Source organism: Canis lupus, chromosome 8 (assembly GCF_003254725.2).
Source record: "Canis lupus dingo isolate Sandy chromosome 8, ASM325472v2, whole genome shotgun sequence".
Classification (NCBI taxonomy): Eukaryota; Metazoa; Chordata; class Mammalia; order Carnivora; family Canidae; genus Canis; species Canis lupus.
Window position 1 is genome coordinate 1,428,561 of NC_064250.1, and position 506,704 is coordinate 1,935,264.

Sequence of the window (506,704 nt, forward strand, 5' to 3'; positions counted from 1 at the left end):
GCAACCCTACGAAGTAGGTTTTATTACTGGCCCCAATTCCTCAGTTTATAGGTTGTGGGAAAAGTGAGAAACAGAGAAATTAAGTTATCCACCAAGGTCACACGGTAAGCACATTGGCAGAACAGGGATTTGAACCCACATCGTGGCTTCAAAACCCTCATGTTCTTAATCACTGGGCCATCTGGTGCCTGCTAAATGTTGCCCCCCACGCAGTCCTTGGAGGTGGCGGAGATGGGGATGATCTGCCCCTTGTGATATGCCTGGAAGGGCAACACCCAATGGGGAAGGCACAGAGGCAACAAAGCCACAAGCAAAGTACAGGTAAAGCTCTCAGAACTTCAGAGAAGGAGCGATAGCATCTGATTTATTGATTTAATGAATTGAAACACTTTTGTTGATGTTTATATGCCCCCTTGTTTATGGTCTCTCTCCCCATGCTATAAAGAAATTTCTGGAAGAGCAGGAACTTCATCTCGTCACCTCTGTATCCCTCACAATAGCACTCACGATAGCACCTGGAGTGAAGTAGGTTCTCAGCATGTATTTATTGTGTAATAATTGTGGTAAGTTAAAGACGGCCATGAGTTCTGTGCTGATTTCCCCACACTCCGAATCCAGCCTTGCCTTACTGACTCGCTTGACCAACACAACACGGCAGAGTGGCTTCTGGGACTTCTCAATCTCAGGCCTAAGAGGCCTGAGAGACTCACCTGGGTGTTTCAGAACTCCTACGCTTCGACTCTCCTTCTCCAAACCTGGGTGTCTTGCGGTGAGCAGCCCAAGGTGCTCCAACCCACAGCCCCAGCTAAGCTCCTAGCTGATAGCTCATCAACTGCCGGCCATGACAGAGACACAGGCAGGCAGGACTTCCAGCCCGAGCAAGCACTCCGATGACCATGCCTCCTGCCAGCATGTGGCTGCAAGTGCAGGAGAGAGACCCTGCGTGAGAACCATCCGGCTGGGCCCAGTCAATCCCATGACCCGTGAGAGACATAGGGGGTGGTTCTGATGTGAGGGGTGCGGGGAGGCGGTGGCATGCCCATGATGAGATAGTGTGTGTGTTCTGGATGTTCACTTGTGGGAAATTATGTATGTATGAGTGAGCTCACATAAGGAGTGGCTTGAAGGGGAATCATCAAACTGTTGATGGTGGTGATCGCGGGACAGTGACGTCTAGGTGGACTTTTACTCTCTTCTCTCAACTCTAATGAATGCTTCAGGTCTTTACAATAAATATATATAATTTGCGTAATTACATATAATGGGTAAGGTTACTGAGGATAAGGCGGGGGGAAAAATAATAAATTAAACTCAAGGTTCATCTATAGCACAGTGGATGGCCTTGGAGTTTACTGTGGTTGTTCTCTTAAGGTGAGAGGATTAAAAAGACTCAGGTTTTCATCACCAGGCTTTTCTTTAGACCCTGGCTCAGGGGGTGTTAAGGAACTTGCCCTGTGTTGCCACATCATATATCAGTCAGGGCACCTATTTGCAACAGAAATCAGCTCTAGTTGAGTTAGGCAGAAATGTATTAAAAGGTCATTGAACATCTATTCATGATAAAGAGACACTCAGTGAACTAGGTATAAGTGAGAACTTCCTCATCATGTAAAGCAGCAGCTACAAAACCCTACAGCAACCATCGTATTTAATGGCGAAACACTCCACGCTCTTCCCCAAAGACTGGGGTAAAGGCAAGGATATCTGCTCTCCTCACTCCTTCTCAATATCCTAATCAGTGCAATAAGGCCAGAAAAAAGCAATAAAAGGCAAAATGATGATGAAGAAATAAAACTGTAGACAATGGTATTATCTACACAGAGAAGTTCAAAGAAGTTATAAAGATAGCTATTATCCAACAAGTGACTTTAGCAAGAATGGAGGATACAAGATCTATGTACTAAAATTATTTCATTTATTTAATTATATCTTTACATGCTGGCAATATGCAAATGGAAACGGGAGACTTTTATCAAAGTACCATTCACAGTGGCACCAAAAACATGAAATACTTTGGGATAAATAATGTGCAAGATGTGTGAGCTAAAAACTATAAAATATTGATGAGAAAAATCAAAAAGGATTTCAATAAATGAAATGTACTGTGTTCATGGATCAAAAGATGCAATATGGTCAAGATGCCAATTCTCCCTACATTGATCTCCAGATTCAATGCAATGCTAACCAAAATCCCAGAAGGTTTCTTTGGAGGAACTGAAGGGCTGATTTTAACATTTACATAGAAAAGCAAAGGGTCTCAATTAGCCAGAAACGACTTTGATAAAGGATAATATTGTAGGACTTCTACTATCAGATTTCAAGATTTACCTTGTAGCCATAGCAATCAATACAGTATGGTATTGGCGAAAGGATAAGCACACAGAACAAGGAACAGAAAACAGAATGCAGATGCCGACCTATATAGAAATGGATTTTTTTACATGGGTGTTGAGCAATTCAATGGAGGAAGGATAGTCTTGTCAACAAAGGCACTGTTGGATATCTACATGAGAAAACAAAGAACCAAACCAAACTAAACAAAAAAACCCCAAATCCAAAACCCCTCAATCAGACTGTATACAAAAATTAATTTGAGATAGGTTGTAGACCTAAATGTCAATGCTATACTTATAAGACTTCTAGAATTAAACAGAACATCTGATACTTTGGGTCAGCCATAAAACCCATGAATCATAAAAGGAAAAAAAAACTATAAAATGAGCATCAAAATTAAAAACTTTTGGTCTTTGAAAGACATTTATGAAAATAAAAAGACACACAACAGACTGGGAGAAAAGATCTGCAAAGGGCAAACCTAATGAAGGACTGGTAACCAGGACGTATAAAGACTTCTGAAAGCTCAGTAAGAACCTAATAAATAAATTGACAGAAGTGTTGAACAACATTTCACCAACCAAGGTGGACAAGTGGTAAATAAATACACAAAAGTATGCTTATCAGCATTTCTAATTAGGCAAATGGAGGTCAAAACCATGAGCTATTGCACACACCTCTGAAAATGGCTCATCTTTTAGAAACCTGACAATATCAAATGCTGATAAAGATGTGGAACCCCCCTCCTACGCGGCTGGCGGTTGGTGGAAATGCCAAGGGAGCTGGCTAATCACCTCAAACAGAAAACAACCCAAATGTCTATCAACTGGTGAATTAAATTCTTTTTTTTTTTTTTTTTTGGTGAATTAAATTCTGATGTGTTCAATAAGTAGCCTTTGACTCAGTAATAAAAAGGAACAGACCGCATGTAATGCAGCGATGGTGATGACGTTCTAAAGCGTTACGCTGAGTATAAGAAACCAGACTCACAAGGCAGCACATGGCATGATTCCATTTACGTGGCATTCTAGAAAAGGCCAAACCACTGAGATGGAAATCAGCACCAGGGTGTTCAGGCAGGGGAGGGCCTGACCCCGAGGAACACATGGGATCTTTTTGGTATGAAGGAAAAGTTTCAGATCTTGATCGTGGGAATGAATTGTCATTCGACTGTATAATTTCGCCAGATTTTATACTACACACTTAAAAAGGGCGAATATCCCTGCCTATAAAACAGACCCCAATACCAGCCGCCAAGAGGTGCATGAGACTGTGTCCCACATCACTCGTCATGGGGGAAATGCAAATCAAAACCACCGCACGCTATCACCTCACCCCTGTCAGCATGGCTAGTGTCATAAAGACAAAGAACGAGTGTTGGTGAGGATGTGGAGACAAAGGGACCCCGGTGCACCGCTGGGGGGAATGGAAATTGGCGCAGCCACAACACAAAGTAGAGGTCACTAAAAAATTAAAGTAAGACTACCGTATGCTCCAACAATGCCAGTTCTCAGTGTGTATCTGAAGAAGACGGAATTATCAAAAGAGATAACAGCACCCCGGGCTCAGGGCAGCATCAGTCATAGGAGCCTGGACGAGGAACAACCCAGGTGTCCATTAACAGATGGCTGGATGAAGATGTGGGATGCGTGACGTGCACACACACAGACGGCATATTATACAGACAGAAAGAGGAAGTCATGCCACTTGTGACAACGTGGTTAGAGCTTCAAAGCGGTATGCTGAGTGAAATAAGTCAGAGAGAGACCAGTATTTTACACTCTCATCTATACGTGGGATCTCAGAACATCAAACACACAGGAGCAGAGAATGGTGGTTAACCCGGGGTTGGGGGAATGGGTGGAGGTTGGTCAGCGGTACAAACTTTTGAGTTGGCAGATGAGTAACTTCTGGGTGTCTACGTACCGCACACAGACTACAGTTACCCATGTCATGTGGACCGCTTCGCCTGGTGTCTTCACCACACCATCGTTCCTACATCAGCGGACTGATGTCTTCATGAGTATCCTGTGGCGCACGTGTCCCCATATATAGGTGTGGTGAGTGGCAAGTCACCACGTTGCACCCCGTAACTTACATGATGTCATCTCTGTGAAGCTGGAAAAGGAATATCTCAATAAATCTAGGAGGAAAATGTCATTGGGAAGGCCAGGGAACCTGGTGTTGAGACTCTGTGGCTGTGAGAGATGCTCTGAGTCCTGCTGGAGGCTAGACTCAGCCACGGTCAGTGAGTGCTGAGCCAGGAAAGCAGAGGGCACCGGGTTTTCTTTTTTCTTTTTCTCTTTCTTTTTTTTTTTTTAAAGATCTTATTTATTCATGAGAGACACAGAGAGAGAGGCAGGGACACAGGCAGAGGGAGAAGCAGGCTCCTCGCCAGGACCCGGATGCAGGACTCAATCCCGGGCCCCAGGTCATGACCTGAGCCGAAGGCAGATGCTCCACTGCGGAGCCACCAGGTGTCCCGGCACCAGGTTTTCGATGATGGACACTGTGGGGGCCACATACCTGCGCCTCAGCAGCCAGGAGGGTGGGGACTGGGAGTATCCGGTGTTTCCCACTTCTACAGGAGGACAGTGGAGAGTTTTCCACCTTGCCAGGTGGGGGATTCACCGTAAGATAAGGGGATTTGGATTCTAGAGGCCAAGGGTGACGACGAATGTCCACTTGAGCTGGTAAATATGCAAGTGGAGTTTCCAACCCTGGTTAGCCCAGGCCACGGTCTTCATTACTCCCTGGCAGGTCTCCCGGGGGTTGCTGGACGCTGCTCCCAGAATCCGGGGCAGCTCAGGCTGCAGGGGGTTGGAATCACAGGCCTCCCACATTCTCCCATCAGAAGGGCACCCCGCTGCCACCTACGCTGGCCATGCGGTCCTGTCGTGAGGAGCTCCAGCACCCAGTGTGTCTGTGGTTGGCAATGTCCTCTGTTGCTGTTGAGCAGCGGAGCCCCATCAGCATGCCCCGGGGCCAGGAGCCAGGAGCGGCGTCCATGTCCAGTGGAACAGGGCAGAGCGGGCAGAGCGGGCAGAGGACAGTCAGGGAGGCCGGGGAAGCGAGGAGACAGCAGCTGGAGTGTGGCACCCGAAGGCCTGCCTTGCCCTCCGCCCACTTCCCCTGCTCCCGGGAGAGGTCTGGCTCAGGGCTGCTCAGGCTCTGCTGACCCCGCCCCCCAAGTGACACCGGCGTCCCCCTCCCTCTCTACTTGCCCACTGCAGGCCGCCCTGCCTTGAAACACCCAGGCGACAGCAGAGGACGCCGGCACACCTGACCCCCTGACCCCAACAGGCTGAGGCTGTGCGGCAGCGGCAGCAGGAAGGCAGGAGAGCAGTGAGGGGAGAGAAGAAGGACGTGGGACGGACGCCTGGGGCTCAGGGCTCGGTGTCTGCCCTGAGGGCGTGACCCCGGGGTCCTGAGCAGGATGTCACAGGGTCCTGCGGGTGGAGTGGTTGCGCCCCTGAACGGCGGGGCCATGGGACACGGAGAGGGGTGCCAACAGCTTCTGCCATCACCTGCCAGCAAAATGCTCCACATCTACACTCAGAACTAGCAGGTGACACAATTCAGCAGTATTCACACAAGGATGCGATAGTGGGCAAGGGCGGGCGTCGCAGACGGCCAGACACAGGCCCACGACGAGGTCACTTCTCCCAACAGGAGGCTCTTCATCAGAGAGGACGTTGTCACCAGGGACACTGACTAATCCGGACCAATCATGAAGTAGGGGAAACGAATGAAAGCCAGACCAAGAGGAGCACAAACAGCAGCCGTGGCTGATAACCGTCTCCAACCTGACTCCTATCTCTGGGTTCAGCAGACCCAATGGACCCCGGCCTGTCCCAGAATGGAGTCCAGCTGACAGCTCCGTGCCCCGCAGAGGCTTCCAGCACCCATCCCTGAGCAGTGTCCGGCACCTTCCGAGCTGGCATGCCCTGTGTTCGAGGTTACCAGCTCCACTCGCTTCCCAGGACTGCCCCGAGATCCAGACGTCAGCAGAGTCGCACTCCCTCCAACGGCTCTAAAGACACTTGGTGTCCTCGGTGGCCGCTGGCAGGTGCTCCTGGCCCAAGCTCTGCCTCCGCTTCCGCACAGTCTTCTCCTCCGGGTGTCTGCACCGCCTCTCCTGTCTCATGAGGACACTTTGCCATCAGACTTAGACATCACTCGGTTAGTCCGGGGTGATGTCATCTCGAGACCCGTCACTACCTCCACAAAGACTTTGTTCCCAAGTAAGTCCGTGTTCACAGGCTCCCAGGATTTGTATAGGGATGTGTCCTTCTGGAGGCCACCATTCAACCCATGACACCAACTAGTTTAGAAATCCTGGAAATTGGGGCAACTGGGTGGCTCTGTGGTTCAGCATCTGCCTTTGGCTCAGGACATGATCCTGGGGTCCTGGGTTCAAGTCCCACATTGGGTTTCCTGCTGGGAGCCTGCTTCTCCCTCTGCCTGTGTCTCTGCCTCTCTCTCTGTGTCTCTCATGAATAAATAAATAAATAAATTCTTAAAACAAATGGCATCTGCAATGACCTGATTTCCAAATAAGTCAGGTTTTGAGGTGCTAGAGGTGAGGACTTTCCTAACTTTCGAGGAGGCAGGGATGCGGACGCCTACCAAGGGCCTGGAATGCGGGGCCGGCACCAACAGGGAACGGCACACATGCGACCACGGGATCCTGTCTGCAGTTGGCATGACCCCGCTCTCCCTCTCACCCTGGTGTCGGCTGCTGTGCCCAACACTGGAGTTTGCGGACTGCTGAGCTTTCCGTGCCTAACTCGGTGAAACTCGGCCACTAAAACCTCAGTATAAATCCTCAGGTGCAGTCGCTGGACTGTGTTCCCTGGGATGCACCCCGTACCCCACACTTGCACCTGCACCTGGATTCTTTATTAGCACCCCCATGACCCCCCTGCCCTCTCGTGCTCTGGTGGTCTATCACGTTCCCCTTGGTGCCATGGTTCTTTCTGGGGATCAGAGGGCCTCCCTGGCACCCATGACTTACTTCTTCCCCAGCCTAACCATCCTGGCAGGACAGCCAGCCCCTACCTCCTCCTCGTCCATTCAACCAACCAGATGGGACCACGAACATCTCTCGATGCATTTGATTTTATTATTTAAAAAAAAAAAGTTTTTAAAAAAGATTTTATTTATTTGAGAGAGAGAGCATGTGCGGGGGGGTGGGGCAGAGGGAAAGCAGACACCCCACTGAGCAGGGAGCCCGACACGGGGCTCAACCCCTGGACCCCAGAGTCATGACCTGATCCAAAGGCAGACGGCTCCCTGCCTGAGCCCCCCAGATACCCCGAGGTTTGCATTTGAGATCACACTTCAGTGGATCCAGACACACAAGCATCCACCCATTTGTCCCCCCTACTCTTCAGCCTCAGGAGGTATAGCCAAGCTTTAGGTAACACCTGCCTCAGTTTCCCCCTTCTGACAGAGCCCGAGTTGCTAAGTCTAAGAACATTTTCTGTGTTTGCTTGTGGCGCCCGGCTTGAGTGTTGTCCATAGCAGGGTGCAGGATGGGACTGAGGGACACTTTGGGAACAAGAAGCTGCCAGGACCATGTGTGGCTGGGAGGAGCAGCTAGCTGCTAAAGACAGTGTATCCAGGACATGTCAGGGGTAAGACAGAAAGTGATCCAGGGCAAGCCAGGGTCAAGGCCAGGAAGGCCGTGCCAGGAACAGAGGCCAAGAGGCTAGGCATTCAGGGCCCAAACCAGAGGGCCCTAGCCAGGAGGACCAAGGGTGGGGTAGTGGGGGTGCTGTGGCTGGAAGGGCACAGGCCAAGGCGACACATGGCCTGCAGCCCCAAGCCCCCCTTAGCCCCTACAGCCGCGCAGGCCCTGCTAATCCGGTGTCAAAACATCCGCTTAAGAGACCAAGGGACAAACACAAGCTGAAAATCCCGGTGCCCACGGCTCTGATGCAGCCTCTGCTCAGCAAGCGATGAACCAACAGGCAGAAGCAGGAATGACAGATGTGACGTGTTTGGGCTGCAGGAGTTTGGCACCAGCCCTGAGAGCACAGGGACACCAGTCAGGGCCTCTCTTGGCTCCCGCCAGGCCTAGCCTTGCTCGCCTGGGAACTGTCGGCAGAATAGGCAGGGCCCAAGGGAGTGGGCTTCACTTTGGATGCCCGGTGTGGGGCCTGATGACGGGCAGCCCCCAGCCCCCTGTTGGCCCATCCTGGGCCTTTGCCCAGTGCAGGTACCCCGGGGGTGGCTCCCTGCATTTCCTGAGTGGCTATCAAGGAGCACCCCAGCACCCCAGGAAGCACCCCAGCACCCTAGCACACCCAGGGAGCACCATGGGGCATCAGCTGAGCACACCGGAGAGACCGAGGGGCATCAGCTGAGCACACCCAGGGAGCACCGTGGAGCATCACCCCAGTACACCCAGGGAGACTGAGGAGTGTCACCCCTGCACACCCAGGGAGACTGAGGGGCATCCCACAGCATACCCAGGAAGCGGGTACGAGCCAGAGGCAAGGACAGGGGGACGGGTCAGAGGTAGGGAAGGCACAAGGGACAAAGCTCACCGGCCCGGATGGAGCCAGGACCACCGCACATACTGGGTGAACGTCGGATGAATGCACGCATGCGTGCCTAATGTTCGCCAGGAGTCCTTCAGGTACTGGGAACACACTGGGGACACAGCCTTGGAGCCACACGGCCAGGACCCTCCCTGACTGTGTCCTGCTGCACAAGGGCTTGCAGGGGATGAGAGCTGACACAGGAGCCCCTGGGGCCACAGGCAGAGGGGGACGTGCTCTGACTTCCACCACCTACTGGGGGCGGCTGTCATGAATAAACAGCAGCTGCCAACCTGGATGCCACTGGGAGCTATGGGAGAACCGGAGCCCCAGGCACCTGTGGAGAGGAAGATGCAGGACCTCAGTGATGAGGGTGTTCTGAGGGAAGCAGACCAGGCCACCGGAAGGGTTAGCACCCAGCACCTCCAGACCAGGCAGCAGCCTTCACCCTCCCTGCCCTGTGTGAAGCTCCAGGTCAGTCATTCCCTCTAAGATTCCACCCCGTGTCTGGCGGGGATGGCCCTGCCCTGGGGGTGGCTCAGATAGCACAGGACAGACAGCTCTGTGCCCTGCTTCTGACTGCATGTTGCCCTTTACTGACAGTTAGTGACCTGTGTCCCTCTCCAAATATACATCAAAGTCCTCACCTCTAGCACCTCAAAACCTGACTTATTTGGAAATCAGGTCATTGCAGATGCCATTTGTTTTAAGAATTTATTTATTTATTTATTCATGAGAGACACAGGCAGAGGGAGAAGCAGGCTCCCAGCAGGAAACCCAATGTGGGACTTGAACCCAGGACCCCAGGATCATGTCCTGAGCCAAAGGCAGATGCTGAACCACAGAGCCACCCAGTTGCCCCAATTTCCAGGATTTCTAAACTAGTTGGTGTCATGGGTTGAATGGTGGCCTCCAGAAGGACACATCCCTATACAAATCCTGGGAGCCTGTGAACACGGACTTACTTGGGAACAAAGTCTTTGTGGAGGTAGTGACGGGTCTCGAGATGACATCACCCCGGACTAACCGAGTGATGTCTAAGTCTGATGGCAAAGTGTCCTCATGAGACAGGAGAGGCGGTGCAGACACCCGGAGGAGAAGACTGTGCGGAAGCGGAGGCAGAGCTTGGGCCAGGAGCACCTGCCAGCGGCCACCGAGGACACCAAGTGTCTTTAGAGCCGTTGGAGGGAGTGCGACTCTGCTGACGTCTGGATCTCGGGGCAGTCCTGGGAAGCGAGTGGAGCTGGTAACCTCGAACACAGGGCATGCCAGCTCGGAAGGTGCCGGACACTGCTCAGGGATGGGTGCTGGAAGCCTCTGCGGGGCACGGAGCTGTCAGCTGGACTCCATTCTGGGACAGGCCGGGGTCCATTGGGTCTGCTGAACCCAGAGATAGGAGTCAGGTTGGAGACGGTTATCAGCCACGGCTGCTGTTTGTGCTCCTCTTGGTCTGGCTTTCATTCGTTTCCCCTACTTCATGATTGGTCCGGATTAGTCAGTGTCCCTGGTGACAACGTCCTCTCTGATGAAGAGCCTCCTGTTGGGAGAAGTGACCTCGTCGTGGGCCCGTGCCAGGCCGGTGCTCTTCTCCCAGACCCGGAGCCTTTGCCTTCCTGGGTTCCTGCCAGCAGTGGTCTGTCCCCCAGCCACCAGGGCAGCGCTTTCCCTCAGTTTCCTGGGCAGCTGGCCGGGCGCGGGTGGCCGAGCGTGGGTTCCTCACTTCTCCGCCCCGCAGCTCTTCGGGGCACAGCGAGCGCAGCACCGCCCGGCCTCTGAGCCACCGGGAGCCCGCTGGCTCTGGCCGAGGCCTCCTGCCCGCGGTTCCCCTCCAGCTCATGGCCCAAGTCACAGCACGGGGCCTCGAGCTCCCACCTCGGCCTTCCTCACTCACATCCGCTTTTTTGGACTGCTGGTCCTTCTGACCAAAGGAAAATACAAGCCTGATACAAAGAAGAGCTGAAGGAACTGAGCATGTTGATTCAGCTGAGAAAGAAGAGGGCATGGCGCCGGTGAGCACAACTGTGATATGGGGAAGGTGCTTTGTAGACTGGTTGGGCCTGGCCTGGGAGGCTCCTGACCCAGGGGAGAGGCACAGGTGCAAGAGATGGGCTGTACCCTCATCCGTAAGCACCAGTGTGAGGGACTCTCAGCAGGAGGTGGTTGTGCATGCAGGGCATTCCCCACCTTGGGCCCGTGTCTATAATAAAGACCCAACCAGGCCTCTGCTGTCGGAGCAGGTGCAGGTGCGGATGCTTCCCCAGGCTCTGAGCACCTTCTGTGGGGGCGGGGGGGGGGCACCATCTGACCCAAGGCAAGCAGCCCGCTGGCAGCTGGCAGCCAATCAGTTGCTGTCCCTTGAGAGTCTGAACTGAGACAAAGGTATTCCTCAGCTGGGGTGGGTGCCGTGGGAGATGCGGCCTGCGCCCTCCCGTAGCCCCTCCATCCATGTCTCTGCACAGCCCCGGGGGGCCTCTGGGCGCTTGGGTCTGGCAGGGGCGTGCGCTTAGCCTGTGCACAAGGTGAGAGCCAGAAGTGCTGGGGACCTAATGCTCCCAGAAGCAGCCCTCGCCAGGATGAAGGCACCCAGCAGGTAAATGCTCTGCTTTCCCAGCCGTCGGTGGGGTGACTCCACGTCCCAGGTCTTCCCAGAAAGACTGGGGTTCCATTGCCTGTGGTAACTGCATCACTAGTGACTCCGTCCTTGACTTCTCTCTCCTCTCCCCGCTGCCTCACAGGCCCCATGTCTGTGGGAAACGCCCCAAATAACCTACTTTCCTAGAAGGCTTCTGTCAGGGTCTGCTCTTGGAACCACCCATGGGGAGGCAGCCTTGGATCTAGGAGGTGGTGTAGGCCAGAGGCTGTGCCAGCCGGTCATGGGCAGGGAGCCAGCACTAGCAGAAAGATGGGCCTGAGCGGTTGACTTCGAGGGTCCACGTGGCCTGTGAGAGGGGCTGGGCAGGGGTCTAAGCCCCTTACTGTGTAGGGAAGCAGAGGCCAATGAAGCACAGATGGGTGGCTGCCACGTGGGGCCCATGGCCTGTCAGAGCAGGGTGTGTGGGGTTCCCAGGGACCACTTGTGGAGCTGCTGATTAGCCACTACCTGTCCTCCTTTGCTGGGGACAGTTCCACTGTTGGAACTGTTGTCTTGGAGTCTCATCCTGTTCAGCAAGTCATTTAAAAAATTTTTTTGACAATTTGATTCATTCATTTGAGAGTTAGAGACAGAGGGGACAAGTGGGGGTGGATGGGTGGAGAGGAGCCAAGGGAGAGGGAGAAGCAGGCTCCCAGCTGAGCAGGGAGCCTGATGTGGGGCTCGATCCCAGGACCCCAGGGTCTCGACCTGAGCCCATGGTAGATGCTTCGCCAGCAGCCTCCCCTGGGTGCCCCTCAGCGTGTCATTTTTAAGCAAAATATATTATATGGATAGTTCCACTCAAACAGGCTGTGTGAGTTTCGTAGACGTCCCCTTGGCTCTTCCAGCTTCCACCTGAATCTGTCTCACCTGGTAACAAGTGACACCTGTGCTGCGGCCCAAAAGTTTCCTAGTGATATCTCTCTTTTTCAGTTGCACCGCATAACCCACAGCTTTCTTTCAAGGACTGTTTGCAGGGCCCTGGCAAAGAGACCAAGCCGGCTAGGACATGAGTGACAAGGGAAAGCCGATGCTGCCAGGCTTGTCCGGTGGTAGGGAAAGGATTTGGGGCTGCGGATCTGGTGGCCATTCAGTGTGCCGGCCAGTGGTGCCAATGAGCTGTATCGAGGCCTGTGCGGCCTGCCAAGTGCTGGAAGCCAGCAGGCTGCCGACCGGTGGTGTCAGCTGGGAATATGGGATATAGCAGATTAGGGATGGTAGGTGTAGATTTGGTGTCGGAAAATATCTGCAGGAAGGAGAAGCTGAGCAGCCCGACCCTGGAGCATAGAGAGAAGTGAGTCTTTTGCTACAGTGGTCGTCACTTACATGGTGTGACTCTATTTATTCACTGTACTGTTTGGTAATATTTCTGTTTTTCCAATACATCCATCCAGCCATAATGAGCTCAAAAATTTGCATGCATATTTAATGAAAACCGAAGTACCACATTTCTGTTTCTCAAGACCGTAGATGATGAACATACACTGAGTGCAACGTGCTGTTTACCAAGACACCCCTGGGGCTGCGGTCACCACCCACATGAAAACCAGAAGGCACAAATCTGCATGCGGAAGAAGCGTCAACGTTCACTGCAAAAGGTAGTGATTTTTTTTTTTTTTAAGGGATGATGCCCAAAGAGGACGGCTTACCATCCGCAGCTAGAGAAAAGTGCATTTACATACCACTCTGTGGACCACAGCTGTTTGTTCGTATCGAGTGATCGTCCTTTAAAATTAATCTTGCTCATTTTGGGGGTAAAGAAGATATACAAAAGGCCAAGAGGTACATGAAGAGATGCTTAATGTCACTGCTTACTAGAGAAATGCAGGTCAAAGCCACAATGAGCTACTGCTTCCTACTCATTAGGATGGCTATTGCTGAAAATCAGAAAATAGGGCACCTGGGTGGCTCAGCTGGTTAAGCGTCTAACTCTTGGTTTCAGCTCAGTTGTTGATCTCAGGGTTGTGAGCTCAAGTCCCACATCAGGCTCCGTGCTGGACATGAAGCCTACATAAACAACAACAACAAGCCCCCCAGAAAATAACAAGTGTTGGCGAGGCTGTGGAGATACTGGAGCCTTTGTGCATCGTTGACGCGCATGTAAAATCATCAGCCTTTATGGAAAATGGTATGGCAATTCCTCAAAAAAGTCCAACATAGAATTCCCCTATGATCCAGCAATTCCACTTCTGGGTATCAACCCCAACTAACTGAAATCAGAGATTTGAACAGATGTCTGGACCTCCGTGTTCATGGCAGCGTTCTCCACAAGACCCGTAACACAGGTCTACACAGGGCTGAAGCTTGCTGGTCTCACGCTATGGGAAATTAGCCTGACACAGGCAGATATTGTGTGATTGTATTTACATGCAGTGTCTAAACAGTTCAACTCATGGAGAATGAAAGTAGAGGCATGGTTACCAGATGTTGGAGAGAGAGAGATGGGAACCAGTTTGAGATGATGACAAAGTTCTGGGAAAGTACTTAATGCCACTGAACTATACCCTGAAAAAGGATCAAAATGGTCCTTTTTTGTCATGATATTTTACCACAATAAAAAATTAATTTTGTTCGTGTTTGATTCTAGGTGTTCTTGTACATGGGCAAAGAGAAGTAGTAACGGTTAACGTGTGGGCTCCGCTCGCATAGGAACAACTTTGCAAACAGTGAAACAATGCTGGTTTGGTATCAGTGTCATCTGACGTTTTAAGTGGATCTGATGGAGATTTGATTTTTTTTCAACCAATTCATAGAATCCTGCCAAAAGTAAAATATCCAAATTAGTGTAGACACTACTGTAAATTTAGTTAAAATATCTGGCACTGAAAATGAAATGGCTTTTGTGGTCTCAGTAGGAATAGGTATTTTGACGAAACACAGCTTCATGATCAAAATGATATTTTTACTAGACTTTGAAATAGCAGTGACCTTAGAATTGGTTGTGATGCACATAGACCTTCTAATTCATTCAGACCAGCTGTGATATTGTACCAGCTGACATAGGAGCTGTGACCATCAAAAATCACAAATATTGGCATGCAAACTGAGAGGAACTGTGATAAGGCTGATATGGTGTTAAAAAGTACCTCAGCATAGTAGCCCATGCTTGCTTTCTTCGCTGTGAGTCATTTATCAGACATGAAAATGCTTGAGCTTTTGCAGGACTACTTTGTATGTCCGCTGGAGTCTTCCAAAGCTACCAAGTATTTTTGTTTGTTTGTTTTCCCCTTTTTAAGGGAGTCCTCTGAATCCTTGCCAAAAATCAGCTGGAAATATTAATCAAAATACTCAATGAGTAATATGCTAACATGAATTTCAGCTTTTAAAACCTTTTTGAAAATTGGAATGACTGAAAACAAAGCTTGCACATGGGAAGGCATGGAAACTTGCCCCTGAAAAAGGAAAGGAGGAACTGGGAAAAGTCAAGGATGAGCGCGCCCATGGCACATCCTGCACCTGTGCTCAGCTCGAGGCCAGACACTGCAGATGAAGCTTCTCTTTTTAACTCTATACATTACTATTCTATATGCCAGGATGGAACAGGAAAGGCCTGTGACCTAAGTCCGGGGGAACATTCAAAAGAATCGTAAACCAAGATCTATAAAGAACTTCGTAAACTCAACAGCAAAGAAACAAACAATTCATTCATGAAATGGGCAAAAGACATGAAGAGAAATCTCACAGAGGTAGACATAGACGTGGCCAACACGCACATGAGAAAATGCTCCGCATCACTTGCCATCAGGGAAATACAAATCAAAACCACAATGAGATCCCACCTCACACCAGTGAGAATGGGGGAAATTAACAAGGCAGGAAACCACAAATGTTGGAGAGGATGAGGAGAAAGGGGAACCCTCTTGCACTGTTGGTGGGAATGTGAACTGGTGCAGCCACTCTGGAAAACTGCGTGGAGGTTCCTCAAAGAGTTAAAAATAGACCTGCCCTACGACCCAGCAATTGCACTGCTGGGGATTTACCCCAAAGATACAGATGCAATGAAACGCCGGGACACCTGCACCCCGATGTTTCTAGCAGCAATGGCCACGATAGCCAAACTGTGGAAGGAGCCTCGGTGTCCATCGAAAGATGAATGGATCAAGAAGATGTGGTTTATGTATACAATGGAATATTCCTCAGCTATTAGAAACGACAAATACCCACCATTTCCTTCAACGTTGTTGGAACTGGAGGGTATTATGCTGAGTGAAGTAAATCAATCGGAGAAGGACAAACGTTATATGGTCTCATTCATTTGGGGAATATAAATAATAGTGAAAGGGAATAAAGGGGAAAGGAGAGAAAATGAGTGGGAAATATCAGAAAGGGAGACAGAACATGAGAGACTCCTAACTCTGGGAAACGAACTAGGGGTGGTGGAAGGGGAGGAGGGCGGGGGGTGGGGGTGAATGGGTGACGGGCACTGAGGGGGGCACTTGGCAGGACAAGCACTGGGTGTTATGCTATATGTTGGCAAATAGAACTCCAATAAAAAATATATATACAAAAAAAAAAGTCTTAAACAGAGATCTCTTCTCTGATGCTTTTTTAAAAATCTTGTGTCTGTATTCACCAAAGAAGAGTAATCTGAAAGGAGGCAAAGAGACAGCGCCTGGGAAAATATTTGGGCTGAAATATCACACATCAAATTATGATATGAAATATGTTAGAAATGGGACTCTCCTTGGGGCACTTCGGGGGCTCAGTGGGTTGAGCCTCTGACTCTTGGTTTCAGCTCAGGTCATGGTCTCTGGGTCCTGAGATTGAGCCCCATGCTGGGCTCCACACTCAGCATGGAGTCTGGTTAGTTTCTCTCTCCCTCTGCACCCCCACCACCCCCGCTTTCTCTCTCTCAAACAAATAAATGAAACCTTTAAAAAAAGAGAAAAGAAATGAGGCCATCTTTCATTTAGCCAGAATTTCCTTTGAGCTTACGGGTATCTCAGCACCTGCAAAGAATATTTTCTTGATTAAAAATATCATGGTCTATTGAGGGTTCTTTTGGAGGTATCAACAGTTTCAAATTTATTAATGTGTAAATGCAACTTTGAAGACAATTTCAGTCTATGCTATGAAAATCTAAAAATAATGAGCCCAAACTGAAAAAAAACAAAGCATGTTCTTCAGAAGAATATTTGTGATATGCTATTAGATATAGCTACAAAATGGATTCAAGCACTTCACTGTGTACCCACAGTAATCATTCTAATAAGTTTTTTAAATGTTCACATTAGTTTAGATACTTTAAAATTTTTGCTCAGACATATGCAGATACAGATATGTTTTTATTTTGAGATTTTTTTTTTTTAAAGAGAATGTGAGTGGAGGTGGGGAGGGGCAGAGGGAGAGCTCGAGAGAGAATCTCAAGCAAGCTCCATGCCCAGCCCAGAGCCTGGCGAGGGGGTGATCTCACCACCCTAAGGTCTCCACATGGGCTGAAACCAAGAGTCGGACATTCAACCAACTGTGTCCCCACAGGAGCCCTGAGAATTTTAAGTATGATTTTGAGTAGGACTAGTTTACAGTTCTATAGGTTCACAAATGTAATCAGACCTACTTGTAGATCAATAGCTAAATATTTCTATGCAATTATTTTTAGTAGCCCCCAACCCCCTGGGAGAGACCAATCTGAGAGTTTTCAATGTTGCTCAGAGGGCTGTTTGAAAAGGCCATGGGACACCACGAAAAGCACAGAATGTGTTGCCCACACCAAGGTGTTTGCAATGGCAGAGCCGCGGCAGGTGCTTCCGAAGGGCCCAGAGACAGCTCCGTTCAAGAAAAGCCTACGATGGAATCACACTCAGAGCTCTTTTTTTTTTTTTTTAAAGATTTTATTTATTCATAGAGACACAGAGAGAGAGGCAGAGACACAGGCAGAGGGAGAAGCAGGCTCCACGCTGGGAGCCTGACATGGGACTCGATCCCAGGTCTTCGGGATCACACCGTGGACCCAAGGTGGCGCTAGACCGCTGAGCCACCTGGACTGCCCACACTCAGAGCTCTTGAGGCTGTTTTCCTGTAGCGCTAATCAAGTAGCTAATCTTCTGCTCCCCTACCTCCTTTCTGGGCTTTCCCTCCACACTCTGCAACCCACAGGGGCTAGAAAGCTGGAGCTAGAGTTCACAGACTGGGGAGGAGGAGGGAAGGAGAGAGAACTACAGCCTGCCTCCCGCACGGGGAGGTGGTGGCAATGGGGCAGGAGGTACAAGGCCAGAGGTGGCCCAGAATCTTACCTTAGGAAGACCTAATTGTTGACTGGCTCTGAGAGTTGACTTTCTGAACTGAGGACCATGTTTGCAAAGAAAACTGCTGTAGGACTTTTTGAAACCAAAGAAAGGGAAAAAAAATGGGGGGGGGGGGGTTTGCTGATAAAAAGAATGAACTCAACAATATTTATCCTAAGGAAAGAAGTCAGACAAGAAGGTCACGTTTTTGTAATATTCCATTTAAATGAAATACTCAGAATCAGTAAATCATAGAGACAGAGAGGGGACTAGTGGTTGCCAGAGGAGGAGGTGAGTTGGTGAGCAAGGAGTGAGTGCTGGTGGGTAGGGGGTTTCCTTTCAGGGTGCTCAAAATGTCCTGGAACTAGATAGAGGGGCTGGTTTGCACAATTGTGTGAATATACTCGATGCTATCGAATTGTTCACTGCCAATGGTTATTAATTTGATGTTAATGTGAATTTTATCTTAATTTTAAAAAAATCAAGGGACTGCATCAAGTGTCCATCCAGGGACAAGAGGAAGATAACCTCTACTGGGAGGGCTTAAAGGGCAGGGCCAGAGAAAATAGCTCAGCTCAGCAAGGATTGTACCCTATACGTTCTGCATGTAACATGTCTTGGATGGATGCACACAGCCCCATCCATGGCAGCCGCTCTCTCTGGGAGGCTTCCAGGCTTTTCAAGGGCACATTTTGATTCTATGGGAATTTCATTTACTATGCTGACTTCATTAGCTCCACACCCCCTGAGCAGCAGGCAATGAAGGCAAGACAGAAATACCCTGAGCTGTCTCCCTGAGAGCTTAGTCTTGTTAATAGGAAAGTTCTAGACGGGGTGAAGGTGTACAGTCTTCGGCTGCTGCAGACCCTGGGCGGCTTTAGACCCAGTACCACCCGTGGCTCCCTGTGACTCCTGAGATCCAGCTCTTTGGTCTGTCCTGGGTTCCTCTTCCTGTTAATTCAGACCATATTCCTGAAATGGATTCTGGGCTCAGCAACCAAAGAGGAGGGCAGCATGGAGTCTAAGAAGCTTTGCTAACTCAGAAGAAGGCTCTTGTCCTACAAGAGAAAGTGATTGCAGCTGGTGGGCATCCTGAGTGTCTGCACTGGCTACAGTGTGCCCAAGTCACGGTGAGCATATTATTTAAAAAACCAGCAGGGCACTCCTAAGTTTTAAGCTTATAAATGTGCATTAAAATCAGAAATGATTAAGTCAGAGAAGTAGGGAAGGAATTCAGATCCAAACCATGCTCTTAAAGCTTTTTTAAAATTTTATTTTTGTGTGTGTGTGTGAGAGAGAGAGAGAGTTGGGGGAGGGGCAGGGAGAAACAGATGTCCCACTGAGCAGGGAACGCGATGGGGGATTCGATCCCAACTGGGATCATGATCAGAGCCGAAGGCAGATGCTCCATCCACTGAGCCCCCCAGGTGCCCTACAAACCGTGCTCTTAATGCAAGTGAGCAGATCACATGATCTCTCCATGCCTCAGTCTTCTCTGCAAAATGGGGTTGCTTTTGCTTTCCCCAGGTGATTGTGAGAACAAAGTGGTATAGACGCTTATCAAAAGGCTTTGAAAAGTGCGAGGTATAATAGAAAATGCAAGGATTTTACCCAAGTTGATTAACAAAGGAGCTTGGTCAGAAACATACCTAGAGCTGGACCTTGGGATCCAATGTTTAGGGATGAAGTAGGCCAGTGGGTGAACCCACACCTGGCCTCACGTGGGGTTGGCAGGTGTGTCTGGGCTGCATAGAGATCTCTAGCTCTGAATTTGTCGTTTATTAGAAAGAGGCAATTAGCTAAAGGGGGAAACTCAAATGGAGAAAGTTAAGCACCAACAACTCATTATAATCGCCTTTGTTTTTCAGGGTTAATAATCGTAAGTCAAAAATAATATGGTGATTTTAGGGTTTAAAATTCAGGTATTAATTAGTGCAAGGAATAAAGTTTGAGCGCTTCTTCTTTGTTTACTTAGCTAGGAAGACAAAGAGTGGTGTTTAAATTGGTTTATTTGGAATTAACATTTTGACCCGTATGCTCCATCCTCTATCATCCACAGGACATTCAATTAAACTCGGTAGATATTTGCTGAACTTCTGTTTGCTCCCAAGCTGGGGATGCTGTGGTGAACAAGATACTGTATCGTCACCCTTGGGGTGCACATGGGCTTTTGGAGATCAGCCTAGCCCTAGCCCTGGGATTTGAGGGAGACAGGGAGGCAGTGGGGCGGTGCCTGGGCCTGAAACCTGGGGATGCCATGCCCACCCCATTCCAGAGGAACCCGGCAGTGATTTCCACGGAAGCAGTGGCAGTAGAGGTTGGCACCCGGGTTTGAAACCATTCCTTTGGATCGCTGCAAACCCCTCTGGTCCTTTAAAGATATCCTGAATCAAGAATCTGGCATTTAAGCTGACAATGACTCATCACATTTGAAGGGCAGACATCTCAAATTAGAATGCCCAAAGACCATTTGGTGTGTTTTCATAGGGCAGTGTGTTTTAAGATACTATACTCATCCGCATGGCAGCTGAAGGATTTTTTTTTTTCTTTTTTTAAGACAACCGCCAAAACCCCAAACCAATTTTCAGCCTGACTACTTCCCATGATTTTGCTTCAAATATGGAACAGATGGGCTCCAATTTGGGTTTTCCTGAATCTATCCACCAGCAGCCTCACCCAGCTCAGAAATACGATAAGCAGGACTCACCCAAAGGTACAAGAATCCTGATTTTTAAAGAATTTTATCCTTACAGGCATCACAAAATACTTGGCCTAAAAAACAAAAACAAAAACAAACAAACAAACAAAAAACAAAAACAGAAACAAAATACTTGGCCTAAACTCCCTGAAAGTGCAAATTTCTCCAGGGGCTTCCACTCCCCCATCCCCTCCCCCCAGGAAAGACTAAAGCCTGGTTAAACCCACAGATTCTCAACAAGTGTTTGTTTCCCTTTCAGGTATGGGAAGCACAGGCTGGAAAGAGGCTGAAGATTGGGGTGTCTTGGTGGCTCAGCTGCATGACCCATTAGACCAATGACCCCTCTTTATCTGCCATCTCCAGAACTTTCCCAAACTGGAACTCTGTCCCCATTAAACACTAAGTCCCCTTTCCACCCCCCCTCCCAGCCCCTGGCAACCACCATTCTGTCTCTGGGAGTTTGACCACTCTAGTGACCGCACAGAAGTAGAATCCTATGGTATTTATTCTTTTGTGACTGGCTTGTTTTGCTTAGCATCATGTCCTCAAGTGTCATCCATGTGGTATCGTGTGACAAGATTTTCTTCCATCTTACAGCTGTATAATATTCCATTATCTATATACCATGTTCTATTTATCCATCTATCAATGAATATTTGGGTTGTTTCCACTTTTTTGCAAATGCTGCTACCCATGTTTGGGTACAAATATCTGAGTCTGCTTTCACTTCTTTGGGGTAGATACCCAGAAGTGGAATTGCTGGATTCACATGGTAACTCTATATTTAGGTTTTTGGAAGGGTCACCATGCTGTTTTTTACACTGGCTGTGCCATTTTACATTCCCACCAACAGTACACAAGGGCTCCAACTTTTCCACATCCTTGCCAACACTTTTTTTTTTTTTTTTTTAAGATTTGAAAGAGAGACACAGCACAAGTGGGAGGGGCAGAGGGAGAAGGAGACTCTCAAGCAGATTCCATGCTGAACACAGAACCCTACATGGGGCTCGATCCCAGGATTCCAAAATCATGGCTTGAGTTGAAACCAAGAGTTGGACGTTCAACCGACTAAGCCACCCAGGTGCCCCTCTATTCTTTTGATGGTAGCCATCCTAATGGGCATGATGTGGTCTCTCAGTATGGTTTCAATTCACCTTTCCCTAATGATTGGTGATACTGAGCATCTTTTCGCTACTTACTGGCCATCTGTATATCTTCTTTGGAGAAATATGTATTCAAGTTCTTTGCCCATTTTAAAATTGAGTTGTTGGGATTTTTGTTTGTTTGTGAGTTGACACCTCTTCTTACACATGGAAAAAATGGGTCATAGGAAAGCCATGCTTATTCAAAGACAGCAGGACTGTGGCCAAGTCAGGATCAATATCTAGGGGTCCTAGTATACAACAGGGCTTTGTCCCACTTCATTTCTTACAAAGGAGGAAACTGAGGTCCAGAAGTGAGGACACTCATCTGTACTATTTGAAGCTGCAGCTTTTAGGGGCCAACCCACCAGTACCAGCTGGGCCCCACTTGCTGCATTTTGTGGGCTGATTGGAGCCTAGCTTCTCAACCCTAGTGTTATGGACTGAACAGTGTCTGCCTTCCTCAGATCTGTATGATGAAGCCCTAACTTCCAGTGTGATTGTATTTGGTGAGAGGGCCTATATGGAGGAAATTAAGGCAAAAGAAGGTGACACAGATGGGCCCTAATTCAGTAGGACTGGTGTCCTTACAAGAGGAAGAGACAGGGATCCCTGGGTGGTGCAGCGGTTTGGCGCCTGCCTTTGGCCCAGGGCGCGATCCTGGAGACCCGGGATCGAATCCCACATCAGGCTCCTGGTGCATGGAGCCTGCTTCTCTCTCTGCCTCTCTCTCTCGCTCTCTCTCTGTGACTATCATAAATGAATAAAAAATTAAAAAAAAAAAAAAAGAGGAAGAGACACCAGAGCTTGCTCTTTCACTCTCGGTGTACATACACAGGAAAGACCACATAAAGATACAGGAAGAGGATGGCTGATGGGAAGCAAGACCTCACCAGAAACCAACCCTGCCAGTATCTTGGTTTTGCACTTTCTGTCTCCAGAACTATGAGAAAATGAATGTCTGCTATTTAAGTCAGTCTGTGGAATCTGGCACGATGGCAGCCTGAGCCAACAAATACACCTGGATTCGGAAAGGAACCAGATCCAGGAGAACCCAGGGAGAAGTGCCAGGGTGGGTGCCAGTGGGTCCCACATGGGTTGGGCCACATTAGAATTCTTCTGGACTTTTACAGGCTTTAACCTGATGTCCGGGTAATCTCTTCTTGGCAGAACACAGTTTGATGTTGAAAATAAAGGGCTTAACAAAGCCTACTGGAATACAACCTGAGGCTTCCTGGATATCAAGTGGCTGTCACCAAAAAGTATGCTGTTGCTTTGGAAGTCCTAGACACGGGCAGATTAGGTTTCTCCCAAAGTACGGGTGGTTTTACCCCCAGTACTGAACTTCTCTGGTTCCATTCTCTTCTCTGTGACACCTGCTTTGGTAGGTTTTTCTCAGCTATTTCTGAAATCTGTCAGCTTTTCCCTGTCTGCCAGGTTAACCACCAGCTCCCTCTCTAGGCTTCTTATTACTGTGAGATCTCCTTGTACTTTGGATGGTCTTGGCTTAAGGCACATGGATCTAGTGAACATTGGGAAGAGAAGGAAGCTGGGAGCAGCGGTGGATGGCAATGGTGGGGTGGGGAGCAGACTGGTCATCAGCTTATGGAAGGGGTTCAGGCAGGGCGGGGCTGGAAGGCCAAGTGGGAAACTGAGGCAGAACCCAAACCAGTTTTGGGAAAGGACTCAGCATCATGGAAGCTGCTCAGCATGGTGCACTAGCCTGGTGTGTGCAGACTTAATCTAAGCCACTGACTTCCTCCTTTGTGCCCCTGGCCCTTTGATGGGTTTTCTCAGACTCTAGCCACTCCTCCTTGCCCCACCCGGGAGGTCTCTGTTTCTAGCCACGTGATCTTTCTGTGCTTTTTCTGGGCTTTGTCCACTCACAGGAAACCCCCAGGATGATGTCACACCCCAGGACATCTCTCAGGCTGAAGGGCAGGGTCCCACCACAAGTTAGAGGCTGGCTGAGATTCAACTGTGTCAGCTCTCCGGAGGGACCTGGAGGTTCCCTCAAGACCTTGAGGGACCTCAAGGTTTTACCGGTTGAGTTAGGAAGTGAGCAGGCTGGGGAGATCCAAGAAAGTGGTGAAGTTGGAATTTATACTCAGGGATGGAGCCTCTCAATCTAGTGCTCGTTCTACGGTGCTTCTCAGGCTCTAACATACACCTGAACCTCCTCAGGACGCAGGTGCTGCAGTAGTAGGTGCTGATGGATGGCCTTGAATCCTGCAGGTCTACCAAGCTCCCAAGGGCTGGGGGTGCTGCTATAGTCCCTGCCCTTTGAGCATCAAGGTCCTGCAGCATTATGTGAAGGGAGGAAATCTCAGCTACCACGGAAGCTTGGAATGGTTTTGAGTGCCGTGGGCTTCTAGTCAGACCTGGTGGCCCCATCTCCTCCTCCCCTGCATCTGCCAGGCTTGGATCCGTAGCACAGAGGTTCTCAAGCTCGTGCACATGCATTAGAATCACCTGGGAGGCAGAAGCCATGGCTAGCTGGGCTCCATTTTCAAACATTCTGAGTCGTTCAGTCTACCTACCCCTTCTGGGTAGGGCCCCAGAACTTGCATCTCTAATAAGTGTCCGGGTGATGTGGCTGCTGCAGGTCTGGGGGCCAGACTTGGAACCCCTTGTTGCAGAGTAACTGAAACAGGGGTAGCAGAAGGGCCCTACCACAGAGGGTCAGAGTGTGCTGGGTTTGAATCTGATTCCGCCCCTTACGGTGTGCTGTTGGATCAGTCACGCTAGTCTCTGAAATCCGGCTTTCCTACCAACGAAACGCCAATAATGCATCTCACCATACGCAGTGTTGCAGAGCAGATGAGAGACAGTGCTTGCCAGGACTTCCACATAGGCTTGTCCTTCAGAGAGAGTTCCCAGTCTGCTGGCCGTGGTCACACAGTCAACTGGTCAGCTATTCTAGTTTTCAGGGAATTGAGTAAATTAACCAAAAGATTAAAGCATTTCCTCCTGTCCCGGGACACAGGGAAAGTGAGATCTAGAAGATCTGCATCTGAAACAGTGGGCGGGGGGGGGGGGGGGGGGGGGGGGGGGGGAGCCTCTTAAAACTTTAATGTGCACAGAAATCACTTGGGGAACTTGTTCAAATGCAGATTTTTATACCGGAGGACTGGGATGCGACTTGAGAATTTGCATTGCTAACAAGCTCCTGGGTGAGGCTGCTGTTGCTGGACTCAGGATCACATTTTGAGTAGCAAATATTCTAGAACAATTTAACATGCACATTCCTCGACCCTGCACAGATTTCCTACAATTCCCTCAGGTGATCCTGCGGTAAACTGAAGCAGGAGAGCTATTGTCTCCAGGATCACTTTACTCTTTTGCCTTTAAAATGTTAGTTTATAGCCCAAGCGCTGGAAGGCATCCACAGCACACCTCCAACCCTGCAGCTTTTTGTGCGGGATATAAAGAGCAGCAGAGGTGCCTCCAGCTACATGTGGAGCGCATACTAACCAGCCATGCTGGGCAAATCATTTCATGTTCAGCTCATTCTTTTGAAGTAATCTGCTCTGCCTGTAATATGGGAAAAACAATACTGTCCTTACAACAGATCGCCGTGAGTCTAGATGACCCACTGGATCCAAAAGCACTTTGGAAATGGTAGATTTGCAAATGCAAAGGACTATTAAAAAAGTAGAAAAGCTTAGAGCCACACTTTCTGTATCAACTTATGAAAAAACTGATTTTACATGGATCTTGGCCATGCACACTGAGGTGAGTGCACAGAACAATGAAAAAATGGTAAAATATTCTGGTGTTGGTCCTAATTTCATCAAACCATTAATTTATAAAAATTTGCATTTTGGCCACCTCCGAAGGGGACTAGCTGTGTATGAACATCATTCCCTTAAAAGTTGTTGATGTTGTTAAATGTACATTAGCACATGCAGCTGCTGGAGAGAAACACGTGACATCACAGACCTTCGCCAGTTTAGGTCAGCAGGGTTTTAAAGGCGAGTGAGTTGTTTGGAACTTAAACGCTCATTTTCGCAACACAACCAGTGTGAATATTGTCTGAGTTCCTAGGCTGTCTTTAGCTTATAGCTAAAACTCACTAACAACCAACAGCAATCATGTGTAAAGAGCATCGTGGTGGGGCGTGATTATGGTCTTCTAGAACCGGTCTCAGGGAGCAGAGTTCTAGAGAGTCCACTTTGGACCATCACCTACGTCCTTGTCTCTCCATCTACGAGGTCTGGGATGGTTTCCTGCACCTGCTTGGTCTCCCACCTGCCAGGGGAGTGAGTCCACAGGACAGGGACCAAGGACCAAGTACTGATGTGGGGAGCGACCTGAGTAGTTGCTGAGGGTTGCCTTTTGCTCCTTGGGCTCCTTGTTACAATTTCTTTAACCTCAAGGGGTCTGTCTCGTCTCTAATTGGAGGCAGAGATCCTGTCTCTAAACAAGAACATTCCTTCTGGCTGCTAATGACGGAGATCTGCCATAGTACTGGCCTACACATAGATGGAGGACTGCCTTTTTCTGACCTAGAGTCTGAGGGTGGGTAATGTAGGGATGGTGTGGTCGTTTCACAAACTCTTCCGAAATCCAGGCTCCTTCTGCTGTCCTCTCCACTACCCTCCATTTCGCTTTATAGAGGCAACGTGATTGCTGTAGCTCCAGCCATCACAGCAGGACTCCAGGTAGAGCAAAGGAGGAAGGGACACATAGAGCATCTCCCACACAAGCCGATGCCTTTAAAGCTGGTGACATTTGGATACTTAATGGGCTCCACGTGTTTGTTTCCGAGGAAGAAGGGAGGGTAGGTGGTGGCCTCTGCTTTGTTGGGTTGCGGGTGGGTCACAGACTGAACGGGACCAGAGCTGACATGAACCGACCAGGAACCCAGAGATGCCTCTGCAGGGAGGTGTGGTGGGACCATCCCACCCTCCGCCTTGGTCCCCGGGTTGGAGAGCCTCCCCCGGGGGAAGACGTCAAACTCAGAAGCTGTGGGACTCAGGAAATTTGACAAAAATCCCCCACCCCTGGACAAGCAGAGCAGGACTAACTCCATTTTGTGTTGTACCCGCCACCTCCCCTATGACCCCCACATGACCTGCTTATTGCTTAGGGCGCTGCCCCACCCTAGTCAAGAAGCTGGGCACACCCTCATCGGAAATCGACCAGAGTGACCAGCCAGTTCAAATGGATACTTTAGGGTAAGGTGTGATTCAATCGGCCACCTGCGTGTGGACCGACAGGACTGTGCACCTTTCTGCGTATCCCATGGGCCACTGGCCCCTATAAAGCTGCTACGCTTCTTAGTCTCGGGGTCCAAGTCCCTGCTCCGCTGTGTCGGGTGCACTTGGACCCAAGCTCCAGCTTGTAAATCAACCCTCGGGAGTTTGCATCGGTGTCGGCTCCTCGGGGGTTTCTCGGATTCGCGATCTTGGGCACAACAAAGCATTTTCCCGTGGGCAGAGGCTCAGGGCAGCTCCGTGGGCCACCATACCTCGTCCGCTGTCTCAGGGCGTCTGCAGCGAGGGGACCTCCCAGGCCCAAGGATCTCCCGGCGGAAAGGAGGGCCGAGGCCTCTGGGCGGCCCCGCTTGCGGCTCACCTGATGCCTCACCCGCAGGTGCCTCAGGTGTCTTGGCAGCAAGTAAGGCCCAGAGTCGTTAGCCGGCCCGAGAGGAAGAGGGACAGGGCGCAGGGGCAGAGGCGTCTCCCTAGGCCCCCGCCACAAACCTGGGGAAGCCCGTGTCTGGCGTTTCACACAGAAGAGGAAGGAAGCCATCTCCGGCTTGGCCCGTCCATCCCACTTGTCTGGGAATGTTGCTTATTCTCCTTTTCCTCGGCGCAAGTCCTTCCCTACAATTGGCTGACATCTGATTTCCTGCTTAAAAAAAAAAGATCAAAACAACAAAAGTCATTCTGAGTGGCCACGGGCCTAGTAATACTGAGGCGGTGGCGGCGGCCTTGGCGGGACTCAGGTCACACCTGGGAGGCCCGGGTGCTATTCGGGGCGAGCCCAACCTTGGAGCGGCCTGCCGGACCTTTGGAGCACAGGGTGTGAGCTGGCGTGGCGTCCCCGAGATCTCCGGGCTCCACCCGAGTCACTGGGTGTGTGTAGTGCCCACGGGGTGGACACCCCGCTGCATCTTCTTCCTTCGGAGACCTCCCCCCGGGCTGGGCCCAAGTGCCACAGACCAGGCAGCGGCCGCCCTGAGCGCCAGGTCCTGCCCAGTGGGGTCCTGGGGAGGAGCTGGATTCCTGATGGGCCTCCCCTAGTCCTCTCCTGTTACAGCTCCGGAGTCAGTGGTCTTCGAGCTCTCTTTCTGCTGCCCCTTTCCCTCCCAGGCCGCGGGGCTCCAGGGTCTTGGCTCTGCCCCTTGCTGGCTGTGTGCTGTCCAGGAGGCCGCCTGTCCTCCCTGCTGCAGCCTCCTTATCTGTAAAGTTGGGCTTATTATCGTTCCTCCTCCTGGGGCTGTTGTGAGGATTACAGTCAATAGTCCATTTATAGTTCTTAAGAGGGGTCCCCGGGGGGCTCAGTGGTCAAGTGTCAGCCTTCGGCTCAGGGTGTGATCCTGGGGTCCCGGGATCAAGCCCAGCATCTGGCTCCCTGCACGGAGCCTGCTTCTCCCTCTGCCTCTGTCTCTGCCTCTCTCTGTGTCTCTCATGAATAAAAAAAATAACATCTTTTAAAAAATAGAAAGTTCTTAAAGTCTCTGGAACACAGTAGGTGCTCAGTAAATGTCGGGGGTGATGGTCACTGGTGGTGGCAGTTAGAGACAGCAGCAAGGCCGTGTTGGGGGGGCGGGTGCTAGCCGTTGACGGGAGTAGGGACTGTCCAAATTTAGGGTCCAAATTCTTGTCCCAACTAAAGGCTGAGTCACCATGTGTTCAACCTTGTTGAAATGGGTACTGTTGCCCGTGAGTAGCACACCCACTGGGTACCAACCCTACTCACTCCTTTCTGCTGCTGCACAGGGAGAGCCCAAATCGGCCTTTTTTGGGATTCCTGCTCCTCAAGGTCAGCCAGGACTGACATGCGGCTGTGTGTCTGGGGGCCATGAGCCCTTGACCCACACAGCCCGGGGTGTGAACCTGCCTGAACATGTCGGTCTGCATTCTGTTGTTTTCCGCCTCCCCTCGGATGACCAGCTGCAGCTTGCTGTTGGTGCCCGCAGCTCCTCTGCACCTTCTCTTTCCAGCACCCTGCTTCCTCGAGCTGGAAAAACGGAGACCAAAGTTTAATAGAATTTTCCACCAAGGACGAGGCTTTGAGCATGGGCCTGGGCGCTGCCTGGCAAGCAAAGCCCTGAGCTAATCCAGGCTGTGCGCGGTCGTAGAGACAGCCATGGGCGAGGAGCTGGACTGGTCTACAAGCCACTGATTTTTAAAGAAGTTTTATCTAAAAAACGATCATACAGTAAAATTCGACTCCTTTTCCTTTCAGGGCACAGTGCTCTGCATGTTAACATACGTATGCATTTCTCCGATGACCACCGTAATCCTGGGACCCCAGAAGACCCCCCTCTCCTCCACCCACAAGCCCTGGCAGCCACTGACCAGTTTGCCCTGCACTGTGGGTTGGCCTGTTTGAGGACCTCGGGTGCCTGAAATTGTGCCATCCGTGACTCCTTGGGCCTGGCTTCCCTCACTCAGCACAATGTTCTCTAGGTTCATCCAAGTTGTCACCACCAACAGCTCAGTCGTTTTTCGTGGCTGAGTAGTGTTCCATAGCATCGATGATCCTTCACCCCTCCAGGGCCATCTGGGTGTTTCTGGTCTGGGGCTTTCACAGATATTTGCGTCTCTGTGCACGTTTTCGTGTGAGCACGTTTTCACTTCTCGGATATAAGTATCCAAGAGCAAGATTGCTGGGTCCTCTGGAAAATATGTGCCTGACATTATAAGAAACTGTTAAACCATCTTTGTGTCACCCCAGAAGCATCCTAGTTGCACTGCACTCTTGCTAGCACTGGGTACTGGCTGTCTCTTTCGCTGTAGCCATCCTAGGGGGTGCACGTCGAGTTTGTGGTTTTGATTTGCATTTTCCTCATGGCCAATGAGGCTGAACCACCTTCTCATGCACTTATCCACCATTCTCATTGGCCTCTTTGGCGAGGTGTCCACTCAGGTTCTTGGTCATTTTTGAAACTTGGTTGTGGTTCTTCTTCCCCTTGCGTTTTAAGAGTTATTTTGTATTTTGGAGACAAGTCCTCGTGAGATCTGAGGTCCACCAAGGCTTAAGCAAATCACTCAAGCTCCTGAGCCTCATCCCTGATTATACGGGGATAATACAGTTTTCTCCACCTGCTTCCCTACGTTGCTCCAAGGCTCCAGTGAAACAGTGGAACTAGGGCAGGGGCCACCACTGCTCCTCTGATCACCCCGGTTCTTGTATGAAGGGTGGCTTGTGGGCGTTGCTTTATTGGCGCCATATCACACTCCTTCCATGCAGGTACCTCACGGATAAAACGGTTGAAGATAAAGGGAACCCAAGGGAAGAAATGGCCTCTGCTCTGCCCTTGTGGGAGCCTCCCTGTCCACCATCTGCCCAGACTTCAGGAAGCAGCTCCTGCTGACCATGAGCAGAGCCCAGCTCCTTGCTGAGTCACAGGCCACAAGTGAGGATTAGAGAGGGAGAACGTACTTGCTCTCTGGTGAAAGGAGGATTACCGGACCCCATCTTCTGGTTTCCAGGTAGGTTGTGAACAAGGCCAAGCTTGAGGACCGTGAAGGGGACACACTGGTGGCACCATGATGGTGCACACATCCTGGTCATACTTACCACTGTTTGACGGCGGACGTCATGCTGGCCTCCCCACTGTCCATTCCGCTCCTTCCACCACAGCAGAGTAGAACTTCAGTCTGAAAAATTAACTTCAGCTCTCAGGGTGATCCTGAGGCATTTGGGATTAATTCTATTTACTCTGCTACTTACTGGGGCTGAACTGGACATGACCTGATTCTGCCAATGAGACACAAGAAGTGATTTGCTGAAGGTCTCTGGGAAACTGTTCCACCGTTTGTGGAGGGATGAGAAGCCAGATCCATTCTCTGTCTCCCTCTGTGTCTGTCTGTCTCGCTGTATTTATTTGTCTCCGCCTTTGCTAAGCGTTAGTAGCCATGACCACAGGGGCGCAGACTTGGAAGGAGTTCAGGGCTCGGGATGGATGAACAGAGATTCTGGAAAGAACCCGAGTTCTTGATTCTGTCCTTGAGTACAAAATGGAGCAGCCTTGAGCCCACCCCGCCTGGACGCCGTTGCCAATCTTCTCTCCGGTTGAATTCTGTTGGACTCGCCTCCCCTAGGACTTGCAGCCCCAAACACAGGAACTGTCCCCCTCTCCGTGCTTCTGGCAGCCCTCCCTCCTCCGTTGGTTAGTTGGAGGTGCAGGGAAGTTCTGGGGTGAAGGACAAAGAAGATGGGAAAGACAACGATCTCTTTTTTCCTCAGTGTCCTGACATCAAGACCAGTTCACGGACCCAGATTCAGTGCATGTTCTGGTCCAACAGGGAAGCGTTCAGAAGCACCTACACCTTGTTAACATGGGTTAACCCGGGGGTGGAGCAGGAGTGGAGCAGGAGGGTCCGAGGCACGGCGGGCCTGCAGAGGAATGCAGTTTCAATGGATTTTGCCGCACGCCGGAACCGGCCACGGGCCCACGCGGGAGAGTCCTGCTGGCCTGCTTGAGGGAAGGAGCTGTTAGCATATTGTTGCTATGCCAACACTAATCATTTCTCCCGGGGATTTTTCTTGGCGTATATAGGCACTGTGGCCAAGCCAAGGGAGTAAGCAGGTAACAGAGGCCGCGGAGTGGGTTTTAACCTATTTCAGGGACAGACCGGCTTCAAGGACTTGAATGCCAGCCGCTTGGCAGATGCTTACTGGGCCCTCACCGAGGCAGGCTGGGCCACTGTGACCTGGCCTGCCCAGTGCCCACAAGGTTGATGCGCGAGGAATCCCGAGGATGGTGGCCCACGGCCCACATAGCTCCACAGCCCTGCACATGAGGGATTTGGAAGCAATTGGCTTGTGCCAGGTGTATCCTAGAGGATTTCTGTTTGTGGGGAATGTGTCTGCATCTGAGGTTCTTTAGTAACCATTGGTTACCAAGGCTGCGTGTGTGTGTGAGTGTGTGTGCACATGCGATGGAGGCCGGGGAGCGATCCAGTGCCAGCTGGCAAGGGCACTAGGCTTGTGGAGATTTCTCACAAGCCCTCAGACCCCTGAAAACAGCCTGGAAGCCCCCAGTCCTGACCTCGTTCCAGCTTCTCCTCATCCATCTCTCAGATCATTACCTGAAGCCTCGATGACACGAGCAAATTAGGCTGGTTTCCGCAGCAGATAAAGATCCACGTGTCTTAGGAGGAGCATCCTGGTGCAGATTCAAGATGTGGGGTGAGGGGGGAGAAGCCCCACCTAATAGAAAGGGAGTTTGGGGGTGACCCCTCAGCTTGTCCAGGTGTTGGAAGCGCTGCCTTGAGCTACGGGACATCCCGGGTTCCCTCTTTCTTCCCTCATCAGCTATGACTTGAGTAGCTGCTACATGCCAGGCACAGGTGAAATGCAGAACCTACCCTGGAGGGGCTCACGGTGTGAGGACACACACACACACACACACACACATACGTGCGACTCTAAGGGGGTTGAGGGGTACCAGGAGCAAGGACACACAGGAAGAGTGCTCCAATTGGAATTTGAAGGTCAAGAAGTACCCCAAGCCAGGGAGGACCAGCAGGCAGCAGGTGCAGAGACCAGGCTGTGGGAGCCCAAGAGGTTTGTCCAGGGACCAGCCTGGCAGTGCAGAGCAGAGGCAAAGAGCATGGCTCTGTGGGTTCCATCTGGCAGAACCATGGGTACTTAACCATCTCCCAGTCTGTTTTCTTATCTGTAAAAGGGGAACAATGATTCTACTGGCCCAGGGTTGGGACAACTGAACGACAGTCTGCAAATGGAAAGCTTAAAACAGTACCTGGCACACAGCAAGCATGTCTTTGGGTTGTGATGTGTCAGAGGCATGGCTTGTGCTTGAGTCCTTTCTGAAGCCAAGGCTCCTCTGACTCTTCCTCGAGGCATTTTGGTCCGGCTGCCTACGTGAACGCCTCAGTCATGCAAAACTGTATGCTGCTTTTCCGCAAGATGGATGTTGAACTGAAACTATTGAGATAAATGCATCATCTCAGAAAGAAATGTTCCCGGGTTTGTCACGATCAAGGGTCAACCCCTGTAGCCAGATTCTGATCTTTAATGCTTGTTCTTTGCTCACGGAGTCAGGACTGCTTGGAAGGTAGTTGATTCCACGCTGGAGATGGGGTGGGTGCAGGTGGGGAAATCAGGATGGAAAGTTTCAGATCATCTTGTTGCCGGAAAGGAAGAATGCTTTCAAGGATGCCAAGGGCATCCTCGAAGTGCTCACATGGACAGGGTGACAATTTGACCATTTAATAAGGCAATTAATTGGAGCATTCATGAAAGCCTGGGAATTCATAATGATATGCAAATGAGAAAAATCCGTCTAACCAACAAAAGGGTAGTTGAACGGTTTGAGGAGGATGACTAGCAGGATGCAGTTACTTTTTCTGCTAGAACATGAGGGAGGGTTAATGCATACGAACTCTGTAGGGTGGGTGGCTGGTTATAATGACTGTGACCTGCATGGAGCCTCACACTCACCCCAACCCTTCTCTGTTCTGCATGATGCGAGGACCGCTGCTCACAGGCTGCATTTGTGGGCTCTGGCAGGGCCTGGTCATTGGAAGAGGGGTGAGGGGAAGAGGAGCAGAGCCAGGGGACCTCTTCCTCTGCTTCGTGTCCCGCAGTGTCTGTCCCTGGCTGCATGCCCCCCTGCATCCTCTCCGTAGCTACAGCTGCCAGACACACTGTGCCAGCTTCTTCTGGGGCCTTGAGTCCTCTGTCTCCAGTAGCACTTTCTCCTTTTTTGTCCCCAATGGGGCCAGCCATGCTTCCTCCTTTGGCTTCTCAGCTACATCAACAACCCCTCTGATAGACTCCCTCAATGTGAACTATTGAAAGGACCTCTGTTTTCCTGGTTCATGTTTGACAGATCGGGTCATACCAGGGAAGAGCAAAGACCAGGAACTGCGAGTAGACCACAACATCTCAGAACAAACAGACCTAGTAGCGAGTGCAGGAAGGGCCGATGTGCGCCATGGTCACAGCAAACCCAGGTGGAAGGGCCCAGGCGGGTGTGTGCAAGAAGCAGGGAGAGAAAGAGTTCGACAGGACATTGCCCAGGGACAATTCATCAGATGTTCTCAGGAGAGGAGCTCACTCTGCTCATCCAATCCCTCATCAAGCAGGAGATGAAAGTTTTAGATGGCCTTACATTAATTTGAATAAAGATGACTGCCGAAATCACAAATAATATTGTTGCACCAGATTGGCATATCCTAATAGGGTGATGGGTTTAGATGTCTCAGCCCAGAGACATTGAAAGGGAGAATTGGTTCTGGGAGAGAAGCCAACTGTGGCAGGTACCATCTGTGTCCGGTCTGTCTCCCCCGGGGGGACACTTCCCCCCTCATCTGTCTGACCCCAAAGGCCTGCAGCTCTTTGCCTGCGAACCTGTGGCTGCCAGAGCCTGCCTGGCCCACTTGGGGCAGCCGGGAGGCGTCCAGCTCCAGGGCAGCCCTCACCTAATATCTGAAGGGAACGTTGGGTAGATATTCTAGCTCCCTGGCTTTCCACTTGGAGTAGCTCTGAGATTTGATCTATATCATCTCCCAGATTTCTGGGCACAACTGTCCTGGTTGGCCCATGGCAGAAATCCACTTGCCAACACTGCCCCTTTGGATCATTCTCTTCCCAGTCTCACGTCCCCACGTCCTGCCAGGCGATCCCTAGAATCACAGCCCCCCCCCCCCCCCCCCCGAGAAAGTGACTTCCACTCATATCCTTGTCTCTGAGTCTGCGCCTGGGGGGAGCCCTGGCTAAGGCACTATTTTTAAAAATAAACTCATTTGGAATGATTTTAGATTTTGAGAAAGGTCATAAAGATAATCTGTCAGATACTGAGGCTCTGAGATTCAACTAGTCACAGAAACTTCTTTATCCATTTTCTTCTAATCTTGACTTCTTTTTCTTTAAAGCTTTAATGAAGGTATAACTGATACACAAAGAACTGAGCGTATTTCATGTGTACAACTTGATGCATTTAGAAATATGCAAAAGGTTGTGAAACCAATACTACAATCAAGGTAATGGACATATCTAGCACCTCCCAAAGCATCTTCATATCCCTCCTTTTTTGTTGTTTGTTTGTTTGTTTTTGGTAAAAACATTTAATGTGAGATCTACCCTCTTAACACATTTTGAAGAGCATAATCCATATTGTTAGTTATAGGCACGATCTCCAGAACTTAGTCATCTTGTACGACTGCAACTTTATGCCAAACACTACCTGCTCCCTTACCATAGATCAGAACATGGGTCTATTACCAGTACGTAGACACCAAACTTTATTCAGATTTTATCAGTTTTTTACTAACGTCCTTTTCCTGTTCTGAACTGTCCTGGTGACCATGTTCCACGCAGACGTCATATCTCCTTGGCCTCCCCTGGTCTGTGACACTTTCTCCGTCTTTCCCTCTTTCGCAGAAACTGACAGACTTGAGAAGTACTGTCAGGTATTTTGTGGAACATCCCCACGTTTAGATTTGTCAGATGTTCTTCTCATGGTCAGATGACAGTGATGGGTTTGGGGGAGACTATCTCTCAGGTGAAGCATTTTTCTCATTACATCGTCTCAGAGAAGACTCCAAATTTGAAAACTTAAAAAAAAAAACAAAACACAGTAAAAAGACATATACTTAAAATTCCCAAGTTATCACAAGTAAAAAAAAAAATTTATAAAAAAAGACCCAACCTGGAAGCCTGGGACTCATGTTGAATCACTTTAAATTGTGCAGGCAGGCCCGTGTCCTGGCCAAGAATCAATGAGCCAATAGCCCAGTTCTGTGTCCTCAGCTTGCCTGAGAAAGTGTCCTCTTTTTTTTTTTTTTTGGCAAGTCTTTGGTAAGACGAATAAATCCCCTGGAAGGGAAAAATATTACTGTAACCCTAGGATGATATAAAAATGCAATAAGGAATAAATAAATGCAGCAATAATCTTGGCAAGGTGATATATCAAGTGTCAAACAATGAGTGAAGGCCATGGCTTGTCTGATTGAGAATGAGTGTTGAGTATCACAGTAAGTCATACAAACATTGTGCTTCTAAATGTTTTGTCTGCTATTTGAGGGATTCGAAGCATCCAGAAGATTCAGATGTACTGTCTGTAATTGCATTTTAAATTATTTAAGGGCATTTAATTCACCATATTTATAATTGAGAAAAATTGATTTTCTGCATTCTGTTTAGATATAAGTAAACAAATCAAGCATTAAGGAAAGTCCACACAATTGTGGGGGCTCCTTCCCCCCGCCCTCCCATAGAAAACTCCTTGGGTGTTAGATCATTCATTAGTGGGTTACGGTGGGACCGACAATGTTCCCCTTCCCTCCACACTCCCTTAGAGCTGTCAACTTCCAGGCCACGGAAGTGCGCAGGTGCTCCTGGATGTTTTGGACGTTTGTCTTTCATCTCATTTTATCCTCTCAAGAACCTGGTGGTATTATCTTTAACAAAGATAAAGGTATTATCTTTGACAAATGGGGAAACGAAATGTGTAATTTAGACTGGATTTGACTGCAACAAAGAAAGTACTGGGCCAGACATGACTTCCACAGTAAGAGGTTCATTATCTCCTTGACAAGTCCTGCTCTCACTGGGGGCTGCTTGATTCAGGGGCTCCCTGACGCCAGCTCCCTGCTTCCCTGTGCTTCTTCTCACTGCTGCTATAGTCACACAGTGGCCACAGCAAGTCTGGGTTCCATACGGTCCCCGTGGAAGCTGGCTCTCTCTCCTGTGGGACTGTGTATGGGGGAGGAAAACCTTCCTCAGCAACACCTCGGCGACTCACAGGCCAGGATCGAGTCCTGGGCTCAGGTATAGGCAGATCAGTAACAGGGGTGGAGCTCTAGGACTGACTGGACCAGTGGAGTTTCAGCCCTGGGCTGGCAGGAAGGAGGATGGGAAGAGGTGACCCAAGGAAGGCCATGGCTTGCCTCACCTGACCCTGCCAAGTTAGGACTGGAATCCTGGGTCCTGCCTTACTCCCCTGGCATTTCTCAGCAGACCCTGCTGAGTGCTAGCAGCGAGGTCACCCTGAATGGTCTACAACCTGGAAGGATCCTCCAGAGACTTCCCATCCTCCTCTGGCCACCAGGTGAAGACTGGTTGAAACCACCCAGAACGTGAAGTTGTGTCTTCCTGAAGGCTGTCATGGCTCCTGAGGCTCTGTGGTCCAACTAGTCCACACCTTCTATTGCACAGATGGAAGGCAGTGGGGTCAAGGCCACATAGTAGTCCTCGGAACAGGAGCTGGGATACCGGGACCCTCTCACCGCCCCACGCTTCTCCTGCAGGATGGAGGCTGCCGTTTCCATCAGCAGGATTTGGCTCAGCCACCCGGACCAGAGTCTGTCCTGCTTTGATTCACACCCATTTTTTTTGTGTGCCGACTTCCCTTCTTTTTCTACCATGTTAATCATCAGCTTATGAGTCAACAAGCCCCCCCAAGCGCCACCCACCACTGCCCTGTTTGTTCCCATGTGTCCATTCCAGGACCTCTCCCAGGGGTTGTGGCCAAGGCCCGCCTGTGCCACCTCCGTGGACAAGTGGACCAGGGCCTGTAGGGAATGTTGACTCCTGTGCCATCTCAGCCGTGCTTCAGTAGGCTCTGGCTTCTCCTTGGGCCGGCCCCGAAGCATCCCTTTCCTGACCTCTTCTTTCTTTGTACGTCTCAGACAACCCAGCTTCCATCTGGCTTGGGAGGCCCGTAACCATTTCCAACGTGCGCACTGGGGGTGGGCAGAGTGTCCTTGGGACCCGCACTGTCCGTGGGGGCAGCCAGTTGTCTGTGTGGCTATTTAAATGGATGAAAAGTAAACAAAACTCAAAATCCAGGTCCCCCTGCCCGAGTCATGTATCCCGTGCCCAGTGCCCGCAGGCGGCCAGTGGCTTCCATATGGGACGGAGCAGAGGCACATTTCCACTAGGGCAAGTGTCTTTGGACAGCACTGTCTGTGGTTCTCAAGCTCAGAACCATTGGAGGACTTGCTAAAACACCTAAAGCTGCCCCCCTTCCCCAATTTCTGCCTCATAGCTTTGGGGCGGGTTGGAGGATTTTCATTTCTAACAATTTCCTAGGTGAGGGCACAGCAGCATCCACACTCTGGCCCAAGGCATACACTCTGAGAACCGCTGTAGTCACCACCCCTGGGGGAGTCTGCTTCAAAGACTCCATGTATTGATCCTGAGCTGCTGATGGGAAACAGTGACCAGTGGACACAGTTCCCCCAGCTGAGCTTCCAGAAGGAGCCGGAGACCAGTTATTTTATTTTATTTTATTTTATTTTATTTTATTTTATTTTATTTTATTTTATTTTATTTTATTTATTTTATTTCATTTTATTTTTAAAAGATTTTATTTATTTATTCATGAGACACACACACATACACACACACACACATAGAGAGAGAGAGAGAGACAGAGACAGAGACACAAGCAGAGGGAGAAGCAGGCTCCTGCAGGGGTCCCGATGTGGGACTCGATCCCAGGATCCTGGGATCACGCCCTGAGCCGAAGGCAGATGCTCAACTGCTGAGCCACCCAGGTGTCCTAACACCCACTTTTTAACAAGTGAACGTTAGAGGGCTAGCGTGTAGGTTGCTGACTTATCTTAGAGCCCCTGAACCCAGTAGGGTGCTCTCGTGCCCCCAGTGATTGCCTGGGCTTCATTTCCACTTGTCTGTAACATTTGAGAAGAAGTGATCTCAATTCCAAGCCTGATCACTGTCCTTCTCCAATGACAAAGACGAAGTGAGGAGCCAGGCTAACATGACCTAGGAGACTGGTTGTAGCTTTCCCTAGACCCTGAATCTTCCAAGACCTGCTGGCACCCAGAACCTCCTCTCTCTCACAGAGGCCAGGTTGGGTACAGGAAAGAACACTGGATTTGGAATGAAAAGATTTGGATTCGAGGGGTGCTTGGGTGTCTCAGTCAATTAGGTGGCTGATTTTTGATGTTGGTTCAGGTCGTGATCCCAGGGTTGTGAGATAGAGCCTCAGGTCAGGCTCCACATGCAGCACAGTCTGCTTGAGATTCTCTTTCGCCTCCTGCCTCTGCCCCTGCTCACACTCGCTTTCTCTCTCTCTCTGTCTCTCTGTCTCTGTGTGTGTGTGTGTGTGTCTAAAATAAATAAATTAAAAAAAAATTTTTTTTCCTAAAGAAAATATTTGGATTCATGTCCCTGTGTGACCTTGGGCTTTGCCCCTCTGAGCTCAGTCATGGCAATGTAACGGCCGTGGTAGTTCAAAAACTGCTTTATGCTCAAATAATATACTATATGGACTCAGGCCCCAGAGCTTGGTGTGCAGCCATTGGAGCCCAGGCTATAGTCAATCAGAGTTATTTGTTTATATGTACATCTCCCAGCAGCCCGAGAGCTCTGTGAGGCAGGGCTTTTGTTCATCTATTAATTTTTGGGCCCCCTAGGGCTTGACTTGAGGTCTAGCACATAGTTACACTAATAATGATGATTATACTCAAACACACAGCATTTATTACATGTCAAACCGTGTCCTATGTGTCAATTCATTGAATTCTTACGGTGTCCCCTGAGGTATGTATTACAGTTAGGATATATCACACTATAGGTGCCTACTAGACATTTATCGAGGCCTCTAGGGGAAGACATAGGAGTTATCTGGGAATCGTGGCCTGTTAAGATGCACATCCTGATTCAGTACAGCTGGGCTGGGGCCCAGGATGCTGCATTTCCAGCAGGCTTTCAGGACAGGCTGCCCATCAGCTGGCCACCCGGTGCATATCAAAGATCTAGGTCACTTACTATACTGTCGAGCAGCAAATATCCAGTCCCTTGCTGGAGTGGAGGCAGGGGCAGGAAACACTCCAGAAAAACAAACAAACAAACAACCCAACCAACCCATGTCTTACTTGGGTAGCGAGAGGATTACCAATCCTCAGGATAGACCTTCTCTGAAAGGAGGATGAAGTGAGTCATCCACAGCAGCTTTCAAGGTCTCCTTGGAGCAGTCTGTTCTCGCAGTTTCCAGGAAAGGAGTAGGGCAAACACTTTCGGCATTATCAGCAAAATTTTCGGGGCTGGGGCCACACATCTGACTTTTGCAGGGAGCCTGGCAGCCAGGCCAAATCTCCCAGAGTCTGCTGTCTGTGCAGGGAGGGCTGTCCGACCTTCCCAAGACGGCCATAGGGACAGGGGAAACTGGGGCCAGCGTTCCCAGCAGGTGGAGGGATGCTTATGGGCAGTGGGAGGAAGTATGTGAATGAAACAGAGCCTCAGAGTCAAAACTGGGTTCAAATCCAGTGTCTTCACTTACAAGCTGTTCCACTCATGGCAAGTTACCTGTCCCTGTGGTTCTGTTTTCTCATGGTGGCATACAGGTGATACTGGGTATGGCCAGGGGAGAAGAAGTTCCTGGAGGATTTGAAGGCAGAGCAGGGGCGCCTGGGGGGTCAGTTGGTGAAGCATCTGCCTTCAGCTCAGGTCATGATCCCGGGGTCTTGGGATCAAGTCCCACATGGGGCTCCCTGCTCAGGGGGGAGCCTGCTTCTCTCTCCCCCCTGCTGTTCCCCCTGCTTGTGCTCTCTGTCTGTCTGTCTCTCTCTCTGTTAAATAAATAAATAAAATATTTTAGGGGAAAAAAACCAACTCAGGTGTAAAGGGTTTTTACTGAAAGGGGCCAGGGAATCTGATGGAATCGATGTTGGGGAAGTGCAGTGGGACCTCATGGGAACAGTCCCCATCTTTTTCTGCCTCTCCCCTCTGTCCTCCCTGAGCCCCCACAAGCCAGACCCCATACTGCTCCTGTGCTCCCCTAAATTCTACTCTGGGGTGATGTCTGGCTTCCCCAGATATCAGCTGACTCAGGCCTGAGCCCTGGAGATAGGGTTAATCCAGCCCACTCTCACTGACCCACCTGGTTTCCTGGTCTCTGGGTCACATTACTGAGAGACAGGCCCTGCTCCTGGCCCACAGTCGTGAGTCAGACCCCCTCCCCATGCCATCAAGGTGGCTGGAACAGGCTGGGGGGTGGGAGGACGGTGAGGGCCTGCAGGCTGCCCCTGGGAGGGCAGCTTCCCTGCACCAAAGTTGTTCCCGTTCCTGCAGGAAGCAACAACAGATCTGGCCTGAGAAGTAGATCAGATACAGAAAAGCACTTAAAATGACACTACTGACCACTTACCAAGTTGCATAGTACAAGCTCCCTTCGCATGTCGACCTCCCATAGGCCTCATGTGAGCCTTGGAAGCTAGCAGTGTAATCATGTCCATCTTCCCTTTCTACAGATAAGGAAACCGAGATGCAGGAGGTTGAACCCGTTGCCTGAGCTCAGGTCGTTGAGGCAGCATCAACCCTGTCTCTGGAAGGGAGCCCGAGGCCTGCGTCCCACTGCTTTCACCCCGACAAGAAGTCCTGTGGCGAGGCCATTTCCAACCCTCGACCTCCAGGGAAGCTCTCCCCAAACAAAAGCTGCCTTGTGTTAAAGGTTTTCAGTGGAACAGACTTGTCCCCTGTTTCATGGCTCGCCATTCCCACCCACCTGTGCTCAGCGACTCTCCAGGGTGCAGCCCAGCGGCTCCCCAGAGTGAGTAACCCACGCTCTTCCCTTTGGCCCTGTCTATGTTTGATCCATATAAGGTATTCTTGGGAAGTGTATGTGCTTGGACATTTACGTTTCTGGGAGTGTTTTTTTTTCTTATTATTTTTTAGTAGATCGCAAACAATGGGACTTATTAACATTGTTTTACTTTTAAAATAAATTTTATGTTTTAGAATAGATATGGAATTACAGAAATGTTGTAAAGATGGCAGAGTCCCTATATAATATATCCATTATTAATATCTTATGCTAGTAAGGCACATTTGTCACAATTAATGAACTAATATTGGATACATTTTGTTAATGGAAGTCCCATACTTTATTCAGACTTCCTTAATTTTGTTTTTACCTAATGTTTCTTTTCTGTTCCCAGATCCCATGCAGGTTACCACATTACATTCAGTCATCATGTCTCCTGAGGCTCCTCTTGGCTGTGACAGTTTCTCGGACTTACATTATTGTGGACGATCATGACTGTTTTGGGGAATACAGGTCAGGATTTTGTAGAATATCCCTTGGCTGGGATTTGCCTGAGGCTCTTCCTGTGACTGGATTGGTGGTATGGGTTTGAGGGAGAAGTCCACGGAGGTCAAGTGCTGTCTCCATCATATCCTATAGAATGCCCTTGGACTGCGGCCACATGGCTCCAGTCACTGCCTCCGTAGTCACGTTGCCACCTTCTCTTCTGTTTGTCAAATCTACCCCGTGAGTTCTTACAGGGACACTTGTCATTGGATTTAAGGTTCGTCTGTGTAACCCGAAATGATCTCAATTCAAGATCCTTAATATTCTAGAGAGACCTACTTTCCAAATAAAGCAACATTCACAGGTTCCAGAGATTCAGATTATGAACATATTTTTGAGGATTTGTCATTTCATCCTTGACATCAACTTATCAATTTTTTCTTTTGTGGATCATGCTTTTTTGTATCTAAAAACTCATCACCAAACCTAAATTCATGTAGGTTTCCTTACGTTTTCTTCTAAAACATGGACTATGTCTTTGTTTATTTGAATCCTTGATTTCTTTCATCAATGTCTTGTAGTTTCTCACATACAAATTCTGTATGTATTTGTTGGGTTTAACTTAAGTATTTCCTATTTGGGGTGCTATTGCATCTAGGATTTTTTTTTAATTCCAATTGTTCATTTGGTATATAGGAAATCAATTGACATTTGTATATCCTATGACATAACAACATTCACATATGAGTTCCAGGAATATTTTCATATAGATTCTTAGGGGTTTTCCATATAGACAGTATGTTATGTATAGATAAAGCCAGTTTATTTTTTCCTTTCCAACCTGTATAGCTTGTGTTTATTTTTCTTGTGATGGCACTAGCTGAGACTTCGTGTATGATGGTGAATAGGAGTGGTGAGAGGCTGCTCTTTGCCTTGTTTCTGATTTTAGAGAGAAAGGATCCAGTCTCTCACTATTAGTTTTGATGTTAGCTATAGGGCTTTATAGATATTCTTTATAAAATTGAGAAATTTCCTTTATGTTCCTAGTTTATTGAGAATCATTGTCATGAATACATATTAAATTTTGTCAAATGCTTTTTTTGCATTAATTGATATGATCTATCATGTGCTTTTTTTCTTTAGCCTGTTGACGTGGTGGCACATTTAAAGTAAATATTGGTATAGTTGCATTAATACCTACCATGTTTTTAATAGTCTTCTATTGATTGCATTCCTTCATTATTTCTTTATTTCCATCTGTTCTGCCTTCTCTAGGCTTTTTAAAATTGTAGTAAAATATACACATCAAATTTCCCTTTTTAACCACTTCTAAATGTACAGTCCAGTGGTACTAAGTATACTCACTCTGTTGTGCAACCTTCACCATCACTCATCTTTACAAATAGAAATTCTGTACCCATTAAACAATTGCCTTCTCTTTTTAAAAAATAGTAGGTTTCTTTTCTTTTTTAAATAAAGATTATATTTATTTATTCATGAGAGACACAGAGAGAGAGGCAGAGACATAGGCAGAGGGAGAAGCAGGCTCCCTGTCAGGAGCCTGATGCCGGACTTGATCCCATGACCCCAGGATCATGACCTGAGCCAAAGGCAGATGCTCAACCACTGAGCCACCCAGGTGTCCCAATAGGTTTATTTTCTAAGAGCAGTTTTAGGTTCATAGCAAAATTGAACTGAAAGTACAGAGATTTCAACCTCCTGTCCCCACTCATTCATAGTCTCCTTGTTATCAACATTCTCATCAGAGTATTACATTTGTTACAATGAAATGGGCCAAAGATCTTAACAGACAACCTCACCAAAGAAGACATACAGATGGCAAATAAGCACATAAAAAGATGCTCCACATCACAGGTCATCAGGGAAATGCAAATAAAAATGACAATGGAGCCAAAATCTGAGCACTGACAATACCCAATGCTGGTGAGGACATGGAGCAACAGAGACTCTCATCTATAGCTGGTGGGAATGCAAAATGATACAGCCACTTTGAAGGACAAGGTGGCAGTTTCTTATAAAAGTAGACATATTCTTATCTTACAAGCCAGCACTATGCTCCTTGGTATTTACCCAAGTTGAAAAATTGTGTCCACACAAAAACCTGCATACAGATGTTTACAGAAGCTTTATTCATAATTGCCAAAACTTGGAAGTGACCAAGATGTCCTCCAGCAGGTGAACAAATAAATAAACAGTGGTACATCCAGACAACAGAATATTTTTGTCACTAAAAAGAAATGAACTATCAAGCCATGAAAGCACATGGAGGAAACTCAAATATATACGACTAAGTGAACAAAACCAGTCTGAAGAGGCTACCTATGTACTGTCTGACTCCAACTACATGACATTCTGGAAAAGGCAAAATTATGGAGACAGTAATAAGATCAGTGGTTGTGGGTGGAGGACAGGGGAAGTGAATAAGAAAAGCACAGAGGACTTTTAAGGCAGTGAAACTTCTCTGTATGATATTCTAACAACTATGTTGTTGACAGGGATTGACCTATAGTTTTATTGTAATGTCTTTGTCTGATTTGGGGTAATGATGGCCTCATGAATTGGCAAGTATTTCCTCTTCTTCTGTCTCCTGGAAGAGACTGTAGAGAATTGGCATCATTTCTTCCTTAAATATTTGATAGAATTCACCAGTGAACACACCTGGGCCTGGTGCTTTTTGATGTTCAAGGTTATTAATTATTGATTTGATTTTGTTGATAGAGGCCTATTTAAATTGTCTATTTCTTCTTGTGTGAGTTTTAGCAGATTGTGTCTTCCAAGGAATTGGTCTATTTCACTTGAGTTATCAAAGTTGTGGGCATAGAGTTGATTTTTTTTAGTATTTATTTATTATCATTTTAATGCCCATGAGATGCACAGTGATGTCCTTTCATTTCTGATATTAGTAATCTGTGTTCTCTCTATTTCTTAATTAACCGGGATAGACCTTATTGATTTTATTAATCTTTTCAAAGAACCAGCTTTTGATTTCATGGACTTTTCTCTACTGATTTCCCATTTTCAATTTCATTGATTTCTGCTCTAATATTATTTCTTTTCTTCTGCTTACTTTGGTTTTAATTTGCTTTCTTCTTCCTAGTTTCCTAAGGTAGGAGCTCAGCTAATTGATTTTAGATCTTTCTTCTTTTTCTAATATATTCATTCAATGCTATAAATTTCTCTCAAAGCCAAAGCCAAATCTTCCCTCAAAGATTACAAATTTGATAAATTATTTCCATTTTATGCAGTACAAATATTCAATTCAAAATATTTTAAAATTTCTCCTTCAGATTTTTTTCTTTGACCCATGTGTTATCTAGAAGCATGTTGTTTAGTTTCTAAATATTTTGGGATTCTCCAGTTATCTTTCTGTTATTAATTTCTGATAACAAAAATTAATTCAAATTAGCTTAATTCTACTGAGGTCTGAGAATAGACATTGTATGCTCTGTATTTTTTTAAATTTGTTATTGTGTGTTTTAAGGCCCAGAATGTGGTCTACCTTGATCAATGTTCTATGTGTATTCTGCTGTTAGTGGTGAAGTAGCCTGTAGGTGTCCATTATATCCTATTGATTGATGGTGTTGAGTTCAGTGATGTCCTTACTGATTTTCTGCCTGCTGAATCTGTCCATTTTTGGCAGAGCAGTACTGAAGTCTCCAACTAAGAGAGTGGATTCATTGATTTTTTCTTTGCAGTTCTATCAGTTTTTGTCCTATGTATTTTGGTACCCTATTATTCCACACATACACATTAAGGATCAAAATGTCTTTTTCTAGAATTGACTCCTTCATTATTACATAATACCCCTCTTTATCCCTGATAACCTTCCTTGCTCTGAAGTTGTCTCTGTCTGAAATTAACACAGCCATTCCTGCTTTCTTTTGATTAAAAATTAGCAATGTATATCTTTCTCCATCTGTTGACTTTTAATATATATGTGTCTTTATATTTAAAGTGAGTTTCCTGGGATGCCTGGGTGGCTCAGTGGTTGAGCGTCTGCCTTTGGCTCAGGTCATGATCCCTGGGGTCCTGGGATCAAGTCTCACATTGGGCTCCCCGGAGGGAGCCTGCTTCTCCCTCTGCTTGTATCTCTGCCTCTCTCTTTGTGTCTCTCATGAATAAATACATAAAATATTTTAAAAAAATAACATGAGTTTCTTGTAGACAATTCTACTTATGCTTTGCTTTTTGATCCACTCTGATAATCTGTCTTTTAATTGAAGTATTTAGACTATTGACATTCAAAGGAATTGCAGATATAGTTGTGTTAATATCTACCATGGTTGTTACTATTTTCTGTTTGTTGTCCTTGTTCTTTGTTCATATTTTGTCTTCCATTCTTTTTCTGCCATTTGTGGTCTTAATTGAGCATTTCCTATGATTATGTTTCGTCTACCTTCTAACCATATCATTTGTACTTTTCTCCCTTTTTTTATTGGGTTGCCCTATACCATTTACAACTAATCTCTCTGTTCCCTTAGTCTCCACATCTTTCTGTGATTCTTTCCACCATACACTAGTTATAGCAGGAGGCTCCTGAAGCAGATATAAAACAAAAATTCTTAAAATGCATTTAAGAAGACAAACCAAAATAGATCAACCAAAGCTAAATAAACTAAGCAAGAAAACCCCATTAATTTGCCATTTACTGGCTCGACTTTTCTGAAATTGAACAATATCCATATTCCAAATACGTTCAAAGGGATCACAGATAGAGTTGTTTTAATCCAACCTCTCATTCCAATAGCACTGTACTGCTTCACAGGGAGGCAAATACATATAATAAAAAAATAATCCTCATTTCTCCCTCTTGTCTTTTGTATCATTGCTGTCATTTATTTCACTTCTACATAAGCCTGCATAAGTATATATATATATATATATATATATATATATATACACACACACACATGTATGAATACATTTTGGCTTTATAGTAGCAATTGCTAATAATATTTTGAACAAGCTATTATCTTTAGATCAATTATGAATATGAAAAATTCAAGATTTTATTTTACCTTTAATTATTTCTTCTGCAATGGTCTTCCTTTCTTTAGGCAGATCTGAATTTCTGACCTATATCATTTTCCTTCTCTCTGAAGAACTTTTTTTTTTTAAAGATTTTATTTTATTAAAAAAAAAAAAAGATTTTATTTTATTTATTCATGAGAGACACAGAGAGAGAGAGAGAGAGAGAGAGAGAGAGGCAGAGACACAGGCAGAGGGAGAAGCAGGCTCCATGCAGGGAGCCCGATGTGGGACTCGATCCCAGGTCTCCAGGATCACACCCCGGGGAGAAGGTGGTGCTAAACCGCTGAGCCACCGGGGCTGCCCTGAAGAACTTCTTTTAACATTTCTTACAAAAGGTAAGTCTACTGGCAACAAATTCCCTCAATTTTTATTTATCTGAGAAAGTCTTTATTTTGGGGCACCTGGGTGGCTCAGGGGTTGAGTGCCTGACTTTGGCTCAGGGCGTGATCCCAGAGTCCTGAGATCCAGTCCCACTTATCAGGCTCCCTGCAGGGAGCCTGCTTCTCCCTCTGCCTGTGTCTTTGCCTCTCTCTCTCTCTCTTTGTGTGTCTCTCATGAGTAAATAAATAAAATCTTAAAAAAAAAAAGTATTTCTCCTTTACTTTTGGAGGATAATTCTTCAGAGTACAGAATTCTAGGTTGGTGGTTTTTTCTCTTAATACTAAATATTTCACTCCACTCTCTTCTTACTTGCATGGTTTCTGAGGAGAAAGCCAGATGTAACTCTTATCTTTTTTCTTCTGTAGGTAAGGTGCTTCTTTTCCCTCCAATTACTTTCAGGAGTTTTGCTTTTATTTTCTGTAGTTTGACAATGATTTGCCTAGGTGTAGTTTTTGGATGTTTATTCTGCTGAGTGCTCTCTGGGCTGTGGTTTTGTGTGTTTGGGGGGAATTTTTAATTAATTTAGGGAAATTTTCAGTCATTATTGTTTCAAATATTTCTTCTATTCCTTTCTTCTCTTTTTGGTCTTCCCATCACATGTATGTTACACTTTTTGTAACTGTCCCATGGTCTTCTGTTCTGTTTCTTTGGTATTTGTTCTGTTTGCTTTTCAGTTTGGGAGTTTTGTATATTATCTGCAAGCTTAGCCATGTCTAGGCCACTAATGCACCATCCAGAGCATCCTTTGTTTCTCTTAAAGTGTTCTTGATCTCTAGCACTTCTTTTTGGTTCTAAGAATTCCCTTCTCTATGCTTACGTAGCCCATCAGTGCTTGCGTGCTATCTACTTTCTCCACTGGAGCCTTAGCATATTAACAATAGATATTTTATATTCCTGCTCTGATAATTCCCATATCCTTGCCATATCTGAATCTGGTTTTAATGCTTTCTTGCTCTCTTCAAACCCTTGTTTTTTTGCCTTTTGGCATGTCTCATAATTTTTCTTGATAGCCGGACATGATATGTAGGATAAAAGGAACTGGTGTTAAATAGGCTGTGGGTAATGTGGTAATGAGGTGTGCGTGTATGTCCTAGGGTTAGGTCTCAGTCTTAGCAAATCCATACCTCTGAATTGTGAACTTCACACATGATTCTCAGGGTTTTTTTTCCTCCTCCTTAAGTGGGACAAGGTGGTGAGAGGGAGCTGGAATTAAGTATTTCCTTTCTCCCACATGGAAGGCTGGAGCTACACAAAAGCATAAGGGCTTGCCTGTGACTGGGTGGCCCTGGAGTTTTGAGCTCTCAGACTTGTCTGCACGGAACCTCTAGTTAATTACACTCCAGATTTTCCCACCTCAGCATTGGCTCCCTCCCAAATTGCTGCTTGTGGCTTTCTATTTTGATAAGTTCTGGTTCTCTGTATTTATTTATTTGTTGATCTGTCCAATTTTGGGGCCAGTGGTTTGCTCTATGACTTCACTTCTCTTACAGATCTTAAGGAGAGTTGATTTATCATTTTGCTTAGCCTTTTACTTGTTAGGATAGAGTGGTGATGTCCACACATCCTACAGGCCAGGCCAGAAACTGGAAGTCTCTCTCCTCTTGCTTTAATTGAGCATTTTAAAATTAAAGCAATTGAGCAATTTAAAATTGAGCATTTTAAAAAGAAATTTACTTATCTGACAGAGAGAGAGACAGTGAGAGAGAGAGCATGAGCAGGGGGGAGGGGCAGAGGGAGAGGCAAAAGCAGGCTCCCCTCTGAGCAGGAAGCCTGACATGGGGCTCGATCCCAGGACCCCAGGATCATGACCTGAGCTGAAGGCAGATGCTTAACTGGCTGAGCCACCCAGATGCTCCTAATTGAGTTTTTTTTTTAATAGTCTGCTCTTAGCATGTCAGTTATAACTCTTAATTTGTTTTAATGGTTACCCTAGAGGTTACAAAATACATTTTTAAAATGTAAGTCTACTTTCAAATAATACTGTACCACTTCATATGTGGTGCTGGTACTATTCCCACTAACCTTCCCTTCCATCCTTTGTAACTTCATTGTCATTCATTGCACTTACCCATCTGCTGTAATCATGCACTACACTGTTACTGTTGTTGCTTTAAACAGAATTATCTTTGTATGTATAGACCACATCTTCTTATCCATTCATCTGTCAATGGACACTGACAGTTTGGCTATTGTGGACATTGCTGCTATGAACATTGGGGTGCAGGTGTCCTGCCATTTCACTGCATCTGTATCTTTGGGGTAAATCCCCAGTAGTGCAATTGCTAGGTCATAGGGTAGCTCTATTTTTAACTCTTTGAGGACCCTCCACACAGTTTTCCAGAGTGGTTCTACCAGTTCATATTCCCACCAACAGGGCAATAGGGTTCCCCTTCTCCAACATTTGTTGTTTCCTGTCTTGTTAATTTTCACCATTCTCACTGGGGTGAGGTGGTATCTCATTGTGGTTTTGATTTGTATTTCCCTGATGGCATGTGATGTGGAGCATTTTCTCATGTGCTTGTGGGCCATGTTTATGTCTTCTTTAGAGAAATGTCTGTTCATGTCTTCTGCCCATTTCATGATTGAATTCTTTGTTTCTTTGCTGTTGAGTTTAATAAGTTTTTTCAGGACAAGTCTGCTGGTGATGAATTCCCTCCATTTTTATTTGTTTGAGGAAAAACTTTGTCTTTTTCACCTTTGAAGATGTAGAATTCTGGACTGATGAGTTTTTTCTCTTAACATTTTAAATATTTCCCTACATCCTCTTCTTGCTTGCATTCCTTATGTTGAGAATTCTGTGATAGCTCTTATCTTTGTTCTTCTACAGGTGAAGTATGTTCCCTCCTCTGGCTTCTTTCAATATTTTTCTTCTACTTGAGTTTTCTGTAGTCTGAATGTGATGAGTCCAGGTGTGAGGTTATTTGGTTATTTTGTTTGTTTTGGTATTTATTCTGCATGGTGTTCTCTGGGCTTCCTTGATCTGTGCTTTGGAAAATTTTGTCCATTAATACTTCAAACGCTCCTTCTCCATTTGCTCTTTCTTGTCCTTTGCTATTCCAGTTATGCATATGCTATGCCTTTTCATGTGATTCAACAGTGATTAGATGTTTGGTTCTGTTTTTGTTGTGCTTTTGTCTTTGTGCATTCCAGCTGGGATATCTCCATTGACCTACCTCCATAGGTAGATCACTGATTCTATCCTTGGCGATGGTTAGTTTTCTAATAATCTCATCAAAGGCTTTTGTAGTGTTTCTGGTTTCCAGCCTTTCCTTTTTATTCTTTTTTTTAGAGTTTCCATCTCTCTGCTCACATTATCTGTATGTTCCTATATGTTGTCTACCCTTTCCACTAGAGTCCCCAACATATCAATCATATTAATTTTTATTCTCTGCCTGATATCTAACATGGGTGTCATATCTGAGTCTGTTTCTAATGATCGCTTTGTTTCTTCAATTTACTTTTGCCTTTGTCATGCTTTGTAATTTCCTATTGAAAGTCAAATTCAGGGATCCCTGGGTGGCTCAGCGGTTTGGCGCCTGCCTTTGGCCGGGGGCGTGATCCTGGAGTCCCGGGATTGAGTCCTGCGTCGGACTCCCGGCATGGAGCCTGCTTCTCCCTCCTCCTGTATCTCTGCCTCTCTTTCTCTCTATGTCTATCATAAATAAATAAATAAATCTTTAAAAAAAAAATAAAGTCAAATACATATTGAGTGATAGGAACTCCTAAATTAAGATACTGAGCAACATCCCTGATCTAGACTAGATTCTTGGTTGAATCAATGGGCCTATTTGGCTCTAAATCATTAATTACTACTGGTTTAGTTGGGTGGTTACCCAGATGACCTCAACCAGAGTTAGAATCACAATTTAGCTCTCCTCACTCCAGTGGCTCAGCTGCATGAATGTTGCAATAGGTAAATTTCTCAAAAATAAATGATGGGCACCTTCCAGGTACCCGAGATGCTTTAAGCAGAACCTCATGACATGTTTAAGTATAGGGCCTGCCGGAACCGCCACCCTCTCTTGAAAAAATAACCTCCCTAATTGCACACTGACCCAAGATACATTCTCCCAAGTAAATAATACTCTGTTCAGAAGCATCCTAATTAGGTATTTACCTCAGAGATTGCAATGGCTTCGCACTTCTCTCCAGGGAAGTATTAAGCATATCAGGGCCGACAGGACTGGAAAACAAACCAGCATCAAGAAAATAAACCCTATCAATGATTTTCCATGAGACGGCAGAGGGCCAGAGCTCTGGGGAGGAGGAGCTGCTGGCCAACCATGGAGTCAGGCAGCCTCCCTGCCCGAATGGAGGCAGCCCGCCAGAGACAGATGAGATGAGGCTGAGAGGCAGCCAGTCCTTGTGCTGCCTCCCCACAGTCAGGAGTTGGGGCTGTGCAGGAGAAGGCCTGTTGTCCACTCACGGATTGCTGGAACAACAGCTGGCGTGTGAGCTGGGGCTCAGTCGCTAGGAATCATGTGTTTGGTGAGACATGACAGGGTCCTTCTCTGTGCTCTTGTCCTGCTTCTCATGTTTCTGGGTCACCGGCAGTCCCTGAAGAGGCCCGGGGGTGTCCGGGGGCCTCAGAGAGCCTTGTCCGCCCACAGTCTTTCTTTCTTCTCCCTCTTTCTCCCTTCTCTCCATCTTCCTTCTCCTGATCTCATCTCATACTCTCTGCCTCTCCTTCCTTCTTCCCCTTAACTTCTTCCTTTCCATCTCAACACCTGGCTTCTCTGTATCCTTGTCTGTCCTCCATCTGCCACCTTCCTCCTGCTTTTCCTCCACCTCCCTGTGCCTCCTCCAGAACTCCAGAAGTCCAGACTGTCCTCAGCAGCTGCCTCTGCTCCCTCACAAATGTGCCCTGGCAGGGCCGAGGTGCTCTCAGGGCGGGGGCCTCTGGCGCTGGGACATTAGCCTCAGCTTTCCACCAGGACCTGAGAGGAGTCAGCCCTCCAACCTCGTTCTTGTCTTTCAGGGAACCATCCACTGTGCCTCGGGATCCTAAAGCCTCATGGGTTGAAGTGCTGACACACCATGGGGAACACAGGGGCTGCCCTGGTGAGATGCAACCACAGTCAGTGAAGAGGGCTTGAAGCACTTGAGTCCTCTTGTCCTGGCTTCTTCTCAGTGGCCCAAAGATTCTGGATCCTCTGAGTCCTGGTCTTACGGCATAGAAGGGCTTCATGAGCATGGGCATTGACTTGGGGTCTATGACCTGGAGGCTGGTATTAGTCAGCTGGGGCCGCCATAGCAAAGTATGGCAGAGGGAGGAGCTCAGACAACAGACATCTATTTTCTCTCAGTCCTGGAGGCCAGAAATGCAAGTACAAGGTGTCAGCAGGATTGATTTCCTCTGAGACCTCTCTCCTTGGCTTGCAGGTGGCCGCCTTCTCCCTGTGTCTTCACGTGGTCTTCCCTCTGTGTGTCTCTGTGTCCTAATCTCTTCTCATAAGGACACCAGCATGTTGGATTAGGGCCCACCCCAATGACCTCATCTCAATGTCCTCTTTAAAGACCCTTCCTCCAAATGCAATCACATTCTGAGGTACCAGGGTTTAGGACTCAAATATACAAATTTGGGGGGACACAACTCAGCCCTTAATAAGGTTTGTGGATGAGATCAGGAGGAAATAGAAAGGGGAAAATTGCCTTTTTATTTTTACTAACTTTTAACTGGAATGTGGCATTTCCTTCCTACATCACAAAAGTGCACAATAAACCACATGTGCATTAGCAGCACCTGTGTTGTCACTGATAAAAATCACAAATATTTTCACATGAAATTAAGGTTGTCACAGATATCCTGAAATACTATTTATGCTCATAACTACTTTGAAAGTACAGTTATTATACCCACTGCTGGGACTCCTTCTTTACTGCAGCTGTTAAGGGGGACATACATGACCACATAACAAAATTGTTTTTTCAATATGCTGATAAGTTTATGACAACATAATTGGTTTCTCTTGTAAATTTTATTTTATTTTATACACTTCAAACATTATTCTTACAAGGTGTCTATAAGCCTCACCAAACTGCCTTAGGGGCCTATTTCAAACCTTCATTTTTACCGGGGAAGAAAATGGAGCCTTGAAAGGGCAATTCACTTGTTCATGGTCACACAGCTGGTTGGTGGAAGAGCTGGGACTAGAACACAGGTCTCATGATTCCTGGTGCCCTGCTTGGTCCACTCAGTCCCTGATGAAGGCTCATATAAAATCATTAGCCATGATAAGAGTTTTCCAAATACCTTAGATTCCTAGTATGCCCTACATATGGGAGGGCACCCAATTCATCCTTGTTTGTCTGGAACTTTCCCAGTGCTAACACCAAAAGTCTCATGTCCTGGGAAGCTCCTCCTCCCCACTCCCTGGGCCAGCAGGGGTGCTTGACTACTCCCCCCAGCCAGCTGCTCCACCCCTTGGGGCATCTCTCACCACCATCTCATTCTTGGCCTATCCAGGCTGCTCCTCTTTGCTCACCCTGCATGCTTCTCCAAAGTCCCATAAAAACCAGACTGTCTCCTACTCTTCTTTTTCTCTGAAACACTTAAGAAATTATATTATAGGAAAGAGAGCAGCCTGATATCCAAGAGTAGATCTCAGGACCCCAGCCCACAAGCCCATTGTCTCTCCTTGGCCCCCCACCTCCTGCTGCTTGGTGTGGATCAATGAGTGACCTGTGCCGAGGGTCATCTCTCTTGCCCCATCAGGAGTCCCTAACCACGGTCCTCTGCTCTCTGCTCTCTCAGGGTCCAGACTGCCAATGTCCTTCCCTCTTCTCAATCAACATCCTGATCTTTCCCACAGGTGCTTCTCTGCAGAGAAGACCAGCTCCAACGTGATTACATAGCACAACTCAGCCTCTCATTCTCTCTCTCCACCTTGACTTCACCTCTGCACAGTGAGAAGACTCATTGACATGGTTTTTCTCAAAATGATCAGAGCTTCCTTCCTTCAATTCTCGGACCAAGGCAGCATTAAAACAGCAGTTTCTCCTGGTCCCGACCCCTGGGGCAGTAGAAGATAGATTTGCATCATTGCTGCAGGCATTCATTTATTTATTTGAGATGGACTTCTTGAGACCTACAATGTACTGGGCACCGAGCTGTGTAGACACAGAGATGAATGGGATCTCGACACTGGCTTTTTAATGGTTCTCTGCTAGGAAGGGAGGTAGACCGTTACTAGCAACCACCACATGTCATGGGCAGGGTTACATGGTGCAACCTAGTAGGCCTTTGGTGAACTGACAGAGGACAAGGTGTTTCAACCTGGTGATGGGGAGCTGGGTAGAGAAGGTGCAGTGTCTGGACTCTCAAAAGGTGGGTCTACAGCAATTGCACTGCTGGGGATTTACCCCAAAGATACAGATGCAGTGAAATGGCAGGACACCTGCACCCCGATGTTTCTAGCAGCAATGTCCACAATAGCCAAACTGTGGAAGGAGCCTCAGTGTCCATTGAAAGATGAATGGATAAAAAAGATGTGGTCTATGTATACAATGGAATATTCCTCAGCCATTAGAAATGACAAATACCCACCGTTTGCTTCGACGTGGATGGAACTGGAGGGTATTATGTTGAGTGAAGTAAGTCAATCGGAGAAGGACAAACATTATATGATCTCATTCATTTGGGGAATATAAAAAATAGTGAAAGGGAATAATGAGGAAAGGAGAAAAAATGAGTGGGAAATATCAGGGAGGGAGACAGAACTTGAGAAACTCCTAACTCTGGGAAATGAACTAGGGGTGGTGGAAGGGGAGGAGGGCAGGAGATGGGAGTGACTGGGTGACGGGCACTGAGGGAGGCACTTGATGAGATGAGCACTGGGTGTTGTTCTATATGTTGGCAAATTGAACACTAATAAAAAATAAATTTATTTATTTATTTATTTATTTATTTATTTATTTATTTATTTATTTTAAGATTTATTTATTTATGATAGACACACAGAGAGAGAGGCAGAGACACAGGCAGAGGGAGAAGCAGGCTCCATGCCGGGACCCCGATGCGGGACTCGATCCCGGGACTCCAGGATCGCGCCCTGGGCCAAAGGCAGGCGCTGAACCGCTGAGCCACCCAGGGATCCCCCAAAAATAAATTTATTTAAAAAAAAAAGGTGGGTCTACTGCAGCATTACCTAGGAACCTGTGGGGAATGCAAATTGACAGCCCAACCCCCCGGCTCCTGAATTGGAATCTCTGGGGCTGGGGCTCAGCAAACAGCCTGAATGCCAAGTAGCCTTGCAGAGAAATTTTGAACCACTGAAGTTTGCCAGCCAGCAGCATGGTGGATGCTGGTGGAGTCTCTCCAGCACCCTTTACAGGTCAGTGCGAGCATCTCTGAGCTGCCACAAGTGGCGGCTGCCAACCCCTCCCAGCTGCCCCCTTCTCTGGAGAATAGCCTTCTGCCAGGAAGCTGCCTCAGCCAGATTACCGCCACCCCCAGCCCTGCAGATTGCGGCCAGTGGCTGACAGAGCCACAAAGAGCTGCTGTTTTTGCCTCAAGTCTGTGCACGCAGCAGGCTCCAGGGTGCCGGCGTGATCCACCACTTTGCATACTCTCAGACTGGAGCAGCTGCCAGCTAAGTCCACATTCTTGCTCAGTCTAGACCCTCCCCTATCCTGTCAATCACTTGTACAAGAAACTGTCTCAGGCTTCCCTTCTAGGCACCAAAGTCAGAGGATTCACTGAGGAAGGAAGCTTGAAGGAGCTTGGGCCCTGTTGGGCCAAGGGCACAGAATGTGCAAAGGCATGGAAGTCTAAGCCAGCTCCACAGAGTTGTTCACCCACCGGTTACTGCATGTGGGTGGAATGCAGGGTACCTGGGAGGTGGAATCTGGAAACTTCCCAGGTCCTATAAGGGAGTATCTATATCCCAGGGAAGCAAGATGCCACAGAGACGTAGGGCAGGATGGGGTGTAATTTGATTTACATTTTGGACAAGTCACTCTGGTAACAGTGGGGAGATGACTTGAAGACCAGAGAGACCATTTAGGTGGAGCTTCAGAGGTTCTGTCATAAATGGTGAGGGTCCCACCTGAGAAGCTGAGGGAAGAGGGTCTAGAGGAGATCCACTGGTGAGAGGTGCAGAGATGGAGTCACCATCTGCTGGGGGTGGTCATCAGCCACTGTGGTCCTTTCAGCGGCATGGGCTGCAAGGTGCAGGGGACACCAGAGGCTGGGAGGTAGGGGACGAAGTGAGGAGGGGTAGAAGGGAATATAGAAGCGGCTCCATTGAGGCCTGGCTGCGACGGGGCAGACAGCAAGGTAGCCCTTGGTCCTCAGGCGCATGTTGTGGTCACACAGGACAGCTTGCCACAGCTGACTTCAGGCTGTGGAACCAAGCGAAGCAGAACCACCGGACGCAGGAGATTCTACAAGTGACCTCACTTCAGGCATTTGGCCTAACTGCCCGTGTGACCTGCTGGAGGGCGAGATCCGGAGGCTGGCCTCTGGACACGTGTGTTATGTTCTCAGCCTCACCTCAGCCCCCATCAGCAGATGCACTTGTATACACACCTGGACGGAGGGGCGGGCGTTTAGCACAGGTGACATTATCTGAACACGCATCTTTCACTGGTGGAGACGAAAGGACGTTCTCCAGGGCAGTTTAAGGCAATGTTTCAAAGAGCCTATCTAGTCGGTCACTTGTGATTCCCTGGCTGCTTATTGGAGCTGTCAATCATGATGAACTCTCTTGGTGTTAATGGGAGTCATTGCCGATTCTGTAGGACTCCCCCTGCCCCTTAGCCTTAAATAACTAGATTGTGTGTGTGTGTTTTTTTTTTTTAAGATTTTATTTATTTATTCACGAGACACACACACACACAGAGAGGCAGAGACACAGGCAGAAGGAGAAGCAGGCTCCATGTGGGAAACCCGATGTGGGACTTGATCCAGGGTCTCCAGGATTACTCCCCAGGCTGCAGGTGGCGCCAGACTGCTGAGCCACCAGACCGGCCCAAGATTGTTGTTTTTGATATGTTATTCAAGCCTGGATGTCCCCCTCAACTGCCTCCTATCTAAGAGACCCTCACCTTGAAAGCCCTTCTCCCTCCAGGTCTCCCAAGTAAGGTCAATTTGCCTCAGATTTGGGGAATGAAAAGCCAAGACGCCTTTACACAGACTAATTAAGGGGTTGGGCTTAATTGCAGGTGTTCTAAAGTCTTTGCAAAGGTTGCAACACGTCCCTCCTGATGCTAAATATTTATCTCCTTCCCGAGCCCAGAGTGGCTGTGTGCTTGGGCTTCCCCAGGGATCTGGCAAGTTGCTGGGGCTCCCAGCGAGCTTCATGTGGCTGTCGCGCTGGTAATCCTGGTAAACTGTGACGTGTCCCCCTTCAGTCGCTGTAAAACAGTGCCTGGAGAGTATTCTCTTTGACCAAGAAAATCTGTGAGTAAGAAGAACGAATGCTTGTGTCCCAGACTGGTCCCCTAAAACAAGTGTTCCTGAGGACCAGTGGGATTAACAAGCTCAAGAGAGTGGCCAGGAATGAATGAGTGAGTGAATCAGTGGAGGAGCATGCTTGAGTCACAGGCTGGGGTGCAGGACAGATATCCTCAGCCTGGTGGAGTCTAGCTTGGGCCTCTAGTACCACATTTTTTCTAGGCAGCTTGGATTCTGATCTTGGGTTCAAAAGCTCCCTGACAAGCTGCCCTGTCAGCCTCCCGTTCTTGGTAGCCTGGTCTATTTTCTGCTTTTGGCTCATCCTCCTCAGGAATGATGGGGTGCAGTGTGTCTGCTCAGAGGGCAGGAGAATGGGACCAAGGGTCTTTGGATCAAGAGGAGGAAGGTGCCATAACAGGGACAACAGGGCTTTGGGATGGCAGTGTTACTGAGTTCTCTGGTTTGTGCCATTCCCCACTCTCACTGCCACTAAAGGGAAGAGTGTGGGCAGAGTGAGTGAGTGAGGAGAGAACAAATGTATTTTAACTCCACCTTCCTCATTCTCGTCATCACACCGTCCTTCTCCTACCTTGGAATGCGCTCCTCATGCCTTATCCTCCAGCTCCTCCCTCACCATCTTGGAAACTAGCTCAAATGTCACTGGTACTTGTCTTTCTTTTGATCTTTCTGAAAGACAAACATGATCCCATCACCTCTGCCTTTAGAACCTTTAAATGCCTCCTCAAATCCATTCAACAAACACTGAACTTGTGAAAACATTGCAATGTGTCTCCCAGTGCTTGGGACATAGCTGGGTGCTAGGCAAAACTGCAGACAAAGTCGGCCTCCTCATGGAATGTGCCTTCTAGTAGAGAAGGAGAGAGCTCCTGGACAAGGAAAAATAAACCAGAAGATTCTTGATGGTAGGCCTCAGAGCATACAATCTTGGGGTGGCAGATGGAGGGCCCACATTACGTGCTCTTTGTAGGCCACACTCACCCTGTTCACCTTTGCTGCCTGTTTCTCTCTGAATCTTCCTCTCTCCTACATACACAACTCCAGCTTTCTCAGAAGGTCACAGGAAGCTAGAAGAAGCTTCTGGGTCGTTGGTTTATGACATGAAATGAAACTGCCATGGGACATGCCAGTGATGTTGGTTTAGGGGAGAGGAAAGGCTTTGGTCAAGGGACCTCAGGAAGGGAATATCTGTCCAGGGTGTGCTAAAGAAAGGGAACAGGATCCCAGGGTAGGAGCCCCCTACTTTTTAGCCTTTGTCTTCTCTCCACTCCTTTCAGATTAGAGTCTGTGCAGAAATAGCCGTTGATAAGCCATTGGGAAAAATTTTTTTTCCAGTTCTATGAGCCAGGAGAGCTGGGTTCTAGTCCTACCCCTGCCCAGGCAACTGCAGGAAAACTCCTTTGTGGGGCCTGATTTCCTCATCCCTGAGATGACAGGGTGGCCCCTTTCAGCTCTGAGTTCGAGCAGGCATTTCACTTCTCTGAAGTTTGGTGAACCACTGCTCCTCAGCAGCTCCCTCATGGGGATCTACACTGAAAAGAAGCTTGTGATTTAAAAAACATTGGTAGGAGGGAGTCATTCAGTTAATATTTTCAGATGATTCATTGCATCTTAATCGACTTTCTGTTCCTGGCAATCATGAGGAAGGTGGATTTCCAAAATAAGAAAAGCGGGTGCAACACATAGCTGTAGGTCTCTACTGGGGTGGTCACTGGGGCAAATGCTAGGTATTTCCACCAGGATTGCACCTTCTGACCCCGAAGTGGTTGGATGGAGCCATGTGATCAGCAATGGCAGTAGGTGGCAAGTATAAGTGAAGCACCTCACTTCCAGGCCAGAGCATTTAAGTCACAGTGAGAACCCTTTGGGGGCTCCTGAGGGTGTTTGAGAAGGAATCTGCTCTGTCAGTCAGGGTGTCTAACATGTTAAGCAGAGTCTCCAGCTGACCCTAGATAGATGTGCAACACGAGAGAAAAATAGCCATTGTTATCTTAGGTCACTGATTTAGGGGTTGTTTGTTACTGTGGCATAACCCCGGGTCCTGACTATTACACAAATGCTGATTCTGTGAAGATCAGTGGAGAACACGTTGCTTTCCCCTGAGCAACTTTCATTTCCCTTCCCAAGTCAGCCCTTGCTGAGTCAGCTGGACAAATGAAAGCAGTCAAGAAAGGAACAACAAGAGCTTGGTCTCTCAGGGATGAGTGTGAAGGCATTTCCCCACTTATTATTTTAAATGCCAGGGAAAAAAGAAAATATCCATTAGGAAATTATCTTTAAGAGCCCCATGTGAGGGCAGAGAACTTTCCTCATTGTTTGTGGTAATGTTGGTAGATGACATGCTTTAGTATGAGTGCTATCAAGAGGGGTTATTGCTGTAGTCCAGCTCAGTATTTGCCTTGGACTTTTATTACTGGTGAAAGCTAAGTACATGCATAGGAATTTTAGCGTCTAATCAAGACCCCACAATAGATGATTTAAAAAAAGCAATTGTATGGACTTAGGAAGACATTTTAGCAGGAAATTTCCTGATAAGAAAAATTCTACTACTAGAAAATTTTCATGTACTATCATAGTGGCTCATTATCCCTGAAGCAGAATTTGAGGTACATAGGGCCCACTGATACTTCACTTGGCAAGTGATATCAGGACAATCATAATTATCAATGATAGAATTTACATAAATCACACGGATATGCCCCATGGGCATCAGCGTCTTTCGCTGGCTCCCAGGTTTGGTGCTAGAAGGACTTCTTGGATTCCCACCTCGGCTACTTATTAGCTCTGAAACCTTAAGTCAGTTTACTTCTCTGAGACTTGATTTCCTCATCAACAAAATGGGAATACATTTATCTACTTCTTAAGGCCTTTATGGGGCTCTGTGGCTTCTAAGGCACAGTTGTGGTCATGTTGTCCAACTTGAACATTTCCATTGGCTCCTGGTCTCCTTGCGGCATTGTTCAGTATGGCAGCCCCTAGCCACGGGTGGCTATTTCAATTTCAACTTGAATTAAATAAGATTAAATAGAATGAAAAATTTCGTTGCTCAGTTGCCCCAGCCACAGTTCAAATGCATTGTGGTTACAGCTCAGATATAGAACATTTTCCTAGCTGCAGAACGTTCTATTGGACAGACCTGTATGGCACTAGTTTTCAAATTCTTTGTTAAAAGGAAATCTTGTGAAAAGGTCCCCTGTGTGAAACAGGTTCAGAGAGATATGGGGAGCTCAGAGTCCCACTTGTCCTCCGTCTTTCCTGACAATCTCTCAAGAAGCCATAAGGAAACTCGCAGAGCAGTTTGGAAACCACTCAGCCTGTATGTGTTCTCACTCACCCCCAAATGGCCTCCTCCTCCCCAGTATGGTGAGGTTCCTCTCCATAACATGGCCTCCCCTCTACTCTGCCTGTTAATCATGGTAACCATCCTCTAGGACCCAGTTGGTATGCCATGAAGCAGATCCCACTCACTCTCTGCATCATCTTTACTGGTGTGTTAGCTTGCCTTGGAGTGGGCCCGTCTCCCCAGCTAGGAGGGCAGGGACTAGATCTTGACATCTTTGTACATGTGGCACACAGGCAATACTTGGGGAATGTTAGTGGGGTGGAGGAACATATGTGGGGTGGCACCTTGCAATGGGCCTGTCTTCCCAACTGGATTGTGAGGCCAGGGAGCTACCCTGTTTTCTCAAGAGAGCAAACTCACACTGGCTTACTGCATAAGCAGAATTGGGTCTTGTTTCTGGGCAATGCGGCTGCCTGTAATTCTCAGATCCATCTCCAGGACACTGTGGCTGGGCAGGGCCTAGAGTTCAGAGGAGCTCAGCTCATTCTTCCCTCCTACATGTACTTGTTTGGCATCTACTGTATGCACTAGAGAAGTGAGAATTGGGGACAGAGCCCTGGTAAAGCCACAAAATCCCTGCCTTCATAAAGTTCACCTTCTAAGAAAAATGAACAATAAGTAAGTAAACCCAACAATTTGTCAGATGGAGAAAATTGAGCCTGGAAGGAGGAGAGAGGGAGTGAGAGTGGAGTGAGGGGCAGTGCTGAGGGGCTCACAATGCCAGGTAGCATGAACACATGGGTCTCAGGGAAGCTAAGTGACTGAAAGGCAGTGAGGAGGGAATCACGGGGATGTCTGCATGAAGGATAGTCTGGGCAGAGGGGACAACAAGGACAAAGGCCCTGAGGTGGGCGGGTGCCAAGTGTGAGGCCAGATCGGGCAGGGCTTTGTAGGTCTCTTGCTGTGGACCAAATTGTGTCTCCACCAAATTCCTATGTTGAATTCTCAGCAGAAGTATATGTGGAAATGAGGCCTTTAGGGAGTAAAAGTAAAAGACCTCAGTTGGCCTGAGGTCATACACCAAATTTGATGAGACTGGTGGCCTTATAAGAAGAGCGGCGGGGCGGGGGGTGGGGGGGGGGGTGCGGATCACACGGGTGAGCACACAGCAAGAAGACGGTCATCTGCAAGCCAAGAAGGTTCTCATCAGAACCTGATCTCAGATGTCCAGCTTCTGGAACTGTGAAAAATAAACGTCTGTTCTTTGAGCCTCCTTCTATGGTATTTGTTAGGGCAGCTGAACAGACTAAGCCACCTCTGTAGAGACTTTGGCTTTTTACCCTGAGATGGGAGCCATGGAGGTTTTCAATAAGTGGCATGGACTGACCTTTACTTTAGAGGGATTCGTGTGACTTCTGTGCTTGTGAGAGAGGGGATGACGGAATAGGGGGAAACAGGGAGATCTGAGTGAAGGCTATTGTAAACATCAAGCAAAATCCATATGGCAAGATACCATTCAGCAGTAAAAAGGAACAAACTGACACCTGCCAGGACACGGAAGAACCTCAGAAACATTCTTCCCTCCAGCAAATATTCATTATGCACCTACTGCATGCATGGCCATAGTTAGTACTGGGGACAGAGCCCTGGCAAAGGGAAAGAAAACCAGACATGAAGACATATTGTATTATTCCCTTTCTATGAAATGTCCAGAAAAGACATGACAGAAATGTCCTAAAATAAAATCATGGTGATGGTTGCATAGCTATACATTTACTGAAAATCACCGGTTTGGACAAGGATGGTAGCAGTGGGGGTGGTGAGATGCAATCAGATGCTATTTTGTGGGTGCAACAAATGGGAGCTGCTGACATACTGGACATGAGATGGGAAAGAATGAAGACCCCAAGATTGATCTCCATGCTGATACTTCCAGCACTTACCTTGCTGCAGACCCAGGTCTAAGCCTGTTGCAAATATTAACTCCTTTAATCCTCACAAAAATCCTATGAGTTAAAAACGATCATCCTCATCTTACAAATAAAAAACTGAGTCACAGGAAGGGTAAGCACCTTGCCCACCGCCACATATTGAGGGTGACTCCAAGGATCTAGGTGGGTGGAGCCTACCTGTACTGAGGTGAGACAAGGTGGTGAGGACAGTTGATTTGTGGGATGGAAGATCGAAAGGGCAAGGCAGACATGTTGAGGCTGAGAGGCCCCCTGGCTGTGTGCTGTGAGCCATGGCGTGATCAGGTCCAGAGTTCACAAGAGAGGTCTGGTTTTTTTATAAACATAAATCTAGACTCATCATGGTATTCAAAGCCATGGTGTTTAAAGCCAAGAAGTGAGTGTGGACAAAGAGAAGGGGTCCTGGAGCCCTCTGTCATTTAGAGGGTGTTGAGAAATGAACAAGTGGTTGGGAGGCTGAGTGGCTGGTGGGGTGGGAAGAAGACCAGCAGAGGGTGGTGACTGGGCAGCCCAGGGGTGAGTGTCTGGCAGGACTAGGAGGTCAAATAGCGGGAGCACCAGGGGACCGAGGGCCTGGCTGCTGCTGGGACAGTGCCGTGCAGAGCCCGTGCTCCAGTCTGCTAGGCATCACCCGAGCTTACACAGCAAGTTGAGGTGGCCTTGGGGACAAAGGGATATGAGCACTCTGAATCCTATGAGGTTTAGGCCCAGGCAAGCATGAGATATGCCAGGGTGTCCCTTCTCTGAGGCCACATTTAGGGGAGACTCCCTGTCCTAGGAGAACTCTCTTCTCCTCCCAAACCAACTGAGGGAAGCAAGAACCCTGAACTTGCCCATGGCCTTGGCACCGAGGTGACAGGCTTGGAGGGGAGGGTCGGTGAGGCAGCTGGTCAAGGAGCCTGATGGAGGCCATCTTCTGAAACACAGTGAACTTTGGGAGGAAGTGTCTGTGGGGATGGAAAGCGCTGGAACATTGGGGCTCAGCTCACTTCACTGCAGGCCTCCCTTGCCTAGGCATAAAACAGGAGGCATTTTTACTTAGAAAGGCAATTCCGAGTTATCCTAGCATGATGGAATCCCAGGGCTTCGGCCAGAGCCATATGCGGTGAGGAATGGGCTGCCAGGGGTGGGAGTGGGTCATGTCTGGGGAGCCTGCCCGGCACGGGGCACCTGGTTTTCTGCCCCACCCTCAAGACAAACAAGACATGAGGACAGAAACTCCAGCTTCCAGACATGAGTCAGCACACCTGGTGATCCTGAGGACTCCAGGCAATGACTAAGCTTCCCTTCAGCCGGGCAGATGGAGCCTCAAAACAGAGATTTGGGTAATTAATGTAATTTGGGTAATTAATTGGCCTGATCTGGTCTCATCCAGACGACACACTTCTCCCTAACATTTGAGCTACAATTAGAGGTTGTACATGTTTCCCTCTTGACCTGCTGGGGGAGGTTCTTTCTGAGTCTCCCTGGCAGGGTGTGAATGGCCTCCTCGGGCTGAGGGAGGGAGACGCAGCATCTGCCCTTTCCTGCGGTTGGTGTGCGGAGGACAGCCCACGGGAGGTGGACCCCTGTCCAGCCCGAGGTAGTTACACGGGGGCGGGGAGGCTAGCTAGACGGTCCGCAAGAGCCCATCCAGGGCACTGCCGGCAGTGCCATAACAAAGAACCACAGACGGAGGGGCTACGTAATCGAGACGCAATGTGTCAAGGTCCTGGAGACCAGAAACCTGGGATCGGGGGGTTGGCGGGGCTGGTTTCTTCTGGGGCCCCTCTCCTGGGCTTGTCGATGGCCTGTGCAACTGTGTCTTCGCGTGGTCCTCCCCTGTGCCTGCGTCCTAATCTCCTCTTCTAATGCCTGAATGACTCCAGTCACATTAGACTAGGGCCTACCCTAATGATCTCACTTTAACCTGATTCCTGCTCTGAAGACCCTCTCTCCAAACACGGCCACACTTTCTGAGTTCTGGAAGTCAGGCGCTGGACACAGGTCAGCCCACAACCTCATCCAATCCCAAGATGCAGAGATTCTGGGTCCCCTCCGTTTTGCTAACTCCCCACCGACGGGGGTGGGGGCGCCAGGTTCCCTCCGTGAGCTCGTGAGCTCGTGGGCCCGTGCTCCGCTTGGCTCTGCCTTCAGCAGGGAGGCACGCGTCCGTTAAGGTACCAGAAAGTGCTTTGCCGGCTCCACAGCACTGGGCCTGGACAGACGGCACCACCCCTGGGGGCATTTTGGACGCCTGTGCGGTGCCCTCTGGGTTGTCGCAATAGTCAGGGGACTCTGGTGCTTCTAGAAGGCAGGAGCCAGGGGGAGTCCTGCTGCCCGCGGGACGCTCCCACTCCACAAGTGTCCTCTGTGGCTTGTGACTCTCCCATTTCCTCTGTGCCTTCATGTCGGCGAACAGCCGTCCGGGGCCGTGCGGCCTCGTGCTCAAGTCTCTCGCACACGTAAACACGAGGTACTGCTTTCTGCAGAACTGAAATTTGCGCTTTTTACGGGAAGGCGTTGCCAGGCAGGGCGAGTGAGGGCCGAGCCTTCTTTCGTCCAGAGGTTCATCAAAAATTATTCTCCACTTCCGAAAACTCACGTCTTGTACAGCACGCATTTAGCCGACGCATCTCTAAGGCAACTGCGTTCCTTCGAGGTGCTTGAGTCGCCGACGGGGTGTCCTCGGCCAGGTTTTGCATATGCATAGCCATGGCCTCGTGCTCTTTAGAGATGCACGTGTCTACCTCCTTATGGCTCCAAGTACGGCTGTGAAATATCTTACCCTCCTTTACTGCTCTTCCGTCGTCTATCGTAGACAGGACATTATGTATGTATTTTCTGGGAATTATGAGTGTAGTGGCTATCTTATCTCTGAGATTCATTTAAAGATTTTAAAGGGAGGGGCGCCTAGATGACTCAGTGGTTGAGCGTCTGCCTTCGGCTCAGGGCGTGATCCCAGAGTCCCAGGATCGAGCCCACATCGGGCCCCCTGCAGACAGCCTGCTTCTCCCTCTGCCTGTCTCTGCCTCTCTCTCTGTGTATCTCTCATAAATAAATAAATAAATAAATAAATAAATAAAATCTTAAAAAAAAGATTTTAAAGGGAACACTAAATATTTGTATTATTTATTTATTTATTTATTTATTTATATTTTTAAAAGATTTTATTTATTTATTCATGAGAGACACAGAGAGAGGCAGAGACACAGGCAGAGAGAGAAGCAGGCTCCTCACAGGGAGCCCGATGTGGGACTTGATCCCAGGACCCCAGGATCATGCCCTGAGCGGAAGGCAGATGCTCAACAACTGAGCCACCCAGGGGTCCCAGAGTGTTAAATATTTTTCAATGGGGGCTATTACACAGGGACTGAGAAGTTCTGCTTCAAGATGCCCGTGGGTGCCCACTTCAGCCCAGCTAGTCAACAGTGGCAGGCTTGGGGGCTTTGCATTTCTTTTTAAGGATTTGAGAAGGGAGTGAGCAAGAAAGCAGGAGGAGGGCCAGGAGGGGCAGAGGGAGAGGGAGGAGCAGACTCCCCGTTTAGCAGAGAGCCCCATGCGGCTCCATCCCAGACTCGAGGTCATGACCTGAGCCAAAATCAAGAGTCAGACGTGTAAGCAGCAGAGCCACCGAGGCACCCTTGGGGTTTCAGGTGCCCTTGGCAGCCTGGGGTGGCTGAGTCCACGCAACCCAGGGTCAGGTGCAGGACCAGGAGGAAAGGAACCTCTTTGCTTCTATACTCTTTCCTGCCTCCAGCCCCGCAAGGCCCTGGGCCTGCACTGCCCACTGCTCATTACTGTTGATGACAGGGCTGGTCACCGCCAAGGCCTCTGGTCACCTGTCGCCCCACTGCCTGGTGCAGGGAGCCGGAGAGAGAGGGTGTGGCTGAGGGCCAGGCAGCTGGCCAGGTGTGAGGCCCCGGCTGTGGCAGGCAGGACCGTGTTGTTACTGGCTGTCACCGGGCAGAGGCCTTGTGAAGTGCTGGCCCCCCAGGCAGGCCCATCGCTGCCCCCGCCACTTGTTTGTGCTCCAGCTTTGCTCCGAGCGGGGTGCCAGTGCCTCCCCAGGCTTGAGGCCTCAGGCTCAATTAGCACAGCACGTAAGTGAGGCCTGGCTCCCCCGGGACAGCCACCATCCCCAGGCGCTGCCGCTGAGCAGACAGGTTCTGCCCTGACTCCTCCCCCTCCCAGCTTACCCTTCCTGGTCTCCTGGCTCCAGGTGACATGGAAAGTTCCCCAGAGAGGCCTCCCAGGCACCGGGCCAGAGGTGGTGGGCAACACCCCAGCACCCACACTGTCTCCTGAGCCTCTGTGACAATTGGGTCTCCACTCCCTCCTCCTCCAGGGCACCTTCCATAGGCCCCCAGCTGAGCACCACCAAGGGGAGTCATGCCTCTGCCCCCACAGGCACTCCCTCCACTCGGCAGCCCCTCAGCTCTCACTGACATGCTCCTCACCCATGTGGACTACCTGCATCAGTGGTCATAGAAATGCAGGTCCCCAGGCCACCTTGGACCCAGAAAAATCATGATTTTTGCCACCGTGGCCCTCAAATCTATATTCTGAGTTCCCTGGGTGATTCTCTGTCCCTTAGAACTGGGAAGCCCCGGCATACAGAATGAGGCTGAGATGTCCTTATGGCACCAGTGGTCTTCACGACTGGGCTCTGGCCTCCCTGTGTAGCCTCAGTCTCCACAGCTAGACTCACTGGAACTGTGAATATGCAATAAATATTTATTGGACGGATTCAAGGGTAGATGGACAGATGGGTGAGTGGGTGAATAAATAAATAGGTAAGTGGGTGAATGAAGGAAGGAAAAAATGACTCAGCAAGTGGAGGGAGCCAGCTTAGGAACATTTAGATCAATCACCAGCTTAGGAACATTTAGATCAATCAATCAATCCATCAGTATAGATGGAAGCTCTTCTATACCAGTACTGTGCGGGGTAGAGGAGAGGAGCGCTAGTGGGAGCGTGAACTGCTTACAGGGAAGTAGATACAGTCTGTGTCTAAATGTCTGAAACAAGCTGGACCCAAACCCATAAAACAGTCTCCTCTTTCTCTGGGTCTGATACTTACCAACACCTGTCATACCCACATCGCGAGTCCTGTGCCCTCTCAGTGCCTCTACCTGCACACGCCCTTCCTTCCACCTTGATGAACTCACCCTCTTTTGCCCCCTTGCAAACTCCTACACATTTTTAAAGACAAGGTCAAACAGTACCTCTTACGGAAGCCTTCCCTGATTCCCTCTGGGTGAGATATATTTCCACTGCACGGGGTCGTACCACGATGACAGCCTATCTCACCCTGTCCTGTCCTCTTCCCCCTGTGACCCCGCCTGGTGATCCCGCCTGCATCCCACATCATCCAACCCCAGAGGGCAGAGAGAGTGTCTTACTTACCTTTAAAACCCCAGCAACCAAAACTATTCCTGGTACCTTGCTGGTGCTCAGGAAATATTTATGTAACCCTAAGTGGCCTCTTGGATGCTAATTTCCCATCTCTTCTTAATTGGGGTTCTGCCTTAGGCTGCTGGGTTTCATTTACACCTCGGTCATTAAAAAGCAGTTCCTTTGTTCCTCTGCGTAGTTCATATTTAGCCAGGGAGATTTATTTCTCCAATAAGCCCCACTCTCCAGACAGCCACATTCATCTGCTCCTCCCACTGAGAAATGAAATGAAGACACAGATGCACCTAGAACTTCGATACTGGTGAAAGCAGAAAAAAAAAAAAAAAAAAAAAAAGAACCAGAGAAACTTATTTAAACCTTAGCACCAGCTGTTGATCAAGGTCACTTCTCTGGCATTTGTCTCCTGCATTTGCAGGGGTTAAATGAGATTCCTTGTGGGGAGGAGGGTTGGGGCCTCAGAATTCTTTGTCCTATTAACTGCTTTAATTTTTTTTAAGTGAAAAAAAAAAAAAAAAAAAAAAAGGAATGCTTGGGTTCATGCTCCAAGAAGGTGTTTACCTCATCAGGGACCTTACAGATGACAGGTGTGGTTGTTAGCAAACCCAACAGGCTCCAAGCTCCACGCTTCAGAAATACAGGTTAGGGATGTGCCCTAGTTCTCGGTGACCCAAGCCCACTGGAGAATTTCTGCCTGACTCTGTAATTCAAGTACAGAGTCAGTCTTAAGAGGTGAGGTTGAAACCCAACTCGTTTTTCTGTTTTACTGGTTAAGAATTTTATATCTCTAAGGATTCCTGCTATCAAGCTTCTTTTGTGGCTGCAGACCAACTGCTCTGGTGGGGAGCCTACTGTATTCTCTGCCGTCTTAGCTCTTGTGGAATTCAGGGGTTTTGGCAGATGGGAGGATGCCAACTGCTAAGTGGGCTGCCCTGGCATGGAGGTGGGCACAAACAATATTGCTCCTAGAATTCTAAAGTTCAAGGTGAGAAGGAGCTTTGAAGGTCACCTTGTCTGACCCCTTTTTTCCGTGCCTGAATTCCCTTTGTGACATTCGAAGCAAATGATGATTCTCCAGCCCTCATACAATCGCTTCCAGTGCCAGAGAACTCCTTACCTCTCTGGCCGCCCATTCCATTTTCTGATTTCTGCTAGCCAGCTTGTTCATATGTTAAGTGGACATCCAAGTTTCTGTAACTTCTGGGGGATGATGGCCTTGCTTGTGCCTGCTTTTAGAGCAAGTGCTCAGCGTTCCAGTGTTCCCATAGTTCAGGCTAATCATCCCCATATACTACTTCTGTGGGGGCGATGGGGACCTGTGGTATTTTTGCCCGTTTCCCACATAGTGGAGGTGGCCTGACAATGAGCTATTTGAGGAGAGCTTCTCAGTGGGCATGGCTCACTTATTTTTCCCCAGGATGAACAGGTGACATCAAATGGTGGCTGTCACTACCTTGGTGCTTGGCATAGTGTTGGGCACATAGGGGTATGCAACAGGTATTTATTGGATGGATACGAAGATGGATGGATAAATAGTTGGATGGATGGGTGGGTGGTGAATAAATAAATAAGTGAGTGGATGAATGAATGGGGGAATGAATGAATCAGTAAGTGGAGGGAGCCAACGTAGAATATTTAGATCAATCAATTAATCAATCAATCAGTATATGGAACCTCTTCTATACCAGTACTAGGCTGAGTAGAGGAGAGGAGCGCTAGTGGGACAATGAACTGCTTACAGAGAAGTAGATAGAATCTGTGTCTTAATGTTTCAAAGAAACTGGAATCAAACCCATGAAAAGAGCCTCTTCCTTCTCTGGATCTCATACTTGTTGACACCTGTCATACAGCAAGTCACCTGCAGCATAACTTGGTTCCCAGAGATTCCATCCTATGATTTGGGATTGAGAAACTTAGAGCTAGAAGGGATATTCGTGATCAAATGGTCGAGCCCTGTCTTTCACAGGGGACATGGAAATGGAAGTGTTTCACCCGAAGTCACACAGGGTATTAGTGCCAGGGCCAACTCTGGATCTCCCAGACTCTTTCCAGTGTTTATTCTTTGTTCAGAGATTGTCTTATTCCACATTTCATATGTATTTGCTTCAAAATGTCTGCTTTGCATTTGATCTTGCAGACCTGACTGGTTTTGGATTCCATAGTCATCATTTGTTCATTCATTCATCACTCACTCTCCATCCAGCCATAGTTGGGGAATATTCATTATGTAGCAAGCCCTGTGCTAGGCTTTGAGGGTAGAGGAATAAGACAGGATCCCTACCAAGGGAAGATCTAGCAGGGGACAAAGACCCATAAATAAACAAAAGGCAAGGCACTCAAGCTATAAATTGGAGTGAGAGCCAAGAGGAAGAAATAGCTACTTCTGCTTGGGACACCGAGAGAGCCCCCAGGCTTGATAACAACTAATGGGTCTTCAAAGATCAGTAGGAGTTTGCTGATGGATAGGTAGGGGCAGGCATTTGAAGCAGGAAAAGCCATTTGCTAAGGACAAGAGCCTGAAAAGACCCAGCCTCAGCTCTAGCTCAGGGTGGGAGAGGCAGTGTGGGATGCAGGACACATGTAGACCAAAACCACAACTCTAAAGGGTCTCCTAGGCCCCGAGGAGTGGCAGAGAATGGCCTTGGCCATTCCATGATTTGTTTGTTCCTGTGTTCTGATGAAATGCTGGCCAGCAAGAGCTTGACAAATGAGTTCATTAGAAGGAGAATTCTTTCAAAAAGTTCATTATAACTTAACAGTTAGGGAGCGAACTACAAGTCCTCCAACTGGTTGTGGGAAGTGCAATGTTTTTGCAGAAAGTATTTAGATTTGTTTGGCTTTCACTTTGACCATTAGTATTGAGGATAAACAGTACTCCGTGTGTATGTTATAAATAACTTTGAAGTTATTATCCTTGGTTTTTATGTGAGGCTCACAACAATCTCTGTTGGAAACCTGCACAAAGCTGAAGAAAGATACGTGTGATTTAAATTCAAAGATGAGCCAGATCTGACCTGTGATCAACTTTCAGTGGCTGTTGTGCACTTGGGTTGCAGAGACATTAAGGAAAGCTTGTAAACTACCTAACAGAGCACTTAAAAATCTAATAAATAAGAAATACAATGCCACTGTCAGAAGCCTTGATGGAGGTCAGAGGCAGCCCAAGAAGTAATTTGTGCCATAAATCCTATGAATTCCCATTACTTTTTTTTTTCCTTCTGACAGGCTAAAAATAGAAGCCCCAAATAAATATATATCAGAGGTAGAAAAGAGAAAATGGTGATTTGGAATGAGTTGCTGGATAGCCTAAGCTGACAATATGGAAAACAGAATCACAGGTACAAGCATGGAGGATACCATCAAGTTTTTTTGGAGCCATATTTAATGTGACAAAACTTCTAACTGGTCAGTTGGGGCCAAATGTCACTGTGTCCACTAGAAACAAATCAAAGTGAACAAGGTAAAGACCCAGAGAAGTATAAATCTCCTTCCTACTTGGCTGAAGCCTCCCCGACGCTCCATGGTCTGACTTCTTCTTTACGATCATTAATGACCACAACTGAAGGTATCTCGGTTCAGATGTCTCAAACCATCTGGCTTCCCTTCCCATCATGCACTACTCTTCCAATGACCACCGATGAGCTTCCAAAGACCAATGGATTGTATCCCCTGCTGCATGTGGCCCTGTTAGTGACCACTTCTTTCTTGGAGGATACCTCTCTTAGCTTTTAAGACCCTCCATCTTATGCTTTGCTTCCTAATTCGCATCTCTACATTCTCAGTATCCTTTGCTGATTCCTTCCTTCCACTTACACTTGAACATTATTCATATCCCCCAAGTGCTGTCCCTCCCTCTTCTCTTTCTACACATTCTGAGAAATTTTGAGACTCCCAAATTTTTGTCTTTGCCCAACACATGTCTGAACTTCATGTTTTCAAATTCTTTCTTGATCTGTAGCGTTCACTAGAGTCACCACTAGCCACATGTGGTTATTTAAATTCAAAATATTAAAATGAAATCAAATTTATTTTTTTAAATTTTTATTTATTTATGATAGTCACACGGGGGGGGGGGGCAGGGCGGGGCAGAGACATAGGCAGAGGGAGAAGCAGGCTCCATGCACTGGGAGCCCGACATGGGATTCGATCCCGGGTCTCCAGGATCGCTCCCTGGGCCAAAGGCAGGTGCCAAACCACTGCGCCACCCAGGGATCCCCTGAAATCAAATTTAATATTTGATTCTTCATTCACAGAAGCCAGATTTTAAGGGCTTGATCGTGTGTGTGGCTACTCTGTTGGACGGCGTACCTATAGAACATTGCCATCAGCGCAGAAAGTTCTATCGGACAGCCCTGTGCTGGTTACTGCCACCGGAATATTCCATAAGCACCTCAGACTCATTATACTTCAAACATATTATCAGAAGACTGTTGGTGTGTATGGAGAAAGCTGTCAGAGAAATAATGGAGGGGGGGAAGCTTCTTTCACTTGTAAGTAATATAAAATACATCTCAAGAGGCTTAAATAATAAAGGGAGTTTATAGGGCTGTGTAACTAAATGGTACAAAAGAAGGATGAGTTTTGCATGAGGCTTTATTCAGCCTAAGGACCATCTTTCTACTCTACCACCCACAGGTGTGACTTCATCCAAAAGTAGCACCACTTGTGGACACAAGGTGCTGCCAGCAGCTCCCAGAGTCAAAACCTTCCTCACTCCTGTCCAAAGGTGGATAGGTCTGTCTTTGCATTTTCAGTGTAAGTCTTGAGATCCACTCTGGTTGGACCAGCCTGGACCATAGGCCATAGACCATGTCCATGCCTGAACCAATCTCTATGGCCAGAGGCACAGCAAGCATTAACTGGCTCCCTTTCATGGTTCATTCTTGGAGCCAAAATCATTTGGGATAGGATTGTCCCGACTCACCAGGGTCCCTGGACAGAGATTGGAAGCTGCAGGGGAGAGGGGTGGAGAATGGGGACCCTGAGGAGACACCTGCAAATGTCTGACACAGGAGGAAGGCATGATTTTAGAAGGAGATCAAAAAGTGGAGTTTATATCAAATTGCGTTTCTTTAAGTTTTAGAATTGGGACTTAGGTACTTCAGGTTGACTGGAAGGAAATAGCAGAACTGTGCTTCTTTCACATGACCCACTGTTGACCAGGGTTGGACAGCTCTCTTTCCATCCTGTGTGTTTCTTTTATTTTTTAAGATTTTACTTATTTAAAAAAAAAAAGAAGAAGAAGATTTTACTTATTTAGGAGAGAGAGAGAGAGAGAATAAGAGTATACAAGCAGGGAGGGGGGAGGGGCAGAGGAAGAGGGAGAAGCAGATTCTGAGTTGAGCAGGGAGTCCGATGCAGGACTCAATCTCAGGACCCTGAGATAATGGCCTGAGCTGAATCAAACACTAAAACTACTGAGCCACCCAGATGCTCCCATCCTCTGTGTTGATTAAGGAAAGTTTTTGCTTTGCAGCGACAGAAATGATGAAGTTTTCTGGAGGGGTATGGAGGGGGGGCAGTCAGAGGACCAGGAAATGAGGTTATTCTTTCAAAGCCCAAAACAGAGTGGGGAGAATGGGTATTGTCCATTTACTGCGATATTTTTTTTTTCCTCAAGAAGGGAAAAAATAGAAAGAATCAGAGGAGAGGATGAAGGCAGAAAGAGATAACACAGGTGAATATAGGACCATACATCTCCTTTCAGACTGGCAAATGGTAAAACTGTTTCTCTAATGGCACAAGAAATTAATATGTGCCTAAACTAGAATAGACAGATTTTCTATAATTTTTACATTGCTTTATTTATTTGCCAGTGATCCGCATCATCTGTAAAGAAGGTACCATGTTCTTAAAAGTTCCGGCAGAAATGGACTTCATTTCATGGAACAGAAGTTAATAAAGCCATGTCTTTCCAGCAAGTGTGAATTAAGACCCAAACTGCTTTCTTTCATAGCTACATATAATGAGCATCTGAAGTGTGAAGTGACAGCAGTCCCACAAACTCTATTAACACTTTATTCAGGGAGCCTCCTAAATTCCATTTAACTTAAAGCATATTGTTGCACCTGGAGGGTCTCCAGTGGAAGGATTTCACTTTTCTTTAAGTAATGTGGTACTGGAAAAAATGTGACCAGAGGATATTGAAATTCTCTTCTTGTGCAAGTGCAGAAAAATCTTGTATTTCCTGATCCAAGCCTTTTTAAAATTTTTCCCTGCTTAAGGTTATTTTTTGTTCAAAGCCAAAGCACTTGAAATATGTCCACTGTGGGTAGCCCTCCTGATAATTATTTATGCAACTCAGAAGTGGTGGGTTAGGGGGTAGCCACCTGTTAGGGGTTACATTGTGTTCCCCGAAATGGTAGGTTGAGGCCCAAACCCACAGGACTTGTGGGTGAGACCTTATTTGTAAAGAAGGCCTTTGCAGATGGCAGAGCCCACACCAACAGGTGGTGGGCCATCATCCAAAGACTGGCATCTTTGTGAAGAAGAGATTGTTTGGATACAGAGACAGAGACAGAGACAGAAAAACATGTGATGGCAGAAGCAGAGATGGGGGCAGCATAAGGCAAGCCAAGGAAGGCCAAGGATTGTCTGCAACTATTTGGAAGCTAAGAGAAGGCAAGACAGGTTTCCTTCCTAGACCCTTCAGATGGCGCATGGCCCTGCCACCACTTAGATCTTGGACTTGGGCCTCCAAAACCACAAGGGAAAGAAGACATTTTTGTTGTTTTAAGGCACCCGGTTTGCAGTACTTTGTTGTGGCCTCCAAGCAAGCTCAGACGGCAACCATGAGGAAAGGACTCGGAGCAACCCCAGCAAGTCTTCCCTCCCTGGCTGTTTGGAGAAACACACATCCTAAGTTGCCATGCTGGCCCAAAGTGGCTCACAAACATCCCGCACTCCTGCTATGACCCCGGCCAGACTCACTGTGATGCTTCCCTGATCCAAAACCTTGAAAAGCCCTTGATCCCCCGCCCCCACCCACAAGGTGCATCTCACCAACCACACAACCCCACTGAGTTAGAAAAGCGGGGATCTGAACGCACTGCAGCACACCATCTGCTTCCTGGGCTTGGACTGACTGCAGAGCCCAAGTCCCGGCAGAAGGGCCTCGGGGAGACCTGCTTCTGGACTCTAATTACCCGGGTATTGGATGAGGCATGAGGCACTTAAGCCCTATGAACTTGAGGCCCCTTGTCTGTAAAGTGGGTCTGTAATTCCCATGCCACCTGTTTCCTTGGGTTATTTGGGAACCAGATGAGGAAACCAGGAGTGAACTAGACTGAGACAGACACTGCATACACACCCAAGGCACCGACATGCTCAGAGTGGCCGCAAAAACCCAGTGTTTTAGCAAAGGGGGCTTTGGGGGTGGAGAGCTCCTGGGATTGAATACCAGCAGGGTTCTAGAGTGGAGCCCAGAGCCAAGTGTGAGCAGCGAAGCCCGAGAGCTGCGACCGGAATTGGGGTCTCTTGACACCCAGGGCTCTGTCTTCTCACTGGAACACCTCCCCCCATCCCAATGGGGCCGGTGCAAGCTCTTCTCTAACTTATTTTTATAATTTAGGACATTTCTGTCTTACTTCTTCCTCTCTTAATTCTAGTCCCTCTCCCTGTCTTCTTCTTTTTCTCATCCTCTTTCTCTGCCTTCAAACCACATCTTTCTTTTGAAACGTTTCAAGTAGAGTGAGTGCAGTGTTCTCAGCCCTCTGAGCATAAAGAGCTTACTATGCACTTCAACAGAAATTATCTCCTTTGAAGAATCCCTTCTTTAATCTCCTCCAAGGCAGGTTTTTGTGGTGTTAGTACAAAATGGCACAACACTCTTCAAACTAAAAGCCTTATTAAGTAGCATTCAGAAAATCTTGCAACTTCCTCTTCTTATCCTTATAATTGGAGACCTAATTAATTGGGTGAGTTTAAATGAGTTTTTGATAGCATTTGGTTATTAGGACTAATAAAATATTCCAGAATAACTGTCTCAACTTTGGGGAGGGGTAATTATCATCTTTCACATCATCATGATGAAAAAAAATACATCTTGGTTGAGTTAAAACATTTGCCCATGCAATTTAATGCATGTCCCTGTGGGGTTGGAACCGACGTACACCCGAGCCAACAGCCTTTCATGGCAGACGCCATCAGGCAGGTGACCCCCACCCGGGAGTGCCTCTCTTTCCTCTGAGGTCCCTTGTGATGCAATGAAAAGCTTGATTGTTTCGGGAGGACCCATTTCAAGACCTGACTATAGACAGCTGGATTAGATCACGTTGTGTCATCTCACCATGGAGATAATAACCCCCATCCTGGACCGGAAACCCTTCCATCCCTCACTAATCATGGGACTTCAGCAAGGTATGTGTGTGTGTCAGGGGGGCGGTCATGGGGTTCTCAGCTGAGGAAGTAGGCACGGTGATTCCAGCCTTCACCTGCTTCCTCCACGTGAGAGAACGAGTGTGAAACTTGGAATCCTATTTTGAAAATCTATACAAGTGGGAAGTGCCACTCTCAGTGCAGGAAGTGGTCTTAGAGAGACCAGGGGGATGGGGGTGGCCATGTACGATGGCTTTCTTTCTTTTAAAGATTTTATTTATTCCTGAGAGACCCAGAGAGAGAGGCAGAGACGCAGCCAAAGGGAGAGCAGGGGGAGAAGTCCTGGTGTGGGACTCGATCCCAGGACCCTGGAGTAACGCCCTGAGCCAAAGGCATGAGCTGAAGGTAGATGCTCAACCACCGAGCCCCCGGGGTGCCCCAGCTTTCTTTGGCATCAACTTCAAACGAGGCTCCAGCCCAGGCCCTTTTCAGGAGCATGGCCCTGACGGCCCCTTGGGTCCTCACGATATGCCCTCCACCCACTGATTGGCACCTCTCTTGAAGGCAGGGTACCCAAGGGTCTCTCCCTCAGCATGAGCCGGTCTTTGACCTCCTGTAGTTCTGCTCTCCTGTGGCATCTGACCCTGCTCACTGAAGGTAGGGTCCCAGAGGCCCGGGGAACAGGGAGGCGGTCTTTGCCTCGACACTTCAAGCACCTACAGCACCTGTTGAACGTCTGCTCCCCCCACCCCCCAGCCATGAATGAAAACTCACTTGCCATCCAAGCCGCATTGGAGCCACGACTGCCTGCTGTGCTGTGATTCCTAAGGCCAGAAAGGTGAGAACAAAACAAAGCTGCCCCCACCCCGTCCAGCAGACGCCTACTCCTGTCAAACTGCTCTTCTTTTCTATGGGCAGAGGAAACAAAGGGCCCTGTGCCTGGCTCTGGAAGGTTCCAGGGCATTCGTCCCCAGCAACCAAGAGATTCCTGCTCTGGGGCTTTGAGCAGGAGTGGGAGGAGCATTCATCCAAGGCCTCTGGCCATCACTGGAGTCCTCATTGCCCTTCCCTGGCACCCTGTCCGTGGACCCCGTGGGGGCAGGAGCAGCAGGGACACAGCGGCCCTGGGAAGATTCAGGGTGAACATTCTGTAGCCTTCGGAGGAGAGCGAGGTCCTCGCTTCTGCCAACCCCCCTCCATCCCGGAGGCCAGCCTGCCTTCTCTCCCTGGGCAGCTCTGGTCCCGCCTCCTGTGCCCGCCCCCTTCCCCACAAGGTCCACACTGTGGATTCCTTTATGAAATTCATAAAATCAAGACAAGGCATATCTCTGGGTCATAGTGGAACCTGTTTGAGGGACAGGAACCGAGTCTGGGCTCCGGTGTCCAGGAACTGAAGGTTCCTTGAGCTCCTCGGCCAGAGCGTGCTATCGGTTCTTCCAGATGCCCAAGTCAGGAGCCTGGGGCTCATCCCTATGCTGCTCCCTTTGCCCCGGGCCTCTGAGCCCATCAGCAACCCCGCTCACCTCATTTTGGAAATTCCTCCCGAGTTCCCCACTTGGGATCAGTCCCACTGGCAGGCTTCGGTCCATCCCAGCCTCTTTTGTCTGATTTTCCTCCCTGAAATCTGCCCCTCTCCACCTGGGCCACCCAGTGGCCCCTTGAAAAGCCAAATCTGACCATGTCACGGGCCACCTCACACAGTCACCCCAGAGCCTCTTATTGTCTTCAAGACAACAGTCAAATGCCGTGGCCTGACCCCCAAAGCCTAGAGGCCCTGGCGTCCTGGCTGCCGCTGGCTTGTCCAGGAGCACGGTGGCTGCTACCCCCACCTTCCCTTCTGCCCCAACCCTGTCGGCCCTCAGTTCAGGCTGTGCCTTGTCTTTAACATGCGTCTTATTTCTGAAATTCTGATGTGTTTGAAATCAGCATATGTACTTAGCGTTTCGATCCCCTTTCCAGAGACACTGCTAACACGTCAATGGTGCTTGAAATAACCAACAGCGTGTTGGCTCAAAGGAGCCACCATGGCACGTGGCAGGATCGAAAATCAGTTTGGTGAGTGAGGCAAGAAAGCTGTCCCCTGGAATTCAGACTTTGTCCCGTGAAGCCCCCTGAAAAGGATAGGAAGGTTCACACTGGTGTTTTTATGTTTGGTAGGCCCCAAGAGAGAACCAGGCCTTAGATGTCTCCAGGGGTGCCCGGGTGGCTTGGTCAGTTAAGTGTCCAACTGTTGACTTCGGCTCAGGTCGTGATCCCAGGGTCGTGAGATACAGCCCCGTGTGAGGCCCTGCCTCTGGTTCTGCACTGTGCATGGAGCCTGCTTAAAATTCTCTTTCTCCCTCTTTCTCTGCCCCTTCCTCCCTCTGCATGCACCACACACTCACGCTCTCTCTCTATAAAAAAAAAAAAAAAAAAAGTAGAACTTTCTAAAAACATGTTGCAGATGGACGTAAACTAATGGCTCACAAATATATCTTTAGAGCAAAGCGAGGGGACGGGCAAGCGTTTTGTGTAAAGGGCCCAGTGTACGTGTTCCAGGCTATGCAGGCCACTCTGTCACAACTACCCGGTGCTGCCAAGGAGGTGGTGTGCACATAGCAATGGACAGTTTGCACACGGATGGGCATGGCTGTATCCCAGCAAAACTTCACTTAAACAAGTGGTATTCCAAGAAATTAAAAAGGGTTCTGATAAAACCTTATTTACAAAAGCTATGCCCTGTGGGTTACGTGTGGCAGCCCCGGGTATGACACACCCAGCGTGTTCGTAAGCAGAATTCTGGAGAAGCTAAGGTCTTGGAGCTATACGGTGGGTATCAGGCGAGGTTTTCAACTCAAGTTTTGAAGCCAAGGGACCTAGTCATAGAGAGCATTCACAGGGGAAGCTGAGGCCCCCCAGGGCACTCAACAGCTGGAAGCCATCACCATCCCAGGGCCTGAAGGGATGAGGGGCGAGAATAGGATTCCTGGAGCCCAGTTAACAACTGTGGTCTTGAAGCAGAAGCCGCCTGGCAAGGTGGTGGCCATGGGAGGACGCCGCTGCCATGGGGACTGCACCCAAAAGTAGGAGAGAGGGACCCTGGCCTTTCTCTGCAAGGTTTGTTTCTTCCAGAGTTGGTATTTCCTTAATGGCCCATCCTCACTACCACTTTGCTTTTGGTGTACTTCTGCCACCAATCAGTCACGTAGTCTCAAATTAATGAATGTCTATAAGAGACTCCAGAAAGGCTGTTTCCTAATCCTGCCTTAATAATCGAAGGCCATGTCCAGTCTTTTCTACCCAGCTAACCATTCCCCCAACCTAAGCCTCACATTTAACTGGTATTTATATCCTCTTGCTTTAATATGCAGGGATGTCAGACAGAGTTTTGGGTACACAGTGGATCACCTGAAGGTAATTAAGACTCAAGGAACTCAAAATCTAGAAGAGATGGACCATTAAGTGGCCAGAAGATGCATGCGAGGTTGGGGCCGAGGGCCATGAGAATATGAAGGAAGGCTTAGTCACGTCTGGTCCAAGGGAAGTCTTGGCCACAGGGGTCACATTGGACTTAGATCTTGAAGGATGAAGTAGGGGTTTTTCCAGGAAGGGGAAACAGCTTGAGCACAGAGCAGAAATTGGAATGTTTTGGAAAACAAGGGCCTAGAGGTGGGTGGAGGGGGGACAGAGCCGAGCTGACGGAGTGAGCTCAGTGCCTGGTGAGATTGGCAAGATGGGTGGCACTGGGTCGTGAGGGGTTCTACATGCCCTGCTGAGACAGCTGAATCTGGGTCCGAAGGTACAGCAGACTGAACACAGACAAATGACGATGGGTCCCCAGATCTTGAAGACTCAACTTTCACGTTAAAATTTAAAAACAACTTTTTTTTTCCCTCTAGAACACAGTTCCCTTGCCTTCTCTGCTCTGACAACAACCTCAGTATCAGCTTCAGCTATGGTGCAGACACAGACCTTGCCCTCACCAGCCTCCCATCCTGTTCAGCCTTTTTTTGTTTTTTGTTTTTTTTTCCCAACTGAACCTGTTCTTCCAAACAGTTAAATGTGAATTTTGGATCTCATTTCTCAATTTCCATTTATTACCAACTGTGGTTGTAAGATTTGCATGATGAGAAGTTGGAAGATGAAATTGTCTTCTCCTCGGAGAAATAATTTGCGCACCTGCCATTTAGAAATCATTCCAAGTTCATGCTTCACGAGGAATGTTACAAATTGCTCCCTGGAATGGAGCTAATGTACCCATGCACAAGTGACCACGCTGGCGTCCGGGGGTGTTGTTAGCTGGAACACCTTCTCGGTGTGGCCTGGGGGAAGCAAGTAAGAGTCATGGATCAAGGCCACCGTTGGGGCATTTATTCATTCACTTATTAAATATTTATTCACCACTGTTTAGGTGCGCAGCAGCGGGCAGGGCATGTGAGGAGGTACACCTACCTGTATGGCAAAGCTCAAGTCTTCCCCTGGAGCAGGGGCTTTGCTCACCTGGCTCACTTGCCAGCACAAAGTGGTGGCCAATCGATATTCACTGAATAAATGAATAAAGGAACAAAAGCATTTATGTTGTAATGGAAAGAAGACAAGACGCCTGGGTTTGAATCCTAGGATCCGATTATGAGCAAGCCAGTAAACTACAAAAATGACCTGCTTGACTTATGAAAAGTGACAGCTTTGATCCTAACGCTCCTGAACACGTATCAAGTCCCCATATATCTTTATCCTTCTGAATGGGAGAAACCAATCTAACAAAACATTACAAATGTCTTGGTTTCTAAAAAAAAAAAAATCATCATCCACTCTCTGGACCCCAGATAATACTAATGGATGCTGGAAATAGGGAAAATTGAGAATCCAGTGGAACAGAGACAGTAAAATATAGAATGAGTAACTGCTTTTTTTCTCCCTTTGTTGGCATGATTTTCAAGAGGCAGGGGAAGAACAGAAGCCCTACCGGTTCCTGCTCTGCCACAGACATACGATGCCAGCTGATGGAACTTTCTCGAGCCCCGCACCCCCCGCCCCGTTATACAATCAGCAAAGTGAGGTGATCAGCAGAGAGCTGGGCTCACCACCCCCACGCCCCTTTGCTTTTGGTCAAGTGAGTCCTGACGGTCAGCAAGCCTGCTCTTCCCGGGCAGCTATGGGCGCCCAGATAATAGGCCCACGGACGTCAGCCCTGCCTTTATCCGCTTACAATGGCTCAGTTCTGCACCACAGCAGTATTCGCAGCCACTTTGACACAGACGCGCCTTGAAACCCAGGCCGCTGGGCCCCTCCACCCCCACCTCTGCTGGGAGCTTGAACAGATACCTTGGGGTCTGTTGGAACCAAGGGGGGCTGCCGTGGGGAGGGGGTGTTCCTGGGGGGGGGGGCTGCCGTGGGAAGGGGTGTTCCTGAGCATGAGCCGGCTGCAGAATCTTCATCAGGAAGCCCAGGTGCCAGAGGAGCTTCAGCTTCCCAGCAGCCCCCCCGGTCTCACCTGCTTGCGGAGGTCCCACTGCTCTGGCTTCCCCCAGAACTGCTGGCACCCTGAGGGGACAGGTGGTGGACCCCACATGGTGCTGGGCTCCAGGTCACATGAAATGGGCTCCGGGTCACATGAAAATGCTGTCTTCTTCCTGGCGATCTCCCTCCAGGCCCCTCTTTAGATGATGGAAGGCACAGGGCTCCTCCACCTTCTGTCAGAAGAAGCCTCCCGCTCCCTAGCCCCACCGCCCCCACCGCCCCCACTGCCCTTACAGCCCCTGCGCCCCCCTGGCCCCCCTGCCCCAGAGGTTTTGACTGTGTTGTCATCTGACCCTGGGGACACCCAAGAACCATATTTCTAAGGAGTGATTTCTAACAGGTCATGTTGCTTGGAACCACACCTGAAGAGTGGCGAGGCAGGAATACAAACCCGGGTTCTGATGTCTTTGTGGCACAGGGCTGCCCCAACCCCACCCCCCAGACAGGCCCCAAGACAACAGGAGGGAGAAATACATCTCTGTCTTAGGGTTTGCCAGATTTAACAAATTAAAATCTAGAATGCTCCGTTGAATTTCAGAGAATCAACAAATACTATCAAATATTGCATGAAATATATTTACACTAAAAAAATTCTTGTTTATCTGAAATCCAAATGTAACAGGGTGTTCTGTATGTTATCTGGTAACCCGGCTGTTTGTTCTGCATTCAGGCCAGTGTAGCTCGGAGGCTTCTCTGGCCCCGCAGAGCAGCTGTCTTGTCCACTCACACAGCACCATCAGTAGGGGCCTAGTGCTGGCTCTCACGTGGGGTCCCCAGCATCTCCCCCGCTTTAGTGTCCCCCTGGGTGGGTCACGCTTCTTGTTCTTAATTGTCCTGGGTCCCACATCTGACTCTGACCCTTGGGCTTGTGCTTTAGTCTGTGCCCACATCTTGCTGCAATAACTGCCTGGAAGCCCCAGTGCCTGGTGGGGCTGGAAGCATGATCGCCCCTTAGCACCATTCCTGGGGTGTTGAGGACCTGGCCCAGGCTCTGATTCGTTTTCTTTGGTTATTGTTTCTACCTTGTTTTCCTTCTGAGGCTCTCAACATCCCGAGGGTGGAAGCTGTGTCTTTCTAGCCTCTAGCTCTGCAGAGCCAGTCAAGACCTAGGATAGAATGAGTAGATGGCATTTGTTTAAGTTCAAAAGACTGGATTTTTGTGCCTCCGATACCTGCAAATTCGTATGTTGAAACCTAATCTCTGATGTCAGGATATTGGGGGTGATTTGGTTATAAGGGAGGAGGCTTCAGGAATGGGATCTCAGAGAGCTCCCTTGTCCCTTCCACAGAGCGAAGACACAACAATTAGATGTGTCTCAGCAGATGCCAAGTCTGCTGGCACCTTGATCTTGCATTTCCCAGCCTCCAAATAGGAGAAATAAACTTCTCTTGTTCAGAAGCCACTCAGCGCATGGTAATTATTTATTTATTTATTTATTTAGCAATCTCCACACCCAACACAGGGCTCAAATTCTCAACCCCGAGATCAAGAATCCCAGGCTCTCCCGACTAAGCCTGCTAGGTGCCCCAGTGTATGGTGTTTGTGTTAGAGCAGCTCAAACAAAGACGTGATGTAGGCAAATGCTACTTGGTGCCAAACAGGTCTCCCGCTGACAGCCCCTACTGGAGCTCTGGGTTTACCAAGACCGGTGACCTAACCCAGGCTTACATTCAGGCCCCAGGAGCAGGTGGTATTACACCGGCGAGGCCCTTATGTGGTCATCTTATGCCGAGCTTGGAAGTCCAGACAAACTGGGCAAGAAGCAGAGGCACCTCCGTAGAAGAAAGAGCCCTCACCCCTAACCCTCGCCTTTGGGGTGACTCTGATCAGGTGGCAGGCATGGCACAGTAGCCTCTGCCATTGAATTCTCCAAGAGGGTGGGTGGACACAGTGATAACAGGTTGACCCTTGACAAGGGTCGGAGGCCACACAGGAAGAGAAGTTCAAGGTCTGCAAGACAACTGTCCCAGTCAAACCACAAAGGATCTGTGCCCAAGGTTGTAGAAGTGGCTTTGCAGGAGCAGAAGGCCAGAGGCCTAGGCCAGCTCTGCAGTAACTCTGCAGGCCGAGCATCCCGCCTGAGTGCCCGGGGAGCTATGGTGGGCTGGGTGGTACCTGCCGCAGCCTGGCTGCAAGAAGCCCCGTGTGTCCCCAGCAGCCACATGGCTTCCTGGGGAGCCTGTGGGACCTCCAGGAGCCAGACCTCCCAGCTCTCCCGTCCTTTCCATCCTCAGTGTACAGATGGAGAAACTGAGGTGCTGCGGCTTTTCCAACCAGGCCCAGGCCCCTGCCAGGACAGAGCCCAGGGCTCCCATGTCTGGCCGCTTGTCACACCCTCTGGGGACATTTTTGAAAACGTCGATCTCTGAGCTTTATCCCTGACCTCGTAAATTGGAATTTCCAGAGCTGTGGCCCAGGAAGTTATTTTTTCCCAAGTCTCCAGGCTACGGTGCTGCAGCTGGCCCACGGCCCGGGTGGGGGACTGAAGACCTCCAGCACAGTGCCATGCCAAGTGGGCGGGGGCGGTGGCGGGAGACGGAGCCGTGGAGCTGCAGACACGCCGGCCTGGCTTCGCCAGCTCGTGAGTCCCAGTGACCTGCCGTCAAGAGAGGACCTCGGGGACGGACCCTCCCGAGACAAACACACCAACCCTTTCCCAGGCAAAGCCTTTCCGTGTCGCAGATCAAGGTTACCTGATAAAAGAGTCCAGAAGTTTCCTAATCTTCAGTGTTTATAAGGTGAAATGAGCCGTCCTAGCCCCAGCTGAGGACTCTAACTCATGTTCTACCAGGGGGTCTGGCAGCCGCCCAGCTCTTGGCAACAGAGAAGGCTGGGAGTCCTGTGAGCCTGGGGAGGGATGCCTGCTCCGGGCCCGGCGGCGCTGCCCTGCTGGCCGTGTCTCAGGTGTCGCCAGTGTCCATGGAGTTGGGGGCAGGCCGTGTGCTTAACCCCGCCGCGTGTGGCAGTGCCCGTCTGTGTCACCCATGTGAGGCGTCTCTAGTTTTCCAATAATGAGGGGCTAACACTTCAGGTACTATCATTCCTTTGCGAATCATCCGTGTTCCCTGTCTCGAGGGTGGGTGTGTCCGCGGACCCGTGTTTCCCTCCGATTTGCTTGGACCGCGCTATAGCAGGTTAGCACACGATTCCTTCCCTTGGAAATTAGGACAGGCTGTGCGGCAAGGGGACCACAGGATCTTTTATCCAAGCGGGTCCCTGGGCAACGAGGTTTGAGAGCCACTGGCCTAGAGGCACCAGCTCTTGGAGCTGGAAGGGATCCTGGCCCCAAATCAGGGAGCCTCAGAGTTTGCTACGGTTTCTTGAACACACTAGACCCAGGAGGTGGTTTCTCACGATTTCTAAGACAAAGGCTGGGCACATGGACAGCGGCTGCCTGCCCAGGAACATGATATTTAATTTACAGGAGCCCGAGAGCGTACCTTGTGCGTGTTAATATTGGATTATTTCTCTTCATAGTTAGCTGCCTTCTCGCTTCACCGTTTCCATGGCAACCCTTTGCAAACGCCGCTTCATACTCTGAATACACAATGTAAACAATCCACGGTTGAACATTTCCCAATTTAGGGGTTTGGAGTCAGAGCCAGCAGGCCCGCCATCAAGGATAAGGTTAGACAGCCATCCCAGGAAGCCACGAGGAGCTGCAGGGACAGCTCTGTCACTTGGCGGGGAGGGACCCGAGGCCTGCAGGAGGGAAGTGACTTTCTCATGGCCATGCGCCGTGCAACTGAGCCACGGTCAGAATGACGGCGTGTCTAGGACCTGCAGGCGCTCCCCCGCACGCACGCCGTGGGGGCACGGGGGTCCTCCCTGGTGCTCTGCCCCTCAAACCTACCCTTGCTTTTCCACATTTGGGCCCGGCGCCCTGGGAGGTCACTGCTGGGTGATCCAAAACAGCACGGAAGACCAAGTTTGGTTGCCATTCCAGCAGAACCAGCGCTAGATCCTGCACTACAAAGGGAATGGCGTGAGCGTGGGTCTCTCGTGGGCTCCAGAAGCCAGGAGATCCAGGAGATAAGAAGATAAAGTGGGAGGAAAGTGGCCCCGTGAGCCTCTTCTGTGTTCCAGGAGCAATGGAGGTTGGTGCTTCCATCTGCATGACCATGTCTCACGTTCGAAACTCAGCAAGTCCCCATTTGGGGGAGTCCGGGGCAGGCTCACGCCCAGGCAAGAACCAGCCAGAGGGGCAGAGCCAGGTGGAGGGCGTGAGGGAGAAGCTAGGTGTGGACAGAGCCAGAGGCCTGAGTCCAGGCAGCAGATGGGGAGCCAGACCCTCCAGTGAGCCTGCAGGACAGCAGTGGGGGCCCCAGCCCTGTGCTGGGGGCTGAGTGGGGCGGGGGGAGGACAGCAGGGTTGGGGGCTCAGTGGAGCCCCCCCGGGCTGCATCCCCAGTGCAGGTAGTAGTGTCCAGAGCTCGCCCTCTGGAGACAGAGGCTCCTACGAGATGCTCAGAGCTCAGTGGACAGCGACGGAGCTTTAAGGCAAGACCAACCCCATTGTTCACAGCCAGGAACTGAGGCACAGACAGATGAAGCGATGCTTTCAGCACCATCCAAACTGTGAGCCCTGTGTGAGGCTGGGCCTGGGCCTGCAGACCCTGAACCCTGCTCATTGAATCACTGCCTTGTCACAAGTGCTCCTCCTCTGGTTCAGAGTCATAAAAATAATAGGTGGGAGGGGTCAGCACGGAGGTAAATGGGGCATACGTAGGGTGCGGGCAGGGGAACAGCTGGTAGGCAGGAGTAGAGAGGCCAGCGTGCGGGGTACAGTAGCCTGGCAAGGGAGCCCCCATTTCTCCAGGGATGTGTGCCAGGGCCACAGTGATTGTCCAGAGTGGCCTGATATGGGACCTGGACCACAGGTGCTGGTGACAGTCTCTGAGTCTCTAGTTTTGAGAATCGCCCCCTCCTGACTTTGGGGCTGGGGGGGGTTTCCCGAGGCAGCCCAAAGCCATACCCCTCCTCTGCCTCCAGGGAAGGCACCAGTTCCTCCTGCCAGCCCAGAGGGTCAGCACTGACAGGTGCCATTGGGGCCTGGGAGGGCAGGGTCCCTGCCTGGGTAGCTCCCTCGGGGGCCTTGTCTCTACTCAAGGTAATAGGACACAGCCTGCTGTCCCACCAGCCGCCTAGGACCCTAGGGAAGCCACTGATAATTTTCTTTTTATCAAAGGAACTATTTTTACTTCCAGGCTCTGCCCACACATAATAATGCACATATTTTCCACAGAGTCATAAGCATGACAAGGAGGATTATTGGTTTGTTGTTTCTTTTTTAATAGAAAAACCTCAGACCCTTTCAACTTTGTAGCAATGCTTAGCATCTTCCGACTTCTGGTGAATGACCACATGGCTGCTGGGTCTCCAGCAATGAAGCAGAGGACGCTCCTGGCCTTGGGATGATGAGGAGAGGCTCAGCCAGCACATCTGGGGGGCCCTATGGATTCAGGCTGCTGTCCTTGAGGGTCGAGACATGGGGAAGTTACAGGAGGGGACCCCCCATTTAGCTGCCAAGCAGGCTTTGGAGCTGGCGGGGGGTACGGGCCATCATTTGTGTTTTTTAAACAAGCAAACAGAGAGGGAGGCTGGTTCCTAGTGCAGCCAGAGTAGTTTCTGCCCTTCTGCCTGCATCCCAGGCCTGGAGCAGCTCCACTGGCCCATTGGATCCCTGGCTGTTCTCTTGTGACCAAGGCATACTCTGCAGGTGGGGTTTGCCCATGGCCTGTACCCCTCGAGATGGCCCATCAGGTCCCCCTGATGAATCTGTAGGGTCACAGAACGTGCAAGTGTGTCCCCGAGAGTCAGGCTCGGCCTGCAGGCCCCAGTGTGCAGACTGTGATGAGCTGGTCCTGCCTGGGGCCCTGTCATGGGCAGTCCAGGCCCTTGGAATAGGACCGTAGAGAAAATCTACACATGCATCAGGGCTCTGGGCTGTAAACTGGGGGCCCTGACATTGCCTGTCTCTGCAAACCCTGCCCCTGCCCCCTTGGGGGCTTGGACATAGCTGTCTGCGCTCCTGCGGGGAATTGCCCGGTGCTTTCTGTCCTGAGGGAGGTCCTCTTTACTTATGGCAGCTTGCCACATGGAGATGGCCACAAGCCAGGACCCCAGTGTCTGGCTGCACCACAGACTCACGCTGCACCTCCATCTCCCCATCCGTAAGATGCAGGGATCAGGCTACATGTATTCCTCAAAACCTCAGTTCTACAGGAACATGAGTGGTCTTCGGAGCAAAACGTGTTCCAGGGACAAGGAAGTTGGGGAAATGTTGGATCTGGCAAAGTGAAGGATGCTCCATCGCTGCAGATCTTCTCAGAGCCTTTAATGCACCTTGTAGATCCCAAACGGAGATTTCAGCATAAGGAATTTTTGGAATTTATTTAAACATAGAGCATCTCCATCTTTTCAGCATGAGCATGAGAATTCTCTTTCTCTCCTTGGAGAGGCCAGGAGAAACTAATCTTCCCTTCTCTGAGCATCTACAGCTGTTTGGTCTTTAAGTTGAAAAGATTCTATTTATTTATTCATGAGAGACACAGAGAGAGAGGCAGAGACATAGGCAGAGGGAGAAGCAAGCTCCTCACAGGGAGCCCGATGTGGGATTTGATCCTGGGACCACAGGGTCACAACCTGAGCCGAAGGCAGACACTCAACCCCTGAGCCTCCCAGGGATCCCTCAGTTTATTTCTAAAATACAAACAGTCCTGGTAAGGTCTTGGGAGTAGGATGGGGGCTCTAGAGAGTCCTTAGAAGAAAAGTTTGGGGGAGGGTCCCAGTCCTCCAGAATTTGTGTTCAAATTGCCACGTGTGTTTGTACACCTTCCAGGGGCCCAGTGGGGGGAGGTGGGTAGAGTCTACCGCATTCAGCCAATTTCTGGAGGTTTCTGTACCCCAAAGATGGTGACCCCCTGCATTTAGACTCTTGGTGGAAGGAAGGCCCGACTGTGTAGGCGCTTGGATGTGGAACACACCAGGTGGGACTTGGTGTCTTACTGGGAGCAGGAAACAGAAATGACAGAGAAGTGGGCAGAAGACAAGGACAGGGGAAAGATAAGCAGACCTCCACCCTGTGCAGGCGCCGGCATCCCTAACTTCCCCCCTGGTTCCTGGGGTGCTCCTGAAACCCATCGCCTGGCTCCTATGTGTGCAGCCTGGCCGCTGAGTATTAATGTTTACGGCAAGGAGAGAATTATTGGTGCCTCAGAAAGGCTCCATCTTTACAGGTCACCGGAGCTCCCTTTATGAAATTGTTGCTCGAGGGCCCAAATGTCCTGAAAGTACGTGTCTCCGAAGGCCAGACACTTTCTCTCACTTCCTCAGAGACCCCAGGGCCTTTACCTTGGACTCTTTCTGGGCAAACCCGAGAGTGATGCCGGGAAGCTGAGAACTGGCGGCAGGACACCACCTCCCCGTTACGGAGCACAGTCTGCACACAGGGCCGTGTCCCCAGGCAGCGGGCATTCCTGAGGCGACCGAAGGAAGGTTCTGCTGGAACCAAGACCCAGAGGCGTGAGGTGGGGATCCGCAGAGGGAAGACCGTGAAGAGCTTATTCACAAGCTGAGTTCTAAAGTTCACCATTCTGGCCCGCTGCTGTCTTTTGATCACTGGCCTTCGTAACAGGATCCTAATCATAAGTTTATACATTATTATTTACCAGCAGCCTGAGGGATTAGTGTTCTCTGGGCTCCAAGGGCCTCATGACCGCTCACACGCATGACCCGGTGGAGGCTGGTTTCAGCAGCTGTCGGAGGGGAGAGCAAGACTGTGTGTTGGTCACAAAAGCTCTTTTCTTTCTTTTTCTTGGATATTTTCTGAGGTATCTGCACGTCCCTACCGGAAATATCTCCACCCTGCAGGTGAGAATTTGCTAGAGACTTTGCTTTCAGAACCCAGTGAAAAATGGGGAGAGAGAGAAAGGAGAGGCCCCAGAGCTAGCTAACAACATTCATTGGAAATCCTTTAAATTAATTTAAAACGCTGAGTCATACAGACCCATCCACATTGCATAACAGCCATTAAAGTATTAGTATTACTTTGGGGGGCACTTTATTATGCAATGCGGTGGTAAATCTCCTCTGGGAGTTTTTTGTTGTTTTGTTTTTTAATTCCCCCAAAGACTTGCAGTGTGCGTATTTTCAAATCGCTAAGTCTGTCGCCCTGGCCGTCTATTCAGCGTTCTGCCTCAAAGCAAAAGTGGTGGCCCCTGTGAAAGTTGGTATCTAATGTGAAAACCCTGCTTGATATTATAAAAACACGTTGAGCCACGTATGGAAGGAGAACCAGCAATCCATTCGTTTAACAAGTGTTTACCGATGGCTTATGCATGCGGGAGAGTGAGCACGGCACCCGAAACCCTGAGCCTCCATCTCTCTTTGTCCGTCTGGGTCTCAGTTTCCCCCTGTGTAAAAGGGAGGCTCAGATAGGAAGGCCTGTTCTTGAGGCAGGACCCAGAACGCCTGGCTCTGCATCCCACCCCTGTCACTTGGTAGCTGTGTGCCTTCTGGCAAGTTACTTAACCACTCAGAACCCTCAGGCTCCTTCGCCTGAAAACTAAAAAGCATAAAGGCAGCTACGTCCAAGAGTTGTTGGCAGGATGAAATGAGTCAGTAGACGGAAGGCTCTTTGACCACTGCGTGGCACCGACCCAAGGTAAGTGACTAGGAAATGTCGTCGTGATTGCGCTTGTCGAGGCCCTGCCAGGACATCTGCCCGTGCATGGCCTACACTATTTACCACACCCCTGCCCCTTCTCCCTGGGCACACAGCTGGGCCTCCTGTCCAGCTTCCCTCACCGCCGTGGCCGTGGGGCTGAATTCTAAGCCACAGGACATGGTGGGGGGTTGGAGTGGCCCCCTATGAAAACCAGGTCTGACTCATTAAAACCCCGTATTTGGGCTTCTCCATGTCTCCCTCCCCCTCCCCCCGCTGTCTCAGTGCCGACCCACTGGTCACCTCTGGGAGCCACATGCTGAAGACGCCACAGTCATGAGACAGAAGGGACCGCGACTCCTGGCCAAGCCCATGGAGAAGAGCTGCCTGCCCCTACATCCAATTGGACATCATTGGAGTGAAAAATAAATTTTAGGAATGCTAAGCCAGGGTGACATGGGGCAGTGGAGTTACTCCAGCAGGGCACTGGGCTAGGCTGGGAATTTGATGAAGTCGTAGGTGTTTTTCTGCGGGACCGAACCTAGTTGTGACTATTCAGTTGCTTGACTCTGAGTTTCTGATGCTATCCGGGTGACCAAACCAAAGGACATCCAGTTCTCTGGCTGGGGACGAGAGCTTGCATGCCCAGCAAGTGCTGGCCCTGCTATCTGGCAAGTTCCTTACAGACAGCTGCCCTGGCTGGCTGCCTGGGCTCACTCCTTGTGCTTTGTGGACCGTGCAGACGCCCCAGGGAGCTCCTCAGATTCGCCAGGCACACCACTGTGGTCCCTAGATCTTGGTCTTCTCCAATCTTTCCGGCCCTGCCTCTCCCTTGAGTGGGAATTAGCGGAAATGTTTGTGCAGGAGCCTCCAGAGTGGGCAAAGTGAGGCTTTCCCTCATTAAAACCCCAAAGCAGAGGCTAGAAGGATGCTTGCCGTGCGGAATTGGCTTAGGGTGGAGGGCGACTTGCTGAGACGCACCTGGATGGGAGACGCATCTGCACCAGCAATCAGGGAAGCCTTTAGTGACTCCCCTTGTGGCAGATCCACACTCCCTTTGACGAGACTCTCTGACACGCTGTCTGTCCTTCTCTCCCATTGCTTGTCGTTTTACTTCTGGCACAACCGTCATTTCTTCCTGGGGAATTCAGGCCCTCCCAGAGATACAGAGAGGCTGGGGCTTCTGAGGCCCAAGCCATTAGAGAGAAATGAATATATGTGAAAATAGGGCACATTCTCAGGAAAACAAAAACCCACACTGCTCTCGCCTTTGGCTGTGCAGGACGCGGATTGTAAAGGAAAATCTGTCTTTTGTGCAACATCATGGTTCACACTGAGCATGGAGAAGCCAGTCCAACAGCAGAAAATTAGCAAGGGTCTACACCAGAGGCACCTTATGAGCCATGTCCCTTGCCAAATAGCCCTTCCTAAAGTCTCTGTCTCCGACTGCCAGGAGCTGAGTGACCAGAGGGGCCATGAGTAGAGGGCACTCAGTCATCGGTGCCTTGGGGAGGAGGCTTGGACCTGGGGCACCTTGGACAAACTCCTTATTCTCCTTGAGTCCCCATTCCCCATCGGTGGTGGGGGCCCATAGCTGTCCACTGAAACCCCCTCCTCTGCTCTCACAGTCACAGAATTGTCCCGGGCACATGCTGCCCAGCTAAGCATTTTCTAGCCTTCCTCGGTTAGGTGTGGTCATGTGACTAAACTGTCACCAGCAGAATATGAGAAGGGAGATGGCCTGGGGCCTACGATCCTGGGCCTTCTCCCTCCGTCCCGTTGGCTGTGACCAGGTGCGGTGGTGAACCAGGTTCAACCATACAGCTGATGCTACTGCCCCAGGGGACGGCAGAGCCACAAGATGGCAAGAGCTTGGGTCCTCGCGTGGTGATGAATGTAGAGCCACCTTACAAACCTGGGCTGGTCTGTGGGAACTCCTGTACATGAGAAACTGCTTGTTCTGTAGGTCACCCTGGTGCTGGATTTCCTTGACATAGTAGCTTACTCTGCACTCTGACGTATTCTTTGTAGGCTTGCAGTGTACGGTTAGGTGCTCGGTAAATGTTCTCTTAACAGTGAACAAGGAAACTGGTTGTTTTCATATTCAAATCCAAGCAATCGGAGCAGCAGGCTTGCAAAGCATGTAGCAGCTACATAGCTTGATTTCAGGAAGCCCCGGGTCTAGCCTTGTTAGGTGTCTCTGCTCCTCTAATCAGCCTGGGCTGGCAGTGCCCACCGTGACCCTGGCCGTATACAGTGCCAGGACACCTAGCCTTCTGTCTCCACTTAGACCTGGCTTATCTGACTAGCTAGTTAGCATGCGTGTTGGGACGAGGGGCTGTGGCATGGTGTAGTGGGTGAAGAGCATGGCTCACGGGCAGGTCAGATCCCAGTCACACCCCTAACTCCTTGCTCCAGCTTGAGCAGGCCGCTTCAGTGCAAGGAAACTTATCCAACAGGGATGCTAATTCTGGCTGCGCCTGTTCCTCAGGATGGGGATCAAAAGAGGCAATGAGGGTGAAAGCACCGCGTAGGACAGATGCCATTGTGAGCACTGTGACAGACCCAGCCACACATGCTGAGTGTGGGCTGGGTGTGCTTTCCCTTCCTTCCTCAAGGATTTATTGAGCACCTACTAAATCCTGGTAGTGAGCGTGGTAGATGTGGTTCTTGTTGCCACGGGGCTCAGAGTCTGGTGGAAACTCTACACAAGCAAATGGGTAATTATACTACAGCCGGATGAAATCTTCAGTAGAAGTACAAAGCACCATAAAAGCTCAGAACTCTGTGGCCCTGTAAGGCTTCTCAGAGGTCATGACAGCTTCCTCAGGACTGGAAGTGAAAGAAGTGGTCGGGCGTCTCAGTTTGGGCGGCCCTTACAATACCATAGGCCAAGCAGCTTATCAATAACGGACATCTATTTCTCATAGGTCTGGAGGCTGCAGTGTCTGAGATCCGGGTGCTGGCAGGTCTTGCGTCTGGTGAGGCCCGCTTCCTGGTTCATGGACAGCCATCCTCCATTGTGACCCCATGTGGCACACGGGGGCAGAGGCCTCTGAGCCCCTGGCAGAAGGGCACGAGCCTACTAATAAGGCTCCACCCACCACCAGATCACCTCTCAAAGGCCCCGCCTCCAGATGCCGTCACAGGGGGCAACAGAGTCCGACCTGCACATTTTGGCAGGGAACACAAACACTCAGCCCATAGTGCCAGGTGAAGGAGGTGAAGGGGGTTTTGGGGGTATGAAGGCATGTTCCAGAAAGATGGGACAAGGGTCACCTCTGAAGAACAAGAAAGGGATTCTGAACGGCTGGAGCCAGTAGTGAGAGGAAGGAATGACAAAGGATGGGGTTCGAGGGCCCGTGAGTGTCTGGAGCAGGGTTCACCACCCTGGCTGCAGCTTGGATAAAATATCGGCATCCAGTGCCTACCTCCCAGAGGCTGAAAAGCTCCCAGGTGAATGTGCAGCCAACTTGGAAAGCCCTGCGTAGCGCAGGATCCTGGGTCAGGCTCAAGAGCTGGAAGTCTCCACTGAGAGCAATAGGGAGTCTCTGAGGGTTTCATGGAAGAACAGGACATAATCGGATTTTTCTTTTTTGGTAAGATATTCCAGCTGCCAAGTGGAGACAGGAATGTGACGGACAGGCTGGTCTTCAAGATGCTGGTTAAGAAGGCCACTGCAGGGGTGGAGCCCATGGTGTCAATGGTAAGGGCAGATATGGACCCATCTGAGGTCCTGGTGGTGACTGATGGGAGCAAGAGTGGAAGAAGTGGGAGGACCAGGATGAGGCCCAGATTCTCAATTAGGGTGATTCCCTGAACACACAGGCTCAAATTCCTCAGAAGGCCCTGGGCTTCTGAGTCGGCCGCAGAGGGCAGGCAATGCCATCCAGAGAACCCATGAGCTCCCCAGGGGAGGAGAGCAAAGAGTGAGAGGATGAGCCCAGGACTGGAGCCCAGGGGGCTGAGGGAAGAGCTGGCTGCAGAAGGATGAGAAAACCCAGAAGCACGCAGCGTCCAGAAAGCTACAGATGGACTACTTCTAGGAAGACGCGCTCAAGCATGCCAATGTCTCCTGAGATATGGCCTCAGGTCGCCTTGACAGTGTGGATGAGTGGAAACTTAGGGTGCACAGAAGAGCTCAACAGAGCAGGTCCCAACGGGGGCAACTATTCTTTATCTTCTTCACATTACAGCTGAAAATGTGGCTATTTTCTCATTCCCTAAGTATGTATTAAGCACCCAGAGTGCTGGGCACTGTGTTCAGGGCTGCGGATAAGACAGCAAGTCCTTGAGGCACTCGTTCGCCAGCAGGAGACGGACACTCGCTCATATCACAGACCGTGTGGTGGGGATGTGCAGCCCAGGGAGCGGGGAGGACGGGCAGGAGAGGTCCCATGCAGCAGGGGGAGAGGGACATGACGTTCCCGCTGTGCTTGTCCCTGGGGCCGCTGCCTGCCTATGACAGAGTTCAGGTCTCAGCCAGTGGGGAAACAGGGCACAACAGGACCTCAGGGGGGTGGGGTGGGACCCTGGCCCTGGCTTTGGCCAGTGAGTGCTGGGTGGTGGTGAGCAGGTCCCTTCCGGGCCGGCGATGTCCTGGCCCATGCAGGGTCCTCCGGAGGTCTCCCTCTGGCCTTGCCAGCAGCCACACTCCCAGGTACCCAAGGAACTGCCCCTCAGATGCGTACCTCTCTCTGGATACACAGCCTGGGGAAGAAACACTGTTTTCCCTTCACCCATTCTAGGTTCATTGGCTGGAGGCCTAAAAATTAGACCGCGAAAGACAGATTAACAAGAGAAAGACAAACAGAAGATTATTAACACGTGCGTATCATGTGCACATGCAAGAGTACTCGGTAATGAGTCACTCAAAGGGGTGATTATTACTTGGGCTTCTATAGCATCTGAATCAAAGACCAATATGTTTTTTAGCCAAGTGGTAAGACAAAGGAAAAAATGACTCTGAGCTTCTAGGGGTGGCAAATTGTGGGAAGGCAAATATATAGGGGACTAGTAATGGTAAGATAAGGCCTAGTTTTAGCACAATTTGTTAGCTAGGTCCCTCTGGCACAGTCTCTGAGCTGATAAGGATCTAGAGTTGTCATCCATGATTAGCTTCTGTTTTCCCTGGTGGTGGGGGTGGGGGGCTTGGGGGGTGGGAGCACCTTTACAAATTTATGTCTTGCTTTTCCTTAAATAGGGAAAAACACGTATCTTCTCACGTATCTTGCCTTCAACTCAAAATAATCCAAAGTGGCATATTATTTAGGGTTGCATATTTTGCCACCCTGAAGCAAACTTCTGTTGTTTGTCATAGTCACCATGTCCTAAGCTAGCGCAGTGGTCCTCAAAGTGGGGACCTTGGACCAGCAGCCTGAGTGCCACGTGGGAACTGATTAGAAATATAGATCATGGTGCACCCACCGCCTCACACTTACTGAACCTGACGCCCTGGGGTGGGGCTCAGCAATGGGAGTCTTAATATTCCTTCCAGGAGATTCTCAGGCACATCCAGAGTTGAGAACCACTGCCCTAGCTGGTGCTGACTGCGGCCTCCCATCACCTGAAAGGCAGAGCAAGAGGAATTAGAATTTATAGAGAAGGTCATTCTAGTAAGCTTGAAAAAAACAAGTAAGAAGAATTAAGTGTGAGCTTCTTCACATCACAGGAAAGAATTTTGAAGCAAAAAATATTGTATCTATCCCTACAGACTGAGCCTTCCTGTCAAAATGGCCCAAACCACTTGGCTTTGTGGCTGGTCTCCAATCAACGACGTCACATCAGAAGAAAAGCACTGTCACAGAGGGGATACTCCGAGTCAGTCCAGTGGCATTGAAGCCAGACCCGGGGCCTAAGATAAAGCCAGAAATGCGTATTCCGTTCATCCCCATGGCCTTGCTGTTTTAGAAAATGCTCCTGAATGCTTTGAATCTGAAAGGTACATAAAATCCTATTTTCTCTTCCGCAGGGGTGAGTCATTAGAGCTGGAGCGGAGGCTATTTGGTAATGGGTACTATTTAAATGAAGCAAAAAAGTACAATCCAAGTGAACTGCTTTATGAATTGTCAAATAGGAGGAATCCATTTGTGCCTGTGAAATTATTCCAAGGGTTCTAACTATTAACTGAAGGCAGGTGAAAGATGTCAAAGAAAACAAATGTTCTATGAAAGAGCTAGCTAAATGTTTAAAGGCAGACACCAGAGGACTCTTTGGCCTGTTTTGGATTCAAAAATTTGTTTTAAACAGCCTAAGTGAGTACCACGGACAGAAGTTTTAAGAAAACACCATATCCTAGTAAGCAGATGCCATTTTGTTTATTGGAGTTGTTTTAACCGATGTGACCCTGAGGCGGCCTGATGGACAGTACGACAGCTTCTTCACACTTGAACTTTTTCCTTTGGCTTCAGTTTGATGCCAAGGGCCTCTGGCTAGCTTTTCAAATGATATATTTAACACGTTCTATGGTTTTCTATTTGTTATTGATAAATGCATCCTTGTACAGCCTAGTTCAACGAGGAGAAAATGCTGCAATAGTATGAAAAAGTGCCTTTTTTTTTTTTGGTCACTGGCAGGGATGCTGGGTTACGGTCAAGCCTTAATGGTAGTTAAGGATCTCTATAGGCAAAACACAGCCCTGCGTGGTTCTATAGGAGACCGACACTGGTCTTTTCCATTCCTTTCTTCTAGGGGTTCCACTGCAATTAGTCTTGTGTTCATGCCTTCAGTTATCTTTGTGGGCACTGAAACGGGGCTGCTGAAAAATAATTAGTGAACCTCCTCCCTCCCTTGGCCCTCTAGGTACCTCTTACTTGTGCTACGATGCCAGACTAAGACAAACACAATTATCCTTGCTTAGACCAAGAGGAACCATGCACATGGCGACCAGCTAGAGGCACTGGGCCAGGCTCAAAAGGGCTAGGCTTCTTACACTTGGATGTGCACACACATCTCCAGGTCTCGTTAAAACAATGCACAGTCTGACTCAGTAGGTCTGGGCTGGAGCCTTCGTACAGCCTGCATTTCTTGCAAGTTCCCAGGCAGTGTTCATGCTCATGCTCATGCTGGTGTGGACAGCATTTTGAGTAGTGAGGGAATCATGCAAGTTCTGCATAAGTGACTTGTAGAAGGACCTATTAAATAGAGGATTAGCTGAGGGTCTGGTTCCCCTTTGATTTAGGGTTCCTGGAAAGCAGGGACTAAATCTTACATATTTTTTTTTTTAGTTGTTTTGTTTTGTTCTCTGGCTGGCACTTGGCACAGGTCCCTGCACACGGTGGGTGTGTATTTATTTAATTAAACAGATCTGGCCTCCTTCCAAAAAGGATTTTAAGTGGACTTAACCCCTAGCAGGCCCTAACTCGGGGCATGCTGAACTGGCCAGGGAGGGTGCAGTTGCCAGGCCGCCCTGTGGGCTGAGGCCCTTCCCCGGCGCCCCCGCCCCGGCCCCTGCGTGCACCGAGATCCCGCTCCAGCTGCTGCTCCTCAGAGTGGCTCCCTCCTGCCCCCTGCCCCCTGCCCCCTGCCCAAGGCGGTTTACGCCAGAGAGCCGCTCGGAGACAAGGAGGACAAACAAAACCAAACCGACCAGGGAGCCCTGCGGAGCGGTACGGCTGCCGCCGAACATCAAAGGCTCCGCTTGGGGCCTCGGAACTCGGTTCCTCCCGCTGCCTGGTCTGGAGCCTTCTGCAGGTCGCGTGGCGCCCCCGCGGCTCCCCGCCCGCCCCAGGGCCCTGCAGGAGCGTCCCCGCGGGCCGGGCGTGGAGCCTGCCGTTAGCTCTGCCCCAGCAATTCGCCGTGTGGCGCTCTGCTGCCCCGGCTGGGGGGCGGGGGCGGCCGCGCGGCCCGAGCTTGTCCCCAGAGCCCCTTCGTGGCCAGAACCTGCGCGCCTCCGCAGCGGCCTCGGAGGGTGGGCAGGGCTGCTCCGGCCTCCCGTGGGAGGGGTGGTGTGGGTCAGCAGCTGAGCCTCGCGGGGGGAGGAGCGCGGGAGAGCGCCCCGGGGAGGCGCACACGTGCCGAGGGGGGGAGGCGAGGCGAGGCGAGGCGAGGCGAGGGCTGCGGGCGGGCGGCGCCACGGCCTCGCAGACGCAGGCGCCGGCAGCGCGAGAGAAAGTTCCCGCGGAGAGCTCGGCCCCGGGAGGGCTGACGTCGAGGCCGCCCGCCCGCCCATCGCGAGGGTCGCGGGCCCGTGGGGCAGCCTGCCCGTCCCGGCGCGCGGGGAAGCGGGAGCGTTGCCGGTGGGCGGCCGCCGCCAAACTTGGAGGGGGGATGCCGCGGGCGGGCGCGGCGGCGCGGGGCCTGGGGGCGCTCTGAGGGCTCCCCGCGGGCGTCCCCGGGCGCGCCGACGCCGAGCCGGCAGGTAGCAGGTAGCGCCGGGCGCCGGGGCCGCGCCACCCTACGAGCCGGGGCCGCCCGCGCCACGGTGCCGGCGTCGCCTCCCCGCCCCGGAGCCATGGTGCGCGGATCGTGCACGCCGCGCGCGGGACCCTGAGCTCCCGCCGCGCCGCGCGCCCCCCCCGCCCGGCCTCGCCGCCGCCCCTGCCCGCGGGCCATGCAGCTCGGGCCGGGAGCCCCTCGCCTCTGAGCTCCGCGCCGCCCGCTCCAGCCCGGCGCCGCGCCGCCCCGGGGAGCACCCGGCCGCCGCAGCTCCGCGTCCTCTCCCAGGCACGGCCCCGGGCGCTCCAGGATGGCCCCGCGCAAAGTTCGCAGGAAGCGAGAGATGCTGCCGCAGCAAGTTGGCTTCGTGTGCGCGGTGCTGGCCCTGGTGTGCTGCGCGACCGGCGTCCTTGGCAGCTTGGGTAGGTGCCGCCGCGGGCCGCCCCGGGAGTCGAGGGGCTCGGGCTGGGAAGCGGCCCCGCAGCTCCGAGAGGTCCCCCGTCCCGGCGGCCTGGCCCCGGGGTTCATCCAGTCCCGCCCCCCCCCCCCCACCCGCGGCAGAGCGCGCCCGGGAGGGCCGGTAGCGAGCTGGGCGCCGTGGCGCCGGCTGCCCGGAGCTTCGCGCGGCCCCTGGGGCTCGGCTGCTGGAGAGCCGGGAGGCCGGGCCCTCGGTGCCAGAGGCGTCCCCAGGGGGCGCGGGGGCGCAGGGGCGCGGGGGCGCGAGTTCTGGCGGCCGGGCGCACCCCCCCCTCCCCGGGCCGCTGTCCAGTTCTGCGGAGCCGAGACGCCGGTGCTCCGCGTTTCGTGTCTCGAAAACCCAGATGCCGAGGCTGGGAACCCAGGCGCAGCCCTCCCCTCGCCCCTGCCGGAGCAGCGCCCTGGGTGTCCTGGCATCCGCCCCAAACCCTGAAGGCATCGCAGCGGCCCCCGGAGGTCGCGGCCTTGTTTCAGGAGCGCGTAACCCGTCCCAGTCCCCGCGCGGCAGAACTCGGGTGTCTGGAGCCGCAGTTCGCACCCTTCACCCAGCACCCTGGGGTTGGGAGCCACCTAGGGTGTGCACGGTCGAGGTGGACAGAGAGAGAAACTTAGGGGGAAAATCTGTTTGGGGGTGAAGTGGGGGATGTGAGCCCATGTGGGATCTTCAGAAGACGTTCACTTGGTTAACACTCTCATTTTTACTTGGATGGGGACCTTTTACTTCTTCTTTTTTTTTTTTTTTAATGAAAAATGCAATGGTTTAGCAACCTGGACATGGAGAAAAAGCAGGGGATGCCTTTCTGAACAGTTAGAGACAATCTAGAGAGGTTTACAGCAATAGGTAAAAATCAGGTGGAACTTGATGAAACTCAGGAAACTGCTTTTCAAAACCCCAACTTGTGATTTGAGGCTATAAGGTAAAAAAAAAAAAAAAAAAAAGAATTGCACTTTGCAATAGAAACCCAGAAAGGTTATTTGGACATCTCAACCCAGTGCTTTGCAATTGGGCAAGTCAGTGTATTTTTTTTCCCCTCAGTTACATACCAGAAATAACAAAATGCTTAGAGACCCTTAGGTGTCAGCATTATACAAGAGGCATTATTACCCAGCAGAGGTAGACGGATACTTTGAAGGTCTTAAAGGGAGAATCCTTTGTATTTGCTCCATCTGGAATTACCTTTAGGAGTATAACTGTGTTTGGTCATGAGCCTCCACACCACTGATCTCCCTTGTTGCCCTGCAGCCCTTGGACTAGCAGAATTAGCATCACCTGGGAGCCTGGTAGTACAGACTCATGAGGCCCAGCCCAGACCAACCGAAACAGAATCTGCATTTTGGCAAAGTCCCCAGGTGATTTCTGTGCGTAGTCACGGAGGCTCTGGACCAGGCCCCATTGACCTTCTGCATCTTTCTGCTGACCTAATAGCCATTTGTAGCTCCCCTGGGGGCAGGAACACCTGAGCACGTGTTTACTGGACAAGAACTTCACGGTTACCTGTCTAAACACTCTTTGCACCTGTAAGGGGCAGAGCCCTGTCAGCCAAGGTCAGATCACAGGCTGATGCATCTGGGACTAGAAACAATGGAGCAGATCTAGAAAACAGATTACTGTGTGTTAAGCAGGTGTTATTGTGCCTCTAGTCATTGTATCACTCCCTACAGGTGGCTCTAAATAGTCCAACAGGGCTGTTGCTGGTGTTGCCAGATACAGACACGTAAGGTCATTGGAAGAACGCAATGAACGTAGGCACCAGCCTGACCTGATGGTGTTTGTGACTTATGTTCCAATACAGGACATAAAGCAGCGTCCGTCAGCAAACATGCTCTTCCAGACACATGGAAAAATAGAAAGCTGATGGCACCAGTGAATGGGACTCAGACAGCTAAGAACTGCACAGACCCTGGTAAGAGATCGATCTCCCCTTTGCCTCAAGGCATGTGGCCTGGAGGTACCTATGTGAACATTCTGGTAGGAGCTGAGGAAGGTGGTTTGATGAAGTGGGGAAGGGTGGCTGTAAGGCACGGAAGGTAACGTAAAGACATTCATCAGTAGTGCTGCTAAGCAACTCAGGCACTTTCTTTACTCTGCAATGGAAAAGGTCACATTGGAGAGTTTTAAAATTTCTTTTTTTGTTGTTCTCACGGTGCTCCTAAAGCCTCAGTGTTCCCCCGGCTGTCTTGATGTTGCTTGCCTGGGTGTCTTTGCCTGCTTTCCCTTTTGCTCATGGTATCCATCTGATGGTATGCTAGGGGCAGCCAGACCAGCTGCTCTGGTAGATGGCACTTCGGGATGACCCACCCACTGGGGTCACAACATGCCAGGCTGCTCTGCAGCACTGGGGTCCTTTGTCTGCGATGGGAGTTCCCAGGGTATACGGTGCCAGAGCCGGGGATGGATTCTGCTTGCTCCAGGGGGCAGTCTTGATGTTCCCCTTCAGGATTCTTTAGGGGGTCAGGGGCTGTAGGGACCCAGAGATGACCTCTTACCTATCCTGCCGTAGGCAGGTTCTGCCAAAATGGGTGAAGAAGGTTCTCGGAAGTGTGCCAGCAAGCGATGAGGCAAATGGAAGCTGCCCAGGCCTCAGGGAAGTCCTGGGCTTGAGCTGTGGCTTCAACACCAGGGGGTCTTTGTGGGAAGGATCCAGTGGGAGGAAGCATTCAAATGCCCATTGAGAACTTTGAGGTCTTACTGTAGATGGGCACCACTAGGCTCTTCCACCAAGGTTCTGGGCAAGTCACATCCTCTCTTTGCGTCTGCTTTCTAACCTGTGAAATGGACAGTATAGGACTCCCTGTTCTGGGGTGGTGGTTGGGGGAATCCGGTAAGAGCCTGTGTGGGCCGTGTGTACACGGGAATGGAAACTCAGGTTCGATGGCATTCTTCACCTGCTTTCATAGGCAGGTCTTATCTGCATCCTCCAGGTCAGGAGACCTAGGGAAAGGCAGGAGTTGCTCAAAGTCCTAATTCGGTGCATGGTGAAGCTGGAATGGGGACCTCGGCCCGTATGATTAAGATGTTTGGTTGGTTCTACGGGCACAGGGTCAAGGATGAGAAGCTCTGGACCTTATCTCAAAGCCTGTCTACTACACCATGACCCTCAACGGGCTCCGCCGCAAAGCCATGACCTTCAAAGGGCTCTCCCTCAAAGCCTGTCTACTAAACCATCACCCCCCTTCCCTCAGGATGCCCTTCTGAGAAGGCCAAGTGGGACATGGTGGGTAGGTGAGTACAGGCTTGCATAGGAAGCTCTGGGATTCCTTCTGAACTTGGACCATTCGTTCCTGAGAGATCCCTGGTGACCTGTAGGTGGTGGTGCCCACCCCATCATTGATCTCCCTCTGATAGCTCTCTTCATCACAAAAGGGGGAGGCATGGGCTGGACTCACGGGCCAACACGTATAAGGCCAGAGGCTAATGTTGGGGCCTGTGTCTTCCAAGGACCTGAGACACTAGGAGCAGCACCATCCTCGGGAGCTGGGGATGCTTTGTTGCTCTGGGTAAAGAACTGGGGTAGCACCTCCTTGGTTTCTGGCTTGCTGGTGCCCTCCTCTTGGGCAGGCTATGCCCTCTTCCTACAACTTCCATCACGTGTAGTCTGGCTACAGTGTCATAGGGTCTTGTTGAGTCTCGTGTGCCCCCGTGTTGTCCATGCATCTTCAGTGTACTGTCTTACCAAAAATTATCCTACTAACTGTGGAGTGGTCAGTCCTGTTTGGCAGGAAGGCCTGACCTAGGTCCCCCTTTCAGAGCCGGAGATGGAGGGACATTGGCAGTACCTTTAGCAAGAGTGAACACTGGGCTGTGCTTTTTTTTTTTTTTTTTTTTTTTTTTTAAAAAGATTATTCACTAGAGAGCATGAGAGAACACAAGCGGAGAGGGGCAGGGGGAGAGGGAGCAACAGATGCCCTGCTGAGCAGGGAGCCAGACTTGGGACTTGATCCCAGGACCCTGGGATCACACCCTGGGCTGGAGGCAGATGCTCCACCGCTGAGCCCCCAGGCACCTCGAATCCACACTTTTTAAGAGCTCCCAGATGAGTCCAAGATGAAGCTGGGGTTGATGCTCCCTGGGCTAGAGTTGTGCTGTCCAGTGTGGTTGGCATCACCAGGCAGCTTGTTGGGAATGCACAGTGTTGGGCACACCCCAGGCCTTCTGGGTCAGAATTTGGGTCCTAATGAGGTCCTGGGGCAATGCATGTGTGTACCACGGGCTGCTGAGCCCTAGGCTTGGACCCTGCCTGGTACTTTTCAGTAAGTACTTGAATGGTGAATGAAGGTGAAGACTTGGTGTAACATAGAGATTTTCCCGAGAACCAAAACAAAAAACAACAACAACAACAAAAAAACCTTCATTTTTGACCTCTGAGGCCTTGGGGCAGTCATTAATTTATCTTCCCCCCGAGATCTGTGCCTCTAGGACTTGGATCTTTATTTCATGGTTTGTGAAGAGCAAGCGCTATGAAAGAGAAGTGGGTCCCTCCAAGTGAAATGCATGAAATAAGGACGAGAGGCCATAACTTTGAGTCTTTGGGGGTTTGTCTGCCCCAACATGATCCCAAAGATGGAACGGCTTCGATGACAGCCTCCCCGCATGCTCACAGGCAGAGAGAGAATTGGAGCTCTCGTCTCCCTTCCCCTTGTTACAAGGGCGCGAATCCAATCACGGGGACCCCACCTTCATGCACCACCAAAACTAATTCCCTCCTGAAGGCTGTGCCTCCTGGTCCCACTGCCCCAGCAGCATGGGACTTCAACACAGGGGTTTGGGGGAGATGTGGACTTTGAGGAACCAAAGCATTTCCGCATGTCAGTAGCGGCGGACACCTGGAATGTGGGAAGACAGGTGAGGGAGGAGCTGGGCTTCTGCCACTGAGAAAGCCCCGGGGGCTTTGAGGACCATAAATAGCTGGTGTGGGAGGTCAGAGCTGGTGGCCAGCAGGTGCCGCGGCGGACGCATGGAGCATCTGGGGGGACCATGCTGCTTCCACCATCTTCCAACATGGGCTTGTCACGGACCCTTCCCACGGGCCTCCCCTGACCCTCCTGCCTACAGGAGCCTTCCTGTCACGCCATCACCGTTCTCTTGTTGTAGGTCTTTGCAGGCATGACTATGTGTCATTGTGCGGACTGTGATCTGCCTCCCAACAAGGGTATGAAAGGTGAGCGTCGTGTATGCTTCAGGTTCTCCTTCTGGGAGAGTGAAGGGGGTGATGCTTGCATCCACCTTTGATGGCTGTTAGAAATAAATGAGTTAATACCCATGAAGCACTTACACACATGCTCAGACGGGAGCTTCTGTTTTCATTAACTTTTTTCTTATCTGTTTGCCCCAGACGTGATACAATGTGAGTCATACATACTGGAAAACTCTTTGCTACTTGCATTTTAGGAGGACGGGTTAAGAAGTAAGCATCTTGCCAAACATTAGGGTGTTTTTTTCTTTTCCGGAAACACGTTTTGTTTTGTTTAGTATTTTGAGGATTTGGGATGTTGGAAGATGGCCTACCTTGCAGAATGTGCCTCTGAATCAAAAAACTGTTGGGTTTTTTTTTTTTTTTTTTTTTTTTCCTCTTGACAATGAAGTGCTACTTTACAGGTTGGCTGTCAAGCTGAGGTGGGTCTGCCTCGCCCCTTCTCGTGCTGCCTTTCCCCCCACATTGGAGGCCAAACCAGTGGTCCTTCCTCCACGATGCCACATGTCTTCATTTGGGCTCCCAACATCCTGTGCCCATATTCAAAGAAATAGAAGGGAGCATTGTCCCCCTTCCCCCTACCCCATCGGTATTGGTGGGATTGAATTGTCATGTTTGGTTTTCTGCTTTTCACATGACTTTTGCAATGCCCATGGGCTGCGTGTCTGCCTTTGTTAAGGTTGGGGTGCCCGCCTGGCCAGATTCTGACGGGATCCCTCACTGGCTTGCGGACTGCCCTCATTTTGCTGCCTCCTCAACGTGGCCGGGAGGGAGAGTGAGTGAGAGCCAGCTCTCCGGGGTCCCTTCCTACAAGGCTCTGACTCTGTGGGACCCGAGCCCTGCCCTCGTGACCTGACCTAACCCACATCACCTCCCAAAGGCTCCTGAGGGGAGCAGGGCAGGCATTCCAGCCTGGGAGCAGGGATGGGGCAGAGAGAGAGCCAGCTGGCTTCTTGGGGCAGGTGTCACTGACCACTTTTTCTGTGAGTTGGGTTGTGTCCTCCTGCACATGTAAGTGAGGTCATACAGTATTCGACTGTTTGACTTATTTAGTACAATGCCTGCAAGGTCCAGCCACATTGTCCCAAAGTAGGATTCCCTCCTTTTTTTTGTGGCTGAATGGCATTCTGGTTTATATACCCCTTGTGTACCTGTCTACACAACTTTATCCATCCAGCCATGGATGGACACTTGGGTTGTTTCCATGTCTAGGCTCTTGTGAGTAGCACTGCTATGAACATGGGGGTGCAGATATCTCTTTGAGTCAGTGTTTTCATTTCCTTTGGATACATTCCCAGAAGTCGGCAGCCAGATTGTATGGTGGCTCTATTTTTAATTTTTTGAGGATCCTCCATAGTGGCCACACCAGTGTACATTCCCACCGACAGAGCACAGGCCCCCTTTCTCCACATCCTCGCAGATACTTGTTACCTCTTGTCTTCGGGATATGAGCCATTCTGACAGGTGTGAGGTGGTATCTCACTGTGGTTTTAATTTGCATTCCCCTGAGACTATGATGTTGAGTATCTGGTCATGGACTTGTTGGCCTTCTGTTTATCTTCTTTGCAGAAATGCCTATTCAGGTCCTTCACCATTTTTTTTTAATTGGATTAATTTTTGCTGTTGAGTTGTCCCGAGTTCTTTATGTACTTTGAATATTAACCCCTTATCAGCTCTATAGTTTGCAATTTTTTTTTTCTCCATCCTAGAGTTGTCTTTTCACTTTGTTGATGGTTTCTTTGGCTGTGTGGAAGCTGTTGAGTTTGATGTGGTCTCTTGTTTATGTTTGCTTTTGCTGCTTGTGTGGTTTAGATATTCTATCCAAAAAAATTGTTGCCAAGACCCATGTCTACGAGCTTTCCTTCTGTGTTTTCTTCTGGGAATTTCTCATGGTTTCAGGTCTTATCTTTTAAGTTTTTAATCCATTTTGAGTTGATTTTTGTGAGTGGTGTAAGATCCGGGTCCGGTTTTATCTGTTTACCTGTGAATATCCAATTACTGCAGCACTTACTAAAGTGCTCTTTTTATTGAAGACACTCTCTTCCTCACCAACTATTCTTGGCTCCTTTGGCAATGACTAGCTGACTGTATATATGCAGTTTACTTCTGAGTGCTTAATTCTGTTCCAAGGGTCAATTTGTTTCTGTGCAGTACCATACTGTTTTGGTGACTGTCACTTTATAGTTTAGCCTGAAATCAGGAAGCATGATGCCTTCTGCTTTATTCTTCTTCCTCAGGTTTTCTTTGGCTATTAAAAGTTTTTTTTTTCCCTTTATCCAAACTATTGGGGCCATCTGCTAGCACTCTCTCCTCCCTACTGGGCCATCTGCTACCCCCTGACTTCCAGATTCTCGGCTCTTGACGCCATGCGGCCCTCCAGCAATCCAGACAGCACCCACTCGGCTTCCTCTTGAACTCTGAGAAACGTTCCTCCCCGAGTTAAAAATGGAAATCATTAAGCATTGCCATGTGTTGCCTTGGGTAGGAGAGAGATAGTCCTTCAACTCAACAGAAAAGGTTTAAAAAAAATTTTTTTTTAATTAAACATTGCCCATTATTGAAGAGGACATTGCACATAGCATTTTACTAAAAAAGAAGAGAATGTGCTAGGACAGTTTTCAAAAGTTTCTCCTGAGAGGACAGTGGACGCCCCCTCGGGAAAGGAACAGAAGTCATCATGTGACTGAGAAGTGAGAATGCCCTCTGCCCCACAGATGTCCCCACCTGGACAGGACAGCACAGCCACTCCATTTCTGGGCCTGCAGCACCCTTTACTAATTCAGCATGGTGGCAGTGGCGGCACGGGGCTCCAGCCCTGGGTCTTTCTGTAATCACCTGAGGGAGGAATCAGATGCAGCGTGCATTCTGAGTGTCTACACGCTCTGTACCCTGCGGGGCTCTGAGGCTGGGAGGGACCCAGGGGCCTGTTGTCAGGGAGTGTGCAGCAGCAGAGGGAGTTGGGTTAGGGGGCACACATCACACAGAGCCACCCGTGGCTGTTCCCTGGGAGGGAAGGGCGCCCTCCCTGGAGATGACCTCTGACCCCAACCTCAAAGGATAAGGATGGCAGCAGCAGGATGTTCCAAGCAGGAGGCACAGTGTGTATGAAAATGCTGCCTGGGCGATCACAGCATTGCATCTGTACCTGGAGCTATGCTTGCTAGCAACCGCTGCTCCCTGGCTATCCGAGGGGATAGAGAGAACACCTCCTAAGATTACCACGCAGAACAATAAGTAATGAGGCTTTGGGGATTTAGCAGGAGTTGGTGCTCAGCTAGGGCTGAATCAGATTACTTTTTTTTTTAAACAGAAGGAGGGGGGCTGGGAAATGCACGGGGGCTGGTGGGGCGGGGAGAGCTTGGCAAACCGGTTCACAGTGGCCCTGTTGAGCTGCAGGTAGGACAGTACCTCAGTTCATGTCTGTGCTGGGCTCCATGACAGCTCAAGACAGATGGCGGAGATTCTTGCTAATGGAGATAGTTGCTAGTCTTTCCCCAGTGGCCTGTGAGCTCCTAGAGGGCAGGATTCTGTCCCTGCATCCCTGGCTCTCGGGCTGAGGCTGGAGTTGGCATCAATCGAGCCTGCAGCAAATAATGTCGGCCTGGACAGACCCCCTCAGTCTACCTGTCAGGAAGCTGTGCCCCACAAAAGTGGTTGCTGTCTCCTTGGCTGTCCCTTCCAGCCTGAGGCCCGGGGACAGATCAGGACAGGTAGCTAGGAGGGATTAAGGGGTAAGAATGTGGACTCTGGAGCCAAACTACCCATTTTCCAGGCCTGTATTTGTCTTTCCTAGTTTGGTGACCTTGAACTAGTTACTTTGCCCTTGCGTTCTAACCTCGGGGAAGCCACAGGCTTTGTTTTGTTCACTGATGTAGCCCAAGCTCTAAAACAGTGTGCGGTGGGTGTGTGGGCGTGTGTGTGTGTGTATGCGTGCATGTGCAGGAGGCCACCCAATACCATTAAACATGGTGTTAATCAGTGTAAACTGCTCACTGGAGTGCCTGGTGCAGAGCAAGTGCTATATGGATTTTTGCTGCTGAAATTATTTCTGAGACATAACTTGCATTGAGCTATAGCTGTACAGGATAAATTTTTAGAGCTAACCTCTGATGAAGGATTGAGGGTGAATTTTATAAACATAGCACTTGCTTTATTTCAACTTAAAAATGAACATCTGGGCTTAGGTTTGCTTGTTGTTAATTCTCTGAGGGCCGGAAGCTGTTGACTTTTGCGTGGCTGATGCCAAGAGGCTGCCCAACCCATGCAGGCTGCAGTGACTCTCCCGGAGTGAGTTCTAAATGTAGTCCCTCCTGTTGGTGATGCGGGATGTGCCCAACGAGGAATTTGGAGAACAGTCTGTGGTCTGGCTCCGATGCAACCTGTGAGGTTTCACGTAAGCCACTTTGCTGTGGGAGCCTGCGTGTCCTGCTTGTGAGATGGGCAGAAGGGTGATGCTCTTTATCCTACAAGCTTGTGAGGATTAGGGGCAAAGTGCTGTGCGAGTACTATTACCACTGTTCGCACAACAGTGGTGGATGCTTGGCCCTTTGAAGAATAGCCCTTCCTTGTGGAATGCAGAAAATCAGTCATGCAGGGCTTTTCAGGAAACCATAAAATCACAACCAGGGTTTGTTGAAAGCGTGGTGTTTGTCTCCGGTGAGGCAGTGGGCCTGTTGGGTAGGGTCTGGCTTGCACAGGTAGATGGGAGATCATTTTGATCATCCCCCACATACCAGCTCATGGGATGCTCTCATTGCTTTTTCCCATTTCATGCTGTAAGTGGTCTCACGTGGTCCAATTGTACACGCCAGCTTGAAGGACAAGCCTTTCCGCTGAGCTGATCTCACGCCACCTGGACCCTTACCTAAGCCGTGTTAAAATAATCACGTGTGTGCAAAATTAAGTAGGCCTCCTGAGGGCAGTGGCTCGGTGCTCGTGCAGGAAACCATCCTGTGCTCTAAGCTCTGCTTGCGGAGTGAGTGCTGACTGAGCAAGTCTGACTGCTAGGCCCGTGGGGAAATTAAAACCACCTAGGTGTGGACCCTGCCTCCAGGGAGCTTGCATTTCTAGTTTCGAGGATCTAAATCTGCAAAGCTAAGGCGCCATACGAGGGCGAGAGTGCTCCAATCCCAGTGTTGAGGACAGTGGGGGGACGGTCAGTCGGAGCATCTGGATCAGGAAGCCCCACGTCAAAGGGATCACAGAAGGTGGGTACGTTGGCCTTTGAAGGAGAACCATGGAGCTGACACATGGATCACACGTTCCCAGCGTTGTCTGCACCCCTGCCAGGAGGGTAGGTGCAATTCCCGTCATTGCTGCGATACCCGTTTTGCAAAAAATGTGAGTGGTGGGGACTTGGACTTGGCAGCCCGGCCCCAGAACCTGTGCTCTTTGGGGAAGGAAAGCGGAGGGTCCCTTGGCTGCGGGAGAGGAGGTGCCTGGTAAGTGTGGGGCACAAGGCACAGGGGCAGGTGTGGTTGGTGAGCCGTCCTGCTGGGAGCGTGTGTTGGACCAAGAGCCTTACGTACCCGAGGGCCTTTATAATCCTGTAAGCAAAGGGGGGGGGGGGGCACTGTTTCTGAGCAGCTCTGTGATTTAGGAAGATGACCCTGCTGGCAATACGGCAAGTTCGCTTCAACTGAGCTATGTGAAAAAGTTCTTAGCATTATGCTCGGTAAGCTTCTGGGGACCCTGAACAACAAAAAAAAGCACAGACCGAGAAGATAACTGGAAGTGTTGCTCCAGTGTGTAGGCAAGATGTAGGCAAAAGTTATAGTCCCAGGGTGGAGTCGAGGGATAGATTGGGAGGCAGGGTCTCCCGATCTCAGTGCGCCTGGATTCGCAAGCTGCAAGGTGGGAGTTAGCTCTGCTCTCGGGTGCAGATGGATGCTCCCTGGTCCCACCATTGTCCAGGACGGCGGCACAGGCAGTGTGCCCTTCCTTCTTAGATGTAGACGCCTCTCTGGGATCACTTGTCCAGCACAGCGATGGTTTCTGGCCTGGTTCTCATTATCCCTAAATACACACCTGAGCCTCCTGGGACATCGCATGTGGGCAGTGGTTGGGTGTTGGGACTGCAGAGAGAGCTGCTGTCCTCAGCGAACTCCCAGGTCACAAGGAGAAGGGTAGACTCATAATTGGCCCGGGTGACCTGGAATGACCGCCCATGATGCCCAGAGTGGCTGGAAGATCGCATGAAGCATTGGAGCCGCACTCTGACGCAAGTGGGTATTTGCTGGACAGATGGGAGTGTGCGACGTTCCTGGCGGTGGATGTGGTGATTGTAGGAACAAGGTGGGAGGAGGGAGCTGGGCCGGATCAGGGATGGGGGTGGCATTCTCTGTGGGCCTTAGGTTTGGGGCCTCGGGGACGTGGCAGGCCCTGCCAGCTGCATCATGCCAAGCCTGGGCTGCACCACTTTGGGGCCTGGACCCCCTCTGGCTCACATAGGGTTTTAGGAGTGGGGAAAGATCACTCTTACGTCCCTGGTAAGAGCTTACCTTTTTCACCCACATGCAAGGGCTCCGCGTACCCACTGGGCAGGATGCTAAAGGATGCCTGGGTGTGGCTAATGCCTTCCAGGAGCAGGGCTAAGGGCGGCATGGGTCACTGCTCTCCTCATACTCCTGCACGTTGTCCCAAATGCTGAGTGTTGGAACACCCAGTTTATTACACTTTTTGTATCAGCGTGGCTGCATCCCAATAGGACTTTGCAGGGGCTGTTACCACACGCAACACACTGGCATCGACACAAAACCCAAGGGAAGAGTTTATAAGACCTAGAACATGGTTCATACATATGAAAGTGAGGCTGTGAGGTCCTTTCTCTTGGGGAAACAGCCTCCACTCATTGCCTTATCCTGGTTCCCTTTCCTGTCTCTTTCCACCGTCTGATGTACGGGAAGGGGGCTGCTGAGCGCTGGACCTGCAAGAGAACACCCCCCCCCCCCCCCCCCCCCCCCCCGACCACTGACAGGCCTGTGCTGTGCTCCGGGTGCTGAGGGAGCCTCCTGGTGGAGGCCCCTGAGAGTGTGGCTGCAGTGCTGGGGCCTGTGGGCCGGCAGGGCAGACAGAGCCAGGGGCAGTCCCTGCACTGAGGGTTGGTCTGCAGCTTGGAGAAATCCCGTACCCAAAACAGGTGCAAGTGTCCCAGAGGCCACTTGCACCTGTGGGAGTGTTGATAAAGGCGATTCATGGAGTAGATGGAAATGACTTACAGACAAGATGAGGGGGGCTAAGTGGCTCTGGCCAAGTAGCTGAGCCTGCGCCAAGGAGGGCTGCAGGAAGGGCTGGGGATGGCCTGCCCCTCCCCTACTTGCCCCCCAGGTATCTGCAGATGGGGGTTGATGGGGGGCGCTCGCCTCCCCTTGGTGCCTCTTAAAGGAAATCTTGGCTCTCTTGCCAACCTCCTCAGGAAAGTGGGGGGAAATCCCATGCCCTGGGGTATTTGGATTTGAGGCAGCAGGCTGGAGAGGGAGAGACCCCATGCTGGTGGTGAGGGGACCGGCACTGGTTCTCACGTCTCTTCCCTCTCATTTCTGGGTGACTCTGCTGTGGGCTGCAGGGAAGCCAGGCCCTCACAGGAATTGCTTTGAAATCATTTAAACCAAGCTCGTTTTTCCTGACTTGGCAAAAATCCTGCTGTCGTGTGGTGTGGCTGTGGCTTGTGGGCTTTGGGTGACCCGAATGCATTAGCAGAAAGGAAGGAAAGGGGGCAGGGGTGTGCAGCCCACGTGTCCTGGGGGGTGTGGCTGCGTATTCTACAGCTCCCCACCCCCAGGCTCTCAGTGGATGCTCAGAATTGCACTATCCCTTCAGAAGGGGCCCGAGGGGGAGCCAGCGTGTCCTGAGCTCCAGCTCCTGCCTCCTTGAGCGCCCATGATCACCTTGGGGTCTCACTAGCCTGCGGGTGCAGGCGGAGGTCTGTCAGGCGGGCTGGGCTCTGGGGTTACCAGTGCTGCTTCCCTGCTTCCCTGGAAGCCCCACTTTGGGCAGTGAGAATGTGGAGAGGGCCCCACCCGGCTGTGGGTCCTAGCCCTGATGGGGAGCCATGTGGCCTCGGGCAGGTTTCTGGCCTCGCTGAGCCTCCACTTTCCCCGTCAGCACAATGGGCATCCAGGCCCTTCCCTGGCAGGAGTCTTGGCGGAAATAAGAGGCCACGGGCCTGTGGGCTGCTTTGCTAGGTGCTGGGAGTGCTGCGCAGCCCAGGGTTGGTGATGCAGAGCGCGCGCTCTCAGAGCTTGATCCTGCGGTACCCAAGCTGCTTCCAGGGGCCCCAGTCGCCAGGAGGCCTGCCCCCTTGCCATCGTCTGCTCAAGAAGGCTTCCGTGATGAGATGGGTCTGGGGGAGACCGCAAGGGGTGCCTCTGGGGAGCACAGACTGGGCTGCCCTTGCACGTTCAAGGTCCTGAAATGCTCCTTGGCAGAGAAGCCTTTGCTCCTGCGAGCATTCGTTCCGTTGTGGTAAAATGCACAGAACATAAAATCTACGACCTTAAGCATTTAAAAAGTTAACAGACCCAGTAGGTGGTGTTGCTAAGTGCGATGTCATGCAGCCATCATCACCATCCATCTCTAGAACTTTGTCTTCCCTGACTGAAACTCTGTACCTGTTAAACAATGACTCCTTGTTTCCTCTCTACCCCTCCCCTCTACGCTCTGACTCTGATTTGACTGCCCTGAGTGCTGTGTTGTAAACGCAATCAGGTGGCATCTTTTCTGTCATGACTGGCTTATTTCCCATAGCGTGACGTCCCGAGGGTTCACCTCTATTGTAGCATGCTCCAGAATTTCTCTTTAAGACAAATATTTCATTTGACGTGTGTGACCTATTTTGTTTATCCATTCATCTCATCGGTGGACGCTTGATTGTTTCCACCTTTTTTTTTAAGATTTTATTTATTTATTCATGAGACTCACAGAGAGAGAGGCAGAGACACAGGCAGAGGGAGAAGCAGGCTCCTGGAGGGGAGGCCCATGTGGGACTTGATCCTGGGGCTCCAGGATCACGCCCTGAGCCGAAGGCAGATGCTCCACTACTGGGCCCCCCAGGTGTCCCTGTTCCACCTTTTAACTATGGTCAGTAATTTTGCTGTGAATGTGGGTGTGCAAGTGTCTGAGCTTTACAGTCTTTAAACCTAGCATTTTCCAAATATCTGGGTTGGGTGGGTGTGGATGGAGAAGTGCCTAATGGTTCAGCCCAGTCCCCCAAACCTTGTATGTTTTACAGTTTAAGTGGAACTCTCAGGTCTGTAGCAGGATGTTCAATCCTGGCTGTGCTTTAGATCTACCTAAGGAGCTTAAAAAATAAATGTACCCATGCCTGGTCTCCACCCTGAGCCGCTCAGGCTCCTGCCCTGGAGTTCCTGCCACGGGTCTGCAGGGCACAGGGTGGTGAGAATGGTGTGCCTAGGAGCAAGGGGTGATCTTGGGGTTAGCAGCTTCTCGGCCTGAGGCTCCCAGACATTGACCCGTGTCTGTCGTCTACCTCTGCTGGGCAGGCCAGAGAAGGTCCCATTCACAAGGAGCAAATCCAGTCACCCACACTTGCATGAAGTCACCCACGATGCTGCCGGGTGTGCTCCAGTGTGCGCTTGGCCTGGCCACGGAATGCAGAGCTAAATGCACATTGGGTGGGGCACGTCTGGTGTTAAGGTTTTGTTTACAAAGGGCACCAGAGCATCACACTCAGATACTCCTCATCCAGGAAGATCACCATCAATTCTCCTTGTTGCTTGGAGATGGAAAGATGGCCTTGGTGTGATTAGCCAGACGGCCCAGGCTGCTGAACGCTGCCCCTCCCTGAGACTGTGATTTGTCTCTGAGTTACGTGACCTCAGGAGCTACTCCTGTTCAGTGGCCTGCTGTCCCTCTGTAATTTCCAGGGTCTGCCAGTCTTACTTTGGTCTGATATGCAGTAATGCGGAGGAAAGACTTAAAGACATTTACATTATTATTTTTTAAACATATTACGGGTGTGGGAACACAAGCCACAAGTCCATTTTTTATTCCAGGTTCGATCTTTGGGGCTGCTCTCTTTTGGGGCTGGCTCTGGTTTCCAGGAATGTAGGATGCTGGGGTTTGCCTGAGAGGGTTTGTGGAGGCTCAGCTGTTCACTCACCTCTCTTTCTGGTCTAGAACTGTCTAGGAGCAGTACCTTTGGATGCAATCCTGTGTCTTAATTTGGAGTATCCGGCCGTGTTTTTCTGGTGATAGTTGGCAGACAAGATAAAAAGCAGTTCATAGACTTACCAGAAATTCCTTGTCACTCCATTTCAAGTGATCGTCCTTTGGAGTTGAGCTAATCCTTGAGGCCAGATGTCTCTCCCCCCCCCCCCCCCCCAGCTCCCTCTTGGCCTCTCACACTGATTGGGCTTCTCCACTCCTACATTCCTTGGCTCTGGGCTGGGGGTCTGCTGGGCTCTCTGCTCACTCCTGTATTGACCCATTTGTTCGTTTATCCAAGACACTCAAGAACCTCTGATGTGGGAATCACTTTGGCAAGTGTAGACAAATAAAACAGAGCTCACCCTAATACAGTGCAGGAGGGAGGAGGAAACATGAATCCAAATATCAGCAGGTTGTCATGAGGAAAGGAACTCTTTTTCTGCCAAGGAGAAAAAACAAAAACAACACAAAACCGAAAAAAAATCATAAAACCTCTGAAGCCAAATGTGAACCTAGCTCTCCATAAACCCATTCAGTGATGGAGTTCACTGCTTAAATACGTACTCAGTGCAGAACAGCCTGGGTCCGAAGGCTGATGCTACTTCCCAGGATCCTAAGTTTTTATCCAACAGGGAAGGTCCACTGTGAACTGCCAATAGTGGAAGTGTTCTCTGGGGCTTGAGGGGTGCTCACCTTTACACATGTTTAGCGGCTTGGGATCAGAGAAGCGACAGGTGTTTCCTTGTGGGTCTTCAAGGAGGAACTGGCCCTGAGAGCATTGGCAGCCTTTGACCCCATGGATGGAGGGACCATAGGGATGGACGCAGGGTTCGAGGTAGGGCTTTCTGTAACAGCTTGTGTGTCTGCACTTATCTGCCGCTCAGCCTTCCTGAATTGGTGGGGATGTGCCTTGCATTCTGGGGTGTTCAGTCCATTGACCTCAGATGTGGACGTGTGACCTGATTTTGCCACAGACATGTGAGCACACGTGGCTTAGACCATGTCTGAGTGGAAGTGTTAAAGCCGTGTGTGTTTCTTCTACCTCTTGTTCTTTACCCCCTCTTTCCCATGAGGATGGAGTGTCCTGGATGGGACTCATCCTTCTGCTTGGATTCTAGAATATGAACACACGAGAAGCCAACCCCCTGCCACTAATATGCAATTCGAGTAAGAACAATGTGCGTGTTGTATGCTGCTGGGATCCTGGGGGTTGTTAGCGACGGCACCATGACCAACATGAAGGCTGATGATATGGGGTCAGCAGAAGAATAGTGTGGTTTGCTGAGGAGCAGTTTAACTGGAGGGGGTGCTGGGGGAAGAGAGATCGTCTCCGGTCAGAGGACAGCTAGGAGGCTGGGGCTTCTTATAAGGTAGTGGGACAAGGACCAATCCGGTGAGGTCCATGCTTTGGGGAGATGATGCAGCCTCAGGGCAGAGGAGGGGACTGGTTCTGGGGGATGATTAATGCTGTTTTGAGTGCCCTTATGAGGAGAGGAGGGCCGTGGAGAGACGGCCCAGTTTCAGAGCCTAGATGGTGGTTGCGGGGAGGTGGCAGCTGCCTGAAGGTGAGTGAGGGCGGGGCAGGAGTGGGCTCTTGCCAGGCAAGAAAACTGGGCTGACATGGTATGTGCCCTCTGGCCGGCTTGCCCAGGACCCCCTGCAGTCTGTTTCCAGAGCGTCACAGTGAGGTATCTAGTGGGACAGGCCAGGCGTTGGGTGCACTTGAGGTTCTCTCCTGGCTTTGAGATGTCTTCGTATCTTGCTGCTGCCCCAACGTTGTGCAGACAGTAGGTGAAGTTTCGATATGCAGAAAGAGTGCTGGGGGACGGGGTCTCATCAGGGTGCACGGTGCCCCAGGGCAAGCCAATAAGTGCCCTGCTCCCCTCGTTGGCTCATGAATCCTCCATTCAGCAAAGCGAAGAGTGCAGATTCCAGAAGCTGGACTGCCTGGGTGTGAAACCCGGCTCTGCAGCTCCCTGGCAGTGACCTTAGGCAAGTTACTCATTAATGCTCGGTGCCTCGGTTTCCCCATCCATAGAATGGTGCTGATGACCCCAAGGGGAGTAGTCTTGGTGAGCAGTGCATTACCAGAAGAAAAGCCCTAGGAGCAGGATTTGATTCACAGCCAGGGCCATTGCAGCGGTTGGCACCAAGCACCTGCTATGCAGGGTGCTGGGTATAGAGCAGTGAACAGGGAAGTCCCTGCCCTCATGGAGTTTGCTCTCTTGCAGAGGGCAGAAAATAAATTTGTGAGTAAGTAGATGTATAATGCGAGGTGACAAATATCACGAGGAAAAAAGAAATTAGGATAAGTAGGTCGTGACCAGGATGGGTTTGAGGACCTAAGACCCCAGGGAAGGCCTCTTGAAGGCGAATCCTGCGTGTGGTGAGGGGACAGCCCATGGGGCCCTCTGCCAGAGGAGACCAAGTACTAGGAGCTGTGCTTCTGGCCAAGGGAACAGGAAGTGCAAAGGGCCTACAGAGGCTGTTTCCTGGGCAGCAAGGCTATTGTGGCTGGAGCAGAGGGTGCTCGCTAACGATTTCTTTTAGAGAAATCGAAGCTTTCTGCCTTCTGTTCCTACTTGAGATTTTAGAGCAAACGGGATAGAAAGTCACGCAGGAGTATGAAGGCCTGTTGTTCTCAAACCTTACACTGTTTTTGGAGCTTCTCTTTTTCCGTCTATGAAACGGTTGGCAGGTCCTCCCTGCCTCTCTGGATGGTTGTGAGGAACACACGGGGCCCCGTGTCCTCTGTCCCTGCAGACAGGAGGTGCTCAGTAAACACTCCTTATGGGAGAGTGAGATCTGAGGGCAAGGGTGGACATCCGTCTCGGATATCACACATTGGGCTGAAATCTGAGGTCACGGGGGATCATCGTTGTAACCATCTACTTAGAAAAATTAAAAGGGTTTTATGTTTAAGCTCTTGCACTCTTGCTCATATTGTGGTAATGGCTGCATGCAGAGGTTATTCCACTGGGGAAAGAGGAAAATGAGTGTGACATCGTAAAGTGGCGTTGAGCTAGGGCTGTGGTTTTCAGCTTTAGTTGCTCCTTACAGTCACCTGGGGAGATTTAAAGAGCTGACGCTGAGGCCAGACCCCAGACAGCTGAAGTCCGAATCTCTGGGTATGGACCTAGCCTGCAGTGGTTTTTTAAGGCTCCCCCAGGGATTCGAATGTGCGGCCACTATTAAAAACTACTGAGGTAGGGGCCCCTGGGTGGCTCAGCGGTTGAGCATCTGCCTTTGGCTCAGGACATGACCCCGAGGTCCTGGGATCAAGTCCCTAATCGGGCTCCCTGTAGGGAGCCTTCTTCTCCCTCTGCCTCTGTCTCTGCCTCTCTCTGTGTCTCTCAGGAATAAATAAATAAAATCTTAAAAAAAAAAAAAAAAAAACAAAACGAAACTATTAAGCTGAGTTGGGTGGGGATGTGGCCTCCCAGGCTCTGGAAGATTCCACAGGGAGACTCTAGGAGTGGGGGCTGTGGTTTGGGACTGGAGTCGGGGGTGGTGTTAGAATAAGAGTGAGTTCAAGAGTCAGGGTCCCACCAATGTGCTTCCTGTGCAATCCCCGACTGCCGGTGTGGCCCATTTATGTGGCTGATCATCACTTTGTGTTTAACCTTCTAAAAATTTGATAAAAGATGAGAATGCTTTACAGTGGGCTCTATGCTTCCTAAAAAATGTACAGGCTCCTCAGTAGGTTCCAATATCAATCTCCCAATTTCTTCCTCCTTGGGAGCCAGCATGGGGACGGGAACTATGGTCCATTCGGTGTCCCACACAGGCTCCTTCTGCCTCTCTTGTGCTGCAATGCCTCAGGTCTTCTGAGGAGACACAGGCACCGGGTCTCAGTGTATCACTGTGGCATGAGACCTCACTGATGGCAGAAGGCAGACTTGGGACACCAAAGCTTCAAGGTAAACTAGCAGCCAAGAAGGGTGATTTGTCTCACTGGGTAATGAGATCCTCATTGCTTACCTTGTTTCCTTTATTGCTTTGGCTGCCAGGAAATTTAAAAGTGTTTTATACTCACATATCTTGGATTCCCTTAGCATTTGTTTTTGTTTTTTTGTTTTTATAAAGAAAGACATGATCTATTTGGTCTTCACTGTTACTTCTGCATCCTGTTACTTGGCTTCCAGCCTTTCACTCTGATCTCCAGCCTTTCTTGGAAATTGTTGGGTCATAAAAATATTTTTGTCTTTGTTTTTTTTTCTAAGAAATTGATAACACAAGACAAATTTTATTTTGTGATGTAGACTATATATACCAGACAGGATGCAAAGAACTAGACTAACCTATTAAAAGTATCACAACTGTGAAAATTATTATAAAGAGGAGGAAATAGATTTCATCCAACCTAATTTTCTCCGAAAGTAACATGGTTTTCTAGTGAAAACAGCATTTGGTTCTTGCACGTAGCTTTTCTTTCATTACACTCATTCTCTTTTTGTTTGTTTAGTTGAAATAGAGTTGACATCCAATGTTAATTGATGTTTAGGTGTACAGAAAGTACTTTTAAAGAAAATGCTGCCAGTGTTGACCTTTTAGGGCATCACCCTGGTTCCTGATACCTGACAGGAGAAGAGTTACTCTCATTAAGCTTAAAGGAGTTGTGGGTGTTAGAGCTTTTTTTGTGACCTAGCATGGGGCACCAAATGGAGTCAGGAAGGCACCTCAGCAGCTGTTTTTGGGCAGGGTTTAACCTCCTTTGAACCGCTGTTTCCTTACTTAGGACGTGCAGATCCTCCTAGCTTTGCAGGCTCACCGTGTGGATCAGATGAGCCAAGGTGCACACAGTGGCTGGCAAGGTCCTCGGCACTTCAGAGCTCTAATAGGATAGCATTTTTAGGACGGTTCTTGCTCTGAGTCAGGGGCAGCAGACTGTTACTGTAAAGGGGCCAGACTATAAATATTTTTGGATTTGCTGTCACAGTGTCTGTGGCAGCTGCTCAGCTCCGCCTTTCTAGGGGGAATTGCCAAGGATGGTGTGTAGCTGTGTTGCAATAAAACTTTATTAACTCTGCTTGGCCCCCTCCCCCCACCCTTGCCGGCTCTCTGACCCCCAGCCTGGGTCACAGCATTAGTAGGTGCTTTCCTGATTCCCAGGCTCAGGGACCCAGCACAGGACACAAGAGAACTGGAGACTGTTCAGGCACTAGTTTTCTGTGGTCCATCACTTAGTTTTCTGGGTTCACGTTTTCTCCAAGATTGATGCTGAGGCAAAGTTTCATCCAGGGAGCTTGAAAGCGGGCTCAGCATGCCCGTGTATTTTGTCTGGGCCTCATCTGCTCCATGTGAGGAGAATCCTTCAGAAGCCTGGCATTCGAAGGCCTCCTCCTGGTAGTTTGGAATCCGGGGCCACCGAAGTGTGAAGCCAGGCCCTGTGAATGTAGGGTGGCGATTACTGAGAATGTCAGAAGTCACAGCCTAGGCTCAGGAAGGAGCCCAAACTCTGCACAGAGTTAGACCATTCACTGTGGCTTCTGACTGGAGTTCCCAGCCCTCAGAGGGGGCAGCAAGTTGCGCTGCAGGCCCTGGAAGGCTCATAAAATGAACCATTACAAAATCAGAGGTAAAGAGGAAGGATATCCCCAGTGCCGAGTATGAAGGCTGATGGAGTGACTGCTGTGACTCTCCTGCTTGCCAGTTCTCAATGCACTAAATAATAAAAGTGACAGAGTTGAGCCCCGAGCGGGTATAAGAAACAGTGCAGACAGATTCCTTGTACCATTTGCCTTGTTTTCCCCACTGGAGATATTTTGAGAAACTCTAGTGGGCATTATGGCCAGGATACTCACATGGACACAGGACGCGGGGTGTTTCCCTCCCTGCCAGGATCCCTCATGTGGCTGCAGGGCACTTAAAATACAAGCTTTTGTTGAATGTGGAGGTGGTCCAGTAGGGAGCTTCCCGCAGAGTGGTTCCCTTGTGTTAATGACCATGCAGCTGAGCAGATGTCTGAGCAGACAGGATCATTTAGGGCCCATCATGGAGGGAAGGTGCCTCTCGGGGTGATGCATGTATGAAGTTGGCTGCCAGCTCCCGGAGGCGCTGGACCCCGTTGAAGTCTGTGCGTCTGGAAGACGACAGGGAGTAGTGGCTGGTGCGTGGATCCCACCCGTTCCATCACCTGCAGCTCAGCTGGTTGCGGGAGCTCAAGGAGGCGGATGGGAGCACTCCTGAGCTCTGCCGAGAGCCTCATACAACCAGGTTATAAGGACAGCAAGTGGCGCATACCGTTCTGCCCCATGTCTCACCTTCAGAAAGCAGAATGAAGTCCTGGGCCTCTTTTTGGGTGTTCTGAGCACAACTTGCAGGAAGGGTTGGCTCAAGGGAGAATAGGTAACACGGAACAGTCAGCATTCAGTTACCCGGTAGTCAGGGCCAGACGGCCACCGTCCACCCAGGCCAGGAGCCAACGTGAGACCATCCAGGGATGATGAGGCCTGGGCAGCATCCCTAGGGACACAGGATACTGGCTTCTCTCCCTGGTCACTGGGGATGACCTCCAGGATCTCTTTAACTTTTCCACTCATCCCAAAGGCCATGGAGATTATCGGTGAGCATCCACTTCCAACACCCAGTGCACCAGTTACAGGGTCACTAAATTACCAGAGGGCCCGACTCATGATGCAGATTAGCAGAGCCCCTGGTGTCCATGGGAAACAGGCAGCTGAAGGGTTTGGGAACTTTGCCAATGACCCTGTTCCCTTAGGGCCCCTCTGGTAGGAACTCGGGTTCCAGCAGCTGACCTCCCCCAGGACTTAGCTGCAGTGACACATGCCCACATACCCCTCGTGCCACCCATGGAAAGCTCAGGACGTATTGCAGGTGTCCTGCAAGTGGTTAGAGCTGCCAGCTGGGCTCTGGAATCCGGTCTCCAACACGTATGCACTATGGGTTTGTTGTTGTTGTTGTTGTTTTAACTGTTCTATTGCCCTGTCCATGAAATGGGGTAACAGGACCTGTCTCAGAGGGTTGCTGTTGGGATTCAGTAAATGTTAGTTGCTCATATTAAGTGGGGGAAAAAGAAACATGTCTCAGCTTTCTTCTGCCCCCATGGGTATGAGCAAGACAGGAGTCCTTTGGAGTTCTTGCTGGATGCTCCTTCTCCTCCTGGAAAGTTCCAGGCTTGCATTTAGTTGGAGGTTGGGGTAAGAAGGGCAGGGGTGAGAGAAGTGGGGAAGGCAACTCAGGGGAGCCCCTGCTGTTTGGTCAGCTGTGTTGCAGGTGGCTGTGGGTAATAGCCCTGACCCCGTATGGAAGTGGAGGCTCTAGAGGGAGGAGGGACCTTGAACCCTGAGCCAAGAGTGAGATGAGCTGTGAACAAGTGCAGGAGGCAATCTGAGCCTGAATGGATGTTCGACCTAATAAGAGGAGATATTTAGGGTATAGATAAGCTATACCCCAAAGAGGAGATATTTAGCTCGAGACACACTAGACAAGTAGGAGTTACCCTCTTTGAGAGTGATAGAGGAAGAGGGGTGGCAGGTTTCAAGGCCCAGGGCAGGGAAGAGTGTGGTTACAGCAACACAGCTGAGTTTGCCAAGTTTGGAGTCCAGTGGTGGGGGCGGAGGTGCAGTGAGCAGGACCTTACAGGGCTAGGGGGGGTGAATTTGGACCCAGATGGAGGGCCCTCCCCTTCTAGGACTTTCCATTGTGACTTGCACACATCCTGATTTCAGAAATGGTGTCAGATGTGCGGTAGCTTCATTTTGCTGATGAGACGAAGCCAGGATGTGACATAGTTGGGAAGCCGGGGAGCTGCCCTAAGACTCATTCATTTCCTGGGCCTCCTTTCTCTGTCTGCCGAGGAAGAGGTGTAGCTGGGGTCTGAGGTGCATTCCAGCACAGCGAGAGTGTGTTGGACTTGCAAGGGGACTTACATGGTGGTCAGACCAAGGTCCCTGCTGGACTGGAGGCTGCCTGTTAGACAACAGTGAGGTCTACCCTTAGGGACGCCATCGGCTGTCTGTGAAAGTCAGTCCTACTGTAGTCTCTTCACGCTCTGCTGAAACCAGACCATAGACTGGGAAATTCGTTTCTCAGAGCTGCAGAGGCTGGAAGTCCAGGACCAGGGGCCAGCACAGTTGGGTTCTGGTGGAGGTCGTCTCCTGGGAAGACTGAGGACCTTTCATTGTGTCCTCACATGGCAGAAAGAGGACGAGACAGTGTTCTGGAGACCTTTCTTTTATTTTTTTTTTTTAAGATTTATTTATCTATTTATTTTTATGATAGACACAGAGAGAGAGAGAGAGAGAGAGGCAGAGAGAGAGAGAGACACAGGAGGAGGGAGAAGCAGGCTCCATGCTGGGAGCCCGACGTGGGACTCGATCCCGGGACTCCAGGATCACACCCTGGGCCAAAGGCAGGTGCCAAACCGCTGAGCCACCCAGGGATCCCCTGGAGACCCTTCTGTAGGGGTGAGGGTCTCCCTTGTGCAGGCTCCCCCCTCGTGACCTAATCTTCTGGAGGTCCTACCTGCTGATAACATCGCATTGGGGGGTAATATTTCCACCCCCCAGCACAATGTGCTGGGCGCGGGGGCTGAACGTTTAGTCCATGGTGGTCCTGTTGGTTGAGACTGTGATGTTGCAGAGCTTGGGAAATTCCAAATCAGAATCCTCAAAATTCTTATTAGGATTTCCTGCTGGTGCTTTTGAGACAACTTGGGAGAGTGACTTCAGTTTAGCAGAGGGAATTTTTAAAAACTTGGTCTTTGAGTAAATAATATATGATTCAAATTCAAAGAGGACAAAAGAGGATATAATAAAAATTCTCCCTCTCAGCTCCATCCCGAGGTGACCCAAATCTCTCCCCAAAAGGGACCCCATTCCCAGGCCTCGCCGTGTGTATCCCAGAACCTGGGACTGAGTCAGCTCCTCAGGTCTCACACGGCGAGAGGTGGAGGAGATACGCTGCTCTGTGCACATCCTTGCTGGCAGGCCAACCCCGGTCATCAGGAAATCAGCCTTTCTTCCTATGACATTCTGTTGTATGATGGGTGGTGACCTGTGTGATTGGCTCCCCACAACATGTCCCCCACGCAGGTTGTTGAAGCAGAAGGAGGAAGCAGTGTTGTGATGAGCATCTGCTGGGTGGAGCCCCTGGGCCGGAGGGTACGTGGATGTGTGATCTTGGTAAATGATGCTACGTGGACCCCGTGGAGCTCCACGCCAGCCCACAACCTCTGCCCCACAAGCCAAAGTGGAACATGCCTCCATGTCATCAGACCGCGGTTGCCAGTCTACAGAGAGTCCTGGTCTCTCCATGGAGTTTTTATTTCTGTTTCACTCCTGTGTGAGGTTGAGCACCGGTTCCCGTTTGCTCTGCCTGTGTCTCCCTCTTGCTTGCCATGGCCGGGGTCTTTCCTGTGCAGACTCCGTGTCCGGAGCACCCTCCCAAATGAGGTTCCTGCCCTTATCAGGGGTTCTCCGGGAGCCCTCCTGCACACTCCTTGGGCTGTGTTGTCAGAAAGGAAATTGTCACCATTGGGTTCCCTAAAAATAAGCCTTGAGAACCTCAAGATGAAGGGCCTGGCCCAGCACAGAGGGGAGAGGGGTCTTGAGCACTGGGTTTCTGAGGGCACCGCAACCCTATAGCAGGACATAGCCCCAATTCCACCTGTCCTGCCTGCGTCTCCCACAGGACAACTGGCCCGGGAGGGAGCTCACTCTGATGCGATGGCATAGCGTGGGCATTGCCCAGTCACTGGTTATGAGAAAACAAGCTAAATCACCTGCTTGTTTTGCATGTGCCTGCCAGCGGGCTTGGTTCTAGGGATCTGGCTGTCGGGGATGCAAGGCCAGGTCTCACGCCTTAGCGAGTCCGCTGCCCCTGGCGGACCCGCCAGGGATCACATTCTGCATTATCCCGACCTTCACCACCTTCAGATTATTCATTTATCCGTCATCTCTTAGCACATCTGCAGTGAGGCAGCTGCCTTTGCAGTTTGGGGTCCCGACGGCCACGTGCCTGCCCTGGCCCACACCCTGGCGGGGAGCAACAGGCATAAGAAAGAAGCGAAGCCTACAAAGCAAAGCTGGGATAGAATGTCTCACACTTGGTGTGCACACACGTCCCCTGGGGCGCCTTATGGAAATGCATGTCCTGATTTAGCGGGGCTGCGGTGGGGCCTGGGGTTCTACATTTCTCACAAGCTCCCTGGGGCTGCCACGGCTTCTGGTCGCCAGGCCACACTTGGAGTAGCAGGGCCGTGGGAGGCAGTAGCGGCAATTGGTGGGGGGAGAGCACAGTAAGGGGACACCGCCCTCAAATGGTGTTGGGGATGGGCAGCTGGAACATCCTACAGACTGGTGAGTCGTGGCCTCCCTGAGAACATGGTATGTGAGCATCTGTGAGGAGGAGGTGAGGAACAGGCTTGCAGACCCTGAGGGGGCAGCCAGCACGTGGGCTGCAGTGGGGCGTGCAGGGTCTGCAGAGCAGCATGGAGGTGGTCGGCATGGCTGGGGCTCGGTCGTGGGCAATAGGGGAGGGAGTCATGGGTGTGGGGGGGGCAGGCAGATGGGACCTGGTCCTTCTGCGCCATGGAGGCGTGTGTGGGCACTTGGTTGGGCAGTTGACAGCAGCCCACTGGGGATCCTCACGTGGCTCAGGTGGGAGCTGAGGCTGCGGAGATTGGACGGCTTGTTGGCTGCCAGTCCTGGGTCCTGGGCCTTGGACTGCGGGCTCCACACCGGGAAATCTGACCTCCAGTTCCCGAGGGAATCGCTCTGCCGTATAAAACACCCTGGAGCCAGGCCCAGGCCGGGAAGGGGTGCGGGGCCGAGCAGGGGGGGAAATTCAGGTTTGCTGGGCCCCGGAGCACTGCCTGCCTCAGGTTCAGGGGCATCTGGCCAGGCTCCAGCCCCACGCCCATGCCTTGAGGACCTGCTTCCATTCTCCAGCGGAGGCCTCCCGGAGAGGTGGGGAATGACCCTGGCCACGCATGCCATTGCCAAGGGCAATGTTCTGAGTGTGGCTTGCAGGAAGGCTTTGTACTTGGGGTTCGTGTCAGTGCCCCAGCTCTCCCGTCCCTGACTGGAGTCATGGGTACACTCACAGGTGGGAGACAGGACGGCTGCCCCACACTGTCTACCTGCGTCCCCTGCAGGGAGTGCAGATGGAAGCACAGGGCTCGGAGGGCCTCAGTGGGTCCCTCCCCTGCCTGCCCTTTTCAGCATCAGGCTGAGCCAGCCTCTGTGCCCCTAACAGGCTCCGTAGAGCATCACAAGGTAGTGAAGTTTTATGGTCACAACACAGGCCCTGAAGCCAGAACAGCCGGACGTGTACTCCAGACCATTGCTTACTAGCCATGTGACGTTGGCGGAGCTGTTTGACCTCTGTGTGTCTTCATTCCTCCAACGGAGATGTGGAGATGGCAATGCTGGGTCATGAGGATTATAGAAACTAATAGAATCGAACGAACAGAACGCACATCACGGGGCACAGTGCTGGGCATGTAGGGCGTGCCCAGGAGACTGTCATGGCACGGGCTGCATCCCCCTCTCGACGAGGCCTTGGTGGTCCCATGATATGGGGTGATGTCCAGACTCTGCAGCAGGACACGTTTCAGTTCTCTCTGGGATCGGACTCCTCTCCCCTCATGTCCATTGCCTCCCTGATGACCCAGGTGAGCTGGTCACTCACATGTGTTGGAGCTACTTGTTCTTGAGGACTGGACACTCAGTAGTGCAGAGAAAGCACTCTTGGTGCCGAATGGACCTTCCCCAGGCCATCTGCGGCTGCCTGCAACCAGTGTGGACGCTGACTCTAGGGGGAATCTCTACATGTTGGGCCCAGTGACATTGCTTCTTTTGGGTTTTACCCCCTCTTATTTCTCGCTTTGGTGAGTATCCATCGGATAACGACATTCTCCCTTCCAGATTGTTAGTACCTTTCTGTGTTTGAGACTTAGGGCCATCTCATCGACACAGCTGAACCAAATGTTACAGCCCAACTTGGGAGGTTAAGATCGTCTCCCACCCGATTGTCTCCCTGGACTGGGATCTCCAAGGAGCAGTTCTTCTAAGCTCAGTAAAGATCCACATAGAAAAGTTGGTTGTAAGAAGGAATCGAAAATCCTGGTGTAAAGCCGGAAATTGGTCAGCATGATTACATTTCACTTAGGAGGCACGCCCAGGTGGCTCAGTGGTTAAGCGTTTACCTCCGGCTCAGGGCGTGATCCCAGGGTCCTGGGATCAAGTCCCACATTGGGCCCCCTGCAGGAAGCCTGCTTCTTCCTCTGCCTGTGTCTCTGCCTCTCTCTCTCTTTCTCTTATGGATAAATAAATAAAATTAAAAAATAATAAATTTCATTTAGGAAATGATTCAGAATACTGTGTATTTCAGGCATCTAAGAGACCTCCCTATGCAGAGAAATGTGTATCTTATTGGGTTTTTAAAAAAGATGTATTTATTTTAGAGTGGGGAGAGGCGGGAGGGGTGGAGAGAATCTTTAGCAGATTCCTTGCTGAGCTCAGAGCCTGCACGAAGCTTGATGTCAAGACCCCGAGATCATGACTGGAGCTGGAACCAAAAGTTGGACGCTTTACCAACTGTGCCACTGAGGTGCCCCAGGAAACGTGTGCCTTTTGTCCTTGGGAGAAGCACAGCCCACCTTCAAATGGTAGAGAAATTCTGAGGCAGGAACTCTGTGCTGTTGACCACACCATTTCTATAAGCACCGCGCCCTGCCTGACCCATTGGTATAACTATGAACTGGTCGACCCATGACTAGTCTGCGGAGTGCATTTTAGGAAATAACACTTTGATAAGACAGTTCATATGTATTTTAAAAGTAAGAGGGAAAGCCATGTAAGCATAACTGATTCTTCCTAAAATTTTGGCATATCTCCTGTAATTTTATTATACATGAGGGTTTTTTTAGACAGCTGATTGAAGTTTTATAACTTGTTTTTTTTCCACTTAGCATTTAATTTGTGAATAAACTTTGACTTATGTTTTAAAAGAATATTAAAATTAAAAAAAAATTTTGACCATATTCACCTGTTTCCCTCATCCCTCATCCCCTGCCTCTGGCAGCCACCACCAGTCTGTTCTTTGTATCTGTGACCTTGTTTTTAAAATTCCACATGTAAATTAGACTATGAGGTATTTATCTTTCTCTATTTGATTTATTTCACTTGGCATAATGACCTAAAGGTCCATCTGGGTTGTCACAAATGGCAAGGTTTCATTCTTCCTTATGGCTGAGTAATACTCCATTGTATCTGTTATACTGCATTTTCCTATCCATTTATCCATTGATTGAGACTGGTGGTTTCCATGTCATGGCTATTGTAAACAATGCTGCTGTGAGAATGGGGTGCTGTGTCATGTAACATTCATGTTTTTGGGGCACCCGACTGAGGTCTGCCTTCGGTTCAGGTCATGATTTCAGAGTCCTGGGATCGAGCCCCACCCTGGGCTCCCTGCTCAGCTGGGCATCTGCTTCTCCCTCTCCCTCTGCCCTGCCCCCTGCTCGTTTTCTCTCTCCTTCTCTCTGTCTCTCTCGAATAAATAAATAATCTTCAAAAACAATGAACTTTGTGTTTTTACATTCTCTACATAAATACCCAGAAGTGAAATTGCTGGAGTATATGGTAGTTATTTTTTATTTAAGAACCTCTACACTGTTATCTAGAATGGTTGCACCACTTTACAGTGCCCCAGAGTTCTCTCTCCTCTGCATCTTTGCCAGCACTTATTTCTTGTCTACTAGCCATTCTCATGGATGGGAGGTGGTATCGCAGTGTGGTTTTGATTTGCATTTCCCTGATGATGAGTGATGTGGAGCATCTTTTCATGTGTCTGTTGGACATCTGTTGTCTTCTTCGGAGAATTGTCTATTCAGGTCCTTGCCCATTTTTTTTTATTTTATAAATTTATTTTTTATTGGTGTTCAATTTGCCAACATAGAGAATAACACCCGGTGCTCATCCCATCAAGTGCCTCCCTCAGTGCCCATCACCCAGTCACCCCCACGCCCCGCCCACCTCCCCTTCCACCACCCCTTGTTCGTTTCCCAGAGTTAGGAGTTTCTCATGTTCTGTCTCCCTTTCTGATATTTCCCAATCATTTTTTTCTCCTTTCCCCTTTATTGCCTTTCACTATTTTTTATATTCACCAAATGAATGAGAACATATAATGTTTGTCCTTCTCTGAGTAACTTATTTCACTCAGCATAATACCCTCCAGTTCCATCCACATTGAAGCAAATGGTGGGTATTTGTCATTTCTAATGGCTGAGGAATATTCCATTGTATACATAAACCACATCTTCTTGATCCATTCATCTTTCGATGGACACCGAGGCACCTTCCACAGTTTGGCTATTGTGGCCATTGCTGCTATAAACTTCGGGGTGCAGGTCTCCCCACGTTTCACTGCATCTGTATCTTTGGGGTAAATCCCCAACAGTGCAATTGCTGGGTCGTAGGGCAGGTCTATTTTTAACTCTTTGAGGAACCTCCACACAGTTTTCCAGAGTGGCTGCACCAGTTCACATTCCCACCAACAGTGTAAGAGGGTTCCCTTTTCTCCGCATCCTCTCCAACATTTGTGGTTTCCTGCCTTGTTAATGTTCCCCATTCTCACTGGTGTGAGGTGGGATTTCATTGTGGTTTTGATTTGTGTTTCCCTGATGGCAAGTGATGCGGAGCATTTTCTCATGTGCGTGTTGGCCATGTCTATGTCTTCCTCTGTGAGATTTCTGTTCATGTCTTTTTCCCATTTCATGATTGGATTGTTTGTTTCTTTGCTGTTGAGTTGAATAAGTTCTTTATAGATCTTGGAAACTAGCCCTTTATCTGATATGTCATTTGCAAATATCTTCTCCCATTCTGTAGGTTGTCTTTGAGTTTTGTTGACTGTTTCCTTTGCTGTGCAAAAGCTTCTTATCTTGATGAAGTCCCAATAGTTTGTATCTTGCAAGAAGTTACTGTGGCCAAGTTCAGAAAGGGTGTTGCCTGTGTTCTCCTCTAGGATTTTGATGGAATCTTGACTCACATTTAGATCTTTCATCCATTTTGAGTTTATCTTTGTGAATGGTCCTTGCCCATTTTTTAATCAGATTTTTTTTTTGCTACTGAGTTATGTGAATTATCTTATATATTTTGGATATTAACCCCTAATCAGATATATGATTTGCAGACACTTTCTCCTATTTGCTAGGCTGCCCTTTCATTTTGTTGATGGTTCCCTTTGCTGTGTAAAAGCTTTTTAGTTTGATATTGTCCCACTTATTTTGGCTTTTGCTGCCTTTGCTTTTGGTGTCAGATTCAAAAATTCATCCCCAAGACCAATGCCAAGGAGCTTACCACCTGTTTTCTTGTAGGAGTTTCATAGTTTCGAGTCTTAAATTAGGTCTTTTTTCTTTTAAGATTTTATTTATTTATTTGAGAGAGAGAGAGAGAGAGAGAACACAAGAAGGGGGAGGGGCAGAGGGAGAAGCTGACTCCCTGCCGAGCAGACTCCCTGCCGAGCTCCCTGGGAGCTGAACTGGAGATTCCATCCCAGGACCCTTGGGATCATGACCTGAGCCGAAAGATGATACTTAACCGACTGAGCCACCCAAGAGCCCCTTAAATTCAGATCTTTTATCTTGAATTAATTTCTTGTTCATGATATGAGATAGTGGTCTAGCGTCATTCTTTTGCATGTGAGGCCGTCCAGTTTTCCCGACACCATTCACTGAATTTTCCCGACACCATTGAAGAGAATGTCCTTTCCCCACTGGCTCCTTTGTCATAAATTAATTGGCCATATGTGTGGGTTTATTTCTGGGATCTCTGTTCTATTCAGTTGATCTCTGTCTGTTTTTCTGCCAAAGGTTGCTTTGTATAATTGCATTATATCCTGAAAAGTAGCTACAGCATCAAGTAAACTATTGACTTAAGTCGTTAGATTTTAGGTGGTTTCTAACAGTTGCTGTCGTAAATAAAATGTGGAGATAAATGTCTTCTGTGAAAATGCTTTAAAAAATATTTACAATTGTTCCTTAAGATACTTTCCTGAAAACAGAATTACTTGGGCAGACTACACACATTTTTAAGACTTTGATCTATTAAGCTGCTTTCCACAAGATGCCAGTTTGCCATCTGTAGGATATAAAATTCTTTGTTTTTAAACAAACTTTGGTGACCCACTGTTAATTAGAAAATTCTATTACAAGGTGACTAATTGGTGCTATGAATGTTTTATATCCTTAGCATTAAACTTGTCAAAGTAAGACTATTGTTCAAGAACCATCTCAAGGTGCCTGAGTGGCTCAGTTGGTTAGGCAATCGATTCTTGATTTTGACTCAGGTCATGGTCTCAGGGTATGAGATCCAGCCCCACGGCAGCTCTGGGCTCTGTGGGGTGTCTGCTTGAGATTCTTTCCCTCTCTCTCTCTGTCTGGCCCTCCCCCCGACTCATGTGCACATGTGCTTTCTGTCTCAAGTAAATAAATCTTAACAAACAACCATTCTTTCTCATTTCAAGGTTTGCAACTTTTCTGTGAAGTAAATAACTGATATTTGTTCCTTACCTGTCTGGAGATTTTGTGCCTGTACAACAAATGTGTATCATGTACTTAAACAGATTATGGAAAGGCCTGTCCAGATACTGAGATTCGGCACGGCTGCTGGGTGGTGGGGGGTTGGCTCAGGGTGAGAACCCATAAGGGCTGGACCCCGGTGTGGGGGTGTACTCAGTGTTGGGGTGCCAAGTCCAGTCTAGTGTCTGAGGCCCCCCCTCAAAGAGTCTGTACATAGCTCCTTTTCCTGATCATAGTTGAGCTGATGAGAATAAGAGTTTATTTTTTCCAAGGCATCTACTTTGTAATAACTTCTTGAGGACCCCCTACCCCTAAACCAGGACTCCAGTACATTTATTCTATTTTATCCTTGCCAATATCCTGTGAGGGAGAAAATAATTATCCCTGTCTCAGTTCACGGATAAACTGATGCCCCGCTGGATGGGTGAGAAGGTGGCTCGTGGAAAAGGTGAGTGCTCACTTTCCGGACCGTCCATCATCTCCACTAGATCTGTGACCTTTGGAGGCTGCCCATCCTTGTATGTGTTATCCCAGCACACTGCCCATCCATCCAGTTCATGTCGTTTGCCATGGTGACCATCTAATGAGTGGAGTGGTAAGCTTGGCCCCGGGATCCGCTGTCCCTCCCTCCAACCTGCCCTGCTCCCGGATCAACGCGGACCCTCTTCATTTCTGTGGTACAAAGATCACCAGTGCCTGACGTGGCTGCGCAGTGTTCTCTTGCATGTCAGATGATAGGCCATTCTGTGTGTGAACGTAATTAGAATAAAGCAGTCGGGCCTTTTTAAGTACACATTTGAAGTGAAAGGGAACATTTTAATCTTCTAAAAAGACATGGTGTTGCCATGCTTCAGGCAAGCAGGCAAGCGCTGGCCTCAGCTTTCAGGTAGGAGGCGTCGAGATGGAAACAGCCACAAGTTCATGGCCAAAATCTGCCTGTGGCTGCTGAGTGGCCCAGGTTTTTCTACATTTGGCATCCTTCCCCACACACTTTCTCATCTTGGGGATGTTGACTGATTATGTAATAGAACATTTTTTGCTGAAGATAGCATTTGAAACTGCAAAAATGCTCCCTGTGCTATCTTAAAAATATTAAAAAAAAAAACAAAAAAAACCACCAACCCACCCAACGCAATGTTTGGCTTCTGACATTCTCCTTGGAAAATGTCAGGGGTAGAGGAGCAGGTGTGGGGCGGGAGGGGACTTGAGAAAGTAGAAGGAGAGGGCACAGCTTAATTTTTGTAAAACCTTGAGAATCTGAGCTGCGTGAATTTCTGGTTGTTAGGTCACTTTGTAAAAATAAAGCAAATGGAGGCTGAATCAAAAAGAAAAGAATGAAGGGCAAGATCTTTCAGAGGCAAGGGGAACTTGGATGTGTTCTCTCAACAAGTTTGGTCTTTGCCAGGTACTGGGGACAGCGATGAGCTCAGAGCCCTCGCCCTTGTGATGCTATGGTCTAGAGTGCAGAGGGAGAAAAACCATAGGCGGTGTGGTATTCAGTGGGAAAAATGAATCAGGGTGATAATTATTGGGGGGGTGGGCGGGGACTCAGAATGACACTTGAGTCAGGGGTGTCTGTAGTGGGGGTGGGCTTAGCTCAGTATTGACATGTGGTGTCCAAGTAGGAACAGGTGCCCAGCTGGTGGTTTGGTTGGAGATAGACCTGGAGAAATTGGGGCTGGGAGGTGGGGAGGGTTGTGGAGCAGGCAAAGACTAAGCCTTTGGGAAGTATCTTATTCTGAGGCCAGGAGGAGAACTGTGTGTAATTGCGGGCTCAAAGGTGCTCGGGAAGAATTTGTTGAAGTAATGAATGCTGGTAATGGCCTGAAGCGTGGGGCAGTTAGAGCAGGTGTGCTTCCCTGACTGCGATTTGGGTGCAAGGCCTGGCACTTTCCTGTCCTTGCCTGGCTGGGCTGAACTGGAAGCCTCGGGGCCTCCACTTCCCCATCCAACACCAGCCTGATTCGGGTGGCCCTGGAGTCTGACCTCAGGAGCCCCAGCAGGTGGAATTGACTCCCCTGAAACAGGATCTGGTCAGTGAGCTGATATGTGCATGCAGCCACTACACAGGTAGTGGCTTGGGTGGCTCCTGGTAGAGATAGCTTCTAGCTTCCAGGTCGATGGCAGTTTCACCTTCAAAATAAGGATGCTGTTTGCTACCATTGTGGCGGCTGCCCCAGGGGTGAGCCCCATGCTGTACCGGCCTCTGCTCTGGGGTCGACATGTTCTGCACAAAACCTTGTGTGGAATCAGTGTGCAGAGAGAGGCAGCAGCTCTAAGCTGAATCCATGACACCACTGATAGTCAGCAACCACTGGATACCTACTGTATTCCAGATGCCGGCCCAGGGGCTCCTTTCTCTGCAAGGAGCTCACAGGAAGGGGCTGCCGGCCTCACTGAATTTTTCTTGGCCAAGTTAATGATACTTGGAGGGGACTGGTTTTTAAGAACCAATAACAAAGAGGAGGAGCGAAGGAAACATTTGGAAGGGGAAACTTTCGTCGTGTTAGTCACTTGCCATTGGCCCCCTGGGCGGGTGCTGCAGGCATGTGGGAGCGTGAAGTCAGATGGCGCAGCCCCTCTGGCCTGGAGGATGAGCCCATCCCTGTCCGAATCTCCCAGGTGACGGTTACGGCCCTGAGGACAGAGGACAGGGCCGGCGCGGGGCTGAGCGCAGGTGGGCTGATGGAGCTTACCGCTGGCCGTGCATCAGATCCTGGGGCTGGCTGCGCATCTGGGCCTGCGTGCTGCCATCCTGCGTGCCCCAGTCACTGGGCCGCCGGCTCCTGGCCTGTGGCTGCTGTTTGCCTGGGGCCTCAGCGCATGGGGCACGTGACGATTCCACCCGTGTCGATGGCACAGATGGCAGGCCGCATTGCCCTCTGGCCCGGCATCCCCGAGTCCGTGACCACTCTTCTGAGAGTGCCCATTGTCCACGCCCCTTCTTTGATTGAAGTTTCCAGAAATCCTCATGGCCAGTCAAGGAAAAGACTTCTCAGCCTGGCATGTGGAGGCCCTGGCCATCCGGCCCCTGCTGCCCGGGTTTCCTGGCTTCACCTGCATGGGAGGATGCCCCCTGAACCCTGATGGTGTCACTCCTGTGTCCCTGCTTTCTCCTCCCCAACACAGCGTCCTTCCCAGCATCCTGTCAGCTGGCTCTGACCTCGTTCTTCAACATCCAATTTATTATTTTTTTTAAAGATTTTATTTATTTATTTGCGAGCAAGACAGGGAGAAGAGAGATTGAGATCAAGAGAAGATGGGGCAGGGGGCGAGGCAGGGGGAGAGGGAGACGCAGATGCCTCACTGAGCAGGGAGCCTGATGCGGGACTCGATCCCAGGACCCCAGGATTACATATGACCTGAGTCCCAAGGCAGACTCTGAGCTGCCCCCGACCCATCCATCCACATCCAACTTAAACAGCACTTCCCTGAATCTCTCCTGATGCCCTTGGGCAGAGTGAGTTACTCTGGTTTTTCACTACTGTGTTCATGACATAATTATTAACGGGTCACCTGTGTGTTACTATAAAGCTGCCTTTCTGGACACGTTGTGAGCTCCTTGGCTCCCCGCCCAGCACTGGCCAATGGTTGGTGGTTGGCAGGTGGTGGCCCCGCACTTCCACAGAATAGACTAGATCTGTGGCTGTCGGAGGGTACATCCTTAGGTGCCCCCGCTGCTGCCTCCGGGCACAGCTCTCTGAGAGGCCCCTGGGGCCCGAGAGCAGTGGGGAGGATGAGGGGGACAGGCAGGGCAGACTCACAAAGTAAAGAGTGGGAATCACTGCCCTCTGGGAGGAAGGGGGGAGAGGCAGGGAAAGCACAAACACTTATCCATAAACATATGGCAGGAAACAGGTGTATATACAGGACACCTGCAGGGCTTAGCGAGGAGCTTGGGGGACAATGGCGGGGGGCATGAGGAGGTAACCCTGGAGCTCACAGCCCAGGGAAATATAGCGGACTCCTGGCTTCCAGAGGCCTCCCCGTCATGGAGGCTGGAATTGCAGAAGCTGGGAAGGTCCCCGTGTGCACTTGCTGTTCCCTCCCCGGGTACACTTTCCCCTGGTCTTCGTACAGCTGCTGCCTCCTCAGATCTCTTGTCCCTGATCGCCCAGAGCTCAGAGCCACTCCATCTGCCTCTCCAACCCCCGAATGACAAATTGGTGACCAAGATAGTCACGGTTCCTGCTTGAGTGTATCCAGCAGCACCTCGAACGTTACGGGGCACGTGCTTGTTAAACGTATGTTGGCTGTAGCTGTTTCCCACCTCCTCCCCTGTGGGGCAGGCAGCCCACATACATGCCCTGTGGAGCCCTTTGTTCCTGCCTGGCACTTGCCTTATGCACGTGGGATGCACTGTTGTGCACTGTTTTCTTTTAAACTTGTCTGATTTCAGGGGTGCCCCGTGTGGCTCAGTCAGGTAAGCACTTGACTCGGTTTCAGAGCTGGTCATGATCTCAGGGTTGGGAGATCAAGCCCCACGTTGGCCCCACGTTGGCCTGGCCCCACGTTGGCCCTGTGTTGGGCGTGGAGTCTGCTTCAAGTTCTTTCTCCTCCTGCCCCTCCTCCCTGCCCCCTACTCTCTCTAAAAAAAAAACGAAAAACACAAAAAACTGGTCTGATTTAAGACTTGAGTGTAGGTAATAGGGGGTGAGTCCAGGGTGAATCTCCCCAAAGTCAAAGTTGCTATTTATATTCCTTTTATTTCTTAGTATCTGTCTAAATATGTTTAGCTGTTGTGTTGTTGTTTTTTTTTTTTTACAGTTTTTAATAACTGGTATAACTGCTCTTGTTGGCAGGATTATGAGCTTGTAGTGATAATAAATCTCACTTTATACTTTCCTGTGAGCTTGCAGAAGCATCATCTTTTTAGGGTTTTAGAACAACCCTGCAGCAGGTAGGAAAGGGGTGATTAATTCCCCTTCTTTTTCAACCCAAGGCTCAGAGAGCCTGAGTCACTTGCCCAGGGTTGCACAGCTGGTGAGCACCACCCTGGGACTAGACCCAGACCATCTTGTGCTGGGTTCAGGGTTTTCTCGGCCACTCTGCAAAAACCTCTTGCCTAGCTGTGGTTGAAGAATGCACTTTCCATTTGGCTTTGAGGTGTGACACATTACCAGGAGTGGAGCAAGACAGCAGCTAGATGTCCAGGGTGCCATCCCAAAATTGTGGGAGCAGTCTCTGTGTGTCCCCTCAGTGCCTTCTGATGCGGCCAAAAGAAGGACAAGGCACACCCAGACACCCAGGCCTTGCTCAGATGGAGGCTGGGATGTCTGTCCTCCGACCCTGATCATGATGAAGCAAGAGTACAACCAGGTGACTGTGCTCCGTGCTGTTGGTGGCTCGAGAGGGGGGGATTTTCCCATCCAGGGGCTACTGAGTGCTTGCCGGGCTCCGGGTGCTGCTCTAACGGATGTTGTGTTAACTCACAGACTCCTCCCAACATGCTGGAAGATGAAGGCAGAGCAAGGTCAAGTTTGCCCTGTGCCTTGATCAGAACCTACCCTGCAGGGAATGTTCGAGGGCTCAGAGTGGCACCACGATGCTATGCTCCATTTCCTGGTGTTTGTAATACCAAGCCTGGAGTCACCGGCTGCCTTGAGGGCAGGCCTTGAGGGTTGGGGCGCTTTGGGGGATGAGAAAACAGAAGAGGTGATATCACAGCGCAGGGAAAGTGGAGAAGGGCTGGCGAGTGCTGCCTATGGGTTGCAGGGTAGAGATGGAGCATTTGAGAGAAACAGAAGCCCTTGGGGAACTGTTGGTATATTTTTGAAAAAAGTTAAACACCTAATTCTCATGCAAATAGACTGCGAGCATGTGTCAGAGACTTACTGAACTCATTAATGAGGGAACTGGCAGCATGGTCAGGCTCACCCCGGGAAAGATCCAGGAGACACACCTTATTAGTGAAAGGATGCTAGAATCCAATTCCGAAGTGAGATAGGAAACCTGCCAACATCCCACAGGGCGATGAAAACCACCAATAGACAGAAACAGGTGGCAGTCAACTCATTCCCAACAAGTTAACCGCAAACTTGACAAAGTCTGAGCCACGAGGAGGAGGGAATTGTCAACATGATCTTCCTGGAGACATCATGTGACCTTTTTCCTCGGCAGGTTGGCTGATGCTTGTGTGTGACATGGACAGGACAGCTGACAGTCCACCTGCCTTTCTTTGGAGTTCTGGATGGTTATTTGCCTGGGTCTTTGGAGATGTCTGGGGAGAGGTTCCTTTGAATTTCCTGTGGTCGGTGGTTTTGGGACTTTATCTGTTGCTTCGATATTAAAGGGTGCAGACCCACCATTAAGGGTGGTGGGTTGAAAATGCACACCATCTTGGCTCCTTCCTGTTATGAGCTCACCCAGAAGGGTTTTTTAAAAGCTAAAATTCAGAGAGACAAGAAAGAGAAATGGAGTGTCTTGGAAGCTGGAAAACAGACATGTGAACAGGAAGTAAGTTGTCTTGGTGGGATGTGCCACCGATACAGGAGGGTCTAGAGGAGGTCGGGGAAGCAGTGCAGTATCCTCTCCACCCCTCTCCCGGATTTAGAACAGCCAGACTACCCTATCCTGTGGCAGAAAATCACTGTTTACTTCTTTAAAAGCATGACACTGTGTCCTTGGAGGAGAGGGATTAGGAGGAGGTTTGTATGCTGGATGGAGACCCACAGCTGGCCTCCCCTTCTGATTCAGATCCCCTTGGGGATTCAGATCAGTCCGAGAGGAAGCTTCTAAGGACCCTGACCTCTGTTTTTTTCCACATTTTTGCCAGCACTTGTTATTTCTTGTGTTTTTTATTTTAGCCACTCTGAAAGGTGTGGGGTGATATCTCATTGTGATTTTAATTTGCAATTCCCTAATGATGCGCGATGTAGAGCACCTTTTCATGTGTCTGTCGGCCATCTGGATGCCTGCTTTGGAACATGTCTATTCAGGTCCTTTGCCTATTTTTTTAATGGAATTATTTATTTATTTTGCTCTTGGGTTGTGTAAGTTGTCTATGTATTTTGGATATTACCAAAATACCCTTACCAGATGTATCATTTGCAAATATCTTCTCCAGTTGGTAGGTTGCCTTTTTGTTTTGTTGATGGATTCCTTTGCTGTGCAAAAGATTTTCACTTTGGTGTGGTCCCAAAGAAAACGGAAACATGAGCTTGAAAAGATGTATTCCCTGTTTGTGTTTACCGCAGCATCATTTACAATAGCTAAGATATGGAAGCAACCTGAGTGTCCGCTGATAGATGAGTGGATAAGGAAGGTGTGTATATACAATGGAATATTACTCAGAGCAGCCATAAAGAAGAATGAAATCTTGCCATGTGCAGCAACATGGATTGGGCTCGAGGGTATGATGCTAAGTGAAACAAGTGAGTCAAAGAAAGACAGATACCATATGATTTCACTCATATGTGGAATTTAAGAAACATAACAAATGAACAAACAAAAAAGCCAAAAAATAAACAAAAAACAGGCTCTGGAATACAGAGAGCAAAGTGGTGGCTGCCAGAGGGGAGACAGGTGGGGGGATGGGGAGATAAAGAGGATTAAGAGCACTCTTACCTTGATGAGCACTGAGAAAAATAAAGAATTGTTGAATCATAACACCTGACACTAATACAGCATTGTGTGTTAATTATACTTGAATGTTTAAAAATCACCCCAAAAAATAAAGACCGTGACCTCCAGAGGGTTGTGAGCCCAGGCAGCTGAGAATCACCCACCTCTCGGGGGAGCCTTGACTTTGCAAACTGAACAGAAGAAAAGCAATTTGGAGGCAACTGACCCTGTAAGGAGGGAGCCAGTGCATGTTCCTGGGATAAATGTAGACCTCACATTATCCATGTAGTATTCTTAGCAAGGTGTTGAGTGTCAGCATAAACACAAGGAAACCAACAGATCTCTTTGTGGAGTTAGTATATGAGAAACCAATGGGAGACTTCAAAGAGGTGAAGGAGGAAAAGGAAAATGTTGGTCCTCCCCCTCGGAGCAAAGGGGATGCGACCACTAAATGCAATGGTCGGGTCCAGGACTGGGAAAAAATATATTTGCAGAACACATTTTGGGGACAGCTTTGGAAATCCGAGTATGAGCCCTATGTGAGACAATGTTCTATCAAAAGATCAAATTCCTTAAGAGTCATAATGGAGTTGTGGGTATAGGAGCAGGGTCTCTCAACTTCGGTGTGGTTGAGGTTTTAGATAGATAATTATTTCCGGTGGAGGCTGAGCTGTTGTAGGTGTTTAGCAGCATCCCCGGTCTCTACCCACTGGATGCTGGCAGCACACCCTACGTCTTGTCTTGAGACATGCCTCAGGAATGTCTCCAGATGTTGTCAAATATCTCTTTGGTCAGGGAGGGGCTGAAATCACTCTTGGTAAGACCCCATGGAATGGAGGAGAATATTTTTGTTCTAAGGAAAAAGGTACTGGAGCATTTAGGGCAGAATTTTAGGGCATCTGTAATTTACTTGTAAATGGTTTAGCAAAACAAATGTATAGTATGGAGAAAGTGAACATGGCAAATATGAATCGGTCAATAGGTGTAAAGGGAACATGGACATTCATTGTATGTGTTATTGAGGTATAGCTGGCACACAGGGTTATTAGTTTCAGGTGGACAGCGTAGTGGTTCCATAATTCTGTACATGGCTCAGTGTTCACCATGGGAAGTGGAGTTACCATCTGTCACCTCACAAGGCTGTTACATGATTATGGGCTATATTCCCTTTACATCCCCGTGACTTATTTATTTTATAACTGGAAGTGTGTACCTTTTAACCTCTGTCACCTGTTTTATTCATTCTCCCTGTACCACCACCCACCCACACACACCCTGCAACCGCATGTTCTTTGAATTTATGAGACTGTTTCTATTGGTTGTTTTGTTCATTTGTTTTTGAGATTCCACATAGAGGTGAAACCATATAAGTCTTTCTCTGACGTATTTTGTTTAGCATTTACCCTCTATGTCCATTTGTCCTGAATGGCAAGATTTCATTGTTTGTGGCTGAGTAATATTCCACTGTCTGTATGTACCACATCTTCTTTATCCATTCATCTTTTGGCGGGTTCTTAGGTTGCTTTCCTATCTTGGCTATTGTGAATAATGCTGCAGTAAACATAGGGGTGCATTTTTCTTTCCAAATTAGTATTTTGTATGTTTTTTGAGGAAATACTCAACATTAAAATTACTAAATCATATGGTATTTCTATTTTTAATTTTTTAAGGAACCTCCATAGTGGCTGCAGCAACTTACATTCCCACCAACAGTGCACGAACATTCTTTTTTCTCTACCCCCTTGCTCATGCTTATTATTTCTTATCTTTTTGGTATTAGTTAACCATCCTGACTGGTGTGAGGTAGTATCTCATTGTTGTTTTGATTTGCATTTCCTTATGATGAGTGATGTTGAGCATCTTTCCATGTATCTGTTAGCCATCCATGAATCTCCTTTGGAAAAATGTCTATTCAGATTTTCTGCCTCTTTTTTTTCATTGAAATATTTGGGGTTATTTGGTGTTGAGTTGTATGAGTTCTTTATATAAAGGGCTATTAGCCCTTTATCAGTTACATTATTTGCAAATATCGTCTCCCATTTGGTAGGTTGCCTTTACATTTCATTGATTGTTTCTTTCACTGTGCAAAAGCATTTTAGTTTGATGTTGTTTCTCAGTAGTTTGTTTTTGCTTTTGTCTCCCTTGTGTGAGGAGACAGATCCAGAAAAAAAGTTGCTAAGGTTTATGTCTAAGAGATTACTACCTATATTTGCTTCTAGGAGTTTTATAGTTTCAGATCTTACATCTAAGTATTGAATTGATTTTGAGTTCATATTTTTTAAGGTGTAGGAAAGTGACCCAGTTTCATTCTTTAGTGTATTGCTGTCCAGTTTTCCCAACATCATTTATTGAAGGGATGGTCTTTTCCCCATTGCATGTCCTTGCCTCCTTTGCCATAGATTAATTGACCTTATGTGTGTGTGGATTTATTTCTGGGCTATTTATTCTGTTCTGTTGATCTCTGTATCTATTTTTGTGCTATCCCATATTGTTTTGATTACTATAGCTTTGTAGTGTTGCTTGAAATCTTGGATTGTGATACCTGTAGCTTTGTTCTTCTTAAGATTGCTTCAGCTATTCAGGGTCTTTTGTGGTTCTATACAAATTTTAAAATTGTTCTATTTCTGTGAAAAATGCTATTGTGATTTTAAAAGGAATTGCATCGAATATTTGGATTGCTTTGAGGAGTATAGACATTTTGACAATATTCTTCCAGTCTGTGAGCACGGCATATCTTTTCATTTATTTATATAGTCTTCAGGTTTTCTTCATCAGTGTCATAGTTTAATTGAGTCCTTCATTGGATTTTATTATTAGGTATTTTATTCTTTCTATTCTTGATGGGATTTTTAAATTTTTTCTTATTAACATTCTAAAATACAATACTTTTCTGTATATTATATATCTTGCAACTTTACTGGATTAATATACTCTAATAGTTTTTTGGTGGGGTCCTTAGAGTTTTCTATATATAATATCATGTCATCTGCAAACGGTGACAGGTTTACTTTTTCCTTACCAGTTTAGATGTCTTTTCTTTCCTGTGTGATTGCTGTGGCTGGGATTTCCAGTACTATGTGGAATAAAAGTGGCAAGAAGTGGACATTATTGTCTTGTTCCCAATCTTAGAGGAAAGCTTTTAGTTTAACAATGAGTATGATGTTAGCTGTGGGTTTGTCGTATATAGCCTCTCTTATGTCGTATATAGCCCTCTCTTATGTTGAAGTATGTTCCCTCTAAACCCATATTTAGTTTTTATCATGAATGGATGTTAAATTTTGTCAAGTGCCCTTTCTGTATCAATTGAGATGAATCATATAATTTTTGTTCTCCATTTTGTTAATGTGGTATATCACATTAATTTGTGGATATTATGCATCCCTGGAATAAATCATACTTGATTGTGGTAAAAGATCCTTTTAATGTGTTAAAAGGATCATTGAAAATGATTGGCCAAAATTTTGTTGAGGATTTTTGTAACTGTGTTCATCGGAGATATTGGTCTGTACTGTTTTTGTTTTTTGTAGTGTCTTTGTCTGGTTTTGCTATTGGGATAATGCTGGCCTCATAGGATGACTTTGGAAGTTTTCCTTTTTCTTGTATTAATAGTTTGGCAAGGATAGGTATTAAACATTTGGTAAAATTAAGCCGTGAATCCATCTGGTCCTGCACATCTGTTTCCTGGGAGTTTTTCCCATTACCAATTTCACTTAATTACTAGTAATCGGTCTGTTCAGAGTTTCTATTTTTTCCTGATTTAGTCTTAGAAGATTGTATGCTTCTAGAAATTTACCTGTTTCTTTTAGCTTGTTCACTTTGTTGGCATATAAGTTTTTCGTGGTAGTCTCTTGTAATCCTTCATAGTTCTGTGGTGTTGATTGTTACATCTCTTTCATTTCTCATTTTGAGACCTTTTTTGTTAATGAGTCTGGCTAAAAGTTCATTAATATTTGTCTTTTTAGAGAACCAATTCTTATTTTCATTTAACTTCTCTATTGTATTTTTAGTGTATTTTATTTCTACTCAAATATTTTCTATTTTTTTTCCTTCTGACTGGACTTTTTTTTTTTTTTTTTGCTTGTTCCTTTAGGTGTACATTTAGACTGTGGGTTTGAGATTTTTCTTGTTTCTAGAAGTAGGCCAGCATTGCTATAAACTTCCCTCTTGGAACTGCTTTTGCTGCATCCCAAAGATTTTGAGCTATTGTTTCCATTTTTATTTGTTTCCAGCTGTTTTTCAATGTCCTTCTGGAGTTTTTTTGATGCCTCATTGATTTCTCAGTAGCATGTTGTTTAGCCTCCACATGTTTGTGCTTTTCCCAGTTTTTTGCTTGTAATTGATTTCTAGTTTCATACCGTTGTGGTCAGAAAAGATGCTTAACACATTTAAATCTCCTTAAGTTTATTGCAACTTGTTTTGTGGCCTAACATGGGATCTCTTTTGGGGATTGTTCCATCATTGCTTTCTTTTAGCTTCTCTTTAGCTTTGAAAAGTCTCAAAGTAAGTTAATATTAAAAAGCTTACAAAAGAGAACCCATAGATTCACGTGCAGGTGAGGTGAAGAACTCAAAACATGGTTAAAAGAGAAAATTGAGAAAGTCTCCCAGATACAGAGCAAAGAGAAATTTAAGACAGAAGATGCCTGAATCTGCCACATATTAGCTGTGTGACTTTGGGAAAGTCTCTTCACCTCTGTGGATTCCATTTCTTTGCCTAGAAATACTTCTAGGATAAAACATGATTTTATTATAAACCAAAAAAAAAAAAAGTAATAAAACTAGAGAATAAGATCAGAATGTTAAAAAAAAAAAAAGATCAGAATGTTAAACATCAGAATAATATTCTAGAAAGATGGGACAAGAAGGAGGCTGAAATCATTAAAAAATTACTTCAAGAGCTTCTTGGAACTGAATTTCCAAATGAAAAGTATATTTAGGTCTTCAAAATGGATGAAAAGGGCCTCACTAAGGCTTATCATTGTGAACTTGTCCCTGGTGTTTAGAAAAATGTCTAAAAGTTTCCTAATGAAGAAGAAAGAGGTCACGTACAAAGGACCGAGACCAGAGCAGCTTCAGACTTGTTGCCAGCAGCACTGACTGCTAGAAGGCTGCAGAGGAATGCCTTGGAAATCCTGAAAGAGAGTTAATCTGGCCTGGAAATCTCTATCCTACGGAGCTCCTAATCAATTTTGAAGGCAGAATAAAGACATTTTCAGACATGCAGGGTCTCTTCCGTATCTCTGTTTCAGTGGATTTGCACACACACACTCTGAACTCAGGCCGTGTCTTATGAAGTGTACGTTTCAGGGGTCATGGCTATATCCTTAGACTGTTGCAGTCTGTGGCTGTGTGGATCCGGAACAGGCAGTGCTGTTGCAGAATCTGAGGATCCAGGGTGTAAGGATGACACGGAGGAAAACACAGGCCATGGTGTGTTTGTATAAATACATCATAGTAAAATAAAAATTTGAGGCTGTGGCAGCCAGGGCAGGCTCTCCAGGTTCTGAGCAGTATCTTGACATGAATTAGGAGCAGTAATTAGGCTGGCACAAGTCAGTATGGGAGAGAGGGTCATCACAGGGAGAAGGGTGATGGTTTCCCGTGAGCCCCTGTGACTGTCTCCGAGTGTGCACAGCTCACTAGACAGACCCCACTTCTCACGGCCAAATAAATGAAAATAGCAGTGTTCAGGGGGCCCGTGACCTGCCTGGCTCTGACCTTGAGCAGCCGACTGCTTGCAGGTGTCTGTGACCCACAGCCTGAGGCTGACACGAGAGCGAGGAGGGCATGGGGCCCCTGGCGCTTCCGAGAGAGGGGCGGCTGATGGGTGGAGCTGCTTTAGGACTGGACTGCCTGTGCTTGCACACCTGGCCCTGAGACTCCCCGTTGCTGAGCTGGGATGTGACAGTGTCATATAAGCAGGAGTCTTGGAGTCCCTGTTTTGCAGCAAAGTGCACCCAGGCTTCCAGCGTCTGAGGATCTGGCCCACTCCCTTGGACCTTCCTCAGGCTCTCGGCCTTTCTGAACTTGCATTTCTCATCTGTAGAGTGGGAATGATATTGATTTAGATATCTCCAGATTTCAGAGACATGCTGAAACGTTGCCCCGCACATCACATTTGCCAAGCCCTAGTGAAGAGAGGGGATCATGGGATCATTTATAAGAACAATAGACACTTGACAGGGAACAGAAGCTTTGGGAGACATGCCTTGCCTGGTTCCATAGCATGCTAGAGTGAGTAGAGAGGGTACCCGGGGGATCTCTGGCTTCCATCTAGGGGTCAGTGCCCCCGCTGTGGGGGCTGCAGGCCTGCCTTGCCACATTCGCCCCTCAGGTACCCTCTGTAGTCACTTATCAAATACCCTGAGTGCAGGTGTTCGGAGGCTCTGTGATAGTTATTCTTTCTCTCGTCCTTTTGTATATCCGAAAAATTCACCACTAAGAACAAGGAGGGGGAAGATCTGTCTCCATACCCAGTGGACTTTTAGGATGGGGACAGGGAACTCTGGAAAGAACACCCTTCACTTAGCACTATGTTTGTACCTGTTTAACCATGTTTATTTAGCATTTTCTTATTTGTAAAAAATATTTCCTTATGGGAGTGTCTGGGTGGCTCAGTTGGCTAAATGTCTGCCTTCAATTCAAGTCATGATCTCGGGTGCTGGTATCAAGCCCCGCATTGGGCTCCCTGCTCAGCGGGGAGCCTGCTTTTACCCTCTGTTTGTTCCTCCCCCTGCTCATGCCCTCTCTCAAAAAAAAAAATAAAATCTTTAAAAAAAATTTCATCATGGAAAATTTCAAAAATATAGAGATAATAGTATAACCCCTAATGTATCCCATCACTCAGATTCATGGCCAGTCCAGGAGGTTTTATCAGTACCCCTACCTTTCCTCTTCCTTTTTTTTTTTTTTTTTAAGATTTTTTTTTAATTTTTTTTTTAATTTTTATTTATTTATGACAGTCACACACAGAGAGAGAGAGAGGCAGAGACACAGGCAGAGGGAGAAGCAGGCTCCATGCACCGGGAGCCCGATGTGGGATTCGATCCCGGGTCTCCAGAATCGCGCCCTAGGCCAAAGGCAGGCGCCAAACTGCTGCGCCACCCAGGGATCCCTTTTTTTAAGATTTTATTTATTTATTCATGAGAGACACAGAGGGAGAGAGGCAGAGACACAGGCAGAGGGAGAAGCAGGCTCCATGCAGGGAGCCTGACATGGGACTCGATCCCCGGTCTCCAGGATCACTCCCTGGGCTGAAGGCAGCACTAAACTGCTGAGTTACCTGGGCTACCCTCACCTCTTCCTATAGGATTATTTTGAAGCAAATTCCTTACATCATGTGAGATATCGTTCATAAATAATTCAGCACACATCTCTGAAAGATTTTTTAAAATGACATCACTGCTACTATTGCACCTGGGAAATGATCTGTTTTTATTCTTCGTTCAAACCAGACCTGGGAAAAAGAGGCCCCAGCCAAAAGGCAGAGAGAAGACCAGAAAGTTCATTGCTTCTGTTCTTTCCTGGGTGCGGGTCCTGGAGAGGGAGGAGTGGTTGCAGGGACAGTCAGAAGGGTCTTTGACCGTGTTTGACTTTGACCCCACCTTTCCTGACCCAGGGAGGGCCACTGTGCCACGGTGAGCTCAGGGCTTAACACCCAGAAGGCCAGAAGGAGTGCTGGTGTCAGCTGAGTCCCTCCTAGGGGAGGAGCGCCACACGCCATTCTCTTCCAGGGGGGCAGGTGGTGTGTGGTTCCTGTGGAACAGAGACGACGGAGGCTTGGAGGCTCCTCAGGCAGTGAGTAACCATCCAGGATCAAACCCACGACCATTTTGAAGGGCCTGAGTCTGTCACAGGTTTCTTGGACAGCAGCGTGAAATCACAAGCTAATCTCCGTAGACAGAGGTGGTTTTGTGCAGGTGGGCCTCCCATGCCCAGGGCTTCTCTCAAGGTTCATGCCAAGTCCCTTGTTCCCAGTTTGCAGAGAGCTCAGGCATTCCGGTGACAGATGTCTCCTGCAACAGTCCCCCAGTCCTGCCGTTTCTTCCTTGACTCTCTCCATTGCCAGCTCTGGCCATGTTTTCTCATTATGCTCAGCATCTGGGAGTTGAGTCAGAATTTTAAATTTGTGCTCTCAATATATAGAGCCTTAAAAAATAGGACATGCCAACATCCTATAAACCAGAGTTAGGGGACCTTTAAACATTGGATGCAGTGTTTCGCAATTTGCTGGCTTGCCCTATTTTTGTTAATAGATCTTTAATTCTCTTTAAACATTTGCTCCTGTCTTTTGGTTTTATTAAATTTTGAAATGCACATGTATTTTTTGAGTCCTGTGGGTAACAAAATGTCAACAGATTATAGAGTACATTTTTGTTGTTGTTGTTGTTGTTGTTGCCGGTCAGCCCGTAGAGTCCTAACAACCCAGATCTGATTAGAAATGAGGTTACAATCCCCCGGACCCTACCCTAGACCTTCTGAGAATAAGGCACGGTAATGAGGGAAATTAAACCAATGATGATGTTCTCCTCAAATAGTTACATTTTACCAAAGCCTGTTCTGGGAACTGGATTTGATAGGATGAAATGTACTCCAGCCTCCATCCTGCCATCAGTGTGCTGAGCACTAGAGTAAGGTACATTCATGTTTGATCAAGAGAGGGTTTGGGTGATGCTACTTTGAATCCCCGCGGGTGGCTGGCATTTTTTTTTTCTTCTTCTTCTTCTTTTTTTTTTTTTTTTATGTATTTATGATAGTCACAGAGAGAGAGAGAGAGGGGCAGAGACACAGGCAGAGGGAGAAGCAGGCTCCATGCACCTGGAGCCCGACGTGGGACTCGATCCCGGGTCTCCAGGATCGCACCCTGGGCCAAAGGCAGGCACCAAACAGCTGTGCCACCCAGGGATCCCCATTTTTTTTAAGTATTGAAGATGTGGCAAAATTGAAACCCCCATCCACTGCCAGTGGGAATCCCAAAGGAGGCAGCTGCTATGGAAAACAACTTGGGGGATTCTGAATAAGGTAAACTTCGAATTACCGTGTCACCCAGTACCTGCCCAATGGCATCGAAAACAAAGGCTCAGAGACCTGTACGAGGATGTTCCCAGGATGTATTTTCTCTGTCAAAGCCAGAGGTGGAAATGCTCACAGGCTGATGAACGGATGAAGAAACAGTGGTTTGTCCACACAGCAAAGCGTTCCTCAGCCGTAAGGAGGCACAGAGGAGATGCTGTCCCACGGAGAAGACTGGAAAATGTGGTGCCAAGTGAGAGAGGCCCCGTAGGGTAGGACTCCGTCATGTGGAGTTGTCCCTGATGGGCAACCCGTAGACCTCTAGACACTGTCAGCTGGTGGTTGTCGGAGGTTGTGAGGAGTAGCTGGTGAATAGGTAGGTGAGGAGTTTTATTTGGGAATGAGGAAACTGTTTTTGCAACTAGATGGGTAGGGGTGGCTGACAACCTTGTGAATGTGCTAAGTGCCAGCAAATCGTATGCTTTATTTTTATTATTTTTTTATTTTTAAAGTTTTGTTTATTCGTGAGACACACAGAGAGGCAGGAACACAGGCAGAGGGAGAAGCAGGCTCCCTGTGGGGACCTGATGGGGACTCGACCCCAGGACCCAAAGCCCAAGGCAGACACTCCACCACAGAGTCCCCAGGTGCCCCCGAATTGTGTGCTTTAGAACGGTGAACTTTCTGTTCTGTGTTTCACGTTATTTGAAGAGAGTGAGACGGTTTGTGTCCTTATAATGTACTTACTATTGTTTACTTGGCATGAGGCCAAGTAAGAAGGTCAGAGGGGATTTTTTTTAAATTTATTAATGAGAGACAGAGAGAGAGAGAGAGAGGCAGAGAAGCAGGCTCCATGCAGGGAGCCCGACGTGGGACTCATCCGGGGTGTCCAGGATCGCGCCCTGGGCTGCAGGCGGCGCTAACCCGCTGAGCCCCCCGCTGAGCCACCCGGGCTGCCCAGAGGGGATGTTTAAGGGCAGTGGTTCCAGCTGCTGTTTGGAGCCCTGCGGGAGACAATGGGCTCTGCGGGGCGGGGGGCTCAGGTCCTGCCCTCTGCAAGCTGCGTGGTCAGGTAGGTTCGCGCCCTCCCTCGGGCCCTCCGCAGTTACCCTCCTGTGCAGCCTGGAGCTCGGTAGTGCCCGCCCGCAGGGGCCCAGAGGACACGGAGCCTGGGTCGGCCCGGAGCCGGCTCGAGCGCAGGCTCGGGTTTTCTCTTGTGCAGAACGGGATGGCCGGGCCGGGACTTCTGCCGCAGGCGACAGCTCGACAGCTCGCTGGCGGCAGGTCCTCGGGCTGGGACCTGGGGTCCGGGGTGGCGAAGCCGCGACCGCCGGCCGCTCCCACCCGCCCCGGGACTCCCCCAGCCCCGGGGCCTCCCCCGCCTCTGCGCGGCCGCGCAGGAACCCCCGGCTGAGTCTGCCGCGCGCATCGCGCATCCGCATCCGCATCCGCATCCGCATCCGCATCCGCATGGGGCCGCGCGGGGCTGCGGGGCTGCGGGGCTGCGGGGCTGCGGGGCTGCGGGGCGTGTCCTGAGCGGCCAGAGCCCCCTCCCCGGCCGGCCCGGGGGCGCGCTCCTGGCCGGGTGGGTGCTGGGTCGGCGCCCGGGGGACCCAGTTGGAGGGGGAGGCCGCACCCCCGCGCTGCTGCCGGCTGAGCTCCGCCGTGGGCTCGTGGGCGCAGCCCCACCGCTCGGAGCACGGGGCGGCTGCGGCGGGAGGCCTGCCCCGGGCGGACCCGCGGACCCCCGGACCCCCGGACCCCCCGGCGGACCCTGCTCCGCGGCCTCCCGGAGACGTGGGCGGGGCGGCAGGGCGGGCCGTTGGGCGACAGGCAGCAGGTGCCGCCGCAGCCGGTTTGCCCCGGGAAGGGCAGAGGGAGGGCATGTGCGGTCAACCCCGGGTGTCCAGCTCCAGGCAGGGGGGGTCCTACAAGTAGGACACCGAGGGAGGAGGTTCCAGTGTGACCTGCTGCAGGCCGGCTAGGGGGATCCACCTCAAGGGTTGGGTGGACCTGCCGCCTGGTGTCCCTCTAGCCCCCCACCCCTCCCCTGGCATGGCCCTGGGCCCCCCCCCCCCGTCCCCATCCCCCCTCCCCCCATTCCCCCCTGCCACCCTGCCACCCAGTCCCCCACCCCTGTCACCACCACCACCACCATGCCCCCTCCCTGTCCCCGGCATCCCCCCACCCCGCCGGCCCCTGTCCCTGTCCCCACCCTCCCACTGCCCCATCCCCCATCCCTGTCACCCCTCTCTTCATCCCTGTCCCCCCATCCCCCCACCCCTTCCCCGTCCCCATCCCTGGCACTCCCTGCCCCGATGCCCTGTCCCTGTTATATGAGACTCTTCCACGTTGTTGTGGGGCGTTGATTTTTTCCCTTTGCTCTGTCACATTCCGTGGACCAGTAGATACAGGACTGGCTGGTCGTCCGTTCCCGGTCTGCGGGCACTTAGGGGGTGTGGAGCCAACTGGACGGTGCTGCGGAGAGTCTGAGCGCCGCCTTGGGGGACCCAGGCCTTCACCTTGGTGCCTGCAGCGGGGTAGGACGCTGTGCCCACCACGCCCCCAGCATCGTTCAGCCGGTGGTTGCCAGTCCAGCCGCGTGGCCTCCGGGAGCAGCGGGGGGTCCTTGTTCCTTCGCATCCTCACCTCCTGAGGTCCCTCCGGGCCCCCGAAGACGGCCGGCCCTGAGCGGGACCTGAGCTGACCTCAGAGTTGTTCGCTGCTCTGCCAAGTGAGGCGTCTTTGTCTGGTTTTCTATTAGTTTCTTTTCCTGATTTGTATCTGGGCAAGTCCTTTTGTCAGATATGGACTGTATCCCATTTTCACCCTTTCTGCTGTGTTTTGGGTGGAAGTTTTTAATTTTAGCAAGTTGCAGTGATGATGGCAGTGAAGTCAGGTCTTTACTGAAAGCGAAGTGGAGTGGCCTCTTGGAGGGACGACGCCTGGTCCCGTGGCTACTGTGGTGTTTAAGGGACTGGAATGTTCTCTGGTTTCATGAGTGCAGAAGGGAAACCGTGGATGTTGAGTCTGAGAACTGCTGTTTGGCAGGCCCCCGGTTCAGGGTCTGTACAGGGGGGCTGCCAGCCCGGCCTCTTGGGGTGTCCATGTTGTGCTCAAGATTGCGAATCTGAGAAACCACCAGGGAGCTGACACCGATGCAAGCACATGAGGGTTTATTTACAAGCTCGAGCTTGGGTCCAAATATACTCCACACAGCGGAGCAGGGGCTTGGACCCCGAAGTGGGTTACGGCTGGGTTTTTTATGGGCTGTCTAGGGGATTTTCAGAAGGGGTGGAGGAATTTTTTTTTTCCCAATATGGGGGCAAGGGTGGGGGAGTTTATTAAGATCTGATATGGGATTCCCTGCCGAGGACATTCTGCAGCAGTTTTTCCTATAAAGTTCAGCTCTTATTCACAGGGGCCTAAGATGGCTGTACTTGTGCTAATGCTAAACTTGAGGTGGGATGGCCTTAATTTTCTCGGCCTTCACAGTCCACAGGGCCCAGGTTGCTCACGTGGGCGAGAGAGCTCCAAAGAGGGATGTGAGTGCTGTTCTGGGAGGTTCTGCTCAGAGCCTGAAGGCAGAGGGGAGGCCCCAGAGCGGCCAGGGCACAGGGGGTCTGGGGGGCTGCTGGAATCCTCGAGGAGGGGCATCTGGCCTGAGCCTGGGTCAGGCTGGGAACACCTCACGTCTCCCCACCTCTTCCCATCCATGCCTGTCAGCCCTTGGCTGGTGGCAGAGAACCGCAGAGGGAGGACAGGGCTGGCTAGCATGCCACATGGGCCATCTTGGTGCTGCTCAGTGATGGGTGGTTTCATCCCCCCCCCAACCAGCGGTCAGGCTGGAAGCCCATGTTCCCCACTTCCCACCACCTCCCCCACACATGCTCTGTGCCAACCACACTGACCTTCCCGTTCCAGGAGCACTTTGCCCATGCCAGCAGCTGAATGTCACTTGCCCGGCCCGCACGTGCTCTGGCCCCTCAGCTCTCCACTCACCCCCACACACACCATATGGTGGCCTCCTTCCCACCCTACCTTTGCCCACCTGTGTATTCCCTGAAGATCCCCCTGAAGCTGGGTTCCGTGGCTACTGGGGTCGGGCTCCCCCTTGGTCCTGCCAGCAAATGCTGGAGGCCACGAACCTTACCCTGTGTGCCAGAGATTGTCCCTGGCCCGTGATGGGGGCTCACAGACCCTGAAGGCAGGGGACACAAGAAGGTGGGGCCTCTGCAGCTGAAGGCGGAACACGTTGGCAGTGATGGAGCTCAGAGTGGGTTCCAGGGTCCGAGGAAGGAGCACCGTACCTCCCACCGCTGCCCTCTGTCCTCATTCACCACAGGTCTGGGAGGGGAATTTTCAGCTCCAGGGGCCAGGCATTTTCCTGGGAAGTGGCCGACTGTGCCTACTTATCCTTCCTCAGTTCTGGGCCTTGGCCAGGGACGGAGGACAGGGACCAGCATTGGTCACATCTCCAGGCCCCAGGCAGAAATTGGCCCAAGAAGGCTGCTTTCTGTACCCCATCCCCCTGCTTCCCCAAGCCTCATGCTGCCATAAAGGCCTCAGTCCTCTGAGGGGCCAGGGCAGGACAGGTGTCCTTGGCGAAGTGACATTGAAGGGTCTGGGCAGACGCTGCCCGCACCCCAGTTCCAGTATCTGCAGTTTTGTTTTTGGCTCCCACCTGGCACCAGTGGTGCTTCTCTGGACTAGTCAGAGCAGGAGATGCTGCTTTTCTAGAAGTGTGGGTTGCTGTGGTGCACATGGGTCCCAAAAGGAGCTTATGGCTTCTGCCCAGGGTCGCGCAGCACCTGGAAAGTGGCCTGCAGGCCGGGCTGGGTGTGGAGGCCTGATGGGCAGAACAGAGGAATTTCTGGGGGCATCAGGGGCTCCGGGTGCTGCCTCTGGTGAGCTGGGCACTGGGATGCGAGAGAGGTGGCTCTGCTGAGCGTCGTGTCTTTTGTGGAGAATGGGGCTGTTTCTTTCTCTGGGGCCTGTTGTGAGAGTTCTGTCAAAACCAGCAGCACTACCTGGGGGACTCAGGGGTCCGGCATCTGCCTTCAGTTCAGGTTGTGATCCTGGGGTCCTGGGATCAAGTCTGGCATCAGGCTCCCTCAGGGAACCTGCTTCTCCCTCTGCCTGTGTCTCTCTGCCTCTCTCTGTGTCTCTTGAACAAATAGATAAAATCTTTAAAACAAAAACAACAGCGCTGTGATGGATGAAGCCAGGGGTGGGTGGCCTCACAAGGAAGATGGCAGAGACGCCCACTGAGCCCCAGAACATGCTTTGATGGGCACATGAAGAATTTTCAGTTGGCTCATCCAGTGCACTTAAGTTCTTCGATTATTTTGTGATGTAATTTTGCTTTGTTTTTACCCTTTTAGGCTAGTGACCCTCAGCCAGGCCTGCATATTAGAATCATCTGGGGAGCTTTTATTTTATTTTTAAAAGGTTTTATTTATTTATTAGGGAGAGAGACTGAGATAGTAACAGAGAGGATGAATAGGGAGGGGAGGGAGAAGCAGACCCTTCACTGACCCGGGAGCCCAACACAGGGCTCCATCCCAGGACCCAGCATCGTGACCTGAGCCAAAGGCAGATGCTTAACCCACTGAGCCACTCAGGTGCTCTACCTTGGGAGCTTTTAAAAACATAAACTAAAAAAAGAATGCCCAGGTGACTTCCCCCAATATTATAATGTACTCATTTGGGGTGTGGCCCAGGCACCCAGATTTTTAAATGTCCCCAACTGATTCTGAGGCCAATAGCCCCTGTGTCAGGCAGCCACCTACTGTATCGTTCACCACCTCTCAGGAATCCATACGAAACCCAGGACAGGTTATTTGAAAATGCACATAAGTTCTTAAGAAAAAAATTTTTTTGGTCTTCTTGCATCACTTTAGACCTACCATCTGGTCTATTATTTGAAGTGTATCGATCAGCTCCCTAGTAAAAATCTCCACCGATTTTGAGTGCTCAAAACCCCTTCCTGCTTCAGGGCCTTCACACTCACTGTTGTCTCACACGCCTCCTGGGTCTGGGTATGGCAGGACCCTCAGACTCTATTTAGGGCCTGGCTTAAATGTCACCTCCAAGAAGTCTTCTCAGACTTTGTGGACTCGAGTTGCCCTCTCTCCAGTTGCACCCCATCCTATCACCCTTCACAGCCAGGGCTGCTGTGATTACCCTGGCTGCTTTGTGTGTACACATGAGCCCTTGAGGGTCTCATGCTGCCTTCCTGCTGGGTCCCCAGGCCTGGCACGCAGGAAGCACCCACTGAATGCTTCCTGAACATAAATGGGATTGAATGTGCATCTTCAGCATTTGCAAGCCCCTCGAGGAGAGGCCTGAGGACTATGCCCCTTTCAGGCCTCTTCCAGTGCCTAGTCCCGGGTAGAGGCCCGGGGGTGTGGGGGGCTGGTGTATAAAGTCTGCCCATCAACCTATTAAATAGGTAAGCGTCTCAGTAGACCAAGCTATCTTAGGAGTTGCTCTAGGTTGTGTTCAGGAAAGGAGACAGGAGTTAGATTACCCAAACTGCCATGCATGATTTTACCTTGGGGTTGTGTAAATACTCTATAATGGTATGTGAGGAGGTCGGCCAAAAGTTGAGTGGCAAGCTCTGGGTTGAAGGATGGCCAGCGGTTTCATTTTCTTCTTTATGGTGACTTGATGGTTTGAAAAATTTTTACAGTGAACACATTTTTCTGTAACTGGAAATGATAACTTTTAAAGGGGATATTTAGATTTTTCAATGCTTCTGGCACAGTGGTTTAAATACTCTGGCTTGCTATAGACAGAGAGAGAGGGAGGTGGATGGATGGATGGATGGATGGATGGAAGGATAGAAGGACGGATGGATGGGTGGATGGACAGATGGACGGATGGATGGAGAAATGGAGGGAGGCAGGGATGGATGGACATGTGGGTGGATGGATGGATGGATAGATGGATGGATGGATAGATGGATAGGTGGATGGATGGGTGGGTAGATGGATAGATGGGTGGATGGATGGATGGGTAGATGGATGGATAGACAGGTAGATGGCTGGCTGGCTGGCTGGCTGGCTGGCTGGCTGGCTGGATAGATGGATAGGTGGATGGATGGACAGATGGATGGATGGATGGATAGATGTATGGATAGACGGGTGGATGGCTGGCTGGCTGGCTGGATAGATGGATAGGTGGGTGGATGGATGGATGGATGGATGGATGGATGGATGGATGGATGGATAGATGGATGGATAGACGGGTGGATGGCTGGCTGGCTGGCTGGATAGATGGATGGATGGATGGGTGGATAGATGGATGGATGGATGGGTGGATAGATGGATGGATGGATAGATGGATGGATGGAAAGATGAATGGACGGATGGATGGACAAAGGGATGGATGGATGGAGGGATGGATGGATAATGTACATAAAGAAGACCATCTTCTGGCTCTGCAGCCTGCCAGCCAGCACTGTACAAGCTGCTAGCTCCAACTTAGGCACATGGAGTCCTCTGAACCATCTGTTACCACCATCGAGGTGCCGGGCGAGGCTCTCCTAGGGTCACTATCTCAGTTACCCTTTCATCCCCCAAACCACCTTTGAGGTAGTGGGAGGGAGCAGAGGGAAGGGAAGCAGAGCATAACTTGCCTCTGTTGTTGTCATAGGTATGGGACGCAGGTCAGGCTCCCTCCTCAGGAGCTTGGGCACCGACCCTACACCCTACAGGGAAACAAAGGAATAAGTCCTGCAAAGTCAGTTCTAGAGTGGTTCTTAGAGAACCCTGTGCCCTGCAAGGGCCCCCCGGGGGAGGTTCTCCTGGCTGTGACTGCGAGGGCCCTGCCTTGGGCGCTCTGCTCTCTAGTGGCAGACTTGGGAAGTGCGTTTCTTCCAGGCACCGAGCCTCCTGGGGAGGGGCAGGGAGGATGGGGGAGGAGCCCGGGGTTCCCTCAGAAAGTCACTCAGTGGCACTGAGAGGCCAGGGGTTGAGGTTGCTCAGCCTGGTTTTGTGACACTCTGAGCAGACCCGGGCCCTCCCCACCGTGGCCCCCCTCCGCTGCGGTCGCCTCTTCTCCTTCCCTCCCTCCCACGTCCTAACCCCAGCAGGTAGGTCCTGTTGCTCTCGCCTGTAAAGACCCTGCGGGGCCTCGTGGCAGGGACAGACCTCACCTGGACGCTGGACGGATGACACACCCTGTCCCCCCACCCCCATCCCGCTTGCTGGCCTCATTTTGTGACTTTGTGCCCCTCTCCTGTTCACCTCTTGCATCCATGGGGGTGGGGGTAGGCACGAAGGGAAGTGGGACCTGGTTAGGGAAGGGGCAGCTGCCCAGGGGCCGGCATGTGGCCCAGAGGTGGGGGTGTGGGAGACTGCGAGCGCTGGGCCTTCCCAGAGTGCCCTCCTCCTGCAGACACCCACCCACCTGCACAGCCTTTGGGCACCGCCGGGTCACCCCTCCTCGGCAGCACTGCCCGGCGGCGCTCCAGGCAGCGGGCCCTGCCTTCTCCCCTCTGGTGACCACTCTGCTGACATCGCTGCCACCGGCCGCAGGGGTCATGACTGTGACCGTGCTCTTGCGTTTCCGCCTGGTCTCCCTTCTCCTGCCTCCCCTGAGCACCCCCAGGGCACCTGCCACATGGGCTGTGGGAAGCGCTCCCATTCCCCTACCCGGCACCGTAAGGGGAGTGCGAGGAGGAGGCCCACCCGGATGACCTGTGACCCCAGGCTCCGGGTGCTCGCACCCGCACCCGCTGCCTCTGGGCCCCAGTGGAGCCGCCCCTGCACCAACTGCGGACAGCAGGACAGCAGGACAGCAGGCCGAGCGGCTGTGAGGTGTGAGCACGCTCGGGAACCAAGCACTTGTGACTGGGGCTGGACTCCAGCGAGGTGGGAACCCGGAACGCGGAGCCGCTTGGGCATGGTGAGCATTTCTGTCAGGCTCGCCCAGGGGGTGGTTTTTTCTGCCCCCCGAATGAGCATGACCTATGCCCTGCGCTTCCTCGGAAGAGCCTTTGGGGGAAAGTAATGCTGGAAATTCTTCGGGCAGAGGTTTTAGCATCTCTTCTGCGATCGCAATTCGCTCCGTATTTCAGGGCTGCATTTCTCAAGACCGAAGGGAGGCTTGTACACTACAGCATGATCGTGTGACTTCATTATTTTTTTCAGGGAAATTTAATGGAGGAGGCCGTTTTCAGCTCGATTCTGATTTTTAAAAACATTGTCAGCATGTGTGGACGGCAGTAGACGTGAACCTGCCGGCTGGCCGGGGTGGCAGGTGTCTGTTCCTCCCCCTGGGCTCATGAGCCGTTCGTGGGCTTGGTTACCGAGCGTCCCATCAGCAGGATGCAACAGCAACAGGACATCAGGCATCTGCTCGGCACGGCTGCGTCCCCCAGCCCCTGCATGATGCCTGAGCCCAGCTCCACCTGAGCCATGTCACAGGAACTCTGAGAGATCGCCGGTGGTGGGGCTCGCTGATGGCAGCCGAATTCCAGCTCTTGCTGGCGACAGCTGTGTGATTTCATGACTTAGCCCATCTGAGCTCCGACCCCCACCCGCGGGACAGCATAGCTGGCACAGCTCCTAAGCACCCAGATGTTGTGAGCAGTGCCTGACAAACTGTAAGTGCTTAATAAGTACAGGCGCCGCTGCTCTGCTCAGGTTACTCCTTGACTGCTCCTGCCTGGTGATGACTGTGCCTCAGCTCCTAGCCTCTCAGCCAGGACCCTTCCAGCTCCCAGGTGCTGTGTCTCATACCCAAATTGTTCCTGTCCCCAGACTAGGGCGCCGAGCCCAACAGGAGGGACGTGGTCAGTCACGCAGCCCCATTTAGATGTCCGTCCAGGCCCCTAAGGATGGTCGGCTCCCAAGGCTCCTCAGTGCAGACATGGGCCCTGGTCGCAGGTTCCAGGTGAGCGGACACCAGATGCTCTGGGTGTGGGTCTGTCTCCTGATGAGGCCAAGCTGGGGGGTCTCAAGGGCGGTGCCTGCCCATCCCTTGTGTCCTCTGCCCAGCCCTCTGTGATCTCCTTGAACTCGATGTACGGGAGATGGGAGGGGGCTGGGCATCCGCCTCTGCTGTAGGACAGGTGATCAGTTGTGGAGGTGGAGTTTCCAGGAGTGTGGGCTCTGGGTGCTCAGATCCCATCCCCCCATGGCTTCAGGGCAGCCACTCATGTGCCGAGGGTGCTGGGCCCTGCACAGATTTGGGGGCCCTGGCATTTAACAGACCTATGGGATCCTTCAGAAGGAGAAATTTCAGACTAACTTCTCAGAAGCTTGAGAGTAGGTGTGTTTCTCAAACTAGTTCCCACTTTCCCCTCCGTAGGTGTTTCTAGCCCAGTGGAAGGCATGTTTCGGGAGGCAGGGTGGCCACCTAGGGGATGCTGTGCATAGACTAGTTGTGGAAACAGCAGGAACTGGTGTTGGGAGGGGACAGGCCTGGCCTCAACTCACTGTGCAGCTTAACTGAATGGGCGTAAAACCCTTAATGTGTCTGCCCTATGCAATTCCCTGAGTGCCTAAACCCAGCAGGGCACATGGGGTGAACCACAAGCAAGAAAGGCCATGCCCCCAGCGTCTACTTGCTTGGGGGGCAAGGAAGCATTTAGCACAAAGCCCTCAAATGACACAGGATACCTGCTGCTAACCAGAATTCATATTACTGCAAGCCAGCCTCATTCCCCCTGTCACCCTGCCTCAAGAAAGAGAGTTAAATCAACAAAAGTCCAGAAGGATGCCCCCAATGGGCCCCAACGTGGCCCATTGTACTAAGGGGTTTGTTTGACACTTTCCTAAATTCAGAGAGACAGGGAGCGGAATGGTGGTGGCTCGGGGCCAGGGTCATGGGGCCGGGGTCGGGGTGCTGGGGTTGGGGGGCCGGGGTCGGGGGGCCAGGATCAGGGCGCTGGGGTGAGGGAGTCAGGGTGAAGGAGCCCGGGTCAGGACACCACGGTCAGGAGGCTGAGGTCAGGGAGCCAGGGTCGGGGGACCAGGGTCAGGGCGCCAGGGTGAGGGAGCTGGGGTTGGGGCAGCGTGGTCAGGGGTCTGGGGTGAGGGAGCTGGGGTCAGGGTGCCAGGGTCAGGCAGCTGGGGTCAGGGCGCTGTGGTCGGGGGTCCGAGGTCAGGGGGCTGGAGTCAGGGGGCCAGGGTCAGGGCGCTGGGGTGAGGGGGCTGGGGTGAGGGTGCTGGGATCAGGGGGGCCGGGGTTTATCATACACAGGTTACATGAGCAGAACTAGGATTCAGATGCGAATGCTTTGCCAGTCCCTGGCCTGGGCTGCCAGCCAGTGAGACAGCCTTGAGCCCCCGTCTAGTCCTTGTGTTGGGGAATATATCTAAGATAACACTCGCCACTTGGACCATTTTTAAGCATACAGTTTGGTGGTTGAGAAATTCACCAGCACCACTGTCCATCCCAGAACTGGCATCCCAGACGGAAACTACTCACTCCCCAGCCCCCTGACCCCAGCCCCTGACCTCAGCCCCCAGCCACCGCCGTTCTGCTTCCTGTCTCTCTGAATTTGGCTCTCTAGGGTACCTCGTGGAAGTGGAATGAAAGTATCTGTGTCTTTCAGATGTGCTGATGTCAGTGTGGTGCCCCAAGGTTCGCCTTGGGTGTCAGTATGTCATCCCTTCTCCAAGCTGAATGACCTGCCTCTAGTGTGTGCCATGTTGGGTTCTCCCCTTCGTTCGTAGGTGGATCCCTGGGGGGGGGGGCGGGCTTCCACCTCTCAGCTCCTGGGAACCCTGCAGCCTTGGACACGGTGGACATGGGCACTCTCTGTTTCCTTGGGTGTCCGCCCAGATGTGGAATTCCTGGGTCAGGTGGGAAGCACATGGTTAACTTTGGGAGGAGCTGCCATATTGGTCGACCGTGTGGACAGTGCACCCCTTTATTGCCCACCCCTGAGGGGGGCACACTCAGCCCGTCATCCTGCACCATTGTCCTCTTGGTTGCCTGATGAAGCTGTCAGAGAGCTCAGGAGGACTTGTGTGTGTGACACTTAGGTCTAGAGATGTCCCCGTCATAAGAGATGGGCTTCCCCTGGACTCACTAGTGTGGCCTGTGGTCCTGCAGCTGCCAGCGCCCAGGCAGAGTACCCAGCTCTGTCCTCTTGGGTTCTTCGAAGCTTCTGATGGCCAACTTTCTTTGCATTGGGAGGAGGCCAACTGGCATGGATAGGGTACACCTGTCCTTAGGGTGGGCTTTGGCTGGCGGTCCAGGTTACCTCTCCCTCGGACAATTGTAGGCAGGGGTGTGCTGTCTCCCATCCCTTCCCACTGCCGAGGAAGAGGGTATACCAGAGGTGTCCTCTTCTGTCTGCTCGTGGGAGGGCAGGGACCAATTCCAAGTGATGCTTCCAGAGCTCTCATTGTTCACCTTGCGGGATGTCAAGGCTGCCAATGTGCTTCAGACCCAAACTGGGGCCCAGGAGACCTCCCTGCCTGCCCCTGGTCAGTCTCCATGTGAGTGGGCGGTGTCTCTGGGCGCCGGAAGACTCTATCCAGATTTTGTATTGAGTTTGCTTTGAAAAGGCAACTTAGCTCTGCACACTAGAGCATTTAAGGTAGAAATCCCGTGCCAACTGGGAGCTTCTTCACAGTAAACTGGCTGGGGAGATGGGGAGGCGGTGGGCTGGCGGGGGTAGGAGGTGGGACCCCAGGGCCCTGAGGAGGAGCCAGTGGCTGCTGAGGCGGATGCTGGCTACATGAGCACTCCTGTGCCGTTCTCCCCATTCCTATGTTTGCGTGACGTTTCCCAGAGTAAAAGTTAAGAAACATCCAGCCTTCCTCTCCACCCTGCTCCTGGAGGAAAACCTTCCTTGGGCACTCTTCATGGTTGAACGTGTCCCCTGCGTTCTCTAAATGTCCAACAGGCATGCAGTGGGTACTGGGACTCCCATTTTATGGGCACATGGAGGTGCTTTGACATTTCACCAGGTAAGGGGCTTAGCTGGGACCTGAACCAGGTCTGGGTCCCAGAGTGTTGCACTTACTCGAAGGGAGATCCCAGCCCTGCCTCGCCAGCTGGGAGTCTGCACAGCTTGGGCCAGGGCTCAGCCACTGGAAACTCAGCGCCCCAGGGGACCCCTGGCCCTCGCCCTCTGCTCAGCCTTCCCCCACTCCTATCCCCACAAAGTGGGGCCTGGGAGGACCTGGAGCTTGGCCTGCAGAAGGGCAGAAGGGGTGAAGACTTAGCCCAGCCCCTCAGCTACTGACCTCCCACAAGCCTTCATGTCCTACTCATTAGCACACCTTGCTGCTTGCTCCTCCCCTCACCCTGGGGCTCCTGCTTCCCTGCCATCGTGCAGTCCTAAGCACCCTCTGCGACTTGTCTGTGGGGTTTCTTTTACACCCTCTTGAGCTCTGCTGGTCCATGGCCAGCTGGTCCCTCTGCAGGGGTATTTTGGTGTTTGATTCCCTCCTGTCTCCTTTGCAGTCTCATGTCACCTGTGCCACCCTGGGGCCCGCGTCTCCCCAGCCAGGTGTCTCCGCTGCTGTCCCCACTGGTCTCCAGGTCCCCACTGGTCTCCAGGCCTTGATTGGCAGTGCGGAGGGAGGGGACGGGGGGGGGGCTCCCCGCCCCTGCAAAGGGAGCGCATGTCCCTTGGCCCTGCTGATGTGTGCCCGCACCACTTTGCCCCCTCCTGGAGAGGAGAGGACATGGTGCAGTCAAACAGAGCCTGATTCCTGGCCTCCCGCTTGGAATCATCAGCTTGTCAGCCCTCCTTACGTTGAGGGTATTTTTATTTTATTTTATTATTTTTTTTAATAAATTTATTTTTTATTGGTGTTCAACTTACCAACATACAGAATAACACCTAGTGCTCATCCCGTCAAGTGCCCCCCTCAGTGACCATCACCCATTCACCCCCAGCCCCGCCCTCCTCCCCTCCCACCACCCCTAGTTCGTTTCCCAGAGTTAGGAGTCTTTATGTTCTGTCTCCCTTTCTGATATTTCCCACACATTTCTTCTCCCTTCCCTTCTATTCCCTTTCACTATTATTTATATTCCCCAAATGAATGAGAACATATAAGTTTGTCCTTCTCTGATTGACTTACTTCACTCAGCATAATACCCTCCAGTTCCATCCACATTGAAGCAAATGGTGGGTATTTGTCGTTTCTAATGGCTGAGTAATATTCCATTGTATACATAAACCACATCTTCTTTTTTTTTTTTTTTTTTAATTTATTTTTTTATTGGTGTTCAATTTACTAACATACAGAATAACACCCAGTGCCCGTCACCCATTCACTCCCACCCCCCGCCCTCCTCCCCTTCTACCACCCCTAGTTCGTTTCCCAGAGTTAGCAGTCTTTATGTTCTGTCTCCCTTTCTGATATTTCCCACACATTTCTTCTCCCTTCCCTTATTTTCCCTTTCACTATTATTTATATTCCCCAAATGAATGAGAACATATAATGTTTGTCCTTCTCTGACTGACTTACTTCACTCAGCATAATACCCTCCAGTTCCATCCACGTTGAAGCAAATGGTGGGTATTTGTCATTTCTAATAGCTGAGTAATATTCCATTGTATACATAAACCACATCTTCTTTATCCATTCATCTTTCGTTGGACACCGAGGCTCCTTCCACAGTTTGGCTATCGTGGCCATTGCTGCTAGAAACATCGGGGTGCAGGTGTCCCGGCGTTTCATTGCATTTGTATCTTTGGGGTAAATCCCCAACAGTGCAATTGCTGGGTCGTAGGGCAGGTCTATTTTTAACTGTTTGAGGAACCTCCACACAGTTTTCCAGAGTGGCTGCACCAGTTCACATTCCCACCAACAGTGTAAGAGGGTTCCCTTTTCTCCGCATCCTCTCCAACATTTGTTGTTTCCTGCCTTGTTCATTTTCCCCATTCTCACTGGTGTGAGGTGGTATCTCATTGTAGTTTTCATTTGTATTTCCCTGATGGCAAGTGATGCAGAGCATTTTCTCATGTGCAGTGTTGGCCATGTCTATGTCTTCCTCTGTGAGATTTCTCTTCATGTCTTTTGCCCATTTCATGATTGGATTGTTTGTTTCTTTGGTGTTGAGTTTAATAAGTTCTTTATAGATCTTGGAAACTAGCCCTTTATCCGATATGTCATTTGCAAATATCTTCTCCCATTCTGTAGGTTGTCTTTGAGTTTTGTTGACTGTATCCTTTGCTGTGCAAAAGCTTCTTATCTTGATGAAGTCCCAATAGTTCATTTTTGCTTTTGTTTCTTTTGCCTTCGTGGATGTATCTTGCAAGAAGTTACTATGGCCGAGTTCAAAAAGGGTGTTGCCTGTGTTCTTCTCTAGGATTTTGATGGAATCTTGTCTCACATTTAGATCTTTCATCCATTTTGAGTTTATCTTTGTGTATGGTGAAAGAGAGTGGTCTAGTTTCATTCTTCTGCATGTGGATGTCCAATTTTCCCAGCACCATTTATTGAAGAGACTGTCTTTCTTCCAATGGATAGTCTTTCCTCCTTTATCGAATATTAGTTGCCCATAAAGTTCAGGGTCCACTTCTGGATTCTCTATTCTGTTCCACTGATCTATGTGTCTGTTTTTGTGCCAGTACCACACTGTCTTGATGACCACAGCTTTGTAGTACAACCTGAAATCTGGCATTGTGATGCCCCCAGATATGGTTTTCTTTTTTAAAATTCCCCTGGCTATTCGGGGTCTTTTCTGATTCCACACAAATCTTAAAATAATTTGTTCTAACTCTCTGAAGAAAGTCCATGGTATTTTGATAGGGATTGCATTAAACGTGTATATTGCCCTGGGTAACATTGACATTTTCACAATATTAATTCTGCCAATCCATGAGCATGGAATATTTTTCCATCTCTTTGTGTCTTCCTCAATTTCTTTCAGAAGTGTTCTATAGTTTTGAGGGTATAGATCCTTTACATCTTTGGTGAGGTTTATTCCTAGGTATCTTATGCTTTTGGGTGCAATTGTAAATGGGATTGACTCCTTAATTTCTCTTTCTTCAGTCTCATTGTTAGTGTATAGAAATGCCACTGACTTCTGGGCATTGATTTTGTATCCTGCCACGCTACCGAATTGCTGTATGAGTTCTAGCAATCTTGGGGTGGAGACTTTTGGGTTTTCTATGTACAGTATCATGTCATCGGCGAAGAGGGAGAGTTTGACTTCTTCTTTGCCAATTTGAATGCCTTTAATGTCTTTTTGTTGTCTGATTGCTGAGGCTAGGACTTCCAGTACTATGTTGAATAGCAGTGGTGAGAGTGGACATCCCTGTCTTGTTCCTGATCTTAGGGGAAAGGCTCCCAGTGCTTCCCCATTGAGAATGATATTTGCTGTGGGCTTTTCGTAGATGGCTTTTAAGATGTCGAGGAATGTTCCCTCTATCCCTACACTCTGAAGAGTTTTGATCAGGAATGGATGCTGTATTTTGTCAAATGCTTTCTCTGCATCCAATGAGAGGATCATATGGTTCTTGGTTTTTCTCTTGCTGATATGATGAATCACATTGATTGTTTTATGGGTGTTGAACCAGCCTTGTGTCCCAGGGATAAATCCTACTTGGTCATGGTGAATAATTTTCTTAATGTACTGTTGGATCCTATTGGCCAGTATCTTGTTGAGAATTTTTGCATCCATGTTCATCAGGGATATTGGTCTGTAATTCTCCTTTTTGGCGGGGTCTTTGTCTGGCTTTGGAATTAAGGTGATGCTGGCTTCATAGAACGAATTTGGAAGTACTCCATCTCTTTCTATCTTTCCAAACAGCTTTAGGAGAATAGGTATGATTTCTTCTTTAAACGTTTGATAAAATTCTCCTGGGAAGCCATCTGGCCCTGGACTCTTGTGTCTTGGGAGGTTTTTGATGACTGCTTCAATTTCCTCCCTGGTTATTGGCCTGTTCAGGTTTTCTATTTCTTCCTGTTCCAGTTTTGGTAGTTTGTGGCTTTCCAGGAATGCGTCCATTTCTTCTAGATTGCTTAATTTATTGGCGTATAGCTGTTCATAATATGTTTTTAAAATCGTTTGTATTTCCTTGGTGTTGGTAGTGATCTCTCCTTTCTCATTCATGATTTTATTAATTTGAGTCTTCTCTCTCTTCTTTTTAATAAGGCTGGCTAATGGTTTATCTATCTTATTAATTCTTTCAAAGAACCAACTCCTGGTTCTGTTGATCTGTTCCACAGTTCTTCTGGTCTCGATTTCGTTGAGTTCTGCTCGAATCTTTATTAACTCCCTTCTTCTCTTGGGTGTAGGATCTATTTGCTGTTTTTTCTCTAGCTCCTTTATGTGTAAGGTTAGCTTTTGTATTTGAGTTCTTTCCAGTTTTTGAATGGATGCTTGTATTGCGATGTATTTCCCCCTTAGGACTGCTTTTGCTGCATCCCAAAGATTTTGAACGGTTGTATCTTCATTCTCATTAGTTTCCATGAATCTTTTTAATTCTTCCTTAATTTCCTGGTTGACCCTTTTATCTTTTAGCAGGATGGTCCTTAACCTCCATGTGTTTGAGGTCCTTCCAAACTTCTTGTTGTGATTTAGTTCTAATTTCAAGGCATTATGGTCCGAGAATATGCAGGGGACAATCCCAATCTTTTGGTATCGGTTCAGACCCGATTTGTGACCCAATATGTGGTCTATTCTGGAGAAAGTTCCATGTGCGCTTGAGAAGAATGTGTATTCGGTTGAGTTTGGATGTAAAGTTCTGTAGATATCTGTGAAATCCATCTGGTCCACTGTATCATTTAAAGCTCTCGTTTCTTTGGAGATGTTTTGCTTAGAAGACCTATCGAGTATAGAAAGAGCTAGATTGAAGTCACCAAGTATAAGTGTATTATTATCTAAGTATTTCTTCACTTTGGTTAATAATTGATTTATATATTTGGCAGCTCCCACATTCGGAGCATATATATTGAGGATTGTTAAGTCCTCTTGTTGAATAGATCCTTTAAGTATGATATAGTGTCCCTCTTCATCTCTCACTACAGTCTTTGGGGTAAATTTTAGTTTATCTGATATAAGGATGGCTACCCCTGCTTTCTTTTGAGGACCATTCGAATGGTAAATGGTTCTCCAACCTTTTATTTTCAGGCTGTAGGTGTCCTTCTGTCTAAAATGAGTCTCTTGTAGACAGCAAATAGATGGGTCCTGCTTTTTTATCCAGTCTGAAACCCTGCGCCTTTTGATGGGGTCATTAAGCCCGTTCACATTCAGAGTTACTATTGACAGATATGAGTTTAGTGTCATCATGATATCTATTCAGTCTTTGTTTTTGTGGACTGTTCCACTGAACTTCTTCTTAAAGGGGAATTTTAAGAGTCCCCCTTAAAATTTCTTGCAGAGCTGGTTTGGAGGTCACATATTCTTTTAGTTGCTGCCTGTCTTGGAAGCTCTTTATCTCTCCTTCCATTTTGAATGAGAGCCTTGCTGGATAAAGTATTCTTGGTTGCATGTTCTTCTCCTTTAGGACCCTGAATATATCCTGCCAGCCCTTTCTGGCCTGCCAGGTCTCTGTGGAGAGGTCTGCTGTTACCCTAATACTCCTCCCCATAAAAGTCAGGGATTTCTTGTCTCTTGCTGCTTTAAGGATCTTCTCCTTATCTTTGGAATTTGCAAGCTTCACAATTAAATGTCGAGGTGTTGAACGGTTTTTATTGATTTTAGGGGGGGATCTCTCTATTTCCTGGATCTGAATGCCTGTTTCCCTTCCCAGATTAGGAAAGTTTTCAGCTAGAATTTGTTCAAATACATATTCTGGCCCTCTGTCCCTTTCGGCGCCCTCGGGAACCCCAATTAAACGTAGGTTTTTCTTCCTCAGGCTGTCGTTTATTTCCCTTAATCTATCTTCATGGTCTTTTAATTGTTTGTCTCTTTTTTCCTCAGTTTCCCTCTTTGCTATCAACTTGTCTTCTATGTCACTCACTCGTTCTTCCACCTCGTTAACCCTCGTCGTTAGGACTTCTAGTTTGGATTGCATCTCATTCAATTGATTTTTAATTTCTGCCTGATTAGCTCTAAATTCTGCAGTCATGAAGTCTCTTGAGTCCTTTATACTTTTTTCTAGAGCCACCAGTAGCTGTATAATAGTGCTTCTGAATTGGCTTTCTGACATTGAATTGTAATCCAGATTTTGTAACTCTGTGGGAGAGAGGGCTGTTTCTGATTCTTTCTTTTGAGGTGAGGTTTTCCTTCTAGTCATTTTGCTCAGTGCAGAGTGGCCAAAAGCAAATTGTATTGGGAAAAAGAGAAAAAGAGAGGAGAGAAAGAAGGAAAGAAAAGAGAAAGAGAAAAAAAAAGGGAAGAAAAGATAAAAAAACGAGAAAAAAAAAAGAAGAAAAAGAAAGAAAAAGAAAGGAGAAAAAAAGGGGGTGGGGGAAGGAAACAAATCAAAAAGCAAAACAAAACAAAAACAAAAACAAAAACAAAACAAAACAAAAAAAAAAAAAAAAAAAAAAGAACCACCGGGGAGTATCTTCTGATTCTGTGTACTTTAAGTCCCTTGGCTTCTCCTGGAAGTTGTCCGTCTAGCTGGTGTTCTGGGGGAGGGGCCTGTTGTGCTGATTTTCAGGTGTTAGCAGTTGGGGGAGCTGCTGTGCCCCTGCCTGGTGCAGGGCTCGGTGGGGGTTGTTTGCCCCGTGAGGCCGCAGGAGGAACAGCCCCAGTGGCGGGGCAGCTCTGGAAACCTGGATTCAGCTCCGGCAGGAACTCCGTCTGCAGGGCCTGGAGGCTCCGGGCGGGGCCGCTGATCTGCTCAGCTGGGGCAGGAGCGTCCTTGCTGTCCTGGGCCCTCCCGGCCTCTGCCTGTCCCGGGGGAGGCCGGATCCTGGGCTGTGTCCCGGCGCCCTGTGCTCCGGAGCCTGCGCTGGTGGATTCGCGCTCCCGCCCCGCAGCCCCCTCCGCGGAGCCGCCGCCCGAGCCCCTCCGAGCTGCTCCTGGAACCGCGCAGCCCCCTCCGCACGGAGCCTCTTCCTCTGCCCGAGCCCCTCCGAGCTGCTCCCGGGGCCGCGCAGCCCCCTCCGCGGAGCCGCCGCCCGAGCCCCCCGAGCTGCTCCGGGTCCCGCCGTGCGCGCTGCAGCCCTTAGGGAGCTCGGCGCACTCCCCCGGGGCGCAGGTGTCTGTTACTGTCCCCGGGAGCCCGAGGGCATCCCCGCCCTCCTGGGTCCTGCTCCAACTCCCCGCGAGCCCCTTTCCCCGGGAAGGTCGGTGCAGCTCCTGCGTCTCCGGGACGGGGCTCTCCTGCCCTGGGGACACTCGCCCCGGCCTCAGCCCGGCTCCTCGCGGGGCCCCTCCCCCTTGGAGGCCTTTTGTTTCTTTATTTTTTCCCCGTCTTCCTACCTTGATAGAAGCGCGAACTCTTCTCACTGTAGCATTCCAGCTGCTCTGTCTTTAAATCTTAGGCCGAATTCGTAGATTTTCAGGATAATTTGAAGGTTTTCTAGGTAGTTTGGTGGAGACTGGTGATTTGGGGACCCTACTCTTCCGCCATCTTGCTCCTCTAAACCACATCTTCTTTATCCATTCGTGTCTCGATGGACACCGAGGCTCCTTCCACAGTTTGGCTATTGTGGCCATTGCTGCTAGAAGCATCGGGTGCAGGTGTCCCAGCGTTTCATTGCACCTGAATCTTTGGAGGGTATTATTTTTAAACACTCTTCACACTTTTTGCCTTAATGTGAACCACTCCCCTGGTTAAAATGTGGGTCTTCTTCCTGTTAATTTTCCCGCTTCATATCTGACAGTCTATTTTCTAGAAATGTTTTCAGAACCTTTATCTCTTCACTACCATAAGTTGGACATAAGAAGAGTGACAAACATAATGAAATGTCCTCCGTGGCTGTCTTCTGTCCCCTGCCCTGGATAGGTCTGGGGGCTCCTCTGTGAGCCCCAGGAGCCTCCCTGGATCTCTGTACCCACGTGTGTCATCATGCTCATTTACCAGATGGGCCTGCCCGCACCTTGTTGCCAAAGTGTTTTGGGCACCGGGTCTGCAGAGAGACCTGCAGTTCCTCTTCCAGGAACCTCAAGTTGGCTGTGCGAGTGTGTGTGTGGGGGGGTGGGGGTGGGGGGGAGGGGGAGGATGTGTTGTATTAGGTAGGACACCAGCTAGTGTAGCAGACACTCTGAGCTCAGCTTCTTAGCATGACAAAGGCTCACTTCTCACTAATGTGCTGGCTTGTGGCACATCCTCTGTGTGGTCGCTCAGAGACCCAGACTCCTTTCCTCTGTGGCTCTGTCTCACTCAGGGTCTTGCACGTTCGCCCAGCGGAAGGGGAAAGAAAAGGGTGTCATAGACATGCCTGATGCTTGGCCTGGGAGGGCACGCGTCACTTCCACCAGCCAGGGCTGCTCACCATGCAGGGGAGTTGGGGAGGAGGGATCCTGGGCTGGATCGTTACTTCAGCAACTCCCCTGCTCTGGGACAGAGAGACACAGCCTTTGCAGGACAGCTAGGTGTGTCTGCCCACGTGAGAGTGGGGTGGGAAGTGAGTGGGAATGGGGGGATTTGGAAGAAACCCTTGCCATCCTCACTTTTAGTTTCACTAAAAAAAAAAAAAAAATGCTGAGTCTTTCACTCAGTTTGATCTTCTGGTTTTGCTTACATCCCAGCCCAGCCCTTCTTGTACGCTGTGATCATGAGCCAAGGTCTTGATGGAGATCATTCCCATCTGTAATGCTGGTTTCCCCAGTCTGGCTGGGGACGCCTCACCACAGTGTTCCTGGGAGCAAGTGCTGTGTAGACAGTCATCTGAACCCTCCCAAGTGTCGGGAATGGTATGTGCTGCTTGGTAGGTGTGGTTGATTGCTGTGGCCATCAGGAGAATGGTGTCTCCTGGCCTGTGTGCTCCTCTGCCATGCGACCAATCAAGTCCTCTGCTCCTAAATCTGGGCTGAGCTTGGTGACTTTCTTGACCAGCAGAATGTGGCAGGAGAGACGTTCTGGACTTTTGAGAACAGAGCAGGGCAGCTAGGCCCTGCAGCTCTCGTTGGCATCTCCTGGGGCTCTCTGGTTTGGGACCCACCTGCCACGTTCTGAGGAACCCAAGTGACCTCGAGTGTTCCACTTCACACCCCCATGCTCCCAGCAAACGGCCCGTGTCACCTGCTGGCCATGTATGTGAGTGGGCATCCAGCCCGGCTGAGCCTTCAGAGGATGGCAGCTTCAGCCAGCATCGGCCTGCAACTGTGTGAGAGACCTCACGTGAGAGCAGCTTTCCCCTAACCCCAGCTCTCAAGCAGCTCTTTCCTCCTCCCCAGAGCCCTTCAGTCTTATTGACCCCCCTCCCACCCCCAACATCATCAGAAACTGGAATTTCCTAGAGGTGAGGCAGGATTTCTGGATGGAGGGATTAGCATATAGAAAATGAGCACATCCTGATCTGGAATATCCATTGGGTGGTCATCTTGTAGTTTTAGGACTGGAAGTAGAGACGTTAGCAAAAGGTGGTTTTCCTTTTCTTCCGGGTCTCCGGATTTTGTCAGTCTTGCTGGATTTCATCCTGATGTTCCCTCTGCCTGCTGCTTCCCTTCCGGGCTTCCAGTTACATTTGTATCCTGGGCCGCTTTCCTTCCTCATAAACAGCACCTTGGTTTGTGTATCATGGCAGCAGCTTTCCTCTTTGGGTCGTCGGGGGAAGTGGCCTGGTTTCCAACGAATGCTCCGAAGTGAGATACTCGGTGTTCAGTAGTTGCTTTGTGTGCCCTACTGGCTAGTTGAGGTTTGCTTTGAGGACCACCCACCAAATGGCACCTTGAAACAGCAGGTGGGCACCCAGATGCCTCAGCGATGGACTTGCAGAGCTCTGAGTTGGGGTCCAAGAAGAAGAGGGAGAAACAATCAGTGAGGATCGATTTTCCTTTTCCATCAGCCATGGAATCCACACTGTCAGCAAGCAGTTCCTCTGTTGGAGATTTCGAAGGAACAGGTGATGCTTGGAGGTTCAGACATCTCCTGCAGCACTGAGGGTATGGGGAGAGTGCGCCCCCTGCTCCCCGTGGATGTCCACACCTCCCGTCTGCTCCGTGGACACCTGTCCCCCGCTCCTATGGATGCCCGCTGTCTGCAGTAGAAGTTGGGTCAGGCACCAGTGGGAATGGTCATTGCTTCCAGTTCCATTCAAGACAGGCTCTTAAGAGAATAATGCTGTAATCTCTAATTTTCTCTCATCATCCTCATGTTTTGATGTTTGTCATTTCTAGATGTTTATTTCTCGGTTTGGGAGAATCCATTTGCAATAATTTTTATTTTTTTTAAAGATTTTATTTATTTATTCATGAGAGACATGGAAAGAGGGGCCAAGGCACAGGCGGACAGAGAAGCAGGATCCATGCGGGGGGCCGATGTGGGACTCAATCCCAGGACTCCGGGATCATGACCTGAGCCAAAGGCAGACGCTCAAACACTGAGCCACGCAGGCACCCCTGAAATGATTTTTAAATGTAGAAATGCAGACTTATGCCAGCAATTAAAAATGGCCATCCAGATGAAAAATTACTACCATTGTAATATCACTGTTTTTGCCATAATATAGATTTTGTTCAAAACAGTCATAAAGGAGACTGGAAGCAGGTGATGTTATTTCAGCGGGAATTCAGATTGTCTTCCTATAACTTTTAAAACTCCTCTAAGCCATAAGTAGCTACTCAATACACACATCATGCAGAATAACAACAATGCCACTTACATGGTCTCTGTGAATTGTGTTCTATTTTAAATGATGGGTAGAGTGGGAAAGAAAGGAAATCCTACTCTATCAGTCCAGGTCCTTTTGCTTCAGGGCTTCCTGACTCCTCTCCCACACCTAAGAAAGTAAGGTGCTAGTTTAGAGATGCCGTGGGACATGAACTTGTAGTCACCTTCCCACTCAAAAGCCAGACAGCAGGAATGAAGAGGGATGCAGGTAAATGGGGAAGGGTCTGAGTGGCCTTCAGGATGGATGAGGCAGGATGGTAGTTATGAAATTGACCCCACATAGACATATAGATTGTTATCCTGTTCTATTTTTATTGATTGTTTTGTTTATAGAGAGAGTGAGAGACTGTGAGCAGGGTGGGAGGGGCAGAGGGAGACAGGGAGAGAGAATCTCAAGCAGACCTCATATGTCATGCCTGATGCAGGTCTCGATTTCACAACCCTGAGATCATGAACTGAGCCAAAATCAAGAGTCAGATGCTTCACTGACTGAGCCACCCAGGTGCCCCAGTGTCCTGTTCTCTTTAGAAGTGGTAAGAAAATGGGAGCCATCATTTTTGCCCGACTTTTACAGCCAGCTGTTTTTGCTAGGCAGGGGGCTCTGGTGTCTTGGATGAAGGATTAATCATGGCTGCATTCCATTTGCGTGAGTGGAAGCCAAGCCCTGCTGCCCATGACAATTCAGTGATGCAAAAGGTCTCTAGATCAGCAGTTCTCAGAGCAGGATCTGCCACTTGAGTGGAAGAGTTAGGGGCCCTCTTGAAAGGCCAGGATTTAAAAAAAAGAATCCTGTCTAGTTCTTGTAGGCAATGGTATATCTACAGCGACTCCCAAAACTTGCAGGTACAGAAATTACAAAAGGTTGCTGACCACTTGAGCTCGCTGTTAAGGATTTCTATTAAAAGACTGTATTTGTAAACTAAAATTTGTGGGGTTCTAGAGTCGGAGGGCCCTACAAGATTTTGTAAGAAGTTTGGATTCTACTCAGCAATGATCAAGAGAGCCCAGTTCCTACAGATGTGTATATGCTTAGAGAGCTGGAATTTCTTTGACTTAAAGGAAGTGTGTCTTACGAGTTTACTTTCTGTTCACCGTCTTGAGATGGTCACACTTTTTAATTGTTGCAATTCTTTTCATCTATAAGTAAATCACTATTGGTTTGGCTTCATCCCAGCTTAGTTTGTTGTGGGTTGCTTGCATCACAGGGTAAGGTCAACCACATCTGTGTAATCTGGCTTGTCATTTGTCAGTATTTAGACCGAGGTGTGTTTAAGTTTTAAACATTTAAAAAAATTTTAATTGAAGTATAGTTGGCCCGGAACATCATTGTCAGGTGTACCACGTTGTGATTCAACAGTTATATACATTACAGTATCCTCACCTCCATAAGTATAGTCGCCATCTGTCACCACACAGTTATTACGATATCTTTGACTTTATTCCTTATGCCAGACATTTCATCCCTGTGACTTATTTAAGAGACACGTGGTATATTTTCATCTGAATCCATCACACTCCCACCTCCCCTGCTGTCCATTTGCTGTTGAGTGATGCTTCTTTCTCATTGCGGAGGGAATTAGGACAGATGAGGTTGGGGGAGCCTCAGGCATTCCTTGCCTTCTCTGGGGGCCATGGTACAGAAGGATACAGAGTGAACAATGTGGGAACCTGTTCTCCTAACCAGACTAGAGAGCAGCAATTAGCACACAAAATAATGGGAACCATATGAGACACATGACTTTCTGCATCATTCAGCAGCCCTGGGTTGTATTTGAAGCTGGCCCTCAGTTTCCTTGCTGTGCTTCCTTCCGAGGCCTCTGTGGCTCTTTGTCTGTGATGGGGTGGTTTTATACACAGCAAGCATGCTTTTGCATTCCAATATTTTATTACCTCATCTGTCATTTTGTGTCTTTTTGGTAGTCAGATTTCTTCCTTTGTGGGACAGCGATCTGTTGAGTCACGATGCCATACTGACTGATGTCCTAGGGCATTTGAATGGCTTCTTGAATCTGTCCTCACCTCCCTCTGCTTGTGGCACCTCCTCCCACACACATACCCTCTTGCTACCAGTGTGGTGATAAAACTTGGGGACATGCTGTAAGAATGGGCTTATAGGGCACATTCAAAGTGCCAATACTGTGCTGCCCCCACATTCTGACAAGGATGAACCTCTGGAGGTCTAGACACCAATAGCGTTTTCTCTTCATCTGGTAAGAAACTGGAGGTAGAATCCATAAATGTTCTTAATGATCTCCAAGTTTTGATTGCATACAGAGTCTCATATGTAGAAGTGTCATGGGGACAGGGATGTGCTACTGCCCTTTTTCTGCTGGTGTTTCATACCAGCGGTTGCTCTGAGGCTGGAGGATGGTGTGAAATATATCACAGTGGATAATCCCAAATTTGCAGTTCAAATGCAGTGGTATCTTTTCTCAGAATCCCATGGAAAACTAGCCTCCCTGTGTGCCCAGCTCCTTCTGCTCCTGCCTGGTTCTCCTGGCTGGGCGGCATTGGGATGAGTCCCTGAGTCACCATGTGGAGCGGCCATCTGTGACTGAGTGATCACAGTCTGGAGCTATTTGGGTGTCTGTCTTTGGCTTAGAAAGGAGTCTGAGATGAGCCCAGTACCACTTCCTCAACTCAGCGCAGTGCTCCTTCCCCCTGCTCTAGAAGGAGGAAAGAGCTTTTTGCATGAGAATAGTTGCACCCACCTGATGGAGGAAGGGGGTGCTCTGTCTGCAGGCTTAGTGTTCAGGGAGGGGTGGATGAGCAGAAGGGCAGAGGAGAGATCCAAATGGCCAGAAATTGTGCATAGGGCATGATCAGGCTAGAGTCAGGGTTGGGCGGGTGGCATCCTCCTGAGGAGAATGGCTGACAAGGTTCAAATTGTTGTCCAGAGCCAAGTTCTGGAAGGAATGAAGGATGTTTCTGGAAGTTCTGTTTGTAATTATCCAATGTGGCAAGCTGGAGCTTAATAGAAATAAATAAGAGCCAAGTTGGTGGGGGGGCTTTTCCTACCTATATATCCTTTTCGTCATCCTAAAAATAGAAACAAGTGATATATTTAGGATCCATAGAATAGGTTGGATTTGACCTCAAAGTGGTCCTAAATCAAAAAACTTGACTCAGGTCAACAGGAACCAAGCCTGACCCCTGACTCAGATGGTCCTTTTTGAGAACAAGTTTTACAATCCAAATAGGGGCCCACAGGACCAAACCCTGAACAAGGGGCTGCATTTGTGCCTCCTCTGTCCCAGGCCCTGGCTCGGGGGGCTAGACCCTGAGAAGGATGGGCCATTTTGGTTCCACACACACCCAATGTGGTGTTTTTTGTTTGTGTTTTTGTGTGTATGGTTTTGTGTGTGTGTGTTATGTCCCTGGAGTGTGTTTGCTTAAGTCAAAACCTACAGATGGGCCATTGTGGTTGGTAAATTGGCAGTTGGCAACCATGTGACAGCAGATGGGCAGTTTGGTGCGCACTGAGGATGGCCTCATCCCTGGGCAGTAGGGACCACTGAGAGTCTCTGAAAGATGGTCTGGCGCAGCCTCAGCAGGGCAAAGAAGGGGTGAGGATGGCAGCAGCATCACACAGAGCATCGCAGGAGTGGGCTCTGCGTGTTTTGGAGGAAGAGCTGATAAGGCTGTCCAGGCTGGGTAGGAGGCAGGGGAAAGAAGGCAAAGGGAGCTGGCCTCCAGGGCCCAATTTTACACACCCCTCCTCCTCCTTCCTGAAGCTCTTCAGTCCTCAGAAAAAAGCTGGTTAGCCTCAGCCCCTGGCTTCTCAGGACTGCCAACCAGCCCAGGCTGCTAGAATAGTTCCCCTCACATCATCTGTCTGTGCGTTCATACATACCCCTCCCAACATGAGCCAAAATGGGAGGAGGAAGTAGCGCCCTGGGTCACACACAGTGCCCAGAATCACCATGGAGAGGGGGCTGCCTTAGGTGGAGGAGCCTCATAAGGGATACTTGCCTCCTTCCCCACCACCCTACCTCCGTAGGGTGCCTCTTTCCGGTGGTCAAGGTCCTCTCAGTCAGGGCTGTGTCCATGTGAATCTGACAACACGACTCAGCACCTGTGCGGTGTTTGAGGATCATCAAGTGGCCTACTTCAGGGGGATTCCAGCAAGATTTAGGACCTTAATTAATAACCTTAACAACCTAATCTTGTTCAGCCTTGTTAGATGACATTTAAATACTCACACTCTCGCAAAATACCTGGAGAGAGCCCTGCTGAATTATTCAGACCTTAATTGATCTTAAAATGCATTTTCAGTAGGATACAGAGTTACCTAGACTCTGGTTCTCAGAAAACAGCGTGCTGTTGATTTCATGCGCACCAAGTTAAGAATGTCCCTCTGTGGGATCCAGATTGCCATAAACCTGCTCATGCAGCTGAGGCTCACCTTAATTTTGACACCTGCTACATAGGGGTTAAGATTTTGCATTTGGCATGATGAATACACACAGTTTAGATTAGCAGCAGCTTCTGGGGCCGATGTTTCTTTTCTCCAAGAAAGGGTAAAACACCTACATCTCAAATTAGGAGAAGGCCCTTGGATTTTCACAAAATTTGGATGGAAAATAACTTGATGTCACTGTTATTTGTACATGCAAGGTATTACCTAAGAAGGAAACCAATATTTATTTTGTGGCGTAATCTTTTATATGTTACCCTGTATTCCCACTGAAACCATTTTATTGCCTTCTGGGAGCGGCTGTGAAATCTGGAAGCATCTTCAGTTACTTCCTTCTGTCCCCCTTTCCCTTTCCCTTTCCTTTCCCAGCTATTGGGCTGGAACTCAGCTGGCTACTGGGGCTTTGCAATGTGATGAGAGTTAATCATTTCCTCCTCTGGTACCCTCCAGCATATTCTCCCAGTGAGAGTTTTTATCACATTGGTTAATTAAGACAATTACAGTAAAATTTGTGAACTGCAAAGGTAGTTAGAGAAGAGATGTAGCCTACAGAAAGCTTTGTAGAGAAGAACTTGCTTTGTCTGAGCTTTGGAGGGTGGGGGTGGGGGAGCAGTGGAAGATGGGCAAGTTGCAATTTTTTTTTAAAGATTTATTTATTCAGAGAGAGAGAGAGAGAGAGAGAGAGGCAGAGACACAGGCAGAGGGAGAAGCAGGCTCCATGCAGGGAGCCTGACGTGGGACTCGATCCCGGGTCTCCAGGATCACACCCTGGGCTGTAGGCGGCGCTAGACCTCTGCGCCACTGGGGCTGCCCAAGTTGCAATTTTAAATAAAGTGCTAGTATTTGGAAACTGGTGTTCTGTGAATGATCTATAATTATGATACGTTGATGGACTGGAAAAACCTGAAGATGTTGGCTCATGGTTGGGGGAAGCACACCCTAGGCATCTAGCACCACAGGGCAGGCAAATCAGGAGGGACGATTGCACTGAGCTTGACAAGGAGGCTCTGGCCATCGTCACCTCCTCTGGGTCATGCGGGACTGCAGTTCTTCTACTCTGGGCTTTGAATCCTGGTTCATTAGGGGTATCCCATCCCTCTCCCTACCTGGGCGAGGAGTGACCAGTATATAACTGAGCACGTAATCCGCTGTCATGATAACTTGTGATGATATGAAGCTAAGTCAGTGTGTTGCCTCTGACAGGCCTAAAGGCAGCCTGAGAACCTAGGATCCCTGGTGTCTGTCTTTTCCCATTTATTTCTCGGGGCTTTGGTGTTTAGCAGGAGATGCATACTTTGCAAATACCTTTTCTTTTGTCAGTACTCTTGATACCTGACATAAGAGTTTGAAGAGTTATTAAAGAAGGCAACGGATCTCAAATCTCCTTGGTACTTTGGCCAGTCTCCACTTGGGAAGTGAAACAGAAATGGGAAGGAAAGCCTTACATGGAAATGACTGCTTCAAAAGTAGTTCCCTTTCATAGAGAGAGGGGAACTCCTCCAAGGCACCCAGTGACTAGCAGTCCTTGTTTCTCCGCTGGCAGTGTAGGGGGAAACAATGAAAAGGGAACTCTGTGGCCTCAATCCTTGGCCTCATAAGGAAGAATCAGAAATTACCTGCCTCTCAGAGTTGGCTTAGCCAACAACCCTTGCAAATTAAGTCAACAAAAATCTATTTGACCTGATTGGGTGCCTGGTGCTGTGCTGGGAGGTTGCTACACCAAATGGAAGAGCACACAGTGTCTTCACAGAGTTGGTGCCCAAGGTGTGGTAATAGGTCACTGTTTATAGCTGTGCAGGTTGTCTCTTTATTATGACAGCATTCCAGTACACGGAAGCACAGTGTCTTGAGGAAGGAGCACCTTAACCTATGGGCTAATAGGGTCTGAATGTGGACACAGAGAAACCACTACAGTACAGTGCAATAGTGGACAGAGTGGACATGTGTGCAAAAGATGGAGGGACCCAGCAGATGAGCCCTCTGTGTGTCAGGGTTTGCAGAGGGCAAAGTCCTTTGGAAGATTATCCCCCTGCATAGAGAGGCAGTGGAGATCATGTTCAACATCCAGACTGCCTGGCTTCACATCCCAAATGCCCCCCTTACAGTATGACCTTGGGCAACATACCTAACCTCTCTGTGCCCTTCCTGGGTTGCTGCTAATTCTGCAGTAGCCCAGGATTTGCATCTGATCAGCCAGGCAGGTGGCTCGGGAGGCCTCTCAGCCCTGGCCAAGCAGAATGATCCACTCATGCAGCCACCCCTCAAAATACTCCAGTCTTTTCCTGAGGTGTGGACCACACAAAGGCCACATATGCATGCTAGTAACAAAACATTGTGTTTTCTTCTCAACAGCAATGCCTATAAAGGAGGGAAGTATGGACAAATATATTCAAATTCACCTAGGCTCATTGTCTGATTTCCTTGTGATGGGCTATATGGTCCCATAACATGTACACACTTTATAGTTGGCTGATTGTGGTCCTCAGATAACATTCATCAACTTATACCCTTGTTTCAAGGGACAAGGGCAAAGTTGAAGGAGATTAATGTGCACTGGGATAAGTAAACCATATGTCAAACACGAGACATAAAATTGGTTACCGTGGCTTCTAAAAATACCTCCACGAGGCAGGCAGAATTATTGAGTGCTCGGTGTAATCATGATTTAGGGTGCGCCCTCGCTTCCTAATTACAATGGTCCTGGAATATACTGAGTTTTATAGTCACAGCCTGAACTTTCTCCTCATTTGGGGGTGTCTCCCTGGTGACAACCACACAGAGTGTCCCCAATCCTTCACGTCTCTTTGCAGGGTCCACAGATGGCAGACCATGCCCCCAACCAGACAGTGTAGGCGGTGCTTGAAAAATCAGAAAATGGGATCCTTTTGGAGGTTCATTGAGAAATGATCACAAAGGTAACAGAGAAAATCTCAGTAGCTTCACCCAGTACAAGTCCACTCTTCTTCCCACAACAAACCAGTGTGCATGTTTAGCAGGGAAACTTCCCGAGTGGTAGTGACCCAGGGACTCAGGCTCCCTCTTGCTTTACCACCATCAACAGGTGGCCTCCACGGCCCAATGAAAGGTGAAGGAAGGTCAGGAAGACATGTTTGTTTCTGAAGCTCTCTTTGTGTCTCTCATGAACAAATAAATCTAAAAAAAAAAAAAAATGAATGAATGAAAGAAAAAGAAAGGGAAAAAAAGAAAAGAAAGAAAAGAAAAGAAAGCTCAAAGAGTGCTGGCTAGGTAGGATTTGAGGTTCTGGAAATGGGACCTTCTGACTCAAGGGGAATTGCCCCAAATGTTCTGGATGCAGTTAGGGCCAGCCTGTAACCAAGTTTCGAAGCAGCCACCTTCTCTTGTTTATTCCTTTTTTTTTTTTTTCAATGTTCTTCTAATGCTCTTCTCTGCAGACTCTGCTAAAAATTTCCACTTGGGCGCTGCACCCCCAGACCGTCCACATATGCTCTGTTCCTACATTACGCACCTAGCTTTCCTTTCAGCCAAAGTACTCATTCCTTCAGGGCTGCTGGTCCTCAGTATTAAGAGGTAAAGCTGATGGGGCTAATTTATACTAGTGTGGAGTTGACTGATAGCTCTTTTTCTCTGGGAAATAATGGCATTTTTTAAAAAAGATTTTATTTATTTATTCATGAGAGACACAGAGAGAGAGGCAGAGACACAGGCAGAGGGAAAAGCAGGCTCCCTGCAGGGAGCTTGATGCAGAACTCGATCCTAGGACCCTGGGGTCACAGCCTGAGCCAAAGGTAGATGCTCAACCACTGAACCACCCAGTCGTCCCAATAATGGCATTTTTTAAAAAAAGATGTTTGAATACACTTTGATCTACGTTGGCTGGAGCCTCAGTTCAATGACTATTAGGAAGGAGCAGGCTGTGTGAACTTGAACAGATGTAAACAAAAGGCTCCTTTTGTCTACTGTCTGTGCTGTGTGTCTGGTGCAGAGAGGAGTATAGTGTAGCGGTGAGCCGTTTGCGTGCAAACCGCTACTTTGTCACTTGCTGTGTGACTGTGGGCAAGTGAACAAGGCCTCTGTGCCCTGAGATCAGCTGTTGCAGAAGTGTGTGCCGTGTCCTCGGGAGTGGTATGTGTCCAGGTGGGCAGACCTGAGATATCTCAGTTAGCCCTGTGCTGGAGGGCAGGTCCTGTCCAGAGAAAGGACAGCACTTGGGGGCAGGGCTCAGGGGCTGTGTGTACGGCAGACGGAGGCAGACCGTTTACAAGGCGATAAGCCAAGAGGTCCTCAGCTCGTGCCCCGGGGGGGTCTTGCATGAGGGGCCACCTGCAGCGGTGGCAGCAGGTCTCAGGGGTCAGGTACAGGTCCTGCACGGGGACGCACATAGTGTGTCAGGCGCAGGCTCATTCCCAGCGTGGAGTCAGCTGGGAGGGTTTCACATGAACCCGAGTGCAGAATTGTCTCGAGTACTCCTGTGCTTTCTGTGCACTTGTTGCAGGAGCTCATGGGTGCTCCTGTGCTTTCCATGCACTTGTTGCAAGAGCTCATTCCGCATCCATTGGGGGGATGAGTCAGGATAGAAGGAGAAGAGGGCATGGGTGGGGGTGACTGAACCGACCCAGAATTCAAGCCTGTTACTGTGTGTGGTGGTTCCATGGGCTTCTAGGTTGGTTTGTTTAAGCGGGGAGCTTGCTCCATGATCTACTTGAGGAGCCCAGAACAGCAGGTGCCTGTGTGTGGGGAACCGGGTGTAGGTGTGCGGAGTCCAGGACTGTGATCTCCGCAAGGGAGTGACCTTGTGTTACTTTGGGAAGCCTTCCACGTGGCCAGCCCTTTTATGGTGGCTGTCAGACAGAAGCCCAGGTGGAAAAACCCCAGACCTTGGAGCCAGGCCCACTCTGCTCGGGAGCAACTCCGGGTCCCCTGCTGCCTGGCTGGGTGGCTTCAGGCAGGTCCCTGAGCCGTTCTGGCCCTGGTCTTCTCATCTACCACATGCAGACAATGGGCCCTCCCTGTCAGCTGGTAGTTGGAAGCTAAGTAAGATCACGACTAAGAAAGGTGGTTCCTTTATTTCTCTGCTTGAGTTTTGTTTTTTTAAAGATTTTATTTATTTATTCACGAGAGACAACATAGAGAGAGGCAGAAACACAGGCAGAAGGAGAAGCAGGCTCCCTGCGGGGAGCCTGATAGGGGACTCGATCCTAGGACCCTGGGGTCATAGCCTGAGCCGAAGGCAGACGCCCGATCCCTGAGCCCCCTGGGTGCCTCTGTGCTGGTTTAACCACGATGTGTTTTACTCTTCCCTTGTCCTGGACCAAGTTAAGCTATGCCTCTTCTCCCAACAGGGAGCTACCCCACAGGAAAATTTAGTTCATGCAGATGTCTGCATGGCTTTTCCTCAGGGTGAAAAGGGGGCTCGAGTTCCCGGGTCTGTGAATCACAGGTCACTGCTGTCAGGACTACACACACAGGGGCTGTGTTTCCTGAGAGATGGGAGGCTGCAGGTAAAGGCAGTGGCTCTAGGACCATCTGGCTGAGGCCTGGGGTAAAGGGGGGTGTGGAGGGGCTTTGGCTGGGGTTACTGCAGACACAGGTGGGGCTGGGCAGGACAGCTGGCGGGAAAGAGCTCCATGCTGTGTGGAGGTCCGGTCCCAGGGCTCCAGCTACCTCAGTGGTTCCACTGCCCCAGGTCACTCAGATGCGGAGAGGTCCAGCAAGCTGACATCAGCAGCCCTTGGAGGGGGCGATGCTGGATGTGGGATGTGAAGGGATAGGGCTGGGGGCGGGGGGTGGTGGCTGGGGTTGGGGCCAGGGCTGTGGCTGCTGCTCTCTGTCCTGGTCTCTGCAGAGCAGACCACGCTGTGAGGCAAATGCGGTGCGGTAGTGAAGGATGGAAGGGAGCAAGGGATGGGAAATGCAAATGCATGAAATACTATAACAGGGAGCACTTGGCTGCCATGGACATTCATCTTTTTTTGTTTGAGAGTGCCTGGGCTTTAGGAGTTTTTATTGAAGGGTGACATACATCCAGGAAGGTGAACTTTGTAAATCTTCACAAACTGAACACGTCACCAGCAGCCTCGATCAAGACACAATTCTTACCTCCTGGTCCCTTGCCAGTCATCCTGCCCTCCGCCCCCCAAAGGGGACCCCTTTCCTGACTTGTGACAGCAAGGTCCATTTTATAAGGGCAGTTTTTTTTTTAGAGAAAGTTCCATGGATGCCCACAAGGGAGTGTCCCTGCTTTGGTATTACCGATGGCACAGAACGGCGACTGTGTACCAAGCCCTCGCTGTCCGTTGGGCCTCATCCACACCTCATGTACATCGTGTCACTCCGTCCTCCACCCGAGTCTAACAGGTAGGGGCTACTGTGATGCCTGTTCTACAGACAGGAAACCGAGACCCAGGATGGCCGAGATCCTTGTTTGTCAAGGCCACGCCACCAGTAGGAGGTAGAGCAAGAACTTAAAAGCAGTGAGGACCTACCTTGCCGTGCACCTCTGGGTGGACACGGAGGCTGCGTGTCGTCAATACATGGGGGATTGCATGCTAAGAAAACAGAATGGCCCAAAGTGATGGTGGTTTTAGTAATTCACTTTAGAAAACCTAAGGCCTCCAACAGCGAGCATCCATGCATGGCCAGTGCCGGTGCACATGGGAGGCTCTTCCATTCTGTGCTCACTCGTGGGTTAAACACCCTTGGATGAGCTCCTCCGAGTTTTCCCCCTGCTGAAGACCCTCTTCTCTGGTCCAGCTCCCTTATTTACAGATGGGAGAATCGAGTCTCAGAGGGCGGAACTGCCTTGCCAAGGGTCAGGCATTCCAATTCCATAAGCATCTGGGCCGGGACTCGACGTAGACTCTGCCTTCCACCATGCAGTCCCCTCTTTATCAGCTTCTGCACACACATGTTTTGTGGACAGTCACAGCTGAGTTGAACATTCTAGAGCCTCTGTAGGGGCACAGGCCTGACATCCCCGGAGGTCTGCCCACGTCCCCAAGTCTAGCCTTGGAGTCAGGCTTCACCAGACTCCACTACCCATGTGCCCTGCTTGCCTGGTGAGCTGCTACTCAGAGTCAGCATTTCCCTCCAGCTGGAGGCCCGCCCCCTTCCTGAGGCCAGGTGATTCCTCCTTTCATTTAGGCTCTTACCCAGCATGCATTCAGAGCTGGTACCCCTTGAGCCTCTTCTCTCCCAGAGGTGACCTGTCTGCATTGTTTGTATGAGGCAAGACCATGTCCCTGAAGGTCATGGGTTCTCTGAACTCTTGGCTGGTGGAGAAGGAAGAGAAATCCTGCACTACCTGCTTCATTCTTACACTAGCAACTCTCGAGCACCTACTGTGCATACAAGGCACTGTCTAGAGGTAAAGATGACAGAGGCAAATGCTTTGGATGAGGTCATTTGTCAGTCCTGTCCGGCACTTTATCTCATGTGATTCCAAGATCAGGGCCTCTGTCCTCTGCAGTCTCTTTCTAACAGGAGCTCCATGTTTTAGGACTTCGGTTACAAGTGAGCCAAACCCAGCCTGCACTAGCGTGATTGGCTCCTGAACTGGAAAGTCTGGGCTAGCTTTAGGCATGGCTGGATCTAGGGCTCAGCAAGAGGCAACAGAATTGATTCCTTCCATAGTGGCTTTCTTTATAGCAGGTCTCCTCACACAGAGGCCCTGGGAAGTCCTGGCCTGCATTTTTACCATTTTACCAGGCTTAAATAGAAAACCTTTTCTTTTCCCAAATTCCTGAAATTGACTCTTGTGGGACCATTCACTTATCTACTGAACCAATCCTGTGGCCCTGGGGCAGAAGCCCCCCTTAAATCTTTTTTTTTTAATTTAAATTTAATTAGCCAGCATATAGTAATCATTAGTTTGAGATGTAGTGTTCAGTAATTTATTAGTTGCATGTAACACCCGGTGCTCATCCCATCACACACTTACCCCATCCCCCCACCCCCTCCCCTCCAGCAACCCTCAGTGTGTTTCCTAGAGCTTAGAATCTCATGGTTTATCTCCCTCCTTGATGACTCCCCTTCATCTTTCCCTCCATTCCCCTATGAGTCTCTGTACTATTTCTTATACTCCCCGTATGAGTGAAACCATATAATAATTGTCCTTCTCTGATTGACTTACTTCACTCAGCATAATTACCCTCCAGTTCTATCCACATTGAAGCAAATGGTGGGTATTTGTCATTTCTAATGGCTGAGGAATATCCCATTGTATATACAGACCACATCTTCTTTATCCATTCATCTGTCGATGGACACCGAGGCTCCTTCCACAGTTTGGCTGTTGTGGACATTGCTGCTAGAAACATCGGGGTGCAGGTGTCCTGCCATTTCACTGCATCTCTACCTTCGGGGTAAATCCCCAGCAGTGCAATTGCTGGGTCGTAGGGTAGCTCTATTTTTAACTCTTTGAGGAACCTCCACACAGTTTCCTAGAGTGGCTGCACCAGATCACATTCCCACCAACAGTGCAGGAGGGTTCCCCTTTCTCCACATCCTCTCCAGCATTTGTTGTTTCCTGTCTTGTTAATTTTCACCATTTGTGGTATCTCACTGTGGTTTTGATTTGTATTTCCCTGATGGCCAGTGATGCAGAGCATTTTCTCATGTGCTTGTTGGCCATGTCTATGTCTTCTCTGTGAGATTTCTGTTCATGTCTTCTGCCCATTTCATGACTGGATTATTTGTTTTTTGGGTGTGGAGTTTAATAAGTTCTTTATAGATCTTAATAAGTTCTTTATAGATACTAGCCCTTAATCTGATACGCCGTTTGCAAATATCTTCTCTCATTCTGTAGGTTGTCTTTTAGCTTTGTTGACTGTATCCTTTGCTGTGCAAAAGCTTCTTATCTGGATGAAGTCCCAATAGTTCATTTTTGCTTTTGTTTTTTTTTTTTGCCTTCATGGATGTATCTTGCAAGAAGTTACTGTGGCTGAGTTCAAAAAGGGTGTTGCCTGTGTTCTCCTCTAGGATTTTGATGGATTCTTGCCTCACGTTAGTTATTTCATCCATTTTGAGTGTATCTTTGTGTATGGTGTAAGAGAATGGTCCAATTTCATTGTTCTGCATGTGGCTGTCCAATTTTCCCAGCACCATTTATTGTCCTTTTCCCAGTGGATATTCTTTCCTGCTTTGTTGAAGATGAGTTGACCATAGAGTTGAGGGTCCACTTCTGGGTTCTCTATTCTGTTCCATTGATCTATGTGTCTGTTTTTGTGCCAGGACCACACTGTCTTGATGACCACAGCTTTGTAGTACAACCTGAAATCTGGCATTATGATGCCCCCAGCTTCGGATTTCTTTTTCAACATTCCTCTGGCTATTCGGGGTCTCTTCTGGTTCCATTCAAATCTTAGGATAATTTGTTCCGGCTCTGTGAAAAATGTCAATGGTATTTTGATAAGGATTGCTTTGAATGTATAGATTGCCCTAGGTAGCAGAGACATTTTCACAGTATTTGTTCTTCCAATCCATGAGCAGGGAATGTTTTTCCAACTCTTTGTGTTTTCCTCAATTTTTTTCATATATGTTCTGTAGTTTTTAGGGTATAGATCCTTTACCTCTTTGGTTAGGTTTATTCCTAGGTATCTCATGCTTTTGGGTGCAGTTGTAAATGGGATTGACTCCTTATTTGTCTCATTGTCAGGTAGAGAAATGCCACTGATTTCTGTACAGTGACTTTATATCCTGACTCGTTGCTGAATTCCCATATGAATTCTAGCAATCTTGGAGTGGAGTCCTTTGAGTTTTCCACATAAAGTATCACATCTTCTGCAAAGAGGGAGAGTTTGACTTCTTTGCCGATTTGGATGCCTTTTATTTCTTTCTGTTGTCTGATTCCTGAGGCTAGGACTTCCAGTACTGTGGTGAACAGCAGTGGTGAGAGTCAGCCCCACTCAAATCTTGGGGACAAGAACAAGGGAAGGAACAGTCCCCCAGGGAGAACCAGGGTTACAGGATGCTGGGCAGGCAAACAACAGAGGTCAACTCGGTCCACTGCTGCAGTGCTCTGAGTAGCTGAGTGTGGTAAAACTGGGGTGTATATCTGAGACACGCTGATCCACATTTGGGTCAGGCACTTCTGTCCTTTTGGGTCAGCCTTTCTGACCCATGCCACCCCCATGTTATCGTCCATCGAGCTTGATGGCATCACTATGCCTCTCATCCCTCTAGCTGAACACCATAGGTATGTCCCTTTGGCCTCTCTTCACCCTCCACCCTGCGTGGTTGTCTGGTTGTCCCTTTCTCACCATCCCCCGGTTACCCTTGTAGTTTCTGTTGAGGTCTCTATCTCTCCCTATCCCCCAAATGATGTTTCTAAAACAGGCATCAGCAAACCACAGCCCCGGGCCAAGTCCAGCTCATTGCCTGTTTGTAGGTAGCCCAGAGGCTTAAAATGGTTTCTACTTTTTTAAGGGTTCAGGAAAAAAAGAGAAATAACAATAGTTTGTAGTATATGAAAATTACGTGATACTCAAATTTCAGTGAACCATAAATAAAGTTTTATTGGAACACAGCCATGCTCATTTGTTTATGTATCATATACAGTTGCTGCTGCTCCATAGCAGCAGATTGAGTAGTTGCGACACAGACCATATGGCCCGCAAAGCCTAAAATACTTACTATGTGGCCCTTTACAGAAATCAGTCTGCCAGTTTTCAGCTTAAAATACCCCTTGTCACTCCTGAGCTCAGAAATCTTCTAGTGCTCCCTGGTATCATTGAGACAGTTAGGTTCCCATCCAGGCACTCGAGGTCCTATGATCTGGTTCAACCCCATGTTCCAGGATCTCTTCCCATTGTCAGGTCCTCTTCCTCCCAGAGGCCTTGGGTCCTGATGGCACAGAATTCCCAGCTCCTGGGCCCCTGCCCCCTTCCTGCCTCAGCACCCAGTTCATTCCTCTGCCCAGAAATTCTCTCCCCGCTTTCCTGGGATGCCCCGGAAATCCTCCAGAGCTCAGCTCTCCCGTCTCCTGCCCTTCCGTGGGTCACCTTCTCTGAGTTGGAGTTAATTGTTTTTTCTTCCATGTCCCACTGAAGCTCCATGTACACTTGTCCCGGTGACATTTGCCTTGTTAGGGCCCCATGGGCTCCGGCCACCCCCTCTGCAGTAGACCGCAGGCCCTGCCTGCCTTACCCTTGCTCCCTCGCAGCGCAGGGCACAGACCTCCTGGTATATCTGTTCCGTGCTGGTTGAAAGGAGCGTGAGCCAAAATCTGGGCTGGGGCAGTTTCTGCTCCAGGGCAAGACCTGCTGGTGGCCTGCATGTAGGAGAGCTGCTGCTGGTGGAATGAAGGTCCTCAACTGTGGCCAGAGGAGCAGGGAAGTCCATTCCTACCGTCTGTGGGTGGAAAGAGACGGGAGAAGTGCCACCGCTAAAAAATGTGGATTTGGGACTTAATGGGACCATAAGGAGAGGGTGGGGCGAGCGGAAAGGGGTGAGAATAGGAATTTTCTGGCAGGTTCTTGTTTACTCAAGTTGGGTGGAGAATATTGTGCACGGGGAGGATGGTGCGTGGGCAGCACGTGGGCTGGTGTAGACACACCATGTGTGAGAGGCAGGGGGTGGGCAGGTCTTACTGACACAGAGGCAGAGAGAAGCAGGCTTGGGTGGTCAGTGGTTAACAGCAGCTATGGCTTCATCTGAGGTGAGTAGAGTCGACACGCGGTGCTGTTACTTTCTTTCTTTTTTTTTAAAATTTTTTAAAATATTTATTTATTCATTCATTCAGAGAGAGCGAAGAGAGAGGCAGAGACACAGGCAGAGGGAGAAGCAGGCTCCATGCAGGAAGCCCGATGTGGGGCTCGATCCCGGGGCTCCAGGATCACACCCCAGGCTGCAGGCGGCGCTAAACTGCTGTGCCACCAGGGCTGCCCGTGCTGTTACTTTCAAGGGCATAATTTAGTGATCCCACGACTCTGCACCCCCCGCAGGTACAGCTGCCATCGGCCCCCCGGGCAGTGCTGTTGGCACCTCCCGCCGCATTCCCTACGCTGTGCCTGTCATCTCCGTGGCTTCCTCATCCCCCTACCGGGACCCCGGAGCCCGGCATCTCCCAATCCCCTCACCCATCCCCTTCCTCCCCTCTCCTCTGGCAACCGTCACTTCTCAGTATTTATCTTTTTGTTTGTTTATTCATTTGTTTGGTTTTTAGATTCCACATATAAGTAAAATCATATAGTATTTGTCTTTCTCTGTTTGACTGTTTTCACTTAGCCTAATGCCTTCTGGAACGTGGTCTGGGAACTTCTATTACCCACCTGTGACAGGAACAGAACAGACTGAGAAGAAGCATTTACACACTTTTAAGCAATTTGACGTGGTGACAACCATGTACATGATCATTTCCTAGTGACTCCTTTTTCTAGCATTTACAAGGGGGTCAGTCAAATATAGAAACATGTTCTTTTTGTTTTGTTTTGTTTTGTTTTGTTTTTACTGCAGAAAGTATGAGAGTCATCTGGGGAAGTGATTATCAACAGGGGGGTGACTGTGTCTCCCCACGCACCCCACCTAGGTGACCTCTAGAGACACAGTTGGCAAAACTGGGGGCAGATGGTGGTACTGGTGTCTAATGGGTAGAAACCAGGGATGCTGAATAGCCTACAATGCGCAATACATCCCCCGGACAAAGAATCATATAGCCCCAAACATCAGTAGTGTCCAGGTTGAGAAACACTAACCTACAGAACAAAATCCATTAAAAATGGTGGCTGCTGACATTTTCATAGATCTGTCCTCTGAGGCAAGAGAAACAAAAGAAAAACTAAATTGTCAGAACTGTATCAAAATAAGAAGCTTTTGCACAGTGAGGGAAACCACCGATAAAATGAAAACACGACCTACTGAATGGGAAAGGATACTTGCAAATGATCTAATAAGGGCTTAATATCCACAATATGTCAAGAACTTATATCATTCAACACAAAAAATCCCAAATAATCCAATTAAAAACAGGAAGCAGCAAGCTTAATTTAGAGACATTTTCCTGAAGGCACTCAGATGGCCGACAGACACACAAAAATATGCTCAGCATCACTCATCCTCAGGGAAACGCACATCAAACACACACTGAGATATCCCCTCGCACCTGTCAGAATGATAACAATCAAAACAGCAGAAACAAGTGTTGGCGAGGACATGGACAAAAAGGGAGCCCATGCACCATTGGTGGGAATGCAAACTGGCGCAGCCACCGTGGAAGATAGAGTGGAGGTCCCCCCCAAAAAATTCAAAACAGAGTTACTACTGTATGATCCAGTAATTCCGCTCCTGGGTGTCTACTCCAGAAGACAATGAAAGCACCAGTGTGTCAGAGAACATTCTCTGCTCGTGTAGAATTCACTGTGTGCCAGGATGTTGTCACTCGCGGGCCCTTGATGGGCTGTTTGTCCTTCCTCTCGTACGATGACCTACCCCTGAAGAGCACATGGGAGGGCACTGACCACACTCACCCTTGAAAGTGATGTTCATCTGGCATCGGGACAGATTCCCTGGCCACTTGCTGCAGTACACCCCTCTGCGGAGACGGCGGTGCTTGGAACCCTCCTGGGGAGGGTATTTATCCAAAGGATACAAAATAGTGATCTGAAGGGGCACCTGCACCCCAGTGTTCACAGCAGCCATGTCCAAAATAGCCAAACTGTGGAAGGAGCCATGATGTCCATTGATTGATGAATGGAAAAAGAAGATACAGTATATACACACTAGAGTATTACTCAGCCATCAAAAAGAATGAAAATCTTGCCATTTGCAGTGACATGGATGGAACTAGCGTGTATTATGCTCAGTGAAATAAATTAGTCTGAGAAAGACCAATACCATATGGTCTCATTCATAGGTGGGATTTAATAAAGAAAACAGATGAACGTGGGGGAAGGGAATGAGAAATAAAATAAGACAAAAACAGAGGGAGGCAAGTCATTAAGAGACTCCTAACTACAGAGAGTACCCTGAGAGTTGATGGAGGGAGGTGGGTGAGGGGTGGGATCACTGGGTGACAGGCGTAAAGGAGGGCACATGATGGGATGAGCACTGGGTGTTGTATGTAAGTGATGAATCACCAAAGCCTACTTCTGGAACCAATACTACACTATACGTTAACTAACCTGAATTAAAAAGGAAAAAAGAAGCGTAAACATTTACAAAGACCACATAGTTGCTCAGCCAGTGCTCATTGAAGAACTGCCTTCAGTGTACAAGCGACCTTGAGAGAGAAAATGCCATTCTGTTCTTTCTGGGAGGGTCTCACTGTGCCTCTTCCAAGATGGGACTGAGAACTCAGCCCATGTGCTGAATCCTGGCCTGACACTTCCTGCCTTGAGGCCACTTGGGAGAGAGACAGGATTGTGCCAAGGAGAAAGATGGCCCAATGAGGAATCACAGGGGGTGGGGTCAGGAGACAGGGTGGGACCTGAGGGTACCAAGGGGGTGACCTGGACCTACAGCCGTGGGGTCTCACCTGGTGAGAATAGCTGGCAGGTCCCTTGTGGGTTCTGTGTGCCTGTCTCATCACCCGGCACTCACTTCTGCCTCATGTAGGGCACAGGGATGGCTCCTTCTCTGCTCCCCGAACCTAATTGGACAAGGTCTAGTCTGTCAGTCAGAATTCTCCAGAGAAAAAGGACCAATAAGAGGCACATGTACACACAGACACCTGTGAAGGGATGTTGGTCACAGAATTATGTGATGACAGGGACTGGTCAATCGGAAATCTGTGATGGACACGCAGGCTGGAAACTCAAGGCCAGTGCCAATGCTTTGGTCTTGAGGCAGCAGTTCTCTCTAAAGGCCTTCAGTGGATTAGGTGAGGCCCACCATGTTCTCAAGGTAAATCTCCTTTACTTAAAGTCAGTCAAAAGTAGATGGTGAGAATGTGACCGTGGCAACACCTGGATTTGTGTCTGATTAAATGACTGGCTACTATAGCCTAGACACGTGGCCACATGGGACGAACCGTTTTGTGCATGGGGTCAGCTCAGGACCAGGTAGAGGTAATTGGGGTGGGGGGCATTCCAGCCTCCCTCCGGGTCCACCATGGTTAGTGAGGACCCGGGACCACTCGCTCTTGGCAAGTCATCCCTCTTCGCCTAGATCAGAGTGTCCCTGGCAGGAGGTGCTCCAGCATCTGCCTCCCCTAGGAGGTGTCCACTCACCTCATTGAATGTGAGACTGACAAGGACAAGGCCACACCGACTGTCCGTGTTGGGGATGATGGAAGACTCTCCTGGCGTGTCAGCACAGACCAGCTCACAGTCTCTTGGCTAAGTGTTAGCGGTTCTTACTTGAGGTCACTGCCCTCCTCATGTGCAGAGTGGCCATGAAATTCATCCCCCAAACTGGGGCCCTGCGGATCGTTCTGGACGGCAGATGCAAATCTGCATCGTCATGGGAGAACCAGAGCATATAAAAGACTTCATCACGGCTGTTGCTGGGTTTTCTTTTTCTTTCTTTCTTTCTTTCTTTTTTTTTTTTAAGATTTTATTTATTTATTTATCCATGAGAAAAAGAGAGACAGAGAGGTAGAGACACAGGCAGATGGACAAACAGGCTCCATGCAGGTTCCATTGCCCAATGTAGGACTCAATCTCAGGTCTCCAGGATAATGTCCTAGGCCAAAGGTGGTGCTAAACCACTGAGCCACCCGGGCTGCCCTGTTGCTGGGTTTTCTTAAGAGCTAGCCTCATGGGGAGCTATTTTCTGTGCCCATGTTCAGTGGATCAGGAGCTAAACCAGTAAAAAATATGAGCGTTATTTTGGGTTGAATTGTGTCCCCCTGGAAGACAGGTTGAGGTCCTAATCCCTTCTATCTCTGAATATGACCCTGTTTGGAAATAAAGTCTTTGCATAATTAGGATGAGGTCGGCTGGGGAGGCAGCTGTGCAAGAAGAGGCTGTTTAGGATTCTTCCACCTGCTTCCATCCCTGGATTAGTCTTGGGGTTCTTTCTTTCCACAGTTCTGTTGATTCGCTTATTTGTTCAAACAAATAAGCTGCAAAAAAACCACAGAATTTTGTGTTGTTTTCATTAATGCTTAGATTTATTTCCACATCCAATGTCTTTTTTTTTTTTTTAAATGACGCTTGATCTAAGATGTGCTGCAAGGGCAGGGGCTTTACCTGCCTCATTCATGGATGTATTTATTCCCAGGATACAGAATAGTGCTGGGACACCGCAGGTGCCAGTGAACATTTCCCGAAGACTGGAGGAATGTGTCCCAACCACAAAGCTGTCTCCCTTTTCCTGGATAATGGGTGACTTGCAGTGTTTTTACCATTTGAGTTAACGGACATCTTTGCTTCTACTGTTTCCCCTTATGTTTTGAAAGACACACAGAACACAAACTGAATGCTGAGTTGTGTCAAAGGGAAGAAACATTTTCTGGCTCTTGAAACACAGTCAAATGCTACTTAGAGTTGAATTACCAAGGCATCAGTCTTGGCTCTGATGCTTGCTGTGAGTCCTTGGGCAACTTCCTTAACCTTTCTGTGCCCTAGTTTGCCCATCTGTAAAATGAGACTAATGATAATATTTCACAGGCTCATTGTAAGGGTTAAATGGAATGAATATGTAAAGTATTTAGAGTGCCCAGTATACAGTAGGTCCTTTATATGTCTTTACTATTTATGGTTTATATGTAAAACTTACTGCTCTGGGACACCTGGGCAGCTCAGGGGTTGAGAGTCTGCCTTCGGCTCAGGTTGTGACCCCGGGGTCCTGGGATCGAATCCCACATCAGGCTCCCTGCAGGGAACCTGCTTCTCCCTCTGCCTGGGTCTCTGCCCCTCTCTGTGTGTCTCTCATGAATAAATAAAATCTTAGAAAGAAAAACAGCTTACCATGCTAATATAAAGTTATATCCGTGTTCCCAAACAGAAATCATTTACCTTAATAATCACTGTCCTTTTGGTAAATTCATCATTTCTGTGGTTCCCAATGGTGAGCAGCTCAGAGGTTATTGTCATACCATGTATGAGGACCTTAGTTACGGATTCACCGGAGGTATTTGGTAGCCATTCTCTGTCCGGTCTTGTAGCTGGACGTGGTCTGGTAGAGGGTGGGTCAGGACAGGAATGGACAAATTGTCCCCCGGCACTACAAGACCATGCAACCTGGTGTGGGAGAAATACACGTAGACACGGCCAGTGGCTGTTGGAATTGTGGTAATGAACTAAGGCCGCCCACGGGAGAACACATCCCCAATGCTGGCTCAGTTTCCCACAACGGGGGAGTCCGGACCATTGCTTGTCTTTGGTAGAGATGCAAAGGCTGGTAGGGGAGCAGAGAAGCTTTAGCGTGAGAACCGGAAGCTTGGGTATGCCTGGTGGGAGATGGCTGAGGTGGGGCGTCTAGAAGCAGGACATGTTAGACCATCAGTTTGGGGTGTATATTTGTGTCCTGGGGCTGTTGTAATGAATGACCACAAGCTGGGTGACTTAAAACGACAAATTTCTTTCTTCTGATTCTGGAGGCTGGAAGTCTGAGATCAAGGTATCGGCAGGGCTGGTTCCCCCTGGAGGCTCTGGGAAGAATCTGTTCATTCCCCTGGCATCTGGTGGCTGCCAGCAATCCTGCCATTCCCTTGGCTCGTAGGCACATCACTGTGGTCTCCGAGGTCATCATCACAAACCTTTGTTGTGTCTCTGTGTGTCCTGGCCTCCTATAAGGACATCAGTCTATGAGCTGGGGGGCCTTCCTAATCCTGATCTCATGTTAATTTAAATAATTTCATCCACAAAGACCCTATAGACAAGATTATGCCTCCGCCCCCCTCGCCGTGCCACATGCCACCCTCCAGTCCATATGTTGAAGCCCTAACCCAATATGACAATATTTGGAGACAGCACCTTAGTAGGTAGTTAAGCTTAAATGAGGTGATAAGGTGGACCCTTAGAAGTGGGAATAATGCCAGAGCTCACAGTCCGCACATACACAAAGGAGGCCAAATGAGGATACAGCGAGAAGACAATGGTCTCCAAGCTGGGAAGAGGGGCCTGACCACAAACCAACCCTGTGGGCAATTTGATCTTGGACACCCAGCCTCCAGAACTATGAGAAAACAAATTTCTCATCTATGGTGTTTTGTTGTGGCATCCCTAGTAGGGTAATATACCTAATTTATTTTTTCTTTTTTTCTAATTTAAAATCAATTTAAGTAACATAGAGTGTATCGTTAGTTTCAGAGGTAGAACTCAGTGATTCAGCAGTTGCATACAATACGGAGGTCTCATCACATCATTTGCCCTCCTTAACGTCCATCCCCTGGTTACCCCATCACCCACCTCCTTCCTTTCAGAAACCCTCAGTGTTTCCTAGAGTTAGTGTCTCTTATGGTTTGTCTCCCTCTCTGATTTTGTCTTATTTTAAATTTTTTTTCTTTTTTTTTTTTAATTTATTTTTGATAGTCACACAGAGAGAGAGAGAGAGGCAGAGACACAGGCAGAGGGAGAAGCAGGCTCCATGCACCGGGAGCCCGACGTGGGATTCGATCCCGGGTCTCCAGGATCGCGCCCTGGGCCAAAGGCAGGCGCTAAACCGCTGCGCCACCCAGGGATCCCCTTATTTTATTTTTCTTTCCCTTCTCCCATGATCCCATTTTGTTTCTTAAATTCCACATATGAGTGAAATCATATGGTATTGGTCTTTCTCTGACTGACTTATTTTGCTGAGCATAATATCCTCTAGTTCCATCCCACATCATTGCAAGTGGCAAGATTTTGTTCTTTTTGACAGCTGAGTAATATTGCAGTGTGTGTGTGTGTGTGTGTGTGTGTGTGTCACATCTTCTTTACCCATTTATCTAACTTCTAAATAAGCTTCCTGGTAGACATGAGTTTTATTTAACCCATTATAGGGAACATATTTAGCTTTCTCTGGCTGGCCTGGAGTTGAAAGTGGGGACAAGCAGTAGGGAAGCTGGCCCTCGCTGACCAAGCCATGACCCTCTGGACCGGTCGTGGTTGGGCTTCTTGGATTGGCTTAATGGAGACACATGGATCAGGGTTCTGTTGTCCTGTATGGTATGGCCATTGTTCATTTGTATATTTGGGCTCTTAATTCTGTTGCTAAGTAACTGTGACGCTGAGTAAAACACTTGATCTCTCTGGACTTTACCTTTTCTCCCCTTTAAAATGGGGAGTGATGTGGCTCTGGTGGACAGGACAAGGATGTTTAGCATCAGGCCAGGGAAGGAGGTATGAATGGCAGCTTAGATTGATTGGTTGGCTTAGATTTTGCCCCTGTGATTTTGATAATCCCATGCCCTGTCCCAGGTAAAAGACAACTGGGCCAGGTAGCATCTAGAGCCTCTTCCAGCCCTAAAATTCCATGGTGGTTGCTCCTGGAGAGAGTAATCCTGCAGCTAGATCTTCTGATCATATTTTATTTTTCCTGGTGCATAATTTCTTTTGGAATATGCTGGGGGGTGGGGGAAGATAGGATTTTAAACTCCTTTTCATGTTGTTTAGGCCAATGATTTAATTATTTTTGCTTCTGTTTGAGACATGAGAGTGATGGTATAAAACCTAGACATTTCAACTATTGCCCATGAAAGGTATAAAATTCTTAGTAAAGTTATTTTAAACCAGAAAATTGAGGGAAAATCACGATTTTTTTGCTTTTGGTTTCTGGCACTTGGTGGTTTCTAAAACACAGAAGTTGAAATGATGGAAGTTTGAAGCTATTTAAATTGCTTCTCAGCCTTACAGTCTAGCTTACATAGTTTCAGAATAAACGTCAGGGCTTAGAACATGGGGCTATTTTTAACCAAGGTTAAAAGCAGAGAGAGAATGGCGTGTTTTGAGGCAATTTTTTTCTGTTTTGAAAAATTCACTTCGCAGTTTATATTCCCTAAAGAGAATCGACTAATTGAAAGGTTGAAGAAAGATCAGCATCTAATGGAGGCACATCTCTGTCAAACACTTTCCTTATGGGAAAGGTCATGGCTCAGCATCCAAGCAGTGCTTTGGAAGCTCAGAGCTGAGAAAGCAGGGCTGGCCAGCCCATCTCTTGGACATCTTTTGGGCAGAGCTCATTCTAGCAACTCTTGAGTTCGTGTCAGAAGGACGGTTGATGACCAAATACTCATTCACTCCCTGGATGGTTCCTGAACACCCCCGTTGTTCCGGAACCCAGCAGCTCACAAGCTTGTCCAGAGCAGAGCCAGCGTGGGAGGGCAGGTGGCAGGAGCTGATGAGAGATTGTCAGGGCCACACTATGTGGGTTTGAGCATTGATCCTAAGAGCAAGTGGGAACCATCGAAGGGTTTCAGGCCATCCACGCATGTGGAGGAGCTGGACTGGCTGCGTGTGGAACCCAGAAAGGGGCAGATCAAGAGAAGACACGAGGAGGCTGGTGGAGATGGTGGGGGGGTGGACTCTAGCCGTGTAGGAAGTGAAATTACCAGGATGCTGTGGAGCATTGGCTAAAAGGGGGTGGAGGTATCAGCATTCAGCATGGGAAACAGAAGCCATTCTCCATGTTTTAAACAGAAAGGAATTTGATTCAGGGAACTATGTGTTTACAAAATTACAAGAAGGACTAAAGGAACTGGAGCTGGAAATAGGATGATCGAATTCAAAGATGATTTGTGGGGGATTAAGGGAGTGGTGGCTGTTGCCAGGAAGCCTCTCGGCACTTCCATCTTTGTAACCTGGGCTGGCAGAGGCAAACCTCTCTGCCTCTTTTCTTCCCTCCCAATCCCTTAGGTTGGCAGAGTCCCCCCGTCATTCAGAACCCTAGCTTCAAGGTCATCCAGACTACACAAAACAGGGAATAGGGCTGGTGCCTGTGCAGTGCACAGCCTCATGCACTGTATGTAGTGTCCCCGATGGGAAGGCTCACGGAAGGAGGTTGAATTGGAAGCTGGTTGTTAGTTGGCCCTGTCCACCTGTTACAGAGCATGGAAGGAGGATGGACCAGCACCAGGATTTCTTTCATGTAGATCAACATGGATGGTGAACTGCTCACCAGGGACAGGTGTAAGGTACTTATAGGATGGTGATGCTTAAGGTGTGATGTTCAGTTGGTAGCTGGGCGTGTCAGGTCTTGAGGCCTGGGATTGGCATCTGGGAGAAGCCTGCAGGGATGAGGAAGTCAGAGCCATGATCACCTGGGGAAGGTGTGTACATGGGGAGAGAAGAGGGCTCAAGGAAGAGCTCCAAGAACCACAGTATTTGGGGCACCATGGAGCGGGGTCCTCTAGAGGACGCTGGGCAAGTGAGGAGGTGGGGGAGTCAAAGGAGCTAATAAGCAGAAACATTGAGTGGAGGTGGGACCATCCTCCAGTGTGGGTGGATCCTGGTGCATTTTGTCAAGTGAAAGAAGCCAGACCACGGGGTTAGAGGAACCAGGAGGGAGGGCTGCGCGCTGTATGACCCCACTGAGGCGACATTCTGAGAAAGGCTATCTGTAGGGAGGGAAACACCCCAGCGGTTGCCAGGAGCTGGGCTGTGGCGGGGGGGGGGTGGGGTGTGTGTCAACGACAGAAAGTCAACGCAAGGGAATTTGGGCTGATGGAAGTCTGCCCCTCAGGGTGTGGTGGTAGAGCTCAAGACCCATGGAGTGCATGCCCCAGAGTGAATTCTGTGTGCAACATGGGCCAGTGGGTGCATAGATCATTCATTCATTCATTCATATGTTCATACGTCCATAAATAGTGATCGGTTGTACAAAAGGTTTCAAGTAGATCGAAATAGGTCAAGTGGGTCCACTTCCCTGGACCCATGGAGTGACAGACAAGACCTCTGCAGGGGCAGGTCATGCACTACCAGGGCTGGCCTGCAGCATGCCGTGTGCAGGCTTCTTTTTAAGAGCATGACTCCTTGCCTGGCCCTTAGAGCCTGTCCGTGGGTGAAGGACATCTCAGTCCCCTTGTGCACCTGTCGCAGGTAGAATGCTCTGGTGATGAGCCTGGTGTGGACTAGGGTCCTGCCTGGCCTTCCTCTCCTCACCTGGGCCAAACCCTGGTTGTGTGACTGACGGGAAATCTAGCTTCTCAGATCCCCCACTTTCTCATCAAGAAAATGAAGATATGCCTTCTCAGGACTGGTGTGGCAGATGGGAGGGCCTTGGAAGGCTTGTAACGCAGCCTTGGGAACTCGACGTCGGTGCCCAGCTCTCCATGGACTTGCTGCCTGTGCTCCCCGCCCACCGCCCGTCAGTAACCCGCCAGGCTTGGCTCACTTCCCACCATCCCTGCAAGCTGCCCACTGTCTCCCAGTCGTTTGTTTACCCCTGCCCCTGCCCCTTTATGGGTACACTTGCAAGGCTCAGTACATGCGCTTGCCTGGCGCATGGTGATGCTCAAGGGCTTTGTTGACCTGTACGCACTCAGGATCAGGGGATGGGCCGTCTCGACCACCTGCCTCTTTCTGGATATCTCTGGCCCTCTCTGAAAGTCAAGTCACCCTCCAGGATGAGGAGCAGCCGGGCCCACAGGTGCATCGGGATCCCATCTGCCCTTTCCCAGAAGGTCCCACACCAATGAGCACGTACTTGCTGAACAAATTAATACATTCTGAAAACAAGCAGCAGTGTTGGCAAAAGTACAGAGCCTTGGGAGGGAATACTCTAGCCCGGGGTTTCTGAAATATAATGGCATCATCCAGGTACATTCATCAACAAAGAAGGGCAGGTATGCCTGGGGGGCCTCGTTTATAGGGTTAGCTGGGTAGCTGGTGGTGGCGAGGGGGGTCACACACATCTTTGTCCCCAGGGGCCTTACAGTTTCCCCCTGATGTTCAGAAAGGCACTTGGTGGGAAAGGACACCCTCCCCCAGCTCCTACCGGCCTTGTACACCATGGGGGTGGGCGGGGATGTGGGGAACAGATGCCAACACCTGAGGCATAAGGGTGTCCAGAACCAAAGGTAATGGAGAAGCCAGTTCTGGGCACCAGAGTCCAAAGGAGATAATCCTAACAGGGTGGTGGGCAGAAGCTGCTGGGTTTTTGGCAGCTTCCCCTTCCTGCCTGTTCCTCGGGCCCCCGCTCCCACCACCCAGAGTCAGGGTGCTGGCATCATCCCTGGTTTCCAGAGCAGGGCTCTACCTGCACACACATCGCTTCCCTTTCCCCACACCCACCCCTGCCAGATTCCTGTAGCTTAAAGGCTTAGGCATCACCTCCAAAGCCATGTGTGCCTGCCCTCTTGATTCCCTCCTGCTCCCTGGTGGAGATTTGAGCAGGTGGGGCTGCTCGGTGCCCACCCCCCCACCCCCCACAGATATGCAAGCATCCTGTGCTTGAACATGACTGGGGTGGGGTTGCTGATCCCAGCAAGTCCAGGAGGAGGGTTTTCTCAGGAAGTGGGATTCAGCAGCACCGGCACCCTGATCCTGGTGTGGGGGCCCTGATCCCCTGCTCTTCCCCACTCAGCTGGTTCGGTCTTTCCTCTTGCTTTTTCACAAACCCGGGCCTCATCCTGTGGAACCATGGAGACAGACTTGGGTCAGGGCAGAGCCTGTAAGTTACCCGCCATGGGTGACAGGTGCCTACTGGGTGGAGCTGCTCATGGTGTGACCCTCCCGGCAGCCTGGTGGGCAGGTGCGGTGGTGAGACCCCCACTGCGCAGTGAGGGAGTGGCCCTGAATAGTCAGCAACTTGCTGAGGCCGAACAAGCAATAACTGAAGGGCAGAAACCCTTCCTGAGACCTGCTGTCCACTTCCAGAGCCCGTGACCCCAGCGGCTGCTGGAGACAGAGCTGGGATAGACAGAGTTCCTGCCTCGCAGGCTCCATGGCCCATCTGCACCCCAGAGGCCTATTTCTGGAAGATATGAGTCCTAAACCGGGGAGCAGACTGGTCCCAGCCACCAGTTGTGACCGGGGAGGGCAGGCTGACCGTCCACCTGCTTGCAGCCTCATGCAGGTTCTCCCACCACGTGTGTCCTGGGTGATCCCCAAGAACAGGGAAGGACAGACTCAGTCAGGGCCCCACAAGTATGGGTAGCTGCATCAGGACTGCAATTCAGGTGTCCCCTCCCACTTCACTTGAGATTTCCCTCCGTGCTAGATGCAGCCCCCAACCCCAGGTAAGGAACTCGGGGTCCCCCCAGGAGTCCTGGCTCATATGGCTGGGACCCCCACACCGGTCACTCTCCCCTCCGAGCATCAGCTGGGACCAGGGAGGGACACTGACGGCTGTGGGGCCTTTATCATGGGGTCAGAACATGTCCAGAGGACCTGGAGGGTCCGGACAGCTGTGTATCACGAGTGGCTGGAGGCTCTGCTGGTCATTGTGTCTGCACACCACAGTTCTGGCAGGGACGGCACGGCCTTCCCTCAGCCACCGGCCAGCTTGCATGTGGGCGGCGGAGCAAGCCAGGCCCTGTTCCTACCATGGACACAGCCACTTGTAACCCGTGTGTCCCCTGCTGGAGCCCAGACACGGCGTCCGCGCAGCAGAAAGACACATTGCTTTATTCTAGTTTTTGAAGAATTCCTGGGATTGAATAAATCAGCAGCTCTCAGCACATTAACTCAGAGAATCAGGAACTGTCTCGAATTTTCACAGCAGAAACGTCTACTGATCCGCGCTGACACAGCCCAGGCCATGACGTTTCTCCTGGAAAGAGATGCTCCCGGCCACAGGAATGCCAAGCCCCTTCCTCTGATAACCATCCCCGAGCTGACAGGCTGGGGAAGCAGACCTCCCCCTTGACATGACAGCAGCAGTTCTGTTCAAGAATTTTGATTATGAGGGGAAAAATGAGTGAAAGAATCTGTATTTCATTAAAGGCTGCAGGTTTTAGAGTGGGACCATTTTCTGGGTGTCCGGGGAGCCGGTGTTTTCCATGTCTTGTGGGAGACTCTGAGAAAAGATTTTCACAGAAGAGAGAAATCAAGACTTTCAGAGCCTAAGGCCAAATTGCATTTACAGAGAAGGGATTTTTGTCGTGAAAGTTCTGTGCAGCTTTACGGAGCACGTGGCACGAAGCTGGCATCCTTCGGGGTTTAAGTGGGTACTGAGGGGACTGAGAGCATTCCGATGGGACGGGAAGGTGTGGGTGGGCATTTGTATCAGTACTTACCATCTTTTGATTCAGTCAACTGCTAAAGTGTTCTGGGAACCCGCTTTGTGCCAGGCCTGGCTCAGGTGCAGAGAAGGGGATTCAGGACAAGGGGCATCCCCGCCTTCTGGAAGCTTCCAGCCCTGCTGGGGAAGATGTGGGGCTGCGGGAGTGTCCAGCCCAGGACCTGCACACATGATATTCACCAGCTGCTCACCCACTGGCCATCGGTCCCCTTGGATGGGGCAGTAGGGCGGAGGAGTTACTCCTTCGTCACCTGAAACCCTTCTGAGCCCCAAGAGGCACATTAGTTGCTCAGATCCCTTGGGAGGGTCAAGGCAGTGCCCCGAAGGCTGGATATCTGATTCCCTGAAGCAGCAAGTTCTTGGATCACGGGCTGCCCACCACCCAGGATGATGAGAGCCCATGACAAGAAGAGGGGCCCACTGCAGTGGGGGTTGTGGCACGGTGACTCGGTGACCCCAGATGGCAGTGTGTGGTAGACGCATACCTGAATCTGATGGGGTGTGAGGGCCAGGGGCCAAGGGCACAGGGACCGCTGCTCTCAGCCCTCGTTCCCTCCGCTGCTGTGCCTCAGCTGAGGGTCCCGCTGCAGGACTCCCAGAGCCTCAGCCGCGGCAATCGTGGCCCGTGGTAGGGGGATGTGGGGGTACATAGCTGATAACCACAGCAGTCTCCTCCTCGTGCCTGCACTGCCATCCCCAGCCCGGTGTCGCTGGACCTCCCTGGGGTCTTGGCTTCCCCATGTGGAGGGACAGATCTACCGTGGGGGAGGTGGGGAGGAGGGGCCGGGGGCCTTGCACCGCTGGGGGGTGGGCCAGGCTCAGACAGGACCCCCGTGGGAGAGGACGCTTCTGGGCTCTGGCCTGGATGCAGCAAGGCAGCCCTGTGCCAGGATCCTGAGGGGCACCTCTGACATTCCCGTGGGCCCCATGTGTGTAGAACGTATTGTTAGAAGCAGCTTCCCTGCTTTACCAGAGGTGCGACCAAGGGCTCAAGGGCTGTCCCTGCAGACATCCGAGGCAGGATCTGAACCTGGCCGGGACCACAGCGAGCTCCCAGCCTCAGCCCGTGGGAGGGACGGCATTTCCCCACGGCACCGTGGTGGGGGAAGCCACTTGGGACCCGTGTGGGAATGCTATCAGTGTCCTCCGAGACCATGAGGAGCATCCCCTGACTTCTCTCCTTGGCCTCTCTAAACTTCTCTCTACTTTCTTTTCCCAGTAGCCTCTTTTTTGAGCTGTGACTCGCAGACTGTGCACGGTCTGCACGGTCAACGAACTGCACGGTTTACCTGTGCAGTTTAAGATACCCAGCTGATGGGATCCCTGGGTGGCTCAGCGGTTTAGCGCCTGCCTTTGGCCCAGGGCACGATCCTGGGGTCCTGGGATTGAGTCCCACGTTGGGCTCCCGGCATGGAGCCTGCTTCTCCCTCTGCCTGTGTCTCTGCCTCTCTCTCTCTTTCTATGTCTATCATAAATAAATGAATACATCTTAAAAAAAAAAAAAAGGATACCTAGCTGATGGCCTACAGCATGTCCACCCTGTGCAGACATCACCACGGTTGTAGAACCATTTCATTTACCCCCAAAGAAACCGTGCTGCGCCCTCCCACATCACCCCCAGGCCTCCGGGCCACCAGGCCTCCAGCCCTGGGCAGCCGCTTGCCTGCCTCTGTCTTGTGTGATTCGCCCGTTAGGGACTTTTATATTAATGGGGCCTTACAATGTGCAGCCCTGCGGAACTGGTCCTCTCAGCGCCGTGTTTTCAGGGTTGGTCCACGCCGTAGCACATGTCAGTGCTTTGCTTGCTTTTTATTGCCAAACGTTCCTGTATATGGAAAGACCATGTTTTACTGATCCATTCACTAGCTTTAGGTGTGTGGGTTGTTTCTATGTTTAGCCTCTGTGTGTCGTCCCGCTATGAACATTCTCACATGCGAGGTCTGAGTGGTCGTGTTCTCGTTTCTCTTGGGATCTCTGTGTCATGTTAGTGACCGCATGTTTAACCTTTTGGGGAACTGCCGGACTGTGTCCCCTGGGGTGGGGGGGTACCCAGCCAGGGAGGAGGGCTCCCACTTGTCCGTGTCCTTGCTGGTAACGCTGGTGAGCATCTGTCACTGCTGTCCTAATGGGTAGGAAGTGTTTCGTGCTTAAAAAACACTGCAAGGGACGCGTGAAACTGGGCCATCCTAGTTTCTGAGGATGTCGGTGGCTAATCCAGCGTTCGGCAGCGTTTTCTGAAGAGTGCAGGTGAGCTGAGCACAAAGGCACTGCAGCTGGCCAGCCCCCTGCCAGGGTTGCCCACAGCCGGCAGGCTCCCTGGTCCCATGGGGAACTGTCACGCTGCATGCAAGGCCCGCAGGAGGCCTGCTGACCACTGACACCTTGCCGTGTCTTCTTGTCTTCCAGCGATTCATGAGTTCCCCACGGACCTGTTCTCCAACAAGGAGCGACAGCATGGAGCTGTCCTGCTGCATATCCTCGGTGTAAGTGGGCCTGGTGGGTGGGGTGACCCCAAGCTGCCGGCGGGGGCCACAGCGTGACAAAGCTGTGCCATCTTTGTAGGGGAGGACCTAGGAGGGCCAGTACAGGGCCCATTTTAACCACAAAAAAGCCCCCAAAAAAACAGAATCCTAGGTGTTGGAGGACGTGCTCAGTGTTGCATGGCTAATCACCCCAGAGCCGAGACAAGATCTCAGATCTCCTTGTGCCTCATTTTCTGCTTTTGTGAAGCAGACGGCATCTTCCCCGAGTGTGAACACGCGAGAGCATGAACAAAGCACACCAGGTGTTGCACAGCCCGAGAGAAGGGCTCTGTGCACGCTCACTGTCGTGATTCCCATGATGCCGCCACTGCCACGTCTCAGCACCATGACATGCTTCTACCTTAACCGTGGTGCGCTGCCTCTTGGGCTTCCCCGTGTCCCTGGGTGAGCCTTGATGGTGGAAGTGGGGTCCAGATAACGATTCAAAAAGGAGTCGCAGGTCCAGACCTGAATTACGGGTAGAAGTCCTCGCCAGCAAACTGAGCCTGAAGCCACTGCCTGGTCTTTACCAATCAAGCCTTATGGGAACGCAGCCATTCCCAGCGTCTCTGCGTCATCATGCTTCCATCAGAGTAGGCGTAACACAGGTCATGTGATCCACAAACCCAATACCATGTCCCATCTGTCCCTGGGCGGAAGACTTTCGCCAGCCCTGTGGTGTCGTGTGCAGAGGCAAAAGTGCTCACGATTTGCTTGTCTACTGGGGACACAGTGAATCGCCCTCTAATCAGGGTCTCCAACCGCCTGGCCCCTCCGGCCCCTCGAGAGCCCTGCTGGGGTTAGTCTCCGCAAGAGAGAATCAGAAAGCCAAAGCTGGGCCCGTGGCAGAGGTGGTGGCTTCCTGAGGATGAGCAATGAGTGAGGCTGCCACAAACATGATAAACCACTGACGAAGTGAAGATGGGGGGCCAACCCCGGGTGACAGGCCCCTGCATCCCAGCGGAGGGGCTGGTCTTCCTGGCATTGCTGGCTTTCCCTTGCACTCCTCTTTCAGTAAGAGGCCATGGGTGTGGCGGGTTGGGACCCCCCCCTTCTGCTGCTCCCACTTCAGAGTTGTGGCGTCACTAAGATGAGACCTCATGTCGGGAACCTGAGAGTCCCTCGGGAGTTGTGCAGGGACTGTAGCCGACCTATGGCCACAGGGGCCCAACTAGCCCACCTCCCAGGCTTATAAGTAAAGTCTTATTGGCACTCAGCCACGCGCTACAATCCCTCGTCCAGCAGCAGAGCCCTCGCAACAGGGCCTGTGTGACCGACTGGTCGACACTGAAATATGTACTTTCCGATCATTCAGAACAGCTTTACTGACCCTTCCCCCTTTTTTTAAATTTTTTTTATCCATGAGAGACACACAGAGAGAGGCAGAGACACAGGTAGAGGGAGAAGCAGGCTCCCTGCAGGGACCCCGATGTGGGACTCGATCCTAGGACCCCAGGGTCACACCTTGAGCACCCCTGACCCTGTTCTTTAAGAGCAAGCCAAGGCCTGGGCCTGGCAGCAGGTTCCTATGTGCAGCCCTGGGAGGCCCATGGAGCTGCCCGGCTCTGAGCGCGGGGCCATCCTGGCCCGTTTTCTGAGGTGTGTCCGGGGTATCAGGGAGCCGCGGCCTCGCAGATGTCCCTCCACCTGGGAGATGGCATCGGGGGCGTTTCTGGGTGAGAACCCAAGTCTGCATCCTTGAGATGCCCATCGCGGGCTCTGTCTCCTGTGCTGTCTCCTTGGCCCGTGATCCCTGGTGTTGGTCCCGCCCCCAAGACAGCGAGTTGGACCCAGGGCCCGCGGGGACTGCAGTGCCCCCCACTGCCTCAGAGGCCGTGGCCACAGCTGGTGCAGCTCCCAGGTGATGTGGTCACCACTAATTCATGTGCCCTTCCCACCACCTCACAGTTGTTTTTCCTGAAGCAGCCCAGCCTTGCCCATTCTTGTGAACAGTGTCCATGTCACCTTGTCTTTAAAGATAGGAATGCTTCCCTTGGCGTTTAGCACAAAGTTCCTCACCTCCTGTCCACGGGGCCTGGTCCCTGCAACCTCACCTCCTCTGTTTTCCACTTCCATCCCACTCTGCTCCAACCTGCCTTGTCGACCATGTTCTTCTCACGTACATCAAGCATATGCCTACCTCAGGACCTTTGCACTTGCCTTTTCCCAACAGTTATACTTTATTTTTGCCTATTTGTCCCACTAAGGTCAGTTACGGGAGGCAGAGGCATTTCCTGGCAAGGTAGCCATGTATCCATGATGCCTAGGATGGCTCCTGGCCCGTCAGATGAGCTCAGGGAAGCCATGTTGGATGCACAGGACACAATGGGGTCTGTCTGTAAAACCGTTTGAAAACTAGCAATCTGCTCTTACTGGGTCACCAAGCAGATGAAGAGCCTGAGACCTGGATGCGTAACGTATCCCAAGTCCTGTGGCAAACAAATCCCCGAGTCACACTGGAGTCTGGGTTTGTTTCCGGAGCCCCCGCGAGGGCGGCTGCTATACCCTGACCTCTGCCAACATGGTGGCAGCCTGGGACCTGTGGGCCCTCCTAGCGGCCATTGGCTCCAGGCAGGGTGGCCGTCGGTAGGAAGGACATGCGCCCCCAGTGAAGGTGAGGGGGTAAGGTCGGGCTCGTTACTTCAGGCCTGTGGTGCTGATTCCACGTGCTCCCCTCGGCCCTGAGGGCCACCGTTGCCTCTGGAGAGCTCTGGGGCCGGAAGACCGCTGCTGCTTAGAGATGCAAGGAAGGAACCCGAGACCCTGCGGCCTGAGTTCTCTTCCCCCTGTGCTGCCGGCATGTCCTGTCCCCTCCCTGGGACTCAGTTTCTCCATCTGCTAGTAAGGGCGCTGAGGGAGCATGTCTCTGTGGCGCTAGAACCTTCCTCAGCGTGTCTCTGTCCGTGAGGCCCCAGGTGTGGGGCATGACGGCCGCCTAGCAGCAGGTGCCTTTGCTCACAATCTTCCCCGTTTCCTCTGCAGGCTCTGTACATGTTCTACGCCTTGGCCATAGTGTGCGATGACTTTTTTGTGCCGTCTCTAGAGAAGATCTGTGAGGTACGCAGAGCAGGCTGGGCAGGGCGGGCGCCAGGGCGATCAGGCGATCAGGACAAGGGCACGGTGGTGCCGGCCGGGCGGCGAGACCGCAGGGAAGCCTGGAAACCACCCCCCAGCTCTGTCCCTGTGACGTCTCCATGCTGCCCCAGGCCGTGTTGCAGTGACACCTGCAGCAGCTTCTGAGGACAGGTGCTTCCCTGCTGCTGAGCCCAGAACCGGGACTTTCTGACCTGGGCTTCTGAAGAGCAAGTACATGACACGGAGGGTGTGCGGAGGCCTCCCCCGGCTGCCCCTTGCTCACCCGTGCACCCCCCCACCCTGACCAGGCTGTGGGTCAGGGAACATGTTAAGCCAGAGAAGGAGCGTGAGGAGAGGATCAGGAAATGGCCTGGGATGTTGGGGCAGGAGGCGCCCCCTCAGTGCCCTGGAGCAGCATTCTGAGGGTGAGCAGAGGCGGCCCCCGGGAAAATCACAGTCAGCTGGACCTTAGGGGTCGTGCCCTGGGGTCATGCGCTGACATGAGAACCTAGGGGGACCGCAGCCAAGGGGTTGGGCATCCTGCCTTTCTGGGGGTGACTCAGGCCTGTGGAAGATGGGTGACCAGTGGCACAGGACAACCCCCAGTGAATGTGCCCTATAGGTCACCTGTGTCCGTGAGGACACAGAGGTGGGCGAGGGGGATGGTCCTGTAGCACTAAGGGCAAATCCAGTATGAGGGAATCCATAAAAGCCATTAAAGGACTGAAGGGCCAAGAAGAGGGACAGAATGTCTGCTGGGGAGAAGCCTGGGAGGGCTTCATGGAGAAGGTGGTATTCGGTCCAAACTTCTGAAGTGGAAAGGATTTCTCCACACAAGGAGGGAAAGGAAGGGCATTCCAGGAGGAAGGAATGGCCCCGGCAAGGGCAGGACAGGACACAGCTGGATGTGTTCTGCTGGAAGGTGATGCAGATGCTTCGATGGTGCAGCATCTCCTGTAAGGTGAGGTGGGGGTCAGTGCTTGACAGAAGCCTGGAGCTCCAACCCCTTGGATGGACCCCTCAAAGCAGAATCAGCAGGGAGGCTGTGCTCACCCCGGGCTGCCTGAGGCCCAGGGAGGCCGAGCCCTGTCCGGAGGCCTTTGCGTTTCACGGGGTGGGCATGTGCAGGCTGCCACTCGGGGAGACCCAGAATGTCCGTGGTTCCTTCAGCATCCAAGGCCCCCAGCGCTACATTCCTGATGCAAGGACAGGCCTCTGCGGCCAGAGCATGGCCTTGCCGAGCATCCCTCATGCTGCCTCATGCCCAGGGACTGGGCATCTGGGTCCTTGTCTCCGTGAGCCTCCAGCCCTCAGGCCTCCATGCACAAGGCCTTCCAGAACACAAGAGCCACCCTGTGTGGGGGGACGTCCTGCTGCCCGTTTGTGTGGGAGTGTACATGGCACCCACGGTCCACGTGGACAGTGGTGGCGGCCCCCACCCAGCACTGCTGCGGACCAGACTCCGAGGCCGACTGTCCAGGGTGAAAAGGACCAGCCGTGTACACATCATCCCATGGGGAGGCAATAGGATGGTCCTCAGACTTGTGTTGGGGTCACTGGGAGCCAAGCTTTCACACTTGTCCCAGGGGGAACAGCTGGCTCCCCTCCTAGAAAGGTGACCTCAGGGGCGTGGAGGCTGAGCAGAGGGGACTGGGGTGGGGGAGGCGGACAGGGGACTCGGGCTGAGCGGCCCATGGAGTGGCCAGAGGCCTGTGCTTGGCACAGGGAGGGGACACTGGCTACCGGGTGTCCCCCCATCACAGCCTGAGTGCCTGAGGTCCCTTCTGTTCCAGAGACTCCATCTGAGTGAAGATGTGGCCGGAGCCACCTTCATGGCTGCAGGAAGTTCGACACCCGAGCTCTTCGCCTCTGTTATTGGTAAGAAATCCCACCGGCTGGGGCCGCAGAGGTCCAGGGAGAGCCCAGGTTTGCCACCCCGACCACAAGGGCATGGGTCAGTCCCCACGTTCTCACAGGTAAAGGGAGGGCTGGGGACAGAAAGTGAATCCATGGTTTCCTGCCGCATGTGATGCACCCAAGAGCGGGTGGCACACGGTGATAAGTGATAAAAACGTTCTCAAGTGGGATTGCGGCGACCACACACAAAGCTGTGGCTGTGCTGAAACCCTGGATTATGTCGTTGATGAGGGCGAGTTTCATGGCAGGGGGAGCACCACTCAATGAAGCGTTAGGAAACGGGAGGCGTGGAGCAGCTGGTCCCCGCAGCATGGAAATGTAGGCCTCACAGCAGCCCAGGTCTGAGGCAGAGCAGGCACAGGACGATTCCTGCCTTTCCTGTTGCAGGTGTGTTCATCACCCATGGAGACGTCGGCGTCGGGACCATTGTGGGCTCTGCTGTGTTCAACATCCTGTGTATAATCGGCGTGTGTGGATTATTCGCGGGGCAGGTCAGTGGCTTTCCTCCCCTCATGGGGGGATGTAGGGGTCAGCAGTGGGGGGACCGTGGGCCTCCCTTACCTGCACCCCTAACTGACCGAGGCTCCGTCTGTGAGCCTGGGTCCACGTGGCTACGAGCGTCTGGGGCTGCTCCTGTGTCCAGCGTTGGGGGTCCGAGGGCAGGGCTGGTGTCTGCTCTCTGTCTGAGGGTGGGCTTCTGCTCAGCAGTAGTAGGTAGTGGGGAGGTACCTCCTTGAACCCTGACCCCGAGCTAGATCCTGGACACGTGTGAGGCCTGCATTTGATCTGCTTAGCAAGGAGCATGGAGCTGCCTGTGGCTGACACCCCAGCATCTTCCAGGTCCTCAGGGCCACGGGGGCATTAGTCTCCATCCCTGAGAAGTCAGGCATATGGGCAGCCCCTACATGGCCAAGGGGGGTAGAGGTGGGCCGCTTGCCTGCCACCAGAAGGTTCCCGCATCAGAGGGGGAAGCAGGTGCCTATGGCCTTGACCCTGGGTTCTGCTAGAAACGTGAGATGCTGTGACCACGGAGGAGCAGGGGCAGCTCTGTGTCACCTGCAGATGTCCCTGCTTCCCCAAATACAGCGAAAATCACAGGGTGGCCTTGAGCAGCCCCGGGGGGTTTGTTCCTGGTGCAGTTAGGAGGAGCTCCATGGACACGTCCCTGCTCCCGTAGGGGCCGGGGGCAGTGAGAAGGCCACCCCATACCGGCACCTCTGTGTCCCCAGCCAGCAGCAGCTGACAGCCCTTCATTCGGCAGGTGGTCCGTCTGACATGGTGGGCCGTGTGCCGGGACTCCGTGTACTACACTCTCTCTGTCATCGTGCTCATTGCTGTGAGTTACCCCCCGACCTGGGTGTGGGCACAGACCCCCGCCCATCGCCATCCCCAGCACTGTGACCAGAGAACCCACAGCACCCCGACCACGGGGTGTGCTGACTGCACCATGCAGTCACATTGACCAGTCCCCTCACCACTGCGTCTCCTTGTGCTAACACCCCGGTTATGGAGCAAATCCAGGGACCCCCGCAAATGGAGAAGGCAAAGCATGTGTCATGTGGTCCACACGGTCATGTGCAAGCACTTTGCTTGTCGGGCACCCTCAGGGTTTCACTTAAAGCCCTTTTCCCGAGGATCACAGTTTCTGGATTTACAGCCAAGTGCAGAGCAGGAAAGAGAAGCTGACATGGTGTCCAAGTGGGCAGCCGGGGGACAGGGTGAGAGTCAGAAGGGCTGGGTCTGTTAGTGGGGGAGGTGAGGGGACTTATCCCCATCCCCCCAGGGCCAGGGTGACCTCATGGCCATGACATGGAAGCACCTGACCAGGCTACTGCTGAGCTGAGCGCCGTGCCATCCCTGGGGGGCATTCAGTCCAAGAGGTGGCATGAGGAAGGCCTCACCGGGCAGGTACACAAGGTGTGCCCAGATTTCTGGGATGTGCTCCAGAGGGCCCGTTCTCAGACTGGCAAGACCTAGAGCCAGCCATATAGGACAGTCCCATCCCTTGTATCCCATCTATTGCTGTATAACAAGTATCCCCCAGCGGCTTAGAATAGCGAGCCTTTGTCACTCTTGTTTGCGGATCAGAACCTTGGGGGTGGCTTACTTGGGCCTCTGCTTCAGGGTCTCTCATGCACGTTGGCCGGGCTCCTAGGCCCCCTTGGGTGAGGAGCCCCTTTTGGGGTCCCTCGTGTGGCTGCCGATGGGCCTCTGACCCTTCCTGGCTGGCTGCCCAGCCATGCCGCACACACCACACCAACCGGCTTCCGTGAGAGCGAGGGTAAGGAGGTACCAGCATGGAAGCCACAGTCTGTAGTCTGTGACCTCATCTCAGAGGCGATGACCCATCACTTTTGCCATCTTCTGTGTGTTAGGAGCCAGTCCCTAGGTCTGGGGGCAGTGGCGTGATGTCAGACCGGGACTATGGGAGACCACTGGGGCCCCAGCCTACCTCAACCCCAAAAATGAAAGTTACATATGAGATAAGTTACCTGTACAGTTTCCAAAATTAAAAAATCAACATGGTGCCCAAACTACCAAAGACCAAGATAATTTATGTAAGAGGACACAACTTTCAGCATGTAAGCGTTTTGCACAAAGATGCTACAACACCTGCTGGTGTCATGTGTTGCCCCCTGTATAGAAGATCTCTGAGCCCTAAAACCACTCACACACACTGAGGCCAGATGCTGCGGGCACCTTGGGCCCCATGAATGGGGCCGACGTTGATGACGTGATTTTCCAGAGTTAGGAAACCCTCCTGATAAAATCCCAGGCAGAGCCACGTACAGTTGTCCTTCGATTCCCACGAGAGCCGCCACTCCAGGAAATTAAATATGTACTAAAACCACATAAAAGTACTTTGATTTATAAAATGGGGTTAAGTTCTGGGCCCAGGCCTTCCCTCCCCTCCCTGCCCCACTTGCCTGAATGTTTAACAAGACATTTAAATAAGACGTGTGTCCAGTGTGAACAAACTCTCCTGATACAAGGAGCTCACGTGCCCAGGTGGTCAGTGCCTGGCCTTGGCTGCCTCTCAATGCTGGCAGCCCTCCACTGGGTCATAAAAACTAAAATATCCCCTGTAGATGTCCTCAAGTTCCCTGGGGCCGGGGATGGGGGGCAGGCACTAGGTGCCGCTCTATTGTGGGCACCTTCCTCAGAGCCTGGAGTCTGGGGAGCCTCACAGCCGTGCCTGGCCAGGATGGCCCCCCGCAGCAGCTCCTGTGCGCTGCTCACTGTGGTGGCCAGCAGACAGGCACAGCAGGGCCCCTTAGTCTCCAGCATAGTGGGGAGATACAGCCCTTCCATCTTTCTGCATGCACAGGGCCTGGCTGGGGTGGCCCCAGGATTCCCCCCTGGGTCCACAGGGGCATCAGTTGAGGATGGCATCTGTGCCAGGGATGTGAGGTGTGGTTGTGGGACCAAGTTGGGGCCCCCTGCAGAAACCCTGGTGTCCCCACATCAGCCCTGGCCTCCCTTCAGATGCTGCAAGTGGGTCCTTTGCCCTTGAGAATCTCCTAAGGGGTTACCTTCTATTTTATCATTCTTCTCCCTCCCTTATGCACAGGGACCACAGGTGGGTAGGTAGGCAGGTGCGTAGGGACACAGGCAGATGGGCAGCTTTTCAGTTGCTGAGAGTGTTGATTTCAGCAAGTCTGTTCCCTGACTCACGGCGGGGGAGCCCTGCCCGGCTGGCCCCACACACTACACGGGCCCCAGTGAGGGCTGGGTCCTTGGGAGGCGCGCACGGAGCTGGAGCCACGGCTGTAGCACCTGCAGCCAAGGAACCCGGACCTGGACAGAGGAGCCTGGCCTTGTGTGGAAACCTCAGGGCAAGGAGTGTGAGCTCTGGGGGCTTCAAGGGTCTGTGTGTTTCTCTTGGGTTCAATCGGTCCCCCACCCTTTGTTCCTTTTTCTTTCCAGTTCATATACGATGAAGAAATTGTGTGGTAAGTCTCACACATTTGTTTTTTGTTCCTTTTCAGTTCCTGTCCTTCCTCACTGGGTGGTATTTAGTCTTTTTTGAGATCATTTTTTACAAACGTGAACTTATGAACGCGTGAGCGTACAGAGGCATCATTCTAAGCAGTCATGCCTTTATTGTTTCTGAGTGACACAGATGGTTTCCTCAGTGCTCCTGCTCTCTAAACAACAAAACGTATTGTGAAGCTAAGATAATGAAAACAGTACATTTTCCATCGGGTTAGATAGAGGCCAGAGTGCACCATGGGACCGAGAACCCGACCATGGGCCCATTTCTTGACCGGGAGATGTGACCGGTGTCATGCCAGGCAGTGAGTTGGGGAGAGGGTCTCAGACAGGGGTCCCTAGGGACCTCTACAGACCAGATTAGTGTCTGATCCCTTCCTCACACTGTATACCAGAACGGATTTCAGATGAATCAAAGATCTCACTGTAGATGCCTGTGGCCTCAGTCAGTGGAGCATCTGCCTTCAGCTCAAGTCCTGATCCTGGGGTCCTGGGGTTGAGCCCCAGGTCAGGCTCCCTGCTCAGCGGGGACTCTGCATGCCCCTCTCCATCTGCTCCACTCTCATGCTCGCTCTCTCAAATCAATGAAATATTTTCTTTAAAAAAGCACTAAAGATTTCAGTGTCCCATAGCAAAGTTAAGCAGAATGAAATGTAGGGACTGCCCTTCATGACATTGAGGTGGGAAGTGATTCCTTCACTCAGATGCATAGCACAGACATGTTAAAGGAGAGATTGGTGCAGGTGCCATCTAGGGTGTGGATGGACCATCCATCAGCCACAGAAATGTTCCCCTCGTGACAGGGACTCGGGGCCAGCATCCCATAGGCGTCTGTTCCTGGGAACATGCTGAGGAGGCCTCGCCGAGGCCTTGAGCAGCCCAGGTGCTGTGGGCCCCTGCCTGGCCCCTGACCCTCCACGTGGGCCAGGCAGCTGCGCACCACCCAGGGGGAGGGCTCCTTCTCTCCGATGGAGTTGGGGGTGGCGGCAGCAAGGTCGTCAGCACAGAGGGAGGTCCTGAGACCCAGCACATAGTGGGCCTCAGGTCCATGTTTGTCAGAGCACCAAACACATGGAGCGTGTGCTCCCAGACCCCCGTGGGTGGGGCACAGTGAGGCGCATCCCAGGGAGGCCCGGCCCGGAGGCTGCTCTCTAGGCAGCTCAGGGCCCATCCCACCTGTCCCCACAGCCTTTCCAGTCCCTGGCCAGAGGGTTTCTTAGGATCAAGTTGCATGACTACAGGCCCCTCCCCTCTGCAGGTCCTGGGACGAGGTGGCCCGGTCCCTCTGTCGTCTAGGTAGCTGGGGGACGCTGCCTGAGCCCTGCAGACGTCCTGGAGCTGAGAGGAACCCCCCCCCCAGCCCTCTCTGTCCCCACGAGGGCTTCAGATGGCAGGATGGCCTCAGGCTGGGGGACCCCCGCATGCCCGGGTCTTGGGTGGGGAGGGAAGCAGGATCTCCTGTGTCGCTCCACCTTGCCCCTACCCCCCATCACCCTGGGGCCGCACCTACACCCTAACTACCATCTCCTTTCTCTCCGAGGTGGGAAGGACTGGTGCTCATCGTCTTATACGTGTTTTACATTCTGATCATGAAGTGAGTATCTCTTCTCACCTCCCACTGGGCACACTGCCACCTTGTTCCACTTCCTCTCCAGCCTCCATTGGTGCCCCAGCCCTGGGGGGCTCCCTCCAGGGCCTTCCCACACTGCAAGGGGGTGCCGTCCCCACCTGGGCTGGGGGCATCAGGGCCGGAGGCTGCAGGATGCAGCTGCTCCAAGACCGGGAACAAGCATGGCATCTGTCCTTCTGTGGTCCGGGCCGTGCCTCCCCACCCCAGGTGACCGCTCCATGTCACTGTCGCCATACATCCTCTGATAAGGTGATACTGCTCTTCTCAAAGAGCCAGGCTGCCTTGCGTCTGCTCCAAGCTTCCATACAGTGTCACCGGCTGGGGCTGCCACCACGCATACCTGTGGGGTGCTCCACCTGGTGGAACGACGGTGAAGGCCTGGGTCGGGGATGCTGCACCCTCGCAGCTCCTCGGAGGCTGCCGGGGCCACACTGAGAAATATTATTCAGCCATAAAAAGAGAAAGGGATTCTGTCCCTTGCTGCAACATGGACGGACCTCGAAAACACACTGAGCGAAGGGAGTCAGACACCAAAGAACAAAGCTTTTATGATTCCACGTGGGCAAGGGACCCAGGAGGTCCACAGAGACAGAGATGAGCCAGGGCGTGGGGAGGGCGGACTATGGCTTAGTCAACCTCCGGGCACAGAGCTTCTTGGGTCGCTGAACTGCTTCTGGAAGTCCTCACCCGATGGCCCCCAGCACTCTGTGCCTGCAGTCACTGCCAGGAATTATTCCCTTGAGAATGGAAAGCAGCTAAAATAGTAAATTTTATACCAAAAAAGTGTTTCCACGTTTAAAAACTGAGGGAGAGGGGACTCCCATGAGCTGGTCCTCTTCAGGTTTTGCCATCCTGTTCACACCGCCAGCAAGAATTAAAAACAACCCCGAGTTTTAGGAGAGATTGTGTTGTAGGAGACTCTGAATCCCCGCATCAACGTCCGACATGTACAGTGTCATGTGCAAATGAGTGACCGGCTGTCCCAGTGCAGGAGCTTGTCCTCACAGGACCCCTCGCTCCCTGAGCGCCTGTCGGGGCAAGCACCTGGCTGCGAGCAGAGCAGTGCTTGCCTGGCCCACCTGGGCAGCCCTCAGGGCAGGAACTCCCTTCCTGCTGGAGGGAAGGGAGCAGCCTGTGATGCCTCCCTGAGCCTGTCCTTGCCACTGGCCTGAACTTGTATTAGGGCAGGCTTGGGACACGGGTAAGGAGGCACCAGTCAGGCTCCTAGACCAGAGGATCCTTCTGCCCCAGGGAAGCCATGAACAACTCAGGGCGCAGGGCTTGGGACCCCACCTCTTCCTGGGGTCCTGTTGGAGCCGGCAGCTCAGCTAAGAGCTCTCCCCTACACCTGCTGCCACGGACCACCCTGGGGCCTCTGACCGTGTGCTCCGGGGGGGGGCAGCCCCACTTGACCCGCCGGCTGTCTCCCGCCATGCTGACCCCCTGCCTTGACTTCCAGGTACAACGTGAAGATGCAGGCCTTTTTCACCATCAAACAAAAGACTGTTGCAAACGGCAACACGGTCAACAGTGAGCTGGAGGATGGTAATGATTACTGTGATAGTAGCTCTGATGACCCCTCCGTGCCATTGCTGGGGCCAGGTAAGGCTGAGCAGACAGGAGGGCCCACAGCATCCCACGTCCTCACTCTCACCTGCCATCCCTGGGCCCTATACGAGAGGAGGCTCAGATTTGCATTTGCGTAGGAGGGACAAGGACGAGGAGGGCCAACAGTGTTGCCCAGGGACTTGCCCCAGCATCCAGAGGGAGGCCCCCGGCCCATGGGCTTTCCTGAAATGCAGTGAATGAGCTCTCTGAGCTGTCTGACCCATGTACCTGGCAGGGGGCAGGAGGCTTGGAGGACTGGGGAGGCAGAGAGGGAGCAGGCCTCCCTGTGACGTCTCATGCGCCAGTCCCATCCTGGTGGAGGCCCCCATTCTCGGGAAGACCCCTGGCCCATCAGCCGGAGGGGCAGCAAGGTCTGGGAGGGCGGCCACAGGGCTGAGCAGGCGGGCCCAGCCCCAGAGGGCCCTGCTCAGGAACCTCGTGTCTGCGACATCCCTTTGGCCCCTTCCTGAGGCTCTGGGCCTCCTGCCATGTCCCCCACAGCCTCCTTGAGCTGGCCGGCTGCTGCTTTAGAAACCATGCCCCAGTCTTCGGTTTACTAAGTGGTTCCCCCTGTGGGGCAGCCACCAGCAGGACAAGGGCCTTCCTGTGCTTCCCGCCAGGTCCCAGTGAATGTCACGGCTTGAAGAGTTTCCTATAATGACGGTCATGGGAAAAAGGATGAGGCTGGCTTCACCAGTGTGACTGGGGCCATGCCACCCAAGGGTCCTGGGCGAGCCGCATCTCTCCCAAGGCGACTTTGACTCCTTCATTGTGTCTGACAGGCCCCTTTGCCTGTGTCTGGGACACGCGGGAGCCAAGTCCACCCTCCCGGCCCCTCACTAGTCTTCCCCCTACAGTGATGGAGGCTGGGGCTCCTTCCCCAGGACGTCAGGCAACTTTGTTCTGTCCAATCTCAGGAACCCCTGAGGGAGGAATCTGTGGCAGGTGCTAGAGGGAGGAAGTATTCCCCCGTAGGGAGGAGGAGGAGGAAACCCTTGGCATGCGGTGCTGACCTGTTGCGGCCCGGCTGCCAGGGGCCCGTGCGGATGCTCAGAGAAGGGAGGCCCGGAGAGCCCGGGCTGCATCCAGGACAGCGGCCCAGGGGAGGGGCCTAGGGGCTGCTGGTCTGCACAATGGCTCCACAGATACGGGGCTGAGGTCCCCACACATGGTTTCTCAGGACAGAGGCCAATTCCTGCTGGGCTTGTAGGTGGAGACTGGTGCTCCCGAGCCCAGGGGCCTTCCTGGAGAAGGTCCAGGTGGGGGTCATTCAGCCGGCAGGAAAACCCCAGTTCCTCAGGTGCCCCGAGAGAGATCCCCGCCTGTGTGGCCGCGGGGGAAGCCCCTTCTCACCAGTGCAGCCTTGAGTCCTGGCCCGTCGCCAGCCAAGGCAGGGGGATCACAGTGTAGGCCTGCAGGGGAGAGGTAGGAGGCCCCAGGGTATGTCATTGTGGGGTGCTGTCCCCCAGGGAGACTTAGGCAGGAGCCCTGCAGGGATGGACAAGGGGGGGCTCAGCAGTTTGCCCTTTCCAGTGGGCTCCTTGTGAATCCTTGTGGCCCAGAGCTCCCCTCCCCGTACTCAGCCTGCAGTGGGCCCCGCCTGCCCCCACCCAGGGAGCCCAAGTTTGCAGCCCTGGACTGTCACAGGCCCATGGACCCCACACAGCTCTGGCTTTCCTGTTACTGCCTTTGGGATGTTTCCCGTATCAAATCTAAATACCCTGACCCCGTCACAGGTTCTTGGCCGCATGATGACCACTCTGTAAAATGCCCTCTTGCACCTCTGTGCTCTTCAAAGGTCATGTGGTCCTTTTTACCAAATTCTCGGGCCAGTTGTCTCTCCTCTTTTTTTTTTTTTTTTTTTTTTTTTTTTAGAAGAGGGGAGGGAAATAACATCCCGAAGCTTTGTCCTTCATTTAGATGTTTGGGTTTTTCTAAAACCTTACACATTTTTCGCATCATGCCTCAATTCTGCTCGAGACAGCAGAGGAGCTGATGCACCAAGGGAAGGTCTGTGGGACAGAAGAAGGCACCCCCTCCTCTGGGGCTCCCACAGCTGCTGGGAATCCAGCATCATTGTCAGGTGGCCTGCACATGGTCCGACAGCCAGGGCCGCTGTAGCACGCGGCCAGGCTTCCCCAGCCTGGGCACATCTTAGGCTTGGAGCCGGGAGGAAGGAGGCGGCCCCCCCGGGGCTGGGGCTGAGTGAAGCGCCAGAGAAACAGTCCAAAGGGGGTTTCTCTCTGGGCAGCCGCCCATGGCTTGGCCGAGGCACTTTATGCTGCCACATGGTGACAGCACCAGGACGAGAGGCCCCCGGGCAGCAGTTATCGAGGCTTTTGCTTCAGCGACCAGGGCCCCCAGGCTTCCCATGTTCCCCCCGGGCCCCGTGTCGGGGCTGGCCCTGTGGCCTGGATGGAGCCTGGAGCCTGCAGCTGGGTCTCTGCTGTCCACCCCCCTTGGAGACAGAGGCACCCGGGAGGAAGGGGTTCTGGCCCGCAGTGGCGAGGGGGGCCCAGGGGTCCTGTGGAAACTGGCCAGGAGAGGGGCCGTCCCCAAGGCCGGGGCCCTGAGTGTTGGAGCCCCTGTGGCAGGAGCCCGTCTACTAACTCCTTCTTCCAATAACCCCCGGCACCTTGGCCACCCCGAGAAGGTGGCCCTGGCCCTCAGCGTCCACCGCAAGCTAATCCCCTCTGGCAAACCTCTGTTGGCCTTTGTCTCCTTAACTCTTCTCTTCTAAATTGTAAGTAATCTGCTTTCCTTGGAGCGGTAACACCTGCATCACAAAGCCAACCCAGGACCTCCACGCCACATCTTCTCGGGGCGGTGGGCGTCTGCCTCTGACACCTGCACCTGCAAGTCCTCCCGGCTTCTCTAACCCCACACCTCCTGTCTGCTGAGCCTTGCTGCCTGTCTGGTGAGGGTGTGGTTTCTGGTGTGCGTTTGTTCATGTGGGTGCCGTTAACTCGTGTAAGGGTTTGCTCTTGACCACTCCTGCCCGGGAAGACCCCTGACCAGGACCCATGTGAAGGGGTTGGGGGCGGGACTGTCTGCTGTGACGGCCCCTGGACAGGAAGGCTCCACCTGCCTCGGTGGGCTGTGCTCCGCAGTGGTTTCCCTCACTGCCCCCTGGGGCTCCTGACGTAGATGCCCCTGGATGCTGGCCCTGAGCGAGTCTGTGAAGGCTGTGAAGGGGACTGAGATCTGGAGACATTGACTCCTCAGCCTTGTGAGAGGAAAGTGAAGGGCCGGAGAGAGCAGCCTCCCTGCCTAGGGTGTGTGTCTTACCGGAGATGCCAGATTCGGCCAGCAGCTGGCTGCACGCCGTCAGCAAGCAGGCTATCCTCTGGGGTCCCTGGTCTTGTCCAGGGCCTGTGAGCCGCAGGTCTGCCCTCACTGCCACCTCAGGGAGGGCTGACGCATCCTCCCCTGCCGGGTGGAGATGGTAGTTCAAACAGAGCGGATGGCCTTCTGGGAAGTTGGGAGCCAGCGCCGGCTGGTGCTTTCTAGCGTTTTCCATCCCTGAGGGCCCTTGCTGAGCCTCCGCCAGCAGACGGAAAGAAGGGGCCCCTCACAGCCATGGGCAGGGAGGCGGCAGGGGCCCTATGTGAATTTTAGCCAGGCTTTCCTGGGAGGTGAGGACGAGGAGCTGAGTCAGGATGGGCTCAGCAAGAGGGGCACCCGCCCACTGGAGGGCTACATGCAGAGTGTGTGCTGGTGGGTGGTCCCAGCCCGGGACCCCGGGCCTCGGCTCTCACCCCAGCATCAGTAGGGGTCTGCTGGGACTGATTTGGGCTCCCTAGCAGCTGCCCAGACCCCAGCCGAGGAGGCCTGCGGTATGCGGGGAGGTGCGTTGGCCCAGTGCTGGGGTGTTGTCCAGGAGGGATGGCCGCACTAACCGTGGCCTTGTGTTCGATACAGTGAAGGAGGAGCCGCAGTACAGCAAGAACCCAGTGGTGATGGTGGACGAGGTCATGAGCTCCAGCCCTCCCAAGTTCAGCTTCCCGGAGGCAGGCTTACGCGTGATGATCACCAATAAGTTTGGTCCCAGGACCCGACTGCGGATGGCCAGCAGGATCATCATTAACGAGGTGAGTGTGTGCAAAGGGCGTGGAGAGCCAGTAGCCTTGCACATGTGGTGGGGCTTGTAGGACACTCCCCGGTGCTGCCACCACGGTGTCCTGGGCCAGGCTGACCTTTCTTGCCACAGCTGTTCAAGGAAGAAGGCCCAGCATCACTGCGGGCAAAAGTGGTCCTATCTGCAGGTGCGTTATGGGGCAGGCCTCAATCCAGTCCTGCCCCCGATGGGCCACCTGGCATTCCCTTGGGAGCTAAAAGAGAGCTAGTTGGAGAAAGGCCACTTGGAAATACGGATTATTTCCTAAAGGTGTTGTTTAGGGGGCACCTGGGGCGCTTAGCAGGTTGAGCGTCTGCCTTGGGCTTAGGTCATGACCCCGGGGTCCTGGGATCAAGCCCTGTGTTGGGCTCCCTGCTCAGGGGGAAGCCTGCTTCTGCCTCCCTCTGTTGCTCCCCTTCTTGCACATACACACGTGGGCACGGGCGCCCTCTTTCTCTCTCAAATAAAATCTTTACAGAATAATAAAGTGTTATTTAGAACAAAAAATGAGCACACATCTATTTCCTATGGATAGAACAATTCTAGAAGAAAACCATGAACATGTGGGGATTCCTTTTTGCTCTGTGCCCTCACATTCTGCTTGACATCTGTGCCCTTCTTTCTCACTTGGAAAACAAATAAGTTTTAATGTCACTTAACGTGCAGACAGTGTAGGCAGAGCTCTAAGGGCTTTTACCAACTTCTCTCCCATCTTTGGCACCTGTGTGCACCCAGGGGTCTGAAGTCCTCATCCTCACACCCAGGTCGTTTGCAGAGAGCTCGAAACTTTGATGACTAATCATCAGTCATTAGCACATCAGATGTATATGGAAAAGATGATGCAGGCCCTAAAAGGCCTGTATTTTGGACATTTGAGGGTGTTGGTGTTGGGCAGGATGCTCACAGCACTGAAACCTTGAGGGACACAAAACCCCCAAGATGCATGCCTGTGGGCTGGCAGTGTCTGGGGCAAGTTCATCAGGGAATGCGAGGTGTGTGTGGGGGGATAAATAAAACAAAACCCCCAAATGCCCAGTTTCACAGTTGTTTCTTAAGACCCTGAGTCTCGTTAAAACATTCAGTCACTTCAACCCCTGAATGTTGGAGATATTTCCAAAGCCACAGTGGGCTCGCACTCGAGGGACGGCTGCTGTCATTTGTTCATCAGAGAGGATGTGGCAGCTGTGAGGGGCTTACAGGGGGTGTGAGGAGGGAGGCGTCCCTCTGCTGTAGGGCTGTGCCCACTGCCCTCACCCGCGGCGAGGACACAGGGCGAGCTGCCGCAGGGCACAGGGTATCAGCCCCTCATCCCCAGTCTCACACCTGACCCGGTTGTTGAGCTGGTCAGCCCGGCTGCTGAGTGTAGGCAGGAGTGGGGTGTCCTGCCTGTCACATAGTGGGAGCTCCCTGATGACCTTGTGAAGCCCAGTGTGTCATAGACGCACAGGGATCTGCCCAAAGTCACATGGCTCCCAGACGGCAGGACAGGGATTCCCACCCAACCTGAGTCTGACTACAGCAGTGGGATCAGGCTCATTGTTAGGGCTCGCCGAGGCCGCCCCCTTCTTTCTGTATTTCTGTGCCCTCTGTGACAGCCAGCCCCTGCTTGCATCACTTTGAGTGGCCTCATCCAAGTGGCGATCCTCTGAGCGGCAGGTGGCAGCCGCCAACCCCCCTCCCCCCCCCCCCCCCCCCCCCCGGCCAGTCTTTCTCCTTGAACCTAAACCTGCATAGAACCTCTCACCCTCCCTGATGTAACCAGGGTTCCAGTCCTCACCGTCTTCCAGTTTGTCTTGCTCAGCGTATGAACCACACCTCCTTTGTGTTATAATCTGTGCCCTTTTAATAGAACCCCAGGTAGCTGTGGCTGGTTTCCCAGGTACAATTCTCAGTTGATTCCTATTAAGCCAGAATCACAACCTCTTCCCGTGGCTGTCATTCGTGTTGCCATCAAGTCATGCCTCCCTCCTTAAGGTCTGTCCTCACATAGCTAGATCTTCCTGCTTGACTGCAGGGGTGACCTGTCCTTTCGTAATCCTTGGGTTTGCATTCAGTTCACAAAATACTGTGCCTCCACATCCGAGTTTGAATCTCAGGCATAGACCTCCTTGCCTTTTTTGGTGGGTTAAGTGTGGGGGCCATGCTTGTAGGAAAAGAATGTTTAGATTTTCAGCACATCCGGGACCTCATGATGTAGGAGCCCCTGCCTGACACCAGCACCAAGGCAGTTAAATGGTCAGTTCTTTTTTTTCTTTTTAAGAGAAAGAAGATGTATCCATTTTAATCATGATTGATTTTATTTCCAGTCCTGCGTGGGCAGGCGTGGGGGATACCTTCACGCACACTTGGTCCCCCGGTGAGGAGCCAGGCGGGCACGTGGGACAGCCATCACCCCCAAGGCCACATGCAGGCAGACCTACAGGTGTCCGCAGTCAGAGCTGGGAAGGGGAGCTGCGCACACATAAGGAAAGGGGAAGCCTGCCGGTTTCCTGTCGCGTGGCCTCTGCCTGGCCCTGGAGAGTAGGAGCCCACAGATCTGGCGAGGAAAGTCGGCTTCCATGTGCATGGGAAGGAAGTGGCCTGGTTGGTTTTGCTTCAGGGTGGGATGGGGAAGAGGACAGGAGGGTTCGGGGCACAGCCATTCCTGAGACGGCAGAGGCCATGCTGCCCATGTCAGAGGAAGATGCACACACAGGGTGGTCAGCAGGACGATTCAGGTGGGAGGACCACCCCAGCCACGTGTCCGCAGGGACGAGAGCCCATCGAGCTTCTGATCCGGATCCGCCTCTGATGCCAGTAGGAAGTGGCTCGCATGCACCTTCTCTGTGACCCAGAAACTTCCCTCCTAAATACCCAAGACCCATGGGCGTGTTTGTCCAGAAAAAGACCCGGGCGCCAGTGTTCATCGCCACGCTCGTCATAGCAACCGGAGGAGAGCAGCTTGGCAGCGCGTGTGGGTCATTCATACAAGGGACGTGCTACCGCCGCGAAGAGTGGCCGTGACCAGGTGGTGCAGCACCACGTACGGACCCACGGACCTGGAGAGGGAGGGCCCACAGGCACAATAATACACTTTGTTTGCATTCGTTTATGTGCAGTTCAGGTTCAGGAGCAGCTAACGGAATGTTTATGAATGTCAGAGTGGTGGTCACCTGGATCACCTAGGGGAGAAGGGGCGGGTGAACCTGGGAGGGGCATTAGGGGGGCCTCCCGAGGGGCCATGGCTGTGGAACATCACTGAACTGACGCTTCTTCTAAGTGTCCTTTTTTGCACAATAGCCTGTTTAAAAAATTAAATATCTAAAAAAGTGTTCAGGACCTTTCCCGTGACTACGTTCAGGCAGCTTGTAAATGTCCACCAAAGGGGTCAGAGTGACCTCTGTCACCCGGGGTCGTAGGCTGTATGGCCTGGTCAGCCCCAGAAGGGGGGCCTGGGCCTCTGACCCACCCCAGAGGCTCCCCAGCATCAGTCCCCCTGCAAACAAGCAAACTTAGAGGGATGGTGAGGTTCTTGGGCTGTTCCTTGGGTGGGCTGATTGCCAGGGAGGCTTCTAGAAGTCCTAAGGGCTGCATTCCTCCGCACAACACTTTGTCCCCTGTTCCAGCGTCTGACTTGCCTTCTGTCCATACAGCGGCAGAGGCTGATCAACTCGGCAAATGGTGTGAGCAGCAAGCCGCTTCAAAATGGGAGACACGACAACATTGAGAACGGAAACGTCCCTGTGGAAAACCCTGAAGACCCTCCGCGGGAGCAGGAGCAACAGCCCCCGCCACTGCCACCACCCCCGGAGCCAGAGCCGGTCGAGGTTGCCTTCCTGTCCCCCTTCTCTGTGCCCGGTGAGTTCTGGGAGGGGGAACAGGTCTTTAGGATGCAGATCTGGGCCGGCAGGGCAAGGGTGGTCATTGGGTCGCTGGCATTCTTTGCAGCCGGTGGACAAATAGGTGGTAAGTGCTGAACTGTGGGCTTGCACGGCCGTCAGGGTGTCAGGGAGCCAGACAGTGGGCCAGCTGGAGACTCAGGGAGGCCCCGCACTCCTGAGGACCCAGCACCCTGATGTTGGCCGACAGGCTGTTCTAAGGCCACACATCACCCGTAGTTTGATGTTTTCTCCCCCTAACCGTCAGCTTTCTGCATCTCACTGGAGCGTGCCCTCTGAAGCCCAGTGCCCTCCGACTGCTGGCGCCTTGGTGACCTCAGCTTCTGCTCTTCCCTTTCCCTCCTCACCGTCCCTCTTAGAACACACCCGGTATGCCTTGCCTCAGGACCTTTGCACTTGCCAACTGCCCAACTGCTGTTCCCAGTGGTCCTTAGGGCTCACTCCTTCACCTTCTGCAGATCTCTGCTTGAATGTCACCTTCTCAGTGTGGCCTTTCCTGACTACCCTGTTTGAAGTATTATGTATATATATATATATCTTTTTAATTTTCTCTCGTGTGCCTCCCTCAACCAAAATACCCCCTCCACCAAGACAGAGATCTTCGTCCACTGTGCTCCTGCCTGCCACATGGTAGGTGGTTAGCAGGCATCTGTCCAGTGAGTTCCCGCTACAGGAACCCAAGCACACCTGCTGTACCTCCCTCTTTAGCCCACTTTCCAGGAGGCACTTTGAGTCCTTGGTGGGGGATGAAGACCCGGTTTCTGCCGGGGTTTCTGCCTTTGGTGTCCTGCCACCCAGAGGGCAGCAAAAATTTCGGATGTTCAAGTCCAAGCCTTGATGTTTTTCTGGAAAGACTTCTCTGTTCAACATCAGGCTCCTCACGTAAGGGACAGCTCTGCGGAAGAGGGGCCTCTCTGACCCTTGGGCCCAGGGTACAGGGACTCCTGCCCCGGGTACCCGGCGGGGCTGCCCCAGCCGGGGTCTCTGCTGCCAGGCTTCCTGGGATCACAGGGTAGCCTAGGGGTCCCAGATGAGGGTCTCCAGGACCCAGCTCCCTGGCTCTTCCGGGAACGCAGGGTCTGGTTGTAGGACACGACATTTCGAGGGCTGGCGCGGGATGGTGGGGGTGGTGGGGGTACGCAGGGGAGGACCGGCACGGGGCGCAGTGTGAGGGTGGACGCAGGGTGCGGGCATCGACATTTCCAGACCTTCTCTGGACAATTCCTGGGAACTGGGCCAGGGCTGGCGCAGTGCCCCCAGTGAGTACCTCCCACCCCAGCCTCCTTTTGAACTGAAATTCCCTCCCCCCCCGGGGTCACAGGGGCCCAGCCCTGGGATTCAGCTCCCCTCCGGCCCCCGGGTCCCCTCTGTGACCAGAAGACTGAGGAGAGCTGTGTCTACGAGTCCCCACCAACCCAACAGCCTGGCTGCTGGAAGACTGGCTCAAGTAGCTCGGTGTGGGCTGCAGGGTCCAGGGCATGCAGGCGGGGGCGTGGCCCCAGGGGCAGGGTCTGGGCCATGAGAGGAGAGGGTCTTCCAGACTCTGGGAGTCTGGGTCAGGTCTGATTCGGATATGCAGGGAGGGAAGGTGTCGGTGCAGCAACGTCCCGGGGGGCAGCGTGTCCAAGGAGCCAGGATGGGGCCTACCTAGTGCTTTTCCCTCTGCGTTCTTGAGAGTCCAGACCCGGGTCCAGAACTGGAACCCCAGGTACCCCCACACAGCCATGCGTCATCACACACTGGCTCGCTTCCCCTCCCACGTCCACACAGGGCGACAGGGGCGTGGGGCTGCGGGCACCCAGAAGCTTCAGTTCCTCGGGGGCAGGGTGTGGAGAGACAGGCAGCCGGGCCCCCCCCCGCCCAGGCTTTCCGGGGATGAGCGGCCATGCCATGAGCTGTCCCCTCCAGTCCCCGGGGCAGCGGTTGGCAGAGTCCCCATTTTGCGGACATGGGACCCTATGAGGCCATGGCCCTGCCCTTCACCAGCCACTTCACAGGAGCCCTCCAGCCCAGCATTGATCGCCATCTGGGGCCCTACAGCAAACCCGGTGGGGTGGGGGTCCTGCCCTGCTGGCCCCTGCTGCACACACAGCCGCGGGTGAGGACCACACAGCCTTCTGTGTCCTGGGAACCTTGAGTTTGGCAGCATGGGGGTGGTGGACCCCAGGGCTTGCCCTGCCTCCCTCATCCTTGTTCCTGGGACCTGGCCTCCTGGTAGAGGTGGCTATGGGGGATGGGGTGTTGCTCCCTGCAGGCCTGGGGGCGGTCCTCCAGAACGTTCCTCAGGGCTCAGCTCAGAGCAGTGCCAAGTGCTGGGAGTTGCTGTCCAGGGCTGCCTCCTCGTGGCCTTGGGAAGAGGCCGGGTTTCCTGTGTGCCTCGGTAAAGCTCTGTCCCCCTAGGTGTTCCTATGGCTCTGTCCATGTATTGCCACAGCTCAGTCCTTCCCCCTTCCCTGTCCTGGCCTCCTTGGAGGACCCAGCCATGCATGGGACACCATGGGGTTGCTGCCCTGGCAGTGTGGACAGTGGCCACAGTGTGGACGGTGGCCCTGGCAGTGTGGATGGTGTGGGCAGAGCTGTACGGGAACATAGACAGGGGACGCAGTGCCCGTGACAGAGTGCGCAGCTCTGGCTCCAAGCCCTGGACGGCCTATTCGTGCTTACCTGGTCCTTCTGGTTCCTCTCTGGTGCTGGCGTCACAGTGATCTGGGGCTGGCGGGTGGCCCCTGGGCACATGGGGGGCAGAGGGAGCTGGGTCCCAAGCTAGGCCCAGGGAGGAGTCCCGGGCTAAGGTACTGGTAGTAGGGGTGGAGATGGGTGGAGGGAGGGAGCCATCCCCCGGTGGACCTGGAACCAGCCGCGGTGGGGGGACTGACTGGGGGCGGGTGGGTCTGGGTGCAGATCTGTGACCTGGGGGAGGCAGGCAGCCTGGGAGGCAGGCCTGGAGTCTGAAAGTCCTGGGTTTAGGTTGGGGGTCTGCCTGTAAGCAGCAGGTGGCCCCGGGGACGCGAATTCTCCCTAAACCTCTGCTCTTCATCCACATGATGGGAGCCACGAAGCCCATGTCCCGGGGCTGTTGTAGGCAGTAAGTGAGATCTTTAGTCGCAGTCTCTGGGCACCGACTGGGTGGTGGGTGGGCAGGAAATGTTAATTTGGACTACTTTAATCACGTTGTTTTCTGCTACATCCGGCTTCTCATGTCTCTCCTTGTGTGGACATCAGGCTATGTTCTAGAAGGGTCACAGGTGCCAGGTCCCCGGAGGCCTGGAGTGGTGGTCGCCCTGAGGGCAGGGAGAACCTGCTGTGTGCCATGGACCCAGCTCTGGGCACTTTGCAGACAGGATGGTTCTTTTCAGGAAATATGTGGGTATGAGACCATGGTGGGCTTCAGGGACACAGGCGGGAACACCTCAGCCACAGTCCCTGTCCTTTGAGAGCTTGCAGGTGGGCTGGGGAAGCCACGCAGCCAACCACAGGATGCGTCACCTTCCTTTATAGCACTGCTGACAGGTGGAGGAAGTGGGCCCATCCCATGCCCCCTGAGCTGTGAGCACCATCGCAGGCTGATCTCCTGGGGAGCCCCAGGCTGTCCTCCGGGGGCAGGTGGCCCCAGGTGTTTCTGTATTGGGATCTACAAAGCAGTGCAGCTCCCATCAGGGGACAGACTGGGGTGAACGTTCGTTTTTCCTGAGTCCAGATCCCTGGAGGTGTTTGGACAGTAACAGGAGGTAACCCTGACCAAGCACTTGCTGTGGGCCAGGAGGGGGCTTACATGGAGCGCCTTGTTGAGTCTACATGACAGCCCTGGGAGGTGAGTGTTCTCCCGTTTCGTCTGTGAAGACACCGAGGCACAGATAGGTCCTGCAGGGGGAAGGGGCAGAGCCAGGGTGTGCACACTGGCCCCAGACGTGCGTGGGCCCAGCACTGTGGTCCACCCAGGGGATGGCAGACACTGTACGCGGTGAGCAGACTAATGAAGTCTGGGCCTTTGGGGTCTGATGTGCTCCCAGTGGGCCTTGGGTGGCGCAGCTGGACCTTCTCTTCCTCTATTCTAATAAAGCTCGGCACAGGCAGTCTGGAGACCTGGGGATGCTCTGAGGCCTTGCTCTCCCTACCCCACCCCATCTTCCCACATCTATGTGGCTCGGCTCTCAGAAGAGCCTTTTTAAAACCCTGTGCAGGGGCGAGGGGTGGTGCTGCAGAAATGGAGCTCTAGAAACCCGTGGGCATATTCTTGCCCCCGAGCCCCTCGGAGCATCTGTGGCAGTGGTGGAGATGCCAGGTGCCAGGGCCCCGGGGACTCATAGGCCTGGGTGCAGGAAACAGGCTCAGATGCCAGTCAGGACTTCCCAGGAGTGTCCTGGTCTTCACTGTGGAGCATGGGAGTCAGTGCACAGCCCAGTCAGAACACGTGCAGGTGGAGTGGTTTGTGTGTGATTTATTTTTTTTAATGTAATGGCTTTATTTATTTATTTTTTCATTTTAATTCCAGTATCATTAACATGTGGTATTCCAGGAGTTTCAGGCGCCCCACATAGGGATTCAGCAATTCTCTGCATTGCCCAGGCCTACTCATGCTAAGTGTGCCCTGCATCCCCTGTAACAGCTTTGATATGGAATTCACTTTCTGGAATATTCGTACCTGTAAAGTATATAGCTGCCGGGTTTAGTATATTCACAAAGCTGTGCAGCCGTCACCGCAATCAATCTTAGAATATCTTTACCAACCACCTCCAAAAATAAAAAAAAACCTTCCCCGTTAGCAATTTATGCCCATCCTTCCTCCCTACCCCCATCTCCTGGCAACCACTACCCTGTCTCTTCAGATTTATCCATTCTGGATGTTTCATAAGAATGGGATCACATCCCATGTGGCCTTCTGTGACTGGCTGCTCTTACTCAGTGTGGTGTCAAGGTTTAGCCATGTGGTGGCCTGTCAACACTTCATTCTTTTATATGGCTGGGTAATCCCTTGTGTGGACACGCCACATTTACCCACTGTTGCGACACATTTGTATTATTTTCACTTCCTGGCTGTGGTTGGTTTACAAGAACATAATAGAGAATAGTGAAGATAGGAGCTCAATTTTTTTTTTTTTTAATCTAAATGGAAGCAATTTCCCTCCAGGTCTCTGTGGTTAGTGACAAATTATGGGAAGGGATGGTAGGAATTTAAGACCTGCTGCCTCCTTCTGTAACGTGGGAAACCGAGTCCCAGAGAGGGGCCCAGGCTTCCCCCACGGGGCAGAAAGGCCAAGCCAGCTGCCCTGGACGCTGCTCCATGGTGTCCCTGCAGCCAAGCCAGCAAAGTGCAGGGGGAGTGGGAGGGGGGTAAGGCTCCTCACGTGCCAGCAGCACGAAGCCCACAGAAGTTCCCCTGAACTGAAAGGGGGACCTTATTTAAAACTGAGGCTATAGGGATGTGTTGCAGATCCCAAGAGCACAGAAACAGCTGGAGTCATCGGGGCGGGCCTTGGGGCCTCGTGGGTGCCCCTTGATGATCCTTGTCTTGGTTTTCCACGTATGCCTGTCACACTGGCTTTCACAGATTCAGTCCACACAGCAGGCCGTGTCCTTGCATGGACCCCACGCTGGCCGTGACTATTCCGGCCTCCCTCATGTAGCTCACTGGTGCGGCACCTGAATTCTAGAGTCTCTGGAGAAAGAGAGAATGCTGTTGGCCCAGAGGCTGGGAGTCCACCCCCGGTCAGCCCGTGGTGCCAGCCAACATGGCTTTGGTGGCCCCTAAGAGGGTGGCTCTGGGAGACAAGGGCCTGAGCACCTGCACACCTGCATCTCTGGTAGGATCCCTGACCACCGCCTCTGCATCATCAGGAGATGGTATGGGTAGCCCATTGCTGGCACAGGAAAAACAAAATTAACGCAGAGGTGTAAGTGTCTGATGTGATCACGGGAAGGACACTAGTCTGGGCACTGGCGGTGACTGCAGAGCCTACCCCCTGACCTGCTTGCTCTGCTGTCACACCAGGATCAGGGCAGTGGGAGCCAGGAGGCCACAGAACTGTTGAGGTCAGGGTCTCCCTGTCAGAGCTGTGAGCCAGGATCCAGGAGGCTGCTGCCGCAGCGACACAGACTAGGCACTGGGATGGTGACTGGGCCTCCAGACGGTCTCTGACGCCCACTTGCCAGCACCTGGGCGTAGACAGCCTACAGCAAATCCCAGGGTCCCCAGGGCCCTGCTTGACAGGAATGCATCCAGATCAGTAGACAGGCATTCCAGCCCACCTCAGTTCTTCTCAAAATTGAGAAGTTCTTTTGAGTGCAGACCTGGAGCTGGAACTCCAAGGGAGTCTGGGAGATGCCTCTGCAGATGCCTGACCGAGGGTGGACTGGGAACTGAGGGCCAGCTCAGCACATCCCCTTCCACGGGAGCCATAGCTCAGCAGGGAGAAATCCTCTTTACTAACAATCCACCCTGGACCTGCTAAGGGACCTGCGTGGCACTGCCTCAGGGAGATGGAGGAGAGACGGAGCCCCAGCATCCGGCCTCATCAGGACTTGCCCTGGCCCTGGCACTGTGCCCAGCACCTTATACTGGGAACTTGGGGTCCTGCCCAGCAGCCCTACTGAGTGGTTGGTAATGCTGTTGCCCCTTCTCAGAGGGGCAAACTGAGCCTTAGGAGGCTGCACACAGGTGAGTAGGTGCCATGGCTGGGGCTGGCCCCCAGGTCTCCCAACTCCAACGTGCTCTTCTTTGGCACCATGGTTGATTTGGGCCGGAAGAGCCCTCTGCTCGGCTGGCACGTTGGCTCTAGGACACAGGGGGCAACAGGAAGGAAAGGGAGGGAAGAGGCCCCATGCTGAGACTGTGTGGTGTTTAAGCACTGGGAACCCAGCAACCCCACCTGTGTGGAATGTGTGAGGCCAGAGGGGATGCCAGAGGGGATGCCGGCAGGCTGGGGGCCGGTGGGCCTTCTTGACTTTCTGGGTGTTCCGCGGATTTGCAGTCTCTCATTTTGTGCTCCCCAGGGCCTCCAAATTCAGACAAGACCCTCAGAGGCTGGGCAGTGAGCTCAGTACTTTCTGCTGTACTGTGGTCTCCCCTCAGTTCCTTGAGGTGGGTGAGGAGGGACGGTTACCCACCACCTCACAGAGGAGGACGTGAAGGCTCAGGGAGGAATACCCACTGCCACACAGCAGAGACCGCAGACAGAACTGCCCTTTATGCTGAAGCCTTGAGATCCCTGACCTGGGGTCCAGAGCTAGCTGTAACTTGGGGTATTCAGAATGAAGGCATTGATGCACCAACCCCAGATGACCTCCCAGCTCTGGGACCCATGTATATCAGACAGAGTCTGTGGGGGCCATGGGCACGTCTACAGGGTTGAGGTGGGGCCCCAACCCTGGGAGCTCAGCCCCCTTCGGTATTACCTGGTAGGTCTTGGTCTGTGGGTTAGATCTGTGTCCTCTTCCCTGTGATGACAGCCTCTGCTGTGGGGAAGCGTGACCAAGGTCCCAGGGGCCAAATAATGTTCCCTGACTGTTCTAGTGCATGGGGGAGACCAGGCCAAGGGCTCCCCCTTGGAGAAGGCCTGCAGACCACAGACCCCAGAAGGCCTGCAGGCCTCTACCCTGGATGGCCAGCAACATCTCCCAGACCTTGAGTCCTCACACCCAGCCCTGCCTTCCTCATGTCAACCTCCAGCAGGGCCTGCCCCTGACTTTGCTGAAGCCTGGTGTTTACTTTTTCATCCTCCTTTCCGTTCTTATCCTCCCTCCCAAGCCTCAGCCTGGCAGCTCAGCATGTCCTGGCCTCCTCTGCTTCCTGTGGGGCCTCTGCTCACCCTTCTGGTGCCCTCAGGATCAAAACCCACCCTCCAGAATTCAGGATGGGATCATTAAAAGGCTTTGGTATCGGACTTCTGGGTCTGCCGGTTCCTACCTTCCTGATCTGAGACTGTTCTTTGTAAAACCACCCAACCAAGTGCTTGATAATAGTGCCTGTTAAGTGGAGTTAATGTGGTCGTTAACATCAACAATAGCTAGAATTGAGTGTTCACTCTGCACCAAGTGTTACTCTAAACATAGCACATGTGTGGGCTCATTTGCAGTGTTCTAGTAGCACTGTGAGGCAGGAGTCATAGTTCTCCCATTTTACAGATGAGAACACAGAGATAGAAAGTTTCTATACTTTCCCAAGTCCATACAGGTAGCATATGTCAGTTAACCATGGAGCTTCTGGCCACTTGGAAGGCGATCCATTTAATGGCAAGTCTACATTTAAGGATAAAACAAAAATGTATTGAGAACTAAACATTATTCCAAAGTTCATTTGCCCCATAGAATAAGAACACTTTAATGGTTTCCTTTCTCAAGAGGATTTTTCTGTTTAGCTCACAGCCATGAACTAATAGTATGAGGCTCTAGTTGGACCGTTGTCGCCTCTGCCAGCTGGTAGATAGCAAAAGGACTTCCATGGGCCTTAAAATCATGGGACTCAGAGGGCAGGCAAGCAATACAGCACAAAGGACTCAGGATTTTTAAACTTTGAAGACCTGCATTCAGGTCCTGGCACTACCTTTCAATTTCTGAGATATTTAAGTCCCTGAATTTCACCAAACCTCGGTTTACTTACCTATGAAACAGGGGAAATGTCCCCTAAAAGTTGACATGAGGTACAGAGCTTTTGTGAAAACCACTCCCAAGATGTGAAGCATGACACAAGCGTTGGGTAATCATCAATCTTGCCCTGACAGCGCTCTACCTCATAGGCATTCCCCTGCCTCCCCCCAAAGGCCAGCCTGGAGGCCGCTGACTAGCAAAGCAAGGTCTGTTTGTGGCTCTACGTCTAATTTTCTGTGGGACTTGGCACAGTTCATTAACCATGAATCGTGTTTTTCTCTTTATGAAATGGAGTTAACCAAATGAAACCTATTCCAGGAATGCAGGGTTGGTTCAACATGCAAAGAACAATACACCCCATTGCTAATGAAACCACATGATCATCTCAATAGAGAAAAAGCACCTGACAAAATCCAACAATGTTTCTTGATGAAAACCCCCCTACAACAAACTTGGGAATAGAAGCAAACTTCCTTAATCTGATAAAGGGCATCTACAGCAAACATCATACTTCATGGTAAGAGACTGAAAGCTTTTCCCTCCAGACCAGGAACAAGAAAAAGATACCAGTCCCACTACTTCTGGTCAACATTGTGCCAGAGGCTCTAGCCAGGGCAAATAGGCAAGAAAAAAAAATAAAAGGAATAAAAAGCATCCAGATTGGAAAGGAAATATAAAACTATTCATAGATAACATGATCTTGCATCTAGAAAATCCTAAGGAATCCACAAAAGACTGTAAGACTAAACTTGCAGGATACAAGAGTGTACGAATTTAAGTTGTATTTCTGTACATTAGTAATTAATCTGAAAATGAAATTAAAACAATTTATTATAGCATCAAACAGAACAAAATACTTACGAATGACTTAACAAAGGTGATACAAGACATGCACACTGAAAACTACAAAATACTGTTGAAAGATAATAAAGATCTAAATGGAAAGACATCCCATGTTTATGGATGGGAAGACTTGAAAATCTTTTAAATGATACAAGTACCCAAATTGATCTTCATATTCTGAGCAATCAAAATCACTGCTAGCTTTTTTTTTTTTTCCGCAAGAGATTGTTGGGCTAATCCTAAAATTCATATGGGAATGGGGAAAACCCCCAATAGCCAAAGCAATCTTGAGAAAGAACAAAGATGGACTCATCCTGATTTTGATGTGGTAATAAAGATTGGTTCTGGATTAAGAACAGAAGTGTGGATCAATGGAATGGAATTGAGAGTCTTGAAACACACCTGTGCATTTAAGGTAAAGTAATTTTTGGCAAGAGTGCCAAGACCATTTGGTGGGGAAAGAATAGTCCCCCAATGATTATGATTGCCACATTAAAAAAAAAAAGTTGGATCCTAAACTCACACCATACACAAAAGTGAATTCAATATGAAACAGAGACCTCAGTGTAATAGCTAAAAATATGAAACTCTTAGAGGAAAACAAGTGTCTGTATTCATGACTTTGGATTTGACCATGGATTCTTAAATATAACAAAATCATCAGTGGCCGAAGGAAAGCTTAAATTGCACTTCATCAAAATTTAAAATGGAATGTGAGAGGACAGCTGATAGAGTGGAATAAAACATTTGTAAATCATATTTCTGATAAGGGTCTAGTATCCCGATTACACACAGAACTCGTAGAACTCAACACTGAAAAGACAACCTAATTTTAAAAATCGGTAGATGATTTGAATCAATGGTTCTCTAAAGAAAATATACAAATAGTCCATGAGCAAGTGCTTAACATTATTGGTCATCAGGGAAATGCAGATCAAAACTGCAATGAGATATCACTTCAGGAGAATGAGTAGATTCAAAAGAGACAGCCCAGTGTTGGCAAGGATTTTGACATATTGGGACCCTCAAACACTGCTGTTGGAAATGTAACATGATACGCCTTTTGGGAAACGGTCTTCCAGTTCCTCAGAGTTAAGCATGGAGTTACCATATAATGTAGCAATCCCACCCTCGCTCTGTGCCCAGGAGAAATGAGAGCATATGTCTACACAAAAACTTGCACATGAACATTCATAGCATCAACCATGGTTGCCAAGAAGTAGAAAAAATCCAAACATCCCATCAGGGGATGAACGGGATGGGCAGACCAGTGTATCCATAAAATGCAAGGTTACTCATCCACACCGAGGAATGAAGGACTGCTGTGTGCAGCAACGTGGATGAACTTTGAAGACACATGTAAGTGCAAGACCCATATGGGAGGCTGCCGACTATGGTTCCACTTAGAATGTCCGAGATAGGTGAATCTTCTAGAGACAGGTTAGTGGTTGCCAGAGCTTGAGAGAGGAAGGGAATGGGGCATGGTTTCTAGTGGGTACAGGTTTGTCCCTTCGATAGCTCAGCTGGTAGAGCGGAGGACTGTAGTGGGTACAGGTTTTCTTTAGGAGGTGATGAACACCGTGTGGAATTATGTGGTGGTGACTGACTACACAGCTTTGTAATATGTGAAAACCCACTGATTGTGTATTTAAATGGGTGACTTTATGTTAATTTTATCTCCATTCCTTTAAATATAGAGTCCATCAGAAGTGGTGTTGCCCAACGTGTGACCCCATTCCAGACCTGCCAAACCATTAGCTCTAGGGAGGGATCTAACAGGCTCTCCAGGCAATCCAGGTTTACACTCACGTTTGAGGACCACTGGTCTAGAGCTATAATCCCTAGATTGTGCAGATGCCATGGGGTCTATGAATATCTGGATTGTGCAGTGACACAGCCCCACGTGCCACAAGTTAACCATTCCCTTAGCCGAGTGTCTAGGTGACTGTCCAAATTAACCTGAAATTTGTTTTTTATCAACAACTGCATCCGATCTTAATTTTTGTCTCCAGCACAATTAGCCATCTGTTCTGTTACAGTTCGTTTTAAAGATTTTTTTCATGTAATTATATTGTAATTTTCTACTTCAAAAGGAAAACCTCACAGCTTAGTGACACAAACAACTACAGCCCTTCTTTCTCTTGCTTGTGTTTGCACATCAGTGGGCCTCTGTGAGGAGCATCTCCTCTGAGCTGGAAGGAAAAGCAGTGGGTGCCAGCAGGGGCTCCTGGTGGTTGGGAGGGGGGAGATGTCCCTAGGTATAGACATCTGTAGCTATGCCCTCCCAAAATTGTTTTACCCATGAATGAGTCCAGACTTTTTTTTAAAAGGGGGTGCACACACAGTGGGGGAAGGGGCATAGGGAGAAGAAGAGGGGATCTTAAGCAGGCTCCATGCCCAGCGCAGAGCCTGATGTGGAGGTCAGTCCCATAACCCCAAGATCATGGCCTGAGCTGAAATCGAGAGTTGGACACCCAACTGACTGAGCCACCCAGGCACCCCAGTCTGGACTCTTTTAATTTCAGAGGAACCCATTTTGGGCTGATTTAAGCCAAAAAGGCCATAGTGGCAAGTTCACTGGGAGAATCTGCCTTCTGGCAATGTTGGCTCAGAGGTTACAGGACACTGTCCATGTCTCAGCTCTGCTTTCCCTGGGTTGGCGTTGTCCTTGGGCAGCTCGTCCCACTGGGTTGTTCAGTGTGCACATGCCTCTGAGGGTTGCATTCAGCTGCAAGTAACAGGGAGTTTGAGTGATAGAACCTTTGCCTCAAGGAATTTTTGTCACCTAACAAGGAGTCCCAAAATTAGGGAGTCTTGCAGCTCTATTATATCACCAGTGTCCATTTCTGTCCTCAGTGGGTGGCACTTGTCTTCAGGGTGGCCAGTTGGTCCTACAGCTCCAGTGTACCCATGTCCCAGCCAGGAACAAAGAAGAGGGAGGACAAAGGGCAGGAGACACATGTCACCAAAGTTTGTCTCTTAAGAGTTTATTTGAGAGCAAGAGAGGGAGCATGAGTGGAGGGTGAGGGGAAGAGGGAGAAGCAGCTCCTCAGTGAGCAGGGAAGCCCGATGTGAGGTCTGATCCTGGGACCCAAGCATCACGATCTGAACCAAAGACAGCCACTTAACCAACTGAGCCATCCCCAAGGCACCCCTGAGTCTTGTCTCTTACCAGGAAAATATTCCCCTTCCTGGAAAGCCCACGTGTAGACTTGCACTTACATCTGTTAGAGTGGTAACCACCCCTGCCTGCAAGGAAGCCTAGGAATTAGGATTTTTGGCTGGAAAACGTTGTAAGCAAAATAGGGTTCCTCTAGTAAGAAAGGGACGAGGGGTCTTAGAGGCCGTAATTCCCAGCAAAATCCCCAGAGTTGACTCTCGTCATGCACCCAACCCCACACCTGCGTAAACTCCTCAGCGGCAAGGGTAGTTGTCTCGTCCCGTGGAGGCTCCCGGTGCCTGTCCTGGTGCCAAGCCCGGAGAATTCGCACAGGTATTTATGGGGCACGTGATGAGCCAAGCTTGCATCGCGTGCCTGCCCGTAGAGCTAGGACATGGAGTCAGCCCTGCAAAGCGCACAGGCCCATGTGGAATGAGGGTGGGCTCCCCGAAGGCACATTTGCTTGCTGTCACCAGGAAAGGACCAGATGCTGACAAAAGCAGCGCGTGTCCGGGACGACCCCGAAGCGTTCAGAGATCTCAAACTACTCACTCCTCCAGGAGCTCAGTCAACCAGTCCGATCGCCATACTTTCCACCCACCTCCTCTGTCTGCTTCTCCCAGTCCAGGAGGTGGTTTCCTCTGCCCCCATCACCCTGGGTCAAGTACCAGATAACTAGAGGTGGCCTCTCCACCCCAGAGCCTGCTGAAAGTATTCAAAAACCCGGAAGCCTTCCAACTGGGCCTTGTCTCCTCCCATGGGAATCACACCAATGGCTCTTGCCCGCCACCCCCACCCCCCAATGCCTCAGCAGGCCACACCTTGCCTCCTGTTCCTAGGGATCTGAGACCGAAAGAAGTTTTTCCATGACAATCGTGTTTGTCTGTGTGTCTTACCACAGCCCGATCAAAACCAGTGCTAGTTCCATTTTAAACTCACTACATGTTTGGGAGGATAACATTTTTCAGGCACAGCCTCAGGACCGGAGTGGGGGGAGAGGGGGAGAGGCATCAAAACCGAGCCTTCAGAACCTTGGCAGGGCTCAGGAATCTGGATGGTAACAGTCCCCTCATCCAGGGAGGTGGGTGCGCAGCAAGACGTGAGAACAGATGATGTAGTCTCACCCTCACACTTTACACATGGGAGGTCTGTGGCCCAGCCTGGTGGGCTTGTCAGGGGCAGGATGTTGTGTGGTGAGCACAGAATTAAAACTAGGAGCTTGAAGCGCCTGGGGGGCTCAGTTGGTTGACGGACTGCCTTCATCTCAGGTCATGATCCCTGGGTCCTGGGATGGAGTCCTGTGTCAGGGGCCCCCCGCTTGGCGGAGGGGTCTATTCCCACTCCCTCTGCCCTTCCCTGCTGCTTGTGCTCGATCTCAAATCAATACAATTTAAAAAAAAAATGAGATGCTTCTGGCTAGGATGGCAGGATGGAAAGCCCCTCCTCTACCAGTCAGCCATGCAAGCTGTCCTTGGTCCCCAGCCCAGCGTCCTGGGAAATAGACTGTGCGAATCTGGTCTGCCTGGAACCACCCCTGGGCCAGTCACAGGCAGGAGGGCTGGTGACTCCAAGACATCTTCACCTCCTTTCCCTGGCCAGGGGTGACTGGATTCTCGATTTCTGCTCAGGTAACACATCCTCGTGATGTGCTCTGTTCTCTCGGAGAAGTCCAGGAAATTTCTCATTTCGTTGGCAAGATACAGAACAGTCCCCTCCCAGGAATAGGCTTTCCAATGGCAATTCTCACATTTGCTGTGTGAGATTTTTTTTTTTTTTAGATCCGTTTTTGTTTCTGAGGGTCCTTTCCTGTTGTCACCCCTATGTCCTGGGTGGTCCTTGGCCTCCCGTTCATGTCACACGTGTGGGGGCTCTGCCAACAGCACCAGCCTATAAGGATCCAGCCAGTCCCTGCCTGTGAGCAGCTTGCACTCTGGCTTCACACCTCGTCCCAGTGATGGTGTGACCCTACCCGGCATCAAGAGCCATGCTCCAATAGCTCCCTACGTTGTCTGCGACTGGCTCACTCCTAACAGCCCTGTGGCGGCAGTGGGCTGCACACTGGCAAACACTGGCTTGGTCCCACACCACCAATTTGCTATTATCACTCCCGATCTCAGGTGAGGGAAAGAGGTTTGGGGTCTGCTTGCCCTATGACCCGTGGCTGCTGAGTTACCAGCGGGATTGGAACCCATGTCAGAGGCCAGAGCCCTGAGTGCTACCTGTCTTGTCCCTGGCCTTTCATCACTTCAGCATACACAGCCATCAGGGAGCCAGACAGTAAGTGATATGCTGAGTCACACAGGGCAGGCCATTAGCGAATAGGACCTCGTGTCCCCTCCTGCTGAGTGCGCCTCAGACCAGTGCAAAAGGCACCTGTGCTTACCAGCTGTGTCTGTACCCCATCCTGGGAGGAGTTCACCCCGTCCCAGGAAAGTGTGGGTTGGGGGATTCAGGCAGGGAGGCCATCAGTCAGCTTGGATCATTCCAGTAGTTCATAAATACTCTTAAAATTCGAAGCAGTTTCAGAAGAAAGAGATTACCATGGATGGAGTTAATGACGAGAAGATTCCCAGAGGAGTCAGAACAATGGGGAGGCTGCAGCCGAGTAGGGGAGTTGGGAGGGGGAGGCTGGAGCATAACATGAGCACTGTGTGCTTTCCACATTTAAAAAAAGTTTTTATTCATTTATTCATGAGAGAGACACAGAGAGAGAGAGAGAGGCAGAGACACAAGCGGAGAGAAGCAGGCTCCCTGTGGAGAGCCCTATGTGAGACTTGATCCCAGGACTCCAGGATCGCGCCCTGAGCCAAAGGCAAACACTCAATCCCTGACCCACCCAGGCACCCTGGTTTTCCACATTTTGACCATGATCCACAGCAATAAGTATTTTACTGATATCTATAAAGGGGAAATAGACGTCTCAGGATAGTATTTAACTCTTACTATTCACCAAAATGCTAATATTTACCTCTTTTAAAGAAAATACTAATCACCATCCACTGAATTGTACTCCCAATCCGTTCATGGATCGCATCCAGCAGTTGAAGGACACAGCAGTGTGACAGGTCTGATGGAGTGTTGTTTCATGGAAAACATTGGCAGGCCGAGAGGCCAGCCAGCTAGGCAGGGCCCCGTTGGGTAGATGTCCTAACCAGGTGTGAAAACAGGCAAAAACAATGCAATTTTGTGATGTGAAAATAAGAAAATGATCTTTCCGTGGTGGCGTTTGTGTGTCTCCAGACATGCCCCTAGGCATGTAACTGTTCAGGGTCATGATTCCCCATAGCAAATTCTTCCCATGTATATGGAGCTTTAGTCAACTCTGGGGAGGCGTGGCAGCCCTGATGGGTTGGGGTCTGGGCCGACAAGGGAAAAGCCCGGAATCTGGGACAAACCAATCAGGCAGGAAATTGTTCTGCCCCTTGTGCAAGGATTTCAGGCACAGAACAATATATGTAGAAAAAGATCTGGGAAGACAGATGTTTTCCTGATGACGTCTCTGGGATGAATCCACGAATGGATTTGCTGATGTTGAGCCGACCATATTCTGTGGGTTTATTATCGTAAGCAGGCTGGGGTTTTTTGTTGCTTTTGCTTTTTAGTAAATATGGTTTTAATGGTGTAGGAAGATTCAAGCATAGAAGTACAGAGCTAAAACAGCTACTGCCAGGCTACTTTGTGGTTTCTTTTTCTATTGAACTATAATTCATATATCATGGAATTCACCCTTATGAAGCACACGGTGGTTTTTAGTGTATTCACAAGGTTGTTCAACCATTACCACTATATAGTTCCGGAAAGTTTTATTTTTTAAAGATGTATTTATTTTTGGAGAGTTTGCACAAATGCACGTGAGCTGGAGGGGTGGGGGAGAGAGAATCCCGAGCCGACTCTGTGCTGAGCATGGAGCCCGATGTGGGCCTCCCTCTCATAACCCTGAGATCACGACCTGAGCTGAAATCAAGAGTCAGACACTTAACTAACCGTGCCACCCAGGTGCCCCAGTTCCAGAAAATTTTCATTTCTCAGCCCCCAGAACCCCACACCCATAAACAATCACTCCCATCCTCCCCTCCCCACAACCATTAATCTCTCTGCCTCTGTTGGATTCACCTCTTCTAGACATTTCATACACAGGGAATCATAAATGTGGCCTTTGGTGTCTGGCCTCGTTCATTTTGCAGGTTTCTGGGTTCATCCATGTTGTAACATGAGTCAGTACATCATTCCTTTTTATGGATAAACAACATTCCATTGTGTTTATGTGCTGCATTTTGTTCATTTGGTACTTGATGGACATTTGGATTGTTCCTACTTTCTGGCTGTTGTAAGTATTGCTGCTATCAGCATTTGCATCAGGTTTTTCTGTGGGCAGAGTGCGGAACTGCCCAGCTATTTCCCAAGAGGCTGTGTGCACCATTCTGCATTCTCACCAGCAGTGTATGAGGGGCCGCACTTTCCCACATCTTTGCCCATATTATTATCTGCCTTTTTTGGTATAGTCGTACTTGTAGGTACAAAGTAGTATTATTTGCCATTTCCTAATGACTAAAGACATTGAGCTTCTTCTCACATACTTATTGGCTACTTTTGTACTTTCTTTGGTGAACTGTTTATTCAAATCCTATGCCTGTTTTTCAGATGGGGATTTTACTTTTTATTATCAAGTGATAAGTTCTTTATATATTCTGCAAACTAGACCTTTATGTGATTTCCAAATACCTTCTTCTATTGTGTGGATTGTCTTTCACTTCCTTGAGAGTGTCCTTTGAAGCTCAAAAGTTGTAAATTTTGGTAAAATTCAGTGTATCCATTTTGTTTGTTTGTTTGTTTGTGTTTTTGTTGTCTTTTAAGAAACCATTGCCTGATCCGGTGTCATGAAGAGTTACGTCTTGTTTCCACTAAATGTTTTATAGTTTCACCTCATATTTAGATCTTCAGTCCTTTTTGAGTTAGTTTTTGTGTGTGATATGAGGGAGGGGCCTAATTCATCCTTTTGCATGTGGACAGTTGTCCCAGCACCATTTGTTTAAAAAGACTGTTCTTGGGACGCCTGGGTGGCTCAGCGGTTGAGCGCCTGCCTTTGGCCCAGGGCGTGATCCTGGAGGCCTGGGATAGAGTCCTGCATCGGGCTCCCGGCATGGAGTCTGCTTCTCCCTCTGCCTGTGTCTCTGCCTCTGTCTCTGTGTGTCTCTCATGAATAAATAAATAAAATCTTAAAAAAATAAAAAGACTGTTCTTTCCCCATTGGATAGTCTTGACACTTTTTTCAAATATCAATTCACCTTAAATTGATCCGTTTATTTCTGGACTCAAAATTCTGTTCTATTGATTTATAAACCCTTAGGCCAGTAGTAACACACTCTTGATTGCTTGTAGCTTTGTAGTAAATTTTCAAGTGAGGGCATGTAAGTCCTCCAACTTTGTTCTTCTTCTAAGATTGGTTTGGCTATTCTGGGTCCATATGAGTATTGGAAACAGCTTGCCAATTTCTATAAAAAGGTCAGCTAGGATTTAACAGAGATTGCTTTGAATCTATAAATCAGTTTGGGGGGAGCATTTCCATTTTAAATATTAAATCTTCTGATCCACATGCAGAGTATCTTTCCATTTATTTAAGGCTTTCTAAATTAACTTCAATGCTGTTTGGTAGTTTTCAGCATATAAATCTTGTACTTCTTTTGTTACATTTATTCCTAATTTTTTTTTTTTTTTTTTGGCTGCTATCGTAAATGGAACTGGTTTTCTCAACTTCATTTTTGGATTGTTCATTGTTAGCATGTAGAAATGCAACCTTATGTTGTATATTAGTCTTATATCTTGCAACTTTGCTAAATTATTTACTGTAACAGTTTTGTGTATGTGTGTGAACCTCCAAGATCATGCCATGTACAAGTAAGGCGAGTTTTACTTTCTCTTTCTAAGCTGAATGACTTCTTTTTCTTGCCTGGTATTCCTGGCTAACACCAGCAGTGCAGGGTAGAAATGATCAGAGCACACATCCTCATTAGGTTGAAAGCTTTCGGTCTTCCAATGTTAACTATGATGTTAGCTGTGGTGTTTTTGTACATGCCTTTTATCAGGATGAGGAAATTCTCTTCTCTTCCTAGTTTGCTAAATGTTTTATCCTGAAAAAGTGTTGAATTTTGTCAAATGCTTACTTTTTTTTCCCCTCCCTCAGTGAACATGATTCTGCAGGGTTTTGTTTTTTTTTTTTCCTTTATTCTATTGACATGTTGTATGCTGGATTGATTGAATTTCATATTTGAACCAAGCCTACATTCCTGGAATAAATCCCACTCGGTCATCCTTTTTATGTTTGCTGGATTCAGTGTCCCAGAATTTTGTTAAAGATTTTTGCATCTATATTCATAAGGAATGTTGTTCTGTGTTTCTTTTCTCTTGATATCTGGCTTTGCTACCAGGGTACTACTGGCTTCATGGAGTGAACTGGAAACTATTCCTTTCTCTTCTACCTTTTGGAAGAGTTTTGAAGGATTCAGGATAATTTTTTTTTTTTAATATCTGGTAGGAGTTACAATGAAGACATCTGGTCCTGGCCTGATTCTGTTTGTTTGCTTGTTTATTATGTCAAGCTCTGGTTATAAATCTTCTTGGACTTCCTGGACAGCTTCTTCTTTGGCCAGCTTTGGTGTTTCTATCTTTGTAGGATTTTGTCTGTTTCACCTCAGTTTTGTTGTTGTTGTTGTTGTTGTTGTTGTTATTGTTGTTGTTTTGGCACACTGTTTTTCATAATATTCCTTTAATACCTCATTTCTGTGAAGAACATCACCATCACCCTCTTTCATTCCTGATTATAGTAATTTGAGTCTTCTCTCTTTTTTTTCACAGTCAGTTTAGGTAACAGTTTGTCGATTTCATTGATTTTTTTTAATTTTTTTTTATTGGTGTTCAATTTACTAACATACAGAATAACCCCCAGTGCCCGTCACCCATTCACTCCCACCCCCCGCCCTCCTCCCCTTCTACCACCCCTAGTTCATTTCCCAGAGTTAGCAGTCTTTACGTTCTGTCTCCCTTTCTGATATTTCCCACACATTTCTTCCCCCTTCCCTTATATTCCCTTTCACTATTATTTATATTCCCCAAATGAATGAGAACATATAATGTTTGTCCTTCTCCGACTGGCTTACTTCACTCAGCATAATACCCTCCAGTTCCATCCACGTTGAAGCAAATGGTGGGTATTTGTCATTTCTAATAGCTGAGTAATATTCCATTGTATACATAAACCACATCTTCTTTATCCATTCATCTTTCGTTGGACACCGAGGCTCCTTCCACAGTTTGGCTATCGTGGCCATTGCTGCTATAAACATCGGGGTGCAGGTGTCCCGGAGTTTCATTGCATTTGTGTCTTTGGGGTAAATCCCCAACAGTGCAATTGCTGGGTCTAGGGCAGGTATATTTTTAACTGTTTGAGGAACCTCCACACAGTTTTCCAGAGTGGCTGCACCAGTTCACATTCCCATCAACAGTGTATGAGGGTTCCCTTTTCTCCGCATCCTCTCCAACATTTGTGGTTTCCTGCCTTGTTAATTTGCCCCATTCTCACTGGTGTGAGGTGGTATCTCATTGTGGTTTTGATTTGTATTTCCCTGATGGCAAGTGATGCAGAGCATTTTCTCATGTGCATGTTGGCGATGTCTATGTCTTCCTCTGCTAGATTTCTGTTCATGTCTTTTGCCCATTTCATGATTGGATTGTTTGTTTCTTTGGTGTTGAGTTTAATAAGTTCTTTATAGATCTTGGAAACTAGCCCTTTATCTGATACGTCATTTGCAAATATCTTCTCCCATTCTGTAGGTTGTCTTTGAGTTTTGTTGACTGTATCCTTTGCTGTGCAAAAGCTTCTTATCTTGATGAAGTCCCAATAGTTCATTTTTGCTTTTGTTTCTTTTGCCTTCGTGGATGTATCTTGCAAGAAGTTACTATGGCCGAGTTCAAAAAGGGTGTTGCCTGTGTTCTTCTCTAGGATTTTGATGGAATCTTGTCTCACATTTAGATCTTTCATCCATTTTGAGTTTATCTTTGTGTATGGTGAAAGAGAGTGGTCTAGTTTCATTCTTCTGCATGTGGATGTCCAATTTTCCCAGCACCATTTATTGAAGAGACTGTCTTTCTTCCAATGGGTAGTCTTTCCTCCTTTATCGAATATTAGTTGCCCATAAAGTTCAGGGTCCACTTCTGGATTCTCTATTCTGTTCCACTGATCTATGTGTCTGTTTTTGTGCCAGTACCACACTGTCTTGATGACCACAGCTTTGTAGTACAACCTGAAATCTGGCATTGTGATGCCCCCAGATATGGTTTTCTTTTTTAAAATTCCCCTGGCTATTCGGGGTCTTTTCTGATTCCACACAAATCTTCAAATAATTTGTTCTAACTCTCTGAAGAAAGTCCATGGTATTTTGATAGGGATTGCATTAAACGTGTATATTGCCCTGGGTAACATTGACATTTTCACGATATTAATTCTGCCAATCCATGAGCATGGAATATTTTTCCATCTCTTTGTGTCTTCCTCAATTTCTTTCAGAAGTGTTCTATAGTTTTGAGGGTATAGATCCTTTACATCTTTGGTTAGGTTTATTCCTAGGTATCTTATGCTTTTGGGTGAAATTGTAAATGGGATTGACTCCTTAATTTCTCTTTCTTCAGTCTCATTGTTAGTGTATAGAAATGCCACTGACTTCTGGGCATTGATTTTGTATCCTGCCACGCTACCAAATTGCTGTATGAGTTCTAGCAATCTTGGGGTGGAGACTTTTGGGTTTTCTATGTAGAGTATCATGTCATCGGCGAAGAGGGAGAGTTTGACTTCTTCTTTGCCAATTGGAATGCCTTTAATGTCTTTTTGTTGTCTGATTGCTGAGGCTAGGACTTCCAGTACTATGTTGAACAGCAGTGGTGAGAGTGGACATCCCTGTCTTGTTCCTGATCTTAGGGGAAAGGCTCCCAGTGCTTCCCCATTGAGAATGATATTTGCTGTGGGCTTTTCATAGATGGCTTTTAAGATGTCGAGGAATGTTCCCTCTATCCCTACACTCTGAAGAGTTTTGATCAGGAATGGATGCTGTATTTTGTCAAATGCTTTCTCTGCATCCAATGAGAGGATCATATGGTTCTTGGTTTTTCTCTTGCTGATATGATGAATCACATTGATTGTTTTACGGGTGTTGAACCAGCCTTGTGTCCCAGGGATAAATCCTACTTGGTCATGGTGAATAATTTTTTTAATGTACTGTTGGATCCTATTGGCCAGTATCTTGTTGAGAATTTTTGCATCCATGTTCATCAGGGATATTGGTCTGTAATTCTCCTTTTTGGTGGGGTCTTTGGTTTTGGAATTAAGGTGATGCTGGCCTCATAGAACGAATTTGGAAGTACTCCATCTCTTTCTATCTTTCCAAACAGCTTTAGGAGAATAGGTATGGTTTCTTCTTTAAACGTTTGATAAAATTCCCCTGGGAAGCCATCTGGCCCTGGACTCTTGTGTCTTGGGAGGTTTTTGATGACTGCTTCAATTTCCTCCCTGGTTATTGGCCTGTTCAGGTTTTCTATTTCTTCCTGTTCCAGTTTTGGTAGTTTGTGGCTTTCCAGGAATGCGTCCATTTCTTCTAGATTGCCTAATTTATTGGCGTATAGCTGTTCATAATATGTTTTTAAAATCGTTTGTATTTCCTTGGTGTTGGTAGTGATCTCTCCTTTCTCATTCATGATTTTATTAATTTGAGTCTTCTCTCTCTTCTTTTTAATAAGGCTGGCTAATGGTTTATCTATCTTATTAATTCTTTCAAAGAACCAACTCCTGGTTCTGTTGATCTGTTCCACAGTTCTTCTGGTCTCGATTTCGTTGAGTTCTGCTCGAATCTTTATTAACTCCCTTCTTCTCTTGGGTGTAGGATCTATTTGCTGTTTTTTCTCTAGCTCCTTTATGTGTAAGGTTAGCTTTTGTATTTGAGTTCTTTCCAGTTTTTGAATGGATGCTTGTATTGCGATGTATTTCCCCCTTAGGACTGCTTTTGCTGCATCCCAAAGATTTTGAACGGTTGTATCTTCATTCTCATTAGTTTCCATGAATCTTTTTAATTCTTCCTTAATTTCCTGGTTGACCCTTTTATCTTTTAGCAGGATGGTCCTTAACCTCCACGTGTTTGAAGTCCTTCCAAACTTCTTGTTGTGATTTAGTTCTAATTTCAAGGCATTATGGTCTGAGAATATGCAGGGGACAATCCCAATCTTTTGGTATAGGTTCAGACCCGATTTGTGACCCAATATGTGGTCTATTCTGGAGAAGGTTCCATGTGCGCTTGAGAAGAATGTGTATTCAGTTGAGTTTGGATGTAAAGTTCTGTAGATATCTGTGAAATCCATCTGGTCCAGTGTATCATTTAAAGCTCTCGTTTCTTTGGAGATGTTGTGCTTAGAAGACCTATCGAGTATAGAAAGAGCTAGATTGAAGTCACCAAGTATAAGTGTATTATTATCTAAGTATTTCTTCACTTTGGTTAATAATTGATTGATGTATTTGGCAGCTCCCACATTCGGGGCATATATATTGAGGATTGTTAAGTCCTCTTGTTGAATAGATCCTTTAAGTATGATATAGTGTCCCTCTTCATCTCTCACTACAGTCTTTGGGGTAAATTTTAGTTTATCTGATATAAGGATGGCTACCCCTGCTTTCTTTTGAGGACCATTCGAATGGTAAATGGTTCTCCAACCTTTTATTTTCAGGCTGTAGGTGTCCTTCTGTCTAAAATGAGTCTCTTGTAGACAGCAAATAGATGGGTCCTGCTTTTTTATCCAGTCTGAAACCCTGCGCCTTTTGATGGGGTCATTAAGCCCGTTCACATTCAGAGTTACTATTGACAGATATGAGTTTAGTGTCATCATGATATCTATTCAGTCTTTGTTTTTGTGGACTGTTCCACTGAACTTCTTCTTAAAGGGGAATTTTAAGAGTCCCCCTTAAAATTTCTTGCAGAGCTGGTTTGGAGGTCACATATTCTTTTAGTTGCTGCCTGTCTTGGAAGCTCTTTATCTCTCCTTCCATTTTGAATGAGAGCCTTGCTGGATAAAGTATTCTTGGTTGCATGTTCTTCTCATTTAGGACCCTGAATATATCCTGCCAGCCCTTTCTGGCCTGCCAGGTCTCTGTGGAGAGGTCTGCTGTTACCCTAATACTCCTCCCCATAAAAGTCAGGGATTTCTTGTCTCTTGCTGCTTTAAGGATCTTCTCTTTATCTTTGGAATTTGCAAGCTTCACTATTAAATGTCGAGGTGTTGAACGGTTTTTATTGATTTTAGGGGGGGATCTCTCTATTTCCTGGATCTGAATGCCTGTTTCCCTTCCCAGATTAGGAAAGTTTTCAGCTAGAATTTGTTCAAATACATATTCTGGCCCTCTGTCCCTTTCGGCGCCCTCTGGATCCCCAATTAAACGTAGGTTTTTCTTTCTCAGGCTGTCGTTTATTTCCCTTAATCTATCTTCATGGTCTTTTAATTGTCTGTCTCTTTTTTCCTCAGTTTCCCTCTTTGCTATCAACTTGTCTTCTATGTCACTCACTCGTTCTTCCACCTCGTTAACCCTCGTCGTTAGGACTTCTAGTTTGGATTGCATCTCATTCAATTGATTTTTAATTTCTGCCTGATTGGATCTAAATTCTGCAGTCATGAAGTCTCTTGAGTCCTTTATGGTTTTTCTAGAGCCACCAGTAGCTGTATAATAGTGCTTCTGAATTGGCTTTCTGACATTGAATTGTAATCCAGATTTTGTAACTCTGTGGGAGAGAGGACTGTTTCTGATTCTTTCTTTTGAGGTGAGGTTTTCCTTCTAGTCATTTTGCTCAGTGCAGAGTGGCCAAAAGCAAGTTGTATTGGGAAAAAGAGAAAAAGAGAGGAGAGAAAGAAGGAAAGAAAAGAGAAAGAAAAAAAAAGGGAAGAAAAAAAAGAAGAAAAAGAGAAAAAGAAAGGAGAAAAAAAAGGGGGTAGGGGAAGGAAACAAATCAAAAAGCAAAACAAAACAAAACAAAACAAAACAAAACAAAACAAAAAAAAGAACCACGGGGAGTATCTTCTGATTCTGTGTTCTTTAAGTCCCTTGGCTTCTCCTGGAAGTTGTCCGTCTAGCTGGTCTTCTGGGGGAGGGGCCTGTTGTGCTGATTTTCAGGTGTTAGCACTTGGGGGAGCTGCTGTGCCCCTGCCTGGTGCAGGGCTCAGTGGGGGCTGTTTACCCCGTGAGGCCGCAGGAGGAACAGCCCCAGTGGCGGGGCAGCTCTGGAAACCTGGATTCAGCTCCGGCAGGAACTCCGTCTGCAGGGCCTGGAGGCTCCGGGGCGGGGCCGCTGCTCTGCTCAGCTGGGGCAGGAGCGTCCTCGCTGTCCTGGGCCCTCCCGGCCTCTGCCTGTCCCGGGGGAGGCGGGATCCTGGGCTGTGTCCCGGCGCCCTGTGCTCCGGGGCCTGCGCTGTTGGATTCGCGCTCCCGCCCCGCAGCCCCCTCCGCGGAGCCGCCGCCCGAGCCCCTCCGAGCTGCTCCTGGAACCGCGCAGCCCCCTCCGCACGGAGCCTCTTCCTCTGCCCGAGCCCCTCCGAGCTGCTCCGGGCCCCGCCGGGTCCCGCCGCCCGCGCTGCAGCCCTTAGGGAGCTCGGCGCACTCTCCTGGGCGCGCAGTTGCTCTGTTACTGTCCCCGGGAGCCCGAGGGCATCCCCGCCCTCCTGGGTCCTGCTCCAAGTCCCCGCGAGCCCCTTTCCGCCCGGGAAGGTCGGTGCAGCTCCTGCGTCTCCGGGTCGGGGCTCTCCTGTCCTGGGGACACTCGCCCCGGCCTCAGCCCGGCTCCTCGCGGGGCCCCTCCCCCTTGGAGGCCTTTTGTTTCTTTATTTCTTTTTCCCCGTCCTCCTACCCTGATAGAAGCGCGAACTCTTCTCACTGTAGCATTCCAGGTGTTCTCTCTTTAATTCTCAGGCCGAATTCATAGATTTTCAGGATGATTGGAAGGTTTTCTAGGTAATTTGGTGGGGACAGGTGATTTGGAGACCCTACTCCTCCGCCATCTTGCTCCTCCCTGATTTTTTTTTTAAGATTTTATTTATTGAGAGAGAAAGAGAATGAGCAGAAGGGCAGGGGCAGAGAGAGAAGGAGAAACAGACTGCCCACAGAGCAGGAACCCGACCACAGGGCTCCATCCCAGGACCCTGGGATAACGACCTGAACCAAAGGCAGACTCTTTTTTTTTTTTAATATATTTTTTAAAGATTTTATTTATTTAGTCATGAGAAACAGAGAGAAGAGAGAGAGACACAGGCAGAGGGAGAAGCAGGCTCCATGCAGGGAGCCTGACGTGGGACTCGATCCCCGGTCTCCAGGATCACGCCCTGGGCTGAAGGAGGCGCTAAACCGCTGAGCCACCCGGGCTGCCCCAAAGGCAGACTCTTAACTGGCTGAGCCACCCAGACACCCCATTGATCTTTCTAAAGAACCAACTTTTAGTTTCATTGATTCTCTTTTTTAAAAATTTTCTATTTTATTCCACTTTAATCTTGGTTATTTCTTTCTTCTGCTTTCTTTAGGCTCAACTTGCTCTTTTTGTTTGTTTCTTAAGGAGGAAGGTTAGGTCATTGATTTAAGATCTTTCCTCTTTTTTTAATATGGTCATTTATAGCTATAAATTTCTAAGCACTGTTTAGTGTTTTTCCTGTATCCCATAAGTTTTGATATGTTGTATTTTCATTTTCATTCATTTCAAAGGATTTTCTAATTTCACTAATGATTTCTTTTTTGCCCTGTTGGCTATTTAGGAGCATGTTGTTTAATTTCCACATATTTGTGAACTTCCAGTTTTCCTTCTGTTACTAAGTTGCAAGTTCTTTCTGTTGCAGAGTGGTTGTAGGACATGCTTCACATGATTTAAATCCTTCTAAATGGGGGATCCCTGAGTGGCTCAGTGGTTTAATGCCTGCTTTCAGCCCAAAGCAAGATCTTGGAGTCTCAGGATCGAGTCCCATGTCAGGCTCCCTACATGGAGCCTGTATCTCCCTCTCTCTATGTCTCTGCCTCTCTCTGTGTGTCTCTCATGAATAAATAAATAAAATCTTTTTAAAAAAACCTTCTAAATGTATCGATGCTTGTTTTATGACCTACTATGTTGTTTGTCGGGAAGAATGCTTTATGTGAACTTGAGAAGAATATGTATCCTTCTTGAATGTATATGTTAATGTTTTTCATCAGGTTTGGGAACTCTTTGAATATGAGTTCTACGAAATACTCTTCCTGCCTTTTTCCCCTTTTTCTTTCTGCTTCTGAGATGAGATCATCTCAGCTGGCCTCTCTTCAAGGTCATTGATTTCTTCTTCCTGCTCAAATCTGCTTTTGAGCCTCAAGAGTGAATTTCTCATTTTAGATATTTTACTTTTCAACTCCAGAATTTCTCTTGGTTCTTTTTTAATGGTTTTTACTTTTTTATTGATACTCCCTGATGAGAAACCATCCTCTTACTTCTCTTTAATTTTTTAGACATTTTGAAAACTCCTTTGTGAATATTGTAAAACAGCTGATTTAAAGTCTTTGTCCAGAGGCCTCTGGCTGGCTCAGTCAGAAGAGCATGCTACTCTTGATCTCAAGATTATGAATTTGAGCCCCATGTTGGGTGTAGAGATTATTAAAATGAATAAACAAACAAACAAACTCTAAAAGAATAATAAAAAATAAAGTTGTTTTTACATCTAGTAAGTCCAATGTTTGGAATTCCTCAGAGATAGTTTCTATAGACTGATTTTTTTCCCCCTCTGTATGGGCCATACTTTGTTTCTTTGTGTGTCTTATAATTTATTATTGGAAACTGGGCATTTAAAATAATCTGACAATGCTAGAAATCAAGTCTTTGTCCCTTCCCAGGGTTGCTTCTTGCTGCTATTTATTGTTTTTGTTTAGTGAGTTTTCTCAGATGATTCTGTAAAACCTGTATCTTCATTGTGTGTGGCTGCTGAAATATTTGCTAGGTTCTTTTAAGGCCATCTAATAATTGCACAGAGATTTCCTTAGATGCCTGGATCAAATTAAGTTTTCCAGTTTTTGCCAGTAAGTTCTGCATGTGTTTGGGGGCATGTCTTTAACACTGAGGCAGACAGTTTACAAATGTACTTTAGTCTTTATTTGGGTGTTCAGTCCCCCAACATTAGGCAGAGATGAAAGCTTAGGGCATTCTCAAATCTTTACTGAGCATGCAAATATCGGTGGGCACAGCCCTATGCATACTTATGGTCTTTTAGATTCCCAAATATGTGAGAGCTTCTCAAAACCCTCTATAAATAACCCATTTCCCCAATTTTTCCTTTTAAACTGGTCAGTTTATTGTTTGTCTCAACTGTTATCCACCACCTTGGACAGTGTGATGCTCAACAGTTGCCTCTGATTGTTTTCAACAAATGCCCCTAAGGAAAAGGCTATTTACACTGGTTGAGCTCTGATTTGTGAAAAATAAAGACAGCCTTGAAAGTGGACTCGTCCAGGAAATCTCTGAGAATGGACTTGGAAGGAGCTCCAGTCCTGCCCCCGATGGACACCAGGATGTTGGTTTTCAAGGCTACTCCAGAGCTGGTCTAAAGGAATAGGAAATAGAGCAAGTTAAAACTCCACAAAGCTCACTCTTCTCACTGAGATCAAGCCAATATTTTTAAAGTTTTTTTTAAGAATTTATTTATTCATGAGAGACACAGAGAGAGAGAGAGAGAATGAGAGAGAGAGAGAGAGAGAGGCAGAGACATAGGCAGAAGTAGAAGCAGGCTCCATGCAGGGAGCCCGATGTGGGACTTGATCCTGGGACTCCAGGATCATACCCGGGGCTGAAGGTGGCGCTAAACTGCAGAGCCACCCAGGCTGCCCTCAAGCCAATATTCTTAAGTAAACTCAGCCAGTTTTACTACACACCTTTGGTTAATTTCCAGAGTTCTGAAAAAGGCTGATTCTGACCATTTTTTGCCAGTGTTCTCATTGCTTTTGTGGAGGAGAGAATCCTCAGAAGTCTGTCTTCCACTACTTGGTTGACATGTCAAAAGCTAATTTTGAGTCTGAGTGTATACACTGTACTCAGTGGCTAGTTAAGGACACTACACTTGCACTCGGTGGCTTAGTGAAGCCACTTTTCCTTGGTTAATTTATTTGTGGATTCTGTTGGTAGGGGCCAGTGAGGTAACACCTGCCAGCCAGGGACACCTGCATTTTAGTCTTATATCTGCAACAAGCTGAGTATATGACCTGGGAACAAAAGAGCTGAGATTTCCAGAGTACCAACTATGTGCTGCAGTGTGTGCCGAGCTTTTTATGTACATGTATCCTGTCATTCTTGCAACAACCAAGAGAGAGAAAATGTTTGTGTTTAACAGATGAAGAAATCACTAAAATGCAAAGTGCTTATAGCACTGTGCCTGCTCGCACAGCAAATATTCCATACAGTGATTATGGCATTGCTGTTAGACAACAGTTACTGTCAGAGGAGGAAGTGGAGTTGATGGGATTGCTCAAGATCATTTGAACACCAACCCAGGTCTGTCTGATTACAGAGCCCACCCATGTTTCACATCCTCACCCCAGCTCTCCTGGGCAAATCCATTCCTGCTCTGGGTGTTGCTTTCCTTATTCTGACAAATGAAGGATCTGGACTGATTAAAGTTATTCAGTCAGCAGACCCTGGATTGTCTTGTTTAAATCATTTCCAGGGTGACATTATGGAGGTGTGTGATTCCAAGTTCAAGTGCTCAGAGCCACATTAGTAGCATTGTCTTGTTTGGCTTGAAAAAATGAACAGGTAGACTGGCCAGTGTATAACCCAGTATGTGTTTCTCTTCTTCCCCTCGGGCTCCACCCCATCCCACTGCAGAGGCAAGAGGGGACAAAGCCAAGTGGGTGTTCACCTGGCCACTCATCTTCCTCCTGTGCATCACCATCCCCAACTGCAGCAAGCCCCGCTGGGAGAAGTACTTCATGGTCACGTTCATCACGGCCACACTGTGGATCGCTGTCTTCTCCTACCTAATGGTGTGGCTGGTGAGTGGTGGAAGCAGGGTGGTCTGTGCAGCCAGCCCCCACCCAGCACGCGCTGGAGGTGGGAGAGCTGGATTCAAGAGCGACCTCAGACACTGCTGTGCCACCTGTAGCAAGTCGCCTACCTTCACAGATGTTGGCTTATTTCTCAGGGAAAGGGGTTTCAGCAGAGGTGTGTGGGGCTGTGTAGGCACAGGGGATATGCGGGTAGACACAGCATGGCACTTGCCTTCCGGGCAAGAGTGGGGCAGGAGACGAGGTTCTGAGACATGCAGCTCAGGTGTGATGGGAAGAGGACCATGGCAGGGTGATGGGGATGCTTTGTGAAGGTCTCTACGGGGCTAGTCGCTCATTCCCCTTCCTTTCCAGGGTCCTTGGGGAATGCAGGGGGAGACTGGAGTCAATGGGAGAGGAACACAGGCAGCCCTCATGTAACCCCTGCCAGTAAAGTCTTCTAGCCCTCATAACACCCATTCTACAGATTCCTCAAACTGAGGCATCCATTCAGATTGAGCAATTGGCCCAATTGCACAGTCATCAGCTATTATACCATTAGTTACATAATCAGTAGGTTCTAGAGCTGGGCTCCTGAGTCCATGATCTCAACCACTCTCCTGAACTGCCCTTCAGTTTCTTACTGGAGTTTTCAGACACCATTTGGACCAAAGTTTTACAGATGGAGAGGCACTGGCTTGGCTCTGTGGAAGCTCCTCTGGCCACGTGTGACAGCCCCCGTACAGAGCCTGAGCTGGCTGGAGAGGTGCCAAGCAGGACCCCGAGGCCTCACTCCATGTCCCACCCTGTGGGCCCCTCCCTCGCCCTCCCACGTGGGGCGCCCAGGGACGGGGAGAAACCGTGACAGGCACCTGTGCTTCTGTCATAAGGCTTGCCCGTCAGCAGCCTCCAGCTTCATTGTGAGCGAGTGGACGTCTCAGTCCTCCTGACGCCTGGTGCCAGCTGCAGCGGGCAGTGAGTCTTCGTGTGAGAAGCATGGGCCCACCTGTCCCTTAGCCCCAGGGGAGCAGTTTGGTGGGAGAGAGTGATGTGGGGTCATGTGGGGATGCACTTGGAGCCTAGATCTCCCACTTACAGTCTGAGACCTTGGCAGCTTCCATGAGCCATGTCACCACCTCCCCACGAAAGGGGGATGATCACCCCATCTCAGAAGGTCAATGGGAGGACGGAAGTCTCTGTCCAGGCACCGTGGTCTGGGCTGGCAGCACGAGGACAGCCCCCTAACTGGAGAGAACAACTATTTCCCCTGTGACATGTAGCCAGTGCTACTTCCATGCTTTGTTCAGATCAGGGTTAAAATCCTCCTAGATGCCTGGGGGTGTATGTGCGTGAGCATCAGGATGCAGGAGGAGGTGAAAATAGCTACTATCCAAACCCCCAAGAAAAGGAGGACAATCAAGGATCATGGAAACAATGCCTTATGTGAATCATTCTTATAAATTCACATTTTTCTGAGTAATGTTAACCCCAGCCTGTCTCTATATGTGATAAAACGATCCAGTGATTTCTCTTACTAAAGTGCTTTCCCACATAAGATGAGTGCTGGGTGTTATACTCTATGTTGGCAAATTGAATTCAATAAAATGAAAAAGTGCATTCCCCAAAACACTGCAAGGGGGGAAAAAGTATTATTTCATGACGTTTGAGGAGGGATGAGGATTAGGGAAGATCAAATTAATGAAGTGGTGAGACTTCTTCTCTGATTACGGAAAACAACAATATTAGGACATCCACTTCATGGTGAACACCCGCAGCCCCGCCACTCTGGCTGTGCTCCCCAGAGCAGTCATGGCACAGCACAGCGGGGCCCAGGGACCACTCTGCTGGGGCACCCTTCCTGGACTTCGAACCTCACCCGCCTCAGTGTTAGGGGAACAGAACGAGCCTCACAGGAGAAGTTGGTCCAGACAGCAGCACCCCGTGGCAGCTGTCCCTTCTACCGAAGCAAGATGTGCTGGCCAGAGGGCGCTGCGCTCACTCCCTCATGCCCCGACGGGGGCTGCCAAGGGGGGGCAGCGAGGTCCCTCCTGTTTCTCCTGCCAGCTTTTATGGCTCTCCCCCCTCAGGTTCCAGGGAAAACGATCCTTGTATGTCAGGGTGAAGAGAGAGGAACCTTTGACAACGGCGTTCTATCTAGCACCTTTGCACCACTGGGAAAACTGAAGACCAGAGGGGAGCCGTGGCCTCCAGAAGGTGCACAGTCAGCCCGGGGCTGGGCTCTGCCTCCCTCTCTGAGGCCTAAGTATCAGCTGGACTTACGGGGCCCAGAGCTGGAGACCAGGCGGTGCAACACTCGGGCAGCCTCCCAAGTCCAAAGCACCCTGGGGGGGCACATAGTCACACGCACATGCATGCAAACACATGCATACACACACGCATATACACACACATGCATACACATGCACACATACACGTGCACGCATATGCACACATACACATGTACCCACATGCACAAACGCATACACGTGCACACACACACATACACACATATGAATACACATGCACATATGCAGGCATAACATAATGCACACATGCACACACATACATGCACACACATATGCGCATACACACGCGTGCACACATGCAAGACCTTCCTTTGATTCTTCCATCCTCCAGCTTCTTAGCCTTGTAGTTCGGTGACTTAGGAGGAAAATGGCAGCAACCCCAATAATGCCAAAACAACCCAGGACATGCGGCATCCCCCACTGGAAGCATGGCGGCCACAGGTCAGTTGTGCTTGTGGAGATGTCGTTCAGGGCCTGGGCGATCTGAACGTTGAGGGCTCAGTGGTTCGTGTCCCCTCCCATGCCTGTGCTGCCCCCACCAGGGTCGCTTCTTGCAGAGACTATGGCGGGCCTGTGTGCACCTGGCACCTGCAGCCGCTGCACTGAGCACTGCCTGCCAGGGGGCCCTGGGACCGGGAGTGTTTCTGTCCACAGGCTCCGGCTATGGGCCAGGCCGAACTCTGCTCAGAGCATGCTCCACCGGGGCCTCCCTGAGCTCTGTGAATCTGAACACCCCCACACTTTCTGCCCCCATGGATCGTAAGACCAGGGCCCCAAGAGAAGGAAGGCCTGCATCTGCTAACGTCTCGCATACGTCAGGCACTGTCCCCTCACATTTTCTCATTTAGTCTTTATTAACAAACCCATTTCACATATGAGGAAACTGAGGCTTACAGAAGCAAACCAGCTTGTTCTAAATCACACGACCATTCGCTGGGATTGGAGCTTTCAGTAAAAATGTGAACAACCCTAAGAGGTGCCACTGTTCCCATTGTATAGACGAGGAGGCAAGCCAGAGCTAGTGAGTATTTTTTTTTATTTTTATTTATTTATCCATGAGAGACATGGAGAGCAGCAGAGACACAGCAGAGAGAGAAGCAGGCTCCCCATAGGGAGCCCAATGCGGGACTGGATCCCACGACTCCGGGGTCACGCCCTGAGCCAAAGGCAGATGCTCAACCACGCAGCCACCCAGGCATCCCACTAATGAGTATTTTGAATAGAGTTAACCACATGCTTCTAGGGCTTTCCATCTGGCTGCTACCCAGGGCCCAGCTATGTCTCAAGTGTTGGGCGTTTATCAGCAGAGGGTATGACTGTCATCAGTATCCTTAAATCCTTCCATCCGGCCGTTCTGTTTCTCAGAGCTCATCCTAAGGAAGCTGTAAGATATAAGAACCCAAAGAGCTACATGAGGTTGAGGTAGGAGCATGACCTTTAGAGTCAGAAAGACCTGGCCCACAATCTCCGATCATCTGCTCACCAGCTTCATGCTCACAGGCAGAGTTGCTTAAGCTCTCTGAGCCTCAGTTTCCCTGGGTGTAAAATGAGTGTAACTGCAGTGCCCCCTCACCGGTGGGTGGTGATAATAGAGCACCTGAGGTTGCATGTGCGGCTCACCTGTAGAACCCTTGGTATACAGTCAGTGCTCGGGAAATACTGCCCATGCAGTGAGGTCATAAGAGCACAGAGAGATCTCCTCAGTGTCCAGTGGTGAGGGATTGGCCTAGACTCTACCACTCAGTGAAAGGTGTGCATCCATTTAAAGTAGTGTCATAGATGACGACATAGGTGGACAGGTATCCACAGTATGTCGTTGTATGAAACACATAGCTGCAAAATATATGTTGCTAGTATAATCTGGTTCTGTTTTCTTCTAACACACCAAAAAATGGCCAAGGCTACACCCTAAAGTGATAGTTTTCAAGTGTGGTTTCCCAGACCCGTTGACGGACAGTCCCAGCCACCTGGTGACAGGATAGGAGCATAAACTCTGGGGCATCACCACAGCTGTCCTGAATCAGAACCTGGTGGGAGGGACTGGGGCCCACAGCCCACACTGTCACCAGGCCACCAGAGGATTCTCCACGTGCACAAGTTTGAGAACCCTTGGCCAACAAAAAGTGGTGACAGTGGTCGTCTGTCGGTCTTGTTTTCAGTTTATGTCACTTTCTAATTGTTACTAAACAGCAACACCACGTTCAAGTTAGAAACACTCGGAGTACACAGGGGTCCTAGGTGTTTCTCCACAAGCTCATGTCCCTCCTAACTCTTCGGCAGGTGACTATCATTGGGTACACACTGGGAATCCCCGATGTCATCATGGGCATTACGTTCCTGGCAGCAGGCACGAGCGTCCCGGACTGCATGGCCAGCTTAATCGTGGCGAGACAAGGTAAGAACGGCATCTTGGCCCCTCCAGCCATGAGCCTCACCATGCGGGCCCCTCGGCCCCTGCCCAGCCCATAGTTTGTGGCTCTCCTGACCAGTAGCTGTGAGCTCACCAATGACGGGAGAGCATCAGGGTCAAATTCCACCGTGGAGAGGGCTCTACCAAGATGAACACCTGCAGACTCTGGAAGCCCTCAGTCTGGGCTCACGCAGGCTCGGATCAAATGAACTTATTCTGAAATCACCAGTGTGACATTGAACAAAGCTGAGCCGCGACCTCTTACAACAAATACAGTGGTAATGAGGCATGTTCAGCACCCAGGAGGGCAAAAAGGGAAGGGTATCTTGTCCTCCCAACTGTTTTCCTAAAGTTCTAGAACATGTAAATGGGTTTGGTGGCTTGGTTGGTTGGTTGTTTGGTTGTTTGGTTATGGGTTTTGTTTTGGGCTCACTCCATGACACGGGCTAAGCAAGGTCAGGAGAACCCATGTGCTCTTCAATGGCAGAACCAAAGACCATCAAGGGCTGTCCTTCACTTACTGTGGTATTTCTGCTGGTGAGGTAACCCCGTGTAGACCTCCGCAGATGAATACACAAAAGTATGGGGGTGGGGGCTGCGGTCCCATCATAAAATGACGCTCAAGGAAGGTGGGAGAGGAAAGAACTGCCCAAGGGAAAGTTGGCTCTGGAAAGCGAGGAATGACATTTTATTCCTCCAAGTTTGGAGAAAGGGTTGATTTGGAAGGGGCGGGGCGACAGCTGGTCCCGAGAAGGCACGAGGGGAGAGACATGTAGGCATGTGGTTGGCCTAGGCTGGAAGCTTGCAGGGAGTAGGGGCAGGGAGGGGAACAGGGTTTAATCGACTGACCTCTAAGGTGAGTGTATCTGTCTCCCGGGGCCGTCGTAACAGAACTACCATGACTGGGTGGTTTAGGACAAGAGCTGGTCGTCGCAGGGTTCTGGAGACAAGTCCAAACTCGAGGTGGCGACCGGGCCATGCTCCATCCAGAGGCTGTAGGGTGTGCTCTGGGTCTGCATCACGGTCGTGTCTGCCTCTGTCCACACGGGGTGTTCTTCCCTCTGCAAGGACACTGGCTGCTGCGCTAGGGCCCACCCTAACTCCATGTGACCCCGTGTTCACTGGACTGCATCTGCAGAGACCCTATTTGTGAGTAGGGTCCCGCGCACAGGTGCCAGGTAGCACAAGCTGTGGGGAGGAGCTTGCTCAGCGGGGACTGGGAAAGCAGCTGGGCACCAAGGGCCTGGCCAATGTGCGGTGGCGTGACCTTGGCCACGGGGATTCAGTCGTGCCAGCTTCAATGAGACATGCAGGAGAGAGGACAGGTTTGCCCAGAGCTAGGGCTGCTGGGTAGGTCCGGGGAAGTCCAAGGGAGCGGGAGAATGTGCGTTTGAAACAGCCGAGCCCGGAGTCCACAGGGTCGGGGCTGAGGGGACGATACCAGCAGGCTGGGGGTCTGGCGGGGGGTGAGATCAAGAAGGGGCTCCATCTGACACAGGGCTACATGGGGTTCTGAGGGGGACGTCCTGTCAGAGCGACTCCTGGGGAAAGTGAGGGGCGAGACACAGGGGGCAACCATCAGGGAAGTGACCGTGATGTCCCCGGCTGGACCCACACACACATGATCAAGGCCGGAACAGTTCCCTCGTGGCCAAGAGGACAGAACCCCTGCCCAAACCTGCTCAGTCGGAGTCTGCATTTAGCCAGGACCCCAAGGGAGTCCTATGCTCCTGAAGTTTGAGAAGCGGTGCCCTGTGCGGAGAGTGGGTGGCGGCAGGGGGGGTGGTGCGTCCGCCAAACCCAGGAACCCTCATGTCTCCTGTGAGTTTCGGGTGTAGGTGTATGTCCTGACTCACCACGCGAGCACTGCATCCTCCCCAGAGGCGGCCCACATCCCTGTGACGGCCCAGCGGCCCCGACACGGAGAGCCCGGCCCCTCAGAGTGAGCACCCCAACAGCAGCAAGCAGCCAGAGTCGCAGGTCACTCAGGAAGGAGGAACCTGAGGCCGTGGGGGAGGCCCGCAGGCAGGCAACAGCCACGGGGCAGCAGGAGGGGCTGACCCAGCGGACCCCAGCAGGCCAGGGAGTCAGCGTCCAGCCTGGTGGCTGCAAGCACCTCAGGGACCAGAGTACCCCATGGCTGCAGACGTTTGTGTTGCACACACACTCATCCCACACAGGTTTGTGAGCGCCAGGTGCTGACAGCGTGTCACAGGACAGCCAAGGGGCCAGGCAGGAGCACAGGTCCGCCAGCATGAGTCGTCTTTGTGAATATTTATTGTCTGACTTTGTAACGCCCCTCGAGGTGTCAAGTACTTCAGTGGCATGGCTGCCCTTATCCTGGCCAGTCAGGCAGGAAGCCAGGGCTGCTCAGCCACTGCGTGACCTTGGGCTTGTCCCATGCCTCGGATCCATCGTGTGCTGCACGAGGACAACGCCCCTCCTCTGGGGTAACCGGGAAGCACCCAGTGGGTCCTCGCAGAACATCAGCCCCAGACCCGGCAGGAGGAAAAGTGAGGGCCTGTGTCCGTCTCCAGGGCCACCATGCTCTGGGACGCGGAACCTATGGGCCCGGGCGGTCTCATGGGCAGGGAAGCTGGAAGCCCAAGGCGAAGTGTTGGCCGAGTTGGCTCCTCCTGAGGCCTGTGGGGAGAGTCTTCTCCAGGCCTGTCTCCTTAGCTTGCCAGTGGCCATCTTCTTGTTCCCTTGGGGCTTTGTCCATGTGTCCCCCTTGTAAGAACGCCAGTCATCCTGGGTTAGGGTTGACCCTAATGACTCATTCTAACCTGATTTTCCCTGTAAAGACATTAGTACCAAACAATGCCACACTCTGAGCTATTGGGGGTCAGGGCTCCAACATAGGAATCTTGAGGGTTAGGGCACTGGGGGGTCTGTGGGTGAAGCACCTGCTCACATCATGATCCTGGGTCCTGGGATCGAGCCCCATATGGGGCTCCCTGCTCAGCAGGGTGTCTGTCTCTCCCTCTCCCTCCACCCCTCCCCACCATTCATACTCTCCTTCTTTCTCTTGCTCTCTCTTTCCATCCAGTAAAATCTTAAAAAAAAAAAATCTTAAAGGTCATGACTGAGCCTCTGGGAGGCCCTGAGACTTCATGAGAGGTTTCTGAAGTATGGGGTACATGAAGAAGGAAGTCCTCTGTGGAGAGCAGCGCCAGTGGGACACTAGTAGGGTCTCTGAAACCTAGTCTGGTGATTGACATTTGTCAACTGTCTGCCCTAGGCCTTGGTGACATGGCGGTGTCCAACACCATAGGAAGCAACGTGTTCGACATCCTGGTGGGACTCGGCATACCATGGGGCCTGCAGACCATGGTCATTAACTATGGGTCCACGGTGAGTTCCTCAAGCCTCCTGAGCCACATGCATGCCAGACATGCGCTCTGTGGGTTTGGCTGCTGGGCCTGTGCCAGCAGTGAGCTCCAGGGGGACACATGGTCCCCAGCTCCCCAGCTCCCTGGCTTCTGCCTCCCACGAAGGCCTTGGAACAGTCTGGGGCGCCTGCAGGGGGAGCCCCTGTGTGCAGTCCCCGCACCTCAGCCCACAGGCATGCGTCTTTCTCATCCTCTTTGCTCACTGCAGGGTCAGGACTGACCTCCCTGCTCTGCCCAGCCCCCCACCCAGGGGAGCACCCACCCGTGCTTTCCAGGCCTGGAAGGGCCACACTGGGGGCACTAGGCTCTGAGAACACTGCCCCCTCCCCTGCAACGCCCCGACCCCCTCCCATGGATCCTCTCCCCATCCCTAGGCCCTGCATCTCCCCACCCCCACCTCCTGCATCCCCTCTCCCACCCTCACCCCTGCATTGCCCCCACCCCCACCCCAAGCAGCACAGAGATTCAGAGCTCCTGTGTTTATTTCTCCAGGTAAAGATCAACAGCCGGGGCCTGGTCTACTCGGTGGTGTTGCTGCTGGGCTCTGTCGCCCTCACTGTGAGTCTTGATGGTTCCAGAATTGGAATCTTTTCTTCTGATCCCATATAGTCACTTGCAGGGCCTCTCTCTCTCTCTCTCTCTCTCTCTCTCTCTCTCTCACACACACACACACACACACACACACACACACACACACACAACACAGCAACGAGGGTTAAAACAGAGAAACACAAGTTCTCGGATCCCTCCAGACACAATTCGTGCCAAGAGTGTTGGCACCGACCCGTCCATTGTTCCCTGAGTGGCTAAAAACCCACCGGAGCAACTGGACTACGTGCCTGTGTCCCCGTTGCCCCGTCTGCCTCCCCTCACCAGCTCTGGGTAGGGGAGAGATTCCTCCCCTGACTGGCAGGCCTCAAGCCAGGCCAGCACCGCAGAGCTGGATCCTTAGGCTGCCCTACTCCACACGCCCGGGGCCTCTGCGTGTTTCCTGCAACCCTTATGGCCCCGGTGAGGCCATTCCCATTGTGCACAGGAGATCAAGACTCGGGGGGGCAGTAGCTTGCCCAGGATCACAGGGCAGGAAATGGCAGTGCTGTGATTGGAGCTCAGAACCACTGTCTGCACAGAACCGGTGGTGCTTCCTGGTGGTCCAACCCCAGGAAGTCTCCATTCGGGGGTGAGAAAGGTAGGCATGAAGTACAGGAGAGTCTAGAAGGAATGTAGAGTGAGGGTGTGCTCCAAGCCCGTCTACACACACACACACAGAAGAAGGGGGTCCAGGGATGCCTGGGGGCTCAGCGGTCGAGCGCCTGCCTTCGGCTCAGGATGTGACCCTGGGGTCCCAGAATCGAGTCCCCCATCAGGCTCCCCCAGGGAGCCTGCTTCTCCCTCTGCCTGTGTCTCATAAATAAAAAATAAAAGAAGAAGGAGGAGGAGGAGGAGGTCCAAGCTGAAGTGTGCCGGGCTGTGAGCCAGAGAATACCGTGGGAGTTTTGCCTGAGAGGTTGGAGGACACCAGGCTCTGCAGCCGGGGGAGGGCTGGGGCAGGTTCCTGTTGTCGCGAGAGGAAGTCCTGGCCTTGAGGACTGGGGCGCCAGAAGTGCTCCCATGGGGGCAGCAGCCATGTGTCCTGGGGCCAGGGCTCACCTGCCATCAGCAGGCGTGGAAGCCCGAAGGGTCCCAGGGAGCAGGCTCACCGCCGGCGGCAAGCACCACCCCACCCGGGAGAGCCTCCGCGTTCCTGCGTCCCCGCGCCCCGAGGCCACGCCCCGTGCTCTGTCCCCGCAGGTCCTCGGCATCCACGTGAACAAGTGGAGGCTCGACCGGAAGCTGGGCATGTGCGTGCTGGCCCTGTACGCCGTCTTCCTCTGCTTCTCCATCATGATCGAGTTTAACGTCTTCACCTTCGTCAACTTGCCCATGTGCCGAGAGGACGACTAGAGCCGAGCCACCCTGAGCTGCCCTGGGCCCCGCTGACCTCCCTTCCACCCGCCCCAGCGTGAGTGTCTCCTGCCTCCGTGGTCCCGGCCGCTCTTCACGCGCGGACGGAAGAGCCATGGTGGTCGCCGACTGGGCGCGAGCCGGGGCCTCCTCCCCCTCCTCGTCCTCGTCGTCGTCGTCCTCCTCCTCCTCCTCCTCCTCCTCCTCCGTGTCCTCGGAGCCCTGCCCTCCCCACACAAGCAAGTTCCGGGGCTGCCGTCTGAGCATCCTGGCAGGTCCCTGAGCTGGCGGCCCGGGGAGGCCCCTCGTGACACGTCAGTGAGGACTTCCTGTCACTGGGTGGCCATCGGAGCTTGTGAGGTCCCGGGGCAGGTGCAAAGTGGGAATGTGGTTCCGCAGCGTCGCCCCCAGGCTGGCGGGTACGGGTCCCTTAGACCGCGTGTCCTTCGTGGACCCTCCTGCCTCTGACCTCGGCAGGCAGCGCTGGGCCTCAACCTGCAGGCGAGAGGGCCCAAGGGCACAACACTCCACCCCTTTCTCTGGAGAAACTAAAATGCAAATAGCGTCTCAGCAGGAAAGAGAGAGCTTTCTCACCACTTTTATCAATGCGTTCAGAGAATGAACAGTGAAATGTTAAAAATAAGATGTCCTGGAGATCATCATACTTGAAAAAGAATCATCCCAAATGGAAAGGCTACGCTGGGCACCGAAGGAGAGCCCTCTTGGACACAAAATCCCACATGTATCGTCGCGTTGCTCTGACGCTGAGCTCCTGGTTTGGGATCCAGGAGAGCGTGCGCAACTCTCCCTGGATGCTGATTCAGGGACACGGTGGGGGTGGCAGGTGACAGCCGTCCCAGCCCTTCCCTGGGAGGCGGTGCAGTGTCCTGTGGGGCCTGTCTTTCCTCTATTAAACGCTGTCCTCTCTAAACCGCTGTTGTGAGGCCCAGTTGTCCCAGTACCCAGCAGTGTTGTGGCCTGCCGGACTGACTGCAGGCCACAGGGTCGTGGTGGACGATGAGAGATGTTTCCTGAAAGGCAAACAGCTGCTCTCTGTTACCTGGAGGCGGGTCTGAGAACTGGAACTTGGCACTTTTAGAGCTAAACTTCTCGAGCCTTAGAGTTGGCTCCGTGTGAAGAGCCCAGCATGGGAGGCAGAATCAAAAAAGAGAGAGAAAAATATCCAACAATTTTTCACCTGCTTCGTAGCTCTCAAATCAATATTAAAAAGATTTATGAACACAAACCATCCGTGGTTTCTAAAAAAGGAAGCACAATTAGTTTTATATAGAGGTGGGGTTTTTTAATTTTTTAAATATTTCTATTGCAAAAGTCTATTGGATTTGATGCACTTTTAATAACTGGGATATTTTGCACAGAAGAATGTACGGGAGAAGCCCCAGGTAGCGTGAGGGAAGAGAGCGTTGGCCGATTGGCTGGTCATGAATGGTATGTGAGGAGCAGGAATGCAATCGCTTTTTCCTTCCTGAAACAAAGGTCGTGACCCGAGGTGGGATGCAGGCTGCGCTTGCCGAGGGCCTCCTGAATTCAGAAGGAGGAAGTGATCGCATCCGAGGCAGGCGGCCTGGTCACCAGGCTTCCGCTCGGGATCCACGTCAGTGTTAGTGGCTCCACCACACGGAGGCCCCTCTTGTTTCTCTATCTGGACCAAGCTCAGTGGTCCCCCAGGTGGAGGCAGAGGTGATGTTCCTGAGAAATCAGCGAGGTGAGCGGGAGGCCAGGCCACCAGTGGGGCCATCAGTGCAGAGTGGACACACGGGGACATCAGAGCCCGGGCCTCGGCCTGGTCTCCCAGGCCCACCGGGGTTCCAAGCTGTGTCTGCTCCTCCTCAATTCTCAGAATGGCCCTGTGGTGTGAGGAGGGGTGATCCTCCCTGTTTAACAGAAAGCACAGTCTTGACTAAGAGGAGGTGACCCCGGGTTAATTGTCCGTGAGGTGCGGCACAAAAGCCAAGCCGCCAGCCGTCCCCCTCCCGGTCACCCAGGGCTGGGCCGTCCTCGGTGGGGGGGCGGGCGGGGACAGAGCTCTGCCCCGTGGGTGGTTCTCATGGTTCAGGTCAAAACTGTGGTAGATCTTACCTGACCCCTCGTGCCCTGGTGTGTGTCCTAATGGCTGTCCCTCCCCAGCGCCCCTGGGGTTTTCCTGGTAAAGACCAAAAGATGTTTTTGTCCTCTGAGCATGGGCCGTGTGGTCCCCTGACGTCATCCTTGCCGGGCGGGGTTCACTTCTCTGAGTCCTTGCAGAGCTTTTAGAGAACACCGAATCCTGGCTCTTCCTCGGGAGAGTCTGTCCGAGGTGACACAGCGTCCTGCACCTGCAGTTTGAGGCTACAAAGTCGTGTTTCTAGTCCACGGAGCTCTCCTGCTGGCTGCTTCTCTTTTGACTGTGATGTGCCAATGCGACTTCCTTAAAGGGTCTATGTATTCATTGTATCCAGGAAACTCCATAAACGCTGTAGGTGGATGATCCTCTTTTTAAACTAAACATTTTTCCATCACAAGTTGCAAGAATTGCTTGATTAATTAGACCTTCATTTTAAAATAATGGTTTTATCACTACATAGAATTACTCCCTTTATTTTATTCCCAAGGCTGATTAACATGGGGCAATCACTCTGCTTCAAAAATAGGCAATAAAAAAACATAAGTAAGTCTAGCTCTTGCAATTGGGAGCAAGAAAGAAACACGAAGAGCTGCATGATCAACAGTGTCTACAGAGTCGGGAGCAGGTGCTTCCTGTCCGTCCCTAGGTTGGAGTCGCCCTCAGCAGCTCGGGCACAGACTGGGCCATTAGGTGCGTGGTGTCTGGAAACATGGCCCTGGAGGCAGGTTCTGGGTCGATGAGGGGAAGAACAGATGGCCAGGGCACGGTGGGCAGGGCAGGGGACCGATCCTGCCAATGTCCGCGCATCCCCCTGGTGCGCAACTCCCAGCTCATTGATGTTCTGCCCGGGTCTCGCTGCCACTGTTCCTCCACTGCTGTTACAGACCCAAAGAGGCCATAGGGCATAGCCCTCCCTGGTGCAGCGGGCACCTGGGGCGGTCCTGCAGATCCCCACCCGGGGGCCTCCGGGCTGCCCAGGAGCCTGGGTCCCCAAGGAGAGGCTGCTGCTCTTGCCTTTTGATGAGCTGCAGCTGGACCCCACTCAGGAGCACGGCCCCCGGGATGCCCTCGGGATGCCAGGTCCGCCCCGAACCATGGTCTTGGAGGTGAGGGCAGCCCCTCACTACGCCCTTGCACCCTCCGGGCACTTCTCTCTCTCCTTGGGGCGGACAAGGAGTGGGTCTGCTCTGTGCCCCCCTGGGAAGGTAGGGGACCCTAGCACCCGCCGCAGATGCTGCGCCCAAGCTCCCCTCCTTCCCCAGTGGTGTTCAGGCCGGAGGGGCACTGCCTGTGCTTGGGGACAGCCCCCTGCGGGTGGCAGGAGGGACACGGGGGCCCCCGCGGCTTGGGCTGCTGCTGGTCAGCAGCCGTGGGGTTCATACGGGCTGAGGCCCCGACCCTGAGGGGGCACGGAGCCCGGGATCCCTTCCATCCCACCCCACACCCCCTCCTCCCCTCTGGCTGGACAGACGGCTGTGCTGCATCCGTGACAGGCTCTCGAACAGTGCGGGAACTTGCCTGTCAGGGTGAGAATCGTCAGGATATTGTCGTGATTAAACACTCCCGGGTCTAAGGCCCCCTGAGCACGACTTCTGTGTGTCCCTCTCCGCTTGGGTCAGCAGCACATGAGTCCAGGGCACCTGACAGGGTTGTGCCCCTAGAAACTTCCAGAAATTTCTGAAAATGCTCTGTGGGCAGTTCTCAGGTGGCAGGAAGTCCATCAGCTCCCCCAGCACACCCCCGAAGGGCTGCCCCCCCGACCCCACTCTCCCCATGTGGATTCGGAGTGTCTGGACCCCCAGCAACTGTGGACATGTGCTCCTGGGCCCTGTGGCTGGCCTTGGTGGGTCAGCGCCCAGAGAGGGGCTCCTGCGCGCCACACAGCTGCCCCCGGCATGGGTCTTGCAAGGAGTGGGGCTGGAGGGCCTGCGGGGAATCCACCCCTCCAACGCAGAGAGCAGCTGAACCAGGAGTCAGTGAGGGGGCTGGTGCAGGGTCCCCTCGTCCTGCTGTAGGAGACGTTCCCTGGGGGCACAGACCAGGGGCGTGGGTGTGGCTGCACTTGCTTCTGACCAGGGATGCCTGACTGGGGTGCCTGATGGCGACGGGCGGGGGGGGGGAGACCCCAGCCTGTCCCAATACCGCCTAGCTGCCAAGAAACAGGTGTCCACAGAAAACGGGGAGGATGGGACCTTTCCTCCCGTCCTGCCCCGTGGGTGGAGCTGCTTGGGCCATGACCGCCAGGGAGCCAGCCAGCTGGCTGGTGTTAAAGCTTTTTTAAACAATTCTTGTGTTTGAATGACAAATTCCCTCTGTCTCTGTGGAACCCCCACATGCGGCCAGGGGCTGGTGGCCCTGCTTTGGGTCACCTTTTATCTTCTCGTTCCCAGGGTCTCCCCTCACCTCGTGCAGGTATCCGTGTCCAGGGTCAGGGTCAGGTGTCCCACACAGGCTCCGCAACAGAGCCGAGGACAACGTCCCTTCCAGTCTGTGGAAATGTCTGTGGTCTGAATACCCTGACACAGACCCGGGGGCGATGGGGGGCAGCTCCAAGAGCTGAAAATACCCCCGTGCCTCCGTGAGAGTCTGCCCCTGGGTGTGGAGCTTCTCCGCCATTAGATTTGTGGGGCTGGGATCGGTTGCTCCTTGGTTAAAGGCCTGATGACAGACGTGGGCATGACCCGCACCTGCTCCCACTGTTGCCAGAATTTAAACAGTTGCTTTTTATGTAACATGTTGGTTGGGACTTTTCCATGGTCAAGGCCAACAAAACCCTTCATCCTGGAGAAGGTACGAGCCCTCCCTACCACACCCCTGGAAAACAAGCTTTGTAAGCTGTCAAGAGACAGTAAGGGCAGTCTGAGGTCTCTGGCTGCGCAGTTAGCTTTGTGCACAGAGGGAACGTCCCGGGCAAGGGCCCTCCCTGCTCCCACTCCAGAGTTCCCAGGATGGGAATTCCTAGCGATCCACACGGACAGTCTTCCTTAGGAGCAGGAGCAAGGCCTTCCCTTGCTGCACCGTCAGCCAGGCAGCTCTGCTTTTCCAACTCAAATGTTCTAGTGGGGTTTTTTCCTGGCCCTGGGGGCATCCCTGTCACCCCCAGAGGCCCCTTCTGAGCTGTTAAACACGTCCCAGGGCTTCTTCCACGTGCTTGGAGCAAAGATATGGGGGGTACCCAGCAGGACGAGCTGAGGCTGAGCCTCTGCCAGCAGCTTCTTGGGAGCTTCTGCTGGTTCCGAGCAAGGTGCCCCCTGGTCCGCTGCTGCCCGCCTGGAGTACTTGCTGGGTGAACACAAAAAGAGCCTGATGGCCAGAGAGGAAAGGGCTGCCGGCCAGGTGGGGCCAGGCCTGTGGGCAGAGGGAGGAGCGGCCAAGAGAAGGGCCCAGCGAGGCGAGGCCGGGAACATCCCGGATGCCGGGGGGCCGACTGGGCAGAGGTCCCGCAGGGCCGCAGGGTATTCCTGGGGTCCGGCCACGACCTCCCAAACAGCAGATAGAATCGGACTCTCACGTCCAGGAAGCACCCCCTTGAAAACGACCAAAACCAAGGACTTCCGGGGCTTTTAGAGTCCCTGGAGTCCCCCACCCCACCCCACCCTGAGACGTTTCTGGCATGTGGAGCCAAATGCTGCGTCCTTGTTCATTCCAACAGGCAAAGCAGGAGCGATGAGCTGAAAGTTGTAAAGAATAAATATATTTATCTCTATTTATTTTTTCAATAACTGTGACCTCCCGCACTGTGAATGCTCTGTGATATGACGCTCTTAGTTTAATAAAACTGTCATTAAATTTGAATGAGTTGATATTCATGGTTACTAAACCCTGGCATGAGTTCATTTTTATTGTGAAGAAAAATCTAGAGTCAATATGAACTAAATCTTTATAAGAAATCTAGCAGTCAGTATTGTGATGCAATATATCAGAATCTGTACACCGTCAATAAAATACCTGGGCACAAGCTGTCGTTCCCTATATAGAGCTTCCATTCATGGTCTAGCAGACACACACACACACACACACACACACACACACACTTGTATTTTGGGGAAGGACCCTTTACATTGGAATAACAACCACTTAAGACCATTTCTGTTGGCATATGGAGAAAAAACAAACTTCAGAAAGGATGAAGGATGGAGCTTTTTCATGATAATGATGGGTAATGGATAAAACAAAGCAAAATTTTGTGACTGATCTTGTTGTGTCCAGAATGGCCCAAGCAGAATGGCCCAAGTGTCCAGAATGGCCCAAGCATTTCCTACCTTGTCAGCAGGGCCCCTCGATGGTCAGGGGACCCCACAAAGTCACAAAGGGCCTCACACTCAGGAGGGCCCCAGGCTCTGCGGTCACCATTTTGGATTCCTTAATAGCTTTTTGAAAAAGGAGCTCCATATTCTCATTTCTTGCACAAGGCCCTGCAAATTATGTAGCTGGTCCTGCTCACCTGGAATAAGTTGGGCCAGCAGCTCCTGTGTTAATGAAAAATTGAGATGAGGAGGAGAGGTCCTGCTTAATTCCTCCGTTTAGTAAGTGTCCTGAGACCCGGCTCCCTCGGGGCACTCCCACGTGCCCATGAGTCACCTGCGCATCTGGTTAAAAAGCAGATTCTGGCTCAGCAGGCATGGGATGGGGCCAAAGATGCATTTCCAGCAAGTTCCCAGGTGATGCCAGTGCTGCTGGGCTCCTGGGAGAAGTGAGGATACACAGCAGTCCCCCTCAGCATATGACGGGGGCACCTGTGCAGGCTCCCAGACGGTCACCGACCTGCAACAGGGTGAGCGCAGGAGCAGAATATAAGTATTTTATACTTATAGCAATATGATGGATGATTTTATGTCTTAATCTGCTTTTTCATTACATTTTTCTATTGACTATAAAATATCCACCCACTGTGGATCACAATTTAAAAACCCTTGCGGGGGCCTGGCCCCAGCCAACAGCCACCCCTGGGTCTCCACTCCCCCTCCCCGACTCAGCAGCCAGGGGACCTTCGCCAGCAAGAATTCAGATCTGCCCATCTCCTGCTGGCAAACAGTTAGTGACTCCCAGTTGCCCTAAAGGGCCGCTTCAGTCCCCCACCATCATCACCTCTCTGTCTGCCTGTCCTCAGGCTGTTTCCTCTGCTCCCAGGGGGTCCTGCAGCAGCCAGGAACCTCCACCTCTGCCTCCAAGGCCTCCCTAGACCTCCAGGCCAAAAGGAACCACCTGCCTTTGTTTGTTTTTGTTTTTGTTTTTTTGTTTTTTTCATCATCTTTTATTGGTGAGACTGCTTTGTTATTATTTGGCAACTATGCAGTTTTCTAAAATAGTCTCCATTTGATACGCATTCACCCACGGCCCCCACCAACCATAGAAGGGCACCAAGTCGGGGCTGTCTAAACTTCATCTCCCAGAGGAGCCCTTAAAGCTGAGGGCACATTTTGTCACTCGTTGGTTTACTCATCAGATGCATGTTGAAGGCCTGCCCTGTGCCAAGCATCAAGCCAACTGCTGGTTGCAGAGATGCAGAGCCCACCTCCAGCTGCTCCAAGGAGCCCCCAGGTTCCAGGAGGGAGGGAGCTCAGTAGGCAGGAGCCCAGAGAAGGGCACCCAATCATACTGGGCAGCAGGGAAGACATAATTCATGCTGGGGCTCAGGCGACCAGGGGAGCCGGGGGTGGTGGTGACATACACTTACGTACAAGACAAGAGTCACGTTAAGTCACGCCCAGTAGTTCTGATTTAAAAAGAGATGGTGAACAAGGGAAAAATAGGAATTGGAGATGCTCAAATATCCCCAAATAACTCAAGCTGGAAAACTCACAGGGCCCCCAAAGACGTCCATGTCCTAGTGCCCGGAACCCGTGCGTGTGGCACCTTGTGTGGCACAGTGGACATTGCCGACAGGATCAAGTGAAGGGCCCTGGGCCCCAAAGCCCTCCGGGATTGCACAGGTGACTGATGCAGCCACAGGGTCCTCATCAGAGGGAGGCAGGGGGGTCCGAGGGGAGCAGGGATATGATGACAGAACAGAGGTCAGAGGGACGTGGGGCCATGAGCCAGGGAATTCCAGCAGCCTCCAGAAGCTGGAAGAGAGATGACACAGTGTCCCTGGGGCCTCCAGAAGGAACTGGGCAGCTGGCGCCTTGGTTATCGCCCGTAGAGACCCAGTTTGGCTTCCCAACCGCCAGGACTGCTGGCTGACACGCCCGGGGTGCTCGGGGCCACGGACCTTGCAGTTGTTGCTCCAGCAGCTGTAGGAAACTCGAGCAAAGCCTGGGTCTGCCAGGGCCCTGGGGGTCACAGGGGTCATGGGGTCATGCTATGTGGAGCCACCAGGCTGCCAATCAGAACAGAGGCTGCTTTGCTTTCCCTGCAGATGGAAGGGTGCTGGGACGGGGCCTGGGGCAAAGGGCATCGGAAACCCAGGAAAGAAGTGACTAATGCTGACTGGGGGCGGGGCTATGTGCAGGTGCTGGGGCTCGCTGGGTGACCTAACCCCCAGGCCCCGGAGCCCATGGGCAAGAGAAAGGAGACATCGGGAGGGGAAGACGGGAAGCCCAGGGGAGGAGCAGGTGTGGAGTCCCACATCGGCCTCCCGGAGACCCACCCCCTCCTCCCCCTGCACATCACATGGGGCTGCTGAGCCCCCGGGTGATGCAGTGGGTCCTGGCCCATGTCCAGTGACTGCCAGGAAGGCAGCTGGTGGTACGGGTGGAACAGACATCTCGCTGTCCTGGGGACCTGCATCTGGAGTCCTTCCCCATAGCTCGTTCTCTAGGACACACGCTTGACCTGGCAGAGACACAGGCAGAGGGAGAAGGAGGCTCCCTGCAGGGAGCCCGATGTGGGACTCGATCCCAGGACGACATACACCCTGAGCCGAAGGGAGAAGCTCAACCACTGAGCCACCCAGGTGCCCCCACGCTTGACCTGTGAAGGTGAAATGCAGGCTCGAGAGTGCTGAAGAGTGGCAGAGTCCAGTTAGGACAAGGAGAATTGAGGCAGGGATGAGGTTTCTCCCACAGCAGGGAGATGACGGGCTCCTCTGGAGTCTTGGCCCTGGGGCGGGGAGGGACTCCAGCTGCTTTCTTGGGGATCCCTGCCCAGGAGGGAAAGCACCCCAGGGGAATGCTCTTGGGTACAAAGAGGGCTGAGGACTTTGGGGACAGCCTCTCTCTGGCCAAGCCCTGGTCAGGCTCCTCTGAATCCTCTTCTCCACGAGGCCCCGGCCTTTGGGCCTCCATGGGGACCTCTACCTTGTCCTATTGTAGGAGGAACCAGCTACATCAGACAGCAGCGTCCCACACCCCCACACGTCACCCTCCACTTGTGATCGGGCTCCTTGGACCCCTGACCCTGGGTGACGCTGACACCCCTACCTGCCTCCAGCAAGAACCCCGATGGGTCAGTTTAGTTGGAATCCCCCATCCCCCTGACGTTTCCACCTGCCTGTTTCCCTGCTGCAGTGGTTGTCGCACTCAATCTCCCCCTTCCATGGTGATGAAGAATATAAGCACCCACGGGATTGGCTATGACCCTCCTTGAATAACGTCTACCTTGTTCCTTAGCAAATGTCATGAGTAATTTTGTCTTTAAAGCTTGCCATACTCCACCCTGGGGGCCTCTGGGAGGAGAAGCATGTGCTCAGTGGTCAGGGCCAGCCGGGCCGGCCAGCGAGAGTCCAAGGGCAGGCAGCCCAGCCAGGCCTGGAGAGATGCCGCTGGCAGGTGCAGGCCCCACACCGCCTCCTGCAGGGCTGCTGACCTGGCCATTGGGCCAGGGAGCCAGGAGGTACTGGAGCCTCTGAGGCCACTGTAGGGCTGGGGCAGCTGGGGGGCCGGGACCCTCCGGGTGGCACTGAAAGCCCTGGTAAACCCAGTGGGCTGTGGCAAAGTGCAACCCTGTCACTCCGGGTCACTGTGCAGCCATGGAGGTCATGCCTTGAGCGTCCTGTTCTGCTGCTGCCGCCTTGAAACCTGCAGGACTCTTTGAGCAAAGGGATCACATGTCATTTTGCAGCGGGCCTCACATGTCACGTACCTTCCCTGCCCTGAGCCGAGAGCTCCGTGAGGCCATGGCCTGCAGGGCCCACATCTGTGGCAAGAGCACCTAGGCGCATAGATGCTGCTCTTCCCTCTGGGTCCTTGGAGGGAGGACCATCCATCTCAGGCGGCTTTCATTACTGGCGGTCGGATGGAACCCAGACTTCCCAGATGCACCTGCCTCTCGGCACCCCTGTTGTGTGCAGGGCACAAGGTGGAAGGCCCTGCACAGCCCGGAGCAGGGTGTCTGTTCTGCTTTTATATAAAACCAATAAAGGAAAACTTTTTTTCTTTTTTTTTTTTTAAGGAAAACATTTTTAAAAATACAGCAATGGAGGGAAACCGGATTCAACACAAGCCTACTAAACAGATGCATTGGGCACGTTCCATGTCAAGTACACCAGTGGAGTGACATGGGTTGGCCTCCAGCCACCTTGCAGAAGAGGAAGTGGGGCCCAGGGGTAAGAGTCTGGTCCTAGGTCCCAGGGAGGTGAGTGAGCCAACCCGATGACACTGCAGGGTCCGTGGTAGCTGGAGCGTCATCGTTGTCTGACCCCCTGCCCCAAGACCCCTGCCAGGCCGCCCGGTGCAGCATCCACCTGCTGTGGCGGCAGGAGCCAGGCCCGGAGGACCCAGGAATACCGGCGCCTGCTCACACAAGGGTCCCTGTGGCTGACCCTCCCACTGCTACCCCGGGGTCTTAAAGGAGTCCCCCCGCCCCAGGGTCTTCACGCAGGAAGGAGGCCTGGGACACCACACTCAGTGTTCACAGGAAGTGAGGAGCCCCCAAAGGGAGAAGTGAGACAGAAACAAATCACAGCCTCGCCCTGAAGGGGAAGGAACGTAGTGTCTTCGGGCGACCACACTGCAAAACGAGCAAAGGTTCAGCCCTTGTCGCCAACACAGACAATATACGAGGAGGGTCAGTGCTATTGGCAAGGCGGCAGCCCTCGAAGATGGACACTCAACTTTGCTGGGCTGCAGCTGGTCTTCCCTCCGTCATCCTCCAGAGCCAACCAGCGTCTCCCCAGGCCTCTGCCCACACACTCCCCTCCCCTTACGTCTGCCTGTTGGGGTCCAACTCCAAGAGAAGGCCCAAGAACGGTGGCTTAAACAGGATAGGATCTTACTCTCTGTCACACAGAAGACAAAGGCACTTAGTCCACGCTGCTGCGGTGGCGGTGACCCAGCTGCCTCTGGTTTTGCCCTGTCTTCTGTAGCATGTAGCCTCACGGCACAACACGGCTGCCTACATTCATCTTGACTGTAACCTCATGAGAGATCCGACTCAGACCCAACCAGGTAAACTGCTCCAGAGTTCCTGAGCCACGGAAACTGTGAGATTATTAAAAGAGAGAGAGAGAGAGAGAGAGAGAGAGAAGAAAGAAAGAAAGAAAGAAAGAAAGAAAGAAAGAAAGAAAGAAGAAAGAAAGAAAGAAAGAAAGAAAGAAAGAAAGAGAAAGAAAGAAAGAAAGAAAGAAGAAAGAAGAAAGAAGAAAGAAAGAAAGAAAGAAAGAAAAGAAAGAAGAAAGAAAGAAAGAAAGAAAGAAGAAAGAAAGAAAGAAAAGAAGAAAGAAGAGAAAGAAGAAGAAAGAAAGAAGAAAGAAAGAAAGAAAGAAAGAAGAAAGAAAGAAAGAAAGAAAGAGGGATCCCTGGGTGGCGCAGCAGTTTGGCGCCTGCCTTTGGCCCAGGGCACGATCCTGGAGACCCTGGATCGAATCCCACGTCGGGCTCCCAGTGCATGGAGCCTGCTTCTCCCTCTGCCTGTGTCTCTGCCTCTCCCTCTCTCTGTGTGACTATCATAAATAAATAAAAATTAAAAAAAAAAAAAAGAAAGAAAGAAAGAAAGAAAGAAAGAAAGGAAGAAAGAAAGAAGAAAGGAAGGAAGGAAGGAAGGAAGGAAGGAAGGAAGGAAGGAAGGAAGGAGAAAGCAAGCACTTCTTGTGTTTAAAGCTGTTAAATCTGGGGTAATTTCTTAGGCATCAATGGATGGGTAGTAAAGCCTGAACATGGGTTTCGCCTATTTATCCAAGTGACCTGATTCCCTGGTCTGGGTACATGCGCGTGAGCGGACGCAGTGAGGGGTCTCCTGCCACAGCACCAGTGCACGGGGAGGGGCAGCAGTCAGGGCTCCCTCCCCCGCGACACCCAGGGTGGCCCCAGACCCTCGCCAACCTCTGGTAGATGAGTCAGCTTAGCTCTGACAAGCAGTGACTGGCCGTCCTCTGGCCTCTGGTCAAAAACGTGGATCCATTTCCCTGACGTTGCTGGGTCAAAGGCTCTCCGATCCCGCCGGCCCGGTGCTGTCAAGGCAGACATGGTCACAAGGCCAAGGAGTCTCTCCAGGGCCAGCTGCCCTTCCCATCTCCGCAGCCATGTGAGGGGCCGAGTCTTTGCAGGCCCAGTGGGGCCACCTCCTCCCCGAGGCCTCCTGGTCATCACCCAGGGGGATGGAGCCAAGAACGACATCTGATCACGACCCCCTGCTGCAGAATTTAGGGACCATGTCATAGGAGTAAGTTGAGTGACACGATTCATGGCCTTGTTTGCTCATGTGATAAAAGGTATGATGCTCAACTGTGGATTCCATAGTCTGTCAATGCTCACAGAACATCCTCACTCATCTCTGCCAAACTCTGGCGTCTCTAACCAATCTCCAGTTGCCACCAATGAATGCAGTAAACTTCTGCGTTTTTGTTGACAGCAGTGGGTACAAGCAGAACAACACAATGAAGACCTAAGTGGGAAATTTGCTCGTTTATCGCCGACGCAAAGAGCTCCTCTGCAGAATCAGATAGTAGTTTCTGGAAACTGGAAGGACTGTTGCTTAATTTTTTTGTGCTCTTCACAACATGATGACTAAAGGTATGACATGCTTTTCAAAGCAGCTTTTTCGAAGTAAAGCGGACTACAATCATCGTGCACATTTAAAGTGTATGATTTGATGTTTTTTATGTCTGTAAATATCCATGAAACATCCACTGCCTTCAGAATCATGAATAGAGCAAGCAACCCCAAATATTTCCTCATGTACGCCTTGTCTTTCTGGTCATTTCTGTACAGATGTTGTGGACACTGTTGGCTGTCTACCCCACATCCATTCTCTCCTTTCCTCCTCAATTTTAATCAGGTTTCAGCCCCTTCCCACCATGGTGTGAGGGAAGTCACCTCCACTTGGCCCAGGACCGAGTATGGACCCCGGTTAAGCCCGTGAGGGCATGACGTTCTCTATGACTGGCCTCAGATGGCCAATCACACCACGTGGGCTTCTGTCCTAGGCTAGGAGAGAGGCTTCTCCCCTTCTCTGTAGGATGAATCTGGGGGCCTGAACCCGAAGGCCATTGAAAGCTGCCTTGTAGCCACAGGAGAGCCAGTATAAGGATGAAGTCAGTGCCAAGGAGGTCAAAGCAGAGAATGGGACCAAAGTTGACTAATGACGGAAGCACTGAGTCTCTGACCATTTGGCACACAGAACTGCACGTACTACATCGCTTCTAAAATGGCCCTGACAACCTCTGCCTCTGCTCTTCACACCTCCATGGAGTCCCCTCCCCTCAAATGTAGAGTTTCTTTCTAACATAATGGGTCCAAAATGACGGGATGCCACTTCCATGGTTAAGTTATAAGACAGCGGTGTTTCCATCTTGCCCACATATTCACTCTATTGTCTTCTCGGCCTCACACTTTGATGAGGTGAAGAGCATGTTCAGTGGCGTAGGGCACAGAGGAGGGCTTCCAGCCAGCAGCCTGCAAGAAACTGAGGCCCCTTGAGGAGCTGAACCCCACCAAGCCATCTTAGTTTGGAAGCAGAGCCTCCCCTAGTCGAGCCTTCGGATGAGACCCCAGCCCAGGCCAATAGCTTGGGTGCAGCCTTGTGAGATCCAGAAGCAGGACCAACCATCAAAATCGTGCCAGGACACCCAACCCTCACATTATCTGTGACATAATAAATGTGTGTTGTTTTAAGCTGCTATACCTGGGGGTCATTCGCTATGCAGCAAGATACCTGGTACACGCCCTTATATCTACACTTCCAGGCATACGAGACAACCCACTTCCTTGTACTGGGTCCACCTAGATTCAGAATTTTCTATCTATGGCTTGCCTCGTCCTACCAGAGTGAAAAGTCCTCAAGTGTAGGACGTCCACACCCTCCTGGGACCTCACTGGTGTCGTAGCTGTGTAGACTGCATGAATCAAGGGCATTCTGGCCCTGGTTTTAGCTCACCTTCTGACAGCACGAAGCAGGGATAGCTAATCCTCACAATAGCACAGAACTCAGAAACAGAGGAGCCTTTCTCCTTGGTAACAAATCATTTTTATTCAGTCAATTTGGGCTTTTTTTTTAAGATTTGATTTATTTATTCATGAGAAACACAGAGAGGAGAGAGAGGCAGAGACACAGGCAGAGGGAGAAGCAGGCTCCTGCAGGGAGCCTGACGGAGGACTTGATCCCAGGTCTCCAGGATCATGCCCTGGGCTGAAGGCGGCACTAAACCACTGAGTCACCTGGGCTGCCCCAATTCGGGCTTCTTAAGCACTTAATGCTTTCAGGGTCCTCCACCAGATATCGGTAGGGTGGAGTGTAGAAAAAAATTTTAAAGAAGGTGTACTCCTGGCTCCCAAGGAGTCTATCCTCATACTAAGGATAATCGAAGCATGAGAACATTCTAGTGTGTGGAGTCCGTAACACGTGCAGGTGAAGAGGGCATTCAGCTGGGGGCAGACCGGCTTTGGGGCAGATCCTGAGTCAGATGAACAAATACAGCCGGTTGTCTGGATGGGAAACGGGGTCCCTGAGGGAGGCCTTAGCAGCCTCTCCTCTCTGCCTCCAGGATGAATGGGAGCGGGTGGGTGGGTGGGGGACACCAGGCTAGAAGCTGTCTCAATACTCCACGCTGAGGGCTGCTTTAAAAGCCTTCTGGGGGGACACCCAGGGGGCTCTGCAGTGGAGCATCTGCCTTGGGCTCAGGTGTGATCCTAGGGTCCCGGGATCGAGTCCCACATTGGGCTCTCTGCATGGAGCCTGCTTCTCCCTCTCTCTGTGTCTCTGCCTCTGTGTGTGTGTGTGTCTCTCATGAATAAATAAAATCCTTATAAAAATAAAAAATAAAGGATTTCCCCAAAGTAGCAGGGAATGAGGTGAGGAGGCTTATTGGGGTCAGATGGCAGAAAAAGCCACAGAAAGAGCTGCTTTTTGTATCTGTTTTTGTACAAGCTATCCCAAACAGCCACCATTTCATCATATGTCACCACTTTAGCGGGCCGGAGTCGAGGCAGGCTTGCCCGGTGAATCTCCTGTCCCGCAGGACACCGACCGGGGCACCGCAGGGTCTTCAGCTGGCAGAAGGCTGGTGTGGAGAACCCAAAACAGCTTCACACACACGTCTGGGGCCTTGGCTGGTTTGCCCGTGTTCCCAGCCGGAGATGGAGTAGGACTCGGAGCACTCAGTCGGGGTGCCCAGCTGTGCCCTCGTAGTCCTGCCCCATCCCCAGCACATCCTCATGCTCCAGGGCTGATCCTCAGGGACGCTGCACCCACAGGGCCTGCCCAATGGGCCCCCAAGGCCTCTCTGGAGCCCCCGCCCTGCACCTGTCACAGGAGGTGGAGGGACAGAGAAGAGTCAGTGTGTTTGCTTTCCCAGGGCCCTCCTGAGGCCAGCGGGCAGCATCTGTCTGTGAGGTCCCTGCTCCTACCCCCTGCGGGCTTTCTACAGGACAGGACGTCTTACTTCTGGGTCTGCTGACCACCCCTTCAGGCTCAGGAAGTTACCGGGTCTGAGGCTGATGGCATCCTCCCTGGGACCTCCTCACCTACAAATTTACGTAAACCTCCTCAAATTATCCGGATCAGATACCCCATTTGTTTCTGGCGAGATCCGACTGGCACAGTAAAGGCCGTCATCATTGTACATACAGTATAGCTAACGTGCACTGAGCATGTACTATCCGCAGGCCCTGTTCGCAGCCCCTGACCTGTGGAAGCTCAGGCGACACTCACGGCAGCCCTAGGAGGTAGGCGCTAGTGCACCCGTGTCACAGGTGAGGATGCTGAAAGAGGCACAGGGAGGCTGAGCAGCTTGCCTGAGGTCACACAGCCACTAAGTGACAGCGCTGGGATTTGAACCCTGGCAGCCTGCTCTCATTGACCCTTCTAGGTAGAAGGAGGATTTCTGTGGCAACAACACACTGTTTCCTCGAAGTCTCTTATCCAACTCAGAAGCAAGGTTTGGGGACATTTTAAAAGGCAAGACTCCACTGTGAGACTTTTTTCTTTCCTATGAGTCCCCGGAAACTCCAGCAAGGCTCGAAGGCGACCTCCTGAGGGTGACCATCCCCTGAAAATTCCCACAGTGTTCCTTGGGACCCAGTCTGTTTTCCCTCACCTGGAGGGGGAGGGGGCTGGAGCAGGTGCACATGAGAGCTCCCCCCACCCCCACCCCCACACACAAGCAAACCAGCCTCTTACATTCGGGGGTTTGTGTGTCATTCCTATGGTTCTGCTGCCACGACTGGATGTCCCCCAGGCCCAGCAGGAGCTCCAACTGGGTTTGGGAATTTTCAAAAAGGAAAGGAAGATAAAAGGGACCGTATTCGTTCTTGCAATGGGGATGTTGAACGGAGCAGCGGCGTTAGCATGTTGGAATCTTGACCTCGAAGGGTGTTGCTAGGGCAGGCATGGTCTCCACCCTGGCTCCTTCCTGGGAACCACTTTGCCACACGGTGGCCCCGATGGCAAGTGCACTACCCTCAGCTTCCACTGTCCTAGCTCAGCCAGCCCGGGAGGGGAGGGGCGGCTGGCTTGCCCTGCGGTGCCAACGACAAGTCCCAGGGCAGGATTTTTTTTTTTTTTAAGATTTTATTTATTTATTCATGAGACACACAGAGAGAGAGAGAGAGAGAGAGAGACGGCAGAGACACAGGCAGAGGGAGAAGCAGGCTCCATGCACCCAGAGCCCGACATGGGACTCGATCCCGGGTCTCCAGGATCGCGCCCTGGGCCAAAGGCAGGCACTAAACCGCTGAGCCACCCAGGGATCCCCCAGGGCAGGATCTTACTGGCCCAACTTGGGTCGTGAGTTTGTCCACGAACTACTCACTGTGCCCGGCGAACAGAGGGCTGGGCTAGGCCAGACTAGAGCACGTGTTCCCTCGCAACTAGGACAGAAAGTTGTCAGCCTCTCCTGGAGCCACTGGGAGGAGTAGCTCCCTGGAGGGAGATCGGGCCCGGGGTGCTATGGACATGTGCGGACATGGGCACGGCTCTGGGGAAGGTGCCTGCAAGCTCCACAGCAGCACGACTCCTGAGATGTGTGTCCTGGGACAGAGGAGGGATGTGTGAGGACCAGATGGGTCAAAGGGGGCCCAGGAAGGACCCAGGGGGCAAACTTGGCCCAGGCCAGGTTTGGACCGGTAGAAGCTGCTCGGGTTTCTGGTATCTTGGCCACTTCCTTTTCCATCGGCGAGCAGCGCGGAAGCAGAGTGGGAGTCCATCTGGTGTCTTCCTGAGGAATTGTCTTCACAGAGCGGGGAAGCGGCAGGCCTTGCGGGGGTGAGGACCTTGGGGCTGTGCACATGGAACCCAGGCTTTGAGGGGCTTGTCCTGCCTCAGCAGAGGCCTGGGAAGCTGACGGAAGCCTTCACTGGGGGGTGGGGGGAGGCATGGAAGAGGGGGTGACTCGTAGGTCAGGCTGGCATCGCCTGCCCCTGAAAAGCTGCTGCAGGTGGGACAGCTGGATTGGCCTGTCCCCTGGTGCAGGGAGGCCAGTGAGTAGCCCGTGGCTTGTTGGAGCAGCAGCAAAAGGCCAGGAGTAGTGGCCCCTGGGCCATGCATGTCTACAGCGTCACTCCATGGCTCCTAAGGACCGTGCGGTGAGGCACTTGAGAGTGGCTTGCCTGGGCCTTCCCAGCCAGGGGCCCTGGGGCGGGACTGGAACACAAGTCCGTCCCCAAAGCTCAGGTCTTCAAATGGGGGCTACAGTTCCTGTCCAGGGAGACGCGGGAGAGTGTCCTCCATGGAGGAGGCAGTCAGCCTCCGGAGGAGAGGCTCTCACGACTGGGCCATAGAGACCTGGTTGGAGGCCACAGAGACGTGGCCCGAGCGGTCAGCATAGCCTCCTGGAGGCCGTATGTTTAAAAAAGAAAAACAGCTTAACTGAGATGGACGTCATGGACCGTACAACTAACCCATTTCAAGTGTACAAATCACTGGGTTAGTGTGACCACAGGGTTGTGCAACCATCACCACAGTCTAGGTCAGGGCATTTTCTTCACTGCCCCCTCTCCCCTAAAAATCCCCTGTAGCCACTAGCGCGCTCGTTCCCTGTGCCCCGCCCCCAGCCTCTAGCAACCACCGGTTGACTTTCTGTCTCCGTGGATTTGCCTGTCCTGGACACTCTGTGCGAATAGAATCTGACAGGAGGCGGCCCCCTGAAGGGTCGCAGGGCTCTTCTCATGTCCCAGCGCCTAAGAGTGAATCTCGTGGACACAAAAGAATGAAATGAAGTGAAAGTTTATTAGGCGAGGGTGAGAGCCAAAAGGAGAGGAGAGAGCTCTCTAGAGGGAGGGGGGTCCCCGGGGATTGCCCAGGTGGGGTGGGGGTGAGGGGGCTTGCTGGCCACCTCCCACTGCGAGCTGACCAGGAGGCCTGTGGCCCTGAGACGCCTGCGCCACGTCGGGTTGAGCGAGGACTGCTGATAACACCCTTGCTGGCTCACTCCTCTGCGGTCTCGTCGCTTTGTGACTACAGTGTCGCTTTGTGACTACAGTGTAGCGGCCCCCGAGATATGCTCCCCGACACCCAGGGCCAGGCTGTCCACTTTGCTCTCTTGTCTGCGGTTTTCTTGGTTTTGTCCGCCTCAGCACTTGCCCCCAGTTGGGGTCCTGTGGGCAGGGTCCTCAGGGGGTCTGGGGCTTCCCTCTCTCCCCGCCTCCACCTTCATTAACCCTTTCCTTACTCAGTCCTCCTGCTTCTTCCTTGGAGTGTCTTTGCCAGGTGCCTCCAGGCTGAAGCCTGTGTCAGCGCCACATTCCTGTTCATGGCCCAGTCACCTACTGTTGCACGGAGTGCCCGTGTTGTGTTGATCCGCTCATGGGCTGGTGGACACTGGGACTGTTCCCACCTTTTCATCAACGTAAGCAGTACTGCTACGGACACTCAGGCATGAGCATGTGTGAACATGTGTGTGTGTTTCCAGGCAGTGCATCCCTGAGAGGGGGCCTACTGTGTCACGCACTAACTCCATGCTTCACCTTCTGAGGAGTGGCCAGGTGGTCTCCTGAAGCGGCTGCACGGTCTTCTAGTCCCTCCTCCAGGCTGTGCTGCCTTGATGCACAGGGATCCTCTCCTCTCTCACCTCCACCAGGTGGACTGGGCCAAGGCAGGCGTGTGGGGAGCAGGGCCGAGGCATGGAGGGCAGGGTCTGGATGCGTGGACTCGGGCCTGGTTCTGTCTGTGCTCAGCCCGTGTGTGGCCTCGGGCGAGGCTCCTTCTCTCCTTTATGGTTCTGTTTTCTCCTCTGTGAAACGAAGGCCTCAGGCCAGTGGGTCTTGGGGGGGACACGGGGCAGAGGCTGGAGACACTTTGGGTGGGGATGCTCCAGGTATCTGGTGTGAGGAGGTCAGGGTGCTGCCAGACCCCCGATGGGACCGGGGCAGCCCCCACAGCAGTTACCTGGCCCCAAATGTCGGCATGCCGGGGCTGAGGAGCCCAGTGTGATACTTGGGGGGACCTGTGGAGATGGAGACTGGTCCTGTCCAGTCGCTGTGAAAGGCTGTGAGGGCAGCAGGCTCAGGAGGCATTTTGAGGGCCAGGCACTTAGAAGACAGGCCTCCTGGTCCCACAGGAGTGGCCTGGCTGCTGTATTTGCATGATCTCGAGGGCTCCCTGGCCCTGACCCCACCTGGGTGCATTGCACGCCTCCCTCGGACTACCTTGTAAAGTAGTGAGTTCCTTGTTAGCGGAGGCATGCAAGGCCACCTGTCAGGGATGTGGAGGCGGCCGCCTGCCTCTGGTCTGGGGCTGCCCCTGGCTGAGTGCTGGGCTCCTTGAGGCAGGAGGCGAGGCTGAGGCTCGTGGCTCTCGCTTCCCCACCCGCCAGTGGGTGCAGCCCTCGGCGCCTTCCCGCCCTCGGGCTCTTCCCCCTAGGAGGGTGGGAGACTTTCCCTGAGTTTCCCTCTGGGCACCTGGCTGCGGGAGCCTCCGGCGCCCCCCCCTCCCCGCCCCGCCTGCAGGCTGGCGGGCTTCCGTGTGCCCGGCTCGGGCTGGGCTGGGGCTCGGCCGCCGCGTCCGCAGACAGCCCTTGACCACCAAGGCCAGCCTCTTCCTGAAAGCCCCGCTCGCCCCGATACAGGAAGTGGAAGCGAGCGAGGCCCGGGGCGCGGCGGCGGCTCCCACTCGGCGGCGGGGCGGCCCTTGCGAGGGCCCGGCGGGGCCATGCGGGCGCCCGGGACACGGCGGCCCGCGCCGCCCGCCGCCTGAGCCCCCGAGCAGCGGCCGGAGCCCCCGAGCAGCGGTGCGAGCCCCCGAGCAGCGGTGCGAGCCCCGGAGCAGCGGCCCGAGCCCCCCGAGCAGCCGCCTGAGCCCCCGAGCAGCGGCGCGAGCCCCCGAGCAGCGGCCGGAGCCCCCCGAGCAGCGGCCCGAGCCCCCGAGCAGCGGCCCGAGCCCCCAGCAGCGGCCGGAGCCCCCGAGCAGCGGTGCGAGCCCCCGAGCAGCGGTGCGAGCCCCGGAGCAGCGGCCCGAGCCCCCCGAGCAGCCGCCTGAGCCCCCGAGCAGCGGTGCGAGCCCCCCAGCAGCGGCCCGAGCCCCCCAGCAGCGGCCGGAGCCCCCGAGCAGCGGCGCGAGCCCCCGAGCAGCGGCCGGAGCCCCCGAGCAGCGGCGCGAGCCCCCGAGCAGCGGCCCGAGCCCCCCGAGCAGCCGCCTGAGCCCCCGAGCAGCGGTGCGAGCCCCCCAGCAGCGGCCCGAGCCCCCCAGCAGCGGCCTGAGCCCCCGAGCAGCGGTGCGAGCCCCCGAGCAGCGGCCGGAGCCCCCCGAGCAGCGGCCCGAGCCCCCGAGCAGCGGCCCGAGCCCCCGAGCAGCGGCCGGAGCCCCCCGAGCAGCGGCCCGAGCCCCCGAGCAGCGGCCCGAGCCCCCGAGCAGCGGCCGGAGCCCCCGAGCAGCGGCGCGAGCCCCCGAGCAGCGGCGCGAGCCCCCGAGCAGCGGCCCGAGCCCCCGAGCAGCGGCCCGAGCCCCCGAGCAGCGGTGCGAGCCCCCGAGCAGCGGCCCGAGCCCCCCGAGCAGCCGCCTGAGCCCCCGAGCAGCGGTGCGAGCCCCCGAGCAGCGGCCGGAGCCCCCCGAGCAGCGGCCCGAGCCCCCGAGCAGCGGCCGGAGCCCCCCGAGCAGCGGCCGGAGCCGGCGGCATGATCCGACGGGCCGGGGCGGCCGCGCGCGGGGGCCCCGCGGGGTAAGTCCGGGGAGCGCCCGTCTGCCTGCGGCCCGGGGCGGGGGGCGGGGGGCGGGGGGCGGGGGGCGGCGTCGGGGCGGGACCCGGGCGGCGGCGGGACCCGGACGCGTGGCCGGCGGGGAAGCCTGGACGGCCCGGCTCGCGCACGGGGGCGGCTGGGAGGGCGCCCCGACCCCGGCCCCGACCCCGGCCCCGACCCCGGCCCCGACCCCGCCCCGAGCCGCCGAGCCGCAGAAGCCGCCCCCCGGGGCCGCGTCCCGCCAGCCCCCGGCACCGCCGCGCCCGCGCCCCGCGGGATCCCCGCCCTCGGGCCGCCCGGGGACGCCCACCCGCGGGGACGCCGGGGTCGGGGCGCGGGGGCCCTCGGGAGCGCGAGGCCGCGGCCCTGCGCCTGAAGCCCCACTCGCTCGGGAACCGGCTTTCGGGAGGGGCTCGGGGCCGCGGCTTGGGGCGAGCCCCCGGCCCGGAACCCGAACTCGCTTCTGGGCGAGGCTCAGGGCTGCGCCCCCCGCCCCGCGCCCCGCGCCCCGCGCCCCGCCCCGCGCCGGGAGAGCTTCCCCAGGTGCCGGCCGCCCCGGTTCTGCAGGCGGACTCTCGGGAAAGCCTCGGAGAGCCCTTCTGGGTGCCAAGGCCTAGGGGCGCCCCCCCCCCCGCCCGGCTGCCGTCCCCGGCTTTCTGGCTTAAAAACCCCGGGGGCCTCCTCCCGCCGCCGCCCGGCCTAGCCGGCCCCTCCCCGCCCCGGCCGAGCTCTCCTCTCCTAAAACAAGGGGAATGGGCAGATCTGCGCTGCGCGACGGGAGGGGGTGACCGGTTCCCACCCCGGTGGGAGGATGGGTCCGAGGGGCCCTTAACCCTTCTGCATCTGAATGCCCCCCTGAATGCCCCCCTCCTCCCATCGAGGCCCCTCCTGGGAAATTCTGCCTGGATGCTTTCCCTTGGAAGTGACCGCTGCAAAGACAAACGTCATCCGGTGGGAAGAATTGGACATTATGTAGGGGAAGGGGCCCCTTCCGCTGGTTTCTACCACACCCAGTATTTCAAGGTGGAGCAGGGAGGAGTTTCCCACGGAGAAAGGAGAGGGTGGGGGGGCCAGGGTCCTGACCTCTCCGCGCCCCTCCACCTTAGGAATGACACCAGAATGACATCACCTTCCCCATTTCCTTTTGTCTTTGTTCCCTACTGGGTCAGTTACTTAACCTCTCTGTGCCTCAGTTTACTTACATCTGCCCTCACACAGTTGTTTTGAGGGTTAAATGAGATGATGCATAAGGAGTTTTGCACAACGGGGCCCCTGGGTGGCTCAATCAGCAGAGCATCTGATTCTTGATTTGGGTTCAGGTCATGATCTCAGGGTCCCAGGATCCAGCCCTGGGTCAGCCAGGGGTGGGGCTCCCTGCTGAGCAGGGAGTCTGCTTGAGATTCTTTCCACCCCCTGGGAAAGGGAGATGCTCCTCCCCCTGCTCATACATTCCCTTACTCTCTTTCTCTAAAAATAAACAAATCTTTAAAAAAAAAAAAAAAGCTTTGCACATTCACCCATAAACTCTTAATACTTATCGTTGATAACAGTAGTTATCTCTGTTTACCATCTATTTAACCTTGGACGGGAGACCTGGCCTTTGCCTCATGTGTAAACTGGGAGGTCACAGTAACACTCACTTCATCGGATTGTTATGAGGTTTGGATGAATTGATATTTAAGCAGCTGCCTACAGGCAGTTAAGGGTTAACACACCAGTCCAGGCCTGCTCAGAACAGTCCTGGCACATTGAATATTGGCTTGTTGCTAAAAACATCACTTTATTTAAGAGGACCTTTTGTGTGGGAGGGTTCCTAAAGAGTACCTCACCAAACCTTGGGCCTGGTACAGGCGGGGATCCCTTTGAGAACATTCCTGGAAGGTACTTGCATACCTCCAGGGACCCAGAGCTTGTTCCTGTGGCAGCTCTTTGACGGGTGCACACCTAAGGAATTCCTGAATGTGAGCTGCCCCCTGCCCTCCCCTAGCTTCTGCTGCAGGAGACCCAGTCCTTCTCGACCTTCAGGCACTATAAGGCAGTTCTCGGGTGCACTCCCATGCATCACCTGTTCCTGGGCTGCACCTCCACCTGTGTTGCAGCCCAAAGATGATGATGAGGGGTGATCATCTACAACTCCAACCCCCAGGCCACCCCCAGGCCACCCCCAGGCCCTGCTGACCCTCAGGAGGACTCTTCTTTCCACTTGGCTCCCCAAAACCCCCTCCTCGCAGCCAGGAGATGATGTTCGGACAGCCAGTGAGCATGCCTGTCTCCCTCACCCCGCGGGAGCTAGGATAGTGTCAGGTGGGTGTCAGCCCGCTGGAAGAGGAGTGGGAGGATTTGGCAAAAGCAAGCTCCATCTACTTCTTGTTGAGAGTGTCAGCTAGAGAGAAAGAAAAAGCAGACAGGCTGTCCAGGGAGGTGGTGTTTGGGAGAGGCCTGAAGGAAGTGGGAGAGCAAACAAGTCCCTGGAGGATGCTGCTGGCATGTCAGGAGCCTGGAGGCCAGGGGCCCTGGAGTAGAGAGTGTGGGAGATGAGGACAGAAGGTGGTCTCGTCGGGTAACGGCTTTGGAGAGTGCTGGGTGCCACTGATAGGGTTTGCACAGAGAGGTGGTCTCATTGGCACTGGGCCATGGTGCACATAAACTGTTGGGGGAACAGAAGCTGGGACAGGGAAATCTGCAGGGAAAGAGGCTTTTGGGGAGGCAGGAGGGAGGGCTGCGGGCTAGGGTGCTGGGCTGGTGACTTGGAGGTGAGGTAGGAGAGGACGGGGCATTGAGGATGAGCCTGGTGACTCTGTGACCTGCCAAGAGGCCAGCGGCCAAGCTGTGCAGGGGTCACTGAGGACATGGACACGCAGAGCTCCTACCTTTATATGTCTGATCAATTGAGAGTCTGCTTGAGATTTTATTTGAAAAAGGATTTCACTCTTGGATCTAATTCAGTGAGGGAAAGGCAACCCAGAAAGAGGAAGTGACTTAGCCAAGGTCTTAGGAGCCGGAGGAGGGACTGGGCTCAGAAATCGGGTCTCCTGGGCCCTGGGCCTGCAAGGAGCTGCCTGGGCCAATCCCCAGGGTTTGGGAGAGGCTGACATGGTGCAGGGGTCCTGCTGAACCCCTTGAGATGGGTCCCCCAAGCACTACAGGAGCTATGACTGGGAGCTCTTCTGGGCTGGGGCCCACCCAGACCTGGGATGAATTCAGGGTCCCAGGTCCCAAGTCCCAGCTCCAGCTCTGTCTGTGGACCTGGCCTTCCTGGCTTTCAGGGGCTCAGGTTCCCAGGTGGTCCTGGTGGGTGCTCAGCTGGGAGACCCAGCCCCTTCCAGGCCCTAAAAGAGGCTCTGGCCCATGGGCTGTGAAGGGTTACCTGAGCAGCTAGGGCCTGTACTTCCGGGCCACACACCACCTAGGAAGCGCGTTGGGGAGGAGGGGGTTGGCCCAGGGTCTGCTTGGGATGGGGGAGTCTCAGCACATTTGTCCCCAGGGCCCTCCCCCTCATCTCCCCTACCACTTGCAAGGACCTATCCTAGGTCTGGGCCCCTGTGTGGGGATCTTTACTGAGGTTGAAAGTATTAAAAGCTTCAAATCCTATAAAGACACCTGCATTTTAATCCAGGAGATCAAAAAATAAAAGACAGAAAGGAACCCAGGATAGTTATGCTCTGTGAAGGGGGCCCCAGGGGTGCCTCGCAGCCAGGGGTCGGAGCGGGGGTGGGGTGTGGACAGGCAGGCACCAGCTCCGTCCTCTCTATCCCATCACAGAGGCCATCGGTCCCTTCAGTGGAGGTCACCCCAGTGGCACCCAGGCAGGGATGAATGAGCAGAGCTGTGTAGGCAGCAGCATTGAGGAGTGAGGACAGGACTGGAGGGGAGAAGCTTCTGAGCGAAGCCCGGGGATGGGGAAGCATAGAGTGGGGTTTCGGCAGGGAGAGTCTGCCCTTGGGTCATCAGAGCAGGGGAGGTGAGTCTTGGCTGGACGTGCTGAGGGAAACAGCCTATGTGGGAAGGAAGCCCATCCTCAGCGTCCGGGTTGCTGTAGGGTTTTGAAGAGCCTGTGTCCCCAGAAAGAGCCCCCACCAGGGGAGGGTGACTCAGGAAAGTCTCGGGCTTCCTGTGCACCCCTAGCTGTCTGCCCCCAGAAGGGACTGAGTGCCCGGCGTCCACTTGTTCTTGGCAAGTTGGCTTGGGGACCGTGAGCACTACTCTGGCGGCCACAGCTTAGAGCTTCTGGCCACGTAATGACTGTCACCCTGGACCTGCCATTTATCCCACCCCACGGGTGTCCAAAACACATGTTTTCAGAAGCTAAAGATGAGAACTGGGATCTTAATGACTCTTATTTATTCTTCTGCTTTTTTAAGATATTTATTTATTTATTTAAGAGAGAGAGAGCGCGTGCAAGCGTGCACATGAGGGCAGGGAAGGGGAGGGACAGAGAGTCTGAGGCTGACTCTGTGCTGAGCACAGAGCCCAACGTGGGGCTTGATCACAACCAGGAGATTGTGACCTGAGTGGAGACCAAGAGCCGGATGCTTACCCCCCTGAGCCCTCGGGCGCCCTGACACCATCCTGCCACCACCCCTCACGCCCCCTGCTCAGATGAGCCTTTCTGGTGATGGCTCCTGCTCCTGGAGACAGAAGATAGCCGTCCAGCCCCCGCCGAGGTCCCACAGGCTGGGTGGAAAGGACAGCGTGACCCCCTAGAGCCCCTAATCATCTTAGGTGCCACGATGTGCTCCTGGAAAGGCCCTCAGGGACCCCCTGTCCTCTGTAACCCTTTCCAGTCCTGCACGAAGCTGGTGCACAGCTTTACTTTCTCTGCCCTCCCTGGCATGTACAGCTGCCGTAGCCTCCCGCCTCTGCCCACAGAGGTCCTTCCAGCTGGGAGGCTGCCACCTCCTCCATGAAGCCTTCCGTCCACACAGCTCTTGGACCTTTCTCCTCTGTGGATACTCAAAAAAGCTTTTTGCATGAACCACTTATCTACGTAGCAAGACACTAAAACCCCTTTGATATCACGTCTTCCTGTTTACACTCTAAACTTTCAAATGAAAGGGATCAGATCTTTCACCTGCACATCTTTCTGCCCTGCACACAGCTGGCACTCAATAAATGCTGGAGGACAACGATTTCCTAAACGGGATTCTAAAGCTTGCCTCGCAGCCTTCTCTTTTGCGTCCTAAAGCACCTGAACTGCTGGAACTATTTGTAGGACACCCCAGGCCTCAGGGTGGGGCCCAGGACGGGGTTGGGGTAGTGGTGGTGGTGGATGGGGGTCAGGAACCCAACTCCCCTTGTGCAGCAGGTGGTGACCTCCCGGGGCCACCATACCCTCCCCCAGCCTGGAGCAGGAGGGTAGGGTCCCTGTGTCGCCCCCAATCCCTTCATTTTACTGTCCTCAGTTGCATTTCCTCGCTTCTCTGGGAGGAGACCAGGGGAGGGGGAGGCCAGCCCTGGAGCCGCGATACGAGAGGCTCCATGGCCCCAGCAAAGAATGGGGGTAGCTGAGTGTGCAGGTTCTGGGGGAGCCCAGGCTGGGCCCCAAGGGCAGGTGTGTGGTCCACTGAGAAATGAGGAAGATAGTGTGGTGATTCTGGTGGTGGCGCTCAGTGTACGTCAGCCAGAGTCGTGGAACCATCCCTTCCCGGGCAGAGCTGCCTTTTGTTCTGAGGTTGGGGTCGGTCCCTGTGTTTTTGCTACGTGAGGCCTCCTTTCTTCCATGGAGTGACTGGGTGAATTGTGGTGGTCACTAGTTCTCCATGTCTTCTTGGCAAAATAATGTGAATAAAATGCTGCCCCGGCCGCTCCAGCGCCCCTGGTGATCACCGGGGACCTACCTGTGCCTTCCTTGGCTGACCGGGAGGGGCTTGCAGGCTCCCAGGCTGGGGCGTCGGTGGGGCTGGCGGATGTGAAGGCTCCCGTCACATGGGGATGCGGGAGTGTCTGTAGGAGGCAAGTCTCTGATGGTCTCTGGGCCTCAGTCTCCCATCTGAGAAATGAGCCCGGGCCCCCACCTGGTCTGACATTCGGTGACCCCCTGAATCCTGGGCCAAGAGGCAGCAGAAGCCGGTTTGCGGAGTGATGCTGGCGCCCAGGGGACTGCGTGCCAGCTGCGGATCACCTCGCCCTTCTTCCTCCTGACAGCCTATGGAACAGTCTGGACCATATGCGAATGCTTGCATAAGAGCCAGGGATCCCGAGGGACGGCTTCCGGTCATCACCCTGACCTGGTGCCTGGAAGGAAATGCTTTTTCACTGCTCTGGGTTTATTTTTGAAAGAAGTGCATTGGTTTTAGAAGGCTGCTGTGGGGCCGGCCCCGAGCACCCGGGTAGAGCTTGCTGCCCGGACGGTGGGCCAGGAAGGCCACGTTGCTGTGGCGCCACTGAATGAGACCGTAGTTGCAAGGGGACACTGCTCAGGCCATGGTGTGTGGGAGCCGGGGAGTCGCTGGGGAGTCGCAGAGCCATGTGTTCCGGAGCTCCTGGTGGGAGGCATGAGGCCTGAGACAGGGGGCTCCCGCACAGGCCCGGTGCTGCCCTGAGGTAGCCAGCCTATCCCCATGCAGGCCATGGATGACACAGGGTGCCCCCCGCCCCCCAGGGTTATATGGTGAGCCCAGGCCCTTTCCTCCTGTCAGCATGGCCTGGGAGGACAAAACAGCGATGGGTGGGTGCAGGGGAGCCCTCCTTGTCCCTAGGTGTCCATGGGGCGGGGGGCCTACGAAGTCCCTAACTGGGCAGCTGTCAGCCCCTGTCTCCCATAGAAGAGTCTGGAAGGCACCGTCATGGCCACCACCGTGGCTCTCCCTCCTGCCAGCCCCCCTGCTGCCCAAGGCTGACCCAGTGGTCCAGGAGTAGCTCTGGTGACCCATGGAGCCCCTGCCCGCGTCTGCCTATAACTCCTGGGAGTGCTTCTGCCCAGGCCGTACTTGTCGGAAAGAATGAGCCAGCCGCCATGAAGTGTCAGTTCCCTTTTAGAAGAAACGGCCCAGCAAGCGGTTGTGGTCAAGGCCCGTTGCTGCCGTGTGCACCACGGTGCACGCTCAGGCCACATCCTGTGGTCTGATGGCCCCGGCCCGGCCCCGCCCCCTCCGTCCTGGCACTGGGCGGACACACAGTGCCCCCAGAAAGGTTCAGGAGGGCCGCGGGGGCGGGGACCTTGGAGCCCATCAGTGACAGGCTGCCCCAGAGGAGCCCATCCTAGGGCACACTGCCCCCCCACGAGGGGGCCCCCACCTTCATCACTGACACTGAGACCTCTGTCGAAGCCAAGAACCCATTCCCCCCAAGGTAAGAGATGGGATGTCAGCTGTCCACACCGGCCCAACTCTGTGGCTGACATTCGGTAGGTGAAAATAGGCCTGATGAAAAAGCCTGCTTTCTGAAGGTGGATAGAGGACGGGGGTTGTAGGGGCAGCCCAGGAGAAGGAGGGACCACGCAGTGCACATGGGCCTTCTTCTTCTGCACAGGCCGTTCCAGAGCTAAACTGTTCCCTCTAAGTGCACATCCCCCCCTCCCCCCCCCCGCCCCCCGCCCCCCGCCTCCGGGACCAGAGGAGTGAAGGACTCTGTGTCGGACGTTCACAATCTCATGATCTCTGGCTAAGGAGCAAGCTGTCATGATGGAATTCACCAGGGACCCTTCTCCCTGGCCTCCTTGTCTCCAGCTCCTTTAATCCCAATCACTGTCACAGACACATACTGGAAATTTCTCTAGGGATGTTGCAATTCAAAGCAAGGACTCAGCTTCCTACAGATGGCACCTGATGATGGCATTTATTATGCTCGCTGCTTTCTGTTCTTGACATTTTCAACACAGCATCCATCTAAAATATATTCATAGATTCTTTTCTCTACTAATTAAGTTCTTTATCCATCCTCACCCATCTATCCATCCATCCATCTATCCTCCTATCCAGACTCCAGTCTGTCTATCCATCCATCCTCTCTCTATCCTCTCATCCTTATGCTCATCCACCATCCATCCTCCCATCCAGATACCAGTCCATCCCTGCATCCATGCATGCATGCACGCATGCATCATCCATCCATCCTCTCTCCATCCTCCCATCCAGCCACCAGTCCATCCATTCATCCATCCATCCATTTACTGAACATTTATTAAACATTGAGAAGCTTCCAGTTTCTCTATCAGAGAAAGTAAGAGAAATATGCACATAGTGAAAGGACAGGGCACAATGTAAGATCCTGCCCATGTCCTACTACCCCTGCCTGTGCTGAGCGGGCAGGACCTAGCAGAGATGGCACCTGGATGCGTCTTGAAGAATGAGGTTCTAACAGCCGAAATCAGGCAAATGCAGCTGAGGGCGTCCTGCGTAGATGGGAAGCACAGGGCAGGAGGTGGGAAGGGCCAGTGTATAGAGCAACAGTCCATGTGCTGAATCCCGGAAGTGGGTGGGCCTCAGCCACAGGTTGGGGAATTTGGAGTTAATTCCGTGGCAGAGACCACAGGTCTGTCCCCACTTAGCGCGGGCCAGCCAGGGCAAGTCACTACACCTGTCCCGTCCAGAACGCCCTTCTCTGCAGCACAGAGCGAGGAGGATCGCTGCTGGCAGGGGTGTTGTCCCTGTCACACAGGAAGATGTTGGTTCCTGGGTCTCTAGGCTGAGATCACATGGTTGCTGTTCCCTGTGTGTGAGGGCGTGTGGGCCTGCATGTGCATCCGTGTGCTGTTGATTCCCCTCCAGAGTGCACCGCATGCCTGAAGGGCACACAGGGACACGCAAAGATGGTGACAACATTCACGGCATCAAACCATTCACGTCTTTGGGGCCACCCCTGGTCTGAGTGCGTGTCTACCCGGCCACCGTGTTCGGTCTGTGTGGGCATGTTGATCCCGTCCTCTGTCCGCTGTGTGAGGCTGTGCTGGGGGCATATGTTACCCACCTCTCATCTTTGATGACACTTGGTCTTCGTCAAATTATGATCATTTTTGTGGTTGGGGTGAACATGTGTCGATCTCTTTGTAATCCCAAAATCCGCACCCCCCCCCCCTCTGTTTTCAATGCGGCTCCTGAAAACTTAGGAGTGTGTAGGGTTTGAGGACCATTTCCTTAAGATGTATCACCATCTGGGAGTATTTGAATTCAAGGATAGAGCAGAGCCTGTTGATCGACCCCTGAATTTTAATGGGGTGAAGATGTTTACTGAGTGCTTCCCAGTTTCCTTGAAGCTAAGTGTGGCCGTGTGATTCAGTCCAGGATGGTGACATATAAGGGGAGTGCCGTTGGCTTGGAGGTGTCCTTAAGAGAAGGGGAATACCTTTCTCTCCTTTCCTCTTTCCTGTTGGCTGGAACACAGACGTGATGGTTGGAGTTGAAGCTGCCATCTTGGAGTCCGAGGTGAATTTGGAGGCGCTGCCGGGTGGAGCAGCACTATTATAAGCATCCTACACGTGTTGGAGCATCATCCCACCCCTGGGCTACTTGGACTTTTATACGATAGAAGAATACACATCAATCTTACTCAAATCACTGTTATTTTAGGTTTTCTGACACAAACTTGATCCTAACTGATGTAAGACATTTCCTGTCTTGTCACATGGCACCAGATTATGTCAACAATGACAAAGTTGCTTGTAGGGCTGCCTGCAAGTCTTCACCCCCAAGGGGCAGTGGAAGGAGGAAGGGGAGGAAAGAGAAAAGGCTGTTTTGTGTCGACCAAGGCTCTTATTTCAAAGATTAGACTGCACACGCTTTCTCCACCTTGGGTGCTTGTGAGTTTTAGATTTCTCCAGAAGCTGCAGACTTGTTATTCTGGTTTGAGTTCTGCCTCCCAGTTCTGGGCCTTGACGGGACTAAGGATCACTGAGCAGCCACGTCTCTTCTTTTAGCGTCCGTCTCCCCATCTCTGCTGTGGACAGAGAATGCCCATTAGGCGAGCCCTTCCTGTGCTGCACCTCTGCATCTCCTCGTGGCCTCCTGTTGCCCAAGCTCCAGAAAGGCCAGGCCCAGTCTGAGCAGTGTCCATGTCCTTGCTGGCTGCCATGGTCCATCCATCCGTCTGTCCATCCATTCATTAATTCACTGCCTCTTTTTTTTTAAGATGTATTTATTCACTTTAGAGAGAGAGAGAGAGCGAGCTAGCAGGGGGAGGGGCAAAGGGGGAGGGAGACAAGCAGATGCCCTGCTGAGAAGGGAGCCTGACACAGGCACGGTCCCAGGACCCTGACCTCATGACTTGAGCTGAGATCAAGAGTCAGATGCAGAACCGTCTGGGCCACCCGGCACCCCATTCTCTGCTTCCTTGCTGGGCACAGGCCGGGTGCCAGGCTGCGCTTGTGCTGAACCCTGGCTGCTGGGGGTCTTCAGTGATCTCCTTACCTGTGTACTTGGCCTTGGGAGAGGTTCGTCCTCAAACGGCTGGGCCTGACTTCCTCTCTCGAGGACACAGCACAGGTGTATTTGGGGTCGGGAAGTGCCTGCTCTGACCTGCCCTGCATGGCCCCAGCTTGCTTCCTGGGCATGAGGAGGCCCTTGGGGCTGCATCTGGGAGGCCCTTGTGCGTGGCCTGGGATTGAGTGGGGTGGGCTGCCTTGACAGGCTGAGCAAGTGTCCCTGGAAGGGGTTTGAAACAGCCCACAGCAGCCTGCATCCCTGGCGTGAGCATCATCAGAGGTCAGAGCTCAGTATGGCACAGAGAGGGGAAGTGACTGACCCCGCGTCTCACAGCGCTTTCCAAGACTCCATGAAGTGCACAGGCCATTCCTATTCACGAGGCCTTGGAGATGGGGGCAGGGTGTGTTGTCTTCACTGGCCGTGTCTCCTCCAGCCTCTGGAAAATGTGAGCTCTTTCCTGCCTCAGAGACTAAGCACACGTGCCCCACCTCCTCCTGCAAAAAAGCCTTCTCGGCTCTCCAGCTCCGTGCACAACTTGCACACAGCTGTGCAGGCTGCTCACGGCACAGAGGCACCTGCTAAGATCGAAGCCAGTGGGGGCTGAAACTTCATTCTCCTGCCAAGCTATGTGTGACGTCAAGCGGTGGAGGTGGGGGCCGGGGGTCACCTGCATTCATGGGGAGGAAGGGCACCTCGTTCTGATGCACACAGAGGGACCACATGGCTAGCAGGGCCCCGGGCAGCAGAAGGCCTGTCAGCAGCCTCAAAGTCACGCTCCCTGCACCTGTCACAGTGTCCTCTCTGTCCATGGACGCTCTCGGTTGTGAGCTCCGAGGGCAGACAGGACGGGCCGTGCGTCGGGGCCTGTGGGCTGCAGCCTGAAGGCCGTGCACATGGAGACGGGTCTGTTGCCTTGTAAAGACCGCGGTGCCTTGTCTCCTGGCACTGCTGCAACACAGTAGCGCAGACTCCAGGGTTTAAAGCAAGAGAAGTGAATTGTGTCAGGTTCCGGTTCCGGAGGCCAGGAGTGGGACAGGGAGGTATCCCGGGGCTGCATGCCCTCGGAGATGGGGTGGACTCCTCCTTGCTCTCCCCAGCTTCTGGGGCCTGGGCCGTCTGCTGGGTTCCCAGCCTATATCTGTGCCCCCACCTTGGCCTCCTGGTGTCACGGCCGTCTGCCCCATGTGTGTGCGTCTGTCTGTTCTCTTGAGGAGGCCGGTCACACTAGATTCAGGCCCATCCTGCTCCAGAATGACCTCATCTCAATTCATCACATCCACAACAGCCCCCTTTCCAAATAACATTGCATTCTGAGGTGCTGAAGTTAGGGCTTCACCATGTCTTCTTGGGGGACTCAGTGTGACCCTTAACAGGTTAGAATTTCCATAGAGAAAAAAAATCCTCCCTCTGCCCTTGCCCCTCCTCCCTCTTCTCTCTTAAAACACACACACACACACACATGAAGGTGACCTGTGGGGAGGCCCAGTGAGTGGCCTTTGGGGCACCTCTGGGTTTGGGGCTTCAGAGGCTCCCCTGTAGTTGCCATGAACATCATCCTCCCCTTTGCCTCCCAAATGCACCCCTCCTCTGACAAGAGCTGGCAGAGGGGCAGCCCCGCAGCCACAGCCATCCCTCTGGAGGTGTGCTGGTTCTGGTTTGGGCTCCCCAGGGGCAGGTGCTGCGGTGGCTCCCGAGGTGCACTGGAGGGCTGTGCTCGGTGCCCGCCACACGTTGGCAGCCATCTCCTCACCCAGTGAGTCCCCATCTGCACATAGTCCTACTAGTGCAGTGATCCGGAGGCCCAGGTCGGAGCACCCGGGGTGGGGGGGCTCACAGCCATGTGCGCGGCGGTGAAAAGCGGGGGGCCCTGCGACGCACACCTGCACCCCGAGGCCAGTGGATGCCAGGCCCTGCCTCCTGGTCTCAGTTCTTGCCCTTCACACAGGGGACTCATCGTGGCCTGGTGGGTGCCACGTGTTTTGCAGTGCGTGGCCTTGGTGATTTCACTGTTTAAAATGTCCCCAGCCACCAAGCCCTCGTGCTTTCTTGAGCCCCCAAAGGCAAGAACACTGCGGCGAAGGCCTTGCAAGGAAGCACGAGCATTTGGGAAGCTCCTTCGGGCCAGCTACATGTGCCACACGGGCCGGGCCGTGAGCTCAGAATTCGTGCATCAGGAACATGTATTAAGAGAAATGCAGGGGATCCCTGGGTGGCTCAGCAGTTTAACGCCTGCCTTCGGCCCAGGGTGTGATCCTGGAGTCCTGGGATTGAGTCCCACGTCGGGCTCCCTGCATGGAGCCTGCTTCTCTCTCTGCTCTGTGCCTCTGCCTTTCTCTCTCTCTCTCTCTGTCTCTCATGAATAAGTAAATAAAAATCTTAAAAAAAAAAAAAAAAAAAGAGAGAAATGCACCTGAAGAGGGTTATGGACTGACGAGCTGCCGAGAATGTGTGAGCAGCGGCTCCCGGGAACCTGAGCCCCATGCTTCCCCTGCACGTCGCGGTTCAGCCTTGGCTCAGCCTGTGTTCACGGTGACTTCACAGAGCGTGACAACCACAGAAATGAGACTCGGCTGTAGGTGCGTCGTGTAGACGTGTTGGCCCCCCTGCACTGTCCGTGCTTCTGCTGCTTGCACTTCATGCCTCTGACCAAGAAGTGCTATTCCACGCGTGCTCTGTCTTCGTGGCACTCAAGGCCCTGGGACATGCACTGTCCCTCTGGCTCCAGGCCATGGCCCTCCCCCCTCTGGTGACATTCAGGCCTGGGGCAGTCTCCACAAAGGGGAGGGGTCCGTGCTATTTCATGTTCTGTGATTCGAGGAGAAGAGTCTGTGCAGGGGTGCCTGGTGGCTCCGTCTGTTGAGCGTTGACTCTGGGTTTCCGCTCAGGCTGCGATCTTAGGGTCGTGAGACAGACCCGGGTCAGGATCCACGCTGGGCACTGAGTCCACTTGAGGTCCTCTCTCCATCGGCTTCTGCCCCTCACGTGTGCGCATGCACACCCACCCTCCCACTCGCTCTCTTGCACGCTCTCTATAAAATCAATAGGTGAATCATTTTAAAGGAGAATCTTTGTGGGGAGCAGCATGGTAATCAAGGCAAGTGAGAAGCAAGGCTCCTTGGTGGTCGCGGTATAAGTAGTAATCACGGCGCTTACGCCCGCAGGCTCTACATCAGGCCCTTCGCTGAGAGCTTTTTTGAGTTAATTGTCCCAATCCCAGGGGGCTGGGGTCACAATGCCCAGTTCACAGCTCACAGATAAGGAAACGCAGGCCCAGCGAGTGACTGAATCTGAGCTCTCGGCAGAGGAGCCAGCACCTGGGTCCAGCTTTGTCTGAGCCCTCAGCCCCGAGCCCCGGTCCCTGCATCCCAAGGACCTAGAGCCTGCTGGGCCTGGATCCTTGAGGGAACGCTGCCCCCCCCAGCCTTCTAGACCCCCTCGCCTCCCACACCCCCTACCCCGCGGTTTGGCCCAGTGGAGTGGGCCAGGTGGACAACCCATCTGTGCCTTGTCACCCGCTAGCAGGGCCCGCCCCGTAACCCAGGCCTGGGGTTGCAGGGACATAGCTTAGCCAGGCTGGGCTGCCGTGTGCCTGTCCTGTCTTGGGGCTTCGCTCTGCCCGCCACAGCGCCCCCGACGGCCCCAAAGGGAAGGAGCCAGCATCCATGGCTTCCTGCAGCTCCAGGTCTTGACCACTCGGCACTGGGGACCTTGTCCACATCAGGTCGGGCACAGTGTGCACCGTGGGTGTGACAGGGACCAGTGGGCAGCGGGGGACGCGGACCCACAGGAGACGCAGCCCTAAGGGTGGGATTTCCCGCAGTGACTGGGACATCCCTTTTGTTCCTTGGGGGAGGGGGTACCAGTTGGGAGCTGGTGGCTGCCCAGAAGTACCGGCGGGCTGGGCTGCAGCGTCCACGTGACTGCTGATCCCCCAGGAGAGGAAATGTGGTCACAACTGTTGGGTGGGTTGCCGCGTGACTCAGTGTCACCAGGGGTGGGAGGAACGGGATGCGGCGATCATTTCCTGCAAGGTGCTCGGGGCACGGCCCCACACAGCCCCCGGCAGAGCCTGAGGGGAGGTGGCCACGGTAGTCAGCGCAGCATTTGGCCCCGAGCCCTGGGCCCAGCTGTGCCCGCCCCCCTGCAGCTTAGAAACGGGGTTTGCCTTGTCAGAGCACACCCCATACTATGGTCATGTTTCACCTTGCAGCCACCCTCCAACATCGTTGGGTCGGAGAACGAGGCCCAGAGAAGGAGGGAGACCTGTCCAAGGACACACAGCAAGCCTATGGCACAGGGTGGAACAGGCCCTGGCTCCCACTTCCCATACCCCTGAGGAGCCCTCGTTGAGCTCCATGCCAAGTCGAGTCCGTCTTGTCCCCACTATGCGCCATGGGGTCAGTGTTCCCCTCACTCGCATCTTCCAGGTGGTGAGAAGCCAGGTTCCATGTGAGATTGGGTCGGAGGCTCAGGGCGAGGATAGAGCACTCCCAGCAGAGGCCCTCAGGGGCCCAAGGGCACAGAGGGCCCCGTCTGTCTGCCAGGGGCCTCATGACCCCCAGGGCTGGGCTCCTCCCGCCCTGCCCCACTGCCTCTCCCTCCCCAGCCTCGGGGCAGGTGGGGAAGGGAGCACCGTGCCCTCCCTTCTTCCCCAGATGATGGAGACTCAGTGAGCAAGTGGGAAGCAGGGGCAGAGGCTGGGGTCACGAGGCTGGCGCTCCCGGAGGTAAGGAGCTGCCAAGAGCAAGGGACGCTTCCTCCCAGGACCCAGCGAGCTCTTCCCAGGGCCACCCTGGGAAGGACCAGGCATCAGCAAGGTGAGCAGGGACCACAGGGGCTTCGCGGAAGCCGAGGAAGGGGTGGGCTGGGATCCGTGAGCACATCCGGACCCAGGGCAGCCTCCTGGGAAGGGGCCCTCAGTGCTGCCACCTGTGATCTGGAGCACAGTTTTGCCCTCCAAGAGCTTTCCCAACACAGTAACGACAAATGACAGTGACGCTGAACATGCATATAATTTCCTTTTCATCTTCTTTCTCTCCTCTTTCTGAGGAAAAACAAATCCCCCACATAGTGCTCGAATTCACACACAATGGTGTAAAGCTGTAGACCTGTGGTGTCCAGGGCCTTGGCCACCATGTAGCTGCTTTACAAGTTACATTAATTAAAATGAAGTAACAGGGGCACCTGGGTGGCTCGTGCCTTAAGTGCTCGACTCTTGGTTTCAGCTCAGGTCATGACCTCAGTGTTGTGGGATCAAGCCCTGCATGGGGCTCCATGCTCAGCATGGAGTCTTCTTGACTCTCTCTCTCTCTCTGCCCCTCCCCCTGGCACTTTCTCTCTCTCCAAATTAATCTTTAAAAAATAAATACATAAATAAATAAATAAATAAATAAATAAATAAATAAATAAATAAATAAATAAATAAAATTCAGAAACAGTCGCACCAGCCGTAATTCAAATGCCTGGAGCCACCGGCAGCAAATGGCGAGTGCACTGCATAGGGCAGACAGAGAACATTCCATCATCGCCCACCATCCTCTGGGGCAGCATTGTTTTCCCTGTAAGCTGGGAAAACTCGACTGGCTGAGAGATAATTTTTGGGATTGGGTTGGTCCCTTTGGACCTGTTTTGTGCTAAGTGTGTCTGTCTGGCCTGCCTGGCGAGTCGGCCCTGTGGGTATGAGGATGGTAGTTCCCGTTCTTTACAGATGAGAAGGTGAGAGAGCCTCAGGTGAGGGTGGGGCTGAGTTGGGTCCATCCCCAGGGCAGAGGCCCTGCCCTTTGGCTCGTACCTGGTGGCTGAGGGATGGCCAGGCAGGGGCCGCAGCGACCCAGCCACGTTCCTGCTTGTGTGCCGTAGTGTCTGTGACAGGGCGATGCGGATGAGCGTCACACTGGTGCCCCCTCTGCAGACTCACAGTTAGAGGGTCAGTGGCCACTCACGGTGGCCTCCAGGAGGGCTTGCTCACAGGCATCCACGCCTCCGTTTTCATTATTCCCCTGAGGTCCTCGCTAACTGTTTTCTGCCTTCCATAAAAGTGTAGGGCAAAGGGTAAAGCAGGAGAAAGAAGTCACTTAATCCCAGGATCAACCACCACGGCGGGAGCAGTCGATGCTTGTGCTGCAAGGAGCAGGAAGGGCCTGGCTCTCCACATCCCCCCGTGGCCTGGTAAAGCAGCCTCCCCCCTGCAGCCCCTTGTGGGCTCTGGGGGCCTGCATTTCGGACTCCGGGTCACCCTCCGTGTGAATTCCGGCGTCTGGCTCCTTTTCCCATTTGCCTCTGTCTGCCTTGTCTTGTCCTTACTGACATGCACGAGCCCTGTGTTAGCCCAGGCAGCGGCCTCTCGCAGGTTCTGGGGTGAACTAGGGCCTTCTCGCCCTGAGGGCATGACTTTACTCTCTGAGTGGTGTCCGGATGAACCGCAAAGTCTCCATTTTAATGCGGTCACAAGTATCAATTTATTTAAGGTTGGCATGTGTGTGCTGCTTTACACGTCTATTCATCAGCTTGTGAAGATACAGTTTTCTTCTGGGAGCTTTTTGTTTTGCTTTCCACATTTAGGTCAGGACAGAGTCTCCCTGGAGCTGATTTTTGTGTGTGGTGAACAAGAATCGAGTTTCTTTTCTGCCCACATGGATACCCCATTGTCTCAGCACGTTTTGTTGCAGAGATGGCCCTTTCCTCAGTGCCCTACTGTGGCTGTGGAGGAATCGGGACTGTGCCACGTGTCTGTGTGTTTTTGGACTATTGTGGTCTGCTGACCTACACGTTCGTCCTGCACCGAGACTGCACCTTCTCAGTAACTGTAGTTCTAGAATAAGCCTTGGTACCCGGCAAACAAAATGCTACCCCGTTCTTCAGGTGTGTTGGGGGGACCCTTGGCCCTCGGCCTCTCTGCATCCCTTCTCACAGAACACCTTTGGGAGTCCATCTGGAATTGCAGTGATTGTTTTGATCAGTCTGTGTAGAATTCATACCTAGACGCCCCATGGACAGGATCTGTCCTTCCCTCACTTCTCATCTTGTATATTTATAATGTTCACTGTTTCATCTTATACCATAAGCAGGAATCTGGAGGGATTTGGCAGGGTGGGTCAAGAACGTGGACCGTAGACTCGGAGACCACCAGGGTTCAAGTCCCAGCTCGGCTGCTTACTAATTCCATGGCCTTAGTGCATTGCTTGACTTCTCGGTCTCAGTTTCCTCCTCTGTAAAGTGGGAATGATAATCAGAGTTATTTTATGGGGTTATTTTAAAGGTTAACTCTAGCTAACCTAGAGCAATGCCTGGTGGACAGAAATGTCCAGGAACATTATTAGTTCACATGTGAGTACGTAGTATATTCACAGGATTCAAAATATATATTTTTGAGAGGACCCTGGGTGGCCCAGCAGTTTAGCGCCTGCTTTCGACCCAGGGTGTGATCCTGGAGTCCCGGGATCGAGTCCCACATCGGGCTCCCTGCATGGAGCCTGCTTCTCCCTCTGCCTGTGTCTCTGCCTCTGTGTGTGTGTGTCTCTCTCATGAATAAATAAATAAAATCTTTTAAAAAATATGTATATATAAATTTTTTTGAAAAGAGTTATGGTGAAAAATCCTTCCCACTTTTGTTCCCTATGTGCCCATGCCCATCCTTGCCCAACTAGTTATTAGTTCCTCATATCTTCTTCCAGAGTTTCTTTATTCAAATACAAATAATCTTTTTTTTTTTTTTCTCCAACCAAGGAACACAGTATACATACTATGCTGCAATTTGCTTTTGTCGTTCGACCACACGTCCTGGAGACCTTTCCAGATCAGGATATAGAGGGCATCTTCATTCTTTTTTTAACCATTGCCTCGTGTCCATCTCCTTCCCTTGCCCCTTCATCATGGGCATTTAGCTTGTTTTCAGTCTTTTCCCCATTGCAGACAATGCCACACTGGACCAGGGAGCATCTTGTCTGTGTGTCGTTTTGCACACATGCAGCTCTATCTTTGTAGACAGATGTCCGTCTGCATCAACTCCTCAGTCCTGTTGGTGGCGTTCTGAGAGAACGTGGTGCCGTGCCGCCATCCTTGCTAATACAGCTTTGTGAGGATTTACTAAGGAAGTGCTGATGTGAAAAAAGAAAATTTCATCTAGCACCTATTCTGTGCTGAGCATGGGCACACAGCAGATACGACCAATGCTGGAACGCGGGGTGGGGGTGGGTGGGCGGGGAGCCGGGTAGCGGCGGGCAGTGTCGTTCACCATTTGATTCCACGTCTGTATGTCACAATGTAGTAAACATCTTTGTCCATGGAGCTTCTTCATGACTTTTTTTAAAAAGACTTTTAAAAATGTATTATTTATTTGAGAGAGAGGGAGAGAAAGGGAGAGAGGGAGCAGGAAGCCTGCTGCTCTGCAGGCTCCATTCCAGGACCCCGGGATCACGACCTGAGCTGAAAGCAGACACTTAACAGCCTGAGCCACCCAGGTGCCCTTATTGTACTTTTAAAATATCTCTGAGCTCTAGAAGGGAAAGGGCCTACAATGCACCATCTTAGCCAAAACAAGGAAGCAGGTCCCTAGCTCTGCTTGTGCAGAACCCAACTCAGCTCAACATCTGAAATACCCTTAATGAGAACTTTTCCTGTTTTCAAAGTTACAAAATATTTAAATTATTTTTTGAATAGGTGATATTATCACATGGTTCGGTTTGAAAAGGTACACAAGGTGTGCAGTGATCACCCCCCACCGCAGCCTCCCAGCCTCCACCCAGGGCACCACTGGATCTCCCCCACGTGTCTTTACAAAGAGAGGCCGGCCTCAGCCCATCTCAGCATACATGTCACAGATGCACACGGGCCTGCCCACAGCCCTTGGGGACCTGGGTTCTGTGTCCCCACTGCCTCCAGCTTCAGTTCCAGGCGGGAACTTTGTCCCCCAAATCCTATCTTCTCCAGCAGCCATCTCCATGTTCAGTGACGTTTCTAAGAAGGGGGGGGGGCGGGAAGGGAGGGAAGTATCAGCTGCTCTTTCACTGTGTGTGATTATTCTTGTGATTGTTATTATGGTAAGGCTGGAATTGTGTCTGGTCTGTGGCAGATGCTCAGTAAATACTCATTGGATAAATGAAGGGATGCTAATAACATCATTGAACGTTTGCCGCACGCTCGGTACCATCCTGAATTCTTTATGGCAATCTCACAAGGTAATAATGCTTATATTTCCCATCTTAAATGTAGGAAAATTGAGGCAGAGAGAGCCTTAGTCACTTGTCAAGGTCTCCAAGCTGGAACTCGAATCCAGGCTGTCTGGTTCCCTGAGCCTAGGCTTAACCACTTGTCAACATAGCCCTTGTCATCATGCAAAACCTAACTGTACACAGCGCTGTGAAAGAATTGGTGTTATCACCTACGGGCTGCGTCCTGATGGGAGTGAACAGTCCTAGCCCAGGGCTGGCGTGGGGGAGGCAGTCCACAAGGCCAGCAGGCTGAGTCAGGTTTGGCTGCATTCAGTGGGCCGGCTGGCATGGGGACAGGGGCTGGACCCGTGAGCCAGAGCAAGTTACAGAAGGAGGCTGGACGGTCTTGGCCCCAGTGCCCAGGAGGCTGTGGGTGTCCAGGGCCCTCAAGAGCCCGGATGCCGGGTGACTGTGAGCCAGCAGGCAGAGCTTCTGAGAAACAGGGTCTAGGGGCAGGCCTGGTACAAGGGGAGCTGCCCCCAGGGGCTGCAGCGCTGGGCCGGGTGCCCCCACGGCTTGTCCAGGGCCCAGTAGCAGCTAGTCCGAGCAGGTGGAAGCCCGAGGGGTCAGCCCAGAAGGCAGGGCTGGGAGCTGCTGGGGCCTGATGCACCCCAGGCGACAGAGGTCTCCAATACACACAGGTGTGGAAAGTTCGAAGGCCTTTGACCTGCTAGACCCCTTGATGTGGGCTGTGACGTGCGAACTCAGACAGCCTGACCCGTTCTCAGCACTTCCGGGGTCCGGAAGACCTGCTCAGGCTGACTTCCCCTCTGAGAGGCTGTGGGCAGGGGCCCGCAGAGCTCCGACCCCCAGGACCCAGCTCTGAAGCTGCGCTCCATGCCCCCCTCACCCTGGAAGGCCTTTGGGTATCCCGGTAGACAGAAACCCGGGAACTTTCTCACGACACAGTTTTCCAAACACTGTCCTTGGGGCCCCAGGCGGCAGCGGGAACACGCAAGAGCCTCATGTAGTTATTTAGCTTGTGAAACCGGGCTAGTGGCACTGCCGTGTGTTTGCACGTTACGTGTGTGAGACATCACGATTCTGAAACTGGCTACTTCTCCTCCACCCCCACGGGGTGGCCGTGGCCGGCCTGGAGCTGCGTTTCTGTCCCGTGTGCACCCAAGGCTGTGCCAGAGGTGGAAATCCGGCAGCAGCTGTGGCTCAACTTCCACACGTCGAGGGAAAGGCATCTGGCAGAAAGAAAGCCACAGAGAAGCCAGGCCGGCCACCTGCTTTCTCTCAGGCTGTCTACTGGGGCAGAGCCAGCCCGGCAGGAGCAGAAGCCTTCAAATGGCACCTAGCCAAGAGTCAGCTGCGTCCAACCGTGGGATTCATAGTGCTGGAAGGAGCTTTGGTCCCGGGTCTGATCCATGTCAGTAACCACACAGCCCAGCTGCTGCCTGTCTCCAGTAGAGTCCGTGGCAGACATCACAGTGGGTCCCAGCATTCTTTCTCTGCTGAGCCTTCAGCCCAGCAGTCTAGGCAGTTGTTGCCAATCGACTGGGGTCGTGTGGACATCCAACCCGCGTTGCCATCCCAGACCTTGTTCATCCTTCTCATTTGCCTGAAGCGGCTGCTGAGCTTAAAAAAGGGAAGTGAGTGACCCAAGATCACATAGTGAACAACAGAACGAGAATGAGGTCTCCTTGAGTGTGAGCTCAGTGCCGCTTCCTTTGGATCATACCTGATGAACACAGCATTTGTCATGTCGCTGCTCATCTCATAAACTAGTTCCCTCCCTTCATTTCCACAATGTGATCCCAACCTCACAACACACACACAAAAGTTCCCACCATTTCCCCAGATGGCTGCATATGTCGCTGGAGAAAAGCTGGTACCATCTCCAGTCATGTTAATACAGTAGAATGTCGGGGATCCCTGGGTGGCGCAGCGGTTTCCCGCCTGCCTTTGGCTCAGGGCGCAATCCTGGAGTCCCGGGATCGAGTCCCACATCAGGCTCCCTGCATGGAGCCTGCTTCTCCCTCTGCCTGCGTCTCTGCCTCTCTCTCTCCCTATGTCTCAAATAAATAAATAAATAAATAAATAAATAAATAAATAAATAAAAATAAATCTTTTAAAAAAATAGAGTAGAATGTCTATATTGAGGGAAACGGTGGTGATGCTTCTTTCTTTGCTGCTCAGGGCACACCTGGGGAATCACTTCCCTGTTTAGGACGCCACATTTCAAAAATACAAAGACAGAGGAGACTCCGAATGCTGAGAAGGATAAAAACAGTGCGATGAGGGGGCTCAAAACCTCTCTGTAATTTACAGTCATTGATTTGTTGAAAGTTCAATGGGGAAAGAATAATCTTTTGGCAAATGGTGCTGGGACAACAGGATATCCAAATCTGAAGAAAGGAGGTTAGGCCTCTACCCTCACTCCAGAGACAAAAATTAATTCAAAATGGGACAAAGACCTGAGTATAAGAGGTGAAACTATAAAACTCTTAGAAGACAAACTCATGGTCTTGCATTAGGTCATGGGTTTCTTAGATACAAAACGAAAAGTATAAGTAACAAAAGAAAACACAGATAAATTGGACTTCGCCAAAATTTAAAAACTTTCATGTTCCAAAGGACACCTTTAGCTTTTCGCTAAAAGGAAAGACGGTCACAGAATGGAAGAAAACATTTGCAGACATCTTATAAGGGAGTTGTATCGAGCATATATAAAGAACTTATAGCTCAATAATAAAAAGACAGCCTATTTCTGAAACAGGCAAAGGATCTGAAGACATTTTTCTGGAGAATATATATATATATGTATACATATATATAGTCAGTAACTAAAAAGGATGCTCAACATAATTATACAGCAAGGAATGCAAATGCAAAGCACACTGAGATACCACTGCATACCCATTAGGGCGGCTATAAAATAAAGACGGGCAATGACAAGTGTTGATGAGCATGTGGGGAAATGGGGACCCTCCCAGGCTGCCGCTGGGAATGTGAACTAGTGTAGCCGTTTGGAAAAACAGCCTGGCTGTTCAAGATGCTGCATGTAGAGTGGCCCTTTGTCCTGGCAATGTCTTTCCTAGACATACAAGAGGATTGAAAACAATGTCCAGACAGAAACTTGCACGTGAGAATTAGCAGCATTACTCATGATGGCCCCAAACTGGAAGCAACCCAAATGTCCGTCGACTGGTGGATAAGTACAATGTGGTGTGTTCATGCAGTGGAATGTTACATGCCAAGAAAAAAGAAGTGAAGTGCATATATACCCTGTGAGCTGTAGTAAAATGGTTGGATGCTAAACACTATCCCAGGTGGGAAAAAAACCTTAAAACTGAAGACAAATGGGGAAACAGACTTAACTGTAGAGAAGACACAGAAGATCAGCAGTGGGGAGCTGGTTGGCCAATGGGTGAGACAGGTGACAGGGACTGGGAGTGTGCTTATCTCGATGAGCACTGAGTGTAGGCAGGGGTGTAGAACCGCTCTCTTGTGTGCCTGGAACTACAACAACACTGTGTGTGAACCAGATAGGATTATCCGGAAGGCAAATCTCTAAAGATGGTAAGTAGACTAGTGGCTGCCAGCGGCCAGGGTATTGGGAGGAAATAATGACTGCGTCATGGGTACAGCATTCCTTTGGGGTGATGAAAATGTCCTAAAATTGTACTGATGATCATTCCAAAAACCGTTGAATTGTATACGTTAAGATGTTGTTAAAAAAAACCAGATTGCTCCGTATGCAACACACGGAGACTGTGTGCGTGAAACGCACAGCTCAGTGCCCGCCAAGGAGCACAGCTGATCCAAGTTCTGGAGTGGCCTCGTGCTGGAGTGGGGCTTTACCCCAGTGTGGGAGGCCTGGGGGGGCCGTGGGCAGCCTTGTCCCTGTGGCTGAGGGTTTCCATGGGGGCAGGTGACAGGTCCCCAAGGCCCGGCACAGGGTGGGGAGCAACAGGAGACGAGACTTCAGGGGAGCACGTCTCATCTCTGTAGAGATTGAGAACTGCTTCCCTGCGTGGCTTGTCCGGTGAGGTCCTGATGGCCCTGCCAGGAGGCGGCTTCACACCCATGGTACCCATCTAGTGGGACGCGACAGAGGGAGCTCCGTGTTAGGGACCGGTCGAGGCAGAGGGCAGTGGCTCGGGAGCTCGCAGGGCCTGCGGGGGGATCACTCGTCATCACCTCAGGTCTGCCTCACTGTCCCGGAACGCCCCTGGGCCTGACCTGGGTGACCTGGTGCTCAGGGGCGGGGTGTCTCCGCATTGCCTCAGCCCCGCCCTCAGCTTCCAGAGCCGACTTTAGCACACACACGCACATGCACGCACGTGCACACGACTGGAGTTTCCCGTATTCGAGGCTCTGGCAGAAGGACCAGGCTCGGGGCCTGGAGACCTTGCAGCCCGCGTGGCTTCGGCTCGGGACAGGTGCTGGCATCCTGGGGGAAGGGGCGTCGCCGTGCTGTGTGTGTTTTGGACACGTGGGAACCTGGGGACATAACAATGCCCTGAGTCCCCATAATTGAGCTGGGTCAGATCCTGTCATTTCCCCATGTTGCTTCAGACCTCCTAGAACAAATCTCCGCATACTACAGAGGGCTGAGCCCCTCCACAGCCCTCCCTGGTCCCGTTGTCTTCCCTCCCTTGGGTGGTGACCACCTTCTGAGGTTGGCGTGTGTGCATCCAGCGACCGCACACGTCACTGTCACATCTGTTCTTACATCCGAGTCCTTCTGTTCCTTCTGTAATGTGCTTACTTTACTCAACATCGGGTTTGTAGGATTTTAAAGCCTCTTCTTTTAATGTGATTTCAGACCCCCAGAAACGTTGCGGGGTCAGTGCAGCACATTCCTCTATGTGCACTCCTCACCCAGAGCCACCAGTTCTTGACCTTTTGTCACATCTGCTTGTTCCCGCTCATTGCTTCCCCCAAACCTTCTGAGATCAGGCTGCAGACACTGTGACTCTTGAACCCCCTGTATTTTAGTGGGTGTTTCACAAACACGAAGATGTTGTCTTACCTAACCTCAGCACAGGGCCCCAAATCAGGGAACAGACAGGATTCTAATTTAACCCCGTAGCCCTGGTTCCTGCCATTTAGCAGCTGCATGACAGTTGCGGGGGGATGGACTCACAACCTCTGGACCCATTCTCTTATGGATGATGTGGGTCGGTCCCGTCCTCTGGTCGTTGCAGACGCCACAGCACACTGTCCTCATTGTCCCCGTGTGCCTCCTGGGGGGTTGCCGGGCCTAGGCCATGGCATCCCCAACTCTCTGGGCTTTTGCCAGTCACTTTCAGAGCAGGGCCCCATCTGCCTTCCTGCCTCCCTTCACCCTCTTAGTGCTCTGGCAGCTTTCAGGGGGCTGAGCCATGGATTCCTACCTATCTCAGGCCATCTTGCACCTTGCTGCTGTAGCAACAGGTGTCCCAGAGACAAGCAGGGCATGACTGCATACTGGTTACCGCAACTAGAATAAAAACCCATTTGAAGTGTCACCACGCAGCCAGGTGCCGCACACTTGCACACAGCAGGTGTCACCAGCTCCGAGGCACAGAGAAGGAAACCAAGGCCCGCAGGGGTCCAGTGCCTGCTCTTGGTCCCTTGGCCAGGCAATGGCAGGGGGTGGGACAGACACTGCAGGAGTCCGGTTGCCTATGCTGTGCGGGGCATGTGAGTGGCCACTGACCCTCTAACCGTGAGTCTGCAGAGGGGGCACCAGTGTGAGGTTGATGTTCCTTCCTGCAACATCTCACCTCCTCCCACACACCTGCCCTTGGGTTTCTGGTCCCTTCCCGTCTGTGCAGGATTCATTTCCCCGAGGGACAGTCGGCACAGAGGACAAAGAAAAAGATGGGGTGTTGGGGGCAGCAAGGAGCGGCCGTCTTGTCTCACCCTGGGGTGTGAGGTGCAGCTGGCACTCAAGCCCACCAGAGTCCCAGGCAGGGCACCTGCCCTCCATGACCTCTGGACAATCCTGTCCCAGCTGCAGAGACAGGTACCAGCTTGAAAGGGAGGAAAGGGGGATCCCTGGGTGGCTTAGTGGTTTGGCGCCTGCCTTTGGCCCAGGGCGCGATCCTGGAGTCCCGGGATTGAGTCCCACGTTGGGCTCCCGGCATGGAGCCTGCTTCTCCCGCTCCTGTTTCTCTGCCTCTCTCTCTCTCTCTATGTCTATCATAAATAAATAAATCTTTAAAAAAAAAAAAAAAGAAAAAGAAAGGGAGGAAAGGAGCTTCAGACTTCAGAAATTGAGGCTGGGTCCTGGAATTCACCCCACAATTCAGCTACGGCTTTGAGAGGTCATGTTTTGTTTTGTTTTGTTTTTAAGATTTTATTTGCTTATTAATGAGAGACACAGAGAGAGGCAGAGACCCAGGCGGAGGGAGAAGCAGGCTCCATGCAGGGAGCCCAGTGCAGGACTCGATCCCAGAACCCCAAGTTCATGCCCTGAGCTGAAGGCAAACGCTCAACTCCTGAGCCCCCTAGGGGCCCCTTGAGAGGTTGACTCATAAGGACCCCATCATAATCGTCATGCAGGGAGCCCTCTTCATACCACCTGTCTGCCCACCTCACCCTTGCTCCCCAGAGGGATCCTCCCATGAGCTGCTAATACTTACTCCTGACTTTCCAGAAGAAGACACTGGAGGTCACAGTGGTCGGCTAGGTAGGGCATCCCAGCCCCACCACCGAGTGGGTGGCACAACCGGGATCTGAGCCAGGCTTGGGAGACCCCAAAGCCAACAGCTCTCCGGCTGTCTGCATTCATCTGTGTGACACGCAGGGTTATTGTCACACATTTGTTTAAGATGGATTTTAATCATGTAAGTATGGCTCAGTTAGTGTGAAAAATGGAAACAAACTCCCTGCATGATGCAGAGGACTGTCTCTAACAATTCCTTACATGCCTTCTGGAGGTTATCTCTCTGTGTATTTGGATGTGTGTGTATGTTTGTTCATACTCCGAAGGGTACAGCAGACATCATCACACACTTTCTTTGCTATGTGCTACAAGGTGTTAAGTACACAGGGAAATTCTAAAATTTCTTCAAGAGCTAGCCGACTGTCATGGTCTGAAGCCACATTACCTGGGGTTGGGGTTCGAATCCCAGCTCAGCCTCTTGCTGGCTGTGTGACCCTGCGTGGGGCCGTCCTTGGGGCTGTGCCTCACTGTCCTCATCTCTGCCTGGGGTGGTTGGGTGACTGGGGTTAATTTCTCAGGACTGGGGCAGTTTTCTAAAACGTCACAGCTTAAAACAGCAGAAGTGTATTGTCTCACCATCCTAGAGGCCAGAGGTCCAGCATCAAGGGGTCGGCAGAGCTGGTCCACCTGCAGGCTCTGAGACTTGTCCGCTCCCTCTCTTGTCGCTCCTGGCAAGCGGGGGCATGAGCCCCGACGCTCCCCGGCTGGGGCGTCCTCACCCAGTGTCTTCCCCTGCCGTCACGCGACCCCTCTAGCACCTCTCCACGACATTCCCTCTGCTTGTGAGGACACCTTCACTGGTTTTAGGGCCCATCCAACATGCTGGGGCGATCTCATCCTTCCATCAAATAAAGTCACATTTTTAGGTACCAGGGGTTAGAATTTGGACAAAGCATTTTGGGGGACACAGTGCCACCTGGGCAGGTAGAGGTAAGGTCAACTAAGTGAAGGGCATGCATGGACAGACCCCCACAGAGCTGTGCCCTGGGCATCACATGGGCAGGCTGCTGCCCTGACGGGCTTTACCAGGGCCCCCTCCCACCCAGCCTGTGTCACCTGTGTGCCCACGCACCTTGGACACAGTGACTGCACTATCCCGTGATGTCTTCCACTGAAGCCACACCTGGCCCCTGCAGACCTGAGAGCCGGCGAGGGCGTCTCCATCTTGATGGACCCCCCTTGGTCTTGACGCTGCTTGGGGTTGGGATCATGGGTGGGACTGAGATGCCCTTTGCCGGTCCTGTCCTTCCATCCCACAGTCCACTCGAGCCCTGGCTGAGTCCCCTTCAGGGAGGCTCACGCTGAGGCATCGCCAAGCTGCCTCCCTGGGGCTGGGGCCCTCATGGCCTGGGAAACGTCTTCACGCCTTCCAAAACGGGCAGCGTCAAGCCAGGCCCTCCACCTGAGCGGTCACGCAGCTCGCTGAGCCCACACGCCCTTGGCCAGCCTCTCCGCCCAGACCAGAGCTCTCCTCCTGGCCCCTGTGACGGGGACCCAGGCCAGGCCAGGGCTGTTGGATGTGCCAATTCACCCGTTCTCCGGGGGGCTGGTGAGAAAGTACTCCAGAAACCCTGGCCGCTGCCTCTGGGCAGGTCCCTGCAGCGCGGGGTGAGGGTCTCCCAAGTGTGACCGCTCTGCCTCTGGGCGGGCAGCCCGGGGTCCAGGGCCAGCCAGCCTGGTTGGAGCTCGTGAACAGCCCCTCTGTCCCCTAGAGCTGCTCTAAAGCCTCCGAAGCGCACTGCTTTTCGCCGACCGTGCTGTTTGTTACCCCGGCTCCTGTGGCTGCCCTTGCAGGGCCTTCAGCTGGAGTTTGGCCGCCGACGGGGAGGGCATGAGTGCCCAGGTCAGCTGCTCTGCCAGCAGGTACCAGTCAGACAAGGAGCAGCTGAGGCTGGGCGAGCTTTGGGCCTTGCTCCGAGTCACAAGAGCACTAGACCCTGAAGGAACAAGGTGATGGAGGAGCACACCTGCTCTGACCGGGCCCAAGAAGGGCGGCAGGGCCAGCCCCTCTGACCCCTGAATCCTTGCCAACTCCAGGCCCTGGGTCACGTGAGCTCCCTGGGAGCCCACCTGCAAAGTGCCCAGGCTGGTGACAGAGCTCAAGCAGAGGTACAAGTGCCCAGAACCGACACTGTGTCCGACTTTGTCCCGGGGCTGCCGTGACTGGCCTGCCTGGACATGTCAGCTCTAACTGCCAGGAACTGTCGCCGGACCCACATGGCATGTGAGCTTGCAGGTTACCTCTGGGGCCAGGGGCTGACTCGGCCATAATCCAAGTGCAACGTACAGACGCCTGCCTGGTCACCCTAGTCTAATGTGCTAAGTCCCAAAATCAGCACTACAAAGTGGAGGAGTTGTGGTGAGAAGAATCCCAACAGGAGGATTGGAAGGATAGAAAAACAAGAGTTAACACGTGTGGAGCTATGCCGAGCACTCAACCCTCCTCTGTCTCGCTGAATTTTATAACAACCCTATCAGGTGAGGGTTCTTATTACCCTTTTACAGACGCTTAAACTGAAGCCCAGAGAAGTACCGTAAGTGGCCAGAGATCACATGGTCTGGGCTCAGACTCCAGGCTTCTGAACAGGTCTTGAAGGATGGGGGTGACTTCCTGTAAAAGATTTTAACCATGCAGAAGATTGAAAGAATTTTGCAGTGAACACCCACCTACCCACTACTTACCCTGAATGCTTTTGCATATTCAATATATTACATATCTACCTGCCCCTCTATCTTTCTGTGAATCCATCCTTCTTTTCTTTTCTTTTTTTTTTTAAAGATTTTATCTATTTTTTCCTGAGAGACACAGAGAGAGGCAGAGACACAGGCAGAGGGAAAAGCAGGCTCCATGCAGGGACCCCAATGTAGGACTCGATCCCCGGACCCTGGGATCAAGCCCTGAGCCAAAGGCAGACACTCAACCATGGAGCCACCCAGGCGTCCCCATCTTTCTTTTTTATTTTTTTATTTTTTTTCTTTAAAGATTTTATTTATTTATTCATGAGAGACACAGAGAGAGAGACAGAGAGGCAGAGACACAGGCAGAGGGAGAAGCAGGCTCCACGCAGGGAGCCCGACATGGGACTCGATCCTGGGACTCCAGAATCATGCCCTGGGCTGAAGGCAGGCGCCCAACCGCTGAGCCACCCAGGGATCCCCCCATTTTTCTTTTTGAATGCATTTCAAAGACTGGGCACCCACGACTATTTTATTATAGATATCATTGACTATGTCCAGTATTTATTTAAACAGTTAAAACAGTTCGGTATTTACTTACTATTCTTTTTATGGTTTCAGTGTAAATTTACATGCGATAAAATGTACACTCACACGTCTCACGGTACCACTTGAGCATCACCCGCATGGACTCACACAGTATGTATTTCCGTGCACCTGGCTGCTTTCACTTGGCTTCTGAGGTCCACCCATACAGTTGTGCGGATCCGCGCTTCCTCTTCTACTGGGGACGCACCGCTGTCTGTGGTCCATTCTCCCCGATGGACTCCTGGACCAGGTTCAGGCTGTGATGAGTAAAGCTGCTGGAATATTCACGCACAGGTCTTTGCGTGGACATACACCCTCATTTCTCTAGGGTAGGTTCCCAGGAGCAGGATTGGCTGGGCCTACGGCAGGTGTATGCTTACATTCCTAAAAAATGCCCCTTTCCCCAAGTGGTCGTGCCAGTTTACATTCTCTCTGGTAATGCGCCAGTTCTACTTACTGCCCATCCTTTACCAACACGTGATTTTGTCAGTCTTTTTTAATTTCAGCCATTCTGGAGTTTGCATCGAGGTATCTCATTGTGGTTTTAATTTGCATGTCCTTAGTGACTAATGATGTCGTTCACCTGCTTACTGGTCACTGATACGTCTTCGTGGAGGTGTTCTCAAACCTTTTGCCCATTTTTAAACATGAACTTATTTGTTCTCCGTTAGATGTACGCTTCGCATGTATTTTCTCCCAGTCTGGTTCGAGTGTTCCTTTTCTTCATGAGGAGTTTTGATGGGTACAGATTTAATTAGTTTAAATCACCCATCTTTCCTTTTATGGTACTTGCTTTCTTGGTCCAATCCACTAAACGTGTGCCTGCCCATTGGACAAAATGTCAGGAGGAGGGAACAGGGAACCTGAAGGTATCAGAGGTGGACAGGGCCGCTGGCCGGAGCGCCAGGTGGGCACGTGCAGGTTCTACTGAGGTGGTGGAGGGCAGCCTCTTGTCGGGGAGCTTACGATGTGGGGGGAGGGCTCAGAAAGTGAATGTTTTTCCATCTTAGGAGACCAGATGGGATACTTTAGGCAGTGGGAGACATGGAAAGTTTTAGAGCAGGAGGGGACGTGATCCCAAGGGAGGTGGTACAGTCCACGTGACACCAGAGCCTGGACAGGGTTTCTCCTTGGTTGTCCTGTCCCCAGGATGCAGGGGGGACTTCCAGGGAGCTGGGGGCAGGGAGCAGCTTCATATCTGTGGATCTTTGCAGACTTTCCGTGGCTCAGGAGCCACCCAGGCCCCACAAGGTCTTGGTGGGCCCATTTCCTGCTGAGGAAGCTTGCGTGTTCTTGTGGTCCGGTCCCTCCCTGGAAGCCCAGGGAAGCTCTTCATACATGGATTTAGGATCGACGCTGTCAGGGGCTCCAGAATCCCTAGAGGGATCCCCACCCTGCCCCTTCCAGCCTCCCCTCGCCCCCACCCCCACCCCCACCCTCAGCCCCAGCCCCATCCCCAACACCTGCCAGCCCCCAGGCTTCCTCGAGGTTGCCCCAGGTGGGGTAGTTCAAAGTCCTCTGCTCTTTCCCAGATGGCTGCATCCTTGCTACGGCTCAGCACAACCCAACCTGCTCTAGTTCACTCGTTCCGTCTGTTATCTGACCCCTCTCCTAGAGATGAGGTTTGTTGTCTTGGTTTGGTTCAGTTTGGTTCTTACTCTTGTTCTCTGCTCTAAGCCTGTTCCTAGAACAATATCTGCAGGAAATGTTCATATTGTGAGTGAATAAGAGACAGACCCCCACCTTCCCCCAAGAGCCTGTTGGTCTGTTTGATCATGGCCTTAATCCTAAGGAGAAAATGAGGACCTTTGTCCCCAGGACCCAGGCTGTGCCTAGGGCTACCCAGTGAACGGAGGGATCTTCCAGGCCACCCCCTGGCCGTTGTACAGATGAGAAAGGACTCACCGAGGGCTGAACCTGGTTGGGCAGAGAGGAAATGGGAGCTGTCACTCCCAGCTGCCCCAAGAATCCAGGCTGCTCCTGGGAGAGACCCCCCACCAGGTGGGAGGTTTAAAGATTCTCAGGAAGCCTTCTGGTGCCGCATGGCTAGTGGCTACATCCTTGGACAGCACATGTCCACCTGGTTGGCAGTTATGCGGGTATAGACATATCTAAGAGTCTGTCTAGATGTGTGTACTAACAGCTCGTACATCTCACTGTAAATTGCACTTCAATTTAAAAGTTTTTTTAAAAAATCCTCCCCAGAGCTCTGCCCAAATGCCCCCTGTGTTTCCCTGAAGACACCTTGGGGTAGAATTGACCACTTCTGGTTAATTCTTATTATCTTAACAATCCTTATTATGTTTTATTTCAGCCTGTGCCTCAGCTGGTTGTTTCTGTGTGTATCCAACCCATTCCATCATAAGCACCCTATGGTTGCATATGTTTTAATTCCAGAGGGCCTCTGGCTTCACAGATGCTAAATGAACAAACACGGTTGAATTGACTCTCCGCTGCATGTGCACGGCAGTCAGGCTGCCTGCAGGACAGGCTGATCATTTGATTTTGTTGTCAGTCCTGTTCCAGGTGTTGGCAAAGAAGAGGGAGAGGAAGAGGAGGAGGAGGATGTCATGGGGCCTTGTCTGCCAGTCAGCCCGAAGAACTGCCTTCCCCTGCGAGGTATTAGTGTCCTGGAGAAGCTCATCAAAACATGCCCGGTGTGGCTGCAACTGGGTCTGGGCCGGATGGAGGCAGCCAGGATCCTGCAGCAAGAGGCGGCTGGGGTGAGTTGGGGTCTTTTTATTTCATAGCCGATATAGGGCAGGCACAGCTGCAAGGGGCTGCCAGGCTTCCACCCCACCAGTGCCCATTGGCTTTCCTTTCTTGGGTTTGTCAGCTTTTTGACTGGGGTGTATTTTCCAGAACTCGGGAGTGAGAGACAGGTGAGATGTCTGGTTCCTGCTCTGGAGAGAACAGCGGACCGCGCAGCCGGCGTGGCCAGTCTGGGCACTGGGGCACCTGAGAGGCAGGATTGACACTTGGAGACGTCAGCCAGGCGTCAGGGAGCAGAGGGCATCAGAGCCAGAGGGGCCTGAGAAATTATTTGACACCCTTCCATTTGACATATGAGAACAAGGGGCTCTTGCATTGAGCCAAGGGGGTTTAGAGTTTCTGAGGCTCACTTTTCTCACTTTGAAATGGGGCTGTTAAGGAAAGTGGTTTGGTCCAGGCTGTCTGAGCAGTACGGGGGAAGAAGGGTAGGTAGATAGTGAAATGTGAGTCAGAGCGCATCAGATGCCACCCACCCCCACCCCACCCTGCGCATCTTCTCTTACATGCCACTTCCTTTTTTAAAAATGTTTAATTGGTCTAATTATAAAAGCGATAAACATATATAGTGACTGTAAAAAAAAAAAATCAAGCTGGACAAAAGAGTCTTCTCAGAGTGTTTGCCACCTAACCTACTTCCCAGAAGCCTTTTTCTGGTTTGGTTTTGCGTTGAGGTGAACTTCACATCACAGAGAATGAGCCGTGTTGGAGCCCAGCGTTCAGGCTGTCTCATTGCTGTGCACACAGCACCTCTGCTTTCAGGAACATCTGCCACCCCAACATGAGCCTGGCGCCCGTTGAAGCAGCAAGTGTCCATCTCCCCACCCCCCACCCTACCCCCGGCCACACCGCCTGCCACAGGAGCCAGGTCAGATGCACAGCATGTCCCCAGGCCCGACCTGCTGAATGCCAGGCTGGCGGCAGCCGTGTCCCCAGGCCCACGGCGGGCTCTCCCCGAGGGCTCGCGCAGGGGTTGGCACCACTGCCCCCAGCACCCGCCGAGGTGGGCCTTCCAACCAGGCCCAGCGTACAGAAGATATAACTGAGGCACAGAGAGGTCGAGTGGCTGCCCCCAGGTGACTCAGTGAGCAGGTGCCCGGGTTGGATTTAGAGCCCAGGCCACCCACTGCTGCTGCGCTGGGTCATACCTGTTCGAGCACCCAGGTCCTACCTGTCTGCCCTCTGCCAGGGCCCCTGCTGTACAGCGTGTCAGGCTGTGTGCACTGTGCTGGGGAACAGTCCAGGCTCCCAAACACATGGGGCTCAGCTGGCCAGGGGCTTCGCTGACCTTGGACAGGATAAAATCCATCACGTGCTGATCACGTGCTGCAGAACCTGCGAATCACCTCCAGCAGAGTTCTGGCCTCGCTGTCCCACGGGGGCCCCACCACAGGGCGTGGGGACCACAGAGGCTGGGCCAAGACCCAAGGGGGGATCTCCTGTGCATAGGGTGCCAGGGGCCGCCCCCCAGTCTGTGGGTCCCTCTGCAGGGATAAGCAGGGAGGGGGCTTCAGGGGAGGCCAGCTGGCCACAGTCCTCAAGGAAATAAGGTCTGTTGTTTCGTCCCCCGCCCCACCCCCGAAAAGCTCTTCTGTTTTGAGTGGACAGGGCTTCAGAGCAGATGATGAAACATGTGGAAAATAAAATCGGGACTCAGGCCATCAGGCCAGCGGGTGTCCTGGCAGGTGATCCAGGCTTGCAGCACCAGCGTGCCACCCACCTCCCTGCTAGGTTCTCAGGGCATCTGCTTCCCCCCACGTCGGGGGTACAGCTCAGAAACAGACCCGCGTGCAAGCTTGTGATGCGAGGGTGGCCATTCTCTGGGCCTTTCCTGGCCACCTGGAGGGTGTGGCCTGGACATGGGCGTGAATGTGGGTGGGCCTCTCGGGGGAGGCAAGTGCATCTCCAGGGCAGGCTGGGCCGGCTGAGTCCTCAACCGCTCTGCCCTCTTCAGAGAGTTGAATGTAAGCCCCCCCTAAACTGTGCCTCTCTGTGAGAATGCCGGGTGATGCCTGGGGTCACCCCCCGAGTCCTTGTGAGAATCCTGAGGCTGACGGCGCTCTTGCCCCCAGCTCACAGGTAATGAGGCTGAGGCCAGGAGGTGTGCCCTCAAAGCGGACCCCAGATGAGGATTTGAGTTCACGTGGTTTATTTGGGAGGTGAGCCCAGGAAGCTGGCAGGGGAAGTAAGACAGGGAGTGGAGGCAGCTAGTAAACGCTTGTGACCATGCAGGCTGCCCCAGGTGTGAGTGGAGCCGGGTGCTCTGGGAGCCAGCGAGGAGCATGCATCTCCAGGCCATCCCACCCCCAAGGCTAGAAAGACGGTTCAAGGCTGTGGATTGTGAGGACTCTCGTTGTCATCCCTTGTCTCTACCCTGAGTGTGAGAAGATCTGACTCTGGCCCGAGAGATGCCGAGTTCTGGGGTGATGTGGGCAGACTTCCTGGAGGAGGCAGATGATGAGCTGGGTCCTGTAGCTTGGGGCAGGGGTGGGGGCAGGACTGGGATGAGGGAGCTGAGAGGATCTATTGGGGGGTGGATGGGGGCGGGCCAAGCCCCAGAGGTGGGCCGAGCTGGGCTGGGCACATGGGGCTGGAAGGCAGCGTGACGGGGATACTGGAGTTGCTGGAGGGCAGAGCCACTGCATGTGTGTGTCTGGGGATGCAACGGGTCTGAGGATGTGGAGGGTCTGGGGACACAGCAGGTCTGGGGACGCGGCAGGTCAGGGACCCAGCAGGTCAGGGACGTCACAGGCGCGGGGATGCAGCGGGCCTGGCTCCGATGGCCCCTTAGAACAAATGAAGGGTGGCAGGGAGCATAGGGCTGCTTCTGGGGAGCACAGGAAGCGGGTCCCCACCACCTGGGAGCTGAGCATGGCCAATAGGAAGCTTCCTTAAAGTGACACCTGTGTTCTGGGAGCGAGAGCAGCTCTGCGGCTCTGAGGGGCCGGGCCACCCTTAGGAGCAGGGGACCCAGCACCACGGCAGACAAACCCTGTGTGGCCTTCCCTGCCCTCTGCCCTCACCCCGACTCCTCACGCCTGTTTTCAGGCAGAAACAGAGCCTTCCGTGCCCGCTCTGCTGAGAACAGTTGGCCAGCGTCCACCCAGAGCTGTACTTGTGGTCTTCTCCACCCGCAGCGATTTCTGTCAGGTGGTGGGTGTTGCTCGGGTCCTCACAGACGGCCGAGGACGCAGAGGTACAGAGAGGCTCACTCCCTTGCCAGCGAGAGCAGTGCCCGCAGGCTGTGCCCCTGGGGGGGCCCTTAGCCGGCAGCCTCGTCCCGCACAGCCAGCGGCCTGAAGCTCAGCCAGTGCCCTGCTGGTCTCGCTTCTCAAGTTGCACACGCTGCGGCGGCCCCCGGGCTGGAAGAGCTGCGAGGCCTTCACCTTGGACGCCCTTGGCCTGGACAGCCCCCGCCCCGCCGGATGGGGAGGCAAATGGTCAGGGGACCAGGCGTCCAGCTCCTTTGTCCCCCTAGTATCTCTGTGACCAACCCCATCCCACCTCCCTCCCTGCAGCCTGCTTCTCTGATAAGGTTTGGGAACATACTGGCCCACGTTTGATCTTTGTGTGTCCAGAAGCAAGGCAGTCAAACAGCCACCTTTATTCATTCCGCACCGAAACGGTGGGGTTTTGTTTTGTTTTTGTTTTTAAAGTTTGATTGTAGAAACGTTAGATTTACAGCAAAGTTGCAAAGATAATTGAGGGAGTTCCCAGACACCCCTCACCTGATTCTGGCTGCGGGCACCTCACGCTGGTAGGATACGTTTGTCACAGTCACTGAGGCCACGGTGACGCACCTGTGTCAAGGAGAACCCGTAGCTCCTCCCTCATGGCCTCTCCCTGTGGCTGCCTCTCATGCAGGGCACATCTTGCATGTCGTCATCGCGGCCCCTCGGGCCCCTCCTGACTGTGACAGTTTCTCAGACTTGTTTTGTGTTTCGATGGCCTTGACGGTTTGGAGGAATAGAGGTATTGTGAGGTACTTTTGTCGGGGGGAGGGGTCCTTCAGTGGGATTTATTGATGGTTAGACCAGAGTTCGCAGTTTGGGGGAGGAAGACCCCAGCAGTAAAGTGCTGTGCTCATCACCTGGCATCAGAGGTGCCGACTACCTGTGTGACTTACTGCTCCACGCTCATGTTGACTTGGGGCCCCTGGCCGACCCCCTGCCTGCCAGGTTCCCCCTGTGCCCCCATCTTATACGGCACAGCCCACCCTCAGGGAGTGGAGCATCCTCGATGATCTGCGTCCATTATTTGGAGTTCTTCTGCACAAGAGATTTGTCTGTCCATTTATTTATTCGTGCCACTCTTTACTTGTAGCAGCAGGGTAGGGCCGCATGGATACTGCTTTTCTGCTTTGGGTTGTGATCCAGCAGTACCTTAATTATCGGGTTACTCACGTTGTTCCAGCTTTGGCCATCGGGTGCTCGTTGGGACCCTCTGACACCTGCCCATCGTTGCATGGGTGTGAGTGTGGTTTTTGGAGCGCTTCCTTACTTACTGACACTGCATGCTCCAGGATTGTCTTGTTTCTGGCCCTGGTCCTGGGTCAGCCATTTCTCCAAGGAGCCCTGGTTCCTCTTATTAGAGAATAACATGAGAAAGCAAGAGAAATGGTGTCAAATGTGTTCATCACTGCTGTAAAGCCACAGCGTGGAGGACAAAAGATAGCTGAGAATGGAAGAAGTCTCCTGTAAGATCCCTTTTTGTAGCAGGGGCTAGCTCAGGAGCTGGGGTAGCCTGTGTGGTGATACAGACCCACTGGGTAAGTGGTTCCAGACACTTTCCCCAGGTGTGAGCCCAGGGAATGCCAATCCCGTTTGAGATGAGTTGGGCAAAAGCATCAGCGCAGCCCCTCTCTTGCCCCTTCAAGGACTGGGGTCAGGGAGAAGGGCGCAGCCTACAGCTCCCTGGTCCACTGCATTGGGCACCATCTCTCATCTTGCCAATAGCCCTGCAGAACAGGGGGCCGGCTTCCTATTTTATCGGCGAGGAAACTCAGCTACGATGGTAAGGAGCCTGCCCCACGTGGAACGGCTGCTAAACACTAGAGTGTGACTTGAACTCACCAACTGACTGTCTTCAAAGGCTTGAAAAAATATGTACATACCATGTCTCGGCCTCATTCCCAGAAATGCTATTTGTGGGTTTTTTTGGCTTGGAGAAGGCATAGGCAGCAGTGGCATGTTTTAAAGACTCCCTTGGTGGTGGCGACACTTCACCCTGTGCCATGCTACAGTCATGGGAAAGGTGGGCCACACGGGTCCGGAGGGGGCTCTCCACGGGGCCGCCAGACCCCTGCCTCCAGCAGCATGGCAGCCTCTGAGCTTGTGGCTTCTGAGAAGCAGCAGCCACTTCTGTTCCAGCTCCGATGGGCATGATTGGAAAGTTTCCCTCCTCGAGGAGCTGGAAAATAGTCCTAACATAACCAAAATAGACAAGCAGACAGCTCTAGATCATCCCACCCAAAAATGGGTAGTAAAAGTAAAATCATTTCTCGTGCGCTGAGCTCTGGGTTTCTATATATTTACTTGGAGAGGAGGAGGGGCATGCAGAGGCTGCATAACTCTCTCCCTAAGCATATTCTGGCCCAACTGTTGTGGGACTCAGTTGGTCTCCCCCACCACCACCCTCGACCACAGCCAGAGGTAGACAGGGCGAGGCTCCTACAGCCGGCTGCTCCAGCCTCGGGGACTGCACGCATTTCCCCGGGAAACTCAATGCCAGCCTCTCGGGGGCTGCGAAAGACCCTGGGGCACTGATCTGGGAGAGAATCTTCTAGAAAAAAGGAGTCCTGGGACCCTGCCCCCCGCCGCCCTCACTAGACTGGAAAAGCCAGCTCAGAGAGGGGAAGTGACCTGCCAAGGACACAGTGAGTCAGGGTGGGAACCAGGAGGGACGCCGCGTGTCCTGCTGTGCCACCCAGCGCTCTGACCTCCACCCCACGGTCGTTGTGGGGGGCGCAGGCAGGACAATCCTAGCTCCAAGGAAACCTGGACCCCCCAGAGTGGGCATCTCCGGTTGGTTTGTCCAGTGGGGCAGGCATTCTTCTGCTTTCTGGGAGTTCCTGAAGCAGGCTACTGGGGAGGCGCACGGGGCGGGGGTGGGGGGAAGGGGGAATAGCAGCGGGCTGACTCAGGGGTCGGCTCCCCAGGGCGCCAGGCGGTGCTGGTCCCACGGAGGAGGGAGGCTGAGTGAGGGCCCTGGGGCATGGCGAGGCATGTCGATGGCCTGGTTCACCAGGGAACACTTAGGAGCTGTGGTGGAGGGAGGGTGGCACAGGGGGCATGGCTGTGGGCTCTTCTGCTGTCAGCCTGGCCGGGCCACAGGCAGGTACCAGAAAGGCCCCCGGGGGCTGCCTGTCACCTCACGTTCCCTCACTGCCCACCTCGGGCCTCTCCCTTCCCTCTGGCTGAGGCCTGGAGTCTGGAGCTGCTGACGCGGGTGCCTGGTGTGTCGTCACACTCCCCCGACTCAGGGAGCCATCCGTGAACCCCGTGGTGGGGGCTTCTGTCCTCAGGACTCAAGGCAGGTAGAGGGGCCCTGGGGAAGGGAGACCCCATGTCCCAAGGGCTTACTATGTAGCAGGCATTCTACTCAAGGCACCTGTGCGGTTCTTCTAATAATCCTTTGAGGTCCTGGGTCAGCTGGGAATCCTTTCGGCGTTAAGCCACAGCAAACCTAGCCTATGGCAGCTTCAGCCAGAGAGCTCCTTTTGCTCCCCTAATGAGAAATCTGGACGGTGGGGCCCAGGGTTAGGTTCGCAGCTGAGTGATGTCTGTGGAACCCAGGGTCTTTTCACTGTTCTGTCCTCCATCTTCAAAGTGTTGGCTTTCTGTCCTCCTGATTTGTCACTTTGTGGTGACAAAACGGCAGCTGCAGTTCCAGCCATCTTGCCCATTCAAAGGCAGGAGGTCACAGGCAAAAGGCTTTCTTCTCCTAGGTTCAGTCTTTTCATCAGGGAACAGCTATTTTTTCAGATCCTTTTTGGTCACCCCTAGCTGCAAGGGAGGCTGGGAAAGGGGGTGAATGGCAAGAAGGAGAACAGCCTGATTGGCTTTGATGAAATCCTCCTGAGGCTGATACATCAGCACCCAGACTAGAACTGGGGTCAGTTGGCAAGAAATGGAAAAGACTAGTCCTTGGGGAGCTGACTGACAGCGACCGTCTGTGGCAGGAGCTACAAGGATCCCCTTTCCCAGAGGAAGAAGCAGCCCCAGGGTGACCGCACAGCTCAGCGTCGCCAAGCTGAGGCCTGAACTCAGAGTGTCCGGCTCCAGAGACTTGGGCTGAAGTTGTCTGAGGAGGGGCCCCAAGGCCCACCACTCTGAATGTTCCCCTCTCCCTCTCCCCCTGCTTTTCTTATCTGTACATTGGGTAAAACCCTTTAAGTCTCCGGGAGGTGGCTGCTGTAAGGTACCTACATCCTCTTGCCTGACGCCTGGCAGACACACGCTTGGGTGGCACTCGACGGGCCGGGTGGGTTGGAAGCCGTGTATGGTGGCGCTCATAACCCTGGCCTGAAGGTCACGGCCTTACGTTCTTGTCCTAGCTCTGCAGCTCACAATTGATGTGACCTGGGAGGTCTTTCATCTCTGGGTCTTGGTTCCTCTGGCTGGAGAGCGGGACACTGGGTGCATCGCCAGCCTTCCAAGTCCCCGCCCCTGAGCTCTGGGGATCCCTACTCAGCACCTCATAGAAGGAGGGGGGTCCCCAATGGATCAGGCCCACGTCCATCCTGATGGCTGTATCATCAGCTACGGTGCATAACAAATCACTTCAAAATTCAGTGGCTTCAGATGGTCACCATTGGATGTGCTTGCGATTCCGTGGGTTAGCAGCTGGGGCTGAGTTCTGCTGAGCAGTTCCACTGCTGGTCTCACTGGGGTCAGCTGCACAGCCACAGTCCACTGGCAGCTCACGGGGCTGCCTGCCCTTGGGGCTGTGCCACGTGACCCCAGCAGACTCACTCTGGTGGCCTCACGTGACACCCATGGTCCCAAAACTGGCCTGGAGCACTCAGGGGAGCTGACCCGCCTCAAAGCCTAGGCTTGCAACCCCACAGGGCTATGTCTGTCACTTTCTTTTGGTGGAAACAAGACTGAAGGCCACCCCATCCAGGGCTGGGGAAGTTGGATGAGAGGTGCTGCAAAGGATTTGTGGCTATTTTTAATCTAGCACCTAGCGGAACGGCCTGTGAGTCCCTCTTTCCCATCTCTGACTTGGGGGAAAGATACATAATAATCACCTCACTAATAATTATCTAGCAAATGAGATAACGCCTATAAACATGTTAGCCTGTGGCTTTGTGCTCAGTAGATGGTAGCAGTCTACTGGAACAATGAAGATTATCAGTGTTTGTTATTCAAGGCACACTTGGCATCAGGTGCTTTCCGTACACAGTCAGCAGTTCTCACAGGCAGCTCTGGGAGGTGGATATTATCACACTCATGCTCACACGAGGAAACTGAGACTTGGAGAACGAAAGGCTGCTTGTCCATGATCCACGGCTGGCGTGTAGCGGAGCTGGGATTTGGCTCCCACTGCAGCTCCCAAAAGCTACAGCTGCACAAGGGAGAAAGAGAAGTCAAGGTGGCTTGAGGAACTGGTACACGGAATCCCCCAAGGGTGTAGGAGCCAAGCTCCCCTGCAGCCCCTGCCACCCCCATCAGGCCCCACCTCTCCTTAGGTGATGAGCCGTGGCCCCTGGGAGTGGGGGCAAGGGGCCCATGGGCAGGTCACACAGGGGGCGAGGGGCTCACAGGCAGGTCACATGGGGAGCGAGGGGCTCACGGGCAGGTCACATGGGTGGGGGGGTGAGGGTCTCACCGGCAGGTCATACAGGTGGTCTTGTTCTGGCTGGACTCGGGCTGGACTGTCAAGTGAAGCAGAGGTGATTCGCCACAACGAGGAGGCCCGCGGGTCACTGCATTAGTCCTCTTTGCTGCACAGTGACACCGCGTCTGGGGTGCTGAGGGCAGATGTTTCCCAAATGTGACTGTGTGACCGGCTGGGCAGCTAACCCTCCCCCAGGGGAACACAGAACTGACCCACTTGTTCCATAGGACTGTGGCCGGGCAGACCGTTGGGGGTCAGCACCCCCTTCCCCCCACTACGTGGGCAGGTGGGATCAGGGGTCTCCTCCAGCTTCCACCTGCCCCCACTAGCTCGCAGCCTCCCCTCACTGCACCCCCTCATCCCCCCAGTGCCTTATCTTGCTTTGGAGGTAAGAGCCCCAGGCCTTAGCCATAGCACAAGGAAGTGCTCCGGGTGGCTCTGTGGCCACAGGACAGGGGTTAGGCGGGGCCAGGCACCTGTCAGCACCCTGCCTGGTGGGCTTCCCTCCCCCCGTGTACACCCCTGCCCCCCAGTGAGTAGATGACACAGACATGACAGCGGTACAGGAGCGAGTTGCTCGCAGTGGCACCCGGGCCCGTGTCCCATGTGCACGGCCCTGGGTGATCTAGCTTCCCCATGCCCCGCGTCTTCACCTGTCAAGGATGGAGAGTGAGGAGGGAGGTGGTGGGAGGGCGGGAGGCCACAGAGAGCACAGGTGTGAGGCACTGTTCTGTCCCAGCTCCTCCCATCGTTGAACCACTGCCCAGGAGATCCCCGGTAACCCCATGCATGTGGCACACTGACCCCCAGTTCCCCGTGGAACCTGAGACCCGGAGACTGACAGACAGCCCGGCTGTGGGGGGTGGGGGGCACACGGAGAATGATTCTTGAGGGGGCATCTGTTTGGACCTGATTATCCCACCGGGGGCTTCCTGTGTGGTGTTGCAATTACTTCCTTTCTTGTGTCTGCTGGGTGGTCTGGTGACAAATGAGAGCAGAAGGCTCAGGGAGGCCCCACAGTGACCCAGGGCCGAGGAGCTCCCAGCTGGCTGCCCAGGGCCCTCTGGGAGCCCGAGAGAAATACAGGTTGTGACAGGCCACAGGTCCTGCCAGCTGGAGAGGGCCCTGCCCGCAGGCTCCCGCCTCCTCTCCTTTCTCTCAGTGGCACGCGAGGGCCGACATGTCAGCAGAGTGAGGAAACCCAGAAATCAGCGCGTGGGGCTGTGAGAGGGCCCATCAGTTTGCAGGACGGCGTCCAGGAGGCCCCTGCCCGGGCCAGTGAGTGCTCATCGCTGCCCGTCGGGGAGAGCAGTGCGGCTCCGACGGTGGAGGGAGGAGGCCCCGCCAGTGGAGTAAGAAATAAGACACTTACTCATTAGACTGGGGCCCAGGCCCTTCGTAGGTCTCTGTCTCCCTCTCCTTTCCTCTCTGACAGAGTCCGTCCGTCCCGCAGGCATCCTTCTTCTCTTCTGTTCTCTTACATTTTAGTCTGAAAGAATAAACCTAGTCGGAGGCATTCGCATTCATGGGTCATGACCTGTAGTTTGAAAACTGTGCCATTCCTGACACCAGAGAATGGAGAAAGGCAGCTCTGGGCCACTTGAGGACCTCTGCACTGGGACCCGCCCGGGCACGTGGCCCCCCACACGCACCACAACGTGTAAAGGGGGTGCTTTCCCTACAAAGGCAGAAACCGCCCAATTTTGGTTGCAGTTTGGAGCACTGGCCTCAGCGCCCATCCTGGCTCAGGATCAGGGGTCTGGGTCTGCTCTGTTGGCCTTCCTGGGACGCCACTGGCTCCCGTTCAGGCCTCCCCCAGGCCCTGCTCCCAGAGTTCCAGGTGGGACCGCAGATCTCCCGACCCCATTATTCTGAAGGACCGAGCCACAGAGCTGACAAATAGGGGGGATGAGGGGGGTCCGGTGGCGAGGGGAGCAGGCCCCCACATCCTGCACTGCGGAGTGCAGGCACCTCCAGGGGCTCACCACCCAGGCATCTCCAAGCACACTGAGCCCCAGCTTCCACTGAGGCCCCCTCCTGACGCAGCAGACCTACATGGTGGCATCCCACGTGCATGGCTCTCCCGGCCCCAAGGCCGAGGTAGAGCTGGCAGTCCAACCCTCTTGTGTGTTCCCGGTCCCCCCTTTGCTGTGGCCACCCCCCATGAGTCATAGCAGGCCCCCCATGAGTCATAGCAGTGTGAACCCAGGTATGGTCTAAAGCAACTCATTATAAATAATAAAAAACACTTATCGCTCAGGAAATTCCAAGGATTTCTGAAGCTCTGTGCCAGGAACCGGGGACAAAAACCACATCTTTTCATGACACCGCACTCACCCCCCCCCCCATGCCCAGATGCGCCCTCTCCTGGCCTCACACGCTGCTAGTTCCCAGCGGCCTGGTGGGCAGCAGGCAGCCTGACCTTGCACCTCCGAGGAAGAGGCCAGGTGACCTCTTTTCCTTTGGAGGACAGCATGTTCCTGGGGTCAGACCGGGTTTGGGTGAACGTGTCAGTTCAGTGATGGCCACAGCTTGGGGTAGGGCCAGCTGGGCCGAGGCCTCAGGCATCCTCTCTGTGGGCAGGGGCCAAGGAGGCTTCTAGAGGTGAGCTGGCCTCCTGTCGGGTCCCCTAGGGAGGGCCACCTTCCAGGTGGGGATGTATCTGTAGGCAGCATCGCACCTGCATTTCCACCCCCAGAAACCTACCCCTCCCCTTTGCCCCGTGCTCCCTCGTCCTCCTATCTGCTCTAGGTTCTCACACCCTCTCCACCCTGCCCTGCTCCAGGAGGGGGGGGGCTGTAAACTTTCAACCACAGCTCAGTGACCAATGGGCTCAAGATGTCACTGCGCTCCAAGGAGATGTGGTCTTTCAGGGCTGAGCAGAGCACCGGGGGTCTGGGGGTGATGGAGGGCCCGGATCCGGGTCACAGGGCCTGAGCTCAAATCCCAGCTCCAGCACTTACTAACTAGCCTAGTGACCTTGGGTGTTACTGCCTCTCTCTACATATAAAATGGGGATAATAATATCCCCCCATAGCTTTAATAAAAGAACTACGTGAGATCACGGGATCTATCATCACCCAGGGTTAAGGCAGGAGGCAGACAAGGGAGGCAATAATGTTATTATGTTGTATTAACAACTCTAATAATGTAGCCACGTGATAATAACAGTCCTCAGGAACAATGGCAGAGAACAGGAAGCATCACTGGGAGGGCAGTGTGCTATGGGGGGGGGGGGGAACCAAGGGCCACCGCGGTGCTTCTCCAGAGCCTCTCATGCCCGGGCCACATCAGTGGGGCTGCCCTAGTGGCTCCCCAGCCTCACCTCAGAAGTTTGGGCAGAGTCCCGGTTTTCCAAGCTCTGGCCAGGCACTAGGGGCCTGAGTGGGAGAGGCTTAGATCCCAGGTTGGGACGAGGGTGGAGGTAAGCATACGTGCTGGGGTGCAAGTGGAAAATCAATATGACTCCCTGTGCCTTAGAGCTTTTCTAAGAGCAGAGGCAGGACCACCGCCCGTATCAGAATCCCCTGATCCTGGGGCCCCACCAACCCACCCAGCATCCCAGGGGTGGGGCCCAGGAACCCGCGTTTTAAACACTCCTCCAAACTCTGTGTCTGCAACACAGAATTCTTTGGGAAGCATTGATTTAAGTGGACCCCTCTGTAGCCAGATGAGAAACTGGGACTCAGGAGCCAGGGGGGACATGGGCCAGGTGACACAGGACTCTTAGGCAGAATGCCGTTCCCCACCCTGCCTCCTTGTTTCTGGAACGTTCTGGATGACTTCCAACCCACTGCTGTCTTTCTAACCTCCACCCAAATCTTTGGTTCATGGAGCTCCCCCGCCCTTCTTCCGTTGCAGACATTCCTGGTCTGTCAGGATAGCAGCTTGAAGCATCTGGTGCTCTGTGTCCACTTCCCTTCCCCGAATGAGAGCTCGTCCAAAGTGCTTGAATACACGGTTAAAGAAGAAAAATCAAGTAAGTACCTGTCTTCCTGTGGTGGCCCTGACCACACAGTAGCAGCAGCAGCAGCTGCTACACCCTGTAACCACAGACACTCCCATCAGGCCAGAGGGGTTTAAAATTAGAAGAGGGACAAATGTTCAGTCCCCTGAAGTTATCTGGCCAGGTCTGTTGTAAACTCAGTTTACCAGTCAAGTCGGTGCGAGCTTCCATCACCTGCCATGTCCCGGCGTGTTGGCCTGGCTTCCTGTTGGTCTCTGTGAGGTGTCTTTTTGTTAGCTCAGGCTGGAGAAAGGGGGGAGAACGAGAGGAATTGTCTGGGTCCTTGGTCCTAGAGACAGCCCAGCACACACGCAAGCACAAGTTGGTCACCTTCCCTGAGCCTCTTTTCTTGTGGGTTACGTGCACATAGTGACTATCACTGTCCTGCCTGAGTCACGGGGCCTTTGCAAAGGTCAAACGGGCAAGCGCTTTGGAAGACAGAAACCCTGGGTGTGCACAGGGCTGCCAGGAGCAGGCCTGGGCACTGGTGGGAAAATGTTGTGAGGCCTCCGGTCAAGGGCAGATTTGTACTGATGCACAATGAAAGGGTCCAGGCCCCTTACGGGTATTAAGGTGTTAAGATCCAAGAAGCCTAGAAGTTAGGAGAACCTACAGATCAATCCAGGCATCAGCTTAGGCCCTCTGATAAACCCATGGGGTTGTGGGAAGCTTTTTATCCTTAGTTAGAAGTAGAGCGGGGTCGCCTGGGTGGCTCAGAGGTTGAGCGCCGCCTTCAGCCCAGGGCGCGGTCCTGGAGTCCCGGGATCAGGTCCCACATGGGGCTCCCCACAGGGAGCTTCTCCCTCGGCCCGTGTCTCTGCCTCTCGCTGTGTCTCTCATGAATAAATAGATAAAATCTTTAAAAAGAATGGAGCGAAAAGAGTTAAAGAAGACAACAAAACACGTATTCAGCATTTCATAAATATTATGTATTTGTAGAACATGATATAATGTCATAGATGCTTTAGAGACATTTATGAAGTATCTTGGAGCAGCTGTTTCTAGGAAGCACCTGTGCCCGACGCCGCCGGGAGGACGCGCAGAGGAAGCAGCCCCGGCCCGAGGCTGCCCGTGGAGCCGGGCAGGGGTCAGGGGTCACGGGTCAGGGGTCACGGTGGAGGTGGAGGTGGAGGTGGAGGCGGAGGCGGAGGTGGGAGGGACCCGGGCCACGCCGACCGGCGGGCAGGACCACGGGGGGCGTCAGGAGAGGGAGACGGAGAGGGCTCGGGCTGGTCCCGTGGGCGAGCAGTGGGCATCAGAGCCCCGAGTGGAGGGTCCCTGCGGCACAAACGGGGGACGGGGGCTTGGCTTCCCTGCCGTCAGGGCCCCGCGGCCCCGCCCCGCCCCGCCCCGCGGCCCCGCCCCCACCCCCGCCCCGCGGCCCCGCCCCGCGCCCCGAGCTCACCTCCCGGGGCGGGGCGGACAACGAGCAGTCGCGGTGCCGGGCGACCCGGCGTGGAGAGCCGCGCGGTGCGAGCTGGAGCGGGACCACGAGCCGGCGGCCACAGCAGCGAGAGTGCCAGGGCTCAAGCCCAGGGGAGGCTCGCGCCCCGCTCCTGTGCGGGCCCCTCGGCCCTCGGCCCTCGGCCCTCGGCAGCACGGAGCCCCCCGGCCCGGCCGGCGCAGGCGCCCAGCGGCGAGCAGGCGACGCCCGCTTCCGAGGGGAGGCCGGCCGACGGCAGGCCGGAAGTCTGAGGGCGGGTCTCACCGCGGCCTGCCCGGAAGTGAGCGTGTCGCCCGTGCTTGCATGCCATTGGCTCGAGCCCTGTCGCGTGGCCACGCCCAGCTGCAGGGGAGACTGGGAAATGTAGTCCAGGCGTGTGCGCGGGCAGAAGCGGAGGACTCGGATGCTGGTGACCCACTGGGAGGCCAGAGGGGAAGCGTGTGTGGGGTTAGATGGCAAACGCCATCAACCTCTGTCCTGCAGCGTCCAGCGGGGAAGAGCATGTAGGGATCTCAACGAAGGAGGAGGGTTATAGGTTTCCGAAACCAATAGACAGCGCCCTCCAATGACTGCAGGGGGGATTCTGTAGGGCGCCTCCTGCTCTCCAAGAACCTGGACGCTTTCTCAGGCATGCTTACCAGGTGCATGGTTGGCCATCAGCCGGATTCACAGGTCTGCCTGCCCAGGGCCTAGCTACCTACAGTCCATTCAGAAACCCGAGGGCCAACTGTGCTCTTAAATTTCAACACCAGGGATCCCTGGGTGGCGCAGCGGTTTGGCGCCTGCCTTTAGCCCAGGGCACGATCCTGGAGACCCGGGATCGAATCCCACGTCGGGCTCCCGGTGCATGGAGCCTGCTTCTCCCTCTGCCTATGTCTCTGCCTCTCTCTCTGTGACTATCATAAATAAATAAAAATTTTAAAAAAATAATTTCTTCACAAACAAAAAAAATTTCAACACCAGCTTCAGGCAAATAGCTAAAGGTGAGCGGTGGTGACGTGCTGAGCACATTGCACATCAACAGGTGCTCTAGAAGTGCAAAGAGAGAGCTTTGTTCAAGGGCAGGCTGATATGGGAGGCTTCTTGGAAGAAACCGGAACCAGGCTGGACAGGGAGGATGTCTACAAGATCTGCTTTCTTTTGCCCCCATGCTTCTTTCCCACTTCCCCATCTTAGATGTCAGGGTAATCACTTCTACGTCTTTCCAACCCAGTTACACCCCCTGGCCTTTTGGGATTGGTCAGAAAGCATGCACAACTCCTACCCGGTGAAACCAGGATATTTTTTTTTATTTTTATTTATTTGTGATAGTCACACACACAGAGAGAGAGAGGCAGAGACATAGGCAGAGGGAGAAGCAAGCTCCATGCACCAGGAGCCCGACGTGAGATTCGATCCCGGGTCTCCAGGATCGCACCCTGGGCCAAGGGCAGGCACTAAACCACTGCGCCGCCCAGGGATCCCTGAAGCCAGGATATTGTGTTTGGTTGCCGTGTCTCATTTCCAATCAGGAGCCCAAGTGACAGACCAGGACACTCGGGAATGGAGGTAGCTCGCTTCCTCCGGTTCATGTCTACCTCCCAGGACCACATGGTCAAATCTCATTTTCCACTTTTAAACTTTTAAACACGCAGTGCTCAGCTTGCTGAGAAGACCATGAAAACTCAAACCAAAATTCTTCGCCTGCTGTAACTCTTCCAGTCATGATTCCTGTCCCGTTGGCTGTGACTACAGAGATGTCACTTATAAGTTTGCATGTTTTTTACTTTGCTCTTTCTTTATATTACTCCACTGCTCCCCAGACCTCAGACCCCTGAACCTAGAACACCAAGAAAGTACCAGCTAAGGTGTTTCTTTGCCATGTCGATTTGCTGCTCTGATCTTTTTGCTCACTCTTCCTCATTCTGTACCTGCCTCCTTGACGTGGTGGTTGAACACAGGCTATGGAGGTCAAACCACCTGTGTCTGAATCTTGCTCTGCCTTCTACTACCTGTGTGACCTCTCTAGGCCTCGCTTAGCCTCTCCAGGCCTCTACGGTGGGGAGGATCATGGTGTCTCTCATGGGCCTAAAGTATTTAGGGCAGTACCTGGAACACAAGAGAGGGTTATAATCACGTTTATAATAATAATAATATAATAATAATAATAATTATTATTATTATTATTATTATTAATCCTCCTGCAAGATTAAGCCAAACAGAAGAGTGAAATGGGCCTACCCAGAGGGTTCCAGGCTCTGGGTAAATCCCATCTGACATAGATGCCCTCCTTGCAGTCCCTGAAGGGAGGAAGGAACCACCGATCTTCTGAGGCCCCCTGTGGCTGTGGTGGCTGCAGCAGGGGTCAGCTTGCAAGGAAGTGGGCAAGGGGAAGGCCCAGACCTGGAACTGTGGCCTTTTGATGGGATTCCCCACATGCTCAGACAAAGGAGGGAGATGAGGGGATCCCCTGAACCCGGGTGGTCAGCCCCATCTGTGGCCTGGCTCCATTTGCTTCGAGTGAGAAAGGCTCACGTCAGCCACATCTGTGTTTCTGTGTGCTTGGGTTGCCCTCTGGTTCCTCGTTAAGGGTTTCTTTGCAAAGCACGGAACCGATAGCTCAGACTGGTCATGCCATGAGGACAGACAGCCCTGAACTGCAAGCCTGCCCTCTGTTGAGTATGGGAACTGCATGGAGGGGCAGCCACCACTCTGAACGAGCATGACCACCTGCCACATCCTCCCCTTGCTGCCGGGAGTGCAAAGAAGGCTTTGCAGTGTCTGGTTGCCATGTAGCTTCCCAGGGACCCTCAGAGGCCAGATGTGTGTGGCAGGGGGTGCAGAGAACCAGCAGAAGAGACACTGGGTGCCTTTATGGTGCCAGTTAGACACCTGGGAACTCTGGCTACTGTTTCACTCATTTGCACCTTTTGAAGGTGGTGACGCTGACACATGTATGTGATGGCGTTTTTTTTCTGCTGGCTGCCAAAGAAAGAGAGAGAGAGAGAAAGAAAAGGGAAAGGGAAAGGGAAAGGGAGGAAAGAAAAGGAAAGGAAAGGAAAGGAAAGGAAAGGAAAGGAAAGGAAAGGAAAGGAAAGGAAAGGAAAGGAGGAAAGGAAAGAAGGAAAGGAAAGGGAAAAAGAAAAGGAAAAGGAGCCATCAGACAGTGGTGAATGATATGGCCTGGCCCCCACAGAGAGTGACCTTCTGGCACATTTCAGGGGCAGCTCCACCCCACTTCCTGCCTGTCCCCGACCACCTGGGCCAACCCCCTGGCTTTCTAGAGGCTGGCCTGTTGAGCTCGGTTAGGGTTTCTTCTTGCCCAAGCAGATCTCCCACTCTGAGGTCTGTGGTTTTAGGCCCCGTAGTGGAAGCTGATAGATCCACTTGTGATTAAGAAACAGAGCCCCACCTCATGGGTTAGCACGGTGAGTCTGGTTGGCGCAGAGGGTCATTGCCACTGGACTGGGGGAACTTTAACACCAAAGAGGAAAGATGAGTTGACCTGGGCAGTACATGTCTGTATATAGGAGCAGGTTGCAGTCATCCAGGTTGCTTCTGAGGGCCACACGGGACATTTGCAGTGCTACTCTTGGGTATGACCTGCTCACCAACTGACTAGAATGAGACTTAACCTGTCTTTGGACCACAGTGTGTTAAGTCCACAAAAAGGTGAGGAACGGTTGTTATTATTAATGTCAAGGTTGGGATGGGCAAAGCGAACTGTTGCTGTCATACCAGGGAGACAGTACTGGGTTGTGGTGAGCCTTCTGTGCTGGTCACAGCAAACCTGTCCTGAGAGCATGTGCTTCGGAAGGCGGGTTGTCCTACAGCGCTCTTCTGTGTCCATCACTTTGCACGTCACACAAGCTACTGAACTTCTCTGTGCTTCGGTTTCTTTGTGTGCAAAATGGGAACAGCTGTTGCACAATTGCTGGAGGATTGAGGAGTGAATATGTGCAGGGCAGGGGACAGTGTGGCCTGTGCATGGAAAGCACTCAACAGCATCGTAACTGTGTTAATCATGATTTCTAGTAAGAAATACACGTTTGGTCTCCATCCCAGTTCCAGGCACAGAGCTCCCCAAACTCATGGGATGTCCTGATACTCACAATGAGCCCCTTTCAACCACACCAGAGTTTATACAGGACTTGGGGGGGGGGCTGGTTGCCAGGGGAACCAACCACGTCAGGCCGAGGGGTGGTGGGGAGGGGGGCTGGAGGGTGAATCAGTCACCATGAAGATTTAATCAATCATACCCACTGGTGATGCCTCCATAAAGACCCAAAGGACAGGGTTCAGAGAGCTCTTGGGTTGGTAAGCACGTGGAGTTTGAGGGAGAGTGAGGTACGCAAACAGGGTGGGCAGGCTCTCCCCTCCCTGCCTCTCCCCATACCTTGTGCTGTGCGCCTCTTCCATCTGGCTGTCCCCGACTTCTATCATTTTCTATGAAATTGGTGACCTTCTATGTAAGATGTTTGCCTCTTACTCTGCGAGCCACTCCAGCAAGTTAACAGAGCCCAAGAAGCGTTCTGGGAGCAGCCCACCTCCATCCCCACTGGGTCACCAGCCTCGGGGACCACCTGGACATGCAGGTGGCATCTAAAGGGTGGGGTGGGGGCGACCTGGGGAACCGAGGCTTTAGCCCATGGGGTCCAACGCTACGTCCAGGGGGCCGCTGTCAGAATAGGCTTGACCGGAGGGCGCCCGGCTGCTGGAGGAGGACTGCTCAGGGTTGTTGGGGAGAAGCCAGGTGGGAGCCGCTATCAGAGTGGGAGTCGTAGTGTTGCCTGCTGACAGAAGGGGGTATTTCTGGGGCAGAGCCATCACTGCGTCCAGATAGAAAAAGCACTGGGTAAAGACCGACAGTTATAATTTGCTACAGGGATTGAGTGACATCAACTCACAAGTCAGAACCATTGTTTTCTGCAACCCCTCGCTCCCAGAGAACTCTGCTAAGAAGCTGATTCATTCTTCTTATCAGTAGTGGCTGTTGCCCTGGGGAAGGACGAACAGACCTGGAGCAGGAAGTGCCCTGACAACACTGGTGCTTCTGAAGGGACCGCGCTGGTGGGTGAGGGATGCGGCTATCCAGCCTGCCAGGAGGACGGAGGCCTTGAGACACCTGCCCAAGGTCAGGGCCTTGATAATGCGGCGACCTGGGACAGGCCAGCGAGGCCAAGGAAAGGGAAAGAGGGGGACTCCTTTTCCTGAGGAGGTGGAGGTACTGTGCTGCCTCTCCGGCACACAGGAGCACACAGGGCGGGCCTGCCTGTGGGAAGGGGACACAGGAGCACACAGGGGAAGTGGGACTAGGGGAGAAGTGTTGACAGAGATGGGGGAAAGATTTAAAACACAGGGTGTTGGAGGCAGGAGAAGGGGAAGATGAAGGAAATGGGTGTGTAGGGGTGAGGGCATCACGCCAGCATCAGGCCCGAGCGAGTGGCCTCTGTGTGTACAGTGACCACCACCTGCAGGGCTTTTACAGCTTCCGCAAGTACGTCTAAGGGAAGCCAGGCAACTCAAGTGTTTCAGAGAACCAGGGGCCTCTTTGCAGCCACCCATCTTTTAGGAGTGACTTCAGAAGTGTCAGGGGTCAGGGTCCAGGCCCCAGCGCTTCCTGGGCTTTCTGTCACTCCAGAGCAGTGGGTGTGGATTAGCTTCACTCGACATTTGCATCCGGGGCATCTACCTTACGTTCTAGCTGTTTCTGCCTCCCCCGCCACCTTCCATGAAAACTTGCTGTCTGGAAGTTCTCTAGCCGGTAAAGAGATTTCTACTAACAGGTGAAACACTAACGCCATCGTAGCACTACTTTACATGTGCATCTCAGTTCTTAGTAGGAGTAAAAGTGCGAGGACGGACGCGACAGTGGTGGAATGTCAGGCATTGGCCAGGAAGGACTGAGTTAGTTTGTCCTGAAATAGCAGAGGAGGGGGCGCCCACCTGCCCGTCAACATCCTCCCCCGTCCCACCACTCACTGGGCCTCTACTTGGGTGGACAGTGAAGTTTCCCTGTGTGCCCTTGCCTGATCATTGTCTGTTCCGTGTTTTCCTATCTCCTTTCCCACCTGCTGACTGGAAGCTTCCAGGGTAGAGCTTGTGTGATACGGGATCTGTGGTCCCCATAGCCTGGCACAGGGCAGGGCTGAAACAAGTGTTCAGCAAACACCTGGCCATTCATCGCTACTTTGTAACACCTCATACTTGAGCAGACAGATGGCTTGGTCCCAAAGGGCCAAGGGGGTGGACTTTGGAACCCAGTGGACCCAGACTCAAGTCCCACCCCTTTGCTTCCATCAGCTGTGAGGTCTTTTCAATGCTGCTCAATACCCAGCCTCACTAAGCCTTGGTTCTCTCAACTGTGAAATGGACTCGCAGTGATGGTGAACTGGAACCATGCACAGGACATGTCCACAAGAAGTTAATAGCCCTCCCCCTGCCCACCTGCCCACCTGCCCGCCTTTCCTGTTGGCCTGGGTCTGAGGGTGAGAATATCTGGGTTTGCATTCACTTCTCCCACCTAACCAGCTCTGTGAACTAAAGATGTTTGACTCCTGGGCCTCACTTTAACCACAAATGGAGTGAATTAGGCTTCTAAAGGAAATTAAGATGAGGAACAGACAAGAAAATACATGTGAACATACTGAACACCGGGCAGGAAAGCAAGAGTGACTCTCTGCCCACCCGTCCACCCACCCACCCACTCTTCCATCCCATCCCTCCATTCATCCACCCCTCCATCCACCCCTCCATCCCTTCATCCATCCTTCCACCCATCCATCCATCCCTCCATTCATCTATCCCTCCATCCATCCCTCCCTCCACCCACCCATCCACTCACCCATCCATCCCTCCATCCATCCATCCCTCCCTCCATCTATCCCTTCATCCATCCCTCCCTCCACCCACCCATCCACTCACCTATCCATCCATCCATCCATATATACATGGAGCTGGCACCTACTGAGGGGCATGATAAGACCAGATTCTGCTCTTAAAATGAGGGTCATTGGGGAAGCTGAGTAAGTTAGGACAAGAGTGGAAGAAACAAAGCAAAGTACTTTTACAAGCCCTTCCTGCTCTCCTGGTGGCTCTGTGTGGAGGTTCGGCTTGCTTTGGAGGTTTACCCCACGTTTAGGACTCACCAGGAAATGTTCTTACAAGCTTCAGGGTTTTCTCCTGGAAGAGAAAGCCAATTGTCCCCTCTGAACACCTCTGAAGCACCCCCCAGATTTGCTTTGCTCTGGAGGTTCCCAGGCGGCCTCACCTCTAGGAAAAGGGACAGCGTTAGGGCCGGTGTGAGCTTGTGCAAAGTCATGGGCGGGTGTCAGGGAACCAGATTCTAATCTGGCTCCCTCAGTAACCTGCTGTGTGACCTTAAGCAAGTCACTCAGTGTCTCTGGGCCCCCTCACCTTGCATGGCAAGAGATAGATGCACAAAATGCCTTGGGAGGGCAAAGCCACACACAGAGAGGAGGTGCTACTGTTTGTCTTCCTGACCCCAGACACCCTGAGCACCTGGGCCTCACCATGGCCGAGGCAGATAAGTGCTGCTCCGTGTCTAGGCAGCCGGGCTGGCCTTTGGGAAGCCACGTTATTATGCCTGTCCCACCAACTTCTTCTTTCTGCCCGAACTATTTAAGGAAGAAACCAGGGGTGGGACCTTTTGGAAAGTTCGGTACAAATGGACTGGTGTCCGCCATGGCTCTTTGTGTCCGTCTCTCTTTATCTGTCGAGAATCATTCAACAGCTTGCCCTACTTTATCAGCAGTCTTGCTGCGATCACATATGTTTTGTGGTGCTTATTGTTTGTCTTGGTCTCAGTTTTCACAGTGGAAACTTCTAAGGAACTTGGCCCAACAGAACTTCCCCTGCTGGAATATTCTTTAGTGTAGTCATTGTTCCCAGTCCAGGACTGCTCTGAGCAGCCCCCAGTGAGACCCAGTTCCCCAGTAACTAGGCCCTACCCAGGACATTTTATATGGTCTTGAGCACCCAGTTATTAGGGACTCGCCATGTGCCAGCCCACCCAAGAATGCTCTCCATGTGCCTCTTCCTCCACGTGATCTCATGTCCCTTTTAAACAGAAGCCCCTTGGGGCACGTGGCTGTCTCAGGAGGTGGAGCATACAACTCTTGATCTTGCGGTGATGGATTCGAGCCCCATGTTGGGTGTAGAGAGTACTTAAAAGTAGAATCTTTAGATGGACGGATTGACAGACAGATGGCCGTCACTGCAGGGGGGCAGTGTGGAGGCTGGAGTGCAGGGGAGACCCCTCAGAGTAAAGACCAGAGGGGACTTGGCAGTGGCCCAGCGGCAGCACGGTGCACATGCATCCGGCTCCTACAGCAGGTATGGGAGGAGGAGACACACCCCAGGGACATGTAGGAGGAGAACGGACAGCACAGATCTGCAGCACGGCTGAAGGAGGAGAAGGGAACCAGTGGGCTTCAGGGGTTGGGGACCTGTGGCAGCGTCACCCTAGGTCCGGGGAGAGAGTGGTTGGCGGGGCGACAGCAAGGAACACGGGGAGCCGCCATCTCCCTGGTGCTCGGAGCAGGGCCTGGCACCAAGTAGGTGCTCAGCAAATATGTGCTGAATGAAAATTGAACCAAGCCTTGGGTCCAGGGCTCAGGGGGCAGGGCAGAGCCCCAGGCAGAGGTGAGGTGCTGAGTCTCACCTCAGCACCTCTGGGGTGCCTCTGGGGTGGTCACATCCTTTGGGGTCCAGACATCCATTTCCATCTCTGTTCTAAATGGTAGAAGTACCACCTGGTTGAATCAGGTGTCAGACTAGAGGAACTGCGTGAGAGTTTGGCACCTTGACCCCTGGGCGGTTGTGGGACCTTCCCCATGTCAGCAGAGGCGCTTTCTCTGTACAGTAGGAGTGTGTCCCTTTTCCCGCCCAAGGGCATTCATGGTGATTCAGGAGGGCTCCCGGCCCTGTGGGGGCGGGGGGGCGGGGACAAGGGATGCAGAGGTCTATACGTAACACACCTTTCTTCCGCTGCCACATTCAGACCCAGTGAGGAGCTAGAGAACAGGTCAGAGCACCCCTTGCCCACTGATGGGCTGATCTAGGAGTGCCGTTTGCCCCACAGCCACCTGGTTCCTTATCCCCGCCCTGAATTTGCTCCCCAGAGCTGTAGTCCCTCCCAAGGGCTGAGTCTGCCCTGGATGCTTCCAGCAAGGGCAGCAGAGGAGAGGGCTGCATCCTGAGGCTTGGGATTGGTGTTTACCAGCAGGTGTGACCTCTGGAATCCAGGGACACGTCCCCAGTTCTTGACCCCGGGGCTCAGCTCGTGGTGCTGCTGAGGGACAGGGGCAGGAAGATCCCAGGACCCGCCATCCTGGGGGGCCCTCCGACATCCATTCAGCTCTAGCCCGAGCTGTGGTGTCGAGCGAGGGACATGCTGGGCACCACGGCACCCCTGGGCCCCCCACCAGCCCCGGGAGCACATGCTGCCTCTCCTCCTGCCACAGGGTCTCTGACATGCGGCCCACTTGATGTGAGTTTGCCGTGTGGCGTGGGGGTCCGCAGCCTGCCGGGGCCTCCCCCACTAGCTGTCAGGGTGCCCCCAGCACGCAACCACGCAGACCAGCCCCTGGGTGACAACACTGCTCTGGGCTCTGCTGCCCATGGGGCAGTGGGCAGGACTCGGAGATGAGGCGAGTTGGACTGGAGACAGCTATCAGTTAACATCCACACGGGATTTTGAATATTTAGTATGAAAAAACAGGTAAAATAGTGACTTGTTATGGTTTGTCGGACTGATCATATTTTGGCTATTTGGATTGAATAGGATATTTTATCAGGATCAATTTGGCCTGGTTCTGTTTACCACTCCTAATGTGACTGTGGGAAACCTTAAAACTGCAAATGTAGTTTGCCTCGTGTTTCTCCTGGGCGGCGAGGCCTGGAACCAGCTGCGCTCCGTGAAAGCGTGCTCCGCGGGGTCAGTCCTGGTAGCACTTCCTAGCTCTGTGACCTTGGCGAGCCACTGAACCTCTCTGGGCCTCCCTGCTTCCGTGAGCAAGAGTCACCTTTCCTCTAGACCTGAGATGAAATTTTGCACACTCCAGGGTAAGGTCCTGAAGCCAAAGCCAGGTTGTTTTCTGAGCCAAGCTGTTTCTTGATGGGTCCTCCTCTGGAACTCGGGGCTGTTCCTGCCAACTGCAGCCCACGAAGGTGGCCATGGCTCATAACCCGCGCTGCCGTGGACAGTTGGACAGCTTGTGCACTGCCCAGAAGTGCTTCATTGGTGACCTGAATGGGGGTTGAAATCCAGCTGGTGTTCTGCTCATCAAGCCATGTGGTTTGCAGGGCTGCAGCCAGGGAGAAGAGGGAGCACTTCTCTGTGGCCCAAGAAGTGCTATAGCCAAGCATCAGGAGCAGTCCCCTGCTTGGACCTCTGATCGTGGCCAGCAGGTCATCCCTGCTTCTCTCCCTTTCAGCCTCCCTGTAGCTCGTGCCACCCCCCTCCCCGGGCCTGGGATTGGTGGAAGAGGTGGGGGTGCAGCTAAGAGAGGACACGGAGGAGCCTCAGGGCCGGGGTGGGGGCTTCACAGAGGGCGCTCGGGTGGGCTGGCAAGGAGGCAGGGAAGGGGCTCAGGCCAGCCAGCGAGCAGAGGCCGAGGTGTTTACCCTGGACATCACTGCCAGGCAGGGAGAGAGAAGGGGTCTGTCTGCAGCATGTCCTCAAGTGGCCGTCCTCCCCCAGGTCCACCTACCCGCAGACCTTCAGGCTTCAGTCATCTGTGCTGCAGGGGCTGCCCCTGGGCGGTACCACTTGAACCTGTGCCTGAGGAGCCGGGGGTGCTCTTGTCCTCACTTGGCAGTTGGAGGAAGCAGGTGTCCAAGGGTGAGGCTTCAGGACTAGGGCATGTGGCCAGGGGAGCTGGCTGCCCACACCTGGCCACTCTGTCCATGCTTGGGCTTTGTGTATGGCAGGACGAGAGCCCGCCCCTCTGTGAGTGCCAGTCCTTGTAGGGGCGGCCAGCAGCTGCCCAGTGGGCACAGCTCTGCCGCCCGGCGCAGGACGGTCTGCTCTCTCATCAGGAGCCTTGCCTCTGCTGGAACCAGCGGCTCCAGGGGCCCCTTTCACTGGAGAGGCAGCTGTCCTGCAGCATCGTATTGAAGCAGGTGGAGGCCAGTGCTGGGCCTAGAAGCACAGGGTCCCCTGGACTCCAGAGAAGTTGCTGGTTCCCCCGCTTTCACCTCCCGGGAATAGGGGAAATAATTTTCATTGCAGAAAATTGAGCCTTTGGACAGAAGAAAGTCCTCTTCCCACCTCAGCCACAAATGGCCAGCTGGGGGTTCCCAGGGCAGCCAGAGGGGAAGGGGCCCGGCTGCACCTGCTAGGCCTGCAGCTGACTGCCCGCTGCTCCCCAGACTCTTGGCACAGTGGCTCCAGATTCCAGGTTCAGCACCTCTGGCCTCCCCTGTCAGGGACCCCATTGGGCAATCTTTTGTGCCTTTTAGGAAACAGGATGAGAATCCATTAGGATCGGCCTTCTCACCCTTTCCAGGTGATAGGTTTCAGGGAAGGTTGGCTCAGCAGTGTCACCACGACCCTGGAGGACAGCCACTTCTGTGACGACCTCTTAAGAAGGCAGTTAAGGAAAAAAAAAAAAAAGAAGTCAGTTAAGGGCAGCCCTGGTGGCACAGTGGTTTAGTGCCGCCTGCAGCCTGGGGTGTGATCCTGGAGACCCAGGATCCAGTCCCACGTTGGGCTTCCTGCATGGAGCCTGCTTCTCCCTCTGCCTGTGTCTCTGCCTCTCTTTCGCTCTAAATAAATAAATAAATAAATAAATAAATAAATAAATAAATAAATATTTTAAAAAAAAAAGAAGGCAGTTAAAAACAAACCCTCCACGTTTAAAAAAGAAAACAAACAAACAAACAAAACCCCCCGTCAAATTAGAAAATGGGCAAAACACATGAATAGACATTTCACCAAAGGGTATACAGGCCAGCAAGTAATCACACGTAAGGGTGTTTCATGTGTTTTTGAAACTCAAATTGAAATGGTGGTAAGGTCTCATTCTACACCCCTTGGAACTGCTAAAATAAAAAAGTGAAAACACCAAACCAACCAGCATGGGGAAAAATCGGGTGGGTCCGGCACTGCTGGTGGGTGCCGGTGGGATTGTGAAGTGGTTCAAACACTCAGGGAAACAGTTTGGCGCCACCTCCAAAACCTGGTGAGGGACGTGCCGCAGTCCCAGCAACCGTGGTGTTGCAGAGCCCAAGAGAAAGGAGGGTGCACGCCTGTGTAGACTCGTTCGTCACAGAGGTCTACAGCATCCCCTATGCATCCTGACTAAAAACGGGGGCGGGGGGCTCCCGGGAGGCTCAGTGGTGATGCCTCTACCTTCGGCTGTGGACGTGATCCCGGGGTCCTGGGGTGGAGCCCATATCAGGGGTGGGGCAGGTCCCTGCTCAGCAGGGGGTCTGCCTCTCCCTCTCCCTCCACCCCTGCCCCCCTCCGCTCGTGCCCCCTCTCTCCCTCTCCCTTTCTGTTTCTCAAATAAATAAAATGTTTTTTAAAAAATGAAAACTGGAAACTGCCCTGATGCCTTTTCGTGGGTGAACAGCAAAGCAAACTGGTCCTCCGGGCCTAAAACATGGTCCTCAGTGGTGAAAGGGAGCAGCTGTGGACCCACTTAGCAACCTGAGGCCCCCGGAGGAAGGGACACTAGGTGGAAAAAGGCAATCTCAAATGGACGGAATCCCTTGTAAAAACCAATCCACTCCTGTTTTCTGGTCTCCATGACTGTCTCACTGCAACGTGGAAGTTGTAAACGCCAGAAGCCGTGAGCAAGGGCCTGGCACCTCTGTCCTGTCCCCTCGCAGCCCTGGTGACAACTCGTAGATAACGGGTTTCCTTCTGTAAGCAGACACGGAGCGTGGCCTCTGTCATTGGTTGTCGCTTCTGGATGTGCCAGTGTGACTGCCTGGACGCCTTCCCCGCTTCCCCTTCACTGGAGAACTGCCTCAGTCGGGGCCTGGAGTGTGCCCTAGGGACCCCGGGGACCGTGCACGGAGGCCGGCCCCACTCCGGCTGGGCTCCTGGCTTCCACTGCTGTGGAGGCCAGAGGCTTGCCAGGTCCCCCTGGGGCTGCTTCTGACGCCCGTGGGGTAGGGGCACGGGGGCACTCCAGCAGTGGGGACACCTGCCTTGTTGGCTGTGCCCAGAGGGCTGCGAGTACCACGGATGCACCATCCGCTGAGAGGACACTGGAAACCAGTCTGCTTTGGAGAAGAGCTTACAGAGAATTGTATTTTCTTTTTTTTTTTTAAAGATTTTATTTATTTATTCATGAGACACACACAGAGAGAGAGAGAGAGAGAGAGGCAGACAGGCAGAGGGAGAAGCAGGCTCCATGCAGGGAGCCTGACATGGGACTCGATCCCAGGTCTCCAGGATCATGACCTGGGCTGAAGGTGGCAGTAAACCACCGGGCCACTGGGGCTGCCCTGTATTTTCTTTTTTTTTTAAAGATTTTACTTGTTTATTTGAGAGAGGGAGAGAGAGAGAGAGATCACACAAGCAGATGGAGGGGGAGGCAGAGGGGAGGGAGACGCAGGCTCCCTGCCAAGGACCCTAGGACCCCGGGATCATGACCTGAGCCACCCAGATGCCCCCCAATTTACAGAGAATTTTGGAAGAATAGAGAAAAATGTAGACACTTCACAGTTTCTCTGCTTACTGAAGTCATACATGCGTGTCATAAAAATCCCAGAAAACATAAGTGAAATTCAGTCCAATCTTTGTGTATGGGTTTCTTTTTGTTAAAATAATGGCTTTATTGGGATGCCTGGGGGCTCAGAGGTTGAGCATCTGCCTTTGACTCAGGGCGTGATCTTGGAGTCCGGGATTGAGTCCCACATCAGGCTCCCTGCATAGAGCCTGCTTCTCCCTCTGCCTGTGTCTGCCCCTCTCTTATTCTCATGAATAAATAAAAAATCTTAAAGAAAATAGTGGCTTTATTTAGAGAGGTACTTATATATCCAATATCGTCCAGTTCAGCCTCTGAGTGTGCTCCACGCAGTGGCTTTTGGCACGTTCATGCTGGTGTGGCACTCACCTCACTGCTATAAGTTCAAGAACGCTTCATCACTTGGAACAAGAGGCCTCGTGCTATACAAGGTAAATGTACTCAGTGCAACTGAATTGTACCCTCACGATGCTTAAATAGCTAAATTGTGAGTTTTTATAGTTTAACACAGTAAAGAAGCAGAAAGCCACACCACTGATGTCACGTCCCTGCCCCCTGCCCGCCCCACGCTGAGCCGCCACTGACCCACCCTTGCCTCTGTGAATTTGGTCCACCCTTGGTGCGGGCGCCTGAGGGCCTGGCCAGCCCCACCGCCCCTTTTGGAGTTGTCAGGTGTGCCCGGCACAGGGCAGGGTACAGGGCGGGCCACCATGCATGGCGGCCCGTGGGCCACAGCCTCCCAGCTCCAGGTCACAGGGTTAGCCCCTCGCTGGGAAGACAAGTGTTTGCAGAGCACCTGTTGTGTGTGGCTTTCCCCTGGGGGAGGTCGGAACACTCCAGAAGGCTCTGGGGCTGAATCCTGAGGGCAGTGAAGGGCAAAGTTGGATCCTTGCCCACGAGGAAAGAGCCAGGAGCAAACGCCCTGGCTGGCGTTCCACCCGGATGGACCTGGCACCGTCCCTTCCTCAGCTGTGCCGCCGAATCCTCCGTGTGCCTGCGGCCCGCGTCCTTACGTGTTGTTATAAGGACACCACCCCTGCGGTTCTGGCTTCACCCCAATCAGTCTGCGCGTTAACTCGATGGCCTCCGCAGAGACCCTGTTTCCAAGAAGGTCACATCTGCGCATACCGGGACTTAGGGCTTCATCATATATGTACAGGGGACGCGATTCGACCGTAACAGGTGGATGCTTTATTATCCCTGATTTGAGCTGAGGAAACTGAGGCACGTTTAGGGTAAGCGACAGGATGACGGATGCATGTTCACATTCAGGCATCGGGCCCCCCCCAGGCCAGCGGGCGGGCACGGCACAGACTTGGGGCAGTCCTGGGAGCGAAGCCCGGCCACTGCTCGTGGGGCACGGGCTGGTCTCGCTTGCCTGACGCGCGTGAGCCGTGCTCTAGGACGTGGACGCTGTCTGGGAGGCTTCCCTTCAGGCTCCCGCAGGGCAGGGCGGGGGATCCGTGCAGCAGGAGGCCTAAGGTCCCCGCCACGTGCCCCCAGGCCTCGGGCCCCTGGGCTCTCCCTCCCAGATGGTATTTCATAAACATTTATTGATCTCCCAAGTTGTGCGCCCTACTGTGCTGGGTCCTGGGGAGACTGAGGATTGGGCCATGCCCTGGGCCTGGCATGCGCGGGCTCCCGAGCTGCGTCCGTGCCGTGAGCAGATGCCATCCGTGGATGTGTCAGATGGAGGGATGTGGCAGGGTCCCAGGGCTGCGGCAGAACAGGTCAGATTACAAACCAACAAGAGCTTTTACAGATTGACGATTTTAACAGTAAAAGGGTGTCTGGGCCACTATGCCTGGACCCGTGCTGGGCCCTGGTGCCTGAGGGCACAGAGGAGGGACTGGCTGACTCCGTCCTAAAGGTTGCTTCTTTAAAAAAAAAAAAAAAAAAAAAAAATTATACCTGAGAGACCCAGAGGGAGGCAGAGACACAGGCTGAGGGGGAAGCAGGCTCCCTGCAGGGACCCTGATGGGGAACTTGATCCTGGGACCCAGGATCACACCCTGAGCCACCCGGGCATCCCATCTTAAAGGTTTCATGTGTGTTCTGCAAAAGACATGTGGCCCATGTGCCCGTGGGAAGGCAGAGCCACTGTGGAGCCACCCCCCTCCCAGGGTGCCAGGCTGGGAATGCCTGCATCACTACGATCCCCCCTTGAGGGATTTGCAAGCTTGATCTTGTCCTGAGGTTAAGGGAGGTCGTTGGGGCCCTGGCACCCTCCTCTGGTCTGACCTCTGAGGACAGTCAGTGCTGCCCCCACTGCCAGCAGCAGGTGGCGCTGTGGCCACCCCCGGCTCCGTTCCCTGGCCCTGACGTCTCTGATTTTCCCAAGGGCTGCTGGGCCTGGAACCAACGCAGTATTTTTCTTTAAACTCCCGTTTGAAGCATTTATAGCTATCCTAATGGGGAACCGTTATCTCTTCGCCATAAACCAATGATGAATGTAAACTTCTGTTAAAAAGTCACGTTAGCCATTGGGAACAGCATCCAGGATGTTGAAGGAAGGCGAATGTAAAAGTAGAGCCGTTGGAACAAAGCACGGTGGTCCGCGTGTGGCCATCCCGCTGCTGCCGGGTACTGTCCTGGGCTTGGAGGGCAGGACCGCCTGCTGCCCCCCCGCCCAACACCATGCATGCGGGCTTGGGCCCAGAACGGCTCCTTCCTCTTGCAGGTGGAGGGGCTGAGCCCACGGCGGGAGCCAGGCCTAGGAGCCCAACCCTACCCCCCACCACCACTCGGACACAAGGACAACCTTAGGAAGCTGGACTCGAGTACAGCCACTTGGTGTCCTGGTGCTTCTGACACTTGAGGAAGCTCCCTGTGGTGGCTTGAAGCCGACAGAGCACCCCCTGGGGCAGACACAGCCTGGGATGGCAGCCAGGAGTTGAGAGGGTGGACGGCAGCCACCACGGGCAGTGGGCCTCGGCCAAAGCACTTAGCTTCTCTGGGCGCCGTGCCTGGAGGGTCCGAAGCAGGATGAGGGACGGTGCTGTGTTCCCCTTTGGTCAGCCCTCCCACTTAACTGAAGGCACAACCCTGCAACCTTGCACCTCCCAGGGGGCCCATCCACCATGGGACAAGGTCTTGGGCAAATGCTTTGGTACCTCTTTGTCATCAGCACTGGACAACACTGGGTCACCCTCAGTCTTGGGTTGCCTGTGTGCCATACCAAGCAAGGTTCTCATAGGCCCCAGGTTCTTGGGTGAAGGGCCCGTGGCCCTGGTCCCGCCTCCCTAAGGCTGAGACAGATCTGGGGAGCTTGCCTCAGCTCCCTGTCATGCTGGGATAACCCTGGTCAATTAAATGTCTGATTCGGCATCTACAGCCCAGAGTCTCCCATGTCATTTTGCCTCAGATGCTGACTGTACATTAGAGATAACACCAGCTGCCGTAATAACCCCTGCAGTCCCCACGGATTGACAGCAGAGTAGCTCAGTTCCCCTGAAGGCCTCAGCAGGTGCTGGGCACTGCCGTGGGGCCAGGCCCCCGTGGGGATGGCAGGCGCGGCCCCCACCCTCAGAGAGCCTCGTCCTGCCTGACAGGGATGCTCATCCAAGGCCTTTGTCTCTCTCCTCAGTACTGTACCTGGAAGGCTCTGTTCTTGTGTTTGAGGACATCTTCAGACTGATTGCATTCTACTGTGTCAGTAGGTGAGTAGAACTGCCCCACGGAGGGGCACCTGCATGCGGTCAACACTCATGTACCCTGGGTGGGGCGAGGGCCCTGGGGAGGCCCCCAGAGGGGAAGGTCCAGCCTGGAGCCCACACAGAGAGGCGACAGCCCCTGGCTTGGCCCTGGTGACCTTGAGGGTGGTGTTGGCTGTGCTGCTGTGTTGGTCTGGCTTGTCAGGACCCCTCCCTCGTCACCTCCTGCCCCCAGTCCACTGCCCCCACCCCTGCTTCCTGCGCTACAGCTCCAGGACACCGGGAGTCCCTTGTGGGCCTGACCTGCCCTGTCCCAGGGATTACAGAGGACACTCCCTGTGGGGATGGCAGGAAAGGCTGATGCCCCACAGTGACACAGAGCCTGAGATGATGAAGATGATCAGTGGCTGCCAGGTAGGGTGGGGACTGGCCACCGCCCTCAGAGCCTGAACTGGTTTTAGATCCATGGGGATGTACAGATACCTCTGGACCGTAGTGACACCAGCTGCAGGAGCTTGACAAGGGCAGGCCAGGGTGGCCTGGGGGTCGGGCCCATGACCCATCTTTGCTGCCTCCAGTGAAAACCGCGCCTGGCCTTTCGGCCAGAACCACCATCTTCCAGTAATTCGTCAAAATGACCAACACAAAGGGAAAGAGGAGAGGTACCCGCTATATGTTCTCTAGGCCTTTTAGAAAACATGGAGTTGTTCCTTTGGCCACATACATGCGAATCTATAAGAAAGGTGATATCGTGGACATCAAGGGAATGGGCACTGTTCAAAAAGGAATGCCCCACGAATGTTACCATGGCAAAACTGGAAGAGTCTACAGTGTTACTCAGCATGCTGTTGGCATTGTTGTAAACAAACAAGTTAAGGGCAAGATTCCTGCCAAGAGATTAATGTCCACATTGAGCATATTAAACACTCAAAGAGCCGAGATAGCTTCCTGAAGCGTGTGAAGGAAAATGATCAAAAAAAGAAGGAAGCCAAAGAGAAAGGTACTTGGGTCCAACTGAAGCACCTGCCTGCCCCACCCAGAGAAGCACACTTTGTGAGAACCAATGGAAAGGAGCCTGAACTGCTGGAACCCATTCCCTATGAATTCCTGGCGTGATAACTGTAAAGAAAATAAAAGACCTCAGGAAAGAAAGAAAGAAAGAAAGAAAGAAAGAAAAGAAAGAAAGGAAAGAAAGAAAGAAAAGAAAGAAAGAAAGAAAGAAAGAAAGAAAGAAAGAAAGAAAGAAAGAAAGAAAACAAAACAAAACGCGGAGCAGCCCCCAACCTGGCCAGCCCCTGCTGGGCCCCGACGGGCAGCACAGGTGACGCGGTGACCGCGGCGCCTGCCAAGGGCTCTCAGGCGCCCTGTTCCCTTGTAAACTGCCCCCAGCTCCCGAGAGACATTCCCGTTGCGCAGGTGAGGCAGTGGAGACGAGGAGGAGGAGGTGGCTCAGTCACAGCGGGGTAATGGCAGGTGGACAGTCGAAGTAGGTGGAAGCCCCAGGCCCGCGCCCTTTGTGCAGCCGCCCTGCCAGGTACCGCCCGCGCCGCTCAGGCGACCTGCGCGGCACAGCGCCGAGGCCCCAGGCCCTCCCTGCCCCGCGAAGCTGTCGTCTCCAGAGGGGGGCCGCCTGGGGAGACCCCACGCTCCGCGGGAGAAGGGCCGCAGCGCCCAGATCCTGGCCGCTTTCCTATCTCTCTGAGGCTCCACGAGCACCTCTGTGAGAAGGGGAATGACGGTGCTGGTCGCGGCCGCGGAGAAGGGGGGGACGCAGCGCGCTGGCTGTGCGCCCGGGGGTGTCTGCGCCCGTTTCTGCAGGGCGCTCCAGGGCCTGGTCCCCAAGCTCACGCCGTCATCTCCCACCTTCCCGACTCGGCTGCTGCTTCTCTATGTGGCAGCAAGGCGGGTGACTGTTTACCCACCCTCCACGGCTCTGGGAAGCGATGGGCGATCACAGGGCCCAGCGTCAGGTCAGCAGACCGTGTCAGCGCCAAGGCCCCCTGTAAGGGGTGGGCTGTGGGGGGAGATCCCTGGGAGCCGGAGGCCATTATCCAGCTGCCACTCCACCTCCCCTGGCTCTGCTTACCTCATCCAAGGAGGTAGCCAGGGTGGAGCGATGCAGCGCCAGGGGGCTCCTTTGGAAGCATGCGGTCCCCCCCTCCCACCCCCAGGCCCCCCATCCTCCCACCAGGCCCACCATCCCCCCAGGCTTCCCACGGCCCCCCCCAGGCCTTCCCATCCCCCCAGGCCTCCCAGGCCTCCCATCCACCCCACCCCCAGGTCCCCCCAGGCCTCCCACGCCCCCCCCAGGCCTCCCCATTCCACTGCCCCCAGGCCTCCCCAGGACCCCCATCCCCACCCTGGTGTGAGAAGGCAGGGCTCTGCTTCAGCACGCTCACTCCAATGCTCCAGGCAGAACGGTGGCCTGGGGTGAGGACTGCAGAGGCTTCCCACACCCAGCTGGACCCCCAGTTGCCCAGGGAGCTGGTGAAGACTATGGATCCTGGGGTCCACCCCCCAGACGGGCTCCCAGCTCTGGGTGGGTGGGCTCCATCAGAGCTGAGCCCGGCACTCCCAGAGGCAGGAGTTAAGGGGACTTGCCCCCAAGGAGAGAGCAGGGGCAGGGAAGGGGAGCAGAGAAAGAGCCTGGCAGGAATGCCATTGATCGCAGATGCAGATGCCATCCCAGCCTTAGCAGGATCCCTGGGAGCTTTCAGGAACACAGGAGTGACCTTGGGGTCACCCACCTTAAAGCCAAGGTTGCTGGGCCTTTGCACCCCCAAGCCCACCCCTCCCTAGGGGGCAGAGGCATTTGTGGCTCTCCGTAGGGGGGCCATGGGGCAGGCATGAGGCTCCAGCAGCCAGGACAAGCCTCTGGGGGTTACTGGTGGGAGGATCCGGGCATTCTCATAGGAGAGGGAACACTGGAGACCAGGCTACAAAGGGCAGGAGGAGAATTCTAGGCAGAGCAAACACCACAGGCAGAAACCTGGTGGTGGGAGGTTCCGCAAACTGCTGCCCTGGGAGAAGCAGACACCGGGGTGGAGATGAGAAGGGATGCCTCATATGCGGTGCCCAGGAGCCACGGGGACATCCTTCCTTGGCTGCCGGGAGCCACACAGCTGCTCCCTGTCAGCATGCAGTCCAGCGGAGCCACACAGCTGCAGCAGGTGGTGGGCTCACAGCAAGGGGAGACCAGCCCGAGGCCACAGCAGCCGGCCTCATCACAGCGAGGCCTGAACAATCAGTTGTTGAGGGGTGGGGAACAGAGGAGTCAGGCAGGTGCCGGGCCCCTTTCCTGAGCACCAGCAGCCATGAGGACAAACCCTCAGCCCACCCAGGCCCTGGGCCCTTGCCCTGTGAGGTGGGTGTGCTCAGCATCTGGGCAGGCTTGCTGAGCCCACGTGGGGAGACAGGTGATGGGATGGTGCACTGGGTTTGCCCATGGGGGCAGCATCCCCTTGGGAGGCTGTGCCATCCAACACCAGAATGTTGGGTTTGTTCTTCACCCCCGTTCCTGATGTGAGGCCCCTACAGCCCTTGGGATTTCCTGAGTGATAGGGTATGTTTTGTTTAGTGCCAAGAGCTGACACAGGCAATGCCCCTCGGTGGCCTCAGGATGGACTGGTCCCAACAGACCAGTCGTTTAGAGGCTGGAACATTCAGCCTCACCCACTACCGTCACCATGGTGAACACACGTCGAAGTGCCAGGAGGCCTGCGGGTCCATGGGTGCACTTCCCCTAGACCTGCCCCATGTGCCTCTTCGGGCTGTTCCTAACTTGTATCCTTCACAGTAAACCTGGGGAGGAGGCTGTGGGGACTGCCAAGCTCTGGCAGGTTTGTAGGGGCTGTCCAGGTGGCCTGGGACTTGCATCCGGCATCCGACAGTGGGATGGAGTCCTAGCCTGCGGGGTGTGAGTGCAGAACTGAAGTAACTGGTGAGACCCCTGTTGGTGTGTGGACAGTTGGGGAGTTGGTGGCCAGTGTTGGAAAACACCCTGGAGGGGTTATGACATGGGTCTAGGGTATCATGACTGCCTTCCTTTCAGATAAAAAATTAAACCACACTGGTAAATATCAGCAGGGGTCTTGTGTAACTTGGAATAAGTCTCGTTTTGCTCAAGTCTTGCCATCAATTGTATGGTTGTTAGAGTGTGAGTGTGCACCCTGCATCATGGTGCCAGACACACTCTCTTGGGCCGTCCCTCATGCTCAGGGAAAGAAAGTTACAAGAACACTGGCTGGAAACTGAGGCCTCTTAGGGAGGGAGCATGTCCCACCCTGGGGTGCTCGAGCTGACTCGCTGGGGGAGGCGGGTGTAGAATTGGAACATTATTGGAGCATTATTAGGGCATTATTCCATTTTTCAGATTTCTATTTTTGTGAGTGCTTTTCAATGGACTTAATAGTCTATTATGAAAGGAAAAAATATATATGTTCTCCTATACACATGCACACACCTGCAGAGATGCTTGATTTTTATTTTTCTTGTGAGCCCTGCTTAGGGGGCTGTGGCTCCCACTCCAGGCTGTCCATCAGGATCTCCCTGAGAGCTGGTTAAAAATATGGATTCCTGGCCCAGCCCCCGGACCAACTCTGGAAACCCTCATGCATATTCTGGGGATCTGCATCTTTAGCTGCTCCCCCATGGGATTCTGATCCAGAATTAAGTCATACAAAGATATTAGTGCCTGCCTGTTGGGTTGTGACCATCATCACAAAAATTGTAATAATATCGGGGTGCCGGGGTAGCTCAGGCGGTTGAGTGTCCCGACTCTTGCCTTCGGCTCAGGTCATGGTGTCAGAGTCCTGGAATTGAGCCTGTGTCGGAGCCCCCGCTCTGTGGGGAATCTGCTCCTCCCTCTCCCCCTGCCCTCCGCCCACTCACACTTCCTGTCTCTAAACAAATAAATAAATCTTTTTAAAAAGTAGTGATAATATCATAGCCATAAAGCCTGCAGACACCCAGCCCCAGTACCTGGCACATAATAGTTGTTCAGCAAACGGTCCTCCTGTGGCGACTTTTCTTCGGATAAGAAGCAGCGGCCCCTGGATGAAGGTGTCAGGGAGCAGAGCCAGGAGATGCTCACCATCCCCAGGCCATGGGGGCGGAGGAGGTCCCTGGCGCAGCCTCTGGGATGGAGATGCAGCCAGAGTGGATGGAGGCCCTTCCGTCCACAAAGAGCTCAGAGGCGGGAATGAGCAGGGCACATGCACTCGGGAAATGAGTGTGTGGCTCAAGGAGGCGCCAGAAGGCCTGCGGGGACAGAAGTGAGGAGCTGGCGGGAGACGCAGGGCAGGGGCCAGGCCAGGAGGGCCCGGGGGCAGCGGTCTCAGGCTGGATGGATGGGCCGTCCAATGAACCGAGTGACCATGCAACATACAGGGTGGCCGAGGAGCCATCGGGAACCCGGCTGGCAGGCCAGACACCTCCCAGGTAAACTGAGGAACACAGGCATGGATGAGCACTGAGGGCGCCATCTGGGTCAGGCCTGACCTGTCTGGCAGGGCTGACCAAAGCCTACACCGGGATGTCTGGCTATGTCCCTGCCCGTGTCGCCATCCCGTTAGCCACAGGAAGGGGATGGCTATATCCGGGTGGCACAGGAAGCTGCCCACAGGCCCGTCGACCAGGGAGAGGCAGTGATGCCCCCACCCCCTGGAACAGGTGCCCACTTCTCCGGGCCCCTCAGGGCTGGCACAGGGCTAGATGGGACTACTTGCTGCCTGGGCCCCAGGGACGTTTCTGGGCTGCTTGGAGACGGTGGCAGCCATCAGGGCTGGGGTCCTCCTCCGTGGGCTGTGGGGCCAGACATGGACACAGGGTGCCCTCCGCTGCTGACCTCTGGCCTTTCCTATTTCCACAGAGATTTGCTGCCCTTCACGCTGAGGCTGCCCCAGGCCATCCTTGAAGCCAGCAGCTTCACAGACCTCGAGACCATCTCCAACCTGGGCCTGGGTAAGTCCCCTCCAAGACTCAGGAGAGGCGGCAGGGCTGGAGGACGTGGGGCTTCAGGGCTGCTGGCCGCCAGCACTGGGGTCCTCTCCCTCCCCAGGCTTCCGAGCCCCGGGAGCCCTGAAGAATCTCTCAGCTCTCTAAGTGACAGGTACCCAGAGGGTCTGACACAGCCCTGTGGGGCCTGGGGCAGCCGAGGCCGGTCAGAATGCAGGCTGACCTACCGCCAGGACGTGGCCTGGGAAGGGCTGAGCCACACGCCCGGACCTCCATCTGCTGTCCGCACCACCCCTGCCCTGGTGCCTGTGCCAGCCTCGTCAGAAGAAAGAGCAGCATGAACATGATGGCAAACAGATGAGGGATGGGTGACAGCCTTGTAACTTGCACAACCCGAGGGACTTGTCCTCTGAGGTCTCACGTGGCCCTGAGGACTCCCAGGGCTTCGTACCTGCTTCGCATTGTCTCGTGTGATCCCCGTATCCCCACGTTAAAGGTACAAAATCCAGCCTGAGCAAGGCTAAGGAGTGTGTGTCCCAGGTGGGCCAGGCAGGGAAGGATGGAGCTGGGACATGCACTTGGGGCTTTCTGATGCCTGGACCCCTCGGCTACACTCTGTGACCTTCTTGCCTGTTTTGCCATGGTCAGGGGCAAATGTGAGGCCAAGTCAGCAGGGAAAGTGAGACGCATGGGCTGGGTCCAGGGGTGGGGGGATTCACTTCTAGCAGGAGAGGTCTGTGGGCATCAGTCCACGGCCCTGCTGTGTGGTTGGGGTCGTCTGCTGTGCTGATCTCAGCCTAGCAAGTCCCAGCGCCGTGGTGGGACCAGCCCTCATGGCTCTTGTGCCGTCTGCAAGATGCCCTGTGTTTGCAACAGCCGTCAGGAGACTGAAAATATAATGGTTCGTTGCTTACCCGACCTGGAGAAGACACAGCCTGCCTGGAGTCCGCTGGTGAGGTCATGGGGGAGGAAGCACACGTGTAGCATTGGAGTGCTGCTGAGGCCTGAGCCCACAGCCAAGAAGGAATTCTTGGAAGGTCTTTAGTGCAACAGGCTTGTTTTCTGAAGCCTGGGGACAGGACCCATGGGCAGAAAGGTCTGTGAGGGGTGTGACTGTACACCCGGGAGCTGGGGGAGCTCAGGACCAAGGGAGGCACCACCAAGGATGTTCCTAAGTGAAAGAAGAGTCTCAGGGTCATGGAGGCCTGGCCCTTGTCAAGCAGCCATTGCTTTTCCTTCTAGGACGGCATCATGTTGAGACAGTCAGGAGCTTCCCATGTCACACTCTGCCCATATCAGGTCCTTGCCAGTGTGCGGCAGATCACAAAGAAACTCAGTTTCGCTTACTTTCCCTTCTGCCTGTTTCCCACATGGTTCATGGAAGGGAGGGACTGTTAGGGCTCCAGGAAATCATGTGTGTGGGGCTCTGGAAGTTCGACTGTTGATAAGAATGCTCGTTCCTTGTCCATCACAAAGACACTGGTCAACCGATGGAGGCTCCTTTCTGCAGGGCTGCAAGCTCTGTCGAGTTAACCGTTTGTTTCTCCCATCCCCTGTTTTGGGGCAGCCAGGGGTGCCTGGGGAATATCACCCACATCCCACCTGGGGTTGCAGAGTGGGGCTGGGATTCGTGGGTGTCAGCTTGCCTCTCTGCTCCCTTGTCACTGGGACAGGGGGTTCTGCTTTAGTTGCGCTGACTGATGGCAGGGACCAAGGGTTTCACAGGCTCACTCTTAAGTGGTGAATTGAAAACACGAGAGGGGAACTGAATGGGCTGGAAGAGGGAAAAACGAACAAACAAACAAGTGGCCCAAATAGTCCGTTAGCTGAATCGACCAAGACCTGTAAAAGCAGAGGAGCCTTAGTGGAGGATGGCGGCCTGGCTGGCGAGCTGGCCTTGTGACCAGCAACACGTTTATTCAAGATTTTGAAGGTTGAGAATGCCTCAGCAATCGGAGCTTGAGTCAGCACTTGCTTCACAAAAAGGAAAAAAAAAAAAAAATCACACACCAGGCAGGTGTCCTGGACTGTACTTCACCCACAGCAATCATATGAAACATGCAGGATGAAGGAATTGTGTCAAGGACCCCAGACACACTAGGCATTGTGCCCTGAGCATCTCCAGCTGTCTAGACAGGCATTCTCCTGACGAGGAGCTGAAACCCACTCACACTGGGGTAGATGAGGGGGACTTGGTGAAAGGACACTGGGGACTCTCCAAGAAACACAGCAAAAGGTCAGCCAGGCTTTGCAGCCTTGCTGAGAACTGCTGGTCCCTGCACCCACCGCCTCCTACCATGGGGCCCATGCCAGCCCCACCCCACCCACTGACCTTGCCCTTGGATACATCGTGAAGCTCTGAGTTCCTATCTGAAGTGTCTGCAGTTCAACTTTTCTGGAATTCTCACTTTTTACAAAATAAGCAGAATGTGATAAATGTCCGAGTCACTGCAAAGCCCCAGTGCTCAGGCAGGAATGATGTTGCTGAAACAGAGATATTTATTTGCAGGGTCAGCAGCATGTGATAGATAACTTGGAGGGGTTGCTCATTGCTCATGAGCTGACCTCAGAAGGTCCAGGATGGGCCGTGGAAAGGCCAAGGATACCAAAGAAGTAGCATCTTGGGACCCAAAAACTAATACAGCAAGAAATCCAGGATTAAACCACATGCATTCGATTCCAAGTGCAAGAGGAATGTGGAGAAAGCAATAGGAGGTAACAGTTAGAGGTGTAGAGGGTCTCACACATGTTTGGGGCATATTTCTTTATGTGCTTAGTATGTTTAAAATGTGTCTGGAGAAAGCACATGCTCTACAGCTCTTGCAAGTTGGCATATAATTTGCTTTTTCCTTTACATTTCACAATGAGAAAAACTCCATCAGCAGCCCCAGTGTGAATGACAGCTTAGTATCCAACAGCCTTTCATACCATGAAAATACTTACTCACTGAACTCACTGGACTTTCAAGCTGTTTCTGTGGCAGCCGGAACATCTTGCTACATTACTCATCTCCTGTCTGTCCCGCCACTCCCCCGGGCTCCCTAGGCATGAAGCCTTTGCCTTTGGAGCCTTTGGCCTGGTGTTGGCCTGGCCCAGGCAGGAATGATGTTGCTTGTGAATGATGTTGCTCCCTCTTGTGGGAGCAGATGCCTGGCAGGAGGCATCCCCGGCCGAGTGACAGGATGCTGCAGGGCCTGCAGAATGTCCACCTCAGTCTGGGACAGCGACAGCCCAGAGGTGTGAGGACACAGGTGCCTGGGGATGTCCACCTCGGTCCAGGTGCGGCCCAGAGGCATGGGGACACGGGTGCCTGGGGATGTCTGGCCACTGAGCCGAGGGCACCCCAGCTCTGCCAACTGTAGCGTTGGGTGGCTGTTCCGCTCCCCCCCGCACCCCAGCCTTGGCATCCTACAGAGAAAGTCACCTGCTTCTCTTATATTTTTGCACAAAGGCCTCCTCTGCCCCTATGGCTCCCCACAGCCCCCAGGTCCTGGGATGCAGCTCCTTGATCCCCAACCCCATGCCTGCCCCCACATACCCGCAGTGGCCTCAGCATTGAAGCTGCCCAAGCAGAAAACTTATGCCAGAGCATAAGCCCAGGCCTGTGTCAGGGCCTGGAGCAGTTCCGAGCCACCTGGGCTGCAGGCCTCTTGCTTGAAGCCCCAGGTCCGTGCTGGTCCTACCAGGACCCACAGGCGAGCCCTGGAAGGTGGGTTCTTTTATTCTGCAAGATGGACCCGCTCTACTGAGGCTGGCTGGCACTCCTCAGCCTCCTCTGTGCCCTCCTCCTCTTTTCCTCTCCTCCCTTGGCTTGGGTCATCCCCGAGTTACCATCATAAGGGAACATTGCCTGCGCTCCATGCCTGGGAGCCCTGCCTATCACTCTGGGGAAGCCACTGCACACGTGCAAGCCGCGGGGCTGAGCCAAGGGTACCTTGGGTGCTGCAGATCCCCAGGGATGGAGCGTTGTTGCCACCCTAGGGAGGCTCACAGTATGGAGGGGGTGGAGACAACTGGACAGGATCTAGGCTGTCCTGTCCCTGTGCTGGTCACTCGGGTCGGGGTGCACAGCAGCGCCGGGGGACCAGGGAAGCATATGTGAGGTCCAAATGTGCCAGAAGTCTCCACCCAACAGGTGACATTTGACTGAAGTCACGAAAGCAAGAATGAGCCATGTAGGGAGGGTCAGAGGAGTCCCAGCACAGGACCCAGGACTGGCCAAGCCTGTAAGTGGGACAGACCCCTGAGTGCTCAGGAAGGAGTGAGGGGGTGAGGCTGGGCGGGACGTCGGGGCAGATTCCACAGGTGTTGGCAGCAGGGGCCTGCCAAAGTGCCCAGCCTTGTGTCCCAGGGAAGAGAAGGAGGAGGGTAGCCATGGTCACCGTCTCGGTGAGCAGTGAGGATGTGCAGGCGTCGGTGGGCAAGGCTGTCCATCATCTGCCTCGTGGCTTCTATCTTGGCCCACAGGACGGTCCTAGGACTTAGGGGTGAGCCTCAGGGGGCTCAGCTCACACGCGGGGCTCTGGCCAGCTCCACATGGAGTCGGACTGGCCCTCCTTGCTGGGAGCACGTCCCAGGACACAGCTGGTCCCACATGGACAGGGCTGGTGCTTCAGACACAGACCCTCGAGGCCAGATGGCTACATGCCTGGTGCAACCACCTGGGAGAGTGTGGCCGTGAATGGCTGTCATCCCTGCTCTCGTCCCTGCTACCGTGGAGACCGCGGCCATGACCCCGGCCACCCCACACAGCACCTCTGCCCAGGGCAGGGCTGAGGGGAGCTGGGCCCATGCTCCCTCCTGGTGAGGTTCACGCACACTCTGGGTCCATGTCCCAGCAGCACCGTGGTCCTCTGACCTTGGGTAGCACCCCCACACCCTGGCTGGTGAGGGGCAGCAGCCCCCATCCCCGGGGCACCCCATCTCAGGGCAGGCACACAGGGCTGAGGTTCCCCTTCTGTCATTGTCTAGAGCCCACGGTACTCTTACCACATCCCCGCTGTGGGGCACACAGCACGCTGTCCCTCTGACCCTGGACGGTAACTCCGATGGGAAGTGTTGCAAGTTCCTGGGGGAGGAAGACACTAACCCCAGAGGCTGAGCAACGGGCATTACAACAAGCCTGACCCAGTTCAAATCCTGGTTCTTCCACGCCACCCACCTGTGACCTTGGCACCTTGTTTCATCTACCTGGGTTTCTATCTCCATGTCTTATGGGGACATCATGGGGACTGACACTGAAGGCCTGCGGTCAGGAGGCGATAACCTGACTCGGGTCAGCCAAGTGACCCACAGAGCTGGACCCACCACATGGAGGCTCCTATGTCGGTCCTTGTGGATACTTCCAGCAGAAGCATGGAGCTCTGGATGGGGGGGATGGCCCTCAGCCCATAGAGACCCTGCACTATTGGGGCCTGTGATGGGGGCCCCACCACCCACGAGGACCCTGCACTATCAGGGTCTGTAAGGTTGACAGGCTGAACAGGCTGGAGTCTCAGCTGCTCCCTGGGAGGGAGGAGGTGCTCATGAGCCTCATGTGGCCTGTGCGGTGTCTGAAGTTGTGCCCAACACTTTGTACCCTTTTTGGAGGATCCTGAGCTATTCTCCACGGGGCTCAGTACCCAGAGGCCAGGAACCCCTGAGCCACCTGGGCCCTTCCCACTGGGGTATCCCGGGCCAGCCTGGTGCTGACCAGCCTCATCTGGATGGGGTCAGGCCTGGTCGGCGGCCACAGCCCCAGGTGTCTGTGAGTTAGGCAGGACGGGAGACCCAGCAAGGCAGGGCCACTGCTGTGGACCCAGCGCCCTTAGCCACACGGACACACAGACACACACAGACACACAGAAGGTGGAGCCTTCTCTGTTAACATGGAGGTTCTGCAGCAGGACCAGTGTTCCCTGTGTGCTCATGGCCGCTGCACACCTCATTCTCCCTGCACACAACTGCTCTGGTGGCCAGGGCAGGCCCCAAGCACCTTCCAGGGGAACCCCATTCCTGAGATGACTGGACAGAGGCCTAAAAAGGTCAAGGCACCTGCCAGGGGCATCCAGCCGGCAGCAGCCGAACCCCTTGCCCTCTGCACCCTGAGCCACAGGTGCCCCATGGTGGCTCTCCAGCCCAGGGGCGGAGCTGGGAGCTGGAGGGCAGCCCTGCCCCCCACCGCCCCAACGGGGCCCCACCCCCAGCGCCCGGGAGGATCCTACGGGGCTTCCCCCTCTAGAGGCAGGAAGTGGTGGGCGAGGTTTAAACCGCCCGAGAAGGAAAGAGCCCCAGGGTGAAGCCTGCGCCCAGCAGCCCTGCCCCCTCCCGTCACGGATGCCACCCACAGGCAGGGGCCTGGCCTCCACACTGAGCAGCTTCTCCCTGTCTCTACAGGCTTCTGGGACTCATCGCTGAACCCCCGGCGAGGCAGTGGGAGCTCCGCGGAGCCCCCGAGGGACCCGGCACCCAGAGCACCCCCGGCCTGCGGCCTCAGGCCCACCGCCCGGCCCGGGAACTGCTCGTGTGAAATCGAGCTGTCCGTAGGAAACGACCGCCTGTGGTTTGTGAATCCCATCTTCATCGAGGACTGTGGTGGCGGCGGTGCCCTGCCTGTCGCCCCGCCGAGCCCCGGAAGCTGCCCCACACGCCCGCTGCCCCCCGCCTCCTGCGCTACCTCACCCACCTCTAGGTGGGCCCCGCGCCGCCCGGCACCCCCTCCCCCGGCGGCCCCCTCCCCCAGCACCCCCTCTGCAGCCCAGCGGCCCCCAGCGGCCCCCTCCACCCCCAGCTCTGGTTCCCGCTTGTCCTTTGCCCAGTTCCCCCCCAGCAGCTGCTCCCCCGCCTCCAGAGGCCCTTCCTCCCACACCCCCGGCATCTGCCCCCCACCTTGCCCCCCATGCCCCAGGCCCCCCAGACCTTCCAAGCCAAGCACCCATGGCAGCCTGCGAGAGGCTCTCACGGCCCCCGACAGGCCTGGGCCCCCTCAGGGAGGAAGAGATGAAGCCTGGGCCGGCCCCCGGCCCCTTGCCGCAGCCCCCTGCCCCTCTTATCCCCGTGAAGAGCCTCCCGGCTGCACCGCCCAGACGCCGCATCTCTGAGAAGGTCTCCCTGGAGGACCAGGCTGCTGGGAGGGTGGACAGGACGCTGCCTGCCGTGGGGGAGCAGCCGGGGCTTCCCAGGGCGCCCGTGCTCAGCCCACCTCCCCCGGGGACATCGGAGCAAGGTCAGGAAGTGGTGGCCCGAGCTGGTGACCCGGGGAGTGTGCCAGAGCCACCGAGGAAGGTCCGGCAGCCCCCAGTCCCGCCCCCCAGGAGGAAACGGATCTCCCGGCAGCTGGCCTCGGGCCTTCCCGGTCCTGTGGAGAGCACCGAGTCCTCCTCCATGAAGGACGAGGCCCCCCAGAAACCCACACCGGGTGCGCCCGGGGAAGGCCGTGGCCCTGCGTCCTGTGCCAGGACTCAGAGCCCACAGGCCCAGGCCGGCAGCCGGCCCCAGAGCTCTGCAGAGTTCAAGGGCTCCCTGGCCTCCCTGTCCGACAGCCTGGGAGCGTCGGCCTTGGCCGCGGACCAGGATTCCTACTCCACCAGCAGCACGGAGGAGGAGCCCGAGCACCTGGGCGGTGCTGGCAAGAAGAAGCCCTCCGTGATCCTGGGCAAGGCACGGCACCGCCTGAGCTTCGTCAGCTTCACCAACGTGTTCCACGCGTTCCTGTCCAATGACCGTAAGCTGTACAAGAAGGTGGTGGAGCTGGCGCAGGACAAGGCCTCCTACTTCGGCAACCTGGTGCAGGACTACAAGGTGTACAGCCTGGAGATGATGGCACGCCAGACCTCCAGCACGGAGATGCTGCAGGAGATCCGCACCATGATGACACAACTCAAGAGCTACCTGCTGCAGAGCACCGAGCTCAAGGCCCTGGTGGACCCCGCGCTACACCCTGAAGAGGAGCTAGGTCAGTCCTGGGTGCACTGGGTGGGGGCAGGAGCGGGGCATCCTTCTGGGCACTCAGCCTTGCCGGGAGCCACTCCCTCTGTGGTCCGGCCTCTTTCTCCAAGTCCTGCCCTGGTACCACTTAGATGGTAGAAGGATGCGAGCCGAGCGAGGCTGTGGGCCCCACCCCCATCCCCACCTGCCCAGGGTGCTGCGGTTTCATTAGGGACCCGCATGCAAGGAGCAGTGAGAGGCAGAGGAAGGACTAACATGTGTGGCCGCTGAGGGCCAGGCCCGGCCTGGCCTGTGGGTCTGGGAGGCACCGGCACCCAGAAGCCCCCTTGCCCTGTGCATGAGGACTCAGCCAAGGTCACAGCAGAGCCAGAGGCTCAGGGACGGCGAACACAGGGCCCTGCCAGGGGTCACCACAGCTCTGGCCACAGAGGCTCCTAGGGCAGCAGGGTCAGGACGCCGGCCTGGATGGATGGGCAGGAGCAGGCTCAGGGCTTGAGGCAGCCGCTTGTGCCCTGCCGTTGAGGCTGGAGACGCACACGGGGAGGATAAGGACTTGGGGCAGTGGCAAGGCCGGCCCCAGGCCCGCACAGAGGGGAGACCCAGCCCCCCGGGGGAGGGGGCGGAGCCACAGAGGCTTCCCAGGACTTTCCGTGCTGTCCGCCTAGGCCCCGAGGATCACCGTGCGTCAGTAGGTGGGTGCAGACCCTGGCTCAGCCCCTCTACCTGTGACCCCACCATCAGAGCCATAGTCGGTCTGTCTGTACACGGGCATCCGGGGCGTGTATGTGGCACGGTTGCTGTGAGATCAAAGCCGAGTCAGTCGCATTCCACTCGTGGATCAGGATGCCTCTCAGAAAAGATGACATTTGAATAGTGAAGGAAAAAGTCATGTCTGTAGTTGTGCAGTGGCTTCCCCGGGCTAAGGGAATAGCAGATGCAAAGGCCCTGAGGCAGGAGCAGGCGTGGCCAGGCAGCAGAGGCCAGGGTGGCTGGAGCAGCATGAATGCAGGGAGCAGGCCAGTGATAAGTGAACACAGCTTCTGGGGTGGGGGCTGACAAGCTGCGGGCAGACTCTGGCTTCTGCTGTGCACAACATGGGGGTCCTGGAAAGCCGCACCAGGCCCTGTGAAGCATTGGGATACCAAGTACCGGGCCCCGAAGGCTCGTGAGCCATGTCTGTGCCGTGTGCTTTGTGCGGCAGTACCTCCCTGCCACAGGTGCTGGGCACACCACGCTGGGTGTGCAGCGTGGCCTCGGGCGGTGGGGTGGCACGCCCTGTAGGGCACGGAAGCCTGGGGCGGCATCCCGGCTGCGGGGTCCTTCACGCTCCCCTCTTGCCCCACAGAGGCCATCGTGGAGTCGGCCTTGTATAAGTGTGTGCTGAAGCCCCTGAAGGAGGCCATCAACGCATGCCTGCGGGAGATCCACAGCAAGGACGGCTCGCTGCAGCAGCTCAAGGAGAACCAGCTGGTGGTCCTGGCCACCACCACCACGGACCTGGGCGTGACCACCAGCGTGCCTGAGGCGCCCGTCATGGAGAAGATCCTGCAGAAGTTCACCAGCATGCACAAGGCCTACTCGCCCGAGAAGAAGATCGCCATCCTGCTCAAGACCTGTAAGCTCATCTATGACTCCATGGCCCTCGGCAACCCAGGTAGGCAGCAGCTGGGGAGCTGCGGTGACCCTCACACACTACAGGGCTTCGGGAGTGCACAGGGAAGCCCTTGGGTGTCCAGGGCCTGTTGGGGTGGGAGTCCTGCGCACCGGCGAGGGCTACCTGGGGGTCAGGAGGGTGGCAATTGGCCGCCGCGCTGCAGGAGGCAGGGAGGCCCCATGTACCGCACACGTGTGCTGATCTGATGAGGACAAGATGCTCTGTGGGTGTCCTGGGGCCGCAACCAAGAGCCCCTTGCCGGGCGCCCGGCACATGCGCGTTGCTCGTCTCACAGTCTGGAGGCTGGAAGTCTGAGGCCAAGGAGTTGCGGTGTCACACTCCCCCTGGAACTTGGGGCAGGGATGCATTCCAGGCGTCTCCCAGCTTCTGGTAGCTCCTCAGCTGGCCGCCGTTCTCCCTGCGCACACACACCCGTGTCCAAACTTCCGCATTTTATGAGGACATTAGGGTCATCCCTCCTTCGCTGTGACCTCATCCAAGCTGATGTCATTCACATTCCCAGAAACTGAGGGTTAGGACTTGTGAATTCCGGGGGGGACACCATGCAGCACATGACAGCTGCGTACATCTGTCACGTGTAGGCTTGGCAACAGCCGGTTGGGGTAGGCACATGGGTCGTCGGCCCGGGGTGCAGGTCTGGAGGCTGGCTGGCCAGGGATGGCCTCGCTCAGATGTGGGGCAGTTGCTGGGCAGTTGACCGGCCAGGAATGCGGGCTCCTGGGCCGCACATTTCTGTCTCTGTGGCAGGTGGGCCTGGGCTGGACCGTGGCTGCAGTTGGGTCACCTGGGAGCAAGGCCTGGCAGGGGTCTCAGGCCCGGGGCATGACAGGCATGATGCCACCCCGACCTTGGCACTGACATGCTGGCTCATGGGGCAGCGCAGAGCCAAGGGCCTTGGTGGGAGGAGCTGCAGACGTCGTGTGGGCCCAGATGGAGGGAGCAAAGTCACGGGGGCTGTGTCGTACCGGTTTAACCAGGGCATCCCTCTAGACAGGCAAGAACAGGCTGCACCATGGTTACCCCTTAGTGAGCAGAGGATCAGAGGTTCTGACCCATGATCACCCTGGCGGCTGGATGCCCTTGTTTAGTGAGCAACCTGCGTGAGTTTACCTGGTCACGAGGAGAAGGATGGCAACCTCTGTCACCACACAGACCTGGATTTAAATTCTTGCTCTGTCGCTTACTCTGTGTGACCCTGAATGATCTGCTTAACCCCTTTACATGTCCTTTCCACACGAAGGAAGACATGTCACACAGGGGACACTGGGGAGTGTCATGAGAAGCCGTGCTCAGTCACTTGTGAATATCAGAAGGGATGTATGTAAAATGTCAACCTTGGTGCCCAGGATGCCACAGGCTCCAGCCATGGCTGCTGTCTTAGGACAGGGCTCTCTCCATCTGGCCGTGGGCCAGCAAGGGTGGTGCAGGGTCCCCTCGCCCAGGAGAGCGCCCACACAGCCAGGTCCCAGCCCTGTCCGAGGTTGGAGTCACTCATCTGAGGTAAACTAACCTGGGTCCAACTGCGGTCCGAGGATGCACATTGTTCCCTGAAATCAGGTGCTGCGCTCAGAACTTCCAGCTGCTGCATAGCCTGACGTGGATCAGACAGTGAGGTGCACGTCCTGGTGTCATGGGGTGGGCGTCAGGCCGTGGACCCGCCGTCTTATGCACGTGGGACCCCAGAGGGCAGTGAAGCTTGTGAACTAGCAACCAAGGTGTTTCAATGTGTAGATTTTCCCCTAAAAGTCCCCAGGGCGGTAAGAGGAGGGGCTCAAGCAGCCTGTAGAAGGCCAGCATGCCCAGTCCCAGAGGTGGCACGTCTCATCACAGCAGCGTGACGCTCAGGGCTGAGACCCCATTGTGGCAGGTGGCAAAGGGCTGGCCAGGACCTCTTGGAAGTCCTCAGAGCAAGGCAGCCCAGATGGACAGAACGGAAGAGGGGGCCGGGGGCATCTGCAGGGTGCAGAGAGGGAGCGGCAGTGCAGCTGGATGGCCCCAGAGTGGACACAGAGCCTCCCAGGGAGAATGGACAGGCTGGCCTGGGACCTCAGAGGGACATGGAAGAGACAGGTGCAGGCCTCCTTCCCAGCCTGACTGTATTCCGGGTTCTGAGGTGCTTGGAGCCTCAGTTTCCCCCTGGGGTAAGCAGGCACAGCCATACCCCTCACGGGGCTGCGGTGACAGTGGATGCAGTCTGCAAATCTGCATCTAGCCCAGAGGCTGGTGCTTAATCAGCACAGTCACCGTCCCTATCAGAACCTCCAATTCGGAGAATCTTTTCCTCTTAGGCAGTGCCAAGTCTTGGGGTAAAATCAGGTCAAAGGGCTCTGTGGGCCCTGAGACATTATCAGAGACATGGTTTGGGGCCTGAAGAGGGCATTCTCGGTGAGCCCTAGTTGGCTCAGGAAGCCTTGGGCTTCCTGCAATTACATTTTTTTTTTTTAAGATTTATTTATCTCCTTGAGAGAAAGTGCATGCCTGTGAGTCCGGCAGGGGCGGGGACGGGGAGACAGCCATCAGGGTGACTCTGCACTGAGTGTGGAGCCCACGCGGGCTCGGCCGCACCCTGAGGCCATGCCCGGAGCCGGACCCACGAGGCGGACGGTTAACCCACTGAGCCCCCCGGGCGCCCCCACGGTGCTTTTAAACATCATGTCTGAGAGGTGGCTTCAGCTGCCAGGATGCTTGGGACGGGAGCTGACTTACTGGAAACCTCCACCTCCGGGAGAGCAGGGAGCGGGGAGGGAGTGGCTGGTCTTGAGGGAGCGGATGAGCCCACACAAAGCCCAGGAAGGGACCGAGGCTCACGGGGCAGCAGAGGCCCAGGGCCTCACGGAGGACGGCAGGACTCTGCTGGTTCACACGCAGCAGCGGCCACGGGCAAGGAAACGGCCAGGCATTCGGGCCAGGCCAGGGCTCGGTGCAAGGGCCCCCCACCACGCCCCCCGCCGGAGCGAATGCGTGTTCCCCTCCCATGGCGAAGGACCCCAGCGCTTCCAAGCCACCCCCCTTCCTGCCCAGCCTCCGCTCCTTCTTCTGGGGGTCAGAGGCTCCCGCCAAGGGGAGCAGGGCTGTGGGCCGTGGGAACCTGAGCTTCGGAGGTGCGCGCCACTGTCGTGACTCACGGGTCCTCCGCAGAAGCGTAGGGTGCGGGTGGTCGGGCTGCCGTGCAGGACGCGGGAGGGCTCAGGCTGGAGGCAGACATGCCGCCTGGCCTGGGCCCTGAGGGGTCTCACCTCCCAAATCTGGTCCTCTCGCTTCCAACGTGGGCCTGCGAGCGCATCGGGATCCAGACCGCGTAGGGCATCAGGTGCAGCCAAGAGTACGTGTGTGTCCGACACGTGTGAGGTGCAGGAAGGGCTGCCTTGCCGCCACTCAGCAGCTTCCATGCCGGGTCCCCGGAGGTACCCCGAGGCCGCCCAAGGGGCATGGTGCCGGTGGGGCCACAGCCCGGCTCGTCCCCATCCTCCTCGTGGAGTTCCACGTGGGATCTTATTTGAAATGACCAGTTCTGCTGCTAGATATTCTAGCTTTTAATTGATTGATAATTAATTAATAGAAAGGGGTGGGGGAAGAGCCAAGACAGGGAAAGAGAGAGAATCTAAAACAGGCTCCACACCCAGCTCAGGGCTCGATCTCACAACCCCAAAATCACAGCCTGAGCCAGAACCAAGAGTCGGATGCTCAACCGACTGAGCCTCCCGGGTGCCCCATAAATATTTTAGCTTTTAAACCTTCCAGGGCACCTGGGTGGCTCAGCAGGTGAGCGTCTGCCTTCAGCTCAGGTCGTGACCCCAGGGTCCTGGGATCGAGTCCCACATCAGGCTCCCTGCATGGAGCCTGCTTCTCCCTCTGCCAATGCCTCTGCCTCTCTCTGTGTGTCTCTCATGAATAAATAAATAAAATCTTTTATTTTTTAAGATTATTTATTTATTTATGTATTTATTCATGATAGACATAGAGAGAGAGAGAGGCAGAGACACAGGCAGAGGGAGAAGCAGGCTCCATGCCAGGAGCCCGAAGCGGGACTCAATCCTGGGACTCCAGGATCGCGCCCTGGGCAGGTGCCAAACCGCTGAGCCACCCAGGGATCCCCTAAATAAATAAAATATTTTTAAAAATAAAAATAAACCTTCCATTTGTAAATGACTTCAACTTCACAGACATTAGGAATGGAAACACCACCTTAGAATGGGGACGTCACCTGCCCTCTGTGGGTTGTCAGTACCTTATTTCATTGGCTTTATCACCGACACACTCTTTGGTGCACACATGATGTCTTTCCTGGGCCGTCTGAGCATGAGTGGCCTATGTCTAGGCCCTTTACCCCTAAATGCTGTTCTCAGAGTCGAGCTATTCTCTCTCATGCCCATGGTGACGTCATCGGCTCTGTAAATTCACGTCCATGCGACAATTTACCAGAGGCACCGTGTACCTGGGGGTCGCTGAAGTGCACCAGGCCCTTCCCGGCCTTTCCTCCTCCCGTTGGGGAAACAGGTGAGGGGCAGGTGTGGCCACTAGCTGTGGGGTGTCCTTTAGCTGGGGACACTGAGGTCTTGTAGGAATACAGATTTCCCACCCCACCCCCCACCTTTGGTTCTTTCTATTGAAAGTTCCTCATTTTGTGTTTGTCAGATGTTTCCTGGTGATTAGATTGAGGTTATGAGTTTTCAGCTCCATCCTGACTGACTGTCCAACTCCCTCTGGCTTCGGTCTGGGGGATCTCAGGACCAGGCCCTGTACCCCAGGCATTCCACTCACCCCTCCCTTTGGCCAGAGGCTTCCCAAAACTTGCTGCGCAGAATGTGGTCTGCGGACCAGCCACCCTGCATGGAAGCCCAGAGCTGCCAGCCACCCAGGGAGGGCCCTGCCTGCCGCAGCACTGACCACCCCCCAAAACAGCCGGCGGGCCTCCCTTTGCACTGCAGCCCCACCCTCAGGAGCCCTGTGACCTGTGTGTCTCCAGGCACCACATGATGCCACAGAAGTAGCCTGCGGGGTCCCCAAGGCCTGGCTGCTGGCCAAGCCTGCAAGGGCCATAAGAAGATGCCTCAGCACAAGGCGCGGGCCCAAGTCAACTGGCTGGACCATCCTTCCGAGAGGGGTGGTTGCTCCTTGTGCCCAGGATACAGAAGGGCCAGGATTCGGAGCCAGAATCTTACTGCAAAGCCTGTGCGTTTACAACCGTGCCCAGCAGCCAGCCCAAGACAGACCTCAGGGCGCTCGAGTGCTGCCCCCCCACAGCAGCAAGGCTAGGGCCGGGTTGGGCAGAGCGGGGGTTTGCCGAGGCCGATGGCTTTTGGTAAGCATGGCCCCCCGTCCCACAAGTGGCCGCCGTCGTGGGTTGCCCATGGGCTTCCCGAGGCCTAGTGAGGGCAGCGAGAACTTCTAGAACTGTTTCTCCTGTCGCTTTCACAAGCCAGTTACTTTCACCTTCCCCAAGTCTAAGAACAGACCTTCAGGGCTGGCCCTGCTGTGGGGGACAAACAGAGGCAAGGCCAGGCCCCGCCCTACACTGCAGGAGGAAGGAAGGACAAGTGTGGTACCTGTACACACGAGGTCCTTTCTCAAGAACCTTCTTTCAATACAGAGCAGGCAATGGGAGGGAGCAGTGAGGGCCCGGAGGCCCCACAGACAGCGATCAGACAGGAGGCCCTGGAGCCCCTTGGGGAGCCCTCACCATTGTCTCCTGGCAGCCAGCACAGAGCCAGTGGGGAGTCTGCAGCTGCTGCAGGTGGGGCCTGAGGGTGGAAGCCAGAGCCTGAGGAGCCTGAGACAGGGACCAGGGCATGAGAACTGACAGGAAAGTCAGCCTGTTGGTTTTTTTTTTAATCTCTGTTAAAAAAAATATCTGATTTCTGATGACAGAAGTCAGTATTGTGTGTGGTTTATTTTTTAAAGATTTTATTTATTTATTCATGAGAGACAGAGAGAGTCAGAGACACAGGCAAAGGGAGAAGCAGGCTCCATGCAGGGAGCTCCATATGGGGCTCGATCCCGGGACTCCAGGATCACACCCTGAGCCGAAGACAGATGCTCAACCGCTGAGCCACCTTGGGATAACTGGAAGTCAATAATGTTTATTGTTGAAAAAGGCAATTAGTGTTTTGGTGGGTTTGTTTCTGGCCTTTTTAGAAGAGCCATAGATGGGTAGGTAAGTCGACAATTAGTTGAGGAAAAAGGCTTGCTGGTCTGACAGGTAAACCCTGCAGTGTCATCCAGAGAGAGCTGATTTCTCACTCTAGCCCAGGTGAATGGAGGAGGGCAAGGCTGGGCGTCGGCTGTGCTCCATGTGGTCATCCAGGGATCTAGGTGGAGGGAGGTTTCATGAACTCTCCTGGGCAGAGAGAGGGAGACACAGACAGAGAGAACGTAAGGGTCAGGCTGGAAGCAAAACATAACCTTGATTTTTTTTTTAAGATTTATTTATTTATTTGAGAGAGAGAGCACGCACAGGTGGGGGGGACAGACAGAGGGGGAGGGAATCCCAAGCAGACTCCCTGCTGAGCATGGAGCCCAACATGAGGCTGGATCTCACAACCTTGAGACCATGACCAGAGCCAACAGCAAGAGTCAGACGTTTAACTGACAGAGCCCCCCAGGCGCCCTGATATCCTTGCTTCCAAACCCCCCACCAGGAGGGGGGTTCAGGCCCCCTGGGATGGTGTGCTCTGAGCAGGAGGAGCCACACGGCCATCCTGGGCTGTGTCACAGCATGTCTGATGTCACTCACATGTGAGAGCCCAGCAGACTCCATGTTCATCTCTTTCTGTCCAGTCACTGAACCCTCCCCACGCCTCCCTGGGGGGCGCTACTGTTGCCCCCATTTTATAGTTGAGCATGCTGGGGCACTGTGAGCCGGGGCGGCCACGTCAGGGTCACACCCGAGCCAGCAAGTGCTTAGAGCTGGGACTGGAATCTGGGGCCCCGTGCTGATCCACGGCCTCCCTGGGGTGTCCGGGGGCAGAGGCCACCTCAGGGAAGGCAGGCCTGAGTCACAGGCGGCCTCGCCCTCCTCCAGCCGGGCTGGACTCTGGGCTGCAGGCTCCGAACCCGCAGCCGTGTGGCTGTGCCGGCTGGTGGGCTGGGCTCCCCAAAGAGGAACCTGCTGTGCCGGAGTGATTACAGGGATGGGTGTTGCTCAAAGCAGAAGTGACGTGCAGGCAGCATCTGCAGAGAAGCCCGCAGGGTGGTGAGGGGGCCCGTGGGCGGAGCGCTGGCTGCTCACCTCAAGCCAGGAGGCCTCCAGCCGCCCACCGTCCCTGCTGCTGCCCTGCTGCTGCCCCGACTCCGGCTCTGACCCCGGACTTTCACAGCCGCTGCAGAGCGCTCTCGGGGCGCCTGGGGCATGGCGGAGGGGGGGTGCCATGGGGGGCAGCGGGGAAGCCAGGCCACCGGGCCACCCCCGCCCCCGCCGTCAGAGGCATCCACTAGAAAATGACGTTGAAAACCCCCTCAGACACTCCCTACTTCCTGCTGGCCTGTGCTTTTATCAAATGCGTCCGTTCAACAGTCCCCACTGACCTCTCTTGATGACATGCCTGTTACCAGGAAAACCCCGTCCTTTCTTATGAGGGTCACAAATTCAAGCGGGAAACGGAGCAGGAGACAAGGGACGGTCATGCTGTGTGGCAAACCACATGCACGCATTCCCTTGGCAGATACATTTATTGAACACAGACTGTGTCCCGGGCACTAGGCCAGCACCGCCCACGAACGGTGCCCCCAATGGGCCTCTGCCCTCACCAAGCTTTCATTCCAGGGAGGAGAGGCGGGTAATAAATCAGGAGGCAGAAGGACGAACCGTGTCCTCAGGTGCCCAAACCCGCCAGCAGACTGGCTGAGGCCGACGGGGTGAAGGGCTGGGAGGCCTTGGGAGCTTGCTGTCTGCGTTAGGAGGCCGGGGAGGCGTCCCTGGGTCAGTGGAAAGCATCTGTGTTTCCACTCCACAGAGACAGGGTGGGGGAAACCCATCATCAGGGCATCCGCCCGGCTGGCAGAGGTGGGTCCTCGAGTCACACTTCCTGGAGAAAGGGAGTGGCTTTTGGTGGGCAGCATGGTGGAGGGCAAGAGCCAAAGCCTGTCAGGTCGGGAGCCTTGTCTGCCCCAGGACTGTTGCATCAGCCGCTGCATTCAGCAAGAACCCCGTGAATGGATTGGGAGGGGCGGTTATAGCTAGAGCCTTCACCTGGATTGGGGTCTGCAGACGAAGGCCTGGGGTCAGCTCTGGCCTCCAACTTGAGTTTGTAAATAAACCCATGGGAACAGTCCCACCCACTCTTGGAGGCATCTGCTTTCACGGCAACCCCCCAGCAGAGTACTTGGGCCTCAGGGAACAATTACCACCTCGCCCTTTATAGGAACCTTGGCCAGCTCCCCTCTTCCTAATGACAAAGCCTAATGTTTCAGCCAGCCGCTGGCGATGCCCACTGCACCCCACAGTGACCGCCTGAGGCAGGCTCACCACTCTTCCCAGTTTTCAGGCAAGCACACTGGGGCTGGGAGCGCATGGCCCCAGGCCACGGAGCTGGAAGAGTAGGGAGCTTCCTAGTGCTGGCTCCTTGCTGCAGCGTGACCCCAGTGAACAGGCTCAGCCCCTTTTACCAGAACTCTCCTCCCAGACCTGCTGGCTGGTGAAACAGGCATGGGGCACCAGCTCTTGGGAGTGAGTTTGCCCCAGACCCCCCGACCTCCAGGTGGAAAACAGACGGGACTTAGGCCAACAGGAAGCCAGGATGCTCAGGATCCAGGGGGCTTTCCCCTACAGCCTGGGGGCCGCGGTCCCCACTGCCCACAAGCCATGTCCTGAGCCAGGAGGGCCTTCCTGGACCGTCCGCAGCATCCCCAACACGCCGCACACAAGGCTCAGCTCCTGCCGTGGCTCCCGGGCCCTGGGAGGGAGAATGCCGCCCCAGCTCCCCCTGCCGTGTTGGGGAGGACGCAGTGCAGCTCCCCCTGCCATGTCAGGGAGGACCCAGTGCCCCCAAGTAATGCTTGAAGCTTCTGTTTGCCCCCACCTCTTGGGTCAGAGCGCCTATGCGGGCATCTCCCACCTCATCAGGGACAGGAGCCTGGGTGCCCATCACAGCTCCACTGCTGTGCCTCGAGCTGCGGGGCTTTGAGTGAACTTCTCTGGACCTTGGTTTGCTTGCAGCGAGCTGGGCTTTGGTGGTTCCGGGGCCACTGGTGTGCTGAGTCAGGAGGACCAATCATGCTGCTCCTCTTTGCCCTGTGTTCACATGGGAGCTTGACATGAGCCCCCGTGGAAACACTGACACACAGACATGGGCCAACCTGCAAATCAGGGCTTGTGTTCTTTTCGGGAGAGCCAATTGTTGGGCATTCCCAGCACACTGCTGTCTTAAGACCCGCAGCGGATCCTAATCTCCTTGACCGCGGCCCCAGCCTTGACGGGACAGCATGGGAGCCAGTGGGGACAGTGTGTGGCTCCGTTTAGCCCACGGTCTGCGTATGACACCCCAGGCCCTGTGCTGGGGCCTAGAGAGGCTCGGAGAGGCTAAGAGGCTTGGCCTAGCTCACCTGTCAGCTCACAGCCCAAGGGAAAGGCCGGCTCTGCAATAGTCCCGGTGTCTGGAAGCTGGAGCAGGTAAGGGAAAGCAGAGGGGTGGTGGTGGAGATGTGCAGAGGGAACTGGGTGAGCAGGCACAAGGAATGAAAGTACCCTTGGGGTGCCAGGGATGGCTTGCGATTCAGCACCGACCAATGTATGTGGGAAGGTGACAAAGGCTGAGTGTCATCCTGAGCAGAAGTTGGCAAGTAGAGTGTAGAGTAAGCACCAGGAGCTGGACAGCCCAGAGGGCTTCCTTAAGGAGGTGGGACTGGAAGAAATGTGTGGGAAATATCAGAAAGGGAGACAGAACATAAAGACTCCTGACTCTGGGAAACGAACTAGGGATGATGGAAGGGGAGGAGGGCGGGGGGGTGGGGGTGAGTGGGTGACGGGCACTGAGGGGGACACTTGACGGGATGAGCACTGGGTGTTATTCTGTATGTTGGTAAATTGAACACCAATAAAAAATTATTTTATTAAAAAAAAAAGGAGGTGGGACTGGGGAGGGAATGTTGAAGCAGCAGGGGCAGGGGATTGCAGGTAAGGAACGGTTCGACCCCATTCGTGGCCAACCACATCGTAGCCATGTGACCTGAGCCAAAGGGCTACCCGCTCCTCGTCTCGTGAGGGGAGTCTAACCTGCCTCACAGAGCTGCCTGAGGAATTAATGAATGGAGAGCACCCCACGAGCACTGGTGCCAGGTGGGATGCCAGGTGGGATGCCGGGTGGGACGCAGAAGGAAGGCTCAGGCCTGCGGTGTGTGAGGAGAAGCGCACCAGCTGGGTGACTGTGGTAGGAGCCTGGGGCTGGGATGCAGGTGACCCGTGCTCAGTCCATCAGCTGGACAGCGTGGCCGGAAGGCAGTCGAGTCCATCGTGTTGGACACATGTTTATGGGCCTGACATGGAAGGCCTTGAACTCAGGCCAACAGGTCTGCACTTGATTCTCCCAGCTGTAGGGACCCTGATGGTTCTTGAGAAGAAAAGTGACCATAGGCTCAGGGGACAAGTCAGGGGACGGTGGGTCCAAGGACAGAGATCCTGCTGGGAGGGCAGGCTTGGGGGAGCAGGGCTGGAAAAAGCAAAGGGTGAGTGAGTGCAGGAAGCAGCCAGAGGAGGATTCACTGGGGCTCTGGCCACAGGCAGCCGAGGGCCCGAGGGGAAGGGGATCCTCCCAGGCCGGGAGCAGGGGGCTCCTTGACAGAAATGGGAAGGTCCCCAGCAAGGGCTGGTGTCCAGGAAATGCTGAAACACTGGGCTGGGGGCTGGTGCAGGGGGACTCATGGGGTCTGTGTAGGGGTCGCCTGGGGCTGGGAACCTGGCTGGGAGCTTGGTGTCCTGCTCAGCTTTGCTATGCCCCACGCTGTGACCTGGGGACGCAAGGAAGGGGTGCTCATGGGTGGTCCGAGGTGCAACCCAAGGAGAGGGGCCCCAGAGCCCATCCTGAGCGTTGGCCGTGGCTCCCAGGAAGTACACAAGGGGAAGAGCAAGCAATAACTTTGCTTCCCCACAGGGCTCAGGGCCACAGTCCAGGGGCCTCCGAGCCCCAACCAGAACCGGGGCCAGACCATCCTTCTTGCTGAAAGTTGCTGTCCCCTCAAGCCGGGCTTCTTGTGCTTAGAACTGCAGACATGGGGGCTGCAGAAACTGGTACGATGAGAGGCTGTCCTGGCATTGTGGGACCCTCAGCAGCAGCCCTGGCCTTGGTGCCAGTTGCACCTCATGGGCTGTAGTGTGGCAAGCGAAAAGCGACTCCAGATGACCCCTGAAGGGCAGCGTCACCCTGGCAGGGAGACACTGCCCAACAGCACGTCAGCCTTTGTCCCATTGTGTTCCTTGGTGAATCATGAACAGAATACCAGGGACAGATTGGTGATCCAAGGGGCCCAGGGACCATCATGAGCTCCGGGCCAGCGTGAGATTGAGGTTCCCGCAGGCACAGGATGTGTCACCTCAGTTCCTGGCTCATAGCACAGAGGCACAGGACTTTCCTGGGCGCCAGGATTCTCATAACTAAATGGTCCACATGAGAAACATCTTGCAGCACAACCCCCTCTACCCCCCTGCCCTGGGAACCCTGTAGTCGTGGCTCAGGTTTAATAATGGTTCAGGGGAAAGCTTGCTCTCTCCAAAACAAACTCGTCTTGTGCAGGGAGGGGACCGGGACCCGAAACAAATAACCAGAGAGCCTCAGAACGCAGAGTGGGAATGGGAGGAATGGAGGTTTCTGAGCAGGCATTTTCCATGGGATCATGGGGGGCAGCCTGCGTAAATCTGTGTGTAGGGTTCTCACCAAAATCCCATAGCATGTCCTGTGACCAGTGTCGCATCATGCATGACCAGAAATACAGGCTCAGAGAGGTGAAGCGACAAGTCCGAGGTCACACAGCGGGCACGAAGTATGCGGAGGCTGGCTCTCTGGGTCCAACCTGCTTCCTGGTGCTGTGCGTTACCGGCTCCTGCAACCTGCGTATCTCACAGGCAGGAAAACTGAGGCAACTTGAGAAAACAGAACAGAGACGTTAGTCATAGCTTATGTTTCCGTAGCAGTTTTTGCAAGTCCTGAACTCTTGTATTTTCTCATCTTGTTGTCTTGAAAACCCCAAGAGGCCATGAGGGTTGGTGTTCGCTGGCCCCCATTTGCAGATGTAGGGGCTGAGCGCTGGCCAGGAAGCAGGCCACTGGGCACACTGTTCCCTGCAAAACCGAGCTAGGAGGAATTGTGGGCAAGAGGGCACCCCCCCCCCCAACCCCGGGTGGACATTATCGGAGCGGCGCCAGCGCTGGACGGGGTGGGCCGTGCAGATGCAGGAGCCAGTACGGGCCTGGCTGGGTTGGGGAGGCATGGATGTGCTGCTCGGTTGTGCCCTCAGGGTGGGGCCCAGGGACCCCGAGGGCCCCGGCCTGGCCAGGCTGGGCAAGGGGGCAGAACGCCTCCGGAGGGGCTGCTGATCAATACCGAGCTCTCCCACTCCTTTCAAAACCTCCTTCCCACTGTTTCCTTCACTGGCCTCCTTCTGGTCCCCACCGGAACCCAGAAAATCAGATCTTACTACCTGGGTGGGTAACACTCAAGGAACAGAGTGGTTAATAAGAGGGTTTGGATGGGTGGATGGATGGGTGGACGGATGGGTGGACGGGTGGATGGGTGGACAGAGGGAGGGATGGGTGGACGGATGGGTGGATGGAGGGATGGGTAGACGGATGGGTGGATGGAGGGATGGAAGGGTGGATGGAGGGATGGAGGGATGGATGGGTGGATGGAGGGATGGATGGATGGAAGGATGGATGGATGGATGGATGGATGGATGGATGGATGGATGGATAGAGGGATGGGTGGGTGGAGGGGTGGGTGAGTGAATGACCAGGTGGGCCGTGGCCGAGCCATGCTGACCACTTACTGGGATCTGCAGCCCACGTTCTGCAGAAGTTAGGACGCAGCCCAGCCTGGTGGGCTTCTGTGCCTCTCTCATCCCTTCCTCCCCCTCAGGGCTCTTTCCCCTGAAGGGGCCAATTTCTCGTCATTGTTACAAGGACTGCAGGGGAACATGCATGATGACCTATGAAATTCGCCTCCCTGTCTCCCCCCTGGAGACACTCACCCTGATCTGTGTCCTGAGGCAAGGAAGTGAAAATCACTAAGTGAACTTTGCCCCCATGTGTGCGAAGGAACTTGTCGATTGTATGCCTCACGTAGGAAGTGAAGCCACGTGGTTAATGTTGGTGTCAGCCCCTAAGCCTTGAACAAACGACTTGGTGCCTCTGAGAAACTGGTGTTTTCTTCTTATGGACAATGAGAAGTTAATGACTGTTTTCCTCTTCACTTTGGCCACCAGGAGACTCAAAGTCAAACGCTCCCTCCTGAGGGAGCCATCATTCGGGTCCTGCCTTATCTGTTTTATTTTTCCGGCGGCATAGGGGCCTTCTTATAACTTTGTGATCATCTCTCTTTCCCACTGTTTCCTTCACTCATATCTTTCTGGTCCCCACCAGAATCCACAAAAATCACATCACATCTTACGTTTTTATTCAGATTTTACTGTTTTATTACGCGCTTCCTGAGGCTCACCTAAGTCCTTTGTAAAAATGTGTCAAGTACAAACCTGAAAAAGCTGTAATTGCTCGGCATGTATTTGGACCCATTATTCATCTCCCCCAAGACGCAAGGGGCAGCAGTCATGGATCCTTCTGCGCTATTCCTTCTGTTACCTCCAGCGGAGTCTGGGGAGCTTTGTCTGAGCCCTGAACCCCCTTAGGTAGGAGGAAGTGAGAAGATGGGCTGGGGACCCCACAGGACCTTCCCCACCACCACCCTGTGCACAGCTAGCTGCTCAGCCGACTGTCCTGCTCCCCAGAGTCTCGGGCATGCAGGTGTCCCCTGGGGGACTGCAGGGCATCCCGTCCTTGGAGGACTTCTTCCTTCTGCAGGGAGACTGATTTGATGATGCCAAACCATCCGTCCATAGAGCCAGTGGGACCCGTGCTGGGAGAGACTCCCCAGAGTCTCGGGCCTGCTGTTCACCCCATGTCTTCCCCAGGTGCTCTGAGCCTGGGAGCATCTCCCACAGAGCAGAGGCAATGGGTTATTCCTTTCAGAGCTATTTGTAAAGAACCCCTCAGGAGGGCCCCCCTGCTGAGCCCATAGAGTGAGGCTAGAATGCAGGGCTCTCCCGCCAGGGAGCACTGAGAGGGAGAGTTAAGGCTATCTATGCTGCAGGTGGACGGGGAGGCCTGAGGTAGAAAGGGATGGAGAAACTTCTCAGGACATGTCACTGTTAGAGAGAGCTGCCAGCCGCCACAGGGGGCTCAGGGGATGGGCATGGGCCTGCGGCTCAGGGCGTGACCCCAGGGTCCTGGGATCAAGTTCCACATCTGGCCCCGCTGGGAGCCTGCCTCTCCCTCCGTGTCTCTCATGAACAAATAAATAAAATTAATAAAAAATAAAAGTGCAGTTAAAAAACGAAAGACACACAGCTGCTTCCAGGTGGCTCCATGAACTTGGCTGTCAAATAAGCAGCAAGGAGGGACCTGGGCGCCCGACAGCTTAGTCAGCAAAGCATGTGATTCTCCATCCCAGGGTGTGAGTTCAAGCTCCATGTGGGGTGTAGAGATGACTTAAAAATAAAATCCCTAAAAATAAAAGAGACCAGCAGCAAAGGTATGTTGAGGGGGAAAGAGCTGGGGAGAGGGCAGGTGGGTCATGCCCTCTGCAGTGGACGGTGCCTCTCGTGGTTCCTTCTTCCACTTCAGACCTGGAGGATGTCTGCAGCTCCCCTGAGAAGGCTGACCCCAGGTCACCCCCATCCTGCTCAGGGGGTCCTTGTGCAGGGGTCACCGTGCCCCATGCTGCAGGGCCTGGGCACAGCTCTCGAGAAGCTTGCACTCACTGCCTCTGCCCTTGTCCCCGCAGGGAAGCCCTATGGGGCAGACGACTTCCTGCCAGTGCTTATGTACGTGCTGGCCCGCAGCAACCTCGCGGAGATGCTCCTCAACGTGGAGTACATGATGGAGCTCATGGACCCCGCCCTACAGCTGGGGGAGGGTGAGTCTGCACGCCAGGCCCACGTCTAGGCCCCCAGGTTGCCCTGTACAGCCCCATACACCTTCCTGGGTGCCAGACACCCAGGACCCTGGAGACAGGACACAAGGCCCCCCAGAGGCCCGTCCTAGGGGAGCTTGTGGGCCGACGGGAGCCGGTGAACAAACAAACCTGGTCACCACTGCTTGACAAACACAGCCGCGTGTATGGGAGCACATTGCCCAGGCTGTGCAGTCAGGGAGAGCTTCCAGGAGGAGGTGATAGCTGAGCTGAGCACTGAGGGTTGGACAGAAGCCAGACAGCTGAAGGAGGGGGAAAGGCTTTCTCCACAGAGGGAACTACGGTTGCTGGTAGCACAGAAGATAAGGCTGAAGCAATGGACGGATGCGTGAGAGGGAACCTGAGTGGGAATATATAGTTAGTTCTTAGATGGGGGCAGCCCTGGGACCAGTTGGCCCCTGCTCACCCAGCCTGGCTGGGTCCTGTGGGCAGGGAGCCCCGCACCCCAGGGGGGTGATGGGAGAGGTGTGGTCTGTTCCGCCCCACGCTTGGTTTCCCTTCCCCTTTCGTCTTTCTCCACCACTTCCCCCACCCACTTGGCTGGGGCCACTCATCCACCCAGACTCCCTGAGGGACAGCCCGCCCCGCTGTCTGGGCGTGCCCCGCAGGCTCCTCGCAGCCATCAGCCCCAGAGGCTGGGGTGCGACTCCCAGGGCCCTGCGGTTCCTGAGATCAGCTGGTCTTCCTTGCATCTGTTTGCAAGGGGGACACATCAGTCTCTGGGGCAACAGTGTGACAGGCCGGTTCCGTGAGATCTTGAAAACTCAGGGGAGCATGCAGAGCCCTGAAGTTTGCTGTCACAAAGATGCTTCGCTAGGGCTCCCAACCCTGAGACTATTTCCGTCACTAGTTAAATGTTTTCTGCAGTTGGGACAACTTGTCTTCCAGGGACTGTAAGAATTCAGTGGAAGCCGGGCTTCCTCCAGCAGTGATTGTCCACTGGCTGGTGCATCCACCCATCTGTCCATCCCTCCATCTGTCTGCCCATCCATCCATCATCCATCCGTCCATCTCTCCACCCACCCGTCTGTCTGTCCGTCCATCCATCCATCTATCCATCCATCTGCACACACAGCCACCTACCCTATGTCCACCCACCCATTCATGTCTCCACCCACGAGTCCCAGGCACATGGGCTACAGTGCAGGGCAAGGCAGGCGAGGCTGATAGTCCCGTGAGAATGAATGATTGCTTTGTTCTGAGCCCCACACTTGCAGGCCTCTACCTCAGGCCTCAATGGGCCTGCCTCCTTGATTTGTCCAGCCCTGAGAATGCACGCGGAAGCACCGTGAGGCTGAGGGGTGGGCCGGGGCCTCCCAACAACACTATGTGTCTCCCACAATCTAAGGGAAAAGTTAGCAAGGAAGGGGAGGCAAGGAGGGTTAGGTTACTGTGGCAGAACTGGCTTCCTACCCCAATCCTGAATATCCCATTTCCTAGGGCTAGCCCCTGAGTAGTATAGCAGCCCACCCAGAGCTCTCAGCAGGAATATTAGCTGTTGTCCCCTGGCTACCATACATGTGACCTCTGAGGGCAAAACTTTCACATGTCAAAAATCACCATAATAGAATAAGATACACCAGAGAAAAGTGTTCTCAAATTAGCATACCAAGAGTTAGTAGCCTCAATATGTAAAAAAAAGTCTTATAAAACAATAAAACAAGTATTTAGACTCAGTAGTCACCTGGGGAAAGGCCTTATACTCATTCATTCAACAGATATTGACTGAGCCAGGTGACAACAGGTCCCCTTTCCTGTAAAATTTTATTCCAGTTGGGAGAGAGAGGATGCTTATTTGCTTAATTTATTTAAGGTCTGACAGATGAAAAAAATCTCACATCTGATCACATCCCGTGGATGTTGAGAAGAAATGAAGTAGGCTAGTGGGATAGCGCAGCAGGGCAGGGCATTGCTCAGACGATCGTGGAGGGCCGAGCACAGAGCAGAGTGCCTTCTCTACTTTTTTTCGGATTTTCATGTTTTCCAGTGGGCACTGCTGCTGAGCTCCCAGGGAAGAAATCACTTACAGAGCCTGTTCAGGACTGGCCCCAACCGCGCAGGGTGTCATAGACAGTGCTCGAGACAGTGTCCACAAAGCCTTGTGCAAGGTGGAGCAGGATCGGGCAGCTCTGCCATGGTCTGGGCGCTGGCCGGCCCTCCCGTGGTGGGCAGCTATGCCCTGGCCACCATGACTCCCTCTGCATCCTCACCCTGCATCCTTGTGGCCAAGTGGGGCTGCAGGCCAGGCGCAGGGACATCCTTGACCCAACCCCCCTCTCCTGTGGGTTTGCGCTGCCCCACCCCAGTCCTGCCATGGCCCCCTAGGTCTTCCTCCTGTTCCTAAAGCCTCTACAGGGTTTGGGGGGGAAAAGCCCGGGTCCTCCAGGCAGGGACACTGGGCTCTGCTGGGCTTGTGGAGCGTTTCTGACACCGGCCACATACGAGTGAATATGCAGGGCTCAGGGTTCTGACCCAAGGCTGCTCGAACACCCTGCAGCCACCCCCTTTCAAGCCCCACATGGAAAGGTTCCTGGGGATTGTGAGAGGCGAGTGCTGGGAATGAAGCTGAGGGCGGGGCGGTACTTGCAAGGCCTGCACATGGCCCCTCCCTCCCCGCCCTTGAGACCCTGACCCTGCGGTGACAGACCCGGCCCCTGGCAGCTCTGAGGGCCACAGGACAAACTTGGTGATGTGTTACACAAACCAAAAGGCCTCCCCACACCTCTCTCTGTTCCTGCTCTGAGAGCCCAAGTGGGAAGTCAGCACCCAAGCCATGCTGCTGTTGGCCTTCCTTCCTGAGATGACTTGGGGCTCGCTATCTGTCTTGGGTACGGGCTTACGCAGGTCCAGGTCTGACTGACAGCCAGCAGCCTTCCATCTATCTAGAAGGCTCTGGGGGCAGAGAGATGAGCACAAGGGGCAGCAGCGTCCCCAGCTTTGCCTCCTGTCCTACATGGCTGCTGGCTTGCACGGCGCTCCACCCCCAACGCCCCGTAGTGTCAGGTAGAAAGAAGAGCCTGCCTGGGGGGAAGGGGAGGGCAGAGCCCTGGCCTTGGTACTCTTGGGAGCACGGACACACCTGGGGCAGGGGCAGACCCTCAGGGAACCCTCCCTCCTAGAAACTGGCGTTGCTCCACTGAGAGAGGGGAATTAATGCAGGTCTAATGAAAAGAGTGGTTTTCAGACTGGATTTCTGTCCTGGACCTGCTTCCGATTGTGCGGGCCCTGGACAAGTCACTTGACTCCCCTGGCTTAGGAAGGTACGTGCGCTGGGCTATATCTGGGGTTTCCAACCCGACGGGGCGCTCCAGCATTGTGCATGTGACCAACAGCCTGTGAGTTTGGCTTTGTGCCCTCTGAGACCCTTGTGCTCTGTCAGCTGGTTCTGAGAGGTGCTAAACAGGTCAGAGACCAGTGAGTGGGTCCTGCTTTCTTTTTTTAAGTCTGTCAATTTACTTATTTATTAGAGAGAGAGAGAGAGAGAGAGTACACAAGCAGGGGAAGCAGCACAGGGAGAGGGAGAAGCAGATGCAGGACTCGGGGATAGTGACCTGAGCTGAAGGAGACGCCTAGCCGATGGAACCCCCAGATACCCCTCAGTCCTGCTTTCCTTGCAGGAGGCTTATGAGGCGTGAGAGGTCAGGGACTCCTACAAAAAGCAGAGAGGGCCTGAGCACTGGGCAGAGGGAACCCGGGCCCCCTAGTCTGTCTCTGCAGCTCCCACCACTCTGAGCAAGGAAGGGCAAATGGAGACCCAGGCAGTTGCTCAAGATCCAAACCTCTCCCAGAAGCGCCCTCCTGGACGTCCATGTGCACGTCCCCTCTGCACCCTGGCTGACAGCTGGCCACTCTGTGCAAGTATCTTCACGGGAGTAGGGAGTCCTCTCCTTCAGAGGACAACACGCTTCCCCAAAGGGAGCAGCCGGCTCCCAAACTCAGGGTACGAGGGGTCACCTGCCCCCGAGTTGTCCTGGAGGGCGCCGCATGGCATCGCCCCAGGAGGGTGAGAAGCCCCCCGGGCTTGGGTCACCTCACCCCACATAGCCCACACGTTTTGAAGCCCTGCACTTGCAGGCATTCATCTCATTTACTTTCCACCACATCCTGGGAAAAGTGAAGGAGGAAACAGGCACAGAGAGGACAGTCACCCCCCCGAGATGAAAGGGCTGCTGCTACACGACCCAGACCTAGCCTGTGCTCTCTGCCTCTGATACTGGACATGCCGAGTCACCGTGCTGCACTCCGCGCCTCTGTCCGCAGCCAGAAACACGGAAGGCAGGGCCCGGTGGGGCGGGGGGGTGGGGGGGTGGGCACGGGGAACAGCCAGCGGGCGGGAGCAGAGGGACTTGCAGGACAGCCAAAGCTGGCGGCCCTGGGGCAGGGCGCCTGGCACAGCTGGCTCTCGGCCTTCCCCAAAAGGAAGACACAGGTGTAGCTTGGTGGGGCCTCTTCTCTGGTGAGAGGCAGCAGCTCCCCCTCCAATTTGCCCTGACCTTAGTCACACCCTCCCCAGCTATGTGGGGTGCAATGTCGGGGAGCCTTCTCCAGCGTAATGGGGATGCCTGGGGCTGTAGCTAACTCACAACGGAGGCGCAGCAATCAAGAAGTCCTTGGATAAGCAATTGCTGATAATGGCCCTTCCTGGCCCTGCCATCAGGACGTCAAGGCCAGCCCTCTGTGCTGTGGGACAGGAGCCTTTGTCCTCAAGCCTGTCCCCTCCCGTCAGTAGGCAGCTAGGCTCCCTGTGTGTCCCGGGCAGGACGGAGGAGCACAGGCAAAAACACCAGGCCTATGTCAGCCCAGTCAAAAGGCTTCCCGCTGAAAGTCAAAAGGTCCTCCCGCCACCTCTTACATCTCAGCCAGATGGGGTCTCCTGCCCTCAACTCCCAGCTGCGTGGGAAGTGAGCATCGTTAGTTCATTATTCCTTCCCCCTGAAAGGAGAGTTCTGTTACTCAGAAAAAATAAAAAGAGAAGATGGGATTTGGGTGGGTCACGAGGAGGAGAATTGGCCTCACCTCAGAGATCTTTGTCACCAGGGCACCTGGGTGGCTCAGCGGGTTATATAGCCTCTGACGCAATTTCCACTCAGGTCATGGGTCTCAGGGTCCTGTGATCAAGCTCCTCACTGAGCCCTGCACTCAACGCAGAGTCTGCTTGTCCCCCTCCCTCTCTACCCCCAATAAATAAGAAGTGAGAAAATAAATAAAATCTTAAAAAAAAAAAGAAGCATCAGGAGAGAAATCCTTTTCCTGGTCCCTAAAGGGCCTGGGAGGAGGCCTGGGAAGGGGCTGCACAACCTTGACCAAGCCACCCTCCATCTCTCCAGAATGACAGGGCTCCATGGGGTCAGTGCTTTGCCAACATCTTTTTTTAAAGATTTTATTTATTTGAGAGAGAGAGAGAGAAAGAGAGGGAGCAGGGAGCCTGCAGAGCAGGGAGCCTGCTATGGGGCTCCATCCCAGGACCCTGAGGTCATGACCGACCTGAAGGCAGATGCTTCACTGCCTGAGCCCCCCAGGCGCCCCACTCTGCTAACATCTTAGCCCAAACCCCTAGCAACCTAAAAACAGTGAACTTGGAAGCATCTGTGCAAATTACTATCTTTCATCTGAAAACTTCCTGTAAATTTTGCGGAAATCCGAAGTCTCTCAAAGCTTAAACTACCTTAGATGTGAATGTAACAGATGTAAGAAGTAAAAGGAATGGGGAAATGAAGAATTTGAATTTTTTACTTCCCTTAAATCTTTAAACACTGTGTGTAAAAGTATAACTATAACTAAAACTTTAATATGTCTTTTGAAAATTATTTATTTAGACTAGGAGACGTGTGTGTGTCTGTCTACACACACGTGCACACGCACATACATGTATCACCATGTAGTGAGAAGTCTCCCAGCCACCCCTGTCCCCACCCTACAGACAATGGTCACTTTTTCGTGTGTCCTTTAAATTTTAAAAGATTCCAAAGCCTATTTGAAAAATAAAAACTCACTTGAGGGGGCACCAGGGAGCCTGCTTCTCCCTCTGCTTCTGCCCCCACCCCCACCGTTTATTCTCTCTTGCTCACTCGCTCAAATAAATAAAATCTTTTAAAATTTTTTTTTGAAAATTGAAAAAAAATAAAACTTACTTGAAAAATAAATTCCATCCTGAAGGGGGAGCCAAAGACAGTCTTTTGAACCAAGCAGGGCCTGACAGCTCCAGGGGCGGGACTTGAGGAAGCTGGCGAGTTGGTAGGGGTGCCATGCAGGGGCTGTAGCTCCACAGGTGACCAGGTGACACCGAGGTGCCCCAGGCAGCGGTGGGGGGGGGGTGCCTGGAGCAGCTGGAGGTCTCCCCTCAGCTCGTACACCCTCTTCTCCACAGGGTCCTACTACCTGACCACCACCTACGGGGCCCTAGAGCACATCAAGAACTATGACAAGATCACAGTGACCCGGCAGCTGAGCGTGGAGGTGCAAGACTCCATTCACCGCTGGGAGCGCCGGCGCACGCTCAACAAGGCCCGGGCCTCCCGCTCCTCGGTGCAGGTGATGGGGACGTAGGGACGCAGGGGGCAGGGGCAGCGACCCACACACCAGCCTGTGACCCTCCAGCATGGGACATGGGGACACAAGGGGTTGGGGGGGGCAGGGACCCACACACCACCCATGAGCCTCCAGCAGAGGATGCAGGGGGGCAGGGACCCACACACCAGCCCATGACCCTCCAGCTTAGTGAAGTGAGCCGTATTAGTCGCCTGACACTGGCCCCATGTCTTCAGGGAGCAGTGTGGCAGGGACGGGATGGGGGCGGGGCTTACCCCATTGCATAGCGCCCACTGTACGATGTGTCCCTTGCCCAGAGGTGTGGACCCGGGCCTGCCATCCCGCCTGGGGAGCCGGGCGCTGATCCACAGGTTTGCCACTGCCCAGCCTCAGTTTCTCTGACAGACCCTCCTCTGAGAAGCCTTGTAGAAACCAGCTCTTTGCCCGTCCCCACTCTACAGCACAGGTTAGATGCCGCCCTCTGTGCCTCTTGCTGCCGCCCCCGTTATAGCACATGATCACACCTGGTGTGACTGTCCCAGTAGGAAGCTGTGGCCCTGGGAGCAGGGCATGGCTCACACATCTCAGGGGCCCCAAGCCCAGGGCCCAGGACAGAGAGGGACTGGGGTGTGTGCAGGATAGAGGCAGGCGGCAGTCCAGAACTTGGCACCTGGAGCCCCCTGGACCGGAACCTGCCCCGGCTGTCAGGAGGGTCCCTGGGTAATGGGCGGAACTCACGTGTGAGGGCAGAAGGCCTGGTCTGGACCCCCATCCAAGCGAGCCTTGTTGCATCACCCTGAGCGGCCCCTGCCTGGACTCAGTTTTGCCATCAGCAGAGGTGGACTGGGGACCAGACGAGCTCTGCCCTCCAGGACGTGCTCTAGGCTCCTAGGATGGTGTTGCCCCCATCCTGGTCCATGGGGTCTTCATCCTGTTTAGTAACTCACTCTCTGGGGAGAAAAAAAAAGCAGCTGTGATTTGAGCTTCTGCCCGTTTCCACGGTGTGGATACTCCCTGGGGCCAGTTCAGGGAACAAGTGGGGCCGCTGAGCTGGAAGTTGGGATGAGATGTGGGCACTTGGCTTCCCGAGGTCGCTGGACCGGGTTGTAGGAGGGGCTGCAGCACACGACCTCTCCTCTCCTCTCCTCTCCCTCCTGGCAGGGCTCTGCACCAACTCTGGCTGGGGGGACCTCGATCCAGGCCTGACCCTGGGGGGGCCCCTTGCTTCTCTATGGCAGGTCCCGGGTTCAGCCCAGCAGACAACAGTGCCTCTCACTGGGGAGGGTCAGCTTATGACGGGCCTGGGTGGGGGCCAGGGACCCCTCAGCACCCGCCCTGGGCCTGGGGCCAGCAGTGCCCTCTGCTCCCCCGACTCAGCACTGCAGGCACAACTGTAATCAGCCCTCGGTGGTGGTCGGGCCAGCTGCAGCGTCGTGGTCCCCGCCGTGAGAGCTGTGCTGCGGCTGCCCCTCCACAAGAAGGCACCCTGCGCTGCGCACCCAGCTTCCCACCTGCCCTCGGGGTGCTGGCGGCGGAGGGCCGACCCTCGCAGCCCAGGTGTCGGGACAGGGGTTAGTGGAGGCACAGAGAGGTCAAGGTCACGGCGTGCCGGCGGGTTCAGAGCCAGGCGGGGACTCGAGGGTCCTGCCCCCGGGGCTGGAGGAGGAAGGTGGAGACACGGTTCCCAGGCCCGGCCCCGTAGGCCCGGCCCCCCCCCGCACACCCACCACCCTTTCCTTGAGACACCCTCCCCGGAGCCCCCCAGCTGTCGCCAGGCGCCCCCCGCCCCGGCTGGCTGAGGCTGAAGCGGGGCCGCCCCTCCCGCACCGCGGGCTGCTGGGCCGGGGCCTGCGCGCTCCACGGTGTTTGCGGCAGCCTCGGGCGGGGCGGGGCCCGGAGAGAGCGGGGGGAGCGGGCGGGGCGGGGCGGGGCGGGGCGGGGCGGGGCCCGGGGAGAGCGGGGGGAGCGGGCGGGGCGGGGCGGGGCGGGGGGGGGGGCCGCGGCGGCCACCAGGGGGCGCGCGGTCGCCCCCGAGGCCCAGGCCCTCCCGAGGCGCAGGCGCCCTAGGGCGGGGCGGGGCCCGGGGGACGGCGGCTGACCCCGCGGCCGCCCGGCCCCTGCCCCCAGGACTTCATCTGCGTGTCGTACCTGGAGCCCGAGCGGCAGGCGCGGACGCTGGCGTCGCGGGCAGACACGCCGGCCGAGGCGCTGTGCGCGCAGTGCGCCGAGAAGTTCGAGGTGCCGCGGCCCCAGGACCACCGGCTCTTCGTGCTCGTGGACGGCCGCTGCTTCCTGCTGGCGGACGAGGCGCTGCCGCACCGCATCAAGGGCTACCTGCTGCGCAGCGAGCCCAAGCGCGACTTCCACTTCGTGTACCGGCCCCTGGACGGCGGCGGGGCCGCGGGGGGGCCGCCGTGCCTCGTGGTGCGCGAGCCCAACTTCCTGTGACCCACGGCCCCGTGCCTCGCCAGGCGGAGAGGGAAACTGAGGCTCGGAGAGAGCCGGGACCGCCCCGCCAGCCGCCGCCCGACGGCCCTCCTCCCCGGGGCCCCCAGGACCTCCTCCCGAGCAGCCTCTGCCGGCTCAGCTGCGCGGGCCCGCGGGATGGAGCGGGGGGGGGGGGGGTGCACACCCCGGGGCCTCGGGAGCAGCTCTGCGGTGTGTGCGGGACACAAGCCCCCACCCTGAGCCGGGCGGCCTGGCCCCGCAGGTCCCGAGCATCGCAGGCACCGGGAGGGCCGAGCACAGCCAGCCCGGCGTCTCCTGGGCAAGCCCAGCTTCAGCCTGCGGGGAACGGGCTTGGAGCCCTAAGCCCGGCGGGCACGCCCCAGGGTGGGCTGGGGGAGAACCTAATAAACGCCCTCGTAAAAATGGCATCTTTCACTCCCTTTCCTGCCCAGCTCCCTCCCAGGTGGGGTCCGAGGCCTGTCCCTGCACAGTTGGCGCCGGTGCGGCCTGTCCAGTCTGCACCTCGGCCGGCTGTTGGCAGCCTCCCCACCATTTGCGGCTCCCACAGCACCCCCACCTCATGATCCCACCCCACCACCACCTCAGGATCCCAACCTCCCGCCTCAGGATCCCACACCCCCTGCACCACCTCATGATCCTAACACCCCCCCCCCCCCACAACCACCTCAGGATCCCACACATCTATGCTTCCACTACTTATCCCGGGAATACCATTCCCTGTAGCCACTGTTTGGTCAAACTCCTATTTGTCCTTCAAAGTTCATCTCTGACTTCCTCGGCTGGCCAGGTAGTGCTTGCACACTTTCCCACAGCCCCTGGGCTCATCCCCTCACAAGAGACATCGAACTGCAGTTGTCTCTCGATACTTCGGCTCCATCCTCCAGACTATTCATGACTGCATCCTCTGCGTTGACTTAAAATACGTGTTTGTTGAGTGCCTGTTACAGGTCAGCACTGCTCTAGGGAAGCGGAGAGAACAGAACAGGGTTCAAATGGAGCCTCGATGTGAAGGCGAAGCACCACGCTGCATGCCCTGAAGTAAACCCCTGGGCATCAAGCAGCTTATTCAGCCAGCAGCTGCCAGGGCTGCGACCTGTTAGCGGGTCCCCTGCATCATTTCCTTTAGTGGGCAAGGAAGGCACGGCGGCTTGGAGCGGGCGAGGACCCACCACAGCCCCGCACTTAAAGAGAACGTTGGTTTCCGCACATTCTGGAGGCTGGATGTCTGCGGGGTCGCTCTCCTCCCACCCAGCCTGTGGGGCTGCCTCCCCTGGCCTTGCTCCTCTGCCCGAGCACCCCAAGTCTCCGCCTACCCAGATGCCCGGCCCACTAGAGCAGAGCCCACCGGTCTGCCCTCGGGTCACCCTAACCCCCTCTTTAATGCCCGTCTCCATGTGCCATCACGTTCTGAAATGCTAGGGATCAGGGCTTCATTTGGGGGACGCGTTCAGCACATCACAGGGGGTGACTCACCCAAGGGCACATGCCCCTTAGAGGCCAAAGTGGGGTTTGAATTCAGGGCTGACCTACCCTAAATCCAAGGCTGTTTTTCCTGCTGCACACGACCTCTCACGTGACCTGTGACCTGACAGAGATGCCAGGCTTGCTAAGCTGGCCCATGAGGCTCTGCCCTGGGCGAGGTTGCCTGAGGCGGCTGGTCACGGCAAGCACCGGTCATGGCAACACCATGGGGCTGACCTGGCAGATGGGGGTGGGGGTGGGGGGGTGAGAGGGGGTCAGACTTGGCTGAACCAGCCCCACGTCTCCGCAGACCTGAGCAAGGGGTCGGGAGTCCAGTGCTGAGTGTGTGTGCGCACGTGTCTAGGAGTGATAGGACAGAGGCTGTCATGTGTGACGGAGGCCTCGGTGTCCCCTCCCCAGTGTGCGTCCCCTCCCCTTGGCAGGTTGCCCCCTGAGGCTGCGGCTGGGCCAGCCAGGCTGACACTGGGTCCCACCCGGGGCTTGCTCCTGCAGCCCCAGGGCCGACCAGCGACAGCTGCGTGTGAAGTCCTGCCCATCAAGGGAAAAGTCTCAAACTGGCCCAACGATGCCCAGCCCGTGACGCCTTCACGTGGCCTCAGTCCACTTTGCCGCAGCTATGAGCAGGTTCCTGCTGGGGGACCAGGGACAGGCCTGGGGGGCAGCAAGCAGAGAGCAGAGGCCTGAGGAGGAAGGATAGGTGGGGGGGACATTGGGGGCAGCAGAGACGCCCCCCAGGCCCCACTCACCGGCCCAGCAGCCATCTGGGGGGTAGGCAGAGGCCGTGTCTGGACGGCCACACACGCAGGGAGACAGGGTCTCCGGCAGGCCCCACGCCCCCTCCCCTTGCCCCTCCCTGTCCCAGCTCCTAAAGGTGGTTTCCGGCCCCAGTGCAGGAACCAGGCCGGCAGGCCCTGGTAGGGGAGCCTCAGGCCGTGAGAAGGTAAACCGTTAGGGAAGTGCACACAGGCGGGGAGGTCGCCCACCGCACCACCTCGGGACCAGGGGGCAGAAATCCCATTGAGGCCCCGCTCCAGGCAGCTGCTCCTGGTGGGGGCCAGGTTACCCCCAGTTGAAGGGGCACCTGGTCCAATGGTGTGGAGGCAGCACAGGGTCCCCAGGGTGTGCAGGGGAAGTCAGACCTGGGGGGCCCTGGGCCACCCGCCTGTTTTCAGCCTTGGTGACTGGCGCAGTGGCGGCAGTAGGCGCGGGCTGCTCCGGGGCTCTAGCCGGTGGATGGCGCCCCGGAGGTGGGCGTGTGCGAGCCGGGGCTTGAAGGGGAAGGAGCAGGCGAGAGCCGAGGGGCAGGCCCACGAGAGCGACAGGGTGGGCCTGGCCCGCATCCGCGCACAGGGCCCCTGAAGGGCCCGGAGGCTCCTCCTCAACAGATCAGGGGGGCCTCGCCAGGTGTTCTTCCCGCCCTCCCGGGGAGAGGGCACCTCCCTCCAGGGCAGGGGGCGGGTTCCTGGCAGCCTTTCTGAAAAAATCCAGATCTGCCTGAGCTGGAGGCCTCTCAGTGACACCGCAGCCCATGTCATGCGCCCAGGGATCCCAGGTCTTCACCAGCACCTGAGCAGCCCTGTTAGCTTGGGGGGTGGGGGGGGAGGTAAGGCTGCAGGCCACCCTTGATGAGGGGGCTGCAGGTGGTGAGAACAGCCACGAGGAAGGGGCCACACGCAGGGCCACCGGTCGGTCGGTCGTCTCAAGGTGGCCCAAGCAGCAGGGGGTAATGGGCCAGGCCCTGAAGAGCCCACATGGCAGCTCAAGGAGGCTGGAAGGTCTGCACCCACACGTGGAACAGAACTGGAGGGGCCTAGGGAGGGGGCAGGGGTTGACCGAAGCCTTCCCCGGTGACCAGGGGAGAGTTCCCCCCGTTGGCAATCCCTCGAATTAATGATACAGGCCTTGAGCACCAAGCGCGATCAGAGGGCACTGTGACCCTCAGAGGTAGAGCTCGGGGATTCATTAGCGGTTAACCCCCCCATGCTCAACCCACACGTGCCCTCCTCAGTGCCTGCCATCTGTGACCTGGCCCCAACCCAGCCCCTCCGGCGACCCCCAGTGTTTCCTAGAGTTCAGCGTCTCTTATGGTTTGCCTCCCTCCCTGATTTCATCTTACTTCCCCCTCCCTGCCCCTTGGTTCCTGTTTTCTTAAATTCCACATGAGTGAAATCATGTAATCATCTTTCTCTGACATCGCCCTCTTGTTTCACCCACATCATTCCAAACTTCATCCTTTCTGATGGCTAATATTCCACTGTATATATAGACCACATCGTATCCATTCAACTGTCGATGGACAGACACAGTGCTCCTTCCACAAGGCTCCTTCCACAGTGTGGCTATTGTGGACATTGCTGCTAGAAACATCGGGGTGCAGGTGTCCCGGCGTTTCATTGCATCTCTATCTTTGGGGTAAATCCCCAGCAGTGCAATTGCTGGGTCGTAGGGCAGGTCTATTTTTCACTCTTTGAGGAACCTCCACACAGTTTTCCAGAGTGGCTGCACCAGCTCACATTCCCACCCCCAGTGCAGGAGGGTTCCCCTTTCTCCACATCCTCTCCAACATTTGTGGTTTCCTGTCTTGTGGGTTGTAGCCATTGTAGGAATGAGGTGGGGTCTCACTGTGGCTCTGAATTTCCCTGCTGCTGAGGGATGTGGGGCATGTTCTCATGTGAAAGGCATTACCGTTTCTGTTAAGTGGGCAAGAGTGACCGGGTGTCTAGGGAAGCACATGCGACAAAGCCAGAGACACCGGGGAAGTGGGTGTGGGGGCAGGGGCAGGCTGTGACGGGCTGGAGCGGGAGAGGTTTCTGGGGGCTGCTATGGTTCGCTGTAGGTGTCAGCGAGCCCTGAGCCATGGCGCCGGGGTCTGGCCGCATGTTGCTCTGGGTGTTGTTGGGGTGTTCTTCGGCTGGAATTCACGTGGAAACTGGTGGGACGTTGAGTAAAGCAGATCGCCCCCTGCAGTGTGTGGGGGGTCCATGCAGTCTGTTGAAGGCCCCATAGAGCAGTGTGACCTCCCCGAGCAAGGATTCCACTGGCAGACAGCTCTTGGACGTGAACTGTAACCACCCCCTTGGTCTCCAGTCTACAGACTTTGGACTTAACTGAGCCTCCAGTCACGTGAGTTGACTCTAAGACGAATCTGTCCTCACACACATGTACACATGACGGGCTCTGTTTCTGTGAGAACCTTGACCTGACTTCTCTTTCTTGATAATGGTGAGAGTTACAAGGATGTTCACCTTAAACTTCACTAAGCAATGTATTAGTTTTGCCTGGTATTCTGGTTTTCTGATGAGAAGGTATGTTGCACACAGGTGTTGATACACAGATGGGGGTTTTGATGAATAAATGATATTTGGGATTTATGGGGAGTTGAAGGGACGGCTACGTTTTGCTCTGAGTATTTTTGTGCCGTGTGACTTGGTGCCAAGACGTGTCTGTACACTTTGGATAGAATCACCAAAGAGGAAAAGCTGTTCCTAGTCATGATACACATGGGAAGATCAACCCAATTAGAAATCAAACAGAAGGGGCATCTGGGTGGCTCAGCGGTCAAGCCGCTGCCTCCGGCTCAGGTTGTGAGCCCAGGGTCCTGGGATCCAGTCCCGCATCGGGTTCCCTGTGAGGAGCCTGCTTCTCCCTCTGCCTGTGTCTCTGCCTCTGTCTCTCATGAATAAATAAATCTTTAAAACAGAGAAATCAAACAGGAAGGATTTAGTACGAGGGACAAGAGCCTGTGGAGCCCCAGAAGGACAAAGCGGGCCGAGGTGCTGTGACTAGGAAATTGTTGTTTATTGAGGAATAAAACATGGCTGCTCTTCACCTTTGGAACCACGAATATTCAAGCTTCTGTATTTATTAGATAAGTACCTTGCTCTACAGAGAGGACAAACAAGAGACGCAAGACCCCATTCCTAAGAGGATGAATAGAGCTTTTCACCGCCTGCATCGTGAGTCCTTCTAAAACACTCCCTTTAAAAATTCTTCCTTTTGGTGTTGTCCTTTGGGCCTCAGGCAGTCCTTGGGGGCCTGTCACTGAGTGTTCGTGATGACACCGTGTGCTCCCTCTTGTTAGCTGAAGCCCTAGCACACCCCCAGATCTCTGGACCTCTGAGGTCATCTGATCACAGGGAAAGGACAACCGTGGACCCATCAGAAAAAAAAGAAGCACCTGGAATCTGCCACAGACATGACCCCGGTGGCCGGTGTCCTGGCTTCTGGTCCGTAACCCCAAGCCCCTAAGGCTTCGATGGCTGCTATATAACAGGTGGTTGTTGGCACCCAGGTGTTGGCGTCCAGGTGGTGCCACTTGCTCTCTCTCCAGCTCCTACCTCAACAGCACCTGGCTCTGTGTCTTATTCTGAGAAATAGCATCACTGAAATGTCACGAGCGAACCACACAATCCCATGTACACATACAATCCGGAGGCATTCTGTATAATCAGAGTCGTGTGTGCATTGCCACAACCCGTTCTAGGACATTCTCAATCTTCCCAAAAGACCCACGTCCCCAACAGCAACAGCCCCTTCCCCCCCTTCCCACTCTGCCCACTGCCTGGCACCTCTTGTCCACTTTCTGTGTCCGTGGACCTGCCCATCCTGGACATCAGCTGGAGGTGGAACCGAGGGTGCGTGGTCCTTGGCGACAGGTGACTTGGCTGGGTGGCAATCCGTTCCTGTTTGCTGCTCTAGGCCGCCCCCTACAGGGGTGCGCTCAGGTCACAGACACGTCCTCAGGGAAGTCCCTGCTGAGTTCATCCATGTGGAGGGGGGGCGCTGGGCCCAGGGAACAGCCAGGCAGCCTCTGCCTCCAGAAGCGCATGCACCCCCCACCCCCCCATCCAGTGAGCTCAGACCCTGACGCAGCTGAGCTGTGAGACGCCCTAGCGCAGCCCTGCCAGCCAGGGAGGAACTTTCTGCAGACACTCGGGATGGGGCTGAAGGGGCTCAAGGGGAAGTGGCACCCAGATTCCCCTGGGATCTCTCACTGGAGGGAAAGGCGCTGGGGGCACAAGGGCAGCTGGTCACAGGGCACAGGAGGCTGACGCGTCTAGGGCGCAGGACTGGGGGGGAGAGGGCAGCACCAGCTGCAAAGTCAGGGGCCTGGAATTACTACTCAGGCTCAGTCATGAATCTTTATTTTCGTAAGCCTTACCCGTTATTGATAAATAAAGATATAAAAACAATCAAAGATCCTAGCATTTTCTAAAGATCATTTTTCATCGGGGGCTGTGCATCCATCTTGGGTAAAATCATTCCGAGGATGCGCAGGCCCGGCCTCCAACCCCTTGGGACAGAGACCGTGGTGGCAGCGAGAGCCTGATGCCCCCCTACACCTCAAGACTGGAAGCACACTCAGAGGCAGGCAGGCCCCAAGGCACATGGGACCTGAGGGAGGTGGGGGAGGGAGCCTGCACCCAGGAGCCCCAAGGCCCCTCCCGGGTGTGGGTCCGCGCAGAGGCGATCCAGAGGCCAACGTGTCAGTAGTAGCGGAGGCACACCTTGTCCATGGACAGCTTGATTCTGCAGGAGTCAGGAAGGCAGAGCGGGTGAGCCGTGTCAGGGGTGGCAACCCCACGCCAACCTCACACAGCCTGGAGCAGGCCATCCTCGGGACGCAGCCGTCAATGGTGAGCACCCGGGGTGGGGATCTGACACCCTCCCATGTGGTAGGCAGAGAAGACAGCTCCCCGCCTCGCAGGGCCGACCCTCCCACTGCTGGGGGGGCGGGGGGAGGCCCGTGACCTACCTGTCGATCGGGAAAGGCCTCTCACAGAGGTTGGCGAGCACGTGTAGCTGCCTGAGCGCATACTCGTACTGCAGGGAAACAAGCCCCCAGGGACGTGGTCAGACGCCCGTCGTCGTGTCGCTGCACCCAGCTCCTCATGGGGAACCCCACCACCACCACACTCCCAGACCTAACGCCTCCTGACCCATAGTCCTGGACCCCCTCCCCCAACTCGGTCATGCACTGAGATTTGTGGGCTGGGGCCCATGGCGGGGTTGGAGTTGGGCCCCCGCCCGCCTGGCCTCCAGTTCCAGGAACCTCCTTCTGGGGGGGCCTGCACTGAGGACGGGACCGGCGGATGCGGCTCCAGCTCGCAGCAGGTGAAGACTGCAAGGACCAGGAAGGATGGTTTATCTGGATAAACCTCCCAGGGAGTCTGGAAACACTCAGGAGGAAGGAACAGATCCACTCCAAGTGGTTCCAGACGCAAAACATCAACCCCCGAAAACAAAGCATTTATTAAACGAGGGGGAGAGTTTCAATTAAACAAGTGAGAAAAATACCTGCCTGACAAAGTTAAAAAGAAAAAAATAAAACTGAGAGCCTCTGGGTAACAGAGTGCATCATCCCGAGCTCCCAGCTCCCTGTCTTTGGGGACATCACAACCGAGTACACACATCACGGCCCGACCGTGCCTCTGCCACAATGGAAACATTCTAGACAATTCTTCCCACGCAGAGGCTGTAGCCGCAAGGGAGTAGCGCACACTGGAGATGTGGCTACTGCAGCCAAGACACAAAGCTTTCATCTTATTTCATTTGAATTAGTCTAACGGATTTGAATCTAGATCCAAGCGGCCGTCCGAGGCCAGTGACCCTGCATGGGGAGCACAGTTGAGAAGGAGAAGTCGGCACACCTTCTGGGAAACGCTGGAGAGGAAGCATTTCTGGCTTTGCAGGAGGCAGGAGCCCCACAGACTGCAAGGGGAGCATGGCCACGCCCCTGGGAGACAGTTTATGAGGACAGGCTGGGGCAGGACAGGCTCGCGGCTGCCCTACCAACCGTGTCCCCACAAGGGTCCAGCCGCACAGCCTGACCAAGGCGCCTACTGCCCGACCTTGTGGGGTCTGCGGGGACGGAACCACGTTCCCATCCTCTGACAGTAAGTGTGGGGATAGGTTGGGGGCCCAAGAGACAGAGTCTCGATGGCCGCTGGGGCGTGGGGCATGCAGGGACCCGGCAGGCGCTTGTGGGGAAGCAGCACCCCCAGTCACTTGAGTCATGACAGACACATGCTCACCCACCTGGCAGCGTGCATGCCTGGGGCCGGCTCCTGCAGTCAGCAACCAGGCCGTCCTACCCCCACCCCTCCCCACCCCCATGCCCGTCGGAGGCCCCAGGCGGCGCCTCTGGTTCCTGAGCCTGGATGGGACCCTCTATGAGGCAGCAGGCCTCCTGTGACCTCAGGGGACAGGCACCTCGCAGTGGGGATCTCACCATGACGGAGTGCCAGTTGAAGCAGTGTGTGCGGAAGTGGGTCACGGCCGCCTGGAAACAGTCATAGGCCCTAAGCTCGGCCCTGTCGGACAGCAGCCACTTGGCCTCCGCGTCGGAGCTCGCCATCAAGGAGACCATCTTGCGCACAGCTGTGTCAATGACGTGCCTTGCCTGTGAGGACAACACAGCCTGACTCAGGGTGGCCCCTTGGAGCTGTGATCGCCCAGGGGCCTGTGTACAGATCGCTCTCCTCACATGGCTCCTGGCCCAGCAACGCCCACAAGGCGCTGGGGGGCTTCACCGGCCTCCAGCTCAGGACGTGATCTGGGTCCTGGGGTCAAGTCCTGCGTTGGCGCCCTGCCCGGCAGGTGCCTGCCCTCCCTCTCCCTCAGCCCCTCCTGCTGTTCACGCTCTCTCCCTCTCTTACTCTCTCACTTGCTCTCTCTCAACTAAATAAATGAATCTTTAAAACAATCAGACGCCAACAACGGCATCCTGTGGGGGGAGCCATGTGCAGGGGAGACGTGACAGCCAGAAAGCCTCGCACGACCCTGTGCTCTTGGGGTCTCTGACAGATGGACACTTTTGCCTCCAAACACCTGAGGTGCAGGCAAGGCCCACCCTGAGGAGCGCAGCAGGTGTACAAACTGTGGCCAAGCAACTGTCCCGTGAATGGGGCCGCCTGTTCCAGAAACCACCTGACAGACATGGGGCACAGAGGGTGGTGGCACGTCCTTCCCACATGCTGAATAAAAAACATACTTTACCACAAAATAGGTCGAATACTTTTCTAACAGGTCAATATATTTTTAAAACTTCAGCGTTCATTTCTAACGCAGCAGATACCACAATCACCGCATGTCAACACAGCACTTTGGAGTCCAGGCTCCAGTAGGAATGGAGGGAGGTCCCAGACCAACCCAGACCAGGACCTCCTTGTCACCCTGTGCTGCACTCTGGTTACTACGCCCCTGCGGGGCCCTGTTGGGATTATCAGACACAGGAATGGGAGCCAGACCACAGCCGTGGTCTCTGTCTTGGAAACGCGGGCTGCACGGCACATGGCGGACACTGCCAGGATGACACAGCCTCTACCCGGCCTCCCGGGGCCCGCGTGCCAGCTGGTGCTTCTAGACACATGGCTGCAGCTTCAATCGCCAATTCTGCAGGTTTCAAAGAATCAGATGAGCTGCTGCAAACAATCAGCAGTGGTAAAAGGGTAAAAGATCGCTCACACGAATTTTAGGCTCAGGAAGAATTTTAGGCTCTATGATTTCCTAAGGGGTTAGAAACGTAGGCTGCATTGCATTTTTTTAAAACCATGATTGGCTAATAACTCACCAAGTGGCAACACACATGCAGAATGTTTCCTGAGCAACTAGGAATAAAAACAAGGAAACGCCCACATCCCATCTGTGCTGCTGCTGCCCAGGGACCAAGGTCAGGATAAGGACAGCTCGGCCCTGCTCACTCACCTCCCTGTTAACACACACAAGGGCCACACGCCTTCCCACTGCCTCCTATGTGGCCGGAGGGGGTGGGCCCTACTGTGGCCCAGCTTCACGTCCCACTGGCCAAACATCAGGATGCAGACACCCAGGTCCCTTGTGCTGCCTGCTGAGGCTAGGAGCAGCGACTGGAAATGGTTCCTTCAAGCACGACTTACATCCAGGTGCCTGTGGATCTGCTCCACGAGAGTCCTGGACTCCTGCAGATCATTGGTGCTCATCAGCTTCCTTTTCATGATGGTGAGGGGCACCTCAGGGCTCGGGGTGAGGTCAAGGTGCTGGACAGGAGGCAGGGAGATAGGGGCGCTGGCCTTGTGCTTCATCCCCTGGAACTGCATCACTTTCATGGCAGAGATAGACTGAGGAGAGAGGGGACAGCCAGGTGAGTGGGAGAAGCAGACAACCCATTTGGTCCTGGCTCTGGCCGCTCGGGGAGGCTCCCCGCTCAAGCCCATGGCCTCAGGACCACAGAAGGGCCCCAGTCACAGCCTGTGAACACACACTTGGCCCTCAACACGGGGACAGAAGACACATGTGAGCACCTGAGGTCCCCTAACAATGAACTTCGAGATGCCTGAAATCCTCTATGGGAGAACCACTCACTGTGTCACAAAGGAAAGGCCATCACAGCTCCACGGGGACCTGAGCCAGGACTCAGGTTTTCAGCCAGGAAAGACTCTGGGTTCTGCTGCCCTATCCAAGCACCACCCCCTCCCCAGCCAACCCCACAGCCGCGCGCCACCCCCCCGCCCAACCCCACAGCCCATGCACCACCACCCCCAGCCAACCCCACAGCCCACGCCACCCCTCCACCCAACCCCACAGCCTGTGCCAGCCCCCCCTCCTGCTCAACCCCACAGTCCGTAATCCCCTGGCCAACCCTGGATTCAGGATCAGGAAGGCACAAAGCCCAGCTTAGAACTGGATGACATGTGGGTCCACTGAGAGGGACGGCGGACCGTCAGGGCCAAACAGGCATGTCAGCCAGGCTCCAGACTAGACCCCCCATCAGAGGGAAGAAGTGTGACAAGGAATCCTTTTCCTAAACCAAGCAATAATAATCTAAAAAGTTCTAAGACAAACAATAAAATACACACAAACATCTATCAACACATCGTGTTTGGAAAGGTCCATCCTATGTCTTCAACCAAGACCAGGCACAGCCTGTGCAGAAGAAGTCAAATGCCAGCAGGAAGCCTCTCATGCTTCAATCCCACAGCCAGGGCAGTGCCACCTCTGATCCTGCCTCCAGCAGGTCACCTTCCCTTGCCATCTCCCCTCCCTGCTCCACCACCACTACTCATGAGGCCCGAGAAGGCCTGGGGCACCCTGAGGGCATATCTCCTACCCAGGCTCAGGTCTACATGGTGCCAGCGAGGAGCTGAAGGCAGCGGCACTGACCAGCTCACAGCGTCTCCTACAAGGACAGTGCTGGCATTGAAGGAACACATGACTGCTGGGGCAAGATAAGCTAGTGCAGGCCGCCTGGGGAACACTGTTCGGTCACAAACACCCCCCTGCACATGGCAGGGGTCAGCTCCAGCTGGCAGCACAGCAGCCACCTGCTGTGACCTCTGTCCACACAGCCCTGATAAACTCATCCATTTAACCACTGTAGGTCCCTTCTCAACACAGCTGGGGCTGGGGCTGTGGAAGTCCCTACATTCTGGTCTGACAGTAAAGGTAACAAGCTGCCACATGCAGGGCTGGGGTCCTCTGAGGCACTGCCCCGAAACTCACAGAAGCTTTCAAGGCTGTGACCTCTTCCCACGTGCCAAGCCTGCTTAGTGTTTCTGGTGTGTGGTCTTCTTTGATTGAACTCTACATCTCTGACCGAGGAGGACATGGAGATTCGGGGAAGCAGTCCACCCCAAATCTCACAGCTTTTCAAGAGTGAACCTGACAGAGTCTGATCCCAGAGTCCAGGCCCGGTGCCCCGGATGCAGCTGGCAGCAAGGGGCAAAGCCATCCACACCTCAGCCATCTCTCTCCTGGGTCCTCACCCTTCTCCCCCAAGAGAGGCATGTTCCGGGGGAGCCAGGCCGAGGCTCTACATCAGTGGCAGCAGTGTGAGGCTGCCCTTCTCACCTTGTTTCCGTACTGCATGACGTGGCTGGTGTTGGTGTGGGACTTCACCAGCTGGTACTGCCTGTGGAGGGTCTCCTTCGTCAAATCCTCCTGCAAAGATGGAAACATGAAAGTTCTCTGATGATCAGAGCCAATGACCACGCCTCAGTGGAACAGCCAGATTCCCAGGGGCTCACCACGTCCGAGTCCTCCATCCAGTTGACGCTATACCAGTCCCCCAGGAATGTGGACCTCTTCTCGTCATAGTAACAGGCGTAGGATGACTCACTGGGGTTGGCTGCTGTGGTCGCATAAACTAGGAGGGATTCAAGACGTCGTGCTGTAACCCTCTGCCCCCTCCTGTGGGTCCTTCCCTCCTTCCCAGTGCGCTCAAAGCTGGCAGCTGTACCCAGCCCTGTTCATTCGGTGACAGTCACTGTCTACAATTAAATGTAGGAGAAAGAGAAGCTGGTTGACAGACACTTTCTGTGAAAATAAATAAGCAAGCTCGCATGCTTACTAGGACGCCGAGGTATTTTAGAACAATGCTGAAAGATTATAATAGCTCTGGAAACTCAAAGGACATGAAATGAAACCTAATCTCACTTCCAGAGAAATCCACTGTTTACTGGAAAACGCTTTGCCTAAACATACACGATAGCCAGCATTTACTATCTTGCTACTATGGGCTCAGGATCGTGCTGGGCAAATGTCAACACCTCAAATGCACCTCCCCCAGCAGACAGGCACCATCTTTATCCCCATTTTACAGGGGGGAATAACCGAGGGTCAGTGAGGGTCAGTCAGTCAACTGCTCAAGATCACAGCCAGCTGGCAATGCCTTGCAAGGGACCAGAGCTGGTCTCAGGACTATGTGACCCTGGACTTCAGGAGCTTTACTAGTCCCTGGAAGAAGACCAGAAAGCTCCCATTGGTCTTTTCTCCCAGACCACTAATATGTGAAGGCGGAGCCCAGAGCTGCCCTTACCCCTACTTCTGTGCACCAGGCTGCCCTAGTTCCCTACTCATAGAGACCCCTTGGTTCTTCACGTCACAGAATCGGAGTGGAATAACCAACTGTGCCACTGAGCAACCTGCTCACCCGCTGGGCTCAGAGGCCAGACCCACCGCCTACCATTGATGTTGCTGGGCAGGTGCCTCATCATGGACCCAGATTCACAGGCTTCGATGTAGAACACCATCTGTGAGGCAGACGAGACAGGTGACCTCACACACATGTGGCTCTGGCTCTGCCCCTCTCTTCACCCACTTTTGAGAGTCTTTTACTCTTGCTTCTGGGAGCTACCTCTGCTGTCAGGGGCTGCTGCTGGAGGCTACAGAAGCTGCCGTCATGCAAGCCAGAAAGACTCAGAGCTATTCATTACTAACAGACTAAATGATCTATTAGTTCAAATGATGCAGGCAAATAGTCCCACAGGTCATTCTAAGGAAAACTGTTTCGCTATTCGATACAGGGAGACAGTGCAGCAGGCCATCTTTCCAACATTTCTGTCATGTACGTGCCTGGGCTATTCAGTTTCTGTAAAGGCTGTTCCTGGGATGAGCAAAGGCCAAAGTGTAGGTAAGATGGTGGTATCTTCACCAACAGCTAACTGGTGTCAGCGCTAAAAACAGGGGTCTTCAAAGCAGCCCCTAGACCACTAGTATAAGCATCAACTCAAAGCCAAGTTTTCAGGCCTCTCCCCAGGCTCTGAGTCAAACTCTAGACCTGGGGTTCACACCGTGTCTTAATAAGAACTCTAACAATTCTGATCTAACAGCTAAAGCCCTAGAATCACTAAAGGTAAGTCCTGGAGAACTGCCGATCAAGACTGACCACATGGACTTTCTCCAGAAAACAGCTGTGTGGAGTGGGGGCAGTCGTGGGATGGCAGGCTCCGCATCACCCCCAGGCCATCAAGTGTTGACATTACCTTTTGGTACATCTTGTGTTTGTACATGTAATGGATGGTGTCATTCAGGTCCTTCACATGAAGCTGAAAAGTAGGAAGACTGACATTCAGACCAAAAGATCAAAAGAAACCATTTGCTGGATAACTTGCTGATAAAGCCCTAACGATGCTCTGTAAATTCTGGCCCTTAGAAACATCGTGACCCGCATTATCCCCACGTGGCATCTCACGTGTTTTATTTAAATATTGAAAAAGGGAGGGACACCTGAGTGGCTCAGTGGTTGAGCATCTGCCTTTGGCCCAGGGCGGCGTGATCCCCGAGTCCTGGGATCAAGTCCCACATGGGGCTCCCTGCATGGAGCCTGCTTTTCTCCCTCTGCCTGTGTCTCTACCTCTCTCTGTGTCTCTCATGAATAAATAAAATCTTAAATTAATTAATTAATTAAATGTATGTATGTATGTATGTATGTATGTATATACATATTTATAAAGTGGAAGAGAATGTGCTTTCTCATTCATTATTTTGTCTGAAGCATTCAGAGACCGTGTTCTACTATTGCATCTAGTGCCATGTACCCAAGTCTGGAGACGGTTTACTGAGGCTGGGATATGAAGAGAAATGCAGGGAACTCCTGCTGGAAGAGATGCTTCTGCAGATTCCAGGCTGCTAAGTGTGTCCCCTGCACTCACTGGCCACACACAGAAACCAGACCAGGCAGGGCGTTAGAAACACACATTACAGTCTTAACGTTGACACCAAGGTTGTGTTTGCCAGCCTCCTACTCTGTCCTCACAATGTTAAGAAAAACTCACTTCATCATTAGGAAACACCAGGATGCCAGTAGCTCCATGATCAGTGAAGTAAATGAACACATGATCCCGGGGGCCACTGTCGAGAGAGTGTGACAGACAAGGAGAGTCAGATTTGACCAGTTCCTATTCCCACTTCTCTGAAAAGTTGCTCTTACCGAAAAGTAAGAAGAGGCTTGAGAACTACGGTCCCCCAACCAGACACGACGAGGAACCCAGGGCCTGCTACCCTCCTCTGCCCTCAGCCCCCTCTGAGGGTGACCATGAACCCCAAGGCACATTCTAGAGCTTCAGTTATAAATTATAGTCAGGAAGGCAGAGACGTCTGCTGGGTAGTTTATCTTATGGACCAGGTGTGATTCAAAGAGTGGCATCCCTTGGTAACCAGGATGCACGCCAGCAGCCACTCTCTTACCAGGTCTCCCCAAAATGAGGAATGAAGCCAGAACACACACAGAAAAAAAGTCCTTCAGCTCAGACATCCTCTCTTCCAGGCCCTTCCGCCTGCACATCGTCTGCCCACGGTGTGCCCTGCCCACCTGCCCATATACTCACTTGTGCTTACCCCTCCCCTCCAGCATGAGAGGAATAGTACCACCTGTTAAGGACCTGAGGCGGTCTGAAGGCATGTGACCACAGTCCCGATATCACTTAAAAGTGCTATATAAAGAGATGCTAAACATCTCCCACCCAGCCAGTGGCAGGCAGCAGGGCTGGTTTTGCCAGTACAAAGGCTAGTGCTGTGCATGTGGACATGCTCCTCTCCCCAACGGGCCGACCTCGAACACAGCACAGAACAGCAGCCCAGACCAATGTGACCAGCTGCGGGGCTTCAGGCCCGTCTCGGGTGCATTCCGCTGGCTGTGGAACATACCAGCACTAAGACCCATGGACAACAAAAAGCAATGGGTATAAGTAATAGGGAACATTTCATTAATAATAATAATGAACCACCCCGGCTCCTAGAGTTTATTCAGTACAGAGATGGGCTCCCCCGAAGAAGCCACAGCTCTGCACAGCCTGTCTAAAGTCAGGACAAGGTAAAGAACGTCACCTATGCTGGGTGCCGAACCACTCAGGAAAGTGTGCTAGCTATAAAACAGACGTTACCTCTTCAAGACCTTTCCAGAGCCTTTGCCCTTCACTGCTTCCTCGTCACCTCTCAACACGGCGAGGAAATTTTGTGGGGTGACATCCTACAAAGAATTGGAAGTCAAAATCAGATGTCGCTGTCATTCCAAATCAGAGCGATTACTGATGTAGCAGACCACACATCTTTAAGGCTCGAGGTTTAAGAGCAAAGACTGGAATGAAGTAAGACCTGACACAAGGCCAGTGTTTCTGGAGCCTGTGCATGACCTCCTGTCAAATATCATCTTGCTGCTGGCTGATGGCAACTCCTACCATCCCTTCCTGACCATTACGAAGTCCACGTGTAGAAACTCAAGACGCTGGTAGGTAGGGACTAACAGCAGAGAAGGAGTGAAGCATCTCAGAGGAAGAGCAGGGGGAGGAGAACCATTAGTACTGGGCCTCCCTTATGCATCCAGTTTGCTGTCTACAAAGTCAAATCCCAAGGATACTTGAGGTCCTTCAAGGTTAAAGATAACACCGATGCCTGAGCATTAAAAAAAAAAAAAATATATATATATATATATGTGTGTATATATATATACACACACACACACATATATATATAGAAAAGTATAAGGAGGGAGGAATCACCAATTTTTTTAATAAATTTATTTTTTATTGGTGTTCAACTTGCCAACATACAGAATAACACCCAGTGCTCATCCCGTCAAGTGCCCCCCTCAGTGCCCGTCACCCAGTCACCCCCACCCCCCGCCCTCCTCCCCTTCCACCACCCCTAGTTCGTTTCCCAGAATTAGGAGTCTTCATGTTCTGTCTCCCTTTCTGATATTTCCCACACATTTCTTCTCCCTTCCCTTCTATTCCCTTTCACTATTATTTATATTCCCCAAATGAATGAGACAATATAATGTTTGTCCTTCTCCCATTGACTTATTTCATTCAGCATAATACCCTCCAGTTCCATCCACATTGAAGCAAATGAATCACCAAATTTTCTATACCTACCATCTAAGAGTCCAGATGTTTCCTTATTTCACTATATTAAAGAATTTTCATGAAAATGGGATCATCTACATCACATGTATGATGTGTTCAGTTTAAGTGTACTTGAATTTAAAAGAAACTGAAAGAACTGCTGAATTTCAGATAAATGCTTCTTTAACTATCAGGAATATTAGTTCGTAAACGATGCTTCTGAAATCAGGAGAAAGAGACCATGGCAAACCACAAGACAGCATCACTATGGTGCTTTTTACAAATGTGTCAATTGCTTCAGCCTGTATCAACAGGGGATACAATTCAGAAGTGATTTGCATTAACAATTAATGAAAAACATTCTCAGCAAAATCAATCCAGGGCTGCTCTGTGCCAGGATTGGTGCTGAGAAAATTGATTTTCAGAAAAGAGCATAGGTCTCTAATTAGGTTAGCGGCAAGACCTCAAGAAAATCAGGTATTACTGAAGGAAATCTACGATCAGGCTTAAAGTGTGGGACGACCAGAATCTAAAGATCAGTAGACTACCACTTATTTCTAACTTGCTTTTCCAGTTTTTTTTCCCTTGGCTTTCTTACAAAACTCTCAGAAATTACTCCTCAAGCACAAATCTTAACAGGAACACAAAGCACTGACCAGAAATCAATTAGTCCAGTGAGGTTCAGAACCTGGAAATGCAAGAATGAGGGGAGAATCATCGCTGGAATGAAAGCAAAGCCTTTGGCTCCATGCCCACGCCCCTCACCTCGCCGGTATAATCCTTGAGGACACCCTGGTAGACGTCCGAGCCATTGGGTCTGTTAATCACAATGCCTGGTGTGGGATTGCTGAAAACCAAAGGACACATTAGAAGCACATGATGGGTCACATCTCTGAAATCTCTCTTGAAAAACAGGCCCCCATTACATATAAAAATAGTCGACAACCACGTTTGCTAAAGACATTTCTTATCACCCACCCAGTCGCCAAGGTACTAAGGGTTTTAGAGCTTGGGAGGGGGGGGGATCTCAGGCAGCCCCCAGGTGTCGAGTTCTTGGCAGGAGCAACCAAGAGCTATCCTGGAAACTGAGGACAGGTGTGCCTGGCCTCCTGTGAGAGCCATTGAGCATCCCGAGGGCAAGATCTGAGCAAAAGGTTTCTCAGAGCAAAACTACTTACAGAAAAAGACAGGAGGAAAGACAAGACCTTAATACAAGAGCTTAGGTGTGAAAGCCCAGGATGGAGTATGTGCCATCACAGGATCCCCATTGTTGGCTCCAGCCGGTAAGTCAGGGAGAAACCACGTCTGTAGACATAGTACCCACACTGCTGCCCCGGTCTCCTCAAGACATCAGAGAGGCAGGCATAAGAGAACTATTCATAAAACTGAAGTCAACAAATAATAAAAGCAAACAGGCCCAGAAAGAAGGGTAGTTGGATCTAACCTACAAACGAGAGCCTTCTATGCACGGGGCTGCAGAGGCGACTCCTCCGTGCTGTGCGCCCTGCTCTAAGGTCACAAACAGGCCATGCAGAACCCAATGTGAGGTCTCCATGCTGAGGAGGAACTCACACTTTAAGCTCTTCCAGAGCACTGGCCCCCAAACACCCCTCAGCACTCAACCGCTGCCGCTGCCCCTGAGCAATGTTCCAAGTTCTATGGAAGCAGCCTTTGGGGTTTCATCTGCATGTCTGTTTTACGTTCTAATGTCTGTATTCTAATGCTGATTCTACAGATTCCTATGAGTCTGCATGCATTTATTAAAAAAATATCCTGGGGGGGCACCTAGGTGGCTCAGTCTGACTGGTGGTTTTGGCTCAGGTCACGACCTCAGGGTCCTGGGATTGAGCACCTCATCGGGCTCCCTGCTCAGTGATGAGTCTGCTTGTCACCCTCTCCCTTTACCCCTCCCCACACACACATGCACATGCTCTCTGAAATAAATCCATCTTTAAAAACATCCTGAATTCACCACCAAATTCAAAACGCTGCCTACTTACTCTTCAGAGTTGGCAATGTCATCGTACATCATCACAATGATCTGTTCATCAGGAATCCCATTTCGGTGAACAATCTGGTAGGCGTGGCATGCATCTGCCTGGAAGGAATGATTTTGTCAAGTCTTAGATTTTGCCCAGAAGGAGGCCAATTTTGGAGTTCTATGGAGCAATACATTCCTTCTCATGGAAGACATGCTCTGACTTATGCTTTACTGGTGAGGTATTTAAATTATCTTAAAACACAAACACCAATATTTTTTCAACTCAGTTTTTTTTTTTAACTTTTTTTTTTTTTTTTTTTTTTATGATAGTCACACAGAGATAGAGAGAGAGAGGCAGAGACACAGGCAGAGGGAGAAGCAGGCTCCATGCACCGGGAGCCCGATGTGGGATTCGATCCCGGGTCTCCAGGATCGCGCCCTGGGCCAAAGGCAGGCGCCAAACCGCTGCGCCACCCAGGGATCCCGTCAACTCAGTTTTTTAAACTTCCTCATTTCACTCAATATCCAAACTGTTATTCATCAGGCAGTTGGTGAAGATGTGGACAATACATGGACATGCACACAAAGCACCACCACTGGGTAACCAGGGCCTTCAAAAGCCCTGAATAATTTTCCCTCTTCCACGCTATGTAAGTCTCCTGAAAGCCCTGAGATGGGTCTGAAGAACAGAATAACAAACGAAAGACCCAAAGCCTACTTCTCTATCAAATGGAATTCTTCTGATCTGAGTCACTGTGGCTGCCCATAGCAGCTATTCAGAGACCTGAGTGAAAACTCTTCAGCTCAGGAATGGAAAGGATGAATGTACTCTCTAGTTTAAAAAAAAAAAAAAATTGCAACCACCGCAAGGCTGACAATATTAGGGATGAAAGAAAAGCTTTTGTTAATGTGAGTCTCCGTCTGTAAGAGGCTGAAGACATTCTTTGCTTCCTTTTTCAGAAGACATGCAGTAGACTCCAGGACAAAGGAGTCATTTGAGGACCATGAAGAAAAATGTCCCCTAACGTTCTGCTTCTGCTTAATGATGTCTTTCCAGAAAAAAGACACAGGGGCACCTGGGTGGCTCAGTCAGTTAAGCATCTGACTCTGGATTTTGGCTCAGGTCATGGTCTCAGGGTCATGAGATGGAACCCCATGTCAGGCTCCAAGCTCGGCACGGAGTCTGCTTGAGATTCTCTTTCCCTCTCCCCCTGCTAGTGTGCTCTAAGATAAATTTTAAAAAAGAATACAGACATAAATAAACATGAAGAGAGTAGGGAGCCCAACTATCTCGCTCTCTAAGGAAGACGGCTTTAGGAACTGGACCTTTTATACATAATGTCTTAAACACTCATCAGGGCAATAAAGCTCATCAAGCATTAATCCCAGCGTTTTGCCTGTAGATGACTCACACATACAGACTTCACAGCCACAATGGGTGTTAAATACACCACTGCTGAATGTTGGGTGGGTAAATCCCGGGTTTGGCACTCGGGAGCTGTGGGATGAATGGATGGCTGAATAAATAATAAAAACTCACACATTTATGGTCTTGTCAGGCATATACGGACTAGTGTTTGTCGGGTACTGCGCTGAGATTTTTCTATGCATTTTCTCATTTGATTCTCATAGCAACCCTACATGATCAAGGTAACGATTCCCACCTTATAGATAAGGAACCTGGAGCTTAGGGAGGTGAGGTGACTGGCCCAAGTCACCCAGCTCAGAGTGAGATATCCCTGGCACTGACTCCAGAACCTGATGCTGCTTCACGCAGGAACAACAGGGGAATCGTGAAAGTTAAGCCCATGGAAAGGGAGGAGCTGAAAATCATTAAAAAATAATTACTACTGGGGATCCCTGGGTGGCTCAGCGGTTTAGCGCCTGCCTTTGGCCCAGGGTGCAATCCTGGAGTCCCGGGATCGAGTCCCACGTCGGTCTCCTGGCATGGAGCCTGCTTCTCCCTCTGCCTGTGTCTCTGCCTCTCTCTCTATGTCTATCATAAAAAAAAAAAAAAAAAAATTTACTACTTTACATCCATACAAATTGTTGAAATGTTTAAGTCCCCATAACTGTAACACCATCTGTAGTAGGAAAGATGTTCTACTACGGTGGTAGCCCCCAAAGATGTCCACATCCCGAAGCCCAGAGCCCGTGACTAAGTTACATCATATGACAAAGGGGAATAAGACAGTGGATGGATTTATGGTGGCTCACTGGCTGACCCTAAAATAAATAGGAAGGTTATCCCGGATTAATCCAGTGGGCCCAATGTGATCACAGGCGTCCCTGTATGTGGAAGTAGGAGGCAGGAGAGTCATGTCACAGGGATACAATGTAAGAATCCTCAACTGTCACTGCTGGCTGTGAACACAAAAGAGGGGGCCGTGGGCCAAAGAATGAGGACAGCCCCTAAAAGTTGGAAAAAGTAGGAACATGGCACCTCCCCCAGAGTGCCCAGAAAGGAACACAGACCCATTTAAGATTTTCTCACCTCCAGGGCCCTAACATAATAAACGTGCACTGTTTTAAGCCACTAAGCTTGTAGTGATTTGTTACAGTCACAACAGGAAACTAACCCACTGATGGTGGAAGTTTACTGGGATTGGCACTTCCCTCAGGAAGACACCTCGTCATCATCCAATCAAGTTGAAGCTCATCCCCACCAACCCGGTGATTCTGCTCCTAGCAAAACCCTAGGGGAACTCTACCCATGTGCCATAGAGGATTCCTCAGAGCAAAACAAAACAAAACCAAGAACTAACCCAAAGGACCATCAATAGCTGGAAAAACAAACTGCTATGTGTTCCTATAACGGGATGCCATGAAGCTCACGTAGGCAGATGGGTGAATGAATGAAATACAACCCATGTTTCAAAACAGATGAATCTCAGGAACATAATGAGAAAAAGAGCAAGTCGTAGAAAAATACACTCACTATGATTATAGTTACATAAAGGCCAAAACAGGCTAAAGTAAACACTATATGGTTTACAGTTAAATACTCACATGGTGAAACCATAAAGCAAAGTGAAGGAATGACTGACAGAAAATTCAGGCACTCACCCTCTGACGAGGAGAGCAGGGGGAATCAGTCAGAGGATAGGATCTTAGTAATGTTCTTTTTTTTTTCTTCAGTCTGATACAGATATTCATTTTCTTATTACTCTTTAACTTGCACACACATGTGATATAGACAATTGTTTGCTTTCTTTTTCATTGAAAAAAAAAACAAAACAAAACATCAAACCAATATGATGTCAGATTTCACCCACCTTTATGATACAAGTGGGCAGGCATACCACCTGCTCTCCTTGGTGACAAGGCATCCTAATTACTGATTTATTTTGTCGGAAGCCAGGTTCATTTAAAAAACTAGAATAAAAACAGGAATAAATCTAACAAAAGTATTAGACTTGTACACTGAAAACTTGAAAATATTGTTGAGGTAAATTAAAGATCCAAATAGAGAGATTATCTCATATTCATGGATTGGAAAACTTACTGCTATTAACATTTAAAAAAAAATGGTCAGCAGGCTTTTTTTGCAGAAGTCAACAAGATGATCCTAAAACTTACAGGAAATTGCAAAAAACCTAGAATAGCCAAAACAATTTTGAAAAAGTTAGAGGACTTTCACTTCCTTTCATATGTTGTATGTATCGTATACTCTATTCCTACAATAAAGTAAGCTAGAAAAAAGAAAACATTAAGAAAATCATAAAGAAAATACATTTAGAGTATTACTGTATTTATTGGAAAAGATCTGCACATAAATGGACTCATGCAGCTCAAACCCATATTGTTCAAGGGTCAGCTGTACACTGGGGAAAGAAGAGTCTTTTCAACAAATGGTGCTGGAACCATTTGGAAATCCACATAAAAAGATGAACTTGGGCCTTCATTTCACACCATTCACAAATATTAACTCAAGATGGATCGTAGACTTCAATGTTAGGGCTAAAACAAACACTTCTGGAAGATATATTAGGAGAAAGTCTTCAGAGTTATAACTGCCAAAGATGTAGATACACCACCAAAAGCATGGCCTATAAAAGAAAAAAACTGATACACTGGACATCATTAAAATTTTTTTTAATTTTTTTTTTATTTATTTATGATAGTCACAGAGAGAGAGAGAGAGAGAGGCAGAGACATAGGCAGAGGGAGAAGCAGGCTCCATGCACCGGAAGCCGGATGTGGGATTCGATCCCGGGTCTCCAGGATCGCGCCCTGGGCCAAAGGCAGGCGCCAAACAGCTGCGCCACCCAGGGATCCCTCATTAAATTTTTTAATTTTCAAAAGACACTGTTAAGAATTTGCAAAACTTGTATGAATAGAGAGCTTGTATCTAGAACATCCAAAGAACTATAGTAACCCAATTAGACAATCCAAAGAAAAACAGAAGATGTAGGGGGGTTTTGTTTGTTTTAGAAATTTTCATTTATTTATTTCAGAGGGAGAGAGAATGAGCAGGGGAGGGAGAAGCAGATTTCCCGCTGAGCAGTGAGCCTGAGCAGGACTTGATCCCAGGACCCCAGGATCATAACTTGAGCCCAAGGCAGATGCTTAACCAACCGAGCCACCTGAGTGGCCCCCAAATGGAAGATTTGGAATAAGCATTTCACCTAAGATACACAAATGGCTAAAAAGCACATTAAAGATGCTCAATATCACTAAGTTATTCGGATATGTGAATTAAAGCGACAAGATATCAATTCACAGCGAGACAAACAGTAACAAGGGTTGGTGAGGATGTGAAAACCAGGACCCTCCTCCATCCACTGCTTGTGGGAACATAAAACGGTGTCGTCCTTTTGGAAAGCAATTAAACGGTCTCTTAAAAGGCTATGCATAAAGTTACCATATGACCCAGCAGTTCGATTCTTTCTGCACAAGAGAAACAAAAACATTTATCTGAGGGAAGATGTACAGGAAAATATTCTTAGCGACATTATCCCTGATAAGCAAAAAAAACGTACACAACCCACATGCCTGTCAACCGTAAAGGGGCAGATACAATGTGGTTGATACATACTATTAATATTCTTGCAATAAAAAGGAACAAAGTGCTGACATGCTACAAGGCAGATAAACTTCTGAAACGCTATGCCAACAGAAACCAAACGCTACAGGTCGAATGACTGCATTTACATGAAATGTTCAGAAATGGCAAATTTATAGAGACAGAAGGTGTGTTTTTGGTGGTTACCCAGGGCTGGGGGCGTCTGAGGAAATGGGAACGTTCTAGCGCCGGTTGGCGGCGGCAGCTGCACACCCCGGTGAGCTGACCGAGCCGCCGGAGTTGCACACGTGTCCCATCACATGCCAGCGGCGCCTCCTACGGCCTGGACTCCTCGCCACCCGAGACGCACACGCTTTAAGCCCCATTTTGAAAAGGGGACGAAGGCCCAAAGGGCTCAGACACTCAGCCGGGGCCCTCCCTCTCAGTCAGGTCGCGGTTCCCTCCCGCGCCGCGCCGTGCGGGGCTGCCTCTAACCCCGCTAGCTAAGTCGGTGGCACCGCGGTGGGCAGGGGTCAGAGGCCGCCCACACACATTCCCGGTGCCTCCGAGGCGGCACGCGAGGGGGCACCGGGCAGAGGCGAGGCCCGCCGGCCCACCCGGCAGGCTTTGGCACACCGGCCCCCGGAGGCGACCCCCGGGGGCTGGCCGCGGTCCCTCACAGCCTGCTGGCGCCACCTCCACCTCAGGCCCACCGTCGGCCAAACAGGGGCAACCGCCTGGGAGCAAAGGTTAGATTCAACTGGCACGCTCCAGTCTCGGTCACCGCAATGGGTCCGCTTCCGAGCCGGGCAAGCGCCGGAGAAGGGGCCTCGCAGTCCACTGCCTGACTGCCTGACGGGGGCACAGTGACCGCTTCCTGCATGTGCTGAGCACGGCGAGGCAGGGGCTTTGTGGAGTCGCCCCCCGCCCGAGCCAACCACCAAGTCAACTGTTCCAGAGGAGAACTGAAGATTTAACATGAGATGGGATCAGGGGCAAGGGGAACTAGGGAACTTTCTAGAATGATGAAAGGGTCCTAATACTAGACTGTGACAACGCTTGCAAACTGCATGAATTTCCTACAACTCATGGAACTACACAATTATAACAGGTGAATTGTACGACACGTGAATGTCTGCCTCAATAAAGCTGTTATTAAAAAGGAAGATCGGGGGCAGCCCGGGTGGCTCAGCGGTTTAGCGCCGCCTTCAGCCCAGGGCCTGATCCTGGAGACCCGGGATCGAGTCCCATGTTGGACTCCCTGCATGGAGCCTGCTTCTCCCTCTGCCTGTGTCTCTGCCTCTCTCTCTCTCTTTCTCTCTCTCTGTTTCTCATGAATAAATAAAATCTTCAAAAAAAAAAGTGGTGATCGAACACATTTTTTAAAAATCTATAAAACAAAAGGTGGTCTTTTAGAAATGGAATGACTCTGCTGTTCGGTTCTCCATCACATCAGTCTCCCAATTCCAACAAGTGCGACTCTCCTAGCTTCTCCCTCTCCTCCCTGCCTCCACTGATCTGCCTCCCAGCCCCCAGGACAGATGTTCTCAAAGCTTCTGGAAGCAGGCAGTAGCCCCTTTCTCTTCACTGCAACCCAACTCCAGACCAGCAGTGAGGCGGGGCAGGTGCCAGCATCCCGCAGCTCCCACCCCTGCCAATACCCGGCAAACCACCTTCCCCCTGGGAGCCCCAAGGGCCAGCCACAGTCTCAAACTCTCCCAACCCCCATCGTCCCAGTGCACGTGGCTCACATGTGCCCTGCCTCCCCACTCCTGTCACCCTGAAAGGCCCTGTGTGACAATGAACTTCACCTGCAATCTACTTCGACAGCCACCTCTGCTGCTCCAGCCCATGTCTTCCTCCTCCCCACACTCAGACCTTTGCCCCTGAGAGGAACTCTCCTCAACCCAGGTCCTCCGCTGGTACCTATTTCCATCCCCTTCACAAGCCTGTCCCCAGGTGCTGCCTGCACTTCAGGACATACCTCTCTCCCCTTGGTCACAGCCACGGCAGAAGCCTGTCCTCACGAGGCCTTGCCCGCACCCCAACTCAGGACCCAGTGCAAACTGGCTACCAGCCACACCTCAGACCAATCCCCTCATCCGTTAATCCCAGCCAAAGATGGAAAACGGAGAAACCCAATTTGGCCAAGACAACACATGATTTAAATAACCATCATTGGGGGCGCCTGGGCAGCTCAGTTAAGCAACTGACTCTTGAGCTCAGCTCAGGTCATGAGCTCAGGTCATGAGCTCAGTGTCATGAGATCGAGCCCCAGGTCCTCCGGCACTGCACTCAGCGGGGCATCTGCTTGACATTCTCTCTCCCTCTGCCCCTCCCCCCACCATGTGAGCACGCTCACTCGCGCTCTCTCTCTAAAATAAATCTTCAAAAAAAAAAAATAACCATCATCAAGCATATAGCAAAGTGCTCAGCAGCGATTCAGGGACTTGTCCTCCCTAAACAAAAGAAATTTGTGTTAATATGAATGTGTGTTAATCCAAGCAAAAGGTATACTTCCATAAAAAATGTAAGTTTATAAGTCTGTATAGGTTCTACGAGGAAAGTTCATTCAAGTGCTCTTTTAATGATTAGGCTCCAAAGTCAAGAAATTAAATGCTGGCTACAGCTGAGAACAGAGCAGGCCAGCAGGGCTACAGGCTGAGGTCAGGCTGACTCAGCATGGCAGTTCCTCCACAGGGAGGCCAGGATGAGTATTTCACTCTGTGGCCACCTCTTCTCCTTGCTTCCCTTCATTCTATTTCAATATTATTTCACCCATGGAAACTAACGATGCTTTAAAAAAAAAGAAAGAAAGAAAAAAGACTTCTCTAGGAGCAAAGGGTAAATGGGGTCCTATACTTAATAATGTTTAACCAATCATATATATATTTTTTAAGTTGATTGTGTACAAACCAGTGTGGCGGATGAATGAGCCTATTGACTATCTGGTGACCTGTATTTAATACTTTATCTTTTGAACTTGTGGTTAGAGAGGAAGGAAAAAAATCGAGAGATGATTAGTTTCGTACTCAGGTTGCACCTCTGTAACTGGGTCAGGTCTGTGGTTAAGCATTAAAAGGTAAAGGGATCACTTTGCCATTACAACAACTTTTCAATCAAGCCAAATTTCTTGTTCAACTAACATAAAGGCTGAGATCCCTGGGTGGCGCAGCGGTTTGGCGCCTGCCTTTGGCCCAGGGCGCGATCCTGGAGATCCGGGATCGAATCCCACGTCGGGCTCCCGGTGCATGGAGCCTGCTTCTCCCTCTGCCTGTGTCTCTGCCCCTCTCTCTCTCTCTCTCTCTCTCTCTGAGTGACTATCATAAATAAATTTTTAAAAAAATTAAAAAAAAAACTAACATAAAGGCTACTCACAAAGTGGGTCATTCAACAATCGTTATGTCTTAGAGCCGGTAGGGAGTTCTAAACCAAGCCCCTACTTAACAGATATGAGAACCAAGGGCTGGGAGGAACACACACAAGGTGGCACCACAAAGCCACCAGGTGTGTGAAGACACTAGGCCTGTGCCGTCCCGTACAGCAGCCTCCGGCCACACAGAACAACTGAAACTTCAGCTGTGGCCAGTCCAAACTGAGTACACTGTGAATGTACATGCATACCCACTTCTGGTGATTTGGTGAAAACAAACATGTAAAGTATCTCAGATTAACTTTCTTTAGTGATTACAGTGAAATGATGATAGTTTGCATATGTTGGGATAAATAACAGGAAAGTTAATTTCACCTGTTACTTTTTACTTAAAAAAAAATGTGGCTGGGGTGCCTGGGCAGCTTGGTCACTGTGGAGTCCGACTTGATTTCAGCTCAAGCTGGGATCTCAGGTTCCTGGAACTGAGCCCTGCCCTGGGCTCTGCACTTAGCAGGGAGTCTGCGTGGGATTCTCTCTCTCCCTGGCTCTGCCCCTCTATGCTCACTCTCTCTCTAAAATAACAAAGCTTTAAAAACAAAACATAAACAAAGGAGGTCTTGTGATACATGGACTCAGGCCTGGTTCTGTCTGCGCTCAGCCTGCGTGTGGCCTCGGGCGAGGCTCCTCCTCTCCTTTACCGCTCCGTTTCTTCATCTGTAAAACGAAGGCCTCAGGCCAGTGGGTCTCGGGGAGGACATGGGGCAGAGGCTGGAGACACTTCGGGTGGGGATGCTCCAGGTATCTGGTGTGTGGAGGTCAGGGTGCTGCCAGACACCCCACGGGACTGGGGCAGCCCCCACAGCAGTTACCTGGCCCCAAACGTTGGCATGCCAGGGCTGAGGAACCTGGCGTGAGACTCGGGTGACCCCACAGGGGCTATTTTGACGAAGTGCCAAACTGTTTTCCCAAATGACTGTACTATCTACGATCCCCCATTTCTCCACATCCCCACCGACACACATACTTCTGCCAGCCCTGAGGAACGTGAAGGACTTTTTTAAAAGTCTGTTCTACTGACAATGTCCAAGGCTGTTTACAGAATACCAGCGTCATAAAGAAAAACATGAGCCACTGTCTTACCTGGTGCCTGTAGTTATACCAGCCGTTGGAACCTGCAACAATCACCACCCAGTGCTTGCCCCCGTCCTCGGGATCATCTATGGGAACAGCACCAATTCCCAAGACCATGCTGAGCAACACGGCCACTTCCCAAATCATCCTGTGCCTCAGAGTTCAATGGCAGAAATCTGGAAAGAGAAAAGCAGAATCAAGCAAAAAGGAATGACAAAAACAGACGACTACTGTTGTCCCCTAAGAAAACATCACAGCAAATGAGTCAGAGATGAAACCATTTGGTCATCAGACAGAACAGACTAAGGATAAAAACGATGACAGTGTGGAATTTTATCTTTACCTCTGTAGCCCCTTTCCCCACGGGAAGAAAGATCTACCCACTACAGGTTGAAGTTATGGGTATAAACCAAAAGAATACCAGGATAATCCTTTTGGCCATGTTAAAAGGTTTTAACAAGTTTTTGTTACAACTTGGAATACGTAGATAAAACCAACAAAATTCACCAACTGGAAAAATGTCCACCACGTTGTATGAAATGTCTGCAAGACAAGATGACATACGTAAGTAATGTGTGCCTACAATGTGTAGAAGGCAGGCATAGAAATTTGGTAGTTATTGATTGGTGGTAGGTGGAATTCAGGATGATTTTTTTCCCTCCTCTCTTTCTTTTTACCATAATTAACTGACATTACTTATGCAATACAGTTCATAAAAATTCAACGCATGTTCAATATAAGCACCGAGGGACAATTTAGAAGTTCACAAGTGAGATACCTGGATGAGCTATAGTCAAACAGTGGCAGCCCAAATTAACGTCTTTATACAACACTCCTAACCCATCTACGTGTATGCAGAACAGCAGGCATGGCAAAGGGTTCATTCCTTATTTTACAGAAAGGAGAAGTTAAAGCACACAAACTTGTCCGATATTCAGTTAGCCAGCTCTGGCCAGAGACCAGAACCTATGCCTTCCGAGTCCCTTGCTCAGCCTCTCAGTGACACGGCCCCACACTGAGACTTCATTTTTAATGAACTACGTGCCCGATTTTATGCTTTACTGCCAAAACTTTCAAGTTTTAAGGCACAAAAGGCAGCACTCTGGCCGAGTCCTGGCCACAGCACATCACCCAGATCAGACATGTGCTCCGCATCCTGAATGTGTTATTCTAAAGAAACAGCCTTCCTGTGACAGACGCTAGGCCTGTGACACTGAGATAAGAGGGAAAACAGTCTCTGAGATGTACGGACACAGCAACAAAGTCTGCCAGGCTGACCTCTGACTCCTATGCCGTTCGTCAAACAGAGCTCATTCACTTACCTGCTCGTTTGTTCACCCGGGTGGCCCTAAACATGAGGGAATAGGAAACCCCGAATCCGATAAAAGTTTAAAAACCTAAGAGCACCTTAGGCCAGTGCTTCTCCAACCTGACTGTGACCCACATCCTCTGGGGATGCAATGCTGATTCAGTAGGGCCTGCGCTGGGCCTGAGACTCTGCATTTCTAACAAGCTACAGGCAATGCCCAGAACTCCACTCATTAACCTTGGCTCTAGTTCATGTCTGGCCCAAAGCCCTGTGAGCTGACACTGTTCCTTACCTGCCACCCCCTCCCTCTCCAGTATCCCCTTCAGGAACTCAGTTCTTTTTTTTTTTTTTTTTTTAATTTTTATTTTACATAAAGCTCCACGCCCATCGTGGGACTTGAACTCACCACTCTGAGATCAAGAGGCACAGGCTCCATGGACTGATCCAGCCAGGTGCCGCATCCAGGAACTCCATTCTTAATGCCTAAACCAAGTTGGTGCTAGATTCATATTTCTCTAGCGTGACTTCAAGGTCACCCACCAATGAACGGGTAACCACAACAAAGTACCCTAGATCTGTTTTTAAGCTTATTCTGAAATGGCCATGCTTTTTGTTTGTTTTGTTTTCATTTTTAGAACAGTACATGGCAGATGAGGCCAGGGAACAGACGAGGGCAGTGGACTGCCCAGGCCACCTGGTGCCAGAACCAGCCAGCCACCTGAGGATGCTGTCCCCATATCCTCCTGGCCCGAATGGGAGGTAACAGCAGAGATGACAGTGACTACAGAAGTGATCCCACCAGCAGCTCTTTGATGCTGAGATCGCCTAGCGGCCTTCTGACTGCTGTAGAGCCTCCTGGGAAGCCTTTCCCTAGGGTAGCAGCTGGCACATGTTGTCTCTAAAGGGCTGGACAGTAAATATTTCACCCTGCAGCTCTCAGCTTCTCCTCACAACTGTTCAGTTCTGCCCTGGTACCATGGAAGCAGCCAGACACCATAATAATAAACCAGTGGCCGTCGAAATGTTGTGATAAAACTAGGACAGGTGGTCTCTGGGACCCACCCTGGGGAGCGAGAATATGCCCTCAGCCCACATGACCAGAACAGCCTAGCTTGTTCTTATCGTCTTCCATCAGCAATCATTAGATGGGCTCCTGGTTTGCATACCAGTCTCTTCTGAGTCTGGCTCATGTGACCTTTTTTTTTTTTTAAGATTTTATTTATTTATTCATGAGAGACAGCGGGGGCGCAGAGACACAGGCAGAGGGAGAAGCAGGCTCCATGCAGGGAGCCTGACATGGGACTCGATCCTGGGTCTCCAGGATCATTCCCTGGGCTGAAGGCAGCGCTAAACCACTGAGCCACCTGGGCTGCCTGTTCATGTGACTTAATCATGAAGAGGCTCATTCCTGGGGAGGCCCTGGCATGTGACTTTCCCCCTTCATATTTAGGAAGAAAAAAGGGTATGTAAACTACCAGAATCAAAAAACTGGCCTGAGGGCCGCCTGAGTGGCTCAGTGGTTGAGCACTTGCCTTTGGTTCAGGGCATGATCCCTGGGTCCCGGGATCAAATCCCACATCAGGCTTCAGGGAGCCTGCTTCTCCCTCTGCCTGTGCCTCTCTCATGAAAAAATAAATAAAATCTTTAAAAAAAAACAGAAAACAAAACCTGGCCTGACTGTGAACCATAGAAGTTTTTAGACAGCACCAGCTTAAGTGCCAAAATTGGCAACCACCGCAGCATGTACTGAAAAAGCACCGCCAGGTTATTTTTACAAATTCAAAATTATCTGTCATTCTTCTACTAACATACTAGCATGCTACCCCTCAGTGAGGAAAAGTGCCTTATTAATACACACGCGATACTTTCACAGTTAACATTTGGCAATGGTTTGTCTGCCACTTTTGTTTCTTATAAACAGAGTATGGTGCCTTGAACAGAATAGCAAGCTAAGTGTCTCACAACATGACACTGATCAGAAAATGTCACTTAAAAAGCACATATGTTAAGTGGCACCTGGGTGGCCCAGTCAGTTCAGCATCCAACTCTCGATCTCAGTTCAGCTCTTGATCTCAGGATTATGAGTTTGAGCCCCGTGTTGGGCTCCATTCTGGGTGTGTAGCCTACTCAAATTAAATTTTAAAAACACATTATGTTAATACCATTTGGGGAAACATCCTGGGGCCTGAGGTGAAGATCAGACGTGAGCTGATTTCCATTAGCTGATTTTCCATTAGCCTCAGCAAGAACACATCTCAAAGCAGCCAGCCTCATCCAGCCATTTCCTGATTAGCAATATTCTTGATGATGTCAAAGCCTCAAAACAAAGTCCCAAATGATCCTGCAACATGTCTATGAGTCTATCAAAGAGAAAAGTTCACAAAGACGGAGTAAGCAATCTCTGCCGAAGTAGCTCTTTGCGATGGGTATTTTCTGCAGTCTCCCCCCTTCCCACCCATACAACACACATAGCCTGAGCACCCAGGGTGCTCACAAGCACAAAGAGGGAACCAAAGGACAGAATGCTTCACTGAGCTGACATGTAAATCCACACATTGTCAGAGGGATGATCTTTAGGGAAAAACTAAGGCAGGAGGAGTTCAGTAGCTGTGGGAGGCATTATTTTTCAAAAGGGAAAGACTTTAAGGAGGCGAGGAGATGGGGCCCCTGGGTAGCTCAGTGCTTGAGCATCTGCCTTCGGCTCAGGTTGTGATCCCAGGGTCCTGGGATCTAGTCCTGCATCTGGGCTCCCGCAGGGAGCCTGCTTCTCCCTCTGCCTGTATCTCTGCCTCTCTCTCTCTGTGTCTCATAAATAAATATATAAAATCCTTTAAAAAAAAAAAAAAAGGGCGGGAGGAGGTGAACCCATTTCTAACAGCAAAATGCTGGAGCAAGAAACACCGTTATCTACAGCGCGCTGCCTCGTTAAATCAGTTACGGTACCCCCTTAGGATGGGACACTGTGGAGCCTTTTAAAAGGTAGGGCAGCCTGGGTGGCTCAGTGGTTTAGCACCGCCTTTGGCCTGGGGTGTGGTCCTGGAGACCTGGGATAGAGTCCCATGTCAGGCTCCCTGCATGGAGCCTGCTTCTCCCTCCGCCTGTGTCTGTGTGCCTCTCTCTCTCTCTCTCTCTCTCTGTGTCTCTGATGAATAGATAAATAAAATCTTTTTTAAAAAATGAAAAATAAAAAGACAAGGCAGATTTCCATGGGCCAAGAGCAAGAAGATCTGGGGGCTGTAAAGGGTATGTTCTGAGTGTGCAAACCACCTGTGAGGAGAAAAGGTGTCCCCCAGGGTGACCTGTGTTGAGATGCTGCACAGGACGGCAGAGTGTGTCTGCGATAAACCACGCAGTGTACACTTCACACGATCCTCACGAAGCTTCGTGAACCAGCCTCGTGGCTCTGCTCACAGAGCTGAGATAAGGGAGGCTGGATGGAGAGAGGAATACGCTGGCAAGCAGCCCTACTGGGGGTGACACACAGATCTGGTCCAGAGACTGCTTTTTCTACCATACCTCGTCGCTTGTCACAAAAAGAGTTGTTCATGTGAATGTTTGCGAGACTGGGTAACCACAAGCAGGCGCCCAGGACGCTCCACCCAGGGCTCAAGGCCTTCCTCCAGCAGGTCACCCCACCACCACCCCACCATGCTCTTTGCCACCCTACTATTTTAAGGCAGTTGTGGGCAATCTGCGTAAAGAGCTCTCCTCTTAGAAGAGCCCTTCAAAGGAGAACCTGAACCACACAAAGTCAAGACCAGCAGCCAAGCCTTTACAGATGAATTTTACCAGCCTCCAATGATAAGTCCTCTGCTGTTCCCACTTTGCCCTGTGTCCCTCTCAGGCTACAGGGCTACCCAAGGTCATAATTCCATTAAAGGACTCCACTTGACTTAAAGAAGTATATTAGCAAGTGAAGTTAAACTCTTGAGAGGTCTGGGACAGAATGCCCATTCTAGAGAAACCGTCAACAGCAATCCAGGTAATGAGACCCCAATCACAGGACTATCTAAGCAGCACAGTCAAGTTCAAACCAAAGTCTGACACCAGAGCCCACACTGTAACTACCACCAGGTATGACCTCTCACCACCAGTCCTGATTGGCTACTGGCCCTGGGTTAGAAACAGGGAACCATCAAAGCCAAGCAAAGCAGCCAGCTCGACAATGACACCTGAAAAGAGCCTTCCAAACGTGAACGTCTTGGTTCCTGCTCGCTACTCTCCAGAGGCTTACAGTAAGATCAACAAAGGCGGACCCTGATTGACCCATGCCGGAGAGACCAGGGTTAAGGATAAGGACCCCTCCTTGACCAAAGTGAGCCATCTCAAGCAGATCTTGGCCTGCTAAGTTCAGTTTACCAAGAATCCTATGAGAACGGCCCACTTTGACATCTAATCAAGTTCCTGTCAGTAACTTTCCATCCACTGACTCTCTCAGCCCATAAATCCCAGCTATCCTTGATGTATTTGGACCTGAGCTCATATCTACACTGAAGTTTCTGGCCCTAATCTAACTGCTGGAAGAAACTCTGTCTTGCTGTTTTTAACAAGGATTTAGAGCAATTTCTATCACAAGACATATAGCTGCTAAGTCTGACAAAAGCCCTCCCTCTGGGCCTTTGTCTCCCTATGCAATAACATGGTAGAACTAAATTATTAAGGTCAGATTCAGTTCTCAAATCTTTAATTTCCTGTTTGAAGAGTGACACTAAAACAAAACCCAACTAGCTCTTATCTCAAATCTCCAATGAAAACTGTAGTCTATTCAGGTTAATCAATATTATTCCTATGGAGAAAATTCTGATTCAGTGGCAAACTGGATTCTAAATGAAAGCATGTCTTTTGGTTCCCTAATTCTGATTCTATGCAATATTTTCCTTTATATCTCTGTAAACTGGATAATGGCAATGCAAACAATTCCTATTTAAAGACACACAAATGAATTATATCAAATGGAGGTTGGGTTGGTTTCCAGTAGAAATAAGCCAGCTTTGCCTGCCATTTGCCCATTCATTTCATGATTTCTGACCCTGGAGTCTCCTTTGATCCGGCTGCAACCATCACATTACGTCTCCTCATTGTAAGTTAAATGTAATCTTTAATACGTGTTCACTTTTATACATATCTGTATTGAGTGATGACTTGACCTCTTAAAAATTATCTTTTGGGGTGCCTGAGTGGCTCAGTCGGTTAAGCGTCCGACTCTTGGTTTCAGCACAGGTCATGATCTCATGAGTCATGGGACCGAGTCCAGAGACAAACTCTGTGCTCAGCAGAAAGTCTGCTTGAAGAATCGCTCCCTCTGCCCCTCCTCTCACTCTTTCTCTCTAACAAATATATATATATATATATATATATATATATATATATATATATATATATATTTATTAATATATATATTAAAATCTTCTTAACATTACAAAAAGTGTGAGCAACTAAATTGTATTTCCAAATAGACACAGTCAATAAACACTTTTAAAATCTCTTAATGGTCATTTAGAAGAATTTTGGAATCTAGCAAAGTAAAATTTGCCCAATCATTAACAGTTTTTCCATTTTTATTTTCACAGCTACCTGACACCTGAATTCCTTTTACCAAAATTACTATTTTTGAAACCTGGTATCAAGGTAGTTTGTAGTATTTTCCCACAATGATTGAATGACTTTTCTAGCCAGATGTGGAATTCTTAAAGTTAAAATTTTGTTATAATTTTTATTTCAAGAAATCGAAGGGTAAACAACAGAAATATACCAAGTATAATGAAAAACATCTGGCAACTATCATAAAGCCCATAAGCTGTTAATACTTTGCAAATCTGTGAACTCTCTTTTCCCATAAAATAAAATATTACAGATGAAATTTCTTCCCATGTCCCATCCCATTCTCCCCACAGAGAAGATAACGCACGGTCACAAGTTAATATTTCTTTTCATTCACTTTATTATACTTTTAAAACATATATGTCCACTTTATAAACATTCCCTTCTAAAGGACATTTAGGCAGTTTCAATTTATAATAATTGTTTGTCATCATAAACAATGTTGCAATAAACATCCTAATACTCCTGGCTTATAAATGTCTGTTTCTTAGGCTACTTTCTGGAAGCAGAACCACTTGGTCTTAAGGTACACATACTCATTTTGATAATAGCTATTCAGTTCTAAGACACACTTCTGCCTGTAGTGAATCTTTTCCTCAAATGTCTATCATCTCTTAATAGTATCAGACTTTATAATTTGTAATCTGCTGAATATGAAGTGATCAAATCATGGGTGCAATTTCCACTTCCTGGAATGCAAGACAATTTGGGTCTTAGCCTTAACCGCATCCTCGATACTTGTGACAATTTCCCATCATAATCTGGGATTTGAATTATGGTCTACAAAGCAACCTCTGCAGTTAAAAAAAAAAAAAAAAAAAGTGCTGGGTAGTTCCTCAGAGGATAGGTTGGAAAACTCAAGAGACAGCATTCACTTCAATATACTTTTACTGAACAGTACTGGATATGGTGTATTTCACCTCCTTAACAATTCAAAACTTTCTCCTCTCTTCTCCTTTCCCACTGCAATGTGGGAAATTAAATCCTCAGCAATTCTCCTGGGAATTACTGCTTAGCTCCCTATTGTGACCCTCTCCAATACTTCTTCACACCACAGACTACCTAAGATACACATCTATTAAACTCAACTTCCCAGGCTTTCAGGACAAAATCTAAATCTCTTAGAGCAGCACAGAAGGCCCTGCAAGTTGTACCACTCTACTCTTAGGAATTGGAGCTCATGAAATCTATAATCCACATGAAACCCTTTGTTCAAACCAGGCTCCAGGACTCCAGGTCCAAAATCCTGGCTCTTTCCATGCCTTCACCATGCTGTTTTCCTGGTGAAACCTTCTCCTTCATCATAGTAGCTTCTGCCTATCTCTCAAACCCCACTCAGGAATCCCCTTCCCAGAAACCAGGATTAGATGCTTTGAACAGGATTAGATGTGGCTCCTGTGTAAACCTGTAACACTGGAATGATTCTCTATAGACTGCCTCTCCCCTTTACAAATAACCCCTGCTCAATAAATAAGGCTCAACGAACGTTTGCTAACTAATGGAACCCTACAGAAAAAAAAAAGAAAAAAGAAAAAAAAAAAAAAGCTGAGCTACTGCACTATGTACCACAGGGCAAGTCTCAAACTCTTGGTGTTTATTTTTATCTATAAAATGAAGCGCATGATACAAAGTTCCCTCTCCCAGGCCCCAGATTCTACAATGCTCGGCACGGAATAACCCCTGTGCCCACAGTCTCATTTCCAGTAGTTAAGGGGCAGGGGACCTAACCAAGCTTTCAGTTTCACGCCGAAGCTAATCATCCTGAGTTCCACCCGCTCAAGCCCCTGAGAACAGGGCATCCCTCACGTCCCAGGAGGGATGTTTTTACACGGTTGGGTATTTCTGTCGTCGTAGGCAACAGTTTTTCCGCTTAGGCTAAAGAACCGGGTGGAAATAGGTGCAATCACCGCCTCCCCAGCCCCGAGCGCCTGACCTGCGGCCGAGCGCGGAGGCCGGAACCGAGCGCCAGACCCGCCCCGCGCGCCTCGGCGGGCCCCAGCCAGGACCGTCCGCGCGCCCCGCGGGCCCCAGCCAGGACCGTCCGCGCGCCCCGCGGGCCCCAGCCAGGACCGTCCCCGCGCCCCGCGGGCCCCAGCCAGGACCGTCCGCGCGCCCCGCGGGCCCCAGCCAGGACCGTCCGCGCGCCCCGCGGGCCCCAGCCAGGACCGTCCGCGCGCCCCGCGGGCCCCAGCCAGACCCGCCCCGCGCCCCGCGCTTCCAGCCGAAGCTCGCACGGCGAAGGAGCTCCAGGCAGCCGACGACCACCCTCGGGCGCGGGCTGAGAGGTCGCAGCCTCTCCCGCGGGATGCACCGGTTCCCGAAATCTCTTTCGCAAGGTGAGGAACAGATTACTCAGGGCGGCGGGAACTGAAAATCCCTCCCGTGCGGCCCGGAGCCGCGGCAGGCGGACGTCCCCGGCCCGGAGGTGGGCGCCTGGCCCGGATCCCCGGCCGGGGCGCGCGGTTACCTGCAGCGGGACGGCGGCGGCGGCCAGACCGTGGGAACTCCGCGCCACGCGCAGCCTCAGACGCGCACCTCGTGACGTCGCCCTGCAGTGATTGCGGGGCAGCCGCGGGCCCCGGGCTTTAGTGGCCTAGGGCGCCGCGGTGATTGGCGAGCCTTCGGGGGCGGGTGTCTGCGGAAGCCAATGGAGGCTGAGGGGGCGGGGCCCGAGAGCCAGACGGACTACAAATCCCAGCATGCACGGGTCGGGGCTTCTGACCCACCCCTCGCGAGCCCCGGGAGAAGCTTGGGCGGTGAAATGGGGGTGGGGGGCGGAGGGGCGTGGGGCCTGCCTGGAGCCACGGTAATTCCAGAAACGTCCAGCGAGGAGGGGTCGAAAGCAGGGCGCCGAGCGCTGCAACCTGGTGGTTTTCAAACTTGTCGCACTTTGGAATCATCTAGGGAAACTTGAAAAATACTGATGCCCCTGCCCCTCCAGACTTTCTTTGTCTTGAGTTCCTTGGTCTGCACGTGTCCTGGGTTTGGGAATCTTTAAGGATCCCCGGGTGATTTCGGAGGCGCGGATTCCCTTAACCCTGGAGCTAGCCCCCTGAGACATAGGCACGATTATTGTAGCTCCTGCTTTACAGTTAGGACGATTGAGGGAGGTTGAGCCACGGAAAGTAAATTAATCTTCTGAAGATCACATAGCCCTAAAGTGGCAGGGCCAGAACTCACCGCAGGGCAATCTGTCTAGCTCCAGGATCCTGACCTCTTAATCCCTATGCAATGCTATTTTTCAGATGTTTGGTATTATTATTTCATAGGGAAATGGGGAAACAGTATAGGTACCTGTGCCTGTGGTAGAGCACAGTAAATTGAGTTGAGTGGAATTGATGTGAGCGAATAAGTGCAATCCTACCCAAGCTCATCAAGTGTAAGATCTAGGGCAACATTCACGGGTTGTGTCATTTGATCTTCTTTTATAATATTTTTTTTTACAGTAAGTCATGCATCAGCATATTGCCCTGAGCCTGCTCCCTATTTTTATAATAAAGTCTATGAGAACACAGCCATGCCACTGGTTTAGGAATCATCTCTGGCTGTTTTTGCAAAAAAAGGCAGAGTTGAGTAGTTATACAAGAGACTGTATGGCCCACAAAACCGAAAATATTTACTGTCTGATCATTTACAGAAAAAGGTTGCCAACCCGGAGTCAAGTACTTCACACCCCTAGCTTGGAAGTGACCATGGCCTTCAAGCCCAGGTCTATCCAAGTCCAATGCCAATTCTCATGACCAGGATGCTTTCACAGTCTTCCTCAGTGGGGAGTCTTAGGAGTTCATTCAACCATTTATGCAAGAACACGTTTAGTGAATGTCCCTTATGTGCCAAGTGTAACTGATTATTGAGAGAAATTGGATTTCTTTTCTTTTCTTTTTTTTTTTTTTTTTTTGGGGAGAGATTGAGAGAGCACATGCAGGGTGGAGGGTGTTGGAGGGGCAGAGGGAGAGGGGGAGAGAGTATCTTAAGCAGGCTCTATGCTCAGTGCAGAGCCCTACTCGGGGCTTGATCTTACAACCCTGAGATCGTGATCTGAGTCAAAATCAAGAGTCAGACACTTAACCAACTAAGCCACCCAGCCACCCTGAGAGAAATGGGATTCTGTTCCTTCCCCTTGGTAATTCACCATCTAGTAAGAAAGGAACAGCATGTCTTTAACCACTCCCTCAACTCACCTAGAATAAATGGTGACCGTTGGCTGGTTAGGTTTTCACAGGTGAAATGGAACCAGGAAGTGGTGGCCTGATGCCAGGTATATTTAGGCAAACAAGGATCCAGGAGTAGCCCCCTCAGTCTTCCTCAGGAATACCATAAACTAAGGGCTCAGAGGGTGGGACAAGAGAAGGAGGTTGAAAGTTGAGGACCAATAGGTGGCTGGGGGTGACGAAGAAGAGTTGGAAGGCAGGCAGGCAGGGACAAGGGGCATCCAACCTAAGAAGAAATTACCCTTTAAAGGATTTTACACCACCCTGGAAGGAGCCCTCTGCCCTTTCCTAGGTGATAGGTAGATGACAAAAACCTGATTGGATGATAGGTGAATTGGAAGTTTCATCAGATTAAAAGAGCCCACCAACAAGCCCATAAAAACCCCTAGACTTAGAAACTCTGGGGCCAAACTTCTTGGGCCCCCTCTCTCTTTGGGAGCATTGTGCTATTGCTTTACTATGGCTCAATAAACTGTGCTTTGCTGCCCACCATTCTTCATCTGGTCTACCTCTTCATGGTCACCAAGAACCATGGGCACCAAAAGAGGAAATCCTGCAACAGGGGTTGGCAGAGGCTCCCATGGTAATGGTCGGGGGAGATGCAGAAGAGACTGCAAGGTGGCTAGCCTAGGCCACAAGGAGGAGGCTGGGATGACAGAGGCCTGGAGGGAGAAGTAGGCGCACATAGTGGGCTCCAAATTCCAGTCCCAGCTCCAGCACATACAAGCTATGTGACCTGAGCAAGTCAGTGCCTGTTTCCTCAACTGCAAAATGGAAGAACCACACCTATTCTCTATAACTTAAAGGAAACACAGTGCTGAGCACCCAGTGAGTGCTAAGTAGTACCAGTAGCCACCTGCTGGGTTAAGAGCAGAACGAGAAAAGGAAAATAGGAATCTCTGACTTTGTGGCTGCCTGTGCTCGGATACCTCCACCTCCGCATGAAGTGGCAGCATGGTGTGGGAAGGGCCGCACCAGTAGGAGACATCAGGAACCAAGAGGTAGGCACTGAAGCAACCCCAGGGGGGCACAGGTGGCAGGGGGGTGGCAGGCTCCCTGTAAACATATAGGCATGGAACCCTCTCAAATGTCCCCAGTGGAATTCTCACCGGGAAATTCACAGTGTGGGGGGCTCGGATGTTAGGGTGGCTCAAACCAGATTTAAATCTGTGATAACACGGACTTAAATCTGTGACGTCACAAGAATGTGGCTGATCACCCAGCCCACCAGAGATAAGGGCACTGAGGAGACCTTTCAGATTCTTTTTCTATCTAATAGTGGGAGACTAAGTGAAAGGTTAAGATTGGGATCCCTGGGTGGCGCAGCGGTTTGGCGCCTGCCTTTGGCCCAGGGCGCGATCCTGGAGACCCGGGATCGAGTCCCACGTCGGGCTCCCGGTGCATGGAGCCTGCTTCTCTCTCTGCCTGTGTCTCTGCCTCTCTCTCTCTCTGTGACTATCATAAATAAATAAAAATTAAAAAAAAATAAATAAAGGTTAAGATTATAAAGCAGTAAGAGAGAAAGTAAGAAAGAAATTGGTTTAGAGTAGGGTTTCTGAAAAAAAAAAAAAGGAAAAAAGAAAGAAAGAAATAGGGTCTCTGCACCTCAACACAACTGACATTTGGGGCCTGCGTAATTCATTGTTGCATGTGGGAGGTTGGGGGATGTCTGGCAGCATCAGCGTCTCTGGCAGGTATGCGCCTGAGGCCAGGACCAGCCTTCCCTCAACTTGTGATGACCAGAAATGTCTCCAGACATTGCCAAAAGCTTCCTGGGGGAAGGAGGGGCAAAACCTTCATGTACAGCCCCTCTGCCCCACCCCTGCGTGTTGAGAACTGCTGGTTCAGACAGAGATAGGGCTCATCGTATCCTTCTGGTTGGCCCTCCTTCCCAGCTCCAGATGTCCTATGTCCTGGGTTTTGATTTTCCATCTCTGCCACTTCCTGGCTGTGAGATCCTGGACAATCGTTTCACTTCGTCTGCTTTTCCTAGGGTTGTAAATCAAACAAATTGACACGCATAATGAAAAAACTCAGAACAGACCTAGTCCGGTGTCAGCTGTTACGGATTGCGTGATGCATGGCGGCCACTAGCCAGCACCCTGAGGAGCCTACATTCACTTGTCACAGATGCACTGACCTTTTTCATGTAAATATTTTGATTGAAATATACAATAGTGTTGATCTAAAAAAAAGGGTAAACTGAGGCAAGCTCAAAAAGGAGGAATTTATTTGGGAAGAGCAGGGGAATTGCAATTTGAGACAAGCAAACTGTTGAAAGCTACATGAGATGAGCCCAGTGAGGGTTTGAGGTGGATTGTACTTGTGGGCAGGAAATGTAAAGAAGGGAAGGTTCAGCCAGAACGTAAGAAGCAAATGTGAATGAAGACCAGCTTAGAAAATGAAGGAGTCCAGGACAGGCCCCAAAAGGTGTCCCTTTGGCGTTTGGACTTTCTTGAGCTGAAAGCACTGTGGGCTCAAGAGAAACTTTGATCCCTCCCTTAACCACATAGAAGAATCTATAGGGTCTTTCCCCAAAATAAGAGTTATTAATGAAGATAAATCTCATCTGAGTGACCAATCTGTGTGGTAGGGCAAACTTCTAATTACCAAACATCCACTCCTCTTCTTCTCACCCTGTGAGTGCTTTCCTTTCCTCTGAAGGCCCAGACCCCTACCCCTTCTCCTTAGCTCAGGATGACCTATATAACTCATTTCCACTTCCTTGGAATGTCCCTGTCTGTGTGGATTCCCCACACGTACATTATTAAATTTTATTTTCTTCCGTTAACCTGTCTCATGTCAATTCAATTCTCAGTCCTGTGAGAAGGATCTCTGTGGGGACCAGGATTCTTGCTTCTTGACACAGTACAATATATAGGAGAGAAAATTTGCTACTTACTCCATTTTTACATGTCCAGTTCAGTGGCATTAATCATGTTCATGTTATCACAACCAATCTACTTCCAAAACTTTTCATCAACTTGAAAATTATGCCCTCCTTCCTCAAATAAACTCCTACCTGGCTAACATCATTTGACTGCCGCTTATTCCCATGACCTCATTTCCTGTCACAGGACACACTCCACTCCAGCCCTTGTGGCAATTCCCTCCAATTCTAATGCAACTCCCTCTTCCTGGCATGCCCTTCCCCCTGAGTCACCCGGCTGGCTCCTGCTCCCTATCCTGTGCCAGCTGTCCTAAAACAGCACACAAAACCCCATTACTCTATAGAGTTTTTCATCTTGCTTTACTGGTTCTCTATACATTTCTTAATTTCCTAGCTCTTCACTAAAATTTAAGAGCAGGGGCCTTGTTTCTCTTACTTATTTCTATAGCTCCAGTGCCCAAAGCAGTAGCTACCATATAGTAGGTACTTGGTAAATAACTATCAGTCAAAATTTTTAAAAGATTTTATTTGACACATACACACACACACACACACACACACACACACACACCACAGCGCAAGCAGGGGGAGTGGCAGGCAGAGGGAGAGGGAGCCCGATGCAGGACTCGAACCCAGAATCCCAGGATCATGACCTGAGCCAAAGGCAGATGCTGAACCATCTTAGCAACCAAAATCACCCAGGTGCACTTGTCAATTGAGTTAAATGGCACAATAAAGGTATATGCACAGATTGCTGTGGTCCTGAACACGGGGGGTGGGGGGGGGCACCATCTCTTCCTGGTGGTTTTTGAAGGACTTCCAAGCAATTGATAAGCATTAATTTAACTCTGGTAGGCAGTATTCTTAGAATGGCCCTCCAGGACCCCTCACTCCTGTATAATCTCCTCCTGCAGGATGGGTGAAACCTCTAAATAGGATATGTTAGAAAAGAAAGAGCAGGCCCAGAATGGAGTCATTTATGATAAAACCCCCATAGCAAACCAACTGAGACTTCATACCTAACCTGATTGCAGTTTCAGCCTCTCCCAGGAGTGGAATTATTAAAAGCTTGGAATTTCCAGATCAACACAAATGAGGTAATCTGCATGATAGACCACTGCCCTTCCTCCCGGCAACACTCCTGCCCTCCAAGAAAAGTGACCTGGCCAGGAAAAAGTCTTTTCTTTTCTTTTCTTTTGCTACTAACTTCCTTGTCCCACCATTTCTGTATGTTAGTCTTCCATTTCTTAAAAAAGATTTTATTTATTAGAGAGAGAAAGACAGTGAGCACCAGCAAGGGAGGGGGAGGGGCGGAGGGAGAGGGAAAGGCAGATGCCTGGCTGAACAGGGAGCCCGATGCAGGACTCGATCCCAGGACCCCGAGCAGAGGGCAGATGCTTACCTGACTGAGCCCCCCGGGCACCCCTGTCTTCCATCTTATACAGCTCTTCTGACCCCCTTTCTACTTGCTAGCAGGATACTGCCTTCAATACTTCATGAAGTATTGAAGCCAATTCGATCTCCAAATTTACTCAGTTGAATTTTTGCTTTTTAAACAGATTACATATCACTTCTATGATTATGTTATTGATGAAGGATAGTTGGAAGAAAGGCAGGCAGGGACAAGGGGCCCCCACCCTAAGAGGAAACCACCCCTAAAAGGATTTTACACCACCCTGGAAGGAGCCCTCTACTCTTTCCCATGTGACAGATAGATGACAAAAACCTGATTGGATGACAGGTGCTTAGAGGGTCAATCAGATTAAAACAACCCTGCCAACAAATCATAAAAGCCCCTGGACTCAGAATCTCTGGAGTCAACCCTCTCAGGTCCCCTCTCTCTTTGGGAGTGTTGTATTGTCACTTTACTGTCACTCAATAACTAGGCTTTGCTGCCCTCGGCTCTTCATCGGCTCTTCATCTGGTCGACCTCTTCATTCTTTGAAGTGTGTGACCAAGAACCATGGGAAACAAAGGAAAAGGACATCCCATAACATTATATGGCAAAAGGAGATCTTCTGAGCTGTTGAGCCTACTTTGATTGTACGAGCTCTTCAAAAGGACTTTTCTCTGGCTGGCAGTTGAGATCCATTGCTGATGAAGACACATTATAGTAGCTGCTCAATAATTGTCTCTTTATTCATAATAATAATTTTCATCTTTATTCATCCCCATTGCATCCCCATTTCTTTATAGGTTAGTCTTACAACCTGTCCTCCACACAGCAGCCAGACCGCTGAGGCTTCTAAATCTTACACTTTTAGATTACCTTTCTGTCCCAAACAAACCTTACCATGGCCTTTGAAGCCTTCCATGAGCTGGCTCCCCAGCTCCCTCTGCCTCAAAGCCTGTGCCCACTGAATTCCCAAGATTTATTTGTTGTTTTCTTTGTATTGTGAAATATAACAAGTGCACAGAAAAGCACATAAAAACATGTACCTAAATGAATTGAATAAATAATTGAATTTATTTGAATAGTTGAATGAATAATGAATAACTATTCACTGAATAGTTGAATGAATAATTATAAAACAAATCACCCAGGTCAAGAAATAAAATCTCATCAGCACCTCAGTAGTCCTCCCCTGCCAAATGCTCCAACCTGGCCACAATTCCTCCCCACTCCCCAGAGATGGACCTTGTCATCTGTCCGCTATAATTTTTTTTTGCATTTCTTTATATGGTTAGCATCTAAGTCTGTGTCTTTAAACAATATAGTTTGATTTCATCTGTTTTTGAATTTACATGAGTTGGACCATACTGTCTTTTTATGCCTTGCTTCTTTACTTAAAAATTTTTATTGTTGAAGTATAGTTGAAATACAATGTTATAGGGATGCCTGGGTGGCTCAGTGGTTGAGCGCCTGCCTTCAGCTCAGGGCGCGATCCTGGAATTGAGTCCCTGCATCCGGCTCCCTGCAGGGAGTCTGCTTCTCCTCTGTCTTTGTCTCTGCCTCCATGTGTCTCTCATGAATAAATAAATTTTTAAAAATACAATGTTATATTAGCTTCAAGTGTATATAGCATATTGATTCAAGGATTCTGTGCATTCCATAATGCTCTAGCTTTTTTTATTGAAGTATAATTAACATATGATGTTATATTAGTTTTAGGTATCAGCGTATTGATTCCATAATTCCGTACATTACTCAATGCTCACCACAATAAATGTAGTCACCGTTCATTATTACAATATTATTGACTATATTCCCCGTGCTGTACTTTTAATCTCTGTGACTTATTTCTTTTATAACTGGAAGTTTGTACATTTTAATGTCCTTTAACTATCTTGCCCTTCCCCATACTTCCCTCCCTCCTGGGAACCATCAGTTTGTTTTGTTGTTTTTGTTTCTTTGCTCATTTATTGAGTTTTTTAGATGTTACACAGAAGTGAAATTGTAGGGTACTTGTCTTTCTTTGATTTATTTCACTTATATGCCCCGCTTCTTTTATTTTTTTTTAAAGATTTTATTTATTAATTAATGAGAGACACAGAGAGAGAGGCAGAGACACAGGCAGAGGGAGAAGCAGGCTCCATGCAGGGAAACCGATGCTATCCTGGTGCACGTATGCATGAGTTTCTCTTAGGTAAATACCTAGGAAAACACAGGGTAAGTACCATTCCAACTTTTCTTTAAAAACCCAAACCAGTTTCTGTTAAGTTTTTTAGTAACTAGATGGAAATGAGACCGCCAAGGCAAGCGAGGGTCCAAGAACAGATTTTATTGCAGGCACCCTTGGGCGAGGTTCCACGACTCACGGGGGGGGGGGGGGGGGGGGGGGAGAAGGGTGAGTCGAGGAAGTCGCCCCAAGACAAGGTGGTAGGGGGTTTACATAACGTTGTAAGGCAGAACGGTTTCCTATTGGTTGGCTCATATGCAAAGGAAGGATTGCAATCCAACCAGTCAGAGTGACCCTCACTATGCAAAGGAAGGATTGCAATTCGACCAGTCAAAGGTGACTTCCTCCTCTGGGGTTTGAAGGGCATTGGGTTCGGTTGGGGAAGTTCAAAGGAGAGGTGTAAGGGTCTGCTCAAGCTGTCGTCCCAAGTGGAGGTGGTGACAGGAACCTCAGCCATTTTGGCGTTTCCGCCATCTTGAGGAGTTTCCCTTCCCGCCTGGCCCCAACAGTTTCTAAATGAGTTGTCCCACATTACATTCTACCAGCCAGGGATGCAAGTCTCATTTGCCGCATGACCCCACCAATACTTAGTATTGTAGACTTTTTACCAACCTGATATGTAATGACACTTCATTGGGGTCTTTAATCCGCTTGAAACTGGTATTTGTGTATTAATTGAGGTATTTCCTCACTTGAGTCAAATGTCATTCTCTCAGAAAGGCTTTCTTGAATATTTATTAAATATTACATGGAATAGACAGCCCTACCCACCCCAGGCTCTCTCTCCAGGGTTCCATCTACCACTCCCTATCCTCTTACCCGGTTTTCTTTCTCTTGTGATCTAAAAGCTTTACACATATTCTTTACCAACCGAGCCAGCCAGGCGCCCTTTACACATATTCTTTTAATCCTCATGACAACCCCATGAGAAACAGCCCTATATGGCAGATACTATTATTAGCCCATTCTATGGATGAAGAAACTGAGGCTGGAGACATTAATTGACATGCTCAAGGTCACAACCAGGCAATAGTGCAGGAGTGCACTGTTTAGTTATTATGTGGGTCTCCACTAGAATGTGAGCTCCAAGAGGACAAAAACTGTGCATGTTTTGCTTACCTTAGTGCCTCTGGTGCTCAGACAGTACCTGGTAAACAAGAAGTGCTCAGTATGTGCTTGCTGATTGGCCTTGGAAAAGCCTGGCTCCAAGTTCTTTGGAAGAGCTGAATGTGGTATATGAGGCTGATCTTCAGAACTGTAGTGCAGAGATTGTGAAACCTGGTTCTTTTTCTTTTTTTTAAAGATTTTATTTATTTATTCATGAAAGAGAGAGGCAGAGACACAGTCAGAGGAAGAAGCAGGCTCCATGAAGGGAGCCTCATGTGGGACTCGATCCCGGGACTCCAGGATCATACCCTGGGCTGAACGCAGGCTCTCAACCGCTGAGCCACCCAAGGGATCCCTGGTTCTTTATCATTTTGTGCAAATCCTATCACCTTAGAGTTCTTTTCAATGGCTAAGCCAGGCTGCTTAACCATGGCACAATTGACATTTCAAGGTGGATAATTCTTTGTGTAGGAGACTGTTAACGTTTGTGTGTTATAGGATGCTTACCAGCATCCCTGACCTCCACGATTAGACAGTTGCAGCCTGCCCTCCCCCAACTGTGACACTTAAAACGTCTCCAGACATTGTTAAATGTCCTCTAGGAGACAAAATTGCCCCCGGTTGACTGTACTGAGGGAAGCCTTGAACTTTTTCATGGAGGAAGAGTACCGGAACCTAACCCAATGTCACAGAGTAGGGAAAGAGAAAGAGATGATCTGGATATACTGTCATCCATCGAGAAGAGAAAATCTGTCCAAAATTTTCTTGGGGGAGTGCTAGTCAATAAGGATTTTCAAGGCCAATAAAAGCCAGGAATTTTCATGTCCCTCTAGCAAAGGCTCACATTTTCAGAAGATAGTTCAGAAATGGCTGAGAAAGGTGTATGTGTGGCTGTGCGGGTGTTCTGAAGGGCAGCCCAGAATGATTGACCTACCCCAGCAGAGTTTGGAGAAGGCAGCTGAGAGCTCCTGGTGGCTCATCAAGCACAAAGTATAGAAGCAAACTGTAGAGCAGCACCATAGAGCCAGGAGCAAGTCCCAGTTTAGCATCTGAGAACCTAAGTGGGACCAGCCAGGTAGGCACCCCTGCCGTATGCCAGAGAACTAACCCAAGTAAGTGTCCAGGCAGCAGAGACCAGTAAATCTTGGAGGATAACATTGAAAAAGGGCCCTTCTCCCTGGCCACAGGTTACCTCAGTCTACCCTGTCTCCAGACACCATCTGGGAAAGAGAAGAGGGGACAGGAACTATGACAAAGTCTCAAAGTGAACAGTGACATAAACAAGATAGAGAAGATTTGTCTGTCATGAAGTACTCCAAGTGTTAGCAGTCCAGAGCCCTTGGTATTAGGGACCCAGGCTCCTCTGTCTTGAGTTCTTCCGTTCCTAGACTGTTGGCTTCATCTGGTCCAAGATTGCTCTACATCGTGTTCCATTCCCCAATATGTATATGTATCATGTCCTATTGGCCAGAACCGAATCACAGGGCCATACCTGGCTTCAAGGGAGGCTGGGAAATGTAGTTGGGCATTGCCATGGTCCTGGCTAAAACTCAAGGGTTCTATTATTAAAGGGAGAAAGAGAAAATAGATATTTGAGAACAACCAGACATTTCTGCCACCCAGAAGGTAGACTGATCACTTTTCCAAAAAACAGTGCTAGAAAGTGATTTAAACCAGAAGAATCTGAGATGCTTCTTCTTCTTCTTTTTTTTTTTTTCTTTTGGATTTTATTTATTTCTTTATTTGAGAGAGAGAGCAGAACAAGAGAGAGAGCACAAACAGGGGTGAGGGCCAGAGGGAAAGGGAGAAGCAAGCTCCCTTCTGACCAGGAAGTCCAACTCAGAGCTCGATCTGAGGAGCCTGAGATCATGACATGAGCCAAAGGCAGACTCAACTGATTGAGCCACCCAGGCATCCCTGAGGTGCTTCTAATTGGCAACCTTAAACTGCCTCCCTTTCCTTGCCCTTTACCCTACAAGACCCATCAATACCATCTGGAAAGGAAATAGAAGAACACAATATGGAAGGGAATGGAGGAACACAATATTTCCTGCCCATCTGAGGGTAACTGTGTGATTGTTGAACCTTACCAAGAGAGAAAACAGAACTATGTAAGGTTTTTATTTCAAATTCTGTTCCAGAACACCCAGGCAGGCCTGCATAGGCTCACCCTTGGGAGAGGAGGAGCAGGGGGCTGTATTGCAACATGCACTGTCACCCCTAAAGCAGATCTAGCAAGAGCCACATGAGTCTTCTGCAGAGGTCTGGTGAGGACTCAGTAAATTTAGTAGGCAATGATAGAAGAGGAGGAGGTTCTAGGGTAATCGGAAACACGTCTGTACTGTTCTATTCATTTATTTGTTTTTAATAGACTGCTTTTCTAGAGCAGTTTTAGGTTCACAGCAAAATTGAGCTGAAATAGGGCACCTGGGGGTCTTGGTCGGTTAAGTATCTGCGTTTGGCTCAGGTCATGATCCCAGAGTCTCAGGATCGAGACCTGCATCAGGCTCCCTGCTCAGTGGGACGTCTGCTTCTCCCTCTGCCCCTCATCCCCCACTTGTGCTCTTTCTCTCTCGCTCTCTGTCTCTCAAATAAATAAATAAATAAATAAATAAATAAATAAAATCTTTTTTAAAAATTGAGCTGAAAGTACAGAGAGTTTCTATAGAGGTCCCCATCTCCCATATGCACATGGCCTCCCCAGCTATCAACATCTTGGTCCATTTATTACAGTCAATGAACCTACACTGACACGTGACCATCACTCAAAGAGCACAGCTTATATCAGGGTTCACTTTTGGTGTTGTACGCCCTATGGATCTTGACAAAGGTAAAATGACAGGTAGCCACCATTTCAGTATCAAACAGAATAGTTTCACTGCCCTAAAAATCCCCTGTACGTGGCCTATTCATCCCTTCCCTCCCTTGGCAACTACTGATCTCTTTCTACTGTCTCTATAGTTTTGCCTTTTTCAGAAAGTCAGAGTTAGAATCCTATGGTGTGTAGCCCTCTCACACTCTTGGCTTTTTTTTTTTTTTTTAACTCATCTCTATACCCAACATGGAGCTTGAACTCACAACCCTCAGATCAAGAGTTGCATGATCTTCTGACTGCGCCAGGTGCCCCAGACTGGCTTCTTTCCCTTAGTTACATGCATTTAAGTTTCTTCCATGTCTGTTCACAGTTTGATAGCTCATTTCTCTTCAGTGCCAAATAATATTCCATGGGCTGGATATACCACAGTTTATTTATGTGTTCATCTATGCAAGGATGTCTTGGTTGTCCCCAAGTTTTGGCAATTATGCATAATGTTGCTGTAAACATCTATGTGGTGATTTTCTGTGGCTCTAAGTTTTCAGCTTCTTGGTGTAAATACATCGTATGGCCAGAGTATGTTTAGTTTTGAAAGAAATTGCCAAAGTGTCTTCCAAAGTGGCTGTCACTGTTCCATCTTGCATCCTCCCCAGCAATGAACAGGAATTCTTGTTCTACGTTGTCTCACAAGCATGTGGTGTCATTGGTGTTTGCGATATAAGCCAATCTATGCGTAGTTAGTGGTATCTCACTGTCGTTTTAATTTACAATTCCCTAATGACACATGATATTGAGCATCTTCTTATATGTTTATATACCATCCCTGTATCTCCTTGGGTGAGGTGTCTGTCCAGGTCTTTTGACCATTTTTTTAAAGATTTTATTTTTAAATAATCTACACACCCAACATGGGCCCAAACCCACAACCCTGAGATGAAGAGTCGCATGCCCCATCCACAGAGCCAACCAGGATCATTTTTTTAATTGTGCTGTTCATTTTCTCATTGTTGAGAAAACAATGTTACGAGTTAAGAGTTCTTTGTGTATTTTGGATAAGCCCTTTAAAAAATTTTTGTATTTATTTATTCATGAGAGACACAGAGAGAAAGGCAGAGACACAGACAGAGGGAGAAGCAGGCTCCCTGCAGGGAGCCCGATGTGGAACTTGATCCCAGGACCCCAGGATCATGAATTGAACCAAAGGCAGACGTTCAACTGCTGAGCCACCCAGGCATCCCTATTTTGGGTAAGTCCTTTATCAAATATGTCTTTTGCAAATATTTTTCTCTGAGTCTGTGGCTTGTCTTCTCATTCTCTTGACTTATTTATATTTTTAAAAAGTTTTACTGAAAAAGGATGACCCTTGAAAACACTCTGAAAAGTGAAGGGAGCCAATTACAAAAGGCCACATTGCCTCATTCCATTTATATGAAATGTCCCTTAGGCAAATCCATGGAGTCAGAAAATACTGGTTGTGAGGGGCTGGGAGAAAATGGGGAATGACTGCTAACACATACAGTTTCCTTTCTGGGGTGATGAAAAGCTTCTAAAATTAAATATTGGTGATGGAGGCACAACTGTGAATACTCTAAAAGCCACTTTACACCTTTAAAAGAGTGATTTTTGTGGTATAGAAATTACAATAAGATCATTACGTTTTAAAGTTTGTACTATAGAGCTAAAAGGTATACAAATTTTAGCTGAATACTTTCAATAGACATTTTTAATTAAAAAATTGGGGGATCCCTGGGTGGCGCAGCGGTTTGGCGCCTGCCTTTGGCCCAGGGCGCGATCCTGGAGACCCGGGATCGAATCCCACATCGGGCTCCCGGTGCATGGAGCCTGCTTCTCCCTCTGCCTGTGTCTCTGCCTCTCTCTCTCTCTCTGTGACTATCATAAATAAATAAAAATTAAAAACAAAAATTGGGCTTCAAGGCTCCCTAGGTGGCTCAGTCAGTTAAGTGTCTGCCTTTGTCTCAGGTCATGATCCCAGGGTTCTAGGATTGAGTCTTGCATTGAGCTCCCTGCTCAGTGGGAGTCTGCTTCTCCCTCCCTCTGCCTACTGCTCCCCCTGCTTGTTCTCTCTCTCTCTCTCTCTCAGACAAATATATAAAGTCTTAAAAAAAAAGTTAGGTTTCAGGTCAGAACACGATTCCATATTTATATAACTTCAGTAGCACTCCCCATCTAATTAAGGCTCCCTGTATTTTCTGTATCCTCTGAAACTGCCTTCTTTCTGGAACAAGACTTGGTGTAAATAAAAAGAGAAAAACAGAAATACCGGATTCATCTTTGCATTCCCCAAGTGCCTTTAGCCTTGGGGGTCCAGACATTTCCATAGGTGCCTTTGCAGTGTATTTTCAGAAGCAAGGGTGAAATCGAGAATTCAGGTCGGGGTCCAACCCCAGGGGTTACAATTCACATGTCCCACTCGGCTGAGTCTTGGGGAAGTGCCCTTAGTTACCAACACAAATAGTCAACATCTTCTCTTTTAGTCCAGTAAGCACTTCTTAGTCATTTGGCAGATGCACCTCAGAACCTTTGATTGTCATGTGATGATGTGGACTGGTCTGGATCAGGTGACTTACCCAGATTAATCCACTCAGTGGAGCCAAGCATTTCCTTTGAACTGTGTCCTTGGCAAAGCCTCTCAACATGTTAACCTAGCCAGAATATCATACCTCAGTGTGTACTGATAAGCAGATTGACAAAAGAGTTCTTAGATTCATGAAATCAAAGGCACCTCTGCGGGGAGGGGAGAGGTTTGCAGTGAGAGTGGACACAAATGAACGACCAGACACTGGCTGGGCAACCTTGGACGAGGGGTTCCACTGCCATAGCCTTCAACTCTTTCTCATCTTGAAAATGAGAGAGTTGAATTCAATGATCCCTCAGACCTCTTCCCACTTTAACAGATCAGCTGGTCTAGAGCTTCCTTGGACTCCTGGACTTCACATATCAGTACAGTTTTTACAAACATTCAAGAATTGACATGGTGTTAGGGGAACCTGGGTAGCTCCTTTAGTTAAATGGCCGACTCTTCACTTCAGCTCAGGTCATGATCTCTGGGTCCTGGGATCAAGCCCTGTGTGCTCGGCAGGGCATCTGCCTGAGGATTCTCTCTCTCTCTCCCTCTGCCCTTTCCGTTGCTCACACTCTCTGTGTGAGACCCTCTAAAAAGTAGATAAATCTTAAAAAAAAAAAAAAAAGAAAACCAACACAAAATGTTTACTTTTTACTTTACAAGGAAAGACAATGAAAAGAACCACTATTATTACTGCCATTTTCTATCATATCACTTTCAGAAAAGAAAGATAAATTAACTTTAAAAAGTAGGAAGGAAATAATCTCAGAATGAAAGACAGTCCTTGTTAAGAAAAGGGCTGGTGGGATGCCTGGGTGGCTCAGTGGTTGAGCGTCTGCCTTTGGCTCAGGGCGTGATCCTGGGGTCCTGGGATCGAGTCTCACATCAGACTTCTCTGAGGGAGCCTGTTTCTCCCTCTCTGCCTCTCTCTCTCTCTCTCTCTCTCTCTCTCCCTCTCTCATGAATAAATAAATAAGATCTTTTTAAAAAAAAAAAAAAGAAAAGGTTGACAACTTGGCTTCAGCATAAGCACTGTGTCCTGTCTTTCTCGTTTAAAAAAAAAAAAAGCTTTATTGGGATATAATCTAAATATCATACAATACATTCATTTAAAAAAAAAAAAGTAGGTTCCACAATGGGCATGGAGCCCAATGCTGGGCTTGAACTCATGACCCGGAGATCAAGACCTGAGCTGAGGTCAAGAGTCAGATGCTTAACTGACTGAGCCACCCAGGTGCCCCTCCATTCATTTTAAGTGCACGATTCAATAATTTATAGTATGTAAAGTTATGCAACCATCCCCACAATCTAATTTTAGAATATTTCCCATCACCTCCAAAAGATCCTTTATGCCCATTTCCAGTCATTCCTCATTCCCACCCTGAACATGAATCCACTTCCCATCTCTATAAATTTGCCTTTCCTGGACATTTAATCTAAGGGAATCATGTAGTATGAGGTCTTCTGTGTCTGGCTTCTTGAACTTAGCATAATATTTTCAGTGTCCATCTATGCATGTACCAATATTTCATTCTATTTTATGGCTCAATAATACCGTATTGTAAGGATATACCACACCTTGTCTATCCCTGGACATTCAGGTTGTTTCTGTTTATTGACTATTATAAACAATGCTACTGTGAACATTTGTATACAAGTTTTTTTTTCCCTTAATGTTTTCAATTCTCTTGGGTGTATGCTACAAGTAGAATTGCTGGGTGTGGTGGGCAGAATAATGGCCCCCAGACAACGTCTACATCCTAAACCTGAGAAACCTGTACATACGTGTCTGTATATGGCAAGAAAGTCTATAGAGATGGTTAAGGATCTTGAGATGAGGAAATTATTTTGGATTATCAAAGTGGGCCCAATGAAATCAAAAGGGTTATTATAATGAAAAAGGGGAGATAAAAGTCACCAGTGTCAGGTGATGCAGCGTGAGAAAGACTCATCTGGGTATTGGGGACTATTGTAGATGGAGGAAAGCCAGGAGTCGAGGAGCATAGGCAGCCTCCGAGAAAGGCAAATAATTCCCTCGTAGGGCCTCCAGAAGGAATGTAATCCTGTCAACACGTTGATTTTAAACCAGTGAGACCCATTTTGGGCTCCTGAGCTTCAGAACTATCAGAGAATAAATTTTTGTTATCTTAAGCTGTCAAATTAGCGGGAATTTATTACAGGTGCCACAGGAAACCAATTCACTGGGTCGTAAGGTAATCCTAGGTTCACTTTTATGTTACTAACAGACTTGTTTAGGGAAGCATTGGCGAATGAACTTAAGAATACAATTTGTCAGGGATATGGGTTCAAATCCAGCTCTACGACTTATTGTATGCCATCTTGATTAAGTTTTTTTTTATTAAGTTTTTAAAAGCTGTGCATTCCTCAGCTCCCCCATCTATAAGATCAGATTAATAAAAATACCACCCTTGCATTCTATTTTGAGAAATTTGAAGGGGACTTAGTATAGCATCTGGCATATGGGAAGCACTACATGGAATCATTTACTCTTATCATTACTCACATAGTCTTCCCCCAACAAAGCAATAATAGGACCTGCCCCCAGTAGAAACAAAAAATCTATTTAAACCTTTCAAAACATGTTTTCTTCCTCCCAGCAATAATCTTGCTCAGAAATCACAGGTTAGTCCAGGGACAGCAGTCAGTTACGTGTTTTTATCCAGTCCCTCAAGACATTGTTAGGCACCTAGCAAATGTTAGCTGAATACCAAAGAAATAAATGAATGGGAGCTGGCCAGAAGAGCCCTTTGATTCAAACTTCTGATGATCTTTCTAGAATAGATGAAGACCCTTTTATGACTTTTGGATATAAAATTTTGGAACTTGAATAACTTTGGAGATGACAGGACCGAGGACGCTGGTTTTGCAAATAAAGAAATTGAGATATTGAAGGAAACACGACACCTAAGAGTATGCAGCAAGTTGGCCACAAACCAAGACTCGAAGATAGCTCTTCTGGTTTTCAGCCTAGATGCCTCTCTAGATGTTGCTACAAGTGATAGAGTCTAAGACTTTGGACTAAATGGGTTGATCTCAAGTCATGCCCTCAAAATCACTTGCAGAATCAAGTTCCTGGTATCACCCTGTTTTATTTTCTTATACTTCCTCTCCTAAATAAAGCTTCTTTCTTAATTTTAGGGTTCAGTAAATCAAAGAAATGTTATCGGTATTATTTCTTTCCACATCTTCAATCTTCAGCCCCCAACGAGCATGAAACAACATTGGCAAAAGCCACCATTGTCTTTGGCTGGTATCCTGGAACCCGTGACTTCCCCCAGCAAGGGCTGAATTGCATAAATAGTAAGGCTGGCTTGTGAGGCTCAGCAAAATACAGAAACAATAATTAACATGAACTCAAAAATAAAACTAGTTAACAGGAGGCCAGAGTTCCTCTTTTTCCTTCTTTTTCTATAGCAAAGCACTTGATTGAATAAAAGACTGCTGACTGAGAAACTAAAAAAAAAAAAAAAAAAAAAAAATCAAAACAGGAAGCAGTAAATGGCTAACAAAGCACTATATTTAAGAATATGCTAGACACCATCATGCTTTCGTAGATGAGCAGACAGCCCCTGACTCAATGAAGAATGATGCAGAATATATGTATACACTCCACAAGCGTGGAGACGCTTAGGGAGACTTAGGGAGACTTTATACAAATAGGGAGACTTCTCTTAGGGAGAATTTATACAAATAGACGTCCAGGGCCCCTTACTTTCTTTTATATCATTCAGGAAAGGAGTAACTTTATCACTTATATAGATTCATGCAACCACCACCACAATCAAGCTGTCAAGATACAGAACTATCTCATGAACACAAAAGAGTTCTTTTAAAAACACAATCTTGGAGTGCCAAGGTGGCTCCATTGGTCAAGCACTCAACTCTTGTTTTCAGCTCAAGTCATGATCTCAGGATTGTGCCATCAAGCCCCATGTCAGGCTCTGTGCTCAGTGGGGAGTCTGCTTGGGATTCTCTCTCTCTTCCCCTCCTTCTGCCCCTCCCTTCCTCTCTCTCTCTCTAAAGAAAAAAAAACCATAATCTTAGCACTATTAACACCCTAAATAATTTCTCAATACCACTATAATCCAGCCATTGTTCAAATTTCCCATTCTTTCTTTCTTTTTCTGTTTTTGTTTGAAAGAATATCCAAGTAAGATCCATCCATACATACAAATCTATAGGTCTCTTGTCTCTGCTTCTCTCTCTCGTTTTTGTTATAGTTTCTGTTTTTTTTTTTTATTTTTTTATTTATTTATGATAGTCACAGAGAGAGAGAGAGGCAGAGACATAGGCAGAGGGAGAAGCAGGCTCCATGCACCGGGAGCCTGATGTGGGATTCGATCCCGGGTCTCCAGGATCGCGCCCTGGGCCAAAGGCAGGCGCCAAACCGCTGCGCCACCCAGGGATCCCTTCTGTTTTTTATTTTCAAATGTGTTTGTTGAGAAAATCAATTTGTCCTATAGAGTTTCTCTCATTTTGAATGTTGCTTATTGTATCTCCATGGTGTTAACATGTTCCTCCCTGAAGGCTTAATTAAGATTCAGATGCTAATTTTTTATGAGAATGCTTCTTCAGGAAGCACCTCATGCCTGGTTACCTCTCTATCTCTTTTTTAAGTAACAGCTTCATTGATATACAATTCACATAAAATTCACTCTTTTAAAGTATATAATTCTATGGTTTTTACCATATTCACAACATTGTGCAGCCAACACCTCACAATGTAATTCCAGAATCAGATAGAATTCCATCCCCCATAGAAATCCTATACCCATTGGCAGTCACTCCCCATTCTCTTCCACCTCCAACCCCTGCAAACACTAATCTACTTCCTGTCACTGTGTTTGACTATTCTGTGCATTTCATATACAGCTGACTCTTGAACAATGCAGGGGTTGGGGTGCTGACCCCCCATGCAGCTAAAACTCCATGTATAAGTTTTGATTCTCCAAAAGCTTAATTAACTACTAATAACCTACTGTTCACCAGAAGCCTTACTGATAACATAAGGAATCATTTAACACAGATTTTATATATGTATTACATACTATATTCTTATAATAATACAAGCTAGAACAAATAAAATGGAGACACCTGGGTGGCTCAGTGGTTGAGCATCTGCCTTTGGCTCATGTCGTGATCCTGGGGTCCTGGGATGAAGTCCCTCATCAGGCTCCTCACAGGGAGCCTGCTTCTCACTCTGCCTGTGTCTCTGCCTCTCTGTGTCTCTCTCATGAATAAATAGATAAAATCTTTTAAAAAAAGAAAACTACTAAGAAAGTCATAGGGGAGAGAATATACATTTATAGCATCATACTGTATTTATATTTTAAAAATCTGTGAAAATCTGTGTATAAGTGGACCTGTACAGTTCAAATCTGTGTTGATCAAGGGTCAGCTCTAATGGAATCATGCAATTGTGTTCTTTTGTATCTGGAGTTTTTTTTCAAAGATCATATCTATTTATTTGAGAGAGAGAAAAAGAAAGAGAATGAGAGCAGGAGGAGGAGCAGAGTAAGAGGGATAAGCAGATACCGTGCTAAGTGCAGAGCCCAATGTGGGTCTCAGTCCCATGACTCCATGACCTCATGGCTCCAAGATCATGACCTGAGCCATCAAGAGTCAGACGCCCAACTGACTGAGCCATCCAGGTGCCCCTTGTGTCTGGATTTTTTAAGCACTTAGTGGAATATTTTCAATGTTCATCTGCATTGCGGTTTATATCAATACTTCGTTATATCAATGGCTGAACAATATTCCATTGTATGAATGTGCCACATTTTTAATCCATTCAACAGTTGATGGATATTTTGGTTGTTTCCACTTGTTTATTAAGAACTGCACTGCTATAAACAGTTGCATATAAATTTTTGTACATATATTTGGACATAAAATTTGAACATATATTTTATGACTTTTGGGTATACACTAAGGAATAGAACTTCTGGGTCATTACTAAAATTTGTTTAAGTTTTCTTACAGCTCTTTTTTGTACTTAGGGTATATCTACGAGAATGTGCAGTCAAATAATTTCATTTTAAAGTCACTTGAAATAGTTTCTACTTGTGTGGTGATACCACAACTCAATACACAGATTTTATTTCATTTTTGCTTTGGATTTGAAGGATTTCTTTTTAATTTTAATTTTGTTTTATATTTATGTGAGATATTCTTTTTTAATATTTAATTTATTTATTAGAGAGAGAGAGAAAGAGAGAGCATGAACAGGGGGAGGGGCACAGGCAGAGGGAGAAGCAGACTCCCCGCTGAGCAGGGAGCCCGACGTGAGGCTTGATCCCAGGACCCTGAGATCATGACCTGAGCTGAAGGTACACATTTAACTGACTGAGCCACCCAAGCACCCCCCATGTGAGATATTCATATGGGTCCCCATGTCCCTTCTTTGCTCCATTCCCTAATAATCCAGCTGAAAAGATTGGGCAGGTGCAGGTGAGGAAGACAGCCAAGTTTGGAGGTGCCTCAACAGCTGTCAGAGTCCAGACAAGGTGAGAGACCCCACAGATCAGCAACCTGGCAGTTGGGGCCTCAGGAAGGAAGGTGGCCACATTGGCCAATGACAGAGCAGAGCTGAGAGTTTAGTTACATGAAGTGGGATTGAGCAAATACATAAATATATTGAGGATAATTGATAATGGGAGGCAAGTTTCTCATTGTCGGGGGAGAGAGTTCCAAATCTTAAAGGAAAAATCTAGAATGAACCTCTGTGGTGTTGGATTGGAAGTGGAGGTACTGCTGAACTCCTGTTCCCCAAAATAAAAGATAGATATAAAAATAGACAGCAAATAACAATGAACAAACCCAACACTCAGATCTTGGGTTCTAAGTGCCAATCTTTTTTCTAGCCAAGTGAACAAGGGACCCTTGGAGAAGTGACTGATTTTTGGAGTGAGGCACAGTAAGTCTATAATAAGCCGAAAACATGCTGTGGTATTGGAAAATGCTCTCGTGAGAGTGACATGTCAATGGGACAAAGCAGCTAGGTTCTAGGGCAACTTTTTTAAAAAGATTTTATTTATTCATTAGAGACACAGAGAGAGACAGAGACACAAGCAGAGGGAGAAGCAGGCTCCCTTTGGGGACTCGATCCCAGGACCCCACGATCACGTCCTGAGCTCAGGTCATGATCCAAAGGTGGGCGGGCACTCAACCACTGAGCCACCCAGATGCCCCTCTAGTAGTTAGCGAAAGAAACAGATTGTACTCTGTTGAATGAAGCAGGAATCCATACATCTACATTGACATCAATAAATGAAAGGATGAGTGAGAAAGAAAAGCACTTCCTGCAGTGGAATGTTACCTGATCAATGTGAGAAGAGAGATGGAATCATAAAATCATCATTTGGCTGTCATTAATCCAGTCAAAAAACATCTACGGATGCTAAATCCAGCAGGTGAATCTCGAATGAGAGGCAGGGATGGCAGGATTCTCACTGTGTTCTCACTTGGTAGGGAAGGAGGAACTCTGGTATCTCCTCCTAAAAGGGGACTAATCCGATTTAACAGGGCCCCACTCTTATGACTTCATTTAACCTTAACTACCCTCGAACATGCTCTGTCTCCAAGTCCAGTCATATTGGGGGTCAGGGCTTCAACATTTGAACTCAGGGTGCACACAATTCAGTCCTGTTGGGGAGTGAGAATTCCTGTCCCCTACAAGGTCCTTCTAGGGAGGCCAAGAATCCACTTGACATGTGACGTGAACAGGAGAAAATCAAACTTAATTTCATATGTATGGGGAATCCACACAGACATGGGAATTCCAAAGCCGATCAGAGAAAATGTGGTATGGATGTCCATCCTGAAGGAAGGAGAAGAGGGCAGGGAGCTGGGGTTTTGAGGGAAGGAATGCACTTCATGGGGCAGTAAAAAAAAAAAAAAAAAAAAAAAAAAAAAAAGGCAGACGTTAGTTACCTAGATGTTGCCCTACCAGACACGTATGTCTCTCTGATAACATTTATCTCTGGTAATAACTTTTATTCTGGGGAAGACTGTCAGTTTAGATTCTTCTATTTAGCTGAGGGAGGGAGAAAAATTCTCCTGAGTCCACAGAATCCCAGCATCTCAGAGTTGGAGGAGACTTAAAGATTACTTGATGCTGCAAACACAACATTCAACTCCTTTGGAGTTCTTCTGAGCTATCTCCTGACGGGGTGCAGGGAATGACTGGGTGGGGCTCTGCATACCCTCCTCCCCGCTCCCACCCGCCTTCATCTGCGCTCCTCAGTCAGGACTGCTCCACTTTGACATATTTTACATACTGGGCATAGACACAGGATTTCCTTTAAAGAAAGAACTCTATGCTTGATGATCACTCACATATACTTTAAAAAACACTAATCACCCATTTTACAGATGAAGAAACTGAGGAGGCCCTGAGAGTACAAGGGAGTTGTGCATGACGCCAAAGCAAGGCACAAAATGCTGTGTGTTGATGCCCAGGCAGGTTCTGTTTCCAGGACAACACATAGCCTCTTCTCCACCCAGCCCCACTGCCAATACAGGGTCACCTGGGGGTTGGGGACCTCTCAGCAGGAATAAAGACAGGCTAAGGAGGGGCATGGATGGGGATCTAGGAGGTTTCATCAGGGGCTTGGAGCAGCTTAGCATTCCAGATGATATGGGAAATGTGCATCATTCAGGCTCAATTCATGAGAAGATTACATTCTGTGCTCTATAAACAAAAGGACACAGCAATATCCCCTTTACCTGTCAATCCAGATAGAATATATATACGCACAAACACACATATGTGTATTGTAAGTACTCAGTGCCTCCTGCTGCTGGAAGATAAAAATGCACAAATTTCATTCTTCAGTTCTGTGCAACAGGAAATAGAACCACAGAACCCAGGAGCTGAAGGAACACAGAATCTTCAAATGAAGGCCACAGAATTCCTAAGGGATGCCTGTACCAGCTGGGCAAGTGACAGAAATGAAGACTATCATGTGATTCCAAGAGGCAGGACTACAAGGACGTGGAGGAATACATTCAGCCTCCTAGGATATTCAAAGTTCAGAAAAAAATTAATATTATTTATTTTCAAAAAATAATAGATTCACATGGTACAGAGTGCAGAGGGTACATACAGAAGAGGATTCATTAAAGAATAAACATCCCTCTCACCCCTGATACCAAATCAAGTTTCCTCCAGGAGGCAAAGAAAATACCCCTCAAAGAAAGTACCTTTCAAGAGATACACTCTACACAAATGGTAGCATGTATGGACACCAGTTTGTGTGTGTGTGTGTTTACCTTTTGGGCTTTTGTTTTAGTTTAACATAGATTGTTCAGATATCAGAGCTCTTTTCCTATCCCTACATAAGAGCTTCTGTGGTTTTTTTAAACAGCTGCACAACATCCCATTGGTTAAATGTACCAAGATTTTTCAATCAATGAATATTTAGCTCATTTCCAGCTTTGCTATTATGTAAGCAACACTGTAATTAATAACTTTGTGTATGTCAGTTCACATATGTGTAAGCATATCAGTAGTATAATTTCCTAAAAGTGGAAAATTTCCTAATTTTCCTAAAAGCCTAAAGAGTGTGCATTTTTTAATTGAGATACAACATAGATGCAAAAAAGAAAAAGAACAAATGTTAAGTATTGTGCATAATGAACTTTTAGGTATGTACCCACACCTACCATCAACACCAAACTCAAGATGTAGAGCATTATCAGCAGCCTAGAAACCTCTCATCTTGACCATTCCTACAAAATATCTATCCCCCTCCCTCAAGGTAACTACTACTATAACTTCCATAATCACAGGTTAGTTTTGCCTGTCCTTCATCTTCATGTAAATGGAATTATAAGTATGTGGTCTTTGAACTGGCTTCTTTTAACTCAACACTGTTTTTAACTCAACTATGTCTGATTCACCCATGCTGTTGCTTGGAGTTATAGCCTCTTCGTTTTCATTGCACATGCTTTTAGCCCAGTATAGACTAGCCCTGTAACCTCATCCAAGTGAGTTTGTTCCTTGGTGAGTCACAGATACACCAAGTGGAGTTGTCGCACAGAGTAAAATTTATTTGCAGCAAATAAGGAGATCATAGGGAATAGCCTCCAAAGCCATGACTCCCCGAGAGAAGGTGAATGGGTACCTTTTGTTTAGGGTTAAGATGGACATTTATTATTTTTATATAAATTTATTTTTTATTGGTGTTGAATTTGCCAACATATAGAATAACACCCAGTGCTCATCCCATCAAGTGCCCGCCTCAGTGCCCATCACCCAGTCACCCCAACCCCTCGCCCACCTACCCTTCCACCACCCCTAGTTCGTTTCCCAGAGTTAGGAGTCTCTCATGTTCTGTCTCCCTTTCTGGTATTTCCCACTCATTTTTTCTCCTTCCCCCTTTATTCCCTTTCACTATTTTTTATATTCCCCAAATGAATGAAACCATAAAATGTTTGTCCTTCTCCGATCGACTTACTTCACTCAGCATAATACCCTCCAGTTCCATCCACATCGAAGCAAATGGTGGGTATTTGTCATTTCTAATGGCTGAGTAATATTCCATTGTATACATAAACCACATCTTCTTTATCCATTCATCTTTCGATGGACACCGACCCAAAAGCATAAGATACCTAGGAATAAACCTAACCAAAGAGGTAAAGGATCTATACCCTAAAAGTTACAGAACACCTCTGAAAGAAATTGAGGAAGACACAAAGAGATGGAAAAATATTCCATGCTCATGGATTGGAAGAATTAATATTGTGAAAATGTCAACGTTACCCAGGGCAATGTACACGTTTAATGCAATCCCTATCAAAATACCATGGACTTCCTTCAGAGAGTTGGAACAAATTATTTTAAGATTTGTGTGGAATCAGAAAAGACCCCAAATAGCCAGGGGAATTTAAAATAAAAAAACCATAGCTGGGGGCATCACAATGCCAGATTTCAGGTTGTACTACAAAGCTGTGGTCATCAAGACAGTGTGGTACTGGCACGAAAACAGACACATAGATCAATGGAACAGAATAGAGAATACAGAAGTGAACCCTCAATTTTATGGTCAACTAATATTCGACAAAGGAGGAAAGACTATTCACTGGAAAAAGACAGTCTCTTCAATAAATGGTGCTGGGAAAATTGGACATCCACATGCAGAAGAATGAAACTAGACCACTCTCTTGCACCTTACACAAGGATAAGATGGACATTTAGACAGTGAAGCCTTGTCATCATAAGTAAAGGCCACCATAAAGTCACGCATGTGCCTCAAGAAAACATGCCTATGCGTAAAATGTGTGTTACATAAATGAGTCTAAGGCTCCTCCTCGGGTGTAGATTTTAGTATTATAATAAGATAAAGGTAATTGTAGGTCATATGGGGGTCATTCCATGGCCCATCTGCATAGGCATGAGTGAGTCAGTAGTTTGGCTCAAAAGGTCTGGGTGGCCTGGGCCAGCCGGATGTCTTGTCATGGTGGTCCCTGTCACTTGAGAGGTCTTTCAGTTTAGAGGGAATCTGAAAGAAGAGCTTAAGGAAAAATGGAAGACAAAAGTAAGTAAATACAAACAGAGAGGCAGTGAAGGTCAGGTCTTGGTCTAGCAGGTGACAGGTCTATGTTTAACTTTAATAGACAGAGCCCAATTTTCCAAAGTAGTTCTACCACTTACACTCCTGTCAGCAATGCCTGCGCATTCTAGCAGCTCCATGAATTCACTAATCTTGGTATTTTCCATCCTTTTACACTTTCACCATTCTGGTGTATGCATAAAGATATTTCCTTGTGATTTTACTTTGCATTTCTCTGATGATGAATAGCTTTCTCGTGTGCTTTTGGCCAATTAAAACACTTTTAATGTGCTTTTGGCTAAGCATGTATTTTTCTCTTTGATTATTTAAGATATTAGTCTATTTTTGTTAGGTTGATTGCCCTTTTTTATTGATTTATAAAAGAGCCTTACCTATTGTGGATACAAATCCCTTTCAAATATATGTATTGTAAATATCTTCTCCCAATTTTTGGCTATCTTTTCACTCTCTTAATTTTTTTTTATGGAAAGCAATCCTTAATTTTAACAAAGCCAAACTATCAATCTTTTATTTCATAGTCAATATTTAATATTTTGTGTTGTGTCCCATAAAAGGTTTTTCGTTTGGTTTGGTTTTGGTCTATCTCAAGGCGATAAAGATGTTCTCCTGTTTTCTTGTAGAAGTTTTATTATTTTCCATTTCACACTTTGGAACTGATTTTATGTACACTGTAAAGTAGGAGTATCTTTGTCCATATGGGCTGCTTTCACAAAAATACCATAGATTGGGTGGTTTACAAATAACAGGAATTTATTACTGACAGTACTGGAGGCTGGAAAGTCTAAGATCAAGGCACTAACAGATGTAGTGTCTGGTGAGAACCTGCTCCTGGTTCATAGACAGTTGTCTTCTCACTAGAGTGCTCTGCTCTCAAGGCCATAATCATCTGTCAAAGGCTTCACCTTCAAGTACCATCACATCAGGGATTAGAATTTCAACATATGAATTTTAGGGCTACACAAACATTTGGTCTATAGCAAGGGAATGAGATTCATTTTTTTCCTCATGTGAATATCAAACTCAGCAAGGAGCTTGTACATTTTAAATACTGATGTACATTACTACATTGCCCTCATAGAGGTTGTATCAATTTACATTTCTATCAATAAATGTAACTCCTGCCAGCACAATATGAGTGTATGTTTGCGTGTTTTTAAATTAAACACTTGGCTGTGGCCAAAACAAAACAAACAATACAAAAGCAATTAATTGAGGTTGCAAACTTATGACCATAAATTTTGGTTCAATTATTCATTTCATAAATGAAACCTGGGAAATGGGGCAGTTTGCTCAAGCTCACATAGCTAGGAACTAGAACTATGATCAGAACCAAGGTCTCTTACTCTCAGCCTAAATATATTCTAGTTTTAAAATTGAGGGTCAGCAAGATTAAGGCACTTGAAGCTAATTGACATCCCAAATAAGAATCCGGATCATCCAATTTCTGCCCTTTTCCCATGCTGTCTCAATTCATTGTACACTATTATTCATTATTCAACACATCAGAGCATCTGTCCATGCCTTGTACTTTCCTAAGCTCTGCTAATATAGCCACAGACCAGAAAGATACTCCACGCCCTCCTTCACGTAATCACACTTGTGTAAATGCTATGAAGGAGAAGCATGGTGTGGAAGGAAGAGTGCCGCAGCTGTAAAATGCTAGTGGGAGACACAGAAGGAGACACTCCCCTCACAGAGCTTATATTTTTACTGAGGGGGGAGGCAAACACCCTGAAATGTCAGTGTAACCAGGTTATTAGGAAATCCCAACTCAGTGGAGGCACCGACAGGAAATAATTTCTTCCACTAATTCTCTTTGACAATGCTTTTGATTTGTAGGAGATCCCATTTTTCCCTCCGAATGATAGTTTCTTTGAGATGATCTTGCCGGATTCTATAACTTTCAGTCACTTTCAGTTATTAGAACAGACTTGTCCTAATACTTAACATTCAGCTCTTTTAATTTCTTCACTTAGATTCGAGTTACTGTAGCATTCCCTTCATTTGAAAGATTTCCCTTAGTGTTTATTATATATTACATATATTATTATATATTATTTATTTCTCATAAGGAAGATCTACTCGCCACAAATTCTCTCAGTGTTTATCTGGGAATGTCTTTATCTTGACTTCACCTTTGAAAGATAATTTTTTTAGAGAATTCTTGTTTGACAGTTTTTTTTTCCTCCTTCAGCACTTTATATATGCCATTCCACTGCCTTCTCCATTGTTCCTGATGCGACATCAGCTTTTATTCTTGTCCCCCCTGTATGTGATGAGTTGACTATTCAAAAGCCAGGTAGTTTACAAGTCTGTCCTGTCTTTTATCCTACTGGGTTTTCCAGTGTCTCCTCTGTGACAGCGTAAGGCTTCATGTTGAGTCAGGATGAGCAGATGACTAGGGCTCTCTCAAGAGTCTCCTGAGCTTACACAGCCTCCCAGACCACCAGTATATGTGGGAGCTTATCAAAGCCCATGATGGTCTCCCTGCTAAACCTCTAGGAAGCCTTCTCATCAGTTGTTGGCCCAACCAATACGGCAACCTCAGCGGGCAGCTGCGAAGTTGGCGTTCCAAATGGAGGCTTCCCCTTGGTCATGTGGTTTTTCTGGCTTGGCTCCAAATCAAGCTGCCCTCTCTGGCAGCAAAGCTGCTCGTTTCCCAGCTTTCCCAGCCCTGGAAGAACAACTTCCATGGAAATGGAGGGGGGAGACTGGGACATTCTCTGGGCTAAAATGTCATGCACGCTCACTGTTCCTACACAAAGTTTAGTAGCTTTTCTTGATTAAATGTTTCTTAATTTGTGTCATGCCTATGATCGATTTCCAGGGAGCTGAAGTGGTTTTTTAGCACAATTTTCTCCAGTCTCATCATTTGCCATTTGGGGAGAGGATTTGCGGAGTTCCTCGCTCTGCCATTCCAAAAGTCACAACACAGCCCTGTTTGTTCAAAACCTTATTTTTCAGCTCTGTTCAGTGTTCTCCTCCCTGGTCCATGGAGCAGACTAGCTTGGTTGCACTAGAGACTTGGAGTGGAGGCTGGGGTCTCCCTCTGGTCCTCACATACCTTCTCTCCTTTCTTTTTCAAGGAGTTAGTTCCTCTGGTGGCATGAGGACAGGAAGGAAGGGAAAAGAAAAGAGCAAATTTTCTTCCTTATTGGACAAGGTTGTAACCTCTCTCTCTTGGTTATGCTGTTTCTCTGGCTGGTCTAGCCTGGCTCCAACGACCTCAGGGTGGCAGATCTCTATATGCTGAGTCTCTTAGGGAGCACCTAGAACATTCTGTAAACATCCTTTGGGGGTCCTGCTCACTGCTAATACATTTGACGTGGAGATTGGGCTCTGCTTCAACTTCTTTCATCCTTTCCCTTTCAATGGTTAAGAGCATTGTTTCTGTAGCCACACTAACCTGGTTTGAATCCCAGATGTACTACCTATACCCTGTGTGACTGTGCAGCTGCACCTTAGCAGACTCTAAGCTTAGGGTGGGTCATGGTCTGGTGAGGTCAAGAAAAGACCCAGAGACAGCGATTGAGATGTAGGGTTTCCTGTAAGTTATGTATAGGGACTGTAGGAGCAGCCGACTGGACAAAGCATCTGCTGCTGGGATCTACATGCAGCAAGTTCTACATCACAGCAACTTAGCAATTCTCAGTGGTCCTTCCCCTCTTTTTATGACCAGCGCTTCCCAGAATATCAAGGCCTGACACATGTGAACTTTGTTACAAGGGAGACACTCTGGGTTGGCCACCCCCGGGGCCCTGACCTTGAACACTGAACAACACATTCTGCTGCACATTCCGCTTGATAGGAATAGAGACAGAGGACAAGATCTCTACATTTTCAACATGGGCATTCAGGGTATGCTTGCACAAACTAGCTATGCAGCATGTGCCACACAGTGATCATGGGAAAGTAACAGCCTCTCTGAATCTGTGTCTTCATCTATAAAATGGAGGTATTAATCATATTTCATTAGGTAAGGATGTATGAGATACAGTCCCCAAATCTCAGTGGCGTCGAAAAGCAAAGGTTTATTTTTCACTCCTGTGACATGTTAGATGTGGGTGGCTTTGCATCTTTTTCCTTCCTGGACGCAGGGGTGGAGCAGCCCTATCTCGACTAGCTATTCTTAGGAGAGGGGAAGATCAAGATTGCTGATAGAACAGCTCTTAGGAACCAGACCACCTATCACAAGGTAATAACCGCATCTTCCTTACCATTGTAGTAAGAATTAAACGAGATGAAGCATGACCAATGTGTAACAGTATTCTGCACTTAATAAGGGCTCAAGAAATGTCACACAGAGAGAGAGAGAGAGAGAGAGGCAGAGACACAGGCAGAGGGAGAAGCAGGCTCCACGCAGGGAGCCCAACGTGGGACTCGATCCCGGGTCTCCAGGATCGCGCCCTGGGCCAAAGGCAGGCGCCAAACCGCTGCGCCACCCAGGGATCCCGAACTGTTAGATACTATTATTATTATTATTTATTGTTACTACTTCCAGCTGTTGATGAAAGTTTTTCCATTCACTAGACTGGACTACATCTGACTTGCGAAGAGAAAAAATTGTAATCCTTCCCAATATTCGATTGGAGAAAATAAAACACTGAGTCTAAGGGCACAGGCTTTCGAGGACTGTGGACTCTTCATGAGGATGGTCCTCGACAAGTTACTTAATCTCCCTGCGTCTTAGTTTCCACCGTCTGAAAATGGGGATCCCTGGGACTACGTTGTAGGCTTGTTATTAGAGCCCAGTCAGCCCGATCCCGTGCACCAGAGCAGGAGCCGAGTATTTGTTCGATCACTGAATGTGGATTTTAGACTAATTTCAAATATTCCATGAGCTGTATGCATAACCTAACTACCATTCTGCTGTATGGTAAGACCTCTTACAGGTCTTTTCCATCTTTTGGGTCTCAGCTCAAACTGGCACCTCCCCAGAGACACCTTCCGTGATCACACCATTTAAAGCGGTTCCCCCACTTCTTAAAATTGTCTCGCTCCGTCATTGGCTTACTTAATATCTGTCTCCGCCACCTGAAGGCAAACTCCAAGAAATCAGGGATCCTGCCCTGGGTCCTCTGCATCCTCATCCGTAAAGCTGGCAAGTGAAGGAGGAAGAGCCAGGTGCAGGCTGGCGGGCCCACCGGCAGCTCCCCCGCCCGACTCCAGCCTCGAGCTCCTTCTGGGCGGGGCCCCGCCTCCGGTGGGCGAGGCCTGCAGTGCTCGGCCGGCCGCGTGCGGGCCGACGTCCGCGGGGAGAGCGCTACGTCACACGCACCGGGCGGAAGGGGGCGTGGCCTCGCCGGCCGCGTGCGGGCCGTCGTCCGCGGGGAGAGCGCTACGTCACACGCCCCGGGCGGAAGGGGGCGTGGCCGAGGGCGAGGTCCCCGCAGCCGCCCGCGCGGTGCCGCCGCCGGAGTCGCCTGCGGGTGGCTGTTCTCGGCCCGGCCGCTCAGGCAGCTCGGAGGCCACTCTGTTGTGGGGTCCTCGCCGCCCTTCCACGTCTCCCGGAAGAGTAGCCGGGCCGCGGCGGGGCCCGGAGCAGCTTCCCTCTGGCCGCCGGCTGCTGCGGGGGGCGGCCCAGGAGGGCGCCGAGGCCGCAGTGCAGCCGCTCCCGAGTCCTCAGGTGAGGCGGCGGCGTGAGCGCAGTGGGCCGGGCGGGTCCTCCGCGGGCGCTAACGGCCTTGGGCGCGGGACCGGCCCGCGACCCCTCGGCGTGCGGGGGCTGAGGGGCGGGCAGGCGAGCTCCCGGGGCCGCAGCAGGTGCTCAGTGCCTTCGTCTCCCCTCCGTGTCCCCGCCGCCTCCGCCGGGCTTGGCCGCGCCGCCCGCCCCAGTGGCTCGCGAGGGCGGTGAGCGGCGAAGCGGGGCTGCGACTCGCCTACCTGGGCTCCACCCGCTGGCCCCAGCCTCCCGCGCCGTGTTGACGCCCGGCTCGGGGCGGGCGCTGCCGCTGCTGGGTGCGGACCCCCCGCCAGGCCCCGTCGCCCTCTTCGCCGCCGGGCGGGCCGTTCCCTGGGCGCCGCGCCTGAGAGATCGCCCGAGGGCACCGGACCTCTTAAGCCCGCTGGAGCTGCGACCCGGGCAAGTGCCCAGGACCCGTGTTTGTCCCGAAAGTGGGTGATCAATATTAAGGCGCGGGGTTCTGCTTTAAAGCCCTATGGACTTTGAAACGGGAGGCGAGTTAAGGGCATCGGCGAGTGTGTTTTGACTGCGTTCCTGGCGAGACTCGTCCTCCGCCCACTCCCCGCCAACGTCCCCTTGAGAACACTTTAGGTCGCGGTGGGAGCCCCCGGCCTCACCGCCGGACTCCTCCGCTTTCGTGTCCCGGCACGCCCGCTGTGCAGTACCCGGGCCGGTTATAGTCCCTTTTTGTAGGGAGCAGGTGTAGAGGCTGAGTTTCTTCTTGAGGTTATTCAGATACTGAGAGGCCAGATGGAAAGGCAGGGGGTAAAAAGAGTGGGTTTGGCCAACTTGGATTTGAGTTGCGAAGCTGCCATCTAGACTCTGGGATCTTTCCAAATCTTTTCCCCGTTTGTGGAAAAAGGAATACTGCTGCTGACCACATAATGTGGTCGTGAAAAATTATGTGTGATACATACAATGAGGCAGGAAAAAGCCACGTAAAACGTGGAGGGTGGTGAGGGAGAAGCGTAGCATGTGAACAGAGAATGACGGGACCTCCCCTAGGTGGGTCTGAAGCAGATGACACTGGAGACTAAGAACAAGAAAGAGTTAACAGTGAAAGAGCATTCCGAGCCAGAGGAGCAGTGCGCACATTCAAGACACGGTTGTTGACTGATTTGTAAGGTATTCTTCTATAAGGACTAATTCATCATTCTGATTCATTGTGGCACACTGTGAGTGCTCAGGTCTGCTCATCAGATACATGGCTATGCAGTCTTTTTTTTTTTTTTTTTTTTATTCTGAACTTAGCCAGTGTGCACATAGTAGGTACTGAGTATGTAAATTATTGTAGGTGTACTTTACACAGATTACGTGCACACCTAAATTATCCATGATAATACCGCATGCTGTATGTTAACACAAGGATGGATTTAGTATCAGAAGTTTATTCAGGTTTTAGCACCTTAAGGCAAACTTTAGGGAATTGTTTTTATTTGGTTGTACTGCAATTTTGCCATATCAACTATTTGCTTTTTGAATGCATTTGGTACATTAATATTTGCCTTTTGTTGAAATAGTTATAACCGTAGTGATAGGTGTAATTATTATGGTAATGGCAGTTACTAAAATGAGTGTCTGCTGTGTGTCAGGCATTTTGCAAAGAGTTTTTTAAATCTATTATGTCATCTTTAAGCTGTCCTATAATGTAAGTACACTTATTTTCCTCATTTTCTAGATAAAGCTTCTCGGTTCAAAGTAGATTGCTCAAGGTTACATAGTTAGTAAGAGGCATGGTTAGGCTTTCAGTCCACGATTGTGTGACTCTGGAGCCTGGTCCTAACTGCTATGCTCTGCTGTTATGCCATCCTAATCACTTTATGTCGTTTTTACAGGTTCACCGATAGCATTCTTCTGCTTCCAACATGTCCTGGTTTGCCGATCTTGCGGGAAAGGCAGAAGATCTTTTAAATCGAGTTGATCAAGGGGCTGCAACAGCTCTCAGTAGAAAAGAGAACCCCAGCAACATCATATATAACAAAAATGCTGACTATCCTGAACTCCAGCAAAATACAGATTTGACTTATCAGACTGAATCTAAAGCCACATATATTTCCTCAGCAGCTGATAACATTAGAAATCAGAAAGCCACTATCTTAGCTGGCACCGCAAATGTAAAAGTAGGCTCTAGGACGCCAGTGGAGGCTTCCCATCCTATTGAAAATGCATCTGTTCCTAGGCCATCATCCCAGTTCGTTCGAAGAAAAAAGTCAGAACCTGATGATGAGCTGCTGTTTGACTTTCTTAATAGTTCCCAGAAGGAGCCTTCCGGGAGGGTGGAAATCAAAAAAGAAAAGAGCAAGACACCTGTCTTTCAGAGTTCTCGGACAGCAACTGTCAGTTCTATGAACACCAGCAAAACCACCGTGAAAACCATTGAGGAAAATCCTCCTGGGAGCCAAACTGATGGTAGTTAATCAGCCCTCTGTTTCTTTTAGAGTAAAGAAAATTGGATGTGTTATCATAGCCTGAAATGTTCTGGTAGTGTTTCTCATCTTCTGTTTTGTTACCTTTTCCCACTGGTACAGAGGCAGTCTCTGAAATGTGTGGTATAAACAAGGGTGACAACATGGCATGCTATTAGTCAATATACTATTATAATAGGGACCTTTAAATGCTGTCTGTTTGGTAACTTTGCCCAGCCTAGCATCTAAGAAATTCTGTCCAGAATGATTTTCTAAGATATTTTAAAATACAAAAAGGGCAGTTTTGAAATCTGAAAGAAAATGTAGTTTTGGATTTGGGACTGTCTCATTTCATTTCTTTCCGGGATTATAAAATAAGAGGCTGTACATCATATATATCCTGGATTGTGAGGATGTGTGTGTGTGTGTGTGTGTGTGTTTTCCCCGTGCATCCCTCAGAAGTAAAGCTGAGAGAGTGAACTTCAATCCAAGCTGGAGGGTTGAAGGCATTGACATGGTAGTGAAGTAACAGTTTAGAATTCGTGTTTTCAGTTGTTTAGTTTGATGTGAAATTGCCTCTACCTGTATATCTTCTCACCCCCAAAAAATGAAGTTAACATGGTAACGTGGGTAATTCAAGTACTTACGAACCATTTTTAAAATAGTAATACACATGATAGCTTCTTCCAGAGATTCTTTATAGAGATGATGATTAACGGAAGCTGGTTATTTTCTTAAAGGTTACAGCTTCTCCCACAGTCTTGGCTGTTGGTGAATAAAATCTGTCTTGTATCTTCAAGATAAAGTGGTAAAGAGGCAAGTTTGGGGGGCTTTCAAGTCCAGGTCGTGCAGTAGCAGTTGACTAATTATGTACACACACCTACATTTCTCTCAGCAGGGTCTGGTGGGTGAGACATGTGTGAACAGATAATTTACATAAAGTATATTAGTATATAGTATAGTAAATACAGTAATTGAGATACGGTTGGAGTATTGTGGAGACACTAAGGAGAAAGGAACTAATTGCCTAAGGTATCAAGTGATGATTCACGGGGGGGGGGTCTGTAATATGAGCTGGGACTTAAAGAAGGAGTAGAAGTTTTCCAGAAAAGGAGGATTGGAGACAGCGTTCAGTGCAGAGAATCTTTAAAAAGTTTGATTAGAATAGTTGCTCTGGGACAGTAGTGAAGAAAATGAAGTTGGAGCAAAGGTTGGGAGCTGCTTCTAAAGGCCCTTGTATGCCTCTGTTTACATGTTTAAACCCATTATTCGTACACATCATTCTTAAAGAGTGGTCCCTAAACGACCTGCATTTGAAACATTTGTGTGATTAATAAAAAATGGGTTCCTCCCCAGACTTCTTGAATCAGACTTTCTGGGGACAGAGCCATGGCATGTGGTATTTTTGTTTTGTTCTCCAGGTGGTTACTAGGCCAGTGTAAGGTGGAAGTGACATAGCAATGTGGTGTTAACAGAGGTCATTCAAAGAAAGTTACAATATTTTTTACTTTTAAGGAAAACCTCTTAGATTTGTCAAAGGATGGATCAAGGGAAAGCTGGTTAGAACCAGTTAATACATGGGAATTTAAAAAAAAAAAAAGATTTTATTTATTTATTTGACATGGAGGAGGAGAGAGCATAAGTGGGGGGGGTGGGTAGCAGGGACAGGGAGAAGCAGACTCCCCACTGAACAGAGAGCCCACCATGCCATGGGGGCGCTTTGGAGCTCCATTCCAGGAGCCTGTGATCATGACCGGAGCAGAAGGCTGACCCTTAACTGACCATTCCACCCAGGTACCCCAATACATGGAAGTTATAAAGATTAAATTTTATTTCTTTAGGGCAGGGTCTCTCAATCTTGGGACTACTGACATTTTGGGTAGAATAAATCTTTGTTGTTGGAAGTTGTCCTGTCCTTTGTAGGATGTTCAGCAGCATCCCTGGCCTCCTACCCCATTAGATGCCAATGGCATACCCAGTTGTGACAACCAAAAATGTTTCTCTATATTCCCAGACGTCCCTTGGAGAGCAAGGTCACCCTAGGTTGAAAACCAGTGCCCTAGGATGCCTAGAAATATCTATAAATGGAATTGCTGAGTTGTGAGGTGTGCTGGTGTTCAAGTATACTGGTACACCAGAGTTGTTTCCTGAAGAAGTTGTACCAATTTATACTTGACCGACTGTGGTTAATATTCCTTTTGCTCTGCATTCTCACCAATATTGGATATTTTCAATGACTTTGTGCTTTGTTACTCAGATGTGAAAAGTTTTGTTGTTTTTTACTTTTCTCAGTACTAATGAGGTTGAGCATCTTTTCAGATATTTATTCAGATTTCATCTTCTGGGAAGTGCCTATTCAAGTCCTTTGATCAGTTTTTTTCCAGTGGATCATTTGTCTTTTTCCTTATTGATTCATAGATACTCTTCATATATTTCAGATGAAAAAGAAGAGAGGAGTTGAAAATCTGTTATCTCAGCAACCAGTATCATTCATTGAAAATACTTCCTTTCTCTATCAATCTGCAATGTCACCCCTGGCATATTATCAAGTATCCGTCTCTACATCACTGTGTTTTTAAGTGCACTGTGGCACTTAATTCTGTTTCATTGGGCTATTTGTTTTTGTGCCAGTGCCACACTGTCTTAATTAATGTAGTTTTATAGTATTTTGATATCTCCTAGAGCAATTTCTCCCACCTGGTCCTTCAAGAGTGTATTGGCTATTCTTGGACTTTTTCTTACATCCATATTCATTTTAGAATTTGCTTTCCAATTCTACAAAAAATCTGTTAGCCTTTTTATTGGGAGTCCATTGCTTCTATGTGGACAGTTAGTTGAGTAAGAATCAGCATCTTTACATTACTGAGGTTTTTACCTATTATAACATGATATAATCTCAATTCAAGTTTTAAATGTCTTTCATTAAGATTTTATAGTTTTCTCCATGAAGGTCTTACGTATTTTTTGAAACTTGTAGATGGTATCCTTTTTAATTTTTGCTTTCTGTTGCTGATGTATTGGCTTTTAACACAACGATCTCTACATAGCTCTTAATCTTCATATTTTTCTGTGCATTCATTTAGATTTTAAACAACACGGTATCTGTGGATAATGACAGTTTGGTTTCTTCTTTATCCTTTTTTATCTTTTAAAAAAAATATTTTCGTTGCCCCACTGCATTGGCTTGAACTGAAAACCAATTTTGTATCTTTTGTCTTAAACAGAATGCTTTGTTTCACCAAATACAATGTATGTGTTAGGCTTCTCATAGGTACTTTTTTAAATCAAGTGTAGAATGTTTCTATATATATCTAGTTTGAATTTTACTGTTGAATTTTAGCAGTGTTTTCTGTATGCGTAAGATAGCATATGATTTTTTTATGATTTTTGTTCATTAATATTAATGTGGTATACTTTTAGCTTGCTAATATTCTGGTTAGGATTTTTGCATTTATTTCATAAGCCAAATTGACCTGTAATATTGTTAGATTTTAATATTAGTTATGTTAGCCTTATAAAATGAATTGCAAAATGTTCCCTCCTTTTCTGTTGTCTTAATTATTTGATGTAAGATTATTTATTCCCTGATTGTTTACTGGAACTCACTGGTAAAACCATTAGGGTCTGGAGTGGTATTTTTTTATTTTATTTTATTTATTTATTTGAGTGAGAGCACAAGCCTAGGGGAAGGGCAGAGGGAGAAGGACAAGGAGATTCTCCGGAGCAGGGAGCCTGATGTAGGGCTGGATCCCAGGATCCTGTGATCACAACCTGAGCTGAAGGCAGATGATCAGTTGACTAAGCCACCCAGGCGCCCCTGCAGTATTCTTAATGGAAGATTTTAACTATTGATTCCACTGGTTTTCCATTTCCTTGTTTTTGGTAAATTACATTTTTTCCCCTTAGAGTTTATGTATTCCATATGCACTTTGGGAGATTATATTTATTTTACTTAATTTTAGAGAAATAATGAAAGTCATAGCTGAAACAAACCCAGTTGGACACTAATACATTCATACTGACCCTGTAGAAACTAAAGTTTGATCACAGATACTACCAGAAAAATATCAATATCTGGCACTGGGCTAAATGCCCCCCCCCCCCTTTATTTTTAAATAGTGTTAAGTATAACTCACATATAATATATTATACATTTTTAAGTATACAGTTTGGTAGGTTTCAACATAGTACACATCTAAAAATTTTTTGGCATAGTGTTTATGATATGTCCCATTTTAATTCTCTCTAGCAAGTTTGTTTTCTATTTTGTTAATTTCTGATCTTTATTGTTAATTTCTGCTTTGGGGTTTATTCTGTTTTGTTTTGTTTTATTTTGTTTTTTTTTTTATTTATTTACCCATGAGAGACACAGAGAGAGAGAGAGAGAGAGAGGCAGAGACACAGGCAGAGGGAGAAGCAAGCTCCATGCAGGGAGCCCAACGTGAAACTCAATCCCGGTTCTCCAGGATCAGGCCCTGGGCTGAAGGTAGCAATGAACCGCTGAGCCACCCGGGCTGCCCTGTTCTGCTGTTTTTATAGCCTTTAAGGTGGATACAAAACTCATTCTTTCTTTCATTTTTAATGTAAACACTATAGAAGTCCTTCTAAAATACAACTTTAGGTATATCCCACAAGTTTGGATATATATTTCTTCAGAAGGATCTTTATTTTGGAAATTTTAAGCATATCAAAGTAGATTTTGATGACTCCCTCCAATATTACTTATTGTCTGGCTACATTAATCAATACTTGACAGCCATTCTTATGTTATTTATACCCCCTATTTTCCATCCCTTCCTTTACCTCTACCTTCCACAGAATTATTTTGAAGCAAATCAAAGATCTATCGTTTCTTCTAGAAATACTTCATTTTATTACTCTAAAAATGCAAGCTTTATTTTTTAAAAAATATTAATTTATTTGAGAGGAGTGGTACAAGCACGGGGAGGGGCAGAGGGAGAGAGAGAAGCAGACTCCTCATTGAGCAGGGAGCTCCTTTGTAGGGTTCATCCCAAGACCCTCAGATCATGACCTGAGCTGAAGTCAGGTGCTTAACTGCCCGAACCACACAGGTGCCCCAATATGCAAGCTTTAAAAATAAACATCCATGCCATTATCACCCTAAAACTTTAATAATTCCTTAGTGTCTTCTAGTGCCTAGTCATTATTCAGATTTCCATTTATCTCATAATTTTTTTCTGTATATTGAAATGCACAAATCTTAGCTATACAGGGAAATGGTTATATCTATGTAACACACACTTTGATGATGATGAACACTTCTTTCCCCTTTCCCTCATGTCCCTTTCCAGTTAATCTTTCCACCCTATTTCCCCAACTACCACTGTTCTGATTTTTTTACCTCAGTTTTTTTTTCTTTTAAAGATTTTTTTTTTTTTTAATTCATGAGAAACAGAGAAAGGCAGAGACACAGGCAGAGAGAGGAGAAGCAGGCTCTATGCAGGAAGCCCGATGTGGGACTCGATCCCAGGTCTCCAGGATCATGCCCTGAGCCAAAGGCAAGACGCTCAACCACTTAGCCACCCAGGCGTCCCTTTTACCTTAGTTTTTGTCCTAAAGCTTCATATAAATGGAATCATGTAGTATGTATGTGTGTACACTCTCTTTTCTGACTTCTTTTACTCATCATTTTAGATTCATCCATGTTATTGGGTATATCAGTAGTTCTTTTTTATTCTCTAGTGTTCTATCAAATATTCTACAATTTATCCATTTTCTTTTATGGGCAATGGATTGTTTCCAGTTTTTGGTTATTGTGAATAAAGCTGCTTTGAACATTCTTGCACTTGTCTATTTTGTGGGAAAAAATGTTTTCATTTCTCTTGGAAATGAAAACCTGGGAGGGGAGTCACTGGGTGAAATAGGTGCATATTTAATTTCATAAGAAATCGCAGAACCTTTTTCCACAGTGGGTATATTGTGTTGTACTCCCACCAGAAATCTGTGAGAGTTCTGGCTGCTTCACGTCTTTGTCAGCATTTGGTGTTGTCCTTTTAATTTTAGCCATTCAGGCTGGTTTGTGTTGGTTCTCATTGTGGTTTTAATTTGCATTTCCTTGATCACTGAAGATGTTGAGAACTTTTTCATATGCTTTTTGATCATTTATCTTTCTTTGTGAAGTGTCAGCATTTTTACCCATATAGTTACTTAGTCCATTTGTAGCATATACCTGATTTTTTTTTTTTTAAAGTAAAACATGTATTTGGATCACAGTACTGAAAACAAGATGAATCTGAATTTATGAGTCTCTCTTTTTGTAAGGCACTTTAGATTCCAGTTTGGTATGTAACAAATTGCTCTGACCTGTTGTTACTCTCCTTGCTGAAACCCACAGCTGTTCTTTTGTGCCTTTCTAGTATTTTCACTGAAAAGAGTTTTCTCTTTTTTTAAGAAAATGCTTTGGAGACAAAGGGAAACAAACTCTTTTTACCTAAACCTAACTGCTTAAATTATCTCTGATTTTCTCCTTTCCAGAACTGTATTCTTGTGCTTGTTCTTTATCACCATTCATTCAGTACATCCAAATTTTGAAATCCTTAGAGCTCTATAGCCTCTATGTAGGAGAATGAAATTTCATCAAAAGGAAATATTTTGAGAATTTAAGTGATTTTTTTATGATATTTTAGCTATAGCAGTCACCTTGAGCCAAAAGACATTCTACCAAAGGAAGCTTTTTATGTGTATGTAGTGAGTGTTCCAGTGTCACAAAAATATACTCTCTTTCTTACAGAAACCTCTAATAATTCAGATTCTGGCCATGAAGTTCAGGAGGATTCTTCAAAGGAAAATGTATCATCAAGTGCTGCCTCTACTGACCACAACCCAACACCTACTCATGATGGCAAATCACATGAACTGTCTAATCTCCGATTGGAGAATCAACTGTTGAGGAATGAAGTTCAGTCTTTAAATCAGGAAATGGCCTCATTACTCCAAAGATCCAAGGAAACTCAAGAAGGTAGAGCCTTATTTAAATTGTGGAGGATTAGGAATTTAATATTTTAAAATAAACAGAACGTGATTACATTGAAACTTAGAAATATTTCACATGAAATTTATAGTGTTTCCATAGAAGTATAGGCCTAGATTTAGAAATGGGACCCAGCCATCATCCTTCCAACCTGAAACAGAGCATTGGCTTGTTTGGTCATTCTTTAGGAGTTATGAAATTTGAGAATTGAGAACATTAGTAATCATCTGGTTAATTTGATGTCTTCTGAATTTAAAGGGGACTGTTCATGAACCAAAGGTGGGATTAAACAAAGGAGTGCACCTGTAGGCGTGGTCAGAGTATTGCACTGCTCCAGGTGATGTAAAGTGAACACGGAATTCAGTTTGAATAATGCCCTCTTGAAATATGCAGTAAAGAGGCCCTAGAGTAGAAAACCCTTGGATTCCTCAGAAATGGGTAATTTAAAAGTAAATAATCCTATGAATGAGGTTGTGGGGCCAGAATATGTTAGTCCTAACATAAGTGTGGCTGAGGGAAAAAAAAGGGAGAAGAGAAGGAGTCTCTGCCTTGGTTCCTGGCAGTGATTGGAAAGGAGTGCAGGAAATGTTTTGCCAAGAGACAGATGGAAGCCCAGAAGAGTACAAGAGGAAGAAAGTTGAAGGCTTGTTGGACTGAGTTTAGTAAAAGCTTCACTTTACCAGACCCATGTAGACAGAGAAATAGAGCTTTTGCTGAGACCCTATAGAGTTTGCTTCAATATTGAAAACAAAATATTTTTTTGCTTGCAAACTGCTGTTACAGATGATATGCAAGGATGTGGAAATCTGTACTGCATTGTTCTTTTTGCACCAATGTTCTCAATTTTAAAAATAGTATCTTTTTGCTACAGTAATCAAGAGAAACAGATTTTTTTCCTGTTTATCTTCAGGTTTTGATTTTGTTTGTTTTGGTCTTACTGGGGTGTACATTATCTACCCTTGATTTGTGTTTGCATTCTTCCTGTCCCTCGCAGAACTCCACAAATCCACTCACTGGTTTAGTGTTCTGAACTCTGCTGTATACTGATTTTGGCTCCCAAATGCTTTATGATATGTCTCAAAAAGAATTTTTTTTTTTTTTCAAAAAGAATTTATTTAATGAAAAGCAGCTCACATCATGCCCTTTCCAACCTATTAACTGTAATATAGATGTGAATGATGGCCTTGAGAAATGAGTATCCCATTTGGAGCAAATTTGAAGATATATGTAAGCTCTTAATTTTGGCAGTAAGTACGATAGGGACACAAAGGAGAGTCTGTATGTGCTCTGAGAAAAATGTATCTGCACGAATAGAGAAATTTCTCTCTCTCTTTTTTAAAGAATTAAACAAAGCAAGAGCAAGAGTTGAAAAGTGGAATGTTGACCATTCAAAGAGTGATCGAATAACTCGAGAACTTCGAGCCCAAGTAGATGACCTGACTGAAGCGGTGGCCGCCAAGGACTCTCAACTGGCTGTGCTGAAAGTGAGGCTACAGGAAGCTGACCAGCTCCTGAACACTCGCACTGAAGCCCTGGAAGCCTTACAGAGTGAAAAGTCACGGTAGCTCATTCGAGTAATAATGAAAAAGGGAACTGGAAAGATTCATTCCAATATTAAGTAATGATAAACACTGTAGTGTGTACTACCTTATGAAAACTTAGCTTTTGTAATTCAGAGAGGGAAAATTTATATTTTAATAATGTTGGAAATGTGCCTGATTAAAAGTTGATTATTTGAATCTTGAGATGCATTGCTAGCAAATTCTGAATCTAAAAATATTAGAAAAACATAGTGTTATTAATTTTTTGACATATAATGATATGTTATATATGCATATATTTGGATGCCTAAAAATATAGATTGTATTCCATTAAAAGGCAAAAAGATATCTTTAAGAATATTTTAGTCAAGGGATCCCTGGTGGCTCAGTTGGTTAAGCATCTGCCTTCAGCTTACGTCATGATTCCAGGGTCTTGGGATTGAGCCCTGCATTGGGCTCCCTGCTTGGTGGGGAGCTTGCTTCTCCTTCTCCCTCTGATGCTCCCCCTGCTTGTGCTCTCTCTCTCTCTCTCTGTCAAATAAATAAATAAAATCTTTTCTAAAAAGAATATTTTAGTCAAACCATCTTTTTTAAAAAAGATTTTTTAATTTTGGAGGGGTGGGTAAAGGGGCAGAAGGATAGAGAGAGAGAGAGAGAATCTCAAGTAGACTCTGTGCTGAACATGGAGCCCAACATAGGGCTTGATCTCAGGACTCTGAGATCACAACCTGAGCCGAAACCAGGAGTCAGATGCTTAACCAGCTATGCCACCCAGGCACCCCAGTCGAACCATCTCTTTAGTGCTAACAAGCCAGTGCTTTAAAAATTAATCCCCCTTATCACTTGTACACTGTCCTTTCAAGTGGTGTCTTTTCTTTTAGAATAATGCAGGATCACAGCGAAGGTAGCAGCCTGCAGAACCAAGCTCTGCAAACCCTTCAGGAGAGATTGCATGAAGCGGATGCCACCCGGAAGAGAGAGCAAGAGAGCTATAAACAAATACAGGTTAGAGAGGAGGAATGACTTTATGCTGCTTTATAATGCATTTACTATTTAATAAAATTCTGTAGTGCATTTTGGAAAAATCTCTGTGACAAAAACCAAGTGTTTGAAACTTTAGCTTCATTCTTGCTAAATTTGCTTATTACTCTTATGTACTGGATTACAATTAAAGTTCAACATCCTCTGTGATCAACAGGATGTCGGCAGGAAATGTGGGGACTTTTCTTCTGAGACGGTACTTGAAGGGATGATGCATAGGTTGGACAGTGGTCCCAGAGAGAAGGGGTGTTACATTCTCTGTAGAGAAACCTCTGTCAATAGTAAAAGGGGAACAGCCCCTCAGCACCCCTTAAAAAAAGAAATATAACTAAAATAGATAATATTGGTTAGAGATAAATATTTTTTCATTTAATTTTATTGTGCAACAAACATTACCATTATTTGATGAAAAGCTGATTTGAGGCCTCTTAAAACTAGATGGTGCTGAGAAACTTTTGAGAAACTTTGCTAAGTGAGGGAAAAAAAGCCGGTGTGAAGCATCTTGTTTATTTTTTTTAAAGCTTTTTCTGACTCCAGTTTAATCTGATTCTTTTATTTCCAGAGAAAGTTGTGCATAATATGTAGAGTTTTACTCTTAAACACTTTTTTTTTTTTTTTTTTTTTGCATTTTAGTTCAGTGATTCTCAACCCTGTCTATACATTAGAATCACTTGTGTAGCTTTTAATACTTTCTGATGCTGGGTCTTTACTCCAGGGAATCCCATCCCACTGTGTGAGGTAGGGCATAAGTAGTGGTGTTTAAGTTTTGTAAGATTCACAGGTGTATCTATTGGCCAGTGAGGTTGAGGACCACTGGTCCAGCCTGTTTTTTCAACAGGTAAAAATAGTTCAGCTTTGAAAGTAACTATCAGCTAGTGTGGGTTTTTTTGAAAATCTTATGAATGTATTTTACTAAACACAGTATATCCAAAGTACTGTCATTTTGGGACACCTGAGTGGCACAGTCCGTTAAGTGTCTGACTCTTGATCTTAGCTCAGGTCTTGATCTTAGGATTATGAGTTCAAGTCCTGCTTCAGGCTCCATGCTGGGCACGGAGCCTATTTAAAAACACCAACAAAAATCAAAGTACTGTCATTTCAACATGTAGTTTTTTTTTTTTTTTTTAAGATTTTATTTATTCATGAGAGACACAGAGAGAGAGAGAGGCAGAGACAGATGGAGAAGCAGGCTCCAGTCAGGGAGCCTGATGTGGGACTCAATCCCGGGACTCCAGGATCACGCCCTGGGCCAAAGGCAGGTGCTAAACCACTGAGCCATCCAGGCGTCCCTCAACATTGTAGTTTTTTTTTTTTTTTTTTTTTTTAACATTGTAGTTAATAATAAAAATCATTCATGATTTTTAATGAGATATTTTACATTTGTTTTTCCAAACTGACTCTTTAAAATATGGTATATTTTATACTTAATTCTGTCATAAATATTCTCACATAATACTTAATCTATATTTAGATTTCATAAAATTTAGAGGTGAAAAAATAATTCACGGGATCCCTGGGTGGCGCAGCGGTTTGGCGCCTGCCTTTGGCCCGGGGCGCGATCCTGGAGACCTGGGATCGAATCCCACGTCGGGCTCCCAGCATGGAGCCTGCTTCTCCCTCTGCCTGTGTCTCTGCCTCTCTGTTTCTCTCTGTGTGACTATCATGAATAAATAAATAAAATCTTTAAAAAAAATAATAATAATTCACATACCCAGTTGTTGTAAACATATTCAGAAGTTTTCCCCTAACAGACAATTCCTCAAAAAGTTAAGCGGAGAGTTACCATGTGACCTAGCAGTTCTGTCCTAGGTGTATACCCAAGAGAATTGAAAATATCTGTCCATGAAAATTATACATGGATGTTCAAGCATTATTCACAATAGCCCTGAACTGGAAATAATACAATATCCATCAGTTGCTGAACGGATAAACAAAGTGTACATACAAGGAGATGTCATTCAGCCATGAAAAGGAATGAAGTACTGATTCATGCTACGACAGGGATGAACCTATAAGAGATTATGCTAAATGAAAGACACCAAAGGCCACATATTGTATGATTTCTTTTTCTTCAAAATAGAAGTTAATATTGGGTCAAAGGTTTATGGCTTGAATTATTGCTGTGTGAACTATAAATGCTTTTGGACTTCTGCCTCACTTTCTGAGTGTTTTGGTGATGGGAGCTTTTGAGAAGGTAAAATATAAATCTCAGAACTAGATAGGCTAATAAGTGATAGGCCTTGTGTTTTCCTAGAGTGTGCTTTAAAAGTTTCTTAAGCTAAAAAATTACATTCGTGAGAAAATTGAAATAAAAGGAAAACAGTCATGCTATTAAAAAAGATGTAGTGGTTTACTTATAGCTTTCATTTGCTTTTTTAAAAAAATTTATTTATTTGAGAGAGAGGGTCTTAAGCAGATTCCACACTGAGTGCAAAGCCTGATGTGGGGCTCGAGCTCAGGATCCTGAGATCATGACCTGATCTAAAACCACGAGTTGAATGCTTAACCAGCTGAGCCATCCAGGTGCCCCTTCATTTGCTTTCTGATAGACTTTCTGTTTTTATCTGTTGATCAGCTAGTATCAGGCTGACCAGATTCACCTTGGAAATTTCTTTTTTTTTTTAATTTTTTTTTATTTATTTATGATAGTCACACAGAGAGAGAGAGAGAGAGAGAGAGAGAGGCAGAGACATAGGCAGAGGGAGAAGCAGGCTCCATGCACAGGGAGCCCGACGTGGGATTTGATCCCGGATCTCCAGGATCGTGCCCTGGACCAAAGGCAGGCGCCAAACCGCTGCGCCACCCAGGGATCCCCACCTTGGAAATTTCTTAAACAGATTTTCATTTCTAAGCCTACTCTTAGAAATTCCAAGTCAGTAAGCCTGGGGAAGGCTTTGGGTGGCAGTATTTGTTTAAAACTCCTTAATTGATTCTGATGCATTGCCATATTTGGGAGCCAACTACGTTAGATTCCCTATTCTTCAGTTCCTAACAAATGAAGTGTTTTTTTGTTTCTAACTTCCCTGGTATGTTGCTGGGCTGAGCTAAAAAATCCCATAAGACATCTGATCAGATGGTTGTAAAATATATTTCAAAGGAAATGGTATAAGTAAAATGTAAAAATTTGTCACAGAGTGAGTTTGCTGCACGCCTTAATAAGATGGAAGTGGAACGTCAGAATTTGGCAGAAGCAGTTACTTTGGCAGAAAGAAAATACTCGGACGAGAAGAAGAGAGTCGATGAGCTACAGCAGCAAGTCAAAGTGTACAAGTCCAACTTGGAGTCCTCTAAGCAGGAATTAATTGATTACAAGCAAAAAGCTACCAGAATACTCCAAGTAAGCATGAAATATGTTCTTTTGGATGTTAGGATTTGCCGGTGGGAGACACTTTCTGACTCCATATAGGTCTGTGAGAGGATGTGTTTATGTTTGGCTGGGTTGGCTCACTTCAGGTGCCTTCCTCAGAGGTATTACAGAAGGCTAAGATGTCCCTTGTTTCTACCACTTTTCTTTCTTTTTATTTAAAATTTTCCGTCACAGCCCCGGTCAGGTCTTCCACCTGTCACCTTAAACATGGCAATATGGACATGTGTTGTCAAGCAGACACTTTATTCTTCGTGGCTGATCCTCCATTGAGTCTTTCAGAGCCACTGGTCTCAGCCTCAGTCAGTGTCCCCCATGTCATCTCAGGGAGTGTTCAGCTTCTCTTTCCTGAGGGAGAGGTATCCTTTCATCTTTTCCTAGGAGGGTTTACAGCCTGTAGACTGGTTCATCTTCTGCCTTATGTCAGCTCTTCCTCCTACATCTGTCCTCTCCCTTTGTCTTCCTCTCTGCCTCCTTTTTCCAGCTCAGCTTGCTCAAGAGCATATGGTTACTTGGTGGAAAAACAAAAACTAGATCTTGGAACTCCTGCCTGAGGGAAAAACAATATTTTGTCTTTTTGACCACTTGGATCCATTTCCCTATCCTTTCTTTCACTATTAGACTTACTGGAATTGTTTTAAATATGCTGTCTTTCTCTTAGAGCTGTTAACTAATAACCCCTTCGTGTAATTTCTGTCCCTGGTACACTTCTGGAATTGTCTTCCCAGATGCCTCTAATGACCTGAGTATGTATTTTCTTTCTTTGTTTCTATGCACTTTGATTTGAGTAGAGTGTTGGACACTGTTAGCCTCCTACCTTCTTAAACTCCTGTTTCTGCTGCCACTGCACTGCCTGCTCTCCCTCACCGCTCTTTCTGTCTCTGTCAGACCCTCTTCCCAGTCTCCAGAGACAGAGTCCTCTCCCATTCAGTCCTAAGCCCACTCTTACTCCTTCCTTCACGTCATCATATATTCATTCTGCTTCTGTCTGTCACCTCGATGGGACTTAAGTGTGTCTCCAAACCTAACTTCCTGAGCCCAGTTGCTAAGCACCTTCCAGGCTTCTCTCCATGGGATGTCCCATCCCCTACACCAGCTTCTCCTTCCTTCTCCCATTTCCACAAATATTGTCTTCTTCCCAGGCAATAGAGCTTGAACCACAATGATGTTTTGACTCCACTTTTGTCCTTTATCTCCTGCCTCCTATTGGGTATGAGCACAATTTTGATTCTACTTTCATGAGACAGCATATCCATCTCCCCACAACTGTTCTAATTACTTTTGCTGTGTCACTCTAATTTATTAATTCGTTTAAAAGTACTTATTGAGCACCTAACTATTCGTGAGGCATATGATAGGAGTTGGGGGTGTGACTTTTTTCTGAAAATAGTATTCAGTCAGCAGAAAGACAGTGAGGTAATTGATGCGATGAAGTTACTGATGCAGTAAACCCTTAAATCTGCCAGGGATGTCAGGGATGACTGGAGATGCTGTCTAAACAGGAGCTTGAAGGATGAGTAGGAAGAGATTTCAGATAGAACAGCTGTGCTGGAGCAAAGAGGGTCTGAGGGAGCATGGTATATTTAGTGGACGGCAGCTAGTTGCCTGGCACTGGAGCATGGCGGGTGGGGAGTAAGAGGTGGGAGAGAAAACTCAATGACAGGCAGAAGCCAGACCATGAAGGGCCTCACATCCTGTGCAGAGGAGTTTTGATTTTTATCTCCTAGGTGGTGGTAGGGGTGTGAGGTAAGGGAAATCTGAGCAGCATGATCATATTGAACATGAGGCCTGGTGGTGATGAGGAGGTGAGGGGAGAGTTGGCATAGGGCTGGGCCCTTAGGAGGTGCTCCATTAATTGCTGCATTTAGGGGTGAGGATGGGATGGTAAGAGGGCAATGGTAAAGGGAAGAGTATTGGAATTAATGGTGAGAAGTTATAAGGACCTGGTCTAATTTGTGGCAATGAGGGTGGCAGATGGGACAGATAAGAGACATGTAGGAGGTGAGATGTGAGACTTAGGGATTTAACTGGAGGAAGAGGAAATGCAAGTGGAATGTAGGAGGACTCCGTTTTTCTGGTTTGACTGCATGAGTAATATGCTCCCTTAGTGCAGCAGAGAAACAGGAAAGACCATAGGCTAGCACAGATGGACATTAGGACAAGTCACAAGGAGTTTGCAAAATTGATGTGACACTGAGGTGAAAGGTTCAGGAAGGCAGTCAGAAATACAGGCCTGAAGCTCAACAAAGGGGTCTGGGCATTAGCTATATGTGGGCAGAGAAAGAATTATGTGTGTTACAGAAAATTTTAAAAATATAGAGAAATTTGAAGAAATCACCCATAATTGTACCACATAGAAAGGAAAAATTATTTTTGATGGAGGAGAGTGCATCTCAAATATTCCTTTCTTTTTTTTTTTTTAAGATTTTATTTATTCATGAGAGACAGAGGCAGAGACACAGGCAGAGGGAGAAGCAGGCTCCCTGTAGGCTCCCTACAGGGAGCCCAATGCTGGACTCGATCCCAGGACCCCAGGATCATGCCCTGAGCCAAAGTCAGATGCTCAACCGCTGAGCCACCCAGGTGCTCCTCAGATATTCATATTGAAGGTGAAAGAGCTGATGGTCCTTACTGCTGGCCTAGAATTATAGCACTTCTAAACTAGGCTTCCCACACTGAATCTCTTCTTCTAACTTATCCTTTCTGCTGGGGTCAGCAAACTTTTTCTATAAAGGGCCAAACAGTACATATTGTAGGATTTTGCAGGTTCTATGTAGTCTCCATCACATATTCTTTATTTTTTTTTATTATCCTTTCAACATGTAAAAATCATGCTTAGCTTGTGGGCTGTACACAAATAGGCCACAGGCCAGATGTAGCTCATCAGCCATGGTTTGTGAACACCTACTTTATACCACTGCCAGATTAACCCTCCTAAAATGCATCTCTGGTTATATCACTTCTCTGTCTACTTTTTAGTTGTTTATTTTAGCTCACCAAATAAAAGTCAAATATTTTAGTCTGGTACCTGAAGTGCCCTCCAGATTGGTCCTAGCATACTGTCTGAGCACATCTCACAGTATTTTCTAATACACCCTAATGCTTTTGCATTTTTATGCTTTGTCCTGTTTTCTTCACACTTGTTAAAATCCTAGCCATTTTTCAGGATCAGCATAACTACTGCTTTCTAATAAAGCCTTCTTTTCCCCACTACGTGGTTTCTCCTTGGAACTCTGCAAGTCATCTCAGCAGATGCTTCTCTCAACTTGTGTATTGCCTTCTACTAGATACTTGTAACTTAACTTTTAGTTTATAAGACAAAGGGTACTGTCTCAAATGAGAGAGAGCTCTTCATTGCATAGGTCTCTTAGCACAGTGCCAAACCCATAGTAGGTGTTCCGTAAATATTTGCTGAGCAGCATGCCATGGAGATAAAAACCATGAGAAACAATGAGAAGAAAATACGAGGGAAATCTTGTTAATACATTTTGAACAGTAACGTCCTCCAGTAACGTGTACAGCAAGGCTCTGTTGCATTCTTATCCTAATGTGGGCTTTCTTTGATGGAGAACATAATTGGACTATTTGCATAGTGGCTTAGTTGATGTAAGATTGATGGTATTCAGTACATCTCTGTTTTGCTTAAACATACTTCTTTTTTTTTTTTTATAATAGTCCAAAGAAAAATTGATTAACAGCTTAAAGGAAGGCTCTGGTTTTGAAGGCCTTGATAGCAGTACTGCTAACAGCATGGAGCTAGAAGAACTCCGGCATGAAAAGGAAATGCAGAAGGAGGAAATACAGAAGCTGATGGGTCAGATACATCAGCTGAGATCTGAATTACAGGTAAGATTCAGTACAGCTCGGCCGCACAGCCAGCACTTACCCCCAGTTATTGGCAGGTGAGAGGCTGCAGAGTGTATTTTGGAGGAAGGATATTAGTGAGGCAACGTGTGGAACTGGTGTGGGAATAGTGGTCACCTCGAGGAAGTGCATCTATAGCGATAGGTTTCCTGTCCGTGAGAGATGGACTGTGAAATCGTGGGGATCACAAACATAGGTACTAGGTTTGTTCAGTAAACAAATTCTTACCGTATGCCCACCGTGTGCCAGGCATCTTGTAAGCTTGGAGTTATAGCAAGGAACCAGACAGAATCTTCCTATTTATGGATCTTACAATCTAGTGATTGAAACACAAATTAAATTTGGGCTTGTCTATAAAACTGGGATATTTTCTGATATTGGAATGAATACTGGGACAGTCCCTTAATTATGGTTTCATGAGTGATTAGTCTTATGATACATAGTTTATGTGTAATTGCTATTTCTAATCCAAAATAAATTGGACCTTTCGTTTAGATTAAACATGGAGTCTTTGATGTAAATACCGTAGAAGGAGTCTCTGAGAATGAGAAAAGATAAAGTACAGGCTAACAAGTCTTCTTGAAAGGGGGGGAAAATATTTATCAAAGAGTAGTCATCCATGCATTTACTCAGCAAATTATTGCTTCATAAGATGTGTGTGACAAAGTAAAGTGTGGAAGTTGCAAGGATAGAGGTTCTTATCTAGAGTGTGGGCTTGAATATCAGATTTGGAAAGAAGTCCCATCTTTGGAACTTAGTAGACGTGTTACCTGCATGAGATACTTCATCTCACTGAGCCTTGGTTTCTCATCCGTAAAGTGAAGATAAACACAGGTTCTTTTGAGGATAGGGGATATGTGTAAAAGGGCCTAGCATTATTCCTGACATGTGTTAGGTCCTCAACAAATAGTAGCTAATATACTTTCTGGATTTCTTTCTTTTTGGCTAAGTAGAAGAGCTGGTGCTGTCATCCTTATAGTCTGTATAGTAGGATTTCTTTTCTTTCCTTTTCTTTTTTAAAGATTTTACTTATTTACTCATGAGAGACACAGACTGAGAGAGAGAGGCAGAGACACAGGCAGAGGGAGAAGCAGGCTCCATGTCCCATGTGGGACTCGATCCCAGGACCCCAGTCGGGGGTCATGCCCTGAGCCAAAGGTAGATGCTGAACCACTGAGGCACACAGGTGCCCCCAGCATTTTTTTTTCTTATAATTAATTTTGAATTCCAAAGAATTCAGTCTTGTGAACTTAGAAACTAAGTAGATGCTAATCCTGTTCATACCTTGTCTTATTCATACATATATTTGGGGTGAGATTATGAAAAATATGACTAGTTTTATTTAATATTCTTACCTCATGGGATCCCTGGGTGGCTCAGCGGTTTGATGCCTGCCTTCAGCCCAGGGCGTGATCCTGGAGACCTGGGATCGAGTCCCATGTTGGGCTCTCTGCATGGGACCTGCTTCTCCCTCTGCCTGTGTCTCTGCCTCTCTCTCTCTCTGTGTTTCTCATGAATAAATAAATAAAATCTTAAAAATAATAATAATAATAATATTCTTACCTCAGCATCATTGATATTGACCATTTATTTTTCATGAAGTTTAGCCACTGTCAGCTCATCCTCATTCAACCATATGGTTCATGCACTGTGGTAGCTGTAGTATCTGTTGGCTTCTCTCCCTATTTGCCATAGTAAGGAGTATAGTATATCTAGCAAAATGAGAGAATTGTTAATCAGTTTTAGCTAAGCACTTACTTGCCAGGCATTGCACTAAGCTCTCAGCATATGGCCTTCGTTTACTCCTTTCTATAATCCAGTAAGGGAAATGGTATAGTCTCATTTTATAGTTTGAAAAAATTCTTTCACAGAGAAGGAAAGTAGCTTCCTATAACTAGTAAAGTAGCAGAGTCAGGATTAGAACTTTAGTCTGATTCCAGAATATGTGAGGTTTTGGCGGGGGGGTTGAGTGTGGTTTTGTTTTGTTTTGTTTTGTTTTCAGATCTTGTGTACTTAACCATTGCTCTTACTGCTCGCCTCTCAAGAATTCATCTGATTAAGTCAAATTGATGACAAAGACTAGTTTACCTACTACTGACCCTGAAAACTCAAGGATTGGGGAAAATAATTGTACTTATTGCTGCCTTCCTCTAAATCCACAAAGTTGTGTGACTGTAGATACCACACTGGTATTATTATCTGGGAGTATCATTAATCTCTTCTTTTCAAACAGTATGTGAAGTGCCAGAATTTGCATAGATGAGTATAAAACAGCGCACCAAAAGATAAAAAAGTGAATTAAGATGCTGATTTTAATCTCTTAGAGTACTGTATGGATGGATACATGCTTAACCCATAGAAAGGTTAAATATAGAAACCTAGAGTTATGTTTTTTGCGACTAGTAGATTTCTTTTTTTTTTTACTAGTAGATTTCATAGCAAGTCTGGGAAGTGGTTTTTGAGTTTGAAGAAGTGAGAATAATGACACTAAGTGAAGGAGTAAGAAATAGAGAAAGATTAGAAAATGACAATAAAGCCAAAAAAATGAAATAATAAGCTAACCTCAGATGACATGAGAGAGAAATTATATTCCTACTGACAACACATACACAAAAACTAACTATAACCTGCAATTCCAGGGGCTTGATGCAGTGAAGTTCTTTTTGATGTTATGTTTCTGTTCCTTTGGAAATTGTTAGCTTTTGGATAGAGTTGCAGTCTCCCAGTTAGCCACTGTCAGCTCATCCTCATTCAACCATACGGTTCATGCACTGTGGTGGCTGTAGTATCTGTTGGCTTCTCTCCCTATTTGCCATTATTGTACTGCAGAGCATCAGCGTATGTGCTCCTTTCAGGCTGAGACCGTGTCTCGCTCATCTTTATCCCTCTAGTGCTTGCTGAGCCTGGTTCAGGGCACTTAGTGATTACTTGATAAATGTTGAAACGAAGAGGTAATTCTTGCTTTCACATAGAAGGCTCATTGTTTTAGGATATGGAAGTGCAGCAGGTTAGTGAAGCAGAATCAGCAAGAGAACAGTTACAAGATCTGCAAGACCAAATAGCTGGACAGAAAGCATCTAAACAAGAACTGGAGGCAGAATTGGAGCGACAAAAGCAGGTAAATATTTTAGATGGATGGTTAAGATGCTTCACTGGCAGTCCTAGGAGGAGACTCTCCAGTGAAGCAACTTACTGAAATTCTTACAGAATGGGCATAGAGTTAGACCTTTTAGTTCCCTCCTGTCTTGTTACTACCCACCCTTCTCACTGTTTATGTAACAGTTGAAAAATAGAGCCACAGAATGGTTATGGGACTTGTCTAATCTCACACAGCTAGAAAATAGAACCCAGAATGCCTCTCCCACAGTTCTTTCTGCTCCTTGTCTGTATTTCGTTTTATCTCCTTGTCATGCTGTGTATGTATAGGATACCTAAAAAAAAAAAAAAAAATCAGTCTATTTTCACATTTTATTACATTTGTATTTTCTAGGAACAGCAGTAATATTAACAGAAATATAAATACAACATTAGTGCCAAAATTAGATTACTCTTTCTGTTTGGAAAGAAATATTTATAGACTGTTCTTACAAATCGTGTTTAAAAATACATTTCTTTGTTTAGTTAGGAGTTGTCTGTTCCACAAGCCAAATTCTTTTACTTTAGTATATTTATATAATAATTTCCTTGTTAAAACAGTTAAACATGCTTGCATCCACATTTTCAGAACAAGATGCTGTATCTAATGTTGATAACATCTATAATTTCCTGAATAATGACAGTTATAGGTACTTAGTATACATTATTTCATGTTCACGATAAAATCTATATTCTCTTTTACAGAAAATCATTCTTACAATTATCAGTGCATCACCTATAACATTTCCAGCTTTGGATATTTATATTCTTTAAATCTTTTTTTTATTAGGATTTATTTCTGAAACTGATTCTATTCTCAGAAATGTCTGTTTTTATTATGAAGGTATGACTTATATCTGTTACTGAGTAGTAAGAAAAAAACTGATCGAGTGGCAACCTGCAGAGTACATCATAGGCGGCTGTCTTAGGTAATTTAGTTATAAAATTGGCTGTCCTTTCAGAAATTGCGTTTTAATTTATTCAAGGAGCTATTACGTATTGAAAGGCAAAAATTTGATGTTCTTGATGGTTAATGAGATAATTTTCATTTTATTATGGCAGATGGTCTTACCATATCCGCTGCCAATGCCCAGTTTTAAAATGATAGAATTAAGAAGAGGCAAATGCAGCTGAATATAGCTCTAGGCTATTTATTTAGTCATTAGACATCCTAGGTATAAGTGCTTAATCTAGGGATTAAATAGTCCTGTAGTGTTCCTTATTAATTTAAGTAATTTCAGCCTTAAATTTTGTGCTAGCCTAAAGCTTAAAAGAAATCATGCAGATCTTCTGGTAAATTACAGTTCTCCTACCCTAATTGCTGCCTCATTTTCTCTGTTCTCACTTATCTCAGTTTTTTTCATCTGTGAAGTGAGCATGTTGAACTAGTGTTCTAAAGTAGTCTAGCAATTTGGTCCTGTCTCCTGTTTACTTTTTAATGTAGCCCCTTTACTTACTTTGTGTGCACAGTTAAGCATAATGCTTTTGAAGGTTCTTAGTTATTCCTTCTTCCCTGGCATGTGCTTTGCTCTTAAATTCTGACTGACACCGACTCATCCTATCCATTGTACAAACCAGCAGCACATTCATACAGTTCTTAGTGAATCCAGAGGTATTTTTTTTCTCCTTTATTGATAGAGTAAAACAGGTTCATGATATTGTCTGATACAAATAAGCACATGAAGAGCTACTCAGCATCATTAATCATTAGAGGAATGTAAATTGAAACCATAGTGAGATACCGATACATCCCCATAGAATAGTACTACTTAACCGAGCCTGACGATTCCAGATGTTGGGAAGGATGTGGATAGAACTAGAACTCTTTCATACTGCCGTGGGAATGCCAAATGGTGCAGGTATTTTGAAAACTGTTTAGAAAACAATTTGGCAGGTTTTTTCCATTTAAGTTAGACATAACATGTACATGATCCAGCAGTTGTAGTCCTACATATTTGCCCAAGAAAAATGAAGACCTATGACCATGGAAAGACTTGATACATAATGCTGGAGTACTAGTAGTCAGACCCACCCAAGTCTTTTCACGTGTTCATTCAGTATAGATGCGGCACACGTTGGCTGAGTCCCTCCGGTGTGTCAGGAACTGTTTTAGGTATTGGGGATGAAGTAGGGAACACTGATTTAGCTTCTGTTTATTCATGTCTCACTTTGTAGGAATTCCACTACATAGAAGAAGATCTGTATCGAACAAAGAACACATTGCAAAGCAGGATTAAAGATCGAGAAGAAGAAATTCAAAAACTTCGGAATCAGGTATGAAAGAGTGTTCACAATTTGGGAAAAGATACCATAGCAAAGCTAATTTTTTTTAAGGATACAAAAAGACCTTCTTTTCCCATATTTTCACCTGAGTTCTGTTGCAACGTGAGATAGTATTTTCAATCTGATACAGAATTTTTATCTAATACCATTTGAATCTGCATTTGCTATTTTCTGTGGCTTGCTTCATCTAGAAGGGTCTTGAAGCCAGAGCCATCTGAGGACATGGGACTTAACCCAGAATTTCATATCTTATAATTTCAGTTGTTGTGCTGATTACCAGTTTTATAATTATTGTTTCTCTTTCCTAAGAAAAATCCAATGATAAATCTTCCTATTAACAATTGATAGGTCTTTGGTAAAGTCACCAAGCCCCCCCCCCCCCCCTTTCTTTTTTTAAGATTCTGTTTATTCATTCATGATAGACACAGAAAGAGAGAGGCAGAGACACAGGCAGAGGAAGAAGCAGGCTCCCTGCATGGAGCCCAATGCAGGACTCGATTCTTGAACTCCAGGATCACACCCTGAGCCACCCACGCATCCCCCAAGACCTCTTTTTAACTCTGAAAATGTAAAACATAGGAAATGACATGTGCCACCACCCAGATTTACCAGTGCTTATCGTTAACTGTGACAAAATCATGCATTCACTTACCATGTAACTCAAGCTTGTCCTTTTCTCCGTTATGTTCACATTGTCCTTAATCCCTTATATTTATTGGCTCAACAAATAAGGGAGCTCATTGATCATTTAAATAATTTATGTAAGGATTGATTCTTCATTTTTTAGTTAGCTAATGACTTAGTTTGAACATAAAAAGTCAAATAATTTTAGTTTTTAAGTTGTTAGACTTCATAGTAATCCATAATTCAAAAAATTTAATTTCTGTAGGAGTTGGGAACATCTGATTTCAGTGTTCATTCTTCCCTCACCTACCTTTGCGAAGTGCTTACAAGTGGTAAAATGACTTGCTAGCAGAAAATTAAAAGAAGAGAGCATTAACACATCAGCTGGTTTAATTCTTAAACTTCCTTGTGTTTATTAAATGTTTTTTGAGCTACTACTAAGCCTAAGATATTGTGCTATTTTTGTTAATTAAGAATTAATCTTAGGGGAACATCTCTTAAAGATTTTTTATCTAAGTAGAACAGAGGAAAATCTTTGTCTCATAAAAGGAAGTTGATTTATACTATTTTGAAAAGAGATGAGCATCTTAATACATTGCCAAAAACAAAACAAAACAAAAAAAAAAACCAATCCATAAACAAGTGGCCAAATAAGCATATAAGTAGGTGCTCAAAATCATCAATCCTCAGAGGAACGCAAATTAAAACCTCAGTGGGATATAGCACTACATTGATACTAGAATATAGTAGTATCCCTAAATATCACGTACAGAGAGGCATAGCAATTTGTCTGAAGTCAGATAGCTAGAACACTGCAGAGCAGAGGTGAAAACCTCAGGTTGTGGTCTTTGCAGTGCACCACAACTGCTGAGTTATGGAGGGTTTTGAATCCGGGTCAAGCCGTTCAGACTGTCCTGTGGATCAATGCCTTCAAATATCTTTGGCCATGATGCCACAGTAAGAAGTAAAGTATACTTTGTGTCTCAGTACTCACAGGTACTTACAAATACAACACTAAGAGGTTTCACAAAACAGTACTCTTACATAGCACATGCTGTACTCTCTGTTCCATTCTATTTTATTACTATTTTAAAATATGGATTGTGATCTGCCAAGTTGATTCTCTGGCCCATTAATAGTTTGAAAATCTCTTCTGTAGGAGTATAGGAATTACCACAGAGTTTTGAGAAATTGATGAATGCCACGCTTTACCTGTGGGAACGTAGATTCTATGTTGTATGACTTTTGTTTTATGTAATAACTTTATGAACACTTTGCCTTTCAGCTTACTAATAAAACTTTAAGCAACAGCAGTCAGTCTGAGTTAGAAAACCGGCTCCATCAGCTAACAGAGACTCTGATCCAGAAGCAGACCATGCTGGAGAGTCTCAGCACAGAGAAAAACTCTCTGGTTTTCCAGTTGGAGCGCCTCGAGCAGCAGGTGAACTCTGCCAGCGGAAGTAACAGTAACGGGTCTTCCATTAATATGTCTGCAGTTGACAGTGGCGAAGGTAACAAAAAAAGGAATTTTCGAAAGAACATTACATTGCCTTAATTTCTAACTTTGCTAATTCAGGCATGACTTTGAAAAGTTACAGAAAGACCATTTTTATTTGAAAAGAAGCTCCCTTCAGCAAAGCACGGCTTTTCTCTGATATGAGGCCTGAGCCATACACGGTTTGACATGATCATTAGCAAATAGGATAGTGCACTGATTAATAATACCCCTCGTTAGTATGGGAGTTGGAGAAGGGAGGTCCAAGGAATAATGATCCTATTGAAATACAAAGGGTATGCCACCAGCTTGATGACAAGGCAGATGATTTGGCAGAGAGGGGCTTTCAGGAAACTTAAAGGAAGATTTGTTTTAATAATCTTCTAGTCCATAATTATGAATTTTAAAGCTAATACTTAGTCATATATCTGTGCTCTATAATTTCAATAGAGAAATCTATAGATTCCCAAAGTACATAATCAAGAAGGATGCTAAAGACTTCAGTATAAGCTTCAACAGGGATCCCTGGGTGGCACAGCGGTTTGGCGCCTGCCTTTGGCCCAGGGCGCAATCCTGGAGACCTAGGATCGAATCCCACGTCGGGCTCCCAGTGCATGGAGCCTGCTTCTCCCTCTGCCTATGTCTCTGCCTCTCTCTCTCTCTCTCTCTCTCTGTGACTATCATAAATAAATAAAAATTAAAAAAAAAAATAAGCTTCAACAGATCAGGTTTTTTAATCTTAGAGTTTCATAAAGTCTACAAAGTAGTCCAGCGGATCTCTCAGTTCCTTGGCTTTAATAACATGGTTGCTGTGAAAAGAAATATCCAAAAAAGGATATTATGAAATCATCCAAATATTTTCTTACCCTAGATAACATTTTGGAATATCTTCTCTCAGACTTTTTTGTTTGTTTATATTATCTGTTTTATTGGCTTTTACCTTTTTTTCATATAAATCCATTTTTTTAAGTTTGTTTATTTATTTAAGGGGGGAGGGGCAGAGAGAGGGAGAAAGAGGGAGAGAATCTCCATCATACTCCCCAGTGAGCACAGAACCCGATGAGGGCTTCATCTCACAACCCTGAGATCATGACCTGAGCCAAAAATCAAGAGCCAAGACACTTAACTGAGCAACTCAGACACCCCTAGAGCTTACTTAAAAAAAAAAAAAAAAAAAAAATCTAATCTCTGATGCTAGCGAAACAGAAAAGACAAAATAGCACAGAAAAGGATTCTAATTAATATATAAGAATTAAATATATAATAATCTGTCAGAAATTAGTGAATGATGGTGGTGCTAAACTAGCTGATGAGCTGGGGGGGATTTGTTTAATGTTAAACCTTCATTTCATTTGCACACAAATTAATCCCTGTTAAAAATTAAATATTAAATTAAAACATGGAAAAATTAGAAATTAATATTTATAATATTTCTGATTAGAAAAATGTTCACTAGTAAACACACCAAAGAAGGCAAAATAAAGCACTTTATTAAAGCCCCAAAGGAGGTAAAATAATGACAGACTAGAAGGAGGTCTGCAGGTATAGTTTCCAGGCAAAGAGAAGAGCAGGTGCAAAGGTCCTAAGGTAGGAGCAATGCTGGCACGTTGTAGGAACAGCAAGGAGGCAAGTACAGCTAGACAAGACTGAGTAAGGGGAATTCAGAGACTTTGGAGGAACTATTTAGGCCTGTATAGGGACTTTTACTCTGAATAAAGTATGAAGCCACTGAAGGACCTTGAGGAGGTGATTGATATGACTGCATTTTAAATGCAAAATGCCTCTGGAGTGGAGGTGAGGATGAGAGAGGAGCCGTTGGATTAATGTGTGTGAGGGATGATGGCAGTTAAAACCAGAGTGGGGCTTGAGCAGTTATTTTAAAGATAAGCAGGCAGATTGAATGTGGAGTTTGAGAGAAAGAAAAGAGTCGAGGTTTTTGGCCTCGACATGGCTGATGGAACCATGTTGTCATGTACTGAGATAGGGAAGCCGGCAGGGTGAGTAGGTTGGCAGGGAGGTAGGAAGTCAGAATCATGGTTTGGGGCATGCTGAGTTTGAGATGATGTGAGACATCCAGATAGAAACAAAACAGATTAAAAAAAAAAAAAAAAAGAAACAAAACAGATGATGAGTCTGGAGCTGGTGATCTGGGCTGGAGATAATGAACCTGGGAGTCATCAGCTTTGGAGAAAGGGTGTCTGGCCTCACTCTTGCTAGCACAGAAAGAAAGTGCTCATTAGTGTCAACTCTCAGCAACACTTGGTATTTGTAAACTTTAATTTTTGCTGACTTCATGGAGAAATAATGTTTTTAGTTTTTTAATTTTTTATGGATATGGAAGTTTAAGTATTTTATATAATCAAATTTATCTGTCTTTTCTTTATGGTTTTGCCTTCTTTGAATATAATGCTTAGAAAATTGGCCTTAAGATTAATTTCTTCCATACAAATGGAAGAATATTTTGTAATACAAAATACAATATATATTCAACTATAATTTTGTTAGGATGTTGCTTTTGATGTTTGTGCATTAATTCATTATTTTCTTGCTTAAACAGGCACACGGCTCCGAAATGTTCCTGTTCTTTTTAATGATACAGAAATGAATTTGGCAGGAATGTATGGAAAAGTCCGAAAAGCTGCTAGTTCAATTGACCAGTTTAGGTAAGCAAGTGCAGTACTGGTGAGGAATGGGGCATCGGCTCCTTCTGTGCTATTTTCCGGTGGCTCCAGTCACAGCCCCATCAAGCAGAGCTGATACCTAAAGTGACATTTACCCTACTTCCTCTCTCAATATTTCAATCTCAGTGAGATTGCTTTTTGCAGTCTTCCAGTGCCTGTGTTTTATTAAAGACGATTAACCCTGATCATTTAATTCTTTCAGTAGTAAACTCTTACTAAATCTCATTGAGAAAACCTCTAGCTCATGTAAATACATCCGTTGGAATCTTTTCTTTCATTACTTTATCATGTGAGAATAAAAGATGCCACTGTGTCTAAGTGAGCTCTGCTCATTTTAATATAGACATTGTATCTACTACATAAGCAATGTTACATATTACTGTTACATGTATATTTACATGTTACATGTTACTGTATATTTGTAATTTCTTTATACTAACAGACATGCACCTTATAAAGAAAATGTTTTAACTATATGGTATGCCTTGATAAACTTTATGTTTAAGTAACCCACTAAACTCTTTTGCCTCTTAGTGTTTATAACTAAACACAATTATAATGAATTGTTGCAAATAATCCTACCTTTTTGTGTCAGAATAGAACTATGGTGTTAAAAGTCAAGAGGATGATTTTTAAGGTCCTTGAGGCCACAGATGGGCCAAAGACAGCATAGTCGTTATGTCCAGATTATTAAGCACATTTATTTCAACTATTCATTTATTCAACATATGTAATAATTTTTAGAGAAACTAGATACACAAGGCATTATGCTGATGGCAGTAAAAGCAGCAGAAAGGCCTAGAAGAAAGGTGTATTTGCCTATATGGGTATCCATCTTGACAGGGAAAAAAATGTTGCAGAGCAGCGTGAGTAGTAAGGTCTGGACATCGTATTGCTTCTCACAGTTACTTCAGTTAAGTGTTTGCTGAGTTTCTACAGTTTTGTGCTGTTAGAAGCTGTGTCCACGTACCAGCCTCCAGATGAGCTCTTTGCAAGTATTAACCAACCAGACTCTTTCCTATTCACATGTTGATGTTTGCCTTAACTCTTGTAATTTCTTTGGTCTCTAAAAGAAGAGTTAGAGAGGGACCAAATTTGCCTCTTGTAGTTGTAGCTGAAGAATTAAAAGAAATACTGTACTTAACAGTCAAGCACAAACCATAGAGAAAGTAGTTGCTTACTATGATGTTTCTGTATGGTTATTTCAAGTACTCATTTAACAGTCTACCTTAAAATGATTTTTCTTTTACTGTGGCCACATAGTTTAAATGAGAGAAATCCAAAAAAGAGAAAAGAAAAATGAGAGAAATCCTAAAGAGCATCATTAGCTGTTGCCATAGGAGGATGTGCTTGAGTGTAACTGTTCCTTCTCCGCCCCCCCCCCCCCCCCCATTTGTGCAGCATCCGCCTGGGAATTTTTCTCCGAAGATATCCCATAGCGCGAGTGTTTGTCATTATATATATGGTAAGTACACTTACTTGAAAAAATAAGTCTGCGCTTGATTTTTAACAAGTGTTTTTTTCCAGCTGCTGCTCATTTTGACCAGCAATTAGTTTTGAAAGAAAATAGAACTCATTTTTGGTCATTTAAAATTTTTTTTCTTCAAGGATGCAAGTAGAGTTACAATTCATTACATGTAAAATATAAATTTTTCAAAGGCTTGTCCTGCAATAAAATTACCTGTAGTAAAACAAAACAAAACAAAAAACACAAAAAAACCTGTAGTGCAGTTGAATAGTTACCTCTACTTCTGAGCTCCTCTAATGACCACAATGCAGTGCAAAACGATTTCATTTTTATCTTGATGTGAACTTTCTTTGATTATTTTCATATGTTTTGCTTTATTTTCTGGAAGAATCTCAAGGTTGATTTCCATTCTTTCAGATTTGTTAGCTGTAATACAGTAGTCACCATGGTTTGGGATACTGTTTCATGTGTCCTATGACCCTAAAAAGCCCTCTGTTCTGAGTGAGGATGTCTAAGAGTAGTTGAGTTCAATTAAGACAAGCAGTCTTCCTGAAAAATTAAAAAACGCTTCCTTAGAAATTTCTCTGTGATCCAGTAGAGGGAAGAGTTACTCCTTTGAATAAAAAGTTTTTAAGAAGTGAGGAATGGAGAGAAGGAAAGAAAAAAATTGGCATCAGTAAGGACAGAATAGGCCCAGCCAGGCTGATTCCCTGGTGTTGGAGATTATAAAGAACACCTGTACCACATGTCAGCACGAGATGTGAGGCACTTAGGAACCTCACATGAAGTCAACACTGCCATGAGGGAAATAGGGGAAATTCATTACTGTAGGTCCTGTGCTAGACCCTAAATCAGCCTCTGAAGCCTGACACATGATTTCTGTCATGAATGTCTTCCCATCTCCTCTTCACCTAATCATGGCTAAACCCTTTTGCAAAACACCAACCATACAACCATGACTGTTCTAAAAAGCCTTTGCAACCAACTTCATGTATATCTAGCAGTTTTATTTATTCATTCAGGAGAAACACAAAGAGGGGCAGAGACAGAAGCATACTGAGCCTGATTGTGGGACTTGATCCCAGGACTCCAGGATCACAGCCTGAGCCAAAGTCAGACGCTCAACTGCTGAGCCACCCAGGCGTTTTATCTAGCAGTTTTAATCATGGCACCTGCTCTGCATTATAATCACCTGATCAGTTATTTATGTGCAGCCGTGCATACTGTGACTGTGCTAACAATTTTGATAATTCTTAACTGAGAATTCTGTGGCTTGCAAACTTATCCTCCATTGCACTTAGCTATTTTTTTCCACATTTGTTTCTTCATTATTTATCTGGTAAACATGTATTGGGCCCCTGCAATGTTGCAGACCCAGGGCTAGCCACAGGAATGCAAAGACAAGACATGGTTCCTGCCCTCAGTGCACTACACAGCGGGCCTTTGGTGAAGATTGATTTTTTGGCTAATCTGTAAATTGTTTTCTCTTTCTTTAGGCTTTGCTTCACCTCTGGGTCATGATCGTTCTATTGACTTATACACCAGAAATGCACCATGACCAACCACATGGCAAATGAACTGAACCCAGTTGTTTCAGTGGTTTGTTGTCTTTTTTCAAACTTGGGATCTGCAAAAGGACTAGTTGCCTAAAATTGCTGAGGACAGTGCACAAGGTTATTTCATCACTACAAGCTTTTAACTTGTTAAATTATTATACAAGTTCTCTGCTACCTAAAGCTTCCTCTCATTTCCTTCAAATGGTAAGAGTTTCTAAAACAGACAATAATTTAATAATCTCAGCTCTGCTTTGTCTGAAGTCAGAGGTTCAGTGTATGTTTGTATACACATAGATGTGCTGGGTTTGTTCGCCCCTGTACAGACCATCCTATTAAGTGACATGCATTATGGGTTATAATCAGGGAAACTAATTATTTGGTGATACAAATAAAATTGTTTTCTTTTGCTAATTCAGTCTGCTTTTGTATTTTCATATATTTAGCTTTGCAAATATGGATTTACTTCTTACATGTTAAAGGTTTGATTGGTATAAGTTTTCATTTAATACATAAATAAAGTTTTTTGTGCTTTTTTTTTTTTTTAAATAATAGTTTCTCATCTCCCTTAAATAGGACCTTTCCAAACCGGGCTTTAGTGAGTAGAGCAGGCATGAGCAATGGTGTCACCTGTAAGTGGTTCTTGATGCTCTACACCTGCTCTGTGTGTTCACCCCTTCCTCTCATCCCTGCCGTGCTGGCTTCCTCTGTATTTACGCACTCATTTACTGTCCTTCTCTTTTCTTTTTCTCTGGCCTATACCCTGGGTTAGCTCAGGACACCCACAGCCCCAGCGTGTAGCATTTAGGAATGAAATCAGATTTATCAACCTTTGGACTTAATAAACTCCAGCACAAAGACATTATGGAGTTATTCTCTGGAAAGAGACATTTTCTTTAAGTTCAATGTAATGTCTCCACATGTCTGAATTCTTATCTGGTCCCTTGGTTACTGGTGGTCTCTCTTCACATGTGATCAATACATGTAGATCTTGGGCAGGGGTATAGTTCTTCCTGTCAGGAATGTTTTTGAAGAAGTCTGCTGGTGCCTAACTAAAAACCTGATCAGAGTTTCTATGCTTAATGACATGTGTACTATGACTTTAATTGACCTATAGATTCTTTAAAAGTTTTGATAGCCTAGGAGATACTAAATATCTTATTAAATATTAAACATGTTTCTTATTTTTCTTTTTTTAACCTTATTTTCTTATTTTTCATCAGAAAATGAAGTGGTTTTTTAAATTTATTTATTATTTATGATAGACAGAGAGAGAGAGAGAGAGAGAGAGGCAGAGACACAGGAAGAGGGAGAAGCAGGCTCCATGCCAGGAGCCCGACACGGGACTCCAGGATCGCGCCCTGGGCCAAAGGCAGGCGCCAAACCACTGTGCCACCTAGGGATCCCCAGAAAATGAAGTTTTGAAGGTCATCTTATGTATGCTTGAACTTTTTCTCAACTTAGCATGAATGAAAAAGTCAGAAATGCCACATCAGCTAAAAGTGGATATGAGAGAGGTGCCTGGGTGGTGGCTCAGTGGTTGAGTGTCTGCCTTCGGCTCAGGGCGTGACCCCAGGGTCCTGGGACCAAGTCCCACATTGGGCTCCCTGTGAGGGAGCCTGTTTCTCCCTCTGCCTGTGTCTCTCATAAATAAATTTTAAAAATAATAATAAATATATTTTTTTAATGGACATGAGAGATTGGGGGTAGGGACACGTTACTCAATCTGCAGGGTTTATGTCACAGTTCTTATGCAGGTGTAATAGCCTCTCAGAGTGGAGCTGTGAGGCCAGATTTGATCTCAGTCTTGCTAATATCTTTGAAAGGGTTTTTTTTTTCCTTTCCTCTAATTTGGGAACATTTCTGGAAAATGATTAAAACCAGGTTACATACTTAAAATGGAAAACAGCACATGCCTCATCGTTGTGTGCTGCCAGACTTCCCATCTCCGCACATCCTCCTGGCTTTTGTTGGGATGCCTCTAAATCTTTTTTCAGTCTTTGTACTTTCTTGGCTTTAGAAATAGTTTGACAAAGTGTTTCCAAGATTGTTTTTCTACAATTACTGTTTAATTGACTTCCAGTTTCAGTATTCTTAGCCACTGACAACTGGGGAATTTTTAAAAGTGTTCCCTTTCATTTAACCTCAGCATGAAACCTTGACCTAATTAAAATTATTACATGAGAGCCCATCGTTTCCCTTTCCAATCCAGTGTATTTGTTTAAAGACATTATATGTATGTGTGTGTGTGTATATATATATATAATAAATATTGTGTAGAATATATACATACATGATATACATGCACATATATTGTCAGAACCGTGTACTGCTTCGTATTTATAGCTATCAATCAGAAAATAAGATTGTTTTATTATTATGAGAATATTTTTCTCTATACTTCATACTTACCAAAAGCTAGCATTTCTGTTGCTACAGAACAAAACCATCAACAGAAAAGCATGGGTTTTATAAACATGTTAAACAGCCTGTTTGGTCGAGGAGGGGATAGGCTGTCTGGGGATGGGCGGTCCAGCCTTAGTTTAAGAAGGCTTATGTCCATCTCACCTTGTAGGGGCAAAACCCGAGACTACTCACATGTGCTCTCACTGGGTGCTCGCTCCCCATTGCAAGAGGCTGGCTGTACTGGAAAAGGCCTGTATGGCCACCTTGATGGGATAGAAGAAGAAGGAAACAACTGTTAAAGCCCAAGAGCATAGTGAGGACTGACGGCCTCAGGCAGGCACTTCAAGCCGTGCTCAGTCAGAAGAAAGGAATGAGAAAAAGGTCTTAGTGCTTATTCTGAACGTTTTTTAACTATTAACTCTTAAAAATAAATAAATAACTCTTTCCCAAGCAGGAAGAACATGGAATAAATGAACTTCATGCTTCTAATGGGTGACTTGCTTCCCCAACACAGACTCAAACACACAAACACCTCAAAAAAGATTTTTTTTTTTCTAAGAACATGTGAGCATCAAGTGTGTTACCTACAGAATTTTCATTCATAGAAGATGTCCCAAAGAAAAAAGTGAGTGGTCAAGTTTTATTTTAAGCTATAATAAGGCTACGAAGCAATTCAAATTATGAGTGCCCTGTGTGCTGGTCCTATCCAGGAACTGAGGGTAGCAAGAAACAAAAGTCTCTGCCCCAGCAGGGCTTATATATAAGTGGGAAAGCCGACTATAAGCATAGGCATAAGGTGACCCTTGGCATTAAATGCTGGGAAGAACAATGTGAAGGTACAGGGACAGGTAGGAAGGAGAGGGGATGGGGGAGTCCTCTGCAGGTACAGGGCCTGAGTGCAGGGGTGGGCCGTGCGGAACACCCACGGAGCCTCCTGGGCAGGAGCTCATGTAAGGGCAAAGCCTCTGGAATGGGAGTGTGCTTGGTGAGGCCAAAGAGGCCAGCATGGCTGGAGCAGAACAAGGGACAAGAGAGTGGTGGGGCTAATGTGGCAGGGACCTGTAGTCCAAGGTGAGGACTCGGAATGGGAAATCCCTTTTTATTTCTCCTTAGTAGCCCCCCTCTGATGGTGAACTGCCAGTTTCTTTACATTTCTTTCCTAATTTTAAAACTTTAAAAAATCTATACTTTAGAAATCCACGGGCTGCAATGGTTCCACATGCAGATGATGAATAGCATAGATTTCATTTTGTTGCCGGGAAGACAAGCTGAACCCGAGGCAGGTGACTACATTTTCCTATGTAGTTACAAAGACTACCAGATCAATGAATCTGTGCGTATCCCCCATAACTTCTTGGTTTCCACATTCACTGTTAACTCTTCATGTTTGTTCAAGTCAAGAACAAACAAAAATGAAATGAAATCCAAGAGTACAGCTGAAGAAAAACGTGGCCCATGTTTGACTACCCACATGCAGCATGACTCACTGCCTGGCACCACTGCTGTCACATGGTCTGACCTCATAAACTCCAGTGCCTTTGGATGTTTCTGACCCCTGAGGGTAAAGATAGTCCTTTTGCATCCTCTGTTGTATCCCTAGTGCCTAGACTAGTGCCTGCACATACCTGACCTTCTGTTGATGCTCACTGCACTTCGCTGACTGCATCAGGCAAAGCCTGAAAGCTCTCGCATGGTTCCTCTACGCGCTCCTGAGACCTTCACTCAGCACCTACCCCGCTCATGCTGCGCATCTGGTTCCTAAAACCAGACCAAAGAAGAGCAACTAACTGGCCGGGTATGTTGCCAGTGCTGAGGACTCAGGCTGAGCAGCCTGCCAGGATTTCCCCAAAAAGGGAAAAAGCTGTCAATATTTAAAATACGAAAACCAAAGGTGACCCAAGGATCCTGCTGGTCCTACCCCTACATAGTGAAGAGCTCTAATCACCAGGGAACGTTCAGTCATGCTTCCTGGACTTTCCTGAAAGACAGTGGAGAAGACTTCTGAAAGCAGAAAGTTACTTAGGTTCAATTTTTGGAAGTTCTGCAAAGCAACACCTGCGTAGAACCAGGTTCTTCTATCAAATTTCCCCATCTTCCCCACGGGGCCCCTCCCCTCTAGGAGTGCTGTTTAAGCTAAGTTCGCGTAGTAAGGTTTGTGCACACACACCTTTCAGCTATTTGCAATTTCCTTTAACTCACAAACATGGTGTAAGTCAATTGGACTCAAGAATTAATTAAAACCTTGGAATATAATCACAGCTAGAACATGCCTATAACAGGGGCTGATATCACCAGCAAGGGGGTGAAAATTGGTTCTTAGGAGGATAAAAATAGCTTAGTGTTTTCATGGATAAAGCCCAGGTGCATGCAGTGCACTGAGATTTCACGGAGGGGAGTGATGATGACGGAAAAGGCTGAGAGACCCAGCCCTCGCCCTCAAGGAGCCTGCACTCCAGCAAGGGAGACTGATGCACATCAGAGCTACGCATGGTCTGGTCGTCACCACCTCTGAGCTTCTAGTGCAGGGGGTATGTGCCCTCCCCAAGCAGAAGCTTTAAGCGTCCTCCTGTGGTTTTGCCCCTCCCTGTTCCCCTGCCATGAGCCCTGCCTGTTCAGGTAGGTGCTCCTCCTCCTCCTGTTTGAAGGTCCAAACAGTGTCCACAGTGGACATGTAGCTTAAATGAACAGAATATCTCCATGTCTGTGGGACCCTAAGACTTGGGAGGTTGGTTCCTGGAGAACATAAGCTAGCGATTGCTAATGTCCCCACTGGTGCCATGCCTCCTCGCTGCCTCCAGACCTCCTTTTCTACCACCTGTCCCTGCTGCGGTCAGCCTTCATGCCTCTTTCTCTACGAAATCTGAACACCGCCCTCCCCCCTCTCCAAAAAAAGAAAAGATACATAGTCGGGATCCCTGGGTGGCGCAGTGGTTTAGCGCCTGCCTTTGGCCCAGGGCACAATCCTGGAGACCCGGGATTGAATCCCACGTCGGGCTCCCGGTGCATGGAGCCTGCTTCTCCCTCTGCCTATGTCTCTGCCTCTCTCTCTCTCTGTGTGACTATCATAAATAAAAAAAAAAAAAAAAATTAAAAAAAAAAAAAATAAATAGATACATAGTCTGGGTGCCTATAGGGGCAGGATAACGACCCCAAAAGATGTTCATGTCCTAATCCCTGGTGACTGTCCTAGTCCTAAGACCTGTGACTGTTATGGCAAAAGGGACACTGCAGGTGCAGGTAAATTTAGGATTGTGATGCAGGGAACTTATCCTGAATCATACGGTGATCCTACACTGGCCCTTAAAAGATGGAAGGAGAAAGCAAAGTCAGAGGAAGATGTGGCAGAAGCAGAAGTCAGAGCGGTTCAGTTGCTGGCTTTGCAGGTGGGGAAGGGCCATGACCAAGGAACACAAGCGGCCTCTCACAACTGAGGAGGAGGAAGCAGATTCCTCCCGAGGGCCTCCCTGGAGGCCTGCAGCTCTGCCAAGGCCTTGAGACTAGCCCAGTGAGGCCCACTTCAGACTTCTGACCTCCAGGGCTGTACTAAGTCATTTGTATTGTTTAAAGCCACAAAGTTTGTGGTAACGTGTTACAGCGGCGCAGACACCAGCAGGGCCCCTGCCGGGTTAGGAGCTCCCCAGCACACCGCGGTCCCTGTTCACCACGCTGGTGCCAGATGGCGCTGCCCCTTCGCTTTCCATCACTCTACTAGACCCCAAGCCTGTCCCATGCCCCAGTGGTATCTGCAGAGCCTCGAAGGGTGTGTTGATTTCTAGAATGGTGCAATTTTAGAAACTAGGACTAAGGAGAAACAGTGATGTGTGACAATGAAGAAATACAAAGCTAAGAATCAGATGCTGCCACTTTCTGGCTTAACTAGCTGTGGCAAAGTCACTACAAATCTCTGACTTCAGTTCCCTCATCTTTAAGAATGGAGAAATGGGAAAGAATCACAAAGAATTTCCCTATAGATAAAAAGAGCATTTTCTGAGTTGAAAATGTATTCAAATGTTATTTTTGTTGGGTGATGTGTTATTTTTTTTTAAAAAGATTTATTTATTCATGAGAGACACAGAGAGAGGCAGAGACACAGGCAGAGGGAGACGCAGGCTCCCTGCGGGGAGCCCGATGTGGGACTTGATCCCAGGACCCCGGGATCACGCCCTGAGCTGAAGGCACTCAACCACTGAGCCACCCAGATGCCCCAATTTTAAAGTTGGGTGTTATACACAACTGATGAATTACTGAACACTATGTGTGAAGCCAATGATGTACTATATGTTGACTAATTGAATTTAAATAAGTAAATAAATGTTATAGCAATTTAAAAAATACAGTTGGAATGGACTGCAAAAGTGGAAAACAACCCTGCTGACAACGAGTTGACCATGTTCGCAGCAGAACACAGTGTCAAGAGCAAGATGGTGACAGGGCCACTCTTGTGAGCACGAAAATTACTAGGCCTCCCCTCTTCTGACAAGCATTGCTCCTCTCTGATCAATTGCTGCTGTATATCACAGATATTAACTCAAACCCCGTTTTAACTCTCCTTCTAGATGGAGATACGCAGTCACCAAATCACCCCCACTGGTTGATACCACCCAACCCAGAACTGCTCCGGTTCTTTCTGCCTTCACCATCCAACACAAGCCCAAGCCCTCGAGAAGCCCCTCTCATCTCCCATCTCCCCAGTGGGTGTACTCCTGAGACAGCAAGCTTAGCCCCAACTTTCGGCGTTTGTGTTTTATTTGTTTTGGCCACAGGTGTGGTCTGGTCAGTTGTCTGTGATAGAAGGTCCTCCGTATTCAGTCCTCATTCTACCACGCAGGTGAGTTCAGAGGCCCATGGGGGTCCTCCAACTAGTCACAAACGTGAAATCAACTAGATCTTTGGCTTGTTTGTTTTCATACAGCCACGGGATTAAACCGAACATGTGCCCTCACCAAATCTGTCTGGTGCTAAGTCTTCCATTTCCCATCCCGGCTATAACCTTCCAGGAGCTTTTAGTCACTGGAGAAAACCTGTCATATTTTTTCAAATAACACTTATTCCTGGGGCAAAGCCAGATATGTTCTGATGGGAGTTAATTGTTCTTTATCAGTGTGAGAGGAAGCAGGTGTGTGTTCCCCACTGCCATCTGATTTATTTCTCCAAGCTCTAGGAGCAGACACTCCATCAGCCACCCAAGCAGGAAATTGCTTTTCTGCAGAAGGTAAAAAAAGACGGTTTGTGTTATTTTTAACTATAAAATTGGACCTAAACAACATTCAAATCACTTAGGCTTTTGCCCCTGATGATTAGAATAATATTCTAATTGTGAGAGACAGAAAAGTATAAAGAAGAAAATATCATTCATCCATAGGCTCACCAGTCCACACTAATAAGTCTTCACATTTTGGCCTGTTTCCTTTCAGTTTTTTTTTTCCCTTCCTTGTGTATATGTAAAAAGATCCCGAAGTGGAGAAAGAGCGGGTATAGTTGAAGTCATAGTTTTCAGTGAATCCATGCTCATGGCAAAAACCCTAAGCAACCATATGTACAGAACATTCAAGTGTCCTTTCAGCATCTCCCCATCCAGCACCTTCCCAGTGACAACCACTGTAGAAGTTGGAAGAAATGGGTTAGTACACATGATGCTCATAAAGAGCAAATCAATGGTTAGTGGTGTGTGGCACTTGTTAAGTGGATTCTCCTCATCCCCTTTGTGGCAGACAGACCCTCAGCTGACCTCCAGAGATTTCTCACCTCCTGGTGTGCGTGCAGGTGGGACTCCTGACTTGCTTCTTACCAATAAAATTTGGCAAAGGTGATGGGATATCAGTCTCTTGATTTGGTTATATTACATGGCAAAGGCGATAAGATTCTATCTTAGACTGGATTCTCCTTTTTGGTGATTAAATGAGTGGCCATAATGAGGAAGCCCACGTGTCAAGGGACCATGGGCAGTGCTTAGGACCTGATGGGAGCCTCCAGCCAATAGCCAGCAAAAATTCGGGGCCCTTGATCCTACAACCACAAGGAAATGAATTCTGACTACAAGCAGAAGGAGATTGGAAGTAAATTCTTCCCCCAGGCAAGCCTCCAGATGAGACCATAGCCATGGCCAACATCTTAACTGTAGCTTTGTAAGACCCAGAACAGAGCACCGCACTAAACTGCACACAGACTCCTAACCCACAGAAGTTGTGAGATGAGTGTGGTTGTTTGAAGCCACGAGACTTGTGATCATTTGTTATACTGTGGTAGAACACTAGTGCACTCTTCTATGCATTTCCATACTGTAGTGGGGACCCCTTGGGTGCAAACAACAGATCCCAGCTCAAACTGGTATGAGCACCAAGGAAACCTGCAGGTTCGCCTAACTTCAGGCATGTTTAAACCCAGGTACACTGATGCTGCAAACTGGTATTGTTTTCCTTTCTTCTTAGTTGGCTTGGTTCATAGGCATCTACCACCCAAACAAAGATGACAACACTGCTTCGGTTTACATTACACCAGCTGGACAACCTCCATGGAAAAGAGTACTGCCTTGACCCCATAGGTCCAGCAAAAGCCCTGGGGTTCATGTCCATTGGCTCGGTTGGGCCAACTGAAGACATGTGCCCACCGATCCCTGGGGACAGTTGGATGTGGTTCATATATCCACATCCTAACTTCATGAACCAAGAGAAGGAGGGGTGAGTTCCAGAAGTACATAGAGGTGCTGCTAGTCGAAGCAGGTGGAATGATAAAAGTAAGCAGCCACCACAGGTACCTGAATATTTGTATATACACGTGTGTATGCAACTTGATAGGACACTTTGGTGACACAGTAGCATGTAACAATATTGTCACAAATACCTCCCATGCAACTTTTGCCGATGTTGCTGAAAATAAGCACCAAAAATGTCCAACTCACAGGTAAGTTGAAGAAATAATACAATGACTATCCACAGGCCATTCCCTGAGATTCCCTCACTGTTAGCACTGTGCCCCGCCTGTTTTCTCTTCTTGTTCTGAATGACCAAGTAAATGGCAGACCTCGTGACTCTTCATCCCGGAATATTTCAGCTGGAATCCAAGAAGAAAGTCTGTTTAACAATACCACTAGCACATCCAAGAAACTTGACATTGTGCAAGGATATTCCCTAATATCCACTTCCTGTTCACATTTTTCTTAGAGTCCAAAAAATGTTCTTTGTAAGCTGTTTTGTAAGTTTTTGTTTTCTGATCCAGGATCCGATCCAAGATTGTACTGAATTATGCCATATCTTCAATCCCTTTAAAACAGCTCTCTCCTCCTCCTCCTTTGTCCTTTGTGCATTGATATTTTGAAGAGTGAGGGCCTTCATACAATATGGACTTTTCTATTTCCTCATGGTCAGATTCAAGTGTAATATTTTGGAGAAGAATGCTCTACAGGTGGTGCTGGGTCATTCAGGAGGCACACAGGGTCGGTGGTGCTATATTTGATCTTTTGGTTAAAATGGTTCCTGCCAGATCTCTCCATCATAAAGGCATATTTTCCCCTTTTTTGTGAACATCTGTTTTGTGGGGTGATACCCTGAGACCATGGAAATGTCCCATTCCCCAGCAGTGGTTTTTAAATGCACCAACAATCCTGGCCTGAATTTTTATATTAGTAATTTCAAAATGGTGATTTTCCCAATCATCCTTTTTCTACCATTGCTAGCTGGCCTTTTTTCTTTCCTTCGGCTCCTCTTTTTTTAATTTGATTACTATGTATGTATGGATTCTTTTTGTTTTTAATTCAGTGTGTTAAAACTCATGCTCATCACTATAGCTGTTGATATTTAAATTGTCTCAGATTTGGTTTTCGGGAGCCCTTTAAGCCAGCTCCCACATCCCGACCACTGGTCCCCATTCATTTTGGAGCACTTCTTTGCTTTCTGGACACCAAAATATTCTGGTCTAACCTGGAACTTTGCCCTGCCTGGATCTGGAATCCGCTATTTCTGCAAAAGGCCCCCTAGTTATTTTCAATGGAGAATATTTGGGGAAAAAAATCTCAACATTAGGATCTTCCATAACAATGTTTTAAATTGCTAATCACCATTTTAAATTGCATTTAAATTTCTACTGGGTGGTTGAACTACAACTTAACTCTTCAGTTGTTTCTGGGTATTTTGGAGAGAAAGAATCCTTTCACCATTCAAAATAACACAGTGATGGAAATCTGTGTGTACGTATATAATATACACAAACTGAAAATGAGTGGCTGGGAATATATCCTAGAATGGAACTGCCAGGTAAAAGGGCAGACATGCTTTTCAGACTCTGCAAATTGCCTAATTGCCCTACAGAGAGATGGGGCCAGCTTACCCACCCACCAGAAGTGAATCCAGTTCCTTGTGCACTCTCACCAGCAGCAAGTGTGAGAATAAAAAAGAGAGATGGGGCACCTGGGTGGCTACTTAAGCATCTCACTCTTGGTTTCGGCTCAGGTCATGAGCTCAGGGTCCTAGGGTCAAGCCCCAAGTCAGACTCTGTGCATCAGCGCTGAGTTGGCTTGTCCCTCTCCCTCTGCTCTTCCTCCCTCCCCCCCTTTCTCTGTAATTAAAAAAAAAAAAAAAAAAAAAAAAACTTTAACAAAGAAAAAGAGCAGCTCTAGAAGAGCACGGTTGTCTCATTGGTTGAACATTCATTTCTTTGATTACTGGTCAGGTTGAGCATCACAAGGAAGAACATTTTTCGTGTTTATTATTTGAATGTGTTTTATAAAATCAGGTCATGTTAGCAGGAAGACTCAGCAAAGGAACCCCTCAGTGCATACTGTTGATGTTCTTGTCACATTGCAAAAGGCAGGGCAGGGAATCACGAATCACTGGGCCCAGTTTTTATGATCAAAGCAGCTTTGAAGGAGAAGCGACGAGCTCATGAGGTGTGGCCCTAGTTAGAGGAACATGTCCGAGGACACAGTGACAGCTCCCGGGCCCCAGGCCCCATGCGAAGGGTTCTATGTGTATATCATTTGGTTCTCATAACCACCCAACAGTTAGGCCCCGTTGGTGACCTTGCCAAGGTCGCAAGGCCACTGTAATGGAGCCGGGATTGGAACCAGGGAACCTGGGAGCCGAGGTGCAGGGCCACCCTGTTACCTTCCCGGCTGTGACACCGGGAGCACAAGGCCTCTCTGTTAGTTTCAAATACTTTTGCTTTTTGTGTTCTTAATGAAGGAACATGGGACTAAGATGAAATAACGCTTGGGAATTCTTTGGATAAAAAAGAAAAACACAAGTTCCAGGTTAGAATAAAAAATACGATCAAGGGGATCCCTGGGTGGCGCAGCGGTTTGGCGCCTGCCTTTGGCCCAGGGCGCGATCCTGGAGACCCGGGATCGAATCCCACATCGGGCTCCCGGTGCATGGAGCCTGCTTCTCCCTCTGCCTGTGTCTCTGCCTCTCTCTCTCACTGTGTGCCTATCATAAAAAAAAAAAAAAAAATATGATCAAGACCATTCCTCCAGCGAATCGCAGAAATGTATGAGTCTCAACCCAGACCTGGCTCTGCCAGTTGCCAGGCAAGTCACTGGGCCTCTCTGAACATCTGTCTTCTTGTCTGTGACATGGAGCCCCAGCTTCCATAGTGACCGCAGGGATCAGATGAGATGGGTGTGTGACCGTGTCTGGTTCTGCCCAGCATGCAGCCGGCACTGGATAAATGCAGGCTCCCTTCCTCAGTATCTCCGCCTGTTCACTGGGAAAACCCTGGAGGCTTGAAAGGGGGCCTTGGAACAGTTTTGTGAGGCCACCTGAATGGGCAGAGGGCATCTCTGCAAGCTCTGTTTCCCTGCTCATCCTGTGTGGATTGCTATTTCCTGCCAAGACTTAATTAAATCCTGGAGCAGCAAGCACAGATAATTAACAGTGAGGCTCGTTAGGCGTGACTTTGGTTAATGTCTATGACTGTGGAAGATTCTAGTCACAGGCAATTAGTATTAACGTGTAATTAGGATGCTCAGTTGGCAGGAAGTGGGTGAGCAGCTTGCCCATTTGGGCAGCAGATGGAGGTCTGGGGCTCCCTGGGCCTAATGTCAGCCAGACGGGGACAAGGGCCCTGGGAGGGGCTGTGGCCCGGCTGTCCCGTGGGCATGGAGGCCCCACGGCAGCTCGGACCCTGAGCAGCCCTGCCTTTAGTTGGCACCTTTAAGTTCAGGGGGTCAACATCAAAAGCCTGGATGGGGCATGTTTGAACCTTGAATTAAAATAAAATAGAAAAGCAGATTATCAAAAACTTTAGGTTGCACTTATTTAAAGTCTAAATAGGTGATACACTCAGGTGGTTCTACCTTCAAAATGCCTGAAAAGACAAACCGGAAGTCTTCCTCCGGCCCCTGCCTCCTGTCTGCCCAGATCCCACCTGTCTCCACCCAAGGGTAAGTAAGACAGGGAATCTGCTGACACTGGCTTCTGCGGGTCCTTTCCAGAAGTCCTGCTATGCACACTCATGCAAATCTAAGCATGCACTCTTTCTCCCACTTAAAAAAAACACACAAAAATTAACATATACATGCTGACCTTTGAACAATAGAAGTTTGAACGGTGTGGGGCCACTTATACGTGGATTTTTTTCAGTAAATACAGTACGGCAAATGTGTTTTCTCTTATGATTTTCTCAATAAGATTTTTTTCTCTAGCCTACCTTATTGTGAGAATACAGTATTTAGTACATGTAACATCCAAAATATGTGTTAATTGTTCATTATCAGTAAGGCTAAAATCACTCTAAAAATACAGTCTAATAATAAAATTTTTTTAACTCCCTCGTTATTTCGACTACTGCATGGAATCCCACTGGACAGATATGTCTTCATTTCTTTAGCCAGTCACCTGCTGGTGGACCCGTAGGTCACTTCCAATTTTCTGCTATTACCAACAAGGCCCAGTTGGGGGTGGGGATGGCTAAGGGGATGAGACCGCCCCAGGGGCTGTGCCTGTAGGGTGGTAGTAGTTGAGGGCCAGGTCAAATGCTTGGATGGCAGGAAGGAGAAAGAGAAAGCCCAGGGCCAACAAGGCCTCTAAACAGCCAAGGGCAGAGGTTGCATAGGTCACTTCTGCACCCGTTGCAACGGAGAACATGCGGAGGCCACAGTGGGCTGTGGGGAATGTATGTAGCTGGACACATGTCCAGGAAGAGGGGGGCACGGAACTGGGAAGAAAGCCAGCAGTCGGCCCCCAGGGAAATCTCCAGACCTGGATGTGCTGGACCAAAATGTAGCAACAGGAAAAGAATGAATTCTTGGTAAAGTGTGTCTGAGAGACAAACATCTCTTGAAGTCTGAACTCAAATGAAAGTCGTGACCTTTGGGAACCACAGACCACATGGTCCCTTTGGGATCCTAAAAGAAATTTAAAACAAAAACAGAAACAGAAAAGACCAAGTGTGGATGAGGATGTGGAGAAATCAGAATGCCTACTCTCGGTTGGTGGGAATGTAAAATGGTGTGACCACTATGGCAAACAGGATGGAGTTTGCTCCGAAAACTAAAAACATGGCCCAGCAATCCCACATCTAGGTATGTACCCAAGAAAGTTGAAAGCAGGGACTCGAACACATACGGTTCATATGCTCATGGCTGTGTATTCGTAGCAGCATTATTCACAACAGCTAAGAGGTGGAGTCCACCTAAACGTCCATCATCAAATGAACAGATAAAATATGGTGTGTTCACACCAGGGAAAATTATTCAGCCTTAAAAAGGAACAGCATGGATGAATCTTGAGGACATTAGGCTAAGTGAAATAACCCCGTCACAAAATGATAAATACTGCCTGATTCCGTTTATACGTGGTGTCTAAAGTCATCAAGTTCATAGAAACAGAAAGGAAAATGGTAGTTGCCCGGGGCTAGGGGAAGGGGGATTGGGGAGCTGTTGTTCAGTGGGTAGAGTTTTAGATTTGCAAGATGAAAAAGTTCTGGAGATTTTTCCAGAGATTTGAACATTTACTTTACATTATTGAACTGTATACTTAAAAATTGTTAAGATTGCAAATTTTATATGTTTTTTTTTAAAGATTTTATTTTTAAGTAATCTCTACACCTATCATAGGGCTCGAACTTACCACCTTGATTTCAGGAGCCACGTGCTCTACCGACTGAGCCAGGTGCCCCAAATTCTGTTTTTTTTTTTTTTTTTTTAAATCACAATTAAACATGCACTAAAAAAAAAGAAGGAAATGTCTAGGATATCTTTAAGATATTCAGGCTCTCTGACCTAGCTAGAAACTCCCCTTCTTAGCAAGTGGGGGGGAAACCTACACACTATTTAAGCACCAACAGTTCAAGATAGGTTTATCAACATCAGCATGAAATGGAAAACAACTGCAGGGTTTAGAAACAGAGGCGTGGTTAAGAAATTGTAACACCCCCAGTTGATGGCAAATACTGTAGATGCTTCACACAATGCACGAGAAAAGATGCTTGTAGACAATTTACAACATGAAGAGAGCTAAGATTAATTATAATAATTATTAAATTAAATATTAATTCAATTATAATGATTATTAGATTCAATATTATTTATTATAATTAATGGGGGGAAAGAGGAATAAAAATGGTATATACCAGGCTATGTCCAACCCGAGGATGTAGACACACACACACACACACACACACCAGCGGAACGCTAACGCAGGCACAGGATTACAGGTGATGGTTTTTCTTCCTTTTCTCTCATTTTTTTCCTCATTTGCAGAAGTCAGCATGTAAACTTTTTTTTAATCATGAAACACTCCTCATTTGGAGATAAACAAGCTGTGGTACATCCAGACAACCAAATAGTATTCAGGGCTAAAAAAGAAACGAGCTGCCGTGCCACCACATTCAGAGGGCCTGTAAACATGCATGCTAAGTGACCTGAGCCACGCTGAGAGAGTTACACGCTGTAGGACCCCAGGTGTGTGCCATTCTTGAAAAGGCAAAATTACAGGGACAGTGAAAAGATTCCTGGTGCCGGGTCTTAGGCGAGAAGGGTGACCATGTGGAGCACAGTCAAGGTTT

The 506,704-nt window shown here is 50.8% G+C and overlaps 4 protein-coding genes, 4 long non-coding RNA genes and 1 pseudogene across 16 annotated transcripts; 4 read left to right on the forward strand and 5 right to left on the reverse strand.

The window, feature by feature from the left end:
• Positions 1 to 99,387: 99,387 nt before the first annotated feature.
• On the forward strand, positions 99,388 to 269,540 carry SLC24A4 (solute carrier family 24 member 4). 3 transcript variants are annotated; one of them, XM_025467799.3, is made up of 17 exons: positions 99,388 to 99,556; positions 101,405 to 101,515; positions 203,593 to 203,669; positions 206,691 to 206,765; positions 208,577 to 208,661; positions 209,088 to 209,191; positions 209,962 to 210,036; positions 212,628 to 212,653; positions 214,234 to 214,287; positions 215,783 to 215,925; positions 219,853 to 220,022; positions 223,681 to 223,885; positions 253,411 to 253,577; positions 258,155 to 258,269; positions 261,526 to 261,638; positions 262,169 to 262,234; positions 263,468 to 269,540. In XM_025467799.3, exons 1-17 carry the CDS (start codon positions 99,445 to 99,447, stop codon positions 263,618 to 263,620), a joined length of 1,851 nt encoding a protein of 616 aa, XP_025323584.1. In that variant the 5' UTR covers positions 99,388 to 99,444; the 3' UTR covers positions 263,621 to 269,540. The 3 variants fall into 3 exon arrangements, with proteins under 3 accessions (XP_025323584.1, XP_025323585.1, XP_025323586.1); XM_025467800.3 differs by having other exon boundaries at positions 99,389 to 99,556; positions 215,783 to 215,868; XM_025467801.3 differs by lacking the exons at positions 99,388 to 99,556; positions 101,405 to 101,515 and adding an exon at positions 148,915 to 149,162.
• Positions 262,141 to 266,016, reverse strand: LOC125755646 (uncharacterized). Its single transcript, XR_007412634.1, has 2 exons — positions 265,721 to 266,016; positions 262,141 to 265,515 (listed from the first exon to the last, which is right to left on the reverse strand). It is a non-coding gene; the product is annotated as an uncharacterized LOC125755646 (long non-coding RNA).
• A 12,725-nt stretch (positions 269,541 to 282,265) lies between the features above and the next one.
• Positions 282,266 to 284,334, reverse strand: LOC112672694 (uncharacterized). The gene is made up of 2 exons (XR_003144428.3): positions 283,443 to 284,334; positions 282,266 to 283,287 (listed from the first exon to the last, which is right to left on the reverse strand). It is a non-coding gene; the product is annotated as an uncharacterized LOC112672694 (long non-coding RNA).
• A 720-nt stretch (positions 284,335 to 285,054) lies between these two features.
• Positions 285,055 to 389,270, forward strand: RIN3 (Ras and Rab interactor 3). Its single transcript, XM_025467797.3, is given in 11 exon segments — positions 285,055 to 285,210; positions 317,240 to 317,447; positions 330,196 to 330,313; positions 349,074 to 349,146; positions 355,010 to 355,101; positions 361,471 to 361,805; positions 361,807 to 363,028; positions 364,367 to 364,675; positions 379,678 to 379,809; positions 386,234 to 386,397; positions 388,522 to 389,270. Coding segments are annotated over 11 exon segments (3,018 nt in total). The 5' UTR covers positions 285,055 to 285,166; the 3' UTR covers positions 388,843 to 389,270.
• On the reverse strand, positions 325,839 to 332,049 carry LOC112672693 (uncharacterized). 3 transcript variants are annotated; one of them, XR_003144427.3, is made up of 5 exons: positions 331,746 to 332,049; positions 330,144 to 330,583; positions 327,707 to 327,823; positions 326,326 to 326,467; positions 325,839 to 326,061 (listed from the first exon to the last, which is right to left on the reverse strand). It is a non-coding gene; the product is annotated as an uncharacterized LOC112672693 (long non-coding RNA). The 3 variants fall into 3 exon arrangements; XR_004818207.2 differs by having other exon boundaries at positions 330,487 to 330,583; positions 331,746 to 332,047; XR_007412639.1 differs by having other exon boundaries at positions 327,707 to 330,583.
• On the forward strand, positions 349,162 to 350,316 carry LOC112672691 (60S ribosomal protein L21-like; annotated as a pseudogene).
• Positions 389,271 to 395,472: 6,202 nt separating the features above from the next.
• On the reverse strand, positions 395,473 to 426,969 carry LGMN (legumain). Of its 3 annotated transcripts, none has more exons than XM_025467794.3 (14): positions 426,812 to 426,969; positions 417,444 to 417,610; positions 407,945 to 408,042; positions 406,710 to 406,791; positions 404,985 to 405,070; positions 403,878 to 403,953; positions 403,086 to 403,148; positions 402,287 to 402,353; positions 401,349 to 401,467; positions 401,173 to 401,262; positions 399,243 to 399,443; positions 397,577 to 397,747; positions 396,101 to 396,168; positions 395,473 to 395,874 (listed from the first exon to the last, which is right to left on the reverse strand). In XM_025467794.3, the coding sequence occupies exons 2-14, from the start codon at positions 417,579 to 417,581 to the stop codon at positions 395,832 to 395,834; spliced, it is 1,302 nt and encodes a 433-aa protein (XP_025323579.1). In that variant the 5' UTR covers positions 417,582 to 417,610; positions 426,812 to 426,969; the 3' UTR covers positions 395,473 to 395,831. The 3 variants fall into 3 exon arrangements, with proteins under 3 accessions (XP_025323579.1, XP_025323580.1, XP_048969531.1); XM_025467795.3 differs by lacking the exon at positions 426,812 to 426,969 and adding an exon at positions 420,906 to 421,098; XM_049113574.1 differs by lacking the exon at positions 426,812 to 426,969 and adding an exon at positions 411,201 to 411,300 and having other exon boundaries at positions 417,444 to 417,564.
• Positions 426,970 to 453,780: 26,811 nt separating this feature from the next.
• On the reverse strand, positions 453,781 to 458,414 carry LOC118355536 (uncharacterized). Its single transcript, XR_004818211.2, has 2 exons — positions 458,186 to 458,414; positions 453,781 to 456,269 (listed from the first exon to the last, which is right to left on the reverse strand). It is a non-coding gene; the product is annotated as an uncharacterized LOC118355536 (long non-coding RNA).
• A 101-nt stretch (positions 458,415 to 458,515) lies between these two features.
• Positions 458,516 to 491,713, forward strand: GOLGA5 (golgin A5). Of its 3 annotated transcripts, none has more exons than XM_025467790.3 (13): positions 458,516 to 458,797; positions 460,690 to 461,263; positions 468,011 to 468,238; positions 469,592 to 469,811; positions 470,673 to 470,796; positions 473,966 to 474,169; positions 477,872 to 478,042; positions 481,050 to 481,178; positions 483,371 to 483,469; positions 485,388 to 485,613; positions 488,155 to 488,260; positions 489,680 to 489,743; positions 491,243 to 491,713. In XM_025467790.3, exons 2-13 carry the CDS (start codon positions 460,720 to 460,722, stop codon positions 491,321 to 491,323), a joined length of 2,196 nt encoding a protein of 731 aa, XP_025323575.1. In that variant the 5' UTR covers positions 458,516 to 458,797; positions 460,690 to 460,719; the 3' UTR covers positions 491,324 to 491,713. The 3 variants fall into 3 exon arrangements, with proteins under 3 accessions (XP_025323575.1, XP_025323578.1, XP_025323577.1); XM_025467793.2 differs by lacking the exon at positions 458,516 to 458,797 and adding an exon at positions 459,263 to 459,285; XM_025467792.3 differs by lacking the exon at positions 458,516 to 458,797 and adding an exon at positions 459,824 to 459,979.
• The last annotated feature ends 14,991 nt before the right edge of the window (positions 491,714 to 506,704 follow it).

Bases quoted from the DNA above. Each gene is read 5' to 3' on its own strand.
- SLC24A4 (XM_025467799.3), top strand. From the start codon at position 99,445: ATGGCCCCGCGCAAAGTTCGCAGGAAGCGAGAGATGCTGCCGCAGCAA. The intron at 203,670-206,690 runs GTAAGTGGGCCT...TTTCCTCTGCAG, and splicing joins TCCTGCTGCATATCCTCGGT to GCTCTGTACATGTTCTACGC. The intron at 262,235-263,467 runs GTGAGTCTTGAT...CTGTCCCCGCAG, and splicing joins TGGGCTCTGTCGCCCTCACT to GTCCTCGGCATCCACGTGAA.
- GOLGA5 (XM_025467790.3), top strand. From the start codon at position 460,720: ATGTCCTGGTTTGCCGATCTTGCGGGAAAGGCAGAAGATCTTTTAAAT. The intron at 461,264-468,010 runs GTAGTTAATCAG...TCTTTCTTACAG, and splicing joins TCCTGGGAGCCAAACTGATG to AAACCTCTAATAATTCAGAT. The intron at 485,614-488,154 runs GTAACAAAAAAA...TTGCTTAAACAG, and splicing joins TGCAGTTGACAGTGGCGAAG to GCACACGGCTCCGAAATGTT.
- LGMN (XM_025467794.3), bottom strand. From the start codon at position 417,581: ATGATTTGGGAAGTGGCCGTGTTGCTCAGCATGGTCTTGGGAATTGGT. The intron at 406,792-407,944 runs GTAAGTAGGCAG...TTTGGTTTTCAG, and splicing joins GACATTGCCAACTCTGAAGA to CAATCCCACACCAGGCATTG. The intron at 396,169-397,576 runs GTGAGATCCCCA...GTTTCCCTGCAG, and splicing joins TCAACTGGCACTCCGTCATG to TACGAGTATGCGCTCAGGCA.